The sequence below is a fragment of the Solea solea genome, chromosome 13 (genome assembly GCF_958295425.1).
Source record: "Solea solea chromosome 13, fSolSol10.1, whole genome shotgun sequence".
Classification (NCBI taxonomy): Eukaryota; Metazoa; Chordata; class Actinopteri; order Pleuronectiformes; family Soleidae; genus Solea; species Solea solea.
The window spans coordinates 8,257,485-8,669,618 of NC_081146.1; the positions used below are offsets into that span (position 1 = coordinate 8,257,485).

The 412,134-nt window shown below is 39.9% G+C and overlaps 34 protein-coding genes across 51 annotated transcripts in view; 16 read left to right on the forward strand and 18 right to left on the reverse strand.

Moving 5' to 3' along the window:
• Positions 1-19,441, reverse strand: part of chrnb2 (cholinergic receptor, nicotinic, beta 2) — a 23,825-nt gene extending 4,384 nt beyond the window's left edge. Inside the window, exons 1-5 of the mRNA XM_058647338.1 lie at positions 19,041-19,441; positions 9,014-9,159; positions 4,009-4,053; positions 2,555-2,664; positions 1-142 (exon numbers count right to left, since the gene is read on the reverse strand). The exon at positions 1-142 is cut by the window's left edge and continues 972 nt beyond it. Coding sequence (XP_058503321.1) covers positions 1-142; positions 2,555-2,664; positions 4,009-4,053; positions 9,014-9,159; positions 19,041-19,128 — 531 coding nt within the window. The 5' untranslated portion in view covers positions 19,129-19,441. The remainder of the gene's footprint in view (positions 143-2,554; positions 2,665-4,008; positions 4,054-9,013; positions 9,160-19,040) is intronic.
• A 3,363-nt stretch (positions 19,442-22,804) lies between these two features.
• Positions 22,805-29,958, reverse strand: she (Src homology 2 domain containing E). Its single transcript, XM_058648639.1, is given in 7 exon segments — positions 22,805-23,791; positions 23,793-23,859; positions 24,321-24,440; positions 25,774-26,149; positions 26,391-26,645; positions 28,465-28,591; positions 29,083-29,958. Coding segments are annotated over 7 exon segments (1,518 nt in total). The 5' UTR covers positions 29,530-29,958; the 3' UTR covers positions 22,805-23,665.
• Positions 29,959-33,590: 3,632 nt separating this feature from the next.
• LOC131471844 (cingulin) lies at positions 33,591-50,852 on the forward strand. Of its 2 annotated transcripts, none has more exons than XM_058648621.1 (20): positions 33,591-33,759; positions 39,844-40,720; positions 40,856-40,953; positions 41,071-41,140; positions 41,267-41,362; positions 41,977-42,086; positions 42,334-42,445; positions 42,547-42,759; positions 44,078-44,226; positions 44,942-45,062; positions 45,156-45,368; positions 45,653-45,874; positions 45,992-46,240; positions 46,340-46,510; positions 46,746-46,907; positions 47,141-47,314; positions 47,438-47,556; positions 48,242-48,350; positions 48,452-48,615; positions 49,130-50,852. In XM_058648621.1, exons 2-20 carry the CDS (start codon positions 39,845-39,847, stop codon positions 49,263-49,265), a joined length of 3,564 nt encoding a protein of 1,187 aa, XP_058504604.1. In that variant the 5' UTR covers positions 33,591-33,759; position 39,844; the 3' UTR covers positions 49,266-50,852. The 2 variants fall into 2 exon arrangements, with proteins under 2 accessions (XP_058504604.1, XP_058504605.1); XM_058648622.1 differs by having other exon boundaries at positions 40,883-40,953.
• A 6,170-nt stretch (positions 50,853-57,022) lies between these two features.
• tuft1a (tuftelin 1a) lies at positions 57,023-68,579 on the forward strand. The gene is made up of 12 exons (XM_058647343.1): positions 57,023-57,255; positions 63,331-63,402; positions 64,612-64,713; positions 64,807-64,893; positions 64,989-65,039; positions 65,167-65,253; positions 66,449-66,559; positions 66,658-66,881; positions 66,968-67,073; positions 67,177-67,260; positions 67,448-67,542; positions 67,672-68,579. The coding sequence occupies exons 1-12, from the start codon at positions 57,196-57,198 to the stop codon at positions 67,742-67,744; spliced, it is 1,152 nt and encodes a 383-aa protein (XP_058503326.1). The 5' UTR covers positions 57,023-57,195; the 3' UTR covers positions 67,745-68,579.
• A 128-nt stretch (positions 68,580-68,707) lies between these two features.
• c13h1orf43 (chromosome 13 C1orf43 homolog) lies at positions 68,708-71,799 on the reverse strand. 2 transcript variants are annotated; one of them, XM_058647346.1, is made up of 7 exons: positions 71,497-71,799; positions 70,803-70,872; positions 70,581-70,686; positions 70,217-70,270; positions 69,959-70,125; positions 69,818-69,876; positions 68,708-69,723 (listed from the first exon to the last, which is right to left on the reverse strand). In XM_058647346.1, exons 2-7 carry the CDS (start codon positions 70,863-70,865, stop codon positions 69,495-69,497), a joined length of 678 nt encoding a protein of 225 aa, XP_058503329.1. In that variant the 5' UTR covers positions 70,866-70,872; positions 71,497-71,799; the 3' UTR covers positions 68,708-69,494. The 2 variants fall into 2 exon arrangements, with proteins under 2 accessions (XP_058503329.1, XP_058503327.1); XM_058647344.1 differs by having other exon boundaries at positions 70,803-70,904.
• A 2,923-nt stretch (positions 71,800-74,722) lies between these two features.
• Positions 74,723-80,894, forward strand: si:dkey-92i15.4 (uncharacterized). The gene is made up of 6 exons (XM_058647342.1): positions 74,723-77,213; positions 77,294-77,489; positions 78,768-78,866; positions 78,960-79,209; positions 79,334-79,450; positions 80,225-80,894. Exons 1-6 carry the CDS (start codon positions 74,734-74,736, stop codon positions 80,404-80,406), a joined length of 3,324 nt encoding a protein of 1,107 aa, XP_058503325.1. The 5' UTR covers positions 74,723-74,733; the 3' UTR covers positions 80,407-80,894.
• A 419-nt stretch (positions 80,895-81,313) lies between these two features.
• aqp10a (aquaporin 10a) lies at positions 81,314-85,805 on the forward strand. Its single transcript, XM_058648294.1, has 6 exons — positions 81,314-81,745; positions 82,550-82,676; positions 82,905-83,042; positions 83,140-83,258; positions 83,343-83,560; positions 85,308-85,805. Exons 1-6 carry the CDS (start codon positions 81,662-81,664, stop codon positions 85,510-85,512), a joined length of 891 nt encoding a protein of 296 aa, XP_058504277.1. The 5' UTR covers positions 81,314-81,661; the 3' UTR covers positions 85,513-85,805.
• Positions 85,806-89,623: 3,818 nt separating this feature from the next.
• On the forward strand, positions 89,624-118,897 carry atp8b2 (ATPase phospholipid transporting 8B2). 3 transcript variants are annotated; one of them, XM_058648291.1, is made up of 30 exons: positions 89,624-89,796; positions 93,338-93,405; positions 98,143-98,201; positions 98,319-98,432; positions 99,592-99,690; positions 99,822-99,883; positions 100,033-100,105; positions 100,567-100,637; positions 100,734-100,813; positions 101,398-101,556; positions 101,641-101,729; positions 101,901-102,097; positions 102,447-102,567; positions 102,950-103,037; positions 103,299-103,333; positions 103,434-103,593; positions 103,704-103,892; positions 104,801-104,916; positions 108,513-108,677; positions 109,473-109,584; positions 109,917-110,022; positions 110,581-110,863; positions 111,091-111,274; positions 112,606-112,829; positions 112,942-113,025; positions 113,376-113,621; positions 113,708-113,846; positions 114,782-114,912; positions 116,659-117,261; positions 117,350-118,896. In XM_058648291.1, the coding sequence occupies exons 2-30, from the start codon at positions 93,381-93,383 to the stop codon at positions 117,446-117,448; spliced, it is 4,113 nt and encodes a 1,370-aa protein (XP_058504274.1). In that variant the 5' UTR covers positions 89,624-89,796; positions 93,338-93,380; the 3' UTR covers positions 117,449-118,896. The 3 variants fall into 3 exon arrangements, with proteins under 3 accessions (XP_058504274.1, XP_058504273.1, XP_058504275.1); XM_058648290.1 differs by lacking the exons at positions 89,624-89,796; positions 93,338-93,405 and adding an exon at positions 94,638-94,895; XM_058648292.1 differs by lacking the exons at positions 89,624-89,796; positions 93,338-93,405; positions 108,513-108,677 and adding an exon at positions 94,638-94,895 and having other exon boundaries at positions 117,350-118,897.
• Positions 118,898-119,547: 650 nt separating this feature from the next.
• Positions 119,548-126,798, forward strand: il6r (interleukin 6 receptor). The gene is made up of 10 exons (XM_058648892.1): positions 119,548-119,783; positions 120,642-121,241; positions 122,012-122,135; positions 122,886-123,064; positions 123,153-123,322; positions 123,410-123,554; positions 125,179-125,213; positions 125,337-125,388; positions 125,677-125,779; positions 125,861-126,798. Exons 1-10 carry the CDS (start codon positions 119,702-119,704, stop codon positions 126,129-126,131), a joined length of 1,761 nt encoding a protein of 586 aa, XP_058504875.1. The 5' UTR covers positions 119,548-119,701; the 3' UTR covers positions 126,132-126,798.
• A 454-nt stretch (positions 126,799-127,252) lies between these two features.
• Positions 127,253-130,156, forward strand: LOC131472000 (RIIa domain-containing protein 1). Its single transcript, XM_058648893.1, has 4 exons — positions 127,253-127,440; positions 127,546-127,622; positions 129,293-129,339; positions 129,537-130,156. The coding sequence occupies exons 1-4, from the start codon at positions 127,360-127,362 to the stop codon at positions 129,605-129,607; spliced, it is 276 nt and encodes a 91-aa protein (XP_058504876.1). The 5' UTR covers positions 127,253-127,359; the 3' UTR covers positions 129,608-130,156.
• A 1,604-nt stretch (positions 130,157-131,760) lies between these two features.
• On the forward strand, positions 131,761-148,821 carry otoa (otoancorin). The gene is made up of 22 exons (XM_058647533.1): positions 131,761-131,901; positions 132,616-132,692; positions 132,921-132,963; positions 134,893-135,016; positions 135,140-135,211; positions 140,341-140,535; positions 140,618-140,788; positions 141,918-142,049; positions 142,223-142,263; positions 142,972-143,062; positions 143,146-143,264; positions 143,355-143,496; positions 144,199-144,392; positions 144,475-144,565; positions 144,748-144,871; positions 144,958-145,148; positions 145,295-145,444; positions 145,555-145,697; positions 146,353-146,489; positions 146,616-146,713; positions 146,874-147,027; positions 148,193-148,821. Exons 2-22 carry the CDS (start codon positions 132,635-132,637, stop codon positions 148,273-148,275), a joined length of 2,553 nt encoding a protein of 850 aa, XP_058503516.1. The 5' UTR covers positions 131,761-131,901; positions 132,616-132,634; the 3' UTR covers positions 148,276-148,821.
• Positions 148,711-158,931, reverse strand: znf687a (zinc finger protein 687a). Of its 2 annotated transcripts, none has more exons than XM_058647532.1 (11): positions 158,815-158,931; positions 155,625-157,568; positions 154,667-154,922; positions 154,331-154,536; positions 153,320-153,504; positions 153,056-153,232; positions 152,787-152,949; positions 152,453-152,692; positions 152,253-152,365; positions 151,852-151,954; positions 148,711-151,766 (listed from the first exon to the last, which is right to left on the reverse strand). In XM_058647532.1, the coding sequence occupies exons 2-11, from the start codon at positions 157,545-157,547 to the stop codon at positions 151,152-151,154; spliced, it is 3,981 nt and encodes a 1,326-aa protein (XP_058503515.1). In that variant the 5' UTR covers positions 157,548-157,568; positions 158,815-158,931; the 3' UTR covers positions 148,711-151,151. The 2 variants fall into 2 exon arrangements, with proteins under 2 accessions (XP_058503515.1, XP_058503514.1); XM_058647531.1 differs by having other exon boundaries at positions 154,331-154,545.
• Positions 158,932-164,757: 5,826 nt separating this feature from the next.
• On the reverse strand, positions 164,758-170,892 carry LOC131471830 (26S proteasome non-ATPase regulatory subunit 4-like). Its single transcript, XM_058648603.1, has 10 exons — positions 170,738-170,892; positions 169,801-169,941; positions 169,605-169,719; positions 168,305-168,391; positions 168,106-168,174; positions 167,386-167,601; positions 166,884-166,992; positions 166,632-166,769; positions 166,143-166,198; positions 164,758-165,577 (listed from the first exon to the last, which is right to left on the reverse strand). Exons 1-10 carry the CDS (start codon positions 170,761-170,763, stop codon positions 165,407-165,409), a joined length of 1,128 nt encoding a protein of 375 aa, XP_058504586.1. The 5' UTR covers positions 170,764-170,892; the 3' UTR covers positions 164,758-165,406.
• Positions 170,893-171,737: 845 nt separating this feature from the next.
• Positions 171,738-173,192, reverse strand: LOC131471831 (serum amyloid P-component-like). 2 transcript variants are annotated; one of them, XM_058648604.1, is made up of 4 exons: positions 173,086-173,192; positions 172,692-172,749; positions 172,422-172,524; positions 171,738-172,333 (listed from the first exon to the last, which is right to left on the reverse strand). In XM_058648604.1, the coding sequence occupies exons 2-4, from the start codon at positions 172,747-172,749 to the stop codon at positions 171,820-171,822; spliced, it is 675 nt and encodes a 224-aa protein (XP_058504587.1). In that variant the 5' UTR covers positions 173,086-173,192; the 3' UTR covers positions 171,738-171,819. The 2 variants fall into 2 exon arrangements, with proteins under 2 accessions (XP_058504587.1, XP_058504588.1); XM_058648605.1 differs by having other exon boundaries at positions 173,107-173,130.
• A 1,308-nt stretch (positions 173,193-174,500) lies between these two features.
• LOC131471366 (phosphatidylinositol 4-phosphate 5-kinase type-1 alpha-like) lies at positions 174,501-188,122 on the reverse strand. Of its 2 annotated transcripts, XM_058647882.1 has the most exons (17): positions 188,044-188,089; positions 186,639-186,677; positions 185,590-185,624; positions 185,089-185,181; positions 184,636-184,766; positions 184,419-184,536; positions 183,563-183,715; positions 183,175-183,474; positions 181,316-181,551; positions 181,123-181,206; positions 180,989-181,037; positions 179,397-179,481; positions 179,111-179,281; positions 178,876-179,008; positions 178,729-178,791; positions 178,528-178,627; positions 174,501-177,738 (listed from the first exon to the last, which is right to left on the reverse strand). In XM_058647882.1, exons 1-17 carry the CDS (start codon positions 188,087-188,089, stop codon positions 177,736-177,738), a joined length of 1,839 nt encoding a protein of 612 aa, XP_058503865.1. In that variant the 3' UTR covers positions 174,501-177,735. The 2 variants fall into 2 exon arrangements, with proteins under 2 accessions (XP_058503865.1, XP_058503866.1); XM_058647883.1 differs by lacking the exon at positions 186,639-186,677 and having other exon boundaries at positions 188,044-188,122.
• Positions 188,123-189,072: 950 nt separating this feature from the next.
• LOC131471479 (extracellular matrix protein 1-like) lies at positions 189,073-194,798 on the reverse strand. The gene is made up of 10 exons (XM_058648056.1): positions 194,534-194,798; positions 193,962-194,000; positions 193,798-193,875; positions 192,394-192,429; positions 192,012-192,298; positions 191,272-191,477; positions 190,591-190,867; positions 190,307-190,500; positions 190,010-190,097; positions 189,073-189,864 (listed from the first exon to the last, which is right to left on the reverse strand). Exons 1-10 carry the CDS (start codon positions 194,601-194,603, stop codon positions 189,682-189,684), a joined length of 1,458 nt encoding a protein of 485 aa, XP_058504039.1. The 5' UTR covers positions 194,604-194,798; the 3' UTR covers positions 189,073-189,681.
• A 5,274-nt stretch (positions 194,799-200,072) lies between these two features.
• rorc (RAR-related orphan receptor C) lies at positions 200,073-222,981 on the reverse strand. Of its 3 annotated transcripts, none has more exons than XM_058648052.1 (13): positions 222,708-222,981; positions 222,501-222,583; positions 215,186-215,215; positions 206,164-206,249; positions 205,276-205,417; positions 204,810-205,187; positions 204,626-204,727; positions 204,416-204,537; positions 203,076-203,208; positions 202,884-202,991; positions 202,679-202,789; positions 201,476-201,585; positions 200,073-201,329 (listed from the first exon to the last, which is right to left on the reverse strand). In XM_058648052.1, exons 1-13 carry the CDS (start codon positions 222,752-222,754, stop codon positions 201,165-201,167), a joined length of 1,617 nt encoding a protein of 538 aa, XP_058504035.1. In that variant the 5' UTR covers positions 222,755-222,981; the 3' UTR covers positions 200,073-201,164. The 3 variants fall into 3 exon arrangements, with proteins under 3 accessions (XP_058504035.1, XP_058504036.1, XP_058504037.1); XM_058648053.1 differs by having other exon boundaries at positions 222,693-222,981; XM_058648054.1 differs by lacking the exons at positions 215,186-215,215; positions 222,501-222,583; positions 222,708-222,981 and adding an exon at positions 213,126-213,338.
• Positions 222,982-225,073: 2,092 nt separating this feature from the next.
• Positions 225,074-229,911, reverse strand: them4 (thioesterase superfamily member 4). 2 transcript variants are annotated; one of them, XM_058648061.1, is made up of 7 exons: positions 229,771-229,911; positions 229,590-229,679; positions 226,427-226,616; positions 226,111-226,273; positions 225,835-225,945; positions 225,549-225,673; positions 225,074-225,433 (listed from the first exon to the last, which is right to left on the reverse strand). In XM_058648061.1, exons 2-7 carry the CDS (start codon positions 229,593-229,595, stop codon positions 225,393-225,395), a joined length of 636 nt encoding a protein of 211 aa, XP_058504044.1. In that variant the 5' UTR covers positions 229,596-229,679; positions 229,771-229,911; the 3' UTR covers positions 225,074-225,392. The 2 variants fall into 2 exon arrangements, with proteins under 2 accessions (XP_058504044.1, XP_058504043.1); XM_058648060.1 differs by having other exon boundaries at positions 229,590-229,911.
• Positions 229,912-230,888: 977 nt separating this feature from the next.
• On the reverse strand, positions 230,889-233,085 carry si:dkey-87o1.2 (uncharacterized protein LOC796684 homolog). Its single transcript, XM_058647927.1, has 4 exons — positions 232,648-233,085; positions 232,163-232,217; positions 231,586-231,700; positions 230,889-231,471 (listed from the first exon to the last, which is right to left on the reverse strand). The coding sequence occupies exons 1-4, from the start codon at positions 232,942-232,944 to the stop codon at positions 231,438-231,440; spliced, it is 501 nt and encodes a 166-aa protein (XP_058503910.1). The 5' UTR covers positions 232,945-233,085; the 3' UTR covers positions 230,889-231,437.
• A 1,545-nt stretch (positions 233,086-234,630) lies between these two features.
• On the forward strand, positions 234,631-237,024 carry zgc:174935 (uncharacterized protein LOC796019 homolog). Its single transcript, XM_058647884.1, has 4 exons — positions 234,631-235,091; positions 235,884-235,938; positions 236,025-236,142; positions 236,277-237,024. Exons 1-4 carry the CDS (start codon positions 234,798-234,800, stop codon positions 236,587-236,589), a joined length of 780 nt encoding a protein of 259 aa, XP_058503867.1. The 5' UTR covers positions 234,631-234,797; the 3' UTR covers positions 236,590-237,024.
• An 8,789-nt stretch (positions 237,025-245,813) lies between these two features.
• On the forward strand, positions 245,814-247,755 carry msmp2 (microseminoprotein, prostate associated 2). Of its 2 annotated transcripts, none has more exons than XM_058648400.1 (4): positions 245,814-245,944; positions 246,036-246,146; positions 246,813-246,921; positions 247,008-247,755. In XM_058648400.1, exons 2-4 carry the CDS (start codon positions 246,038-246,040, stop codon positions 247,180-247,182), a joined length of 393 nt encoding a protein of 130 aa, XP_058504383.1. In that variant the 5' UTR covers positions 245,814-245,944; positions 246,036-246,037; the 3' UTR covers positions 247,183-247,755. The 2 variants fall into 2 exon arrangements, with proteins under 2 accessions (XP_058504383.1, XP_058504384.1); XM_058648401.1 differs by having other exon boundaries at positions 245,814-245,940.
• A 397-nt stretch (positions 247,756-248,152) lies between these two features.
• Positions 248,153-260,369, forward strand: nbn (nibrin). The gene is made up of 17 exons (XM_058648175.1): positions 248,153-248,334; positions 249,288-249,409; positions 250,675-250,802; positions 250,996-251,155; positions 251,985-252,088; positions 252,179-252,296; positions 253,118-253,308; positions 253,413-253,513; positions 254,476-254,602; positions 254,694-254,896; positions 255,176-255,332; positions 255,959-256,592; positions 256,712-256,798; positions 257,377-257,517; positions 258,247-258,360; positions 258,453-258,502; positions 259,658-260,369. The coding sequence occupies exons 1-17, from the start codon at positions 248,271-248,273 to the stop codon at positions 259,689-259,691; spliced, it is 2,535 nt and encodes an 844-aa protein (XP_058504158.1). The 5' UTR covers positions 248,153-248,270; the 3' UTR covers positions 259,692-260,369.
• A 1,531-nt stretch (positions 260,370-261,900) lies between these two features.
• Positions 261,901-266,766, reverse strand: osgin2 (oxidative stress induced growth inhibitor family member 2). 2 transcript variants are annotated; one of them, XM_058648177.1, is made up of 6 exons: positions 266,680-266,766; positions 264,116-264,193; positions 263,861-263,997; positions 263,593-263,784; positions 263,380-263,471; positions 261,901-263,285 (listed from the first exon to the last, which is right to left on the reverse strand). In XM_058648177.1, exons 2-6 carry the CDS (start codon positions 264,180-264,182, stop codon positions 262,103-262,105), a joined length of 1,671 nt encoding a protein of 556 aa, XP_058504160.1. In that variant the 5' UTR covers positions 264,183-264,193; positions 266,680-266,766; the 3' UTR covers positions 261,901-262,102. The 2 variants fall into 2 exon arrangements, with proteins under 2 accessions (XP_058504160.1, XP_058504161.1); XM_058648178.1 differs by lacking the exon at positions 266,680-266,766 and adding an exon at positions 266,426-266,478.
• Positions 266,767-267,804: 1,038 nt separating this feature from the next.
• gtpbp10 (GTP-binding protein 10 (putative)) lies at positions 267,805-272,445 on the forward strand. Its single transcript, XM_058646902.1, has 10 exons — positions 267,805-267,917; positions 269,382-269,575; positions 269,961-270,052; positions 270,211-270,355; positions 270,456-270,529; positions 270,611-270,663; positions 270,750-270,857; positions 271,170-271,247; positions 271,376-271,499; positions 271,918-272,445. The coding sequence occupies exons 1-10, from the start codon at positions 267,885-267,887 to the stop codon at positions 272,118-272,120; spliced, it is 1,104 nt and encodes a 367-aa protein (XP_058502885.1). The 5' UTR covers positions 267,805-267,884; the 3' UTR covers positions 272,121-272,445.
• Positions 272,446-272,863: 418 nt separating this feature from the next.
• Positions 272,864-335,143, reverse strand: adam22 (ADAM metallopeptidase domain 22). Of its 4 annotated transcripts, none has more exons than XM_058646904.1 (32): positions 334,680-335,143; positions 334,319-334,479; positions 329,670-329,746; positions 315,088-315,154; positions 310,698-310,780; positions 307,105-307,168; positions 295,125-295,191; positions 294,913-294,989; positions 294,307-294,381; positions 293,692-293,763; positions 292,209-292,375; positions 292,030-292,114; positions 291,013-291,103; positions 290,882-290,933; positions 287,639-287,738; positions 287,478-287,549; positions 287,119-287,211; positions 286,836-286,916; positions 286,667-286,717; positions 286,381-286,444; positions 286,176-286,281; positions 285,972-286,091; positions 285,444-285,612; positions 284,516-284,627; positions 283,770-283,860; positions 283,468-283,521; positions 282,562-282,762; positions 282,061-282,161; positions 281,678-281,744; positions 279,633-279,722; positions 276,270-276,393; positions 272,864-275,566 (listed from the first exon to the last, which is right to left on the reverse strand). In XM_058646904.1, the coding sequence occupies exons 1-32, from the start codon at positions 334,771-334,773 to the stop codon at positions 275,546-275,548; spliced, it is 2,949 nt and encodes a 982-aa protein (XP_058502887.1). In that variant the 5' UTR covers positions 334,774-335,143; the 3' UTR covers positions 272,864-275,545. The 4 variants fall into 4 exon arrangements, with proteins under 4 accessions (XP_058502887.1, XP_058502889.1, XP_058502888.1 ...); XM_058646906.1 differs by having other exon boundaries at positions 282,655-282,762; positions 334,680-335,141; XM_058646905.1 differs by lacking the exon at positions 279,633-279,722 and having other exon boundaries at positions 334,680-335,140.
• On the forward strand, positions 296,764-300,298 carry cldn12 (claudin 12). 3 transcript variants are annotated; one of them, XM_058646908.1, is made up of 3 exons: positions 296,764-296,871; positions 298,172-298,432; positions 298,514-300,298. In XM_058646908.1, exons 2-3 carry the CDS (start codon positions 298,214-298,216, stop codon positions 299,360-299,362), a joined length of 1,068 nt encoding a protein of 355 aa, XP_058502891.1. In that variant the 5' UTR covers positions 296,764-296,871; positions 298,172-298,213; the 3' UTR covers positions 299,363-300,298. The 3 variants fall into 3 exon arrangements, with proteins under 3 accessions (XP_058502891.1, XP_058502892.1, XP_058502893.1); XM_058646909.1 differs by having other exon boundaries at positions 296,770-296,882; XM_058646910.1 differs by having other exon boundaries at positions 296,770-296,871; positions 298,193-298,432.
• Positions 335,144-337,620: 2,477 nt separating the features above from the next.
• On the reverse strand, positions 337,621-344,122 carry dbf4 (DBF4 zinc finger). Its single transcript, XM_058648440.1, has 12 exons — positions 343,368-344,122; positions 342,082-342,242; positions 341,394-341,597; positions 341,187-341,237; positions 341,033-341,102; positions 340,847-340,923; positions 340,700-340,745; positions 340,534-340,579; positions 340,312-340,437; positions 339,395-339,509; positions 338,816-338,934; positions 337,621-338,690 (listed from the first exon to the last, which is right to left on the reverse strand). The coding sequence occupies exons 1-12, from the start codon at positions 343,411-343,413 to the stop codon at positions 337,916-337,918; spliced, it is 1,836 nt and encodes a 611-aa protein (XP_058504423.1). The 5' UTR covers positions 343,414-344,122; the 3' UTR covers positions 337,621-337,915.
• A 68-nt stretch (positions 344,123-344,190) lies between these two features.
• Positions 344,191-348,253, forward strand: slc25a40 (solute carrier family 25 member 40). The gene is made up of 10 exons (XM_058648441.1): positions 344,191-344,449; positions 344,568-344,672; positions 345,165-345,224; positions 345,327-345,433; positions 345,576-345,643; positions 346,363-346,487; positions 346,802-347,085; positions 347,197-347,278; positions 347,850-347,930; positions 348,014-348,253. Exons 2-10 carry the CDS (start codon positions 344,573-344,575, stop codon positions 348,145-348,147), a joined length of 1,041 nt encoding a protein of 346 aa, XP_058504424.1. The 5' UTR covers positions 344,191-344,449; positions 344,568-344,572; the 3' UTR covers positions 348,148-348,253.
• A 989-nt stretch (positions 348,254-349,242) lies between these two features.
• rundc3b (RUN domain containing 3b) lies at positions 349,243-361,887 on the reverse strand. The gene is made up of 11 exons (XM_058648811.1): positions 361,620-361,887; positions 357,868-357,983; positions 356,453-356,586; positions 355,952-356,037; positions 355,125-355,214; positions 353,650-353,730; positions 352,473-352,647; positions 351,996-352,153; positions 350,904-351,050; positions 350,555-350,676; positions 349,243-350,468 (listed from the first exon to the last, which is right to left on the reverse strand). Exons 1-11 carry the CDS (start codon positions 361,712-361,714, stop codon positions 350,323-350,325), a joined length of 1,350 nt encoding a protein of 449 aa, XP_058504794.1. The 5' UTR covers positions 361,715-361,887; the 3' UTR covers positions 349,243-350,322.
• A 3,739-nt stretch (positions 361,888-365,626) lies between these two features.
• Positions 365,627-382,075, forward strand: abcb4 (ATP-binding cassette, sub-family B (MDR/TAP), member 4). The gene is made up of 28 exons (XM_058648197.1): positions 365,627-365,783; positions 365,996-366,069; positions 366,344-366,434; positions 367,138-367,285; positions 367,382-367,433; positions 368,776-368,967; positions 369,352-369,523; positions 369,624-369,748; positions 370,176-370,347; positions 370,429-370,542; positions 371,037-371,147; positions 371,226-371,351; positions 372,297-372,500; positions 372,593-372,763; positions 373,470-373,631; positions 373,742-373,921; positions 374,114-374,260; positions 374,352-374,456; positions 374,685-374,762; positions 375,128-375,211; positions 375,313-375,516; positions 375,652-375,752; positions 375,852-375,992; positions 376,495-376,651; positions 376,740-376,937; positions 378,613-378,819; positions 379,976-380,122; positions 381,094-382,075. The coding sequence occupies exons 2-28, from the start codon at positions 366,005-366,007 to the stop codon at positions 381,298-381,300; spliced, it is 3,861 nt and encodes a 1,286-aa protein (XP_058504180.1). The 5' UTR covers positions 365,627-365,783; positions 365,996-366,004; the 3' UTR covers positions 381,301-382,075.
• Positions 382,076-382,186: 111 nt separating this feature from the next.
• On the reverse strand, positions 382,187-393,258 carry crot (carnitine O-octanoyltransferase). The gene is made up of 17 exons (XM_058648198.1): positions 393,119-393,258; positions 389,476-389,598; positions 388,452-388,576; positions 388,169-388,350; positions 387,915-388,039; positions 387,721-387,829; positions 386,192-386,285; positions 385,929-386,054; positions 385,694-385,795; positions 385,350-385,433; positions 385,158-385,265; positions 384,914-385,044; positions 384,687-384,810; positions 384,516-384,594; positions 384,326-384,419; positions 383,585-383,704; positions 382,187-383,347 (listed from the first exon to the last, which is right to left on the reverse strand). The coding sequence occupies exons 2-17, from the start codon at positions 389,588-389,590 to the stop codon at positions 383,227-383,229; spliced, it is 1,839 nt and encodes a 612-aa protein (XP_058504181.1). The 5' UTR covers positions 389,591-389,598; positions 393,119-393,258; the 3' UTR covers positions 382,187-383,226.
• A 735-nt stretch (positions 393,259-393,993) lies between these two features.
• Positions 393,994-397,343, reverse strand: acbd7 (acyl-CoA binding domain containing 7). Its single transcript, XM_058648200.1, has 4 exons — positions 397,166-397,343; positions 395,346-395,463; positions 395,188-395,250; positions 393,994-394,647 (listed from the first exon to the last, which is right to left on the reverse strand). Exons 1-4 carry the CDS (start codon positions 397,175-397,177, stop codon positions 394,574-394,576), a joined length of 267 nt encoding a protein of 88 aa, XP_058504183.1. The 5' UTR covers positions 397,178-397,343; the 3' UTR covers positions 393,994-394,573.
• A 1,902-nt stretch (positions 397,344-399,245) lies between these two features.
• rpp38 (ribonuclease P/MRP 38 subunit) lies at positions 399,246-401,847 on the forward strand. Its single transcript, XM_058648199.1, has 2 exons — positions 399,246-399,671; positions 400,235-401,847. The coding sequence occupies exon 2, from the start codon at positions 400,237-400,239 to the stop codon at positions 401,044-401,046; it is 810 nt and encodes a 269-aa protein (XP_058504182.1). The 5' UTR covers positions 399,246-399,671; positions 400,235-400,236; the 3' UTR covers positions 401,047-401,847.
• Positions 401,848-401,860: 13 nt separating this feature from the next.
• nmt2 (N-myristoyltransferase 2) lies at positions 401,861-411,798 on the reverse strand. The gene is made up of 12 exons (XM_058648201.1): positions 411,610-411,798; positions 409,839-409,956; positions 408,135-408,276; positions 407,455-407,573; positions 407,282-407,373; positions 407,071-407,187; positions 406,789-406,959; positions 406,595-406,703; positions 406,320-406,490; positions 406,058-406,225; positions 405,689-405,826; positions 401,861-404,623 (listed from the first exon to the last, which is right to left on the reverse strand). Exons 1-12 carry the CDS (start codon positions 411,717-411,719, stop codon positions 404,603-404,605), a joined length of 1,476 nt encoding a protein of 491 aa, XP_058504184.1. The 5' UTR covers positions 411,720-411,798; the 3' UTR covers positions 401,861-404,602.
• Positions 411,799-412,134: the final 336 nt, after the last annotated feature.

The following is a 412,134-nucleotide window of genomic DNA, read 5'->3' on the forward strand; positions in this document are numbered from 1 at the left end:
GCAGTTCTGCTGGTCAAAGGGGAAGTGCTTGACCTCGATCTTACACGCAGACTTATAGATCGCTGGGGGCAACCAGAAGATGCTGCCATCGTAGGAGACCACCGCGTTAGAGTAGAACGACACCTCATACACCCCATCGGCACTGAGGGAAAGGTTGATGAAGATACAGAGGGAAGGACAGTCAGACATGAACAGAGACGTGTGACCATTTCATTATTTAACAGTTTTGTAGACAGAAATTATAATAATAATAGGCCAAGTTCTTCCTGAGGTGTGATCAGTGAGACATGACACAAAATGGAATAGCCCTTTTACTGTTACTACCTTTTGACCACTAAGCTCACTCTGTTCTCATTTCTCTGTGATTTGAGTCAGAAATGAATGTGAATGCTTTCTCTAAATGTTAAATCTAACTGTCAAAGTTACATCAACATTTACATCTAAATCAGAAAATAGCAAGTCAACAATGCCAGCACTCTGGTCGATGCCTCCTCCATGAATTTAGGCTTTGCGTGTGATTTTAATGTGTCAAACATAGAGTGTATTCTTCTGTACTTATGTTGAGAGTTTAAGCAACCGACGTGCTGCATATTCCTCTTTTCGCGTCCTCGTTTTCTTAAAAACGGACTGAATTTGACACTTAGATTTAAATTAATCATTTCGCTTTACAGTTGACGTTTACATTTAGATGTAACAACAGAGTCAGAGGTTACGAGGCTGCAAAACAGGATGTCCCAGGGCAGCGAGGAGGACGCATACACCTGCTCACACACACACACACACAAAGACAGAAAACTCCCAGATCAGAGTGGATCAAGTTGAACAGCGCAAACTGAACACTTTAATCAAGTATGTGCTAAGATACACCATATCCGGGACATTTAGTAACCCTATCAAATTGAGACTCTTGGAGAAGAAGACTTGGAGGAAAGAGAGTCGACCTGGGGAACCTGGGATTAAGAGGATCACTTTATCCACAGAGATGTGGGTCAGAGATCTTTTAATCTTTACCAACGTAAGGACTGAGGCAGGGAAAGAGGAGAAGGCCAGACAGATCACTGTACTTTGATGAGCTGCTTCACTATCCTGTAGAGTCCACTGATGCTCAGTTTCCATTGCAAGGCGAGTCGGCAGCATCTTTGACTCCCTCAGACATACAAGACAATTCTCATTAACGCTGATGCAACTGATCATTACTGTCATTATCAATTCATATATCAATCCCTTTATGGACTTGTTGATTTGTTATTCGGTGAAAAGGTTGATCACAAAGTTCAAAATGATGACAGTGCAATTTGTGTTTTAGTTTACTGTCACAGAGTAGTAGCGTAAAAGCAGCCATACATATAATATAATATAATATAATATAATATAATATAATATAATATAATAAAATATAATATAATACAATATAATATAATATTTAAGAGGCTGAAATCAGAAAGCTTGTTTTTAATAATGATTTTAATAATAATATTTAATTAAAAAAATATCAGAATATATTAATTTAGTGGTCAATTACTATCAGTAAATTGTTGCAGCACTTGGATTTAACAGTAGGTGTCGCCTGTTCTTAGCCAAAAGCACAGCTTACAGATACTGTTGTAGGTCTCTACTGTCTCTACCTCACCTCCCTCTTGTCCCTTCTCTCCCCCACCTCTCCTCTGTCCCCCTTTTTTCCTTTCACCCCAACCGGTCGAGGCAGATGCTGCACATCTTTGAGTCTTCCTGTTAAACGTGAGTTTTTTCTCTCCACTGATTCCTAGTTTGTGCTCGTTGTGTGAACTGTTGGGTTTCTCTCCTCTCGATGATGCTGTCTATGTACAGTGCGTTGAGATAATGCGTGTTGAGATCCGGCTCTATACAAATCCCATTGAATTGAATTATAGTTTGTAGTTTAAATGACTCTACACCAGAGATACTGTGACATAAGTACAAAGAGAAAAAGAACAAGAGCGTGTTTTCATGCGTGGATTTATGTGCAAGAGCTCATCATCCGCTCACCGCATGCATCGACTGCTTGTGCATGCATGTACTGCACATGCATACGTGCTTATCTGGTGTGTAAAGCAGATGACTGCATCTTTCAAGTGTCTCGTGAGAGCTGGAGACGATGTACACTAACGCGGCGTGAGTGATATGAGCAGACCGCAGTGGTCACATTCAGTCATGTGTGTCACATCTCATGTGGAAGTGTTACAACAAAGTTCCGGGATGGCGTTAATGCTCCTGTCAAAAGGTAGAGCTGCACCATAACTCCCGGAGCTTTCCTTTAAGATATTACTGCACAACATTTAACTAAAAACAGATGTCCATTACATTTACGCCGCTGCCAAATGAGTTCACACAATACTAATGGGACAAGGGCAGTAGTCCAGTTGAATTGTGCACGGAAACATTTGGAGTGTTTTTGGCCATTACACTGATTTCCTCAGGGAGGTGATAGAAGGTCTGCACCGGAGCTTTAATATAAGAAGTATACGCTTTTATGTGCCTGTGTCCGACTTCTGGGAGTCCTCTGTAGTGAGGACAGCAGGGTGAGAGTGTGACTCACTTGTTGTAAAGTACAACGTCAGGCAGCCAGATGTGTTTTGAGGGCAGCCTGACCTTCAACATCCCATCAAACTCCTCGGGCACCCAAGTCAGACGATAGTCCTGCCACTCCTGAGGGTCAATAAAAAACAAAACGCTTAGTCACGCATCAAAAAAAACAAAAAAAAAAACACACACAGCAGAAAGAAGACATAAAAAAGTAGAGGGGGAAATGTTATGGTCTGTAAGTCAGTCGGTCGATATAAGACACACAAGCCTGGGGAACAACCTGCGCTCTCTGTCTCCTGTAAAAGAGAGAGATAGAGATGCGGTCGCATCAACCCTGACCCTGAATGGTCTTTTAAACACACTCAGCCACAAACCAATCAGTCTGATTAAAATGGCTGTTCCTGAGTCTGTGCACATGTGTGTATCAGCAAATGTCTCTACATCCTCTGTGTGACCTTGTGCAAAGGACCCGTTTTTGCCTCTGTGACCTGGAGCAGCAGCACTCTGTGTATGTGTGTGTGTGCGTGTGTGTGAGGCTCTGAGTGTGACGGCCATGTTGTAGCTGCAAATCCTCCTCACCGGGCCGGCTACAGTAACAGTAACTGTGATGCATCTCGGTCATTACAGTTTGTCTCAGTGTCGGGGCAGTTGTCCTTGACTCGTCTGCTTGCCAGCGGCGAGGAATCCATAGAGCACTAATGGCCATTCCACGCTCTGTTACATGTCATAAATCCACGCTTACTCAGGTGTAAGTGTATATGCCTATGTGTGTGTACATGAGACGGGGAAATGCATGAAGAAATACACAATCTAATCAAAAATGCAGAAGGCTTTTAAGCGAAATCCCCCATGTGTCGGCTAAATTTACAACATATGTCGCTGTAATTGTTTTCAACACCTGCCCCATGAAAGGTAAACACACGCTGTATGTTGTGTGTGGGTGCACACATTTATATACCTTGTGTAAAAGGCCTCAGCTGGAAGCAGCACAGAGAGCCAGCCATGTATGAAGCAGGTCACGCTTCAGTCAGAGTCATATTATTCACAGGTTTCACACGGTCACGTTATGGTAGCGCTCATCCAGAGACTCGCGCTCTCGTGTATCTAGGACGGTAAACTGTTTGTCTCTCTCCTGATCCTGATGTCTGACACTCCACCCGTTCTAGGCGGGATTAAACTCTGCTCGCACACAATCAGTGAAACATATGGAAAACTGTACACACTGTGTAATACTCTGTGTAATGTCACTTGATTATATAACGTAAATCAGCATGTATGCTAGGGTTTGGGGAAAATGCCCAATTGCAATATAATCTCTTCTCATCATGTGTGCAAAAGGTTACTAATACTAATTCACACTGTGAAAGCCTTTTTAGTCTCTGTCTTTACATGTCTTTCTGCGTGTAGCACAATGTTTGCAACACTTTGTTAACATGTGTGGACGAGGAGGAGAGTGGGACGTCTCACCTGTGTCAGCCAGACATTCGTGGTCATCACCTGCTCTCTTTCGTGCTGCAAAGGAAGACATACGACAGTTAGTGAAGAGTGTTTCCTTTATTTGTGCATATTTGTGACATGTTTAAAGAGAAAGAATGGAGTGAGGCTTGGATACCGGGCATTATAGTATTTATAGGCTGAGTCACGCTTCAAACACGACGGCTCCAGCACTTAGTAATATGAAACCTGATCCCATCTTTCATTAGAGTCTTCCTGCTTGGTTGATGTGAAGTGTCTTTCAAACTTGATGTGCTATACTTATATGTGCACACATGCTTTCAGTGAGGAAACTATCAGATTACACTATCAGAGTCACAGAAGCCATGATACAACTGTTTTCATGAGCTGCATGGGTGTTACATGGAGGAATAAATAAAGTGTTAGATAAATGAAGAACATCTCATCACCGGTGGACTATATATTTAGACTTTTTGTTTTTCTGTCCATTGGGTTTTTATTTGTCTGTGTCTGCTTATCTGTTCCTTGTTTCCTGTTTTATTTTGTCATTTTTCCCTGTGTGTACCTTGTTAAGTTTTACTTCCTGTTCAAGGCTTCCCTTTTGATTGCTTGCCCCGCCCTCATTTCATACCCCTGTGTCTCATTAGTGTCACCTGTGTTTGATTATCCCTAGTTTTCTCTGTGTCTTCATCTGCTCAGTGGTTTCCCTGTTGCTGCTCCCCATGTTTTAAGGTGTTTTTCCGTTCGAGTTTTCCTCGATCCCTCCCCTTCCTCGTTTGAATTGTTTTTGCATTTTGATTTTATTGAAGACACTTTTTTTTGGGACCTGCACTTGGGTCCTCCTATTGCCTGACAAGCCAAGGGATCTTCACTGGGTGAGTTTTTATTCTTTCTTCTAATATTTTCTAAAAAAGAAAGGTGTATTTTTATGTATTTTGGACACAAGTATATGTAAGTTTGGTTTTAAATAGCCAGGGGGGTAGACGGCAAGAGAGATAGTGGGAAAATAGTTATAAATAGTGGGAGTACACACGGCAGAGTACTGAGTTTGTGAAAATGCTGTTGCATGGTTTGAATTGTGACATTTAACATAAAGTTATTGAGTTATGTTTTCAGTTTCCACTTTTGCAAAAATTAAAAACTGTGGAAATTAAACTGTGTGTGTAGTTGGTAATATCCAAGCATGGCAGCATTATGGATGGGTATCAGGTGATTCTGAGGGGTGGAGTGGCTCAGTGGTTAAGACATCATGGTCACAAGTTCGACTCCACCCCTGGCTGATTGTATTCAGTTCCGTCGCTTTGGATAAAAGTGTCTGCTAAATGACATGTAATGTGATGTAATTCTGCAGCTCAAGGCAGTGCAGAGTTCCTCAACAACTGCTATCCTGATGAATTGGAATGAAAATAATCCACACAGTCAATTGTGAAGAAATAAATGTCTCAGTCAATCCTTTTATAACACTTTACCTTGGGGGAATTCCCTTTTCAATCACTCAATTAATTATAATGAATTGCCCCCACGGGGAAACGTTTCTTTGACAGTGTTACAACAGCGTAACAGAGTAAGACACAAGTATTGGGGGGGAAAAAAAGAAGAAGGAAAGAATCCTTTTAACATGCAGTCCTGAGTTTTGTTTCCTTGAGGGAAAGATGGACGTCCATGTGTGGTAACACATCTAGATAACGCCCAATTAGATGTTATCAATATGGCGCCAGCTGATAACAAGCTCGGAGAGAACGGACGTCAATGTCAGATTTCAGAGGCTCACGCGAGGTAAAGTCAAAGTAATCTAAAAAGACAAGTGCAAGCATAGAAGCCATAAAACATAGAAACAGCACACTTTCCACAAATGGAAACCTGGAGCGATATAAAGAGCCAGAGTTGCTCATCAAATACTGTCGTCTCATGTCACTGTGATGAAGAACTGCACTGAGTGGACGGCAGTAGATGGAGGTTAAAGCTGCAGTTGGCAGAAAGGAAATAGATTTGGGGATCATGACTCCCTGTCCTGACTCCTCTGATCACATATATGTGACAGATGAACTCTCCATCTCTGAACCTCTGCTGATATAGACTCACATTCTATTGTGTTTATTGTCCAATATATATTGTAAATAAATGGATAAAAAAATGTTTACAGAATAAACCAGGGCTGTCAAACCCTGGACCAGACCAGTACAATAGCCTAAAACTACAAGAATTAAAAATGTTTTACATTTTTTTTCAAGTATCTTTTTACAAAACAAGTTATGAACAACCTCAAATTTCTTTAGGAAATCAACTGCAAGTTTAACAATATTAAGCCTAAGTTTACATTTACACATGTGCATTTCACAGTGGATCTACAAAGGCACAAACATTTAGTCGCAGGTATCTGAAACTGAAGAATATTATAATATAGTATTATCATATATTATGATTAGATTATAATTATAATGTGAAATTTTCAAAGATTCATCCTGTGGCTGGATTGGACACTATGGTGGGCCGGTTCTGGCCCGCGGCTCGTACGTTTGACACCCCTGATATAGCCGGTTGTTGCTGGAGTGGCAATCACAATCAAATCACTTTGTTTATATTACACTATGATCATAATCCCCAAAAAGATCCAACTGTACCTTTTTTTTTTTTTTATTGAAAAAAGCTAAAAGGATTCTGAGATGCTGAATCATGTTTGATTGAATGTGAGGTTTTGTTTTAAATCTAATGTTTAAAAAAATGTAGTGTTGTGTAATGGTTAAAAAAAGGAAGTGAAAGTGTGGTGGGAAGGCAGAACAGATGGAGAGAGCTGACTCAAGGATTAAAATAAGGTGTTTTGTTTGGTCGCAGGAAGTTAATACGGTGACATGACCACCAACACCAGGACATGATCTAAAACAAACCCTAGAACTTTCCAGAGTCAGCTAAGCTGCTGTGTCATCAAGTTTCACACCACACTTTGTTCCAAGTGACTGATCTGGTGACAGGATGTAATGGAGGATGTCCAGTTAAAGAGATACCAGTGATCTAATGTAGGCTTGTCCATGTGATTGTTGAAAAACCCCTTGGTTTGGAAAGAATGGTGACGGCATTTTCAACTGCCTGCTTAATACATCTCTTTGACAGCGTCACAAATTCATCACCAAGACAGAGGATGTCTTTGCCTTAAAAATAGGAGAGCAGCAGATCAACTGATAAGCACGATTTTGAACTCTTCTCACTTTTATATTCAGAATCCAATAACCAGAAGAGCATTCTTGTGGCCAGAATACTTTGATTAATGAAACAATCTTGTAGTCTTGCACTTGTAACTACTTGATCAATCTCTTCTGTTTTAAAATGATTGATTCCAAGCACACAAGTGTGTTGCAGTTGCAAGTGTGGATATTGCCAAATTTGGTTGTACCAACAAAGTGCCAGTAAGTGTGATTTTATCAGTTTTCCAGCAGGCTGAGGTGTTTTTGCAGTATTTAAAATTGAGGAGTGTCAATAATTAAGCTAGTTTTAAATTGATTTTGTGTCTAATTCATGTTGTGCTTTTTGTCAATATGGGAATATACAGTATAATGTAGTTGATTTTAGGGATGGGTATCGTTATTGGTCTGATACTGGTGGATATCACTGGACTGGATATCGTTGAGATGAAAATAAAATCCAAAAATGCACATACTGTAAAAATGTAAATAGAAATCAGCAAAAATTCTGCTGAGTCATGTTTGGGCTGTTTATTTCTTCTTTTTTCTTTGTAACACAGTTTATGTCTTTGAAATGATTCAGCTACTTGGTATCAGTAGATACTCGAGTTTGTGATAATCGGTTTCTAACACAAAAGTGGTGACTTCCCATCTCTAGTTGATGAGCCAAGAAATGTATGTTGCAACTAAATTTAAATGCATACAAGTTTTTTGCAAAATGTAAAACACTAACCAAGTCCGTGGTGAACAGATCATCCACCATCTACTTCACGATCAAAGATGAACAGACCACCGTCTTGACACCGCTCCATTCAAAGTGAATGAGAAGTGTTTCAGTTGACGCCTGAATCAGCTGATGAGGTTGAATGTTTTCTCTAAACATGACATTAGCAGTAACAGCTCTGAAGTGTCCCCTCATCACCACTGCTCTGTTAGAAACATGACAGCCACTGTCACACTGTTTACATGCACAGTTAAGTCCGTATGATGTGTCATTCCTACTGTCCATAAAGATAACATTACCAAATTATTTAAGCTGACAGAACATATGATCGTTCTCTTTGTCAGTTCAACAAATGGTCTGTCCTGGGTTTCACCATGTTTTTGCTGCTGCTGTTTTCTTTAGTCTATTGGCTTCTTCTATTATTTCCAGGTTTAAGTTGGGGGTAGGAACTGTGGTGCATGCTCAAAGTGTCCTGGCAAGCTTGAGTCTGACTCTGGTCCCACTGATGTAGACTCATAATTCACTCCCCAATTGCAATTGGGTGTGCTTTGGGGCGGCAATGATTATTCAATTAATCAGTTATTAATTGTTTACTAAATTAATCAAGTATTTTGATAATCGATTAATCGGTCTTTTTGAGTCTTTTTTTTTAATAATTAAAATGAGATTTCTGATTTTTCAGCTTCTTAAATGTAAATACGTTTTGGTTTCTTTGCTCCATATAACAAAAAAAAAACATTAAAATTAAATAATTTTAGTTTGAGGACAAAACAAGGCATTTGAGAACATCATCATCTCCAGGTTTTGGTAAACACTGATTTTATATGTTCCGACATTTTATCAACCAAACATGTACTTGATTAATCGAGAAAATAATCAACAGATGAATCGATTGTGACAATAACCGTTAGTGACAGTCGTAGTGTGCTTGTCTGACTATGAGATGTAACAGTGCTGGAAAGGTCAAAGCCTATCATAGGACCAACATTCAGAGACAACCAACCATTCACACTGACATTTACACCCACTACACATTCACTTTACAATATTCAATAATCCTAAGCCGGACCCTCTGAAGGGTCCTGTTGGATCCAAACGCAGACACGTGCACACTCACCACACTGATGAGTTGGGCCAGCGACACCATCAGCTGCACAGTCACCAACTCGGAGGAATTCGTCGCAGGACGGATCAGTTTGTTGTAGTGGGCGGGGTTTAGGAGATGCTCCACCAGTCGCTCCTCAGTGTCTGCCCCGAGGCCGCCTGTAATTAAGACATCGTCATCATCATCATCATCATCATCATCATCAGACCAAACAAAGTTGCAGCCACGTGTGTCTCTCTTTGGCACCAGTTGAAAATAATTGTATTAAATCTGAGATATATATATATATATATATATATATATATATATATATACTCTACAAACTCTCACTTCCAGCACTGACAGATGCATGGCTATCCATGTGTGTTGAGAATGCAAAGCCCTTTGAACCATAGCATTACTCATCACTGCTGGCTGGAGCACGTCAGCACAGCTCGATACACACTTCTTACAAGACCTGACATCATAAGACTGAGTCAACCAGTCTGAATGTCTCTATCACTATCCTTTCCGTCTCCATCACTCTCTCCGTGCCTCCTCTCTGTCTCTCTCTGTTTTCCTCTGCTCTGCTGCACTGCCAGTCATTTGTACCGTTGGGTTATTTTCACTCCGTCTCCATCCCTCTCTCTCTGTATCTGTATCTGTATCCAAGTGAGTGGTAAAGTTTAAGCACAGCTGTCACACACAGGAGGGCAGGTGTTCTGACAATGCATAGAGAGAAACGAGTGCTCTGCACTTCCTTTGTCCTGATATTCACTCCCTGCCTCTCTGGCATCTGTTCTGCTCCCCTGCTGCATCGTTTACTCTCACAATTCCCTCACACCTTCCCCCTGAAGATAAACACAGGCTGCTTACTGTTAACTTGGCACCACTGTTATATTCTAACCTGCTATTAGCTGTGCATGAAAACAAACGCGTAGAAAGCTGACATCAGCATACAATTATAAAGACGTCATTTCAAAATAAAATCTATATTATGCATAAACAAAGCAAAGCTTAAAGTGTAACACCAAAAACACATGAATCAAAAAATAATGTGGACTGAAACGCAGACTCAATCTAACCCCACATGCCAATGATTTTATTGGAACAGCTGCATAAAAAAAGTCATTGAATTTATGAACAGATGAAATAAAACAAATTTCTTCAAATTGTTCTTTTGTTTCACTGTAAACTGAATATATTTGGGGTTTTGTCTTTTGCACAAACTCATAATGTGGCGCATATCAACATATTCATGTATTCACATATGAAAATGTTTGGACTAAATATTTATTCATATAATTAAGAAATAATGTCCGCATGAAAATCATCTTCACCCCTTTACCAAATAGATGTCTGTAGACAGATATCATTTATAATAGATGTAAATTGATAATGTATTAACAAAAGTTAGGGAACAAAATAAAGAATTAATATCTAAAGGTAGGTAAAGGGAGAGCATGTAAGTTGACAAAAGGAGTGTTTTGATTCATCAGTTAATGCGAATAAAAGCACAAATTAAAAAACACTGGAGAAAAACAAAGAAGGCATTTACTCAGTGCCACAAACTCTGTTGGGGACAAGGTTCTGATGTGGTGTGGATCTTCTTCTGTACCCTCCCCCTCCTATCTCCCTTTACACGTTGAATTCTGCTGGTCTTGCACCTCTTAAAGAAAAGGAGTGATGTACTTATAATTTCTAACATAGAAGAACAAAACAATTGCTGTTTTAAAACCTTTTCTCTGAACCATAAATAAATGTGTGAACTCCTCTCTGACATACTCTGTTCTCCCCCCACCCTCTAACTCTGTAGCTCTGCTGTGTTGTGCCGTGTTGTGTTGTGCTGTGCCGTGTTGTGTTGTGCTGTGCCGTGTTGTGCCGTGTTGTGTTGTGCTGTGCCGTGTTGTGCCGTGTTGTGTTGTGCTGTGAGCAGCAATGATGGCCTCTGTCTCCGGATCAATGAAAACTCTATTAATTCCTGTAAACTCACGCAATTCCTCGCCCCTGTCTTTCTTTTTTTTAATCTCACATTCTTGCCTGCATCCCGTCTCCATCTCCTTTTCTTTTACACTTTCTCCATCCTCTCCATTATCAAAGACAGACTCTCTTGCCTCCCTTCCTCCCTCTCACCTTCCTGTTATCTCCATCTCCCTGTCGCTGAAAGCTTCTGTCCATCTATTGGCGCGTCTGTCTCTTCCTTACTCAGCATCATCCTGTCAGCACATGCGTGTGGCACTATGGTTGTTTATTGTACACCAGTGATGCCTTCATGAGGGAAATAAGCATTACAGCCTGTGTCTGAGCCATAGGAGGAGAATATATTACACCCAGAAGCACAAGGCAATAACATGTCAGATAAGACAGGAAGCCGATACAGGTTATTCAAACAATGGTTAAGCAAAAAACGTATACATCGTATACATCAAAGCTCAAAATGTAATAGTTTTATGTCTTTACTAACATGATCATTTGTCAAGTCTTGTCTAAATGAATACAAGACAGAAACGGGTAAAACAAAAAGCAAATTATAAAAAAAATATAGAAATGTATAATAGAATAGAATAGAAATACTTTATTCATCCCCAAGGGGAAATTGTTTCGACATAGCAGACATATTTATTTCTATAATAAGAAATAAGCGTCGCAAAACATAAAGCAAGTTCTCTAGCTCATCCTGAATTGAATGCCAAGCAGAAGAGGAGTGTTTATAGTAGGGACTTAAAGGTTTCTAGAGTGTTGGCTGTTCTGACATGAGGTGGTTCACTATTCCATAGACTGAGAGCATGTATAACAAATGTATTTCTATCAATGTATAACAAGGAAAATGTAACGTCAGTGTCAGAACCTTGAGGAACAGCAAGGAAAGTCATTCAGAGCTTTACTGTCACTGCAGCCAAAACAACGGTACTGATGCAGTTCAAAGGAACTCATGTTATGTCGACAATTACTTCAGAACAAATTGATTCAAACGATCATCTCTACATGCAGGATATGTAACAGACATAACGACAAGATTCACTGTGACAAAGAGCAGGTGTTTTGTGCAGATCTCAACAGTTACAGGTGTATTTTTGCCTTTTTTTAATGCAGTGAAATATGTATATATGTATACATGTATGTGTGTATATATATATATATATATATATATATATATATATATATATATATATATATATATATATATATATATATATATATATATATATATATGTGTATATAAAATATTTTATCCATCTATTTTGATGTAAATCCGGATTCAGATGCAGTTAATTATTGAGTAAAACAACAGATTTAGAGGATTGTGCACTCTTGGCTTGGATCCACTCGTTGAGCCTTTTGGGCTCAGGATAAAAGTCTAGACTAATATTTTATGGTGCTGAGGAAAAATTAAAGCCCCCCAAAAAAAGGCTGTTTCTCTGACTCTGTTGTGATCACTGCATGTTAAACATTTCTTAATGTCTCTCTCTCTCTCTCTCTCTCTCTCTCTCTCTGTCTGTCTCCACATATGACGCTCTGTCACGCTAAAGGCTGAGCCAAGGTTGAGTTTAGGTCGTATTCTAGTTGTTTTCCAGTGCAAACACTGCAAACTTAATGTGACACTATAAATATTTCAGCAGGTCTCCCCATTAGACCCTGGAGCAGGAGAAGTTACACACACACACACACACACACACACACAGATGAGGTGGTCGCCATGTTTACCATGTTTGAGTGCTCTAGATCTACATCTATGTTTCTTTTCTCCTCAGTGTCATCAGTGAGCGTGGTCATGGTCTCCAGATGATGGTTCAGACTTGTGTTCACACTAGCTTCTGTAGATGATAGTGAATGATCTGGTATTTCATTTTTACAAGGCAGCTTAGAGGCCAAGAGTCCGTGAGGTGTGAAGACAAATGTGGGGAAAATAAGGGGAGAAGCGAGAGCTACATTTAATTATCCCACTAAGACAGTGTTACAGTGATGATCTCCACACACTGCTCTAGCCTGAACGGCAAAGAGAGAGGAAGGGGAAAGCAGGACGACTCCCTGCTCTGCTCGCAGCGATCCACTAAAGAGGGTTTTTGGCTGCTGCTTGAACCTTAAATGCTGAAATATTCTCAGATCAATAATGGAGAGATCAATTGATCTACTGGCAACAAGCGAGTGGCTCTGTAGTGCCCGTAGAACTGAGATATTAATATTGATCCTACATCCCAGCCGCAATATCAGAGCACTCCCAAACCAAAGCCAGCAAAGATTCATGACGAGAAGATAGTTTGGTTCTTTTGTAATTATTAATAATGATAAGGAGATGCATTTTACAACAAAGCAACTTCTGTGTCAGCTTTGTAATTCTATTCTTATCACTAACGCCATCATTTCAAGGCTAATAATGTATTCGTCAGGCTCTTTCACTGAAGCATATTTCACTGTTCCAGGGTCTACAATCTTATATAATACAGTTTGACAATATCCACATCGAGAACACACTCTGAAACCTCTGTGAAAAAGATCAGAGGAACTCTAGATTACACAAGAATATACAGCTGAGAGGCTTCACAATCAGTGGCTCATGAACCCTCATGAATACACAGTCGTTTGGTTTATTTGTGTTATTTACAGCATACGGCACATCGTCGGATGAAAGACGGTATGGCTTTGTAATGGCGGTGCCTATTTCAGGGATTGCAATAAAATCCATCATTTGAACTGTGTGATGCGTCTAATAACAGCTGTTATTTGGCTGCTCATAAATCCTGAGGCCACGTTATCAACGGGTCGAAGCCCCGCGCCTGAAACTAATATGTGCACAAATAGAGACGGAAGGTTGTCTTTCTCACTGCAACACTGTCGTAATAAATCAATCGTTTTTCCCTCTCTGTCTTAAAAAAAAAAACTGAAAAGTTTTCTTTCTCTATATTGATAAGCATATATTTTATGGTTTTATTGTACTTTTCCAGGCTCATCTAAGCAGGTTTATAGTTCAAATAGAGCTGAACAATTAATTGTTGTCAAATCAAAATTGCAATTTGAAACCATGCATAAAGCAAATGATAAAGCTGCAATTTATTTATTCTTTTTCATCGTTCCATGTGTTATGCAAATTGAAGTGAATCCATTAAAGTGTTCAATTAAAGTGACACAGTAAACAATTCATATGTTTCAGTCGTCACTATGCATTAGAGTAGGGTAATGTTTTATTGTGTCACAAAATAATACTTTCACATAGCGATTATTGAACAGAATCTTAAAACTGAAAATAAGAAAAAAAATTGCAATTACATATTCTCACTAAATTATTCAGCGTTAGAGAATTGCAGTTTTTTTTTATCTAGAAAAAATGTCTCCACGAGAGGAACAAAAGCAGAGCGCTGTATTCTCAGACAAAGTTAAAAACTATTGACTTTCTAAATGTGTCTTATCTGCCTCTTCTTCTGCACTGCTTAAGTTTCTATTAAAACTCTGTGCTCTCCTTATGCTTCCCTCTAATCTCCAGAGCCGCTGCTGCTGCTGCTGCTGCTGCTGCTGCCGCTGCTGCTGCACATTCATTCACACTCTCCTGCTCACACTCTCTGTCTCTGTGTCTCACACACACACACAGATACACACAAATCATGTCCCACAAATGACACATGAGAGCACAGAGTTTTACACACGCAATCACACAAACGAGTCACATTTCAATCACAGATGTAGCTCCTATCGCTGCTGTGCACTGGCAGTCGGTAAAGACAGAGAAAATAAAGACAGAAAAGGGACAGAAACAGAGGGACGATAAGATGGTGGATGTAACGCGCAGGTACGAGACGCTGTGGAGATCGGCAGAAAAGTGATGACAGGCTGAGCTGATTGAGCAGAACGTTCCAGACTCTGAGTCGCTCTGTCAAGGAAATGATGAAGTTGATGCTGATAGTAGCTTCATCATCACTTCAGGGCAGAGGACAAAGATTACTGTGTACTGTTACACACAATCATGCATCACAGATGTAAAAAGGTGGTAGTAAAACTAATCCAAATACATTTAAATCCAACAGTGGATGAGAATATGGCATGCCATGCTCCATATCCATTGACCTCTGCTTCAGGTCAGCTCGGCTCCACAGACCTGTTTATTATGCATGACCTACTGAGGAAATGACAGGAGCTGCGTCCTTCAGTGTCTTTGCACAGGCTTAATGTTTCTGTGTCTACATATGTATGTGGGCTGAACAATTCATCGTTTTCAAATTGTAAAACAGTTTAAAACTAATTTAGCAAATCGCGAAGGCTGCTATTTGTGTTATCTAAAGTATCACACGTGCATGAAAACATCTTTATGTTCTCATCTTTGCACTAGAATGTAGAGATGTTCATGATTTTGATGGTAAACACATTTGATTTTATGATATTTATTCAGCAGATGTTGCAAATGTGGCCAAAATAACCGTGAAATTCAACATAGTTCATCTGTACTTTATGGATTCTGAACGGAATCTTGAATTTAAAAACAAACAGAGGGATCTCCTCTCTTTCCATTTGCTTATGTGAATGTGACATATATTTTGACACTATGTGTCCCTGTGATGGACTGGGGACCTGTGTCAGCTGTGATTGGCATCAGTGCACCCCCATGACCCCCATGACCCTCATGTGGAGGATAAAGCTGTAGGATGAATGGATGAATGGATGAAAAAGCATAAGATCACATCATCTTCATCTAGTCTGTGCGTTTCGTTGTGTGTATGTGTTTGTTTTTCAAGCACATGTTTTTGTGTGCTTGTGTGTGTGTGTGTGTTGTGTTGTGTACTGGGTTTATAGTATATATGAGGATGATGTTAATCAGATTTTCTCCCTCAAGGGAAGGTGACTCATTAGTACTCCACTGCACATGAGGCTCCTTCAAGAGCTATTTCTTGGTGGATGTATTTCTCTTTCAGTGCACATACACTACCTCTGTACGAACTCGAGAAAGATCAACCAACAAGACTTTAGTTTTTAAGTTAACATTATTTGTATTGTTGTTTGTGCTTTTTGTTATGTTGCTAAGTTGGCATGTTAATACAAATACCCCTCAACTTAGTCTTGGGAGTGTTTACTCTTTCTGTCGGATGCGTGTGTTAAAAAGTGCACTATAATTCAATAGTTCAGGTTCTTTGACGTTTTGAAGTGAGGTTGCATGAGGTATTGACCCATGATCAACAATGACTTCACCTAATTCACTGTGGTTTCCTTGAACCAGCCTGGGACCTGCACACTTGCTCTCACTGATAACATGCTGCCAGTCAGAGGGTCAGATGGAAAAACAGATTTTTAGCCACTTCACAAAAGGCACACCTAATGAAATACATGCCTGTTTAATTCTCCTGTAACTTAAGAGCATGTTTCCTGATTCTGCCCTCTTTTAGACACCCTTTTCTGGCTGTAAACTGAACTTTGTAACCTGCTCTCTCTTCGAATGCAAGTCGCACATAAGTTGTAAATCCACTGCTGCCTCCATCAGTAAGTTCAAATGTGTCATTCTGTGACTACAGTGTGTAAAATACTTTGTCTGGTTTACCTAAGTGACACAAACTTACCATACAAGGTAAGCAGAGAGCAGCCTCTCCTGTGACTCTGCCAGATGAGAGCGCTGATTTTCTCTATGGACTATGGTGTGGGAGAGTGAGTGGTTAACAAACTTCAGTTTGTACAGAAGGCTGTGTGAAAGGTGAGATGAATCAGGTAACATGAGATATCATAGACTTAAGCAGGAGAAGATCTTATTCAAGGTGACTTTTGTTAACTGTCGTCCCACACTGCTTCATGGAAACTGTGGTCTGCTCACATACTGTAAGTCAATTTACAGCCACACTTAAAAAACCTCAACTATCCCTTTGTAATTTACTTTTAATACAAAAATGTAAAATATGTGCTTGTGTGTGTGTGTGTGTGTGTGTGTTAGGACTTGATTGATAAATTGATAAATGTCAGGTTATTGCAGGTCAAAGTATGTCTTTGTGACAGGTGCTGGATTGTGTTGGACTATGTGTGGCACAAAGCTTTCTTTCCTCTGTGTTTGTGTGAGTGGACTCTTGTGTTTTTCTAAACCTCCTTAGGACCTTTTCTGGCATAAAAACTGCCCTTGTCAAGATGACCAAAATCTGGTCTTCCTGTATGTGGAAGAGCCTCATTTGGCTGTCAAAATGAATGGAAGTCAATGAAGAGTCCTAAATAGTCCAAGTGTGTGTTTGTGTGTATCTGATATTCCTTATGTTGTGGGGACCAAAATCTGTTTACACAGTCACATTATGGGGACGTGTCTTCCTTGTGGGGACAAGAATCAATCCCATAATGTAAATTACTACATTTTGAGGTGAAGACATGTTTTTAAAGTTAGGCTGAGGTCAGTTTTAGGTTAAAGTCAGGGTTAGGATTAGGTCAGTAGTGCGTGTGTGTGTGTACTTATTTAGGACCCTTTCTAAGAAATGGGTTGAGTTTAGTGCTAACATTTGAACTGTGGTTAGGTCAAGGTTAAGGTCAGACATTAACTGGTTAAGGTTAGTGATAAGGTTTTGGTTAAAATTGGTCTAAATGAATGGAATTCAGTGCAACAAATAGAAAACAGCGTGTGTGTGTGTGTGTGTGTGTTTCTGCTTGTGTTTGACTGAGAGAAGCCGGAGCACCACCGGTGATGATGAACAGTAAATCAGTGTGATATGGCCGGTCATTGGTGTGAGTGGATAGAGGTGTGTTAGAGTGTGTGTGGGTCTGTGTGCCTGCATGCAGGAAGTGAAAAATAGTCCTTTGCTTAGAGCCGGTGAACTGGCCTCTATAACGTCATTACTATAGATTGACTGTAAATATTGCACCGGCCGTAATTTAACAAATCAGCTGACATGTTTCCTGTTCTGCCACGAGAAAACACTTGCTGAGAACAAATGAACACCAAATTAGAGCAAATTTACAGACCTAAAAACACCCAAACAACGTAATGGCTTCACACTTGATGCAAACCTCATTTGCTCCTACTGCAGTGACAGAGCTGTAAATAAGACTCATCTACCTAATGCACATTGTTTATAAAGACAAATAAAAAGACCTTTTATCTGCGACAAGCTGACGCACAGGGCTTTCCCTGTACTGCCGGATGACACGCCATTTGTCTTTTGACGACAGGATGTAGAGATTGCTTTAGCTCAACCTGCTTCTCATTAACCTGCCCACTCAATGCAAGACCTCAGTGTTAATGAGGGAGAATGAGGAGGGAGGAGAGGTGGGCGAGCGGGAGTTAACATTTCTATCTCACCTTTAATGTTGGCCGCACGCAAGAGGGAGAGGGGCAACCATGACCATGAAAGTCATGCTCAGAGGAGTTTTAATGTTTTACAGACGTACAAAGCCCCAAAAGTGGTCTGCTATCATTTAATTTATACCATCACAGAAATGTAGGTAGGAGAAGGTGCACTGATAAGTCCAAGTACCTGTGATGTAACCACCTGATGTTACTTCTGCTGATGGTAATAGTAAACCACATAAATAAGCCTTAATACAAAGGTATTTGCTTTTGGTTTTCTGTTAGATATTGTATATAACAGTCCATAATGCTTTGTTTTAATACATATTGACTTCCTCCAATGCCCTGAACTTAAATAGAATATAATTTATACCAGCAAATTCTCAAAATACCCACAGATAAGTCCATATCTGTGATGCAGTACCACCTGGTTGTTTCTTTCTGTGATAATAAATAAATCACAGAAATAAGCTTTGATTTAAATGTTTTCACTAAGGTTATTGACTGATTGTGACTCTAGATTCTATCTAGAATGAGGCCAATTTCCCTTCACTGTGTAGTGCCATCATTCCATCGCGCGCGCGCTGCTGTTATTTATGCGGGATGTGATGACATCGCAATGAAAGAGAGTCACTTGTGCACATCTGCCTCTCCACAGCATCACACCTCTCCTCACATTCGCTCTCTCGTTACTTTAAAGAAACACACACACACACATCCACTGTAACGCTCCGTGCTTCTGGCCCTATGTAATACATAATATAAAGGTGACGGTGCACACAAAAGCGCATCGATGGAGCCATTACAGACGCACAAGTTACTCACCTCCCGCATTGGCGAGCAGAGCCAGCAGCAGCAGCAGCAGCGGTGGACAGGACCAGCCGCACATCATCATCATCATCACCACCATCATCAGTGCGTCCGAGCGCGCTCCGAACCCGAAAGGTGTTCGCCGGGATGGAGAGGCCACTCCAAACACTCCCGCAGCGTTACTCCCCCCCACGTCCTCCTCCTCGTCCTGCTCCTGCTCCTCACGACCCAAAACCTCCCCTCATTCTCCACCTGGCATGGTGACGTCAGCGTTCCCCCCTCGGCCCACACTTGTTTGCTGGATCAGGGGAAAAATCTAAATATTTTTGGCAGATCCAGGTGAGCTGAGCTGTGCGCTGCGTCGTGCGGTGCTGGCTCTCTGTGGTGAACAGCGCTCAGCGATGCGACGCGCCGGAGAGGCGGGGGCGCGCGAGGAGGAGGAGGAGGCGGGAGGAGAGGATGTGGCGAATACCTACGAGGATCCACAAGCTCAGTGAACGATGACATTGTCTTCCCTGCTCAAAGTCGCACATGCATCACCACCATACAATATTTAGCAATTTTAGAGACGCAGACTGTCTCTGTTGTTCATTTATTAGTGCCCTTATTCCTAGTTATTAAACCATGTGCGTAAATCTCTTATAGATTAGTAACATTTTGGACTGGAAGAGGAATCATTAATCAATATTTACAGCAGAAGAACTACGAAAAAAGGCAGACACAGACACAACTCATACAGTCAAGCTTAGTGCCAACATCCTGTGGCGTGCACAGACATTTGGAAGGGCAGGGGCACACTGGTGGGGCAGGCACCACTAGTCAAGCCTTTCCCACATTCTCACACACCTGTGTATATCTATACAGGGACATCCTTTACAGCACAGCATCACTTCTCTATCATCGAGAGGGATATTTTCTATGCATATATGATTTCCTCTGAGGACACCCTTTGGGACACTGTCATAGGGACAGTAGGGGACTTCACTGCATCACTTTTCTCCACCAGAAAGACAGTCCTTTAGAAATAATTTAGATTTGACTTTAGAGGCCACACATGAATGGCAGCAGGGAACTTGTTTTAACAATATACAGGACAGTTTATTGTGCAGCATTTTGTCCATTAGGACACTGGGGGGCGATCCCCACCACCGTACACAGCCAACATTCATCACAGTAATGATAGCTATACATCTACCTATTTGTGACGTGATGTGTACGACACATGCGGATGCTTTTGCACAAATGATGTTATGTTCCTACCGCAAAAACAAAGTTGTTTGACATTATTCTCAAATGAATCACACTCCTCATATAAAGCTGTTTTGAACCAAAATAGCAAAATTCTTACACACACACTTGGTTTCTGAGTATGTGAGTCACTATTCTATGAAAGGTCTTAAACCTCTCACCATGTGGGTCTTCCTCTGTGTCATTTATATTTGATTCAATGTCTTTTTTTGTTTCTCCCCCCCTTGACAAGTGCAGTGACCTCTAGTCCACATTCACAAAGTCAAACATGGAAAAATGGGAAATGGTGGAAGACAGCGAGGGAGGAGGAGCAGGTACAGGAGGAGGGACTTCTTGAGGAAGATGAGACAGGTGCACAAACTGAAATGAACCTATTGGAGCATACATCTCATTCCGGATATGCTTATTTTCATTGTGCTCGTGCTGTGAACTGAGTTCAAGAAGATGAGAGATATAAACCAACTGAATGTGATTGCAAAAGGTGCCGGGAATTAATCAATGCAATGGGGTGCAGGGATCAAAAAGCAGGATGAAGGTAGAAGAGGGGACTCACAATAGCGTGGGAGGCAGAGAAGGATGGATGGGGAAAGGGTAAAAAAAGAGGAGTGCAGGATGGAGGGAGTAGGCGGTTGCCGTGGCGACTGAGTGAAAGCAGAAAGCTCCAGGAGGAAAGGACCTGTTTCTCCTTCATTTTGTCTATTTTGATCACAGACGCACACAAAGGGGGACACACATGCGCAGCTGGCACTTAACAACTTAACACAGATGAACATAATATGCACACACACACACATGCAAACTCTTCTTCCTTCCCTCTCTCTTCCTCTCCTGTGCAGTGAATGAGCTGACCTGACAGTGCTCCTCCTCTGCACTGAGTGCTGTGAGTCTCCCTGTGAATTATTTAAAAGCTGGGACCCCCAGAGTGCTTGTCTCCTCCACTCCACACCTCCCACCCCTCTCTCTGGCTGTCATCCTGTCTTCTGGTGGCTTGAAGTATTTCCTGTGGTAAAATCTGGGCAACAACTTGATTAACAACATACAAATCTGACCTATATGAATCACAGACTTATTAATAGTGTAAGACCAAGACTAAGTATAGAGGCATAAACGGCGATAGAGATAGATATTAAAGTTTTATCCCATTTCATAGAGAGCTATAGTTACTCTGTGGTTAAAATCGTTATCTTATAAAGAACCAAACATCAACATCAGTAACATAACACTGACAGGATACAGTTGTTTTGCTGCGTAATCGGTAACAATAACAATACATCTGTAAATCAACTTATGTAATCAAAGCCTTGTTGTTACTACATACTTGATCTATTTACTTATTTATTTATTTATTCATAAGAGACAATACTCAAACAAGTATTATTGGTTGAATGAATGTAAACTGCAGAAAACAGACAAAATTTGAGAAGCATGTGTCCAACACCTCAGGCATTATTTGTTTTTGGCCTACTTTTGATTTAATTAAGAGAACATAGACCACATCAACCATAACAGATCACACGGATGAAAGGAGAAGTGATATTTAGTGGGGCCTGTTGTGCAACATTGTAATTTGTGACACTCTGGGTAGCAGGGAGGTCATACAGATGAAAACATCTGCTTTGCTCAAGTGTCTTTGAGCGAGACGCACACACATCTTCTCATCTTTCACTTTGACCCCTTTTTGAGGTTTTATTTGATGGATGAAATGTTGCCAAAAACACATTTTGTGGACTCAGAAATGTTATTTTCTTCTCATCGCATGTTGTCACACTTCATTAACAAACTAAGAGGGCTATCTGTGGGCAAGCACATTGCTAATGTGGCAGTCATAGGTTGGGTTTTTTTTTTTTTTGTTTTAAATATTGCAGTCTGTTTCTCTTCCCTCTCCCTGTTCCCTGTAGAGATGGCCCTACCTCACACTAACTAATCACTATGGCAACCTGGTAATCCCTGAACAGGAAAATTCTGACTGTCTCTCTCTCTCTCTCTCTGAATGGCTCACACACACACAACTGGACTGCATGCACACATGCATGGATGCACATTCATGCTCGCACATTCACACACTCACGCATGCACACGCGAACCTTATAGGAGACATGCTTGCAAACTAGTAAACACTGGTGTTTACTGGTTAGACATCCATGCATTATTGTAAGGACAACACTTCCCCTGTCCTTTTGCATGAAGAGTGTCTGTGTGTCTGTGTGTGAGAGATTTGAATATTATATACTATATATATAATATATTATATTCTCTTTAGGTTGTGTGAATATACGCCATTTGTGCACAGACTGTGCGTTTTCTAAGTGTGTTCAAGGTTTGTCAGGATTTGTTGACAGCAAATGTGTGAGTGCATGTGAAGCTATAATTGATTTCACACACAGGTCAATGAGTTTTACAGCTACGAGAGAAAAGCAGACACATTCACTCTGGTTTAGCTTCTCATTTCTGTTCCAGTGCCTTTTGTCTTTGGGCTCAGCTTTGACTTTTTGCATGCTGTTATGTATATTAATAACACTGCTTGTCTTCCATGAATATGAATGTTTATTAATAGAGGTTTATTTACTGAATAAATGTTTTACAACAATAATACACAACCAACATCACCGTGCGAACGTTCAGTCACAAACTTACGTCATTAATGCTTACAATAGGTACATTTTTGGGTCCATTCACAACATGATATCTTTAAAATAAACATACATTCTAAATACAGTGAAGGCCAGTAAATGGGCCACAGTCAAACTATTTTGTTGTCTTTATACCATTATGTCACATGACCCCTCCCTCTACACAAGTTCTAATCATCTAATCAATACAAGGCTTTCTCTTGACGGACAGAGTGGTAAAGACGGAAAATCAGCCTGGTTTCCAGGATAGATCAATAAGCTGATTGACACGTCAGATGGATGAATGAATATACTCCAATCGCGTGTATTAATCGATGATGCTAAGTAATGATGTCAGCACCTCTGCGTTAGGGGCAGCTCATGAAGAAGTTATTAGCCTCTCCGTTTGTTTCAAATAATCCTACTGGCACGAGTAAGTAAAGCACGTCATGTGCATTGTTGCAGGTAATGCGCAGATCAATGAGCTCGGCATGAGCCGACACACAAAACAATGGTGCAGTGGAAGAAGAGACTGCGTGTGTGTGTGTGTGTGTGTGTGCGCATGTGAAAGAGTCAGCACTACAGCAGTGTCATCAGTGTTTACTGAAGTGCCTACTTATGGCCACTAGGTAGCGCTTGGAAGCCCCAACAAACTTAGTAAAGCATTGCACGTGGAAATCCAATTCAGTACACATGTATCTGTACACATGTAGGTTTAAGTTTGTGTGCGTCCGTGCAAAAATGTGTTGTGTGTGTGTTTTTGTGTTTGTCCTTTACACGTGTTCAGTGTGTCCTGAGCACAGGATGCTGCAGGGTCATGTGCTCAGCTCCAGTGAATGGCAGCCTGTGTGTGCAGTAGTGGTGGACCAGCTCAGGAATACTGGAGAAGACGCAACTGCTCTGATTCAGCGGTGTAGCCCAAGCCCTTGCTGCTCTTAGTCTGGGCCACAATGATGTGCACACAGCTCTGACTGGTCCTAAAGGAAATGGGAGTGAAATAGAGACAACGGGGGAAGAGAGAAAGACACAGAATAAGGAAAGAAAGTGCAACATACAACAACAACAATTGGCACAAGAGTTAAGCGCTATAAGATGCTGAAAATTAAATATGGTTCTCTTATCTGTCGCTCCCTAAATGAGGCAGTTCAGTGGATGAGTATATGGGGTTAATGATGTAGACTCTTAATTGAATGAGTGCACAACACACTTTTACATAGACTGTACTGTATATAAAAACACACATTTATTCCGAATGCATGTAGAAACGTTATACCTACAAAAAAAGTCATTTTCATGTCGAATGGCGGTCTGCAATGCAGCAAAACAAACAAATTCATATATGTTGCAGAATATATATATATATATATATATATATATACACATATATACATATTCTGTGCTACAACAACACAAATGATACACACTTGCCAACACTCACTTCAAAGCGATGGAGTATTTGCTGGTTCCTGATTCGCTGTCTCTCACCAGGAAGCTGGCTTCCCTGCAGCGCTGCAGCTGAGCCTCAGCCTGCTGTCGACTCACACTGCCATGGTACCAGCTTGGAGAGATGGGGGACACAGAGGAGTAAGAGGAGGAGGATGGGGGTGGGGGGGCGGGCACAGACAGACAGACAGGAGATCATTGACATATAGCACACTGACATATGGAGATGAGTCGCACGTCAAGTTCATGATAAGCAGTGATGGTGAGAGAAGAAGACAAAGAGAGTGACAGGAAGAACGAAACAGGCTGAGACAAACGCGTCAGAATCCAGAGACGCAGGTTGACTGAGTTAACAGTGTGAAGGGTGAAATTGAGAGGGCAAAGAGACAAATATGGACATCCAATGTGAATGTGGCTGTGTGTGCTGGTTTTGAGGGACACCTATCAGGTGTTCCATCTGAAGAGACGGCCACATAATAAGCTTCATTGTTAAAAATCAAAAATGAATCCATCCTGTCTTGCACCCTCCTTCAATGCTTATGTACCATGAACACACACACAGACACACACACCGTTGGAACATTAGCGTGTGTGTGTGTGGGGGGGCTAGAACAAGCAAGACACTAAAGCAGATGATGGATTTCTGTGGATTTAAAGAGTGTTGTAAACATTTTGGCTAATGTAAGTGTAGTAAGCAACTGAATAAATAACACCCGTCTCATGTGTTTAGATATTTGAATGCCACACTTAAACATTATATCTTTAAGTGCGGCTGCTGGCCCATGCCTGCAGTGATTAAAAACCCAATTTCACTTAAAAAAGTTTGCAGTGCCAACTGCAAACTTGGCCAAGGGGACACGCAGTATCGGTTCTGTGAGACTGATCAGATGGTAAAGACAATCTTACCAACTTTAACGCATATGTATTTATTAGGGGCCAAAACAGTAGTGAGGGAACTGTTCACATAGATAAGCAAAAAGCAAAAAGAAGAGAAAAAGAATGTGTTGTTAGTTAAAAAGTACAAATAAAATGCAGACATGAGTTGACGATGACTAAATATCTTATCTTTAATTCCCCCAATCCTCGAATCCAGTTCAAAGCTGTGGTGGAGGATGATAAAGCCTTTTCTATGTTTAAGTTAACACTTTGAAATGGAGGAAGTATTAGCAAATATGTGTAATTGATGAAATGTAATTAATCAAAATTAAACTAACATTCAAAGTTGTGAGTTTAACTCTTTCTAAGTCTTTCCTACATACTGTATTTGGAGACAATTTATCATCTTTATTGTATATATGCCATTTGTGCCTTTTACAGCCAAGTCCATACTTTGATTTGTTATTTGCACGTTTACCAAATGTTTCCTGTTTTAGTTTTACTAATTTTGGCAAATATAATCTCTCTCAATGTGTTCTACGTGTCAACAACGTTCCCTTCTCCCACCTTACCTCTGCTTCTCCAGGGCCAAACTGGGGTCCACTTTAGCTTCATCCCCATCCAGTGGGGCACCAATGGAAGTCGGGGACGGAGGGGAAAGTCTGATAGGGCTGGACGAGGGTGAGAGTTTCAGTGTGGGGAAGGAGGGAGATGTGGGTGTGAGGGGGGAAAGCTTGAGAATAGGAGAGGAGGGGAAGGAGGCAGAGGAGGAGGAGGATGAAGTGGAGGAGACAAGTGTTTTATGGTTCCAGTTCTTCTGTCTCAAGGTCTGCTGCGGCTGTGGCTGCGGCTGCTGCTGCTGCTGCTGCTGCTGCTGTTGCTGTTGCTGGCGGCTGGAGTTTGAACTGTTCTCTTTACTGGGAGAACAATCCACTGCCTCAAACTGAGCTGAAGGAAGCAGGAGAGACAATATCAACCTTTCATAACAAAATTCTATCAAAGAGAACCAGGGCTACAAACGTAAACACATCTCTGGAAATTGATTCAGCAGGATTGTTTTGTTTCCTCTTTAAGCCAAACACAAAATTGTTGTGGCAGTACTGTGCAAATAAAACTCATGGTATCCTTCCTCCACACCCTTAACCCCCACACCCACCCCTCCCATCACCCCTCCACCCCATGTCCATACCTGACAGTGCTCTAACAATGTCCTCCTTTCTCCACTCCCAGGGCAGCTCGTACTCTCCAGCGGGACGGACGTCAGACTCTGGTCGTGTGACGGGGATCCACACACCGTCGCTAGCTCCGTCCAGTCCACCCTCGTATGGTGTGTCATAGATATTTGGGGGCGCAGGTTTGCTCTCTTCTCCCTTTTCCTCTTTGTGGCCACGGTCCAGCAGAACACACACTTTCAGGAGGTCTTTGGAGCCACGTCTACGAACCTCTGCGGCAGAAGAATGGTCACGTGATTAGGTGTTCATATCATTTTTCCTTATTTAATAAAAAAAAGCCTTGTATCTCCACCTGTGAGGAACCACAACACTGTCTCTTAAAGGTCCAGGGTGTAACATTTACACGACGATACATTGAAATCAAAAGCATCCAGTTTCTTTGGATGGTCTTAGAACAGCCTTCAACTTTCTTGCTTTTACAGAGGTGATCTAAAAAGACAAAGACAGTTGATTTTCCCTTAAGCCAAAGATTACTACTTAAATTATGGGAATCTCCAAACCACAAATCAGAAATGAAGAAGGAGGAAACAGCAGAGAGAGTGGAGAGAGTTGTGAAAGAGTGTTTACACCCCCTCTGATATACAAAGGCCACTGCAGTTTCCTGACTAGCATGGAAAAGGGAAGGTCTCACTATTAGACATCACCACTTCTTACACAGTGGGCCTTTTAAAATTCCTTTTCTAGAAACATCTCCCTTTTTTAATGTAATACCTAACATTCACATTTGTCCTTCAACTGCAATTGAAGAATCCCGGACAGGTGGTCAGTCCATCACAGGGACACATACAGAGACAGACAACCTCTCGCAGCAATTCTCAGCTTAATTTTTGTCTTCTAGTAGCACTGCTTTCTAGTTTCTTACAAGTTTCATTTCACTTACCAAAACAAATCTACTTATCTTCAGACATGTACATACAAAATAACTGCCTTATCTTAAAATGTGTACTGGATGAGTCCATGTGTGACAGGCAAATGTGCTATTTGCAGCAGCTGGACTGTATGAATGTGCATATGAACAGCACTTTGAGTAGAGTCAAGGCTAGAGAGGAAAATATTGATGTTAAAATAGAAACTTTCATTTGTATCCCATGGTTAAATTGCATGGCATGCCTGCATCAGAGTGGGATGAATGATATTCAGTGTTACTAAATAATGGTAAGGCTGTCTAGTTGTTGACATGTCATGCTTATTCAGCACATTTTATTGACAGAAATGTGATACTCACACAGGAAACAGTGTACTGTACATTGTGTTTCTTATGGCATTGCATTGCTTTTTCAAGGAATTGTTCTTGTTGTGCTTCCATGCTGTTCGACAGGTAGCCTGTGTGTCTGCACCATTGTGTGGCCAAACAATGGAACTACAGGAAGCAAAGGTCAACACAGATGCTGATTGGCTCGCCGGCCCGGCCACTTCCTGACTGCTGGGAAGTGATTGGGTGAGGGGCAGTGGGTTAGGGGAGTCCAGGGGTCTGTAGGTTTTGGGAAGGGTGGTGGTGGTGGGGGGGGGTCTTTTGATTTACGGCACCATAAAGTATTATGTGGATGTCTGGCTGTGTGTGGAGAGGGGGGCACCAGGGCCAAGTTCCTATCAAGAGAATGGGGCAAAGGAAACAGAGACAGGAGACAGGAAGCTGGAAGAGGAAGCTGCGCCCATTGTCCCTGCACAACACTGTTACTATAGCAACCGCCAGCAGGGAGGGAAGTTGGAATAGAGACCGAGGGTCTAATTCGTCTTTACATCCCTTTAAAACAGCCCTTCAGCAGAAACACCAGGCTGTGTGAGTGCAGAGAAACTCAGCTGTGACTTTTATGAATCGTGACTTAGATTTTGAGATGTTGTTAGTGGACAAACACTAATATTTCAAGATTTGCTGCTGCACTTTACTGCTTCTGTGAAGAGAAACAGTTCCTTTCTTGGCATCATCATTAGGATATGCAGTTGAGATGCCTTGAGGTTAGTGGAGGTTAGTAATGTCCTCTTGCAAAGGTTTTGGAGAATCCTTGTAACTCTAATGACACTAAATCTCACCTGTGATGATGACCTGGGCATCATAAGGCTCCATGTAGCCGTCATTCATCCCTGCTCGCTCAGCCTCTCTCTGCTCCTTAGTTTTCTCTGCATCAAAAGGATCTGCATAGTCCTCGAGAATAATCAGCTGTGAGAGGAAGAATACACCATTTACAAAGCTACAAAGCACAATACTGGGCTGTACCTATTCACATGTTACCTGGAGTCATCAGAGGCGACAGGGGACAGGGATCTGATACACACTGTGTGTGTGTGTGTGTGTGTGTGTGTGTGTGTGTGTGGTGTCCATGACTGAGTGACAAGTAATGGAGGGACAAACGGAAATACTTGTGCAAAGAGGTCAGCACATTGTGTTTGCCTGTTTGATCTGAGACAATGTAGTAAAACTTCATTGTATTCTTAGAGAGTGATGGAAACTGAATACATGGACATGAACTGAGGTGGGGAGGGAAATACAAAGACAGCCACTGACCTCAAGCCCACAGTAGATGACTTTTTTTTTCTTTCTTTTTTCCCACAGTAATTGTACTGACTTTTAATCTGTATGCTCGTAACACTTCTAAACAAACAGCAGATTTAAAAAGTCAGTCAGAATTAAGTTTACATTAAGTTACTCACTGTTGTCTTGATATCAGATCTTCCCTTGTCGTTGTCAGGCACCTTCTGTTCACTTATCCCGTTGAGTTTGGGGGTCTTGTCGTGTTTGTCCACTTTGATCATCCTGCTGATGTACGCTTGCGCCAGACTGGTGGTCCTTACCTGGCGGTTCTCATCGGGTGTCCCAGTCTCGATCTTGGAATTCTTGCGACTTTTTCCACTTGTGAGACTGTCCCAGACGGTCCCAGCGTTACTGCGACCCAGTTCTGTAGCCGAATTTTTCCTATTTCTCCCCGCTAACAACCCCCCGACCCCTCCATCCTTTCGCTGATTTGCTTTCAAACTGTCTCGCGAAAACGTGGGTTTGGGTCGAGTTTGTGGACCGGATTCGGAGGCCGAGCGGACTCTTTCATTTCCGTTCTTGAGGTTGATGGGGAAATCTCTGAACCATTTTGCCATGGCTGTCATTAACACTTGTGAGAGATTGAATATTTAACGGTTATCTACGCTTTCTTATCCAGGCTGCCCTCTTGAACTAATTGGCACGTGCGCAAAAGCTCCAGCTTTACGCATAAGTACTTTACGCACGCCTCGTAATAACTCTTGTGTGAAAACGCAAGGATGTCTGCATAATCAGCCTGAGCAGAGGCAACTTCTGTGCTGTGCTGGTTCCTATAGCATCCAAAACTCAATGACAATCAGAAAACCTGATGCGTCTTGGGAGAACATTGGTCAGCTAATGGCTCTTTGCTGCGGTCACTCTGCAGTGACAACTATCCCTGTAGTTTAAAGAGTAGCCTCTGCAGAGCGAAAACTCGAAAGAACTGGAAGTTTTTCTTTGAACCAAGTACAGATCCCATTCCCGGAGCGTGAGATTGTGCGTCCAGTCTGTCGAGAGTGATGAGAAGAGAGGGAAGTTGGTGTGCGCCGACAGTGGGATGTCGCTGCAGTTTGGGGAGGGGCTGCGTGGACGGGGCGGGGGTGGAGTAGGAGCTTTACTGAACATGTATGCAAGTAAATGCACAAGTGAATCCTCTGATGCCAAAGCTTTATCTGCAGCTGGACAAATACCAGTGAAATGACTGCACAGTCGGAAACATTCATTATGCCACTAAATCACAATTAAATATAAAATCCATACAATCTTGGATGGAAAACTACTCCACTGACTTGTGCTCTTTTGGTCCAAGTCACTGGAGGTGATGCACCTGCATCTGAGGTTTGGAGACTGTAAGCCAGCAGGGGCCCTCAATTATACTCCCCCAGGACCAAATTATGACAAGCATGCCAAGCCATGCCATGTTAAGGGATAATCAATGACAAACTCACAAAGAGTGTGTGTGAGTGTGTGTGTGTGTGTGTGTGTGTGTGTGTGTATTTCAATTTCATAGCTCATTTAAAAAAGTGAAATTTTCAAAAGTTCCAAAATCACTTTCTAGCCCATTTTATTTCTATGCATTCACATTATTATGACTACGCGTGTTATTTGTAATTCCAGTCCAAGATGGATCCGTTCCAGTCAAAATATTGCTGTATAAATCATGATTTTAAATTATAATTAGAAATAAAAAAAGCCATGATTTATTTTTATTTTATTCAACCTTTATTTAACCAGGTTAGTTCCACTAAGATCAAGGATATTCTTTGCAATTTCTTGCATTCTTTCTTTGTGCAGCAGCAGCACACTTCAAAGATCAGAACACAATATCAAAAGGTGGAAGATGAAATAACCTGGTCTCTTTAAACTCTTCCAGGGTTACCAGGTTGTGGTTGCTCACCCACTAGTTCATATGAAGTTGTGCCATCTACAGTTGAATTGGAGGAACAAATGCATGAGCATCCTCGTGTGCATTCACCTCCAACAGTTGTGTCATAGTTTCTGTTTATTTCACCTGCAGTGAAAAATAAGGGCTGTCCCTTTACAGGGAAACGGTCCCGGTGTAGTGCCGAAAAGAGACTGCTTGCCGAAAAACGACTGCCCCCGACGGGAACGCGCATTAGTTCAGAGGAAGTGAGCGTCGGTCTACTCGTACATATAATATACGGGTCAGCTGGCAGGCGCAGCACCAGGAGAAATGTTTTTTTTTTACTGAAATGTCCTGTAGCCCAAGGTAAGAGGCTACGGAAAAAGAAAATAACCTGATGTTTTCATGCAAAACAATATCCATCATACAGTAATGTGGAGTGAAATAGAAAAATAATATCAACAAGACATTAACAAAAACAAACAAAAAGAAAGATATCTAAATAAGTCCATGTGTATTCTTTAGTTCTTGAAAGCTTTTCATTTCACCTCTTTTAATGGTTGTACATATGACTGTAATTCCTTTTTCTGCCCATGTTCAAATCTAACATCATGTTTTCAAATTTATCATCAAATGCAATCCATTTTAATAGTCCAATTTCCCTTCCTATTTTTAATTGTTTAACTGTGGAATACCATATGTCTAAAGTAAAGGATATTATTGGGTTGAAATTATGCTCATCTTTTACATAAGTGGGGGTCTCGGTTTCCCCAATACTTATTTGAATTGGGTATTTCACTGTAGACATTTCAATATCTTTCCATCGACATACAGTGTCCCTCATCACACCAGTAGATTAATTGACACAGCTGCGCAGCACGAAAATATTCTTTTAGATTTGGGAGTGCCAATCCTCCCCCGTCCTTAGATAATTGCAGTGTGGCATACAAATTCTGGGCCGTTTACCTTCCCATACAAATCTTGATATGCACCTATCCCATTTAAGAAATTGGTCTTTTGATATATCTACAGGTAAAGATAGAAACAAATATAGCAGATGTGGTAGGATGTTCATTTTTACCACATTTATCCTGTCCCAGTGGGTAAGTGAACCATCTGTCAATATCTCCCCTTATATTTTTGTCAATGTGCTCATAGTTACTACTATATCATTTTGAAAGAGCTTTAGTTATATTTATGCCAAAATATTTGATTAATTTTGCTTACCAGTTTATCTGCCATTCCCTAAGTTCTTGGTTTGGAGTTAAACATTAGGATTTGGGTTTTATGTGTATCGACTTTGTAACCTGAATAACAACCAAATCTTTCAACAGTTTGTGTAAGCTGCTTAAATGAATTCCCTGGGTTTTTTACATAAATCATAATGTCATCCGCAAACAAACTTATTACATGTTCTTGTTTATTAATTTCTATACCTTTTATTGAACTGTCTTGTCTGATCATCTGGGCTAATGGCTCGATATATAGGGCAAACAGCGTGGGGCTGAGGTAGCAGCCCTGTCTGGTTCCTCTCTCCAAGACAAATCTTTCTGACAGAGAGCCATTGACTTTTACTCTAGCTGTAGGTTTGTTATAAATAGACCTGATGCATTAAATAGACTTCAAGTTGAATCCAAATCTTCCCAAAGTTAAATATAAAAATTCCCAATTGACTCTATCAAAAGCTTTTTCAGCATCTAAACTGATTAAAGCTGCTTGTATACTATCTTCATGTATTTTATGCATAATATGCAGGGTTCTTCTAATATTATCTTGCGTCTGTCTGTTCCTAACAAACCCACTTTGATCGTCATCTATTAATTCAGGGACAAATGATTGGAGTCTATTTGATATAATTGAGGTGAACATTTTGAAGTCAACATTTAACACCAAAATCGGTCTATAATTTTGGCAATACTCCTTGACTTTAAAGGGTTTGGGAAGTACCGTAATTTCGCATCAGTCCATGAAGGGGGAATTTTGTCATTAGTCATAATCCAATTAAAAGTAGTGTGGAGCAGTGGTGTGAGTTCGTCACTAAATTTCTTGTACCACTCAGAGGGAGAACCATTGCTACCAGGTGCCTTGCTTGATTTTAAACTTTTTATTGCTTTCCAAATTTCATCTATTGTTATCTTTGCTGTAATGTGTTCATTTTAAAGTAAAGTTCATGTTAAAGTACTTTGACATTTAGTCTACTAATTTCTCATCATTTGTTATGTAATTACTGTGATGTAGAAAAACTCCTGCATTATTTTCTGCATTTATTTCCTAATCTTCATAAAATCATTGAAACTAAGGTATTGAAATATAACTTTATATATAGATCAAAGCGGTGTAAAATCACATTGCAACAACATCTGCCCTCATCAACTGTTGACAACTAGCCTACATTATGGAAACATCAGGTTACTTTTTTTTATCTGCGTCGTCCTTTTCCGTAGCCTCTTCACTTCACAATAAATTTCTATTGCACAGTAAAAAAAAACATTTCTCTCGGTGTTGCGCCTGCCAGCTGACCCGTATATCATATCTACGAGTAAACCTACGCTCACTTCCTCTGAAGTGATGCGCGTTCCTGTCGGGGGCAGTCGTTTTTCGGCAAGCAGTCTCTTTTCGGCACTACACCGGCAAAGTGAATGATTGACGTGGACTTCTCACCAATAGTAAACGTAGCCGATATCTCTAGCCCCGCCTACTTTAACGTACTGCTCCAATCACAGCGCTGTGCTTAGAGACGGTGGGCGGGGCGTTCACATAGACGACAAAAGGTAACAGGTTGCAGAGGCTGAAGGATGAACTTCTTGCCGAGATAATTTTCGTGGGAGCTTAAGTTGCCTGTCTCTCTTTTCTTTGAGGACTTCGGTGGATGCGTAAAAACACTGAAGTTCTAAGCGAAGTAGCGGAGACGGAAGTGTCGAAGAGGAGCGGAGGATTCACTTGAGAGACAGAGGTAACTTTTCGTGTGCTTGAGTACACAGACAGACACGGAGTGACAGATAGTTTGTGATTATCTCTGTGAAGAATTTTCATTGTGTGCTGTGGCGCTAGTGTTGTGTCCGTGGTGATTCCGCTCTGTTTTGTGTCCCTGCGTGTCTTTAATTCACGTTTATCTCTGTAGTTTGTAGCTAACGTTAGTTTCGTGGATGAGAGGGAGAAGAGAGGGACAGTGTGTGTGTGTGTGTGTGTGTGTGTATCCTGCTAATGCTACTTCAGGACTCTTGGTTTGCCCGTTATGTGATATATGAGGTATCAGCAAGTGCTACAAGTCAAATCTGTCTCTACACTAGCGAAAAACATGCAAACATGCTAAACAAATTAGTGTTATTACAGTATTTTGTATATTTTCATTAGCAGTGACTGCTGTGTGCTATCAGGGGAATATGTCAGTGGAAAACCTGTGCACTGAAAAACAATGTGAGTTTTATTCAAAAATAACTACATCGTTGACTTTGTACTTGGGCAACACAAACATATTAACAATAATATTAGTTTTACATATTATATAGTGCATTTTCAAATGTTTCCCGGAAGTAGATAGTTGTTTAAATCAAATGGGAGGTGAGACAAGTGTGTAGGTTATAGTTATGGAGTGGGTAATAATTAAGAGTTCATGGATTGAGTCACAAACCTTTAAATAATAATAGCAGTGAACCTGCAAAACCAGCAGCATGGTTTCATGTTTCAAGAAGAATATATAGCAGCTATTCTTAGTGATGAGGGATGGCCCATATACACATACACATACACTGTCATGACTGATACCAGTACTGATATCACAGGTGCAAGTTTTGACCGATACAGATATGAGTTCTTTCAACTTTATTACACTTTATTGCTTTTTTCTTCCTTTATTTTTAATAAGTCATAATAGCTCACACATATGCTGCATCCCTCACATCATACACCATACACATACATCTCTTTACAATCCATGCTTAATAAACAGTTTATGTAATATTTAGGGTTTTTGCAGAGTCTTTTGCAGACATCCACTACATTGATTTTGAGGACAATCGGACTGATACAGATACTGAATTAGAATTAGTTATTTTTTGCACACACACACAAACCGATTAGTGATAGTGAATTTGACCTCTGCATTTAACCCATCCTTTTTACACACCAGTAGTGAACTTGTCCTCTTGGCTATGAGCTGCCTGTAATTGTATTCTGAGCTTCTATTGTATTGCTCATCCCTATTAAGTGTATAATTATTAAAGTCTGATGAAAAACATCTAACTGTGCAGGTGTTATACTAGATTTTAACATCTCTCTCCCTCTCTCTCTCTCACACACACACGCACACACACACACACACACACACACACACAGAGGTTTGTGCAACTACTCTTGTCAGGACAATGCATTGACGTCCTGTCATTTCAACGACCTTTACGAAAGCCTTATTCATAACCTCAGCTAAAAACAGTTAATGCCTAACCCTAACTTTAACCTAACCACAAGTCACATTACTTTTAAACTCGACCAGAGCCTGAGAAATGAAGTTCTGCCTCATTAGGACCAGGCTTTTGGCTTCATGAGGACTACTGGTCCTGACAAGGTCGCTGTTAATACAAGGAAAGGTCATTATGTGGTAACAAAAACACATGTACACACACACACACACACACACACACACACAGCCTGTGTACGTGAGAAGGACTGAGAGAGACAAGTGTGTGGAATGTGAGCAAAGGTAGTGAAGTGTTTATGTGCTAATACGGAGTCATTTGTGTCCTATTTAGTAACACTGAAGTCTCACTCTTTGCTGTGGTGCCAGTGAACTCGTTTGGATTTAAAAAGAGGAATACAAGGAATATTTGTTTGAGTATGAAAGGAGAGCAGTGGCAAGTGAGATTGACTGCTGCAGACAGAGAAGATGAGGGCCTGGTTTAAAGGCAAGAATGTAATGGAGAGGGAGAATACCCTCAGGACTGAGTGGCTTTTTTATAAAACAGAGAGGCAGTCAGCTACTGTTCCTGTTGCTTACACTGTGACTTATCTACTTTCCCAGCTCAAACCTGTAAAACTTTAATTACCGGTGGTCTTTTATTGGAACCTGTAAACTAGAATTGATTGATATTTATTCATCAGTCAACTATGTTTACAAATTAAATTACTTGCATGATATTCCAATCTATTATCTCCCAATTCATCGTTTTATTTATAAATACCGGACAGTTACTGTTATGAAGTTAACCAAATCTTCAAGAATCTTTGCTCAGAAACTAATCAAACAATCGACAAACTATTGCAGCTCTGCCATGGACTGAAGTCAGTCGACAATTTTGTAATTGATGTTTTTGCCTGTAAATTGAACATGGATATGCTTACACGTGGGCAATGTCCTCATTGTATATAAGAAATAAAAAACCATTCATTAAATATAGTCCCAGCATGCACAATTCAGCATGGAAGACCGATAAATTAGCATATCCCATAGTCAGGAAATGAAAAAATATGCAGTTGTACTTTAGTCCTCTTTTACTCATAAGGCATGACACAGTCTTTGCTCCTATCTGTATCTACGTTTATCAGTTTCGGTCCAGGCCAGAGGAGGTGGGCTAACATTAACCATGCTGACTGCCTGAGTCAACACAGGCACTTTCACGGCTACACACACACACACACACATTGCTGTTGTTGTGTCCTTTCTCTCCACACCTGCTAATCTTCTGATGAATTTTTCCATCCATTTCATTGTGGATCTTAACAGGGAATAACTCCAATTTAATTTAGTGTGTGAGAATTCAATTTGAGGCTGGAGGTAGAAGCCCCCTCAATGCAACATGAATGGCCAGCATCTGAAAACCCCTCAGTGGAAAAGCTGGTCTGTTGTTAAAGTCTCATCTAGAAAATAAAATAATTATTATTAGCTTTAGCCCATACAACTGCTTTTTTATTACTAAATATTTTAGAACGGCTTCACATCACATTTGCAGTGAATACTCCTGCACAAGAAGCTTGGACTAAAGAGCATTTAATGTAATAATTGCTGATTACGTTTGATACATTTAGTATTTGATAATATTCTGAATTAGTCATGTAGTTTTTCTTTTGAATAAAAGAACTAGGGATTACTCAATCTCACTTTTTCATATCTGATACAGTACCAATACTCATGTCATAACCTTGAGTATCTACTGATACATTCATGAGTCCAATACAGTCTTTTTTTACACCTATTAAACGACAGAGCTGCTTACATTTGAGCTGATTTGTCTCCTAGACATTTCCAACAAAAAATAAACGGCCTACAATATGACTCAGCTACAAGGCTGTTGCTGATTTATATTTACGTCTGTGCATAGTGAATCATGGGGAATATAGATACATGTATACATTTTTCTGAGATGTATGGTAAGGTATTAGCTTGAGGGAAAGCAGGGGAACGATGAAACGAGAGGGTCTGCGTTGAAGCAAACTTGTTGTAATCAAAGACAGCGTAAGTATTGTGAACAAAAGAGGGCAGGGTTAGTTTTGGCATTCTCAGAATTGCTGCCCTCATTTTCCGCCCCACATCAGCTGGACAATAGGATGGGTTCCCCCTTTGCTTCTTTCCCTGAGCTGGAACTGTGTTCTTCCTCTGGGACATACAAATATTAAACTGATGAAGAAATAAATAGATCAGTACTGAGGATGTTTTCACCTTTAAAATTGGCTTTCTGCTCCACCTTATAGCTCAGATCAACGTGGATCAGTTGAGCATTTTACATTTAATCAATGGACATTATGTGCGTTCCTCGTGTGGTGTCTGTCCCAGAGTTGTTAGTGCAAAACATGTTTGCTCGGCCTTGGTGAAGGCAGAGCGCTACAGACTTGATGCTTGACTGCACAAATGTGTTGTGACATGGTGCTTCCTCCCTGGTTCCCAAAGGGTGGGGAGAAGTGGACTAACTGTGCACTTGTGATGAACAGGTCTCTCTGCAAACAGTGCTTAGGCACCACAAGGTCACATAAACCTTCAAAGGTCAATCATGTCATCACGCATTCGCTGCCAGCCCAAATGTTCACCTTCACCTGTTCTTGCTCTGAAGTTGTTTATAATTGAAATTTTCCCTGAATGAAAGTTGAATGAAATCAGTTAAAAATGGTTTTACTTCTACTTCTACTTACGTATTGACTTAAATTTGGGGAGAAATCAAGATTCATAGCAATTGTGTTGTGACTCAAAGTGTGTTTGCACAGCGCATAAACATATCGATATATACAGAACCTTCGCTACATTGATATTTAATAAATTAAATATCCTCATTGAAGTATTGCCTAATGTATTTAAGTAAGTACTCACTTTTATACTTAATATTAATCTTATTTGTCCCATTTTCAGAAACACTTGGCTGTTTTATTCTGTGTATACATGTATAGAAATATAGGAATGTGATTTAGTTGATGGTTCATTCTGTAGGCAGCCCTGAGTGTGAGGCTTGTTCACAGGAACAGCTTGACTTTGGATTTTATCACACTGATAAGCGAAGAAAAGCTGGCTGTGTTTTTTTCTTCCTCGCTCTTCCTCTCTCTTTTCACCCTCCCTTTCTGTCTCCCTACCCACTTTCTGTTTCTCACCTTGGAGAGCTGTTGAGAGGAAGTGAAAGGTGCAGAGCTTATGGGTCAGGAGGGAGTGTTGTAATAGTTTTTAAATGGGCCTAATGTACCATACTGCTGTAATGTCATGAGGGATGGGATTGTAGCACAAAGCCTGATAAATGAGTCAATGTAATATCAGGAATGTCCGTTACTTTAAACATTGGGTGCAGTGTGAGACTTTTATTCATCAAGTGTTATCAAAAAAGGGAGTCAAGAAAATCAAAGCAGGAAATTCTGGCCTAGTTGCTATGGTATTTATGTATTTGTATTCCAGCTGTCTTGTTGGAGGATTTATGGTATGGTATCTGCTGGGACGTTTTCCAAAACTTGTGAAAGGCTTAGTCAGTCTTTACAAGGGGAGAGTGACACAAGTATGTGGGTGTGTGCACACAGGTTAATGACTAATGGAGTGCATTGAGGACAAAGTTCACACAAACTAGAACCAGAAACTAAAGTGTCACTGCTTGTAAATCCGAGTTGCTGTATTTGTTCAAATCAAAGCTGTGACTCTGTTTTTCCTTTTCTTTTTATACTTTTGTATATTAGCAGTGTCTCTGTGTGTATTCTGGATTTTTAAGGCCAATACTGACATTGTAACAATTAAGTAACAATCCTTGGGCCAATGCATCCCACACTTTTAGATGAAATAACTGTGAAATTACAGGGTAAAACTGTGCAGTTCTGTTTTCTTGATAAACACTGGACTCTCTCCACTCTGATTTATGATTGCTGATATTTACAGAATACATCACTGCACTATTTACAGTAATGATGAATAGACACCTCTTCAAGAGAGACATTGGTATTTGTTAGTGATAAAGGCCCTAAACTACCAGATATCTTATCAATATTGCTTCACCAATCAGACCTGCTCCTCAAATTGTTTTAAAATTGTTCCAGGAGTAAATTCTAAAACCTGTTTTCTCTTGGATTGCCGTGCGTGTCTGTGCACATCACTGAGTGCAGCAGACTCATGGAACGATCTACAACACACTCTTACATTTGTTTCAATGTCACATTTATATTCTGTTCGTTCAGAGCTGCCAACTTGCCATAATTCAAAGGTTTTTTAATGAATTTCTCTTGACACCTGTGTTTGTTTGTGTTCCTATTGCTTTTAATTTGTCTCTTTTATACGCGAGTCAGGGTCACTCCTCACTGATTTCTCAAGTTTAAATAAAAGATGTATTTATGTATTAAACTGCTCTGGTCTTTCTATGCTGCAATATCTTGCACTTCACTTTAATGTTGAAGGCATGGGAACACCTACATACTTGTATGTCCGTCCTCAGTCAGACCATTAATACAAAATCCTGTTTGTTTTGAATATTCACATCTTCAATATCAATATATCATATAATGCTAGATTAAACCTTAAAGTGTTGTCACACTTCCCCTGATCTTCCCCTGTCTTCCTGTCTGACTGTAATCGTCTCTTTGTCAACAGCATGAGCACACCATCCTCAGGTCGGAAGACCCCAGTGGACCACGGTGTCCAGATCCGCTTCATCAATGAAGCAAGTGGTGGACATCCCGGGTCCCAGCCGAGGCCCAAGACTCATACCTCATCCAAATATGGCGTGGCAGTGAGGGTGCAGGGTATTGACGGCCAACCATATGTGGTCCTGAAGGACGGACAAAAAGGAGACTCGTATGGAGTTCAGCTCAAGACGTCAGGCTACAGTAGCCTTCCACGGAGGAGAGACAAGGTAGAGTCAGAACCACAGGGGGTGGATGTGGGAGGAGGAAGTGGAAGAGGACAAGGAGCGGAACTGCGCCGGGCCCATTCCCAAGGGTCACTGCTGGACAGGGATGGAGAGGGAGGGGCAGGTAATGAAGATTTTCAGCTGTCCAGGCCACCAGGGGATGGGAAGTCTGGGAGTTATGGAAACCTGGATGGAGGATTAGGATTAAGAGGAGAGAGAGAGCAGCCCCGGCATATCGGTAGTAGAGAGAGGGGCACGGAGAGGAATGCGTGGGGTGGTTCACATCAGACGGGGCTCAACGGGTCAGTGAGAGACAATCACTCCTATCCTGACCGTCCTCAGTCTAATCAGAGACAGACCGGTGTTAACAGACAAGTGAACAGGTTTGACGGTGGCAGCACCGTGGACCAACAGAGATACCATCAACAAGATAACACCGCTACATCGCCTGCTCTCAGCCCCAACCTCCGCACGTCACCTCCATCCTCAACTCATAGCAGCTTGACGCGCAGCCAGGAAGCTGTCAGCGGTTATCCTGGACACTCTGCTAATCAGTGGTCTTCACCAGGGAGATATGCTCCTGTGGCAGCACCACAGGCCAATCTGACTGAGGCACAAGTAAGAAGTGAATATTGTTATTGAAATTAAGAATAAATGTGCTTTTGCTTCACCACTGACGCTGATTTTCAGTGTGTTCCACGCACCACAGAGCATGCAAATTTGCAAGAGTAGTTTTCTGATCTATGTCTAAAGGTGACCCCTGACCTTTTGCTGGACCAGGGTCAGAGTGCAGAGATGAGCAGTGAGGAGGAGCAGGTCATGCAGACTGTGTACAACATTCTGAAGCAAGGGTACGGACTTACATTGCATCATTAACCTCCTCTTACTGGAAAAAGCACGTTGTTTTTAATAGTTGAAATTCTACAAAATTTGTAATTTCATCTTCTCCTTGTTTTTCTTTTCTTCAGAAATAACGAGAGTGACGCTGTGATCAGGCACAAAGTCAAGCTCATCTTTCAGAGGATTCCCAGTAGAAAAGTTAGTCCCTTTCTTGAAAAGTTGTAGTTCTGTGACAGGTCATACACAGATTCATACATTAAATAAAATAAATGATATGGGCAAGCTGCTAATAGCATTTCTGTCGCCTCACACATTTTCCCTCAGTCCAATGAAATGCCGAGGGAAGAGTGGACGAGAGAAAAGAGGGTGCTTGAGAGAAAAATCGCTGAACTACAAACTGCCCTGCAGGAGAAAAAAATGGTGAGCGGAACAGGAATAAACATGATTTTAGGATGTAGAGGTTTTTAGTGTGTATGAGCACTGCTGATATGATATTATATGATTCCTTTTTTGAATTAGAATAAAAAATATTCAGTTTTTTGGTCTAAATTCAGCCAGATAAGTGGAACTGGCAGTAAGTGGAGGATGTTAATATACTCAGATGAACCTGCCACTATTACTTAACTCCAGTTACATGGAGCTCATCCAGTGCCACACTCCTTTTAATGGAAGCACTGACTATCAAGGAAGGAAGTAGTTTTTGGCCTGTTGCAACAGCAGGAGACTAATCTAACCAAGAGGGCTGGGGGTTCCTTGGATTGCGCTTCAGATTAATTGTCTTGATTAATCCTTAAAAGTGCACATACACAATAATCTTACTTCAGTACTGTCTCAATATATGTTGTTTCAAGGAATTTGGGCAGGTTTTAATCCCTAATGGCTCCCAAGCACTTAATCCTGTATGCATATTGATCGCATGGCAAATGCCAGCATACGTGTACGTTTCCTAAAAGCCCATTGTTTATGCAGCCAGTGCAACCTGCTGTCTCATATTTCACTGCTCTCATTTATTCATCACGTTTGCTTGTGTGCAGGACTCTGAGGTCGCTCTGAAAGCTGAGCTGGAATGCTGTCTGGATGAAAACCTGCAACTCCGGGAGATGCTGGACCGGAAGAAGACGGAATTAAATGAAACACAATCAGAGTGAGTGCACAACAGCACATGCACACTCCAGCACGCAAACATAGAGTAAAGCATGGTACCACTGTTTTGCAAATCTTTGTGTTCAGGAGTAAGAGGGGGACAACTCCACTTTGTTTTCAAGCCCACAATTGCCACTGTTTCACGAACAAGCAGTTAGTGTGTCTTATTCACGAGGCCACGTTCTTATGTCATCGTTATTTGAAAAGAAGAATCACTTGGTGGTCTGTATGCCCTCTTTTTCTCGCAGGCTGACTCAGCTGCGTATGGAAAGGGAGAATGCAGAGGCACGAGTCAGAGGGATGGAGGACCAGCTGGCTGAGCTTCAGGAGGAACTAAGGAGAGATAATGGCAGCAAGACGGTACTGAAATAGAGAAAACAGACAAGTTGAATAGTTGAGAAATAAAATAACATGGTGGTCAGCAGCACCATCAGTTACTGTAAGACTCCTTATGTTTGCAGGACCTGATGTCTTGTCAGACACAGCTCATGGACGTCTGCCAGCTGAAACACAAGCTGGAGGAGACGCTGAGGCAGAGGGAGAGGGAGCTAACGGCTCTAAAAGGAGCACTGAAGGACGAGGTGGCCACACATGACAAAGAGATAGAGGCACTCAGGGAGCAGTACAGTGCCGACATGGAGAAGCTCCGCAGCAGCATGGAACAGGTGTCTCAGGTGTGTGCACACACGAGTTAGGTTTGAAAGGAAAATAGTTTCAATCAGATTGATTGGTCGAGCCTATTGATTTGATTAAAAGTAGAGGGAGGGCTGTGTCATGACCAGGTCTGCTGAGAAATGCATGCCAATAGCAGACAATAATCTTAATTTTCTACTGCTTTATCCTCCGCTACATGAAGGACACTGGGGAGTGCTGGTGCAAATGCCAGCTGACCTGGACAGGTCACCAGTCCATGACAGGGACACATAGAGACAAACAACCATCTGCTCTCACACTCACACCTATGGTCAATTAAGAGTGTCCAAATTTGCCCTGATCCTCAAATCTACCTACAGTCCAAAAACCTTTGAAATTTTCAACTGTAGGAGGAAATGAACATAGCTCAAGAAAAACACTTCCCAGTGTTTTCGAGTTCTGTCTGCTTGTTGAGGATGGTGAAAGTGTAATGTTTTTTTCTGGCACACCAATGGTGTGGAGGGATTTCTTGTGGTGTAGTAATGGCACAAAACATTAACATTAGATTAAAAGACATCATAGCAGTGTGCAGATTCCTCATGTATAAGATTTGAACAATCCACTTAAGAAAGTGGAAACCAGTTTCATTCTTTGTATTTTCCTCTTTTCTTTTTATTTTGTCACTGCTGTAGTAAAATAGGAAATAGAAATATTGTTAGTATCAACTTAATGTTAACTGCATACAGTGTGCTCTCTTTTGGGTTAATCCTTTATCTTCTCTATAAGCCTCTCTTCCAGTTAGTTAGCTTATTATGGCTCCATTAATGTTACCTGCTACTGTATATTACCTACCTAGTAAAGCTAGTATTCTGTTATTTGGAGTTGTTTAGAGGTTAACTTTGTTCCTCTGCTCAGTCTTAGTTGAAGCTCTTCTGGCAGCAGTGACATCCTCCCCTTGGACCTGGATTTAGGGATTTGGGGGATTTTCTGCTGTTGTTTTTCCTGAACATTCTGTCCGGTTAGATGATACATAGAGCATTGTTGGGCGGTTATATGTTTTAGCACTTTGGTCAACTATGAAAAAAAATTGGTTTAAATCACATTACTGTTGTAATCTACCACCAATTTTAAAGCAGTTATAACTTTACAGTGGTAGCTTGTTGCTGCCAATTACAGTAACATGTGCTGCACATAGAGCTATAAGAAACATAAATAACATAAATAGTATTATAAAGAGACATTTGACCTCCTTCATCAAGACAACTAGGACAAGTCAATCTACACTGAGAATACTACTTATGAAATGGTTGGTAAATAATACAATAAGCTCTTAATACAGTCTTCTCTATTCTGTTTTAGTCTCACGCAGGGATTGAAGCGGAGCGGTTACGTGTCAATACATCGGTTCGCTCTCTCCAGCAGCAGTTGGAGGACTGTAGAGACGAGAGCAGCCACTGGATGGAGCAGTTTCATTCCACCAGGGATGAGCTGAGGACAACTAAACAAGAGTGAGTCACTGAACAGTTTAAACATGTCTTACTGATCACAACATGTATTCATCCTTACATCCGTCTGTGTTTGGGATGTCCAGTGTTTACATGGACACTCATTTACTCCTTCTCACTGTGTGTCCATCTCTTCTCTTTTTATTTTACCCGGTCACTGTTTCTTCTTCTTCTTCTTCTTCTTCTTCTGTCTGTCAGAGAGCCACCCAGCAGGCCTGAAACACCGTGAGAGTCACTTATTGAACAGCATTTGTGTTTAGACATGACTAGCTGACTAGGTGTGCTAACCACTGTAGTGTCAAGGCCATCCACACATGAATCACGTTCAAATATGGACCAAGAATACATTAAAGCAGGGTTCCTACTAGCATATGGACCATCTATATTACTGCAGTGAAGCAGAAATTATGCTGATGATCAGCCACAAGCTGATTTTTTTTACTTTTGATTGTGAAACAATACAGATTAAAACACAGATTAAGAGTGAGAGGTGTGGGTGGTCTAATTTTGTAAATGTGTAGCAAAAGAAAAAACATACTGTAGACTGTTAATGTCTCTAATGTGCTAACAGGGAATCCTGACTTATTTGCTCATTGATGACATCAAAATAAATTACACTCACTTGTTGATGATTCGTCTGTGGCCACTGATCAGTCAATCAAGTAGTACACGAGTGGTACATTTGGCTTATATTCCGTGCTGTGCTCACATGTTCCAGACTTCTGCAAGCTCGCATGGACAAAGAGGAGTTTGAGGAGGAACTGAAGGAGCTCCAGGACAAAGTGAGCACCATGAAACAACAGATACCAGACCCGAGCGAATCACAGACTCTCAACCAGGTGCAGTAAACACGCTCATGTTCATGCAATCACTGAGACGGCGGTGAACAATAAACACATTTCCACCATCAAATTCTTCATGGTTACGTGCAGGAGCTCCAGCGGTCCACCGCTGATCTACAGAAGGCTAAGGCTGAGGTGGAGAAGCACAGGACCGAGTTTGACAAGAAGGTCATGGAGGTCATCGCCATAAAAAAGTCTCACCAGAACCAAGATGCAGAGATGAAGTATGAGATTGACAGGCTCAAGGGCCAACTGCAGAGGGCCAAAGATGACTGTGCCAGAGCACAGGAGAAAAACAAACGGGTACGTTTAATCTCACAGAAAACATCCACAGAGTTATACTTAGATCATTTAATGTGTGGAATCAGGGTCTGTTGATGAGGGGAAGGTGGTCAGTTTGCTTATTTTTGTAGATTAAATGTCAGATTATCAACAACACACACTGACTGGTTAGATGTATACTTCTGCCAAAAGTGAAACTTTTCCTCAGTCCAAAAAGAATCAAAGTTGCTGCAATAAAACTAAGTGAAATGCTGTCAAGTATAATTATTTAAAAAACAATTCATTATTCGCCATCGTACTTATAGCTCCCAGACCCAGCCACTATCACAGAGCTGGAGCAGAAGCTTGACGTGGCACTTACTGAAGCTACCCAGCTCAAAGAGAAACTCTCACTGGCTGAAGACGACCTGGAGTCCAGTAAAACAAATCTAAGCAGGGCTCAGCTGGACCTTAACTTGCTTCAAGATTCCCAGCAGGAACAGAAAGAGGTCAACACACGTCTCAAAGAGAAACTCTCGCGAATAGAGGTAACATTGCATCCTCTCACACAGCACTCCTTCAGCCCAGGCTGTTCTTGGAGATCTTGGTCTCGGTATCTTGGAGATTATTGAAGTATAACTGAAAATCTTCCGCGGTATCCTCAGGCTCAGCTGCAGACCAACGCTACCGAGAGCTCAGAGGCGGAGCTCGCCCTGCACTCTGAGGTAAGAGGCCTGAGATCTGAGCTGGATGAGGCCAAGAGAAAAGCATCCAGACTGAGCCAAGAGCACCGTGAACTCACTCTGCGTCTGGAGGATGAAGCGAAAGAAAAGGAATTGCTCAGGCAAACCATAAGCCAACTGGAAGAGACCAAACAACAACAAGAGAGATCTCTAGACAAACTCAACAAAGAGGTAAGAAGGAGAAACCCATCATAGATGTTTGAAAAAGGCGAAAGCTCACTCGAGGACATACTGCACAAAATATTCATCCTTGTTTTTGCTTTTTGTCAGTATGACACTCTGTCCATGTCCTCAAGAGAGGAGACACAGGTTCTTCGGGTTCAACTGGAGGAGCAGAGAGAGAAAGCACGCAAGGAAATGCAGGAGGTGCAGCGCCATGAAGATGACGCTCATTCTGAGCTTGAAAAAAGTCGCACAAGTTTAAGAAGACTTGAGGAAGAAGTGGGTGTTTGTGTTATTTTAAGTGTCTTTATGCATGTTTACTCTCCTGTTTGGACTGGGTATATGTTTTTTGATTTCATGCAAAATGGTGTTAAGCAAAGCTAATCCATGCACACATTTGAGTGAATTAGAATATATACTTTATTAGAATATATACTTTATTAATCCCCTTATTAATTACCTGAACACCAGGTTTGGCACGACCATTTCTAATATGATACATTTTTTTTACAAGATATCAAGACAGAAGAAGGAGATCCTGCTTGTGTGTGAAGAGAGAGACAACCATCAGCTGGATAAAGAGCTTCTTAGCAACAGACTGCGCCACCTGGAGGGAGAGTTGGAGAACAGCAAAAACATCTACAATGAGAAAACACGGGAGATTCGCCTTCTAGAGGTTAGATATGAGCATCTCTTCCCCTCCTGGTTTGGGAGAATGAAGCAGCTCGGAGAGATGACCATAATGTCATGGTTTCCTGTGTCTTATGTGTTTTTAATAGACTTGTGTTCTTTATTCTTCCTGCACCTCACTTTCTTTTCAAAATAAAACTCAGTGCTTTCAAGGCTCTCACTTCTGAATTTAGACCAGACAGTCTCCTAATGAAGGTGATGTCATCTCATATCTGTCAGGACAAGCTGAAGCGCATGGAGCTGGAGCTGGAAGAGGAGAAAAACAGTGTGGAAATGCTGACCGATCGGGTGACCAGGAGCAGAGACCAGATTGATCAGCTCCGCTCTGAGCTCATGCAGGAGAGGTCCTCCAAACAGGACCTGGAGCTGGACAAGAACACCCTGGAGAGACACGTCTGTGCACATCTTTCACATCTGTTTTTGCTCATCACCATTATACGTCTTCACTTGTATACTTAAATATACAATCAAGGTGAAATTACAACTCAAACCCTTTTTTTTTTAATGTGTCAACAGCTGAAGGAGCTGAAGAGTCGTGTGGTCGACATGGAGGGTCAGTCTCGCTCCTCAGCAGGAATCTCCCAGCTGGAGAGCAAGATCCAGGAGCTTGAAGAAAGCGTACGCAGTGAGGAAAGGTGCAGTGCAGACAGAAAACCTCTTCTATACTATTTGATCTTCATCCTTCATTGATCCTGAACTCTCAGCTGTGGATGTGACGCTTGCTGAATAAGTGACGTTTTGAAAACACACTTTTTACAAAAGCCTTTCATTAAATTGTTGCACACAGTCTTTACTGTTATTATTTCTATATTATTTGGTGGATGAATGTAGTTATCATTGAGTGAATACTATTTTATTGCACTTTGGTTGTGAACCGTGTGTGTTTTCATTTATAGACATTTTCACTATGAAACTGAAGAAGTCATTTCAGAATAGTTTATGAATATGATCAAGTTTTGTTTGAGTGTTTTGAGTTTGGGATTATGATTATACGAGATAGGGTTTACTTGAGAGAACATGCTCTTTTCTTAAAATATTCTCCTTCATATTAATATAGCTATGTGTGTAGACAAAACCAGGCGTAACGAGGCAGTCAGAGATGGCAGACTTCACCCCATTCACGAAAATATGGTCATATTGGCAAGTGCGGAAACACAAACAGACAGAGAGACACACGGAGACACTCAATGAGTCAAGTAATAAATACATGGGGGCAATGAGGGGGCAAATGTTTTCCGGTCAGGGTAGGAGTGATTTGGCTGAGATTCAGTGATTCATTTCATCATTAAAATGCTCATATGTCTGGTCTTCTGTTCAAAGGGAGAAAAACTCAATCTTGTCATCTCAGCGTCGTCTGGAGAGGAAACTTAAAGACCTCAATATGACACTGGATGAGGAGAGAGAAGCACACACTGAGCAGAAAGACCAGGTGCACATGTCAGAAATTGTATATCATTTAAAAAAAATAAATAAATTAAAAAAAATAACACATTAACTTAAACTCCACTTTGGTCTTGCTCTGTGTTGTAGTTTGCTCTGAGAGTGAAGGCTCTAAAGAGGCAGGTGGATGAAGGAGAGACGGAGCTGGAAAGGATCGATGGTCTGAGAAGAAAAGCTCAGAGAGACATGGAGGAACAGATGGAGATTAAAGAGGCCTTGCAGAGCCGAGTCACAGCTCTGGAGGCTGAGCTCAAGTAAGCATTTCTTTTTTCTTTTTTCTTTTTTTTATTGTCTCAGTGTTTCTGTTCCTCATCCAACGTGTTACTCACTCTGAGCTCTTAGAGACGATCGTACAACACATTTCCGGACAATCGCAATGATCACAGCTGTGTGCTCCAAATGATTAAATGACGTGTGAATACTTGTGAACTCAGGATTCTTCAGCTGTTACACACATTTACAGTCACCTGGTGGTAATTTCCTCGGTCTCACGAAGGTGCAACATTTCACAATGTGATGTGTGTAAAGCGTCAGCATCTTTTCACCCAGGTGTAAAAGGGTATTTCATTAAACGGCCAACCACTGGGGAAATTTGAAGACATTTCCAGATGCTTCCACTAGCAGGAAACTGCATTTTGTTCCTGTGTGTTACCAGCAGGGGGAGCACTGGCCGTGTCGACACTTTGCAAATGAAGCAACTCAGGAAAGAATAACTCTGTGTTTCAGTAAATGGCTGTTAAATCATTTTGTGATAACGATGTGTCGCAGGAGGAAGAGTCAAGCAAAAATGCGCCCGGCTTTGGACTCGTCGGCTCTCAGCTCAGATGATGATGACAGCATTTATGACCCGTCCTCCATCACCTCCATTCTCACTGAGAGCCACCTCCAGACCAGCTCCTGTTAGAGCTGCACTTTGGAGACAGGTATGAGGGAAGAAAATAGCACTGCAACAAAACATAATGGTATTGTGGTATGGTAGTGTAGTTTAGGAAGGATTTATGCTTAAAGGCACAACGGTGAACACTACGTGTTAATTATCCATATTGTAGAGTTGAGGAGGGTAAAAGGATTTTCCCCACCCAAGTGAATAGAAGGAAACAAAACATCCTCTTCATTTCAGGGACTTCACTTCAGACAACAATGCACTCTGATTTTCTCCTTGGTATAGCGGGAAAGAATGTGATTCATGAACATGGTAAACTGCCAATACATCCCGCACCATTTGAGAGATGTTTGCATCAAGCACTTATGGTACGATGTTAGGATTTTTGATTTTGATTTGTTTTATTTCAAACACAAGAAAATAAAGTAGAACCTGGTCCTGAGTTTTTATATGTATTTATACACATATAAATCAAAAAATGGAAAGAACAAAAACACAATATCTCCTCTGAATTTAGTCTTGCATACAAATCATATTTCATGTCCACAAAGGAGACGTCTGTCCCCATTTCATGTTTTTGTTTTTGTTTTTGTTTTGTTTAGTTTTACAAATTTACACAAACACAAGAATCAACATTTACATCCGCTGAACACCACAAAACTTCTGTTAATCATTTACTGTGTGGAAATGAAAAGTTAAGACACTGACTGACTGACTGATGAATAATGTTCTCATTGTTTCCTCATGAAAACTGTTTACATGCCGGACATGTTTAGATCCTGTACACGTGGAACTACAGATAAACAAGGACTGAATGGTTAACTCTGAGATCGTTATGATGGACAACATTCAACAATAAAACAAAGAGTTTTCCTATTGTAATGCACAAATTTCAAACTTTCATAACCAGATCTAATGGTTGAGTACTGTAAATTATTCCTGGATTTTGTTTAGGGAAATCAAAAAGTATATATGTGTTCTATAGTTTTAGAGCTTCTTGTGATTATTTGTCTGGCCTTTTTCTACTTTTCTCTGCTCACTCAAACACGATTGTATAATATGATGTGACACTAATACACAGTGGCGTCTTAAATGTATTTTCTTAGACAAAGATGCACATTATTTTTCCAAACGAGTAATAAAATATCAAACATGTAAAGATAGTTTAGAATTTAAAGCAATCACTGTATCTGTAGCAGTTTGCAGTAAAGACGTTCAGACCTTTTTACAAATATCTTTGTAAACCTTTCTAAAAATAATTTACAAACCGGCTGAAGCTACAGAATTCCTATGCATTCATTATATGAAGTCAAACATATGTAATGTTATCTCATTATACTGCCTTAAAATGACTACTAACAGTTTTTTTTTGCATTTCACTTGTTTTGTTTTGTAAGATTTTGTAGAATGAAGTCATAAACTGAATAATCAGTTATAATTCATTACATTGTGCTGTAATGTTTCTATCTTTCCAGTGAAGCTGGAAAATGGTACTGTAATTGTTCACTGGAAAGTTTTCATACTGTAATTGTACTTCGCGAAGTAGATCCTTTTTTTTTTCTATCGTGCACAAAACGACATGCAAATAAAACTCTAATGTTAAACTGATCTTATTCTTGAGAATTTCCCTTGAACAGATGGAGTAGGGTATAACCGGTTTTCAGCTCAACAGGATTAATCTGTGTTGTGTTAAGTAGTTCAGTTGACTTCCCTGGAAAAGGTAACATGTGTCTTAATACTTAATGATCGCTCACTCGGAACAAAAGCCCAAAAAGAAAAGAACTCTAATAAAGGTTTTACTTAATCATCATGTTCCTCCATTCCAGAGTTTTTAAATGGCACTCGTGTCTGTTGTGACCATTGTGCTACAAAGCAGTTGCGTCATGTTTGTGTTTTGGCCACAGGGCTTTTGTTGCAGTGGGGTTTGAGGTAATGTTTGTTATGCAACGCTGACTTCTTTTTAACTATGAAACCGAATAAGGTCTCGAGAACCACCGAGACCTTATTTCACATTAAGAAATGTGCCAGTTTGTACTTAAGTTGTGCACAATTTGTTAAGCGATGGCACCAGAAAACTATATCTCTTGGACAGTACATGTGTAGGGAATCAACCCCTCCCAGAGGAACAGACAAACACCATAACCTTTAAACATACCAGGTATACTGCATACTGTATATAATACCTACTGTGTTTTGTCTACATCAGCTGTTCCCGCTGAAAAACTAGGCGTGTTTTTAACATGTCAGTTAAACCTGTAGTGGTTACTGTCGTGGCCTTTTATGTCTTGACGTAGACGATTATTTTTATTTTGTCATCACGCCTTCCTGATGTGTTGATAGAGGATAAAGCTTCCATTTATGGACACGTTCAGACGGCTATTGTTAGACTGCAGGCCGACTAAAGCTGTACTACAACTCACAAACAGGAAGTAGAACTCATTACAAGTAATATATGTTGATGGCAAATGCATTTTCACCTCCGAAACATGGCACAGTTACAGCATTCCTATCTCTGGACTTTCTCATGAGGTCTTCACAAACCTCCCGGGTTAAAAGTTCACTCCTTTTTTTACAAGAAAGAAGTGAGAACATTTTCATACTGGACCACACCTTTAGTGGAGTTAAAAATGTTTGTCGAATGTCTCTGTGAGTGATGAGGCTTATGTTGCAGACTGGTGAGGCCGTACAGTCGCTACAGTGGGTAGTGATGGATTATGGGCAGCTGCCTGGAGCACCACGGGGTGAGGCAAGTCAAGAATGTCAACCGAGATGTGTGTGAACGACGGCCTCACGGAAGTACAAAATGTGCGAATTCATACCGGATATCAGAAAACGATCCTGCCTAACGTGAGCCGCTGTTGATCCTGCTCATCTGTTAATCTCGGTTTAATATGTTTTTTTCACAATGGTTGGATTGAGTCCATGTCTTGCACCGTACCAGAACATTTTTATGACTTGAGGCATTCGTTTTTCCATCATGCAGTCGGCACCCTGTAGGGACACGTCCAAACTCACATCCTACTAGGCATTCATAACCAGACTGGTTGACTACACCACACTTACTCATGTGTGTGTGTGTCTCAGAAGACTGTCCAGGTCTCTTGCTGATTTGGACAATGACCTCCCCCAGTGCTATTGTGTGATTGATCTATGAAAGACCTGGAAAAGGGAACTGAACTTCAGAAATGTTGTACTTTTGTTGGCACAGAGTCGCACCTTCAGTGTTTGCTGAGGCATCCATGATACTGCGCCTCCCGTCCGCTGTAACCAAACCTGTACGCAACAACATGGAGGGCACACTACCTGTTTTGCTAGACTGTAAATTATGTGGAGACATACTTTCCATGGGTGGAATAGGACTTCCATATAATTCCAGTTTTCCCAGTAGAACTTTAAACCTGAGAGCTGACGGGCTAATGACTGGGTGTGTTCTGTTTTGAAATCATGCCGTGTTTGCTATTACAGCATTGTTGCTGTTGTTCACAAAGTATGCAGCGTAACCGCAGGCGTGAAAATGTGTCCATGTGTTTCCAGGTGATCCGCATGTGGGAAGACGAACGTTAACATATACGATGACTAATGTGTTTCTGGGTAGTTTAAGTGCATTAATTTGGACAAAACAAAAGGAGTGGAGCAGAGACTGTCTTCATTTCAACACGTCAGTGCTATAAATATCCACATTTCTGTCGGGCCGGAATTTAGAAATACTCAGCTCAGTGTACCAAAAGTCTTAAGTTTAACTTCAATTTGTCTATGAAATTCTTACATAGATATCAACAAAAGCCCCTTAAATCAAATAAAAACAAAAAAAACTGAGAATTACCTTTAAAAAGTTTACTGAATTTAATTATGGTTGGTCATAAGAAAAATAACAATATTTTAAAATGAACTTTAATCAACTTGATTCACATGGAGAAGAACTGTTCTGCAATCATGAGGAAACAACAGCACTTTTCATCTTTACAGTCCCGACAGGGCACGGCACGGCTCTACTCAACACGGTTTGCTTCATTTTCCATTACTATCGTGCCTATGTGTGTGTCCACGTCACATATCGTATCGGCTCAGCTCGCATGGAACCTCATCAGAGTAGGTACTAAAAAAAAAAGGATCGGGTACCAAGCAAAAGATAAAAGTGCTGAGTCGAGCCGGGCTGGAACTGTGTCGTGAAAAAGCAAATCCCAACACAAGGGCCTTAACTGTGAGTAAGACGAGGTTGGTAATCAGGGAGGAAGAACAAATGACAAACTAGATTATGTGACTAAAATTAGTGCAAAGTGTCATCATTGTTTTCCAGAAAGAATGGTCATGTTACTAGCACAGAGGTGATTCTGTCACATTACTGCACTCATCATCACCTTCAGCTTCCACATGACCAACACATGACCTTTGCCTGCTTCTTTTAAACTTTTTATTGGACAGTTTTATACAACTGACTGATAACAACAAAATAGTATTTTTAATAGGCTGCGTGGTGTTTGTTAAGATCCTCAAGCAAGTGATTGTGTTGTTTTGTCTACGACACGACGGCTGACCTGCGTTGAAACAAGGAAATCAATAAGACCTTTTCATTTTCTTTGGCCCTTTGGTTATAATTCAATCAAGTTAAAGGAATAGTTCAGGTGTTTTCAGGTGTAGTAGTATGACGTCACCACTAACTCTACTGCACCAAAGTCCATGGAGAAAATCAACACCTGCTGCTGCTGCTTGTTTGGTAAGTTTGTGAATGAAGTTTTTCAAACATTTGACTCACCAGATAATAAACTCTAAGTACATCAACAACTCCTGTTTCCAGTCAGAAAGGGCTATTTCTAATTGTGAGAAAAGGTGACAAACATTCTTAAAATGTCATCAGGTATGAATTTTATTATGCGAGGATTTACTGGGCTAAAATCTAGTTTCCCTTCTATCCCCGCTGGCAGCCATGTTACCAATTACCAGCATGTGTCAATGCCACTTTCAACCATTGTCTACAGTCACTTCTAACACTATTTTCACACAAGATAACCTCATAAGAAAACCATTACAGTTACATCAGAGTGAGACTGATGGTGATCGGGTGGGTTCTGACTCACTTGCCAGTGTCAGGTGTGGATGTATGCAAACATGCAAACCGTCTGAGCTCTGGATCAGTCTGTCTGTCTGTCTGACTGTCTGTCTGTCTGTCTGTCTGACTGTGTGTGGTCAGCCGTGCGATGTTAACACATAATTATGGCCCGTGTCATTTCTTAGACTCGTGATGACACGCCGTGTTGAGGTGTAGGTATGTTAGTGTTCCGAGCATGTGATGTGGGAGAGCTTCATTCTTGATAATTAATCAACCATTAACACACAATTTGCTCGGATGTGATCATCAGCTACATTCCTGGTTGAGGATTAATTGCTGTGAAAGATCCACTGCATTTTGACATGACTTTTATTTTCTTTCACACATGATCAGTGTAAGGCGGGAACATTTCATCCCTGCTCATGTTTCAGACTCACTTAGCGTCACCTCCACGAGCTGTTGTTTGCTCCTCAACGGCCATTAATGCCATTAACGTCTTGATCCAATTTTAGGTCTGTGCCTGCCTGAAACAGCTCCTGCTAAACTCAGCCTCTTTTTTTGTGTATTTCTTTAATGGTCTTTAATATTAAAGTGCTTTTCTAGTTTTGATGACCACTCAAAGCTGCTTTACACTACAGTGTTTTGCTTGGAATGGGACGATACCTCTTCTATGTGTCCTATACTGACACAATATCACAAACTTGAGTCTGATACAGTCATTTTAGACCATTTATGATCTTGCCCAAGGACACATCTTCATGTAGACTAGCGGAGCTGGAAATCAAACCCACAACCTTCCTGATTTTGTGTGTGGCTTCTTCTGTGCAACAATAATGCTTATGTTTGTTTGTTTGTTTGTTTTCCCCAGGTTTCATTGACGTTACATACTGTAATTTGTCAACACTAACACTTTTATTGATCTGAATGTACTTGACCACATGTTTCATAACTCGCCAAGCCACTAAATGCTAAATAATTAACCACAACACAGTGAGGTATCTTCGACCGAAACATTTAAGTGGATTATTAATCTAAGGCAAAAGGCGTCCACATGTTAGCAGCTTCTTATTAATTCAGATGAAATGGATCCTGCTATCACTGGATTTACAAACCTGCTTTCCACATTCTTGTAATCTTAAACGGGTTCATTCTGTTGTGTCACGATTTTCAATTAATAATGTATTGGTAAACTGAGCGGTGCAGTCACTGTCGCTGGATTTCATCAGCCATTATCCAACTGAGGCATCATGAGAAGGTCATTTGGCCCCCTCAGCTGTGGTTTATAAGCTTTATGCATCTATAGAACGAAAATGGAAAAACATACAACACAAATATTGGCTTGGATCCATGTGACTGTTGGCCTGTGCTGTGCCACTGAAATGGTCAGACAGAAAAAGCATGAAAATAGTTGTTCCTGCTCAGTTTTTTGGGCCTTAAACTGTGAAACGTGTGGCCCTGATTTCATTTTCATTTCAGGTGTAACAATCCAATTTTCCATGCATTTAAAGAAGATGTAAGATGTGCATAAGCATCTGGGCGGATATCCTGAATATGCTCTGAGGGATTAGATATAGGCTTCCTCATACCTGCACAAACACTCTTCCAGTTAAACTCTTAAACAGACAGAGGTGAGTGTATGATGTGTGTGTGTTTGTGTGTGGGTTGCGTCTCCTTGCACAAAGAAGAGAAGTTGCTATTTGCACATCTCATTATGAGGAACTGTATTATTTGCACTATGAGCACCTGTGTTTTTGTGTTCTCTTCTTTTATTGTGCTTCTTTGTTCTTTCCTCTGTTATTCATTTTTCTATTATTATCGTTGCTCTGTGCGGTGTTTGCCCTTCGACCACGCCACATTTCTCCCAAGGGAGACGAACAAAATGACCCTGACCCTGACCTTGTTTGCATATTAAGCTTCCACATTGTTTGTTCAGGCATGATGGCCAGGATGGAAGCCTTACCTAAAGTACATATAAAATGGTTATTCTAAAGCTACAGAAATAAATAATCATTTTAAAGCAATTATGCACTTATAGAAGAATATGACGCTTAAGTTGGCGTCCGATTCTCAGCCTCTGATTCGTCAGTTAAGGGAAACTTAGTCCACTGAGCAGCTGATCCTGCGTTTATTTCACTTCTTACTGCGTTGACCGTGCATTTTTGACGCATTTGAAATACACTTTAACGTTTTCTGCACCCCTGCCCCGACCCCCACCACTTTTATTTCATTTGAGAACAGAAAAGTGGACATTTGAACCTAACTCCTCCACGTCTTAAATGTACTTAAGTACAGTAAATGTCATATACTTTAAGACTTTTACTTAAGTTCATCTTCTACCAAAGTCATTTTCTGCTAAGATACTTTGTGTCCCTTTAAAAAAAAAAAAAAGAATCGTGGTTAAATCAAAGTGAACTATGACTCCTCAGTGACTTTAATATTCAGTATCCTCTCTCTCTGGGGACATTGTATTCTCTTAACGTAACTCATGTTCCACTCTCATGTGACTGTGAGGATGATGTAAAGTTTCTGCACGTTATCCTGCTCTGACCTGCTGCTCCTCCCATCACAGCTATTCCCTCAGTTCAGGGCTCAGTTCCCTATTTGGCTGTCCTTGTCTCTCGGTGTGTGTGTGTGTGTGTGTGTGTGTGTGTCTGTGGGAGGTTCCACTGGTTTTACACTCCCACAGTGACGTGGTGAGAAAAGGTGTCACACAGTGTTCTGAGTGAAAGAGAGGAGGCAGAAACACAACACACACACACATTCACCGGTCTGTGGGTCAGTCGACGGTCATCACCAGCGTCTGGAGGAACTCTTCTTCCGTTTTATTCACTTCTTTCTTTATTTTATTATTCACTTATTTATTTGTATTTGACGCGCGCGGCGTGCTGTTGTGTTGTCGCAAAGATGAACGGAGTGACGAGGAGTCTGTGCACCTTTGAGGACATCAGAAACCAAGACTATGGGGTGAGTTATATTCGATATCACTGTTCGATTAAAACCAGCTGTGTGTGTTAAAAGAAAAATAATAATGATGATAATAATAATAATAATGATAAAACATAATTTGTAAAGGCATTGTTCAGAGGAGCTACCACTTGCAGCACTTGACACTTACTTTCATAATTTATTAACCTGTCGACTATTTCCTTGATTAATCGCCTAGTTGTTTGGTTTGTAAAAAAAAAAAAAAAAAGAAGGAGAGAATAAGTGTAGTTGGTCGTTGTTTAATTCCCAAACCTCGAAATCTCAATGACTTTCTTTGTTCGGCAGTTATGAAAAGAACTTGACAAATCGATTAATCAGTTAATCAGAATCACTGATTAATATGTAATTTCATTCATTCAATGCTTTTCATTTGTGGATTTGTTGTTTCCTTTTCAGTCACAATCATTTTCAGTTCCTTGTTGACATGACTGCTCTGTTTTGGAGGATAGATTAAAAAAAAAAAACATTTATTTATTGATGTGATTATGTCACAGATGTCTCACACACATGAAACAGATGGTTTAAATCCTCCGTGTCCTATTCAGTGTATTCTGAACCCTCTTTAATACCATCTAAATCTTATTTTGATCTTCCACTTCTTCTGTGTGGCTTCATGTCCTGACAAAGTCATAAAAACACAGTATTCTGTTCTGTCAGATTGTCAGATCTCTCGCTGTAGAACTGACCTTGTTGATCTGCTTTAAGTGGAGTATTTACTCTTAGGTATTTGGACGTGTGCTAATTAAAGTATTAAGGCCCAACATAAAGAGTTGTGTGCTTGTCACAGGTGCCTGCTGCTGGCATCACTCACAGGCTTACTGGTGCAGTCGTGACAGGCGGTTACACGTAAAAGCTCTGCTCGTCGTGCACCACCTGTGAGTGTAAAGTTTAGTCTGAACAGGATTAAACGGCACACGTCTCGCTTGACTTGCGCCGCATCCTCAGGCCGATGCTCATGTCACCTTCTCGCCTGTCTGCAGCACTGATGGCTTAATCATTATCCTTCCCTGAAAGCTGTTATCTCGCTTGCACTGTGGTTTATGAGGCTACAGGGCAGTATGACACTTTCACCTTATCAGCAGCAGCAGCAGAGCTGTCCACCAATCACACGCCAGACAACGGGGTTTCCTTCATGGAGAACACATGGTTCTTGTATTTTTTTAAAAATGCCTCAGGTGTGGTCAGGGCAGAAAGTGAGAGCCAACTCGTGTTTCAACGTGCCACGCGTGAATATCGGTGTCTGTCGTGGAGCTGCTCAGCGTGTACAAAGGGCAGCACCACTCACACCCCTAATAAAGCGATTAATCGTGGGGAAGAATGTGTCGCGGAGCGATTCAAGGAAGTCCCTGTTTGTTCAGCGTGTGTTTCATTTGTTGTATAACGTGGACCTGAAAGGACATTTTCTGCTTCAAACAGAACAGAGCCCAGGATCATCTTTGACAGAGTCATAGCCAGTAGTCACTTAGTCACCCACACTATTTACATAGCTGGAAAGTCAGATGAGGTGTTTTGCATTATCACTGTGCAGGGCTGAAAGAAAAGCAGTGGTCATAACCAGAGCTGTAAAGATACTGTAGCCTACATGTGGAGAAGGGATGTGCAGAGTGAGGCCTTCAGGGGTTGTGTTGTTTTCTTTTTATTGTTTGAAAGTATGTTTACTGATAAGAAGATTTAGCCACCACTGGCTGTTCACCCTCGGAACACAGAGCATTGAGGCTGCTGTTTTTTTCCATTGCTATGTTAAAATGTACAGTATATACAGTGTCCTTTATCCTTCAGCACAACATAGACAATCCGATTTAAAAAAAAAAAAAAAAAAGAAATACATTTTCACTAACTATATAATTCGGTTTCGCTCGGCTCATTTTTATGAACAAAAAAGAAAAGAGGTCTATTTTGTGACTTCTGCACAATTATTGCTACTTTATACCACTACCATATAAAAATTAATCATAACTTTGACTCAACAACACATAAGAAGATGAAATGCATTATGTAAAGACACACCCCCAGGATGTCCGTAAGGCATTGTGTATATTCCCACGGCAATGTACCATTGGTGGTAATTGCTTGTTGGCTGTCGAGGCACTTTTTCTTTTTTATTAAATTATGCCACAAAGATGTTTAGTTTCCCTGCATTGAGTGACACATTCCCTCTATCTTTCCTCATTCTCCGTCACCATCTCTGTCAGGAGTGTGTGACATCACTGGCTGGGAATTTACCAAGCATGGCATCTAGTCGTGTCTCTGTGGAGGAAAAGACTGCAGCACAGCTGGAGCACAGCTGGAGCACACCTGGATCACAGAGCAGAGAAAAACACACGTCGTTACTCACGTCATAGATCCTTGTTCCTGGACAAGTCGTCTGCTTTATCGTCTGACGCCGTGATGATGATGAACACAGACACTTTAACAACCCTTTACTTCACACCTCCGCTCGACACAGTTTACCAAACCTTTAGCTTAACCTTTACGTTTACACAGACGACCTCAAAGGCGAGGAGTGAGTCAGTTAATCTGTATGTGTTAAAGGAGGGGGAATACATTAAACTACGCAACATTCCACATTTCTATACAATATATGGTAAATAACAAAGAAAAACAAGGACACACTTTTGCATTACTCTTTCATTTTACCCAATCTTGACTTTTCATTGATAAATGAACCTATTGTTGCACTATAGTTGGGCAGTGTAATCACATGTCCAGACCACTACCATAACAGAACTCTTTAATTCTTACACCTGTTGTGTCTGTGTCAAAGGCCGAGGTTTTATAATGCACTTGGAAAAAAGTGTCATCTGTGCAGCAGGTGTGAGAAAGCAGTGCATTATAGACACAGTGTGATTTCCATGTGGTGGATGAAATACACACACACACACACACACAGTGCACCAGCCTGTGAGGCACAACAAGAGGATGTTTTAATATGTAAGGCTCTTTTACCTGTTACACGTTGAGAACCTGTGCAACTTAATATCAGGTAGTTATTTAAAGCCACACACAGCTCTGGGGGAGATTTTTTGTTTTGTTTTCTTGTCCCAGATTAAGGAGGTCTGGCTGTTCAGTAACATTCTCAGGGAGCAGTCACCCCTCGGCACATTTAACACGGATGATTTACAGGCCTCCTGATGCCAGAGTCCAAAACAAAAGCGTCTTCAGGCCCTGTGAGCCTCTCTGATTGGTCATCCCCCGTGATCTTTTGTGCCCATTGTCGCTGTGCCCAGCAGCGTGGCTGCAGTTTTGCTGTGTGCTTAGTTTCAGATTTCTGCTTCGTTTTAAAAGGTAGTGTCTGTGTGTGTTTGTGTGTGTGTACCTCGGGGGTGCGACGTCCATCTTTGTGTGCGTTATCCCGCCTGTTTGTGTCTGTGTGTCTGTGCATACATGCGTCACTGTCCATGAGCACATCCAACTGGTTCCTTTGTTTGTGTTCCCAGGAAGTCTAGTCTTACAAGTTGGCTTTAGCAGGTGGTACAGACGCCATTGTGTGTCCGTGTGTGTCCGTGTGTGTGTGAGAATATAAGAGTAAGGCAGAGAGAGCAGCGTGTAAATAGTTGATGGCAGAGCGAGGATTAGCTGTCTTTGTTTGGTTGTCCATGAAGGGCCAAAGAGGTTGTATCATGATGGATTCCTCCTTAACAAACCCCTTACTGTTCTCCTTTTTTTTTCTCACCCCCTCCTCTCTTTTCCGTCTCTTGTTCTCTGTTCCCTATCTGAGCTTTCAGGTGTGTGTAATCTGAGAGGAAGGCATGTTGAACAAGAGGGGAATTTTTTTGCTTTCATTTCTGTGACTCCCGTTTGTCATAGTTGGACCCCCACCCAAACTATTAGGCTATTTCCTTTGCCTGCTTACTTTCTTTTTCTTATCTCATCTGCGCCTCACAGTTCAATACATCCCTCTCTGCTCTCCCTTCTGTGATTGTATTCCCAGTGGACCATAAATGCAATCCATCTGTTGTGGATGGAACCCTTTTTATTTTTTTTATAACCTCCCCACTCTTTATCAGGGCAATAAGCCTTACATTTCCTCTGTCTGGCTAACATGAAGGCCAGGGCTTTCTCCACATCAGACACAGTAGAACGGCCTTCATTCACGTTGAATGGCAAAAACATTGAAGTTGAAAAGTGAATTCTTTATTTTAGAATCAGCAGTGTACAATAACAGTCTCACATCGAGGTCTAAATAGTTGCTGTTCTTGATCTTCTGATCATATCACATGATTCGAGCTTCTGCTCATGATGTGATATGACATGTGAAAGCTTCACAACAGACACTGAACAGACTGTGGCGGACTAAACAGGAACTGGAGTTTGTGTTATTCATCAAAATCAGATTGATTATCAGTTGTTTACCAAAATAAAATACCCACACCCTCAGCCACATTGATAATGAGTTGTTTACCAAAATAAAATACCCACACCCTCAGCCACATTGATTATGAGTTGTTTACCAAAATAAAATACCCACATCCTCAGCCACATCGATTATGAGTTGTTTACTAAAATAAAGTACCCACACACAAAGATACAACATTGATATACATTAATATGTAAAGCCTGACCAAACCTTTACTGTACGACTGTAGCTCAGTATTAAGTCGAGTCGTCTTTCAACATGAAGGTTGTGAGTTCAACTCCGCAATGTCCTTGGGCAAGACACTTAACCCTATGATGCTCCTCGCCACATGTGAGTGGGTTTGAAAGATGCATGGTAGAACACGTGCTGCGTATATGTATATATATATATATTTATATATATATATACATATGTATGTATGTATGTATGTGTATATATATGTGTGTGTGTGTGTGTGTGTGTGTGTGTGTGTGTGTGTATATATATATATATATATATATATACGTATACTGTACACTACAGTAGCAGCTTTGAGTGTCATCAAGATTAGAAAAGCGCTACAGTATATAAACACAGACAGTCCATTCCTCACCCTAACCACAAACCGTTAATGCTTAACCCTAAATTTAATCTAACCACTAACCACTATTCAAATATTAGCCCTTAAGTTAACCAGTTCCTCAGAAATGAGGTTCTGTTTGTTTTTTTATGCACATATATATACACATACATGCTAAAACATGCTAAATTCCACACATTACTCCTCATATGATCAGTCAGGCTGATTATGTGTGTGTATACTTTACTGATCCCAGGATCCCAGTAATTCATTTGCAGCTTATCCCATCTACAATCACACAAACAGCAATAAACATGTTACATGCCGTGGCTACGATCCATAAACAAGCAAATGTTTGGCGAAGGCCAGCGAGGTACGGTAACTAAGGTTGTTTATCAGCACAAACATTGCAGACATTTCTTCTTGTTGCCTGTTTCATGTCATTCACTAAACACCAGGATTCCGGGAAGTAAACAGAATTTGTGTTGGACTGGAATGAGTTGCATAATGCGTTTGACCTCCTCCCTCACATCCGCATACTTGTCCGTGGATCCGCGCTCACTGGGTATCTCTTATAAGGGGTTCACTGTGCTGAAAGACACACACCAGACACTTCTCCTGCTGAAATGGCCTCTCTTCTGTAAGCTAAAGACAGATTTCCAAGGTTTGTGTGTGTGTATCTATGCATTTATTAATGATCTGACTTGCTCCGCCCTGTTACACTGTTTGCATGCCAGACTGTTGATGGCTTCTGCAAAGTTTTGTTGCGTTGGAAATGTTCTGTCTTGCTGGACATTACAACTTCTGCCCACTTTCCCAGAAATGCAGCCAGCAGTTACAATTGGCTGAGAGTGTCTGAGGATTTCCTTCTAAGTCCCTCTGACGTCCACAGCACACATTTTAAATAAAACAATCTGTCTGTGTGCAGTTGGGGAAAACTTCAGCTTTCTCTCTGACGATTGTAACAGTCTTTTTACTGGCTGCTGCCTCCCCTCCCTCTGTCTCTGTTTCGCTCAGTGAGTATGACTCAGTCTCTCCTCCTCGTTTTTCCCCTCTACTCCTCAGTCAGTCTCTCCATCCCATAACGGTCTCTTTGTGGATTCACTTCATATTCCTCTTTCTTCCTTGCCTTTTTCAGGAGAGGTGCAGACGACTGCGGCTCACGCTTCAAGACCAGGCAGCTCAGAGTGCGGAGCAGTACAGGGATAAGGTAAGGACTTAGGTCACACTCTGGAACACCAGGAATATCCCAACAGTCGGAGATGAAGTAGCATTGGAAAGTTACATGGAATAATATTTATTTGTGTACTTCAAATACACGATTTAGGTAACATACATATGCTTACTCGTATCATTTTTGAAACGACATTGCACAGTGTTATATGTTTAAAGACTTCACTGACAATAATGCGTTACTTATAATGTAACTTTCTCAGGGAATAATGCCAGAGCAGACGCTGCCATTTCATTGTTTTGTTTTTGGCTGGTTCTATGTTTTATGCCAGATAAAAAAAAAAAACATTTGTTGTACGTTGTCTTCCTCACATTAGAGTCTAGTAGCTCATTCGTATAGTATCCCATGAGGTAACGCTCATTAAAAACAGTAAGTATTGTTCTTTAGCTTGACTCATACCACAACTCAAATCACGATCTCAATATGTCAGAAAAAGTGCAATTATATATTGTCTACCTAAAACCTTTAGCCCTGAATGTTATGTATAAACTGTATAGAGATGGCAGTGGTTTGTAAACTTGCCATAGCTGCCATCCGCTTTTCATTAGTGCCGTCTAACTTATTTAAAGACATTAGACCATTGTTTAGCCAAAACCAGCACCACCAACGCCAGAGGTGAGGAGTTACATAACACCTCCCCACCTTCTTCTGCATGCCCCTCCCTCTCCCCTCCCTCTCCCCTCCCCTCCCCTCCCTCCCTCTTGCTGTTTATGGTGTCGACGAGTCTGTTTACTGCTTCCAAAGAAGCACCAGATGGGTTTAGTTTATGGGTTTTTTTTTATGGGTTTAGTCTCCACAGTGATTATGACTGAAACGCATCTTCCTCATGATTATGAAGTTTCACAGTCTGGAGAAACGCACGGGAATAATAAGCTGAGGAGGCCACCGAGAGAAGCATTTTATTCCGAGAATATTTAATCTTAAAGGGGTTATTCGTTCAGTGACGTCGTTTGTGTCCGACATTTCGCAGCTGAGGTTTCATAACGGTTTGTTGAACTGAATGTTCCTCTGGAAGTGCTCTGTTGCAATATTGATCACAAACATGGATCAGGTCCCATTCTAGGGTGAGGAAAACACTGTGACTTTGCCCACGTTCAAGTTGGCGCAGGATGTTTGGAAATATAACCTTTGCTCATGCAAAACAGCCCATGAAACACTGAAATCTCTCTTTTGTCCAATTTCCAGCCAGTCGGACGAGCGTTTGCAGTGGTGCAGCGGGGAAGTGACAGACCTGCCGTGACACCAGAACCAGTCAAATCGAAGGAGGAGCAGGTTGAAGTAATCAAGGTGAGTTGAACGGATCGTTTCTACTGTAGAGACAAACTGTGAATTAGTCCTTTTTTGATTTGTGGTTAATATCCATGTGTCTCTCTGCTCCAGGTCTATCTAGAGGCTCGCAAACAAGAGCAGCAGAAACACCAGCAGAGTCTGAAGATGCTGTCAGACGAGGTTTCACAGATACAGGAGGTCTGTATTTGCATCATGTAATGTAATTATTCTAAAAAAGAAAACATGATAATAATTATCTCTTTGACTCACTATTTCTTCTGTATTCCACGTAGGTGAGGTATTGCCTGAAGACACTGAGGGAGCAGATGGCAGCCAAAAACAAGGTAGGTTTATTTTAGGCCACTATGTTCGGGCTTTACCATTGTTAACCTTACATCCTGTATGCTTAGTGGTATTTCCTCCACCTCTCTTTCACTCCTTCCTGGCTCACGTCCTCCTTCTCTCCCCCAGCCCCACACGAATGGGTGGAAAGTGGGTATTCCCTTCAGAAAGAGTTCCTCGTCTACGCACAAGGGAGAAGCTAAAGTGGACGCACAGGTGAGCCGTCTCTCATGTGGACCTCTGTTTGCAGTTTGTCAAAGCAATGAACGAGTCAAACCTCTGGGATCCTAGCTGCAGTCCACTGTGATTTGTTTCCCTGGACAATACTGTGTGTGTGGGACATGCCTGTTATGTAGTCACCACTTTATTAGGTACACCTGTTCAGCTGCTTGTTGAGACAAATATCGAATCAGTCCATCACACACACACTCAGTGCATTATGGCATGTAGCTATGATCAAGATCACATCAGGAAGGAAAAGTTATTTAAAGTTAAAAGTTTTGATGTTTTTGGTGCAAGACTGGTCTGAGTATTTCAGAAAGTACTGATCATTTTATGCACAACCATCTAGTCTTGATAGAGAATGGTCAGAAAAAGAGAAAATATCCAGTGAGTGGCATTTGTCCGCCCTGTTGATGCCAGAGGTTAGAGGACAATGGCTAAACTGGTTCAAAATGATAGAAAGGCAACGTAACAGTCGCTCAAATAACAGCAGAAGACCATCTCTGAACACACACAAGACATTGAACCGTGAAGCAGATGTGCTACAGCCGTGGAATACCACACCTGGTAGTGGTCGTCTTGCCTCCATTATGTACCTAATAAAGTGGCCAAAAATGTGTAGAAGGACTGAATCCAAAGAGAGAAACAAACTGTGAAGTAATGCAGGCTAAAACAGAGGGAAAACATTAGAGTTGGAACATAGACTGTATCTTTACTGCACCCCAGGGTCTATGAAAATGTGTGAGAAGGCTGTTCAGCACACATTGTTCCTCAGTCTGCATGTGTTATTGTGTTCAGACCCACCTCATTGTTCCCAGCATTCCACAGATGCTTCATCCTTTTAATAGTTTTGCTTCTGTTTTTGAGCAGTGCGCGATTAGACGCCATTACAGGTTCGCATGTCATTGAAATTGTGAATCGAGCACAACAAAGCTGACACCGACTTTTGAAATAATTACAGCATTTATCTGTGACTCACGCTCTGGGTCACTCGCCGAAGTGTTGCAGACACATGGAACAAAACAAACTCATGACCCAGCTGCTCCATTGACGCACTCTGACACGCCTGTTCTCAACAGCCAAACCCACAGAGCCTGAGCAAAACAAGTTTTGATATGACCTCATGAGAAAAGTGTCTCTGGCTATCAAATCATTATTTTCACTAAACATCGTACTCCTTCTCTATCAGGAAGCAGAAGATGAAGCAGAGAGGACGAAGCTCAGGGAGGTCAGTAAGCGCCTGTATGCACAGATGCAGGAAGCTGAGAAGAAACACCAAGAGGAGAAGGAGAGGCTGCAGGTGAGATGCACACCAGCATGTTTTTCCACACGCTTTATGTGTCATTATAATTTTTGGCCCGATTTATAAAACAAACTTGATTCTCGTGTCAACTCCAGACTGAAGGCACCAGGCTGAGGGAGCGTTTGAGCAGCCAGGAGGATATATTGAAGACCATAGAGGAAGACAGCGAGAAAAAAGACCATCGCATCGAGGAGTTGCAAAGGTTGTTGGGAGGGATGGAGCAGGAGAGTGCAATGCTGCGGGACGCAATCCGCAACCGCGAGGAAGAAATGTGCGAGCTGCGTAACATCAGAGAGACTGGTCGGAAAGGAGACCAGAGGTTAGTTAATAAATCATTTCTCCATCAATTACATAACTCATCGCATGTGTCCTGTACATTAAATGTCTGCGTGGACTTTTTTTTAGGGCTGAACAGTTGGAGAAGGAGGTGGCTATTCTCAAAGAGAAGATCCACCATCTGGATGACATGCTGAAAAGCCAACAGAGGAAAGTCAGACACATGATTGAACAGGTGAGGCACACATGTGCGAGACTAAAGCAAACAACTTTGTCTCCGTGAGCATATTTGTGCAGGATTTCGCTCACTGTTTGAACTTGTGTTTGTTCTTCTGCAGCTCCAGAACTCTCGCATGGTGATCCAGGAGAGAGACCGGGTGATCAAAGAGCTGGAGGAGAAAGTGGCATTCTTGGAGGCTGAGGTAGGAGCTGCTCACTGTCTTGGCCGTTCATGGCATCTCAGTGGGATTTCAGATTAAAGGTCAAGGTTAAATGGAATTGAGGCACAGGAGAAAGCAGATTTAGCCACTGTCAGTTTGTCCATTTAAATTTCAGTCTTCGTAAACTCATGTGAACTGACCTGTGATACTGTAACTCCTGTGTTTGCAGAACCGGGAGATGCATGACCAGATGGAATACTTCCTCGGAGAACAGAGGTCAAATTCCTACCTTTCATCAGAGCGCAACCCCCAGATTGTCTACAGGTAATTTTTGTCAGAAGCAAACATTTTCATGTCCTGAAATATTTGGATTGATCAAATCTTGATCTCAAATTGAAACTCATGAAATTCACTCACCTAAAATTGGCTGTTTCTTTCTCTCTATTGTCACAGTAAACCAATCAAGCTGTCCACCTCATCTAACAAACCACTTCCTTTCATCAAAGTCATCGAGATTAAGTCATGAAGTGGCTATGCAGCAGAAACACACATTTCGGGGATTAAGAAAACAGAACCACCAAACCTTTTTCACGACAGACTGAAACCAAACAGCAGCAGCAATGTTTGGAGAGCTGAGCTTCTTGACCTGCAACTACAGCACTAAGCACAAACACTCTTGAAGGTTTATGTTTGGTGTGTGTACACTGGGCTCTGCTCTGTACTTGTGTATGTGAATAGTAAATACCAGATTTAACATAGATGATTTAAGTGTACGGATACACTTGATGTACTTTGAAGGTTTTACACATAATACAGCAGCGTAGTATGCCACTGTTTCCTAGTCCTGCCCTGATCTGTCACGTTTTTGACCTGAAGTCTTTTTTATTGTGTTGAATATGTGTTGTACAAAGGGCAGGATGGCAAATTTTAGCAAACTTTAGCAAAAGTGTGTAATAATAATAATAATATTATATAATCCTAATGTAGCATCGATTTACATGTAGCTAACCAAGCTGTCATGACGTAAAAATCATTAACCTGAGGATCTGAATCCTCACTGTCACATGACCATAAGCGCGTAAATAATGACTGTGGCCTGTGTAAGGTCAACACCCTGCACTCTGCTGAAAAGAGCAGTTTTAATCCCCAAACGCTAATTTGGCTCTTAATGTTATCTGAGGAATCAGACGGAATATTTCTGTTTCAGAGGTGTCATGTTTTTTTCTGAATATTTCTTCTAAAGCATTTCAGGTCCCTGCCAGTATGTGCACTGTCACCTTGTTTGTACATATTTGTGATTTGATTTCTAACAACTTTCTTCTTTGTATTTATTTATATTAAATAAAAAAATATCTATTGTACATGCTGTCATCTGTGTTTTGCAGTGATTAGCAGTGAAAGGAGCACCATCTGCTGGACACTCTTAATATAGCAAGCACGTTTCTATGACGCGTTGACTGCATGAAAGGACACAGTACGGCAAAACCACTGAATGTCACTGTTTTATTTTAATGGCGACTGATGAGGATGGCAACACAGAAAATAAAAATCCTTCAGGCATCACAATGCCTCTATGAAAACCCTGAATACCACGTGAAAGAGGCAGTTTTAAGTGAACAACGACCCCAGATGCTACACCTCTTAATCATTATGCACTGGAATACTGTTAAATTACATTGCACTGAGAGAAATTATTAATTTAAAAGAGCACTTCATCATCACAATCAATCAAGTATGGCTTCTGTAAAACAAACATTTAAGGCTTAAAATAAGGCAAATTCACAGTAGTGGAGACATACATTGACATAAACTGTGTTTTTTTTTCCCCCAGTGTGGAGCATGAACCGTTAACAGTCGTATCAGTAGTAAGAGTAACACGATAACATGATAATATACAGTCACGTTACCACAACAAACCTGCATAGGCCTTTACATTGTGCAATAAATACTGATTGTCTGGTGCATTTGCATAGCCGCATAGCTCTGTTTATGTTTTGGTCAATTCAACCACACTTGGGACTATATATAACTACAGTCACTTTTCTTGCCAAGCATAGCAACACATGCTGTAAAACAGGATATATGCTTAAGCTACACTTAGGTAAAGAGCAGTGCCAGTAGTCTGATAAGCACTAAACCAGGCAATTAAGTGTGTTAGTGTATAAAGGCTGTGTTTTTGTACAGGCGTTCTAAATCTGTCTAGTGGCTGTAACTCCATTACTGCCCACAGGTGCTTAAATCACCTCATCTTTCCGTTGGTCAGGCGTCAAACATTTTTAGAGCGTACTGTCCAGAGTGTTGTAGTTGTCTTTAAAGTTCTTCAGCTCGAGGAAGTGCCTGGGTCTCTTGCTACGCTGCTGCATTGAAGATATGAGGTAGGTGGTTTGGGTAGGGGAGGAGGCGGAACTCGCTGGCTCTGTGGTGCTGGTCAGGTCTTTGGCTGCAGACTGGTGGTTCTGGATCAGAGTGCTGCTGCTGCTGCTTCTGCTACTTTGAGACTTCACACTGAAACAGTGACACAGTGTGGATTTAACATTCCATGCTGGGATTAGCTCAGAATGAAAGCTGTAAGAGAGCACAGCCAGGGGGGTTGACTTACATAGTGGCCAGTTCATTGAGAGCTTCCTGGTAGTTTAAAAACTCAGCTTCACCAAAAGCCTACAGTCAAAGACACAGGTGTCTGAGATCAGTGAAGGTAAAAGCACAATTACTGTATAAACGGTAAACAAAAAGTACTGACCTCAGCTCCATGGCGGGCTTTACTGTACCCATCCAGCACTTTGTCAATGAGCGAGATTTGGCTGTCTCGGAACATGCAGTGAGAATTCCGTAGCTCCAGAAGCCAGGTGCGAAATCTTTTCCCCGTCACAGCAGCGGACGTCCCACCCAGCTCATGGAAAGGAAGATCTTTTGACATAAAGCACAGGTTGTGCTGTGGTCGTGGATTCAAGAGTGCTGTCATGGAGAAACTAAATTAAACATTCACAAGAAAGCTTACCAGTGTCTCTGATGGCATCCAGGGCTTTCATCCTGTACAGGTTGTCATAGGAACCTGAGACACAAAACATTTCAACGTTCAAATAAACAACTCATGTAAAGAGTAGTTCCAGGGCTGTGTGTGCGTGTGCACTTCTTAAATAGGCTGTATGGACCAACTGTCAGACATACCTATCTTTGTGAGGACATTTTGACCAGCTTTATGAGCATTAAGACCTGTTTTCAGTGTTAGGCTTAGGCATTTAATTGTAATGGTTAGCGTTAGGGTAAGGGGCTAGGGAATACAGAGAGTGTGTGTGTGTGTGTGTGTGTGTGTGTGTGTGTGTGTGTGTGTGTGTGTGTGTGTGTGTGTGTGTTCCTCTGACCAGTCTCTCTCCGCTTTAGCCGGTCATCATCTGGGGACAGCAGACGAGGCTCAAAGTGGATTTTCTGGACCTGGCAAAGTTTGGCTTCAATTTGTTGTCTTAGTTCCTTAGTAACAGAAACATTTTTAAAATTAAAAGACCAGAAAGAACAAGCAATACATGTAAAAGAAAACAACAACAATATTTAAACAGCAAGACACTTGATTATGATGCCTGTCTTACTTTAGGTGCATTGTGGCCGAGGGGGACGTGTGGTCCTCTCCGAGACTTCACGGCGAACCGCATAATTTGTCTTTTGACAAAGATAAACAGCAAAACAAAAATCTAGAGAAGAGTCGACAGTTAAATTCAGTTTTGCACTTTTAATGATATAACACAACTAAACTTAATTTTGTTCCATTCTTCAAATCTAAAAACTACCTTAGATCTTAAATCTAAACAAATAAGAAGTGTTTCAGAAACAAATTATGGACTCAAAATTGAATATGGGGCATATCTGTTTCTGTTATGCCTCCACCATAACAAACATTTGTGTGATTTTCTATCGTTTTAAACAAACAGCAGCACTGACATAGCTGGAGAACATTCATTTACAATAAGGAAAACACATTTCAAAAGATGACAATTCACATTTGTGCATTAAATAATATTCCTAACTATTTTTACAGCCATTTCTGTGACACTTTATTTTATTTTGAATAGGTAAACTCGTTACTTCCAGGAGACATAAAGTAACTTTGACAAATTAATCACAAACAATCTCTGCGAATGACTAGTTAATTGGTTTAATTTAAAAAAATGTAATTGTTGTTTTGGTGACATAAAAATGACAGTTCTGGTGAAGTTTCAGTTTAATTCAGTTATTTCACAGTTAAAACAAACAAAGTCACCGATAACAAGGCTACAAAAGACTCACCAGGCTTCCGTAGGCCATGACCAGCACCACATTAATGCTGGAGAGCAGAGAGTCATTCCGCATTTTGAAAGGGTTCCTTTTTTCCCTCTAAACTAACATAAACACGACAGTTCAGCGCATGTGATGTTTGTAACAGCTCACTCTTACATTTAGGCAGTCGTGACTAAACCGCACGAGGCTGACGTTAAACATGACACGGGACAGAAGAAGTTAGCAAAAGTGATTTCGGTTGTTTCATGTCGCTGTCTGCTGATTTGTTGACTTCCGCGGTGGTCACGTGACTGGTACGGCTAGGTCGACGTCAGGGGTGACGTTTTGCTTGCCTCTTCTGCCCCCTGCTGCTCAAAAGTAAGTACACAAACATAAATAAACACACTAATGATAAAGACTCAGTACACTGAGGTCAGTAAACCCTGTCATTTCAGCTCCAGCCGTCACATTAATGAAAAGATACCGACATTGAACTACTAAAGTCCCCTAAGTTTGCTGTCTATTTTCACTGAATACCCCATACACTATTTATATCCACTGTGGCCTACTGATTAAATACCATAAACTGTCCCTGTCTTGCTCTCCTACACCCCAAAGTATGAATTTAAATCACCACTGTGTCTGTGTGAGCAACATCCTGCAGAGACAGTGGGTGCTATTCTTCAGGAACAAGTGGGTGAGTGTCTGTGGAGCCATGCTGGAACTATTTACCCCTACTCACACACTTATCTTTGTCCTGCGAACCCACCAGTCATCTGTCTGTAGGGCTAAACATTGACTAGATGCTCATGACCTCGGAACCAGTCGGGATCAGTGTTTCTGCCTCAGTGTGTTTTGTTTTTTTTACTGTAGCTCAGGGACACAGACTTGTCAGTTACCCTCGCAGCGTGCCGATGTGGTAACCACAGCTTCCTCTGTCTCAACGGAAAGACAGTAGCAGGTGCATGCAAAAGAGCAGCAGTAAGAAGATGAACCTCCGCGTGTCTAAAAGCAAAGACCTGTGAGTGCTTGGATACTTTCTTTATTTCATACATCTCTGTATAAGATACAGGTCTGCTATGCCCTTGTAAATCTTTGAACAAAATTGATTCAGTGGTTGTTTGTATTTATGCTGAATTATATTATCATTATCATAACCAGTGTCAATACAATCTCTCTACAGCCAGTGTGTTCATTTCCACTGGAGCTCTGTTTTGTAGAACATAATGTCACAGAGGAGTGGATTTCCAACAACATTTAACCATGCTCCTATTCCAGAGTGAATATGAAGTCTTTGTGGTTTCTGGTCTCAATTAAAGGTACTCTGTTATTATGTATTTCGATACCTGCTCTGCCCAGATGATGAGACTCGAGTAAGCCTGTCACTCATGTTCAGTTTCACACTGTACTCCTCCCTTGAGCTATGAAATGCTGATGTCACAATGTTACACATGAGAGATGGGACTGTAGGTGTCGGTGGGGTGTGTGTGTGTGTGTGTATCTGTGTGTGTGCATTCCCTGTTGATTGTTCAACCATTTAGTATGCTGTAGTTAGGAATGCTACCCTGTGAGAGGAGGGAAAGACAGAGAAAACAATAGGAGGGGGAGGAGAGAAAAAGGAGAGGGAGAGAGAGAGAGAAGGAGAGAGAGAGAGAGGCGACAAACCAGTGTGGCAGGTTTGTGTCACTGTACACAGTCCATTATGCATAGCTAAAGGAAAGAGAAAAAGACACAAAGACAGTGAGGAGCTGATGTCATTGCAGTGCGCTGCCTTCGTTGTGAACCTCTGTCAACACAAACGGTAAGGCATATGGTGTGTTGGGGAGTTTTGTGAATGGATGAAAGAGCTGTACTTGGAGTAGATTGGTGTATTTTTCACCAACGTCTAGTTGCACTCGTGTTTTTCTTGCTATTTATTTTAAGTAGTTTAAAGTAAAGTGCACGGTGTTGCCCGGGTTACCCAGATGGGAGGCTTTGTGACCTAGCAGAACAGGTGTTTCTGTAAACTGACACTCGGGCTCACCTGTATTGGAAAGCAACACAGACACATGTCGTAACCTGGACTTCATGAAATTGTTTTGAAACCTATATAAGAGGTTCTTATCTAATCGCTCTGCCCTGTTGTGTTTGTGCAGTAAACAACTGATGACTGATGTCAATAGTTGGATGATTGGATCCTAAAGGTGACTCGATGAATGATCAGAAGACAGTTTCACTGTTGTGTGGCACTATACTGTGATATCTCTCGTGTGCTATTGTCCACCATCTGTAACACTATCAGTCTCTTTCTTTGCTGCTGTATGTAAATGAGAGCAACTCTGCCGTCATCTTTGGTCATCTTATCTGATCATTTCATGTGAATCCGCTTGTACGTCAGCTTTCTTCAGTCAGCTGCTAATTTCTTTGCCTGTACGACTGATACACGCTGCACAGAGACTACACTTAATACAGTGTTTTGCACAGTGGATTGCTGTTAGGTGAGTTTTTCCAGTTTTTGGTTCAGGTTAAGCTGACGCGAACAGGAAGGCATGAATATGTTACTTAAGTAAACAGTCTTTATGATATGTGTGTACAACAAAGAGAGCTCAGAAAGCTACTTTTCTGTGAATACTGCCTTATCCAGCGAATATATTGTGCAAAATTAGATCACTTACTACAGTTTGAAGTGAACACACGGCAGTGTTTTGGTTCTCTTGCTTGTCATGTCCAATATTTTCTATTTTTGTTTATCCAATTTCCACAATTTTAATTCTTCCCAATGCCTTGCATATCATACAGTGTTTGTTGTTCTTCACCACTCTGTGATTCTGTTTTGACTGTGGCCACGGTCACCACAATCCACATATCAAAACATTCCAGCCCAATCCTGTCCTGGTGTAGGGAAATTTACTTTTTTGTGCTTGGCAGGCAATGGGAGCTGTTCGCTGGGGAACTGAAGACTCCTGTGGACATGGCAACGAAAAGAGAAACCCAGGAGAGCCATCACTTCTAGACCACAACACAGAGACTCATCAAGAGCAGCACTGAAAGATCAACCTTTTTTGATACAAAATTGGTTTCTGTGCAAGAAACCCCACAAGAGGACTGTAATTATGCTATAGTTTCACTGTCTTTTGCACATTCTGAACTGCAGTTGTCAGATGAACTGCCTCCAGACTGCAGTCTAAACGACAGTTGCTTGGATTTGCATAAATATCAAGCTCAATCTTCTCTCTTTTTGGGATTTGGCACTTGACAGGAGGTCATTAACTTTTTTTCCCTCAAACAATGGAAGTGTCCTTTCTCCCTACTCCAGAGAATGAGTGCAACAGGCGGACAGAAGCGCGCTTCACTGTCCGCTCAGCCAGCTCCCCCTCATATGGTCTCTCTCGCAAGCCAGGTTTTAGGAGACAGAGAGGTTTTTCTGAGGAGGAAAAAATGGGTGATGAAGAAATGGGACAAAAGGAGACGTATGGGACAAACTCTGGAGCACATTTTACAAACATGGAGAACGGAATAACAAGATATCAAGCCAGCAATGTCAGAGGTCAGCACGAGATGAAGGAAACATCAGACCAAGGAATGTCCCTCAAGCTAAAGCAGAATGGCACAGGAGACAGAATGATAACAGGTGAAAACTCTGCATTTATAAGCCGAGGCAGGACAGAGTGGAGGAAATCTAACGTGACTAGTAGAAGTAAAAGTTTAGATTGGAGGAGAGAGGACAGAAGTCCTGTTCGTAGCCGCAGGACTGACATACTGCCCACAACAAGAGGAGATGGCATGAATACTCTGGCAGGAGGCTTAGATGAAAGAAGGATGGGAGCTGAAACTGTGAGGGGCAGGATGTCTTCAATGCAAGTCTACAACTCTGCAGGTAGAACTAATGCTGTTCAAGAGAAAAGCCCGGTGAGTCCCCTAAACCAGACTCTGGAAAGAGTCAGTCGGGGTCACTCCCTCCCCTCCAGGTTGAAGTCCCAGTCTCTCACAGAGACCTCCTTTGGGCCGACAGGAGGTCAGAGCATACTGGAGCGGATAGAGAAACTCTATGGGTCTGCTGGTTTTAGTAAAGCTGAAGATTACAACACATTAAGAGAATACCCCACTACTGTAACAGAATCCATTACTTCTTCAAAGTGGAGGTCATTTGAGGGGGGAGGCGGCGGAACCTTCCCCAGGCGTTTCTCAGCAGGAGAGAAAAATAGCCTCAGCCCAATTCAAAGCATCAAGTCTTACAGCTGGACACCTCCAAAAGACACGTCCAATACAGAGAGTTTACTTTCACCAGGGAGAAGCAGGAGATTGTCAGGGGGACTGTGGCAGGGGAAAGTCCAGAGCAGGTATTCAGAGGCAAGTGCAGTTACCTGGGAGGGTAAAGGGTTAGTAGACATAGGCACAAGGTCTCTGGATAGGGCAAGGAGTAGGAACACTGTAGCAGCTCAGATTAGATCTGCCAGGGCTGCGGGAGGGATTAGAGCAACTCCTGACACAAACTGTGTCTTAGAAGAGGAAACAGTGCCTTTTAAAGAGTCATTTGATTTCAAAGCAAACAAGAGTGTGGATCAAGGCACGGTGAACTACGAAAAGGAAGAAATTGAGACAAATAGACCAAAAGAAACAGATTCTGGCACAAAAGAAAAAAGTGAAATGAAGAGTGATATCCCGGATGATGTATTTGACTCAAGTCCAAGTAAAATTACACTCAAAGCGATAGAGAAGAAGAACTCATCAGAGGTTTCCTCCATAGCGAGTGTGAGGAATAAGATCAATCAGTTTGAGGCTCTGTCACAGAGATCAGCAGGACAGCTCCAGGTGCCCAGAAGAGCCTTCTCTGTGCCAACACAACACTTAAGGACCCATGATGGAGTGAAGAAGAGTGGATCAGCCAAAGCAATAGGTGGACTGAGAGATAAGTGGGAGGTATTGGGAGAGGGAGGGGAAGAGAAGGTTTTAGGAGCAGGAAAGAAGTACCTGTTAGAAAGGTTTATATCAGAGGATGTGGTTGGACTACGAAGGGAAGAGAGCAAAGGGAATGATTTGGCTGTGAATGAAAGAAAAGAAAAGGATTGCGCAGAAAACCCATCTGAAGATTTTGGCAAATATTGCAGACTTAAGAGTACACTCAGAATTCCTCTAAACATAGGAGCTCAAACGAATCGTAGAAATATTTACATAGATGAGACCGATTTCTCAAAAGTCTCAAGCCCAGAGGAAGCAGGTGAGAAGCATAAAAAAGCCAGTGATACAACATATCTGCTTCAGCCTGATTCCAGCGCCAATTCCTCTAGTGTGCAGAAACGTATATTGACTTCATCTGTTGCTGATGATGATGACAAGACTCCAACAAACACACCCAACCACTCACCCTTTCTTTCACCTGCCACACACCAAGAAAACTCCTTTCCCATGGCTGATACCTGTGACAGTTCCTCAGGCCTCACACAATCAGCACAAACTCCCGATCCAGACTCCCCAACTCTCTCTCCTCCCCTCGCCTCCTCCATCCTCATCAACCTCCCCGATTTCATTTCTCCAGCGGACAGCACAGCACACCAGAAGGGGAAGAAACAGGCACTGGACCTCGATGCTTGGGTCGCTGGATTGAACTCAGCGATTAAGGTCTGGAATGCAAAAGAAGATTACGGGGATGACGACGATGAAAGTACGCAAAAGGATGAAGATTCAAATTATGATTCAGATTCTGGAGAGTCTTCTGTGACCATCACCAGCAACATGAGCCAGTCCGATCGAAAGAGCTTCAGTGTCAGGTAGGTCCTGTCAAAATCAACCACATGATCATTTCCATGTGTCCTTTTTTACCCTCAACAAGTTCCCTTTATCCCTGCAGTCTTTCAGACCTGTATAACTTTGCGGGGGTTGACTATGAGTCAGAAAATGACAGTGATGAGTGGCAACCAACAGGCCGACGGTCCGCTTCTCTGAGCTCAGACGTGTCTGCCCTTTCCTATGTGTCAGTGCTGCCCAATGAAGAGCTTGACAAGCTGCTGGAGGACGTGAGGAACCTCGGGGACAATAGTCAGCAGGTATAGTCACGTTTACATGATGTGCAGCAGTTTTTACCACAAACCAAAGTTAATATTACTATGAACAGGTGGCTTTTCTCATATAGTCTCTCTTATGGCAAACCAAAAATGATATTACTTTTCTCCCCTTGCACCCCTCACTCACACACATTCACACAAACACACACACACAAAGACAGCTCCAACCTTCTGCCGGAAATGAGTGCTTTGGTGAGTTGTTGTATAAGGTAGTGTTTCTCATACAGACTTCATGCACAACACTTGGAGCTGCATGTTGCACAAACAGCAGCAGCTGTGTTGTGTTTGGCACAAGCAGATAGTTGTTTAAGTTTTAGATGTTTCCCTGCTCCAACACACCAGATTCAGCTCTTTCCCGATCTCTGCAAACGCCCAATAATGACCTATTGATTTGGAGCAGGGAGACATCTTAAACATGCAGGACAGGGGTCCACCATTAAGAAACACTGGTTTTAGGGAATATTTGATTTGCTTCACATTTACAATAATGGACAGTCACGTTCATGAGAAGCTAAAATTGTGATTGTGATTAAAATAGACCTGTGAAGTCCGACTGCATGTTTATTTTGAGCAGTAGAATCCACTTCTCAAACTCTTCATGGACGCCTCTTGGTGTTTTCAGTCATCCTCCAACTGTGAGTTTAGAAGTTTCACTTCAATGGCGCTTTTAAACACCGTAAACGGTGACACAAAAACAGAACACTGCTTTGCTGAGAGTCATGTGGAGTTGATCAGTTAATCAGCATTGTGTGAACTCGTTTGACAGTGGTTTGAATGTAAGAGACATTTGTTTATATTTAAAAGATACAAACTACAGCTTTAACATTAAATAGCTAGTATGAATGTGTGGTAAATATATCTGTCATTCACTTCCTCTTTGTCAAAACTTTCAGATATCCACAATGACATTCTTACCATCCATAATTGTCATGTACAGTATTGTCAGATATTCACAACTTCATTCTCCCTAAGACAAATTATGTGACTTTTTCCATTCATGTGTATGGGGTTTGACTGAAGGTGTTTCAAAAATTGTCAATAAACAGAATCACTGTAAATTGTGAATATCTCAAACTGGAATTATGTATAGTCATAATTTACCTTCAGGTATCTCCAGTTCACATTGTGGACATTTTGACAAACCAAAGAAAATGATATTAAAGCTGATTCTGTGAGTTCATCTCCAGCTTTTTCATCAATCCTCTCTCTCGCTCTCTGTCTCTCTGTCTCTCTGTCTCTCTGTCTCTCTCTCGCTCGCAGGACTATGATGCAGTGCAGGTGGTTGTCCTCCATAAGGAGATGGGAGTGGGTCTGGGCTTCAGCGTGGCAGGAGGCGTGGACCAGAACAAGCCAGTCACTGTGAGGAAGCACTTCTTTTTTGTCTCTCTCCTGAAAATGATTTTCCAAAAACATTGTCCCCAGTCTCATCATTAGTGTGTTTCCGTCTTTCAGGTCCACAAGGTGTTTCACTCAGGTGTGGCAGCTCAGGAAGGCTCTATAAGGCAAGGACACCAGGTGCTGTCAATCAACGGCACAGCGCTGTCTGGACACGCGCACTGGGAGGTTCTAAGGGTGCTGAGGAGGGCTAAGACTCGTGAGATGGGAGTGGTGGTCCTAAGGAGGGGAGATATTAGTGACGTCTCAAAGAGTGGAGTGCAGACAAGTATTCAGGGATCGACACAGACTCACGTCGCTGAGGCAGGTGAGACTTAAGTAGAGCTACAGTAAGGATTTGGGTCTAGGTTAAGGTATGAATGTAAGATATCAAATTCAAAATCTGCAGTAAAGTGAGATGCTGTTTGTGTATGTGTTTCCACTCCTGTCAGGTGAGGACATGTGCGTGCGCCTGGAGAAGAATGACAGGGACCTGGGCTTCAGTCTGGAAGGTGGTGTAGGATCCAATCTGGGAAACAGACCCCTCACTGTACAGAGGGTCTTCCAGGGTGAGAGATGAAATGCATAGTTGTTTTCGATTTTTCCCAAACCCTCAAAGAGATTGATAAGCCTTTTCAATGTGACACTTGACATACTGTCAAACCCTAACATTAACAGACAAGACTGTTTGTTTTAGTCTAATAACTTAAAAGCCAGAAAGAATCACATTGATGGAATGTCTCTCTTATCGATTTGCAACATGAACAATGGTATAAATGTATGGAATATTCTCTGCTGTTTTACTGCCTATATCATCCTATAGCCCACCTTATATAAAATCTTTTATCTCGGTGTTTATTAATTGATATTTTAGAAAGAAATATTAATTCTAGCAAAAGTAGAAATGTCTTAATTTGATGATGGTGTCCCAAAGATTCTCAATAAACAGAAGCGCATAGATCACAAATGCATATTAATTTAGCTTCATACATGCATCATATGAATTGTAGCTGCCATCAGAGTGACTTATACTGCACAGTTTAAGTTTATTTAATTTTTTTCTGGTATATTATCCAAACTATTTACATGTGATTTAATATTTTGTTGTATTACAAATAAGCTGTGAGATATTTGTTTAACATTTTGTTTATAAATCTCTTTTTATCTAATTCTCACAGCATGTTTGGTGGCACAGATGTGCTCATGACTACATGATTATAACTACAAGAGCACCTTGTGCTTGTAATTCAAATTGAAGTGGAGATACATTAAGTCTGGATGTTGAAAAACATGCACATAATTGAGCTTTTAATGTATAACACATGTCTCTGTTGTCCTTCCAGGCGGTCCTCTTGATAAGGTGTGTCCTGGTGATGAGATCCTAGAGATTGAAGGTATGAGCATGGTGGGGATGAGGCGCCTGGAAGCCTGGACTCTGATCAGAAAACTCCCCCCCGGGCCTGTGGACGTGGTGCTACGCCGCCCACTGAAACATCTGGAAACCAAAGCCCTTTGCCAACAGTAAATTTCAGGGAATGTTGACAAACTGAAAAAAGACAAAAAAAAAAAAGAGACTTTAAGTTTATGAGAAACATGACACACTGTGGCTTTGAGTGTTACATAAATCACCCACAGTAGGTTATTTGTGCCATTAAAACAATTTGTTAACATCATTTGTATGACTAAGCCCTGAAGGAAACAGGATCCTGAAGGCCAAAAGTTTGTGGATTTTGTTCTCTCTGTTACAGGATCACATCTACCTCAAGGTCTGTGATATTTACAGTATGTATCATAATTAAAATGCACTATTATCAGATCAAATCAAATACTGTATTTACCACAGCAGCCACCTTTTATTCACATAGTTTTCATGGTCAGTTAAAAAGTCATAGTGTCACACTGTACATTTAAATACATGTTGTAACATATTGTTAATACATTGCCAAATGCATTTAGACAGTATTTAGCTTTTTTTTTTGTTTGTTTGTTTTTAAATAAATCCTAACAAATCGATGCTTGTTATACTTATGTCCAGCAGAGGGCAGACGACTCACATCATATTATATCATATCTATTATCAGTCACTGCTTTACAGTCATATCTTCGTGTGATGTGGAAGATTTTCCTTCCACGGTCAAGTGTGTCTCTGATTATCTGTGATGTTATAATCTAGTAGCAGTACAGAGTTCAATCAGGGTGATGAAAAGATGGGTGTTCCTTATCAACATTCTTATCTAAGACTTCACAAGAAACTATCTTTTATCTATTCTTTTATGTTTACATACATTTACATTTATCTTTACATTTTTATTTATGGAGATCATTTGCCAATCTCAGTTTCCCCTATGTGAGACACACAGTCGTAGTCATAGAGACGCGGTTATTTGTCATGAAGATGTGGAACTATCTTGATGAATACCAGGTATCATCCTACTGTATATACTGTATATCTATATATTTGCTTTATGGCCCTCTGTCAGTTCTTGTTAACACATAATCCGACTGTTTATGGCCTCTGTTCATATAAGAAACCCCTAACAGCGGAGGTGCATCACACACTCTGCAGCAGCCTATCCGGAGGTGTTACAGACAAATACATGGGTAAGAGTGTTTGGCCAGCTGTGGGGAAACAAAGCAGAGAGCTGGGATACAGTACACAGGTCCTCACACACTCAGGTGGAAGCTCATCATAAAAACCTTCATCTCCTGGACTCGTCTGTTTGACAACACAGGAGAGTTCATTTTGTGATAAGAAGAAGGATTTGGTTTTTACTCCAGCCATGATGAAGCTACGCTCACTAAGAGTGAGAAATGCACTGGTGCGAGAGTGTATGGCTGAATTTCTGGGAACTTTTATTTTGCTGGTAAGTGACACTCATGTCTCAGAGTACAGGTACTGTGTATATGTACTTGCATACAATATATACAATTAGTATCCTTACTTTAACCAGGTATTTAACCATTGTTTTTCAAGAGTGACCTGGCCAAGAAGGCATTGGCTTCATAGTAAACAGTTCTTTTGTAATGACCTAGATTCTCTTGAATTCAACTTGTTTGGGTTTGTGTGTTTTTTTTTTAAGTTTTTGAATAGTTTGAGTGCATGTTACATAGGGATTTCTTTAAAAAATGAATAATAAGGAAAATGAAAAACACCACTGCAAGAGTACAGCAACATATGAAAACTACAGAACATTAGGTTATTGTAATGAAATACTTTTGATCTCTCTTTCTGATCATTTGATTATTTATTTTACATACAACAGTTTTAGACTCAGACTTTCAACTTCTCCTATGAATAAATTAATTAATAAATATAAAAAAATGTAATTATTTAACTTGTTATAATAACACCCTTTTATGTTATGATTGTCATGGCAGTTCACATGGCCTCATTTCACTGGTCTTCCTTTCACTGAACTATTTTATTTGTATTACTTGTTATTCAGTGCTGCTTCACACTGTCATAAAGGTTGATTATTGAATTAATCATTCATCTTTATTGAGTTGTTGAGCCTGTGATATCTCTTAAGAAATGTTTGTGTTTATAACATCCGGTCACCAGGGACTTGTGTTGTGCAATGCCATTTGCTTATGATGAATAATAAGGACAGACTAACCACAGAATGTTATTATTTGTATTAACCTGACCTCTGTCCCTCTTGTCGCAGCTCTTTGGCTGCTCTGCTGCAGCCCAGGTGAAGACCAGCGGCGAGACTAAAGGCCAGTTTCTGTCGGTCAACATGGCCTTTTCTGTTGGAGTCATGTCGGCCATGTACCTCACCAAGGGCATCACAGGTAAAAATCATACTAACAGACATCAGTGTCCACTTTGTTGCGTTATGACACTTGCAGCACTGATTTGAACAGTCTATGTATCACACCAATCACTGGCACTAAACTTTTTACTTATGTGTTCCTTAAGCATCAGTCTTCTCAACTAAGAAACTAAATGACTGCAAATAATCTGAGATTACATGACCTTCTAGTCTCTCCCATTGCAATTTACTTTCCTCTCCTCTCCAGGAGCTCATCTGAATCCAGCTGTGACTCTGAGTTTCTGTGTGGTGGGCAAAGCTACCTGGGGAAGGCTGGTTCCCTACAGCCTCTCACAGCTGCTGGGGGCTTATGTGGCATCTGGGCTTGTCTACATGATCTACTATGGTTTGTCTTTCCACCACCTTGAGTGCTTAAATCATTGACATACTGTATATACATATATATACTAATTTGTTTTGATGATTTCCACTTTCATTCTTAGATGGTATCATGCATTTCAGTGGAGGAGTGTTGACTGTATACGGTCCAAATGAGACGGCGTCTATATTTGCCACATATCCTACAGAATACATGACTTTGGGCAGAAGTTTCCTTGATCAGGTCAGTTGGGGGTATTGGTGTAAAGTCTAGGGAGCATCTCAGCTAATGTTCTTCTAACTATTTCTGGATTTGTCGTTACTGTAGGTGGTGGCCACCGGCATGCTCATGTTGTGCATCCTGTGTCTGGGCGAAAAGAGAAACACCCCGGCTCCGCCAGAGCTAATTCCTGCTGTGGTGGCAGTGATTGTCCTGGGGATCTCCATGTCAATGTCGGGTAACTGCGGTGGTGCAATAAATCCTGCTCGGGACCTTGGGCCACGCCTGTTTACTCTGACTGCAGGCTGGGGCACTGAAGTCTTCACGTAAGTGTCCTATCTTATATATAACTACATGACCTGTGTACATACAATGTGCACATTGATACCTTTGAAGCACGAATCAGGAAACATTAAATATTTGGTGGTGTGCTTAATGCAGCTGCACAATTCACAATCAGCTTTAGTTTTATATGAAATGGACGGGATTTTGACTTTATTTTAGCTCTTTGTGTTGATCATGACGTCATGAATGTCTGCAGTTATCAGACTTATCAGACCTGCGTGTACAAAGGGGACATGATGTGTCAGCTTGCCGAGGTTCAGATCATAATCTCATGCTGGTTCCATAATGTAATTATAACAATGCTCTATATGATGCTCTATGCTCCATCAGTCATCAAATTATGGGTCCTTACTCACAAATGGGACACAGGAGAATCAATCTCATCAATTTACCGAATCAACTTACTGAATTTTTTTTTTGACTTAATATGTATGCATGAAATTTGATATCGTTTCAGAAATGGCTGGCGATTTATATTTTTATTAATCGTTGCAGAAGTGGCAGCAAAAATACAAACGTATGATCAAATTGCATTGTGAATTGGGTTGTGATTGTTAATCATCTTTATGTCATACATGTTGGAGTAGTGGCCAGCAGTGTTGCCTAACAGCAAGAAGGTCACCAGTTTGAATCCCAATTTGATCGAGGGCCTTTGTATGTTCTCCCCCTGTGTGCGCGTGGGTTTCCTCCTTAAATTAGACTTAAATTGGACACTTTAAACTGACCATAGCTGTGGTTGTTTGTCTCTATGGCCCTGTGATGGACTGTCCACCGTGTGCCCCACCTTTTGCCCTATGTCAGCTGGGATTGGTTCCAGCTCCCCACGACCCTCATGTGGAGGATAAAGTGGTAGACGATGAATGAATGGATGAATGAATGTAATCAGTTCACAGCAGCTTTCATTGATTCTTGCTCATGATTCATGGTTCGTCTCGGACTCGTTCCTTCAAAGACTCGGTCTTGACTCGGACTCGGACCACAGTGGGAGGAGAAGAACTCGTAATTTCAGACCAACGCATTTTTTTATGTTCATGTTATGTCCTAACTATGATTAAAAAGTCAGGGTGGGCTTAACATGTTGATGACAGATCAGCACTGTTGAAGCAGTTTATAAAAATAGGCAGATGATGATGCATGTGGTAGGGATTTTTTTAATGATAGTAAAAGCATAGTCCATATTAAGACATTAAGACTGCTCCTCTAAACAATTCCCAATCTAGCTTAGTCTGTAGGCCTAACTGTTGATTATTAACTGGGGTGATACTAAATCATGAATATGAAAACTGACATGTTTTTATGGTCTTGGTCTCGACTCGGTCTCGACTTCTAAAGGACTCGGTCTCGACTCGGACTTGCTTCCTCAAAGACTCGGTCTTGACTCGGACTCGACTGTATTTGAAAACCAACGGATTCGGTCTCGACTCGGTCTCGACCCTTCAAAGACTCGGTCTTGATTCGGACTCAGCAAAGGCGGTCTCGTCACTGGCAGACAAATGTCAAACAAGTCGCTAGGGCAACAGTCCTTGTGAAGCTGTTGTGGTTAATGTTAAGTTTGCCAAAAATTAACATAACAGACTGAAATCGCTCTACAGGTGATCTTTTCACACATTCACGTTTGATTCAATGTTAATGAAAAACATTAATGACTTGATAAGATAACCAGGCAAGTCTACGCCGCCTCAGAAGAACACACACATAAAGTAATTCTCCTGTTAATCTGCTCTCCAGTTGTTACAACTACTGGTTTTGGGTTCCTCTGGTGGGTCCATTCATCGGAGGTGTTTTAGGAACTTTCATGTATATGATCTTCATCGAGCTGCACCTGCCTGACCCAGATCCCCCGGAGAACATCTCCCCTCTCTTCATAATCAGTGGCAAGGAGTCGCTCACCACACAGCAAAATGGACTAGAACTAAAAGCTGCACATTTCTAAACGTTACTGGATGTACGTTATATGTACCCCCTTCATAACCCAGCCAGGATACAGGCAGAGGCAGCTGAGAGAGAGAGAGAGAGATGCTGATTGTCCAATAACGTTGTTTACACTAATACCTGTACTCTTTACAATAATAATAATTATTCATCATTAATAAATTATTTATTAACTGCATTTTGTTTCTGACATCTGTCAGAAGCATTCATTTAAAAGAATCTCTAAAGCTTAATTGTGAAATAATTTGTCGTGATCAGAATCACCCTGCTTTATTCAGCTTCATTCAATACTCATTGTTACTACAATGTTTTACAGTAGTTTTCCAAAGCACTCCCAAGTGACGTTCACTAACTTATCTTATCTTACTTATTGGTCCCATTCTTCTTGTGAGGAAGATTTTTTTTTTTGCCTTTTGTATGTCAAGCATGAACTGGTTCTGGTGGTTAGGTCACTGTGTCCTCATGTTTTTATGAGCGTGATATGATAAACAACAATACTTACAAGACATGTGATTAAATTTGGCACACTTCCTCTTGACCTGATTAGAATTTGGTGGTGGTCAAATGTCAAGGTGACTTTATCTCTCAAAACTCTTGTTGCCTTCTGACCTTATTTTCAAATTCACCCAAATTGTTTAGATTGTTTTGACTTTTCAAACATCCAATTCATTTTAGGTCAACAGGTGCATTTTACATGGGAAAATATAGCCTGTAAACTGCAAAGGCACAAGACACACAGCTGGGTTAGGGTCACTGAAACATAACATATTTTTAATTTGCACCTTATGCAACTGAAACCAGTTAATGTGGTTCTCTGCATGCTTTTCTATTTACATGAGCACAGTGACATTTCACACAGCAGACTACAGTTTCACTCAATGACACACAAGAAAAGAATTGCTTTTTCTGTATCTATTCTTGTCACCTTTACATGAACATTTTGCAGCATCTGCTTTACATTTTTACTGTTAGTGACCATATTAATTAATAATAATAATGTTAATATTATGTTGTTAATATTTTCCAGGCAGTGACAGTAAAACCATTCCATGCTTCCCTCTTGATAAAAACTATATTTTTTGACCACATTCATCTCCTGTGGTGTTTATTCTTCTGTGTGTGTGGAGGCAGGAACTCTCCTCCAGCATCATGATTATTGCCTCATCAGTGTTTTACATTGCTTTGGTCACATAGTTAGCTCTAGAACACAGCCAGGATGAAGGTGATTACAGAATAATGGTGTTTTTAAAGGTCAAGACTGTATTTCAGTAAGGGTCTTATCATCAAATCCATTTGACATTTATTCACATGAACAAGAAACCATATACATGACCTCCTTATGCATACACAATGCACAGAGCTGCAAGTTATTGACAATGGGATACAAAAAGGAACAGCTTTGCTTGTCATAAAACATTATGTGGTACAGGAATTAGGTGAGATTATGAGACAATATTTCCCTTTTAATTAGATTTCTTGCTGAACACTTGTTTATGCAAAATAACCTGCATTTACATAACTTTACCATAGTCTCTGAATTATAGCCTTAATATTTTCAACAACAAAAAACGATGCTCTGAAGATATTTTGTGTCTTTTCATCCTTCCTCCAGAGATTCAGCTACATATAATACTGTATAAGAAGAACATGTTGCAGTTTCTGGATTTCTCAATCTCAATTTCACCTCATAATCCCATAATTTTAATCATTGTAGCAGCTCATGAACATATCTGCCTGCTAGAGTATTTTGAAATGGCCATATGTCAAGTTTGTTTCTATTTAATGTCCAGTTTGTGAGATGAAATTAATTGAAGATAAAATAATTATGCTTTATAATAATTCCTTTATGTGTGCAGTCACCTTGTTATCTTATTACCCCAGAATGAGCCTTTTATATTTACATAAGGAGCTGTTTTTACAACAGCTCGCAATGGGAGGGCTGATTGCAGGAGATGAAGAGCAGCTGTGATCACAGGTGAGTAGTGTTGGCTTGATGAGGAGGTGTGTCTTGGCAGGTGGAGCAGAGTGGGGTGGAGTCAGGTGAGTGGAAAACTGCTGGATGAAGTGTGACACTGAGGTCGCCAATAAATGTTGCTTTTACATACTTTGACTTTGAGTTTATCCTCAGGGTCAAATTCTACAGCGTTTTAAAGATTCGAAAAAATATTGCATTCTTATTTCACAACTGTAATGAATGTGAATTACATGTAATGTTGAAAACACAGCTGTATGCAACCAGGGTTGCTGCGACCTTGACCAGTGACCTTGCTCTATAGGAATTAGGAAATCTCTAGGAAACTATTGAGACCAACAGAATCATCTGAACATGACATGTGTAACGATATGACTATCGAGATGAAACACAGCACAAGTGGTTTTTGTTTTATGAAAATCAGTCACAAACACAACACATTTAATACTTTTATGTTCTTTCATATGCAGGCTGTTCACCAATGAATGTGTATTTCTCTTTGAAACTGTATTGTTTATTGTTATTTAGTATTTCTGAGACAATTCTATGGTTAAATTAGTTCATTTTATTTTGGTAAATCAGTTGTCTCCCTCTCAATTTCCAACCCACCCCTTCAGTCACTTCACATTGTTGGATGAGATAACGCTGATTGAGCAGCAGAGGGCGCTGTGACACAAACCTGAGAAAAGCAACTGAGCGGTTACTTTTTTATTTATTTTTTTAAATAATAAAGTGTGTTTTTTATTAATACAAAAAATATGAAATATTATAAAATTATGAAAATATTGTGTTTTCCAGAGACAGAGAACATAAACGTCATGAAAGCTCATATTGAGTTGAGGAGGATGTTTGGTCCTGAGTGAAGGATGGAGGCAGAGAAGGTGAGGGAGGTGCAGCACCTCCTTCTCCTCGCTCCCCTCCCTCTCCCCCGGACCGAAGCCGAACCCTCCCTCACCTTGTCACTGGCCGTTTCTCAATATCCATACTTGTGCGTACTTGAGCGTACTTGCGTACTCCCGTACTTGTGAAAACGTCATCAGCCTCAGTCCAAGTGCTGTTCCAATTCTCAAGTAAGCGAACAGCGAGGACGGTTCTCAAACCCGGAAATGTTCTCGCTCCGCCCATTTTTACCAAGTATGCATCGGAGGTGACTTAAGCGTACTTGCGATGGCCATGTATCCCAGAATACATTTCGGCGGAGCATAGCAGCAGATAATAGAAATATAAATCTGAAATAAATATTTTTCTGTGTCCCGGAACAAAGTTTTAACATCATTTGAGGCGAGAAATTAGTCATATAGAATTCAAACATGTGGTTTGTGTATGAAGATATGACGTATTTATAGTTTGGCAGCGACGTTTGTCGGAGGTGATCAGCTCCGCCTCTGCGGGCGCTCGGCGCTCACTGTGCCCGGCACAGAGCAGCGTTACCTCGGCCTGTCCTGATGAAATGATCCGCTGGCTCAGACGTCGCTGTCATTAGATGCTCGGTGTGATCCATAGATTTGTTGTTGACGTGTTATTTGGTTTTTAATGGAAACGTTTTGACCTGACAGTTTGAAGGTTTGTATATTGTTAATGTTTTATTTATTTTAACTTTGAATTTTAGATTTATATTAAAGTCGAGATTTATATTTAAAAATAATATGTAAATATTAGATATGTATAGTATAGTATGTAGAGTAGTATATATTTGTACACGTACATATATGTCATACATACATATATACATATATACTACTCTACAATGCTGTAATATATCTATTTTCCACATTGTATTATTTGTATTGTATATTTTAATAGAAATACATTAATAAATGAAGTTAAATATTTGAAATGTAAAAATAATAACAACATATATATGCATTTATTAAAAGTATTTCATATGTTCATTTATCAACACTGTAGGTGGCGGTAATGAGGCTGCAGCACTAGGCGCCAGCCACCATTCAAACAGCAGAACAATACATACATACTTGCATACTTGAGTATTGAGAAACAACCACATACTTGTGTACTCCCGTACTTGGCAAGTATATACTCCCAGCGTACTTCTCAAGTATATACTTCCCAAGTACGCAAGTACATACTTGCTTACTTGAGTATTGAGAAACGGCCACTGTGTCTCCAGCGCGTCCGCGGTGCCTGTCTACCCTCCCACCCCAGTGGCCTTAAATCATCCTCCTCCTCATCATCATCATCATCAGGGGTGAACCTCGCCTCCGAGTCAAACTTCACCATGACCTCGGCGACTGTAGTGCAGCGAGGATGTTCTCAGCACAAACCCACGTAGACCTGAGACAACTTGAAAAGGTAGGTGGTGTTTCCTGAGCGGCTGCAGCCGTGTGTGTGTGTGTGTGTGTGTGTGTGGTTTTGCTCTATCAGATGAAAAATATTGACGTTTGTCTCAGTTTTCGTTGTAAAGCTCGTATTTATAGCTACTCCGTCTGTGCCTGCAGTAGACCTATACAGCTTGTATCTTCTTTTCATATAAATAAGCCACCACTGTGGTGAAGGAGTTAGTGCAGTTGTTATTTGTGTTACTAACCACTTTCCTTTGAGTTAACAACAAGTTCAGCACATCAGACAACAAATAACCAGTCACTTTAGTATTCTTTCCTTAATAAAAAGTCATTACAGTCTTGTTCTCTTTTGTTTCTTCCTGATTTAAAACAAAGATCAAGGGAATTCATAATTGAATTATTTCTCAGGACACACACAGAGCTGGTGAAGTTTGCTGGCGTTTGCCTGTCTGAGCAGAATAACTCTCATTGTAGTTATAATTCTGGGAATGAAGGTTGTGAAACGGAGTGGCCTTGGTGGAGGAGGTGTGCGCTCTCTAACCCTCTCCGAGTGCGTCCTCTAGATGTCCAATGTTGTTTAACAGTAGAATAATGTTCTTATTACACCTGAGGAGAATTGTACCATCTGAGGTAAACATGACAACTGTCTTAGTCATAGAGATAATATACTGAATCTACAATATCGCACATTTAACTTCCCTTGAAATCAGTAGAACAGGTTCAATATACATTGAAATAATGCTTGTACACTGTGCTAACACATTTTTAAACACAACATGATTTATGTTTATGTTCTTATGTTCAACTGTTTGTTTGATTCTGTCCTTTATCGGACATTTTATCACAGTACTTATATTGATTTGGTAACTCTTTTGGCCATATCTTCCCAGCCCTTACTGAATCTATATCTATGTACTTTGCTCAGGAACTGTCCATTAGGAATTCTGCCAAGAAAGGTGCTCAGATATTCAGTGTGTGCCTGGTGTGTTTCACTCCCTGAGCTGCCAGCTTGATTTCATAAGGACATTGCAGGTCACTGGGGTTATACAAGACAGTAAAGCCACAGATGGGGGCGGGGGGGGGGGGGGGGGGGGGGGGGGGAGAGAGGGAGGGTATCTCATCTGAAAGGTGAACAAAGCTCTTCTTCTCACTTGCTATTCTCGATTGGATTGGTAAATGTGCAGTGCAGAAAATAAGTGAAAGTGCAATAAACGTATGACAGGACAGGAGACAATGCTCGAAACTGTAGCTGAAAGCTGATCAGCCCGACTCACATGGAAAGAGGCAGAGCAGCTCTTTCTCTGGAGTATTGATTGGTCACTTGCCGCCTCGAGCCTTTGTCTGCCATGTTGTTCAGTACCTGCAATTATGCACCGTAAACCTGAGACAAAGATTTATTTACGCGCTCGCTCCTGTGGCCTCATCATCTTGCATCGTACAATCTCTCCTCGCTGTTATTTAGCCCGAGAACTGAACACGGTGAAGGAGAAGCTGTGAGGTGTGTGACATAATGTAACGCGTCAGCATTAGTGTGGTTGGAGGGAAAGAAGAGTGTAGAGTGACAGGATGAGGGGATGTGGGAGAAGAAGAGAAGAGAAGAGGAGAGACGAGAAGAGAAGAGAAGAGAAGAGAAGAGGAGAGGAGAGACGAGAAGAGAAGAGAAGAGAAGAGAAGAGAAGAGAAGAAAAGAGAAGAGGAGAGGAGAGGAGAGGAGAGAAGAGGAGAGACGAGAAGAGGAGAGGAGAGAAGAGTGCCGCTCCATTACTCTTTCTCATCCACTAGGATGAGACTCGGAGGACACTGATAGTGGATCTGGTCTGAGCCACGGTCCCAATGCACAGTGTCACACAGACAGATGTCATTTCCTCATTATGGCTCTAACATATTAGATATGGTCTGCAATTCACTGCAACTCAGTTCTAATGAGACAGAACTTCATTTCTAAGCAACTGGTTAAGTTCAGGGCTAAGATTTGAATTGTTGTTAAGTTAAGGTTATGGTTAGGCATTAACTGGTTATGGTTAAGGTTAGGGATAAGGCTTTGGGATAGCTGTGCAAACCTGTGTGTGTACCTGATATTCCTTATGTTATGGGGACCTAAATCTGTTTACACAGTCACATTATGGGGACTTGTCGTCCTCATGGGGACAAACTCAAGTCCCCATGACGTAAATGACTACATTTTAAGGTGAAGACATGTTTTAAAGTTAGGCTGAGGTTAGGTTAAGGTTAGGGTCAGGGCCAGTAGTAATTATGGTTATGGTTAGACTAAGTCTCCAGGAAATGAGTGAAAGTCAATGCAATGACCTCAGAGGTGATGGAAACCAGTGTGTGTGTGTGTGTGTGTGGGTGTGTGTGTGTGTGTGTGTGTGTGTGTGCGCGCTGTAAGTGAGTTTTATTTAATCACGGTGAAGTAAAAACATGCTCCACGAAAACATCATCACTAGTTTCCATTCCATGATGTTACCAGTATTTCTGCTTTCACATCTTTGTTGTGACGTGGTTGGGGTTTGAACCACTGACTTCCCACTCCAGAGTCTTGACTGTAAATACTGGGTCAGGGATCTGCAACTGTAGCTTTAAAAACAAACAAAAATAAATCTAAATATGGAAATAAATCACAGCTATTTCAATTTTTTGTCAAGGTAATAAAGAAAAGTGTTTTAATACATTGTCAAGTGTAAATGCCTTACATTCTATGACTACATTAAACCTCCCCAAAACGTATAAGAACATGAACATGTGTACATATAGAGTCCTGTCCATCTTTGAGCCACATACTTATGCGAGTGGGTAAAGTATTTTTATATGTATTTAATTGAATGAATTTTCTAACATTGTTAAGAAAAGTGCTATATAAATTAAATTGATTTATGTTATTATTATTCCCAAAACACAGACCAAATATAGTTTTAGTTATCTAAGAGTGGGTTCATTTTTTATTTTATTATTTATTTTCCACAAACAATGGAAATAGGTCTGCATAGTTCTGTGTTTTATTTCAAAGTAGGCTTACACAATGCCAGTGTTTTTTTCTCTCCTCTTATAGTTGTTTATAGCTCTTAAATTTCTGTTGATTCTTTTTCTCAATTAATCGTGTACGTGTTTGGCCCTTAACATGTCAGAAAGTGTTGATCAGTGTTTGTCAAACCTGGAAATGATGATGCCTTGTTTCGTCCACAAATCAAAATGATTCAGTTTTAATGGTTTCTTTGTTACGTGGAGCAGAGAAACCAGAGAATATTCACATTTAAGAAGCTGTATTGATTTATCAAATTTATCAAATCACCGTTGCAGCACTATGAATTTCAAAAAAAAAATTTGTTTTCACAGGTAGCCTAAGTATATGTAAAACTGAATACGCTGATTTATTTGCATTTAATTGGTCAAATGGCTTTTTGTGGCTCCAGATTTTCAGACGTTCATCGTTTGTTTTAAAACAAAATGAAACGCTTGTTGTGTTTTAATTAAGCAACTTTCTCGTGGTTGTTCTCACCTCAGCATGTGTTTCCTCCTCGCCGCTCAATGGCTTCTCGTCTTTCCCTGTGTAGACAGTCTAATGGGCCAGAGCCGAAGGAAGCCGGCAGAGCGGAGATGTTCAGAAAGAGGTTTCCTCCAGGTCAGTATATGACACTAAACACATTCATTACCTTTTAAACTATAGTGTCATTAGTGTCCATGTTCCTGGTGGCTTCATGGAACGCATATGAGGATGTTTTTATACGATTCCACACCAAAAGTGTTAAGTTGTTCAGAGATGTGTTAAGAGCACACTAAGACTCTGTTGGCTGAAATGCTTTTACACATTTCACATCACAGTTGTTGTGGAGCAGCCTCTCACGTCGGTTGTATTCCGTTAATGTCTACAGCACATTCAGTCTTCAGTGCCTAACACTTACACATCCCATTAATAATGTAAACACTTAAACTTTAATTTCATTTAACATGGAAAGGTCAAATCAGAGCACAGTGTGGACAGTAGACAAATGCTAACGTCAGGCGCATGACAGTGACGTTTGTTCTAAGACAGCAAGGGAAGCTCAGCTTCCTCTAAAATGTTGTACTGTGTTGTGTTTACATTTCAATACAAAACGTGTGCTAGAATGTGATAAGAACATTTCACTAGTTCATTCAGAATCAGACGTTTATCACGGATGGCGGATCGTCTTACTTGATTTTCGTATTCCCGTAGCAGCCTCCCATTATCCTCCACATGTGGAAGATAAAGTGGTAGACTGTCATCCAACAGTCTCCTCTTCACTTCATAGTTCAGGGAGTTTCATCATGTGAACTAGCTTAAAATATACCTGAATATTGAAATGACATTAACACGTCTGTTTCTGGAGAATTCTAGTAAATAATCATAAATGTGTTCAACCTCATGGGAAATGTAAACTAAAATCACATGAAAGTTTGCCAGTGTTCATTTTCTTCACCATATAAGATGAGGTAAGTGAAGGTGTTGGTGTCCAGTCATTATTGGCACGAGGCTTTTCGAGCTGCACGTGTACAAGCCCCTCCCATTGCAGTGCACCTCAAGGGACACGAATGAAACTCGAGTCCTGCCCGGACCATTTTGGCTCCGGTCGCTACCATCGCCTCTTATGTGTTAGATCCAAAATGGCGCCCGGTTTCCTCATCACTCAGCGACGCGCTTAGCCGTGGGTGCCCTGCAGATGCGGTTTCTATAGTAACGTCCATCAAATGCAGAACCTATGGTTACGTCATGTGTTTATGTTGTGGTGGAGACTTATCCACAGACGCAGATTCGGCACGTGGGTGCGTCAATTAATTCAGAGAGAGAGAAAGAGAGAGAGAGAGAGAGAGAGAGATGATGGGATAGCTGTGCGCTGTTAGTCCAACTCCAGCAGAAGTTGGGAGCGGAGCTTCATCACCGGCCGCGTCCTTGCAGAGACGATGTTGCGGTCACTTGTCTTTGAAACGGCGCATATTTAAGGCACATTTCTCGCAGTGACTGTTACAAGTAAAATTAAAAAAAAATGACAGTACTGAAAGAAATCCCGGAGAAATGGTTTCCTATCGTTCTCCCCCTGCACAGACAGAAACAGAAGGGACTTGATGGAGGCAAATCGAAAAAGGGGAGGACAGGTACAGTAAGGATTTGGATGCGGTTGGACATTCATGTTATTAATTGTCATCGTGTTTTGTCTTAATTCACTCTTCATTGCTTTCTTATACGTTTGCACCGTCAGGTGTTGCTGCCTGTGCAACATGCATTTGCCATCTCACTGTTAAAAAAAGCAAAAACAAAACATTTCCTCATTCTCATCCCATAATAAGCCCAAGTCTCATTCACACTCCCTCATCTCCTCACAACCCATAAAAAAACGTTACATCTTACATCAGTAATGCAACACTTCATGTCCCACTGCCCTTCAATCACTGTCCTCTACCTTATCACTAGTAAACATCAAATATGTGTGTGTGTGTGTTTGGATGGATGGATGTGTGCACATGCATTAGGGCTGCAAGGATGATTTGATTCATTGATGAATCATCAACTATTCTGATAATCTATTATTTGGTTTTTGAGGGTTTTTTTTAATAATTAAAACAAGCTTTCTGATTTTTCAGCTCGTTAATCATTAAAAACTGACGTCTAAAACGTCATCGTAGAGGTTTGGGAAACACCAATAAATGTTTTTCAATGTTCAATGTCGACATTTTTCTTCAACATCTTTCATTTTTTTTAAAACATTTTTGTCTTACATACTTTTTAATGTGACTGCTCTATGAGCTAAGGGGCACCTTGGGGACAGGGGACATACGTACACACACACACACACACACATATGTATGTAGGCAAATGGGTTTGCCTGAAGACATTTCACCTCTTCTTCTGTTCAACTCATGCATGTCCAGTTGTCTACACATACACTGCTGAGGATTCATGTCATTTGAGACTTTGCTGCTTATGTGTGTTTCGGTTTTTTTTTTTGTTTCACCTTTTTTGTTTAGTTTTCAATGCTTTGCTCCCATTGGGTATTTGATAACCTGTTAGTGAGATTCAAATTTTAGCTTCTGGTCTGAGTTTTAGTGCTGAAAAAAAATCAATCTGAATCTGAATTTATTGTACTTAAGTGAACGATGTCCTTGTTTCTGCTGCGCGAGACTCTGATCAATCTTCCAGGCGCCGCGCAGCCTGTGCTGTCGCTACACTGCCTCAGCTGTATCCCCTGTTCCTTAACCATCACAAATCACACTGATGATGATGATGATGATGATGATGATGATGTGCACCTTCATTTGACCTCCAGCTCATCAGGCCGTCACTGGGCCACTTGCATTGTTTTCCAGCAAATTAGATCACTGGATGTGTGTGTGTGTGTGTGTGACTGGAGACAGTTCTCCTATTCTGTGTACATGTTATTAAATCAGCCACAGTGAGTGATAATCACTTCCCCTCTGAGTCTGATGCTGACTTACAGTAGCTTTTATCATGATGGGGACAATGATATTTCCCTCAGCTCAGACTGATGATGCTGTTTGGTCATTGCTGCTATGACTTCAGTCTGCTTTCACTGTGAGTGTAGGTGAGAGTACGAGTCTCATGGAGGCAGGAGCAGATGAAGCGCTGTGGCACATACAGTGTTGGGCCTCACATGTCCCACCATGAAGAGACGAGCATTAAAGAGGCTGGATGAAAGAATATGATGCTGCAGTTATTAATTCTGTGTAAGATAGTGCGACATTAAGTATTTTACGTTGAATCAATATTCATTTACTCTTTTGCATCTCAGTTGTTTGTGTAGACCGTATGTTTGCTGCACACAACTCAAAGTTTCCCAGTAATGGATCTTTATAGATCTATACAGACCTGCTGTGCAGCAGTTAGTCAGCGTCAGGCCTTCTAATGCCCTTGAAGCTGTCGGAGACATTAAACACTTAATGTGCAGTTTGCTAAAAGATGCTCATCCATTCAGGTTTTGGTTGGTCAGCTCGAACGCAGGACTGACAGCCAGACAAGGCCTGCTCCTGACATCAGATGCTGGGAATCTTTGGTGACTCTGTGCTTACCTGGCTCACTTCATGGAGACTCAGTGATGCAGCCGTTGCAGTTCGATGATCAGATGCATCTGGCTCCAGAAAGTGACATAATGACCTTCAGATAGACTGGAGAAGTGCCAGAGGGAGAAGAGAAGAGCAGTGAGTGGACAGGAAGAGTTTAAATCAACTCTGGACCAAGTGCATCTATGTGAACAGATAATGTGATATTGTTGTGTTGATCCAAGTTAAAAGACACAACATATACAATAGATTTAACTCTGAATTTCTTTTTTTATATGGTGTTTTAATACCTGACAGTCCAGAAAACACGCTGAATTACAATATTTACTAACATAATAACACCTTGATACAGGATCCATATTGCTCCCATCTGTTTTCATCATCTGCTGCAAAGTACACAACAAAGTTAGACATTTGAGAATAGTTTGTATTTTTAACTTGACTCAATCAGCTCTGACAGCAGCCCAGCTGGTTTAAACAGAGCACAGCTCGTCTGCCACAACAAATCTATCTGTAACAACAAAGGGAAGCTCTTATGTGAGCTCTTCAAGTGACCCTTGTGTATTTGGTGAAGCAGAACACGGCAGTGACAAAGATCTAAGATGTAAACTGTGAGATGAGACGAGGCTTCAAACTGCTGCAGAGGCACAGGAAACCACAGTGTCATTGTTTGTTTGTGCGAGTTTTATTCCGAGGTGTTGGCTTCTGTTGTGTGATGTCCCTTCCTGTGGCACCAAATGGTTTCAGATCCTCCGTGTCTCTCTGTGCACGAAACAAATGCTTTGATACCTGATTTTAACCTGTGCAAGCACGTGTGCATACACCAAGCTGTGCACATCATTGTGCAAAACGGGCCTGTCATTTCATTTAAAAAGCAGTCTCATTAATATTAGAGGAGAGCGGCCGGGTGGAGGAGGAAGAGGAGGAGGAGGAGGGGATCTCCCAAACTACTGTGCATCAGCATAAACAGAACTGAAAATCAGCTTCAAGGTAAAGAGCAGGGTCAGGAGTGAAGAGCTAGAAATGTCACTGTTTAAATTCACAGTATCTTTTACACAACTAAGCTGTGAATAACACATCTGTGCTGATGCATTAACCACTTAGCCACAACCAGCAAGTTCAAAAGTGTTACTACTTTATATTCACATTTCCCGCAAATCAAATAACATGTAACTGTTTTTGTTTTTCCCTCTTTATGGGGCGACGGTAGGGTGAATGGCAAAAGTCGCTTTGGATAAAAGCGTCTGCTAAATGACATGTAATGTAATGTAATTTCATTACATGTCATCATCCTTTATGACTCATTTAATGTGTTGTGTTTGTGCAGAGGAGGAGAGACGGGTCAGAGCCAACAACAGAGAGTACAACGAAAAGTTCCAGTATGCGGTGAGAGTGTCTTGTTTTCTCCTCTAAATTTAGGTCACCAAAATATATCCTCTGAGGCAGCATCTTTAATCGAAATAATTCACTTTGAATGTTCTTTTGTCCCCTCCTTTCATCCAGAGAAACTACATCATGACATCCAAGTACAACGTCATCACCTTTCTGCCCGTCAACTTGTTTGAGCAGTTCCAGGAAGTGGCCAACACCTACTTCCTTTTCCTGCTCATACTGCAGGTGAGGCCACGGGGAGAAGGAGGGATGGAAAAGAGTCTGGTAATGAAAGATGGAGAGAGGAACATCTGTGAGTCTGTATCTGTGTGATGGCACAGTTGGAGCGATGTAACCCGTGTGGGTTACATCATTAGTTATATTCGGAAGGGGTAATCATAGAGGATTTGATTTATTTATTTGTACTTCACTTATATGAAAGTGCACAATCATGCAATATGACATTGACACATAAATTCATAATACATATTTGAATTTGACACTTTTTATGATTGGAAAGGAACAGTAAGAAGAATACAGTTCTTAAGGAGGTTGGAGGTATTAAAAATGCAAATAAGTGCTCAATTCAAGAGGAATTTATGTATCAATGTCTGTATCAGTGGTTATGGAAGTGGATGTATTTTCTTACATAAACAGTTTTACATTTACACCTTCAACAATCACATGATGAGTCAAAAGGAAAAGAGTTGCAATCTCAATTTTGAGTGTTATTACAGCTTTGTTGATTATTTGTTGTGTGCTGTCTGTGCTTTGGTCATGCAGGAAGAACTGAACTAATCTTTTTAATTAACTGATTCTAATGATTCAGTTCATGCAGCCGTGCTGTGATGACTATATTGCAATGGGAAACCAATCACACCGTGTAGAGTCGAGAAGAGGCGGTACTATATAGTGGAAAAATGCCATTATTTATGTGTTGGATATCCCAATTAGGTATTGTTACTATACCATTACACTGGCATTGAGTGTAAACGGTTGAATGAAAAACTAATGTAAATCCCTTTGAGTGTTCATGAAGACTAGAAAAGTGCTACCTAAATACAGACCATTTACTTAATTATGATCGCGAAAATGTTGCCATTGTAAGCCAGTTAGCCTCAAATATTGTGTCCACATAGACTTACATGGTAGTCAGACTATAAACAAATACTTGCACACTCTAGACTTTAACTTGATCTTTTAAAAAAAGATGCAACCCATTAATGTTTCTAGAGCAGGTTTTTCTTTGTGAATTCACTGCTGTTCACCTGCCCACGTGCAGCTGAGTTATTATCACCACATTCATTGGGAGCTCAGGTTCAGAAACATCTGTCTCTGTATCGCACACAGACTCTGCATCACAATTCAAACGAATGTGAAGATCACCCTCTCTGTCTCTGTCCAGTTGATACCTCAGATCTCCTCCCTCTCCTGCTTCACCACCATCGTGCCTTTAGCTCTGGTGCTGAGCATTACTGCAGTCAAGGATGCCATGGACGATTATGTGAGCATCACCTCACTCATGGAATATCTTTACAAGGACTTCTGTGATTATTTCTGGCCCAACACACACACATAAGCTGGTTTCTGTTTAAAACCGTGACCTCCACTTACAGTGAACTTTGTCTCCCGCAGTTTCGTCACAAGAGCGACAACCATGTAAACAACAGACAGTCTCAGGTCCTCCTCCGTGGCCTGTGAGTCTGTCATTATAAGTAATAACTTTAATGTGTATCTTCAAACGGATCTTATAACCTAGTAGTCTATTTCTTCTGGTTCTAATGACATTTTTCAAGTCTCCTTGTGAGTTCATGTGTCTTCCGCTGTTTTTGCTTTGCTGGCGCAGTCTTCAGAATGAAAAGTGGATGAATGTTCGAGTGGGTGACATCATTAAACTGGAGAACAACCAGTTTGTGGCAGTAAGTGTCACACATACACATCATCATCATTTAAACAACTCCCATTGACTTCCATTCATTTGAACAGCCTAAACAAATGCTACACGTAAACTTAACCATAACCAGTTAGTGCCTTAACCTAACCACAATTCAAATCTTAGCCCTAAACTTAACCATATCCTCAAAAATTAGGTTTTGCCTCATTAGGAGCAGGTTTTGCTCTCCATGAGGACTACTGTACACATTTACTTTATTAGAACTGATTTGCTGTATGTTATCATTAATTATGCATATGGTCATGATTCTGTTCATACTGTATCAAAGACAAAATGTGATAGTTCTAATTGGATTTCAGAAGATTTCACTCGCTGCCTAATTAGAGGAACATACATATAAACAATCACCACTGTCATTATTGTTTCTCTAACTGTCACCTGTGCTGTGCAGTGGATGCTAACCTCAGCTGTCGTATCTATTTCCAGGCTGACCTGCTCCTGTTGTCCAGCAGTGAACCTCACGGACTCTGTTACATTGAGACAGCTGAGCTGGATGGGTCAGAAATCACACCACACCTCATCACTGACTCACCCGGCCTCGCAATCTGCCGCGCTGCATCTAAATCTCTGCATGTCGTTGTATTGTCTTGCAGAGAGACTAATATGAAGGTGCGTCAGTCTGTATCAGTGACATCCGAACTTGGAGACCCAAACAACCTTTCCTCATTCGACGGTGAGATTTGAAAAAAAAAACAACACTGCACCGTCATCTTCTTGTTTCGATTTGATTAAACTTTCTTTTGTCACTTATGTGAAGGTCAGTGGTTTACTGTCTGCCACCTTGTGTGTTTAACACCAATGTTATCCACCCTCACACGCCTGTGCACCGACATTATACTCACCCTTTGAGCACTTCCCTGCGTTAAACGACAGCTTCATCACCCGCCCACCAGCGCACAAACCAGAGACTTTCATGTCAGCACATCCCCCCCACACACACACACACACACACACACACACACACACACACACACCTGACCTGCTCAGACAAATCCATTACTGCAGCAAGTCAAATGCAAACTCACACTTTGCCTCATATTAGCGCTATCAGCTTACAAAAGGTGGGTGTTTCAGCATTTTGAATGTGCGTGTGTGAGAAAGAGACAACACCATGATGACAGGACGGTGATAAATTCACCAATACATCATGGAACTGGATCAGTATACCTAGCACTGTAATTGGATTTGGTGTATATCTATGATATAGTGTTCAATATGCTGTATATTTGTGTGTATTTTGTTGTGTTGTGTGTGAAGGTGAAGTGGTGTGTGAGCCCCCCAACAACAAGCTGGATCGTTTCTGTGGAACTCTGTACTGGAGGGACAAGAAGTACACTCTTAACAACCAGAACATGCTGCTACGAGGATGTGTCCTCCGCAATACTGAAGCCTGCTATGGCCTCGTCATCTTTGCAGGTGTTTGTGTCTGCTGTTTGTTTGTTTGTTTGTGAGTGATGTGTGAAACACGTCTGACTCTAAAGGAATTTGTTTCTGTCTCAGGCCCGGACACCAAGCTAATGCAGAACAGCGGTCGCACTAAGTTTAAGCGGACAAGCATTGATCGTCTGATGAACACTCTGGTCCTCTGGGTAGGACTTCCCAAACTTCTCACTTTCATCGCTCATAACTATTTCAGGACACGACCTCAGAGACTTCAGTCTAGTTTCGTGTAATGTAGGAAGTGCTGATCTGAGCTCCACTGACCCAAAGGACCTCCCGGAGCTTCCCTCAGTGTTTCTACATCTGTGTGTCCCCCACAGATCTTTGGCTTCCTCGTGTGCATGTGTGTGATCTTGGCTGTTGGTAATGCAGTGTGGGAGCGAGAGGTTGGCTCCCTGTTTCAGAGCTACCTGCCCTGGGACCCACCGGTGGACAACTTCCTGTTCAATGCTTTCCTCTCCTTCTGGTCCTACGTCATCATCCTCAACACCGTGGTGCCTATTTCTCTGTATGTCAGGTAAGAAGTCCATGATCGAGAGGTATGAATTTGTCTGTTTATCTGATGGAATTATATTGTGACTGACAACATGAAAATGTACCAAAAAAACAGTGAAGATAATGTCTTAACTCATTATTATAGTGTATTATTGTTGTTCTTTTTATTGTTGCCATATTGTGGGAGTATTATGCAGATAATACGTTTTGCATTTGTTACATGTGTTTACCATAAACCTCATATGGAGAGGCAACGTGTTTCTATGGGGACATAAAACATTCACAATTGTATTAATGCCTGTGTTTCATCACACATTTAACACGGCCAGTTCTGTGACCGTGTCTCCTTTCCTCGTCTGTTTGTGTACCAGTGTGGAGGTGATCCGGCTCGGTCACAGCTACTTCATTAACTGGGACCAGCAGATGTTCTGCTCTCAGTGTAACACAGCAGCCGAGGCCAGGACCACCACTCTAAATGAAGAGCTGGGTCAGGTGGGCATCTACACTTCTACACCATCCACAGACAGCAAATACATTCTGTGCGTATATGTGACCTGTATTTTCCTCCTGTCGTGTCTAGATATTTTTTTACCTGTAATTTGTAAAATGTATCTCTAATCCAGACTAAAATGAATCCAACTCAGAAATAATCCATGATCCTCCACATGAGGACGGGGCCACTGGTGCCAATCTCAGCTGACATAGGGTGAAAGGGGATTCACCCCTTGGACAGACCAACAATCATTCACTCTCACACATATAGAACATTTAGAGTGCCTATCATAATTCCTTTAAAAAACTACATTATGGCTAAGTATGTTTTACTTTGTTTTAGTAGTAATAGTCATGTTGCTATTGTTGTGTTTTTTTTTAGGTTGAATATATCTTCAGTGACAAGACGGGAACTCTTACTCAGAACATCATGAGCTTCAACAAGTGTTCCATCAATGGAAGGACTTATGGTGAGTGCACAAATAAATACACAGTACTTGTGAACATACAGGTAATATTTAGTAATAATTCCTTGTGATTTATTAAAAATCACAAGGAATTAACTCATCATTTATCCTCACAATTAGTATCAAACTGTGTGGAGTTGTCTTAAGGTGAGTTTTAAGAAAATGTTAGGGGATTAGCTGAGGGATATGAGGGCTGTGGATTATGAGGAATAATGGAAATCACAAAAAAAGTCTTAAGACATTACATTTTTGTGTTGCTGTCAGGTGAAGGCACAGACCCACTTGGACCTCAGCCAAAGGTACGTGGCCTAAAAATATCCTTTAAGCCAGTACTGTATAGGGAGATACCATTCATTTATGGCATATTATTTGAGTTCATGACACTCTGTTTATCTTTAGAGACTGGACTTTACTCACTTCAACCCTCTGGCAGACCTGGACTTCTGTTTCTATGATGACACGCTACTGGAATCAGTGAAAGTGGGAGACCCACACACTCATGAGTTTTTCCGCCTGCTCTCCCTCTGTCACACTGTCATGAGCGAAGAGAAGAGTGAGGGTGAGAACGATGAAGAGGAGAGAGGGTTCTGGGAGATTAAAAGACAGCGAATCGCGACACCGACATGTGTCCATTGTTAATTTTGCAGTATTTGTTATCTGTCTTCCCAGGAGAGCTGGTTTATAAGGCTCAGTCTCCAGATGAGGCCGCTTTAGTGACGGCAGCTCGAAACTTTGGCTTTGTGTTCCGCTCCCGAACGCCTGACACCATCACTACCACAGAGATGGGACGACCTGTCACCTACTCTCTGCTTGGCATTCTGGACTTCAACAACATACGCAAAAGGATGTCTGTTATAGGTGTGTTTTTTATGTATCTGAGTACATTTTTAGAATGAATTTGATAAAGAATTATTTGACCAACACGTTTAAAGGTGATATACTCTATGTAAAATTCAGGATGGGAGGAGATGACAAGGTCACAATAAGACAGCATAATAACTATAAATTATATTGCTTCCCTAGCCGGTAGAAATGTCCACACGTCTGTCATGATCCATCATTAGCTTCCTCCCTTACTTTAGCTGTATTTTAGCATATCTCCACTGCAGGCCCTCATTTTCTTCACCGCTTGTCTGAGTCTGTTTTAAATGTTGATGCTAGCAGCTCTCTGCTCCCTCCGCTGGCATCACATGTGCTGAAGTGTGATTAGCTGCATAAGATAAGATAGTCCATTGTTGGGTGGGTGATTGTAGGTGGAGCAACAAACCAAAACATAAACAGAGTTTGCAAATATTTACCTGAGGTAATAGCATTTAGACTCTGCAGTGTCTGCATTTAATCTCACTTATTTTCATCGAGGTGCTCAGTGAATCTCCATTTGCTGATGAAGTGATGAGTTACTCATGTTTAAATCACATTAATATGTATTTAAATGATGATGCACACTCCTACATGCTGACAGGAGACGAGACATTAGTCATGTTTACATGTTATCGCTGAGCGAGACATTACTGTCTGTTCCTGTGATTTGTCTCCTTGCCCAAGTCATAAATTACTTTTCCCTTGGCAACAAGTTTTGGTGTAGCAACAGAACTGTGAGACCGGCAGGGTGTGAGCACACACTCATATATCAACAATATTCAGACAGACAGAGGAATGCCATTAATTAAAGCAGCTGAAAAATGAAATGGAGTTTGGTTATTTAACATAATTGATAAATGATAACAACATTTTCTTGATCACTATCACTGGTTATTTTTTTACAGTGCGCAACCCAGAGGGCAGGATCCGCCTGTACTGTAAAGGAGCTGACACTGTGCTGCTGGAGAGACTCCACCCCTGCAACCAGGAACTGATGAATATCACCTCAGAACATCTCAATGTAAGTTCTTCAATTTGTATACATAGCTGTACTGCCATCTAGTGTCTGCTCGCTCCACAAGCAGCTGTGACATTGTCGTCTTTTGTATTGTCTTTTCAATACCAGTTATAATGTTATAGAATATTTTTGCTCCTCATTTGTATATCCACCCATCCATCCATTGCATACTGCTTAATCCTCTACATGAGGGTCACAGATCACTGACACCAATGACACAGGCAGGACAGGTTGCCAGTCCATTGCAGGGAGAACACACAACCATTCACTCTCACATTCACACATATGAGAGTGTTCAATTAGCCTCTGCATGTGTTTGGTTTGTGTGAAGTCCCCCCCCCCCCCCCCCCCCACACACACACACACATACATGGGGAGAACATGCAGAAGGCCCTTGTTTCGACTACGTTGTGAATCCAGGTCTTTTTGTTGCAACAGCACTAACCACTACACCACGGTGTGGTGGTATTGTATCATTTGCAGTGTTGGGCAGTAACTTCGTTACAGGTAGCAGAGCGGTTCCCTGGATTCGTCTATAAGCCGAAGCTTTTCATCTATGAAACGGTCTATTTTGCAGTGAGAGAATGGTGTTTGGTGATTTTTTTCTTTTTCTGGCATGTTAAAAAGCGAAATTAGCATGTTTACTTTAAAAATACGATTACTGTTGTGTTGGCAGGAAATTCATAGGTGTTTGGAAACAGTTTTTCAGGTCAATATTCCATTTGATGCTTTGACAATGTATATGGGTCTAATACATTAGCATCTGGAAGACACAAGCTTTCTCTGGAATAACACATTCTCTGCTGAGTCATTATCTATGTTTAGGGGTCGCACCAGTTCGTACTGAACCAGCAAGGAATGAACACAATGTGGAGCCTCTTTGGAGTCAACCTTGGAGCAGCTCGAGTTTAGTGCCATTAACAACAAACACAGTCCATTATTGGACTGAGAGCTGTCTATAGTGACTTTCCAGCCTTTAGATGTCACTGGTTTTCTGTAAACATGACGCTCAACTCCCCAAAATCAAAGTGATTTCTTCCATGAATGCTGACCGCTGACTGAAGCTAATTATAGCAGATTCTACTCTAGAGAGGTCACTCCCACAAAGTGAATGACCTTCAATAGCATCTCTGGACTTTCTCATCTCCTCTTCAACTGATTGCGTGGGTGAGCCGACCAAATACTTAACTATCTCTGTCCTTTTTCTCATTAGTTCCAGGAGATTAGATTTGAGCCTAAGGAACCAGGCAACTGAGGTCTTGAGCTTAGTCCACTCAGAAAAGTGAAGAATAAGTTTTGTAGTGGCATCCGCCAAGCCAGAGATAATGACATTTGCCATTAGGTCCCTTTTGACCTCTGGATCCTCTTTTGAAATGGGCTGTGGAGCAGAAGGTGGTGGCCAATCTACCTCCAGCCTTTGGAGAAAGTCTGGACCCTCAATCCACTTTTTACATGTCAGGAAGTTAGACAGACCTCTAGATGCTTCGACAGCAGGATTGCTCTTTGAGCTGACATACCTCCACCGATTAACATTTGTTGCTTCTCTTATAGAGGCCACTCTATTTGCCACAAAAGGTGTGGAATCTTTTGGTCTCATTATTGATGTACTTCAGCACAGTCAGCATAGCAGGATTCCTCCAACTGCAATGGCAGTTCTCCAACTGCAATGACACTGTGCCATAACCATGGTCGCTAGCATCTGCAAAGTGATGTAACTGTGCATGTATGAGTTCCCCAAAGTCTTTTGGTTTGATGCAGTGATCCACCTTAAACTCCACCATGTTCTCCAGGTCTATCAGCCATTCCGTCCATTGCTGTGAGAATGTGGGGGGTATGGGATAATCCCATGACATGTTTTTTCGACACATCTTTTGCAACAGCATCTTTGGTAACAAGGTGAGTGGAGACAACAATCCTAACGGGTCATAGCTATAACTGACTCCCTTTGCACAAATGTCAGCAAGATCAGCAACCAACCATGGAACATAGCTTGGATATCAGTCATTAGAGCAATGTTCTCCTGTCTAAATCTTGTTAAGACACCAAAGAGAGAATGTGTGAGGTCAGGACCTTGTAAGAGCTGACAGTTTAAAGAGGTTCCCCTAAATCCTGCTACACAATCAAAGACCACTCTTATGCTTTTCTTCTTTGGGTGGTGAGGGAGATACCACACTCTACCATCTCTACCTTCCAACTGGTCCAACCGGTCTTGAGGAACTACCTCTGCATCTTCACTGTCAAACTTCTTCTTGAGACGTTGAATACATTGTTCAATTGTAGGACCATTGGCAGGACCTTCCTGCCTGCAAATGGACTTCTCCATGATCTTCCTAAATCTTAGAACCTCCCTTGACATCTCCTGCTTTTCCTCCATGATTTGTTTTCCTGTAGGTAGGTAGGTCAGTCAGACAGTCAGATAGGTAGGCAGGTAGTCAGTGCTCTTGACCACATCAAAAGCAGAAAGATGAGATATTTCACTTTAAGTTTCGTGTAGAAAGTTGAATTGAATCGACCTAAAGCTCATGTTAATGTACAGATAATACCAGTGCTTCATGTGTGCCTCCATAGTTCTGGGTCAGTGGGTCTGGATTAGGGGCCGATAGGAACCATGAGAAATATATGTGTTTGAATGACCATCAGTGATGATTGATGCATTTGTTATCATTCTTACTGTATACTGATGACAGATCCAACACACAACTCTTCCTGATATTTCACTACAACAGTGGACGTGGAAGCATTACCTATTGAATCAGCTTCATGGTAAATGCCTGTGAAAACACAACATTAAATAATATGAGAAATGCTATAATAGCCATAAACAAACAGATATAATCTATGAATTTTTGATTTCCAAAAGCCTTACAGATACTGTAATTGTCCTCCACCTCCTCCTGTGTTGTCATGTCATGTGTTTAGTTTAGTTGATGAGAGTTGACCCACTGTCCTGGACAGAGTCAGTTGCACATTATCTTTAATTGCATAGTTCAAAATAAACATAATAGAGCAGTTTGGAGCAGGTTGTTATTCTTTTGATACTGTGGTTTGAGTTAAGTTACTGAGTTAACTTGCAGTTTGTCCTGCAAATGTGCCCAAGTTATTGAGCATACCCATGCAAACACAGGTGTGTGCGCATACACAGACACACACACACAAACATAGATGAACATACACACACTTTCAACACCTGCTTTTTGTTACCATGTGGAGCACAAGTTTGTGCAGACATTTTGTTTGGTTTGTGTGTTCAGGTTTTGGAGCAGTGAGAGCACAGCTTATTGTTTTATTATGTAACATTTTTGCCTGCTTATCTGTCTGATAAATTTTATTGATCACTGAGATAGCTTTGACTTGGAATGAAGTTGTTCCAATATAAAAAAAGAAATAGCTCAGATGTAGTTAAACTACTTTTGCCATGTTGCTGTAGCTTAGCTTGCTACATTTCTCTGAGGGGTAGTGAAGCTTAATTTAATGTAGAGTAACTGGTAGCTTAGCTCACTATATTTTATATTAAGTAGCTTGCCCAACACAGACCATTTGTATCTTTATGTCAGAATTTGAGTAGGTTGTTCATGTCCCTGTTTGTACATGCATGTCAGGAATATGCAGCTGATGGTCTCCGGACATTGGCACTGGCCTACAGAGACCTGTCCGAGGGCGAGTGGGAGGCTTGGTCAGAGAGCCACCGCTGTGCTGGCAAGGCCGCCAACTGCAGAGAAGACCACCTGGCAGTTACCTATGAGCAGATAGAGCAAGACATGATGGTCAGTCACACTCTTTTGACTTTTACTTCCTCTGTACATTGTCTTTCAGAAAACATGTATATCCTTCCCTAAACAAAATCAAGGGACATTTTAAGGATTTCTGCAATCCCAATCTCAAAACATTGCATGAGTGTGGTTCAAGTAGCCAGATTTGACAAATGACTTAAATGAGATGCTGCACTTATACCTGGCATTCATGCACAAACACATCCACGTTCATAACTGTCCCTCCATCTGTTTTATTTTCATAAACATTGAATCTTTATGGTTAGTTTTCAAAGTAAACATGTGTCTGCTTTAGAGCAACAGCATAGAATCATCACATGATGAGAGGAGACCACAAGGTGACAATGACGGCTAACTGGCATTTTCGGGGTTGCCTCCGAGTCTTGTCACCAGTCCATCACAAAACCACATAGAGACAAACAACCATCAGAGTGTCAATTTACTTAATCCTCATATTGCATGTTTTTGGACTGTGGGAGGAAACCGGAGAACCCACCGGGTCGCAAACCCGGGTCTTGTTGCTACAAAGGCAAGAGTGCTAACCAACCGTGTGGCCCTTGGCCATTTTATGTCTTACTATAATACACTTCTTACATGTAGCACCTTTAATGAGAGAGATGTGTAGTAATCTGTTTTCCACTGTATTATACAAGCGCGATGAAGTCATAACATAGAAGTTTGAACTTTGAAATCCTTTCTAAATGTTCTGCTGTTGTGATGGTGAAGATTGTCCATGTTTTTGTCTGTCTGTCTGTGTGTGTGTGTGTGTGTGTGTGTGTATGTGTCCAGCTCCTGGGTGCAACAGCCATCGAGGACAAGCTGCAGGAAGGTGTACCCGAGACCATTGCTGTTCTCTCTCTGGCCAACATTAAAATCTGGGTTCTCACTGGAGACAAGCAGGGTGAGAGGGATGCACTTTTACAACTAATTTCAGGGGTCAGATTGCATGCTGCAAACTTACCGGCATTTATAAAAGTTTGAGTCCCCTTGTACTAGGAAAGAGCTCAGCTTTCAAGAACAATCAATATTGTTGGTTAAAGCTTGATAAAACTGTTGGTCGCACTGAGCAATTATCACCAAACAACTGCAGACAGGTTGACGTAAAACTGAAGAGACTCTAATTATAGAAGTTTGTGGTTTCAAGAGCATTTAATGGACCTGAACTATAAACCACTATGCTCAACTAAAAAATCCAGGTACAGTCAGGTAACTTGCTCTCACTCCTTTACACAGAGACGGCTGTCAACATAGGTTACTCGTGCAAGATGCTGACAGATGATATGACTGAGGTGTTCATCATCAGTGGTCACACGGTCCAGAGCGTGCGGCAGGAGCTGAGGTCAGTGTCTCTGTTTGGATGGACTGCAAGTTTGCTAAAATCTTCATAAAAATGCTATTTTTGAGTCATTGATTTTGTCAGTGTTGTGTTGCTGTGACTGCCACATGTTTGAGCACACACTGCATTTCCCTAATGTGTGGTTCTCCACAGTTTTCATGGTTTAAAGATTGCACACAACAGTTTTCACAACTTGAATTGCAAAATGAGTCGCTCAGAAAGTTGACAAACATGTTAGGAACGTGCAGTGAGTGAGCCCATAGGAAAGATAATACACGCAACACAGTGTGTTGATACAACCTTAATACGACTGAAACTTAAAAAAAGAAATAGGGAAGATACTTACAAAATGCAAGGTATAAACATAGTCTCTTTGCTGACCTGCTCTTTTTCAATTTTGACCCTTCCTGTTTTTATTTCTACTTGCTCGTCTGCATCTGCTTTTCTTCTCTTCCATCCTCATTCCATCTGTTCTGTTAACCTCTTCATTTGGTCAGCTGTGTTGTTTTTGTCACACAGACAAGCCCCGTTAATGTGGAGTGTGTTTGTCTTCTTTCTCAGGAGAGCGAAGGAAAGGATGATAGAGCTGTCACGATCCACAGATGGAGGGAAGGAGGCAGGGATGGAGGGATGGGGAGAGGCACGCTTCACTGGTAATGGAATCAGAGAAGGACAAGAGGAAGGAGGAGGAGGAGGTGGAGGAGAAAAGCAGCTGCATTGCTCCTCCCCTCCTCCTCCTCCTCCTCCTCCTCCCCCTCTTCCTCCACCTCCTCCTCCACCTTCCTCCAATGTCATGGACAGCATCTCTGGAGAGTTTGCCCTCATAATCAACGGTCACAGTCTGGTATGAATAACACTACACTTATGTACAATATCATACTGCACACACACACACACACACACAAAACAGGCCGTGAAGAAATAAACTGCCAACTGTCAGGAAATGACAACTCGCCAGAAACGTGTTATCAATAGAGCAAACATTACAAAAATGGCACAGCAGGAACTGTGACCCTTTTGCTTTACAGTTAACCTTAAACGTCTGACTCTCTTTTCCCTGTTCTCTCACAGGCCCATGCTCTCGAAGCAGACATGGAGACTGAATTTGTGTCAACAGCGTGCGCGTGCAAAGCAGTGATCTGCTGCAGAGTCACACCACTGCAAAAAGCTCAGGTGGTGGAGCTCATCAAGAAACACAAGAGGGCTGTCACTCTGGCTATAGGAGACGGCGCTAATGACGTTAGCATGATTAAGAGTGAGTTCCGCAGACTGGATCAATGCATTAAGTGTTTGCAGAGAAGAAAGGAGGAAATGTAACTGGATTCTTTTTGAGATGGAGAGAGAAGTAGGTCTTTGCAATGTTGTTCACAGAAGCTGTTTGTCTATTCTTTCAGAGGTAGTGGATGCTCTGTGGAAATGTGTGTTGCAGTGGTTGAGGATTGGTTTCTAAGCATGTTCAGTCTTTTTTAACCTCACTGACATGCAGTGGCCATCCCAAAGTTTCCAAGATACCAAATAAATTTAAGCTGAGCCTTTTGGAAATGTTGTATGAAAAGATGTAATGTGATACACTGTACATTTGTGTTGAATAAGACTGGTTATCTGACTTAAAACTACTGTGCATAACTTTTAAAAAGATAAACAATGCTGATTAAGCCGCCTGTGGCTTTCACAGCGATATGGTTTCCACCAGTTACCAGTTAAACAGAACCAAAGTTCCACCACCCTACATCATCACTGGCAGGCAGAAGTAAACATGATACTGGCAACATGGCAGATTACACTGAGCTTCTGCAAGTTTTCCTTCTGTTGACTCAGAAAATTGTCCAGAGACCACTGTATGCTCCTTCCTTCTTTCTCTCGTGTACAGCTCACATGACAGGCCCACTGATGGCTGGTTAGAAATTTGGTTGAAGGAATGGAACCGTGCAAGTGTGAGAAGCCCTGTCGGTGCTTCTCATTATATAAACGTCACCTGGCGACACAGAAGGGATTCATTTTATGTGAGGACAGACAGAGGCAACAGCAACATGGCACTAGTAAAGTGAGACAGCTGCAAACAAACCTGTTCTACTGCTCAAAATCCCTGATAGTTCAGCAGTTTCATAGTATTTCTTATTCAATTTAATGGCAGCATACAAATAATGTTACATTGTTTCTGTTCACAAAGACTCATAATAACAACAACAAAAGAAATCCTCAAAAGTTGCGTACTGCAGCTTTATTGCTTGATTTTTGCGGGAACCAAAATGAAGTAACTAAATGTTGAGTAACTAAATGTAACCACTTGTTTTGTTTGTCTCAGTGTGTTTGCAATGTTGTGTCTTTTGTAAGCGTTGTGTCATTTCATGACTGTACACGTACATCACGGTTTGCCTTGTTTTACATCCTGTGACGTGTGATCTGAAAATGTGTGATTACATTACATCATTTCACACTCACCACAAAAAAAGTACTTGTGATTAATAGATATGGCAATAAATCTACAAGCCTTAAATAAGAACATCAGAGAAAAAAAAGAGGAAGTATTTTTTTCCTGTATGACTTTATGTCTTTGTCTCTGTCTGTGTCTCCTCATCACTCCAGGCGCTCATATTGGAGTTGGTATCTCAGGTCAGGAGGGGATTCAGGCCGTACTGTCCAGTGACTACTCTTTCTCCCAGTTTCGCTTCCTTCAGCGGCTCCTGCTGGTCCACGGCCGCTGGTCCTACCTGCGCATGTGCCGTTTCCTCTGCTACTTCTTCTACAAGAACTTTGCCTTCACCATGGTGCACTTCTGGTTCGGTTTCTTTTGTGGCTTCTCCGCTCAGGTCAGAGAGCAGAGGTCATGGCAACAACATAACATCAATACCGAGGTGTGAGAAAATCACCGCCATGATGTTGACCGTGTGTGTTTATGTGTATCTCCTCTCTCTCTCATAGACTGTTTATGATCAGTACTTCATCACCCTCTTCAACATCGTCTACACCTCCCTCCCTGTGCTGGCCATGGGGATTTTTGACCAGGTCTGAATGAATCTCACTGCATCAGTAATTCTCCATTGATTATTCCCATGTCATTTTGTAGGGGTCCTGTCCTTCATATTCTTCTTTCCTTTGAAATTGAAAACATGAATGTTACATTTCTGTACTTGATCAACCATGACAAAAGAAATGTAGCTGTTTTATTATCAGTGATGTAGGTTTATGTGGGTCATCAGTCAGGCCACAGCACTAGAAGTCGGTGTTTAAAGCTCAACCAATAACACAGCTAGTAGCACTTCGACACCATGTCTATTTATTGTGATAGTACGTCTTGAGCAGGTAGCATTTGTGCATTAACATTTAGCTCAAAGCTGAATTCTGTCCTATTACAGGACGTTCCTGACCACAGGAGTCTGGAGTATCCAAAGCTGTATGAGCCCGGGCAGCTCAACCTCCTTTTCAACAAAAAAGAGTTCTTCATCTGCATCACCCAGGGTATTTACACATCAGTGGTACTGTTTTTTGTCACCTATGCTGTCCTGTCTGATGCCACCCAGAGCAACGGAGTGCCCCTTGCCGACTACCAGACCTTCGCTGTCACCACGGCAACAGCTCTGGTCATCGTGGTCAGCGTACAGGTGCTTGTGCCCACAGTGGTTTTAGCTTTCCGTCGTTCCATCATGTTGTTTTGTTTTGTTTTTTTAACACATGCTTTTGTGTTCAGATCACTCTCGACACCGGCTTCTGGACAGTCATCAACCATGTGTTTGTGTGGGGCTCGCTCGGCTCTTTCTTCACCATCATGTTCGCGCTACACAGTCAGGCCCTCTTTAGGATCTTTCCCAGTCAGTTCCACTTTGTAGGTCAGTCCTCCTCTTTACACACATACGCACATACACACACCACACACTGTGTATCACTACTGGATTATTGTGACTGATGAAATGATGCCTAATGTAGAGATATTTATAAACAAGCCAATTTCACTTTTTCTGTCTTTTACTCGCGTAATCTCAAAAAGTAAATGTCATATGTGGATAAATGAGGTTGTGGCTCATGGAAGACATTATTAGATCTTGGTGGATATCCAGATATGGATCCAGAATATGGGAATCAGAGTGACCTTGGTGGAGGTTTTGTCTCTCTCAGTGCTTTCTCTAGTTGTTGTATTTTTAATGCATTTTTAACAGTAACCCTTAGATGATGTTAGATTTTTACAGAGTAAAACCAAAAAGATTGAATAAGAAGGTCAGGTATACACGCAGGGTCCAGTATTATACTTGTAATGAACCCGTCTGTAGCATTCCTCTCCCTCCTCCCCACGTCACTGCATGTGTTTGGTGAGGTGGCCATTTATTCAACGATTGGATAAAGTATTGTCAGATACTGGCAACGTTTCACCACGACTTGGAGCAAACACTCCAGATCAGTGAAAATACAGAGCTGATGAACACATACTTTAACAAAGAAAATAGAATAGAATAGACTTTAATGTCCACCAAGGTGGAAATTTGCCTTTGGCTCACCAACATAAAGTCATAAAAAGAGACATGACTTGTGACATCGAGTGAAATTGACACAGAGAGAGTTAAATGACATCAAAAATAGCTGTCAGTTAAATGTGTTCATGATATTAGATACCCAGTGTATCGGTCATACTATATAGTTTTATATATATATAAGAATATGATAATCACTGCAGTCGCAGTCTGACATCTTTTCACTCCACCACAATTGTCACATTTTGAATATTGTGTTCTATGACTTTGTTCTACTTTCTTGTTTATGTTTGTCTCAGGTAGTGCACAGAGCACACTATTGCAGCCAGTCGTGTGGTTAACTATTGCAATGGCCACAGCAATATGCATAGTTCCAGTCTTGGCATTCCGCTTCCTCAAGCTGGACCTGAAACCTCAGCTCTCCGACACGGTGAGAAAAGGCACACTGATGTCTCCATCGCTTTCATCACGACGCGCGTCACTGTCTTATCTTTCAACATGTCAGGAAACTCTCTGCCTCTGCCAATGATTAACTGCACAAACTGTTCATCTCACTGTGTGTGTGTGTGTGTGTGTGTGTATGCGTGTGTGTGTGTGTGTATTTGGGACCTTTTCTGGCGTAAACACTGACCTCATCAGGACCAGTAGTTCTCATGGAGACCAAAACGGATCAGTTAGGGATAATGCTTTGTCCAAATTAATGGAAGTCAACACAGAGTGTGTTGCGCGTGTGTGTTTGCGTGTGTGTGTGTGTGTGTGTGTGTGTGCGTGAATGTGATGACTGCTTACCATCAGTGTCCTCATGCACTTTAAATGCAGAGCAAATATTGACTTGAACACTGGACCCTAATGGCACAAGCTGTTGATTTTATTACATGTAGACTAATAGTGTCTTGAGCTACCCAGGCATACCAACCAAACCAGCTGTCAAGCATGTTATTGCAAAGTTATTTCGGTGTTGTTTTCCCTGCAGTCACAACTACGGCTTTGTGTGCAGAACAAGAAGTGTTCATGTTAAAGACAGGGCCTGAGACACCTCTGTCACACACTGTCAGGGAGAAAATGACACTTGTACACATCCCAGCTTCTGTTCCTGCATGGGAGAAAATTACTTTCTTACCAGCAGATGGAGGTCGTCTGACAGAAGGGCTCCCAAAGTTGTTGCGGTGTTATGCTTTATCACCTCAGAGGTTTTGTAACTGCAGGTGTGCCTAATGGATTAATCCAAGAAAAAAAGACACAATCAGATGGTTCTGGAGCCCTAGAGAGGAGTTTTTATCTTTTTGAAATTTGCCATTGACAGTTCTTGAATTTTGTGCAAGAAAGAAGTTGATATTTAGGTAGATGTCTCCCACCACTTGTTTGTTATGATGCAGGGTTTCATGCTCCCTGCATTGCTTGATGTACGACTAGGCCTACGCAGAAACAACGTCGAGTTGTAATTACTAGCAGTGCACTACTGTTCACTGTCTCTCTGGTCCTTGAATTTGAGGGAATTGGTCCTAGAAAGTCCTTGAAAGGTTCTGGAATTTGATGTCAACCAAGGCGTGGTTAAGAGTGGAAATGTGTGTCACAATTTCCACGTGACATCTTTTTTTTTTACCACTTTAATATCTAAATAATTGATATCTCATTTCTAAATTAGATTTCTTAAATGTCTTATTTACTATTATTTCATTTATTTTATTTAGGGGGAAGAAAATTTGAGTTTAATCATATACATCTGCAGCGGTCTGCAGACGTTACCCTGTTGACTTCCTGTTCATCCAGCCTAGATCCTTTGTACGCCACCATGCAGAGCATACCGTACTGGTGTGTTGTGCGCCGCCCATAAACCTCTATGGCCCCTTGTAGGGTCCTCTTCTGAAAGAGACATATTTTTGTAGGGTGCAGCACGCAGGCACCTTACAAAAAGATGTCTCTTCTCATGTTTTGATTGGCTCGAGCTTAACATCCAATGACAGACGGACAACGGCGCCATTTTCAACGGCGCTGAAAATGGCCATTGAGCTGATGCCTACAAAGGTCACACACCACCCTCATGTGTAACCTAGTAATGACAAGGGCCTTTGCTGGTCTTTGAAAGACCAGTTGGGCCTAAGAAAAACAAACTGTGAGTCACAGTAGTTCAGACAATACTGATGTTCCCCTGCCTTTTCATCTGTCCGTACTCCAGGTACGCTACACTCAGTTGGTGCGGCAGAAGAAGCGAAAGCCAGTTGGTCGCAGTGTGGGAGATGCCTGGCGCGGCGTGGGCAGCATGTCAGAGGGTCGTCTGGGTGCTCGGGGTGGTTCTAGGAGGTCAGGCTATGCCTTTGCCCACCAGGAGGGGTTTGGGGAGCTGATCACCTCAGGAAAGAACATGAGGCTCTCGTCTATGGCCCTGGCCAACTTTGCCTCCAGACACAGCTCCAGCTGGATCGACACACTCCGCAGGAAGAAACACACTCCACCCAGCACCTCAGGGGAGTGCAGTCCAGCACCCAGTTGTGTCTCTGGGTCAGCTCCTCCACTTTCAAACTCCTCTTCTGTTCTGGGCGGCTCACAGGATACACCCATTGAGGAGGAAACAGGCGCGGCACCAACCCAACACGCACAGTCTGTTCCTACTTCATCCACACAATTGTCCCAATTTGTAACACCAGAGTCAGAACCAGCTGCCCCTCAGGGTCAGGGTCATGCTCAGGCCGTGAGCGCTGGCGTCTTCAGCTCCTCACCATTGAGATGCCATGGAGGAGACTCAGCTGGAGGCTGGATGGTCACTCTCAGTGCAGTGCAGGTGAGCTGCTCTTTTTTTTGCTCCTGTTCACGTAGCAATCCACGAAACAGTTGAAAATCATACTTACTATAAAATATCTCTCTTATAGGAAGCTCTGTTTGGTTGGAAGAGTATTTCAGCTCGCACCACTGCATCAAGTAGCCAAGGCCTACCCTCTGTTGCCAAGGAAACCAGCCATGTTGAATAAAGCATTCATAATAAATGGAGGAGTTACTTACTTTCTCAGCGTTTTGCACACGCATACAGGATAATGCTCTCTGCTGAGCACATAGACTTTTAGTAAAGGACACAGCATCGTCCTCTGTTTCCCAGCTGATGTGTCTCAAAATAAGTCATTTCTGTCTAAATCGCAAGAGGAAGTGCTACTTCCGGATGAATGGACTATAACCTGTGATTTTATGGCGATATTTTGTCCATGTTCCCACGATAAGCAGGGACTGTCTCCAAGAGTGTTCACTGATAGAACACCCTGCGATAAGCTAACTTATTATGGTGTTTTGTTTTTTTGACAAGTATTTGTCTCCTTCACAGCAAAGGCACACAGTCAACGTTCAACCACTGAAGTGCAGACATTGTTATCTGTATTTTTTGTCTCTGCCTTCACTATAGTTCTCAGTGAGAACGGTACCTTCATTTGCAGGACTTTGCAAGACTTTTCTCTCATTGATTTACCTTCCTATTTATTTGCCCTCTCCGCCTCGTGGTTTCTTTGTTGCATCATATTGATGTGTTTTAGTTGTAAGTGCTTTTTTTTCTGCTACGTGCAAGCTAGGCCTTTTTTGGTGTGGCCCAGATCATGTTTTTCTACATCGAAGTTAATGATTCATACCAACATAGTCTGACTTGGATCTGACCACAGTGTAGAGGATCTCAATCATACATTTGTACATATATACATTCATACTTTTAGTGAACAGTAATGCAGACACATACTGTGTATACATACTCCTCAGTGCTGTGTTTTAAAGTCTTATTTTTAAAATGTACTGTATATTTGATTTGAAGATAAAGTGTTAAGGAATAATTACGCCTTAAGATTTCCAAAATTGTAGGCTTCTATACTCTCATCAAATACAGATGCCTGACTCAGAGTTGGGGTGAGATCATCATCGAGCAAGTGGAGGATTTATGCAAATCTGCTCACAGAGCTGAATCATCAGAAACAAATCAGAATGAGGACATGGTCTGGAAACAAGTGTGGACATGAATGTACTGTAACGTCTTTGGCCCCATGAGCTGTCAAAACATGGGAAAGGTAGTCAATAAACCTCTTCTTCTTCTTTCACACCAGAGAAGCAAACTGTGTCCATGCAAATGTCATTAAATATAGCAACTGGAGGGTGGTGAAATGTGTCGTGAGGTAACTTGAAGAGGAACTTGACAGCATGAGAATGTTTGGCGTTTAACTGCGTTTAACCGCAACAAGGGTTCCGTGATGCTCCTTGTGGTGAAGCAGAGACGACTTTTTAAATCCACTACTTTAACTTTCTATAGGCTGAGGTGTAAAATGTAAACAGAGGACAGAGTTACATGTCATAGAATGGAGTCATTTGCAAATCAAGAAGCAGCTTTGTTAAAAACTCTTTGACGAGGTGTCATTCCTGGACTCACAGAGAGGCGCTCCCCTGATAAATAAAAACTTAAGGCACGCTCTTTTAAACTTTTAAAGTGTCTTTAAATATAAAGATATATATAAAGGTTTCTTTTTCCTGAATGTAGAGCCAAATTTTTTTTTTATCACAGGCACAAAGATGAAGCAGTTGATTATAAAGTGTTTCTGCTTCACTGCACAATGCATTTAAAATGTTGACTACAATTAAAAATTAAAAAAAGAAGATAATTTTCAACCAGTTAAAAAAACACATTTTAACTAATTAAACATTGTGTTTTTTTGTATTGTTGAAAATGACCATTCCGTTATTTTAAATAGTTTATGTGACTCTGACTGGAATGAATTGAATTGAATTGAATTGAATTGAATTGAATTGAATTGAATTGAAAGTAAAAAAAAAAAAAAAGCTCATTTTAAATAGCCTTTCTTATTCTTATTAACAGAAGAATAACAGTCTATGATTGGAATATGTCTACTTTCTTTCAGGATCAACACACTAAAACAAAGCATGGTGCATAGGCACTTGCTGAGTGTGACATATTAAAAATAATCTTATAATTGCAGGACTATATTCAGCTCTGTGGGGCTTGTTTAGACCCCGAGGAGGATTTCCTCTGAGTAACGGCGCTGAACTGCGCAAAGGGAGAGTTGGGATTTCACAATAACAGCAAAGTTCAGTAACTATAGAGGAACCAGCTGTCCGTGTGTGGCGGTGGAGGACAGTCTGTGGCATGACTGTAAGTTGTTGGACTTAAGTTTGGCATTAGAAGTCTCCGCGCTGGAACGCGCGCGTATGGGAGATTGTTACAGGGAGATTGGTGCGCAAAGATGCTGATACTTCTCATTGTACTGTCAGTTGTGGTCGTCGCACAGGACCACAGCATTTTCGACGGAACCTGCCCCAGAAAAGGTAAGAACATCCACTCATGTTTGTTTGTTTATTTGTATGTTCGACTGGACTTAAGAGAAGATACATTCATTCAACATAATTCAACAGAACCGCTTAGTCTGAGAGAAGTTTTCATTTAGGTTCGGTTCACATCTTTTTTTTATTTTAGACGTCGAAGTTTGATGTTTTCTGTCTTTGAATAATCTAAATTGTTACTATTATATTGTATTTTTTGTAACATATACTGTATGTTTTCAATGTGTCATGTAATAAGAAGAAGAAATAGAAATAACTGATTTGTTGGGATAAAACTGCAGGAGTGGATATTACGCTTTAAGTCAACTCCTTTGCTTTTGACTGGAAAAATGTGCACTTTAATTGACCAGGGTCAGGCAATAAATAAAAATTTTTTTCTTCTTTCATCTGTTTTAAGCATAAAACGAGTCCGTTTGCGATAGCTGTGTTTCATAGATTCCAGTTGGAAATGACAAGTAGATGGGAAACATGGAGAAAGGAGGGGGAAAAGTGTGTTTGAACTATATGAAGATTTTCATTTCATTTTAAGCTCTAGATACAAACCAGGAGAGTCATAACTAGCTGAGCACATAGACAATCAGTGGAACATCAGACAATTTTAAGCAATACAAGCTTATACAAGGACATTAAAATACAGAACAGAAAAAGAAAGAGTACAGACTTGATAAAAGAGGAAGTTCAGAAGCAGTGTGTAATTTTGGTTATGCAATGTTGCATCTTTCCTGTGCTGTGTCCTGTCAACCGTAACTTGCACATGAAACAAGGATTATAATCAGCCATGCTTGTATAATCCCAGAGAGAAAGCAGAGACACTTCAGAAGGATGTTTTTTGTGTTTTTGCAGACCCCCCAGCTGGTGTGCTGGTGTTATCGCCGGGCAGTAACTTGGTTCTCACTTGCAAAGGTCATGTAATGGTGGACGGAGTAAAGGTCAACACTGATAACAACTCAAGCATCACTGGGAAAGAGAGTTCCTCAGTTGCATCCACAGACGCTGGAAACGCGATAAACAATCACCAAGTCACATACAGCTCTGAAAAAGAAGGATTTCACACGAATCCTGAGGCAGAAAATAAGAGTCTCAGATTCACGGATACGGCACACACAGATTCTCCCACCACTCACATGGTCCAGCCAACCAGTGCAGGAAGACTTCTGAAGAGCGAGTATGACTTGGAGGTAGATGAAGACGGGGATTATGAGGAGGACGAGGAGCAAGATTTGGATGAAGGGAGAACAAGAGTAACAAGAGGCATAAAATCAAAGCTTCAGTGGAAGTGGAACGGGAAGACAGTGGAGACGGGAGTGAGAAACCAGAGTGAAATCACACTTGAGAGAAGAGGGGCTTCACTGTCTCTGTCGGCAGTGAGAGTGACAGACACTGGGAGATACTCCTGTCATCACAAAGGCAGAGAGAAGTTCTCCTTGAAGGTGTTAGTTTCAGGTGAGTCATGTAACACAAATAACACAAATGCCATTTATTTTACTGCAACATAAAGTCATTAAGTAGATAACAATACAAATCATGTACAAAGCAAAGTGGAGAGGGTGTTTAAAATGAGGGACAGTCAATATAAGCAAACAGGGACGTTCAGAATTGGAAAAACCAGTGTGGAATAGTTCCAATAAAACATGCAGTGCTCGCGTGTCTCGAAAATAGATTATTTTGAACCTTTAAAAACATACCGTGCTTAAATGTATTACGCCACAGTCTAATGTAAGGTTTATGCCACAGCTGCCCTAAATTAACAGCACTGGTAATTATTAATATCATGTTTCTATAACGGTTAATACACCAGAAACCAAAAAAACAAAAAGACCTACAAGTTGTTTATTATGCAATAATGATAGACATTACCTGGTTACATTGTGATTCAGTTTTCTGGGGATGTGGTTTGCAGCAGAAGGAAGACATTTATTTTTTAATCAATCAATCAAAGTTTTCAGCATTTTGGATAATAACTCAGTACAAAAGTCAGTATTGCTGTGAAAAAATGTAATGTAATAATAGCTTATGACGGTTTGAGTTACTGTGTAGTTTAGTTGAGTGTGCTGACACTGTGGGACACTGAGTGGCCTTGAGGGAGGTTTGCACTCTGAGTGCTTATTTAATGAAATACTGACTGTTTAGTCGGCAACATTAACACAAAAGTTTTAGTTGTAGCCTGAAGACGAACAAATGACTGAGTGAATTAACATAGTCTTATCTGTCAGACCCTCCTGAACGGCCCACTCTGTCCTGCTACAAGAAAACACCAACCAGTAAGATCCGCTGTGAGTGGAAGCCTCAGCTGCCTGTGATCAAACAGATGAGCTCTTACCTCATACTGAAGAAAAGGTAATGATCCCCTGTGACAGGTAGTTTATATTATTTAACATAATGCAAAATGAATCTATTAATAAAAAAAAAAAACATACAGAAATAACTCATTATAACTTGATATCAAGTAGCGGGCCGCATGAAATTGATTGGGAGCCGTATGTGGCACGTGGGCCGCCATCACTTTGACCATTTCAACGGTATGAACGGTATTGACTGTAACATTAAAGTTATAAATGGAACATTTATAACTTTAACATTTAAAAAAAAATAAAAAAAAATAAATGGAATATATGCAAATGTGTTTCTCACAGAATCAGAAGGTTAATGTTAATCTTTTTAATAAACACACATAAACACATAAGGGAGCCATTTCTAAGCCAGAATCCTTTTTCTTCATATGTAAAACATGAATAAAAGTAATTTTGCTCTACTTCTAAATCCTTTACTGTCCTCTCGTTTCTTGTTAGAATAACACAATTCAAGCATTGGCAGATTTTATTGGAAAATTAACTTAAACATATGTTTTATCCTTTAAAAGAAAATGGCTGAAATGCTTAAATTTAGCATTTGAAGGAGAGGAAATGTGAGAGGTGTCTATTTAAGTGTATAGGTATGTGATACAGTGCATTTAAGTAAGCTTTGCATGAAGTTAAAGTGATGAAGGGTTCTGAAACATCGGTGGAAGTTTCGGGACTGATAACTGTCTTTGTATCATGACTCGTCATCGTGAGGGACTTTCCTCTCTGTCCTTTCGCCCTCTTACAGCCTGTCAGAGACGTTCCATCAGTCGCAGTGCTCATACTCAGGACAGCGCTCTCGCTTTTGGTGCGCTCTGGACCAGAACGAGGACGAGCTGCGAGTGCTGCACATGGCCTACCTGTGTGTTTCCAGTATCACAGGCCAAGTCGCCAGCCCCCTGCTGCCTTTCACACCGATGGACATTGGTACTTGAGTGTGTCCATGATGTTACTGTGCATTTGTGATGCGATGTAAAAAAGGCTGTGCTCACTCTTCCCCTCCCCGCCCTCACAGTAAAGCCAGACCCTCCGTCAGATGTGACAGCCACACAGGAGGAAGGACATGAGATGAGGATAAAGGTCGCCTGGAATTTTCCGGCCTCCTGGAAGCTTCAGGACAGATTTTATCATCTAATCTATGAGGTCAAATACAGGCTGCTCGAGTCGCCATTTACTGATGGCCAGGTGTGTTCTGTTAATAAATACGTTTCTTTAACACATGTGCTGTACATACATTATCCACGTGTGTTTACTTTTCACTTGTTTATACAGGTGAAAAGGATTAAGCGTCTGCATTCACACACCATCACCGATGCAATTCCTGGTGTTCAGTACCTGATCTGGCTCAGAACTAAGGAAGAGTATGAAGGTCAGTGGAGTGACTGGACTTCACCTCTCAGTGCCAGCAGCTGGACAGGTAAACACACGCATGCACACGTGGATTAAAATAGATTTCAAATCAAGCCACTTAAAGCATCATTTTTAAATATAAACAAATTGAAATCAACGTCTAATGAATCAGCTCCATGTTTCTCTGTATAGCAGTGTCTCATATCACCCAGAGACACTGCACACAGGACGTCATTTGTTTTATGTCAAAGCAAACCGAGGCGACAGTGACATTGCACTAGTACGACAAGATGGCCGCAAACAGCTCACTGTATGACTGAAGACGCACAAAAGTGCCAGAAGTGAATTTTACAGTTTGTCCGGATAAATGCTTTCTTGCCCCCGCCCACCACTGCACTGCTGCTGTATGCACACAAGTGCTCCCTCAGTCAGGTCTGATAGTATTGCTTGACAGAGTCTGTTTTCAGATGAAAGATGCAGCACACAAATGATGTTACATAATACTTTTTGTTGAGCAGCCATTGACAAGAAAACATACCCACCTAGTATTATGATCATGGAAGTGGCAAAAATGGAGTGGACCTGTAAATCCTTCAACTTTTTCAACAAGTAATCCAGTAATTCATTATCCACCTGGACCGTCACTTGACACAGACAAAAGTTGCCATGACAACCTGAGGGAGCAGGGCTCCTGTTTCCTCTCTGTGTGAATGGGTTTCCCGAAGAAGTTGTGCAAGTACATACAGACTTTTACCTCTTCCAGTCGTCCTTCCTCTCCTCTTTGAATTGACTTCCTCTGTTGAACAAATGTCGGAAGTGTTTATTACATCTAAAAAGAAAGTGACACGTGGCCTCGCGTATGTTGGGAGTGAAGTGAGAGCTCGTTTATAGTTCTCTCCTCATCTCATTTGTGTCATCTCTCTGTTCTCCTAACAAAGCAGCCAGTGACCCTCTGAACTTTGATAGAAGACAGAAATCGTTTGTTTGTTAAACAAACAATAAAGAAAGCCTCTAGTAGCCGAAACATTAATCTACTGGTGAATGTGACTCCTCCTCCTCCAATAAATAGCTCAGATTGTTATTGTAAGCAAGGGCATGGAAAAGTAGGGGGACCTTTAGAGAACCTTCTCTAAAGGTTCTGACAATGTAACTGGGAACTTTGTTCTGTGAACCAAACATGCAACCAAAAACTAATGTTAGGGGAACGTTAGGAAAACTTTCCATATCAAGCACAGGAAAACCTATAGGGGGGGAAACCTTCAGGGAACGTTCCTGCAACCAAAAGGTAATGGTACATTCTGGGAACCAAAAATTTAGCCGGGGTAGGTTTGGTTGAAGACTGGTGGGGACACTGCGCCACTGTGCTGTCAGAGCAGCACATCTCTCTCGTCTCCTCTGTGACTCGCAGCGATATTTCTGCTCGGCTGTGATGCGTTCGCTGATGCTCGTAAAATCCGCTCACTTTTCACTCTCGCTGTCCTCGCTGAGAGGATAATATTACACTGCAGCCTGTTGCAGATCTCCTGGACCAATTATGAGTACTATTTACATACACACCCACATTTATAAACGTCGGGCCCAGATCGAAAAATACCAGGATTCCCCTTTAACTTTTCATGATACTTTACATGATCACTGACTTCTTTTCCTGGCAATGATAACCATATCTGCGTGTATGTTTATTTCCTCAGCTCCAAAGATCAGTGACGAGCTGATGACCACAATGGTGAGCGTTTGAAGTGTCAATCAATGTGTCCGTTATTAGGACAATCATCCATGCTCTCACGCTCTCCTTCATTCTCCTGTGTAAACTCACATGGTTTGCTGTGACACTGTCTCCAACCCACAGTTCCCAGAATCCATGGAGGAAGGGTCTGCAACAGAAGACGACGTGTCTGATGGTATGAAAGCTGGCACACAGTAAAATATCATTTTTCTGTGTCTATGTGAGTGCGTGAGAGAGAGAGAGAGAGGGAGAGAGAGAGAGAGAGAGAGAGGGAGGGAAATGATAGAAGAGAAACCCCTCTGCCCCACTGGGCTTTAACAGGAAACCATATCAGTAATAATAATCGAGGCATAATAATGAAACAAACTACAGGAAACACGGCTCAGTACACTTAACTCTCTCATTCTCTCCCTCACGCACACTCACATATACTTGTATGGACATTGTTGTCTTGTCCTAACAGTTCCTGGACACGTCATTAGTGGAGTGGAGGTGTCGCACCACGTCCTGTGGATGTGTGGTTCATTTCTTCTCTTGTCAGTCCTTTTGGCTGTCTACATGTTCAGGTAGCGAGACGGTGCACCATTTTGTGACGTTTCCACCATCTTGAATTTACGCCCCCAGTGAATTCTTTGTTTGAATTTCAGACACAAAGACAGACTCATACATAAACTCTGCTGTTTGAGTGCCATCGTCCAGTCTGCTGACTCGCCTCAACCTGCAGCTTCCACCCAATCTGCACCAGAGGGACGGGCCCTGGTGACTTTTACCCCACCGTGTCACAAAGAACCCCCGCCTACAGAAGCAGAAGAAGGGGAAGAAGAAAATGAGGAAGAAGAAGAAGAAGACGAAATAGAGGAGAGAACAGGAGCTATGCATTTCAGCAACACAGGTTATTTCTGGATCCTGAGGGAGTAATGACACAAAAAAGGGTCAAAAACATGCAAGAACATTTTGTCTTTGTATGGTTGGATTATTGTTGGTTTTCTTTCACTTCAGAACAACTGTCTTGGTTGAGAAGAGAAACTGTACTTAGAGTCCTTATGGTTCCACGTGAACTATTGGAAACCAACTCAGGGACAACTTGAAAAATCTGCTTTCTCTAACTCTATCTCATCATTCCCAGAGACTGGAATTTTCAGGATATCCTGCAGCCTTTTTACTAAATGTATATCTTGAATTGCAGTAAATGTATATAAATGTATGAAACACTGTCTATCTATCTCACACCTAAAATACCTCTGAAAAGACTCTCTTGTTGATGTATTTTGTCTGAACTGTTCTGTCTCCTGTGCGTTCTTACTGAAAATGTGTTGATAAACAATGACACTTGGATGCAGCTGTGAAGTTCTGCCGTCTGCCTGCCTCGTATACACTTATGTCATGAGTTATATCACTCACACTCTGTCCTACGTTTGCAAATATTCTTCACTATGTTTAATTTTTATTACCCTACCATTGTATATTGTTTTACTCTCCTTGTTTTGCGTGCTGTACTGTTGTTGTATCTATGAGGTGACCTGGAGTATCCTGCAAAACTCAGGTAAAAAATAATAAAAACTAGTAATAGATTTTTCAAAATGAATATGCAAAAATAACATTCAGCTTAACAAATGTATTAGACCACCACTCAAAGCCACAGCGGCTCTAGCATTGGTAATTATCAAAACAAGTGTAATGATTAATACACCAGTTTGTAGAAGCTCTTTAACCGAAATGTAGTATTATTGTTATCCATTCATTTTCAATTTTCCGGTTTTATAAAAACTGAATCGTTAAGTACTGTATATGTGTTTATATTTAAAGAGAAAACATGCACAAAATGTGATTCATTGTTTGAAAATTGCTGGTTTACCCATTCAAAAATAATGTTGTTCATGTTACAGAAACGGCAAACACTAAAAGAAATAGTTGGACATTTTGTGCGCAAACTTACTATTTCATTATTTTTCCAAAATGTGAATTTGGTCATAAAAAAAAACAGGGGAAACCCTGGTGTCTGCTGCCCTCTAGTGGAAGTGGCTGTGACTCGCCTGTGCTTGTTGCTATAGAAACGGTTGCTGCCAAGCGTTCGAAAACACGGTGTCAGCGGCAGGTGACCCCTCGGTGTTCACAGCCGTGTTCAGTGAAACATTTGTGGGTAATAATGGCAGGAAAAGACGGCGCGAACCAACTGGACGTGAGCGCTCTGAGTCGTGAGCAGCAGCAGACGCTGCGACACTTCAAGGTACAGTAACTTTACCGCAGCTGGAGTCGTTTTACGACGCTGTGTAAGTTGTGTTTAGTCTAAAAGTTTAGTTTCATGTGTTTCCTTCGATTCCTTTGATTCCAGATCAAGACGAGAATCGCCAATGAGTCATATTTGATGTCGCATCCAGAGGTGGATGTGATGGTAGGAGACTTTGTCAGGTGAGTTCACTTAACACCTAAACAAATGCACTGGAGTCCTTCACGCGACATTTACTTTTGATTTGAATACAGAATAAACTCAAACAAATCCCACAGAGTGAAAGCACCAACACCAACCTCTAGATTTGCATGTTTATCCGTGAATCCTGCTTTTCTCTGCAATAAAAACTTAGATTCAACACTTTTATCAAACTAGAAAATGTCATAGTATGAGAGTGAATCACTTGGATTCTTTTGTTTTAAAAAAAAAAGAAAATAAAAAAAGCAGAATGTGACAACATTAAGTGTGTGTAACACTTAAAATCTACACAAAATAAACACTACTTTGTTTATTAAAAGGTCGTGACTATGCTGTTGTGTTTTTTCAACCCGCCTTTATAGGTGCACTGAAGGACTTAAGGACTATTTAAAAGCTCAGTGTGTAACATTTAGGGGAAATTATTTTCATTTTTTTGTAAGAAACTATAGGTACTTGTATATTTATTTCACAAGTGTACAATCACATAAATATATTAATTGTTGTTTTTACCCTTTCATTCCCCCAAAATGAGCTTTTTATTTTTTTATATCAGGAGCCGAGTCAGCACCCCACAGGCTTTTACAATAATAATATCAATTGTATTTTTTTAAACTTAACCTTTAATTTATCTGATAAAAGACCCATTGAGATCAAGACCTCTTTCACAAGGGTGACCTGGCCAAGAATAGCAGCAGCACACGTCATAGTTAATAAAAACACGGAGATAACAGTTACAAAACAAACAAACGAAATATAAAGGTGCAAGTAAATGGACAAATAAAGAGCAGGAGTTATGGTTGCAGTAACCATTTAAGAACACAGGCACTGTTCAATGGATCTGCAATAATAAACGTTATTTGTATAACAACTTCCATACAAGGATTGCAGCTCAAAGTGCTTCACAATGATAGGGAAATAAAATTTAAAAATCAAATACACACATGGTGGAATGGAAAGGAAGAGTATTGAGTCAAGAGGTTAAAACCCTGTTTAAACTTTAAAATAAACTTCAATAATGCAAAAAAAAAACAACACAGGGTGGAATAAAAAGGAGCTAGTTGAAGGCGAGAGTAAATAGACAAGTTTTAAGTTATCTTAATAACTATCTAGGGAGCTGTCTTCCCTGATATCAAAGGGTAGTGTATTCCAAAGAGCGTAGTCATTTTCTTTCGACTGTTTTCGACTGTCCAATAAACCAGTAGTGGACGATCACAGTGTTCTTTGCAGTACATAACTAACAAGAGGTTCTAGCCCATGCTAGTGCTTTGTATACAAGGAGGAGGAGGAGCTTAAAGACAACTCTAATGTTACAGAGAGCCAGTGTAGGTGCAGCTAAGACTGGACTAATATGCTCTCTCTTCCTGGTTCTAGTGGAGAAATGAGCAGCAATAGTCAAGTCTTTTTGATTTATAAATGTTGTTTTTTTTTGTTTTGATGCTAACTGAAAGCTGTATAGGCTTCTCCAACACACTGATGCTGTTCTTTGTGACTGTCACTTCGACTTCACAGAGTTTCAGTGTACAGAGAGTAAAGGGACAGTTATTATTGTGAACTTTGTCTCTATAGAGTCATATTTTATGTCAGAATATGTGCAGTTGATCACCTAATAATGTATTCACTCATTGCTATTTGCTTTGTTGTCTTCTTGTAGAAAAGTGCTTCTTCAAAGGCCCACTGACATCCGTGAGTTTGCTGCAGGTGAGTCTCTCACACACACACACACACACACACACACACACACACGTTTGTGTCACTGGTTTGAACAGTCTAAACAAATCGTTATTCCAAACCATAATTGGAAATTTTGCCTCATTAGGACGAGGTTTTGGTCTCCATGAGGACTACACTGACCTTGTCAGGACCTGTTTCTAAACCTGTGTCTGATCTTTTTTCAGATTACTTCACCAACCCAAACCTTCACACAACTCTTGTGTCAAAAATGAAAGAAGGCAGTGACGTGGAGTGAAACCCACTCGTCAGTCGTGGCGCCGCACACGTGTCATCTTTGTGCATCACATGTTTGAACTGTTTATGTTTGTCAGTGGATATAGCTTTGTTTGATTGACTGTTGTCACACATAACGAGGGAGAACATAATGTCTCGTCTTAATGAGTGTGATGTGGAGTTAATGAGAAGCCCAGTGTCCTGTGGGTATTACAGTGCAAACTGTTTGTCACATCACTCACATGATTAATTAGAGACACACTGAAGAGTTCATTGTGAGCACAGTTTAGTTACTGTAATCTGCTGATATGGGATGTTTCCACTCTTACTGACCACAATCCACATGTGAGAGTCACTTCAGCCCACATTTCCCCTTTTATTTTCATTTGTTTTGCATTCTAATTTCTTGTTAAGGTGACATATTCCTGCTTCTTTCTATAGTTAGATATGGCATACACAATTTTAGCAAGTGCAATAAATGTACAAATTGTTCAACAGCTACTGTGAGGTGTGTAATGTTTGAACTCAATGTTTACCATGATTTGATGGGAATAAATTTACTCACGTTACTGTAAAGGAGTAGGTTTTTTGTGTACTTTTTAAAGTTATTTGTATTGTACAAATTAAAATTTGTAATTTAAGTTTTACATAATTATGTTTTTTTTGGAAGTTCTGCATTTTGCTACATTTTAAATCACATCCGTTACTGAGTAAAAAAATGGTTGGCCTGAATTAAAATAAATAAATAGATAGAATAAATCATGCACCGGAAACTGGTGAATGAAGAGGACAGGTGAATGAATGATAAGGACAGGTGAATGAATGATAAGGACAGGTGAATGAATGATGAGGACAGGTGAATGAATGATAAGGACAGGTGAATGAATGATGAGGACAGGAGAATGAATGATATGGACAGGTGAATGAATGATGAGGACAGGAGAATGAATGATGAGGACAGGTGAATGAATGATAAGGACAGGTGAATGAATGATGAGGACAGGTGAATGAATGATAAGGACAGGTGAATTGGCGCTAATTAAAGTCCTTTTACCCATGTTGACTGATACATTATGTGTTTACATATTTGATTGTGTCAGCAATGTAATGTGTAAAGTGTTGCCTTTAATTAAAAACAATTTGTGTCCCCTTGTCCTTTTTGCACGACACAAGAAAGAACCCCATCCTTGTTAAGAAAGTACCTAAGAAACTTTTACTCTGAGTGCATGTATACACATATATGTGTCTATATATATATATATGCATGAATTTGATGAGATTTGCACAGTTTGCTGTAGAGAGTCCCAAACACACACATAAAATCCTACAAAAGGATGTTGTGCAATAAAACGTTGTAGTTTATGTTTATGTTTTTCAAAAGACTTAATTGGGTCATATATACTTGCCTAGAAGCGGCCTTGGATAGAATAGAGCTTTGAATTGCCTTTGTTAGTTCATTTGTTTTGGTTGTGTAATATCAAATAAAGGCCTTTGAAATGATATTTGATCTGAGGAATTATCCTTACAACCTGAGCTACAACCTCGGAAACTAAATAGTGCTAAACAGTGCTCACATCGCTGGCCTCCAACACCTTCATCTCTTTACTGTGTCTCCTCTTCCTCTTATCCCCACGTGTCCAGCTGAATTTTTTCCCCATCTGCTCACATCTTTACAATTGACTCTTTGCCTCTCATTGAGTTGAGTATCATAGTATCATAAGCCATGTTGTGAGAGTTGTGCAACAACAAGTCAGTGGGTGCTTCATACAATTCACTTCAGTTTTTGTTGGATATGCACAATACGACTATAAAAAGTTAGAAAAACAATGTACATTATAGACAGCTTCCAGATTATATACAGTATGGGCTTGATATTTACAATATAAACAAGGATTGAACATGTTATATATATATATGTATATATATACATACATACAGACAGATAGATAGATAGATAGATAGATAGATAGATAGATAGATAGATAGATAGATAGTGGTTTACAGCGATGTGGGGTAGATTTCAGAGAAAAACCTCACTGTATCAGCACACTTATTAAACCTATGAATGTTTGCTTCATCAAACAACCCCATCCCTCTCTCTCCCTGTCTCTCTCTCTCTGTCCCTGTCTCTCTCTCTCTCCTTCTCTCTCTGTGAGGGTGTGGGCTTCACCTGCTTTAACTAGTCAGTAGCCAGTGCACATCAGGAGAAGTGTGCAGGAATAATACGTCTGTCTCCATTTTAGACTGAGTTTTAATTGGTTTGTTTTTGATCGACGAGGAGCGAGACACAGACTCTGTGAGTACAAACGAACTAAGGTATGTACTCTTCTTGTACTCTGTGGCGTTTTGGTAGTTTTATGAAATTGTGTAAAAACATTAACACCGTTAAAACATGCATGATGCACGCACTGAGACTGTGGGACCTCAGTGGATTTATGTGTTTATGTTTAGACAGTTATTTGTACTGTTGATTTTATTTATTTTAAAATTTGTGATAGCTCTCCGCGATATACAATCGACAAATATGGAATGCGATGCAGTACTTTGAGTTTTGATGAGTAGTTTTGTGATATTAAAGAGATCAGTGTCTATTCCTCCACCCAAGGTCATCATTGGTCATAATTGAACACAATAAAATAAATCCAAGGCAAACAAATTAAAGGAATATGCAAATGTTTACAGTCATTTGGATGGCAAATCCAAGGCTCACGGTGCCTCAGTACACGGTGTACACATTTCTCACAGCATGTTAAGTCCATAGAGTCTCCTGCAGGAGAGGCAACAGAGATGGTAACCAGGACAGTGTGATCACAGATCCTCAGAGGGGGATGTTGTTCAAAAAACTGGAGGTGGTTCACTAGGAGACATGTTCTGCAACAAGTGGAAACATAATTAAGAAAACCCTTGCGTCCTATTACCTTTTTATGTCATGGGAAATAAGAAAGAGACGTCATTTTTAAAAAGGCAAAAAACTTAAAAGCCGTGTGAGACTCACCTGTAATGTGTTAATCATATCATCATGTTCAACAGAAACAAAGGTGTTTGCACCATGGTTTCAACAAGAGGAACATTTTCCCTCCTACTCTGCGTGGCCTGTGTCACCTTTGGTAAGAAGCTCATACACACTGTAACTGCTCACATTTGGCAAAGTGTCTGCATGTGTGTGTGTGTGTGTGTTAGAGAGAGAGCTACAAAGCTAACCCCAGTCCTCAGTGTGTGTGTGTGTGTGTGTGTGTGTGTGTGTGTTATGAGAGCCTTTTGTAAAATGAGTCACAACGAATGTTTACCACAGGCATGTTTTAACATATAAATTATGGAGGGTTGCTATGTTACAGGATTCGAGCTGCCGAAGTTACCAAGCCCTGATGTGAACATCAGGTAATTCTGCACGTGTGTGTGTGTGTGTGTGTGTGTCTCTGTCCATTTCCTGAAGAGACCAAAAATAAAAATGCAAAATCATGTGAATAAGTGATCTGTCGACCAAGGTTATTATAGTTAACGGAAAGTAACAAGATAACCAAAACTAACATTTTCGTTAACTGAAATAAAAACTGAAATAGAGTTTTTTTGTTTGTTTGTTTTTAAAAAGAAGAACAAACAATAACTAACTGAAAATAAATAGCATGTTTATAAAACTAACTAAAGATGAACTAAAATAGTGATGAAAATGTGCTTAGTTTTCATCTTTGTGTTCATATGAAGTTTATTAATGTTTTTCTCTGCTGGCAATTTTGAGACAGCATTTTCATTCATTCATAATTAAGTTTTTAAATATTTCTTTATACAGTGTGGGACATAAGGCTATGCAAGTTAAACATAGCATTTGTTATGTAGTTAATTGGGTTGAGTTGGTTCATCTCAGTGAATCAAACCTTTATTTTTTTTATTTTAGTCATGTTTTTCCTCAGATTGAGCTTTTAAACACTTTTAAAATGGCATCTTTTGCTGGGTTTTTATGACACACAATACTCATTTCACCTTTTAAATTCTTGCACCTGCACTAATATTAAGCATTTACAAAAACTAAAAACCAGCAAACGAATTAAAACGAACTAATTAAAGACAAAAAGTCAAAACTTAATAAAACTAATGAAAAACCAAAACTATTATAACCTCGCTGCCGACTCAGCTTAAAGGGATAGTTCCGTTTTTCTTAAGTGTGCTACTACTGTCAATTACCAGCCTGTGAATACTAAGAAAAAATACTACGAAAATTATATTTAAACAAAAAAGAATAAAGATTATATAAAATAAAATATTTGCCTCTGTGTCCACTGTACAATACCTGAATAAATAAGTTCCTATATACAGTAAAGAGTATTCATTGTAATTTAATTGTAAAAGTAATTGAACCTAAACAAGTGAGCTGTGTATAACCTAATATATATATATATATATGTTAAAGTGTTGAAATGTGCAAAGACATTGGTACCGAAGGCTGTGGCCATTCTTATATTAAAATATAAATATAATAATAAAAAATATACTCCTGCTTAAGTCAACAATATCTAATACATTCAGACAACCGTTTTTCTGAATCTGAAAATCAGTGTCGCCACAACACAGGAGCAGCTGCTCTGCTGCCGCCTTGTTTGGTAAATTTGTGTCACGACATGAATCTGAACAAAGCATTTCAAACACAGAAGTTGCAAAATAACACAATTACAATTCCTGATGGGGGAAACAGTGATGAATAACTTCTTTGTGCTCACAGAGAAGTTGTCTAACAAGGAGAAAAAGCAAACGTGACTATAACATAAAGGGTGGTTTCAAGCATTTTTTCCCCCACTTGGTCAAATGAAGAATAAACTTAAAATTATTATGCTGCTGTTTGTTTAATTCACATTCTGATACAGATTTTTTTTTTATTATTTGATTTTTCAGATCTTTTACACTGTTAAGAGCAGTGTAGGGCTTTTATTTGACTTTTAATGACTTTGACGTCGACTTTTTGTCAATTTTATTATTTTTTTACAATCCCAACTTCCTCTGGCATGGGGGGAATGAGACATGTATCTCAAATCCACTGTCTGATGATCAAATAACACATTTATCATTTATCACATTTAACAATACATTTATCTCTGGATATTAGTTAAAAAAAACTGCATATTTATTGGGTGAGTGGCCATTTAAGCAGGCATGTATTTTATTAGATGATCCTTTAGTAAAGAGGCTAAAACATGCTGGCAGCCATATTTCCAGTGAGAGCTCACTCCCACGTCTCAGGCTGGTTTCTAGCTGCGTGTTTGGCAACTTATCGCTTTAACTAACCAACTCCTGTTTCCACTCTCATTTCTCTATCAGTGATTTTCTTCTAGGGGACAAAAAATTCATCTTTCCCATTACCAACCTGTCCACTTTTTTTGATGTCCTGAAGTCAGTCACCGACAGAGACCCTCGATTCCCCATGGCTGACTTAAATGAAATGGTGGGGAGACACACACACACATACACACAAATACATTATAAAACAAATAAAACACTGCCTCTATTGTCTTTGTGTATGGTGATTATTTAGATCACAACTTTAACATTCTTTTTCTCTTTTTAGATGTGCAATTGCACATTTCTTCTCGAAAAGATACATCTGATGAAAAACTCCTCTGTCAGTAAACTGAAGACTGTATCCTGAAAACCAGAAAATTGCACGGCGAAATTTTGATCGTGTCTGCTTTTTGCTGCCGATTAAAACTTGAAGCTTTTAGACCGGGGTGTTGAAACTTTTTTTTACATGTGAAGATGTTCGGGGACCAATAGTCCTTTTTTAACAGTAACTTTTATATACAGATGCACTGTTTAATTATAATTAGTCATTTAACTATTACATTTTTGTCACATTTTGGACGACATACTATACTATGACTTTTTGGTCTCATTTTGGACGACATACTATACTATGACTTTTTGGTCTCATTTTGGACGACATACTATACTATGACTTTTTTGACTCATTTTGGACGACATACTATACTATGACTTTTTGGTCTCGTTATGGACGACATACTATACTATGACATTTTTGGTCTCATTTTGGACGACATACTATACTATGACTTTTTGGTCTCATTTTGGACGACATACTATACTATGACTTTTTTGTCTCATTTTGGACGACATACTGTACTATGACTTTTTGTCTCATTTTGGACGACATACTATACTATGACTTTTTGTCTCATTTTGGACGACATACTATACTATGACTTTTTGTCTCATTTTGGACGACATACTATACTATGACTTTTTGGTCTCATTTTGGACGAGATACCATACTATGACTTTTTTGACTGATTTTGGACGACATACTATAGTATGACTTTTTTGTCTCATTTTGGACGACATACTATACTATGACTTTATTGTATCATTTTGGACGAAATACTATACTATGACTTTTTGGTCTCGTTTTGGACGACATACTATACTATGACTTTTTGGTCTCATTTTGGACGACATAGTATACTATGACTTTATTGACTGATTTTGGACGACATACTATACGATTACTTTTTTGTCTCATTTTGGACGACATACTATACTATGACTTTTTGGTCTCATTTTGGACGACATACTATACTATGACATTTTGGTCTCGTTATGGACGACATACTATACCATGACTTTTTGGTCTCATTTTGGACGACATACTATACTATGACATTTTGGTCTCGTTATGGACGACATACTATACCATGACTTTTTGGTCTCATTTTGGACGACATACTATACTATGACTTTTTGGTCTCATTTTGGACGACATACTATACTATGACTTTTTGGTCTCATTTTGCACGACATACTATACTATGACTTTTTTGACTGATTTTGGACGACATACCATACTATGACATTTTGGTCTCGTTATGGACGACATACTATACCATGACTTTTTGGTCTCATTTTGGACGACATACTATACTATGACTTTTTTGTCTCGTTTTGGACGACTTACTATACTATGACTTTTTGGTCTCGTTTTGGACGACATACTATACTATGACTTTATTGTATCATTTTGGACGAAATACTATACTATGACTTTTTGGTCTCGTTTTGGACGACATACTATACTATGACTTTTTGGTCTCATTTTGCACGACATACTATACTATGACTTTTTTGACTGATTTTGGACGACGTACTATACTATGACTTTTTGGTCTCGTTTTGGACGACTTACTATACTATGACTTTTTGGTCTCGTTTTGGACGACATACTATAGTATGACTTCATTGTATCATTTTGGACGAAATACTATACTATGACTTTTTGGTCTCGTTTTGGACGACATACTTTACTATGACTTTTTGGTCTCATTTTGGACGACATAGTATACTATGACTTTATTGACTGATTTTGGACGACATACTATACGATTACTTTTTTGTCTCATTTTGGACGACATACTATACTATGACTTTTTGGTCTCATTTTGGACGACATACTATACTATGACATTTTGGTCTCGTTATGGACGACATACTATACTATGACTTTTTTGACTGATTTTGGACGACATACTATACTATGACTTTTTGGTCTCGTTTTGGACGACTTACTATACTATGACTTTTTGGTCTCGTTTTGGACGACATACTATAGTATGACTTCATTGTATCATTTTGGACGAAATACTATACTATGACTTTTTGGTCTCGTTTTGGACGACATACTATACTATGACTTTTTGGTCTCATTTTGGACGACATAGTATACTATGACTTTATTGACTGATTTTGGACGACATACTATACGATTACTTTTTTGTCTCATTTTGGACGACATACTATACTATGACTTTTTGGTCTCATTTTGGACGACATACTATACTATGACATTTTGGTCTCGTTATGGACGACATACTATACCATGACTTTTTGGTCTCATTTTGGACGACATACTATACTATGACTTTTTTGTCTCATTTTGGACGACATACTATACTATGACTTTTTGGTCTCATTTTGCACGACATACTATACTATGACTTTTTTGACTGATTTTGGACGACATACTATACTATGACTTTTTGGTCTCATTTTGGACGACATACCATACTATGACTTTTTGGTCTCATTTTGGACGACATACTATAGTATGACTTTTTTTTCTCATTATGGACGACATACTATAGTATGACTTTTTTGTCTCATTTTGGACGACATACTATACTATGACTTTTTTGACTGATTTTGGACAACATACAAAACTATGACTTTTTTGACCGATTTTGGACGACATACTATACTATGACTTTTTGGTCTCGTTTTGGACGACTTACTATACTATGACTTTTTGGTCTCATTTTGGACGACATACTATACTATGACTTTTTGGTCTCGTGTTGGACGACTTACTATACTATGACTTTTTGGTCTCGTTTTGGACGACATACTATAGTATGACTTCATTGTATCATTTTGGACGACATACTATACTATGATTTTTTGACTGATTTTGCACGACATACTATACTATGACTTTTTTGACTGATTTTGGACGACATACAAAACTATGACTTTTTTGACCGATTTTGGACGACATGCTATACTATGACGGGCCACACGGTGGTTTAGTGGTTAGCACTTTCGCCTTGCATCGAGAAGACCCGGGTTCGAGCCCCGGTTGGAACAAGGGCCTTTCTGCATGGAGTTTGCATGTTCTCCCCGTGTGTGCGTGGGTTCTCTGGGTTCTCCGGCTTCCTCCCACAGTCCAAAAACATGCAATGTGGGGATAGGTAAATTGAACACTCTAAATTGACCGTGAGTGTGAGAGTGAATGGTTGTTTGTCTCTATCTGTGTGTGGCCCTGCGATGGACTGGCGAACTGTCCAGGGTGTACCCCGCCTATCGCCCGCTGTAGCTGAGATTGGCACAGCACCCCCGCGACCCTCTGGTGGAGGATAAAGCGGTAGATGATGACTGACTGACTATACTATGACTGATTTTGGACGACATACTATACTATGACTTTTTTGACAGATTTTGAACGACATACTATTATGACTTTTTGGTCTCATTTTGGACGACATACTATACTATGACTTTTTTGACTGATTTTGGACGACATACTATACTATGACATTTTGGTGTCATTTTGGACATTTGACTTTAATGTGGCAAGAGTGGCGTTGTGGTGTCGTGGTTAGTTGTTGTCACCATTGTTGCTGTTGTAATAAAGTGCTGGGTTCGATTCCGACTCTGGCATCTTCTGTGGTGTATTTCATATGTTTTCCCTTACTAAAACAGATTGTGTTTTAACCTGACATTTTTGAGACACCAAAATGTTAGTATAGTACAGCATGAAAAAACAATGTTTAGTAAGGCATGGGAACCATACATACTATACACAGAAATACGCCAGACTTAGGATTGAACCCTGCATATTCTCACGACATACCATAGTTGTGACCTGCTAACCAGTACACCACCATGCCACTCAGTTCTCACAGTAAAATGTCGTACTTAAGTATTTCGTCCAAAATTTGACAAAGATGTCATAGTTTAGTATGTCGTCCAAAAAGTCACCAAAATGTCATAGTTTGGTATGTCGTCCAAAAAGTCACCAAAATGTCATAGTTTAGTATGTCGCCCAAAATTCAACAAAAATGTCATAGTTTAGTATGTCGTCCGAAATTTGAAAAAATGTCAGTTTAGTATGTCGTCCGTAATTTGAAAAAAGTCATACTTTAGTATGTCATCCAATATTTGACAAAATTGTCATAGTTTTAGTATGTCAGTCAAAATTTGACAAAATTGTCATAGTTTAGTATGTCGTCCGAAATTTGAAAAAAATGTCATAGTTAAGTATGTGGTCCAAAATTTGAAAAAATGTCATAGTTTAGTATGTGGTCCAAAATTTGACAAAATTGTTATAGTTTAGTATGTCGTTCAAAATCTGAAAAAATGTCATAGTTTAGTATGTTGTCCAAAATTTGAAAAAATGTCAGTTTAGTATGTCGTCCAAAATTTGACAAAATTGTCATAGCTTAGTATGCGTCCAAAAAGTTACCACATTGTCATAGTTTAGTATGTCGTTCAAAATCTGAAAAAATGTCATAGTTTAGTATGTGGTCCAAAATTTGACAAAATTGTCATAGCTTAGTATGCGTCCAAAAAGTTACCACATTGTCATAGTTTAGTATGTCGTTCAAAATCTGAAAAAATGTCATAGTTTAGTATGTGGTCCAAAATTTGACAAAATTGTCATAGCTTAGTATGCGTCCAAAAAGTTACCACATTGTCATAGTTTAGTATGTCGTTCAAAATCTGAAAAAATGTCATAGTTTAGTATGTGGTCCAAAATTTGACAAAATTGTCATAGCTTAGTATGCGTCCAAAAAGTTACCACATTGTCATAGTTTAGTATGTCGTTCAAAATCTGAAAAAATGTCATAGTTTAGTATGTTGTCCAAAATTTGACAAAAATTTCATAAGGTAGTATGTCATCCAAAATTTTACCAAAATGCTCTTTGGATTTCTTATTCATCTTGTTAAAGAATCAGGATTTTTCATATTTCCAAAAACAAGAACATACTCACTATGTCACCTGAATGTCAGACTGTTGTTATGTTGTTTAAGGTGCAGTTCTGCTTTGGGGGGTTTACCTGGGTCAACATTAATTTCAGTCACTCAATCACAATACAAAACAATACCTTATGCCTCCACGGACTCGGCACACTTGCTTGAATTTAATGTAAATGATCATATTATCATGGATACACTTTTATCCTTTCTTGACTCAAGCTGAAGAATGCTGACTCTGTGACATCATTGTCCAGCACTGCTCAGCAACTGTGTGAGCTGGGCACTGGAGTTCCCATGTTGTCATCCAACCTGTCTGAGTTCTCTGGTAAAACATCCATTCTCAAATATCTGCAATCCAATGACAGATTTCCAAAGAGTCCGATTTGCCAACAATTTATGGAAAAGATGGGCGGCAAAAAGGTGAGCCTGAAGGGTTAGCAGCTTGTCTCTCATGTGTTCCTCCTCAGTTTCGATGCTCATGTGTAAATATGCTTTCCTTTAGTGCAAAAACATTACCCATGAGGAGCTGAAGGACCTCAAGCCATTTGCAAGATGTATGCCACTGTGTGTGCTCAGGCGGCTCAAAGCCAAGGCAATCCTGGCTGACCAGACGACTCTGATGAACATCACCAAGTGCTTGAGAAAGGGGCAGTTGATGGCCATGATGCAGGGGGTGAGTGAAGCGAGAGCAAGTGGGAACAGGTAGTGATGTCACCAACAAGCATCTGAACTGAATCCCATGTTGAAGAAGTGAGAATGGCAATTTGACCGACACCATGTTGACGTTTTTCAACTGAAAGTTCACCTGAAACCAGGCTCCTACTGGATGATACTAGGTCCTAATTCGCGTGTCGTGTTTTATTTTCCGTTTTCTCTAAATACAACATCATTTACAAAAATTTTGTAGGGCAAAATGTTCCACGTAAGAAGACCTGAAACTAGCGATTGTGACAGTTAACTCTTCAGGAAAATGTCTACTGACATTGTAAATGAACTTAGGCCACGTCCAAATGGAAACGGCACAAAGCGTAAGCGATGTTTTTCTTTGCCGTTTTCAAAACGCTCCCCGTAAAGACGGCATCGTTTCAGGAAATATCTCCGTCCACACGGAACCACCTGAGACTCAAAACGCTGTAGTACATATGACAGGACTGTAAGATGAAAACAGAGACGTTTTACACATTACAGATATAATACCAGAAATAGGAGACAGAATGAACCAAGCCAGAGGAAAGAGAGGAAAATAATGTCTGTCTGTTTGTTTATGTTAACGGTTTGTGCCGTTTCCATGTGAATGTTTAGCGACTTTACAGACACCCGGTGACTTTTTTCCTTATTTTTTAAAAAAGCGACTAGAGAGAAATCTACAGACTTTCTGTCATAGATCTAAATACTTTACGAGAAGAAAAAGCACAATTCGAGATCCAGCTAACTGTATTTACTGTGGGCGGAGAGTCGGACACACACACACACAGAGCAGTGGAACAATCACTGATCTGTTTTGTTTATTCAAGTAAAAATAAGTTTTGTTTTCACCTTTCTTTTTTTTACAATTCAACACTTTTTTGCAATCGCCCCCTGGTGGCTATTCAATATATTTTTATGCGGGTTGGCCTCATTTGGCAAACAGTTAAGACTTTTTTACATGGCGTTTATGGGACAGAGCAGCAGAAAATAGCACATACTTTAACTGAACTTTGGAAAAGAGATGCACAAATCCAAAGGAAGCAGCATAGAGTTGATATTGAATAACCTGTGTCAACATTACTGTAAACCGGACTGAAGTGCATGTTTCTCTGTAGCTGAGAGAGAGTGTGGATCCCTCAGAGATGGTGGAGAAGTTGCCGGACTCTGTGCTTCAGATGATTCCTCAAAGCATCTTGAAAAAAGTCAATCTCACCGCTTTGAAGAATAAAAAGAAGATTTACTTACAGGTAACAACCGTGAATACCTGCACTCAACATTTTGACTCTGAATTATCATTATAGTTTTGACATTCATTATGAATATTTATCTCTAAGTCTAGAACAAACACCCTTCCATGATATATCACTTACATACTATTGCTGGTTATTTACAAACAACTGTCTCTTTTTCTTTGCTTCAGTCAGTATGCCAGGCAAAGATGATGTTCAGTCGTCAGTTGAGGTGAGTGATGCAGCAGTGAAAGACCCAAGAAACAGACAAAATCCTGCAATAAAAGAACAAGGATAAATTGTTGTCGTTTTCTTTTTAATTCCTGTCGAGCTAAGTAAAATATGTTCCAAGGTAATGAAAGCCCAAGAAACTTGGTTTGAACTTGTAAAGCTGTTATTAGTGACAGCTAACTTCCTTATTAGGGCCCGAGCACGAACGGAACGGCTCCTGGCTAAAAAGTTGTGCAAGGAACCTATTGTTTTCCTTCAGATTATTTTTATTGTTATATCCGTGGCTTTCCTGTCATTTTTGAGGTGCTTAACATGCATAAAAACTCTGGAAACTTGGCAAAAATGCGATATTGTCATAGTGCTTGGACCCATGTGTTGCACCAGGGCTCTATAGCACCCCCTAAGGTGAAATGTGAAGTTGCACTGAATTTCACAAAACTTGGTTGGAACTTGTTCCCCTTCTTATTCTGCAAAATATTGTAAAAAAAAAAATGTTTTACAAGGCAGTTGTGACCCACATTTTGTCAAATAATTGCAGGTTTGGATGTTGCACTCTGTAGTTCTGTGATTTTCATTGTTTCGTGTAGATCTCGTAAGAATATGGTTATTTAAATATGTCTCTAGTTTATAACATTAGACATTTGACAGTTATTAATGAAGTGGTCTCCTCATTGAATGTAATCACTTTTTTTTACTTTCAAAACTCAAGCGATTTTAGTGACGAGAAGATGGCTGACAGTGACACACAGGACATGATGAAGGTCCTATCAGATAATCCAGACTGTCTCTCCAAATTACAGGTACGTACGCTCATACATGCACATCTATCTGTACATAAGAAGTGTGTGATGTATAACTGCTGCTAACAAATTCATCTTTTCAGGCCGGGCGTGCTGCTCTAAGGTTTTTTGCTGCTGCAGAGAAAAGGAGAGAAGATTTTATCAAAAACATGACAGCGGAGAGAATGGATAAGATCCCTCTCATATTACTTCTTTACCTGCCGTAAGCAAACATCTTTTCTCTATTCTCTATTTTAATGCTTTTTTTTTTTTTAAATGAACTCACAATCTTTTGTCTCATTTACTCATGCAGGCCTCGCAAGGTGAAGGACTTGCCTAACTCTGTGTGTCCCAGCTTCCTCAGAAAGATGAAAGCGGCCAACATGACATTATTACATCCTCGTGCCCCGTCTCGCCCCGCACTCCTCCAGAAGGCTCTGGACTGTCTGGCAAATGTACACACACACACACACTGACACACACGGATACAACCATTTAATGCTTTGGTGTTGATGGTGCAGAGAGAATACACATAAAACATTTATTCCCATTGAATTGCTAGCCTCTCTTTTTACAGTTGACAAACAAACCATTGCAACCCAGTTCACAACACGTGTCTGATTCCTTTTTCTCTCCATTTCTGTAGCACAAGAGACAAACATAGATTTGCATAGATGAAACAGCCATGTTCAAAAGAAACATGTTTGATGAATGAATCAGTTTCATCTGTTGATCATTCTTAAAGGTGATAGAAGGCATATACGATTTTTGATTGCAGTTTCTGAATGTGAGGAACTGCACTCAGTGTTATACTACGTTCATGCACATGCACATGCACATGCACATGCACATGCACATGCATGATAATGTACCTACTCAGTTGTTTTTGGTGCTGCCAGAGTGCAATAAGCTGCACTATTGGGGTAGAGTGTGTGGTACAAACAATACATAAACAGAGTCTGTGGCCTGTTAATGAAAGTGAATAGACCGGCTTTAATCTATAGTATTTCATTTAAGTTTCCTTCATTAATGATGACACGTCATGGTCATTTGATGACTTGCCATAATGTTTTTTTTAATATATTTAGCCACTTAAATTAAAAATCATCTATTAATTGTTGTTGACAAACAACTGCCTAAACTATGGACTTTTACAGGGAAGGAATTTGTCAGCACTGACCGGTGAGGATATGTCCAAGCTTGGACAACTCGTGTGTGAGCTGTCTGCTTCCCAGCTGCGCCTCATGTCCCCTAATGTTGTCAACTCCAGTCTGCAGCTCATGGCTTCATGCGAGTACATACCTCAAAGACACCGAGCAGATCTGAAACAGCTGATGAAGGAGACTTATGGGTAGGACATCCTCCGTGTGGTAACTGCACCCAGAGGAAGGCAGAAAGAGCAAGTGTCTAATACATTTTTAAATCTCCTGCAGGGATCCATCTGATTGGTCTGCAGAGACAATGGAAGCACTGGGTCCTCTCCTTGTTTTGGATGAGAATGCCATATCTTCTCTGCCAAATAAGGTGTGCATCGTTTCTCATTTCTGTCCCATGTTTTATGTACAAGGATGCAGCTCATGACATCTTCCACATTTTTTTTTTTAATTCAATGAATCATTAGCTCCTCAAATCAACAACGTGTTTATCTCTCTACTAGGTAGGGCCATGGTTCATACATGTATCTTCTATATCTCTTTTTCTGTCAGCCTTGGATGAAGGACGTCCTCTTTTTTGTGATGCTGCGCATGGCCAACACCCCTCATACACTGAAAAAGAAACTGTTCACTCTGGTCACGGCCATGACATCACATGCAGCATGTAGGAGAACAGGTGAGTACATTTCTTTTTCTATTCATGGATTGAGAGTGTGCTTATTCCTCATATGCTCTGTGTTTCTTTCCCACTGTTTCTCTCAGCTAACATCACCACGGACAATGTACCCACTGTGATGACGGTCAGGGTACTGGGAAAGAACAATGTCTACTGGACAGCGGCACAGCTGGACAAAATGTCAAATGAAACCTTCCTTGCTATTGTAGAAATACTTGGTGCCATCCCTGACTTCAATGAGAACCAACTCGCTGTGCTAACCAAAAAAGCAATTCAGGTACTATTGACTTAGAAAAATAAAGTGCACCATCCTCTTCCCTTCTACTTTCAGAATGTTTGCTCCATTTAGGCTAACACCATTTGTATGTGTTGTAATTGTTTTGTTTTAGTTTAAAGGTGTTAACTTATTACATGCTTCTGCAGGCGTTCGGCCCAGTGTCACAATGGACTGAGGCTGTAGTGGAGCAGATAGGATGTATAATCAAGGGCTTCTCTGACGAAGACCTGGAGACTTGTCCTTTGACTCTGGACACTATCAAAGACACTGTCAACTGTGGCTGGAATGCGTCACAGGTGAGGAACAGAAACAGCCTCATGTGCTGCTCATGACATTTACACATTTGCTTTTGCTTTTGCTTTGCTTTGCTTTTTTGGGCCCTAATCAGGACGAGCTCTCCCCACAGGTGGTGTCAGTGTGGAAGGCCATTGCTAAAAATGACAACCTGACTGCACAGCGGCTGGGGGTTACAGAGATCGTCACACTGAACCAGTTCCTGTGTGGCCTCAACACCAGCGAGATCAGACAGCTTGACGAGGAAGCTTTCAGGTTTGTGATACAAACATAATACATTATATTATATTAGAGAAAAGGTTATATTAAATATGTATTCCTGTTAGCAGACAAAGTGTAACAGGGAACATCAGTCAGTCATCATCTACCACTTTATCCTCCACCAGAGGGTCGCTGTGCCAATCTCAGCTACATCGGGCGATAGGCAGGGTACACCCTGGACAGTTCGCCAGTCCATCGCAGGGCCACACACAGATAGAGACGAACAACCATTCACTCTCACACTCACTCCTATGGTCAATTTAGAGTGTCCAATTTACCTAATCCCCACATTGCATGTTTTTGGACTGTGGGAGGAAGTCCGGAGAACCCGGAGAGAACCCACACACACACGGGGAGAACATGCAAACTCCATGCAGAAAAGCCCTTGTTCCAACCAGGGCTCGAACCCGGGTCTTCTCGCTGCAAGGCGAGAGTGCTAACCACTACACCACTGTGTGGCCCTAACAGGGAACATATTTCACATATTTCTGGAAACACTGAGCAGCCTTGGCTGTAATTCGCACACTCTGAGTGTTTTCTCCAGAATTCATCTTATATTTACACTTCAAACTGAAATGGAATTGTCACAACATTGCTGTATATTATAATATAATGATCGCGTGTGTGTGTGTGTGTGTGTGTGTCACAGGGATGCTGTGGGCTTGATTAATGACATTAAGTGCCCCTCCGTGGTGACAAAGCATTTGAAACTTCGTCTTGTGTCTTTGTTCGGGACGCCCAAAAACTGGACTGAAGTGCAAGTGTGTGAGAGTGGCAACAACATTGGTGAGCTGCAGGAAATCAGACTCTACTAGACAATCCTCAGATGTGTAACGGCAGCTTTACTTGTGCTGTGCCTTTGCTCAGTAGCCTCTTACAATATGCTGACCTGTTGTTTTCTGTCATCCTCAGCTGGGTTAGATCCAGAAGAGTGGAAGTCTCTACGTGCGTCTGTCTTTTCATTTATCAGGGAAACTGCTATCCCACTCATACCACCCAAAACCATGGCTGTAAGTCAACTTTTGTTATCAGAGAAATGCTGCTCACTTCCAGAATGGCATATATGGTAACCTGAGTAAGGTTTTGAGTGGAGGACAATTTGCATGTAGTGTATACTTTGCTATATTGCTTACCTCTGAGCTGTGCCTCTGTCCCCCCCCCCCCCCCCAGACTTTCTCTGTTGAACAGCTCATGGAGCTTGGTCCTGGAAATGCTGCCATGGTAACTGACGAACAGCAAAGAGCGCTGAGTGATGAGCAACTAGCCGCTTTAGAAGAGGCTCTGACCGGGCCTCCTGAGCGAACCCTAAAGACTGGCACTTCAGGTGAGAGGATGTATGCATGTATTCAAAAACTCTCTCTATGAGAGTTAGAAGGAGCCATCAGCCAGGTGTCATGCACTTCATTTATAAGCCCCATTGAAGTCATGGGTTTTCCTTTTTGTTTTATTAAACCTTGATTTACAGAAAAATAGTAAAGCGACTGTAATATTTATGACTCTGTATGCAACAGGGTGTCGCACATAGACCAAGGATACTATGCAATTTTTGCTAATCTGCTGAACTTGTTTCCATACATGCGACACCTATTGCATGTCTTTATGTACTCGATGTGAGGGTCTAAGGTGTCACACACAAGGCAAAGTGTGTTTGTGATGTTGGGCTATATCAATAAAATTGATTTGACTTGCCTAACAAGACAAATTAACTTCACAGATTATTCCTATCATTACAGGTTTCTCCGAACAGCTTCATTAGAAATCAAGCAGTGTGATTTGATCAGGTTTTAAAAAGCAGTGAAGGGCAACATAAACAAACGACTTCAACAACTGGGTCAAATAATGCTTTTTCTTGATTGTGGTATAAGTATATAAAAATATTTTTATCCACTTCCTTGGGAGCAGACGAAAAGCATATTTTATGTGAATTGAAGTGCCAGTGCGGGCCTTTGCAGCAAGTAACCAGTTGGAACAAGGGCCTTTCTGCATGGAGTTTGTATGTTCTCACCAGTGTGTGGGTTGGTCTCCTCCCACAGTCCATAAACCTGCAGATGTGGGGATTTGGTAAATTGGACACATTAGATTGACTCTAGGTGTGATTGTGAGAGTGGATGGTTGTTGATATGCATCCAGGAAAGTGATTTGGAGCTGCACTGTGAAAGAAACAGCAGCAGTTGCTATTGTGCTTGGATTTTCATTATTTCAAGACCAAGTTCACAAGAAGCCAAAATGGTGATCATGACTGAAATACATGTCCTACTGCACATCCCGGTTTAGTTTTTTTCCAGGTCTTAGTACTGCTGTATGAAGCGGTCTCACTTTACTTGCACCATGTGTTTCTTCTGCCTCACCTGCTCAGTTCAGACATACATCTTTAACTAACACTGCTCTGTAAATGTGTGAATGTAAAATGCCATCGTTCATGATAATTGTAAAGGATTTCATGAAAGAAGCCTTTGCATTCAGTCTTCCTTTCACCCTCTCTTGTCCAGGAGCGCCATCACTGGGTGTGGAGGGGACCACAGCTTTCATGAAGCCCCTTCTCTTCTTCCTCATGGTGGTCCTGCTGCTGTGAGACCAGAGTCACCAGATAATTGAGTGGTAGAACCTGCAGCAACTTTAGATAAGCACTCACATTGATATAGCATTATTTCTATTTTTACATATATATATATATATATATATTTCTATATTATCTATGACAGACTATTGGTGACACTGTGTAATTCTTCAAGTTAATCTATTTGTGATTAACCCATTTCTCATAGACGGGTTATTGTTATTCTTAAATTTCCGTATTTATCAAGTTCACTTTTGAAACTTTCTGTTGTTTTACATTTCACATAAAGTATATTTTAGTTGAATGAAGAGGTATATACTGTCTGGGCATGTGATACTGTGCCCACAGAAGACGATGTGTGATTAAAATAAATGGTAAATTTGGAGACAGAAAACAACATTTGGTAAGAAATTGTATCCTCAAGGCAAAATAGGAGTGTGACAGAGTGTGTAGGGTCTTTCTCTTTTTTTAATCTCAGTGATATTGATGCATGGATATTATCTCAGGAATGAAATCTGTAAAAATAGAAGCATGTAAGAAACAAACAGCTGTAACAATGGTGCCATTAAACAAAGAAAAGCATCCCAACACTGCAAGCAAAAACATCAGCACATCAGTTGTAAGTTTGTTTTTCTGATCAATGTCAAAGACTGCAAGAATAATCACTCGGAATAAATGGTTCATCGTGTCTTCGTGTTTTCAGGAAAGCATACAGAATAAGAACAATCTCACACACACACAAACACACGTGTATATACAGTAAAGAAAATAAAAAACCGGGAAACTTCTACATAGAAAAAAGCCAAAATAATAATGACTTCCATTTCTTAGAGGACTCTGATGTAAATACAGTAAATTATATTCAAAAATGCAATTTTTACTCAAAGGTTTTACAACAAAATGTGTGTACACATCAGATTATTGCCAACAATTTTCCAAATCATAGGGAAAGGTTTGAAGTTCAATTTTCATCTTCCAGAACTTTGAACTTTTCACTTTGAACTTTACAAATTTACTGTACCTGAAGGTTATTCATAACAGACATTATTGCTCTCATCCATTGCACAGGAAAAAAAAAGAAAAAAAGAATTACATTTCATACTAAGGGATCTAATTAAGAGGCTAATTAGGTCCAAAGTTAGTCTTTATGATAAATAAATGTATATCCTACATATCTCATTAACACACTACAACATACGGCAGCCAAAGGCTGCCTCTGCAGTTGGGGAATCTAAATTGTTGTTTTATGCTACACAAAATGACTAGTGATGACTACACAGTGTGGCCAGAAAAGCATGTGCTCAAATATCTTTTTGCATGCATCAACAGAAAACGCTAGGTAATGAAGTGGGACACATGTAAAATAATAAGATGTTCTTTTATTGATCCTCATAGAGATAATCCAGAAATGGATACTACCACAAAAAATGTGTGAGTGAGATTTAGCCCCGAGAGGACGACACATAGTTGTTTGATTATGCCTCGCTTCTGCGGTGCAAAAAAGCCGCATGGATTCTAGTATGGCCAGTCTCCTTAATGACACATTGGCCATGTATCATATATGTGTCTGACCACATACTGAAATGACACAAATATGAATTGAAAAATCGGAATTTTCTTTCTCCTCACAGCTGTGGGGGGAAAAAAACAATCAGATCTGAGTCACATGAACTGAACTAAAAATCTGATTCTCTTCCCTTAAACCTGGTAATCTAAATGAAGCCTTTAATAGTTCACACGTAATCTCAAACACCACAATGGTTTTCTAAAAATGTGTAAAAACCAGTGATTTAACAGATAAACACCTTGGCTGGCGTTTGATGAGAATATGACAATCTCCTCAGTAGCATCAAAGCATCAAAACAAAAAAACAGTCCCTTTCCATTGCAGTCAATCGACATTCACTGAATAAAAAACAAGGGTGTTAGTTCTCTGCTTGTATGTGAATGTGGTCTCAGTAGTGAACTCGTCTAACTAACTATCTACTAACTATCCACTGACTGTGAATCAGCTCCGATATGACTCGTTTCATTACTCAACAGAAAAGTATCATTCCATCCTGTATGTTTGAAGGTTAACGCTGGTCACTCAGCAACAATCACATTTGCTTGTTTATTGTTTTTCATTCACATAAAAGTATCTTTGGTTGCATTAGTGTGCTCACAAACATTTTAAAGAGATGTTGGCAATAAATTAAGGCATATTTACTTTGGGCTATATTCAGATTACCAGCGACACTGCTCAGTCTGATTCATTAGAGGTCAGGTTTGATGTCTCAAGTCTCACGACTGCCATTTTGAAAAGCATGCATTCACACAAATACATTTTTTTCTTTTTTTTACATGCATCATCAAAAATATTTGAGCTCACTCTGTTTTAAAGAGGAAGGTCATATAAGATGTGCCTTTACGGATCCACCATGTGCGAAAATGGAAGAAGAAAATAAATGGAATTGGAAGCTTGGTAAGTTTAACTACACTTCTAGAGCAGTGTATCCCAACCCCGGTCCTCAGGAAACACTGCCCTGCATGTTTTAGATGTTGCCCAGCTCCAACACACCTGATTCAGATGAACAGCTCGTTACCAGGCTTCTGCAGAGCTTGTTGACGAGCTGATCATCTGAATCAGGTGTGTTGGAGCAACATAAGTGTTCCCTGATGACCAGGGTTGGGATACACTGCACTAGAGAGCTACACTTAATGATTTTTTTTTTAATTTGCCAAAGGCAAAAAGCTGCATGGATTCATAAATCAGACACAAATCTGGTTTGAAAATTGGAATTGACGACCAAATTTCCGTTTGCGAGTCACATCAGTTCTGGATATGAATCACTGCAGCTTGGTTATCTTTTATCTTCTACCTTCACAGACCTTGCCCTTTTATCTGCCATTTTAAGTAGTTTTCCTTGCATTCCTTGCAATGATAAAAGCCATGCCATGAGTTCTAAAGTGTGTATTCAGATCTGATGCCTTTTCAAAATGTTTACCACAAACCTCACAGGCCAGAGTGTCCTCCTCTTCCTTCCCTTGAGCTATGGAGGGCTGAGAGGAGGGAGACAGTGGTGCAGAACAATCCTGATGATTTTTATCATCATGGTTCCTGCTGTTACCAGGGGAGGGTGCTGGGCGCGTGCTGAGGTTGTCACTGGCTGTATCTTTCATTTTGTGGGTGATAAAGCGATGGCGTGACAACGAGGAATTTGACGTAAAGCAGGCGCCACACTGTAGACACTGCAGACCACCACCTTCTGTCCCTCCTCGTTTGTGCTGGCTGATGTGCTCCAGGAACAAAGTCTGGTCCTCTGTGGCAAAGCCACAGTGGACACAGCGAAATCCAGAGTCGGGCTGCGAGTATGGTGCAGAGGAAGAGGACCGTAATTTCTTCACAGGAGTCATCCCATCTGTGGACTCCTCACTATGCTCAATCTTCACAGTTCTTCTCCGTCTCCGTTGAGCCCCCAAACTACTGTCCTGTTCTGAGGAGCTGTCAGCCTCATCTCTGCCTCCCTGTGACCAGAAACAAAACGTTTGGTGTTAATCACAAGCGCAATAATACATTCTTCATAACTTACTAAGAAAATCAATAGCTTACCATTGGTTTGTCCTCGCTCACAGAGCTCAGGCTGTGTCTCAGCTGAACATGCCTCTCCAGTAACGCTCTGCTGTTGAACATTTTCTTACCCTCAGTACAGAACCTGCACAAGCACACACATACACATGTGAATTTTTGATTTAAGTGCTTATTCTTGCTTTTCAGGAAACTGGGGATGTTTTGGTTTCAGCAGACACGGCAACAGATACATACAGAGTTTCTGAATCAGAATATAATCTGAATATTTTTACTGGGTAGGATATTAACATCACTACATTTTATTTCGAAACCAAATATGCACAGAGTCTATCTACAGAGTTACTGTAGGCTACTGCAAGTGTAATCAAAAGAGGTAATAACCATGTTATACAAGTTGAAATTCATCCTCATCGAATACTCACTGGCAGCGGAAACCACGATTCATGATTTTGTGTTTGTCTCTAATGTGACGTCGCATACTCGAGGTCGTGGTGAAGGAGCTCTCACATTTGTTGCAAGGGAATTTCTTCAGCGTCTACACAACATGAGCACACACAAGTCTATGAATACATCAAATCATTTAGGAATGCTTCCGGAAACAAAACAAATTCACTCAAATTACTTTGCCATGCTGTTCGGCCATGTGGTTAATGTAGTCTTCCTTCTCTGTGTAGCGTGCATGGCAAGGTACACACTTCCATCCTGAGGGGGTCTTCATCCTCCCTTTTTTTACTTTTTCTTCTTTCTCTTCACTCATCTGTTCATCCCCATCTGAGCTTTCCAACTTCACTGAGGGCTTTAAATAGGATGAAGCAGGTGGAGGTGTAGGCGAGTCTTCTTTCAATGCGACAGCCTTGTGGGTCTGGGGAACAGAGGAGTCGGGGGTAAAACACTTAAGGGGGTACAAAAGACGGAGAACGTAAATGTATAAGAATGTAGATATACTCAGGATATACCTTTAAATGGTCTAGTAGAGAATTCCTTTGAGAAAACAGCTTGGTGCACTTGGGGCATTTAAACACATGCACCTTCTGATTGGTTAAATGGGTGTCAAAGTGGACATACAGCAGGGGCTTGTGGGTAAAAACTGTGTCACACATGACACATTTATAAATCAACCTGTAAAAGAATAAAAAAAACAGCTCAATTTCATTGTCAAGACATTTACTTTGATGTGAAAAGACCCAGCTTTAAATCTGTGTGGGTGTTTGTGTGTATGCAGTACGTTGCCTGTCCTTCAGTGACGGTGGAATGTTGGGCAGCGATGTGGTCCTGTATGCTGGGGGCAGATTTGAAAGCCATAGGACAGCTGGGGCATTTGTGAAACATATCACAATGAGCCTGCTGGATGTGGGACTTCACAGAGTTCAGTCCACCAAACACCACCAGGCAACTGAAACATCTGCAAAGAGAGGATAAAAAAAACAGTGAAATGATGCACAGTCGGGAGCAGAGTTTCACAAGACAACCAGGTGGTGAGAGGTCACACCTGTATCCGATGCGGCGGGCAAAATGCAAACAAGTCTTGTCTAAATGTGTTTGAAAAAGCGACTGCTTGGCTGTGCCCCCACACTCTGGGCACACGTGTGGTGAGCAACTTTGGTGGATGCGTCGATGAGCTGCTGCACTGCAGTTGTTGGGCAGGAGCATGGGAGGAGAACACTCTGTACATGGCTGGAGGAAAACAGACAGAAGAGTAGAGGACAAAAGAGGGAATTAGGTAGAATTTATTATATCAGTGGAAAAACAAATCAAAACTCCCTCACACAAAGGTTTGTGCAGCTGATCTTCTTAGGACACTGTATTGACTTTTAACAATTTTGGACAGCCTATCTAAATCTAACGCAATAGCACTAACCATAACCATAATTCAAATCTTTGTCCTAAACTTAACCAGTTCCTCAGAAATGACGTTCTGCCTCACAAGGACCAGCTTTTGGTCTCTTTGGCCCCCTTTACACCTGGTGTTAAAATGTGTTTTCCTGACCACGTGTTCAGGTGTAAATATAACCGAGGACGGATTGTTATCCGAGCCACAAAACCACTTCTGGAGGTAATTGGAGACGTATTGTGACCATATTAAACAAAAGAGTAAATGTGATGCGTCTATGCTCCACCCTTAACAACTACGTGAGTGGAGGTACTTGGTGGCTCTGAGCACAGCTAACATGCACAGTCTCTCTGCTTCCAATCGGGTTTTCCACTCGTCAAAGACGACTTCTTCCACTGCTTCGAAAAGAAATGAGGAGTCCATACAATAGTGCGACTTCACATGCTAATTGTTGTTGTTGTTGATATGGCAGCGCAGAGGGGGAGGTGATGTTAGGGGGATGATTGTGATTGGATAGCAATCAGACCTTAATGTGGACACGGGAGATGCATGTTAATACCAGGTGTAAATGCATGTGGTGAAGCACTAATGTAAAGGGGACTTATGAGGACTACTAGTCATGACAAGGTCAGTGTTTATGCTAGAAATGGTCCTAAAGTACACACTCACCGTAGTGTCTCCTTGTTTGATTTCTTGAAAATGCTCAGCTACCTCTTCTTTGCTGCCAAACTGAGCCTGACACTCAGGGCATTTATTGCCTGTGTACTGCACTTCGTCTGCTTTCTTCTTAGTTACTGCTTTGTGTGACTGCAGTTTTGGGGTTTGGGTCACTGGCACTGAAGAGGATACTGAAGATGCTGAAGATGCTGAAGACGCTGAAGACGCTGAAGAGGATGACAGGAAAGAGAAACAGCACAGTTGCGAAATCAACAAGGAATATACAAAGGGGAATATAACCACACATAGGAATCACTTCCTGAAAATCACAAACCAATTCTCACTGACCAAGTGCCGTGGGTTCCTGCTGACTGATCATCTGCTCCACAGGTACAGTTTTCATGACCAGGTGTGAACACTGCATGATCAGTCCTTTCTCCTTGTGCTCTCTGGCGTGTAAAAGCAGGCTACATTTGTTGAAAAATGCCAAGCGCTTGGCACAGTGGTTACAAGTCACTTCGATCCTCAGTGAGCGTCTATCATAGTGTCGGGCCAAACTCTGCTCCAGGGCAAAGGCATCACCACACTCCAAACAACGGTAACCCTGCAAGACATCCAAATACTTTGATTAATTAAAAAAAAAAAAAAAATTGATACCACTTATTCGTGTTTGATATCGATATCACAGCCTTGAGTATCTACATAACACTCGTCTGTTTTGCTTTTTGTCAAAGATAAGTCGACAAAGCTCACACGGTCACTGCATTCCGCTCTTACATTCATTCATCTCTGTTAACATCCTGTGTTTAATAAGCCATTTAAATGATATTCAAGGTTTCGGGGTTGTATCAGATTTTTCATTTTTCCTTAACCAAAATCTGATCCAGTGATTTTGGTGACTGGTATCAGACTGATATCAATACTGAATGTCTGATTGGCTCATCCCAAATTCTATCTTTCATAAAGTTGAAACGCTTTGTCAAGCTAAACGTAATTATAAGATAGAGTTTGATCAAACTGTAGAAAGTTTGGCAGGATTTTAAACATTTAGGACTGCAAATATATGGGGGGGGGGGGGGGGGGGGTTCAAATTGGTCTGCAATATTTAAAAAATCTGACAAATCTTAAAACTTGTCAGTTAAACATCATACATGAAAAAGACAAATTTGAGAAGCTGGGATCCATAAATTTATAACCCATTTTAGAAAATTAACTAAAATGATTTCTCAGATACTAATATAGTTGCTGAAAAACATTTATGTAGCTAATCTGATTTATTGCAGGACTATACACAATGGCATCTTACCTGTGCAGGCAGAGGAATGCCCCACTCTGCAGGAAGAGGTGAGCTCAGGTCTGGTTTATAACTGGGCAGCAGGTTCTTGCTGTTAAGAATTTTGTTGAAAGCTTCTACCAGACTTGTTTGACTTTTGGATATGATGGCCCCAGTGTTGTTGACTATGGATGCTGGTCTGTTACCACTTGGGAGCAGCGGTGAAGGAGAAGAAACAGACATCCCACTCTTTTGAATCTTCTGGCCCAGACTGCACAGGTTGATCCCACCTGAGCTGACTCTCGAGGAGGAGACAGAGGGCAGGGCTGCAGTTTTGGTGATGTTGACAGCTGTGGAGGAAATTTTAGGTTTGCTTTCCACTGCAGATTTCTGTTTTGATGAACTGACACTCTCTGGTGGTGCAGGACAAGCATCCTGGTGCATTGTTACTACAGGCAACTGAGAATGCTGAGTTAACTCCCTCATGGATTTTGTGTTATGATGTTCTGGTGAAGGTTTTGAACTATCCACAGCCCTGGAAGTGGTTCTTGCATTTCTAATTGGTGACAAACCAGTTACAGTTCTAGTGATGCTGCCTGTAGGCATTTTGATTTTAACTTTGAGAGGACGCAGTTGGGAGGAATCTGTCTCTGCTGCATTAGCAAACACAGTTTCCTCGGATGATGTAGCAGCACCACTGATCTCCTCTTTTAACTTTTCTCCACCTCCAGCCATCTTTTCACTCAGCTCTTCAGTGTGACCTGGTCTGTCCGCTCTGCTAAGCTCACTATCCTTGACTCCCTCTCTGGGATGAATGTCTGTGTGGTTTTCCACTAGACCTGGTGTCTTGCCTAAATCATGGCTGCTGCTCCTGGTGGGGACCACAAGACCCATCTCACTGGGCGGTGGGCTCTCAGGCGAGTCCCTCTCATCAATCACATGCTCTGGATATTTCTCTTCTTGGGGTGATGCAGAGCCTGTGATAATAGATGGAAGGCATTCCTTGGGGCTCTGTGGCTGAGGACCTGCTGAAGGAGAACTGGAGGTGGTAGGTTGCCCTTTGTCCTCCAGAGTGGGTTTAAGTTTTGCAGCTGCCAGAGATAAAGACAGATGAGGCGGACGAGAAATGTCAGACAAATTGCTTTTCAGAGACCCAAGCAGCTTAGACTGAACTTTAAATTTGGGAGGGGATGACACTGGAGATTCTGGGCTCTCCTGGATCACCAGTGGACTCCCCAAGTCTGGTTCAGAGTCAACATCATCTGATTGCAATGCATGATTAATTCCCACTTTAATACTCCCATTTTGTGGTACAGGAGAGGACCGTGGATCACCACGGAGACAAACTTCTTCTTTCTGAAGGGAGTAAGGAGAGACTGGAGAGTTTACAGAGTGTGGAGGGGGAGGATTTGAGGAGTTGTGACCAGTACTGGTCAGAGACTGGGGAAAGAGGAGGGGCTTCAAACTGCTCATGACATCTGGTGTATGCTGGATCGATCCAACCTCAGCTCTTTTATAGTCATCACTCTCATTATCATTCAGGGTGGATCTCAATGGTGACCAAGCAGCACGATTCCCGGGAGCAGATGCTTCAAACCCATTGGCTATCTGGGATTCCACAGCAGCATCAGAAGTCGGTTTGAGATCGAGTTCTGAGGTTAGATCACTAAAGCTGCTTTGACAATCTGTTTTATCACCTACTGACTTCCCCTCCTCGTCAAAAGACTCAGAACATATGGCGTTCTTCACAATAACGCTGACCACAGGACGGTCACTGCCTGAGGCAGGAGAGCAGGGAAAGCATGAGGGAGACCCCCTCTCTCTCCCAGGTGCATCAGTTCCCACATCATCCCGATCTTCGTCTGGACTAGACTGGATGGCCTCTTTGGCATCAATGTCAGGAATATCAAAAGCTGCCAGCAAATCATCAAAGTCTGGGGTCTTCATGTCCCCCATCGCTGGCACGAGGCTCAAAACCTGTAGATTTAAATCACAATAAATCATTAATATCAGAAGCCAAATACAACGGCATCATTGCAAAATTCAGAAAAACTATAATTTGTGTTTACAGTGTGTGAATGGCGCCTCTTGAACCAGAGACCGTGAGTCACATGATCCTAAAATGCAACAACTCAGGTGAGTGTTTTCTTTCCTTTTCTTTTTCAATGAAAGGTCCACAGATCTGAAATTGTCTTTCACCAGAAATAAAAACATGAGCTGAAGCCTTTAACTCTGGAGACAAGACTATAGCCTAAATCAGCCATTCCAAGAAGAGACTGGATCACGATCCACAGATGTATTTCGGGTCACCAAATAAATGTGCTTCCTTTAGAGAATTGTTAAATAAGATGTACAAAATGAAATATTGGTTAATTTATTAAATGTGTATCTCTTGGAAATGTTTGATCTTCAAAATTATATGAGATGTAATATAAACAGCCATAAATGTGATAATATGCACAAATTTGCTCTTGTCACACAACTTATATATTTAAATAGGGTAAACTTTTATTATCTTTAAAAATTTCACCAGTGCAAATTTACCTCCTTGCATTGGGTTAAACGATTACAGTAAATATGTGAACACTGAAATCCTGACATAAATATCCAAAGACAAATGCTCTTAACTGTTGTTTTTAGTCGTAAATCATCAATGCATGTTTATACATGTTCATCTTTGCAGTACTGACAACTGTCAATGTTTGTTAGGCCTGTTTTACTGTTATTTCAGCTTGACTTAGAATGGTAGTGGAGTAGTTCAATTAAATATTTGTATTATTTATTTATTTTTAAAGCCTAACCAGATTAGAGGTTTGCAAATTAGAGCTAAGCAAATAAAGGTTAAACTTCTGTCTGGAAGTGACAACAGCTTGTACTACACGATGCTCCGATGTGTCTAAGGGCAAAAAGTACGCGTTGTGTTACTAACCATGTTCCACGCTTTAGTAACAATAACAATCATGTGTTATGACGCAAAACACACAAAAACACAAGTTCCTCTTGTCAAACTTAACTATCATGCGGCAACAAGTGGGAGCTACTGCTAACTGCTAGCTACAGCCATAGCATTCACCTGCTAGCTTGCCTTGCTAACGTCAGTCAGTCCACTTGCCTTTAACACTTTGAATAGCTCGGTGTTACACTCAGCTAATGTGGCCCTAACACGACAGATTTAATGCATGTACTTTTGTCGAAGCAAACGCTTCTATTTCATTTCACTTACCTGCTAGTTTACAGTTAGTTCCTGACTTTTCTTCCGGACGCACAAGTTCCCCGTCACCACATCATGCGACAGTGACCTACTGACAGCCAGGCAGAAGTTTGCCCACTTCAGTGTTCTGTACGATATTGAATTCATTCAGTTAGAAGTCCTCTTACTATTTGTTCTACTGAGAATTAACACAATAAATTCACGTCCTTACATTTTATAATTTTTTTTTGTTTTTTGTATTGTGCATGGGCCATTGCGTCCATAAACAACAAATGCATTTTAAATCGTTTCTTTATATGGGCTTTGCATCTCTAATGAAGTACGTTTTTAATCGCCCTTTGTCATCTGCAATAAATGTGCTGAAAAAAAACTGATGCTCCATTATCTCCCTCTAAGACTTTTATTGTGTGTGACCATTTAAATCTAATTTTTAAAAGAATATACTGTGTAAAAGGTTTTTTTAAGTAGGTTAATTTCATCAGCCAACTGAAATACGTTATACACCTTTAGAAAAAGGAGGAAGACTGACTGAAAGAGATATTGCAGCTTTTACAACTGTAAATTACTGGAGTATTTTTATTAGAAAAGATGTAAAGCACGTATTTGACACACACAGAGCAAAACATAAATATAAACAAAAGCTGAATAAAACATTCCCCATGTTGAGGACGGTAATACTGTAATGTGAATAGCAAATGCAGTTTAATTCTCAGGTCTATATTCTTCATTTATTCAAATGCTCTTTATTTATTTTTCTCCTCATCCTTCTTGGTCTCTGGTTTGGGGCTCGTCTGTCTGACCTCGTTGTTGGGGTCGACTACAGGAAGGTTTTCCAGATCACTGGGAAGGACTTTTGGATCTTGCATAACATCGTTGTCCTCTTCATCCTAGACATATGCAATAATAATTGTAACTCACCCCTGTGCAAGACAAATGAGAAGAAGTTAAAGCTTGTGTTTACCTTTGCCTCACTGCAATCCATGTAAGTTCCTGTGTCCATGTCCTGAGCGCCTAAGTCTGCAGGAAAAAACATTACTTCTTACAAAAGAAAAAAAACAAAAACCCACACAACATCACATAGATTTAGTTGGGTCAACTTGGTGATCAAAAACATCTAATGCCTGAATGTTTATTGCAGAAAACAAGTACTTTAACATTAAAGTATGTTATTTTAAAATGACAATAGCCATACAATACTGCATGTTGCTTTCATTGGATATAAAGTACTATATTGTAAGTTTTTTGTTATATTGTTTTTTTTCAGGCTGACCACAAAAAGGACTGATACAACTGGAATAACCACACAAATGATTGAACACAATTGTTTATTTAGCTGTACAACAGATTTTTCTCAGATCAAACTAACTTATCATTTGCAAAAAGTCAAGTGATCTTCCAGTAAAGACATTAAAATTACTGGTGACGGACCATCAAGACAAAATTGTGTATGACCTGCTCCTGTATGGACATCTGCAGAGCTAAAGACAATCTGTTCCAATGTTCACACATTTTTAACCCCTCACTGGAGACATCTCATATACCAGCCTTCTTCAATACCTCCACCTTCATCCCCATCTCCAAAAAGTCAAGGATCATTGGACTCGATGACTACAGACCTGTTGCTGACCTCTGGTCATTAAATCCTTTGAGCACCTGCCTAAAAATATCCTGGACTCCCCAGGAAACCTATACAAGTGTCCTGTTTCTGCACTTCAGCTCAGCATCAACACAATCCTCTGTGCTCTTCTTCAGGACAAGCTCCTCTGGCTTAATGTGCTGGAATCCTAGTGCAAGACCACAGACTTCCTGTCTGACAGGAAGCAGCAGGTGAAGCTGGGGAGTCTCCTTCCCCCAAAACATCAGCTCTGGATCCCCTCAAAGCTTTGTTCTTCTCACTATAGACCAACAGCTACACCTCCATTCACCAGTCTGTCTGAAGTTTGTGGACGACACCACCCTTTTAGTACTAATCTCTGATGGGGATGAGTCCACCTATTTGCGATAGATCCCCATGTGTCCAGGTGCGGTTTGAATTATTCAGAGGTCAACGCTCTAAAAACAGAGATGGTTGTGGACTTCAGGAAGAACCAAGCCACACTCACCCCTGGCCAACCAGAGAGACACCTCAGTCAACACTGTGGAGTCCTTCCATTTCCTGGACACCATCATCACCATGGACCTCAAGTGGGAACATCAGCTCCATCATCAAAAAAGCAAAAAAGGTTGTATTTCCTTTGGCAGCTGAGGAAGTTCAATTGCCAGTGACGATGATGATGCACTTCTTCACTGCCATCGAGTCCATCCTCACCTCCTCCATCTAATTGGATCCAGCTACTGCCAAAGCCAAGGGCAGGCGGCAGCATGTCATTCGTTCAGCAGAGAAAGTGATTGGCTGCAATCTGCTATTCCTCTGGAAACGGTACATTTACAGGATTCAGTTAAGATTGTGTCTGACTTCCCCCTCCCCTTTAGCAGGAGACTGAGGTCAATCAGGACCTAAACCTTTCACCACAAAAACTGTTTCTTCCCCTCAGCTGCTTGCCTCCTCAATCGAGCCAGGGCCCTCTTTTGACTCACCTCACTGACATCAAACTGCTGCTCTGCACTCCTAATTGCAGATTGCACAATTTGTACAGTCTTTTATCTTCTGTTAATCTGTTTAAAAAAACAAAACAAAAAAAATATTTTATCTTCTGTTTTGAAATAATGCACAATTTCCAAACAGCACAGATTTGTTTGTTTGTTGAATTTTTTAACTTAATTTTTGTCATGTAATTATGTATTTGTAAATGTATCATGTAAATCCTCATATTGTGTAAGCTTTACCTGGCAATAAACCTTTTTCTGATTCATCCTCAGTAATGTGGCTGTCATCTGATAAAGCAGGTGTGGTGGAGTCCGTATGTAAAACAGACATCTTCAACAGGGCATCCTCAGACTCTGAAACAGACACAAAGATATACTGTGTGTTAACATACAACCTGACTGTCTACCATACTGTAGGGGAGAGGACATTTTTCTCACCCTCTTCAGTGGGAGAGAAAATGCCAGCTTCAGCAGCTAATGCTACAGCTGCTCTGCGACCCAGACTTCTCCGAATAGTAGATGGGTGTACCTGGGTCCCACAGGTTACTGCCAGTTCTGAGCTGATGGCACTGCTGGACATCTTACGATTTTGGAGGGAAGTAAGCATGATGTGTCTTTCATCTGCCACACTAAGTTTCCTTGGCCGACCACTACGTCTACGGTCCTCAACATTGCCTGTTTCTTTGTGCTTCTTCAAAAGAGCTTGAACAGCACATCTTGAAACCCCAGTCTGCTTTGAAATCTTTGCCTGGGAAAGACCTTGCTGATGTAGTACAACTACCTTGTGTCTTGTTGCTGTATTCAGTCTTGCCATGGCGTAGGACCTGTGACATGAAACGGTCTTCCACAGTCTCACCTTGGTAGCAGAGTCTGGCGGTTCCTTACACCCAGTTTTGAGCCTCTTAAACAGCTATTTCAGTTAATGACTGTGTTTCAACCTACAAATGAAAATGACGATCATTAGAACCTGTTTATTAAAATTGATTAATCATATGCCTGACAATAATCCTGCAGAATCCCTGACTTTGTGCAAGCGTACCTCTAAGAAATGATGCTGGTTTGAAGACAAAGTATGGTCTCTTGATTTAGATAGTTCTTCTGTTAGCTCACTTTGCATTGTGTTAAATGAAGAAAAAAACTATTCAAATGTATTTGTAATAGCATTCCCACTAAACAGCATCTTCCCTCAACTGCCTAAAACCTTTGCACAGTATTGTATCGTAAAGTGTGTGAATGGCCTGACTGGGTCAGGACTTACTAATGTTTTAGGTCAGCAAACAAATCGACTTTACTTGAGATTTACTAGATAACATTCATGATATTACATTTCATCTCATTTCTATCATCTTCATTAACTATCTCTAGGAAATATATGGCTTAATGTACTTGACATTTAAAAGAGATCAATGTTTGCCATCTTTAGAAAAGTGTCTCCCTTAATGAAAAGGCTTAATAATTACGACTTGTTATCATCGATGCATGTTTATACAGTAGATGATAGATGATCATCTTTGCAGTATTGTCAACTGTCAATATATAAGGTCTGGTTAATTGTTTCTCTCTGCTTGATTTAGAATGGTGGCGGTTTAGTTCTACTTATAATTCTGTTGTTTTTAAAAAGCATAACCAGAGACAAAGATTACAAATTAGAGCTGAACAAATAACGGTTACACTGGACTTATTTGTCTGCAAGTGGCAGCTGGTACAACACGATGCTCCGATGTGTCTGATCAAAGAAAGGATACGCGTTGTGTTGTTTACCCTGCTCAACAGTTTACGAACGATAAAAAAAAAAAACATGTGTCACGAAGCAAAACAAACAGAAAGACAAACCTAACTGTCATGCGGCAACAAGTGGGAGCCTCTGCTAAATGCTAGCTACATCCCAGCGTTCATCTGCTAGCTTGCTTTGCTAACGTCTGTCAGTCCGTTTTCCTTTTCCACACTAACAAATTACACCCCTGTGTTTACACACAACTAATGTGTTCATAATGCGTTACGTTTAATGCATCTACTTCAGTTGAAGCAAACGTTTGTATTTCATTTTACCAACCTGCTGGTTAATAGTAAGTTCTATCACTACCCGATCTGTAACGGAAACTCAATTTGATGTGCGCATGTGCGACTACTTTAGAAATTAAATTAAATTAAATATTTGATTACGTTTTCAATAGTTAAAAGGATAACTAAACTTCTGTATAAATAAATAATAAATACACGGGATTTTGTTGTCTATTACGGAACGGTGTAATATATGTATACATATTAGTGGCGACCATGAACGCTCTCGGCTGCCGTAGTCTTTAGTTTTAGTAGTTATTATATGAATTAATTATTATATTATATGAAATACACTTTATTTCGCGAATTTTAACAGGACACGGCAAGGCAACTATGCAGATTCAAAAATGAATAACGTACAACATAACCAACAATAAGTATAAGCTTTATAAGCTTTATAATTTTTATAAGTATATAAAGCTATGTACATATAGGGATATCAAAAGAAAAATGAGGAAAAACAAAAAAGACAAATTCAAGGTTTGACAACATGGCTTTCTCTGCCTTTTTTTCTCTTTTAAATCTGGTTCTTGTAATTAGCCGATATAATGGCTATTTCTATTTTGGGTATTTTTTATTTCATTAATTAAATCCCCAATTTAACAGAAGATAATAAACTACCATGCAAAGCTGTACGTTAAATAAATCTCCTGGCCCAGATGATCTGACCCTAATTTCTACTACTTTCTAAATAAATTACTTACTTTATATTAATGTTGCTGTGTGCCTTGTTAATTTGGTATTTGTTGTTAACTTTGTTTGCCACAATATTTCCTAAATTTCACATTGAGGAAAAAAAAGTGTCTGGCTTTTCTTCTGGATGCTCAAGTTTCCTGTCACCAAAACATGCTACAGTGACTTCCCAAGAGCCACACAGAAGTAGTTATTTACAAAATTAAATTTAGTTAAATATTCTCTTCCAACTCAACTCACAAAATTACAAAAAAGACTTCACCTGAACTATGCCTTCTCCATTAATTTACCATTTACTGTGACTATTTGTCTGACTGAGGTGTCAAGTGATTATGTTTCTATAATAAAGCATATTAAACACAACAAATGTATGTTCCTTTAATGTTGTATTGTTAGTTTATTTTATATTGTTTTGTGGGCCTTCACAAAACACTAACACTAAATTATCTCCCCTAGCTTGACTTTTATTATGTGAACATTCAAATATGAATAAAAAAAGTAGATACATTTCACCACCCAACTGAAATATGTTCACCTTTAGAAAGAGGAAGACAAAGGCTAAAAATGATTGCAGCTTGTACTATTGTAAATTAATTACAAAAGTCACACAAAGCACTTCTTTGTATCCTGTACATTTATTTAGAGTTGTGATTTGCTCATGTTGCCGAGTATTTTTTTTTTTTTATTAGAAAAGCCTTGAGGCGTGTGTTTGACATACAAAAAAGTGAAAGCAAAAAGTGAAAGCAAAATTTCACCCAAAGTTGTCAAAACAGTTTGCACAACTACATTTCAATTTAGATCCAAGGAACATCAGTCGGTCCATCTCTAAATCAAAAATGCACTGGTTTGCTTGTCTGGCTTCAAACTTCACAGGTGATTTACTAAAAGCACTAGTGTGCACAGTGCCGACGTGTTTGGGGCGAGAAATGCAAGAGATAGTGGTAGAATTGCGACAGACGTGTCACTAAATGAGCCACTTTCACCCTGTCTCACATGGGGAAATGAATGGGCACCATCCTGATTTGTATGCAGGTTAGCACAGCAACCATAGTAGTAAATAACCTGCATACATTACTACAGGCACCAGTGTGTGCAGAGCAGACTTTGACGTTGTTTGGATAAGAAATACAAGGGAACGGGTAGGGATGCTGTTTTACTAGTAAACAAAAGATGAACAAAACATTTCCTGCATTGAGCACCATGATTCTGTGAATAGCAAAATGCAGTTAATTCTCAGGTCTCTATTCTTCTTCAAAAATTCTCTTTATTTCTTTTTCTCTTCGTCTTTCTTGGTCTCTGGTTTAGGGCCAGTCTGTGAAGCCAGAGAGCCCATGGCGTTACGAATGGCCTCATTGTTGGGGTCGACTCCAGGAAGGTTTTCAAGAACACTCTGTAGGAACTCTGGATCTTGCATAACATCGTAGTCCTCTTCATCCTAGACACAGGTAATAATAATCAATTATAACTCACACCTGAACAAGATAAGATAAATCCTTTATTAGTCCTGCAACGGGAACATTTACAGTGTCACAGCAGCAAAGACAGTAAAGATAAAGGTAATAAATAATAAACATGCAGTGAATGTACAATATAGAAAACTATCAACAATAAGACTATAAAAAAGTAAAAATGGAATATACAGTACATTATAGACATTAACTTACCAAAATATGTACAGTATGAGCTTGATATTGAACATCCTTTCCGTACATGTGTGTATTGTTACATGTGGTGTACTGAGAGCAGTGTGGTTGTTTTTTTTGTCAACAGCCATGAGGAATAACCTGCAATACCGCTCCTTCAGACATTTAGGATGTTTCAGTCTGTCACTGAAGGAGCTGCTCAGTGCTGTGATGGTGTACTGCAGGGTGTGGGAGAGACTGTCCATCAGAGATGATAGCTTAGCAATCATTCTCCTCTCTCCCATCACATCCACACAGTCAGGAGGCATCCCAGGACAGTACAAGCACCTGAGGAAAAAAGTAAAGGCTTGTGTTTACCTTTGCCTCATTGGAATCTATGTCAGCTCCCGTGTCCATGTCCTCAGCACCAAAGTCTGTAGAGGTAAAAAAAACCTGTTACGTCTTACAAAGAAAAAAACAAAAACCCACACAATAACATGTAGATTCAATAGCTGGGTCAACTTGGTGATCAAAATACTGTATATCCTTTTTCAACATCTAATGCCTAAATATTTATTGCAGAAACTACTAGTACTAAAGAATCAGCTATGTTACTTAGAATGACAATAGACATACAACAATAGTGCTCTTGTGTTGCTTTCATTAGATAAAAAGTAAAAAATTAATTAGCTGCACAACTGATTTTTCTCGGCTCAAACTAATGTATAATTTACAAAATTCAAGTGGTCTTCCAGTGAAGAAAATGGGTTTGCTTATTTTGATGCATACTTGTACCTAGCTTGTATTATAACTTGTATTAATTATCTGGTGAGGGAATATCAAGACAATTTAAAATGTGTGTATAACCTGCTCCAGGTCCCTGCATGGACATGTGCATAGCATAGGCAATCTGTTCATCCTCAGTCATGCGGCTGATGTCTGGTAAAGCAGGTGTGGTGGACTCTGTATGTGAGACGGACATCTTCAACAAAGCATCTTCTGACTCTGAAACAGACAGAAAGATATCCTGTTTGAACATTATCCAGCTGAATCCTATAACTTGTCTGTCTGCAATACTGTAAGCAGAGAGGGGCAGATCCCATTGGACATTTTTCTCACTATCTGCAGGAGGAGAGGGAATGCCAACTTCAGCAGCTGATACAACAGCTGCTCTGCGAGTCTCGTCCTCCTGGCGTTGTCTCTGCTCCTCCATAGACACACGCAGGGCCTAGATAAACAAACAAAAAACAAAATTAAGGTAAAGGACAAGAAAATGTGATTTTAGAGAACATTACGATGCACGTTGCAATGTTTTTAGACTTCAGCAAGTGAAGGTTTTTGTTTATGCAACATTTCAACATTTAATTTAAGACATCATTCTCTGAATGGGCCACACGGTGGAGCACATGGTTAGCAAGAAGGTTGGGGCTTTCAATTTGGAGTTTGCTTGTTTTCTCTGGGTACTCTGGTTTCTAATAATCCAAAAACATGCAGAGGTAATTGGACACTCTAAATTCACTATAGGTGTGAGTGAGTGAATGGTTGTTCATCTCTTATGAGCTTACGGGAAACTATAATGACTAATCAGATTTGCAATTGTTAATTTTCCTTGCTCTCTTACCAAGGCCAGCTCTGGGTCGGCACTGGGATCCACTCCAAACTCAAAGTCACTGGCACCCAGACCCAACACTGCACCTCCCTCTCCAGCCAGGATGGGTGAGGAGAGCAGGGCATCAGCCAGACTGGGGCCTGGAGGTACTGTGACCAGGTGGGAACCCGCTCCTTCTTTCCCATTTAGTGTGTTGATGAAGGTAGTCAGCTTCTCTGTGTTCATCTCCTGTGAAAGAAGAAAAGATTCAGGGTGACCATGTGGACTAGTAAACTTTGCAGAGAGGTGTGATACAATGATAGCACATATTTAAGTCACTGTGTGTGTGTGTGTGTGTGTCTGCGTGTGTGTGTGTGTGTGTGCGTGTGTGTTTGTGTGAATGTCCATATTTTAAATACAGTGCAAATATATATATATATATATATATATATTCAAATATATTTAGTACACATAGAGTAAGATACGCCAACATACTGTGTATATACATTAAGTATATTCTTGTCACGCAGTAATCACACAAACGCTTCCTACATCTCGTGGTTGTTTTCATGCACAAGGGTTATATATACACACACATATATATATATATATATATATATATATACATACATATACATACATATACACACATACACACACATATATATACATATCTTGTGATTTCAGTGTTGCTTTTCATCTTCTGTAAGTACTATTTCAATGTACTGTATGTATGTATTTGTTCAAAAATACCTCCTCTCCAAAATTAATGATATCCACACAGACTTTTTCTTTCTTCAAGCGCTTTGCCATTTTGACCAGCTAACAAAAAAGAGAAATATGTCAAGTGGTATATACACACAGCCATGATCAATGTTGTATCTTTGTCATTTAATACACAATAACTAATAAACATGCCAAATAAAATCATTAATGTCAGAATTGAACTCACTTCTTTTTCATTGTCCTCCACTGGGCTTCCAACAAATGCAATAATGCGCATCTTGTGATTTTTGCCCTGTCTGTGTTTCAATGCCAACTACACAGAAAAGCAAGGCAAAATAAAGGTAAGACAACATGAATTACCAAAATGCATTTCAGTAAAGTGGTGGAGGTCAGTTGATATTGCACTATATAGTGTAGCTGGATGGATCAAATCCAGTAAGTCACTGTGCTTTTGGTAGTCATGTTTGAAACTAGACAAATTTCTCTACGTTCTGGTAGAAAATCAGTGAGACTTGAAAGGGTGTACTTCCCAATTTCATGGGGTGTGACCAACGGACATAGATGAAAATGCCTCTGTATGCAATTTGATAGACCTACAACTAATCAGACCAATGATCTGGATGACATAATGCACAACAACAGAAAACATGTCAACAAAGGCGCTTGTTGTAGTTTTCTAGTAGCGATGGCCTCTAATGCCTTTTGCCGTTCAAAATGGAAGCAACAGCTGAAAAGACAGCTGCTGTTCCAGGCCACCATGTAGGATGTATACAAATGCTGCTACAGTAGATGTTGCTTCTCTGTCGTCATCGCAGTTTGTTTGAGTGAAGCTACGTTGAAGTACGTGGAAGCAATAACTAGCAAATTGCGTTCCAACTCATATGGCTGAGAAATTGTCTTGAAAAAAGTTTGAAAAACGTTTCAGAAAGTATGAAATATTCCAAAAATCTGAATGTAATGAATTATGTCCTAATTGAGTTGAACATTTTGAAGTTCAAATGATGGTACATGAAACACGTTAAAGGACAAACACACTAGAATTGGAAGAAGTAGGAGAACTAGTTTTTTGCAGCAATTCCTCTAATTAGCAAAAGCTGCATTATATTTAAGAAGAGCCAGCTACACCTCTTGGTTGAACTTGGTTTAGATGTTACTAGTAATTACTGTGTTGTTCCTGTCAAGTCAAAAAGGCTACTATGAAGAAGCCTGTAAAATCTATTGATTGAGGATGCAGCAAACCAGCAGTGGCCAACAGGGGAAGCATTTATTATGGAGGGGGGTCCAAAACTAAGAGGAACCTGGGTGTGCTATTTAAAACATTTAAAAATTCAAAAAATAGTGCCATATTCAGCAGGAAAAAGATAAGTGATGCAACATACTGGATCCCAACTGCCGTTGATCATCACTATAGCAACTAAGTTTAACTGATCTATCAATATGTCTAAATGTTTTTCCAACTCTTCTAATGGTGTCCTGCATCATTAAAACACTGTACATCCACAATGTGTTATAAAAATCAAACTCACATGTGCCACTCTGATGCCAGTGCAGAAGCTGATGTTTCCACGAGGCTGCACAGCATGCAGCTTGGACAGTATTCTCCCCGTGTCTGGGGTCAGTGTGGTCAGCACTTCACAGTTACTGCAGAGTTGCAACACTTTAGTCATTAGATTGTCAAAGTTTCAAATGTCACCTTACAAATTCAAAGACACTGGCTCTTACTTTGCCATGGTGATGAGGCCCACATTGTTTTCAGGGTTGCTGCGTGTTTTGGAGTGACAAACAATATTGACTGCATCCTGCTGAGCCTGCAGCCTGGTAGGCAGAAAGTCTCCATTTCGCATGTATTCACTATTATCCACACTAGGAAAGAAATGACAGCAGGGTTAATAACTAATCGTTCCAGCAAAATATTTAGCACAAATTAAAAAAATATGTGATACTAATGTCCATATGACATCTAATGTACTCTATGTGTATAACAACAAACAAATGATGTAGCCTCAGTGAACGCAATAACAATACAACAAATAACGTTAATGTCTCTGCAGCTTAAATGCTACACAATTATATTGACTGTTGATTTTAAATTAATTTGTTTATCAATCGAAGAGCTATCTGGTTCATTAAGTGTCAGATAATGGTTAAATATGACTAATCAGATTAAACCAATTCATCGACTATCAAAATGGTTGGTGATGAATGTAGTAATCGATTGAAAATGCACCTGATATGACGGTTATTGGACAGGCGAAACAACAATCACAAAGAAAACGGTGTCCTGTGTTGACAATGACAGTAGGTTTGTATAGCCAACTAATGCTAACGCGCTCATTAACGACATATAGACTCATCTTGTGGCTCAATATGAGATTTAAGTTCACGAGCGTAAAGAAGGAACACTACATTGTTTAGTGTCTGTAAATAAACAACGTGTTAAATGTCCTTAATTTGCCTCTGTAATGAAAGCGCCTTCAAGCTAGCGTTAGCTAGGTGACTCAGGGAATAAGCCGACCATCTTCAATCAAGTAAATATTGAGTAAACCTGGAGGTATGCATCAAACAAATTACCCTAAATAAAATACAGATATATACATGCTTATTATTAGTAAAAGTATCACGATTAATTCTAAATTGAGATTTATTTCTGATTCCTTACCACACCATAGTGCTTTCAAGCACCATCTTGACGTCTGTAGACTGCTACGTTGACGCGATGGCTTATGGGTAATGGAGTTTTGTGTTGTTATGTTAATTTATTTTTATTTTATGGCAGCTTGCAATTTATGACTGTTGTGTTAAATGTAAATGTTGTATGATATTTTTTATTATATTAATTACTGTAACACGCCAATGTTGGGTACAGATTGTATTGCAGTTGTTATGTACTATAACTACTGTACAAAGTGGCTGAGGATCTAAATGTCTGATAATCTGTATCTGACATAAACCTGTGAAAGTTTTATTTAACCTTTAATACATTTTGAACAGTTAATGAAAGATCAAAGTGATCAAAGTGAAAGTAAATCAAAGTAAATGACAATAAATGTGATCAGTTGATTTCATGAGGCCCGCCATTTAATATCAAGCTTATTATGTCTGTATATATATTTTTTTTTTTTGCATCAGAAGTATTTTGTTTGTCAACTATCTATCATTCCATTATCAAAACAAACACTTTTATTTTGAAATTCGTCATGTGGAGGATAAAGAAAAAAAGAGCTAAAAAATAACATGTCTGTCAAATTTCACCCATAGGAACAATATTTATTAGTAGAATTAATGGTTGAAGACTGAAATGATTGATTGTCAATTGATGATTTTACAACCTTACTTTTAATAACACATAATAAATGTACTATGTCCATGATGATTCTGGGTTGTTAAGCTCACGCTCTTTTCTACATGAGTTAACCAACATTGCTGATTGTCATATATGCTTTGATTACAATATTTTACTGTGCATACAATGTGTCTATGCCCATAGGAGTCACGGAAATGCCTTCACATGAAATATTGTGCTCCTTGACCTCTGCCATGTTTCAGTGATGTGGTGGTTAAATGTTTTCATGTGTGATTTTAAAAGACAAAAGATGTTTTCTTAATCTTGGCTTTGATCCCTTGATTGATAAACTCTTTAAAACAAATGACAACAACCCTTTAAGTGTCTGAAAAGATTTTAATGATTTCCACTGAACATTCATGTGGTGCCCAGTGAGCAACTTGCCCTTTAACACTATGTTACATATTTTCTTGATCTTCTTCCACATAAATTTTCCCAACGATTTCATACTGGAGGGCTTGCCAGTTGAACACATTTCCCGGGGTGAAGTATTTGCCATTCATGTAGCGTCTGATCTCAGCAGGAGCGAGAACATGGTCCCACATGTGGACTTTAGAAATCATACCAACAAAAGACTGATTAAGATCAAACCCTCCATCATATTTGTCCTGTTCTTGGCCCAGGATGGTTTTTGGCGCTCCAGTGATAGGCATACCAGATGTGATAAATCTCTTGACGGTTGGCCTGCCATTCAACCATACCTGAGCCAAACCATTGTCTGAGCTCCAGGTGGTACAAAGGGAGTGCCATGTGTTTGCTCCAAATGACACTGACTGGAAGTCTGTGTGTGGGTCCGCGACATGGAGCCTGAGGACATTCTGTACATCAGGCTTATAGATCACCAAGGAATTGATTTTTGTTGGAGTAGCCAATGAGAAGAGCCCATAGGGCCTTTTGAGATCTGTGAAGAATCTGAACAAACATGCAAGTTGTAAGAAACTGAGGCAAAGAGGGTGTTTTTGAAACATTACCACAAACACAAGCTTTCTGAGTACACCACCTGAGACAGACGGTGAAGGCGTTGAATTGGGTTTTAGTTGTTAGGAGCTTTATGTGATCCGTGTTGGTCTCCTTGGGGAAGACGAACACTTTGTTTGACAGATCTGCACAGACGAAGAGAGGGAACAATAGTACTGACTACAAACATGTTCTGTAATTGAATTACCTGATTAAATATGACAGAATTAGATCGTTAAAATGTAATGTAATGCAATGTTAAAATGCTGCTTTTTGTAAATAAAGCTTGTTGGTCAAACAAAGGTTGACTTACCTTGAGGTGCTGCGAAACATGTTGCAATCAGGGCAAATAGAAGCAAAAGTTTCTCCATCTAAGATTTCAGAAAGCCTGTATTATTATCACTGAAGAGACAAAAAATCTTTAAAAAAAACCATTTAATTTTTACCAGGCCAATCCACTTGAGTGAAGCAAGTTGTAGTTTTTGAGTTACAGCAGTACAAACATAAGAAATAGAGGGGATGTATAACAGTCTATGGGTTTCTCCTTAATAAAATGTATCTATCTTCATAATACAGTATAATATGAGCATACAACAATATAATGTGATTTAAAGTAGCTAAGGAAAAAGGATTAGATGCTTCTAGGAAAAGATGATCAAGTTTGGAAGTGAATCTGGAATAACTAGGTTGAAGATGTGTGATCTTACCTTGGACTGAGTGTCTTTTACCTTGTGGCCTGGATGTATTCGCTTCGTGTGGATCACGCGTCTGTGGTTTTTGTCTAGACAGCTTCTTTATTTGTACGGCTGCAGCTGTTTACTCTGGTTACATAACTATGGACTCTGGCAATTGTACACTGTGGAGGAGATCACTGCAAATGACCTAGGGTCACACTGAGCAGATGAGGGTACGTCAATAATGTTGTGGCATCAACTGTCTCTATAGCATCTCATATCAAAAATGAGTCTCACAGTCTATAATAAAGAATTAATCTCATCAGCGAGCCAATAAGCAATAAACCAAAGCTCATTTCCTAAAGGAGAAGAGAAAATTAAGTTAATAAATATGACAGCCCAGCTAAAACAAAACAATTCTACCTTAATATGCAATGTCATTTTTATTGAAACTATCAAGGGTAATCCTACAAACATGCACTATGCTGCAATGTCAGCAGTTTTAATATTACAATTAGAACAATTAATATTAGTTCAATAATTTTCAACAGGTCTCTTTATACAGTGTGTTTATTTGTGCAGTGAGAGTACAGGGTGAGCTCAGGGCTTCTTCAAGGCCTCAGCCAGTTCTGGGCCAGAGTGTGTGTACACAATCCCCAGATAAGGGGTTGGCAAGTATATTGGGCCTATGGCCAATTTCTTTTCTAAGCAATTTAATAGTAAGCCAAAATGTAAATTCCTACTGAACTTCTTTACTTTTAAAACTTAAATAATAATCTTGTACAAAAATGACAAATTTAAGAAATGTTTTGGTTTAAAAAAGTTACTTGAATTTTTTTTTTTGAAAAAAAACAAAAAAACACAGCATCTGTCTTTAATCACCAACTTGTTACAGACTCTTTAAGACCAATGTGTGCAAGATGTGGGGAATGAAATGTCAAAGATATTTACCCCTTACCATAATGTTAATAATAAACTTGTATCAGTCCAACTGGACAGTTACCGTTTCTTCTTTGAGTCTAAATTTAATCTCAAAACTTGGCTACCCATTAAACTGCAGTGTTTTAAAGAAATAAATAAATAATCCAAACCAAACATATTCAAAATCATCTCGATAATGAAAGTACTGATACCACAGACTGATACTTACATTCCACATACCTGAAGAATCTGAGATATTCTGTCAGTGCAGCCACAGACCAGGAGCTCACTTAAGTCCACTCTTGATCCAGGTCTGGGAGGAGTTTCAGTTCAACAAGTATGTATTTATACATTGTTATACGATTACTTTAACTGCATAGTATACTTCAATACATTTTTGTGTCTTTTTTACAATACTCAGCATGTAATTTGTCACCGGGCTGCATACCTGTATGGACAGTTTCAAAATTCAATAAAGACAGATTTTCAAAAAGTGATTCAGGAATAAAAGAATCGAAAAACCAAGACTTATAGAAATATCTTTAATCCTTTAAAATCAGACATGAAAACAGTTCACCACCACATAACTGAAACATGGCAGGGGGCAGGCAGCACATTGTATGAGAAGGCATTTCCGTGACTCCTATGTACATATACACATTTTATACACAGTAAAAATATAGTAATTGAAGCATATAGGACAACCAGCAATGTTGGCTCGTGAGCCATGTGAAACATTCACGTGGAAAAAGCACGGGAGCTTAATAACCCAGAATCATCATGGTGATAATATAGCCATCATGTCACAATCTGCACACAAAATAAAAACGTGAAATTGTCAAAATAGTCTCCCCTTCACGGGCAATGCACACTACAGTTTCACACATCCTTCTGTCAGTTTATACAGTATACATACAATCATCTAAAGTACATCATACACCTTTATCATTTCAGTCTACAACCATAGTAATAAATATAGTTCTTCGAGGTGAAAGGTGACACATAGTTTGTATTGCATTACTCCACTTGAATTATAGTGTCTTTGCAGAGTACACTGCCCTTTAAGCAGTTAAGGATGTTTGTCTTGTGCCACTGGTGTAGTAAGTAACTGCGACTCAATTGGTCTGCATCCAGCAATTACACAGTACCACTCACTAAAAAACATTAACATCAAAAAATCAAGATTTTACAATCTAGAACGTGGTTTGTTTGCTTTTTAAAACAAGTAATTTTACAGGGGGAGTGTTTTTCTTTGGCGGGTGGTTTAACGCTCAACCAACGCTCAATACAATTTCAAACGAATCTGTTTGAAGAAATCAGTCTTTTACATTTCACCATAACAAAAGTAATCAATTTCAAGTACGTTCTCCTAACTACGCAAACGTTGTAAATATTGAGCTCTGAGAGCTTCCACGAGTGCAGTAAATTTTCACAGGATTCACGGGAATGTGGAGTTAACTGTTGAAATGCCACAGGTCGGGCCGAGTAGAATCATTCTTTGATAAAGAAAAATAAATCTTTACGGGCACTAGGTTTATGTCAGACATGAAATTATTCAGCAAAGGAAATCCAGTTTAATAACAGATCCTTAAAACCCAGGTCAACCCAGTGTTATTACCTTATAAAACATTTCAGTTCAGGAGTGTTTCATTTCATTTTTGTGTCAACTGCACTGGATTGTGAACATTTACAGGAAGCCCCTGCTCTTTTCTTTGGTGCCGCGGCTGGCTTATAATACAAAAGACTCAGTCCTGTATCCTCACATGTGCATTCACTGATAAACCGTGAACAATTTACCTTCTTTCTCTTTTCATAACTCACATTTCCCCCTATCTCCCTCTCTGCTGCACAGACCACATGTGCATTAAACAAACTTAAATGTGTTAAATTCAATGATACAAAGTCTGAGATCTGCTACAGTTCACTTGGTAGAGACTCAAATTTCTGCAACAGAAACATCTTATGGGGTAAACACTTCCAGTCCAGCAACATCCTTGTTGTTTTTAGTGCTTGTGGAAGAAAAAGTCCAATTTATATGAATGGCTAAGTTAAAGATAAATAGGACTACATGCAATAAAAAAGAATGTTTCATAATATTGGTCCAAGAGTGGATATGTGAGTGTGTGTCATTTCTAGAACCAGCAGAAATGAATGAGTCAAATATCAATCACATACAGTATCTGTCCAATGTCAGGAGAGTTAAAAGTTTTAGCTGAGCTGTTGAACCACGGTGACTCAACACTTGACATAAATGTAAAGGAGATTTTAATAGTGTTTTCATTAAAATCTAAAACTCACTGGTTGGTCCAAACATACAAATGGCAGTTTGATGGCTTTAGGTGTAGTGATAAGGCAGGTTTCTCTGAGTGGTTTGAAAAATGTCAGTTATGTGTCATGTTTGGGGAGGAACAAACATGTAAAAGGCACATACATGACGGACAACAGACAGTAGCTTAAATGTTTCTCTCCTATTAACTAAAAACCTTGACTTCATTTCATAGCATCTAGTGGCCAGCAGTGCTATTGGCACTTTGGCTCAATCCCATTTCACCTCTTGCCCCTACTGCTTAGCTCTACAACTCCATTTTGCACATCCATCTGTAGGACTATGGTGTCCCAGTGCTTGTTGGTAGAGGGTGAAATGTGGGGGCTAACTAACCCTTCAAACGGAACAATTTCACTTTAAATACAGGGCTCTGAGACACTACCCTGATTCCAAGGAAACTAATGTTACCGTTATTCATTGTCATCAACATGTAGATTATATAGATTTTAACCACGAACCCTTGTTTATCAGTTCCTAATGACAGGGGGCAAGAGGTAGAGGTAAAAATGAGAAATGGGACTGGGCCACACTTGGTATACTTCAGCACATATGGTCTCATCAGAGGGGGAGATTTTTAGGGTTATAAAAATGTGGTCTGCCATGTTAATAAGACACATTCTACATAATAAAACACTAATGTACATTCAGCAGCGGCAAGATCTCCTTGGACCTTTGCAGCACCACCGTGGCTTCCAGCAGAACAACTTAACCAAAAAAAATTACCATAGGGTCAACACATCACTTCGGAGTTTCAAAGTCCAACTTCAAACAAATCTATATCAACAGTAAAAAAAAAAGAAGAAAAAGAAATGCATAAATGATTGCAGAGTCAACAGCAGCATGTGTTGATTCTGGACACTGATAGCTCAGAGTCCCCCTCATCATGAGCAGTGCCGAGGGGAACTGGATGTGCAGTAATAGAAACTCTAGAGCCACAGAAATGTGAACCCACTTGGACAGAGCATGAAAAACAGGAAAATATTCATCCATACAAACGCAGGCTCCGCCCCATGTGTGCTCTTAAGTGTGTATATTCCTTCTGAAAGGTTGTCTGTCACATCTCTTCATGCTGTATAACTGGGCGCAATGACCAACTCTTCATGAAGAAGTTGTTCATAACAGATATTTGGGCTTTGGGACAAGTGCAGACAAATGTGTATGCACAGTGACAATGCTGATGGCTGGGAAAGTCTCAGGCTTACCGCACACCAGCCTCTTGATTTTTCCTTCCTTTTTCATTGCTTACCCACTGTTGCATCCTCCACTGCACCTCACTGCATCACCCAGAGGTCCATGTTTACTGTGGGTATGGGTGAGAAAACAACACAGGTGCAGGGAAGGGTCATCTGTGGCGACCTTCATTCTCTTCATTCTTACTTCTGTCCACCTCAACTTGGCCAGAAACACCTCATCCTTACATTTCACCATGTCTGTTTTTACTGTGACAGATAAAAGAAACACAAAATTATGAAAGATATAAGTGTATATTACTCACTGCAACAAAAATAAAACGGAAAATATTCATTTAAAGATAATTTTATTGTTTTAGTCATTAGTTGCCCATCAAGGATTTAACCTATTCAAAATGTATTATTTATTGTTATAATCTGTCTGTTTCTGACATTTCACTGGATCTCACAAAGTTAATTTCAGATAGATACCAGCAGAGGGCACACATCAAACCAAAACACAAACTTAATCAGCAGAGGACATTGTCACAGAACAAAGAAGTCAAGACAAGAGACAAGATGAAGCTACACCTTCACAAGATGGCACCATTACTCAGGGAGAGGAAAGTGCAGCTTAAGATATGGTGCAACTACTTGTGGAATACACATTTTTAAGTTTTCATGTATAAAAAATAACAAAAAACATCCTCTCCCACAAGCTCTCGAAGGTGGATGTAAATCTTGTTGACCAGTGGAAAGTAAATGCACCACATTTCCCAGGTTATGCAGGTAATATCTTTGTACACAAGAGTGTTCCTCTGCAGCCTGACTCAATGAGAGGCTACATGAGTAGCATTTAAGCAAGAGCCTCATTGTTTCATTAGTCTATTATTTTTGATATTTTGGGACCCGTTACGTAAACGTCACATAACTAATGTACCACTGATACAAAGACAGAGGTGTGTGCATAATGATTAACTGATTAACTGTTATTTATTAACCTGTTCAACTATGGGTTAAGAAGAACGTTACTGTCTATCATTGTCTTTCTATACTTACAAAACAGATGTTGGTCTCTGGGACAATGTCAGATAGTGAAACGACATCTTCATTTCCAGACAGATTGCCAGAATTATCTGCAGCCCCTTCTACCCCAAAACTGGCACAGAGAAAATGGAAAATTATTGAGAAACAATTCCTAATATGAAAAAAGAAAAATAATGAGGATGTCATTTTACAATACATCAGTGCCTCCTATACCTGTGGTTACCACCCTGGTCAAGATCTGTGTTTGCCGATTTGTGCACTTCCACTCCCACAGAACTGCAGAGAAAAGTCAGCATAGAGGAAATGAGTACAGTGTAAAAGTGGGATTGAAAATGAAAGGTCAGGTGCTGTTATCGTTACCGCAGTGGAGGAGAGGTGGGTGCAACTCCTGTGCTGCCAAGTGATGAAGTGGAAAGATTGGCCTCACAATCAGCAGGGTTGTCCAATAGCGGAGGGGTCCTCGGAACAAGATCAGGTCTGCCTGACTGGATGCCTGAGATCATTTTTACAGCAAATTACAACATCAGTAACTCCTATCTGAGCACAACTATGAAGGCATACAATTTAAAATTGCTTGCAACACCTCAGCTCTTACCACTGTCAGCCTCTGACTCTGTGCTTCTGTAGTGACTGTGGTACACCAGTCTGGAGTCCATAGACATCTGTCCTGACGCATGGGAGAGTGGGGTGGGAGCTCCGAGGGTGGGGGCCCTCCTAAGACCTCCCTGACCTCCACCACGACTCTTCTTAGATGGCGACGGTTTTACTGAAGTAGACGGGGCATTAAAGTGGCAATGATCAATGTAATCATCCAGACTTTTCAACTGTGTACTTTGTAAGCAGTCAGTGCATCAAGATCTTGACACCTTATGAATACTTACATGGAATTTTCTTAAACGTTGTGTTGCACATAAAATGCTGGAAACGCTCTGCATAGAAACCAGGCCTGTGGACGGAAACTGTGTCCTAAAGTAGGAAAACAGCAGCATAGCCATTAGAATGGGGCAAATGCAATCAAAACATCAGTTTGGACACATTGTTTTAGCTTGTGAATGTTCTTAAACAGTGTTCCAGTGTTTTCCCACAGCCTCAAAAAAACACAACATCCCTATTGTTTTTCACTGATGCAGGCCAAGCTGCACTCGTAGCACCCTCTGCTGGACATCTTGTTAATTACCTTAAAAAGTTTGGTGGCATATTTTGAACTTGAACAGGTTTTTTTGTCACAGTTTGAAATATCACCTATGACCAGTGTTGGGAGTAACGGCGTTTAAGTATAACGGCATTATTTTTTCAGTAACGGAGTAATCTAATTAATTACTTTTCCTGTCGTTGCAACGCCGTTACAGTTACTGAGAATGTAAAGTGGCGCGTTACTTGTGTTACTTGAATGAAGCGCAGCAGTGTCGGGCTATCTGACAGCCACACATCAGCTGCCGGGAGAGAGCAGGAGTGGAGATGATTGATGACGACACCGTTGCAAATGCGATGATGATTGGCTGGGTGGACGGGTGCCCTGCTCACGCTGTCTCACTGCACGCTCTAAGACAATGGCGACAAGCCAGGGAAGAGTAGCGTTTTTTAAGTGGAAATATCGACACTACTTCTCCCTTACCGAGATAAAAGGAAAGCGCGGTAAAATTCCCGACGGTTAGTACTACCGTTTCAAATTTTAATTATCGTTAAAACCGTGATTGATTACCGCAACTGATTACCGAAAAAATCACAGTGATACTGCTCATTTCCTGGAGAAGGAGCAGCACCTGAACGGCACTCGCTCATAAGCGGGCGTGCATGCGCAGTTTGCACTGTCTGTCCAGCGACAACACGGCTGAAGCCACCTGCGCTCCAGAGATTAAGATTTCAGTGTGTGTGTTCAGTACTTTTGAACACATCTAACAATATCGTGATAATATTGATAACCGTGATAATTTTGGTCACAATAACCGTGATATGAAATTTTCATATCGTTACATCTCTAGACTGTACTGTAGAGATAAATAAGAAGTACATTAATGTAACTACTTTGGAGTCAATATTTGAGCAAAATAGTCAAGCAAAAGACTTGTAAATCGAAATCGGATTGATTCAGGAAATCAGCAGCGATGCCAACCCTAGTGACAAGTACCCAGACTAGAGAGTGAATAAAGAAACTCTCCTTTGAGAAAGACACAATTGCATTACACATCACTTTCGTGCACATACACAGCTACTGCTGAAACTTTGAGTTCTAGCTGCCTGCTTGGACAGCAAAACTTCATGGGCAATATGGCAAGCAAAAGGGACAAAGTGGCAAGCATGAATCAAACAACGTTACCAAATCCACAGAGAAGCCAAAGGGGAAAAAACTATTTTGAAACTATGGCAGGACAAACTGTAATAAGCTGAGCCGACAGTCTAAAAACACTGCAATTCTGCTTAGTTTCTCAGCTTAGTAATGCATTAATGAAAACTTTGATGTGTACACTCTTACCCCATCATGGACCAAGGCCTTCCAGGAGTGTTCCAACTTCTTAATAAACCTAAAATAATACAAAAGTAAACCTGTAACACTCAATATATGTTATTAGATGATGTAGACTGATTTGGTTGCTTTGAGACACTGACCTATAGGACTGCAGAATGTCAATGATGCCAATGTAGATGAGCAATCGCTCGCCTTTACTATTACGAGCTGGAATACCACCCATGCTGGAGAAAGGAGGCCAAAGAAGCAGAAAACACATAAATGAAATGCCTGAAATTACACTGAAAGAGACACAGTTGAAATGCATACAGTCAGCTTAGCAATAAGACTTACTGGTCTTCTGAATCTAAAGCTCCCTTCCCTCGAGCTTCCCCCTGGATGGATTCCATGGCTGTACAGTACAGACTTTTCTGGGTTTGTGGCCGGCGCTGATCTGGAGTCACAGATCCCTCTGGCCCACCAATGTCCCCTGAATTGCCAACACCACGTTCTCGCTCTCGAATGGCCTGGTCCTTGTTGTGGATGCCCATTAGGAGACTGTAATCCATAATCTTGAAACTCTGTAAAAGCTATATGAAATAGAAACATACAAATACAATACATTAAAGAGAAACATCTCAGAGATTGTGACATTTGATGAGAGGAACATGGTCTACATTTACTGTATAAAGTCAAAAAAAATATTTATCATTTAAATTTAAATTGCATGTTGATTTGAAATTGATGAGAAATGATTTTAGCAGTATAGAAAATACTTTGCTACTGACAACAACACATACACTATAAAACAGTTCTAGCTAAGTAAATTGATAAGTGCAATAATATAAACCACCAGTCTGTTCCCATGACTTTGAAAAGGCACCTTTGCACAAAGTAAACACAGTTAGTTTACAGTGTCAAGCATTTGAACTAAAAACAAATAAAAGGTAAATACCAGCACATTTAACAGAACTGAAAAACCTTTGGGTTATTCCATGCAAACTCGGCCTGAATACTGTTTATGTCATGGATTCTATTCTTATGCAAAAAGTCAATTAAATGAATGGGACTTGTTATAGCTTAACTTTAAATACTTTCTTGGTTATACATTTCAGCATTTGTCTTTTTGTGTAAACACAAAGGATCACAGCTAAGACTGAATTGGTTTAACATTTGAAATTAAAATGCATTATAATGTAGCCTATTCAATTATGTCATGTTGCTGGGTGTGTTGCAGTAATCAAATAAATAATACATTTTCACCCAAATAAGGATTCACTATTTATCAAACATTAATATCTGCAATAGTTTTAATTTTGTTGTAACCAAATCTTTATTCTGGGAACTACCACTGTTGTATTTGGTTGATTTTCTTTTACTGGAAAGTGCTAACCTAAATTGCAGATTAGTATGTTGTAATTTCCCATGAATTATCCAAACAGTGGCAGGCTGCTATAGTGCAATTTCTCCTGCTACAATTATAAACTTTCGTTTTTTTTTTTTAGATAGACTGCACTCCGCCAACGATACCGATCAAACCTGCTTATAGTGCTCTGTCCTCCATGCGCCCTCTCTCACAAATACAGTGCTGCAACCAGCAACAGAGAGCCATCCTTTAGATTTTAAGTTACACAAAAGATCTCCACAGATGTAAATTTGTTGGTTACTTTACAGTTGGTAAAACAGGTTATTGTCACCTGTACCTTCCAGTGTTGGGGAGAAGTCTGAGGCTGGACTGTGATCTTCATGTTACCTTAAGTTATAATAACAAGTTAATCATTAAATGTGGCCTATAAAATTAAAGTGTTGATGTGTGTATACAACAGAAGTTATAATAGGTGCACTTTGTATCCCTATTTTCAGACTCCTTTGCACTGATATAATGAGTGTTTCCGTGTTCTTTTTATTTTACATATCACTACATGCATTGAAATAGAAATATTGGAAAAATAAACAGAGAATATTAACAAATATATTTAGTTTTGATGAAATGAGTGGCTATAAAGATTACTACTGATGGCCCTCACAGTGTGAGTATACACTTTCTTTGGCCCCCAGTATCATTTAAGTTGCTGATTTCTGAAGCTGACAGAATTCTCGGGGGTTCAAATGCAGCATCTTTTGAACACTTATACATTCTTTTCCATGGAGCAGCACAACCCATGTACACAAACACGACAAAAAAACATGAAAACATGTATCTCGTCACTCACCAAGCAATCCCGCTGTATTGTCTTGCAAAGAGCATTGTAGTTGTCCACTTCCAGTAGCAGGCCGTCTGGCAAGTCCTGGATGAAGTCAAGGTCTTTGTAAATGGGTACAGGCCTTTCTCTCTCCTTTGGAGAAGCTCGTCTCTTGTAGGTGGAGCCCTTCAGGTCATATTTAAGGTGCATAGGGATGATCCGAGGCAGAAGATTGTTCATCACTACAATACGGATATTCTTGCCCCCTGCCTGAACACAGTACAGTCCATAGAACTTCGGCAGCAGAGTGCGTTTGTTTTGGTTTATATTCTACAAGGGAGTATGAAAAAGGAAAAAGAAATTAGATATCTGTTACACTTGAATCGTACAGAAACTACTGCAAAAACTCCAAGCTTACCATGAAGTATCCAGGTAAGAGTTTTTGGAGAAACTCTGCCTCTTTGTGTTGAACAGTCTTGATGATGAACTCATCATCACTGGAGACGTAGAACAGTGACCCGCTGGCTCCAGGATTAGACAGCTCAATCAGAGGCTCGTTACACAGTGAATACTTAAAACATGAAAAGAAATCTGTGTTTGTCCATACATTCAAAATATGACAGGTTATGTTCAGGTTATGTTATTTATAAATATAAATATCATCTTGAAATGATGCAAGCCTTTTGGAAAGAATGCATTGAAAGAAACACACTGGCTTCCAACTGTGACTTCTAAATGCACTGCTACTTTATTGAAGTAGTTGGACTAAAGAGATATGTGGTCATCTCTAATGGTGTGTTTCCATCATGGTAAGGTTTGGTTAGGTACAATATGGTACGATTTGGAACGGTAAAGCCCTAGGATAGGCTTGCATTTCAACAGTATCTTTACTTGGTAGGCGGGGAGTGCAGTGTGCCTATTAGATACATAGCATGAAATCGTACTGATACTGTACTATATCACTTTACTTGGGTAGCCCAAAAGAAGGTTTGGGGGCAGTTATTTTGGTAATATTCGTAATGGAAGCACAAAAAATGTGTACCGCACTGTACCAAACCATTCTACTCTGTGGAAAAACTGCATAATTGGAGTGCAAATCTGAATGAGAAAGCCACTGACTGCCAAAACTGTAACAATTTATGTCACACTTTCATCCAAGAAATGAATTTAAGATTAAAATTAACCAGACAATAATCTAACATGTACAGTGACAAAAATCAAAACAAGAACACTTTTCATGAACATGAAGGTGTGTGTTTGGTTGAAGTACGAACCAGGTAGTCATCAGGCCGAATGCCAAACAATTCTCGGAAATAACGAAAGGCAATTGGAGCATAGGTCTTAAAGCGAAAGTCACTGTAGTGATGAGCAGGTGTCAGGTTACTGCCTTCACTAAGAAACATGACAGACAGAAAACAGCATTACATTACATGAAACAAATGATCAAAAATAAATCGCTATGTTTAAACAACTATGACTTCTGAAACCAACCTGGGGAAGAAGATGCTTTCGACCACCACAAAGTCCTGCATGAGAACATCCCTCTCCGCCTTTTGACTTAAGCTGCCAACTGTGTGAGTGATCCCCAGCTGGATGGCACCTTTTAAGGCAGATGACGTGGTCTAGAGTGGTCAGAAAGGAGAAGAGAGAAGCTCTGAAACCTACACCATTTTTTAAGATTTTTTTGAGCAAAGGAGCACAGGTGGAGCTGAACCTGCAGGAGACCTTTGCCACATTGAGCTATTCGGCACCCCAAATCCTACACCATTTTACCATGATGACTGCTGCTGATCTTATCGCTATTTTTGGGTGTCTATTGAGAGGACTTCCCAAACTAATTTTAGAATACATACAACAAACATGAGGGTGTACACAGTGGTCCTTTCCCACTTTGTGCTGTGGGTGTCAATAAATCAGTGTCACCAACCCTGACCCTGTTCCAACCTTTTTGTAGGTGGTCTCTCCCGTGGTGGTCTCAACACCACGATGTCCAATGGTCTTCTTCATACTCTGACTTGTGCTTGAAGAGCCAGGCATCTGAGAAGAGGAACAGAGACAAATAAACTTGTTGGATAACTTGGATGTTAATATTATTAGTGTGTGAGTGTGCATGTGTGCACACGTGTTTGTGTCTGTACATGCTGGTGTACACAGAATCCAGCTTTACTGTCAAATGTTGGGCTCAACATTGCCATGACTGTCAGCTGCCCAAACCTAGTTACAGTAATAACATTATGACATTTGTGCTTTGGTACTTGTACCGTTACTGTGACAACATATTCAAACTCTACATTAATTCAAACACATTACACAACACAAAAGCTGTAGACCACATGTTTTCCAGGCAATTATGTTGAGAGTTGACCAGGTTAACAATTACATTACTTAGGGCTACATATAATGCAGAGTTGTTTTGTGAATTAAGTCAACGTCTGTGGTCCTTACCTCTGAGGGGGCCATTTTTCTGATGCTGCTGGTCCCTAAAGACAAAAAATAAGATAAATTGTGATTTTACAATGTGAACCAGTGACTCTTGAGAGACTATGAGGAAACACACTGTCTTGTGGAACTGATTATTCCCTTTTTCAGACTCCAATTCAAACCCATGTCAATGACACCACTGCATTTAGTGTAAATTTGAAGTTTGAAATCAGTTTAGAGACTTTATCAATTGAAAATTCGTAAATGATTGTTAAGAAACGGTCGACTTGTTTATTAGCAGGACTATTTCCAGAACTGGCTGATGACCATAAAGCCAATGAAGAGCCCCGATCTAAATGTGGCAGTAGTTACTAATTGCTGCCCCTGATACCTCCAGCTCTCAGTGAACTAGAACTACTTGTCCCCTGAGCTGACTGCTCCAGATTCATCTGGTCCCTGACGATGTATGTCTACAATCACCTCCTTTCAAAAAAACAATTTGCTTGAATTAGTTATTATTGTAATTATAACATTTATAACATAAAATTGTTTTATTATATCAAGTGATTCACATTGTATTTGCTCCAAAATGTGCATTAGAAAACACACACTAGGAAAATCGTACAACTTAAATAAAATAATCAACATGATGTCCTCTGTCCTTACATAAACCTGTTGCTTAAAACCTACTATCTCGCCCACTCTGCAAGCACGTTCAGTCAGAAACTATGGAAACATCTACTTCAATGCTGCAGTGCCACACAGGCATACATGCAGAAAGATGATGTAAGATTATAAACCTGTGTCTAGACCAAGCAGATTCAATCCAGGTGATGCACAGTTAAGGGGACACTTCAACCAATGAACGATGCACACTTCAACAATAATGTGAGGATAACTGAATACTAAGTACTTCCTCTGAGTTAACAGGGAAACAATGATCATCATTCAATTTCCTCCAATTACATAAAAACAACACACTATATGATCACAAATCATGCGGTTTCTTTCTTTCTCATTATGTGAGTGAGAGAAAGAGGGAGAAAAACACTCAAGCACACCCATGCGAATACCTCGCTGTAATGCTCTCCTCCAGAACTGAGTCCTAATATCTGTGAAGCAGGATACAGTCAGCCTACTTAAGTTGATAATGCAATTTAATGACTAATGTTGGTCTCTACAAAAAAAATTGTGATTTTTTTTTTGAAAATCATGACTAATTGCTGAACTGGACATTTGACATTGCATTTTTCCACAAATAGCCATGTAGAACCAGACAGTTATTAACATAACGTGTGCTCAAGTACTTAACAGTGTCTTTAGGTTGTCAGTGACAGGCCTAAAGACAATAGACAAACCATCTGTTCCTTCCTCTAAACTAAAAAAACTCCCTGCCAGCCTTGTTCATATGTCGCCTGCCAAAGGAAAAAATGTGGGACATGAGCAGTCTCTTTTAAATAATTTTTCACCTCTGAGGAGTCCACAAATATACTGGTTCTTGGCCTGATTCAGAAACAAGACATACAAACCATTACAGGAAACTATATTATGTTGCTGTCACTCAAGTGTGGGTGTGTATGTGTTTTGACAGTATTTGTGCAGTCTCAGGCTCACAGCCATGTGGGAGCTATGAGAGTGCTTTGATGCCACTATTTTTATTCACTGATTCAGACTGACTGGCTACTGTGGGAAGAGCAATTTCTGTATACACACGGAGGCGTATGAGATGTTGCCATTTCAGTTGTTTATCGTTCAGTGAACGGCCTTTCCCCCCATTTTAAGTATTAACTAGTAAGTAAAAACAAATTCATATTGTTACATTCCCACTGACAAGCCCATGTCACGTTTAGATAGCATGAGATTTGATTTGATAATAAACCACAGGCACGGGAAGAAACGGAATTTGCCGATTACAAGTCTGGACAAACAGAAAAAGACGGTCGGGGGAAGGAAGAGCAGGGATATAACGGGTGAGGGAGACAAGGAGTAACGGGGTAGTTACGGGATAATAACAGAAAAATAAATACAGTAACCCAAACAACACACCAATGACAACCTCGCACAATAAATGCATACCCGTGTCTCGTTGACTCGTTATCACAGAAAAACACAGTAAACGAAATAACCGGCTTGACGGCAAAATCAAATCCCGCTTTCGGTACATATCTATTTGAATGCCATTTGCTTTAATATACAATTCGATAATACAGGCGGGTGGCTAACGGACGCTGCGTGTGGATAATAATAATAACAGCTATTGTAATTAATGAACGAGGCAGCTAACACGCTAGCCACCGCTTGGTTCATTTGTTAGGTTGAGCCTCGATGCTAGGAAGCTATCAAGCGAACGGGCTAACAAGGACGAAATACGGCCACAATCACCGCGTCATTTCATAGTAGTCGCTGCAAAACACTACACAGAGCAGTTTACATGTACATATTCAGACGACAAATGTATGAGACGTAACTACTAGATACCTGTCGGGGCTGTTAATCCCGAGTCTGCTGTTCCAGCAGTCGCCATTATGGTTTGACTATTCTCATCACACATACAGCGCCGACAGTTGAATAGTGATGCTCATGTCGCAGCCACAGCGCCCCCCATCGGACTGTAGGGGAACACTTCCAGTTTATTTACCGAATCAAAATATTGGAACTAGTTTTCAATGTTCAGTCTTCCGCACACTTTTTTTTTTTTTTTTATTAATTCAGGAATTGCTTCAGGTAGTTAGTATCAATGTTTGCAATAATTTTAATGTATGTATTTTATTGTATTGCAAAGCCACAGCATTATTCAAGATTCAAGAATTCTTTATTGTCAATATGCATATATATAACGCAATTTCGTTATGTAAATGCTTCAAAAACGCACAATACCTTGGGAAAAGGACACACTATTAATAGTTAAAATAAATACACAGAACACTATAAATAGTGATTTAACATGTATAATAAATGTGTATAAAAAAAGGATACTATAAACAAATAGATAACTGGTTCACCCCAACTGAATAAAACGCAAACTGATTGTTTTTAGTGACAGTACCTATGGATAAAGAATTTCTATGTATTTTTTTTAATCACATATTAAATCAAATGTGTAAATCCAAAAGTGTGAATATCACTTGACACAGAAAATAATATATAAAATTTAAAAAATAAAATCGGTAATATTAAGATGTTTGTCAAAGGGCCACTTCACCCAAAAAATATACAGTTTTTTATACTAATTTCCAGAGATAAATGTTTTTATTTGATCATCAGACAGTGGATCTGAGATACATGTCTCATTCCCACAACAGAGGAAGTTGGGATTGAAAAAAATAAATGAAACTTAAAGTTGACGTCAAAGTGACTTCAGAGAAAATAAAAGCCCTACTCTGCTCTTCACTGTGTTTCTGTCAATTATATCAAGTTTTGTGAGTAAAAGATCTGAAAAAAGTAAATAAAGCGGGTCACATTTTATCCAACCGTGTAATAGATTAAACAAACACAGCAGCATCGTAATTGTTTTAAATTTACTTTTAATTTGACCAAGTGGGAAAAAAAATGGGTGAAACAGCCTTTTAAGTAAATGTATTTATTCCAAATTCCACCTAAGAGGCACATTTTACATATTGACCATGAATTACATCAGCTTGATTTTACCAGGCTGTCCAGGTACACTTACCACAGAAAACATCCATTGTAAATTGTTTTTTATTAGAACTGTCATATCAAAGATAAAGTCTTCACCAAAAAAGTACATAAAAAGAAGAGAAGTGAGCTCACATCTCCAAAGGATCAATAAGTGACACATGATTCATGATCAAATGCATACAAAAACGTCCTATAATACAGTGATACTATGACATTAATTGGTATGGATGTTTTTAAACTCTGCATTTAATAAAGCATTTGAATACAAACATGCATCAATGCTTGTTGTAAGTGAACTCAGACTATAATAAGTTGCAGATGAAGCGAGAAAAAGGTCCACAATTCCTTTCACTTGTGAGCCTTTATGCATTTGTGCTGCATTCATTTTTCTGTTGAATGACTGGATGCAACCTCTGCTGCAAGCATACACCATTTCCCTGAATGGCCCAAAGCCACTCGGGTCAGAAGCAAAGGATTTTAGGAGATTAGGCAAATTTTCTTCCTCCTCTTCTGTGAGAGTTTAGTTGCTTTGCTGATGGCATCCAAGAGAAGTTTAGAGATACACTGGGGGATTTCTTGCGCAGGCATGCGGCAACAGCGACGGACAGCTGGAGAAGAGGCTCTTCCAGAGGAACACACAGAGCTTGATACTTCCTTAAGCTAATTTCATGGAGGAGAACAAGTCCAGGCAAATAAGAAACATTAGAGAATTTTAATTTTGAGATGTTAACATTTAAAATGTCCCTTCATCACACTGTCTTCTGGTGTCTTTTGCTCACTTCCTTGCAAATGCTTTTAAACTCACCTTTTGCATGGTGCAAATGCCGAGCTCTTCTTCCGACAGGGGGCAGCATTGATCAACAAAGCCTTTGAGAGGAACACCCACAGGGAATCTGAAAGACAATCACATCTTTACTATGGCTCCACATGTGTTCAGATCCACAACAATATCAATTACACAAAATATACAAAATGGAAAACTCTTTCAGCACATTGGAAGAGAGGATCTCTCCTCACTTCAGCTCATCAAACAATAATTTCACAATAATCCGAAAAGAACAGTCAGGAAGAGCAGAATGATATTGATTAAATACTTCCTTACTTCTTCTTGATGATCTTGTGAGTGGCACAGATTTTGTCAAGAGTGACATCCTCTATGGTCTTATTATAGTAAGGGTCAGGGGAAATGTTTTGGAAGCAGGTGTGTTGATTATATTCGTCACCATTCAAACAGCATTGGAAATCCAGCTTTCCACCCTTCTTAATCGAGCAAAACTTGTTAAGCTCATCATGCCACTAAAACAACAAAGAGAAAGGACATGAGATGGTATCAGAAATGACGGCACTTACATTTAAATATCTGTGCTTGTAAGTGTCTGGCTTTACCTTGTGTTGGGCACAGTTAAGCACATCCTTCTTCTTCTTCTTGCAGCACAGTTTGAATCCCCTCTCAATGCGATTAACGGTCTTCGCCTGACGTGACAACAACTCATTGCCAGAACCTGACAGGCACATACTATAGAGGGGACGCAGCTTCTGGTTGTGACACACTGATTCAATGGTCTCTGCAGTGGGTTGTCCAGGAGGAAAGTTGATGTTAGTTTTTGGGGAAGCAGGTGGAGGCTTCTCCTCTCCTCGGTTTTCTCTTGGAGTCATCACTGTCCTGTAAAGTGAGACGAATGCGCCACACAAAGACAGGATCAGAATTTACAGTTAAGGAAGTTGTTTTGCAATATGGCATTTCAAAAACGCTTTCTAGTGGTGATATCGTGTGTCCAATTATCATCAACTATCTTAAATGTGAGTATTTTCCAGTTTCTTTGCTCCATATAACAAAGAATCATTATGGACAAAACAAGACATTTGAGAACATCATTTCTAGGTTTGGTAAACACAGATCAACATTTTTTATATGAAAATAGTCGATAGTTGCAACCCTATTTTCAATACAATGTTTTTTGGGGGGGACATTTGTGGTCTTCCAGCAAATGTTAGAACTGCTAAGTAAACCTGACAAAAAAAACAAATCCTTTTCTTTCATAACTCAATTATTACTTTCCAGCATACCTTGGACAACTGTTGGGGTTGAAGTTGAATCTGGCATTAGAGTGCAGTGGTGGCAGCGGGATCTCTTCTGTTGCTTCATAGTTTGGGTTTTGAGCATTGTTGTTGAAGCAGGTGAGCATGTTGCTGCCTCTTATATGGCAGCAGTGATACACACGGTTCTTCACTGATGAATCCTCCTCACAGAAAGACTTGACCGACATCTCCCACTGTAGCAGAAATTAAAGACAACACAGACATTCAGGGTGTGTGTGTGTGTGCGTGAATTAATCCTTTAATGCTTATATAAAGTCTGAATACCTGAGGCAAAGATTAAAAAAAGTGGGGATATTAAGGTATTACTTTATTCCCTGAAGGATTTGGGAGAGGTCTTTTGTTTGTCCACATTATAATCATCCCAGGCAGACATGACAGAAGGAGTTATGTCTGCCTGGGCTGGCTACAATGGGCTTATTGGCGGGAGGTGCCTTGGGCCTTCAACTTTGTTCCACAAATGCAACGCGAGGAATGTTGTAATGGTGCAATACAAAAACAAGGAGAGTGAAGAAAATATTTTCAGTATCCAAAACTGGGCATAACGTTTGTTGTGTATTATGTGAAGGCTGATGAGAAGACTCCACAATGAAATGCTTAAGGAATTATCAAGAGTTAGAGCAAGAAAACACAGGATAACACGCCATCCTTTTACAATTACACAGAGTAAGAAAGTGCTGAATTAGCTTGAACTGTTATTAAACACTTACTGCTTTTGTGACACAACATAATGTCACTTCCCTCGGCCTCTGCCTCGTCTGGTTCCTCTCACAGCATGAGCCAAACCAGGACTCTGCCTTATTAACAGCACTGGCCTTACGCTTCAGCTGACCAAACCCAGAGGCAGGAAAGTAAGAGTCTGGGTAGCGAGGACGACGGTCACTGTGGAGACAGATGGCGTCGAGATTGTCGAGGGTCGGGCGGGCGAGAGGAAACTGAACGGGGTAGTCCAGACTGGGAGGACCGCCATTGGAACGAGGGTTCAGATGTGGTTTGTCTGAAGAGAAAGGATAGGAATCAGTGCTTTTACAGTAGCAGGTGGTACATTGAGTAAATGTAAACCCAAAAAGAAACAGGAATATAAATACATACGTTCTCCTGGTGTCAGAGCCGTCGGTCTGAAAACCCCTGAGAGAATAAAGGTGGTATTATTTGATAGAACATTTTGAGGTTCATGTAATTGAGTTTGATGCAACAGGTAAATAGGAAGGCAGGTGAGAAGGTGGTTACAGGGAAAGACTGTTCACCTCCTAATTGTTGTATGATCATGGAAATCATATTAAAACACGCTGGGCAGACAAACCTGAGCAGCTACAGAGACACTTAAAGACAAAACTGAGCAGCTATAGAGACACTTAAAGACAAAACTGAGCAGCTACAGAGACACTTAAAGACAAAACTGAGCAGCTACAGAGACACTTAAAGACAAACCTGAGCAGCTACAGAGACACTTACAGACAAAACTGAGCAGCTAAAGAGACACTTAAAGACAAACCTGAGCAGCTATAGAGACACATGTTTAAAGACAAACCTGAGCAGCTACAGAGACACCTAAAGACAAACCTGAGCAGCTACAGAGACACTTAAAGACAAAACTGAGCAGCTATAGAGACACTTAAAGACAAACCTGAGCAGCTATAGAGACACATGTTTAAAGACAAAACTGAGCAGCTATAGAGACACTTAAAGACAAACCTGAGCAGCTATAGAGACACATGTTTAAAGACAAAACTGAGCAGCTATAGAGACACTTAAAGACAAACCTGAGCAGCTATAGAGACACATGTTTAAAGACAAACCTGAGCAGCTATAGAGACACTTAAAGACAAACCTGAGCAGCTATAGAGACACATGTTTAAAGACAAAACTGAGCAGCTATAGAGACACATGTTTAAAGACAAACCTGAGCAGCTATAGAGACACATGTTTAAAGACAAACCTAAGCAATTTCAGAGACACTTAAAGACAAAACTGAGCAGCTATAGAGACACATGTTTAAAGACAAACCTGAGCAGCTATAGAGACACTTAAAGACAAACCTGAGCAGCTACATAGACACTTAAAGACAAAACTGAGCAGCTATAGAGACACTTAAAGACAAACCTGAGCAGCTATAGAGACACTTAAAGACAAACCTGAGCAGCTACATAGAGACTTAAAGACAAAACTGAGCAGCTATAGAGACACTTAAAGACAACCCTGAGCAGCTACAGAGACACTTCAAGACAAACCTGAGCAGCTATAGAGACACTTAAAGACAAACCTGAGCAGCTACAGAGACACTTAAAGACAAACCTGAGCAGCTATAGAGACACATGTTTAAAGACAACCCTGAGCAGCTATAGAGACACTTCAAGACAAACCTGAGCAGCTACAGAGACACTTAAAGACAAAACTGAGCAGCTACAGAGACACATGTTTAAAGACAAACCTGAGCAGAGACACATGTTTAAAGACAAACCTGAGCAGAGACACAAGTTTAAAGACAAACAGTACCATTGAGGAGCTTAGAGAGATCAAACTCTGGCTCCACCACTCTCTGCAGCATGTCCATTGGATCTGGTCCTTCTAGATCTGTAAGACACACATTTCAGTTTAAAACAATCTGTTATAACAGCACGTGTCTTCACATGTAATCTCCTTGCAGATTAAATACATACCTTGCATGTCAAGATCAAAAGTGACTTCACGCTGCTCATCTGGAGGGTTTTTTCAAACAAAGAGAGCGAGACAAAGTCATGCAACATTTTTTTGTAAGTGTAATAAAAATAAGACACATCCAGGAACACAATGTACTAAAAGTTGCTGAAATATAAGTAGATGCAGTTGCACTTCAGCACGAGAAGCGTTATCAGAAGCATGTTTTCTCTGTAGTCAAGTCAGAATGGCTTCTGTTGCATGATCATCATCATGTACTGTACACAGTGAAGTTTTTTTAAATAATAGAACTTAAATGACACACATCATATCTCAGTGAAGTAGATGTATCCATGTGAAGTGCAAGCACACCGAAAATAGTTCTATGTCATCATATTCGAGAAGTGACTTTGCAGCTGTCCATCTGAATGCGCGTGTGGTTTAAAGGAATAATGACAGTAATGTTTATGTTTATACAGGCGATATAAACGTATCTAGAGCAGCTCGGCCTGGCTGGCCCACACGCAAACAAACAAACAATAACAACAACAACAACAACAACAACAACATAGAGGAGGAAAACAACAGTACTGACCACTGAATGCTGAGCTCAGTGACACCAACAGCAGCACTGTGGAGCAGAATAAAGGCCACAACGAGCCCATGCTGAAGCGAACTTGTTCGTGTTAGTCGTCAACTGTTAGTCTGTAGCTGCAGTTGCTGCACAGAACGGCACAGAACAGATGCCGCCCAGAAAAAACACGACCAGGCCGATAATTGGTCCAGCAAAGTCCTTCTGTGCTGTGTGTGTGTGTGTGTGTATGTGAGAGAACGAGAGCGAAACACACACACACGCGCGCACACACACGCGCACACTTTATGGCTACTGTGGGCTTTAAGAGAGGACGAGCAGGAGGGAGGGAGAGGGGGAGAAAGGAGGGAGGGAGTAAAGTTTTTCACCATGACTCACTGGTGTTCGTTCACATCCCGACATGTTTGTTTGGTGAAGGATGGCTGGAACTCATGAGCAATATTAAGTCAGTGTTGTGCCGTCATTAACGACACCTGCGGGGCGAGTCAATCAGCGGTTCATGCTGAAACACCTTTAGTTGACTTTATTTCACTTCATTCACAAATAGAAAACAAAAACGATTTCATATAAACACAAAATTGTCAAAAATGAAATGGAGCAGAACGAAGAATGATCTTGTTTACTCTGGCCCTTTATCCCAAATGAATCAATTTACACATATATATAAAACAAGATTACAATAATATACACAAAATAAAACAAGTAAATAAAATAGTCATAGTCCAACACAGCCACTCACTTTCCTGTTGTTTAGGGGAGGGGGGAAAAAACACACAAATAATTATGTTATTTAAGTTATTCAAATTTAACATATTTCATTTCCTTAACATACTGGTTTTAATTATAATCTTTGATGTAGATTCTTGGGTTTCTTCTTTGTTCAGGTTGTTCCATAGACTGATTCAGTTTTTTTTTTTTTTTTTTTTTTTTAAAGATCTCTGTTCCTTTTAAGTTAAACTTGCTTTCTCTTTTTTCAAATCTTTTCTGGATGTTGATTGATAAGGTTTTTTTTTTTACACGTGATCTCACCAAGTTTACATCCGTTCACGTTTCATAATTTTTATCAAAAGTATATCTTTAAGAATAATATGATTAATTATTGTTGTTATTACTTTATTATCACCTCATAGTGCAGTGTCCAAAATAAACGTATCAATAAAAATGGATGAGAAGAGAAGAGAACTTAATTTGTTGTTGTAAAACAATGTGTGTTCAGCCTGCCAGAGAGTATTATAAGAAGAGTTAAACAAAAATCCCTTTAGCAGCTCTTCAAGCAATATAACAAGAAAAAAGAATGTAATAGCTTGTTAATAAAATTTCTGTTGACATTTGAAAATTTGAATGAAATGTAATCTGATTTCCATACGGAGCAATTCTCCATTGATTTAACTAATTAAAAAGTCAAATAATTTGTTTAAAAATCTATTCAACAAAATGATTCTACCCTTTATACACTGTAAATCACCTGATTAATTGATCTTAAAGCCATTAAAAGTGCTTACTGTGTTTATTTTCATGCTCACGCGGTGCATACTTATGCATGAAGAGTCACTGATTAATGTAATACAACTTTGTCAGAAGTGAAGGCCTTCATATTGGAACCGATAAAGGTGTAATAAATATAATCAAAACAGTTATTTTAGTAATTATATTTGTGTTTAAGTACAGAGGAAGAAAATGCAGGGTCCTATACATTTTACACAACCTAACAAAATGACTCAACACAATTATTACACTCTCTTCCTTGCTCTCTTTAATTAAGATAAAAAAAAGTATCAAATGGTGCCCATAATACTATACAATATTAGCCTTCTTCTGCATGTGGATACTGAGAAGATACTACATCAATGTGTGTGTGTGTGTGTGTGGGGGGGGGGGGGGGGGGGAACAAAGAAACAGAATTAGAGCAGGAAGTTACAGGATAACATATCATCATGTTACAGCTGCTGAACGGACTGGACTGAGTAGATGTTGTGTAAAAACATATTCTCTGTGTACCCCAGCAGCACAGTGTCACTTCCCTCTGCCACGTCTTGTTCACATCACAGTATTTGCTAAACCAGGGCTCAATCAACCAATCATCATGGCATCGAGCATGTACACATGGTCAAGATGACCTGTTCAAGTTGAGATTGAGTATCAGAATGGGGAAGAACGGAGGTTTAAGTGACTTTAAGAGTCTTACTGCTGCTCTACTGGGATGTTTATGCACAACTATCTCTAGTTTAGAGAAAGTGGTCTGAAAAAGTGGAAACTATCCAGTGAGGAGGAGTTGTTCTCTGGATAAAAAGGCCTCCATAGGAGAATGACCAGACTGTTTTGAAAGGATAGAAAAGTAACAGTAACTCAAACAATCACCCACTGCAACCAAGGCATGCAGAAAAAGATACGCCTCAATTTCATCTGCAACATTCTATTTATTATATAAATGATCAGAGGTGGAAAGTAATGAATTACATTTACTTGTGTTACTGTAATTTTAGTTGAGTTAGTTTTTTTGAGTTCTCAATCACTAGTTTCAGGTATTCTTCAACAGAACATGATGTCAGTTTTGTGCATTATGTTACAGTTTAGAGCAGAGGTGTCAAACATACGGCCCGCTGGCCAGAACCGGCCCACCAGAGGGTCCAATCTGGCCCGTAGTATGGATTTGTGAAAATGTAAGGTCAAATACTATACTTAATTTTTCAGCTCCAGATACCTATGACTACATGTTTGTGCCTTTCTAGATCCACTGAGATCACTCGGTTGTAATGCACATGTGTAAATGGTAAATTTAGGGATAATATGTCCGAAATTGCACTTATTTTTCTCAAGAAATGTCATGTTTTATAAAAAAGATACTAATGTAATATAGTGTAAAACAAAGGAAAACAATTCAGAGTACTTGGTTATTATGCTATTATTTTACTGGTCCGGCCCACTTGAGATTAAATTATGCTGGCTGTGGCCCCTGAACTATCGAACTATCGAACTAACGAGCTAACGACAACAGTGTAATTGACAGCTGGTATCATGGTTGCAGGTGAGGCCTGTGAACGCCCAGACACAAAACATCAACATGGTGTCAGCCAAATCATGAATTTCAAGGCTTCAAAATGGTAGCTCAGACTTTTATGGGTGAAATCACAGGCAGTTACAGCTTGGTAGAAACATGTTGGCTTAAGATGGTAGCCTCAAAGCAAGGCCCTCACTTTAATTACATATTGTAACAAAGGGAACTTCACTACTGGTGATTTTGCACTATTAAAGGTTTTGGTTTATTGCGTTTTTAACATTTTGTTTAACACTGAACACTGACACTTAACTGGCACCTTATTGCAGCTTAGCATAGACAATTTGCACATTTTCTATAAAACATCTGAATTATTATTTATTAACTGAACGTTTGAATTGATTGAAAAACCTTTCTTGTATCATGATTGTTTGTCTCGGGGCAGGTGCTGTGGTGGCCACTCAGCTCCTCCTGGAAAGAAAGGAGAATTAGAGAATAAGGACTGTGTGCATATTCATGACTGAATGTATGATGGAAGTCAGTAGGTTCTGTGTGTAACTAAAGATGGTCTTAATATGTGTTGGCAGTGCTACAGTAAACAAATGTTAAAGTTTGGCAAGTTTTGGCACGGCGTTCGAGTCCCAATGGGAGCAGGAACTTATTTATGGTTCCGGGGCAGACCAAGTGGGGGGATAGGAGATATATAAGATCAAATCTTAAGCTATAAAAATAATTTTATTTGAAAGCAATTATACACTTATATGAACACAAACATGGACAGTTCTAAAGCTAAAATGCCAAATGAGTGCTCTCAAATTGTAACTAACTAAGCACAAATTCCCTCTCATCTCTCAGTGAACTATTATAAGAGCACAATAAAGAACATTCTCTACTGCTGCTGCCAGCTGCAGTGAAGAGAACAGGAGAGGAGCCAGACAGTTTGTCCAGGCAAAAGATAAACAGAAAAACACACACACAATACACTGAGGAACAGCTTCTATCCCAGGTATGTAGTTTCCTGTACCCCCAATAGCTGCTGCTAAAGTACTGACTACCGTACTGTCACTGTTTGCTCGACTGTGTTCTTATTGTTTACATTTCACTATGTGGCTTGTAAGTATTTCAAATATTCTCTGTTGACATTTTTGTGTGCAGATCTTTTTCTTTTATCTGTTTACTTTTCTCTTTTAAATGTCTTTCTCCTGCTGTTCTCTTAAGAAGGGCCCAACAAAGTTTTTATTGTACAACTACAGTCACAACAAAGCCCATTCTATTCTATTCTAAAATGACTTAATACTACCTGTATATGTTATTCATGTACTTGGTAGCTACCAGTGAGACTGAGAACAAAGTTCTCATGTCTGACAATCTGTCTTTGACTTCTACACAACATGTCTCTGACAAGAGAGAATTTTCCAGTGAAGCCGTGTTACTTAATGAGTTTGTGCGGTTTACTCTCTGTAGGCCACAGTTTAAGTGGAGTGGAGAGATTATTTATTCTGCCCACAGTCATTTCCCATCATATCGTGGACATGATCTCAGGAATCTAGTTTGCAGTTGTTGTTGTTAGTACTGGTCATCGTGGTGCTGAGCGATGAGAGTCTGGAAAACTCAAATTCCTCTGAAAGGTCAAAGCGCAGGGAAAAACAAGCTAACTCAAGAGGACCTGACATCTCTCTTCCTCTCTGACTCTCTCTTATACTCACACTGAAAAGTCTGAAGCTCTGATTATCTGCTCAAAATACTGTATGTTCATGAACTGACAGTGGACTGTGTATGTTTGACTGTAGTTCTCGCTGCTGTCCTTTACTTTCAGTAGGTTAAGAAATTGAGAAAAAATTGAGAACAGTTACAATTACTTGACCTCAATTGAGGTGGTGTGGCAATCCCACACCCTGAAAGTTAATTCCTCCTCCTCCTCCTCCCACTTATCACCTCTTCACTACATAAGCTTCTGTATGTCACCAAGCGCTTTCATTATGACAAGGGAACAATGAAGTTACAATACAATGAGTGCATGTTACAGCAGTTGGAAAACTCTCAAACATAAGAGTTGTCTAAATCCAACAAAAGAGAGAAGAAGACATCAATATCATATCACAGAGTCACAAAGTCACACACGCATTTACCACATACACTTGACTCATTGTCATTGACTTCCTCTTAAAGTGGTTAGCAACAGGTTTTGTCTATGACAACCTGACAACAACTTTACCCCACAGCTGAGTCTGCCATCTGGTCACACATGATGACTAACACTTCCACTGTGATACATGCTGCAGCTGCAATTTTAACTGCTGGTTCTCTTTATCTATGTGTCAATGTGAGCAGGATTAATCATCATGCTTAACTCTTATTCAGTATGATATTAATACACTATTTTATGCCAGTCAAGAGCTTTCTTAAGAATCGTTCAAAAATACATTTCCCGTGTGTTACAGATGAGACGTTCAGTGCACTTGGTATCACAGCGTCAGCAGTTTATTAGAAGATCTACGTGCACTTAACTTAACTTAACTTAACAGACGACACATCGAGACATAGAGAGCTTATTGCTGAACCCTCTCACCATCTCCTCTTTTCTCATGGCTTTATTCAAAGAGCAATTTGAGAAAACAAAAAAACATATGCAAGTTGATCTGATACAAAAAAAAGAAAGAGAAAGCATCGTCTACACTGTAGACTCTACAGTGTCTGTGACATTCAAACACAGACGAGAGAAAATGTAGAGGCCCTGCTGCTTCGTGGGACTTTTAAGTCAATATGTGACGCCGATCTGTGCAGAGAGGCAAGTTGTTGCTTTTTAATGCCAGTGACAGATCACATGTAAGTGGAGAGTGTTTTATAGGTGTGATCACATCACATTTTTCAGGTTTTGTGGATCAAATCTTTTCAACTTTTAAAAACATTTTGCACATTTTACATTTTTAAAAACACAACATATTAAGGGTACTACAGATGTACAGAATCTATCTTTAACACTGAGTATAAGTCTTTAATACCAGATTGCTCTACTTTGGACAAACTAATGTAAGAGAAGAGTGCAGTGCACTGAATTTGGGACATAAAGAGATAACACTGTTGGCTGTATGACAAAAGTATAGCTGTATTATTATTTGCAAGATGTGATGCTGTACAAATCTGTTTGTCTAGTGAGGACATTTGATGTTAGAGGTCTTTTTTGTTTTTACCTGATATTCTATGTTTTCTTTTACCATTTTCCAAAGTCACCCACACCCTCAACGTTTTGAATGGATTTGAACTTTTACAACACGCAGACTCTGTCCTGCTGCTTTGCATCTCTCTGCCTGACAACACAGCGGCACACAGTTGCTGTAACTGCACAGAAACACAACAGAACAACCTGAGAGAAAATCGACCCCCTCGTCCTGACGACAGCGTCGCATCAAAGAAGAACAAAACACAAAGGGAGTAAAAGCTGTTAGATTTAGTCTTTGAAAACATTGAAAACAGCACTTTAAGTTTGAAATCATCTATCAAAAACAAAGCTCTGCTGGAAGTCATGTAACACTGAACACGCTATGATTACTGTGGTTTTCTCATTTATTCTCAATATTAGAAAAATAGATTCTGTGAGAAAGTAATAAGGTAAAAGTGTGTGTGTGTGTGTGTCTGTCTTCAGTGAGTGGTCCCTGGCAGCAGCTCTGCCTCAGAGGCGAACAGCTCCTTGTAGAGCGGAGGGAACAGGGAGTGAGCAGTGTGGGGGTAACGCTGACTGAACCAAAGCAGATTCTGCATGTGAAGAAGGCATAGTGAGCGTAACACTGCCATCCTCTGGTAGAGCTGCAGGGAAGACACAGACACGTGAGACATCCTCTTAGGGAAGGTGAGCATGTAAATTGAAGAATGAATATTCTTTTTCCTTTCTTTTTTTTTAACCAGTGACAAAAATGACCCTGAAAATATCTAGTCTATAATGAGTTGTGTACCTTGTTCAAGAGACTTTCTTGGTTGTCTCGGTGTAGAATGTGTGTGAGTCCTAACTCCACGCCTCTTTGTACTCGCTGGACCCTGCTCCTGTCCTCCAGACATGGTCGGTCTGCACAGAAAGACGAGAACAAAACCATTTTTTAGTTGGAGTAAATAGTTTATTCTGCAGTGAGGAATTTGTAAATATGCTGTTTCGAGGAACAGCCACTAGGGGGCATAGAGGCTGACTGAGGCTGGGTGAGTAGATATTGAAATAATATTTAGAATGATAAAATAAAACAACATTGGACTAAAACAATTTAAATGACCATCGTGGGATAATGATTATAATATGTAGCATTTTTCCTTTTATGAAAAGGGGAGGTAAAAAGAAGTTACACACAAAATAAAATCAAAAAGGTCAAATGTTTTTAGGGATGTAGCCCGTCTTATCTCAATAGGTTAACTATACCACAGTTTGTTGGTTAATAGGTGCAATACATTTTAGTCACCAGCCTCTCTGAGCTCTCTTTATAGATATGAGTGTGGATTTAAGCACATATGGGGTTAATACATGTGTAATGTATTCTGCAGCAATTATTACTTTGCCCCACAGAGTGGGAGAGAGTATAAGAATGTGCAATATAGAGTGTGTTATATCTGCTTTTCAGCACAACCTAGGCAATCTGATGAAAAATGTTTTACTATATAAACACACCGGAGCAAAAAGTAGTCAAAATGTTTAAAATCGATTGAATTGAATTTGTGAAATTTGGAAATAGGTCACAGTACGAAGTTCACTTGGCTCGTTTTTATGAACAATTCTAACGTCTATTTTATGTGACTTCTGCACAATTATTGCTACTTTATATCACGACTAAAAATGTGATATAAAAACGAATCATAACTTTGACTCAGCAAACACATAAGAAGACGAAAAACAAAATTTAAAGTCTGAATATGTGACCTATAAACACACACCCCCAGGAAGTCCACATAAGGAGTCGTGTATTATTCCCACGGCAAATTATCATGGGTGCACCTGCGCATAAATTAATAAATACCCCTTAAATGTGCAAATTCAGAAAGTAATGGAATTCGAAAAAGGTCTAAGTAACACTGCCTGTTAAACCTGACCCCCTAACCAACCAGACTGTCCTGCACTCAAGTGTTTTACAGCCTTTCAAAGCAGCATCGGTTGAGAGAATGAGGTGAGTCGATACCTGCGTTGATCAGCACCAGAGCACTGAAGAGAGCGATCTGCTGCTCCGTGAGCTTCAGAGCACACATGTCATGAGCAAAGTCAAACACCGCTGTGATCAAATCACCACACACTGCAGGAGAGAGCACACCACATGATGAGGCACCGCATTTATAAAACTGTGCTCTTAGATCTGCTCTTCTATGAGGGTACGAAGAAGTCCTCACCCAAAGACTTGAACACTTCAATTCCAGCAAATTTCCCGTCAAAGAAAACCGTGTTGTTCTCTGTGTTGAAAGAGCGACTCATCCTGACCAGAACTACCTCCATGGAGCCTGTGGGGAAGAAAGGGAAGCAGTTAAAAGAAGGTGAGAGGACAAAGCAGATGGTCTCATCTTTAGAGTCGCAGGTAAACTCACCTGTCTTCAGCAAGGCAATCTGGTCATTCTGGCTGAGTGTGCGGAAACCTGGGATGTGTTTTGCAAACTCCACCACATACTGCACGGCATCGGTCAGTTGAATCGCACAGTGCTGCCACATGTCATCCTCGGACTGAGAGGAGAAAAATGATTATCATTTAAATAAGATAAGATACATGGCTTATATTAATATTCTCCTTTTTAACTGAACATGAACTTTCTAAATGATTTAATACGGAGGAGGGAGTGGAATATTGAAATGTTTTACATTTTTCAAACGAAAAAACGTTTTCTTTAGAAGTTGTCTGAAAAAGGTCACACTAATGCACAACAGTGTTTGGGAACCAGGCTGCACAGAGATGCAGTGGTGGTGGTAAGCACCATCTGCAAGCTTTTAGCTCATTTGAATCCTGGATTGACCGGGACCTTCCTGTATGGATTTTGCATGTTTTCCTCGCGTGTGCGTAGGTTTTTCCCCGGTTTCCTCCTTTAGTCCACAGACATGTGAGACAAGGTTCATTGGAGACTCAGATCAGACTGGATATACTGCAGCTACTGTACCCCCTCCATCTCTCAAAGAATAAGCGTTATAGTTATTCCCACAGACTGGGAACCAAAATTGTATCGGAATCCCAATACGGCCTTCTGCAATTTTCAAATCGCAGGAGTTGCAATATTTGTTAAAGCTAAAATGTGTGTCAAAATATAATTTTAGATTAATGATTGTATTGACCTTTGCACGTCTTATTCTACAGACTGAACAGAACATCTTTGTTACTCACAGATCTGCACAAATATCACACAGCAATCTTTTTAAATATGTTTTTTTTTTTTTTTTTAATGAAAATGAGAATAATCATGCAAAAAATGACCATTCCTTTTGATATCACGAATAATATCACAATTCAATATTTTATTCAGAATGGTTCAGCCCTTGTCGGGACCATAGACTGCAACAGAATGTCAGACCCCTATTGGACAATATCAGCTGCCAATCACACTGGTGTCCACTCATAAATGCCGTGCTTTAGCGTCTATTTACCTCTGAATGTAAAGATAACTTACTAAATTTACAAAATATTCTATTGAAGGAAACCTAAAACTAAATGTTGACTGGTTTTATGAATCAAGTGAGAAGTACAAGCTCATTTTCCCAATTACTTCATTTTCCAGCCTTTCACTGAGGAATTATAATGTTTTAAATAACAAACCTCAGAATCAGAATCATGTAACAAAATAGTATTTTTTTAGGATTTATATTGTGAACGGATTCACAAAGGTTTGCCATGGATGGATGGATGAAAGAAAAAGAAAAAGAATCATGATCACGGCTGGTTTACTTTGCTCTGGTAGGCCTGAATCTCCTCTCTGCTGAAGAGTTTCCATTTGAGAGCCTGCAGCTCCTCCACTCTGTACTGGCTGGTCTCTCGGTGGGAACGCACAATGCTGGCACAAAGCTCATCTGGAAACAAAGCAGAAGAACCCATAAATGTTGAGACTATTACACACTTAGATGTACATGTGTACATACTCCTGCGCAGCCTGCACACCTATGTTTCGCAGAGAGTGAGAATAAATACTGTAAGACTCCTCCAGAGAGCTGTAGGGATGAAGCGCCATCAGATCATGGGGTGGCTGCCTCGACTCAAATCCTGACAGGAAGAAACGGAACAAATGAGAATGTAACATGAGGAGGATAAAGGAAACTGTGAAGATCACTTATCAGAGCATCACCTCTTATGTCAGGGTGTCCACTGTTGCCTCCCCTACTCTGGGATCTGGAGGTTGGGGAGATGCTGGAGCTTCTGTAGATCAGCCCCTGCGACTCGTTTGCAGAGTACACCAGGTAAGGATGGACATCAGCAGTGTAGGACAGCAGCTCGGCATCACCGGGGAAGGAATAGGCCGAAGTCATGGGCTGAAGGAGCTGGGACGAGCGGTCTTGTCTGGCTTTGTTGGGGAAGGACAACACAGACTGGGCATCTCCCTGAAGCTGCTGCTGCCGCTGCTGCTGCTGCTGCTGTTGCTGCTGCTGCTGCTGCTGACGGTGCTTATCCACTTCAGCAATCAGAGAATCGCGCTGGCTTTTGGACATCCGTCCAAACTTCACAGCTGAGGAAGATAACAATAAAGGAAAAACATGTAGAGAAGTAGAGGAGGTGTTTCTCTGTGTGTGTGTGGGGCTGCGTTTGTGTCTCACCATCTTTGCTCATGCCCTGTGCCAAGCACTTCTGCAGACGGCAGTGCTGGCAGCGGTTTCGGCTGGCCCGGTCAATCTGACAGTTACTCTGCCGGGAGCAGGAGTAGGACACAGAGGGCAGCTGGCTGCGCCGGAAAAATCCCTGAGGAGGTGAAGGATGCAAGGTTAACAGTCTCTGAAGCAGATGTTTGAGTTACAAAATCTGATAATGGTATATCAGGGTTTGACCAAGTGGTGACCAACCTGTGGACTTAAGAGAAATAATTTAAACAGCATCAGGAGAAAAGTGTGACACTGTTATGTCATAAAGCCACACAAAGCATTCCATGAAGAAGATGCTTGAGCGAGCAGAGGTTGTTGCTCTTTGAAGAGAGAGCTGGACTTTTATGGATGATGAAAATTACCTGTTGATTAGATATTTGCGTGAAACCAGACGTTGACGTCTGGTTTCACGCAAATATCTAATCAGCAAATCACGTGGCAGAAACTCAATGCATTTAGGCCACGTAGACATGGTCCAGACGACCTATTGTTGGTGCTGGACAAGGTCTGAGTATTTCAGAAACAAATTTCACACACAATCATCTCTAGGGTTTAGAGAGATTAGTCCAAAAAGAGAAAATAAGCAGAAGAGACGACTGGTTCAAGACGATAGAAAGATGTACCGGCACAGTCCACTAGGGGCCCATAGCCCACACTTTGGGAATCAGTGAGGTACTCCAAGAGATTTCTGTCTCAGCATAATCCTGTCAAACACTGATGAGACAAAATACTGCCAGCAGTAATCGGTGCTTTTATTTTGCACAAACACACAACATATAAAAGTCTTGTAAAAGTAAAACAATCACATGTGTACGTGCAGCATGTGTGAGTGGTGTTGCAGTTCACCTTGCAGCCTTCACACGTGATGACTCCATAATGCACTCCTGACGACTTATCACCGCAGATCTTGCACGGAATAACTTCAATCTGGGCTGAATAAACACAGAGGTAACAGCAGTTAAATCACTCGTGTTGTTGACAGACAGGAACTAAACAGTCCATGGTGCTGCAGCAGGAGCAAACAGCACCATGGACGTTCGGAAATAACACACAGACGAAGATGTGGATGGAGAATGATTATAGGGGAGGAATAGAAGGTGGAGAGTTTCTCCTTCACTTCTTTAGAAATGGCCTCCCGGGATCAACCGAGGGCCTTTCTGTGTCGAGTTTCTATGTTCTCCAACTGTGTGTGAGGATTTTCTCCAGCTACCCACAGTCCAGAAACATAGAGACAAACATACAGAGGTAAATAGGACAGAAATGTGGTCAAATGTAACAGTGAATGGTTGCTCATCTCTCTATGTTGGCCCTGCGATCTGTGTCCAGGGTGAACCCCGGCATTTCACACAAATCCATTGATTGAAATCAGCCATTTCCCATTCACGGCTGCTTCCATCAGTGAGTATAACTGTGGCATTTTGTGACTTAAGTGTTGAAAGTTGCATAAACTATTCATTAGATATTGTAGACATGGGTAGGCATTGATTTTACTATTGACTATTATTATTATTATTATTATTACAATGATCACTTTAATAGGAACACTACACCGACACCGATTACTTTAACAAAGAGGTGTCCAAACCCAAAGGGCCAGATTTGATCATGTGAAGATTCCCGGGGTCCAAAGGTCCCTTCAGACCTTATTTAACAGTAAAAGTTACATACAAATGCACTGTTTTATATCAATTTTATTTTTTTATTGTCACAATTATCATTTTTAAATGGCAATGTAACCAAATCTAAGCCACGCAGGAGTGAACAGATGAAAACATTCTGCCTTTCTTTCACATCTGTAGTCAGATCAAATCATAATGACATAATATAGAATAAATGTGGAGGATAAGGTAGAAGATGAGTGAGTGTACCGGTCTGTCACGGCTGGGTCGTGAACCTGGGACTCAAAAGTGCAACATCTTACCAGTTGAGCTAACGGGGAACAACATGTGACTGGGACCCTGACACTAGTCAAATACTAAAGTCCTGCAACGGACAAGATCACAAGCACCAAAAAGCAGGCACCATTAAAATATTATAAATCATTTTAGAACCTCATTTTAAATCTTACAAACTACAATTTGTCAACTAACATTGACACTGCATATTTTTTTAAGCAGTAATTAAAGTGGAGAGCGATTCCCACAGTGAGAAGTGATGCCTTCAGCTGTACTTCCCCTGAACCATCCATCAGTCACTGTGTGACCAGACCAAAGGTATTTTCCTCTCAGACAACCCTTACCTTAATAAAAAAAAAATGAACAAAACAACATCAAATAAGAAGTTGTGGAATATTTGCAAATGGAGAAAGACGGAGAATGTGAAGGTGTCAACCTCAGAGTCCTTTTAAGTGGTTGACTTGACTTCTCTTTCACTCTGACTGTCCCTCTTTCATGTCACTTCTGTCTTTGTGAATCCTTCTCTATCTCGCTCATAAAGGACACAGCTGCCAGTAATGCACTCTTCTCCTTCCTCACTGCCAGTAATGGCCATCCCCCTCTCACCCCTCTCTCCCCCCCCCCCACACACACACACCTGATCTCAGTAAACTCTTACACCCCTCATCCTAATTTGCCAAGTGGTGATTTTTGTCAGAAACAGAAGTCATTAGATTCAACGGTAGGAACCCTGATGTGGTGACAGGTGCAGAAAAGGCTCTTGCCGACAAAATGTCAACTCAAAGATGGAGCAGTGTTCATCACGCTGTAAAGCTCACAATATAATCATCACATTTGTAAATAGTCTCTCCCCTGTCACCTGCTCACTTCCTTCTACAAATGTGCGCCCGATCGTCACCTGTGAAGCTCGCGCCGATGCTTCTTTACAGTAGCGCTTGCATTTCCGTGCATAACTGTGTCAGATATGTGCAAGAGTGTGTGTTAGTGTGTCAGTGTGTGCCCTCTTTGTTCAGTGCCACAGGGATCACTCGCAGGCTCCTGAGCAGGTCAGTCGGTCTGTGGTGATGTGAATTCAGATAATGAAGCAGTGTGACGTCGCAGGAGTTATCACTGCAGAAGACTCCGGGGTTTCTACTAATAGAGGAGACTATTGAGATTAACCTCAAGATTGACCATGATAAGGAAGAGAGAGTTTCACAGATTATAAAAAAGACAAGCAGATGATGTGACACTGTATCTGTCTGCAAACTAAATATCAGAGAACGGCACTGGTCACATCACATCAGGGTTCTTTTTTTCTGCTATTTCAGTTCTGATTGTCAACCTCAAACAACAGGAAATCCACTGTGACCCACAACCTTTCACAGTTTACACACACACACACAAACTTGTTTTTCTATCTCTGTGAGGAAACCATACAGACATAACACATTCCCTAGCTCCTTACCCTGACCTTAAACCATCACAACTAAGTGCCTAACTGCTGTTTGTACGTTTTTTGCTCCCCGCGGGCAAAGAAACACACACACACACACTTAAATTCACACACTATTCCTGCAAAAACTTTGTGATAGTTACATTATGCACTAGACATGGAGCATTTTATCTCGAGCAATATTTTGACATCTGTTTTCAGTTTTCAAAACGAAAAAAGAAACAGTCTTCGATGGTCAGAGAGACACAGGGAGGGAAAAGGAAATTAACTAAACACCATTTTAACACAACGCAATCTGAACTCACCATTTTACTGTTTGTACATGTTATCTGCAGCCACAGGCCGACACCAATCATACATTGCATCTGCGTGTGTGTGTGTGTGTCTGTGACTGTGTGAGAGAGCGATAAAGAGAAAGTAATATAAAGATGAGTGTTTTCTTTATTCATCTTTGAGGGGTTGTTGAGTTCTGCTCACACACCAGAGCTTTACAGACGTGTTGAATTTAAAATAATATTAGACAGGACATGGTCAAGTCAACTGATGTCTCCATGTGAAACCAAAAAAATAAAAAACAATCAATGTGATCTTTTTTTTTCTAAAATCAATGTATTATCAATGCATACGTGATGTGAAAAAGGGAGGAGGTGTGAATGTGCAGTGATGAAAATATTTAAACGTTAGCATACCAATCGCCCACGTTTCCGCTTATTAAAAGACGTTGGAATTGCGTATTTACTGCTGTGTATCACTATTTAGACGTATCAAGGCTCCCACCGTCATTGCACAAAACTGATGAGACAAAGGCAATAAAATGATCGACTGACTGACTTGAAGTTTTATGGCTTTCAAGTATTGATGAGCACAAACCTTCCAAGTACGATACATCAGATTTAACAAACGCTAAATTACAGACAAACTGCAAGAAACACAAGAAAACTGACTAAAGGCAACAGGCGAGTAACAAAGAGGCCTGAAGAGGTAGAGGAAAAAAAGAGGAGATTTCAGAAAGTGTGTGTGTGTGCGTGTGTGCATATTTGGGGCATCTGGGGGGGAAGGACGATACACACACTACCACTAAACTCATCAGCCACTGCCTGAAATCACCTTGTCAGCAGTCTGTTCTTTACACTGTAAACGGACAAAAAACCTCAACCTTCCTTTGACGGAAGCTTACCTTTGGTATATACGCACGCAAGAGTGCAGGCAGTGTTTGTACACACACACACACACACACACACACACACACAGAGACTAAAAAAACAGTGTATCTCTCACAAAAAAGTTCTGAATTGCACTGCGTTAGAACCAAAATATGAGAACTAGTTTATACCAATTATTACTCATCTTTTATTCGTCTACAATACAACATTTTTGCATATATTTATATATTGTGAAAAAGTCAAATGATACATTTTCCCAATCTTATTAATAATAAAGAAAACTAGGGTACTACTGAAGAATAGATTTAAGCTTGTTGTTGTGTTTTTTTGAAATGTCTCGCATCGCTTGGTAAATAATCACGGCAAATCGCCGTGTATGTCTCAAAATTTGTGTATGTATATAAACTACAAGTGGTCCTTTATGTATTTGCAATTGATACAGTAAGAAATAGTAAATAAAAAGACATGTATCATGCCAGATTTAAAGTAACTGATCTGGTCGCACAGAGCCAAACATGATAACTTTGTCTATGGTAACACAAATCAGTGATAATGACATGCTGAAAAAGACATTTAGAGAAATGATTCCCTTTACAGGAGGCAGAGGAATCGAGGGCTGTGTTCGCTACAAATAACTGAAGATTATTGCCAATAATAAACTGGGTTAATTAACTTACTATTTTTTACATAAGTTGTTCAATTAAATCTTTTGTGCGAGACATTTCTGTTGAACATACAACCAAATTTCATTCATTATTTGACAACAACAAAACACAAAATAGCAACGGTTCCTTATCTGAGGAAAGGGCAGATTATCAGTGTAGATGTGACACCAACGAGTGCCTGATTTATCATATTCTGACTCTGAAATGCAGACTGAATACCACCACGGTGTTTGCAAGAGGTAATGTTTTGACAGCAGCATAAGGCTATGATTCAGCTCCACTCTTTGTGTTTCTTTCACCATATTTTGGGAGGGAATGTGTCACCTGCAAATTCTGATGTTCGCTTTGATCTGACGCCAACCGCCTTTTTCTGCTCTGGAAGCGTTCTGCAGGTCTCTGCACCCGGAGGAACAAGGAAATCCTTTGTGATAAAGAAACGCTATAAAGAATCTACACAGGAATCCCCCGGAACACAACAACAAAGACTTATGAAATGTTGCATGAAATTATGCAAAAAAAAAAAGGATTTTTTGCATAATTTGTGACAGTAGGAAGCCAATTGTGCCTATTGTGTACGTGTGTGTAATTGGCACCATAGAATTAAAATGTGATAATAAGGTATCGACACTCACAAATGTTTTATCTTGGTGCCATCTAACAAACAGCTACAGATATATATATATATATATATATATATATATGTGTGTCTGTGTGTGTGTGTGTGCGTGTACTTGTTTTTGTTGCCTCTTTAGGACCCTTTCTGTCATAAACACTCATCTTGCCAGGACCAGAAGTCCTCAAGGAGACCAAAACCTGGTCCTTATGAGGCTGAACCTCATTTCTCAAGCACTGGTTAACTCACGTTTAGGGCTAAGATTTGAATTGTGGTCAAGTTAAGGTTATGTTTGGACATTAATTATCTTGGTTAGTGTGTGTCCACACTCAACAGCTGTGCAAACCTGTGTGTGTGTTGCAGGATATTGTATGTAAGCATATCTTGCATATCGGGACTTTTTCTTTATTTCTCATTTTGTCTTTAATTGTGTGCTTTTACCCTGCTCATTTACAGAATATCTGTGTCAGAAGTCAAATGTATTCACATTTAAACTAAATGTACCATTTCCTCTGCATCCTGTCTACTGTACGTGCGTGGAGTCACTCCCTTCAAAACGCAGCGTCCTCTTTTCCTGTCTGTCAAATGTCCTCGCCTGGTCTCGAGGGTCTTATCATTGCTTCGTATCACACAGCACAATACACTGATTCCCACCCTTTAAAACCACCCATGCTTCTTACCTGAGCTGCACTGTATATGTGGGAGTGGAGGAGGAAAGAAATATCCGAGGCATGATTCAAATCTTAAATTCATCAAAGGGAGACGCAGTGTGAGTCATTTTAGCAAAACCATAAAACTGAATCACATATGTGTCAATGTGAATGTACCAGCCAGTAACAGCCAATCAAGACTAAGTCCACTTTCAAAACAAAGACCAATAGGGCTCATAACATATATATATATACTGTATATATATATGTATATACAGTATATATATATATATATTTATATATATATATATATATACATATATACATATATGTATATACAGTATATATATATATATATACATATGTGTATATATATGTATATATATATATTTATTACAGCGCAATATCACAAGCATTTCATATTTATCCATATATTTAAGCGTTGTATAAACCCGAGGTGTCAAAGTGGCGGCTTATGGCCCACCACTTCATTTGATATCATAAAGAAAACATGGCCTACGAAAGAATATAGACGGACTATAATACTGAACATATTTGCCAGCAATATTTTTATAATAGTATAAAAAAATAATAAGACTTTTTTTTGTAATTATCACATTACTAACATTAGAATATGTTTGGGTTTATTTCTCTGCTTTTGCTATTGCTTGATATATTTTTAATCCCAAATACGTTATTATCAGTAAGTCGTGCATCGTTCCATACCAAAACAAGCACTTTTACTTTGAAATTTTGTGAAATTTGATCATGAATATCTTTATATCATGATGGAATATTGCGTTATCATTTTAAGATCATATTGCCCACCCCTGTACTGAATATTTTTTTTTTCCCCCTCTTGACCAGACTAGATGCCCAGGTTTGAGTTTGACACCCCTGGTATAAACAAACTGTTTTACATTTCCTAAATTAGTTTCTTCCATTTTCAATCGTTTTAAATATCGTTTACAATGGTATATTGACTGTGAATTAACTGAAGATTTTGGGGACATATCGCCCAGCGCTGGTGTGTTGTATGGGATCAACAGAGGGACAAAAAGTTGCATTTGGCTGATTCAAGCATTAACATTAAATATGCATAGTTTTGCTAACTGTCTTACGTCTCCTCAAATTCACAGAACCGACAGCAGCTATTCCAAAGCTAAATGTGTCATTAAAAGGACGCCATTATCAGTTTACCGCGCGCCATGAGAATCTAACGGGTCACAGTCATGCTATCACTTCAATAACTATAAAGTCTGACGACTGGAGAGAAATGAGCAAAAAAGGGAGATAAGCGATCGGATTGATAAAACATCTTTGATTGTACTGCCCACACACACACACACTCACACACACACACACAGCAAAAGTACTTCATCCCTACCTCGCATCATCATCACTCCTCCACTTGTCTCAGACGTTTGGCCCACTTTCACAAACTCACTGTTCCTCTCACTTTATCTTAGAATACTCTTTCTTTTTAACGCATACTTTCTTTCTTTTTTTCTACCCCGTCTTATTCTTCTTTTGTTCCTCCCTTTATCGAACTCGTTGTGGCGCTCACTGCAACTTCAGCACACATATTCAGACTTCTGAGTGTCAGTCACCGCCTCACCTTCCTTGTTAGGTGTGTGTGTGTGAGAGAGAGAGAGAGACAGAGAGAGAGAGAGAGGGAGAGAGAGAGAGAGACAGACAGAAAGAGAGAGAGGATAAAAAGGGGGGACTGTCCCCTGGTCTGACTTTTTACTTAAGGTACTTTTTCCTTAGACCTTTGTTTTCATCCTTCACCCCCTCACTCTGCCGCACACATCAAAAGACTTGCTTTATATCGTCTGTCACCTTTAAAACTCCCTGAGAATTTTGCTTTAAACCACTTTGAACGGGCATCATTAAGGAGAAGGCAGAAGAAAAAGATTCACACACTTCACTTCAGAGAGATACAGTATTACTCACTCCCAAACTCTCACTTGAGTTTGTTTACACTAAAAATGAGTTCATTCAAGCACAATTTATTTCAGTGATATCTCTTTGCTACACCTAATTCAATTTGTGAGTACATGTAAAAATGTCACACTATTTCAATTCCATCAGATTCAACATTGCTAAAGCTTTGGGACACACTACACAACTTTCTTTTTAGCAAGACTTTGAGTGCACACTGACTGACTGTTGTTTTTATGATAACTGAAAGACTGGGGATCACACATTTACAGACAGCGTCTGATGACAGGTCACAGACGACATGATTTCACAGTTTTACAAACCAACTGAAGCCAAATGAACAAATAACAACTCTCGCGAGAGCAACAGTACAAAGGGTAAACGAACATCGCCATTTTTGATATTCCCGCTACTTCCTTTCGGCCTGTGTCCCACCGTCGCTTGTTCATTGTGTTTGCAGTCAGTAATCAGTGCAAAGTACCCGATTGCGTCCAGAGTCGCCTCAAAAAATTCAAATGTTTGACTGACTGTGACTGAGGTTGGGTTCCAGATTTCTGTGCCAACCGGCCATGCCGACTGTCCCCAACAAGTGCTGACTAGAGACTCGTGGGTAAAATGTTGTCGCGTGTCCCCAGCTTAAGTCACAATATTCTGTGACTGATGCAATAACACAAGACTAACATTGTTCAAAATCCAGAATATAATAAATGCAAACTCATTCACAAGCAACACTCAATTAAACAATCAGGTGATATGATACATGTCCCAATTACAAGGCTGACAAAACAGACACTACAAGCAAGGTGATATCTTGAGACACCCCCCAAAAAATATTTTAAAAACATTTTGGGGGGGGTTGGAGACTTAAATTCAACATCAAACCAAAAGTCCGAAAACCTTTGTTAAAAATATTTTCATTAATACATTGCTTCAAAGTATGGATACAGTATTGTGCCATGATTTATATTTCATTATATCGTTATTTTTATATAAAGACTTGTTTTTTTTTTCCTTTATGGCCAGGATGTTTATCATGGTTGGCACACAGCACCCAGGTGTGCTTAGGTTGAGGCAGAAAGTGTTAAACCAAAGAAGTTAAAAAAAGACATGATGTTATCACTGGCATCTGCATTCAGATGCCAAAGTAGTAGTATCTGTTTGTGTGTGTGTGTGTGAGAGAGAGAGAGAGGCACAGGTGCATCACAGCATATGCAATGTTGTTGCTGCTAATGGCCCAACGTCAGCGATAACTGTGTGTGTGTGTGTGTGTGTGTGTGTGTGTGTGTGTGCGTGTGCGTGTGCGTGTGCGTGTGCGTGTTGCTGTACAGGTGCGATGTTGAATTTTTACTTTAACGTTAACCACTGTGCATGCACAAATATCTAGCACAAACCCAAGTAATGTCATTCCCACATGTACATGTACACACACACACACACACACACACAGACACACACACACACACACGTCAACATACAGACACATGATTGTAAAAGAGAACTTACTCAGATGTGTTTTCTTGGACAAAGCTCCTCCTGAGGCACAGAAAGGACACAGTTAGTGGATCAAACTTGACATGTTACTGCATTTGAGCTTTGCCGAACTGAGCTTTTCACATAAACTTTAAATTAAATTTAAAGTTTGAAGGGGGGTGAACGACATGTCACGCCCCTTCTGGCTTTTGACTGTACTGCTTTGGACGAGTATTTTAGGTCAATTTAGTCAACTTGAGCATGTCTATACTTTACACTTCCTCCCTCTACGATAGATGTACTTACAATTTTAAAAAACCATAACATAAAGAACTAATGCATCAACAATAATGATCCAGTAAATTTAGAACTCTGCATTATTTATTTTTGAAACATTTAAGTTCAGTTTGTCGCCAATACTTTTGCTGCACAACAGAACTTTTTCTTTTTTTACTTGTGATGGAGCATCTCGGTAATTTCAGAGTACTTGTTTCATCACTGAAATCTAGTAACACAGTAGCAGTGTTAAGTTTACAGTGAAATATTGGGCTAAATTGATCATTACATTGACATAAAAACTTTCAAATATGCATTGAAGAACAACAAGCGTAAACAACTCCTTTTTGTTGCCTTGTCGTGGCAGTTTGGTACAAAAGGCTGGGGGCTGATAATAAGCGGTGAGGTTAAATTCCTTTTTATTCCTATTTACGGGTACATTATTATATTTGAGTGACTCTTTGGCACATGCACAAATACACACACACACACACAATCGCGTGATAAAGTGGCTGTCTGTAGAGCAGTAGCTCCTCTTTTTCTGTCTGCCTGTTTGACCGCATCTGTGAAAAAGCCTGACATGCAGTGAGTGAGTAAATGTATGGAGAGTCAGTTCCGAGCAAAACACGTGTTTATTTCTGGAGTTGTGTGTGTGTGTGTGAGACAGAGAGGTTTGATGGCAGAAAAGATAAGTATCAGTGGAAGAAGTAGAGAAGTATAGCCAGTCTTGGTGTGGCGCCTGAACAGGCCCTCTGTGGTTTCCACTGTTTTCCTCCTTGCATCAAATCAGTTTTGCTACATAAGCAGTACGCATGGAATGAAAGCAGAGCAGTGTGTGCACACACACACACACACAAACACACAAACACACACACGGAAAATGTGAAGACATTTCAACACAGAGCAAACACAGTCAGCAGGTGGCTGCGAAAGAAAAGCTAAAAGATGATGATAAATAAAATAAAAATTTGATGATAAAAAGTCATGTTTTTTTTTTTTAGTAATTCTTTAACGGCAAAATAAAAGCATGATTTTCGGTAGTTTTTAGAGTAACAACACATTTTTTAAATGTTTTAATACAGAGCTAAAATTATTTGAATAACATCCAATTTCTAAGGCAATTTTCAACTTCAAGAATTGCAAATGTGTGGATAATAAGGTGTTACAATTACAGTCATTTATATTTAAAGTGATATCCGGTTAACAGCTTAGTAATGGGAATTATTATTGGCTGCCATCAATGTGGTTGGAATTTTAAAAACATTATAATTACCATATTATAAAGTTGAAATTACCATACAGTTACTAGACGGTTGCCAATTTCTAGTGTATTGTAAATTTTAAAGTGTTTCAATTCTCAATTAAAATAATGATAATGACACCACATGATAATGATAATAATAAATTATGCATTTTCTAAAATATATTTCTTGTTTTTTTTTTATTTGTTATTGTTTTAAAGTTAACTCAATACAAGTCAGACTTTTTTCTTATAGACTCCAAGAAAAATAAAAGGAAACTAATAAAGGTTAAACATAGAAATACAACACAATAAAGATTCCAAAAGTTCGTAATAATATACATTATCATCTACAATACTATACTGTGAAAGGAGGCATCCGTAGCAGTGTGTCCACAGCGCGGACATTATTAACTCACACTGACACAAACAGTTCAGTGGCACGTACTGCACCATTGGGGCCAGTGAAGTTCTCAGAGCATCACTGTGTGCCACCTCGATTTGTCTTCATTTGTCCACAATGAACGTTTATCAAACCAAAGGTTTTGCTCCACTGTCTGTACTTCTCTTCATCATTATTTTACATTTTAATCTTTACACTAAATTAAATTGGACTATAAAGTATATTTCTCTGCAAATCCATCAATCACTTTTTTTTAGCATTGTGTTTTATGTTGTTTAAAGCCCAATAAACGGAGCAAACAGCAGCTACTGGAGATTTTTTTTTAAAAAACTAAAGGGAATATGTTATAGTGAGAAAGTGTTTATGCCAGGAAGGGTAAACTTAAGAGGTAACAAAGTATCCACACACTGTCAAACCACTTATTACAAACAAACAAGTAGAGAACTGAAATTTTGAAACCATTTTGGTCACAGTTGAACAACATAGTGTACACAAACACAACGCTGGTTTTAGATTCAGTTTGGTCCTCTCTCCCTTTCTCAGGCACCTAGCAGGTACCACTGAAATAAAGCGGCAGAGCTTTTCTGTGAGTTTCTGCATCAAGGTAAGACACATTTTCAGATACAGCTACTCATGAGTGAACAGTAAAATGCTATATATCAATACAGTGTTTAAGGAGGAGTTATATTTACTATGGCTCCAGTGTGTCATTGAGTCAGATTGTTATACACGCCTAAAAAAAACAATCCTGAACAGAAGACCGGAGAAAAACTGATTTCAGTCTCTTCAGACTTCCTAAATCTTTACTCCACAGTTCAGCCACTATTTTCCAATAATATACATGATATACATTAAAGTCTGCATTTGCTTCACATGCTCTTGTATCTGTGACATGACAGATACAGTATGAGTCACACTAAAATCCCCCTGTAACACACGACGTCATTCATGAAAAGTGTTTTTAATGGTTTAAGAATACTTAAAGTATTTAAACTGTTGTGATAAGTGACCCAATGAAATGAAACACATATACAGTAAGTGGGGACCCTCAAAGACATAATGCATTCCCTAGGTCCTTACCCTTATCTTAACCTAAACAAAATTCTAACACTAACCTAAAATCAAGTCTTAGTCCTCAAAATGTCCTCACTTTCCCAAAAAATGTCCCAACACACACACACACAGTATATGATCCTGGTGAATACAGAGACCAACATCAATACCTATTGTCAGTCAAAATCTCACCAGCTGTATTGCATTTTATAGACTACAGCTTATCTACTGGCCTAAGGGTACTTTATCCAATTTTTTTAACTGAATTATTTTAAACTAGAACTCTAAAATGCTGCTATGTTGGCGACTGTTTAATTTGTTTGACTTGTTTTTCTCTTACTGTGCTGCTAAGTTGGTGATTGTTGCCACACAGAATGTCACTGTGTAGGAATATGCGATGACAGTAAAGCGCCTGCCTACTTACCAGCGTTTCTACCCTCTGACATCTAAGCCGACTGCTGAAGTGACAGTTGTGTTACATAACTCCACTAACGATCACTGAAGCCAGAGAGTAGGCCGACAACTTTGCCTGCACATAAAACACGATGCATCCCGCACAAAGAACAGAACAAACGCAGCATATTACTGTACATGCATTAAGCTTGTGTGACTTTTTTTAAAAAAGTGCATCCAGGCTGGTTGGGGCACAGCATGGCTCAGTTGATAGAGCCGAGAGTTTGATTCCACCCACGGTCCTTTGCAGCATTTGCCCCCCCCCCCCCCTCTCCTTTGTGTCCTGTCTAATAAAGGCAAAAAAGACCCAAATATAAATATCAGGGTCGATGGAATGATCTGTTTAAAAAAGATAAGTGCTCTAAATAGTAAAAAAATATGAAAGGATAATATGTTTAAAAAATATATAAAGCAAAGCTGATAATCCAGGTTTTGGCTGATGAAGATTGAAGTGAATTAAAGTCATTTAAACATAAATCTTCAGTGCTAATAAATAGTCTGAATAAGGTGGGACAAAATTAAGAGCAGGTTTAAAGGAATAAGCTGTACATAACATTACAGTACAGTAAAAATAATAATGATCAGGGAAGTAATATTATGGTAATTATTGTTGTAATAATAATAATAATAATAATAATAACAGTTGATAATAACAAAGGAGATGTATGTGGGACATCAGGGAGGATAAAGTGAGCTTATACATAAATAATATAGCAATATCATCAATTTTGATTAATATTAACATATTTACACCATGTGAAGGTATTAGACAGATTCTAAATAACATGGTATTACAGTAAAAATCTCCTAATTCACACATTATCACTGTTGTTATTATCAAGACGGCATTACCATAATATTATATCTCTTATGAATAGATTGTTGCACTGTTATTATTATTATTTTTTTAAACTGTACTACTATACAGTGTTATCAATAATCATGGATATTAATAATAGGTTTAATAATATGATAGAAAGCCCATAATAACTGACGCCTCTACAAAGCAGCCTTGGGTATTTGGAAGGCACTACACAAATCTAAACTGTTAAAATAATATTCATTCAGAATTGAACAGTTTGCTTGTTTGATATCACTTGGCTTTCCAGAGAGATACAGTAACAGCCCATGACAGATCTCTGAGGGACACCAGACACAGTTTATATCCAATAATAAGCAGAGCAGAGATTTACTCTGCAGTCATAAGGATGAGCAATAATGTGGAGCAGCAGCGGGGACGCAAACCCAGCGTATGAGAAAAAGGCAAAAACACCCACAACAGCCACTAAACCAAGAGACTCATCACTCTGAGAGGAGCTGTCTCAGCAGTATGAAAAGTGAACAACCACACTGAAACTCCACGTTAACCAGATTAAAACAACATTACAGCACTTCCAGTAGCTGCTGTGTTAGCTGCCGTTTAACCCTTTAACACCTGGCAGTTTATTTAATCTGACATTTGCTCATATTTCATTTCAGCTGTCTGGTGCTTACTTCATGGTACTTGACCTGTTCATGCCTCTCTTTATTAAGACTCAATGATGTCATTAAATATGTATTAATGTCAAAACCCATGATAGGAAATGGAGGTACATTAGTCAAGTTCCCTGAACTTTCATACTTTGACCATTTTGTTCAAAATCACTTCTCAGTGGAAACAGTAGAAAGTGAAGCCTGCAGATTATCTGGGGTTTATGGGAAATTGTTTGTGGAAAGAAGTTGAGATGCACAATATTATCAGCACAATATCGATATCGTCAGATATTGGATTTAAAAGGTATTGTCAGATATTGGCAAACACACAAAGATCTGCTGATAAGATATCTACACCTGCTGCAACATGAGTATGAAAAACAGGATGTTATTTTCAATATAAGAGACTAAATGACTTCTGCAGTTGGGCACAGGGAAAAATGTATATGTATCCGTATCAGATATTGGCCCGTGCACTCCTGATATATCGGCATATCGGATATTGATACAGTTTGTGCTATCAGAAATATTATAATGGTTTCTGAAAGCTGAGAAGTTGCATGTCAAAGCCAATGTGTCATTATTACGGTCCTTTCACTCGCACTCTTTCAGGAAGATGCAGAATCAGCGTCTCTGTCACCAGAGAGGAGAGCGTGGGAAGAACACCTGGACATAGTTTCCATTATAGGCCTGTTTTTGCACATTGAGAGACAAAGACTTAAAAAATGTTTCATTGTAAATATATTTTTACTGTTCAAATTTCAAATTCAACACGCAAAATCGGCAGTGTTTTTCGAAATAAACCTCTTTGTTTTTCTTCATTTCAAATTGTCAAAACAGTATTTTGACATGCAATCAATTGTAAACAACTGCCATCTTGGACGTGATTCTGGAAAAATGGGCAAAATCATTTAGTTACAGGACATTCGCTGGCCCTTTTGAGGGTTACATGTAGGTGTTAAAGGGTTAACTTAAGTAAAATTAAATCGTAAGACCTTGACGAGTAGCTGTGAGTCCACTGTGATCCCTTTTATTTGTACTTCCTGTACTGAGGATAACAGGTACAAATGTTGTGTGATTAGTTAACTGGCTGTGCTGCCATGCTGTATGAGAGGTGTGTACTGGGTTTCTGTTGCAGAGGGACAAACAGTCTTACCTCCTGTGATTTTAACCTGGGAGAGGCTTTGAATAGACAAGCATTGACCAAAAACAGAAACAAAAATAAGATCTAATCCCCGAGGATTACAGCGACTTACTGCCATTCTTACTCACTCACAGCACCTTAACCACACCACAGAGAAACGGATGTGGAGGGTGACTGGGGTAAAGATGGATGAGAGTGGAGGGAAAGAAGATAGTGGTGATGAGTGCACAGGAAGAGATAGACGGGTAGATTTTCCTTGCGCCCAACTGCAGAAATCATTTAGTCTTTTCTGTAGTGAAATTAACGTAATATTTTGCCTACTCATGTCAGCAGATAATAAAATAACAAATAGTCGTAGAGGGCGCCAGCATAGAAGTCTTTTTTACTGTCATTTGTCATATTAGAAGATCCTGATGGGTTTGCGATATCCGATGATACATTTTAATGCCAATATCTGCCAATAATATTGTGCAATCATAGGCCACAGTAGTTGCATCAATTATTTGCTAAAGAATTTGTTAGAATCTGAACTGCACTCATTAGATCAGTGGTGATTGCTCTGAGACAGCAAGTAAAGCTCACCTTCCTCTAAAATGTTGTGAAATATGCACTGTGTTGTGTTTACATTTCGATACTAAACGTGCGCTAGAACGCGTTTAGAACGTGTCACTTGTGCGTCCAGAATCAGCTGTTTGTCACGGACGACCGATCGCCTCGCGTGGTTTTCTTATTTCCTGTAGCAGCCTGCGCATTAAACACACTTGAAGCTCAGCTTCGACTGTTCTCTATGGGACGACACAGAACAGGTGTTTGTCGCTGTGGTGAGCTCCACTCTGATTAGCAAAAACGTCACTTCCAGGGAAGCTCAGCTTCCACAACAGTGAATGGGGGGGTTTTGTGAGGGAAGTCTGTAGACAAAGAGTTGCTTGTTGAGTGTTATTTGCGCGGCGATTTAGCCTATTTTTGTTTGTATACAACCACTGTAAATAAAAACACTATTATAGCATTTCATTTGTACATAATTATCGCGTTTCCTTGTTCCAGTTGTTTGTTTGCAGAATCGATGTATAAATAACTGGGCCTGAAATGAGCTTCCCCTGTTTCAACGACCAGCAAACCACCACTGCATTAGATGTCATGAAGTTGTACACACTGGTCCTTTAAAACACACACACATATGTATTATCATTAATAACAATTACTATGGTCAGGTTAGATTGTGCTGTGCATTGCCTACTGTATAAAGAGTGTGTGTGGTGCTCAGCCCGGTGAATGAGGCCTCAGTGATGCTGCCGCCTCTTCCTACCTCTTCTGATGATGGGGGTGTCAGCGGGGGACACGTCAGCCTCTTCATAGTCCATTACTCTCTTTTCAGAACACTGGGAAACCCTGCACACACAGACACACACATACACACACGCAGGAGTCAGTCGGCTTTGAACTCCACTTGCTGCTGCTGCTGCTGCTCTTAGACTCATGAGAGAAAACTCATACTCACACTGTGTCACACTACCTGTTGGTGGTTCTAGCGCCCGGGTCGGCGCAGGCATTTGAAAACATGCACTGCCATCTCTCTCGCCTCCTCCCGCCTGTCCTTCCTCACTAACTCTGGCTTCTAAAACTCAGCCGTCATCTCCTCTCCTCTAACACTTCACCTCCTCTTATTGGGTTGTTTTGAAACAATTTAATTTCCCCCCGGAGGCACCACAGCAGCGAGGAGCCAGTGCAGCTGGACCTTGCCGGCCGTGTACAGGACGTGCGCTTCGGTCTCACCCCCTCCCCCCGCCTCCCTGTCCCCGCGCGCTCTCGCTATCCACGGCTGTAGCTGGAGAGAGTTATGTCACCCGCTGTTACGCAATAGCAGCGGATCGGGTTTTGCTGTGTAGTGCTCACTTGTGAAATATAATCCCATGATGCTGTTGCCACAAATTTTCGCCAAAGGAATCGAGAAAATACCATGCACCGAGGGGTCCTAATGGACAAAAAGTGCTATAGTGGTGTCCTACTGGCTGCCATCCATATGTGGCCTCTAAAGCAGAACACAATTGATTGTTTCTAAATGAGTGTCTGAAAAGTGATGCAGTGCCCTTTAAGATGCCCTTGCAACTTTGTTTCCTATGGGTTCCCCTTAAGGCTCAACAAATATCTAATTGTGAGTATTTTGACAGGGATTGCCATGGTGATATGATTGGTGATATCAGAGGGAATGGTGATTTTTACATCATAATTCTCCTTTTCATTCAAAAAACATTACAGTGTGATATTTGTGCAGATCTGTGAGAAACAAAGATGTTCCCTTCAGTCTTGTTGTCAGACAATAATTCATCTAAAATGATATTTTCACACACATTTAGGCTTTAACAAACATCGCGCCTCCTGCGATTTGAAAATTGCAGTCAGCCGTATTGCGTTTTCGATAACATTTTGATTAATTGCTCAGCCCTAGTGTCCTTCCAATCAAAAAGGGTGCTGCTAGGAAGTTCCCTACTGTCCCGACATGACTGTGTCCCACAGGCTGTCCTTAGAGGAAATGATCTACAGTGATAGAAAGTGATGCCGTGCTGTAAAGGATGTCCATTTATAGATAAACACAGGTGTGCGAGAGAATATAGGGAATTATATAACTGTAGTGGCACCTGCTCCCTTTTAATTTTTCACTCCTGCCTTCCAAATGTCTGTGCACGCCACTGCACAGACCGAGGACACATTAAATTGTAATGCATGCCGACAGGGGGAATAAGATTACACCAACATGAATATCAACTTGTCCTGTCTTCCTTTGTCTCTTTGTTCCACCCTTCGGCTCAACTCTTATTAGCTTTACTGTGCTATGTACACAAACACACTTTGCTCTGTTATTCTTGTTTTCTATTGTTATTGTGTGCAGTTTGCCACATTTCTCCCAAGGGAGATAAAATAAAATGGCCTGGACCATCACAAGTAATGCTGCATGTTGCATAGATTTTAGTGTATGTATAAAAAAAATGACTGTCTTGTAAAAGATACTTTAATCTTACTGATATCCCCCAAATTGTCGTCACTCTCCTCTCGGGTAAATTAAAGTTATGCAGGTTTATTTGTTCTGATTTTTGTTTTTGAAAGTCAGTGCATGTTGCTCTTAACAGGCTAATATCTAAAGAAAACTTGGTGCCACAGTGGTCAGAAGTTGTTACAAGTGGTTTTAACTGAAAGTTGGAAACAACTGTGAGGGAAGGGTGGTGTGGGGAGATGTGGGTAGGTGTGGGGGCTGCTGCTGTTCATTTGTCTCATTTGACCTGCATCCGTCTTCTTTGAGGTGAAAGTGTGAGGGGCCCCCAAAAGACCCTCAGGCTTCTACACTAACAATCCCTTACACTAAAACCACACTTCAGACCAAACTACTGAGAAGTCAAGTTAAATATAGTTAATTGCAGGCAGCTTCTTTTTTTTTTGGTAACCAATAGTTTACTCATAATAATAGTTTACTTAGCAACAGCCCACTGCCAGTAAACAAAACATACACAACTGTAACATCTGTCACATTATTTACAGCAATTATTTACAGCATTAGATTTACAGTTTGATAGAATCCAGCAGTATATTTACAATATTTGATTATTACCTCACATTATTACCTTACATCCAATAGTGAAGTGGTGAAAGTTTTTCCACTTTTAGGTGAGGTGTGAACCTTTGTTTGTACAGTTTCCCACGTACGTATACACCATTAAAGTTTATTCACCTGCTTAAATATCAATAAAAGTGGAAAGTAGGTTCCATAATACTTTTTTACTTAAAAAAAAAAATAAATTACATAATACTCATGCAATGTTTATATTGAGCGACAAACTATTTAATTTGTTGACATATACAGTAAATAAACACACATTATTTATGCAATGTCTTTAGGTCGAGTTTTATTTAAATAAACAAAATATTACTGCACAATACATGATGATGATGATGATGTCACAAGTAACGTTTCAAGTTGTAATAAAATACTGTTTATATTTGCTTCGGTAACATATATTAGCTATGTTAGTAGAAACTACAGGTAGTTCATTAAATAGTTTGTAATCTAGTATGTGATTACAATAAAATAATCTGAATGGCCACTGCTCTCCACACATTGTTTCAGTCACACACTCACACTCACGACTCACAACTCAGCTGCTGGCAGGCCTCGGGCTGCTGTTAGAAGGGTGAGTTTGTGTCATTGTCACTTTAATAGGTGGCCGATACTGATTGACAGGAACAATGCTGCAGAACACAAAACAAAAAATATCAAGATAGGTACGATTCAGCAGGTGGAAAAAGCAGACCGGTGAACTGAAATGTCTCCTCAGACGAGTCACGCGTGTGTAAAGCGTTTTACCTGTTGCTTCTGTGTGCAGTTTGGAGCCGTCAGAGCTGGTCACTTTACAGGAAGTATGTATTTTCCTGCCTTCCTTCGTATCCAGAGAGGATTCGATCAAAACTGTGCTTCCAAGCAGGATGGGACTGAGCACAAAACAGTTGTTTATTAGGGCAAGTCAGCCGATGAGTGTGAAGGTGAGTTTGTGTGAATGCTCTACTTTCTGTTGTATCACTATCTCCAGAACTCAGCACATTAATCTGATGTAGTTTTTTTTCGATAAACCTAAAGTATATTCTTCTTGTACCTGCGGTAGTTGATGTTGAGGTTGGCAGTCATAACAGGCACAGCAATTAGAGAGGCGTGAACTCCTGTCACAGTATCTATCATGGTGGCTATCGCCCCCCCGTGGACATGCCTGGAAACACACAAAACACACACTCAATATTTTTTAGACCACAAATCCAAAATTCTAAATGTGTAATTGCTGTGTAGTTTTTGAATAAAATAGAATCAAAACTGCTTGATTAATATACAGAAATAACAAGCACAATCATGTACAACATAAACATAGTTATCTCACCCTGGAAACCCCTCCAGAAGGTGTCCAGCCTGGAAAATACACACACACTTTTTCTCCTCCTTGTTAGAAAACAGGACATACTCAAATCCTGCCCCTGGGTCTCTAATGTGGCGGGTAAAAAAACGAGCTTTAGACTGGATTATCTTACTAAGATATGCTCCACCTGATGGAAAGACAAACAGGTTAACACTCAATGTGTAAATTTAAAAATGTAATATTTTTAGTGCAGAGTAAATGTGTTCAAAATCCAATACAGCATCAAAATCCTCCCAACTGCAAAACCATCATATGTTCATCACTGAGTCTGCACTTTTACCTGTTGCATACTTGAGTGAGCGATTATAACTGGGCAGTCTCCTCCAAAGACCTCTTTGTTTCTGTCCTCCTTGCGTCTCCACCTCACACTGGCCATTGTAATGTTCATACAGCCGCAGCATTTCTGAGCCCCAAGAGGAATTAGGCAGACTGACGTCGCGGCGCTTAGGGAACAGGACTGACGGCAGTGCCTACCCAACAGGAAATGCATGACAGTTAGTTCCTAGTCTGACAGGAAACATGGACAACACACAGATAGACCCCAAGTGGAGCTCGAGGACCTGTCCTTTTTGTCCTTCGACCAGGAAACAGGCTCTTTTGAAAGACACAGCTGTCATAAATTATGTTTGTGTTTGTTTGTGTAACACAAAAACGTATGTGTTAATTTTAGTGTTATTTATTTAATTCATTACATTTGCTTCTGTGATTGTGAATATGGGAGTGTGTTTTCTAATTGGGTTTAAGATGATGCCCAATCAAGCAGCAGCAAGAGAGAATAAGTTAGCTTAACTTTTGTAAGAATCTTATACTGCTCGTTATGCAGTAATATTTTTGGTCCTGTTGGCTTATTCCCTCTCCAGTTACAGTATATTATTTTGAACGTTTGTTGTTGTGCATTTTGTTTTTCTTTCGTTTATCTCATGACGTGATTATGTGCTCATCGATTTTGTTCAATGTTTTGATAGTTGGATTGAGATGCACAAAGTGACAAAAGTGTAACCACAATAAATCCATCAGTGATGGAAGAACTATGATGTTGTATATTTACTGGAGGGAGTAATAGACATTTGGTATTTGTTTCTTTATCTCAATGTATCTTTTTTTTGTGGCCCACAGCATCATGGTTCAATAAAAAGTGTGTAAAAAATGTATTTGCAAAAACTGCGGTTTTGTAACAACTGCATGAGCGTATGGTTATTGAAATAAATTAATATGTGGGTAAGTGCAATATTTGCCATTGTAACCTTTTATTTTCATTTAATAAATATGATGGGGTGCCCTTTTTGTCGATGTCAAAGATGTCAAATAAAGAACCGTTACAAAAACTACTATGGATAAAAAATTTTAAGAAAAGGTTTTGAGAATTTTAATCATGATAACTCACAAGACTCTAGAATGACAGGAAAGATAAAGGCTCTAGTGTTGTAGCGTTATCAAGTCAGTCACATGTCTGACTTGATAACGTCAGACATTCTTGTCACCATGTAACCATGTCACCATGTGGTTTTATACACGTCACAATAAAACCACATATCATCACATCCCTGCTCTTAAATATTAATCAATTAAAATGAAACAGTCAAAAATTCATTCTTTCATAAGAAATTTGATTAATTAATCAACTTACATGGGAACTAAAACCACATTTGTTTATCTAAGCGTGCTTACAAGTAATATCTCAATATTTTACTAAAATACAGTTAAAATGATTTAAATGATTATTAAATTATATCTGCTGTATTAACTGAATTTCTTTGGCTTGTTCATATTAACATTAAGAGCTGCAACAATAAATGACTAAAGGTTCTCTGATTTTCCAGCATCTTAACTGTGAATATAATATTTTCTGCTTCCTTTTCTCCATATAACTAAATAATTAAAACTTAATAATTTTAGTTTGTGCACAAAACAAAACATTTGAGAATATCATTATTTAACGGTTTTGGATATCACCCATGTACATTTTTCAACATTGTCTCTCATTTTATGGACCAAATAAATTACTAAATTCATCAAGAGAATAATCATTAGATGCAGACCTACAAGTGTAAGAAACAAGATAATCGTCTATAAATATGGTGAGATTAAGCCTAAACATTAATAATGAAGGTTAAAATGTCTATTTGATTCTATTAGATGTGCTTTATTAGATAGAAGCTCACATAAAAATGTGGCTCAAAGTAACAGCCGAACATACAGATATCACAAACACGCCAAAAGATCTGTGCATATGACTAATGACTAAATTAGTAGGTGGAAATAGCTGTTACCTCCTTGACCTCTATGCTAGCGCCCCCTACAGCTATTGTTTCTTCGATGCTGATTGATTTTGCACAATGAATAGACCTAATATCGACATCTGCTACTGCTGAAACATATATTATGTTAATTTCACTACAGAATAGACTAAATATCGGTATCAGTTATCGGCCCAAGCACTCTTGATATATCAGCAAAAAGTCCAGTTCTAGAGCTGTGACGTTCACAAATGAGTCGAATCTGTTGTAAGGCTCTTTTAAATGAAAGATGAGAACTGAGCCGCAGTTGCAAACTGTTCATTTGTGTAACCTTTTTTTTTTATATATGCAAATTGTCCACGCTGCCCAAGTGACATCTTCTATTTCAACAAAACCCTGCCTGCCACATTGCTTATTTATTATTCTTATTAAAAACACACTGTATATACATATATATATATATATAGTGTGTTTTTTGTGTTCTTGAGTGGACACAGTTTTAGTATTGTTATTTATATTTGCATTGATGTTTAATTGTAGTAACTAGAGCTGAAACAATTAATTGATGAATCGATTATTAATCAATTACTAAATTAATCGACAACTATTTTGATAATCGATTAATCGGTTTGAAGCTCCTTTCATGGTTAAAGCAAGATTTACGATCTTTTAAGCTTCTTATATGTGAATATTTTCAAAGTATATAATTTCTTTACTCTGGATAACAAAGAAATCATTAAAAGTTAATCATTTTGGTTTGTAGACAAAACAAGACGTTTGAGAACATCGTCATTTCCAGGTTTGACAAACACAATCAACATTTTTTAAGATTTTCTGACATTTTATGGACCAAACGATTAATCGATTAATCGAGAAAATAATAAGTTATTTAGGTGAGGGAAAAGCCAAAAGAGTGATCTCACTGTCAAAGCGTGGGAATATGGCGCCACCTAATGGAATGTTTAAAATATGTATTATTATCATTTCAGAATAACTTGGGAGGGATGTGTAACTTTGAATCACTCTGATCAAATGTTAACTTATAATTACAACCTATTGCGGTAGAAGATGGATGAATGGCTTCTAAAATATATATATCATATATTATATATCATTAAATATAAGAACGAGCCAGTCTTTTAAACGCCCCCCCCCCCCTTCAAACAGCCACAATTCCCTGCTCTATCCAGTAGCGTGCATACTCACCACCATGGCCCTGGATAAAACACAGGCAGGCGGATGACAGAGCCGAGTCCTCCTGACTGCTGACTGCAGAGCTGTGAGCCTGTGGAAAGCCTTCAGTAACAAACACACAGCCATGTGTGCTCTGCTTCAATGATAGCAGCTCTGTACTGACGTTTACTGACGTGTATGTGTCATTACTTACAGGGCACCTTCATGTATCGATATATAGTCTAGAAGCTGCTAGTTAGCTGCGACAATGATATTTAAAGTCTGGTGTATATATATTATAACCTTTCATCCGTCATCCAGACCAGTAGCCGGTCAACTGTAGCTTCATGTACTGTCAACTTCCGGCTTCAGATCACGTGCCACGCAACTCGTCTTGTGATTGGCTGAGGCCCTTTTTCTTCTTCTTTGAGGTTTTATGGCGGTTTTTTAAGCAATTGTGCTGTACTGCCACCTACCGGGTCAGACAATTGGCAGATAAAAAACTGACTCAGTGCCTTTGTAGATCCACTGTGATCTGTACACATGTGTAACTACATAATATTGTTGAAGTTGAATTGAAATATATCTTTAGAAATTGCAGGTTGTTCATGTTTTGTAAAAAAGATACTTCATTGAATGTAAAACAAGGGGGAAAATGTGCACTCCTTGTTGTTTATAGATTATTATGCCATTATTTAACTGTTCCGGCCCACTTGAGATCAACTTGCACTGCAAAACTGTTGCTGACTCTAGACTGTTCCATAATTTAATCCCCGGGATTGAAACACACATTTTTCACATTTTTTCTGACACAATGCATGTTTAACTTTAGTTTCCATCACTTTATGATGGAATCAAATACTGAAATTTAAAAGCTTGTATTTTTAAGAAGAGTTTGTGTGGTCTCTATACCCTATTATTTATTAATCTGATGGCAATTTCCTGCATTGTGCTGTATATATTGGTTGTATCACTTCCAGTTAAAATGGTATAGCCTGTTTTTGTCATGCTCCCAAAATCCCTGTCAAATGCTCTGTTAGATGTTATGGCCTTATTTTAAGCTTGATTGTCCCAATTCATAAAGACATTTTCCCCATTAAAAAGACTTCCATGAATGAGATGTTGGGAGACACATGCACAGACAAAGAAATATAAGACATACTGCCACATGGACACAAGCAGTAGACAGAGAAACAGGTCATTCAAGTCTATGTTACATGTTTGCACACTGGTATCCTGGTTCGGTTTACTGATGGTAACCTAAGGCCCTGCATACAGACAGACACACAAACAGACAGACATACTTCAAGTCAGAAGTAAACACCAGAAAGCTTCAGTCAGATGAGATTTTATTGTATATTAAATCAGATACAGGCTTATGTTTATCTGCATGTCAGGAACCATTTATTCTGACTGAATGTTCCAGTCAGGTCACCCTTTTCCTCGTGCCTCATGACATTTGAGCTTTGATATTTCCATGAAGCATATTGTTAATAAATACACCAGAGATTGAACTAAAAATCATTTAATTCTCTAGTTGCTACTAGTCAGGTCTTATCAGGTGACATGGTAAACATACAGCTCAAGTGCTACACAATGTTGTTTAATCAGTTGAATGAGTGGATCCTATTTATATGCAACCTTTAAATTAGTGTGACAAAGAGACAAAATATGATCTTGTAGACCAACACACATCACATTGAATGATATAAAAAAAAAAGTATTTCCCCACTACCACATTGTAATTTTGGCATGTAAAATCTTTTTGTATATTAAAACCTTTTTCCAAGATTATCAAACCGATCTTCCAAAATGTGTTCTTCTATACCAGGAAATCTTTTAAAAACAGGTTCACAGTCAGTGTCTGTTTTTGAGCCGACTTTATTTTGGAGCTTCAACATTTCCACACAGCTTCCTGCAAAAATCAAGAGGAAAAAGTTAATTACATTAGCAACATGCTGGACAAGAGGGTCACCTGTTTCTTATGTGGTACACACTCTCAATTACAAGAATGGAAGTAGGTGCTTACCGTCCTTCTTCGCTGTCATTCACAAAGACACAAAGAGCTGTATCTCTATCCATTATCTGTTTTTTCAAGCCCTGAATTTCCTCCTGGGACTTCTTTTTAGCCTCTTCATGATCAGCTGAAGGAACAGCCATGCATAACAGAGAGAAGCAAATGTTACTCGGGGGAGTTTGCAAATATTTGAAAACAGCATGAAATAAAAACTAAATGCAGATTTGGCCTGTGTAAAATGCAAAAATGTCATGTGCTTATGTTGCTTTTGCTGAGATCAAGGACAAACTCCACAGCTCAGCAACTGAAATGTAGTCACATCTAGTTTTACGGGTTTCTCTTTGAACTGATACAACTGCATTCTGCAAGAGGCATGTGTGTGTATATAGTGAAAGGGCAAAAGAATCACAGCAGTTCCAATGCATTACTTGTGTTAAACAGCCCTCAGGACACATGGAGACATTTGATAATTTGTCTTATTCTCATCTGGATCAGTTTTGGATTGGTCAATATTAAAAAAGAAAAAGACACACTTTCAATCAAGTATCTGCCAAGAGCTGCTACCAACAGACAAAAGGGCTTCCCTTACCTTTGACTTTACTAATGGATTCTGTCACTTCTGTCTTCTTCTTCTCAGCATTTGCCTAGATGGGGACAGGTCAAATTATTCAATATATATATATATATATATATATATATATAGATAGATAGATAGATAGATAGATAGATAGATAGATATAGATATATATATAGAGAGAGAGAGAAAGACATATACATACACACATACACACACACACACACACATATTAGTTATCAGTGTATGTTTAGTATGTACAGAGTTATCAGAGGCAAGCACACACCTGTGTGTGTAGAGTACTGGAGTACTGGAATATAAAGATTCATTTCATCTTGAGAATTTATTCTGGTATAAACACTGACCTTCAGAGGCCTAACTGGACAAGGCCTGGTCCTAATGAGGCAGAAGCTCATTTTTTAGGCTCTGTTTTTTAGGTTAAAGTTGTGATACAGGTGTGAACTGTGGCATTTATAGTTAAGGAAAAGGAGTGCCTTTACCTTCTCCGTGTTACACGTCTGCAGACTTTGCTCGAGCTCATTTGTTGCCTTGTCAGTGTCGACCTTCTTCTTCCTGAGCTCGTCAATCTTTTGGTTGGCGTTCCACAGCGACGACTTGTTCTCCTCGATTCTCTTCTTGGACAGAGCGATGGCCTCCTCTTTCCTCTTCACCTCCACCGTGTTTTGCAGCATACGGGTTTTCATTTGGCGCAGGGCCATCTCCTGTCGCAGGGCCTGGTAGATCATGACGACCATGACAGCCACGCTCAGGCCGACGACAACACCCGCCAGCTTCATGTTGGACGAAACAGGGACAGACTGGATCAGCTGGTGACGATCACCTGTGGGTCATTCCGTGTCTCCTCTCCGCGCGCCTCTCCTCCACTTCCTCCACTTCCTCCACTCAGCGCGACTGAGAGTCCTGTTTGTTACCTGTTCTACCTGCTCAACAAGCTGGGCGTGTTCGTGCACCTGTGTGCTCTCTCTCGCTCTCTCTCTCTCTCATTCACGCACCTGCAAAAACACCTTGTATGTATTTACATCCTAACCATATTGCCATGATAGACTCAACATGATAAACTGAGCTGTATCTGAAGCTGCCTCACTGTAAGATTGAGTCAACAGATAACGCATTTGTTCACTAATGTGAACTAAAACCATGTTAATGTTTGATTTTCTGTCTGTTTCCTGATTACTGATTTCTACGGATTACTCAGCACACACACGCACACACACAGCACCACAGTCACAGGTGACACTGACATACACCAGCTGAATGAATGTAGGCTGGAACACACTTCACCATTAGACAATGGACGAGTTTAACGTTTCAAAAGGTAAAAACCCCTTGTGTTTAATGGACAGAAGTGCCAGATGAGTATGGAGGACCAAATGGGACAAAATTAAATAAATAAATACACCATTAAATCATTCATTAAATGTGTCATGAAATAATGAAATATGTCATTAAATAATGAAATGTGTCTTTAGTTAAATGTATTTAATGACACATTTAATTATTTAATGACACATTTAATGAATGATTTAATGGTGTATTTATTTATTTAATTGTGTCCCTTTTGGTCCTCCATAGATGAGTAGTGCCAGATGTGAAATGATTTCACAATGTGGGGTATCAGTGTGCTTTATCATTTCTACTCTATTATCACAGCACCTTTTAGGTCTACTTCGTTTATTTTTTAGAAGATAGATACAGAAATTATGCTGTCTTTTTTTAGAAATCAAAAAAACATTTTCTTGCCATTCCAGTCATTTTTATTTCAAGAAAGAAAGAAGTAAACACCTTGCATTTCTCTCCAATACTGTAACGTTCAATGAACTGTGAAATGTGCAACATTCATCATTTGGGAAAGGCCTCAAAAACGTCTTTTGAGCTTGGATGGGTCTACTACAATTTGATGCATTTTTTAAAAACTTGCAAAAAGCCAAGTTGGACTCCAAATCCAAAATGGCCCCACTTCCTGTTGCGTCAAGGTCAGGGTCCCACTGGGATTTTTGCTGTCTGGGGCCAAACAATGCTCCCACCAAATTTCGTGAAATTTAATTTCATCTACTCCATAAGCATTTGACCTGACGGGCGCTACTGAGCCATTTTGGATATTTTATCAAATGTTTCGCCAGTTCTGACTTGCGCCAATTTTTGTCAGTTTTCACGCACGTTGAGGGGGTCAAATTAGAGATTCTGTGGAGAGAAAAATAATAAGAATACTTAGAATAAGTTAACAATAGGTCTTGTACCATCGTGTGCGTGCTCGAGCCCTAATAATAACATTTTGCATTTCAATAGGGTTCTATGCACCTTATGCTCGAACCGTAATTATTAGTGCTGGTTTAAATGTTAGAGGTAGGGACAGGAGGGGACACCTGGGGACAGGTTGACTTTGGAGACCGTACCAGAATCAGGGGCGTGTCCGTGCGCAGACGCTGCGCAGCTCAGGCCTATGAATGATTTGAACAGGAGCGCAGGTGAGACGTCCTCCATCTCCGATTGACTCACACTGGAGTGTAACCAGGGAGACTTGCGCGTGACGACCTGCTGCTGCTGCTGCTGCTGACTCTCAGTCCCGCGTGGAAGTCAGATAAGTAGCGCTGTGACACCTGGAGAGAAGAATCCCAGCCATCCATCCAAAATGAAAGTGGATATGTTGTTACCCGTGTCAACAATCGTCAGTGTTGCGTTATTCGCCTACATGAAATCAGGTCTAAAGGACCGGGAAAAAGAGGAGAGACGCCTCAGGTTCCAGGACATTAAGCTGCGAGTGACGTTCGACGTGCTCCAAGAGTACCAGAAGGACAGCTCCGTCATCCAGGAGCAGCTGAATCGAGCCAAGGAACAGTACAATCCCCAGGAGGAAGAGCTGAAAAATCTCCAGATGAAGCAGCGGCAGACGAAGGACAATCTGGAGATCTGTCAGTCGAGCAAGGTAGGAAGGAAATTACACCTTGGGTTTGATTCAGTTCGCAGACGTATGTCACCTGCGCAAAGTCTTCAACAAAACGCACGTAAGAGGAACCAGCGCATATAGACATGCGGTGATATGAGAAAATCCAAAAACAAAAAACAAAACAAAACAAAACAAATTTTAATTTTAATTTTAATTTTAATTTTATAATCCAGTTCTGTCTTTGTTTGTGTTGTTTTTTGTGTGTAGCGTGTTGTTGGACGTTACCTAACCAAACTACTAAGTGCAGATGGTACAAGAAGATCAGGTTAGAAGATCAGATTAAACAGCAAAAATAGACCACCCGTCTATTTTCCTACAAACGTGATTTATAAACCACTTTGTTTGGTGTTTAAATGTAGTAATATGATCTACTGCCACTGTATTGTGTTCAGGACATTTCCTGGCATTTACCTAATGGGGGTGGCTTCCTTCTTCAAGCTCATATTCTAACTACATGCCATACCTAAACCTAAACGTGTATGTCAGGCTAAATTCAGAAAGTATGTGTGCAAACAGGATTTGCAAGGTGATTACATACAACATACTCCTTTAAAGATGTATTACAGAAAGGGGAGTGAAATCATGCTGTGCAGCCAGACAAGGGAAGAAACGTGACATGAGGAAGGTGACTTGTACCAAAAACATTGTCGTGTGATCGATTTAATCTCAATGGCTGACCTAGAAGGCGGAAAGAAGTGAGCAGCTGTGGGATGTTAGATTTTACTGATAAGCTCGGGTATGTGTTGCTGAGCTTCTCTTTTCCACTTCCAGAAAGAGGCACTGGATGCCCTAGCGATTGCAGAGACAGAATTCACTGACGTAAAAGGTAAGTGACTGCATTATGTGGTGGGTGATTGCACGGTTGAGTCTTTGTCCAAAATCTCAAATTTTACTGTCATATGATCAATGCAGCGTTGCTTGATAAGGAGGTGGCTGATTGGAACACGGAGGAAGAGCCACTGAAACAGCAGCTACAGGCACGGAGTCCAGTGTGTGACCACGTGAAGGAAGAATCAAAAGAAGCAGCAAGGTATGCTACTACTGTGCGTGTGTGTGTGTGTGTGTGTGTGCGCGTGCGTGCGTGTGTGTAATGTCCACAGTCACACTTCCATAATCATTTCTATGCATCAACTACATCTTTTCTTGTTAAACTGTCTCTTAAAGCAAGTGGTGTAACATGAAGCAAAATGAGGAGGCCCCCAAGCCAGAGGAGCCTAAACAGGAGGCCCCCAAGCCAGAGGAGCCTAAACAGGAGGCCCCCAAGCCAGAGGAGCCCAAGGCAGAGGAGCCCAAGGAGCCCAAGGCAGAGGCCCCCAAGCCAGAGGAGCCTAAACAGGAGGCCCCCAAGCCAGAGGAGCCAAAGGCAGAGGCCCCCAACCCAGAGGAGCCTAAACAGGAGGCCCCCAAGCCAGAGGAGCCAAAGGCAGAGGCCCCCAAGCCAGAGGAGCCAAAGGAGGAGGCCCCTAAGAAAAGATGAGGAAATACACTACACCTCTGCAACACTGAATCTGTAAAAAAAACAAAGCTTTGGTTACATAGTAACCAGATACTCTCTGACGTTTTACTGGGACAATGCAATATTACCTTTCACTGTGGTTGTTAGTTATGTAGAAGTTAGAAAAAAATGAAGCTGCATTTTGGAAAAGGAAAAGGGATTCCTGAGAAACGGCAAAGTGAGTAATGTCGAAACTCACCATACAAATGAGGAATGTGATGTGAGTGGATCTGCAGGTTTTCACAAACTTACCGTCTTCCTGGGCTTTGTGTTGTCTGTCGACTGGTTGTCCACGTGCTCGACAGCCTCAGTGTCTGTCTTCTCAGAAAAGAAGTTTGAATTTTAAACAAATAAGAGAAATTAACTGAGAGCTTGTGTGTTTACACTGTCTTGTAGAATAAAAACATTTTCCACTAATTCTCATTGATTATCATTGTTCTTCTTACAATACATCAACTGTGGTATATGGTGTTATAAAAACAAGTCACAATGTCCCTTACCATCAATTCTGTATTCAACAACTGAAGTTAAATTACAGTGTCAGTTGTTCTACTAACACATACAGGTTTAAACTTCATAATGTAGATATAGGTGGATTGGCAACTCCAGTGGTTGATGAACTGTTTACTCATGCCCTAACGTGTATTTGTTACAAAGATACTGCACATTAAACATTAAAAAAATGTCAGTTAATTTAACGTTTACTTCCAATCCGATTACATTGAGGTCATTGGATTTGCAGTATAAGCACAATTAAGATGTGTATTTATGTTTCTCTATTTGTTCTGGGCTAAAGAGCAACACTATGCTCACATGAATGACTTGTGAGTGTAGCACAAGGATATAGTGGGCACTGAGCCAGAGCAATGTGTCATTATATCATTACAGGGTAAAAGATCAGTGAAGAAGATAATCCTTTATTGGACCCACAATGGGGACATTTGGCCCTGGAGTTTGCTGTGAGTTGCGTTGGATGAATGTGTTTGAACTCTTGTTGTACGAAGACCCAAGTTCACGGCCCAGTCAGAACTAGGGCCTTTTTGCATGGAGTTTGCATGTTCTCTGTGTGTGTTTTGCATGTTCTGTGTGTGTGTGTGTGTGTGTAAAACTGACACTCTAAACTGACTGTAGTGGTGTGCAAGTGGTTGTTTAAGAGCCACACCCCCAGTGAACATTAATAATTCGGCTTCATACAGCTGTCCTTCAGTCCTCAACACCGTCTCTCCTCTGAATGGTTGTTTGTCTCTGTGATGGACTAGTGACCTGTCCAGGGTGTACCCTGCCTATGTCAGCTGAGATTGACACCAGCACTCATGTGGAGGATAAAGCGGTAGGAGAAGGATGGATGAATGAATGTATTTGAATATACTCAGCTGAGGAGACCAGAGGAAACATCAACACACACGTGTACACGGCATGATGCTACTACAAGTCTGAAGATCAGTCTTTAAAGATGACATCTGCATTCATCAGTCTGATGGCTGCTAAAATGTTTCATTCATGTCAAGAAGACACAAGCTCTCTCTGGAATAATCCACTCTCTGCTCCATCAATATCTCCTGTATGTTAAGCCTTAGAACACAGAGCATTTCAGCTGCTTTTTTCCATTACTAAGTTAAAATGTACAGTATATACAGAGGCTATAAGAATGTGCAATATAGAGTGTCTTATATCAATCTGATGAAAAAATAAAATTTTTCACCAACTATATAAACACAACGGAGCAAAAAGTACTCAAAATGTTTAAAATCGGATTGAATTTGTGAAATTTGGAAATATGTATATACATATTATAAATATATATACAGTTCAAAGTTCACTTGGCTCATTTTTAAGAACAGAAAAGAAAAACAGTCTATTTACTGCACAATTATTGCAAATTTCTATCACTACTAAAAATATGATATCAAATTAATCATAACTTTGACTCAACAACACATAAGAAGATGAAAAAAACACATATTTTTAAAAGCCTGAATATGTGACCTATAAACACACACCACCAGGATGTCTATACTGTCCAATTTACCAAGGTTGCACCTGCGGTACAGATCTGTGCCGCTTGAGCACTAAAGGGTTAAGGCAGTGATTCCCAAACTGGGGTACTTGTACCCCCAGGGGTACACGTAGTGATGTAGGTACGCAAAGACAAACAGAGAGACACAAGTTTTTTCCAAGTGTGCAGGAATAGGGGGCACATGGTTGGAGGTCAAATGTCTGAAGGTTACAGGACTATGAAAAGTTTGGGAACCACTGGGTTAAGGGTTGCACCAGGCTCTGATTGGCTCCTCACTGGCAAGAAATGAACACAGAAGTTTACTCTCTGCACTGACCTTAGAGTTCTCCTCAAAACCAGACCTTAAAAAGCGACAGCTCTATGTTTATACTAAATATTCTTAATAAAAGTTAAAGAGATGAGGGTTTTTTAAAACTTTGTTTAACCATGAAGTGCTTTTGAGAACAAAAGCTCTGTTTCAAAGAAGATACAAATTTATAGATTTATAGATTTTCATCAACATTTTGACATCAGTCAGAGAGACAATGGCAATAAAACTGTAGTGTGCAATCTTTACACTTCATTCAAACCATCGTCAAATGACTTCACACAATGCTGATGAAGCCTATCAGCTTGACCCTTGGTCAGGCCAGAGACCTGTCCAGAGTGTAGCACCGCCTCTCATTGTCAGCTGCAGTTTGCTCCAGCTCCCCATGAGACCCTCAAAGGACGGATGTTGTGTTATTGCATGTAACACTCCTATAGAATGGACACACAGGTCATTGTTCTTTCAGGGTGTGGCATTAAACAGTATCAAGCTTTTAAAATCCTCACCCACTAAACATTATCATGGTTGTGCGGGTAATGAATAATGCACGTAAATGTAAGACAAACAGAGATAAAAGATAAACACGTTTTACAGGATGTTGCTCCTCCCTCTCTCTGATCTGTAACAGCAGATACCTTTTGTTTTTTATACAACATTATGATGCATTTGAGACAATAAAAACAATATAAACCCAAACCAGGAAACGAAACAAACTTTGTTTCTTTTGTTGTTGCTCTTCGGAAATGCCATGTGCTCTGTTAGATTATTCATCAACTTCCAATGCTGAAAAGACAATAATCTGTAATAAAAGGTATCATCCTCCTCTGCCTCTCTGTTTCTTAGTCACACATAGCAAGGTTAATGTGTGTGTGTGTGTGAGAGAGAGAGGCAGCGATAGAGAGAGAGAGACTGACCAATCAAATAACTCAAAGCCTTTGTTTGTACCTGTAAACTTGACTCTGTTCTCTGTACTCCGGTTGTGTGTGTTGTTTCATCACAGTTAAACCTATACTAACCCAGCAGAATTAATATTACTTCATATGTAATAAATATTGCAGGTGATAATGCTCATACAGCAAAAGTACTGCATTTTATTACATTACATTCTGTTCATTTGTCATCGCTCTGTAAGGTTGTATCATTTTTGCATTTATTTTTATTATGTTGGTAGCATTTTAATATTCCTATTGTAGATGTCAATAGCAGATAGAGATGGGAGACAGTTCCAAATTCATGTCTGATACTTATATCATAAGTAAGTACATACTACTACTTTCTGTTATAATACTAATTTAAACAAATGTGTGGCCATAATTCTGGACTTACTACTATATTGTTCATCATTGTACATAATGATTAGATTGAGATTATTTGAATGTTTTCCTCAATATTCTCTTGAATAAATACTATAGTGTTATTAGATGCAGACGTGTCATTTTTGTCCTTGAAAGCAATTGGGTGGTAGATCTCATCACATGTCCACAGTGAACTTTTTGGAACCTTGATTCTCAAAGATTTGAGTTGTATTTAGTGTTTTTCTCATCCTTGAATATTGAGTCAACTGAAAACAAACCTCGTATTTTTAAAAGTTTTTTTAAAAAAGTAATTTTTTTTATTGTTTTTACCATGTGTTCTGTACCCTCACTTTGCCTGGCACTGCTGTCCATCTGTGAGAGATTAAAATAATCCCCCGCAGGCTCACGATTAGGCAATCAGAGGACTATTATTCCGCCCCAGTAGGCTCACAAGGTTACAAGGATACAGAGGTGATAGGGTGGGGGGGGGCACAGTCAGTCAGACTCATGTCATAAATGAGGACTGTTGTCCATGTAATCTGATGTGTGTGTGTGTGTGTACACACGTGTGCATGTGTGTACAGATTCAAAACAACGGACCTTTGCATTACAAATATGATGTTGATTGTAACTGATTTTGTGACATCTCTAAAGGGAAATATGGCATGATTGTGTTTTTTCTGGCACACAGTTGGATATTAGATTTCCATGCATGATATGTGTTTTTAACAAAAAAAATGAATCCCCTGTTCTACACCTGCTTCTTTCTCATTAAATCCAAAGGTCCTGACTGACCCACAGGTGAAAGTGCCTTGTTCCTCATCTCATTAACCATCACACATGGCAGATGATGGGAAGTCAACACATGTTCGAGTCCCCCAGGAGCCCCGCTGAACACACAAAAGATGGGGTGATAGTCACCAGTCACTCTGAAAAGCAGAGGTCATCCAGAAAGCCAGAGGTCACCTTGACAGTCATTCAATAAAAGCCCTGCATTCAAAATGTACAGTCATAAAAACAGCAGAACATACATTATCCAAATATATAAGCTCTCATCAGGCAGATAATATAACGAATGAAGAAACATAGTTAATTTAGAAATCCTTCAAACACTTGTTTAAAACTAAAAATATTTTATTTTATTTATTTATTTAGCAAATAACAAACCAAATGCATGCTTTTATTCCCAAATTTGAACCGGCTCACGGCTCACTGCAGCGTCTCTGAGAAGTCAGAAATGAATCAAGCATAATATTCAACCACTTAAACTAATTGTTCTGTTCAGGATTGCAAGTAAATCACTGTAATTTGACAACTTAGTCCTACTATGTTTTTTGTAAAACAGTCAATTTGAAAATCCATGGATGACAATAATAATTATATTTAAGCATGAACAATATCATTTTGGTTAAACAGTTTCTACAGAAGCAAAAAAAATTGTAACCAAAAAAACCAATGCCGTTAATTTAGAGCAGCTGTGGCATAAACCTTACACTGGGTGGTGGTTTAATACATTTGCTAAGCACTATATTGTATACAGTATATGGTATATACTATATACATACTGTATATAGTTTACCTGGCTGTAAAATGTATGTAGTGTATAGAGAATACAGTTGTATGCACATTTTTTATGAATATTAGTAACAGGGTAAAAAAAAAGAAGAAGAAAAAGCTATTTAGTGGAGTGACCATTGTGTGTTCATGTTTGCCCTCCCTACAGGCAATATTTGACTCTGCATCGGCAATGTGTGTGCTGTGTGTGTGAGTGGGTGGGAGGGAGAGAGAAAGAGAGAAAGAGAGAAAGAGAGAGGGAGGTAGCTCACCCTCACAGCAGGATGAACATCTCATCTATTGATCAGTCTAATGTGTGCAGGAAAGGCTGCAGGCCACAACAGCTGATCAATATTCCTCTAATTACATGAAACACTGTGTGTGTGTGTGTGTGTGTTACTCAGCGAGTGTTTGTGGGTGACCCCCCCCCCAAAAAAAAAAAAAAAAAAAGAAACCTCACAGGGTTACATATATAAATGCTGTCCCACTGAGGATTAGACACAGATCATAGCGGCTCACATGTTTGTCGTAAATCCCATGTTTTACTCAAACTTTTTGTTCAGCAACTGTGGTGCCAGCAGGACACAAGGACGCCATCGTGCCATGTACAGAAGAGGAGAACTGGTAAGTGGAGCCTATATTCATGTGCATGTGATGTTGGAGAAAAGTGTTTGTTCAAATCTTTGGTCTTTTTTTACTTGTAACTATCTGACTATAGCTACAAGAGTTCTGATTACCTGTGTTAATAACTCCCATCCTGCAGGCCCTTTACTTGACTTTTAGGTGTTGAACAGGTTACTCAGGTTCTTTTGTTACTGTAGTGTTTCAGACATCATATTTGTTCTCTGCTTTAACTCTCTTATCTACCAGGCTTTTCAGGTCCGATATGGCGTTGATATGCTAGAGGCTGTGTGATATGTTTGATATTCGGTTGTTCTTGTTCTTGATCATGTCAACTAAATATCAGACATATTCCTACAGAGTCTGGCACTCACTTCTCACCCTCTCGCCTGACCTGTTACAACCTACACATGGCAGATGTCTGGGTAAATGAAAAAATAATGTAAAGTACATTTTGCTGAAAATGTATCTTGATAGACTAACACTGCAGTAGCTGTATTTCTTCAGTTAATGTGTGTGGGAAAGTCTAGCTCATGTGATAGTGCTTGATTACTATTATGTTTGTTTAAGTGAATGCAATTCAATTCAATAAAAATGTCCTTCTCTGTCCTGAATAAAAAAATACTGTGAAAGTTTCACTGATACAATGACTTTTTATGCCCTGTCTCTCTCTCGCTCACACACACACAAACACACACACACACACAGTATAACGATACAATCTAATTAAAACAACATTGGGATCTGCACACATCTAGATCCTGCTCCAAGAGCAAACAGACACAGTTATGGACACCAAACAGGTTTATGACAGCAGGCATCCAACATATAACTGTCAGTCTCATCACAGCAGGGAATGTGCAACTCTAATCCAATCCAAATTTATTTTTAAAGCACTTTAAACCACCACAGTGGGCCAAAGTCCTGTACAGAATAATAAATAAAAGACACAATATATAGAAAGCATAGAAGCTTACACGAGGCGATAAGATAAGATTAAATCACAAAAAACATGGATAAAGACATAAAAACATGGATAAAAACCACAATAAAAACAGATCCAATAAAATAAAATGAAATGGAAATAACATCAACAACTTAAACAGTGCCAAAGGCCAATGAAAAGAGGTGAGATTTAAAATCAGGCAGAAAAGAGGCCTGTCTAATGTGCAATGGCAGATAATTGCACTGTTTGCAGTGAATCCATGGTCCCCTATGAGCTATGAGTGTCTTTGGTACAGTTAGGAGCAGCTGATCAGCTGACCTGAGTTAGCGGGAGGGTGTGTGAGGTGTAGCAGCTCAGAGAGGTAGGGCGGGGAAGGTCATTAAAGACTTAATGAATCCTAAAATGTATGGGTGGCCAATGGAGTGAAGCTAAAATGGGGGAAATGCACTCATATTTACGAGATTGACATTTTCTGCTACTATGCCATTGGTTGCGAGGGTGGATTTTACAACTGACAAACTCATTCCTGCAGTAATAACTACTAGTAATTATTATTTTCAACCACAAATGAAGCCTGAAGGCTTGTTAACGTCATCTGCAGCGCTTCATTATTGTTTCTACATTATTCCTGATTCATCTGACATAGTGAGCTATAAGCGTCAGTTACTATTTTTGTACTTTGATTGCACACATTTTACATAACAGGGACATTCTTTTGGACACAGTCAATGAAGTCCTCAAACAACCATTTTGATTAATTGATAGTTTGTTTTCTACGGAAGCATACAAGGTTACATCCCAGTGGCTGGAGAATTGTGGTATATAACGTCCTTTTAACGGCCTCAAGTTTAAAAAATGAGGCAAGTTGAGAGCTGGACAATCAGGACAGGGAGGAATCTATTGAAATGTGAATATTCCTGAAAAGCACCAGAGGAAAACCCCTTAGGACATGCATGCAGACATGCAAACACAAAGGGTTTGAATGTGTGACTCTGTGCAGTACTTACTAGTATTCACATCTCAGGGCTCAAGTTAAACTAAGAGAGTATTTATACAATCATGTAAAACCATATTCAAAATCATGAAATCCACACGGTGACAACAACAATATGACATGAAATTAAATAAAGCAACTAAGTTATAAATGAAATATGGAGCAGCAGAGAAGGAACTTGATTTGATTTTTGGTTTGAATCCTGACAGGTGAAGGGCAGGGCTGCCTCTGAGCAAGGTGCCCAAGCCACATTGATTGGGTTAATTGGACATTGGGTTAATTGATGCTAGCCACGAGGAGGCCACATCCAGTGTAATCGTTCTGCTGGTCCCAAGCCTGGGTAAATGGAAGGTTTGCTAAAGGAAGCGCATGTGGCATAAAATGTTTGCCAAATCAAACATGAGGATCCTCTGCTGTGGCGACCCCTGGAGAGGGAGAAGCCGAAAAGATACTAAAGGTATGGGCCATGGCCTACGGGTGGGCCTGGGAGGTACTACAGGTAGGGCCTTACACTGAACTGGAATATTCTCCCATTTACCCAGTTAAATAAAACGTGCTGTATATTCTTTGGGGGAAATGTTAATATAATATATTAGAATATCCATCCATCCATTCATCTTCTACCACCGTATCCTCCAAAGGAGGGTATATTAGAATATGTTTTATATAATATATATAATATTTGACATTACAGTACAGTAACAATATGGTAGTAGCTAAGCAATAAAAATGGAAAAGGTGTGAGGCGTGAGGTGTGAGGTGTGATGAATCAACATTATAATAATGTAATGTAATTCTGAAGGAATTGCCCTGCTAGAAGTAATAATTCTCATTACCAATCATTTATATGGATATTCCTTTGGAAATAACACATTATTACTGTAATATTATCTCCTTATTACCATATTATTAATATTGATTAATATTGTTATTACCAAGCTGGAAATAAGAAGGTATTACATTAATACTTCTTCCATATCCCAAATAATTACCACACGATCTCCATGTATTGCAATACTGCAGTGTTACTTTTTTACCAGTATATTAGTAATGGTAATGTTGAGTTAACACATTTTAGGGGCCTGAAATCTCTCCAGACATAGAGCATTATTTTCATTGAATATCAAAGGAGTATAAATGCATCTGCATCACGAGCAGGGGTCAAAGGTTTATGTTTGTACTTGTACACACATGTAGCTCCTGCGCAGGACAAAGAGCAGTGGCTGCTTGTATGGATCTAGTGATAGGATCAAATGGCACCTTTTGAGACAAATGTTATCTGAAAGGGTGCACACTGTATACTCATGGGCAATTTCTGAGGAGCAGCGCAAGAGGGAATGACGAACACAATGCTCAGAATAGCAATTAATGAGAGGGAGGGGGTTAACAAATAGAAACGAATAGAGTAAAAATGAGCACAGCGGGAAAAGATGTGCTGGTGCAGTATAAATACCTCAGAGCAGGGAGAGAAAGTGCATCAGGCACTGGAGAGGAGACGGAGAGCATCAGAGGTGGACAAATAGGAAAAGACAAGGAAAGACCCTACGGGAGAAAACATAAGAACATCAAGTGTTAATTCAACTTCGGGAAAACTGCATAGTAGGTAAGACACAAAGTGGTATTCCTCTCATCTAGTTATGATGTCTGTTTTTAACATGCTTCTTTTCTTTACCTACATGATTCTTTTATTTCAGAAATGGCAAACGCAGCAGGAAAAGTACACATGGCTTTACTCTTGTTCCTGAGTGCCAGTGTCCCATGTTGTTCTGTGTACAACAGCGGGGAGTGCTTCTTCAACACCAAAGGTACGTGTGTGTGTGTGTGTGTGTGTGGCCCCATACAGGAACTCCACATTTTTTCCTTTGTTTTTACATTTAATGCAGTATCTTTTTTTAAGCATAATATTGTTGACATTGCACTTATACGTGTGCATTACAACTTACAGATGTATCTAAAATTGAGAAATATAGTATTTCAGATTATGATTAAGATCCAATCATAATGTGAAAATGTCAACAAATTCATCCTGTGGGCTAGATTGGATCCTCTGGTGGGCCGGTTCTGGCCCATGGGCCGTATGCTTGACCCCCATAGAGAGAGACCATAGAGAGTGAGGACATTTGGGAAAGTGGGGACATTTTGTCTGATCCTCACATTCTGTCACCGCTTAAATGTCTTTTTGAGGGTTAGGATTTGGTTTTAGGGTTAGGGTTAGAATTGTGTTTAGGTTTGGTTTAGTGTTAGGCATATAGTTGTGATGGTTAAGGTAAGGGTAAGGGCTAGGGAATGCATTAAGTCTATGATGTGTCCACTTAGAACAGAAAGTAGTTAAACAGGCTTGACCAGCTGCAACCTTAAACCCTGTAATATGTAATGTACATTTTTCTAATTCAACTTTAAGTCAGATAAAATCTTTTGTGTTGTTTCGTGTGTTGTGTTTACACTTTACACTTTTTCCCCCTCATTTTCAGGGAGCTGTGTGTACATGGGGCAGATGTATGGGATTGGAGAGAGCTGGACAACCAGTGACTGTTTTCAGTGTGTCTGCATGGAGCCTTTTGGAGTGGGATGTTGTGATCAGTGAGTTTCTTTCCATGACTCAGGTACACTCAAAAACACTATCTCGACATAATGTAGCTATAATCTAACCCCAATCTTCCCTGCAGTGGATCTAAACCTGTGGACTATCCAGACTGGTGTGAGATCATCCGTAAACCTGACTCCTGCACTAGTGTTGCAGTGATGAGAGCCAATCACAAACTTCCATGTCTGTGGGGACGAGGACGTCTCAGAGCAGCTGCAGGCCAACCATGGAAATCTGACAACAACCCTTTATTTTGAGTTTATCAGTGGACGCAAAAACACATAGTGTCACGTGTGATGTTTACACTGAATTCAGTTAATACGTTCCCTAGATTTTATTGAATTTTATTAACAAATATTCACAACACACTGTTATTTATTTAGATTTAAATGGCTGGCTCATGTATGGTTCATTATTTAAAATTCAGAAAAATTATATGTATATCATTTCTAGTCTTCTTCTTCTTCTAGTATTGTCATATATAACTTTCCATTTTTCTGAACAAATATATTTATAATAAAGCAGCATGGTACTTACTTGCTTATGGTGTATTTATGGAGGAATTATATCATTTCTACAATCCCAAAGTTGTGTGTCTGTTACATAGAAGATGTGTCTCTCTGACTGGCATTCACAGCGGTACGACCTGAAGAGAGAAAAGTGATTCATTATGACATCCCACCATTGCTAAAAAAAATATTAATTGGATTCAGATTTACTTAGATAAAATTTGGTCTAATTTTTTTTTCTGTTTTTTAAATTTTTATCTAAATATTTGCCTGATGTATTCTGACACTTTTCAATCTACTACTATTTGTTCACATGTTTGAAATAAAGCCTTCATTCATTCAAGTCACTGACTCTTTATATGGCCTGGGGTTCCATATCTTACCGGGTTAGATATACAGAATATAAGGTCATATTTATTTTGTCTATTCATTTATTTATTTTATTTTTATAATTTCACAAAATTGTAGTGGATTAAAAGTACACAATTTATTTAGGAAATGTAGTAGAATAAAAGGAAACGTTGCTACATTACAAAACTGTTAGTTATACTACTCTGTTGTATTAATAATAATACAACAACAAGAAAAAACAATAGTAGTACAATAAAAGCTCAATAAATATTCGAAAATAATAAGTAACGTGGTGAAATTCAAGTTGTGAGAGGAAACGGGAAATGAACGTGACTCTTATTTTGAAAATCCCCCGTCGGCGCAGGATTTTTACGTGATTTCGTGGCGCGCGGGTTGTGAGTCCACATTGTGAAGAAGGTGTTTTTCTGTGAAATACTCACCTTCTGCTGGGCTCACTACATGACAAAGCACCAGACAGCGGTGGAATGTGGATCTTGACGCCGCTGCAGCCTGCAGGAGGAGGGGGAGGAGGGGGAGGAGGAGGAGGAGGTACCTTCGTCACACTTTAATGCTAGCAAATGCTAGAAGTCAGCTAACTAACTTCAGTCATTTTCAGTTTCATGACGTCTAAATCGAAACATTTGATGCCGTGTTTCACAGCGATACTTACAGTGTTGTGCAAATGGCTGTGGCTCTGAAAGTCTAAAAGTTAGGTTTTTAAAATGTATGTGCATAAACATGTATTTGTTTGAAACAGTAACTAGTTTCACTCTGTTTAATTAATTAATTAATTAGTTAGTTAATGTGGATTCAGGCGGTTTCAGTATCTAATCCCACACTGACTCTGTGGTGTGTAAATGATGTCTGTGTAAAGTTCACTATATCTTTCATCTCATTCCTCTTCTCATTTACTGTTCCTTTATAGCCAATACTTGTTGAAAAAAATCTACATCTTAATGAAAGTCCTTATCCTTTAGTAAATATTCTGTGTATCACTGTGTAATATAAATGTAATATCATATAGATATCTTACCAGAGATAATGTCAACATATTGTGAAAGCTGGATAGCATTGCAATGTTGCGCCTATTTTGAATAAATAAACTGGAATTTAGTTTAACTAATGTGAGGGGAGTCTTAATTAAGGGTGGGAAATCACAAGGTACCCCACGATACGATGTGCAATGTATGGTCCACAATACCAATGATATCACGATATAACAATTCTGTGATAATCGATGTATTGCAAGTAAATCATATAGCGATACGTCACAAGATTTGTCTAACTGAAGAAAACAAAACGTCTAAAAGATAAAAGAGCGCCTTAATTTATTAATTAAACTATCGATATTTGCCCTGACATATCGATTATCATATTGCACGACGAAGGACGATGATATATCACCAAATTGATATTTTGACCCACCCCAGGCTATGATGCCACAAGTACGTTGCTTGTTTGTGATTCTGCAGTGAATAATCCTTTCCTTCTGTCATCCTCAGGTGAGATCCACTATCTCATTGCCAGTAAGGAGTATGTGGTTGGGCGGAAAAACTGTGCCATCCTTCTTGCAAATGACCAGTCCATCAGCAGGGCTCATGCCCTCCTCACTGTTACTGACCAGGTGAGAGGAAGACAGGAAATAAGTGCACATAATGGTGAAAACACATGCAGCTTCTTGAAGTAGCAGTAGCATTAATGAGCCTCTGTAGCAGCAGCTGCATATTAAGTAGCCTTGTGTTTCCTCTGTGACATGCAGCCGATTGTCCTAAAAAACAACAAAACCACTGGACTATTATGTGTTTCAACTAGGAATTGGTTCATAGCGCTCAAACAACTCAAATTCAAATGCAAAGTTTATGGTTTTAAGACCCCCAATGCGTCCTCAGACACAATCATTAAAAACTGCACTTGGCTGTGGTTTGAGGACACAGGACTTAGGACATAATTTTGTTTGATGGCAAACAGACTTAATATCAGTGTATATTTGAATAAAGGTGGGGTTGCCCGGATGTTAATTCCAGTTTGGAACAGGACCTTGTGCAGCAGAACATGCTGTTTTTACACAATTATAATACTTTCTTTTTCTAAGGACACTGAAAAATTAAAGTAGCGACTGCAAATATACAGAAGACTTCATGACAAAATAATACTCAAAATCCATCTGAGCACAGTCACACATCTTGTCATTTCACTGTAGTAACACAGCAGGTCACACGGTAAGAATGTAAGCTGAAGGCGTTAATATTTGTTGATTTGTCTGACGTGTGAAGAGATAACTGGCTTTTTAAAAGGTTTAAAAAGTTCTTTAATATTTCCACTCCTTATCTTTGAATGGGATCACATACTTATGATGTAAAGATGACAATGATTTTAATTTGTGGTGTACATTTGTAACAAACAAGAAATATCAAGTATAATCCCACAACAAGTGAGATCTGACACAAATTAAACTTAAATTGTAATTGATTCCGAATAAATTGTAGTTTGTTTCCACACAGATCTATGTGAGAACAGTTTACTTAATTCTTACATTTGAATTTGAAAAACATTTACCCAAGTGGTGGCAGTAGGTGTAGCTGTTGCACTGCACTTATTTAAATAAAGCTTGGAAGATAACTTCACCATGGTTATGTACAAGTGGCATTACTTTAAAAATCTGCTGCATTTGCTTAACAATATCTGTTCTGTTAATAAAATGACATAAAGTTACATTCCCTTTGTTTCACCACTGTCCGTTTGTTCTTGCATTTAAGGTTGAATTGATTTTATTAATACATTTCCATCTCACGTTGAGTTTTATTAAATGACTTTCTCACTAACGCATGAATCATTGAACACTGGGATAATCGAACAGAAATGTCTCGTTCTTGTGTGTTACACTTTTAGACCCTGACCTTGAAAGACACCTCCAAGTACGGCACTTTTGTCAACAGCCAGCGTGTGTCAGAGAACACAGCAGTCCACTTGAAGACAGGGGACAGTATCACCTTTGGGGCCTTTCACAGCAAATTCAAGTACGTGACAGAAACCTGTCAGCTGTGGTCTGATGTGCATCACAGGCACATGATTTTTGAAATCAGTGACTAGTTCCATCATTAAATCTTATAACATCTAAACTCATTAAATACCAGTAAAACGTACAGTTAAGGGAGATGTATTCTGACACTGTAATCTGATGTATTACCTTCCTGTGTTATTTTATGTCAGTGTGGACTATTTGAAGCCAGTGGTGTGTTCTTCATGTTTGGACAATGATGGCAAAGCGTCACTCACTCAGGCTCTGCTGGCTTTGGGAGGAAAACTGGTCAACACGTGGACTCAGGACTGCACCCACCTGGCTATGCCCTCTGTTAAAGTCACCATCAAGGTCCTTGTACATCTAATATTTAATTCTGATTTTTCTGCCATTTGATTTGTGATAATTTTTTAAGGTCAGTTTTCAGTTCAATAGTCTTTGTGTAATAAATATAGAATGTGATCACTGTTGAAAATAGACAAAATTAAAGTTAACATTTACTTTAAATGAACTTACTAAATTTGTTTTGCCCCGTGCGACCCTCATTCGGAGGATAAAGCGTCAGAAGATGAGTGAAGTAATAAGTAATTATTTAAGTTTGCCAAACCATTTTTCCTGAGAGACCATCAAAGCATTAACTACTCTACACTTGAATACATCAATGAAAATATAAATGAACAGTACTGAAACCATTCACAATATCATTTAGTATAACTTAGATGCTGATTGATATGGGTTTTCTATGACCAATGCCGATCTATGCAGATGTTTTTGGATCATATATTGGGTGGATTTACTGTTTAATACAAAAAAATCAAAACCCAAAGAAATTGAACAATACTAAGGGTCTGTTTTTCCAGTCTATATTTTATGTCTCCGCTGCAGTTTAATTATATACAGTACATATAGTCATCGAAAAAAATAATAATAAATGAATTTACCGTAGGTGAGAGTGGATGGTTGTTTGTCTCTACATGTGGCCCTGCGATGGATTGGCGATCTATATACAGACATAAAGTTTTAGTGACTTGTTTAGCAAGTTTCTGAGAACGTCATGGACAACGACATTTGATAATTCAATTTGCGATTTTGATTTGAAAATGATTAAATAAACCTCTTTAGAGCATGTTGTGTTTGTCCCTGCTTATGCTGACATGCTTATGTGTGTTTTTGTAAATAGACTATTTCTGCTCTGCTGTGCTGTTGTCCCATTGTGAAGCCGGAGTTCTTCTTAGAGCTCAACAAAGCTGTTGAGCAAAAAGTGCCACTTCCAAAAGCAGAGAGGTACAATACAGTCCGTCTGCATGTAATCACATCAGCTGTAGCACTGAACCAAACTATTTATCATCTGTTCTGTTCATTGTTCTGTTCAAGTTTCCTCCCTGTGATTGACGAGCCCAGCTTGAGTAAAGATGACGTTAAACTCGGAGTGACTCCACTTCGCAAACAGCTTTTTGCTGAAAAGACCTTCATATTCCTCAGTGCAAAACAGGTTTTGTTTACTTTTCCTTTGTTGTTATCTAATATTGTCGTCATGGTCTGCAAAACACAAAATAACAGAGCAGAGAATGTCAGGCGTTACAATATGTTGATCAGTAATTGCCCTCCCCAGTCAAGATATGACAAAGCTCTTGAGTTATAGAAATCAGAACTTGCTCTCGGCTTTATCATTGCCCATTAGCTTAAGAAATGATGGAGAGACACATGAGCTTGTGAGTTTCATGTTTATCAGTAGAGTGCCAGTTGCCGAGCAGTCAACAGTCACCGCTCCAGTGGAGAGCCTGCTTTACAATGGAAAAGTTAATTTAATAACAAAATGAAGCAAATGACGGACCAGTCTTTGCAAATTGGTGGTTGTTTACCAAATTATTTTTCAGTCAAGGCATGAATAAATCAAATAAGAAGTGCAACACATTACACTGGTGTGTTTACGTGAGCACCACAGCTGCTGAGATAAGTCCAGGTGATCATGCAGCTCTTGGCATGTGCAGACTATGAAAACCTCATCAGGGACTTAAGATTTTATATGTATTGTTGAGTTGACACAACAGTATGAAGTGAAGTCTGATGCCATATGGAAACATCTCTTATGTAAGACCGCTTCAACACATTTTTATGATTAATGCAACAGCATTATCCCAAGGAAGGAATGCTTTTACAAAACTAAAATATTTATAGACCGCTAAGAAGCCCAGTCTCAGTTAGACCAACAAAACTAATGATGGGAAATGTAACTGTGTCATTTTCAGTAAACAGACTCTGTCCATATCAGCAAAGTTGTAGAATAACATTATTTCTCCTCCTTGTTCGCAGCTGAAGCGTCTGAGTGCAGCCGTGGGTTTTGGCAGAGGTAAGTGCCAGCTGCTGGCGGAGGGCTGCCTGCCCCGAGACCTGCTGGAGTCTTCACAGACCTGTGTGGTTGATGCTACAACAGGAAGCTCCCAAACTCTGCTCTCTTCCTCTACTGCTGAGTGGGCAAACTCTGTGAAGAACATTGTTCAAAGGTTTCGCACAAATCCTTGTCCCTGCACAAATTACATAAGAATGTGTTTCAGTAATGCACAGTACTTGTTTTGTTGTATTTTTTTTGCTTTTTGCACTGAAACAGAAAAGGCCTTCGAGTCATCACAGAGTCTGAAATTGGTTTGGCTGCCATCTTTGCTTCCTGTGACAAGTACTGCAATCCATCCAATCTAACGGCAGAGACAGGTGGGTGATGGGACAGAAAATCACTTTTTGACCTTTGTTTTTTAATTATATTGTGTTTTGTGTTAACATACTATGTGTTAACATGTTATACTTTATTGTAAGAATGCTAGAATTGACAGGATTTTACATATATTTACTAAACACAATAGAAATCTAAAGGTAATTTATTATAATATCTAGACCAAACGAGAGGACAGAAAGATAATTAAAATATTCATATAAATATGTAAATATGTATATTTTTTAAAAATTTAATAAAAAAAGGTAGGTGTCATGTTTTGATATTTACTTTCCTTCCATGTATTTAAACCCTTTATTCCATCTCTTCAGATGTTGCAATTGTTGTCTGATGGTGTCTGATGTCTAAAATAATGCACAATTTTGTTCAAAAATCTATTTAACCCTAAGTGCTCACAAGGCACAGATCACTGCCACAGGCGCACTATTGGTAAATTGCTGTGGGAATAATACACAACTCCTTATATGGACATCATGGGGTGTGCATGGGTTTATAGACCACATCTTCAGGCTTAATTAGGCAGATTCATTTTATATTAATTATTATTAATTATTATATTTAGTAGCAATACTTGTGCAGAAGTCACAAAATATACTGTTTTTGTTATGATTTTACTCTCTGAGATTTAATACGAGCACACGAGCAACGTGAACTTTAAAATGTGAGGTATTTCTAAATTTAGCTAATTCTATCCAATTTTAGCTCAGTTGTGTTTATATAGTTTGTGAAAATGGAAAGAAAAATCATATCATATTGCATAAAAGCTCTGTGTTCTAAGGGTTCATTAAGATTGTTTTTGTGATAGTCTTCATTATTTCTTGCCAGACCTTGTTTTAGCAAAAGGCAGAACAAAACATTAACATCCTTTTCCCATCACCTTCTCCAGTTCTGCTTTTTGTGTTCAAACATTTTTGATAGTTTCAGCCTTCTGTCTGTGTTTTAGAGTCGGCACCTCAAGTGAAATCCAGAATCCCAAGTGCTTCACTTTCACAGGCGGTGGATGAGACCATGTTACCTGCAGGATCACAAAATATCACAGCATACGCCGTGAATACAGAGCCGCCAGAAGGGTACTACCAGACACACGTCCATATCATGTTCAACTGATCCTCTGTGGGCTCCAGAAAGTCTGTCTGATCTATATTTTTATGCATCCGCCAGGTCAGAGTCATGTGACTTGGCTGGGGTTACAGCAGTGGGAGAAACACCTGAAAAGAAACAAACCCAGAACACCAGTCAGTGTGATGTATCCAGAGTCATATCTGAGAGTGTTTCTGCTCAGTGCATTGTGGCTGACACGATGAGCATGAACACTGTACACAACACAGACTCCCAGAGGAAGAAGCCCGAGTCCAAACTGACAGGTAGTTGCATTGTTTACTCTCACAGTACTGATTTAAAACTGTAAATCTGAAGTATACAGAATATACAGTCTATCAATCACATCTCTATCTGCACAAAAAGTTCTTCATAACTGTTATCTTTATGAAATGCATAACTTTATGTTGATGAACAATAGACATCTGGTATCAACCTTCTCACCAGCAAGAAAGAAAATAATCTTACTTCCCAACATGAACTGCAGCTGATGAACTAAATGCTGCTAAAGATGGAATAAATGTTCTAAAAATTAAATGTTGCAGTTTCAGGTGAAAGGAGGGCCCAGTCATCCACATTCAGCACCATGAAGCCACCATTCCAACAGAAGCAATCGCCACGGAAACCACAAACTCCTGCTCAGACGTCCCCACAGAAACAGTCGACGCTGACAAATTTCTTCCAGCCAGTCAATAAGAAAAGGTAATCCTCTGCTCCTTCAGCCTTTATTTTACTTCAATGTTATTTGTATTGCACCAATTCATAATCAATTCATTATCTCAGGGCACTTTACACGGTCAAGCCCTTACAATTTTTACAGAGAAACCCAACAGGAACACAGTGAGCACCCGACTCCGAGTGAGAGTATACGGCCTTCTGCCTTTAGAAGACAATAACACAGTGTTCCAAATGTTAACAATGTAAAACTACTCCCCAACGATCTGATTACAATCACAGCACACAGGATGTTTAATTCCTGTGATTCGACTCAGTAAACCAATTTCCATAAGAGAACATTATGCATTATGCAGCCACATAAGCATGTCCAACATTGTAATATTACAAAAAATTATATTTTACTCAATGATTTTAACATAAGCCATTTTCAGACATAATGTCTGTATAAGGAGTTGGGTCTGGATATAATCTCCGGAGTTTGTCATTTACACATGATAAACACAGTGGGAGATTGAAGATTATCTGTCAGCAAGACGATCTTCAGAGGATTTCTGGCCTCCAGTGCATGTTATAAGCTGCTACAGTGATATTATAGCAACATAACCGTTGGAAACTGGCTTAAAGTCTGTACTTTTATGTTGTCCTTTAAGGCCTCTGGACGATGAGTTCTCCCCTGTCATGTCCGAGTCAAAGCGACCTGCACTGGCATCATCCATGAGCAGGATACAAGCACCGAGCACCACATTCACATGTAAAGAAACACCCACGTCCCAGACTCCACTGGGTTCAGGAGCCGATCTGTTCACAGGACAGTCACAGGCTCCACAGCACAGAGTCTCCCACACTGCCCAGGAAGAGCCACAGAGCAGAAAGAGGAAGGAGATTGAAGAAGATACAAGGATGGAGGAGCTGGAGTCTATCATGTCGGAAGATATGGATTTTTTTGACGAGCAACCATCAGGCAACCAATGCCAGCAAGCACAGCTAAAAGAGCAAAGTTCAGTTGCACAGAAACATGCTTTAAATATAGGAGAGGCTTTTCCCTCAAGCAAAAGGCATCGTGTCCATGTAGAGGACAGTGGAGACAATAGAAGGCCACTGGTGGACACAGACAAAAGGAACCAGAGCCGAGATCCTGAGCAGTATGTTGTCTCCATCAAGACAGAACAAGTTGACCCCGCATATAACAAGACGACTAATGATGAATCCAGCAAACGTCTCGATGTGTCATCTGCCACAAAAACCAAAAACACAATGCCCAGTGACAAAGCATCTGTCATGGAGGTGAGGAACAAAGATTTGTTCTCAATTCTTCAATTTAAAGACAACATTAATTTTCAGTTTTTATATGCAATTACATTTCTTTGTTATTGTTTCATTTTACACCTGTTGTGTTCTTCCAGGATATTAATCTGTTCAAAGGAGATAATTGCAAGCCAGAAGAAGTTAAAACCCTTCAGAAATTAGTTGTGATCAAACAGGAGGTCCAAGTAAGTCTGAAAACTATGAAGATAACAGTCTCTTTCTCCAACTGAATAAGGTTCATCCTTGCATTTATTTTTTATTTTATAATTATCTTAAATTAATTTATCAATGTATAAATGTGCATCTATTCTTGCCTTAGCTGCCCCATTACTCTTACTCCGACTTCTACTACTACCATTGTAGTTGTATTCCTTGCATTAATAATGTTAGTGCCTCTTGGTTGTAGGATGTAACCCACACAAACACCCATTAAAAGCAGGTGGTGCATCTGAAGGTGAGAGACCAGTGTTTCTGTGATCTGGCCCCAGCTCTGTTGCTGAGAACACCTTCAAATCCAGGGGAAAAGTGCAATGAATGAGAGTGTTCTTTCTTTTATGTTGTATAAAAAAATCACCAGTTTTTCAAACAGTCAAAAGTGGTGAGGGCTACATTTGGAACCAGGAACTCAAAGATAACAAAGATATCGGCCACATCATTGAACCACATCCTCAGCACCATGCTGTTCAGGATTTCTTTGTTATCTCACAACATAAATATACGCCATAAGAAATCTGACTTAAGTTTCACTACTGCTGTTTTACAGGAATCCAGGATTGATGAGGACCTTCCTAAAAAGCTGTTGTTGGTGGAGTTCCGATCTCTCACTGTGATGGCACCTCCCAAAACCAAACCAAAGCAGCCGCCGAGCAATGGCTACACCAAGAACTTCAAATGTTTCCGCAAGGTCAGTCTACGATGCAACATAGACAGAGCCTCCTTTTGCATTTAGAGACACTGATTAATTCATAAAAACACACAACTTACTTTGTAATGCTTTTTTGCTGCAATTATGTCAATAATCCTCAATTCTCCACAAATCACACACAAATTAAAAAGCTGATTTTAATTTAAATTATTATATATATTATAATTTACGTGGATAAACAAAGCCATGACAATTTTAAACAATCCAGTAAATGTAGAGGACACAAGAAGAAAAAATGTTTCCTCATGAAATGTATAGATGAGGCTGATTTAGTTTTATTATTATTATTATTTAATGTCACACAGGTAATCTCACAGAGATACGGAGTCTCATTCTCAAGAGAGACTTATTGCAGATCAGAAGACTGTGGCCATGATTTGTTTATGAGATGCTAACATTTGACCTAGTTAGGGATGGTATTTCAAGCAAACATGCTGATCAAGTATTTAATTAATGGGTTTATTACTCAAATAACTCTTAACTCCAGCAAATGAGAGCAGGTGAAATTAATTCATGGTTCACAGCATGTTAGGCTAAGAGGAGCAGCTATGAGATGCATTCAGGGACCCTGGTAAATTTCATCACTTCTGCATGATCTACAGTGTTAGAAGAGCAGTTTCAAGATTCAGCACCTTCTCACAAATCTTGCTCTATGTACAGGATCGTTGTTTTATTTTTGGACTGATGTCCTCGTGTATATATTTACAGAGCCGGGTAACGGGCGTGGAGGGCTCAGCCCACGTCATAGCAGGGTCTGCTCTGCTGGTTCACAACAAGGGGAAGAACTCTGATCTGGATGAATGGCTGAAAGATGTAGCTGAGGTAACTGCTGTCACACCATCGGTCGTATCTGTCTGTATTCTGTCACATGATTCCCTCCATTCATAACTGGGGTGTGTGTGTGTTTGCCTCAGGAGGAGCAACAGAGCAGACGGGATGAGACTGTAGGGGACGACCTCTTCAGGTGAGAGAGAGGATTTCATTTTCTCCCAGAAGGCGTGACACTGCTTTGTTCTCACAGCTTCTTAAGAAATGTTCCAAGGTTTCTGGTATTTTGTTATTGTTACAAGATGATGTTGGCCAAGAGTCCTGAATTATTAAATCTCAGAAAGTAAAATCATAATCATTCGTTTAGAAACTGTAGTGCATAACATTCAGTTATTTATGTTTCATACAATCAGGTGATTGTATACTTTTAAAGAATAGGTATAATTGTTTTATCTTCAATTCCTGCCAAATGTAAATAATGTAATACTTTCATACACTGGAGCTTAAAGTCATTAAGATCATTACTGATCTATATACTATAAATTATATTTAAATTAATAAAGTAAAACCAGCTACGATTAATGTGAATGTTGTAGAATATTTGGCATTTATCATATTGAAAACAACGGAATAGAACTTTCTTGTCCGCCAAAATGGGAATTTGTCTTGGGCACTCCAACGTAAAATCCTAAAAACAAACAAAGACATAAGAGGCAATTGTTTAAACATGAGCTTTTTCTGTCCCTGTGATTAAGACTTAATAAAAAGGTTAGAAAGAGTGTCACTAAGTTCTCCTAGTAATGGGTAATAATGACATATTGGACAGTTTGTACAGTCATTATAATCAGGTGCAGACAACTGAAACGTCTGAGAATTATGGATATGGGGCCTTTGTAGCATCAGGTTAACCAATCAGGATGTTGTGCTTCTTTCGTCACAATGGTTGCCAGGGTAACGGGTGATGTAAGCTGCCAACGATGCTGCTGCCATGTTTTCTTTGACTTAGCAGAAAGGAGACCGTCTGTGTGTGTGTGTGTGTAAGCCGGGCTGTTTGATCATGGAGTAATGCTCAGTCAGTCATGCGTCGCCGGGGAACAGACTCTGCTGCTAAGAAAACAATGTTGCTTTTTTTTTTTCCGGTGGGCTGAAACAAAGTTTCCAGACATGGTTTATAGGAAGCCTGTTTGCTTTGACCTGTTCAAACACTGTCTATGTTTTATAGTGCTTCATTTGGGCTGTTTTTATTGTTTGTTCAAAATGCCTCTTAGGATAGTGAGGAATGATCCACAAGGAATGTTAAAAGCCCAGCCTGACATTCACTCTCTCCCTGTGTGTGTGTTTGTATGTCCAGGTACAACCCCACCAAACTGACCAAGAGAAGATGAAACACCTTCATTTTAATGTCATCCAGTGGGAATTAATTTTAGAGACAAGAAGAAAAAGAAGAGCTAAAATGATATGTGTTAATAATGTTAATGGATCTAATGTGGAGTCACTGCTTCATATCTGCTTTTCTGTTCTCTCTGTTGTGTCGTTATACTTTCCACTAATGACGCCACTGACAGCAAACAATGTAAGAAAACAGTCTTGTGATTAGAGATATTTTTTCTCTCCCTGTTTTTATTTGTCAATAATAAAAAATATGCCATACAAAACACTAAAAACTCTTAAATTGTACAAGAGTGCATTAAAAGTCTACATGCTAAAAGCAGCTTATCATTCCATTTGAAGTTAAGACCAAATGTGTTCCCTGGTTTTAACTGAACTAGAAACATGAGAGGGATTCAAGTGTTAACTTTTCTTCCATGATCTGTAATGAGCCATAACACCATCAGGCACTTTTTTACACGTCCATAAGGTGTTCAAATAATGAAGTCATCACAAGAAGCATTTGTGAAACCCACATGTCCCAACACATTCATGCCATGTTAACTGTGTTAAAGTTAAACTGAAGACTAAAACTAAAACTGGAAAGTGGATTCTCAAATGTACAAGAATTATCTTAATTCAGTATTTGGAAAATGCTTTCTAAAAAAAATCAATACAAGTCTGAATTCAGGACATGGAATGAATTAATAAAAAAACAAAGTGTTAGTGCTTTAAGTGGAAGCAAACAGATTTGCTCCAGGGATGAACAGAGGTGTGCAGGTTCAACATGCATGTCAGAGGCTCATAATATTCATTCTTAGCAATAAAAGTTGGCCACTGTTGACTCACCCAGTCTCTGTAGTCTGACCATAACAGTCTTTGTAGCACTTATCTGCCCAGAGCAGTTTATGCAGTCCTACATGCATATATTAAATATTTATAACCAAAACAATGTTCTAATTGAGGTGAAATTCAGTATTCAACAAAGGTTTCTACTAACGCTTTAACAGTAATGGGTAAACTTACTAACTTAGTGGAAAAAGGAATGTTTCACCACTCTGGAGAAATTCCCTACAGAGGGATCAAATCACAAGAAACAAACCTTGAGCTGTGAGTGAGCGGCACACAAAAAATATTCATATGGCAACAACACAGGTGATTAAATAACTAAAAATGCAGCAGAAACAAAATAAATTGTTAATGTTACTCGTCATGACCTCGAAACTGTTATTTGGCACTTAGCAAACCTTAGCAGTTGTGGCTCTTTATTGTAAAACTGTATTAAAAAAAGGCTAGAGAATAAACTATAGATGAACACAAACTTGATGATTGCTGTGAAGTTCAACGTAAACAAAGTTGCACATTGTGTCTCACAATATTGAGAAAAGCCGTTAAATACTCATGTAAGAGGGGTTTAGATGTTGTATAGCCACTTCATCAAAATGCATAATGTAATTACAAAAATACAAAGTGGATGTTACGATTTTGTTGACTAAAGATATATTAAAAAATAATTGATTTGGATGGCATGATTATGAAAATGGATTTGTTGCAAGTGTGCTTTTTGTGTCTTTTGTTAAGAGAGCTGTAAATCTGTGGAATCAAGACAAAGTCAATTTTGCTTTTCTGCTATATTCTAGCACTAATGGAGGTTATAGTCAAATGCTCATTTTAAACTGGTGTTTTCTTGTTACAAACCAATCTTTAAGATCAGATTTGGCCAAGAAGTTAAAAGTATCACAGTTTAGAGTTGTTATTATTTGGGGAAAAATATAATGTCCATTTATTTATCTCTATGCTATGAAGTTTGCAGTTGTTCTGAACACAAATTCAACTCAGAGGGAAATGCCCATAGTATACTTTGGAATGGGTTTCTGAGAATACATTCAGATCTGCATCTTCATTTACAGTGTAATCAAAGCAACAGCAAAGATCTTTACACTTCAAACCTTTAGGGAATAGGTAACTATGTTATTGCCTACAACAGCAGGTGAAAGAATAAGTGAAGTTAAAAAAACAAAAAATACATGGTAGGCTCAGAATAAACAGGAACATCAGGTCTGTGTCGCTAAGAAGTTCATACATTATCTCTACAGTCGCCTTTGTTTCTTAGTATCATTGTGAGGAGTAACGATCAGCATGATGAATAGCGCAGTAGTTTAGAAAATTAAGAATAAGTCAAGTAAAGTTAGTAAAGACACGGGGAACAAATAACACTGATGATAATGAGGTCCCGTTCATTTATGACACGTCGGACTGACAAGAAAACATTGGCACATGGTAGCTTGGACTTCTTGAGATGTCAGACAAGTTGTCTTTTGTTTCTTTAGAAACTAATTACTGTACATCCACAACTCCCCCAAGCATTTTCTTGAGCAGTTTGTAAAAAGCCTCAAAATCTGCTGTACAACAAACGTGTACCATGTTTTCAAATGAAGTTATTCCCGACAGTGGTGATAAGATTCCCTTTCTTCTTGAGTCTCTTCAGCAGACAGGAGGCAATGCCTAAAGCGCCACCCTTCAAAAATCGAACAAAGTTGTCTCCCACCAGTGGACCCATGGCAAACAGACCTGGTTCCTTGGTACACTCAAAAGTGTAAGGGTGGATGTCAATGGGGTTTTGCTTGCAAGAGATGGGTTTTGTTGGATCCTGCCCCAGGTACTTTCCTTGCCCCTTCAAAAAGAACAAGCTGGGGTTGGTCCCGATCAGCACTAGGACCATGGAGATCTTGACCGCCTTTAGGGAGTTTATCCCCTGCAGCAAGCACTTGGAGTCAGACTGGAAGGACACCACACAGTGTTCAGGAAAACTGGTGTAGTCAGGAAACAAACCGACACTGGCGTTACCACCCATGTTACCTATGGCAAGCTGGGGTTTTGGACACATCTTGGCACATACAGAAGAGGCAATGCTAACTGCCTGGGGTCTGTTAGGAGCAGAGGAGGGAGCCACATTTGTGTAGGTCTGAGTGCACATCATGTTGTAAACCTTGTGGTATTCTGGGTACATGGTCTTCGGCAGCTGCTTGAAGATGAGATCCGCGTCGTCTACACTCTTGCGGAAAACATGCAGCACCTTAATGTTGCTGTTGCAAGCGCACAGAATAGCGTCTGCAGCGCTTAAACCAGCACCTACAATCAAAACTGGATCAGAGTTCATGTCCAGCTTTCTTTGGCCTACAGCCAAGCCGAGGTCTGAGACACTGTGGGATACAAATGGAAGGTCCTCCCCCTCGACGCCTAATCGAATCGGTGAATCTGACGCGCCCGTGGCCAGAACCACATTCTCAGCGAACAGACAGAAGGGGATGTGTGTGTCGTTCTGCACCTGCTGAAATCCCCTTACCTCCCAAAGAACTCCGCTTGCTCCATTGTTTACACACTCAACTCCATTTCCCTTAAAGACCTCATCCCCACAATCACCCACCCCTACATCTGCTTCATCCGTGTGCCCATTTTCCAGAACTTCCCCATCATGCCCCCGGTAGAGTTTGTGGACAGAGGTCACATAGGTGTTGTCTACAAAATTCTTTTGGAGCCCCTTTAGTTTCACATAGTTACGGTAATAGGATGAGATCTCCTCTGGCGTTGCTCTGTCACTGGTTACATCCCTACAGGGAGGAGAAGAAAAGTGAGCAACGAGGCAGAACAATAAACTGAAACTTGAGCCATTTCTAGAGCCGTCAAACTTGTCCTTGTCTTTACCTGCGTTTCCCATTGTTTAGATCTCTGTAGTTGACACCGGGAAGCTCCATCCAGATGCCGAGACTAATAGTGAGCATGGAGCCTTCCATTGCCTGAGGAGAGAATAGAAGGGTAGAAGACAATGGCGTGTCAAAAGGGACAAACAGGAAGGGTTTAAAGGCAAATATGGATAGTTGCAAAGGTTTGGAACCCTTTGACAATCATGTCGCTTACATGCCAAGCACCGCCAGGTGTTGCTCTTCCCAGCACCAGATGTGGGATGTGTTGCTGCTTGTCCCTCCTCCACTGAAGGACAGGAGGGAACTCGTAACCATAGTCAGCATTAGGGTGTAGCAGTGTGTCAAAAAGTACCGCCACTGGATTCAATGACCTCCCCTCAAGACCTTCACTTAAGTATTCCAGATCCTGTAAAAAACAATTGTCACCCTCATGGCGACTGATTGTGTACTTGCATTTGCAGACAATGTGTCATTGCTCGTACCTGTTCAGTGATGGGTATGTGCTTGGTCTCCTGTAGCTTCTTGTATAGTATAGGGTTAGGGTGCACAGTTGCCGAATCTAGGTAGGGTGTGTATCCACTCAGCAGGTAGGAGAGACAGATGCCTGATGGTCCATTGCCTGAAACACAAACCGTTTTTTCAGGCATTTTCAGAAATGGTGGATTAGCATCCACACAGAGCCCATGTCTATGTGGCACCACACAGACTATGAAAGATTTTGAAGCTAAAAAGTTTACCTATGATGACAACAGGGACAATGGGTGGGTGCTCTTGTGGCAGAGTGGTCTCTTCCAGAAGAGGCATGGCTGCAGCCACTGTGAAGAAACCAAATGAAAACATAATGAAGACTTTTCTGCAACTGTCCATTTAAAATTGAACTAAAATGGAGCCTCATATTTCCGGGTCAGATCATTTGATCATATCGGCTTGCTTTCTTTGTCTCTGCCGATGTTGGTGTCTAAGATACTGTCTCCATCCACTGTCATCAGCTGAATCAGAAACCCAAGCACTGAGGAGAGGGGGCTTTATTCATTCATTCCGCCGCCGTGCATTCACACACACAGACAGACATCAAATCTCTGGGGCTTCACAAATGGGGAAACATGCCACCACAACACAACATGACCCTCAGGTGACGACCCTCTGTTAACCCTGGTACTGCTTCCCGAACAAAAGGGGGTTGTTTGCCCGTCGGGCAGCAAATCCCCTCTGATCACTCCTCTGAGTGGGCCCTAATCCCACTGGCCTTGTTTATGTCTTTGCCGCCCTTTTCAATGGCAGCGGGGCGAGAATGTGGCCCTGGCATGTCAACACACCAAACCATCAGAGATCCTCCTCCTCCTCCCTTCCCACCAGTCACCACCACCAATAAATACACACTCCTGCCAAAACAACCCACTATCAGCCAGTGCCCACTCAGCCCAGTTTCATACTAACTGAAACACAGCCCGCACCTCTTTTGTCATTTATACCAAACTTTGGCCCACGTCCCTGAAACTGCCACGTCTCCCGGCTGCCAGTGTGATCTGCCTCATTTCTCACGCAGCACCTCCCTCCCCGTCTGACCTGTGTCTGAAAGCCAAATGCTTTTCTTTGGTCATCAGCTCGTTCACTGTTCTCAGTGAACTGCACTGGGATTCCACACATTGTCTGCCCTGTTTGGAGGACATTGTGCCTCATTTTCAGAATCAGACTCAACACACAACTTAACAACATTACAACTAAAACCAAACAACCAGATTCTGATACTGACATTTCCACCCCCACACACAGTGTTTATTGTCCTGTAATTTGGGACTTTTGGATAAGAACTAGTTCATTAATGCATAATAATTACATTACATTACATGTCATTTAGCAGATGCTTTTATCCAAAGCGACTTACAAGGGAATTGAGTACAATCTGCCAGTGGTGGAGTTGAACTTGCGACCATGAAGTCTTTACACACAGGGTCTTAACCACAGGCGGTCTTAACCACTGAGCCACTCCACCCCAATTAAAAGCATTTTGGCTTTTAATTAATAATTAAATACTACTGTCTTTTTTTCACACAAGTAACTCAAATAATAGTTCAGAATTGCAGTAACAATCAGTCACATTAGGGAATTTGTGTGTTTGGGACAGGTAGGTTGTTATCCAGTTCCTTGGGTTAGGGGTTATAAAATGTATTGTGTAGTGCAGAGTAGACTTATTATTATGTAACACATTAGTAACTGGCATTACAACTGCTTGACAATATCACACATTTGAGATGGTGGTGGGAATCACAAGACTGATTATATGTGAATAAATACTGTGAGTGCTTTATCATGAAAATCACATTTTCACTTCACTCCTCCACTTCACAGCCAACCGCAGCAGATCATCCTGAGTATGTTTACAACTGCATGGCAACTACAAAGCTACAAAACACAGATTTTAGTTGACTTTTCTATCACTGTAGCCACCGTCTTCCTGCTCTTTCATGCACCAACCGTCAGCCAATCTGTGTGCGCTTTTTGCAGCATGTGTGGATCCATGTGCACATTTCGAGAACACTGTACATTTGTACACTGAGACTATACATGAAAAAACAGAGGAAACTTTCAGCTGAATGTATGTGATGAGTGTAATAACATAACGCGGGCTTGTCTACATGTACAAAACATGCATTCAATTATATAACAGCTGTTCAAGCGATGTGTTCTTTCGGAAATGTGCCTTTAGTTTTCAACCGCAGCCATTTAAGTGGTTCTATTCTGGTCCATATACAGCCTTTGTGTGTGTGTGTGTGTGTGTGTGTGTGTGTGTGTGTGTTGCTCCAGTACAGTCCACACTGATGGGGCTGCAAGCTGTAGCTGTGAGTGTGTGTGTGTGTGTGTGTTACCACATCACCATCATCCTCATGGACCAACAACCTCGCACGCTAAGTCTGCGTGACTGTATCCACTGAGTCACACGGACTGGACACATGCGACAGAGACTGTGTCCCATTCAACTGCATGATTTAGGTCAAACAAACACTCACGAACATTCACAACAGTTGGCGAAGAAACAAAGCTCTTACCTCGCAGTGTAACTGTGAATGACTGTGTGCGCGCGTGTGTGTGTGTGTGTGTGTGTGCGCGCGCGCGCGTGTCCCAGTGTCGTCCTGTAATCACGACCTACAGCTGCATCCCCACGCTTATAAATAACCTGCACGCACACACACACACACACACACACCGGTGGGAGGATCGTTATCCTCCAACTGACCGAGATGTTGCATGAGATGAGAAGCCTCTGTGTCGTCATCACACACTCACACACATACACACTTACCTCCGTGCTGTTAAACCTGAGCTCTCTGGAATATTCAAGTGTGATCAGCCTGGACATCTCTCCCTCTGTCTGTCTGTCTCTCTCTCTCTCTCTCTCTCTGTAGAGAGACACTGGCTCTGCGTTTGCCTTCGTCGTCACGTGCACCTCTCATGCCGCACACAGTGCACAGACAGAGGCGGGACCATCCTCACTCACAGCTCTCTGCTGTGGTCTGGACTCACCTCTGCCTCTAAAGATACACGTGTGCTTTATTTGCATTACTGTATATGTCAGAGATGAACTCTCAGAATTGTCCTCTGACTGTCCAAAATTAGTCCCCACAAAAACATTCATGACCCTGTGACCCTGTTTACAGTAAGAGAGCACAGCTGTCACCACATGATGGAGTGTACTGTGTTGGAGGTTTGGTGGGCAGTCATTGTAACAACATAACTGCTTCAACTTTTAAGTCACTCATTAAAAGTCACTCCTTCAAAAAAGTAATATGTTTATTAGTGAGATTGTTCCCAGAATTATGGAGTTCTTCAGGGGCAAATCACTGCCCCATCTGGTGCCCCAATGGACAAAAACACTACATGGCGAAGTTCCCTCTAGAAGGGTAAAAACTACTGGGTGTCATTCATAAGTGGCCTCTAAAGCAAAATATAAATGAAATTAATTGATTATTTCTAATGGAGTGTCTTTTTAGTAGAGAAAAGTGATGCAGTGCCCTTTAAGATGCTCTTACAACTTTGTTTCCTATGGGTCAAATCAAAAACAGTGCCGTTATGAAGTTCCCTACTGTCCCTACATGACAGTGTCCCAAACGGTGTCCTTAGGAAATGATATTCAGTGGAAATGTGATGTTCAGCAGGTGTCCTAATAAAGGTTTCTGTACAGGTTCCTTTTTGATTTAAAACTCATTTGCAGACGATGCGACAGGCTCCACCTGTGCACAGTAGGTGCCCTTTTAATTTTCGCCACTGCCCTTCCAAATGTCTGTGTGCGCCACTGCTCCCTGGTACTCCTCTCTCTTTTTTGCTTTAAATCCAGCACTTATTTATCAGCGTGTCTCCGTTAAGCCCCGCCTTCCATATTTGTCATTGTCCAATGAGGTGAGAGAATCCGCCGCCACTTCCTGTTCTTCACACGGTCACATGTTAGCAGTGTGTTAGCTCAGTCTGTCAACAGAGGAGCAGGAAAAGTGTCAATAAACGCCACTAAAGATGGTCCAGTTGAGCAGAATCTGCCTCCGGAAGGTCAGTTCTACAGCAGACATCATCATAATGACATGAAAACTGTTTCACCGACAGTGACTGTTTCTCGCTGTAGTAGTGACATTGCCTGCGAAGCTAACTGGCTAATGTAGCACTACCTTCAAAACATCAACACTGTGACATCTGTGCAAGTGTTTATAGTCTCATATCATGGTTTAATGTTGTCATAGTGATAGTTATCTGACTGGTTAGTATCTGACCTGCTGTTAGTAAGTTAACATAACCTAGAATATCCAACTGTGTGAAATACAATACTTGTATCAGCTCTTTTGTTGATGGGTTAGGGTTAGCCTAACCTATGTGAAGACAGAAGATTGACAGAACAAGCTCAGTACCCTAGCTTAGCTTAGAGTCCACTGTGTTTCATTTTTAAGTCTATTGCATGGCTGATAGTTGGCTGGTTGTCATGGAGACGTGGCTGTTACTGATTGGAGTGTAATTAGTAGCTCAGCTAATCAGTATGTATGGTGACTGAACATGAAAATTAATGTAATATAAGATCTAATGTAGCAGTGTTTTCTTGCTGTAAATTATTAGACTACATTTATGCTTCAATATTAACAGTAACATCACAATCAAAGCAACTCTGCACCTGATGTACATCATTTTTGCACAATTACTATAGATGTTTATTTATTCTATTCACTGACGTCACAGCTGCTTTCATTTGGTCTCCATTTACTTCCCATTGCAACTTGCACCTATGTAAATACAGTTTGTGTTTCTTATATCGTATATGTTTTTATTCTTACAAAAAGAAGCCACCTGCTGTTTGTCTCTTGTAAATATGCTGCTCTCGGGGGACAAATGAAGTGCTTTGAATTTGAATAGTAAAAACATTAGTAGCATGATATGCTTACATTTTAGCTTCATGTCATAAATTGAAAGGTCACATGCTGTGTTTGACAGCTTAGCTTGGATTTCATGTCTGTGCTTAAGTCAGTGCTGACATTAAGTCAAAGGTAACAATGCTAACATTGACATTACTGTGGTTTGTATGACTTCAGTCCAAAACCCACCTTCTCAGGAACTATTATATAAAACACAAACAAAAAAATACTTATCTAGATTTCTTCTTGAGTGAGAGGAGGAATAAACAGAAAAAAAGACATGGTCACCTTCTCTCATTACTGATATCTTACTTACATTTTGTTTTTGTAATGCACCTCGTACTGTATTGTTATCGTATAGTAAGACTAACTTGTACAGTTAAAAATTCTTCTTAGTCCTCATTTGTATATTTAGTATATGTAGATAATATTTTTTTATAATTTCCACAGCCTTGTCTACAGTGCAGTTTCCCCCCCTTGTGGGTGAATAAAGTTATCTTTCTGTTAATCAGTTTAGGTTGTCAGTCTCCAACTTTGATTCACGTCAAACACAGTGTGGTTTTATCTTAAATCCTCCTGGAGGTCACTTTAATGTCTCTCTTTTGCCTCTTTGCAGTTTGGGAACTTTGTGGACAACCTCCGGCTGTACGTGCGTGGGGGAAGCGGTGGCATGGGTTTACCCCGTCTTGGAGGAAAGGGAGGGAACGGAGGAGATGTTTGGGTGGTGGGATCAAAGAATATGACCTTAAAGAAGATCAAGGAAAAATATCCTCAGAAACGTTTTCTTGGTGGACCTGGAGAGAACAGCAGGTTGTTTTCCCTTAATCTAACCTTGAGTTTTTTATTTTGAAATGACAGTGTGTAATTTTGTTGTTAGTATTCTGCCTGTTTGGTCCTCGTGAACAAAAACAATGTAATGTTATTTTTTACGCTGCGTCCTTCAACTGAAAACAGGCTTTGTCAAGCAGAGATATCAGAGCAGACTGAGGAAGTGTTTGCGTATGTACAACAGCAGCACAGGGACGGTTGGGTGCGTGAGAGAAAGTTATGTTTGATCAGCATTGTATGAACTTATCTAACAATGGTTTGAATGTCATGGACATTTGCTTCAGGCGTGTTTTTAAAAAGATGCAAATTCTTGTCAGTCGAGTCTGTTTTGTGAATTTATTTTGTGTGTGTTTTATTTTAATGACAGTGTGCGAGCACTTAAAGGAGAGAGGGGACAGGACAAGGAGATCTGTGCTCCTGTTGGTATCACCGTCACCACTGATGGCGGCAGAATACTTGGTAAAGTTTAATATCACATACTACTTGGTCAAACATTTGTGAAGTGACTAGTAATGCACATGAAAGATTTTGGTTTGGAGACAAATCTTTGTTCAGAAAAAGTGAACAGGCAATGATCGGGGAATGTGGAGACTAAAAGTTCCTCCTTCTTCTTCAAGGTGAACTGAACACAGAAGGTGATCGTGTGAAGGTGGCGAAAGGAGGAGCTGGAGGTTCCTACCACTCTCGGTTTGAGCCTCAGAAGGGCCAGGCCAAACACATTCGACTTGACCTCAAACTTATCGCAGACGTGGGACTCGTTGGGTGAGAGCAGAGATGCGTGTGAACATATCAGGTCTTTTCTGCTCAAGATCAAATCGCCTTAAAGTTTTTCTGAATGTGTGATTTTCTTGTGTTGGAATAGATTCCCAAATGCAGGAAAATCGTCTCTCCTGACAGCCATGTCCAACGCCACACCTCAGATTGCCAGCTACGCATGTATGTAAATAATTTAACTTTTACTCAGACATTATAATTACTCTCTTCATCATCATTTCTAACATCCCTGTCCCTTTACAGTTACAACTGTGAAGCCGGAGATTGGCAAACTGATGTATGACGATTACAAACAGGTATGGGAATTTATATTAATGCATATAAGTATTACTTAACTTTCAACTCTCTGTTAATTGGTTTCCGTTTTGCGTCTTCTCTGTAGATCTCTGTTGCAGACCTCCCAGGGCTGATTGAGGGAGCTCATATAAATAAAGGCATGGGCCATAAGTTCCTAAAACACGTGGAGAGGACCAAACAGCTGCTGTTTGTTGTGAGTGGAGACAAAAAACATACTTTAGCATCAACCATCAAACAAATAAGCAGAGAAAGCACTCAGACAAAGCACAACTCCACCAAGGCCACTCACGTTTCCAAATGTCAAAAAAAAGTCCCCTACCTCACAAGGTTAAGAGTTTTAAAAACAAATCCTGGATCTGGATTCAGAATTATTTCTGCCATAGCCGACATCCTCAAAAGATTTACTTCAAATCCATCCTTTACTGTTTGAGTCATGCTGCTCACAGACTGCTGGTGATTGTGATGATGATAGAGTTTTGTTTGATTGTGTTTTATCTCACTTAAGGTGGATGTTAATGGTTTCCAGCTGGCTAGTACGACGCCATTTAGGTCGGCCTTTGAAGCTGTGCAGCTCCTCACCAAGGTTAGACTGACACTACTGTACTACTGTATACATGAAGCATCTCATGTCACCTCTGCGCATTATTTATTCACCTGCTGTGTATTTGCCTTCATCCTCCTCTTCTTCTTTATCGTTTTCACTGACTTAAGGAGCTGGAGTTGTATAAAGCAGAGCTTGTGTTGAAGCCTGCTCTGCTGGTGGTGAATAAGATGGACCTGCCGGACGCTGACGACAAACTAGAGGAGCTGAAGGAGCAGCTACAAAACCCAGATGGTAGATTTAACTTACCTTTAACTTTAAATTATTAACCCTGAGAGCAAGAAACTGAGTGCATTGTTGGGGGCAAGTGCTTAAATAAATACACATTTCCATCTGTTAAAGCATGTGTAAACCCCATGAATCCACTTTACCTACCATTTACAGTGTTCAGGAGAAAAGAATGTAAATTAACCTTTAAATGTAAAAGCAAAACCAGTGTGAAGAACAGACTTTACAGACATAATCACGCAGAAAGGCTGTTTTTTTGTTGTTGTTTTTTTTACACAAAATAGCCTTTAAAAAAACATAAAGAAAAGCTTAATTATGACTTTTTGTCTGTGACACATCATCAGGACAATATATCAGAGCAAAATAACTAAGTGGCCGTTTGTTTCGTTCACTTTTCAACATGTACTGTATTTGTCTCCTGCAGAGTTTTCTGATCTGTTGCCTGCCGACATGATACCGAAGACGTACATTACCTTCACACACGTGGTTCCTGTCTCTGCCACTACTGGGTTTGGTGTTGACCTTTTAAGGAGCTGCATCCGAGAGTCGCTCGATGAAGATGCCGCCATGGCAACTAAAGCCATCCATCAAGAAAGACTGCAAGAGCTCAGGTTAAGCCTCACATGAGCATTTGTGGGAAAACATGGACAACGCCTTGCAGATTTCCCTCTGGTCCTCAGTGAATACAGTAGCTGCCAGGAGCTGGTAGAGGTTATGTCGTGCGTGGTAAATATCATCCAGCGCCTGCGATGAAAGGAACAGTGCGAAGTCAGACTTTTTTGACCTTCACAGTGAAAACACCGGGTCCTGCAGCACTGCACTGTCCTTTATGCAGAGATTGTAAAAAGACTGATGTAATGTATTTATATACCTTTACTGAAAAGGTTGTGGTCAAGCTAATGTAACTGCAGCACCGTCTTTAGCACCAGATAAACTGAATGTCACAGAACATTCTCAGTATTGTTGACTTTTTCTCCCACGATGTTTCAACACAGGAAGTCTGATGCAACACTAGAGCAGTACATTATCAGGTCAAGTATGCAGCACCAAAGAGTTTGCGTCTCTGTGATTTTATAATTATGATTAGTAATTATTTTATAATTAAATCAACAAACAAAATGTATTTAATCAAGCCGTAACAAAAGGCTAGTGCTGCTGTAAAACAAAACAAATATTCTCAACCTGACTTGTAGATCTTTAAATCTACAAGTCAGGTTGTAACTGATACTTTGGATATCTATGACCTGGATGAATGAGATTATACTCAAAACTATTATTTTGAGTCAACAGAGTCAGTTTTCCAGTGTGTGTTCTACTTCGTTCCCTCTACACAAATGTCTGAAAGCTACTGGAAATGGCAGAACATACAGTTGTGTTGATGAAAGTTTTATTTTATATTAAATATATTACAATACTGACCGATTAAGAGGGAGGAAAAATATGGGGATTGATTTTTGCATCATTAGTCTGTACAACATACAGGCATTAATTAAAAAAAATAAAATGACAAACTGTCAGCAACGTCAGTATTAAGATTTGAACTAATACATGTGGGCGCTTCTACGGTTCCTGGAGCAGCAGAGTGTCGATGTGTTCTGGCAGAACAGGACTACATGGTTATATGTCTGGCTGTGGTGGCTGTGCTCCAGGACATAAGATACATTCAAGTCTGTGGCCACACAGAGACAGACGACTCGTTTGTGGAGGCATTTTGTCAAAGTCGCCAGTAAGGATTGGCCCGTCCACCTGTGTGTGCAGGGAGATAACAGCAGATCATGCCAGGTGTGGAAGGACTGCAGCCTGCATGGTCCCATCTAAAGTGGAGTGTCATTGACACTGGGAAAAAACATACAGTATCATGATCTCGAGCTCCACAGCCTGGACCACTGGACACAGGAGAACCAGGGTGAGAAAGAGTTCTCTGGACGAAGGCAAATCATGAGCCCATTCAGAGCCGCGTTGTAACACCTGTGTCCAAATCTTAAACAATACAGATCAGCACATGCCAGAGGGGAAAAGAATGTTTTAAAAAATCATCATCATGTGTCCAATCAAACCCATTAAACACACAGAATTACAAGTAATGCACTAAATAACAAGTTTGGACACTTGCTGTACATAATGCTGAGAAAAAGGTGAACATTACAAAGGTACTTAAGAAAAAGATACTAATAGCAATATTAGTCCAATATTGTGACAATCATATTACCTATACAGTCCTAATGCATACATGAATTACAAATGAACAGGTGTCCACGCAGGAACTAAAACTAAACAACAATAAATGACAAACGTGAGGCCTTAAGACAACAGTGTCTACACAAGGTAGAGCAATGAGTTGTAACTGTACAAAGAAGTGATAGTTTCCAGGGAATTCCACCTTAAATAGCTACATGACAAATCCTTCTTTATCGATCATCAAACCCAGTGATTTCCTGCTCTGCATTGTCCTAAAGACAGTGTATTCTGTGCAGTAGGCCGTGAGGGGGAAACAGTCTTTCAGTGACATGCTCTCTGCTCCGCGTTGTGGTCCTACAAACAGCCTACCAGAGAAATAATGCAATTTGATATAGAACTGTCATGCTGTTGGTCTTCACAAGCTCAAACACTGTACAGCATAGTTAATCATTTACAAGCTAAATATCTCAATCATCACAGCTAAATCCAAAATGCACATCTCAAGATTGTTGCAGTGTCGCGACACTCATCATGACACCGCGTGCTCTCATCGCGGGAACGGGAGCACGTAATTCAAGGACAACCTGACACGTCAAGGGGGGAAACTTGCAAAAAACCACACGAGTGAAACGTGGTAAATCTATAACTACGTCAGACACATCTCAGTCCATTCGCTTCACACGGGAATGGCACGTAAAACTATTCATCTAAATTAATACCATTGCAGTGACATCCTTAACTGTGCCACAATCAATATCTTCCTGTGGTGTTCCGTCACGTCTGTGCATTTCTCCCAAAGATGGATGGAAACCAGTGCTAATATGAACACATTCTGCTATGGATGGATGGAGAAAACCTTAGAGGTCACAGTCACACAGGAAAGTGTTGTTGGGGGGAGGGGGGGGGATTAGGACAGAAAGTACAATTACAGACAGGTGTGTCTCTACACTCATCTACAGAGACTTCTGTCTACAGCACAACAACACAAGGAAGAGGAACTTTTCCTCCTTCAAAATAAAAGCAAAAACATACTCTATGCTGTTTTTTTTACTGTACATATTTACACACACACAAACAAGGCAATGGGAGGAGGAGGAAGGTGAGGGTTGCGTCCATGTCTTGGCTTATGGGTTATAATTGTTGATATAATATGTGTTGCCTATAATGGAGAGAAAGCATCAAAGCCTACAGAAGGTATAAAATCACTGTCCCCCCGCCACCATGCTTTTCCTTTCTGATCAGATTGCTGCTCTTCTCTTCTCGTCTCGTCAGTGGGAGGAGTTTGCTGATAAACAGGTTTATCTCATGCATACAGTGTTTCTACAGTGATTCGCGTGCGTCAAAATGGTCCGACAAAATCCAAACGATGCCGTGTGATACGATGACCTGCTCCTGGGGAAATCGCAGGAAACTGTGGCGCTGACGTGAGTGAGTGAGTGTGACGAGAGTGGAGTCAAGGAGGATGTGTTGTGGTTTAAGGTTTCGGGGACAGGGGTTGGTGGGGGTTTGGTGGGCGTGAGGGCTCAGAGTGGTGGGGGTTTTGAGTCCTGTCGGACTGAACAGCTCAGTCTCAGCTTCAGCTGGTCTGGAGTGGATATGGAGCTGGTTTCTCTGCCATCACTCTGCATCATCGAGTGGGGGTCCACTGAATGTGAAGGCTCGATGGCCTCAGAGATGGTTTTACGCACCAACTCACACCAACTCGCACACACTGCTGCCTAGTTCCACTCCGGTTGGGGGCTCTCTCTATCTATCTCTTCCTCATTAGTCGTTTAAGAGTCAATTTCGTTTCATTTTTGTGTGTTTTTCATTCATAGACAAGGAGAGACAAGTGTAGTTCCTTAAGGTCTTTTGCTGAATGGGTTACACGGCTGTTATATTGAAGTCTCCCACAGCTGCAGAGACAAGAGGCACAGAAAAGAGAAAGAAAAGACATTTTAACATTTATACAGGTTCAAGTCTTTATACTTATAGAACTGGGTTGGACTTATGAACAGAAACGACACCAGCTGTATCAGCATTTATTTTGGGCTCCTGTGGGTTTGACTCATAGAAACACACTACCATGTCACAAATCTCTTGCCTATTTGGACACCAAAGAGTGAAAAATAATGTTTTGCATTGCAATAACTTGCATATTAGGAAAGTATTCACATGTATGAATGGCACATACACACATGCATTTGCTTCTATATGAAAAGATACAGCTCATGTCATAGTTTTCATTTTGTAATGACCTTATCTGAAACTGTGACCATATAAATGCAAAGTCTCAGGGCACCTCCAGCTTTGTTGTTTTTATGTTTGTCAAATTCTGTCATCACTGGCATTTGGAGTAGAATGATGTGACTGAATGTTAGTCTTATATTTTCGTGTTTAGAACGTACAGCGTATACATAAAGCTCAAGTATATCTTGAATAAACCTGGTGTAATAGACGTTTTTCACAGCAGATCATTTTTCAACATGAAAAAGTAGGACAAACACAGGTTTTACCAGTAACATTAATTATTAATGTTTAAAAATTGTCCGCAGAGGTGTGGACAGTATAATGATTTGCCCTATTATGTGCCTAATAATTCAAAATCAGGACACTTGCCCGGGCACTCTGCCTGTTGGCTTTTCTCTGGTCATCGGGGAGAGGGGGCATGGGGTACGGGTACTTTCTGCTGGATGCAATAGATCCTGTAGAGGAAGTGGGAGACTTGGCAGGGGATAGCGTCCTGAGGAAAAGAGAAAGACACATTATTATAGTATTGCCCCTTCATTTCTCGATGGTGTCCAACTGAGTTGGCCAAAGACACAGACTGATAATTAAGGGCAGAGTGAGGAAGGTAACCTAGTGTTAGGTCTGTGACTTTGGCCAACATCGTCCTTGAGCTGCTCTAATTATTCAGTGTTCTCCTTCCTGCGGAGAGAGGTTGCCCTTAAAAGCACGGACAGACAGATCTTGTAATCTGCTGAAAAATAAGACCAGAACTCTGCCTTTATGCGCAACCTCTGTACACAGCAGAGGTGTGGACAGAGTCATGGTTTCCTGCAATCTCACATGCTTCACTATGCAACAGCATCACCCTGCACTGACACACAGGAGGCTAGCATTAGCAGAAATACACGTCCAGCCTCTGAAAGAAAACATGCTGCAAGCTGGAGACACACTGCAAGATTTTCTCCCCAAGTTTCACAGTTGGGCAGTAGTTGGGGACAGTCAGCATGGCTCGTTGGTGAAGGTGTGAGGGTAAAAGACCCGACCCGACCTTACTCGCAGTCAATCAAACATGTTTGAATTTTTGAGCCGACTCAGGTAGTGTGTACTGATTACCGACCCAACTGCAAACACATGTTGCAACACAACAGCCAGTGAAAAAGAGTAGGTTTGACACAGGAAATAGCTTAAGAAGACAAAGACGACAGGAAGCAGCAAAACAACGATGGTGATGTTTGTTTACCCTTTAAACTGTCGCTCTCTAACAACGACTGTGAAAGCTGTGTAGTGTGTCCCCAGCTTAAAGGTAGACTCTGCTGTCAGCTAAACCAGGGTGTCATCTTAGAACGTTGAATGCTGGCAGCAGTGAGTATGATGAGGCGACAGCAGACCACAGCTGGGTGAGAACACCAGATTCAGTGGGGAAGGTTTCACAGAAAGCTTCCACCACTGTGTGATAATCAAAAATACTTGGGCGGGACAAAGCAGCGGAGAGAGTGGAGAGGTTTCGCTGAAGGACCTGTTCCAGAAGTGCTTTTAATAAAAGCTCTAAATATTAAGTCATTCTGTAAGTTATGTTGGGCCCAGAACTTTTACTGTTAAAGCTGGAGCATGTCAGTTTTGGTGAGTTTTGTTGTTGATAATAGTTATTATTCTGCCTCTGTTTGGTCTTTATGAACATTATTTGTATGCTGCACTTAATCATTTTTTTTAACTTGTGTGCTTTTTTTCTGGTATTTACTGAGTCTGATATGTAGCAAGTGTAACAAAACAATTTCCTTCGGGATAATAAAAGTATTCTGATTCTGATCTGAAAACAAGTTATGTCAAGCAAAACTACCAGACCTGACTGAGGGAGTGTTTGTGTATAAGGACCTCTGAAACTTTTCATGGGCGCAAATTTCTGTTTTCAGTCAAACGCCAACCTGATTATAGTTGTCTCGCTTTACTAGCACAATGTTTCTGTTGCCTCCATGTAACATAAAACAAATCACTTTGGTGTGCAGTTCTGGAATGTCGTCTGGTGACACTGAGAAACATGTGGAGGTGATTGGTTTAATCAGTATTGTTAGGGTGAACTCCTTTGACAATGGTTTAAATGTAAATTTTAAAGTTACACAACTTTAACACAGCGATTCATTTCGAGGAAAAATAATAATAATAATAATTATAATTTCAGTTTCAATAGGGTTCTACGCACCTTGTGCTCGAACCCTAATGATAATTGCCTTGACACATTATTGGACTAGGTTATCAGATCTACATTATGGCTCTTTCTTCAATTCCGCTGTTACATGTAAACTAAATAGATACTACAATTATCAATAATCAAGATTAGAGGTAACCTGTCATATTTGCCATTTGTTATTTATTAATTGGCCAATTGTTACAAATTATACAGTTTTGCTCTGAGAAACTTGGCAAACTTATTTAATCTATTTTTTTTGATGACCTGTTCTTTGAATATAATCATTTGTGTCTACATTATTTTTGTTGGAAATACTATGTATAAAGACATAAAATTGAATTGGAGTGACAGACCATTAATGTTGTTCAATACCTGGTTACTTAAAAGTTATGCAATTATTTGTTTTCATTAAACACTTATATTTTACCAGATGGCAGAAATAAAGAAAATCGAGTATGGGCAAAAATGATCGGCATCCATTTTCAGCCTGCGGCTGCCCTGATTTCTAGAGATCGGTCGACTCGACCTCCAATCGATATGATTCAGGATCAGGAAACTTGGGCTTGAAGAAATCTATCAATGATGTTGTTGGATGGAGAAATGACCTCTATAGATTATACTATAATTATAATCCATACTCTACAAAGCCCTCCATATCTCTCCACTCTGTTCCACTGATTCTATCACTGAGTCTGCGTTAGAGCAGGGGGGAGGGACAGGACTGTGCTCCTGGACACACTGAAGGTCTATAGATTACAATACTGACTGACTTTTAGGTGATATTTAGTTTGTTGGAATGAAAGAACAGTCAGTGCACTGACATGGGATCAAAGCTCTGCAGAGCCAACGAGCCCATGAGCTTCCTCAGCGAGGAGGAAACTGTGTGTTTGCCATCATCTATAGACCTTGGACACGATCAGAGACATGGTTCATCGTAGCGGCTCAGTGATGATGTCACAGCGGCAAACAAATATGTTTGGCCTCACAGTGACATCACACTGATGCCAAGGCACATGAAGTCGGCCCGGGCTGACACACAAGACACTGAGTGACACAACAACACTGAACATGCAGAGGTAACAAGAGGCGGAGGGGGAGAAACAGAGGAGGGGATGAGGAGAAATTAGGAAGAAAATACTGAAAAAAATACCATGAAAGTATAACTGCAACACTAGCACAGGCGGTAAGAGCCATATTACAGCAGGAAATAAAAAATCTGCAAAGAAAGTTTTATGTAGCTGTTGAAAAAGAAAAGAAAACAGTTCAATAAAACTGGGCAACATATATGATAAAATGTAAAGCAAAAAAACTTCTTTTCATCATCTATATTTTTTTTATTTTTTTATTTATGCTCAGCAGAAAGCAGACACCCCCTTGAATTCTCCAAATTGTAACATGCCAGCTGGCGAGATCTGTCTGCCAGAGTTTACTTACTTTTTATTGTTCAATAGAAAAGGACCAGATTGGCTCTATGTCTAACTTTCTTTGACCAAACAACAAATCAAATGAAAAGTGAGGGGGAGGTTTCGACAAGCGTGTGAGGAAGAGGACATGGTCTGAGGTAATACCTAAGGTAAGGTCCTCGAGTGTTTCTATTCACATCTTCTACCCATTTAGTTACATCATAAAACTCTGTTTTGATGCGAGGGGTTAAATACCTGTGGGAAGTGTGGGGGGGGGGAGGGGGAGGGGGAGGACAACACAACACAAGGAGGGGGGGGAAGAGAGAAAAGGAAAGAAGGAAGGGAGTAAGGAAGGAAGGAAAAAGAAAAGGACAGAAGATCTCCAGAAATAGGTGTGAGGGAGGAGAGAGGAGAGTAAATATTTTAGGAAAGCAGAGCAGAGCAAAGACATCCTGCACAAACACCAAGATGCACTTGAGAAAATGGTGAGAAAGATGGCAGACAGACCTGTGTGTGGTGTCAGATGAAAACAGCACCATGTAAAATGGCAAACAACTGTGTCGTGTGTTATACAGGCTCAGTTGCATACTGGCTACATGTCACATCATTCCAAGCGGTTAGCTTGTAGCCACTCAGTCGGCATCATGCTCGCAGTGAGAACAGGTGCACTGCAGACTATACTTCATATGCCAAGACCTTCAAACCTACAAACAGGAGGCAGCCGATGCACACTGTTTTCACACATTGTTCATTCACAGTCAACAAGCATGAGTGCAGGTCCTTCATTAGTTCACAGGTTATTAAGGTCTAAAAAATGCATGGGTATAAGTACAGCCGCACAAGCCGCACAAAGAAATGAGAGTTCACACTGCAAGAGACGTGTGACTTAACTAATGTCAGAGCAACATACTCTTTATACCTCTGTCTATGTCTTACATAAAATATAAGAGGCGTTAAGATACGGAGTACACGGAGTAGTATTTCTCCCAGAATTGTTTCGATGCTGTCAAGAGTCATTTAAACTAATATGATCTATTTTCTAACTGCCAACAAATCGAACAAAAAGACCAAAACAGTAAATGAATCCACCTTTATAGCCAAAGCTAGTTATTACCAGAGATGGGAGTAAGTCTCCACATCACAAAGCAAGTCAAAAGTCTTAACTTTCAAGTCTCAAGTCTTAACCTTAAAGAATCAAGCAAGTCAAGTCCCTGCTTTAAATCATGCAAGCTACAAGTCAAGTCGTATGGATATAGAGGATGAAGATGATTTCCCAGATATTCCACATTTAAATATGCTAAAAAAGACTATAGAACCATAACAGAAACACTGTATTAGGACTTCTTCATGATCCCACACAACTGAATGGTTTATAAAATATGTATATAATTAACATCAATAAAACGAAAATAAATTAAACTACTGAGCCTAAAATGTAAAGAATATTGAATATAGGTCTACATTAAACCATGGAAATGCATTTCAAATATTAGGCTAAAAACTGCACATTTCACACACTAATCATAACCAGCATTTGACCCACCAAGACATCAACTAGTGTTAGATTAAAATAGCAACTAACTGACTTCCTGTGTTACCTTCCTTTGTGGGATTTGAAGTGTCCAATGGAATTTCACATAGTGCTGTTGGTGACGCTCAGTTGCCAGGTTTGTACGCAAGCCCCCAAAGGCAGACACGCCATGTTTTCCGTGTCATTTCGAGTCATTTTACTTGCGTTTAATTGAGTCAAGTCTTTTACCAATGTTAGTCGAGTCAAGTCTCAAGTCCTCAAAAAGTCAGATGTGACTCGAGTCTCCCACCTCTGGTTATTACACTCATAGTTTTAGCATTAGCATTAGCAGCAAAGGCTTCATCACAGTGAACAGCCTCACACCCCTCTCTAAACACTCTGTAGCAGGCCAATAATCCCCAGCACACGCACTGAATCCAGTTTGCAGAATATCTTCATGCCTGGGGTTGCTGGGCTTTACATAAAAAGGTGGAAACATGTTGACAGATAACTACATTGTTTTTGGTCTTTAAATGGGATTTGCTGACATACAAAGTATGAAATTAAGAATTAACACCAATTGAAGATATGTAAATCCAACGACCGGTTAATCATGTCTGTTTACCAGCAGAGTTTTTATTAATACGTTTACCCCACAGTTAGTGTTCAGTCACAACATCCACAGTCATTAGGAACTTACTCTGTGGAGTTAGAGCGAGCGCGGAACTTCTTTCCTTTCAGTTTTTTTCGATTCCCACTAAGATTTCCTGGAGATAAACAACACATAAACACACATTTGACAAAATAATATACGAGTACATCTTTTGCAAAGTCTTTCCTTGAGGTGATCGGTAAAAGAAAATTACTCAAAAGCAAGAGAATCATCTCATGTACTAATAGAATGACTGATTACTTTGATTACAAAGGCTACAAAACCTTTTGATAATTGCACTGTAATGCTGTACTGATGGTCTATTTCCTGCATTTACTTTAAAAAAGGAAAAAGGAATCACTGACAATTGTTCTTTTTGAGGCTCCAAAATAAAACAGGTGACCATCTCTCTCTGGGGATTTGTGTGTTACCTTGCCATGAGTTGCTCCTTGGTCGCCCGTTTTCACAGATGTCTGAAATGTGTTTTGCATCTGGGATTCTCTCACTCCAGGAGTGTGACAGTCCATTAGACCTGCGCACACACACACACATACAGCAAGGATAAAATATTATTGGTGCAACATCACCCTTCGCCACTGTGACAAATTATTATATGTGGCCCTCCCCACTCGGGTTGCAGATGTAGAGACGAGGGAAAGGCTGAGATAAATGAAGGAGAAAATGAAGACTCCATTATAGCAGAGGACAACGTTATGAGTCATGAAAGAGCTTCATGACATGGGGAGTGTGACGTGACGTGAGTACTGAGGTGTTTTCTGCAAAACTCTACTATACGTTGAACATTATGGTCCAAAAACAGAGATACACGCCAAAAGCCACGATCACACAAGCACATATTGAACTAGTCTACACTCATGAACACAACAACACACACACACAGTGAATGAAAGAGTGATGATGAGGTGGCACACCTGAAGCCAAACAGTGAGATGTTCTGAGAAATGGATGGGATGGAGGGAGTGAAGGACAGGGTGCAAATCTGCAGGTGCGACAGGCAGGCTGACCTCTTCTTGGAGCTGCAGCCAGAGTTTGTGCTGACCCCCGGAGGCATGTCACTGTAAAATGAATCTGCATCCCCAGGCTTTGTGACATAGTCACCTGGGGGCATTTGCCTACAAATACAGAACAACACTTTAAGATAGAAGTGAACACAATCACAGAAAGAAAAATGTCCACCTTAAAATAGCGTTACAAACTAATTTGTCACTAGTGTCCACAAATCTCTCTTTTCCTTAAGCAATTCCATTCCTAAACTGAGTATTGTTACACAAATGAATTCTATTCAAACCTACTGAATTTGTATTTTTGTCTGTAACATGTCTGTGTGTTAAATCTAGCAAAAGCAGAGCAAATTTCTGGCAGTTTATGTTACTTTATATATATACTTTTACTGCACTGTATATCAGAGGGAAATACTGAACAAAAGTATAAGGCATATAAGGCTAACTTGTAGAATATGATTTGTTATACATTCTTTTCCATCAATTTATATATGTGTGTATATATATGTATATGTATATATACATATATATATATATATATATATATAATAGATTTAAAAAAAAAACATAGATCTCAGTAATTCTTTTTATTTTGAAGAATAATGAGCATGTTTTGTTTCTCCACAGTAATAAAAATGCTGATTCTGTCAACTTGCAATCAAACACTTGTAATAATTAAAAACATATTACACACAAATAAAACAAATTGTGTCGACACAAAACCCTAATAACTCTTAAAGCACACTTGAACACAACACAAATCTGACATTTTGAATGAAACTGAATATGAGAAAAAAAACATTAAAGTGAGCAAACCGGCAGAATCTTCGGTGAACATTGGACTCATCGTAGCATCTCTGTGTATAGCTCCTGTGAAGAGAAGTAGACATTTCCTTAATAACTATCATTTAATTTGGCAATTAAATTTGAATTATAACTTTTATGAGATGTTGTGCATAATATAGTGTAAAGTCATGACAAGCTTGTTTTTCTTCATGGTGCTAAAAATCTTCTCATGACTCACAGGTCACATCCTCTCAGATCCATTGAGGCCTGACCACTGGTTTGGAAATCACTGACTGAAAAACATCACAGATTCAGGTTACAGGGACACTTACTTGTAGCACCACGCTGTTACAGCCAGTATGAGCGCGAGGAAGAGCATGGAGCCCACAATGGCCCCGACTACGATGTTTGTACTGGTGATACCTGAAACAGAGGAAGAGAGGGGGAGGAATGGAGAGTGGGATGAGGGTGGTGTGTGTTAATTGAAAGTGTCTTGTTCCTTGAGTCATGTGGACACACGGGAATAGGCAAACCACAAAACACTGCAACAAAACCAAAACACACTACGATTAGCACCAAGTGTAAAAGGAGAACAAGGGGGAATAAACTGAGAACATGACCCTTCAGCTCAACTCTGAGGGGAACATACATAAACGTGTTTTTCAGGTTAAAAATAAAAAACTTGAGAGGAAGTGAAGAAAGGATTTGACATCAAAGAAGGAACAAAGATGATGAAAAAAAACAAAACTCAAATCTAACCTCAAGTCACTCCGCCAAAGACATCGGCCTGTTGACAAAGAATGAGTATGAAAACAATGACAAAACAAAAAGAATGACATGCATGGTTTAGTGAATAGAAAACGCAGATGGTTTTAATCAGCAGACGTGAACCAAACACACAGAAGCTAAAATAAACAGCAATGACTTAATGGACTGAAAAAAATACCATTTACAAAAGGCATGAAATAAAGAGGCAGCACAGAAAAATAAATGACATGAGAGAAGAGAGTGATGAAAGCTGGGTCTCAACAGAGTTATGAACACATGCAGTAGGTAGTGAAAAAGTTGACACTGCTACCTGAAACAGAGGCAGTCGGTCCAACCATGAGATAACTGAGAGGGGACGTGGAGTTACAGTCGTCTCCAGCCCAGCCCAGGTAACACACACACTTCAGTTCACTACTGCACACCTACAACACCATCATACAGGCCAAAAAGAGAAAATGATCTTATTATTCAAAAGTAAAAGACCACAACGGTGTAAAGAATTAAACAAAAAGGGAATACATTAAATACATAATTACTATATTAAATTAAATGGTCAATGATTTAATAAAATATTTAAAAATAAGAGCAATAAAACGTGTGCGACTGAATATATAGTATTATTTAAAGGTCCGGTTTGTACAGTTTTGCAGTGCCAGAAATTGAATATACTGCCAATAAGTATGTTTATATAAGTGTATATAATACTCCTTTAGTTTTTGTAGCCTTAGAATAAAACTTTTATATGTTCTTTAGGCAAGGGCCTTGTTTTTGTGCAGCAGCCCAAATGGATAAATCAGCCAGAGTATGTGTTTGTGTTTGAAACAGAAACAAAAGAAAAACAATGACATCAGCAGCCACCATAGTTCACTGACACACTTCTGCTTGTTGTAATCTGTAGTCCCACCAGCAGATGTCACTAAATATTACACACTGGACCTTTAAAACAATGGTGGTAGAAATGAGGTAGAAAAACAATAGGCTGTATACAGATGGCTAGTGTTAAAGTATCATGTGAAGTCTCATAAACTGAGAGTTCAGAAGTTGGGTGATACTTTCAAGGAACTCTGGGAAAATCAAAGCAAGCTCCCATTCACCAAAGTAGATCTGTGAGGTCAAACCAGCTTCTACTGAGTTTCCTGGTCAAGGGAAATCTGCTCTAACCCTGATGACAGTTTCAGATTCACATGAACTGTATATGTTCACATTGGTGGCGTGTGTTTTCTGCTGTGTGTGTGTACCCCGTGTCCAGAGCAGATGATCTTGTCGGTGGTCCCCGGGCAGGTGCTGAAGTTGAACTGTTGCATTGGGAGACATTTACGATTGAAACAGATCCGGTCTGTCCCGCAGGCTGTCCCGTCCTCCACATAGCCCAGGTCAGTGTCTCCATCGATCACCACGTGAGCGCCGCTGAATAACAAGCATGACAGGGTCACTTAAAATGATAAAGATAAACTTCAGGTAAATGTGAGTTAATGTCAGGAAATGTTGCTAGTTCAAACAACCTTGTGAGTGACATTCAGAAGTTCATTTGTTGGGTTGTCATTTATTTCACCCATTGTCCTTTGACTGGTTTCCTTGCACCAGAGTTATATTATATTAAGTACAACTCAGACAACCAAGAGTAAGGAGTTTGAAAAGATGCCTGTGCTGACACCAAATATGATGTTTCAATTACATTTTGAACCGGACAAAAAAACTAGTGCATATATACAAGGATACATCACCATCGGTTTGGGCTTTGAGTTTTTCCCTGATTAATGTTTTACCTGCAGTCAAGAGAAGCACTGTGTCGTGCTACAGAGAAAGAAGTCAGTCCTCCCTGCAGCTCTCCCAGCCGCGGCGCAGGTGAGATGTTGGAGCACAGCAGGTAACCACAGTGAACATCCCTGGAAAAACAAAGTGAAACCACAGATCACCTGGAGAGAATAACCCAGAACTGCGGTTCACATGCACGGACGGGACTGACGTACTGTTTGTTACACTGGATCCAGGTGTCCTTGTCTTTCCCACAGTTGCCCTTCTCTGTCCCCTCAATGTTGAGCTTCTCGTAGCAGAACTTGTCAGCTGCTGTTGCCTCTGAGGGAGACGCACAGACACAGTCAACATTAAGATACACACAAGTGCAGGCAGTTTATCTCTTTATGAGTTAATCTAATACAGAAATATTGGACTTACTCTCTCCCCAGATGTACTTGCACTGTCGGTCTTTGGTTTTGCACCTTCCATTGAAGCAGCGACCCTGTGGAAACATGGACTGTGATGGAGCACTTACCACGATCAAAATATTAACTATTCTGTGTTCCATCCTTACAACAGAATATGAAAATATAAATTACAATTTCTGAAAACTGTAACAATAAACTACAAACGCTGGATGAACTGAACATAAAATGTATCCGGGATTGCAGCCACTGTGATTTGCTAAACTCTTTAGTTCAAACTGATTTGAAAACCATCTCACCTGATCCTTTTCACATGTGTAGCCATCCATCTTATGAACATTGGGTGGACACTGCAAAAAAATAAATTCAAGGGAAAAACTCGATGATGCCCGATGTGAGCCATGGATAAAATGTAACAATAAGAGTATTACGTTTAAAGATCCACTTAAGATGGAAGCTCGTGCTCACCTGGCTGGAGTTGCCTGTGCAGTTTTCTGGGATATCACAGTCATTCACTGCGTCTCGACACACGACCCCCATCACCTCCATCTGCACAAGTGTACGAAGGGCTCTTAGATCATTCGTACTGTATTAACCCTCTGCAATAGTTTGTTTTTACCTCCTGGAAAACAACACTATCATCTTCCTTATCACTTACTGTGTTTCTACCAAACCAAAAACTGAAACCCATCAGCATTAATTCACCCACTGTTTATGAGACACAGCATTAAAGGACAAGCTGCCGTACTACCTGGCAACTGTTGCAGCAGAGTCCGTTGCTACACTTTGAGCCTTGAGTCAGCGTACATTTCTGACAGCAGTTTTCCCCTTCTCTGGCACACTCCTAACAGACAAACACAAAGTCATTCATGTCACGCATCACCTCATCATATACATGTGAGCCATTGAAAACAGACATATCTTTGGACAAACTCTATAATCGTGTGTTAACTGTGGGCAGGGGGTTGGATTCCTCCTGTGAAATTACTTGATGAATTTAAATGAGCTCCTGTCAGAGGAAGTATGACACAGCAGGCGGTTTTGTTGTTAGGAAATTGGCTTTGATTTGCAAGTTAAGCCTTTATTATAGCTCCCCCTGCTGTAACTCACCGCCGGGCTGCCACAATCGCACTCCTCTCCTGGCTCCACAAAGCCGTTACCACAGATTGGAGGGTCCAACAGCTGAGGGGGACAAAGAGCAGAAGTGACACAATACTGAAAAAACACCTTTGAATTCATATTTCATGAGTGTGTGCGTGAGACTGACGTGCCTTCAGAGGTTTGTTGAACAGACAAGCTCCTCCTCCACTGTTCAGGAAGTTGTGGTACTCCTCCACATTGCAGTCAGAGAACCTCTTTGGCAGGTAGAAGCTGTCCAACACATCCATATTATGGGGTTATTGTAGCTAAAGCACAGACAGGGCCCTCAGATAAGAGGCGATCATATATGACAGAGAGAAGGTTTGCTTTCAAAAACACACAGCAGGACAAAACACTTTGAAACAAGTTTTAAATCGTTTATACCCACACAAACCTCATGTTTAATTTACAGAAGATGTGCCGCATTTACCAATGTTTGTGCTTCATATAGGAAATGTTTTAAGACGGATTCACCATACTCACAGTTCAGAAGAGATCCTTACTACAACACGGAGGCGGATATTATAGTATAGCTAAAACTGCAACAACATAGATGGAGATATTTTGTGGATCTAAGATGCATTAGTGAATGATGTCCTCGATGATTCACTTTTGAACTGTTATTGCATCATCATTTAACACTGTGCCTCTAAAACCACGAGCTGAATTTTCTCTCAGAACAGAAATGAAACTCTTCTGACACCATTTTTAACTGTTAAAGTGTCTGCTCCATTTAAGTAAAATTATTATGATCTGAAGCATTGGTCCAAATGTCTGACAGTCAAGGGTCCATGGTTTATGCTGAAGTCTTAGATGACGTCAATCCAAACCTGAGGTTTGAGCATTATTACCCTGTGCTGATCTATCAGACTGTTGAGACATGACATGAGAGGCTCTGACTGGCACAGGAAACAATGCAATAAGAGAGACACTCACTGAGAGACAGAAAGAGTTGGGCGCTGTAAGAGGCTGATTCTACTTGATATGTGATGTGACTAAATGAAACCACCTACAGAGGTGACACACTAATGCAATGCACACATGATGCTTCAGTGGTGGATGAAGTACACTACAATATCTCAGAGGTTTTGTTCAAAAGAATCAGGTTTAATCTGAGGGATTTGTGTCTTTTGGTTTGAATTAATCACCCAGGTTGAATCTTGTAAAAAATCTTGTAGTGTCCGTCTTTTCTTTAAATAGCAATAGGATGTGAGGAAAAAGATGAAACGTGCATGAATGATTCACTGGAAACACAAATGAGTCAATCTATTATTGGACTAATGTTATTTTTCTGCTTAGATTAAAAAAAAAAAAGCTTAAATTTTAAAGTGCATAAAACCCAGGGGGACAAAATGTGCATTCCAAAAGATTAAATTAATTAAATTTAATTAAATTTAATAAAGAATGTAAGATCCTTAGACATTCTTAGCTCACAATCAGCCTAGCGCCCCTTAGTGGCAACTATAAGACATAGCAGTGTTTACAGATAATAGCACTGAAGTTGCTTCTGTGTTACTGCACACCAGGAGATTCTGATTTTGTAATGTTGCACCAATTATCTCTATAAAATACATATTTTGTCATGGCATCCATTCTTTTATGGGAAGAAAACAGTAAAAAAAAAACAAAAAAACATATATATATATATATATAAGGGGACACGACACAAAACAAATAAAAATCCTAACTCGACCACAAGGTTCAAACAATAAAATGTCAGAGTACATTTCTGACATTTCTGGAAGGAATGCACCATCTTTTTTAGGTGTAGTTAGGATTTAAGATGCCCGTAATAAAGCTGCTGTAGAATACAGACATGTATATGAATATATATATATATATATATAAAGAAATGACCAAATGCTCACTGACGCACACACACACATACAGACACACACACACATACACAGTCACCTAACCCTGTGAAAAAAATGTGGAAAATAGTTAGTAATAGTTTTCAGATTGAGTCGATCATGCAGGTGCTGAGAGAGAGAAAGTAACTCCCGTCTATGGACATGACTGCAGTTACTCATTGAATACAAGTGTCTGAAATACCATTGACTTCATTTTAGAGAAAACAGATCTGGGCCAGATCCATTCACAGAGGACAGACACAGCAGAGTGACCTGTCCTCTGTCATGTGACCACATGATCTCACAGTAGTTTTATTACTGTAACCCAATAGAGCAGGATGTGGACAGGATGTGTGTCAGAGGAGTGTGCTGCTGTTACAGGGAATAGATAGAAAGTATTGGCCTACGATGAAAATGACATTGCAGACTGTTTCAATCGGTTAGACATGGGAAAAAAAGAAAGATGGAACTGATGGAAACTTCAGACTTTCAAATGGTAGAGGGGGAAAAGGAGACTATCAATAATCAGAATAACCAAAATTAACAAAATCTTCCAGGTGGGCCAGCCAGTGACATTGGGAAACTGTACAAATGATATTGGAAAAATACAGCTGGTGAATTATAAAGAGGCATCTAACTGTATTTGTTCATATCATTTGACTCAAAAGAGAAGCTGGGGCCACAGGGGCTGTAGTGCTGTTGGATGAAAATGGGAAGGGTTGTGATGACGGACAACCCCTCCCCGGCAGCCGGTCGGTTCAGAACAGCACAGGCAATGTTCTAGTCAAGCTTCTGCTCACCTGCTGTCCCATTCGGGATAGAGGGGGAATGTGAGAAGTATTTAAGAAGAGGGGTATATATATACTGTATGTATACACACACACACACAAACACACATGACAGTGCCACACACAACATATCAGTGACAAGCAAACCTTATCACAATTTATATACCAGGCATACAGACACGTTTAATACCGACAACACTGAGTTTAGAGCAAAAACATTGTTGTATACACCTCTACATCTACTGATGGGAGCCCAAACTACATAGTAGTAGTACATAACCAAGCTGATATGATCCATAAACTTAGACACAGACTGACACCTAGTGGTAAGTCATCACCCAGTAGATGGAAATATTTTATATTACAACGTGATTATTAAAAACAGCAAAATCTTTTTTACTGCTAAAAAATTTTTTGGTTATTATTTGTGGTTTGTTTACTTTTGGATTTGGATAATAAATGAATGCAATACAATAATTCAGGGTTTAGGACAAAAGAGGTAACAATGTCAATCATCAAATGGTGATAAAAATTGTGATGTTTGCATATCAACTCTACAGTGCAAATCCATTTCATGTCCATTTTAACAGACTTTATCTTAATCCAAGCTGAAGTTTTATAGTAATATTTGTTCAGGAAACCAGCAGCGCCAGCATCTTTGAAAGATCACTCTCGTGTCTTAAAGAAGATTTTAAGACTCTGCAAGAACATTGTAATTTAAAAACAAACTTACCCAACATCATCCATGATACAGCCTGACCAGCGATCATCACACTTGCATTCACCTGAGAGGAGAAAAAAGACTGAGAAAAATATCATGGTGTAAAATTAACAAATAAAACTCATGAAGGTTAAAACACGTACCGTTGAGGATCCTCTTCTTGTCCGAGAAGATGCCGATGTTCTGTCCAAGCAGCTGAGCGAGGGTTATGGCCATCTCATCCGTTTTCCCGTACTGATGGAAAGAGAGACACAGACAAAGAGTAAGAAAAGAAATAGCATTATTATCAGTCTGGTGAAAACAACCTGTGTTACAACCAATGATGTATAATATAACTAATAATAATACTTCCTTTGTGTAGTCAAACATTTTTGGGGAGCAATTGTACTTTCACGTTTCACACAAATCACTTTTATGACACAAAAAAAAGTGAAAGTTAGAGAGAGAGAGAGAGAGAGAGAGAGGGAAGGGCTTGTTTTTTTATACTCATTAAGACTTTGAAAACTTTGAAAAATGTTTATGTTGAATGTTTATGCTCAGTATTTAAGGTGGTGAGTAAAATTCATAGTTTACTTTTAATTTCAATACACAAGTACATTCAATAAAAAATTACTTTTCATTACTTTACAAGTACATTAAATCGTGTAGTAGTATTCAAGTAAGCAACTTTAACTGCTCCTAGTTAATAAAGTGACCAGTAGCTCTTTTTATTCTTATGGGCAGCCCATGGCCAAGAAGAAAGGAATTGGGCTTGTCACTGGAGGGTTCAAATCCCAAGACAGGTCAAGGGCAGGGGTTCCCCTGAGCAAGGCACCCAATCCCCCATTGCTCCCCAAGGCACAGATAAGTGCTGCCCACTTCAGTTGGTGTGTAGAATGCAGATTCACTACCACTAATTAAAACCATCTAAGCTATTATTAAGTCTAAGTTTTAACTGAAGTGAGGTTTTCCATTATTTTATACACCAGCAGTTATCAAAGAGATTACAGAGGCATCAAATCTTAAAAACACAAATTAATAGCAATTGTAAATGAAGTGAAACAAAACACTAGAAAAAAACAACACAAACATGTAACTACAGTGTGTTCTGTATACTTCCACTCTCAATTTCTTTATCTATATAAGGAAATTCAATCATTAATCTGTGGCTCGTGAATCACCTCGTTCACTCCACCTCCTTTAGTGAGAGAGCAAACTCCTCCCATGTAAGAAGCTCCGCCCCAACTGCTATGAAAGCGATTCCCTCTGATGAAAGAAAGAAAGTTATTAAAGGGTTTCATTAAAAAAAAAAAAAAAAAAAATATATGCAAGCACCAAGTTTTCAGACGTTCACACTTACGAGAAGAGTTGAACAGAGTCACATTTCTCCTTAATGAAGTCTTTTCTGTACTTCATGAACTCCTTCAGGGTCACCATGGGGTCATCGTCAATGTTGAACTTGTTGTCGGCGGACCAGGTTTCCATGGCAACCAGCACAATCCGTGTATTAAGCTGCTCTCTGAAAATCTGGGTGATTTAAAGGACATTTATGCTTTAAAAATACATTGTGTTTAGAACTTTGTGTAAAGTAATTAATTATGAAATAAATGTATCAAATAAGTGGCGGCGCCTGTGATAGTTATTACACTGACAGGCATGAATCAAATTCATTATCATCTTTAGCTGTTCACTGTGACAGCACCTGTCAGAATGATTAGTATGATACTGCCACTAGACCACAGCACATTACAGGCAAGAAGTGTAACCGTGTGAAGGACAAAGCTGGAGCAAACTGGGTGGCAAATAATAATGTTTGCTTTCATAAGATGGAAATACATTGGGTCCCACTCCAGACAAACACTGGGGGAGAGGACATAAGCAAAATGTCTTTTTGTTGAATGCCAAGAAAGGAGTATTGGTCCATTTGTGTTGTGAGTTCAACATATTAAGTGTTGTCCCAAACCAGCAAGTGTGGAGCAAACAATAAAACACCTCAGAGAGAGAGAGAGTCTATACTACCTTACCTTTATATAAACATTATGTTGGTCATTCACATAAACCTTGGAATACATTTGCCAAAAACTGCTTCTTATGGTGAGATAAATATCACCATAGTGTCACAGTCACATTCTAATTCAGACTGTTTTGAAATGACTGTAACAGTGATAACAGCCCATCAAAGTGCATGAAACAATTCAACACCCATTCTTCTGTTTTATGAGCCATGACCACAGCATCCCTGAAGGACAAAAGTATTTACTTGCTTGTGACACTGTGGTTGGTAGGTAGGGATTTAATTAGGAAAGGATTATTATATAACTTTATTTATTACGCCTGTGTCCTTGCATTCACTGTAATTTACAGGGAATTGCTGTACAATCTATGATATACACGATGTCCCTGTGAATATAGCTGATAGCTAATATTGTGCTGTAACAGTGTGTGTGTAAGAGAACTCTATTTGTACATAGAAATCAATGTGGACTTCCTACACAGACTCTGCTTCATATGATCGTCTACAAGGGCACAACAAAAAAGTGTGACCTTCCTCCAGCTTTACCAGACTATCTGCTTACAGGCGTGACCCTGTAGCAGGTCAGATTTCAGGAACACAGCACACACATGTGTCAAACATTGACATTTCTGCATCTGCACTGTTGGAATGTCACTGCTGCTTCACTCGTCTGACTGAAACCTTAAAAAAAATGCACCACTGCTCGAGAGGTTTTAAATGGAGTGACTGAGGTTGGTTAAATGACAAATCAGTGCAATGTGGCTTCAGCTTCAATACATGGGAGTGCTTGTGGCAAGCTTTCCAAGAAGAGGATCAATACAAATCTTACCATGTCAGCCATATTGACCACTGACTTAGCATAGTTATTTGTGTGCCCAACGGAAAGCCGGTGCTTCTTATACTGGAGAGAGAGAGAGAGAGAGAGAGAGAGAGGGAGAGAGAGAGAGAGAGAGAGAGGGGGAGGGATGGAGAAAGAACAAGTTAAAAAAGTGTCGATGATGTGGAACAAATGCATTTAAATGTGTAAAAGTAGCAGTGTCTGCAAATACTTCAAACATCACTGTCATTGTGTATAAAACAAAATCAGCCCCAGCAGATCTAAGTAAAGCACACTTGGAACGTTTCTGTTTTATGGAGTGACTCAAAGGTGCAAGTACTTTTAAAGTGCTGAGTGTTGGCACAGCCAGCATAGGAGGGAAAAGCTCACAGCAATTTATAGAAAAAAGTCTATAGTGCTTATTCTGTATTTCCTTATCATCAACAAATACAGTGAAAATATCAATAGAGCTAACTTCAAAGAAAGCAATCCATCTTTGTCAGGTTTGATCATTTGAAAATGATTTGTCTGTATTTGAACACATAAGCTTTACAGCAATTAATAAATAAATGAATAGCACAATGACTAGTATTTTCTTATATGACATGAATATAGTGAGAAGCTTACCATTAAATGGTCATTGATCACCATCAACTCAATGTATTTTGTCTCGTCCTCTACACTGTGGGACACATGTGGAGCCTGAGTGGAAATAATGCAGTTTAGTTGTTGAGTCTCACAGACGCCATTTCACACATCAAGAGCTCACGCAGTAAACAAAACAATCAACTTATGTCTCCTGTCACCACGAAAAGAAGACGATAAATCGATACGAAGGAATTTGACTAAATCTAAAGCAGGTGTGCATTAATTCTGTTTGTTCCAAATAAAGAGCAGCTCAAAGGACTGAGACAAACAGCTGCACACATCTGACTGTGTGCGACAAACAGATTAGACTGGAAGCAACCTCCACTCATATGGTAAATAATTCATGAAAAAAGAAGAAGAGGATGAGAATAGGAAGAAGTGGAGAGATGTGAGGGAGGACAGTAAGGAAACATTTACCTTTGTTTATTAGCATATATGTACACTTGTACAGGAGTGAAGCAGTGCAAAAAAACCACATTCTGAGCATAATTGTGTCTCTTTTTATGACATAGTAATGTGCACAAATTTAATTATTCTGCAAAGGATGATTATGTTACAACAAAAGCTGCAGCTGCAGCTACATACCTGTCTCTTTTTTCTCCTGTGAACAACCTTTGACCCAGGAAATGGAGGGCTGGGAAAAGGTGGCTCTGGCAGATCTCCTAAGAAACAAAAACACTAAATATTACTAGAAGACTTTTTCTGTGTTTAGCAAGAATAAATGCACAGCTTTAAAAAATGTAATTAAACCCTAATTTACATTACATTACTTTCTCAAGTCCTCATCATCATCTTACCATTTAGGAATTTTTTAAATCCCTCCTCCTCTGCAGATTTGTATATCATGTGAATTTGGACGTCTCCCTGGAAGACACAAGAAGAGGATGGCAATCAGGTTCATCAGTGAGCCAGAGCACAGCTGAGTATACAATTCCTGCAAATTCATAGAATCACTCAAAAATTACAAAAATATTATAAAAGTTGAACTGTTGAACAGAACCTGGACAGCTGTTACAAAATAAAAAATCTGAAAGTGCTTGGAATAGCGAAGACAGGAGAGACACTTTTATCATGTGTTACCATAAATAACACTCTTTCTCATTTGTGTATATTTTCTAAAAGCGAACATGAAACATCTATTTATGAATTGATTGTTGTAAATTATATTTTAATAATTCATAATTGTCACATGGAATTATCATATCACCCCTTCTTCTCAATCTAAACTGACTGTAGGTGTGAGTGTGAGAGTGAATGGTTGTTCGTCTCTGTGTCTCTGTGATGGACTGGTGACTTCTCCAGCGTGAACCCAGCCTTTCACCCTGTCAGGAACCATTCGGAACCATAAGGGTCATGGGAGGATAAAATGGTATAAGATGAATGAATGAATGAATGAATGAATGAATGAATGGAGACTTTTCCTCGTATTTTTTGTAAACAACATCATTTATTTTACCCACGCTCCATACTATATGCTAATAGTGTCCGTCAGTAGTCACTATTAGCACACGGACAGCGCGGTAAGGGTTAACCACCTGTGTGACGGCGGCGCTGAGAGCGGAAACAGTGCTGCTGGTCCGTGAAACCACATCCTGTTTACGCTTCTATTAGTGATGGTGAGATGAAGCCTCATGAGGCATTGAACCACTTGAGCCAATTGGTTCGAGAAAGGGTTCATTTCTCGAAGCTTCATGTGCACACGAAACCACCTACTGGCCAAGTGTATAATCACAGGCAGCTGTATCTGAACCACATAATGTGTGATGAATTGAATTTTTGTGTCTGTTAGAAATGACTATGAATTACAAAAAATGTATGACCAAATAATTTCTGTACATATGTGTTTAATAAATTTTTTGAATGTATTCTGTGTGTGTAAGTCTTCCCAAAATGGTAATATCATAATATGGCAGGTTGTGCAATGTTTTTCTGAAAATGGCATGGGCGTAATCAGGCAGAGGACAGTGAAAGTGCTTGTGGAACTAGGAAAAGGGCACAGATTATGCTTGTGAAACTTGGACAATGATGAGCCTCGCTGGCTCCATCCTATATCACCTATCCTACTCTCCTCCCTCTCCTAAATCTCTATCTCTCCCTAAACTCTCCAAACTATCTCCAAACTATATAAACGCTGTCCAAACTCTAGTATCCAAACTCTCCAAACTATCCAAACTCTCAACTGACTGCAACTCTCCTTCAAAAACCCACATTTTGAATGGAGCCTATATAGGGGTCTATATAGCTGTAAAACCTCGCGCTAAATCTGAACCACTTCACGAAGTAATCACGTGGTACAGCCGGGCAGCGAGGCTTCGGACGTCATCATTTTTGGCTCCTCCCCTAAATGAAGCAAGCCTCGATACGCGCATCGCGGAAACGCCCCCTCCCCTACTCGGCACACGCTTCGAAGCCTCGAAACGGAACGTCACATCACTAGCTTCTATCTTCTATACTTACGAGGTTGACAAAGCTCCAGCCTCAGCTCAAGTGGGGTAAAAGACGACAAAGCTGAAATGCCTTCACTGTAAACACGGTTGAAGAACTGTAAGTAAACGGTACTGTATGTGTTCTCTGTGGTGAACGTGTTTTAGCGTCTTCTTTTTTTTACACATTAATTTCCGGACACAACAGGTTGCTGTAATGCTATCTTTTTTAGCTTAGTTAACATCTTGCTGGCTAGTCGAACGAACAAGCTATATTACGGTTTTAAAACGACCCAGTAATCAAGCGATACACTTTTGCGAGCACATTTGTAGATATATTCTGTTATAAACGATGATGGTATAGTTATTGGACTAACAAAGCCCACCAATTGTACCTGGTGTTCATAAAATTAGCCTAGCTGGCTAGTGGTAAGGGAACTTGGTGAGGTGTCGAGGTCCTCCCTTCACACTTGTCATCTGTGGTGTAACGTTAATGACAACATCTGACTTAAATGTACAAGATCCGCTGTCTGTGTAAGTATAATGTGTTGGTCTACGTATTATAATGAACCCTCTTGTGATATAGTCTATTATTTGTATACTATCGATCAAATAAACAGAGTAATGGTTTTCATGAGTAAACCAAAATCAGATTGATTCGATATGCATAATATTTTGGGTCTAACAATACTTGTAATAATAATATTATAGATAATTACATTAAACTCAAAGTTATGAAAAAACTGCGAACGTAAAGAAAAGAAAAATACACAATAGGACACAACTGAGTGAATCAAACCTGGTACCAGCATTAGTAAATTCAGATGCATTTTGATAATAATTTATGGAAGATTCCTCTGTTAGAAGCTCCAGAGCTGAGGACCACTGAATGTTAAAAGACAGCCTAACTTTACCTTTGAACCAGGATAAATGAATTAATCTAGACAAAATAATAGAAGACTATAAGCATATTTAAGTCTGTAAATCAAGCTGTAATACCATTGTCAGTCACTGTTGCTGCATGCTGTCACTTAAACAAAACTTAAGTGTGTAACTCAATTGTTAATTGTGTAGCTGTACAGTCCATGCAATGTACTGCATTATCTATAGACACTTGCACTGTTGTCTCAGCCATCAAGTCATTCCAACTTTGTTTGCTGATGAAATGAGAGCATTGTTTCTCTGGGGCAGCAGATATTGGGTCAACTACACTGTAGTGAATAGGAATATAGGGGAGGGGCACCCATAGCTAGGTCAGTCTGGAACACAGTTAAGTAGTAACCGGGCCATTTAATAAACCTGTGTATTTTTCCTGTGATTAGGAGTTTTGTTAGTATGTTAAATTCTGAATAAATTATATCCACATGGATCAATTCTAAGTACACTGACCAGACACTTTCTCACTTAATCTGTTGAAACAGGACCTCTCTCTGTATCCTTAGTTCCTGACAGTACCAACAACCATGTCGTGCCGGGACATCCATGCCACCAACGCTTTTGCCTTCATCCTCGCTATCGTGTCAGTGGGAGGTCTTGCTGTGGCAGCAGTACTCCCACAGTGGCGTGTAACAAGACTCGTCACCTTCAATCGCAATGCCAAGAATGTCAGTGTTTATGATGGACTCTGGTCTAAATGTGTAAAACAAGATGGCTATTCTGGATGCTACTACTATGATTCAGAGGTATTAATTCTCCTACTCATTTCCGCTCTCTTCTTAAATTTAAGATTGTGCTAACATGATCACGTTTTCTCATATTTCCAGTGGTACTCTAAAGTGGACCAGCTCGACCTGCGGCTCCTGCAGTTCTGTCTGCCTGCTGGATTGTTCTTCGGCTCTCTAGCTTTGCTACTGTGCATGACTGGGATGTGTAAGACCTGCTGCTGCTCAGACAAACCTGAACCAGACATTAAGACTATCAGGTTCCTGGTTAACAGTGCAGGCTGTCACCTGGTGGCTGCGATGTTCTTGTTCCTGGGTGGAGCCATCGCCATGGCACCCTCAGTGTGGTTCCTGTTCCACACTAAGCAGCTCAACATCAGATATGTCAATATTTTTACAGACGGGTTTGCAGTATATATGTCAATCGGCTGCTCTGGAGGACTAATGCTGGCGTCTCTGCTGATGTCCATGTGGTATTGTATGTGTAAGAAGTTACCTTCACCCTTCTGGTTGCCTCTGTCCTCCATGCCGACCTCTCCATCCACCCAACCTCTCACTGCTAATGGATATCCTCCCTCCCCAGTGTATGGCCCTCAGCCCTTCCCTCCACAGACTTACCCTCCCACAGTCATCGACGCACAGGCTTATTTGCCAGCCCAGGGTTATGCACAGAGTATGGTTGCCCCTGCGCCACCACAGGTGTACATGTCTCAGATGTCTGCCCCAGATGGGTATGGCTCAGAGGTAGGGGTACACCAGGCCTACAGCTATGCCCCCTCTCAGAGCTATGCCCCCTCTCAGATCTATGCTCCCTCACAGAGTTATGCGGCTTCACAAAGCTATGCTCCCTCTCAGGGCTATGCCACCAGCTATGCAGGCCACCGCAACTCCAGCCGCTCGCGGATGTCTGCCATTGAGATTGACATTCCTGTGCTGACACAGGGAGAATAAGAGGCGAGAAAACCTCAGCACGTTGAGGTGTTTAACCTCATTTAGTTCACCACTAATAAAACTAAACTAAACACTAATAAGTGTTTTTAGATGGAAGTTAATAAGCATTTTACAATCTCAAAATTTTAGAGTGCTGAGAGTGTATTCACTCCATGTCTGTCTGTTAGTTTAAGATAAAAAAAAATATGTTACATGTCACCTGGAAGTACTAAATACATGAAGGATAATTTCTTTGAAAAAAAAGGGAAATAAAAGAAGGAAAACTTGAGCACTGGGGCAAACAACACTATATTAAGCTTAGCATTGTTTGAAATGGAAGAAAATAATTTGCAGCCAGAATCACTACTTTTTTTCTACTACTGTACTAGATTTTCCTCACCCACTTTTAGGTGACCAGTGGACCAACTTACAAGTAAGAACTTAAAAGAGTCACTAGCATTAGGTCAGTGACTTTATATATTTATATACCCTTACTATGCTTTTGTATTATTTAAGCCCTTACGGTTGCTGCCAAAATAGTATTTTTCGGTTACAAATATATGTTGAACACATCATGTCATTGAAGTCCACTTGGACATGCAGGTTTTCTGTTATCACAACAGAACAAACTGTAATTACTTTTATACTATTTGTTTTTATCAGTAGATGCATACTAACTCACTCTAATTTTTAATGCACTAATTATGTGAATGCTGTGCCACTTTCCATTATCTTAGTTCACTGATTTTGGTTACATGTATGGCCTTTAATCTATTACTTGTTTGTTGCAGCATGTAAAAACTAAATCTGGTTGCTGTGTTAAATGTATTGTACTATGAAGATTTTGATTTGCATTTTTATAATGAAGTAACAATAACAGGAATGAGAATGCAGTTCAGTGGCTCAGCGGGACAGATTATGGTGAACTGATGAACTGTAAAAAGCAGTTGGATAGCTAGATGAGGAATGTTACTGTTTTCCTCTTGTACATTTTAACCTCTGCCAACTTAGCTGGAAGTGTGAAGTCGTACATGTCTTACATTGTTCTTGTGACTAAGCCAGATGTTACTGTTCAGTTCAGTTGTTGCCTTCTCTGTGTCTTGCTGAATGAGCACCGATCAACACTGTATCCATGTTAATTTGCAATTTTGATGTTCTTGTTTCTGGAAAGTGTCTTTTTACACTGTTGTCACTGTGTTTTTATTAAAACATAAATCACAATGCATCCCCATGCCTGATGTGTAACAACTGCAAAATCAAATAATTGACTGATTGCTATAAAAACAAGTCAGTATCATAGTATGTGACTAAATCCAGCCTCTCTTGACCTGACAAAATGCCAAAAATATGAAACATGGAAACATCTCTCCAAACTGAATTACAAACTTCAGGGGAAAAGAGGGTCGGCTCCAGTGACGGATCCATAGCTGATTATGTTTCCACATTATAACCGATCAATTATTAAAGAAAACAATGAGAAAATGGTTGACAAATGTAAACATTACTTTGATAGGAACACCTTAGTTAAGTTCATTATAATGACAGTAATCAAGTTTTTCTTTTTTTATATAATTTTATAACTTAAAGAATTTTGACCATTTTAATTTTTTAGTGTACAATAACATTTTAATTTAGGTTAATTTGACTTCATTTCACCAGGATGATTACTCCATATAAATGCAGCGCTCTAATTGACCTGCAGAGCATACAAGGTACATGTAAACAAAATCACAATAATAACTGTGGAGAGCACAGTGAGGAGTCTCCATGTGACGTCTTGAACAATATAAAACAGAAAAGCTACAAATCTACACATTTAACAAGAGGAGTCAAAGTAGAATTGGTAAACTAACTTAAGAAAAATTAAGTTGCCATTAGACGTGTCGGCAAAATATATTCAGTGATATACAACAATGCAAAACATGTGTATATGGCTTCTACCTTTAAAATCTTTTTTTTTAGCTTTGGGGTTGAACGTGGTCACCACCATCATCAACAATGTCTTTGTTGATGTCAAAATTTGCCTAAACAGCGGGGTAAAAATACAATTTAGATTTTTTTTATTTTTTAAATGCAATGTAGTCTGTGGGTAAATATTGATCTTGTCACACACTCAACAGCAAATTAAAAATAATGAGAATGCCATGAAAGACCAGCTTTGAGTGTTTTGTCTTGTCTTGTTTTTGTCTTGGATTAAGAATCTTTTAATCATTTTAGTCAGGTTTTCTTTATGTTATGATTGTTTATGTTGCTTGTACTGTGGCTTGTTCTTTTTGTTGTCTGATCAATCTTTTTTGTATTGCTTTTATTGTCTTGAATTCTGGCACTCGTGTCAGCTGCAGAACACTAATTGTCATTTGTCATCAATTGATCCCAGGGCCAAGTGCAAAGAGAACTTGGTTTATGACCAAAGGGTTGCCAGTTTGAGACCCCACCAGGTCAATGGCTGGAGTAACCCTGAGCAAGATACCCAATCGCCATTGCTTATTGGCAGTTGGACACTGGTCGGTGTCCGCATTACAGTGAACTCCTTGTGCCGGTCCCAAGCCCGGATAAATGGAAGGTCATTTGGCGTAAAAAAAATCTCTGCCAAATCAAATGTGCGGATCATCTGCTGTGGCGATCCTGTACAATGACAATGACAGTAAATGCTTTCTAATTCTAATTTCACAAAGATTAAACTGCGACACTCATAATTGGAACCAACTCTTGATGAGACTGTTACGTTATCAGATAGATTAGCGACCGATTATTGAAATAAACATAATTAAAAGAAATGCAGTTTTTTTTTTAATATTATTTCTTTCTCTCTATTTATTTACTGCTGAATTTATTGTTGTAATAAAGCATTTTCTTGACCAGTCTTTTTGTTCTCCAGATCATCACAGACACTAAAGAACCTAAAGAAATATACACACTCAACATATAGACTGCAGGGTGTGTGCAGAGATGAAGATTAAGGGACTTCACACAGATGGCTTTCATATGTGGTGATACAAAGAGAAAGAGGCGGAGCCTGGGTTGCCAGGGGAGATGATACCTCAGACTCAGACTGCTGGCTCATGAATATAAAGCAGTGAGGGGTAACATACTTTTTATTCTCGCTCTGTCTCTGCATGTGTGAATGAACTGGTCCAGGTTTAGCAACATGAAATTGGCTTGAATCCACAGGGAGACCCCCCCCTCCCAGCTTGAGCTAAAAAATCCTGCCTTTGGCACTTGCAAACAACCCCCCACCCTACAACCTGCCACCACTCCCCATTAACACAGCCTCCTCCACCCTCCAACTCCCAACCCCCAATAAATGAAAACAATTATCCATAGATTCTCCTCATTGTGTGCCTGCAGGTCACATCATTTCAAACGACCTGAGGCCTGCAACAATAAAAACACAGACCACTAATTGACAGCAGAGGATGAAACATTTAGTGAGGGTTTTACAGAAAATGCCAGGATACCAGTCTAAAATGAAGAGCTATTCAATTGATGACAAAATCAAAAAGCTTAATTAACACTTCTTTTTTCAACAGAGAGAGACTAGAAACATGGAGATGGAGCAGGGTGAAGGACACTCAATATGGAGCCGATTTGTGAATTTTGCAGTTTTATGGTATGCAGCACTGTGCTTTGTTTAAAATTTTATAAAAAAGAAAAGTAAAAAGAGCTGCTGGGCCATAGCCACAGTGGCCCTGAGGTGCAGGTGGTGCTGGAAAGGTGTCCAGGAAAAATAAGACGGCAAAACATATGGTGCTTTCTGGATATGCAAGCTGGCAACACACATCCTCCCTACATGTTGTCCACACGCACACACACACACACACACACACACACACACACACACACACACACACACACACACACACACACACAGAAGTGAAAGATTCAACAGTCATGTAACACCCGGGACATCATGTCTCACAAGCTCATGAACTTTAATTTTGATGCTTTTTTCCTGCTCACTACTACTCTACTCTGTATCTGTACTTAAGGCTATTTACACAACACCATAAGACACTCTGAAATGATTTATTTTGCACATGGTGGTCATGAGGTGCTTGTTCAGGACACACTTTGCTAATGTCCAGCATAACTTTTTCTGGCTTGGATGAAGGAGGACAGATGGATTTCCCATATGGCCAACAGGCATCACGCTGACTCTCCCTCTCATCAGCCTCCCCACATCTGACCATGATTTTCAACCAGATCATAACAGCCAGAACTGTTGGTGCATCATGTCGCAACCAACCCTATTTGAAGTGGTTCACATTCATAACGACGTGTCTTGTCTTGCATCTGACTTTCATGGGAACGCGACTGTCGTCTGAAACAAGTAACACACATGCACTTTCTCCTCCTCTGTTGTTTGGTTTTGCCATACTGCCGCTGCAGTTAAGTGACAACAACGGTGCTTGCATATTGGCAAAAATGCCAATATGACTGTTCACTCATGTCACATGGTCATGTATTGGTCTGATCTAGGACTGTATACTGAAGTGACCCAAATCTGATTTTAAAAATAGGTATTGAGAACTGGTTTTCTGTATCACACAGGGCTAAAAAATCAGATCAGAGTCACATCAATGGAGGGAAATCTAACATGGTTTATGATTAATACATATTTACATACAACCTATTTTCTTCCTGAACATTAAACTGAAACTGCAAGAGAAAGGAATCATGTTCTTAGCTGAGGATCTCTGACTTTATCACAAGTTGCTTTAACATGAGATTAAGAACATTAAATATGCTTGATTTGAATATAAGAGAAGTGGTAATGTGAATGTAGACTACGTGCATGTGTGCGTATGTGTATACAGTGCGTCTGTCTGTCTTAAATGAGAGGGTGACTTGCAGACCACATCAAGAGTGAAAGATAGAAGACACGCTGACAGAGATGCAGCAGGAGAGAGACAGACAGTTAATGTGGACCATCACCCGGGGGAAGCAGACATCCAGAGCTCAGTGCTGACAAACTGACAGCTACTGCCTCGGCTCGAGGGCAGAGCCGTCCCCAGCATTATCATGCAGACAGGATTTCCCAACCTCACGGGCCAAAACCAACTCTGCCAAGGAAGGAATTTTATGGAGGAACCCCATAAAAAAAAATATATATATTTCTCACCTGCAGTTTATGTCCCTCACTTTCGTCACACCACAGTGTAAAACCCCACCAAAGTCTTGCATTCAAAATATTTCATTACCATTAGTAAGGGTTTTATAATTATATACCAAATTATAACATTATAATAACAAAATAAAATTAACAATGCATTAAAATAAAAAAATTCAAGTATCAGCAAATTTGAAATGTATTATAATTTGCCGAGTATAAATAAGTTACGCTATGCTAAAGTTATGCTTTGTATGTTAAATCTGCAGCTAATTGCTGGTAGCTCAAAAGTACTTCAGTGCCACTATAGATATTATTATATTATCAATTTTTTTGGCAATCACACATGTGGTTTACCAGGGCAGAACAGAAAAAGACCACAGTGGGTATTTATTACATTTGAAAATTATGATGTGGCATAAAAATAAATAAATAAAATTGGATTGAGCTAAAAGCATTTACTTTTACGTTGCTGCTCTATTAAATAACCATGTTTCCTGAAACTAGATTTATTTTTTACATTGTGCTTGACAATGACAAAGCAGGTGGACATGTGTTTGTGTGAATGCGACTGTACCTCAGAAGAAAAGTGCTGCAGCAATATTACGTGTTAAGATCTATCTTCTCTTTCTCTCTCGCTCACCATTTGAATAATTCAGGTTCTCAAGAAAATGAAGAAGAGCAATGATGGAGGCAGAGGAGAGATGAAGAAACCAGAAAAGCAAAAGAAGATGTGGAAGGCAGCAGAGAGGCGTAGCGCTCAGTAATTCTGTCGCCTATCATATTTTCTCACTTTATCAGTCAAGAGTAGTGTTTTGATTTGCTTAAAATTCAAATTAAATTTTCACTGTTATGTTATAGTATAACTGTGATGTACTGCAGCAAATGGCATTACAAACTAATTAGCTCCCCTTGTTTTACAATTTCTCTGCAGAAGATGCAATTACAACCATCTAATTACATTTATTTCACTCATGGTTGCGTTTTTTGTCTTGTGTTGTTCAGCTCCTCCTCTGTGCACCTGCATCTTTCTCATCTCTGTTGCCTCTGCTGACATCTTTTTAGCCTTTCATCTGAAGTTTACATCTGTCCATATTCTTGTTTTTTTATTTTCATTTCCTGTCACCACTTTCGGCACCAATGGTATGAAAACTGTCACATGGGACTGACTTAAAGTAGCTGTGTGTGTGTATACATACGCAGGTCCCTGACCTCTCTCTTATCCTGTCTATTTTTTTATCCCATACTGATTAACACCAGACGCACTTCTTCTGGACGTTTTAATTAGTGCAGAAAGGAAGTAACACACACACACACACACACACACACACACAGAGTATCAGCTGCTGTTCTCTCATGCTCACAGTGTCTTCTCAGATCTACCCGTCGTTGCGACCATAACGCCTGTAATTGGTATTATCTAACTGGTTGTAGGTTTTTCTGCCGTCTGCTGGCTTTGTCACACAGAGAAGTCCCTCTGTCCTGGCACCTGTTCACCACACTCGCTGTTCATTAGGAGCAGTTGCTGCAACTGGTTTCGTGATCTGTAAGTCATACTGGTTTTGTCTCAAACTCCTTTCAGGACAACCACTGAACCATGTGTGAATGAATCCTATTCTGAGCACATGGTCCTGTTTCAAAATGAATCACAACATGAATCCTGGGGGGACATCTGCAGATGCCAGGATGCCAGGGTTTTCTCTACTATTGGGCCACAACTAAGAACTATTTAGATAACTAGTCCTCGATCATCTATTTAAAGTAATTAGCCTGTTGTACAGCAGAGGGCATTGTGAGCGCAGCTTGGCCTGCATCCAACAGTTATTTTTTTCCTTTACAATGATAGCCACAAATTGACACAAAACTGTCCTAAAGCATCTGAAAAGCAGTGTGTGGAAGTATTTGTCGTGCTGCACCATTGATAGTAAGAAACAAATCTGCGTCACACACAAGCAACTGTCGTTGTGTTGTGTTGCACCGCTATATTAGAACATGTGTAGTTGGTGTCCGTATCTGGATGAACTGGAAAACTACCCTGAATGTCCTTTAACCTTGACAAAATAATACAATATTATTTCTGTACATGGGCTCAAAAATAAAGCGGGGTTGCTTTTATTTCAATATGAAAGAGACAGCTGACAACTTTGGTGACCCCAGAGGTTCGTCTTTGGCACCCGTCATGAAGACGCAGCAAAAACAAGACGCTGATAAGAACACTGGTACGTTCAGTGTAATAAATCACTCATAATAAACACTCGTGGGTGTAGATATTGGGTGAACACTATTCAGTGTAGTGTTTTCAGCAGAAACACCTTTCCAGTACACACAAGAATAACTTAAAGCAAGGCTTATAACAAACTCTTTATCACCAAGCTGAACATCACATGCTGTTTTTAAGATTGTTAAAAACTAGTAACTCATTTCCTAATTGACATTGCAAGTTTAAATGTATACAATTAATTTGTGTCAAATCATATCAAGTGAAGAAAGAAATTGGTGGTGTTAATAAAAAGCTGTATTTGAGCTCATCTGATGATAAGAGTATGGTGGACATGAAAAGATGGATGGCGACAAATTGAAAAACATTCCCATGACAGGAGCCGTCACTCAGCAGAAGCCCATACATTTTCATGTAGATTTACAGAGTACTTACAGTGCTGCCGTCCTGTCCTCCAGGTTCAATCATGTAGGTGTGATTGCCATCGAAAAACATCCCACTGAAAGAGGGAGGGGAGAGGGAGATGTGGCATGAGAGCAGCTGTCAGCAACAGTTTCTACGGTTTTAGTCAACGCTGAATAAAATAATGCATCTGAATTGAACTCCTCCCCAGCTTTTAGTGTGGTAGATTTGCCACTTCAGTGTTTGCTGGGGGGGGAGATTATATTTTTCAGTATAACAACTGCAATGCACTCTTACAAGCTTTAATTTTGACAACATCCTCACTGCTGTATGTGGCATATAAGCAGCTTCCAAGGGATGTAAAACAGAAGGTCATCAAATCGCTGTGGAGATTTCCCCCCACACAGGTTAACATAAAGGTGGTCACCTTAAGATCGTTATTTCTGGAATTACTGAAAGTTTGAACAGGATGACAATGAGTTGCGATGACTGAGACCATATTTGAAAGGGAAAGAAAAATAGTTAGTAGTAGAATGAATGTATATACATCAATATATTAAAAATATGAGGAAAAGTAGGCCACAGCACACATAACATCCGAACAAGCAGTCATTTAAAAGAGTTTCATTTATCATTTGTTGAAGGTCATGCTGTGTTCTGCCTGTGTCCTGCGTGCATGTGCACATGTACAGACATCATCCATTAATTAATTTGTGAAGCTTTTAGGAGATTAGGCAGGTCAACTTGTGAAACCAGAAGGGTAAACACTGCAAGTACTCCCAATCTGTCTTTCTCCACTATCTCTCTCGGGTTATTTTTCTGCCTCTTTCTGGCCTTCAACATATAATTCACCTTCAACATACTCATTGTCCCAGGTGAGTGTGGCACTCAGTGCAGATTAAATATGGGGAGAACATGCAGCGTCTTTGGATGTGTAGGTATGAGGCTGAACCTTGCATGTAACTCATCACGTCACCAGATTCCATCACATTTAACCGGTTATCATGAGGGATGCATCAGTCTTCAATATTTTTTAAGCACTTTATTGTCTCATAGCAAACACCCCTTTGCTATGAGACAATAAATACAGTAAATGAATCACATTTCTTCCATTTAATGGTAATCAGATTCTATGAGTGAGAATGACACGCACTGCCAAAGTTAAAACAAACAGGATTAAGTAACTGCTATTGCTATGTGTGTAAACAAGAAACTGTCAGCTTATTAGTTTGACATTTAGAATAGAATATATACTTTATTTAAACTCAATTGGTAATATTATATTATAGTGTTCTGCTCACATTTTTTTTCTGCTGTCACCAAGTGCCGAAAACATTTAGCAGGTTTATAATTCACAAAGGTTTTGGGGGCTCTGAAGGAACCAACATGACATAATTTAGCGCTTAAGGTAACATTCAAATTGTCTGTATTGATGCTCACTGTTGTTCTTTTTGATTTTTATTGAAGTGTTATTTTTAGTATTTGGATTACAACTTCCATGACACTTAAAACGGGAACCTGTGTAACTACTGAGCCTACATCCTGTTTGATGGATGTAGCCAAGATCACTATCCCTCTGTGTATAGCTAATAGCAGTATAGCATTGCAGGGTAATGTTTCTATGAGAGTGAGAGTGCAGAATGTATATTATGCATGGTAAAAACCTGACTCAGCATCGGGGAAATATCCTCTCCCTAATGTCGAACCCGTGGACAACACGATGTACTCCCTTAACTCCCTCTCCTGCACACACTGTTTCTACTGGATATATCATGGGATCATTGCTACGTCCTTGTCAAATTGTTTTTTCTGTCCACATTAAAGCAAGCAACGAAAGTCCAAAATCAAAGTTCCGATCAAAGAAACACTGCTAACATGACAACCACGACTACTCGCACTACTGTCACTGTTATGAATAATAACAACTGCAGCAACTGCACAACAAACTGCAGTAAGCCTGAGCTAAGTTAGACATATTGTAACCTTAGGAAGTCCTAAATATGGGATGGTCATGCCAAACATTTACCTTGTCTGGTTATGATATACATACAACCCTAAAACTAAATTATTATATTTAATGAACATTGCTATACCAGAATCACATTAAACATGCAAATGTTATTAAAAGCCTGAGCTTAGCTTAGTTTACTCAGCAAACTTCAATCTAATTTACCATAATTAGTTGGATGTGCATGTCTTTACTGATTATTTGGTTTAACATTCAAGTGCCAAGGAAACAGTGTATAGGTCAACGATATGCAGATGAGCATGGTGATCTATATACTCCACCGTTCAAGTCTTCAAAAATCTTAGATCTCCATCATCACATCTTAAATCTTAAAATCACAAAGCTGTTAGCTTGTCACACAAAACTCTACAACTGCCTCTCTATTCACTGCTTCACAGTAAGAAATTATGATTTTTTTATTACCTCAGACAAAGAGGCTGTTTTTGCTAGATTAGATTAGATTTTGATTTAATATCTGGTCCTGTAGGTTAGGGTTCAAGGAAGAAATAATCAGGTAGTGATCCAGACACGGAAACTGGGCAGCCTTAGCGAAGGTTTATGTTCTCTGAGTGCTTTCTCTAATTAAACATAAAACGTCCAGTCAGTCATCACAACTACATGGTCTGTATTTACATTATATAGCGCTTCTCTAGTCTTGATGACCACTCAAAGCTGTTTTTCCTCACTCGATGTGACGCTCTAAGGATAAAGAGTGTCATCTGCTGTACAGACTGTAAAGCCCTTTGAAGAGAACTGTGCCATCAGGAGTCCAAGGACACCTCGACAAATAGACTTGCGGAGACGGGAATCAAACCGACAATCTTCCAGTTGAAAGATGACTTGCTCTACCACTGAGCTATCTCTCTATTTCCACTTTTGCAATCTATCTATAAACGCAAGGTACATGTGTGGCTGTCAGTCTGTTAATTGCATGACCGGATACCAGTCTGACTGTCGCTTGACAGGCTTCTAACTTGGCAGGTGACTTTCCAAGGTCACCTGTTTTGTGCAGCGCTGAATTTTACATTGTACATTGTACAACGGGTGCTGCACACAAAAAAAGATCAGTGGTATTATCGGGACAGTGCAAGTTTTCCCTTCTTATGTTCACTGTTTTGGGGAAAGACAATTTACTGTTAGTAAATGTTTGTAAGCAACAATAAAAATCTGCCTGCACATGGATTATATATAGGTGCATTATTCATGCAAGTAATAAACAGTCCAAATACAACATTCACTTTTACATATACATTTTGCCCTTTACTGGATCTCTTTTCTACATATGTGTATAACACAAAACTCAATGTGCTTATTGTAGTGTAGTATAGATACATTCTTTCCAACAAGCCTTGCGTCTAACCCTTCTCCGTGACGGGGCGAGTGCTGCTTCAGAGCACAAAAGCTAAAAATAACAGAGGAGAGGAGAAGAGTTTGAGCAGCACCCGTCTGAGAGAATGATAAACCTGTGTACATAAAAATGCAGACAGACAGAGAAGGGCTGGCTCGAAGTATACTCAGTGACCTAACAGATAAGAGTGAGGCCCAGTCTTGAACACAAACAGAAATGTACAGCAAACATATAAAGTCACAAACACTTGTACAACACGTGTGTACTTACTGTAATCCATGACAAGATGACAGAGCCACAAAGGAGTGAGGGATTTCTCTGACCTTCCCCTGGTAGTAGCAGTGCTCTCCTCCCTGTATGAGCACAACAGATCAGATTATTTAGATCATAAACAAACTCATGTCTCATACTGTCACAAACAGAGTGAAATATGCCACTGCACTGCTGCAATAATGCTCAATATTCCATTAGCAAGTGGAATACATAACTGTTGTGCAAGCATGACCTGGTGAGTGTGACTGTGTGGGGTTTTCTGCACATTCATCTTAACCTTTTAAACCTATTTACTACTATCTGTGTGTTAACTGCTCAGTAATTTCTCTTTTCTCAACCCAACATCAGAAAGCCACAGCATCAGCCACATGTAAACTACTTCCCATCTCTTTCACCGCTGACCGTCAACCACTCATCCCCTGTCGTCACTCCTTATCTCCATATGCCCTGCATGTGCAGTTTGTGTCTGCTCTTCTCGCAGCAAGCATAAACACACTTTTATTTTCTATATAGACGTGTATGATGTCTAAGTGCTTTGCAGGCCTCTTCCTGGTCCATTTCTCGCTGCCTAACAGCCATTAGACAGGAAGCTGCTCCCCCTGAGGAAACACAGCTTTTATCAGTAGATCAATTTCTGCTCCACAGTCTGATGCCGTGTGCAGCAACGCCACTACGTCCACTTCTACATCCAGCTCTCTCAGCGGACTTCACCCATGTCTTATTAGTTTGTATTAGAATGCATGTTTGCGTTTGTTGTTTTCATTAAACTACGAACAGTTGATTGTGAAGCTTTAACGGACTCCTGCTTGGAAAAAGATTTTGAAATTCATCAGCATCAGTTGCTATAAATGAAACAGTTGAGGATAATTGCATCCATCTTGCTGACATTGTTTTGATTTTTCTCACTTTTTCTCAGTTCCATTATGTCAGACTAATCATTTATGAATCTGACTCTCACAGGACTCGAGACACAACCAAGATGACCCAAAAACTGAAAAATAACACGAAAAGAACAGTTAACTACCACATTATTGTGTGTGTAGGTGCTATAAACTATAAAATAAGTTGTACAGGGCTGGTACTAGACTAGACTATGCCAAATGGATCCACAGGTGAGGAGAAGTTGGGTTAAGAATGGTAGAGAGTGACAGCAAAATGAAGACATATAGAGGGGGAGGTAGAAAGAGAAGCTATTTATAAGTTGTGCTGTGCTCTACTATCTCAGTGTCTTCACTCCTTCTGCTGTCCTGAACCCAAATGTCTGTGTGTGTGTGTGTGTGTGTGTGTGTGTATGTAGGACACACCACTACATGTCTATAAAGACAAATAAGAAAAAGGAAATCACACCAAAATGCATAATAATTTTAATATCCATATACAAAAATGTGTTTTCCTAGTAAGTATTTATAGACTCTCCCAAGGAATAATATAGAGATATATATCACTACAGCCAATAGCATTATTATATATCATTTATCAACACGAGATTGTCTTTCTTTCCCACTGAGATACTGTATCTATTCTTGTAAACATCCCAGGGTGTATCAGGTCACTGTGGGCAAATCTCAGCACTGTTTTATGACAACACTGCATTTTTATATGGGGAAGTTTTATATTCAGGCCAATAAACTCCTTCCATTAAAAAAAACAAGCTTAGAGCTGGCTTAAACAGCATTGTGTGAACTCATTTGGCATTGGTTTGAACATACATCTCTTTATATTAAAAGCTGTACACTACAGAGTACTCTAAAACCTAGTTACCACATTATCATGATATGTGGTATAATGCTGTACTGTACCAGTTGTACATATGTAACCTTTTTTGCAGATATTGTTTTGAGTTGCCCTTTCACAAAAAACAGGTGCATCAGTTTTGGTTTAGATAACTTTTGACAGATTGGCCAAAAAACAGGCATTTCTGTGTGGCTATTTTATAAAACAGTGTAAGTGTGTAAATGATCATGTTAATGATCATGTGGTCATGTAAAATTACACATATCGTGTTTAAGGGCGCTCCAAAAACCCCAAAATGTTCCAGACATTTTTTCCTGGACAAATAACTTTCCATCAACTTACTTCATAAAGCAAAGTTTCCACACTTTGCTGAGCACAAAATAGAAAAGACTGCCAACACTTTGGCCAATGTGAATCAGATACCTTCCTTACACTCTCCTGGGCCTTATTTAAAAGTAGCTCTTATTCTTTGCACTGATTAAAAGGGAAACCACAACAGCAGCATTACCAGACAAGGCACATTGTGGATATTCATCTACAGATTTAATTATACCACAGAAAGATTGCTGTATAATACATTCTATAATTATAAGTGACCATATCATACAAATTGTGGTGTAATAATTTGGGTCATTCTCTTTAAAGTACCTAATATCTACATAATCTGCTTCTTAGCTGAGTAAATCCTGACAATTATAATCCTCATTACAGCACAACACCTCAGCGGGTGTCATGTAATTTAAGCCCAGATTTTACAGGATTATCACAGGCATTTTAAATCCAGGTCAGACCTGGTATTAACATCCATCCTGAGAGATCAATCACATGTGGACAGTGCTAAGCACGGGTGTGAGTGCAGACAAACATGTCCTCAGAGCTTCTGGAGATCCAATCACTTGTGAATGTACAGTGTGTGTAAATAGAGCTGGGATGTGAGATCTGATCAGAAGTGGCAGCAGGACATGCATTCAGGACACATTTAACCAGGTGTGAACAGACAGACGTAGAGCTGCCTACTTGTGATTAGATCTCTCAGAATGAATGTTCCAACCAGGATTGATGTTAGATGAAGGTTGAGGCCTCATCCACAGATCTAGTTCCAATTAAATCTAAGATGGACGGAAATTGTGGTGGCTGTATGGCCTGACCATGGACTGTACATGAAAATAGACGTAGTTTTCTCGATGCAAAAAAAACTCGAAATTCATGATTTCACTGATACATGATGGTTTTTTTAAACCAGATATTCACAAATGTCACCTGCAACCAGGTTCCTATTACCTGACACCAACTGCCAGTCACTCACAACTATTTTCTTCTGAATGGAAACATAATTTTCAAAACTGATATCTTGTGCGAAATGAAGAAAAACCGAAACTAGTTACTAAGACTAATAATCCATCAAGAAAATATTTAATGATGATGTAAACCAAGTGAGAAGTAGGCTCATGTTCCCATCGACTTCCTGTATGTCTGTACAGCTGGTTTATCACACCCTTTTCTCTGAAAATGACAAAATGTGCAGGAGAGATGTGAGAATGAAAGCAGTGAAAGCAGTGAAAGCACTATGGAGCTGAGAGGAACTGCAGTCTACTGATGATTCACCAAAAAAATAACACCTGTCAGATTACTCAGTGGAGCTGGTATGAAATGCTGTTCACCATTGGATTATATCACAATACTTATTTGCCAATTAATAGTATCATTCTTAATTTTACAGCTTAAACCTAAATGTCAATCTGACATTTATCTAGCTTAAATGGGACAGTGCTACATAATGTACAACAGAGTGTTTTTTTTTTAAGATAACTGCTACATTTAACTCCCTGTGCTAATAATAAAAATAAATAAATCGGACTATGAATCACTTATCCAGGTATATTAGTCTATGACTAATGTTGTTTACATGACATTTAAAAAATGCATGTAACACTGCACACTGAGCATCTTCTCAAAAAACTGCAGTGCCGTTTACACTGATAAACACAACTCTCAATACTTTTTGAGATAAATTGTCAACTGCCGCTTTTAGCAACTTCTCTACTTCAAGCTAGTTAAAAAAATCTCAATGTATTGATTTTCCAACCCCATTACATAGTCATTGAAACTGTGACCGTTCCATTGTACTGCATTTAGTGTTTGTACTTTTACAACTTGTTTTCCTTCTGCGCAGCAGATTTTCTTGGCGGGTGTAGCCAGGATGTTTTAGCTGGTTGGAAACCTACAAGAAATGTCTTACTCTTGTCTTCCTCTCTCTCTCTCTTGCTCAGCCTGATGACACAGATCATTTTTGGATGGTTCTTGCAGGATCAACACCTCACCCATGTCATTCATCCACACTCCTACATTTACCACTGATATTGCTGATAACATCCCACATGTTTTCAGCACATTCAGCATGTATGCCTTATTCCCTGTTTGTTTATGAAATAAATGTACTTTCTATTTGAACCAAAGCTGTCTTTCCCTCCATTGTTTGTTGATCTGTGACATTGTTGTGAGCTGATCACGATGCAAACCAGACTTTTTCTGGACAATAAAATGTGTTTTATGTGCATTGACTTAGAATGAAGACCTGGGCACCATAAAATCAGCAGCTCCTATGTATATGTAAACAGCATAATAGAAAGAAATACGATATCAAGATTCTTACATTGGTGATGATGGCCTTCCCTTTATCCGACAAATGCCTTTCCACATATCCTGAAGACAGCAGATCACTGTAAACAGAGCAAAAAAGAAAATCAAAGTTAGAAAATGATCTTTAAGTGTCACTCATGTGTGTGCTTGTATTTTGTAGAATAATTGTTTTTACTTCCTTGAAAGCACAGTCGGCTTAAGAGCATGAGACCAGCTGATTAAACCATTGTACACACAAATCTACACAAATGAAGCCATCTAGCAACTGCGTGTGTGTGTGTGTGTGTGTGTTTATGTATGAAAGCGATGAAGGACGAGCAAAGGTCAGTAAAAGAAAAAAGTGACACAGGGAGAATAGGAAGGGGGGCAGAAAATAAATTGAGAGTAAGGAAGAAAAACAGTGGCATAAATAAAAGCAAATCAGTATGTGTTTGCTTTCTCAGCAAGAGCTGGGACCAAGACTCCCGATGGGGTACACACTGCGGACCCAATCGGAGACAGAGATGTATGAGGTCGAGTGCACAAACACAGCCACACCACTACACAGCGCGCACATATACACACACACACACAGTGGATTGTGGATTTATCCCTTGAGCCCATTTCCAAATATAACAGTTAAAACATTTTAGCCTTTTATCTCACAAAAAAGATGACCTGGATGTAGACACACACACATGAACAGGAGGGGAGAAGTGTACATGTGTGCTTTTATGTCTGTATACCGAAGTAAGTACAAACATAAGGCCAGTTTGACTTTTAGACCCAACTTTATACTGTACGTACTGTACATTCAGCAGTGTTGTAGCCAACAAAAATCTGCTCTCTCTCTCTCACACACACACACACACACACACACACACACACACACAAATAAAGCTAACTGCACCAGAAGAGAACAGCTGAAAAATGTAAAAGTAAAACCAGCATGACAGGTTTTTCTATCAGATTAACCCGAATTTGGATTTGTTGAGTCATCTCAAGAAAAGCAAATCAGGGTCTTTCACAAAAATGCATTAATATTCATTCATGTCTTTATCATGAGGTACATTTTTAATAAAACTGATAAAAGATTCATCGTCAGTGACAGATGGGACTTGTGATGACCTGGATGACACAGACTTACTGGTTTATATTAATACTAATAAGTCAGTTCTGATTTTTTAAGTATTATTAGCTCTATTTTTTATAACCAATTCAAAAACAGTGGTACATTTGGCAAAACGACCAACTGCTGAGTTGAAAAGAAAAGAAATAAAAGTAATACATCATAATAAAATATATGACAAGAAATTATTCCGTTTTTAAAGGTAGACTCAACTGAGCTATCAATTTTTTCCTGACATGAAAAAAGGTAAATAATTCAGGTAAAAATTATCAACATCAGCATACACACATACACACATACACACACATGCACAGAGGAAAGAGGATGCTCATTGATTAACAGGCAGTTTCCTATGGAAATAAAAATGATACATACAGGGAAGGTGAGGGGGTAGAGAAGGAGGGAATGGAAAGAGGAAGAAAATGGCCATGAAAGGAAGAATAATGGGATAGAAAATAAAGTTAAAGAGAGAGGAAGAGGGTGTGAAAACAGAGCTCAGCAGATATCAACATCATTCACAGTCTGTAGTCAAGCTTTCTTCTCAAAACCCCCGCCCCAATCATGATTACACAACAAAAAAAAGACAAGCATCCCCCATCTAACACACCTCACACACGTCACCTCACCAACACTGTTAAAAATTAAACAATGCACAAGTAACGGTTCATCAACATTGTTGCACCAAAAGAACCACCATTAAGGCATTCATGGTCTCCAGTAATGAAGACGTTCACTGTTCGCCTTTGTTCTGCAGGGATGTGTATTTATAAGACTCAAAGCTTGTGATCTCTCTCCTGCCTCATGCTGAGCTCAGACAGGGGGGAGCAAACGCACAGCATACTGAGGCAGCAAGGCAGACACACGGGCTTCTAATGGAGGACGCCGATAACAGATTTCAGCTTTAATTGTTACAGGATTTAAATAATTTATTTGACAGACAAAGACGCAAACTCAGCCTCTACCCCAACCCCCACTCTCTCTCTCGCTCTCTCGCTTTCTCTCTCTCTCACACACACACACACACAGAGAGGTTTGCACAGCTATCCTTCTTAGGACACTGCATTGACTTTGATTCATTTAGACACCCTAAACAAAGCCGTATCCCTAACCTTAACACAATTAAAATCTAAGGCCTAAACTTAACCAGTTCTGCCCTCTTTAGGACCAGGCTTTGGTCTCCACGAGGAGGTCCTAAAGAGGTAACACACACATTCACGCACACTCAAATGTAGAACAATCTCTCCATCAATGCATATTGAAGTGAACCTCCTCTCTTCCTGTCAACATGCATACACATTAGGGCTGAGCAATTAATCAAAATTTAATCAAAATCGCAATATGGCAGGAGGCACGATATTTGTTAAAGCCAAAATGTGTGTTAAATCACCATTAAGATTAAATATTGTCCTGACCTATACACATCATAGTCTACAGACTGAAGAGAACATCTTTGTTTCTCACAGATCTGCACAAACATCATACAGTAATCATTTTAAATATGCTAATTAAATGAAAATGAAAATAATGATGTAAAAATGTCCATTCCCTCTCATCTCACGAATCATATCGCAATTTCAGTCAAAGTAATCGCAATTCAATATTTTTTTATATAATGTTCAGCCCTAATACTCACGACTATTAATGAAATTCTAAATGAACATACTGATTTACACTCCTGCACTGTTTTCCTGTGATTGATCTCTCTGAGGAATTAAACGCATAAATGATGGTCAAAGCGAGATGGTTTGTAAAAATGATGCTGATTAATAAGTAAAAAGAGAGATAAAGAAAATGGCAGTGGAGGGGATTATATTCAAACACTGTAATAAATTCCAATATTATCGCAGCATTTGCAGTGTATGATTGTGGTGGCACAAGTGGTTTATCTCATGCCAGACACATTTCTGTGGGATCTGGCACCTCTCTGCTGACCGGATGTGTGGCTGAAACAGAGACCAGGCAATTTTCTGTCTCAGTCGGTGTCCGTCCATCATGCTCTCAGTTCATTGGATTTTTGAATACTCTGCTCCGCCCACGCTCTACTGGAGCTTTCTGGGCCGTGGAGCTGCAGCAACATCTGTTTTGAAAGCCAGCTCGCAGCTTCAATCAACCCTGGAGGAGATTTCAGAGGTGGATATGCAGATGCTCCACTTTCAGCCCTCAACAATTCATAGACGGATCACATGCATCTCCCACAGAGAAACCTCAATGCATTGACGCTGTTTTAGCTGGGAAAATGTTGCAATCAAAAGCCTTTTTCAAATGTATTAAGTGAGTCTTCAGGAGGTAAAAACAGAAACATTGAGAAGCAGTGAGCTCACAGAGTCCGATCACATCAAATTCCCTCCCTTCACAGCATTTTGTTTTGAGTTGCTGGAGCTCATGGGGTGAACACGCAAACATAAACTAATTTTCTATGTGAAATTCCTCTCACGATCTGTGTCGCCAAGCACCAATGAAAAACAGCACAAGAAGAATGGCAGGGCTACTGTTTATTCGTATGTGTGTGTGTGTTGACTGGCACAAGTGATGGGATAGCAGGCCTTTCATTGCTTTCACACAGTCTTTTGAAAGACTCCTCTTAATACACTCAAAAACCCAGATCACACACACAAGCACAAGCACAAGCTCATACGAATATATAAGAATTAAGAATTAACCTCAATCATTAATCCAATGCGTCCATACATTCATACATACATGTTTGCACACGGGTACAGCTGTCATCAAATGGACTTCTGCTCCATATATGGATTTGCCATTTAACCCAGTCATAAAAGGGCAGTGGCACACAAAGGACTGAACATGTGCAGTGTCAGGCTTCCATAATGAGGGTGGGGGGTGCTGAGGGAGGGAGGGGCAAGGCCATGAGAGAACGGAGAATAAGTGCACCACAAAAAGCATGAGGAGGATGAAGCAAGATGGAAAGGTAGACATGAGGAGTAAGGATGTGAAAATGATTGAAGGAGAGGAGAGAGAGGGAGACGGGGGGATGGGTTCTCTTTGGGAAAAGCAGCAGCTGCTCTCACCTGCCCACCACCCCCTTCTAACGTCAGCCTCCCTCCCACTGAGGCCTCATTAAAGGTCTCCTGGCTATAATTCATTCACTCCCCAATCACTTATCAGACATGCAATTCCACCACCACCCTCAATGGGACCCCTGTTCTTATTGCACAGGGAATACTGACACTCAAACAAGAAATACCAATAAAGAAAAATCTAACCGAAAGCTTAGGACCCGGTTTCCTCCAGCAACCCTGGTCCATCATACAATCAAGTATATATGGCATGAAACCTACAGGCCAAACAGAGCTGCCTCCTGAATTATGCAGTGGATGAGGATGAGGAGAACAAGTAGATCTGTATGTGTAAAAACATGTGGACACTTAGTGAACTCTACACCGTGTTAACAGGGTTAATAGAGACAGAAAGACACTTGGAGCTCTGCACACCTGGGAGCAAGCAGCCGTTTACATCCTCACATCTCCACTCCTCCACTGACATCATCGGACTTTGTGTGGTGTAAAATGTGGTTACAGTCAAGTGATTTTTATTCAGCATGACAGGAAAACTAGTGATTTTTAAGAGACAACAGAGGCATTAGTATTGTGTGTATAGTGTGGTCCTTGTTTGATATACATATACTTATACATATATATACATATATATATGTATAGTTCACTAAGTATATATAAGGACCACAAAAATGTAACAAGTTTACATTAGCTATGTTTACATGGTCATAAATAATCGGAATAAAACATGCAGCACACAGTATTCAGATTGGAGTTCATGTAAACATGTGACGCAGTATTCCGATCGGTGTTGATGTAAACATGTGACGCAGTATTCACATTGGTGCTGTAAACAGTAACTCACTGGTTTTGTTAATCATGGTGTCTGCCCTACAAACATGACATACTTTCCACTCTCGATATTGCTGGAAATGGATAGAAACAAGGAGCAAAAACTGCTGTGGAACTGACACAGTTTTTCAACAGGATATTTTAACTCTGTATTGTCGGGCAGTAAATTAAAAGTGCTTGGATAAGCATAAATATCCTCCAGCCCTCTCCCCCTCTCTGTCAACCACGGTAGCAGTATGAACTGAAGAACAAGATGTAGGTTCAAGACGTATAAACAGAAATGAAAGTCAGAGAAGTAAGAGAGGAGGGAAATGAAATCAATGGTGTGTGACGAGGAGACGAGCAGAGGAGAAATATCTGAAAATGAGCCGAAAACAACTGCGTTTTACGATTTACGATGCAGGCAGAAGTAACTCTGTGCATGCAAAAATGCTGGCATTATTCTGATTAAACACCTGATGCATAATCTGATAACTTATAGTTTCGCCCATCTAAACAGGGAAGTTGTTTGGAATTAATCAGTGATTTCTGACTTTTCATCGGGCATCACCATGAGGTTTGTTAATGTCAATTGTGAATAAAATCAAATAAACTTTGTGATATTTAACTGTTTAACGCCATGATTAGAAAACAAACAAACAAACATTGGGAGCAATTATCTTTGTTAGTTCCCAATCCACACACCTGTCATTTTTACTGCCCAGTACCTGTGTCCTGCAAATGAGCAAATGGACTTTCCCAATCTAAGTTGGTTTTGAAATTGAGTGTAGACAGATGTCAGTAGTTAGATGTTGGTATACATTGCTTCTTGGCATTATGTCTTACTTTGATTGTGAATTTTCTGAGACATATTGCAATTGATGAGACACCATCAAAACAATATTCTAATGCAAGGGCGAGGATTTAAACATACCATGATCCGCACACATGATCCGCTCACGTGCCAAGTGACACTGTTTCCTCTGCAGAGAGGCGAACTCTCTTATTACTTTTACTGTAAACTTAATTGGAAAATAGTACACTGATACGCTTATTGTGTGATACACACAAAATACATCAACAAATAATTATGAGACCAAATAAAACCATTTTGATGCTTTTTTTTATGTTTATGCTATTCCAATGGTGTCCTTTAACTCAGGCTAATATGAAGCTTACATAAAGTATACATTTGGCAAATTAACTAAAACAAAGATTATAGCTTTGGTGAAATTCATTTGGTTTAAGAAGTTCTGAATGATAAAGCCTCAAATCAGTGTCTATTCTACTTTTCTGCACTAGACAAGGACTGTGGGCTTTACTTCAGTTACGCTAGAACTGCAGCATCAATATGAACACATGTAATTATTAGAACAGCCAATATATATATATATACACATTTGGGCAAGTGAGTACTGCTTTAACACAGACTGGAAAAAAAGTGAACATATTCTTTGACCTCAGCCCAACATTTCTATACTAAAATAAAAATGCCCATAGTGTAGAGGCTCTCCCCGATGTCTCTGTGTGAGTGTGTAACACATCTTTACTATTATAATACTGTTGCTTTTTAATGAACCCTGCTCACCTACACAAATATATCTGAATCCACTTCCCCCGCCAACAAAGATACACACAAATCTGCACTCACCGTCTTATACTGACAAACACTATGCTGTCTGTACTGACACTGAGCCACTTAGCAAACACTATCTGTAATATACAGTGAGTGAGCAGTGCATTAGCTCTCCCTCTTGTGTACACACACACACATACACAGACACACACAGAGACACTTTCCAATCTGAAAGCTTAAAGTATGAGTGTGTGTGTGTGTTTGTGGTCGGACACAGATCAGAGCAAAAGTACAAGATGGAAAGGAAGAGAGAAGAGAACAGGAGAGGGTACTTTCTTTCAAGTACATACCTCACTGAGCATGTATGCACACACATTTACATACACTCTGTTATATCTCTCTCATATCGTCTACACTTATTCATCCCACCCAGTAGAACTCAAGGGTGCATGAAGGACATTCACATCTCTCTTTCAGTCTTCTTCTGCTTCTTCTTCTTCAAACTCCTCACCCTTAACTATTTCTTTCTCTCAGTCTTTTCCATTTTTTTTTTTTCCCTCTTTCATGCACACACACACACTCCACTCTGTGTTTTTCTCATTAAGTCTGCAGTAAATCAGATCACGCCTCTCTGCAATAAATTTCAGACCAGGGAATAGAGGAGGAGAGACAGAGGTGGAGGTGGAAAAGGAGGAGAAGAAGAGTGGAGTTGGATAGTAGCAAAGTCAGGATGCGGAGAATGAGACAGGGATGATAAATGACCCTGAAACGGGACATGAGAGAGTTAAACCGCATCCATGTGAAGACGTAAGGCTGTACATGTACATGTACCTACAACCAGCACATACATAAATCCAGGCACACTCACTCATGCACACCAGCAGCAGCATCAGCACCTTTCACAGTCAAAGTCATCAAGACACTCATTTTTGGGATCTGATAGCAAATGTCACCAAGTTCATGAGTCATGAAGTCGACATGAGCTTGACATCAACTGAATAACATTTTATGCACTCACTTTTCTGGGAAGTGAACAAGAGATTATTGTTGGGAAAAAAGTAAACCAGCACACCAGCGACTCCTCCCAGATATTTTGGATGTGTATGTGAAGAATGTCTTTTTACAAAGACATTGTTTGATGTCTGGCATTTAGAGCAGCTGCAGAGATTCTCTCGGGTCAGAAAGTCTCACAGTTGAGTCATCTTTTTCAAACAGTGGTCAATAAAATGTGAAAATATCCAAATATTGAGCTGTGTATGTTAAAAATAAGAAGCAAAATCACCTACATGTACCAGGAAGGCATTTTGTTAGAAGCGTCCAATCACAGAGCTTAGAATTCTGTTACTCACAACCTAAACAGCAGACATAAACGTCTTTGTAGAAGCCAGTGTTGATATTTTGTTCACATTTATAACACCAAAGCATTATAATTTACTGTGGCAAAAACTGTGATTCACAGCTCTAACTGTTAGGCTCACAGGTAATGTAACATGTAAAATAACCTTTTTTTTCCAAAAGTACAACTGAACACAATCAAACAAGCACACCAGTAAAAAGCTGCAGTTGTCTGTGTTAAATGTATACACTATCATTAGTACTATTAGGGCTAAACAAGTTTGAGTAAATATCAAATTGTGATTATTTTGACAGGAATTGCGATATGTTTCGCGAGGGAATGCTGATTTTTACATCATGATTGTCATTTTCATTCAGAGAATGAATATAAAATGATAAGGGCAGCCTGTGGGCCAAGTGGAAAGGGAACTTGGCTTGTAACCGGAAGGTCGCCGATTCAAGTCCCCACCAGGTCGAAAGGGCTGGGGTACCCCTGAGCAAGGTACCCAACCCCCATTGCTCCTCGGGCGCTACTCAGTGTGGCAGCCCACTGCTCCTAATTCTAGGATGGGTCAAAATGCAGATAACAATTTCCCTAAGGGGATTAATAAAGTATCCAAAATGACTGTGTGATACTTGTGCAGATCTGTGAGAAACGAAAGTCTGCAGAATAAGATGTGTATTGATCAAGACAATAATTAATCTAAATATATATTTGACACACATTTTGTCTTTAAAAAATATTGCGCCTCCTGTGATTTGAAAATTGCAGTAGGCAATTTGTGTTGCGATTTAGATAAAATTTAGAATAATTGTTCAGCCCTAACTACTATCAATTTAAAATAAATATACTTAATGTTTTATAGATGTACAATCACCTGCTTGTACGAGTTGTTTTTCATTACTCCAGAATAAGCCTTTTATGTTCTATATCAGGACCAAAGTCAGCTCTAGAGAGGCCACTATTGGAACCACCATGTTTTTACAATAACCCACAAAGGACTAAACATCTTTTGAGTTTTGATGCAAACCGAAGGCTACAAACGTTCTCACTTGGAAAGGACGGATGAAGTGAGAGATATTCGGCTGCAATATGCAACTTCACCAATAAATGTTGATATATTTTACACATCATGCCTTTAAGTTTAATAGTGTTTTAAACTGGTGCTACGGTCATTATAAGTTCACGGTTTTGCTTAAATCATAGAAAAAGCATGAGGGCTATTCATAGATAAAATGTATGGATTTTTATTTTTATTCCTTTTGTGTATTTGTATACACTGAGTACTTTGTCCTCTACAAACTAACAGTGTGTCTTTAATGATGCATCCATTTACTCCAGCAGTTGCTTTGTGTACTGAAAATTGAAATGATACCAATTAATGCAAATTGAGTTTAAAATCAAATATTTCAAAACAAGGCTCTTTCTCTGTTTGTCCAACGCGCTTCATCCCCCTCTAAGTATTGATCATCACGCTTTCCATCTGAGCGTCATTTCCTTCAATCCATTCTTGTTACCTTTAATTAAGACAACCCTTTACACATCTCTCCTGCAGCTGAGGCCCAACACCATGACAGAGTCAGGAACACCCAACAGCAGTGGATTTTCAAGGTTCACATCACATTAACAAATGAAATGGTAAAATCAACCTCCCTCCACACACACGCCCATACACAAATACACCAAAACATAGACACATTCATCAAACCACCGAACCATGGGATGTTTGGTTAGCTTCTTTTCCAAAAACAGGAAGCCTCCATGGATATATCAGTGCTCTAACCCTAGCATCCCCCTCCCCACACACATGTTCCATTCAGAAAGATGAATAATGCATTTAGTGTTGAAAGTAATTGACCCTAAGCATTAACATTAACAACGTGTCTGCATGCTAGGAAAGCTGGCACAACACAGTAGTAGACATAGCAATACAGAGTTTCCATGAGCGTGGACGTCAACATAAAATGAGAGAGAAGCCCCCCTCTTCACTTTATGCTGTCGCAGCAAATTATGCCATAACACTGAGAGATTATGAAACTCTCCAGTCCCAGTTGGATCTGCACCTGTTTTTCTCTCCATCTACACTCACAAATGGCTCACAAATTTCTGTTGAATATCTCTGAAAATATGTTGAATATATCTAACAGAAAAAAAACAATGATTGTTGTGATTCCAAATAAATTGCAAAAACACCAAAAAGGGGGAGGGGATGATGTTTGGTATGACGTGACACATTTCATTTGGATGGCAAAATATTATTCAGTAAATCATTCAAAATTTGCAGAGCACTCTAATTACTAAATATAATTGTTTATCACACAAACTAACATTTAAAATGATTTATTTCATTATTAATTATTATTAATTGAATTAATACAAGAGATCTAACCAATTTATAGTAAGATCCTGCATGCTTACATGTTTATATCCCCTTTACCATATGATGAACATGGAAGAGAAACCATAACAAACACACACACACATATGTGTGTATATGTGTATATATATATATATATATATATATATATATATATATACATACATATATATACATATACACACACACATAAATACATATATTCTCATATATACATACACATATATATATATATACATATTTATATAATCTTTAGCAACATTTATTATTCAGAAAAAGCAGGTGGGAGGGGTGGGGTAAATGGGGAGTAGGGGTTGAATGAAGAGAGGGTGTGAAGGGAGGTAGGTAATCATGGGTGGGTAAGTGTGAGAGAGAGAGAGAGGGGGAGAGAGAGAGAGAGTGTGTGTGTGTGTGATTTTTGGGTTAGAATTGAGGATGATGAAAAAACAGGCAACCCCCAACCCAAAACACACTTTCAGCTCCAGTCCCATTAATGGTAAATAGCAGGCGGCTGCTGAGGTGGAGGAGTGAGGGGAGGACAAAGACAGCGAGGAGGAATAAAGACCCTGTGACCCACCAACCCCCTCTGACTTCCTCTGCCACACTTCACATAGGTAGCGTCAGTCAACCTGGCATATTACTGATGATGAAAGCACTGATTACTACAGCACGCACGTTAATGCAGTCTGTTATTCTCTCAATTTGGGCCAGTTTCTTATCCAAACAAGGACTGTGATAGAATAGCAACCTAGATGGATGGACAAAAGAAAACTTGCATAACTGTATCATTGTCAGTGTTAGTCTAGCATATTGTAATAAGAGTGCTTAAGTGTGTTGGAGAACCTTTGTAGCCTTCATTTTGCATCAAAACTGCAAACAAACAATGTTTTGTCCTTTGTGGGTTATTGTGAAAAGATGGCGGTCCAAAATAGTGGCCTCTGTAGTGTATGACTTGGTCCTGATATAGAACATAAATGCTCATTCTGGAGTAATGAAAAACAACTCATACAATCAGGTTATCAGTTATATAGAGTATAATTATTTTATCTTAATGGTAATGAGAGTAGTACTAATGAAAGTATATTCATTTAACAGACAACTGCTGCTTTTTACTAAAAACTTCAGCTAAATTGTGTTCGGTTGCAAAGTGTTTTTGTAAGAAAAATAGATGATTTTACGTGTTACAATACCTGTGAGTCTCAAACAGTTAGAGGTGTGAGTTTTTGCTAAATCATCACTTTTTTTTTTTTAGGTATTTATGGTTAAAAGAAGCTGTGAAGAAAGAGGAGGGTCTTGCTGCCATATTGATTGGCATTAGAGTAGCCAATATTTTTACTGCAGGGCCACATAGTGGCGCACATGCCTTACAGCAAGAGGGTCTGCGTACTCTAGGTACTCTAGTTTCCTCTCTCATGTCCAAAAACATGCAGAGGTTAACTGAACACATTTTAAATTGCCCATATGAGTGAATACTTGTTCATGTTGGCCCTGCGATGGAATAGTGACCTGCCCAGGGTGTACCACGTGACCCTCATGTGGAGGATAAAAGACGATAAATATTGCCACTGCAGCTACAACACAACATGACAGCATTTATAAACATGGAAGACAGCCTAGTCTCCGTTGTGGAGAACTAGTGGAGGACACAACTAGTGTCGCCTATATCTGCGGTGTTAACCATAGAGGAAGCTGAGCATGATGTTTCTATAGGAGAGGATGATGAGGAGGACATTTCTGGAGTGAGGCCATGAATGTTTGAACCAATATGCGATGCCAGCAGTGCTGCTGTGGAGAAAGAGACTGGAGAAATGCAGGCTCAGCCCTGCAATAGAGTTGATGCATCTGAATGGTATGTTGGGTCAGAGCTTCAAACCGCTTGATTGGATGGGAATGAGTGTACTCCCCCAAGTACAAGGTGAGTCATCATTATACACAAACATGCTGGAGCTACTAGCGCCTCAAGAGCCATGGCATGGGGTCTTTTAACACAATAGTACCAGGAATCAAAGATGGTCTGGTGACCACAAATTAGTTTGTTATGATGTTATGAAAATCTGTCAACCATTTGGGATATTTAATTCCAAAAACAAAACATCTGGCACTTCATGAAAATCCAAGATCACCAAAGTTATAAGAATTCATCCTCAGGGGAAAATTGTTGTTATTGTCTTTTATAACATATTACAGCCCATTTGTTGACATGTTTCAGACAAGGGATTAAAGTGGTCAATCAATCATCAGACCAACCACCATCCACTGAGTGGAGTAGCTAACATGGGTGACTGAAGACCGTCTTGTAGTAGAAACACACCGGCCGTGATAAGTCGTCACTACTTATTACAGTACTATCACTTATTACTCCCTTTGTGGGGGTTCCTGCTGCAGTAGGTTTCTACAGCACCACATAATTCCATCATAAAACACACACACTCACAAGAGGAGCTGGTAAAGGAACTACACAATCCAACTTATCCACTTTTGACTTTTAAAAAAAACTTTATAAAAAAAAAACACCTACACTCCTTATTCACGGCACATACCACACACACCAACTCAAGGCAAAACTCAGCTCAGTCGGACATGATAAATAAAATACATGATATCGTGTGAAGCTTACTGTACTACTCCACTAGAGAGAGAGTCAGCAGCTAAAGCTGAAAAACACACCTTCCTTTTTGCTTGTGCCACAATTAAACGCAAAAATATGCACAGCATCTGAGTCACTCATTGATCAAAATGAGAGAACTATGTTTTGTTACTGGAAGTCAAAAAAAACATTGTTGACCCATTCAGCTAGAATATCTCCCACTCCTGCACCCACACACGTCAACTGGGTTTATTCTGTCTGGCATGAAATCTATCTGTAAACAGAAGTGATATTGCTGTCAAGCAAGGGATCAGTTCACAGAGGAGTTTGGTTAAAGACGGCGAGGAGGAGAGAAGAGGACAGCAGAGGTGTACTAATACAGACTTGAGGGAAACTGTAGATCTAGACTCATGAGGGAAGGTAATTGGGACTGGGAGAAAGTTATGTAGTGCCAAGATCATCAACAAAAAAACAAACACATTTAAGGCACCAAATTACATGAACAATAACAACAGTAAATCTTATTTATTGCTGCTTTATAAAAAATACTCATACACACACAAACACATACACAGACATAACTGTCCCACTGTTGTTTTATTCTTACAAACACTGAACTCATTTGATTCATTTTAAGCTTGTCAGCACATAAAGTTTGCCTGCTTGTCTCCTACAACTTGTCGACGACAATATCGGACCATAAATCCACCGACAAAGTGTATGCAAGAAAGGGTGAGGTGGGGGGCATTAGCTAACCGCGGCTGATGTTCTAGTTGACAGATTTTTGTAGCCTGTCACATAAATAAAAGTAAATAAATAAAGGCAAAGAACTAAAGAAACTATGATGTCAAATGGGATGTCTCAACTCTCAAACCAATGAATTGATTGACAATCAATTCATTGTTTCAGGGCAGAGAAAGCACAGTATGTCATACAGATGAATAATGACCAATAAACCTAGTGCTTGTGTGACAACTTCTGCATACTACTAGGACTATGTGATACTTTTTCCTGGTTGTGTTATAGATTTACAGCTGCAGAGACAAACATCCACTAAAGTGTAAATGCCTGTGTTAAACAAAGTGACCGGGGTTAACAAGCATTTAGTCGCGTGGACAAAATTAGACAAACCTGCCATTGTCTCAAAAAGTGATTGACTGAAAAATAAAGAGAAAAGACAGAAGAGACAAATGATAAAGAGGTTGATTATAAAAGGAGGTGGAGAAGAAAAGGGAGAGGAATTAGGTAAGAGTGGGAGAGGTGAATCAGGAGGGACTGATAGAGAGTTGCTTGCTTTCCATCAGCAGTGATGTGATCAATAACTGTGTCTGACAGTGCAGCGCTCCAGCCTTTACCATATATCACTTCCCATTATGATGGAACCTCTAAGTCACACACAATAACTGACCTTCTGCTAACACACACACACACACACACACACACACACACACACACACACACACACACACACACACACACACACACACACACACACACACAGTACAGTCATTCATACAGTGGCTCAAACAAAGATGAGATGAAGCCATCTTCATCTACATAAAACAATAAAAATGTTTGTAAAATAATGAATAACATTTGAAAAAGATTAACAAGAATAATGGATCTAGACAAATTCGACTCAAGAGACGGCCAGCAATGGAAACAAAGATACAGCCAGAGAGATAGATAACCAAATAGAGCTAAACCAAACACAAACTCAACCAGTCAGACAGACAAATTAAGATATTTAATAATGTAATACTCACTGATTCAGTTCCACATCCAAGATGAATTCCTTCCCAAAAGCCTCGACTTTAAAGGTCGCCTGGGCCACGTGGTTCACCTAAAAAGGTAGAGAGGGCAGGTTACTTACCTTTTCTAAAAGCAGCCATTATTACATTCATAGTTCAGTTTATCATTTACAGATCAATTGACTATATGCACGGTATTTTACTTACGACTTCTGTTAAAATATAAGCAAGTCAGTTGTCAGGGGAAACTTGGACTTTTTAAGGTAATGTTAGCAATCAAAATGTCACATATAGGTTGTAAACTTTCACATTGTGATTCAGTAGTCGTTTAGTAGTAGAAGTGCCCTAGCCCTGAGGGATTCAAACATGTAGTAAGGGAACAAATTGGAGCACTGCTGCATCCCTCTGTACACAGCCCCTGCTGAATTCTATAATCCGCTAAACACTCTTGATAACTTCTGCAGACACAGACTGTAGAACATCTCTGCATCATTGGCTGACAGCTCACCAGAAACAGTCAATTCTCATCTACATTGATGGATGACTCTTCACTCTCCAAACCCTGAACAGACTAATCTACACAATACAGACAAATTAATAACACATGATAGGATTGCACACATCCCTTCAAAATGAACCCACTGATGCTTCACAGAACTGAGTCTGTGAACACAGTAACTATCCAATACAATCCAATTTCATTTATAAAGCACATTTTTAAAACGACAGGGTGGACAAAAGTGCAGTACATACAATACCAATACAACAATAATAGGGCTAATGAGGGCTAAAAGACACACATAAAAGCCAAAAAGAAGCATTTAAAAACAATAATAAAACAGAAAAATAAGAAAAAAAGCTAAAACACACATAAGAAACAACTCACTCTGGGTTAAAAGCCAAGGAAAATAAATGTGTTTTTAAACAAGATTTAAAAACAAGAAGTGTGGGGGCCAGCGTATTTCCACAATTTAGGAGCTGAACAGAAAAAGCTCAGTCCCCTCTAAGCTGAACAACGATTATGATTACTACTGCATTGTAACTGTAACTATAGACAAGGCCAAATGGCTGTGTTAAACAACCTTGTTGGGCCCATGAGAATCAGATGACCATAAGCAATGATGCATTGCGTTTTATATAGAAGCAGAATTGCACACTCTTTTTCTTCCAAGTCCATCGATTTGGCTCGGGGAAAGTCTGATTCATCCGCAGTGGTGAGCACATATGGTACAGCCTTCATTATACACCCTCAGGTCAACGAGAACTCCCAACAATCATTCCTGCGCAGGTCCAGGGGGAGTCCCAGAGCCCAGCTACAGCACACTGCCCCCTCCCCCCTCAACAGCCCAGCCCACGAGTGACCTTTGGTACAGACCAGCCGCTGCATGGCATCAAGGGGGGTGTAGGTGTGTGTTTGTGTGTGTGTGTGTGTGTGTGTGTGTGTGTGTGTGTTTCCGTTTGAGAGGGTGCCCTTGTGCTCACCCAAGAACAAACGTAGCCCACAAGGTCCCCAGTGACCACAGACTCTATTGTTCAGAGTGTCAGTGTGTGGTCAATGCATATATGAGCGGCTAAGAGCATGTGTGCGTGTGTGTGTGTGCGTGTGCGTGTGCGTGTGTGTGTGTGTGTGTGTGTGTACAAAAAGGCAATCCCTTTCCATGGCACATTTTTGAAATCTAATCTGGTAGATTGGATCCATGATGGGAGAAGGTACCAGTAATTGTGTTGAATGAAAGCACATCCTGACTTGACTGGGCCTGACCAATATTCTGAGACTGCAACTGACTCTTTTTACATTGATTTCTCAGTTACAGCGAGACTGGCTTTCCACTCATGACTGCTGAAGTATGCGTGTAAGTGCTGTCAGAGCACTGTGCGTGCACACACACACACACACACACACACACACACCACAGGAGGAGAGGCAGGCTAAAACCAACAACAACAACACACATGCTCAGACTAATTCAACTTGAAAAATGTAATTTTCTACCAAAACAACAGAGTGCTATGAACACATAGCTGAAGTCCCCACTGCTCATTCAGTGAGGTTTGTGCCAGAGACTGAAAATAGGCAAAGCAACAGAAGTCTATAAATAACTTCCTGTGTGTTGCACATTTTCTGACCCATCTGACAGATTTGTTTCAAGGCTATTGATCTAAAAACAGCCAATAACTGAGCAAACTTTGTGCAAGTGACATCACAAACGTTATCTCTCCAGAGAATATGGGACTTATATGGGAAAAAAACAAAGATGTTACATCCACGCCCCTCTCCCTGAATCTATTCCACATTTGAAATGTATATTTTATACCCTTGAAATGGCAACCAAGTGAGAGTTATTTTTGTAACCATAAGTTAACAGAACACATTTTTCAGACAGAGTAAAGTAAATGATTTTCCTGTGCTGAAACAGACTCATGCAAATATAAGAATTTAGGCCTGAGATCGTGTATTTCATCATAAAACTTTCAATCAAGCCCACGTGGAGCCTGTGTAAGCATCAAGACCAGCAACCATTTGTGATGTCACCCATTAGAATCTGAACTCCTGTTTTGAAGCCTGTCATATCGTGATTTGGCTTGAGCCATCTTGGTGTTTTGAAACCATAAATTCAGAGGCGTCACCTGCAAGCAGGCTCCTATTGGCTGATACCAGCTGTCAATCCCATAGACCTTCACTCATATCCACCATACTTTATCTTTTTAATGGGAACATAATTTACAAAATTGACATCATGTTCTATATAGAAGACCTGAAACTAACTTGAGATGATTAGGAAAATGTTTACTAATGTTATAGATTAAGTGAGACATAGGCTAATCTTCAGACAAAGTCCTTTTGAAACTAGCGGAGTCGCCCCTGGTGGCTATTTAATATATTGCAAATTCCTGAGTGACTTCACAGGGGGAAACTATACATACATATATATATTTATATACACAGCCTATGGTTATCATCAGCTCTAGAAGGAAAATAGTAACATAATAACGGGTGGGTTCCTATTTACACCTCCCTCCACTCTCCATACTAGTCAACAATGGGCATGAATTAAAAATACATGGCAGTTTTAAGTAACACAGATACAATGTTTACAAGTATTACTACACTTTAAATGTAACTATAGACATGGCCAAACGGCTCTGGTAAGTTCCCTTGCTAAAAAACCCTTGTTTGGCCCACAGGGATCAGATGACTACTAGCAGCTTTCTGCATAACTTTATCATGATTGATTTTATATGGTAGGTAATCATGTCCAAACCACACACACACTGCAAAAATTGAGTTAAACCCATGTAGAGCCCACTTTGTCCACTAGCCTACAGTTTTTGAGTGGCTTACATTAAGGCTCTGACAACACAACACTTCAGAATAGTGTCATTTAGCTATATTTATATTAATCTAATTTAAATTCATGAATTATTGAAAGGATTGGTGCCAGGATTGATCGTGACAGATGATTTAAAAAATGTGACTGCCAATGCTCTCTGGTAGTCAAATCTATGTTGTTTTTCATACATATAAACCAATAATACGAATATATCTGCAAAGTCAGCTAAATGTACAGATCATATAAATCACACATACTGTATATTAGGCATGGTATGAAATTTCCTGTCACAATGATCCTGGCCACAATAATTCCAATTCTCCATAATATTGTGATATGAAGTGTGAAAATATTCTTCAATAGCCAAAATATTGATGAGCGGAAATGGACTGAGTTTTCCGTCTTTATTCTACCTTCATATGGTTTGTATGCACAAGCTTTCAAAAATATGGACTTAAATAAGCTTAGAGATTTTAATTCAAACATTTGTCTGTATTATGGATACAAAGAAAACCGATTAATTCATATCACTAATGACAAAAAAACATAACTTGGTTAAATTAAAAATATTGTACTGTTGCAACCTTGAAACTAAGGATATATATTTACTAGTGAATGTTTTAAAGTGAAAACCAAGAATCTTAAATAAGGTCAGTGTTGGAATGATGCAGGCTCCCCCTGGTGGCACTAGACTAAATCACTATGACTGCATGCTGATGAGCCAGACAGCATCTCAAGTCACTCGTGAAATATTAACGATTTTCCCAATGCAATCATCCCAATAATGGAAATTCACCACGATCAACTAACTGTGAGTGCTTTTTCTTGTTTCGATAAACAGTAAAATTATATATCCTTCCATCCCTGATGTATATCATCCACACATTTACTCATTAAAAAAGTGAAAAAATGACAGCAGCTGTGACCTTGCCAACTCAGCTGAACTCACAAGATGCAACTTTTGACCGGATGACTTAGACCGATGAGTTTATACATGTGCAGTGCGGATAAAATAATTGTTTAATACTTAATAATTTAAATCACTTTATAGTATAGTCTGTATCCATTTCACTCATGAAGGCAGTGGTGATGACCCATATAGCACCCGCAGACTTCCTGAATGTTAGAAGCTTTTTCCTTTGTTAGTGATGGACTTATTATGTGTGCTCCCTGTGAGTAGAGCTGAGGAGGAGATGAATCAGTCCAAACAGAAAACAGACTGGAGACAGAGGACAGGGATGTCTCCTTAAGGCATCATCACACAGCCTCCTCTCGGTCTCTCTCTCTGTCTCTCCATCCTGACAACAGTACAATGATAACACCTCCATGTACCTGCGTGGAGCCGGGGCTCGCTTTGACCCTGGTGCTGAGCTCATCCTGCGTGATCTGGCTGAGATTGTGCCTGCTGAAGAGCAGGCGGAGAGGCACCGTGTCCTCCTTCCCCACGAACCTGCCAGCATCACGAAGAGCCTTCATGTTCAGCAAGGCGTCTCCTGCACAGAGAGGAAACACAGACATAACAATCGCAAACACGGCCATCTGAGGTGTTCATGTGTCCTGAATTTGATCATTCTGAACACAAACAAGCTGTGCGTGTTATTCTACGTGCAGATCGTGAAGCAGTCGATCTGCCATAATTGATATATTGACATTTAACGTTTCAGGCTAAGGAGAACAGGAGGATATCAGTTACCATTTCGTGCATTTGTGCTGCTCTGGTGAGCGACGTGCATCAGTCCACAGACGCACAAAAGGGAAATCCACCATCGCGGGCTCATCATCAGCATCTTCACCTTTCTCTCTCTGGCTGGAAAATTACAAAACAATGCGGTATTCCAGGAGCAGGCTCCCGGACTCTGGGTCCTGCCTTCGCTAGGAGCACTCGGAGCCGGGGCTGGTCGTCTGGTTAGCGCAGTCCCGTCGTTGCAGGGGGGCCATTGGGGTTCTTACGAGTCTGAACGCCAAACGCGTCTGAGCGCACACAGAGACCCCACGGATCAGCAGCACGGAGGGAGCAGGCAGGAGAGTGAGAGGGAGAGAGGGAGGGAGGGAGGGAGGAAGGACTGGGAACACCTCCTTACAACACATCAATATCCAGCGACTCACTGCAGAAACGCCTAATGCATAAATATGAGCGGACACAGGATGGAAAAGAGCTACGGGCCGGCCTTTCCTCCACTGGGAGGGATACCAAAAAAACACCACCACCTCCACATCCACCTCCTTCCATGATAAAGGTCCAATGTGAGAGATGTAGGTTGAGTTGTTTACATTAGGCAGAAATGGAATATAAAACTAAATTAAACAAAAATCACCTTAATTTATGAATTGTTTTCATTACCAAAGAAAATAAATACATTTAGATCATGTTTGACCACCATGTTTTTGGACAAACTGAACACCATTTTAAGTTTTGATAATAACTGAAGGCGGTCATAGGTTCTCATTTATGCTTGGAATGGAGCGATGGGGTGAGAGATATTCAGCTGCAACATGCAACTAACCAACCACCAGCCAAATTCTACACACTATACCTTTAAATCTCAGCAGGAGACCTTGTCCTGCCCAAACCTGCCTGTCATGCATGACTCACTCCATCAACCTACAATACACAAGTTACAACAGGGTGGTTTGTTTTTGTAGATGCGATGATAAATTAAATGTTTTTTCGAGTATTTGTGCCTTTACACAAGAATGGCATTTTTTGTTTTGTGGTATTTTAGCTATTTGCCAAAACAATATAATATTTTGGAAAAACTGGGATGATATAGAGTTGTATCGCACATCTCAATCGCATTGTCCCAATAATAGGGAAAGGAGAAAATAATTAACATTTCAGTAAGTGACTTGAAAGTGCTAACTCATTAACTTACAGCTCAAGTGATTTATTAAGTGCCACAAGGGACAGTCTGCATCTTCACAGTCATCTTATTTATGTTTAAATATGGGGTGGTTACAGCCCTAGTGCTCCTAATAATACTGGGACCACAGTTGCCTTTACTCCCCACATCTTCTCAAGCACCTATTTCAGCTCTTTGTATCTCTCAAGCTTCTTGTGTTCCTTGTTGTTGATGTTGCAGTCACATGGGGTTGCCACATCTATGAACACTGCCCTGTTTGCTGTTGTTTTCAATGACCACTATGTCTGGTTGATTAGCCACCAGCAACTTGTCTGTCTTGAACGGTTAGCCCTGTTACTCTCGACCACTATTATTCCAGCCTTCCCAGCCTGCATCTTCCTGCTGTGATGTGCTGCACTGCCTCAGTACACCTTCCTGGTCAACACCAGGTCCTGCCTGGCGTTGTAGACCCCAGCCTCTATTGATGAGGTGCTTAGTTCATCACTGGCCATCTTCCTTATGTACTCTTGGATGTTAGTTGCTTCATCCTGGTCAGTGGCTTTGCCATTCACTAGTCCTCAGCCTCCTTCCTCCTGCTTAGTGACCAGCTTCAGGTGCTGGACTTGGGGTGAACCTCTCTAAGTGAGGCGAGGAGCTCTCTTGTCTGGAAGTCTTCCCTTGGCCAGACATGGAATCTGATTTCAAGCAGGGCGTAGGTATTGATGGCTTGGATCTTGTTCCAACCATTCAGCTGACTCTTGAGGACCTGCCTTATTTGGTGTAGTATTTGGCTGTGGCAGATCTCCTGGCTGCCTCTTTGAGTATGTAAAACAGGAAAGAAAAAACTTTGCAAAGCCACTTCTTAGACAGGTGCATAAAGACAAAAAACTATTACTAAGTAGCAAGGAGAGTTGTATGTATTTTTTTACCTAATGTAGTTTGGCATTTTTAAGTAATTGGTTTTACCTTTTGACCAATATGTTAAATTGTACATGAACTGCTGAGACTGGTGGCAGCATCATCATATTACCTGTTGCAGTGAAATCAGTGCGGTGTGGAAGTCCACACCAGTCTGTGTAGTCTCAGTCACTCACTCGCACAGTCACTGTTCACTCAGGGAGCTGCTGTAGTTCTGGGGCGAGAGTTCACACACACAATCTGACACAATGTTATGTGGAAGTTAATGAATCCTGGAGCCTCTCTGCCATCAGGAGGAACTTAAATAATGTGAGGTCTGTGTGTCTGCATTATATTTTCACCTGTTTAAAGTTATACAAGAACTTGAATACATTATCTGTACTGCAAATGTGTACACTAAGCAAATAGTTATTCTATACAGCATGTAGATTCCAGTCTCTGTGTATGTCAGAGTACACAATGACAAATCATTACTATGTGCATGCTTAGTTTAAGAAAGATGCAGAATATGTAGATGTATCATATTATGTCATTTCACTATAATCAAAGTACATTGGGAGCAGGTTTTAATGAAATGACCTGGTCTGCATTCAACATTGCCTTAATTGCACTAATGCTGTGCTTATACTGCAGAACACACTGTTGCTCATGTGTTTTTCTAAATGTCAGTGGCAAAGAGACTCCCATTTGACCCAGAGTATCCATTTAAAAGCAGTGATGGAGAACAAAGGCAGTATGCTAATGCACCAAATGCAGGAAAATGAGAGAAGCTGAGCTAATGCATCAGAAAAACCACATGAAGGCAAGTCATGAAAAGTGCACTTATAAGAATCCTTAAATGTCACCTGTCTCCAAGTACCACACATTCAACGGATAGGCCATTCACACTGTATTTTATTACGCAATCGATTCCATGTTTTCTTTCACTGGATTATTGTATTAAATGTTACTACTGAATCTACAGTATTTAGTCCTAAACTCTATTTTGAAATGCATTCACTTGAAAATTATGATTTTTGTCATCATTCTTCAAGTGGCAGTTTTCTATGGAATGCTTATTTTTAGGGAGTCTTTATTTTCCTAAAACAATAACTTTAGCACCGATAATCCATGACACACAAATTCATATGGTTTCAGTATTGGAAACAGCAGTCCAGCTAATTGCTTCAGCTCATTCCTCGTCCTCATCCTCAAATCCATGAAACGCCACATCTATGTCATCACTTGACTGGAAAAGCTCCCAAAGCTTCTGCGATGGGTTGTCAGGCACCTTGCTTGGCTTTACATGTTCAATGTGTGGGTCTACTTTCCGTCTTTTGCGTTTATAAACTCGAATCCTTCTCTGTATTTTCCTTACTGGAGAAAAGTTTTGCGAGAGAACTTGTGTGTTTTCTGGAAGGTCTGTTACAATCTTGTTGTCTGGTGATGCATTTCCATTCTCCAAAGCCTCAAACAGTAACAAATCCTTGTTCATATTATGCTCCTCTTGTTGCTTTGTAACATTTATCCTGTTTGAGAAGTCATTAATATGAGGTGGTGAGGGTGAGCCGTTTGTGTCTTTGTGAAGTATTTGGTCCACTAAGTCGACCTGAGTAGCTAAGGAAAGAAGCGATACATGACATTCACCTCTAGAGGAGGCTGTTTCCTTCGTAAGCCGAGGACTTTGAACATCCTGAGCATTTTTAGAGCAAGCAGTCCAGGATTGTTTTCTGAACTGCCGTTTACGTGCAAGAGATGTGCTCCTCCTGTCCTTGTGCATCAGAGGCACAGACACGGGAAGTGATCTGATATTTACAGCATATCCTGGATTAGATTCCACACTTCGAGTCTGATGATTCTGCTCCTGTTTTATAGTCTGCGTGGTATTGAGATCTGCCCTGAGACTTAGCTCAGTTTTCCCACATGGTCCAGTAGCTACCACAAAAGAGGAAACACTGCACTTTGGTCTAAAGGGAAAAAAGAAAAAATAGTTTAATGAAATAGAAAAGAATAAAGAAATGTCAGAAACAAAAATAAGAGGTAGAGGCATATTAATGTTGATACAAGTTGTGAAGGAATACAGAAGCATTACCTTTTAGCTTTAGCATTGATGTGGATGAAGTTACAGTGCAGTGATGAAATCTGCCTGTCCACCACCAAGTATTTATCATCACTCTTGGAGAAAGCCTTATGACGTTCACTCTGCAGATGCTGAACAAAAAAGATGGCTGTTAAATTATTGATAAACACGGCTCACTCCATTGAGGGGCTAGAAACAATTGCATTGGAAATCTGGTATACGCTTCTGCCTCACAAAAAAAACCTTTAAGTCTAAATGAAACTAAATGAGACAACAATTACTGTGAGGAGTGATGATCAGTTGTCAGGCCTAGCTTGTAATTAAGGTACAACTAATATACAACCAAGTGAAGTGCTTGGTGCCTTTTTTAAGGCAACGATTTAAGGAAGTCCGATCATAGTAATAACTCCTTTGGTTTCAGGGTCCTTCACACTTAGACCCTAATAATTACTCATTTAAGATAAGCTGTGAGGAATTGTTAATAGTATTGGATCGAAATTAGAGCCTTGATATATTATAAAGCTACCCATTTGTAAAGAATTAAAATTAATAAAATGTATTTAAAATGTATGAACAAATGTGAAGACTTACCGTTGTGAGTTTCTCATATTTGACCACGCAGCACTCGCAGTAGCCGCCTCGTTTCTTGTCTCTGTTCTTCTTTCGGCCGTGAGCTTTCTCCTCACTGGCTGAGGCTTTCACGCCTCTGTAACCAAATATCCCGAGGTTGAACAAATAGAATCAGACCAAGATAAAATTGTTCATTTTTGACAAATGTAAATGATTAATGTCCATGCAGTCTTGTTGTGCAATTGAAGTTTCAGAAAATATCAAATACATTATTCAATTGTATTATAAGGACAACATGTTGGATATAATTAGTTAGATAGATAGATAAGTGGTGAGTAACTTTGTTGGGTATTTGTATTAGAAAACAAGCATAGGGCATCAACACACAGTGCAACTTTTAAAAAGAGATAGAAAGATGAAGTCATGACACTACAACGAAAGCTGTGTGCAAATAGATCAATAGATCTAACTTTTTTGTTGTAAATAAAATACTACTGTATTTTGTAAAGACAAGTCATATGCATATGCCTTTTCCTTAAATAATTATAATAATAAAAACATCTGCAGTGGTTGTTTGTTTATGTATGTGGCCCTGTGATGGACTGTCAAACTGTCCAGGGTGTACACCGCCTATCGCCCTATGTCAGCTGAGATTGGCACAGCTCCGCCCGTGACCCTCATATGGAGGATAAAGCAGTAGAAGATGGATGGATGGATGAAAACAGTTTGAGGAGTAGTGGTTAGTTGGTCCACAGGGAAATGTGGTATATGAGCAGAAAATATGACAATATGCAGGATTCAACCATTGATAAATAAACTTAAAGTTGATCTATGAAATCAAGATGACAGTGTAGTTTCAAATTGTAATAAAATAATAACAAAACATATTTCTGAAAATGTAACTAGCAAAGAAAAAAGCGAAAAACAAATGATCAAACCTTTTTCCATCCGGTTTGTTACCAGGTGAACATTTGTCCTCGACGCAGAAGGGACTACAAGGAGGAAGAGACTTCAGTTTGAACTCTGGCATGTTTGGCATTGTGAGGTAGATTGGACGGTAGTGTCTGAGGTAGAGGAAAGAAACATTAAATAGTTGGCAGATGCAAACAAGTTAAAGACAGAAGATTGAGGTCTGCTTAATTTACTGTCCTGCTTTTTACCTGCTTGAATCTTCAACCTTAACAAATGGTTTGGTGATTCTTCCAGCTGGAAAAAACATCATATATAGTCCATTTCAATTTGAGTATGCATTTATAAAGCAGCTAAAACAGACACTGCACTTTGAGCTGAAGATAAAAGAATGCAAATGAAATCAAATCATTAAACCTTTGCATTTCTGAAATCCTTGTTTTGCCGTTGACTCAGCTTTGACCTATGAAGACAGACAGAGAAAGCACTTTAAATTCATATTCAAAGTATTCATGTAATCCGTATTTAACGAAGGCATGTACGAGTTCAAACCAATAAACTTACATTTGTTTTTACAGCAGAAGTTGCAGGACACTGGCTGCTAAGGACCCTTTTTCTCTTCTGTACATACGCCATTACATCTGTGATTTAAAAAAAAAGCAACATTAGTTACAATTTCACTGCATCAATTCAAATAATATAATAAAGTGACGCAATGTAACATTAACTGAAATATAATTCGGGACATACCTTTGATGTAGAGGATTTTCACACCCCAATCCAGAGCATTTGACAGAATCTTGCTCATTTGTGCCCTCTCCTAAACACAATCAGATCATTTATTAGCACAGAAAAGAAAAATTTAAAGGTCTTATGTAAATTCATTAATGTTGACTTAACAAACCTGCTCTTTCACCACTTTTTCCACCAAAGATTTCCCTCGACTTGTGACAAACTGTGAAATATCAACAGAAAGTTTTCATTTGCGAGGTTGAATGTAAAAGCATATAATGCTATATATGTATTTAGTGTAAGTGAAAGTAAGTGAAAAAACTAAGTTAAGAGAGTAAAAGACATGCAAACAATGTTGCAACAATGAAAGTGATCTCACCGTCTCAATTTGACCCTGAGACCTGTTCTTGATGTTGTCCCTATGGCTGCCTGGCCGGTGCGGGTTTGAGCAAGGATGAGGTGAACTTGGACCAGAGTCTGGGCTGGGCACAGGCGAGTCCTGCCTGAGGCACTGCACATATTGGGCTTCCCTCTTGTTGGAGACCAGATACTTAATTTCCTTACTGAAGAACTTCTCAACAGTCTGACAGACAGACAAGATACAAACAGATGTTTTGGGCATTTCAGCATTTCACAGAGTATGCAGACAGCATCTTACAGGGCTGGGTATCCACCTTAATCCAACTATGTTAATAGAAACTTATAAGCATCCATAACCAAGTGAGTAGAGAAAAATCATCATCACCCAGTTGCTGACACAAAATATCTGAGTCAGATATGTCAAATTACTATGTACAACTAATATTTTACGATTTAAATCCATTTTGATATCAACATGTTTTATCAAAACAAGGTAAATTCAGCATTTAAAGTTTATCACTTTTGTTGTTACTAAAATACTACTCTTTAATAATAGCACTAAATTAGCAAAAAAAAAACATTGTTCAAGTTAAGATTGATCTACTGTATGATATCATGATGACAGGGAAATGAGAGCTAGAAGTAATGTTGCCAAAAGAGACATTTAAAGCTAATTAAAACTTGAACTAAATGTGATTATCTCTCACCCCTCCCAGTTGTTTGATGTCACTCTCTAGTATCTCTGTGTTCCTGTTTGATGGCAGGTCCAGGTAAAACACTCTCCCAGCAAAAGGTTTGCTGTGAGTGGAAGAGGACACATGTGATGTTGGCTTAGCTTGGCTCAGGGTTATTGTGTCCCCAGGCTTTCCTAAAAGACAAAGAAAAAAATAAAGGAAAAAAGGTTAATCTCATCTGAGAGCATCAATAGACACTCGCCAGTCAGCTGATCCCCAACAACTGAATCGATTTGATTTTACGTAGCGTGACCAGTGCTTGTCAGCACCTTCAGTCAGCTGCTCATCACATGTTCTACTTGAACAGTAGTTAAAATAGTACATCAAAAACATGTCTGCCGTTCTTAACTTTACCTCATTCTGGGATCGCTACTGTTATGGAACAATGGTATGAGAAAATAAAGTGAAGACACGTAAATGTAACAAAACTGCTGCAGATAAAATTTGGCATCATCTTCCAGTCTCTTGCAATTAAAGACATACAATTAACACTCAGCTTTCACCTATGTGCCTAAAATATAAAAGTTGGGACAGAGGCACCACTGTGGCCGGCCGTATCCTAAAATAAAATTGCATTATATTAACATTTGGTGCGGCTTTGATTTTGACCCACCATGTTTTACTCCAGGGTCCCCTGAGTCAAGATGTAAATAATGGAACTAGTTCTTGTAGACTATATGATACTGTAAGATATTCTTTCATATACTGCAACAGGGAAGAGTATCATCATTCTGTGGATAAATGTTAAATATCCTACATAAATTGGCTAAGGATAAGCATGGACTCTTGAGTAACTGATCTGTCTGCTTCATACTTTACTATGGACCCAGATCTTTAGTTTTCCAATTCAACCGTGGCAGTATTACCCTTGATTGACTCCACTTTTTGTAACCTGCCTGTAACACTGAACTGTAACATCCTTTTATCATCTGAGCATCTATCACATCGTTCTGTCATCATGTTTATGTCATTTGTACAGCACTCTTTTTTTCGTTAGTTAAGCACAAATATCAAGATTCTCAAGAATGAACATACTTTCGATATATTGTGTAATCAGTGCAGTTATAACAATAACTTAGTTGGTTATTATCTTGGATGGATTTCAGTTGATGTCAATCATTTTAGACACCATTTACTGAAATTAGTATTAATCCTAAAAACAGAAGCTTTGTTGTACTACGATGACACGTGAAAACAAACGTCTGCGATTGGACAAAACTGAAAAGACACTATAATAAATTAATAAACTATAATTTTACCTTGCCAGTTGGGTCCTCTAGGGCTCTGAATACGTTTTGGCTTCATTTTACTCTCTTTCGTTAAGAGATAAATGTTTTTCTTGCCCCTCGGTCTTGAGTCAGCATGTCACAGGAAGTCCTTTGTATTGTCCCGTGGTTGTAACAAACTATAATAATTATTTACACTGAAAGGTGAAACAAAAACAGTCGTCTGGCAAAACAATCAGCTGAGAAGAGCTGCAGGCTGTTCATGTATCCGACACTGATTAAACTTCAGTAGGTTCAGTGTTTCCACAGACTCGTTGGTTTCCTGTTTTGAATTAGTCTCAACATTTCGCAGGTTTAAGTTAACAAGAAAGTCTCCCGAGTTGTCGTGGCATGTTTGTTACCACACAATGTCCGTTGACCTGCTACTTTTCATTATATTTGTACAGCTGGAGGAAACTTTCGATCGACATAACGTCTCGTTCCCGCTTTAAATACAATGGTGGAGTGAGCGTAAGTTGCCATGTTTGACACTTTACGGTCACCTGCCCGTAATCACTTTCAAAAGCACCACAGTTATCTGGGAACTGGAAGAAAACACACATAATATTTTTTTATTTATTTACTTACTAAAAAGGCGTTTTCTTTCTTAGGTTAAACTAACGCTATCAGACACATCTTCTGAAAAAACACGAGACGCCTCGTGTTTACGGAATCTTACAAAACCTGGCAACACTGTTACTAAGTAAACGTCCCTTTTGTTTGAATGTGATGTTTCCTCAACAATGTAAAATAAAATAACTTAATTAAATTCGTTAAGAATATATCAGGTTGGGGTTTTTTTAATTTACAAAGGTATTTCGTGTTACGTGCATGTGTTTGAGTTTTATTGTATGTAATCTAAAATTTAAAAAGTGAAGAATCTGCTTCACTTAAACCAATATGACGCAACAACGTGTGTGTTTGTTGTGTAAATGGTGATATCGAGGGTTACATAGCACACGCGTACGGGTTTATCTCTTATTCACGTCTGGACTCTGTAGAACACTAACTCACAAAACTCGAGAAGAATTTATAGTTTCATGGAAGACTTCATGGATGACAAGAAGTTTTAGCAGGTAGGAAGTTGGATAAGCTAATTGGCTAACGCAGGTTAGCCTAACTGATTGATCGGTTCGATAGGTAACGTGACATTTCGCATACCTGACAACTACTATTTGTATGTGTTTTATGAAGACATCATGAGTGGCCAGAGATCTACCCCTGCAGCCAGCGATGACATTGCCCCTCTCCAGCAGATGGTGGCGTCCTGCTCTGGAGCCATCCTCACGTCATTGTTTGGTGAGGAATGTGTCAGACATTTCAGATCAGATCTGGCACACGTTGTCATGTTCCTTTAAATAACAGGAGTGTCGACTTGTTTTGCAGTATGACGTTGTGGAATTGTGTCTTTCGCAAATTTAATCAAATAATAAAAAACTTTTGTGTATTTTTTTTATTTTGTGACACTGAACATTTTCACTGCATTATTTTGATTGATGATTTATTGCAGGGCAGCAACAATACTTGGTGGAGACAGTTCCTTTTTTACTTCAACTTTTTGGTTCTTTTTAATATATATATATATATATATTGAAAAGGCTTTGAAAGTATTTTGGATACACTCTTGGCCTGAACATGTTTTTGAAAAGTGCACCTAATAAACCGTCAAATCATTATTCAAACAGTCCACATTGCAGTATTATTCTGCTGTAAATACAGGGAAAGCAGTTAGTGCACCTAACAGACATACTTGAAAGTCTCATGTTGACGTTTATTTTCTTTATTTTTCAGTCACACCTCTGGATGTTGTGAAGATCAGACTTCAAGCTCAGAAGAACCCCTTCCCCAAAGGTATAATGTGCATACCTTAAATTGGCTTAGTATTGTGTTTTATATGATCCAGTGGTACTAACTACAATATGGCCATTTACTGTATGTGTTTGTAATATTTAGGTAAATGCTTCGTCTACTGCAATGGACTGATGGACCACATATGTGTGTGTGTAAATGGAAACACAAAGGCCTGGTACAAAGCCCCCGGTCACTTCAGTGGCACCCTGGTAAGCAAGATAAAGTTGCATACCAATTGTTTGTGATAATGTGTTATGAAGTTTCACATTGCCTTTTGTGAGTTATAGAGCCTGTGCTTGAGTGTGAACATCGTCCTACTCTGACTCTCCACTCTGTGTCTTATCTATGCAGGATGCCTTCGTTAACATTGTACACCATGAAGGAATAAAGTCACTATGGAGTGGTTTACCTCCAACCCTGTAAGTGTTAAGTCTTGAGTGTTTGTTTTGCTCTATGTGACACTTTACTCTGCATCGCCTTCATTTTAAAGCTGCAGTAGGCAGGATTGCGGGAAAATAAGTTGATGGTCAAGTTTCCTTCACCAGTTACAGTATATTAAATGAGCATGGACAGACACACTCGTTTCATATGCAATATATGAAATGAGACAATCTCTCCATCTGGGAAACTTTGCGTTGATACTGACACTTGTTTTATTGTGTGTTTTGCCATGGGATCTTTTACACTCAATTTGTAGGTTTCTTTGCAGCATAGGCAGTTGTTGCCTGACTTGTAGGTATAATGAATAGGTGTGCCTGCTCTAAACTCCACTGCCTCTTGTCATGCTTCAGATCTAATTGTAAGGCTGTAAACACTGTCTACTGTAGTTGCAAAAGTGTAGATCAATCTCATATCACTTGATTTTCATTATGCTGAAAAGTAATTATGGGATTATTACTTAATTAAGACAACCAACATCCTGCCTGTTGTCATTCAGCTTGAGGTTAATGTATTCATCTGGGTTGTTGATTAACCAAAATGTATGTTTTTTGATTATAACTGAATTCTATTTTAATAAATAATGTTTATTAATTTGTTAACTACTGTTATTTTTTTATTTTTTTTTTGATGAATTCTTTGCAACAGTAACAATGTGTTTGAAAAACATGTGTTTATTGTCTGTATGTGCTGTCTATAGTGTAATGGCAGTCCCAGCTACAGTGATCTACTTCACATGTTACGACCAGCTGTGTGCAGCACTCAGGGTCAGGATGGGCACCTATGCTGACGAGGCTCCTCTCCTGGCTGGACCCACTGCTAGATGTAAGCTATGGCACTGTTCTGTCACTAAAGGCAACGTGACAAATTCACTTTGATGTTCACAGATTTAAACATCTCTGGTTAACACAACTGTACTGACTGAAAAGGTGGCATAAAAGTAATTGTTACTGTTCCCTTTCTAAATTTGTATTTATTCAGACTAGTTTCCCTGCTCACATTCATACAGATACACATAATTCATTTTAAAGGGGAACCACCTTTACTGTAATTGCTGCAGCAGCTTTTGTGTTAATTGTATAAAGCTAAAAAATGTCCACACTATTTCATCTGTGCTTTGTCTCTTCTGTTTGTTTCAGTGGGAGCAGCAACAATGATCAGCCCTCTGGAGCTGATACGCACGAAGCTGCAGTCTCAGAAACAGTCGTACAGGGAGCTGACCGCCTGCATACGCTCAGCAGTGGTGACCGAGGGCTGGCTGTCGCTGTGGAGAGGTTTGGGACCCACGCTGCTCCGGGACGTGCCCTTCTCAGCCATTTACTGGTACAGCTACGAAAGGGGCAAGAAGTGGCTGTGTGAACGACACAACGCCAGAGAACCCACATTCACCATCGCCTTCATATCTGGAGCAGTGTCTGGCTCAGTGAGTGCATCAGCCAAAAACGGATTCACAGAAAATGTGTCAGTTTAAGAGTAAACGGTCAAGAAAAACCATCATTTACTGTTTGTTAAGTCTTTCTAAAATTTCTTTCAGATTGCATCCATCGTAACATTACCATTTGATGTGGTGAAAACAAGAAGGCAGGTGGAGCTGGGAGAGCTGCAAGCAAAGAATTGTAATTATGGCATTAAATCTTTATTGTAATTTTAGTTTGGAAATGCTTCTGATGACTAAAACTGATTCTCATCCAGTGTAATGTGTACACAGGGGCACGTCTGCAATTCCTGGGGGAAGCTTGGCTAAAATTTTAAAAACTTAGTTAAAACTAATGCTTTAAATAGCCATTTTATAAGGTAAACCTGTTCCATTTACTTGCTAACGCAAAATCGACTTAACCAATCATATGGCAGTAACTCAAACTGAGCATCAGAATGAGGAAGACACAGATCTACTGGGGTTTCCATACAAAGATATCGTTAGGGTTTAAAGAGAATAAATAAGTTGATAAATAACCACTCGATACAACCTAGGTATGCTAGGTATTTGCTACTGAAGCAGAAGACCACACTGGCTACTTTATTAGATACACAAAACACCCAACGAGGTGTTTGGACACTTAATGGGTGAAAGTGATGAGGAGGAGCTACATCAGATATAAAAGTTTAAGAACCACTGCTCTATATCACTGAAATGTAATCCTTTTTTTTGTGTTAATGTATCACTGATGAGTGTCCTTCTCTTGTCAGTGTCATGTAAGGTCTCATCCAGCACCTTCAGTTTGATGAGAAGGATTGTGACACAGGAAGGCTTTAGCAGACTGTTAGCAGGTAAGATGTTTTTGCACATTATAATTACATATTTTTACTCACCAATGTTTTGCCTCTTCTCATACGCGATGTCACTGTGCCAGGTTTTTTCCCCAGATTGATCAAAGTGGCTCCGGCCTGTGCTATTATGATCAGCACTTATGAGTTTGGCAAGGCCTTTTTCCGCAAGCACAACCAAGAGAAGACGCTCAGTCTGCTACAGACCACTAACACCTGAAGGTTTTCCACTCACCTCTCTCCAACTCAAATGACTACTGCTAGAAGAAGCTAATTTTCCAAATGAAAAAAAAAGAAGCAGAATGGAAAATAAAAAATAAACTACCTGGCCCATTTCAACTTTATATGAAAGCTTTTTTTATATCATAGTATTTATAATCATACAATATATTATATGGTTGTATGTCTACTGCTCTACATGCTGTGCAGTACCCACACAAGTGAAAATGTTTTTTTCAAATAATCTCATTGTAGGCAGCATTTTATGAGACGGCAGCCACAGATTTATAAATAATCTGTAATTTCCCCAAGTACCACTTTATTGGATGTATCACTGAGATGTTGTGAGGTCCTCAGATAAGATGAATTAGTTTGATTTTGAATACCAATGTCAGTATTTCTACCATCAGCAAGAGAGGATTTCCATGTTTTTATACTTGAACTTAAATGAGAATGTTCGTAGATGTCAAAACTCCATCAACACTCGCAGTTTGTAGGACATCTTTTTTTGTCGAACTGACACTTCTCATCATCTCATCTCCAAAGACTGCGATTAAGACTAAAGCAATCAAAGTCCCAATATTGCTAGCTGATTTCAGAACTGATGTGTAGTGGTATATGTTTTTTGTTTGTGTTTTTACTAATCTAAACTAGATTGTGAACTTAGTTATGTTTATATTATACTTTGTTGAATGTTAATGCATTCCTTTCAGATTCAGTCCATTATTAGCTGTGTCCAACACCTGCCTCAAATTGCCTTAACCTAAGCAGACAAATAATAGTCTGTATTGAGCCACAAATGCCTATACCACTGTGATTAAATTGCTTTCAAAGGTGGATAGCTGTGGGGAGATCAAGCCTCATCCAGGTTAGATTTCCATAAACTCATAAACAAGTGTTGCTGGAGTTGTGACCCCAAACTTCAAACTGTTTCCTTTCTCCTTCACCTGGAACGAAAGGTGCATTTGTGCCAGAAACTTCTACTCTGCTTCTAAAGTATATGTTTGTGGGGGAAATAAAAGTCTAAAACCAATAAAATGTGTCTTTGGAAATTCCTTTCATTCATTCATTCATTAATCACAACTTTGAACATGAATCAATTCAGCAAGTGGAGTTTATTCAAAATAATGATCTAAAAAGGGCATTTCTCATTACACATCTGTGTGTCTGTGCAAATGACTGCTGAAATGAGCTAAACGCAAAGTCATGAGGTCACTGTTGAGGTCCTCAGCCAGTGACAATCATTTATGAATATATACATTATGCTCATATTGTACACACTCTTTTTTATTTCTGAGACTTGTTGGATTATATCAGAGTTTAGTGAATAATTTATCTGTGAAAACTAGACATTAAACTAAAATACCGCAATTCAAGTTAAGCAAGTCAAGTAACGTGAATAATAAATAAAGCTTAACCCAGAAATGAGGGGTGTATTAATCATAGTGGTCATTTCCTGAGAACAAACCATGTGATACTGCATTATTTTCAACATTTGACAACAATGACACCCACACCCAAGAACAGAATGTGACATTAGATAATGTAAAAAAAATCTTGATGACATTGTGACATAAGTGAAAAAGAGTTAAGTGGCAGCAGTAACAGCACAGAGGATAAGAAACTAAAGGAAACGTGTTGTAGTGAGAAACAAGATCACACGGTTTTATGATTTCTCCTTAACGCTGATCCAAGGCAGTCTGTATTTTCAGCATGCAGTGAAACCCTGGAGAGAAAGAAAGACACAGAAGCTCGTCACCGTCTTCTCAACGCTGTAAAGTGACATGGCAAATTGCCAAAATGCCATACATAAACTGTACAATTTTATAATCCAAAAAACAAACTATGCTCCACAGATAAAACGCCTACAGAACAAAACAAACACATCAACGCACACAGTCTGAAGACACTTATTACATCTTCTGTACCAAGTGAGCAGTGTTAAAGCTCCTTTTAAGGTACTTTTGTAAGACATTATTTGGTGTACTGGAGCTGCTTTCACCTCATTTCAAAGATCATGTTACACCAGATTTTCATCTTGAGAACCTGACGTCCAACTGCTAAAGCTCTGGCCTCCACATACAGAATAGAAATATCAATATCAACTACAATTAGAAAGTCCCTGTGTTGTCTGGCCCCGTTGGTAATCTGTGATTTTCTTTTAGCTCTTCATTCCTCATGAAGGGGTGATTCCTGGACTACTGATTTCCGTTGCAGGACTGGCCAAACACTCGCTGGACTTCAGGCTGGCCAGAGACTTGTAGCTGGTGACGGAGGTCAGTGACCCACACAGACCTCTTAAAGACGGGGTCTCCTCTTTATCTGAATGAGATGTGACATATTGTTAGTACTCAAATTAGAGTGAAGACCTTCCTGACAGCAGAGCGCATTTGCAAACGGCGACGTACCCCTGCGGCGCCACTGTGCGCCGACAGTCCTGGCCTCCACACTCAGTGTGTGTGATGGTTCCAGAGAACTCTGGGAGAGGCTCATGTCTGCAGACAACTGCTCCAGACTCTGGAAACTCTTCCTGCGGAGAAGATCAATTACGTTTATGCACATAACAAGTGCTGGCTAGAACAGAAAATTATCAATCAATCAATAAATCAGTGATAAAAATTACGATTGGAGTCATTTAATAAGCAAAACCTAAAAACAATCTTTGATTCATTCTAAATTCAATCCAGTAATGGAGTTGAAATCATCAGCTCCTAAAACTAAACACAGAAGCTGGGCCATGTGATGTCATCTACATACTCCTCCCACTGTCCAGTGCTTTTCCTGTACAGCAGTGTGTCCAAGGCAACAGCGTTGGCATCCAGGGCAACAGGAGATGGCCACTGATTGGTCAGATGGGCTGTCAACTCCTGTCTGGACCGCAAATCATTGTTCTTCATCACCGTCCTAAAAACAAAAGTCCATCGTCATCAGGTCTTCGTACAGATTTTGTCAAACAGTTGCCGCTAACTTCAAAAACATGAGGGCGGAAAATTAATGATTGAATCACTCAAGTTTTAAGATATAAATCTCTAACCATCTCCATTCATGCTTCTACTGATGATGCAACAACGCTGGATGGTCAACAGTCACACAGAATTATCTGATTGGTCTAAAATACTGAGTAAACCTGACTCTCATAGGGCATATTTACTCTTCACTACACTGTGCTCACTTGTATACCCACAGGGGTAAAACAAAATGGCTATCTTAATAAATAAGTAATATGTCTATCTTAGGAACACAAACTAAAGTTTGTAAACTGCTCACTCTCCCACACCAAAGTCCTCAGAGAAATATCACCAGTTGTATCATCATCTAATCCATAAAAACAAACATTAGCCAAACCTGCTGATTGTCTGTATGGACTTTGGAAACTTGGAAACTTTGGAAACAACCGTAATTACACAACAAAACTTTGAAGTCAGACAGAGGGTTGACTAAGCGCGCTGCCACGCGTGGGCCAACCAGACCAAATGTGTCTAACATTCTAACATTCATACATGTTTTCATGGTGGGAGGAACCCGGAGGAAACCCACGCAGACACGAGGAGAACATGCAAACTGCATCCCAGATGAAAAAGGCACCAAACACATTCTTTAGGACACTTAAGCGGGGTAGATACTCTCAGGCGAGATTTTGTTATATGGCTTAAATCTGTTGTTTCCTCTGTCCCTGCTGGCAGTCATGTTATCAGTGAGAGAGTGTGAGGGTCCCAGGCTGTTTCACAAACATGGCAGTGTAGACACAATAAACCACCTAGAACCTCCAGCCACCTCAATTCCTCTCCACCTCGTCTTCAGTGACCTCACACTGCTCCCTGACAAACACAGTGAAGAGAATGAACTCACAGCTGGTCCTGCAGTTCCAGTATGATGTACTCAAGCTGTTCCTTCTCTAGTGTGTGTGAGAGGTGTGCGTCTGCTAGGTTCTGCTGAAGAGCTTTGTTATGAGACATGGCCTTCGACAGCTGGGCTTCCCGTAGACGCACCAGCTCTTCCAAGTAGCCCTGAGGCAAAACAAACACATATACGCTCCAATTAGCCACTTACTTAGATGGAAACACACTGCTCCAGCTAAATTATTTGTTTTTGCTCAAAGCAAATGAGACGCCTGAAGAAGCCAAAGAGGAAATACACACCATGCATGTTTTAGATGAAAGAAGAAGAACGTATATGTGTGTATATTACTATTCCCAGGACTTCTTCTAGTCCTTTAACAATTTAAGTCTCTGATTTACGTGCAGACCTGAAGAAAAATGACAGGCTGACACACATTAACACCAAATTTAATTATCAGGAAACGACACACATGTACGTATATGATACCTTCTGCTCCAGCGCCGTTCGATACTTCTGCTCAAAGCGTTTACACTTGTTGACCAAGTTGCTCTGCTCAGTGAAGATGGAGGCAGCGGTGGCCGTTTTGTCCGGGGAGCTGCTCTCACTGCCGCTGCTCCCCAGAGTCCTCATCTCCTCCTCATCACTGCTGATGCTGTCTGTGCTGCACAGGGAACCACAGATTGACTCATATTAATACACATAAATTAGAATTTAATTTTATTAATCCCCTTAGGGAAAGTATTCCTCTGCATTTGACCCATCCTAGAATTAGGAGCAGTGGGCTGCCACACTGAGTAGCGCCCGGGGAGCATTGGGGGTTGGGTACCTTGCTCAGGGGTACTTTTGGCCAGGTGGGGATTTGACCCTGGGGTTCCCAGTCTTTTTGACAAGGACGAGACAGCAGTCGGCATATTTGTAACAGACAATATGAGAGAGTGGAAGGTTTTTGACATTAAGTCTACAGCAGACAATAACAAAAGACCGGGTTTGATGGCTCAGAAAGCCGCAGGGGATCCCGGGTAATAGCCGTCACGTCGTCTAGTTTGGTTCCCCTGTGTGTCTGCACTTTACAGTGAGAGCTTTGGGTGGCAGAACACACAGTAATTGGCAATGAGGAGTCGTGTTCCATTAGTGTCAGATACACACAATCAATTACCACACTGGCTAACTAGTAGCACCAAATATTTTCCTTCCTCACTCTGATGAATCATAGGGGATCTGCCTCAGAGACAGAGACAAGCAAAGAGGATAACATAAGGTGACCAAAATGAAATGGTTCATTACCTTAAATATAAACATGGATTAGTCTTGGGGTTTAAGATATTTGAATGCAGAATATTGCATATTTACATGTAAATCTTTAAATGATTATAACATTTGACAGTTACAGGAAAAAGGCTCAGTACTGGTCCCTAATGCCATAACAGACTTGTCTCAACAACAGTACATTCAATTCATTTCATCTCCAGTACCTTTCACATTATATTGATGTTAACAAGGAAATTGTACCAAATAAGGTTGAACAAACGCTCCAAACCTCACATACGATGACATCTAACCTCAGATATAATGTAACAATATAACAGTTTCAAAGTTAAGGTAATTTTTAAATATAGAAATGTGAATGTACTGTAACCAGGTGCTATTGTTTGATATGACATACCTCTGAGTGAACTTGAGGTACGGTGTGTAGTCGATGACAGTGGGGCTGCTGCTGTCCAGACCTTCACCTTTCAGACAGAAGCTTGAAAAAGAAGAAGTAAAAGCACACTCAACACTTCAACTATGTGTGTCTGTAAGAGAAATGTTTTTAAAGCCTTGCTGTGCAGCATAAATTATAGATTAACCTGCACACCGACTTGAACGTGTTTTTGCATCACCATCGGACTTTTCACAGAGATCAGATTCTTCTGTGTGTGATTTTGTTGTGTCAGTGTACAAAAGAGGCCACATTAAGCCACTAATGTCTATTTTGTAAAACAAATAAGCATATAAAAAAAGACAAGGAAGTTTATCCAAGAACTTTTACATTTGTTTTTCCAACTCTTTTCATATTTCAGTTTATGTTTTAAGGAAGGAATAAATAAGAGGAAGACTGCAAATATGCTTTATATTCTTTTTTTAATTCAACATTTAACCTAAGATGGGATCAACATCCTGCTGTTTAAAGGTGACATTGAATGCTTGTATCGCACATATATGTTAGTTATGGAGGTCTACTTGCATATATTAACTTGTTTTCATGGTTAAAAACCTCCTAATTGCTGCAAACAAGCCGATCAAAATATCTCAGTTTCAGACCAAAATCACACCCCCAGAATGTGGACTGTGTTGTGATTGGCCAGCCAACGAGAGCTTTCCCACTGAATGTACGCAACCGGATGTGCCCGTACTAGTGCCCGCACCAGGAGGCGCTACGGTGGTGAGAGGTGGTGAGGATTTCTGATGACATCATCAGCATAGGGAAGTGCCGATCCGCTTCGCAGAGCCCAGGAAAACAATACAACACTATTTTCTCAGCAGTGGCTGAACTGTTTGTTCTGAAACTTTAGGGTTTCATAAACAAGGTAATGACGCAGATACACACACAGACGCAGCGTTAATTGGAGCTTCCGGTCTATGTCGCCTTTAACTTCAACGATGATAAAATGGTAACTCCTTCCTTGCCCTGTCACATACTTCTGCAACAACCACAACAAGATCCACCTGCACCTGTTATTTACTTAAGGTTACTTCCCGATATACAGTACTGACATGTGAATCATATCGCGTGGCCACGTCTTCAAAACCCTGAAAAGATGCTAAATGTGCATAAATAACTGCAACAAAAGTGAAAGAGGACAAAGGCTCCACTATAAGTTCACAGACGGTGTCTTTAGTCCATTTTCTATACATTATTTAGTATTTAAGCCATGATTTATTTCTACTGGAGAGCTGGCAGACACTGAGGCACTGTAATTGCAGCTCTATGAACGTTGATAAAAGCCTTTTGGATCACACTCAAAATGATTAAAAGCATTGCCTTTTTGCTTGACAACACTTTTCCCAAAATGTGTTCCATGCAGAAAAAGTTACACACTGAAAACAGGAGGAGGAAACAGGACTGACCAAGCAAGAAACAGGGGAACATTACTATACCTGAAGTCGACGGTGTTCAGTCCGATTAGTGTGTCTGCTAAAAGCCCCGCCTCCTCTCCCAGCATGACTGCGCCTTCCTCGTAACACCTCCTAGAGTCAACATGAAACAGATAATTAAAAGTGTGAACTGCTCGAGGTCAAGCATAAGAAGTAGGGATGTCCTCATCCCAATCTCAACTATTGGATTGGAGCAGATTGGGCATTTTTCACTGATTAGTAAGAGAGGTGATCTTTTACTCCAACTACAGAGCTTTCACATGTGCCGTCAGTCGGCTACTTCACTGAGCAGGTCCATCACGGAGACTCGTAGTGACCTTTCACAAGAAGTGAAGTGATTTATTTCAGGAATCAGGTGTTAGAAATATTTGGTCGTATTTTTATACGATGCAGGTGAATGTTGCTCTAACTGAAGTTTACGGCGACGACACTCATAAGTGTTTGTACAGAATATGCCCGTAAATGCTTTGGTGTCAAACCATATATTAAACAAAGTGTAGGAGTGTAGAGAAAAGACATTTTGCACAAAACACAGAGTTGGTTTAGCTACAGTCCTTCCCTCTTTCTCTCTCTTTCTCTACCGCACAGCTGCTCCTCTTTCTGACCAATTTTTGAAAATCTTTGTGCTGTGCAGCTCTATATTGGGGCAGATACACATATCGGATTAGGACTGGATATGAGCAGATACATTGTAAAAAGTTTGGATCATCACCAATCTAAATAAAACAGACATATTAATTAAACCTGCAGCACACTGACGATGAATAAGGTCAACTTGTGTAACTGTGGTGAAGGAGATAATTATGTGTTTTTGAGCACCACATTTAGACCTGGTGGTTTTGAAGTCCCTCAGAGCAGATGAGAGGTATTCTGAGAGTCTTTTCTCCATCAGCACCACTCTGATCCATGCCCTGCCCTGCACACACGGGAGGAAAACACACTTCAAAACAGAACACAAGCAACATGACGATTTTCCAATCACATCGTAACATTTGCCAATCAACCAACAAATCAGCATTCCCAACATTCATTACAAAAAAATACTGCAATGTCCTCATTTACCGAGAGCATAAATGATCTATCTATCCATCCATCTGTCCTTAGTCAAAAGGTTTCGACGGAGTTCCGTTTCAATTTATTTCAATTGGGGATATTTCAATCACAATTTCAGTGTTGCTTGGATACAAAAGGAAATCTCTGAGAAGTAAAATATTCTGTCTAACCTTTCTCTCCCTTTTAAGTTTTTTTAAATGTGGAATTCTGCCCAAGGCAAATAAATGTGATGTGATCTTAGGCTTCAGCTAAACAGCCGGGGAAGGTTTTAGCTTCACCTTTGCTCTTGATGACCGCACATTTTCCATGCTCTCAATGCTCCGGATGCAATTATGAGGGACTTTACTGCAGGCTGCTTTTATGTAATCCCAGAAACTGCGAGGACTCTCATAGCCAAACCATGTTGTCTGACCTAAGAGAAGGAGACAGGAGAATATACATGCGTGTGTGTGTGAGTTTTGACACACAGTCATAAGAATGCTAGCTGTCAATCACACTGGTGTCGACATAAGAGCCATGCTTTATCGTCTATATTCTTCAAATGGGAACATCATTTACAAAATTGACATCACATGCTATTGAAGAAGACCCGAAACTAGTGATTGAGATCATTGACTCCTAAGGAACATATTTAGTGATGTTGTAAATCAAACTGAAAAACTCATCTTCCAGTCAAAGTTCTTTTTGCGCCCAGCAGAGCTGCCTCCTGGTGGTTTACTGATAGTTCTTTCATTACTATTTTTTTAAAGGTCCAGGGTCTATGTACAAAATGTTAATATACTACACACTCGCTTCACAGAGGCCGCCGTCTTTTGCTACCATAGTTCTACAGCAACCAGGCAAAGCAGCCAGTGTTTGCCTTTCACATGTAGAAGCGGAAGCTTACTACACAAACGCAGAAGAACTACATTGTTTCTGGTATTCCAATGGCCACTGTAGTTTCCTGGGAAGCTCAGGAAAGAGTGGAAAAATTAGTGGAAAGCCACACCTCTAGATGTTACTAATTCTGAACCTTTAGGATACACAAAACAACAAATCTTTTTAAAGGGAGGACATTGATATAATTTTAAAGTCACAGTTTAAGGACATACATCTTAATGGGTGTTATAGGGTAGAAATAAATTATAGATTGTGTATATATATATATATATATATATAAATATATATATATATATATATATATAAAAAAATATATATATATATATATAAACGTAGTCATCTCATGTCAGGAAAAACTTCACCAGAATATGATATGAATTTTGTTGAATTATATTCCAGTTTTGGGCACGTGGCTAGCACTGTTGCCCGACAGCAAGAAGGTTGCTGGTTCACTTCCTTGCTTGGGACTTTCTGTGTTCCATGTTCTGTGTTTTTGGATGTTTTGCATGTTCTCCCCGTGTGTGAGTGAATGGTTGTTCTCTAAATGTTGGTCCTGCGATGGACTGGCCTGACCTGTGACCTGTCCAGCGATTGGCTGATTTATCCTCATATGACGGGTAAAGTAATAGAAAATGAATGTTCCAGTTTTGAGGAAAACAGATGATAAAGCTTGACACATGTGAGTAGACAGCAGTGTGACTGACAGCTAGTGTCGTCCAACAGGAGCCTCATGATTCATAAACCAAGCTTAAAAGCTTTTTATGTATCTGCATGTGCATGTGCATGAGTAGTAGTAATTGTTTTTTATTTTTACCTTTGAGTCGATGATTGAATATGTGCTCAAGGATGGACACAAAGTTGATGAATTCAGGAAATGAGTCATCTATCGTCTCAAAACAGGAGCGGTCGAGCAGAGTCTTCACTGAAAACCTGGACACAGAAGATGACATTCACACTGGTGTTAAAATCTTAAACAATTTTACCCGTACAGAATGTAGTAGACGATGTCACCAGGATTTCATAAGAAAAGAGTGATGCAATTATAATTGGGGGAAAGGAACTGGAAAGAAAATTCTCTTCTCAGATCCAGATAAATGTCAGCATGTGGTAGCCTCAGACTTGAAGTGCAACAATAAATTTCAAATAAGTTTCAAATGTGTGAGAGATTAATCACCATTTTACCATGGTGACATGTAAGTTTCCACCATGATGAACCACTTTCTTTGTCGTTGTCCAGACTAAATGGGTCAAAGAAGGAACACGCATCCAGACTGATAATGTACATTTTACCAAATGCAAATAAGGACCAACAAAAAGTAGAATAAACTTTTTAAATATATATAAAAAACGAAACACTATGTTTCATTTTTATTCTGTCAGCAATCACAACATAAACACAACAAAACACACCTGGTCTGTATGGATTTTAATGATTGACCTCCTGCAATGAAAGCATTGATGAGCAGCTCAGTGTGGCAATAATGTGCACCAACCGACTCCGCCTAATCTGGTTTCAACGAATTAGACAGGAAGAGAGTTAATGGAGGAGAATGTGATGTCCATCTGCATCTGCACACACGTGTGCATGCCCAGTAAATTCTATCATGACTGTGTGCAGCCCTTTCAGTTCACTACGTAATCTGACTTCATATCTCGCTGCACTCCCATCCCGTTGCTTAGCAGCAGGATGACCACACTGTGTGTGTGTATGTACGTGTGTTCCTTCCCGTGAAATTTACACTCATTTCCATGAGTGAGGCTCTCAGTTGTCATATCACTGTGAAGATTCATTATTCGGTTCTAAAGGAGGCGAAGAAGAGGTAAATTAAAGATTATAGATTACAGTTTTTCTACTCCAATTTCAAGAATGCGTCGCATAAATGTTAGAAACTATTTTATATTAGAAAACAATTTAAGTTATCATCCTTGCATTAGAGTTTTAAATCATTAACTCAGTAAATAATGAACTGATACTGAAATCTCAATTGCAATAAATGTCAGGAGGGTGTGGTGCAGAGGCAGGGAGGCCAGTGAAGGAGTCAGAGTTGTGTGTCAAAACACTTCCCCCACACCGTTTGTCTTAAGAGATGTCAATGGAAGAGGATAAGCCGTGCACAGTTACACCTGACCATCCGAAAACCTGAGCACACCAGGTTTTATCAGTTGGTGTTATGATCCGTTAACACTAGGTTCATTCTAAGAAATAAATACTGTACACCTTTGTGTCTTTTTCTACTGATCTGCTCCACACAAACCACAGGGACCGTCAGTCAATTAGTGACATCTGCCAGCAGGAGCACTGATGGGTGCACAAATCAATATTCCCAACAGCTAACACAGGTGACGTGTGTGTGTGTGTGTGTGTGTACACCATCTCTCTATAAATTGAGGACAACAAATTTATATCCTCAAGAGTAAATTTCATTTTATTTAAAAGCAAGCAACTTACGCAGCTTTTTTAATGATTTGGGGAAAATATCTAATTTGGATTTTTCTGACATATATTGTGACAGTGATTTGATTTGCAATATGTACACTGCCTGGCCAAAAAAAAGTCACCACCTGGATTTAACTAATGAAGTGATGCACCCATCATGCCTAGTGCCTACTGTACAAGTCTGTGGGGTCAGCGCTATGATCTGGCGTTGCTGCAGTTGGTCAGATCTTAGGTCTAAGAATGAGGTCAGCTGAATACGTGAATATACTGAATGACCAGATTATTCCATCAATGGATATTTTCTTCCCTGATGGCACGGGCATATTCCAAGATGACAATGCCAGGAATAATCTGGCTCAAATTATGGAAAGAGTGGTTCAGGGAGCATGAGACATCATTTTCACACATGGATTGGCCACCACAGAGTCCAGACCTTAACCCCATTGAGAATCTTTGGGATGTGCTGGAGAAGGTTTTGCGCAGTGGTCCGAATCTCCCATCATCAATACAAGATCTTGGTGAAAAATGAATGCAACACTGGACAGAAACAAATCTTGTGACATTGCAGTAGCTTATGGAAACAATGCCATAGCGTGCCAAAGCGTGTGACCCTTTTTAAAAGTTAAAACTTTTTAAAGATTTTAAAAGAATGATGGCAGTGGCACATTACCACACAAAAACAAATCTTAAAGTACTTTACATTACATTAACTATTACTTAATTGTTCAGTTCTAGTTCCAGAATTGACTCCTTCTGTTACAGAACCTTCTCTTTGGTCTTCAAAATCTCCAGCTCCAACTTCAAAATCATTATCCAATATAATTTTTTACATGCACTTTATTTTCAAACCTTTCAACCTGAGCTGTCCCTCAAATATGCTCATTACTAATCTCAGCATTTTCAATAGGAGTGGAAATCACAATATGATATACGATACATGGTCCACGATACCAATAACATCATGATACAACGATTCTGTGATAATCAATATATTGCAAGACAATCATATAGCGATACATCACGATATCTGAAGAAAACAAAAAGTGTAGGATTTCTCTATTTATTCACATCAAAGTGCATAAAGTCTATGTACTGAACGTGGATGGAGCATCTCTTAACATAGTTTTCTCTGCCATTATCCCGCTGTACTGTAATCTCCCTCTTCTTCAGCCAGGTAACTTCTGTCCAAGTTTCCTTCATTTATTTGAGCAGCACCGACATGAGGAGACATCAGCTCAGTGCCACTGTGTCTAAACCACACCAGAGCACTTCCTCAGTCAGGCCTGATAGTATTGCTTGACACTACAGAGCCTGATATCAGATGCACCAAACAAATAATGTTGTATTGTTTCTGTTCACAAACGCCAAACAGAGGCAGAATAATACTATCAACAACACAAATCAACAAAAGTTACACATTGTAAGTAGGCCATCAACAATTAATCGAAATCACAATATGCAATTTTCAAATCGCAAGAGGCTCAGTATTTTTTAAAGCCAAAATGTGTGTCAAAATATAATTTTAGATTAATTATTGTCTTGATCTATACACATCTTATTCTACAGACTGAAGAGAACATCTTTGTCTTTCACAGATCTGCACAAATACCACACAGTAATTATTTAAAATGTGTTTTTCCATTGAAAATGAGAACAGTGATGTTAAAAAATCACCATTCCCTCTGATATCGTGATCATTGCCATCCCAATTCCTGTCAAAATAATAATAACACAGGACACCATGGTTGGAAACACGCTGAATGAGCACAATGACACTAGCTTACTTTGGTTTAGAGTGATGCTGGGCCCCTTTGGTACTTTCTTTTACCACGGGGCCCCAAAACGTTTTGACACAGCCCTGATGATGACTCACTGTGGAAGGTTGAGTGTGTGAATATTTGTATTATTCTCAATATACATGATGGTGGGATTTTCCTCAGATAACCCAGGTTATTTAGTCGCATCTCACTATGACCTATAACTCATCCAGCCGACATGGTGACATGACACATAATAAAGGATGGAGTCCGCGTTACCTTCTTAAACAAAATGCTGAAATGCAACATTACAATCTACAAATGAGCTCTCAGTAATACAGTCTGTGTTTCATCAATGGGAGGAAACCCCACCTGCACACCGTCAGCAGGTTCCTCCTCTCCACCGCGGCGCTCCTGCCTATTCCCCGCTTTCGGATGACATGCAGACCCACGCTGAGCGACGCCATTCCCGGCTCTTGTCCGTGGCTGCGGCCGGCCTCCTCCGCTGCCTCCACACCGGGTCAGTACCAGCAATTGTCCCCGATACTCAGGTAGAGAGGAACCCACGCTGCTGCTCAGCTGAGGCGGGGTAACACAAACACCAACATGCGTGAAGGTAGACACGACAAGTGTTTTATGGACTTCCTGTTGGAACTTTCAAAATAAATGGCAACCCCGCAACCACACAAGAGGCAATTTAACTTTTTGTAGACTGTGACTCTTTGAATATTAACAAATCAAATAATTGAACGTCAAATTATTTAATGAATCTAATTTAGTAAAGAATGTTCTTGTTTTAATGACCAAAAGATGGACGTCAAGTCTCCTATCTGACTCCAACCCAGAAAGAACCTTTAATTGCATCAACACTCATGGCTGCCAGGAGCAGGTTCCAAAAAGTCTGGCCCCAATATACGCCCATTCAAAAACAGATTGTAATTCACTCCTACTTATTATCATCCTGCTGTTCCATCTCAAATAAAATGTACACATAATTAGCTATCAGTGTAAATTCCAGATGTCTGGAATAATTTGTCTGTTGACACTTGTCAGTGGTGATCCAAAATGGTTGCCTCCATAGAAGTGACATGGCTCCTTATATAAATAGACATGTAGAAGCTCATTCACACAAAAAAGTACTTAATTAGTTAATTAACAAATTAATATTTGGTGAAATAAGTCTTTAGAACTACAAGTATTTTTGGAATACATCTTTTCCTGAAACTGCAACCTCTGATCATCCAATTGCAATGGCAATAATAACATCTTGAAGGAGGGGAGCACCACCTATTGGCTTGAAATGAAACAGCAGGTTCAGTAAAAAAAATATTGATGCACATTTACTCACTTTACTCGTCACTCCTTCCCTCACCACAACTGAATGAAGGTGGAGGTCAGTCTGAACACATCTGCACCTCAGACACATGAGAGGTGGCATATTTAGCAGTGGTGTACATTTGATGTACTGTATATACACATTGTTGTAATGTTACTGTACTTAAGTACAAAATTCATATCTGTAGTTTCCTTTGTTATTTAGATTTCTAGCAACTTTTACTTTTACTCCACTACATTTCCTCTAACTATCTTTGTCACTCGTTACTACCAAATAAAAACAGCAGAAGAAGAGTTGGTAATGGTCTGTATTTATATAGAGCTTTTATAGTCTTGATGAGCTGCTTTACACTATAGTTTTCACCCATTCACACATCTTTTCATACTCACATATAGACCAGCAGAGCCAGGAATTGAACCCACAACCTTCCAGATGAAAGACAACGTGAGCTATTATGGCTCAATCCTAACTCCTCACTTTTGTAATACTATTACTTTTACTTCTAAAACTTAAGTACATTTTATATCAGAAAATGACTTTTGATACTTAAGTACAGTAAATGTCATTATACTTTAAGACTTTTACTTAATTAATATTATAAAAAGGTGACTTCAACTTCTACCAAAGTCATTATCTGGTAAGATACTTGTACTTACTCAAGTATCCCTTTAAGGTACTTTATACAAGACTCTATGCTCTTGTATAACAAGGAGTTACAATGTTTTAAGGCTGTTGCCCTGTGAAGCTACTTTAATCTGTATTAATAACTTAAAACAATTAACCATATGATGGCATTATTTTATTTATTTGATGTGTTTAGTGGTAGGAATGAGGCTGGAGTGGTAGGAATGAGGCTGGACCCTCTGGTGACAGTGGCAGAGAGAAAAACTGTGGACAAACTGCTGAGCATCCTGGACAATGCCAGCCACCCTCTGCACACTGTCATCAGCAGCCAGAGGAGCCACAGAAGCCTCAGCAACAGGCTGCTCCTCCCAAAGTACAGGACCAACAGGCTGGGGGACTCGTTTGTCCCCCGGGCCATCAAACTGTACAACTCCTCACTGGGGGGGAGGAGGGCAAACAAAAAAAAAAAAACGGTAAGAACTAAACAAACAACAACCACAACAATAACATAATGTGCAATAAAACCATAGACATGTGCATTAAAACCCTGGGCATTACGGGGTAACTCTAGGTGTGTGTGTACCTATGTGTGTATATGTATGTATATATATATATATATATATATGTATATATGTGTGTATGTGTATATGTATGTATGTATGTGTATATATGTATATATATATGTGTATGTGTATGTATGCATATATATGTATATGTGTATGTATATGTATGTATGTGTGCGTATGTATGCATGTATCTGTGTATGTATGTATATATATATATATATATATATATATATACATACATGTGTTGTGTGTATGTAGGTATACATACATATATAGCATGGGTCACTTTCATTTTTATTTTTATATTTTTATTTTTATTCTTATCTTATTTTATTCTATTCTCTATTTTTAACAGTGCTGTGTGTGGATGCTGGAGCTGTTAATTTCCCCGAGGGAACCTCCCAAAGGGATTAATAAAGTCGTCTGTCTGTCTGTTTTTGTGTTTGTTTTTTTTTGCTGTTGCTGTTTTACCATTGAAGTTGTTGAAATTTGCACTTGATTATTAAACCCTCTTTTAATCAATCTGCATCAAACTCTCCCTAGGGTGACACAGGACAGAACTCTATATGACCTCACCTCTCCCCTTCAGGAAGCCATGGTTAGTCTGAGCCTGACTCTGCTTGAGGATGTGGTAAAGTGTTAGTGTGAGAAAGGTGAAACAAAAAAGAAGATGTAGTTAAGAGCAACACATGAGTTCTTCCACCTCTGTGCTCATTTGGTTTTTGTTGTCACGCTGACAGACTAATCAGTCACCTTTGAACAACCCTCATTAAACATGACTGACACTCAAAACGGTTCTGTAAGAAGCGCCTTCAACTAAAGAAAGTCTTATTTTCCTCGTAGAAAAAGAGATTTAGAAACAATTGCACATATGAAACGAGAAGAAACATTTACATAAAAATGTAAAGGTAAGAAAAATACTAGTGAAAATGAGGTGGGAGGTTAAAAAGAAAGAACAAACAAAAAAATAAACACGAATGAATGAATTCATTAATTTATTTATTGGGGGAATAAGTGAAGAAAGTTAGAAAGACAAGCCTACAGTAACACAGCTTTCCACAAGATCCAATTACATAACATGAGTTGTTTCTTATGTGTGTTTTAGCTGATTTTCTTAGTTTTCTTTTGTTTTTGTGTTCTTTTATTGGCTTTGATGTGTTTTAGCCCTCTTATTGTTGATTTTTATTGCGTGTACTGCACTTTGGTACAGCCTGTGGTGGTTTAAAAATGTGCTTTATAAAATTGGATTGGATTGGATAAATAAGTAACCTCAGAGAGATAAGAACAGAATTTATGGTACAAAAAAAGTAAGATTATAAATCTAGCAAGAATGAAAAAGACAGAAATAGGAGATAAGTTTCATTACAGGAGAATAGAGGAAAGATACCTTATACCTTGTCACATAAAAGTTTATGCTCTCAGTTGGACTGCGAGAATATTAATTCTCTATTGTTTGAAATGTTTGGCAAATATGTTTTTATATTTTTATACAAGAACACAAGAAAAGCCTGTGCTGGATGAACCCAAGAAAAGCAGAATGAGTCAAAGCGATACCATGCAGTATTTCAACCTTCAAATAATGTCTCCAAAACTAAACCAGTTTGAATAGCACCCTGGTCAGAGCCTGAGAGGGTCTGCATTGCCTATACCTACAATATTCAAGACTGTGAAGGTGGTTTACAACACACAATCAGGAAAGTAGTGTGACATATGCTCCAGAAAAGAAGCTTGGTTATCGTAGCTGATGCAACTTAAGAAGGAAATAGCAGAATAAATCAAGGGTTTTAAGACAGTATCAGCAAAATACATGGTCTCAAGATATATCTTGAGTGTGTGTGTGTGTGTGTGTGTGTGCGTGCAGACGTCATCGTTGCCACAAAGCCACGTGACGTCGTACAGAGGGAGGAGGAGGACTGACAGAGAGGACCCAGGACAGGACAGGAGGACAGGACCAGCGTCTCTGCTCTTTGTGAGTGTGACAGCTCTGAGGAAGGAAACCGCCCTGGAACAGTAAGATTGAACCTCTAATAATGTGTCTCTCTCCTCGTGTGATGCTTGTTTTCCCACCTGTTCACGCGCCAAACAAATCAAAGAGTCTTCGAATTAAAGGACGTTTTATTCCACAAGTGATCACCGTTCTTTTTTTTTTGTAAGAGACAGAGTTTATATAATATGTTTAGATATTGCAGTGAAATGTAAACAGAGCCTTTTCCCCGTCACAGGCTGCAGACATGGGTGGAAAAGAGGACCAGAAAAATGTACCCGAGTCCAAACTCGAGCTAAACGGTGATTTAAGGTAAACGCACTTTAATCCGTCAATAATTAATTAGGTAGTGATTTTATTTTATTTTATTTTATTTTAGTATTTCTATTATTTGCGACTTTATAATTTAGTTTCAACGTTATTTCGAAGCAGCCACATAATTATAGTGTGTGTGTGTGTGCGTGCTATGCTTATATAAGTGAAATAATATCCGATGGCTTATTTTATCACTGGAAACTGAAGTCTGAGTTTTGTATTCAGCGTCTTTATATTTGATTCGTTTTTGTCCATGTTTGACTGTCTTCAGTGAGAACAAGGATGACACAAAGAGCAGAAAGACGAAGAAGAAGAAGAAAGAAAAAGAGCCAAAGTTGTCTATGGTTGGCCCCATTGCTGTGGTAAGTGATCAGTTTTCATCTCACTGTGATCGCTGTCTCTGTCTCTCAGAATCAGGACCAGTGTGGACAGAATTATTCTAATTTCTCTAAATTACATTGGCTTTGAGTGCAAAATGTGTGTGTGTGTGTACTTGTATGTTTGTGATGATGAAAAAACTTAAAATAAATGATTAAATAATACAAAAGTGGTTGGTTTTAGTTAAGGTTAGGATAACACTTGGTTTAGTCTGTCCAAATGAATCTAAGTCAGCCTGTGTGTGTGTGTGTGTGTGTGTGTGTGCGTGTGTGTGTGCGTGTGTGTGTGTGCGTGTGTGTGTGTGCGTGTGTGTGTGCGTGTGTGTGTGTGCGTGCGTGTGTGTACTTGTATGTTTGTGATGACGAAAAAACTTAAAATAAATGATTAAATAATACAAAAGTGGTTGGTTTTAGTTAAGGTTAGGATAACACTTTGTTTAGTCTGTCCAAATGAATCTAAGTCAGCCTGTGTGTGTGTGTGTGTGTGTGTCCGTCTGTGTGTATACATCCTCCTGTTGTTTGGGTGGACTCCACCTATCGCCTGCTGTGAGAACACAATAGCTGCCCCAAGTTAAAAGTCGCTTCCTGTTGTGTTTTCGTAGTTGAAAGTGCTTTCATCCAGCCACAGAATCAAGATTTCTCCCCTACAAAATACACATGCTTATTTCTCTTTTTTATGTGTGTGCAGTTCAGGTTTGCAGAAAACTGGGACATTCTGATGATCCTTATTGGGACAGTGATGGCCATGGCCAACGGCGTGGTGCTCCCTCTCATGTGCATCGTGTTTGGGGACATGACAGACAGTTTTGTAAATAGCGCCCAAGTGCCAAATATGAGTGAGTTGTCAGTCACAGTCTGCACACACACACACATCATTCCCATGTATGAAAAGAAGTCATATGTTAACCGTGTCCTTCGTTACCATTTTTCAGATTTTACAGATATAACCAACATAACCAACACTCTGCAAGAGGATATGACAGAGTAAGACTCAAACACAAGCAACTCACTCTCACTATCACATGTTACAGAATATTATGAAATGTGCTAAGCCTCAATTTACCAGACTGTAAACTACCTCATGTGCACAATGATAATAACATATATAAAGCTCTCAGTCATCCAGAGCAAAGATTTCAGGAGTTTCTTTAAGATGTTTCCCCTCTGCTCCAAGACGCTTCTCCAGTTCTGGGGCACTTACACATACAGTACAGTAGTCTGTGTCCATACAGCTGTCTGTACACTGTGCACTCCATGTGCTGACAAGCAGCAGAGAGACAGGCACACACTCAGTGATAACATGGCTGTCACCAGGAGAAACTAATTATAGCCACTATTACTAAAGGCTCACCTAATAAATCTTCAATGAATGGTGTATTGCTGTAACCTGCTGTTAGTCAGTCTTTACCGTGTGGAAATTAAAGTTTGTGTCGTGCACTCCCTTCATCAAAGTCCACAGAGAAAATTGGCGACTTCACATCATGGCAAACAGTTGTTGATCCACTGCTGCCTTCATCAGTAAACTTCAGTTTTACATAAGCAACACAAACTAATCAAAAAAAATAGGCAGTAGTAGACCAGTTTGCTGATTATGTGTACTAGTACTAGAGGTGGGTCAAAATATGGATTTGGGGATTTATCGTCGTCCTTCCTCGTGCAATACGATAATCGATGCACCAGGGCAAATATCGATATTAAAATTAATAAATGAATGTGCTCTAAAGTAAACAGTTTCCTTCACCAGGCGTCGCTACTTCATGTCTTCTTATGGTGGCGCTGCTAAGATGAATGAGGGAAATTTGGGTGGAAGTTACCTGGCTGAAGAAGAGCACTTTTAACTGTTCACAGACGTTTTGTTTACTTCAGTTAGACAGATATCATGATGTATCGCTATATGATTGTCTTGCAATATATTGATTATCAAAACAATCGTTGTATCGTGATATTATCGGTATCGCGGACCATGTATCGCGTATCATATCGTGAGATACCCTGTGATTCTCTCTATGTACCTCATACAACAAGATTAATGAGTTTTTTTTAAGGGCCGTTTAGGTTGGCCCTTAATTAATCATGATTAACATGTTAACACTATTCTATTCTATTCTATTACACATGGTGTTGTTAAAGATCATGTGTGTTATATTTGTAGTGTTTTAGGTAAACAAAGGTCCGATAACCTAAAACCTCAACCAACCTCAACCTTCAGGATGCAGGGACTTTATTTGACAGAGAATCATATAATGTTTTTTTTAAATTATAAATGCCGCCAATCTCCAAATATTTGAAATTTAAGCGGATCTACTGGACTCTTATTTGTCACCAGGTTTGCCATCTACTACTCTATCATGGGAGCTGGTGCCCTTGTAGCCTCTTACTTCCAGGTTTCCCTGTGGACGGTGGCAGCTGGACGGCAGGTCAAACGCATCCGCAAGTTGTTTTTCCACCACATCATGCAGCAGGACATCGGCTGGTTCGATGTCAATGAAACAGGAGAGCTCAACACACGTCTCATGGAGTGAGTACTGGAGAAGCATCACACTGTAATTCAGTGATCCCACTGCAAGCAGGGCCCCTCACATTTGCAAATCTACTGTACATAGACTACATATAAAAATGGATGCAGTGTTCTGGTTTTCCGGTGAAGCTTATCGGGAAATAAAAAATATCAAATAGTCACCAGGGGATGCTCTGCTGGTGGCAAAAAAGAACATTTTCCTGCTAAGTTAATGGTCTGAATTATTAGTTTTGATGTCAATTTTGTAATTCATGTTCCTGTTTAGAGTAAAATAGACAATAGTTGCCACTATCGAATATTTCTGAAGATTTCCCCTATATTGACAAATGTTGTGGTACTTTGGAGATAATTTGTGGAACCTTTGTTTGTATTTGCATGTGTTAGTGATGTCTATAAGATCCAAGAGGGTATTGGCGACAAGGTGGGGATGCTGATTCAGTCCTTCACCACCTTAATCGCCTCTTTTGTCATCGGCTTCACCAAAGGCTGGAAGCTCACCCTGGTCATTCTGGCTGTGAGCCCCTTACTGGGCATTTCAGCCGCACTCTACAGCAAGGTAACTCGCTACTGTATATGCAGTATGGTTATGTTAATCATAAACACACTGGCCTCTGCAGGCGCAGTAAGTTAAATAAACATCCATCATGTCTGAACAGGTGCTGACAACCTTCACGAGTAAAGAGCAGACTGCGTATGCCAAAGCAGGAGCTGTGGCAGAGGAGGTGCTCTCTGCAATCAGGACAGTGTTTGCCTTCAGTGGTCAGAGCAGAGAGATCAAGAGGTGTGTACACCCACTGTGTTATGAAGCAAATACTGGAGCAGGATACACTAAGTTTAGCACCATTTTCCATGCAGTGACCTTTTATATCCTATAAGACAATGTCAACAACCTCTCACCTGCCAAACACGGTGTCAAACATGTACCACACTAATGACATGTTACAAGACAATTTAATATGTAGCCCATTCCTCTATGTTTCCCTTTTAACATTCTATTTCATTCTGTAGTCGATTTACAGCCACAAGTGTTACATGTGATGCTGTATTGTGTTGCCTAGATACAGTGTGTAAAGCCTCCACAAAGTTTTTGTTGTTGTTTTACATATTTAAGGCTAATGTTGTTAATTTCAGCTCATAGAGCCCTAACCTTTGTTTCCATGGATCCAGACAGAGCACTAGCCCTCATGCTTGTGTCCGTTAAACCACAGATATCAAAAGAACTTGGAGGACGCTAAGGAAATGGGAATTAAGAAGGCACTCACTGCTAACATTTCAATGGGCTTCACCTTCTTGATGATCTACCTGTCATATGCCTTGGCCTTCTGGTATGGCAGTACACTCATCCTGAGTGGGGAGTACACCATCGGGAGTGTACTTACTGTGAGTAGGCACATTATAACCAAGTCTGAAAAATCTGTTTTGTTCAGCTAAGACTAACATTTCCTGTGTGTGTCTTTTTAGGTGTTCTTTGTTGTGCTCATTGGAGTGTTCACGATGGGACAGTCCTCTGCCAACATCCAGACTTTTGCCAGTGCCCGTGGAGCTGCACATAAAGTGTACAGCATCATTGATCAGGTAAGGGATTTTATATTTTCTGCCTAAAGTGTCTAAGTCATTGTTAATATCTTTGCTGCTGGACAGTGGTCACTTTGCTCTCCTGGACATGCATCACTGAACTCCTGCAGTCAATAACGTGATGGTGGCTTTTGCTCTTATTTGAACATCACGGGTCACTTGGTTACAGTAGCTTCTACCTTTTGGTGAAACTACACAGAAATAGTAATGTGATTAGTGCTTTTGCTGTTTCTGTATGATGAAAGTAACGTCTGTAGCTTCTCTATATAGCTCAAACATATGAGTAACTTTTGTCTCTGCACATCACAGACCTATGGCTGTATGAATACCACACTGATCATGTGTGTGTCTGTGTGTTTGTTAGCACAAATGTCAAAAACACAAAGGAGCTGTGAAAATAAACATCAGCCTTGTTCAATAAGCTCCCCCTAAGATGACAGGAGCACGAGTTTTAGAAGTGAAGGAAACGTCCTTGACTCTTGATGTCTCCACAGAGACCGATTATCGACAGCTACTCAGACGACGGCTTCAAGCCGGACGTCATCAGAGGAAACATCGAGTTCAACAACATTCACTTCAGTTACCCCTCCAGACCGGACGTTAAAGTATGTCACCCACAGACGACCTCATAGTGTTATGATATCATTCTGTGCTGTCGTAATTAGTGTTGTCTTCATTTGTAGGTGTTAGAAAACATGTCTCTGAGCGTGGATTCTGGACAAACCATAGCCCTGGTGGGCAGCAGTGGCTGTGGTAAAAGCACAACAATCCAGCTGCTGCAGAGGTTCTATGACCCTCACGAAGGATCTGTGAGTGACATTTCCTTTAATATTTGTCGGCATAGCCAATTCCTTCGATCTACAGCAGATACAATCTCTAGAAAAAATAATTGCAGGTCATGAAGGAAATAAAGATGGGCACAGACAGACACAGACAGTAAGTGATACAGACTCACTTACTGTATTTCATTCACGACAGACGACCAGAGGCAAACTCTCCATCTGTGAAACTCTCTGCCAATATCGATGCAGGTTTAATCGTGCTTTCTGTCTGACTCGTTCCTTCTTTAGGTTGCTTTGCAGCATAGGCAGTCGCTGCTGATGTTGGAGTAGCAATTTTAGTTGCTGTAGAATAGCCAATAGGAGAGTCTCTGAACTGATCTCTGATCGGTTACATCTTGTGTCGGGGGCCAGGTGGTAAATTCTCTCTCAGATTACTTGATTTACAATTTGATAAAAGGTTATTTCTGAGTTACTGATCAATAATACCAAAAATATTCTGCCTACTGCACATAATCCTGTACTCAAAAAGGTCAAAACAAGAAAGTGATAGCAATAACTATTAATAATATCGATCATAATAATAATAATAATGATTACAAAAATACGACAGTGACTTAATTAAGGACAAAAATATATACAATACACTTATAGTATGAGAAGTAGTGTCCAATAGTGATAAAATAAGTATATACTGTAATAATAGTATTATTAATATACTATTTTTTTTAACTTGTAGCAGCTGATTTATTCCCAAACTGCTAATTGTGGCACATATAAGCTACATTTTACTTACAGGGCTCTGTTCAACTTTGTTCACATATACTGTACAGTAGCACTTCATAACACCTGTGAACAGACACGATGTATAAAATCAATGGATTTCCTCTTAATGTGTCTAATAATATGCAACAACAATGGTAAATGGAACAAACAGCTGTTTCAAATATGCCTCTGTTCCCTCCCTCACTGTAGGTGTGTATCGATGGTCATGACATTCGTTCTCTTAATGTCCGCTACCTGAGGGAGATGATCGGCGTGGTGAGTCAGGAGCCCATCCTCTTTGCCACCACCATCTCTGAGAACATCAGATACGGCCGACTCGACGTGACGCAGAAGGAGATCGAACAAGCTGCCAAGGAGGCCAACGCATATGATTTCATTATGAAACTTCCCGAGGTAAGAATGCACTCAGAACTCACCGGCTGTCTGTGGTTCTCGAGAAATCTGTCCACCAGTGGCTAATGCTCAGGCTCTTTCCGTTTGAGCAGAGGTTTGAGACGCAGGTCGGGGACAGAGGGACTCAGATGAGCGGGGGACAGAAGCAGAGGATTGCCATTGCGCGGGCTCTCGTCCGCAACCCCAAAATTCTTCTGCTGGATGAAGCCACATCTGCCCTGGATGCTGAGAGTGAGACCATTGTGCAATCTGCTCTGGATAAGGTACAAGACCTTCAGCTAATGTAAATGTAAATTGGATCACTTGGGCTAGTAAAGCCCCCATTTCCACCGACCGGTACAGTCCAGTTTAGATTGGTACATGACAACAATATGCATTTCCACCATCAAACATTGAGAAAGTAACCCGTCCTTACCGTCCTTACCGTCTCAGTTTTTGGGACACTTCTGTCATGGTACCAAACTCAGTGGTCACTATTCTCATGGTGGCGCTAGATACATTGTAGTCTGAATGATCAGAGAATCGCCGTTTCCGAGCAAAACAGAGGTCTCTTATCGTGCAGTTCGCAGCCGTCGCTCAAACAAAACGTGTCGTCTTCTTCCTGTGATAAACAGCCACAGGCCAAGGAGAAAGAAAACAAAACAAGAGTTGAGATTTTCTTAAGGGAAGTTTTCCAACCGATACATCGTTCCTGTCTTCAGTCCTTGCGTTACAGGACATTACCTTCACACTAGCTGGCATTGCCATGGTGTTCTCACAACTTTACCCCTTGAACCCCAAGCATTTGTGCAGACAGTAAATAAACATGGTAGCTCCAGTCCTTCGTACAGCTCACCGTGTAGAGCTGGCTTAAAAAAAATGCCTCATAAATATCAAATATAATATAAATACCCATAACATTTTAGCTCCTTCTTGTAGATCTTAGCATATACTGAACACAAAAACTGAGGCGCATGTACTTGAATGCAGGTCCGACTGGGTCGTACCACCATAGTGGTGGCTCATCGCCTCTCAACCATCAGGAACGCTGATGTCATCGCTGGCTTCCAGAGCGGTAAAGTAGAAGAGGTGGGGACTCACGGCGACCTGATGGAAAAACAAGGAATCTACCATACACTGGTCACCACACAGGTAGTACACACACACAGATAGTTTGTTTGCACTCAAAACCAAATTTCAAAAGAGGCGGGCTTTGGTATTGATTGTGTTTGCGGTTTCCTCCCGCTCTCTCCCAACTGCAGACGTTTGAGAAAGCCAAGGAGGAGAAGGAAGCAGAGAATGAGACACCAGCAGAAGAGAAGAGCCCACTGAGCTTCTCTGAGTCCTCTCTCTACAGGAGGAAGTCTAGAAGAGGCTCCTCCATGACGTCACAGGGAGGGAAAGAGGAAAAAGAGATGGATGGCAAAAACCAGACAGAAGAGGTGAGCTGTTGTGTCAACAGATCAAACAGGCTTTGTGAAAAAGAGGTGTTAAGAAATGGCAGAACTGTTCCTTCTCCACTTTTTGCTTGCTTGATTGGTCGCTCATCAATCCGAATCCATTGTCATTCCTCTTTTTGCCAGATGGAAAGACAACCCAGTGTTGTAACTTCCCTCTTTTGTCTCTCTCTGCAGGAAGAGCACGTGCCCACTGTGTCCCTCATAAAAATTATGAGTTTGAACCTCTCCGAGTGGCCATACATTGTAGTGGGGCTCATCTGTGCTGTCATCAATGGTGCAATACAGCCGCTGTTTGCTGTGTTCTTCTCCAAGATCATCACCGTAGGTCACTGTTATCTGTAGCTGTGCCATAAAAATGAGTCAGCGTTTTTCAGCTATTTTCAGGTTGTTGTTTTTTTGTTTCTCCTCTCAGGTGTTTGCAGAGCCCGATCCAGCAATTGTCAAAGAAAGGTCCACTTTCTTTTCTCTCATGTTTGCCATGATTGGAGTTGTCTCATTTGTCACCATGTTTCTGCAGGTGTGTGTGTTTATACTCATGTTGACGTGCATTCGTTAAAAATCCAGAGTGTAACATTTAAGCAGGTTTACTGGCAGAAATTGAATATACTACCCTTACGTATGTTTACATACACGTATAATAGTTGTAAAATAGATCATTTTCTGTATAGAATAAGCCTATTTGAAGCAGATGTTTACAATGCAGACGAGAAATACACATGCTGATGTCTTCTGTCTTTTTGTACAGGGTTTCTGCTTTGGTAAATCTGGAGAGATTCTGACCCTCAAACTGAGACTCCGGGCTTTCAAGGCCATGATGAGACAGGTGCGTTACAGAAACGGCACTGGTTTCTTTAAAGAAAGTGGCTCAGAGTTTGCAGTAACCTAAACATTGCTTCTTCCATGAGTACATGAATAATCCAAGGGCTCAAAGATGTCAAAGACACAGCCATATGGACTTTGTCCCTCTTCCTTTATCTTTATCACTGTTATGTATGTACATGTACATGCATGTACATGCAGCAGTTTAGCAACATTTTAGTCAAAATGATAACATGTATGTTTATTTAGTAGTTACTGTTTCATGTTCAAGGGAAACAGGGTTTTCAGCCACTTTTAGGCTAAGTAATCTAAAAATGTCTGACTGCTGTTGTTGTTGATGGTTGTGATGGTGTGTTGTTTTTTTTAAAGGACCTTGGCTGGTTTGACAACCCAAAAAACAGTGTTGGAGCTCTCACTACGAGACTGGCCACAGATGCTGCCCAAGTCCAGGGGGTAAGTTTTGACACAGACACATAAAAGAAATGCAATTTGACAAAGACTATCAGCTCAAATCCCTTCCTTCAGCTGTTTAACCAGCCCTTTCATCTACTCAGGCTACAGGAGTTCGTTTGGCCACATTTGCCCAGAACATTGCTAACTTGGGCACCAGTCTAATCATCTCCTTCATATACGGCTGGGAGCTGACGTTGCTCATCCTGACCGTGGTGCCCGTCTTGGTGGTGGCTGGAGCCGTGCAGATGCAGGCGCTTGCCGGACACGCTGCCAAAGACAAGGTGGAGCTGGAGAAGGCTGGAAAGGCAAGGATTCAGAGTACTCAGTACATGAATTTTAAGAGCTTCCTCTTTTTTTTTTTTTTATGGTGTTTTTTATTGCTGAGTCACTGACCTAATACAGTAGACATCATGCTGTGTGTGTGTGTGGTGTCTCCACAGATTGCGACAGAAGCCATCGAGAACATCCGAACGGTCGCCTCTCTCACCAGAGAAGCCAAGTTTGAGTCTTTGTATCAGGAAAACCTCTTAGTGCCATATAAGTATGTTTTCTTTTAACCACAGATGCGTCATCCACTAGCTATTTTTAATCAAATGTCATAAATGTAAATAAAATGTAATAAAACATTCTATTTCGACAGGAACTCAAAGAAAAAGGCCCAAGTGTATGGAATCACCTTCGCCTTCTCCCAGGCTGTGATCTACTTTGCTTATGCAGGATGTTTCCGATTTGGCGCTTGGCTCATCGCGAATGAACGGATGTCTGTTGAAGGAGTTTTCCTGTGAGTAGAGATCAGTTTTCAAGTGCTGTGAGCACTGGTAGATTTACGCCATGCGCAGTAACTGCAGTATTCCTGCCGTGAGGAGTGGCTGTTTATTTGTCTTTTAATCATTAATGTGTAGAGAAGCATGTGAAAGGTGGCTGAACTTCTACCCGTGTTGTTGAATCACATGTGCACGTGGGTTTTAACGGCGGTGATGTAATTCATTGACACGGGTAGGAGGAGTCACTTTACAAAGAGCCTCCACACAATGAGATAGTCCAGAGTTCATTACATGTTTGATCTTGTGACGACCGTAAAACTATAAAACATGTTATTTCCAGGTGACATGTAGCACATCCTCACATTGTGATAACACGTGGATTTTGTGGAAACAGTGAAATATTTTGGGAACCGTGGATAATGTTTTTGATTGTACATTATGACATTGTTGGTTCGACTTGTGAAAACATACAAAAGTATGAACTGGTGCTTTTGTTGTTTGTTTGATTCCCTCTGCCAGTGTGATTTCGGCTGTCCTGTACGGTGCCATGGCCATCGGCGAGGCCAACACCTTCGCTCCAAACTACGCTAAGGCCAGAACGTCAGCTTCCCACATCATGATGCTGATAAACCTCGAGCCTGCCATTGATAATCTTTCAGAGGAAGGAGAGAAATTGGTATGTGTCACAAACCCCCAACACGCCAAAGTCGATATTTACTATACAGCTTTTCACACAAGTGTTAACATATCACTCTTATATCCAGGACACATTTAATGGCAATGTGCACTTTGAGGACATTTCATTTCACTACCCTACACGACCCGATCTGCCCATCCTCCGAGGGCTGAATCTGAAGGTGAAGAAGGGAGAAACGCTGGCCTTGGTTGGGAGCAGTGGGTGTGGAAAGAGTACCATCATCCAGCTGATTGAGAGGTTCTATGACCCCAGAGAAGGGAGAGTGGTAAGAAGATGTTCACGCTCTTGTCTTTTCACCTACTGTCATTTAGCTAATGTTTAGCAGGATGGACTGTTTATAGCTACTTTACAGCCATGCACTGATGACACAGGGATATTATGAGGCCTGTACAGTGCAGTTTCTACTGAATGTCGAGAGTGCTCACAAAACTGTGAGACGATAAAAAATGTTATCACTGAGCCTTCACTGTTTCCTATTCTGGCAGAATATTAACTGGTTTGATTAGAATTCACGTTTCAGCATCCACAGCAAGGGATCACAGGACTTGCTCTTCACAACAAGCTCAGATATCTTTCGTCAGACGACTTTTCCTCTGCCCTGCGTAGCATTTTAGCGTCTTTCAGCTCATCGCTTTGGTTTTGCAGGCAGTATCTCCACTGTTTCGTTTCAATCGTGTCGTAATTAATGTGAGATTTGACCACTGTCATAAGACACAATGTACAGTATAGTCAACTCAGCACCATGTAGGGTTGCTAACTTCCTGATAAAAAAAATTAGGAACGGTTATACGGTTTACACCTCCCCCTCGCTATAGGACTTGGACGACCAATTAAAATTGCACATTTTCTGTTGGGTAGTAATGAAAGACAGACAGATGGAGATGTTCTCACAGCAGGAGGAGGAGGATTTTCTTGTCTGATTGTCTGACGCGCTAAACAAAAGAATTCACTGAGATTTCAAACTAAGTTTAACCTTTTATTATCAAAATAAAAAAGGATAATCGAGTCATGATGACATGCATAAAATCACAAATACGGAATAGATACAAATAGATGATCTTAGACTAAACGGGAAGCAATAAAACAGGAAATAACTGGCTAAGTAACACAATTGTGGTGAAACAAAACATGTGGAAAGAAGGAAACAAAACTGATTTAGAAATATTTTTGAATATATAATGTATAAAGTGTTGTCTTGTAACTTTTTGACTTTGCAAGATTCACTGTAAGTGTGTGCCTAATTAGAGGGTGTGAGACTGTAGTCTTTTCATAGTCTTTGGGTATGGGTACCATTAAGATATACACCGATCAGGCCTAACCTTTTTAACACCTGCCTAATATTTGTTGGTCCCCTTTTGCTGCAAAAACGGCCCTCAAACCATTCCTGAACCCTTTTTGCTTTGTGGCACGCTGCGCTGTGCTGCACCATACGCATCAAACCGTGGTGTACTGTGTATTCTGACGCCTTTCTATCAGAAGCAGCAATCTGTTGGATCAGACCACACGGGCTAGCCTTCGCTCCACACGTGCATCAGCGATCCTGTCGCCGGTTCACCACTGTTCTTTCCTTGGACCACTTTGGATAGATACCGACCTCTGCAGGGAACACCTCACGAGAGCTGCAGTTTTGGAGATGATCTGACCCAGTTGTCTAGCCATCACAATTTGGCTTGTCAAATCCTTACACCTGCCCATTTTCTTGCTTCTAACACATCAACTTTGAACACTAACAGGTGCCATGATGAAGAGATAATCAGTCCTATTCACTTCATTATGTCGTAATGTTATGCCTGATCAGTGTAAGTCAATGGAAACATTTCCCCTTGAGAATAAAGGCTAATGTTATTCAATGTTGACTCAATTTAAAAGGGAACAGATTGTCAAAAGTATTGTCAGTAAAAAGAAATAATAATAATATTTTGCTATGATGTCTCTTTTAGTTGCTGGACGGTGTACATGTGAAGAATTTGAACATTCACTGGTTGAGATCCCAGATAGGCATCGTATCCCAGGAGCCCGTGCTGTTCGACTGCTCTTTGGCCGAAAACATCGCCTATGGAGACAACAGCCGCACTGTAATCATGGAGGAGATAGAGGCAGCTGCTAAGGCGGCGAACATTCACAACTTTATCGTGGACCTGCCACAGGTAAACGCTGGACTGTCCTGTTGCTATGGTTATTGTTTTCTTCTTTTATGAAGCAGTTGTGTTTACAACACCTCAAGGCCATCAATTGCACAAAGATAAAACAGCTAGAACAGCGATATGGTGTGTGTTAACGTGCCAGAGATTATACAAAACCAGCGGGGGGCTGCATTCCATTCACATTTTTGATCGTACATGAGAGGTCAAAAAGTGATGATGATCAGTAACTATCTATCATCAACTTAAGTATCAAACACAGATTTGACATCTACACAACAACTCTTTTCTAAATACTGTTCACATGGAATGCCCATAAAAATGATATGTCGTGTCCTCTCTCCATAAAAGTGTTAAAACAACTTCATTAAATTGTCCAGGCCCAAACATTCTGTGCAATCATTGATGAATACGAGCGGCTCTGATTCCCTTTAATCTTCACTTGACAATTGTCTTTGTTATTTCAGTGAGCACAACGTGATAAAAATAAAAATAATGTTAGTCAAAGGTTATTCAGATGAAATTGGCGCTCGGGCGTGGTGATAAAATCAGCGTTACACTCACACAACAACACAATCAAATATGTACTGCGACAGATAAAACACCATGACACAAGACAAGTACCTGACTCAGTTACTGTGTTTACACTCTCCAAAAATCCAATTATTGACATTAAGACATTATTGATGTTGATGATGTTTCATTCATTGTTATAGTAGTAGTCAAAAAATATGCTTTAATCTCCTTGTGGTAGGTAAATAAAGCCATTATTTTGGTAAATAAAGCCATTATTTTGGTGAGTTTAACAGACATTCACCTTGTTCAACTTATTGTGATTTTATTGCGATGCGTTATAAAATCTTTCACCTTCCCATTCCTATTGGACATTCTGATTATGACTCACAACGTCCACTGCTGTAAAAACTCCAATAGGAAGATAAGATCCATTTATTTCTAATGAGATTATTAATTAAATTAGTGCTTTCTGTGTATGTCATTATTATCAGGGTAAACCGAAAATGCAATTTGGATGGCAGTGTTGTGGAGAGATGTCGCTTTTTCCACAATGACTCCTTCTGTAGTTCACTCATTCCTGTGCAAAGTGCAACAATCAACTCCTCTCTCTCTCTCTCTCTCTCTCTCTCTCTGGTTGCATGAGCAGAAGTACAACACTCAGGCAGGTGACAAGGGAGCACAGCTGTCGGGTGGACAGAAGCAGCGAGTAGCCATAGCCCGAGCCATCCTGCGCAACCCTAAACTGTTGCTGCTGGATGAGGCCACCTCTGCACTCGACACTGAAAGCGAGAAGGTGAGAGTCTCTGTCCCACATGTCATGCTGGCACCAGTGAGACCAACTCACTATATTTTTTGCTTCATAATTAAGGGGGTTGAATGTCCAGGTTTTTCCTCCTTGAAATAACATAAATCACTCGTTTCCTTATCAACCATCACTGATTATAGAACAAATACCATCAGTAACGCAGCATTACATAACTTTTATTGTGTCGCCTGCGTCACTTCCTGTGTGCAGCTAGGGAATTTTGGCGACATTGTTTATATTTAAAAGTTACAGACTGCAGTTTTGACACTATTCCTCAAGTGCTGGCAACAGCAGTATTGCTCAGAATATGTACTGAGATTTAAAGAATCTCTACCGCTTTATCCTCCACGTGATGGTCGTGGGGGGGGCGGGGCCAATCCCAGCTGACACATGGCCGAGAGCCGGGGTCACACCCTGGACAGGTCGCCAGTCCATTGCAGGACCAACAAACAAAGACAAACACCCATTCAGTCTCACATTCAATGTGTTTTTGGGTGGGAGGAAACAGGAGAACCCAGAGAGAACCCACACACACACACACACATACACACACACGAGGAGAACTTACTCCACACAGAAAGGCAATACTGCGAGCCACTGTACCACCATGTGGCTCTCAATGTGTGCTTGTTATAATATGCAGATGCTGCACTAGTAGATGTGATTGGATACATCCATAAAACAATACATATGACAGAATGAGCCAGTAGCCCCCTTTTCCACCAACGTATCCAGGAACTTTCATTAACAGGAAATTATTTTCCCAGGGAAAAGAATTCCTGAATCTGTAATCTGAAAACATTTATCACGGCAGCGGATCATCGCTTGATTGTGTTTGTTTCCCCAAAACCCTTTTCATTTTAATAAAGAAGAAACTGCCAGTGAAATGTTCCAATTAACAGAGAAAGACGTGAAAGTAAAAATCCTCACCGTTGTCACCGACATGTTGCTCTCTGCAGGTGGTGCAGGAGGCGCTGGACCAGGCCAGCCAGGGGAGGACGTGCATCATCGTGGCTCACCGTCTGTCCACCATCCAGAATGCTGACCGCATCGCCGTGTTGCAGGGAGGAGTTGTGGTGGAGCAGGGGACACATCAACAGCTGCTGGCCAAAAAGGGAATCTATCACATGTTAGTCACCACGCAGTTGGGCCATAATAGGGATTAAGAGGCCAGGGAGAGGACACGGAGTGCAACACAACACAACACAAACTATTTTTATTTCTCTGTATCAAGATGACTGTAATTACACTCCTGTGCCTTTTACTATCAGCCTTACACCTCACATTTGTGTAGCTGGGTCTGATCCTCTTCAGTGTCGTACACTTGAGTTGTGTCAAGACAAGTTACCTGTCAGTAAAATGTGAAGCACTGATTATTGTTCATTAGTTGTCAGCTAACATTATTGTGTTATTCAGGGAACACACAGTAGGAAATGAAAAATACAAACTGTATGATCTACTATTTAGCTGCATTTGTTTCGGGACCCCTCTGTTAATGATGGCCTACTTAAATTTTTATTACAAACACCATTTGTTTACTATAGCAGGTTTAAATATGTGCCATGGAAACACTGTTGTATTGATTGCTCTCTCGTTGTCTCTTGTAAAAAAAAAAAAAGTATTGTATTTATACTCTGTGACTGTATGGCCAGTGCTTTCTCCTCTAAGATGGAGCTACTGAAAGTCAACGCTCTGTTGCTGATCCTATTGTGACCAAAATACTGACAGCTAACAATACTGATTTATTATGCATCATAATACATTTAACTGATCTTTGGCACTGAAATCACCTTCTACAGATGTGTTTTGGGGAAATTGTTTGATGAATACTTTGATGAACAGTTTGGGTTAATGATGTAAACCTTTTTGTTTGTACACAAACACAGAATTACTAACCTTTTTGAGAATATGCTTGTATATTAAAGTTTAGTATGCAGGGGTCATTGCCTCCTTTTAATATCATTGTGTTTAAACACATATATGTTGAGCATTTTTATTTTTCAGTATTCATGTCCAGAGGTGAATAACTGTGAGCTTGTTTTCATTCAGAAAAACAATTATATTCACATTAATTTTTTCAGTTCATCTTAATCATAGTTACAGGTCAATCACAGATTAAGGCTTTAGATGTAGCAGAAATTATTAAATGTTATAATTTTCTGTTAGAGTCATAACAGTTTTTGCTTATTGTAAGTGTTTCCTTTCACACAGGCCTTTCAGAGATTCCTGCCTAATGTAAATGCTAAATAGTGCATATTTACTCAACACTTAAGTATTAAGTAATTAAAGCACTTTGGCTTCTGTTTTGCCATTCAAATACATGCTTATATAGGATATGCAGTGTCTGTTCCATTAGATAGTATTTATATCAATTCACACACTGCCAGGAATTTGGGGTTACACACTGCTTTAAGACTAGAAGAGCCAGGAATCAAACCCTCAACCCACTTGAACATGTGACAGTCCAAGCGATAAATTCTAGTTCACAGACTTTTGATGGAAACACATGAAAACCTGTAAACCTACCCTGAACTCAATGGAGCCAAAGTGATTATACAAACACATTACAGTGGTTTAAAATAAAAATAATCTTGTATCGACACATAATCAACCTAAAGTATCTGCCTCACAAACGTTGAAAAGGTTGTTGCACATTAAGTGGGGACTTTCACAGGAAGTCAAATTAAGAAAAACTGAAACAATCAGTGCTATTTAATTTGAGAATGTCTTTTCTTAAAATGTAAGGCCATGAATCAACAAAACCAGCAGTTATTTGTCATAATTAACAACAAGAGAACAGCGTCTGTTAACTTGTTACCCACTAAGGAAAAACACCATCTTCTAAAATATATGCTCATAAATGCTGATAACAGGATAAATATGTACACCCGGATAATCACTTCATAGTAAGAAAAGAGTCACAGCTGACTGTGTGTTTCTTTGCTTTTGCATTGATCTGTGCTGAGAACAAACATGACTTTTGCTTATTGCTGGCTATTAGCTGAGGGTTTGTGAACTGTAAGTATGTTAATGCTCAAACGAGGAAAGAGGTATTAGGCAAATGAGCTCATGTGTTCAGCTTCTCCATGTCCTCAAAGCTGAGACGTGGTGGCCATGTGAAGCATCTCGTGCATGGAGCTGGAGAAGTTGTTGAACAGTGTGCAGGCGTCTGTCTGATGACAGGATTTCCACGCTGACATGGATATCACAATCCTTGAGGGAAGAATGACAGAGTGGTTTTAACTACAGCTGCTGAAAACTGAACATGATTCATTTAAACCCTGCTGTGTTATAGTATCAGAATCCAACTGCACAGAACCCAGCAAATTATATACAGTATAACTTGGTGAACAAAAGCAGCCTTGAAGTAGGTTTAATCTGATGAAAGGAACGATTCACACTAAGGTTTTAATACTCAACAAAGAAACCATTTGCTGAGGGTATGAGTACCTGTCATCTCTGATACGGTAGAAGAAGCCGTAGCCGTGGTGCACCATGGGAGCCACAGCTCCCAGAACTGTGGTGTATCCAACCAGACTGGACGACAGCACAAAGTTACCACCACCACCACTGCACACAAAAACACAACCCAGTTACACGACAGCAGACACACCTGCAATGGTCTAACAAAACCTGTCATCTACAATATATCCAAAATTCGGTTTTAATCAAAGACAAACAATATGCTTATGTCACTCCCTGGTTGCCATTTAATTAAAATTCTATGTTGTTAATTTTAAATGGTGTACAGCAACTCTGCACTCTATTGTCAATAATATTGATACATGATCAGTGCAATGGACACAGCATTTACTTAAATCTGCTAAATAAAACCCCAGGAGAACAAGCATGTCTTTCAGCTAAATAGGCTCAAATAGTCAGAAGTGTTTTCATACATCTTTGGCCAAGGAAAAAAACATTCTTCATGGAGTTCTTCACATGTCCACTGCAGGAGACAGCATGCAATTTTTGTTTACCCTAACCCTAACCCAAACTCACACAATTTTATGTTGCACTTGCACTACCTGTCCAGTGGGTGGCAGTGCATGGAGGGGATGCACAAAGCTCCAATGTGGTGGCTAGTGTGCAACTCTACCATCAACACCACCATGTAAGAATATAGCTATTGAATAGTTGTCCCCTGTAGTGACCACTATGCATGAAAGGGCTAAATTTCTTGTTTGACTCTACCTCTTTGTGTAGAGTGGGTCCATGAAGAGTTCTGGAGTGGGACGTCCCTCCTCTTTGGCAATAAGATACAGACCAAAGAGATGTCGGTCAAAACCTGACGAGTGTCACAGAATAGCAGGAGCTGATGTTAAAAACAAATGAGTTATTGTTCACGATGAGTGTTCTAATGAACAGAGATGTGTATAAAAACCTTGTCCTTCCTGGGCTTCAGCCATAAGCGTGTTGTGTCGTTTGAAGGCCAACAGCATGGCTTTCCTCTTGGCGCTAACCTGAGGGAAAGATGTTCATGTACCATGTCAAAAAAAACACGACTGGATTCACACATTTCTTTTGTGAGATATACACAGAATTACACACTCACGTCACATGTTGGGTCCAACATGGCTTTACACCAGTTCACAGCCTCCTGGGTGCACGGTCTCATCGTCTCCGTCCTGCCATGGTAGAACTTGCGAGTCATTGCAGTCTCATAGCAACTTCCTGGCCTGAGAGCAAAAAAAAGAAAAAGAGGAGAAATGCAGATTCATTCACTTCATGTGCTTCAAATTTCAGTCAAGGCATGGACAAAACTTTTTAACCAGTCTATACCCTTTGTGTATTCTGTAGTAAGCCAGCTGCACTGCCAGCTGAACAAAGGTATCAGGATGTAGCTTCTTCTGTCTGATGGCTGCTTTTCCAAACGCAGTGAAAGCGTAACACAAAATCTGTAGATCCTGTGCCTGTAACGCCCAAAACAGAGAGTGTGAGTCAAACAGCTTAATAGATAAGATACAGATACAGATAATAGACACAGGTATCAGGTGTTCTGTAGTGTAGTTTGGTGCTGACTCACAGTCTCCATGTATTGCTTTTTGGCCAGGCTGATGTCATGCTGGACTTGACTGTCCACAGTAAAAACCAGCTCCTCAGGAAGGGGCATTGGTCTGACGGCATCTGAGCCCTACACAATCAAAGACATCAATATGTTAAAAGAAAAAAAAAACACTTCAGCTTTTTTACAGAAGGATATCATCGTCAGCTTTACCTTCCATTTGCCTTCTGTAGCTTTGATTTGCTGATCCAAATACCAACACATAGACACCAGAACCATGGCATCATATGGAGCATGCTGCAAAACAATCACATTAGATTATTCATCTTTTTATTTATCCTTTTAACAAATATGTTCTGAGGATTTCACACATTTATTCAACCAGAACATGTATCTAGCATGTATATATAACCACAAATAAGGTTTCTACAACTGGAGATGAAACTGTACTGAAAGATTATCATGACTATCAAAGTGAATGACTACTCCATTAGAAAAGGACAGAGCTGCACAGTCTCTAAATCCTTCTATCATAAAACATACACACGCAAACTCACATCACAAATGGATCCAAAAGTGCCGTCTGAGAACACGACTGCATTGTACGACTTATCACCCCATCGAATGGTGGGGTTGCCTGTAAGTGCTTCAAGAGTAAGCTGTGTTTAGAAAAGAAAAATATAAAAATAAAAATCAGACACAGTTCTTGTAAAAAGAAAGAAAGATAAAAGAAAAAACAAAACAACAGAGACTCATGCAGTGATAAATAATTCAAATGAGAGCAGCTAGTACATTTGTGTAGTTCTCTGGAGTAGAGTAGGGTTTGGTTTCATCCAGAGATATGATGAACAGGCTGCTCTGAATTGTTTCAAGGATGGTCTTGTTGTGTGGATCGATGCTTATTAGATGCTCCCTGGCCTGCAGAGACAGTAAACAGATAAGTGCTGACCAAATGCTGTGCTTTTATCATGGGAGAGTCTTTCCTGAAGGCAATCCATACTGTGCGTTACTCACAAATAATTCACAAAGGCATCTCCAAACCTGAGCAGCCTCACCTTTGCCCACCGAGTCCTCTCCTCTGAGGTGAGAGCAGCCACTCCCTCTCCCTCTGGCTCCCGCTCACAGCGCTCCTTTATGTAGCTCAGCTGCCTGCGCATGTTAACATGCACATCATTCATTCACTGCTACTCTTATTTACATTTGTCATATTCTGTGACACAGTGAGACCACCGCTGATCTGCAAGGTACACCAGGGGCCTCGTATAAACCGTGCGTACGCTCCAAAACACACGTCAGTCTCTAATGTTTTAAACGCTCCAAAATAAAGTTACGAACTCATTTGTTATAAGAAAATGGGACTTGAACGTTGAGTAGAACATTTTCTTTATCCCATTTTAATCCATACGATAACGAAATAACTACAAAAAAGTTATTCCACCACCGCTGCGCCTTTCATCTGAAGAGAAAGGTGATGCCGTCATCTTCTTCCTCCCTCTTCCTCCCTCCCCAGCTTCCACAGCACACTCAGTGACAGTAATGAATCGTTACATGGAGTAACTCTGTGAGCTCTGTCTGTTTATTCTGTGCGTAATGTGTGTAGATGATGACGTGTGACACTTATAGATTGTTGAAATGATCTGCAAATTCAGCTCACACGGATAAGTCATGTCTAAACTTACATGTTATGCCAGTAAAAACATGAACAGGATCAACTATCAATGCTCAGCCACACAAAACAATATATTTTTACAGATTTATACATCATAAATTGATGCGTTGATCTCGCACTTTCCTTCTTTTTCTTTTATTTCCCTCTTTCTTTGTTGCCCCATTTGTCCTTTTTCTTTAGGAAGAAGGCGTCAGAGACGGCGTTTTAGAGTCATTTGTATATTAATTTGTGGATGGAACAGGGGCGTGGTGTGTTACTCAGTCACCTCCGATCAGTTTCACGTTTGATGGGATGTATAAAGAAAAGGTGCGCAGGACTTGGCGTACCCACGGTTTTATAAATCTGAGATTTTCTTTGCGTACGCACTTTTTGAATTTTGTGCGTACACCGTCTTTTAGTATGAAAGCTGCGCACTCTTTTATACATGAGGCCCCAGATGCTTTTATATAACGTTATTTCTACATATTAGTGCTATAAGTGCAATAAGCTGTTAATTGTCTGTGCAATATTGTCTGTTGTGCAACTGGAGGGTCCGTGCAATTATGGCAGCTGGGCAATGTGTACTAATTAGTTTTTCTTCCACTTTTCCCTTATTCAATTTATATTGATATGATCACCTGTGATATATGGAGGTTTTATTTATTGATTGTGATGCATGTAGCACCACTGATAGCAACATTAGTCTGATAGCAACATTAGTGGTGCTACATGCATCATTAGTTCAATTAGTTCATTAGTTCAAGTACATTTTATTGCATTATTTTTTTTTGTTCAGTTGTTCCGTTTGCTGGAAATAAAAAACAAAAAAAAAAACATCTCCCATTACTCTTCTTTACATATTTCTTTAATAATGGTAATGGAAATAACAAAGACAAGAAGAATAGGTGTGTGTTTGTACTTCTGAGTATTAAATACCTGAGCAGTTCAGGAGGAGTGAGGATCTGTCCATCACAAATCGCATCAAATGTGAAGATCCGTCCGTGACACATCACTACCAAATGGGAGGGGCACGGACCCTCACGCTCTATGACACAGCAGAAAATTCACATTACATGATTATCAGTTTAGGTGTGTCTGAAGGTTGAAGATAAGAATCCAGTTTATTCTACCTGTGCTAAAATAGTTGTAAATAGTGTCCTTTTGTACTCCAGGCACTTTACAGGTACAGAACAGCATTCTGAACTGGTCCATATCTAAAGGTACTTTCCCAGCTTTCTGTGGAGCCAGCTTCTCCCTAAATCACCCAGAGGAAGTAAATAATACACAATTAGATATATATGTGACTTTGAAACAGCAACAATAAAAAAGACCAACTATGGTTGCCAGACCACAACAAATACAGCTTGTCTACAGAATGACTCACGTGCGGATCAGGTCCCAGTACTGTAGTGTAAACCATGCGTTTAGACTGGCTCTCTGAAGATAAACTCCCTCTGCAGGAGGCCACCAGTGCTCCAGGTAGGGCCCTGGACCAGCAAAGTTCACATTCAGCTGAGAGGGCACGCGGACTTCCAGGTATGCTGAGTCTAACCACCATTTTTCCAACTGGGGATTAAAAAAATAGTCAAGTAATTTGAACACCCAGGATTAAAAAAGCGTTCCCTCCTGCAGGACAAAAACAATACATTCCCAGCTGAATTACACACCCAATTCTTCTTTGTCTTGGCTCTCTGCAGTAGTTTCTGGTGCAACTCTTTGCCAACACCTTCTTGGAATTTCCTCACAACATCCACAGTTGCCTTAAACTCTTCCTCTGATGCAAATGGATGAACTGTTAGAATACAAAGAAGTAGTAGCGCAATCAGTGAATCAGTCTAAATCAAGTCAGCACAAGCTCTTGATCACTGTGAACACTCAGGCTTTTCTATATAATAAAACAACTATCATTTTAATTAATTTTAAACTGTACAAATATAAATGTACCCACATTAGATATAGACATATGAGGAGACATTGTTGCATGTTACATTTCAAAAGATGAATATACATTAATATAGCTTTGCCAATTAATCTCCCAGTAGAACAGTAAATTACTGGCCAGTTCAGTGTTTATCTTTATACAGAGGTGACTTAACCCTGTGTTGCATAACTTTTTAATATAAACAAATGTCCATTATATTCAAACAATTATCAAATACATTCACACAAATCAGCTCCACATGACTCTCTCTCTGTTTCTCAGTATTGTGGTGTTTAGATTTATTTCACCCCATGACATTGCCACGCTGCACAAAGGAAGTGAGTTGTTTTATTTCAAAACAGCTGCAGACAAAAACACCATTGAGCGAGTAAAGCAAACAGATCAGAGTATGACTGAAAATCAAAAAGTCTGTAGTGACAGTAGTGCAGTGAATTCTACTAATCAAACCCCTGAGCTGTCTGTGTTTATACACACAACAATACTATCAGACCTCAGTCAGGTGTGATAGTATTGCTTGACAGTCTGTTTAGATGAATGACACACTATACAATAAATGTTACAGCGACAGAATGATAACAACAAAAATTACCAAAAGCTTTGCACTGCAGCTTTTCACAGTTGAAGTTTGCATAGTAGTGAAAGAGACCAACAGGCATACTCAGTATTTCAAAATGACAACCTTGACTATCTAACTAACCCACCATAATCTGATTTGTCCAGCAGCAGGATGTACAAAACGTATACCCTACCTGCATCCAGGTATTTGTTAAGGCTGCTCTCCAGTGACGGCACAGGTAGGGGTGGCAGACTGCTTTGGTACTGAAAGGTCTGCTCTGGCAGAGACTCTGACAAAACATTTGCCATTTCTTCCCCTGTAATAAAAACAAAGGCTGCACAATCAAAAAGCTGAGGGTGACATTACTTTATATCACTGGTATGACTGAATCAAACTTTGCAGGTTGTGGCATCAAAATCCTGCAAATGCCTGTGCATGAGCAACAACATCTAACACTTCATCATCAAAACAAGTTTTCTGATTTTTCAGCTACTTAAATGTCAATATTTTCTGGTTTATTTGCTCCATATAACAAATAAATCATTAAAACTGAATCATTGTGGTTTGTGGGGAAAAAAAAACGTCATAATTTCCAAGTTTGAAAAACACTGATTAATATTTTCTGACATTTTCTGGACCAAATGATTACTCAATTAATCGGGAGACTCATCAACAGATGAATCGATTATGAAAATAAATAAAATAAGATTAGATTTACTTTTATTAAAAAGAACAGAAAACAAGAATAGAAATTTTAACATGGGAGACAGAGCTGCTTTATTGGGCTGCCACTATCTGCAGCACCTGTACTCAAGTGTCCAAAGGTCATAGTGCTTGTGTGCCAATAATCCCCTATAGGAACTTCCAGATCCTTCATATTCAGTCCTTGTATAGTTCTCTACATATGGATATCTGTTAATCTTGCATTTTTAAGTCAGAAACAAATGTATGTGCATGTATATTCAAACTAAGGCAGCTCACATTTTTCCATTTCCACAAAGAGGAAGAAAGGGTTAGATAGAAAGAAATAGGATATGAGGTCATACAAAGTCTGCTCTGATAGGGGGTAATACATTCAGTTTTCAAGGAATTATGTCAACTTGTACATGCCAATCTTCCAATGTAGGTGTTACATTTAGAAACTTTATAGTTGTCAATGTTTTAGTTACAAAGAAAAAGGCAGCAGCTTAGAGTACCTCCCAAAGTGTAGAATGTCACCCGCGAGTGGGCCATGGAGGTATTGAAAGTGGGCCGAAGACTGGGCTGAAATGTGTCTATTAAGATGGTAATCACAATTATTTGGATAAATTTTAAAATAATGATAATATTGATTATTAATTGGTATTAGAACAAAAATATATTATCTTAGATGCTGAAATTTGCTTTACGTTTATGTTGCCTAAATGTTGTGCTACATGGCCATTTTATTAGGTACACAGAACTCTTACTGCTGTTGCCCATCCACTTCAAAGTTTGAAGTTTTATTCATTCAGAGACGGTATTGGTATCATGAGTAGTTATTTTTATTAGTTACTGTTACTTTACTATAATATATGACTAGTCATTCTCCTCTGATCTCTGGCATCAACAAGAGAACTGCTGCTCACTGGATACTTTCTCTTTTTCAGATCATTGTCTGTAAGCCTTAGTGATGATGATAAATGAAAGTCCTATTAGGTCAATACTTACTGAAATACTGAACAAACATGCCACATAAAAAGACACTTAAATCATCTCCTCTTCTTCCCCATTGTGATGCTCCGTTTGAAATTCAGCAGGTCTTCATGACCAGGTTCACATGCCTAAATGCACTGAGATGCTGTTATGTGATTGGTCGATTATATATTTGTAGGGCTGGAACTAAGGATTATTTTTCTCAATCGATTAATCTATCGATTATATTCTTGATTAATCGTTCGATATAAAATGTCAGAAATTTTTTGAAAAATATTTAGTGTTTTCCAAACCAGCAAATGATGATGTTCTCAAATGTCTTGTTTTGTCCAGAAACCAACATTATTCAGTTTGAATGATTTATTTGTTATATGGAGCAAAAAAAAAAAAAAAAAAGTCACATTTAAGAAGTTGAAAAATCTGAAAACTTGTTTTAATTCTTCTCATTCTAAAACAAACCGATTATCTAAATTGTTGACAATTAATTTAGTAATAGATTAATAATCGATTCATTGTTTCAGCCCTAGATATTTGAACACTAGGGGTGGGTCAAAATATGGATTTGGTGATATATTGCTTACAATAATCGATACACCAGGGCAAATATAAATATTTAAATTAACAAATTCAGACTCTCTAAAGCAGACAGTCTCTTTCATGTTTCAGGCATCACTACTTCATGTCTCCTCAAGGTGGCGCTGCTCAAATGAATGGGGTGGAGTGGCTCAGTGGTTAAGACCGGTACCCTGTGTGCCAAAGACATCATGGTTGCAAGTTCAATTCCACCCCTGGCTGATTGTACTCAACTACCTTGTAAGTCGCTTTGGATAAAAGCGTCTGCTAGATGACATGTAATGAATGAGGGAAACTTGGGTGGACGTTACCTGGCTGAAGAAGAGGATTTACAGCAGGATAATGGTGGAGAAAGCTACGCTAAAAGATGCTCCATCCACGTTCACTACATAGACTTTATGCACATTATTCTCTATGTTGTAAATAAATAGAGAAATCCTGCACTTTTCACAGAGGTTTTGTTTTCTTCAGTTAGACAATGACATCATGATGTATGATTGTCTTCAAAAATATTGTTTATCACAGAATCGCAGTATTGTGATATTATTGGTATCGTGGACCATGTATAGCATATCTTATCGTATTGTGAGGTACCCCGTGATTCCCACTCAGAGCATAAGCCAATTAAACAGATGCTTGGGGGCCCCTGGTGGTGGGGAGGCCCCCAGTAGTCCATGAGAGGAAAAAAAAAACATTTAACAAATTAAAGAAGTCTAGATTTCTTTAAATATATTCTATATCTAAATGGTGTTGAGCATAAGTTATTTGGTTTTAATAAGTTGACACAAGCTAATTTGGTGCACATCAGAAACCAATGTCATTAAACTGGTTTACTTGTTTAATTCAAGTTCAGTATCACCACACTTACTGCTTCACTTTGAATACGAAGTGCAAATTAGTACAAGACCAGTTTGTGACTTTACAACTCTTGAAGGTTAAAACAACACATTGGTTTGGTGCAAATAACACAACTGCAATAAATGCAATTGATAGTGTTACACTGGTATCAGTAATAGTCAATAATAGCACTGGCTACTCTGAGGCAGTGGGAGGGGGGCCCCCAAGTCAAATTCCCCTTAGCATAAAGGCTTGGGTCGGCCCTGTTTCCACCTGTACTTGGACAGGTGTACCTAATAAAGTGACTAGTGAGTACAACTTGAGTTTGACGCAGCACCAGTATAACTGCAGATAGTTTGCCACATGGGCAAAAATATGAAGTGAATATGCATTTTTAAATGCGCCGTGAAAACAAGTTATTTTACTTTACAAAAAACTCGATACACGCTGTCAGTGTCACTTATAGCTATCCGCGATCACGTCGACATAAACGAAGAAAGTGGTCGAGTCGTTGGAGGCAGAAAACTGTGTTTTTACTCGATACTTACTTAATAATTTAACGGTTTCATTTGAACTAGCTAACTTGAAGTTGTTGCACTGTGTTAGCAGCTCTCGGCTTATGGGCAAATGCTACACCATCTACATCATCAACAACAACAACAATAGCAGCAGCTGCAGCGTTTTATATGTGTGCATAACATGCTTCCAAACACCGTGTTTGCTTTCAAACACTGCACCTAAACTCAGCTCACCTTGTTCAAGTTATGTTGACCCAAACCTCAGGCATCCAGAGTCAGCAGCAGGAGTGACAGTGAAGTGTGTTTTGTTGTGTTCTCAGCGTCTAGCTCCTCGCGTCCTCACCTTTGCCCCACTGAACCGCTGTCCCACTGCCAACGCGGATGACACTGCGCATGCGCGAATGTTGTCCTCGCAATAATAATGAGGTCAACTTTCAAGCTGCTCTGGAATGAACCCTCCTCCAAACGTAGAAGTGTAGAATATAAAGTGCTTCCTACATTATTAAAAGCTACTATAACTGGTGTTGTTACTATCAGACAGGTTTTTAATTTAGTTACCAATTATTAATCTGTCAATTGACTAGGAAAGGAATATACACAATTGTATTGTGCACTGGATAAAAAGCACTCTTAATAAATAAATTATACTGAATTTCCTTCCTCGGGATAATCATGAATGGTTACAACTGTGACTTGAAAACACTGTCCAGCCTGACAACATACAGCCCTATTGGTTATTTTGAAATGCCAAAGAAGCGATTTAATTTCAGGAACTTGTGTTTTTGAATCATCTAGTTTAAAAGTGCTATATGTAAGAGGTGTATTATATATCAAGTCATAAAATGACCAGGATATCTCATCAGTAGCTAGATCTGCCCCACACTAGAGGATAACTGGCCAGATTTCAGTCCTAATCTGGCCCTTCTGACAATCATGGGTGTCACAGATTATCTTGCCAAATTATCCTGGAATGTGAGGGATTAACATACTGATGCGTCCACAAAGTGGATCGTAAATATCAAACATGTTTGATATCTACAACTGAACAGAGATTGGGGGTGTGAACAGAACCCTGCAATAACCAATGAGAGTGAGTTGACCGGTAAACGGATGTTGCAAACTTTTATTTGGACAAAAACATGCAATGTGGGGATTAGGTAAATTGGACACTCTAAATTGACCATAACTGTCCAGGATGAACCCCACCTGTCGCCCTGTCAGCTGAGATCGGCACAGCACCCCCGCAACCCTAATGTGGAGGATAAAGTGGTAGAAGATGGATGTACTTCATTGCACACACAACAGCTATTAACTGACAACGCCGATAGTCCATCTCCATGTTTTCTTATATTCTGGTCTTGTGAAACCATGGAAACTAAAAAGCCTCACTTTCCCTCTCACATAAGCATAAACACCAAACATTAGATTAAGTACGAATTAGTGGTTTCAACATATTTAGCCTCAGAAGATGCATAGAAATGTCTTAGTTAGAAATGAAATGTAAAAATCAATGTAAATCTATAAAATAACAACAACAACAAAAAAAAAAACCTAAGATCTCACATTATTTTTTATAGACATGAATGGCCCCTGAAAGCAGAAGGCCACTCATGACAAAGGCGCAGCACAGTTTTAGTACTGGAGTTAGTATGCAGTCTTGTTCTTTGCTTTAATTCTGCTAATTCAGCTTTATATCCCATATTTGCCAATGAGTTCCTTCCCTAGGGCAACGTAGGCTGACATGGCATCATCCTTGGACATTCCTGAAACACAAAGTCAATACAAAAACACGCTTGAGTCAAGGTTTTCATGTATTCTGAGAATTATTTACTGCTCTCATCAGAACAAATGGAACAAGCTGGATTATATGACCAACAACTTTATCACAATATTATTATGTTATTATTATTATTATTATTATTATTATTATTATTATTATTACTATAATAATAATAATAATCATCATTATATAATAAGTCAATATCAATGTGTGAATGTTTGAAGAAACCAATACATTGTGGTTTCAAACTTTGTTAAACTTTTAATTTCCCCCTATTTCAGTGTAAAAAACAATCCACACATCTGACATTGTCACAGAAAAATGACTCTTTTTACAGCCTGAGCATAGTGGAGCTATTGCATGATATTACATCACTTTGGTCAACATCTGACTTGTCCTCTTGTTGCAAGTTTGTCCCAAAGTTCACTCATCATTGTATGATTCAACTCTTTCTGATACAAATGCAGTAGTTACAGAGTAAATCACAAGTTTTGTAAAATGTTTCATTTTAAATCCATGTTACCTTTCCTGGAGTTCCAGGCGTCCCACTTGGCTTTTCCTTTCATGTCAAACAATCCTGGTCGATCTACAGTGTTGTCAAAGCAAACAGAGGGGGTGAAACATTCAGAATGTAGGGGAACAGCACTGTAAGTGAGTCCGTTATCCTGGAGCGAGTCATACCGGTGTTAACATCTCCAACCGTTGCCTGCTTGTAAAGCCCATAGAGGTCCAGCAACTCCTGGTCCGTGGGCTTCGTCTTCACAGTCTTCACATCCTCCGCCATCTTGTCGAACTCTGCCTGCAGGTCACAGAGAGGAGACACAGGCAACTAAATCCTACGAGACTGCAGCAGTTTTGTTGAGCACATGGTTGCAAAGTGTGATGGGGGAGCCCAGCCGATGCTGTCTGTCTGGTGCAGTAAAAGTGAGTATGAAAATTAGGGATGGGAATCAGCATCGGTCCAGTACTGGCCAAAATCACTGGATCAGATATCAGACAGATAAAAATGTAAAAATCTTATATATCTCAAGCTTCACTATGCACAGGCAGCATGAAATGTAAATAAAAATCAGCAAAAGCATTTTAGCCGAGTCATGTTTGGGCTGTTCATTTCTTCTTTTTGGGAGAACAATAATTGTTACACAGTTTTTTGTGAGAATTATGTCTTTGAAATGTCTCGGCACAAATGTGTTGTTAACAGCTTCACACGTTCATAAATGGTCTAAAATGACTGTATCAGACTAATATTGGTAGATACTCGAGTTTGCAATACCAGTAAGTGGTAATGAAAATGTGCATATTAATGAGTTACAAACAACACTGAATAAGAAATCGGTGCCTAGTTTTCCATTCATAGCGCGGAGCCTAGGAGAGCTATTGTTGCTCAAGCTGCAGGAAAACAATGGGCTGTTATTTGATGCCCCAGTGCTTTTGAGCCTGTTTGAATAATCTACTTGTCAATTGGATCTGGAGCATTGCGCAACAGATAATTATGGAGCATGGGAAACCCTTTAAGTACAGACAAACTTGTAACCCCTTCCATGTCACTATATTGGTCTTTGCAACACTTTTAGCCCAGGAGACTAAAACTTTACTCAACAATAAACGTGTCCTTACACCAACACAAAATTGCAACTGATTCATTTCAACATCAGACTAATGGTGTATGCTCTAAATATGAAGTCATCTGGCAGCCACTTCAAAGATATGACTCATATCTTATCCAGCGTAACCTAGAATGACTGCAATAAAAAGCAGAGATGCACGATGTTGGACTTTTTGCCCATATCTGATATATTAGGAGTGTTTGGGCCAATGCCCAATACTGATATGACATACTATATACGTACTTCCCTGTGCCAAAGAGGTTATTTAGTCTTCTGTAGTGAAATTAACATAATATTTTGTTGTAGTCATTTGTCATTTCATTTCACATTTTACATTTTAAAGCCAATATCTGCCGATACAGATGTTGTGCAATCCTAATAAAAAGGCTACTATTTTTCATTTTTACACTCACAGAACCAACATTACTTTTGTTTTCTGAGACATTTTGTCGATTAGTTGTCCTGTTACCGAGGACACTGGCTGAAAAATAGTGCTAATTTCTCTGCACATGCATCTCTTTTTATGTATATGAATATTGTTCCTGTTGTTCCTGCTGCAGATATTAAGTCAAAATGTCTATTACATGTTTTATTCAAATGATTTCCAATAAGAACCTGCATGTTTTTAGGTAATACTGCTTTTATATACACCTTACGTTTGATTTTGTTCAGTAATCTTTAATAATCTGCAGATTACAATTAAGAGTGAACAGAGCTGAACGGTTCACACCCGGTTTTCGTCTCATGAACCCTCAAAGATGGATGACGCCATGAGAAGGCGTGAGCAAGCGACCGCTACAACCGCTATTCATTTCACATCGATGATAATAATCACACATCTGCGGTCAGAACAACCGAAAACATGACGCAACACAGCAGGAGGAAATGTTTTACCTGAAGAGACATTTTAGCAGGTTGCAGACTTGTCGTAGTTCAGATGAATGTGCCTCTGCGGACTGTGAGACTTCACCGGGCAGCTGTTCTGTCACTGACTGCAGCTCCACACACAGGCCTGAGGAGGAGGAAGAGGAAGAGGAGGGAACAGAGCTCTGTGCAGGAGCTGATTGGCTGCCTGTCACACACACACACTGGTTTCACATAGATATAATACATTCCCTAAGCCCCTTACCCTAACCTTAACCATCACAACTAAGTGCCTTGTGTCCCCACAAGGTCAAAATGTCCTACGTTAATAACAAACAGGTAATAAAACACTATATAGTATGGTAAATACAACAGTGAAGTGTAGAAGTACGGACACTGAAAGTAAAGTTTGTAAGAAAGAAAGAAACAAAAACACTCTGTATAGTAATAAATAACAGGGAATGGTTATAAAAGTTTTGACATTCACACATCTGTTATACTCATTCACACACTGCAACATGGGGTTAAATGTCTTGCTCAAGGACACATATAGACCAGCAGAGCCAGGAATTTAACCCACAACCTTCCAGTTGAAAGACAGCTTGAGCCACCATGACTCAATCCTAACTCCTCATGTTTTTAATACTTTTACTTCTAAAACTTAAAACGCCCCATATGCGACTGACTATATGACCTATGCCTATACGCGGCTCTGCACACGCTTGTACAGCAGAAAGGACACTCATAGACATTATTATATATCCCTAACTCCTTCCTCTGGTGGAAAATCAGAAATACTGTTCTACTGTATATACCTGGGTATGTGATCGGAGCCGAATTTTGACCGGAGTGCATAGAAAATTAAACAAATAACAAAAATAATAATTAGAGTGACCTCTTGCTCCATCTTAATCTAATTTCACTATACCAGTGTGTAAAGTATTAAAATTAACCGAACAACAATTTAATTCTTAGCCCTAAAATTAACCAGTTACTCAGAATAGAGTTTCTCTCCCATTAGGACCAGGTTTTCATGAGGACTACAAGACTAAAACCACAGCAGTAAAACACACCAGACAGACACATACAGTTTCTCACCTAATCACTAAAAAGAGTGATGTACTCAGGTCACATCTGCACACATTACAATCATGTAATGCATTTAACAGTCTTATCTTATCTTCACCTATTTGTGTGAAGGTCAAGGCGCGAGTGTCCTCTCTGTAATAAATCAACAAGATCAGTGGGAAAATGATGAAGAAAAAGATATAAAAAATATGAGATAAGATGTTGTTAAGACAACAATGGATTTAAGATAGAGATGTTCTAAAACCTGTACCATTTTGTAATCCAGTGAGGCTCCTGAATCCACTGCAGCAGGTCGTCTTCTTCTACACAGCGCACTTTGATAAAAAAGCACATAAGATCAAGGAACATCATATGAAAGGTCAAAAGCTTTAGTCCCATCATACGGAAAGTCATGACAGTCTCAAAGCAAGCTTTTAAAAATTATTTATTTATCCCTTTTTTATTTTATATAAAGCAAAAACATTAAGGCCCAAGCACTGACTGGTGGTGAGAAGGACCTTTAGTAGCCACACTAATTACTCTGCTTTCTGCTTTCTCGGCCTCGTCTCGGACTCGTTGCTTCAAAGACACTTTTTTTATTACTTGAGTGCATGTTTGAGGACCTCAAACTCAGTGACCATCATGACCTGAGAAATATTTCATATGGTCAATCCATTCTACGATGATAAGCTGCAAAGCAGTGCATTGCGCTACCTACTGGCAACAGGAAGTATACCTTCAGGAACAAACATTGTTTAATTTACATGTAGCTTTCAGGGTGTGGTTTACATTTGCTATACGACAACGACTACTACTACTTCTACTACTACTATTACTGCTACTGCTACTGCTACTACTACTACTTATAATAATAATAACACTATTACTACTCTACTACTACTACCACTACTACTACAACTACACTATTACTGCTACTACTACTACTACTACTACTACTACAAAACTGGTACTGCTGCTGCTGCTACTACTACTACTACTACACTATTACTGCTACTGCGACTTCTAATAATTATATAGTAGTAGTAGTTATAATAACAACCACAACAACAATACTACTAATAATAATAATAATAATTTGATCCAATGGAATTTCTATTTTTTCTTGTGTTGTATTTATTGCAGGTTTCCACACATGCACAAGTCTGTAAGTCTTATTTTCAGCTCGTCAAACTCCACAAATGTTCCTTTACAAATTACGTTCAGTTGGATTATTCGTGTCATACACTGGTATATTAGGACGTTATTGAATCTGTACTCTATAAAAAGTAAATATTCTGGATGTAGTACTGCCCTTTGGCCACTGGTCGGCACTCTACGGCGTTTTTAAATAAAGTTGTCTCGATTCAAAAAACATGGCGGTCTGTTGTGTGGTCTCATGTGGATGATGAAGACGTAAACTCTTCTGATATTGTGGCTTTAAAGTGATTTTTGCTGCGTTCAAACTCAGGTAAAGTATCGTCTAGTGTTTGTCGTGTTTGTGGTTGAGTGTTAAAATGTCCACACAGGTTTGAACGAGGAGTTTAAATTTGCACAAAAACCAGCAAGTGAAGAAGACTCACTCGCATCGTTTACAAGTGTAAATAAAACGAAATACCAAAAAATACTGTTATAACGTTGCGTCACCTCCTCTTGTATACTATATAAATATTTTTAATCTATTTTAAATGTTTCTTTTCTTTCAAATCTGATTATATTTATTTTATTTAAATATAATCCGATCTATTCCATTGGATTATGATAATTGTAAAAAAAGTAATCATTTTCTGAATATCATAATTTATCACCAAATCTATAACCAATATTGGAGAAAAAAAGTAAAATATTTCCTTGTACTGCAGCAGAAAAAAACACCCAGTTTAATATAAGTAGCTCATTTGTACTGCATGTACTTAATTAAAATACAATAAAATTAAATACAATTGAAACAAATATTATTTTCACCTCTGTGCAACTTCTGTAATTTTAGTGAAATAATGAGTGTTTGACTTAATGTGTTATGCCCGTTTTCAGACATGGCCACTCCAAGAAAGCAAAGTAAAAAGGAAACTAAAAAGTACATTCCAACTAAGACGTCTCTCACCTCACCCTTCACCCCGACATGGAGCCCACTCCCCCAGGAAGACATGCAGTTCATCCTGAAAACACTGAAGGACAAGCTGACCTCCATGGGTCTTGAGAAGAAGGAGGTGAAATTTTTCCAGCCATGGAGGAAAAAGAAGGAGCAGAAAGTTGCTGCTGTCATGACAGAACCTGCTGTCCAGGCACAGGATGCTCCCAAAAACGGCTGGACGGATGTGGCAGCCAGACGACAGCTAGCTATTGGCATCAACGAAGTCACCAAGGCTCTGGAGAGAAATGAGCTCAAGCTGGTGCTGGTGTGCAAGTCTGTAAAACCCAGTCACATGACAAGTCACCTGATTCCGCTGAGTGCAACGAGGGGAGTGCCGGCGTGCCAGGTGCCTCGTCTGAGTTTGAGCGTGTCTGAGCCACTGGGGCTGAAAAGTGTCCTCGCACTGGGATTCAGACAGTGTCCCTCCAGTGGTGAGGAGGTCTTCAATGACACTGTTGATGCCATTATGCCCAGAGTGCCTCCACTCAATGTTGCATGGCTACCTGTTAAAGCACCCACTCTCAAACCTGAGGGTCCTGAAGACACCGAGGAGACAGAGACTGGAGACAAGAGAGGACTGAAAAGGAAGATGGAGAGTGAAGGTGAGGAGGTCACAGTGTCTCCCTCCTCCTGCTCTCTGCTGCCTCTCACAGTGAAGAGAATAGTTCCCAACCCTGCAAAGCAAAGAAAAAGTAAAGTTAAGAAGAAATAGCCCTTATATTTAAAGAGAAAACCTGTGTAGATACTAAATGGACCATTCCTGTGTTTCTGCACGTTTTACTTTGTGGCTTGTGACCACTTTTAGACATGGTCATAGTTTAGGGTAAAAATGTGAAAGAGGTTTGTCTGACATTTCAAGCAGTCATTAGTTAATTATCATTCAGCATATTTTGCAGAGTAGCCCATGACGGCTTGAAATTTGATTTTGAGCTTATGAAGCTTTTACTCGTCTTTGGTTTTTTACCTCACGGTTGAACAACCCATGAAAAATGTCTCAGTGGGATCTGAGAAATTTTGTTGCACATATTTATTTAACTGACAAAAATATCAGATTAATCGATAATGAAAATATTTGTTACCTGCCTTTTTATTGCATGAAAATGAAACTGGCTTTTTTTTTTTTACTTGAGCTCAAAAAGGAGCAGACATGTATCTAAGCCAAATTACTATTGGCTGGGTACGGGATCAACATGGTTAGGTCTTAAATTTTGTTCATAATTCACCATAATATACTCAGAGGAAGCAATTATTGGATGGAAACGTGGGGAATTCTGATCGTAGTCACACTGTGTAGACATGTTTATATGCCTTAAAATAGATGACTGTCCTATTGGATATGGGAACATTCTACTACATAATGTAAACACCATGATCTAAATAATGTCTTATTTGGATAAAGTCAGTATTTACATTATTGTATCCATGTTTATTTGGTGTGAGAAGATTTGACTTACTTGTGCTCTACAGTTGTTTGTGGTTGAAGTTTACAATAAAGACACAAGAATGAACCACAGACGTCACTCGTGTTCCTTTTGTAAAGTGAGTTTATTCAATCAAACATCCATGCTGGTATAGCCGACGTGTATTGAAACGGATTGTTATTTGCGTGTGGTCATGTCTATATGTGATGCTGGTACATGTTCATCAGCTTGTTCCACAGCTTACAATGGATCTGACTAAAAATATCAGTCTTCAGTTAGAGAAAGCTGTATGCTGATTCAAAAGTACAACCTGCTCACCCCATCCCCAAAATCTCTGGAAACAAATCTTTTAAATAAGGCAGGTAATTTGGGTCAAGTTCTCACTAAAGGGTGTAGCTAGTAACATCAAGTCTAAAAATCAACACAGCAGCAAAAGTGACATGCTCAAGGTTCATTCAAACAGCTGCAGGCAACACATCTGTGACAGCCAAAATCCATGAGGCACACTCTTGACTCTGATATTCAGTGTTTTAAGTAATCCTGGTAAGTCCTATCAGTATGAATGTAACTCATTCAACCTTTCAGTGGTAGAAAAGAAATCTGAGCCCTGAAACATTGACTGTCCTTCGGTTCTTTGCTTGATATTTATAAAGGGATGAGAGGGAAATCACATTACATACAGAAATGTCAACAACAAAAATGGCTGCAGCCTTTACCTCTTAAGTTATGCAGAGCAGTGAGAACAGGAAAACAAACGTAAAAAAAAAAAGACCATTAAAAAACCAATTATAATATTTTAAATAAACCATGATCAAACAAGAGGTCCATCAACAACTTCTCAGGAAACATCCTGACAACGAAACATCTGTTTTGATGTCAGCCACCTAACTGGGAAGTTGAGGGAAATCCTGGAAATTAAGTGTAAGAATGACGTCTGAGAGACATTTCGCAAAGTACAGTTATAAATATCAGAAGTGTTTCACGCATTTAGCTGCGCAACGCACTGAAAAAATAACCTACAGAATCATTTTCAGACACACAAAATACAGTACCATTAAAACAAATCAAGAGCAGTCAATAAAGAAACACACCTGGAAAAACAGGAAAAGCTCACATTTCAAACTGATGCAGATACTGATGCAAGCGTTGATTGTTGACTCAGCCACTAGACTCGGACTACATGCTGTTGGAAATGACTTTTGAGAGTTGTGCTCAATTCTCTTTAAGTCTTATTTAACTGAGACCTGGATTAAGGGCACACTGAGTGAGAGGATGGAATCGTTACGACACATTATGTTCAGAAATGCTTGCAACTGCAGACATGTACCTCAGCAGTTTTACAGTGACAGCTTTTTTTGCTTTGCAACAGGCTACTTAAAATAAGGAGAGAGAACCGCGGCAACAAATGTAACAAAATAAAACAGAAACTGGCTGTTTTTAAAGTGACGTAACTGAGAACATGTACTCCTTCAAAGCAAATAAGCACATTTTAAACCATAAAACTGTCTCCAGACCAACAACTGGACAATTTTGAAAATATTTTAGTACAAATTTTTTTTTGGTGTGTGTCCTGCTTATTGTTACTTACACTCACACATCTTTACTGACATCCAATTACTTCTATGCAGTTACTGTTTTTGTTATAACAAAGATCAGTATGAACACATCAGTCACTATTACCAAATAACACATTTTATTGTGTTGTATTAAAAATATAATCTCTAGAAACAGTTTTATAATGTAAAAACAGCTTACATCCTTTGTGGAAACAATGAGTTTATACCATGTTCCACTTCCCTTTTTTTTTTTTTTAAATCTGGGTTATCCAACCCTTTTAGGACCTTTTGCTTGTTTAAGAACTAAAAAATTGTGCTTCGTTGATGTAATACATTCTTCTTAAATAACCACTGAAACCCATAAACAAACTCAGTGATGTCTACACTACATCAGAGGAAAAATACTTAGGACAAGGCCTCCCAGAACCTAAATGCACACTACAGGAATAAACATGATCTTAATGTACGAGAAACTATAAGTTTTTAACAAAAACATGTATGTATATCAAGTAACCAGTTGGATGACACCTTCCTTTTTTCTTTTTTCTTTTTTCTTTTTTTTTGTTACCTTTTTATGTGTTATTTGACAGTTTGTGTGTCTCTACTTGTGTGGAAAAAAATGAATGATTATAAAGTTATATTTTTCCAGAACACGTCTCATAAAAGGAAATGCCTCAGCATTTCTACATCTACTGAGGCCCCAGCACAGTCAGCAGAGACACTTTAGACCACACTAATATGAGAACACGCGGGAATAATAACTGTTCAGTTGCTGTGACACAATAACTATTTGTTTTTGACAGGATGACCAACAGAGAAACAGTTGCTAATAATATTTGACTGAGATTACTTGCTGATTATCATTTACATGTTTCCCTCAGTGAAATTAAATGACAGAAACGTCCTGTGTGACAAAGTGTCAGCTGAGGAAGAGCTAAACAAAATTTACAAATGTCAAGGCATCCTCTCGAATGTCACATTGGGTGAGTTTTTAAATGTGACTGTTCCTGTCTGGAGCATTGTACTGTATGAGTATCTCAGGCATAGCATGACTTCACATTCAGGATGTTGATGGTTTAGAGTTTTTTTTCAGCTCCAGGTGAACTGAGAATGTTATTTATGACACAAGTGCCCGGTTTGAACCGCCTTCCGGCCACCAGGTTGGTTTTTACTGTTGTAGATTTCGTTGTCTAGCTTGGGGCTACCTGTACGTCCAGGTAAGAAGTAGCCCGAGGTTCAGTGAGAACCTCTCCACCATCATGATTGAGAGTAGCCGCCGTGACGAGGCCTGCTACTGAAGGACGAGACCAACCTGAAACACAGACAACACCTTTCAACAAAACTATTTTCACATCACTTAATTAAACCATAATAGGCAACATTACATTTTTAAGGAAGTAAGTGCTATTCATTTTTTAGACAACTAAGAAAACTGTAATGCAAAACTTTTAATTACAGACAAACAGTTGTTGCCTTAAAACCTTTGTCAAATGAGTTCACACAACATTGATTAAGCTGTTCAGCTCCACACAACTCTCTCTGTTTTGCAGTATAGCAGCTTTCAGGTCTTGTTTTGCCCAGCAAAATCCTTACACTGTGTACAAGAAGTTGTATTATGTCACGAGAAACGGAGGCAATAGCAACATTGAGAAAATAACTGCAAAAAGGTTGGAGTATGACTGAAAATACAGAGGAGTGCCCACTTCTCAAAAAACTCGGCTGCTCAGCAGTTTGAAGGAAGCAGAAAAACAAATAATGTCACACTGTTGTGGTTCACAAAGACCAAACTAACAATATCAACAACAAAAATGACAAAAAGTTAAGCAAATGCAGCTACATTTTATAATAATGTGATAAGTAATCATAATGAAATGGTAAATCGTCTGTATTTATATAGCACTTTTCTTTACACTACAGTTTTGCCATTCACCCATTCATACAGGGCATCTATGTACAGTGCATTTTCTGTCACTCATCTTTCATACCCATTCACACGCTGCCAGCCCATGCAACATGGGGTTAAGTGTCATGCCCAAGGACACATCGGACTTTGACTAGCAGAGCCAGGAATTTAACCCACAACCTTCAAGTTGCTCTACCACTGAGCTACCATCGTCCGTGTAATAATGGAGTAAATGATGAAATCTGTCAGTATTTGCTAGTAAATCAATCTTTGTCACATTTCTTACACCACGAAAACCCATCAACCCACTAATATGCACTATGAGCCTCTAAGTCAGTTTACTGTGATGGTGAAATGTTGACGACAGACAACTTGCGCTATGTTGACAAATTAACTGGATTGGTCATTAACGGCTCTTAAGACCAGACCCTGATGTGTTGACAATCTTTAGCTCAGTCAAATTCTCCTACTGACCTTATCAGGGTCCATGGGGGGACACTTCCAGTTGTAGAGGTAATACTGCAGATTTCCATCTCCTATGCCAAACTTGAGCTTCTCCAGAAACATCTTATTCTCCATTAAATCCAAGGCATTGAACACATCGAAACCTTTCTGTTGAATAAGCAGAACGACAAGCACAATGGTTAAAACTGACAAACCATCAACAACCAGTTGAACTAAGGTTTTAAAGCAATTAAATACAAACATACATAAGGGTAGTATATTTAAATCCTCCTTTAAAGGTCCAGTGTGTATGTTACACACTGGACCTTTAAAGGTGATAACAACTGTTTTATTTCTGGGGAGCGACATGCAAATCATGACAATAGAGATTAGCATTACCAGTTTAGCCAGGATCAGTGAGTCATTCATTAAATCCAGTAGCGGGGTTTGTGTATGAACACTGTAAAAGGAGTAAGCAGCCTTCAGACTCCTATGGAGAGGGTGATGCATCACAGTCGAGGGGAGAGTGTAGAAACTAGTGAAATCTGTCAGAACACCACCAGCACCCTGAGATGAGACACAGACACAGCAGCTGTTCAAACACAGACGAATCAACACAAAAAGCCCAATTAGTGTGAGGCTAGAACCCGATTCCACATACCTCTACTACATATGTGTCAATTATGTTGTCCTGTGGCAAAAACCAGTGGGCCACCTCCTCTTCGCCCATAGAAGGTGCGAGCTGAAAACGTTTTAGGTATTTCTGAAGCAGCTCGGTGACCTGGCGGACATCACGTCTGTCCATGAGCCGCAGACCAGGAGTTTTGGTGCTCTGTACGAGGTGAGGAGAGTGAGAGAAAAGAAGTCGACATAAGTTTGTGTCTTTTCTAAGAAATGTAAAGTGCGAGCCCTGAGTGGCAGGTGTGAAGTGTTTACATCTGGTAGTCTGTAGAGTTTCATGGTTCTTTGCAGCGTCATGTTTCTGCTCAAGTGGGAAAATTTAACTTCCACAAGTTTTCGGGGGTTCAAAGAACGATGCCAATACCTGGACAGAAAAGTTTAAGAGTCAAAAAGAGTTGTTTTTAACGGACCTTTGTGTTTCATGAGTGAATGCTGCACTGTATACCTACCTGCATGTGGACACAGGTTTAGGCAGCACCACTCCTGCTGTGTACACTGCCTGAAATATTCCTTCTAAGTTCACCCTCCGTGTGATCTCTCTGATGAGCACAGGAGCAACACGCTTTGAACGCAGCTTCTTATGGACACACAGGAAGTTGATTTCTACCATCCTCTTTAGCCTTGAGCAACAGAGATAGATTGTGCATTAGTGTAAAAGGCATTTTCCATTAACTCCTCCAGTGCAGAGTGCTTCGATAATGTATTGAAAATGATCAGTGGAGAGTGCTCACGAGTCATAGATGCGTATATCTGCAGGGATGGCACTGATGAAGCCAACAAGCTTCTTATTTGAGGACACTCGCACACCACAATGCCACTGTGATAACCATCCAGGTGGACGCAGTGCCCTGAGAGGAGAACACATGTTTAGCCTGAGAGCTGACAGCTGTAAGTGTATTTCATTAGCCACAGATTAGAACAACATCCAAATCAAAAACTTACCATTTGAGAAAATTTGGTGAATAATCAAATCTGAACATGTTGTCATCGTCCTCCACATAATTTTCATTTAACAGAGTGTATAGCTCTTTCAACTGCAAACAAAACACAGCCGGTTATGCCTTTTATACATTATTTAACTATATTTACTGTCGTTTAAGTGTGGCTGTACTCACTACATCTGCATTGCTGAGATCCAGCGTATCCCACATAAAGCCTTGAGGTAAAGAATATGGCTCCTGTCTGATGTTTTCTTTGTCACCTTCAATTGGCCCATGACTCGTCACTACTTCATCTACATAAAAATAGCATAGAAAAATCCAGCACAAAATTCCAAAGGACTGCACTAATCCTGAGTCAACGGCAAAATACAAGATAGCTAAAGCCACAGAACTGATGACAGCATCTCTCAGAAATGTATGAAATCTGCTTCTGTTGTGTTGACTTAATGTTGCACTTGCGCTCCTGCACAGACCAGACTCTCAGACTTGCCAAAAGTTGTCATGGTAACAGCTTAATATAATACCACAGCTGACAGGTTTTTAGGACAGCGGCTTAAAGGAGGAAATACTATAACTATCTGATACCAGGAGATGGCAATGGTGCATCAAAATACTGTTAAAGAATGACAATATGAAACCATATGTTGACAGCTGAGACTACTTCAACCATTACGTTTACCATTAATGAAGCTGATGATTAATATTGCTTGATCATTAAGAGCTGATGAGTAAGAATGCTTTCCAGCACAATTCAAATGGAATTTGATGCCAGAAATAATAATTAAAAAAACAATACTATAACAACAACAACAACAACTACTACTAATAATAATAATAATCAGTAAAGTACTCACTTAGCTTTGGCACAGGCTGAGTGTCCCAAAACTGGTACTTGTGTTTGGCTGCCTCATCAATGCTCTTAGCTGGACCCTGGCAGGAAAGAAGCTCCATGGCTCTTTGGATATCCTGCAACTTCTGAATGGGCAGAACAGGGTTCTGCAAATGAACAACAATCATTAGATTGTTGTTTTGATTGTTGTTTGACCTTCAGCAAACCCAAAATGACAAAAGGGCACTATACCACTAGAAAATTAGGATAACGGTGAAGTTTGAACTGGTTTTCCTCTGGAAAAAAATAAAATTACAGATGGATACAGGCACTGATCACTGTAGCATACACATACACATTAGGTGGTTTGAAAACAACTAAATCTTCAATGAGTGTGTCAAATGACATATCAAAGGGCCAAATGCTCAATGTCTCACATAATTCAAATGTGGTCAAAAACATGACATATGTGAGAATTATATCTCTTTAAAACAAAAAACACATGCATGATAAGGAATACCGAGGTATTCCAGGTTTACACAACTGTATGAACTCTGTTCATTTCACTTCCACTGATTTGAGCCTTAAAGGAATACCAATTTACCGTCACCGATTTGCATTGAGCTTTGTATTACTAGAATAGGGGTAGTATTTTTGAAAAATTTTTCTTCCCAACCTCAGTTTCCCCTGAGTTGAGAAATATCTTCTTTTTTTTGTAAGGTGACCACCAGTGACACTTGGTTCGAGCCTTGGTCTGAGGCCACACTAATTCTGCACTTTTTAGATCTACTCGAGCAGGACGGGACCCCATTCCCAGAATGTAAACAGTATCCGCCATCTTTGCTAACACTTGCTAACAAGTGTCACTGGTGGGCACGTAACAAAGAAAAGAATGAAGATATTTCTCAACTCAGGGGAAACTGAGGTTGGGAAGCACAGTTTTTCAAAGATATTACCCCTATTCTTGTAATACAAAGCTAAATGCAAATTGGGGAAGTATTCCTTTAAGCTGAACCTTTTTACTGCTATAATGTAGTATTCCTTGGAAGCTTGATGCTGCACATCTCTGAGCGTTTTTTATTAAAAACTGCAATTTTTCTGTTTAGAGTCAAAGCTTCAGTTAAATACTTTCTGTACATTTAAAATGAGATTACTGCGCAATACCATCAAAATATTAACTACTATTCTTACATAAGTCTGAACATTTAAAGGTAGGAAATTGTTACCAACATGAATGTACATTTTTGGAAATTCCATTTGAAAACGATTCATTGTTAATTTATTATGGAGCAAGTATTACACTAACATTTCAGTGTGCAGAATAGAATTACATTGTTTATTTTTTGGATCAAACAATGGCGTGGAGTTTTTTTGGCCAATTAAGTAGGCTAATCAACAATTCAGCTGTGGAAGCACCTGCCAACAGCGATCAAAGATATTGATACGGTATAATGTAACATTCCATAAAACATGGTTTTATCCTGGGCTCTAGAATTAGGATGTAATGTGGACATGGATAATATCTAGGATAATAAAGAAATGGGGTTTGGATTACAAATCACTATCACTATAATTACAGTTAATTAACCTATGTGATTGGTGTAGGCCACAAGCAGAGTCTAGGCCAGGGCTGGATGACACTTACTGGTCCATTTACAATAATGGAAGTGATTACTCGATTACTAGATCAGTTATGGATTATGGATTGTGCATGTTTCAGGTCAGTCACCTTTATCTCCTGAGAGTCTGAGGCAGAGTCTGACTTGGCTCCCCCTGAGCTTGGCTTCTCTTTCTTCCTCTTCTGCTTCTTCTTCTTCCTCTTGGCCCCTAAGTCTCCACCTGGACTCCTTCAGAGATGAAAGACAGAAACACAGGAAATGGTGGAACAGAAGTGACGTAAGAGAGAGACACAGACACTAACCCACACGTGGACAAAATACACTCCTAAATCCAGACCAGGCCAGGCCTACAGACTAGCTTTATCCATCCCAAAATATCCTCAAAAAGGAAACATAACGATACTGAAAAATGAAAGGCAGCATAGTTGAATCTTAGACATGCAAGCATTGTCACACAGCAACTTGACCAGTTACCAATTACCCTGGACATTGGATGAAATTACTCTTGGTTGCAGTGCATCTTCACACTCTGACTTTTATTTTGAAGCAGTCACAGGAAGTGCAGTTAAATTACTGCTAAAAATGATTCAGTGTGTAAAAAAGTAAATGGCTTTCTATTTTGATCTTGGATGTTTTGCTACAGACAGTCCATGTAAAGTTTCATATTTATGTTTATTTCAGAATAAGGCTGGACAACTTAAATGAGAATATTTATGTCACAATATAATTTGCTTAAATATCAATACAACAAACGTTTTAAATATCACCAGTCAACATCCTGTCTTTTTTGTATTTAAAATGTAAATGTGGTTATGCATGTTGTTGCATATTAGGATGATTTTTAACAAGACTCTTCAAATATCTTCAATATTCTTGGAGATTAAAAGATGATGCGCTGTCATAATTTCATGTGTGGCCACTCACTTTTTTGGTGACACTTTACATTGCAGTACAGTATAATTTTCGAATGGGGAGGCAATATTATAGTGACACCATATTATTTGTAATGCAATTTCCAACTTGGAATCAAAACATCAAAACAATGGCGATAGTGTGGTAATAAGAAAATAATAGTACACTAACTCAATGTTGTTACCAAAGTAATCTCGAGGCAATGATGAGAATGATTTCAGTCTACCTTCAGTATAATAACTTCTCATGAGAATATTTTGTCATCGAATTTGATAATTACCAGATTATAAATATGAAATGCATCCTTCCTTGTCTCCCACACATATTTTCTTTTGTTACTACAAAGCTATTACTAAATAAATTGTATTAATATTGTTACTATACTACAATATTGTAGTGTTACCACTTTATTTCTTTATGTCACTAAAAAGAAAAAGGTTGCCCACCTGCACTGACCCTAATTTTAACCAGGAACTCAGAAATGAGGTTTTGCTTCACTGGGACTGTGGTTATTTTCCCAGGAGGACAAAGTAGGTGTGCAGGTCTTAATGAGGTAATATATACACACACACACGCGCGCGCGCGCGCACGCACCTAGCTAACGTGTTAGCTACCATAGCAACGAATGACAGCTGCGCTAGGCAAATGTTAGCTACCTCACGGTCCTTGTAAATGAGCTAGCTGTCACCGTGTCATTCAGCCGCACGCTAGCGGGAGTTTTACTGGGAAGCACTTTCGCTGAGAAAGCTTAAAATATCAATGGCACACATCATGGTGCAATTCCTCTCCTGGCTTGAAATGAGAGAAACAGCCAGGATGTGTTTGTGTCAGCTAACGTTGGCTAACTGCACTAGCCATCCACCACCGAACACACACACACAAACACACACACACACACATACATTACAAACAGGCTGCCTGAGATAACGTTAGTGCGTTTCCCCGGCAGACCGGACAGGCCGTCCTCACCCCTGCATATGCTCATTCTCCTCTTCGTTGTCTCCGTCTATGCCGCAGGTGTCCTGGTCGTCCAGCTCCAGGCTCTGCTGACTGGCCGCGGATTCACTGTCCTCCGCCATCACCAAAATGTTTGAAAAAAACAGTCAGTTGCCGTATGACAGAGATCACTGGCATCAGACTAGGGATGGAAAAAACAAAGAGAATACCGGAGGAAACCGCACCATCTAGAGGCCAGTCGAGGAATAACAGAGCCACACTCCCACTTTTTTTTCTTTCTTTTTTTTTTACATTGAAATACTGTAGGTCTAGTCTAGTAGTGCCTGTGGTCATCTAATATTAGGATACAAGAACTACTGGTTATTAATTTGGAGCAGAACTGGCTGAATAGGCCTCCCCAACTAGCATCGGTCTTGGGAGAGCATTTACGTCAATTACAATCAGGTATGTGGATGGAATGTGGCTGATATTTTTGCAGGAAAAGTACATGTGCTATGTTGTGATATTCAATAAAATAAAAAGAACTTTTGCTGCTAA

What these genes read in the sequence shown, in the direction of transcription:
- nmt2 (XM_058648201.1), bottom strand. Translation starts at nt 411,719, where the DNA reads ATGGCGGAGGACAGTGAATCCGCGGCCAGTCAGCAGAGCCTGGAGCTG. An exon ending in TCACCAAATTTTCTCAAATG is followed by an intron (nt 407,188 to 407,281) that starts GTAAGTTTTTGA and finishes TTCTCCTCTCAG; the next exon opens with GGCACTGCGTCCACCTGGAT. An exon ending in AACTCTACAGACTACCAGAT is followed by an intron (nt 406,491 to 406,594) that starts GTAAACACTTCA and finishes CACCTCGTACAG; the next exon opens with AGCACCAAAACTCCTGGTCT.
- slc25a40 (XM_058648441.1), top strand. Translation starts at nt 344,573, where the DNA reads ATGAGTGGCCAGAGATCTACCCCTGCAGCCAGCGATGACATTGCCCCT. An exon ending in GAAGAACCCCTTCCCCAAAG is followed by an intron (nt 345,225 to 345,326) that starts GTATAATGTGCA and finishes TGTAATATTTAG; the next exon opens with GTAAATGCTTCGTCTACTGC. An exon ending in GTCACTTCAGTGGCACCCTG is followed by an intron (nt 345,434 to 345,575) that starts GTAAGCAAGATA and finishes TTATCTATGCAG; the next exon opens with GATGCCTTCGTTAACATTGT.
- aqp10a (XM_058648294.1), top strand. Translation starts at nt 81,662, where the DNA reads ATGATGAAGCTACGCTCACTAAGAGTGAGAAATGCACTGGTGCGAGAG. An exon ending in TGTCTACATGATCTACTATG is followed by an intron (nt 83,043 to 83,139) that starts GTTTGTCTTTCC and finishes TTTCATTCTTAG; the next exon opens with ATGGTATCATGCATTTCAGT. An exon ending in GCAGAAGTTTCCTTGATCAG is followed by an intron (nt 83,259 to 83,342) that starts GTCAGTTGGGGG and finishes TCGTTACTGTAG; the next exon opens with GTGGTGGCCACCGGCATGCT.
- atp8b2 (XM_058648290.1), top strand. Translation starts at nt 94,787, where the DNA reads ATGACAGTACTGAAAGAAATCCCGGAGAAATGGTTTCCTATCGTTCTC. An exon ending in TTTTCCTGCTCATACTGCAG is followed by an intron (nt 98,433 to 99,591) that starts GTGAGGCCACGG and finishes GTCTCTGTCCAG; the next exon opens with TTGATACCTCAGATCTCCTC. An exon ending in GAGACAGCTGAGCTGGATGG is followed by an intron (nt 100,638 to 100,733) that starts GTCAGAAATCAC and finishes ATTGTCTTGCAG; the next exon opens with AGAGACTAATATGAAGGTGC.
- them4 (XM_058648060.1), bottom strand. Translation starts at nt 229,703, where the DNA reads ATGGCTGTGTGTTTGTTACTGAAGGCTTTCCACAGGCTCACAGCTCTG. An exon ending in CTCACTCAAGTATGCAACAG is followed by an intron (nt 226,274 to 226,426) that starts GTAAAAGTGCAG and finishes TCTTTCCATCAG; the next exon opens with GTGGAGCATATCTTAGTAAG. An exon ending in CTTCTGGAGGGGTTTCCAGG is followed by an intron (nt 225,946 to 226,110) that starts GTGAGATAACTA and finishes GTGTGTTTCCAG; the next exon opens with GCATGTCCACGGGGGGGCGA.
- crot (XM_058648198.1), bottom strand. Translation starts at nt 389,590, where the DNA reads ATGGCAAATGTTTTGTCAGAGTCTCTGCCAGAGCAGACCTTTCAGTAC. An exon ending in CTCCAGAGAACTACACAAAT is followed by an intron (nt 385,796 to 385,928) that starts GTACTAGCTGCT and finishes TTCTAAACACAG; the next exon opens with CTTACTCTTGAAGCACTTAC. An exon ending in AAAAGCAATACATGGAGACT is followed by an intron (nt 385,045 to 385,157) that starts GTGAGTCAGCAC and finishes TGGGCGTTACAG; the next exon opens with GCACAGGATCTACAGATTTT.
- otoa (XM_058647533.1), top strand. Translation starts at nt 132,635, where the DNA reads ATGGTTTCAACAAGAGGAACATTTTCCCTCCTACTCTGCGTGGCCTGT. An exon ending in TGGCTGACTTAAATGAAATG is followed by an intron (nt 135,017 to 135,139) that starts GTGGGGAGACAC and finishes TTCTCTTTTTAG; the next exon opens with ATGTGCAATTGCACATTTCT. An exon ending in TAACCAAAAAAGCAATTCAG is followed by an intron (nt 145,149 to 145,294) that starts GTACTATTGACT and finishes ATGCTTCTGCAG; the next exon opens with GCGTTCGGCCCAGTGTCACA.
- c13h1orf43 (XM_058647344.1), bottom strand. Translation starts at nt 71,559, where the DNA reads ATGCGGAATGACTCTCTGCTCTCCAGCATTAATGTGGTGCTGGTCATG. An exon ending in TCATGGCCTACGGAAGCCTG is followed by an intron (nt 70,905 to 71,496) that starts GTGAGTCTTTTG and finishes ACTCTTCTCTAG; the next exon opens with ATTTTTGTTTTGCTGTTTAT. An exon ending in GCTAAAGCGGAGAGAGACTG is followed by an intron (nt 70,271 to 70,580) that starts GTCAGAGGAACA and finishes TTTGTGTCTCAG; the next exon opens with GTTCCTATGACAACCTGTAC.
- il6r (XM_058648892.1), top strand. Translation starts at nt 119,702, where the DNA reads ATGCTGATACTTCTCATTGTACTGTCAGTTGTGGTCGTCGCACAGGAC. An exon ending in CTTGAAGGTGTTAGTTTCAG is followed by an intron (nt 121,242 to 122,011) that starts GTGAGTCATGTA and finishes CTTATCTGTCAG; the next exon opens with ACCCTCCTGAACGGCCCACT. An exon ending in ACGAGCTGATGACCACAATG is followed by an intron (nt 125,214 to 125,336) that starts GTGAGCGTTTGA and finishes TCCAACCCACAG; the next exon opens with TTCCCAGAATCCATGGAGGA.
- LOC131471831 (XM_058648604.1), bottom strand. Translation starts at nt 172,749, where the DNA reads ATGGAGAAACTTTTGCTTCTATTTGCCCTGATTGCAACATGTTTCGCA. An exon ending in ATGTTTCGCAGCACCTCAAG is followed by an intron (nt 172,525 to 172,691) that starts GTAAGTCAACCT and finishes TCGTCTGTGCAG; the next exon opens with ATCTGTCAAACAAAGTGTTC. An exon ending in GCCTTCACCGTCTGTCTCAG is followed by an intron (nt 172,334 to 172,421) that starts GTGGTGTACTCA and finishes ATGTTTGTTCAG; the next exon opens with ATTCTTCACAGATCTCAAAA.
- LOC131471830 (XM_058648603.1), bottom strand. Translation starts at nt 170,763, where the DNA reads ATGGTGCTTGAAAGCACTATGGTGTG. An exon ending in GGCCTCATCACCATGGCAAA is followed by an intron (nt 169,720 to 169,800) that starts GTAAGAGCCAGT and finishes GCAACTCTGCAG; the next exon opens with TAACTGTGAAGTGCTGACCA. An exon ending in TAGATTCCAATGAGGCAAAG is followed by an intron (nt 165,578 to 166,142) that starts GTAAACACAAGC and finishes ACCTGTGTCTAG; the next exon opens with GATGAAGAGGACTACGATGT.
- LOC131472000 (XM_058648893.1), top strand. Translation starts at nt 127,360, where the DNA reads ATGGCAGGAAAAGACGGCGCGAACCAACTGGACGTGAGCGCTCTGAGT. An exon ending in ATGGTAGGAGACTTTGTCAG is followed by an intron (nt 127,623 to 129,292) that starts GTGAGTTCACTT and finishes GTCTTCTTGTAG; the next exon opens with AAAAGTGCTTCTTCAAAGGC. An exon ending in CATCCGTGAGTTTGCTGCAG is followed by an intron (nt 129,340 to 129,536) that starts GTGAGTCTCTCA and finishes ATCTTTTTTCAG; the next exon opens with ATTACTTCACCAACCCAAAC.
- LOC131471844 (XM_058648621.1), top strand. Translation starts at nt 39,845, where the DNA reads ATGAGCACACCATCCTCAGGTCGGAAGACCCCAGTGGACCACGGTGTC. An exon ending in AATCACAGACTCTCAACCAG is followed by an intron (nt 45,063 to 45,155) that starts GTGCAGTAAACA and finishes GGTTACGTGCAG; the next exon opens with GAGCTCCAGCGGTCCACCGC. An exon ending in AGCGTACGCAGTGAGGAAAG is followed by an intron (nt 47,557 to 48,241) that starts GTGCAGTGCAGA and finishes TTCTGTTCAAAG; the next exon opens with GGAGAAAAACTCAATCTTGT.
- osgin2 (XM_058648177.1), bottom strand. Translation starts at nt 264,182, where the DNA reads ATGCCTCTTCTGGAAGAGACCACTCTGCCACAAGAGCACCCACCCATT. An exon ending in ACATACCCATCACTGAACAG is followed by an intron (nt 263,785 to 263,860) that starts GTACGAGCAATG and finishes TGTTTTTTACAG; the next exon opens with GATCTGGAATACTTAAGTGA. An exon ending in CTAAACAATGGGAAACGCAG is followed by an intron (nt 263,286 to 263,379) that starts GTAAAGACAAGG and finishes TCCTCCCTGTAG; the next exon opens with GGATGTAACCAGTGACAGAG.
- rorc (XM_058648052.1), bottom strand. Translation starts at nt 222,754, where the DNA reads ATGTTTTCAAATGCCTGCGCCGACCCGGGCGCTAGAACCACCAACAG. An exon ending in GGCGCTAGAACCACCAACAG is followed by an intron (nt 222,584 to 222,707) that starts GTAGTGTGACAC and finishes CTGTGTGTGCAG; the next exon opens with GGTTTCCCAGTGTTCTGAAA. An exon ending in GATTGCCTTGCTGAAGACAG is followed by an intron (nt 202,992 to 203,075) that starts GTGAGTTTACCT and finishes TCTTCCCCACAG; the next exon opens with GCTCCATGGAGGTAGTTCTG.
- tuft1a (XM_058647343.1), top strand. Translation starts at nt 57,196, where the DNA reads ATGAACGGAGTGACGAGGAGTCTGTGCACCTTTGAGGACATCAGAAAC. An exon ending in AGCAGGTTGAAGTAATCAAG is followed by an intron (nt 64,714 to 64,806) that starts GTGAGTTGAACG and finishes TCTCTGCTCCAG; the next exon opens with GTCTATCTAGAGGCTCGCAA. An exon ending in AAGCTAAAGTGGACGCACAG is followed by an intron (nt 65,254 to 66,448) that starts GTGAGCCGTCTC and finishes CTTCTCTATCAG; the next exon opens with GAAGCAGAAGATGAAGCAGA.
- dbf4 (XM_058648440.1), bottom strand. Translation starts at nt 343,413, where the DNA reads ATGAAGCCAAAACGTATTCAGAGCCCTAGAGGACCCAACTGGCAAG. An exon ending in CTTCTGCTGTAAAAACAAAT is followed by an intron (nt 340,746 to 340,846) that starts GTAAGTTTATTG and finishes CTGTCTTCATAG; the next exon opens with GTCAAAGCTGAGTCAACGGC. An exon ending in AATATGAGAAACTCACAACG is followed by an intron (nt 338,935 to 339,394) that starts GTAAGTCTTCAC and finishes TTTTTTGTTCAG; the next exon opens with CATCTGCAGAGTGAACGTCA.
- nbn (XM_058648175.1), top strand. Translation starts at nt 248,271, where the DNA reads ATGTGGATCTTGACGCCGCTGCAGCCTGCAGGAGGAGGGGGAGGAGGG. An exon ending in TCCTCACTGTTACTGACCAG is followed by an intron (nt 249,410 to 250,674) that starts GTGAGAGGAAGA and finishes TTACACTTTTAG; the next exon opens with ACCCTGACCTTGAAAGACAC. An exon ending in ACAAAGCATCTGTCATGGAG is followed by an intron (nt 256,593 to 256,711) that starts GTGAGGAACAAA and finishes GTGTTCTTCCAG; the next exon opens with GATATTAATCTGTTCAAAGG.
- znf687a (XM_058647531.1), bottom strand. Translation starts at nt 157,547, where the DNA reads ATGGGGGACATGAAGACCCCAGACTTTGATGATTTGCTGGCAGCTTTT. An exon ending in GTCACTGAAGGACAGGCAAC is followed by an intron (nt 152,950 to 153,055) that starts GTACTGCATACA and finishes ATTCTTTTACAG; the next exon opens with GTTGATTTATAAATGTGTCA. An exon ending in TGGCCGAACAGCATGGCAAA is followed by an intron (nt 152,366 to 152,452) that starts GTAATTTGAGTG and finishes CATGTTGTGTAG; the next exon opens with ACGCTGAAGAAATTCCCTTG.
- gtpbp10 (XM_058646902.1), top strand. Translation starts at nt 267,885, where the DNA reads ATGGTCCAGTTGAGCAGAATCTGCCTCCGGAAG. An exon ending in GCAGACGTGGGACTCGTTGG is followed by an intron (nt 270,356 to 270,455) that starts GTGAGAGCAGAG and finishes GTGTTGGAATAG; the next exon opens with ATTCCCAAATGCAGGAAAAT. An exon ending in TGTATGACGATTACAAACAG is followed by an intron (nt 270,664 to 270,749) that starts GTATGGGAATTT and finishes TCTTCTCTGTAG; the next exon opens with ATCTCTGTTGCAGACCTCCC.
- LOC131471479 (XM_058648056.1), bottom strand. Translation starts at nt 194,603, where the DNA reads ATGGGCTCGTTGTGGCCTTTATTCTGCTCCACAGTGCTGCTGTTGGTG. An exon ending in TCTCTCTAAGCTCCTCAATG is followed by an intron (nt 192,430 to 193,797) that starts GTACTGTTTGTC and finishes TTATTCTCTCAG; the next exon opens with GGGTTTTCAGACCGACGGCT. An exon ending in GGCTCTGACACCAGGAGAAC is followed by an intron (nt 192,299 to 192,393) that starts GTATGTATTTAT and finishes CTTTCTCTTCAG; the next exon opens with ACAAACCACATCTGAACCCT.
- adam22 (XM_058646904.1), bottom strand. Translation starts at nt 334,773, where the DNA reads ATGCTGATGATGAGCCCGCGATGGTGGATTTCCCTTTTGTGCGTCTGT. An exon ending in AAGGAGGTGGAGTGAACGAG is followed by an intron (nt 291,104 to 292,029) that starts GTGATTCACGAG and finishes TCTTTCCATCAG; the next exon opens with TACGGGAAAACGGATGAGAT. An exon ending in GTTCACCGAAGATTCTGCCG is followed by an intron (nt 282,763 to 283,467) that starts GTTTGCTCACTT and finishes CTGTATTTGTAG; the next exon opens with GCAAATGCCCCCAGGTGACT.
- abcb4 (XM_058648197.1), top strand. Translation starts at nt 366,005, where the DNA reads ATGGGTGGAAAAGAGGACCAGAAAAATGTACCCGAGTCCAAACTCGAG. An exon ending in TGTACAGCATCATTGATCAG is followed by an intron (nt 370,543 to 371,036) that starts GTAAGGGATTTT and finishes ATGTCTCCACAG; the next exon opens with AGACCGATTATCGACAGCTA. An exon ending in ACCCCAGAGAAGGGAGAGTG is followed by an intron (nt 376,938 to 378,612) that starts GTAAGAAGATGT and finishes TGTCTCTTTTAG; the next exon opens with TTGCTGGACGGTGTACATGT.
- si:dkey-87o1.2 (XM_058647927.1), bottom strand. Translation starts at nt 232,944, where the DNA reads ATGAAGCTGGCGGGTGTTGTCGTCGGCCTGAGCGTGGCTGTCATGGTC. An exon ending in AGACGTGTAACACGGAGAAG is followed by an intron (nt 232,218 to 232,647) that starts GTAAAGGCACTC and finishes GTCCCCATCTAG; the next exon opens with GCAAATGCTGAGAAGAAGAA. An exon ending in AATGACAGCGAAGAAGGACG is followed by an intron (nt 231,472 to 231,585) that starts GTAAGCACCTAC and finishes TGATTTTTGCAG; the next exon opens with GAAGCTGTGTGGAAATGTTG.
- cldn12 (XM_058646908.1), top strand. Translation starts at nt 298,214, where the DNA reads ATGTCGTGCCGGGACATCCATGCCACCAACGCTTTTGCCTTCATCCTC. An exon ending in GCTACTACTATGATTCAGAG is followed by an intron (nt 298,433 to 298,513) that starts GTATTAATTCTC and finishes TCATATTTCCAG; the next exon opens with TGGTACTCTAAAGTGGACCA.
- zgc:174935 (XM_058647884.1), top strand. Translation starts at nt 234,798, where the DNA reads ATGAAAGTGGATATGTTGTTACCCGTGTCAACAATCGTCAGTGTTGCG. An exon ending in AGATCTGTCAGTCGAGCAAG is followed by an intron (nt 235,092 to 235,883) that starts GTAGGAAGGAAA and finishes TTCCACTTCCAG; the next exon opens with AAAGAGGCACTGGATGCCCT. An exon ending in AGAATTCACTGACGTAAAAG is followed by an intron (nt 235,939 to 236,024) that starts GTAAGTGACTGC and finishes TGATCAATGCAG; the next exon opens with CGTTGCTTGATAAGGAGGTG.
- rpp38 (XM_058648199.1), top strand. Translation starts at nt 400,237, where the DNA reads ATGGCCACTCCAAGAAAGCAAAGTAAAAAGGAAACTAAAAAGTACATT.
- msmp2 (XM_058648400.1), top strand. Translation starts at nt 246,038, where the DNA reads ATGGCAAACGCAGCAGGAAAAGTACACATGGCTTTACTCTTGTTCCTG. An exon ending in GTGCTTCTTCAACACCAAAG is followed by an intron (nt 246,147 to 246,812) that starts GTACGTGTGTGT and finishes CCTCATTTTCAG; the next exon opens with GGAGCTGTGTGTACATGGGG. An exon ending in GGAGTGGGATGTTGTGATCA is followed by an intron (nt 246,922 to 247,007) that starts GTGAGTTTCTTT and finishes TCTTCCCTGCAG; the next exon opens with TGGATCTAAACCTGTGGACT.
- acbd7 (XM_058648200.1), bottom strand. An exon ending in GGTTGGAGATGTTAACACCG is followed by an intron (nt 395,251 to 395,345) that starts GTATGACTCGCT and finishes ACAACACTGTAG; the next exon opens with ATCGACCAGGATTGTTTGAC. An exon ending in CGCCTGGAACTCCAGGAAAG is followed by an intron (nt 394,648 to 395,187) that starts GTAACATGGATT and finishes TTTGTGTTTCAG; the next exon opens with GAATGTCCAAGGATGATGCC.
- LOC131471366 (XM_058647882.1), bottom strand. Translation starts at nt 188,089, where the DNA reads ATGGCGACTGCTGGAACAGCAGACTCGGGATTAACAGCCCCGACAG. An exon ending in GACATTCTGCAGTCCTATAG is followed by an intron (nt 181,038 to 181,122) that starts GTCAGTGTCTCA and finishes GTATTATTTTAG; the next exon opens with GTTTATTAAGAAGTTGGAAC. An exon ending in GACCAGGGTGGTAACCACAG is followed by an intron (nt 178,628 to 178,728) that starts GTATAGGAGGCA and finishes TCTCTGTGCCAG; the next exon opens with TTTTGGGGTAGAAGGGGCTG.
- si:dkey-92i15.4 (XM_058647342.1), top strand. Translation starts at nt 74,734, where the DNA reads ATGGAAGTGTCCTTTCTCCCTACTCCAGAGAATGAGTGCAACAGGCGG. An exon ending in TCGGGGACAATAGTCAGCAG is followed by an intron (nt 77,490 to 78,767) that starts GTATAGTCACGT and finishes TCTCGCTCGCAG; the next exon opens with GACTATGATGCAGTGCAGGT. An exon ending in TGTACAGAGGGTCTTCCAGG is followed by an intron (nt 79,451 to 80,224) that starts GTGAGAGATGAA and finishes TTGTCCTTCCAG; the next exon opens with GCGGTCCTCTTGATAAGGTG.
- rundc3b (XM_058648811.1), bottom strand. Translation starts at nt 361,714, where the DNA reads ATGGCGTCGCTCAGCGTGGGTCTGCATGTCATCCGAAAGCGGGGAATA. An exon ending in GAACGGCGCTGGAGCAGAAG is followed by an intron (nt 352,154 to 352,472) that starts GTATCATATACG and finishes GTTTTGCCTCAG; the next exon opens with GGCTACTTGGAAGAGCTGGT. An exon ending in CTGGAACTGCAGGACCAGCT is followed by an intron (nt 351,051 to 351,995) that starts GTGAGTTCATTC and finishes TTTTGTTTTTAG; the next exon opens with GACGGTGATGAAGAACAATG.